General features: G+C 46.4%; 9 protein-coding genes, 5 long non-coding RNA genes and 2 other non-coding genes across 75 annotated transcripts; 11 read left to right on the top strand and 5 right to left on the bottom strand.

Annotated features, from left to right (window-relative positions):
- Positions 1–12824: 12824 nt before the first annotated feature.
- Positions 12825–12930, bottom strand: LOC145533564 (U6 spliceosomal RNA). Its single transcript, XR_014074166.1, has one exon. It is a non-coding gene; the product is annotated as a U6 spliceosomal RNA (small nuclear RNA).
- Positions 12931–29412: 16482 nt separating this feature from the next.
- HNF4A (hepatocyte nuclear factor 4 alpha) lies at positions 29413–93738 on the bottom strand. 8 transcript variants are annotated; one of them, XM_081557063.1, is made up of 11 exons: positions 93268–93738; positions 80309–80402; positions 54698–54872; positions 53525–53619; positions 47207–47313; positions 46151–46306; positions 41879–41966; positions 40845–41000; positions 37914–38150; positions 33651–33803; positions 29413–32588 (listed from the first exon to the last, which is right to left on the bottom strand). In XM_081557063.1, the coding sequence occupies exons 2-11, from the start codon at positions 80334–80336 to the stop codon at positions 32446–32448; spliced, it is 1338 nt and encodes a 445-aa protein (XP_081413189.1). In that variant the 5' UTR covers positions 80337–80402; positions 93268–93738; the 3' UTR covers positions 29413–32445. The 8 variants fall into 8 exon arrangements, with proteins under 8 accessions (XP_081413189.1, XP_081413191.1, XP_081413186.1 ...); XM_081557065.1 differs by having other exon boundaries at positions 33681–33803; XM_081557060.1 differs by lacking the exons at positions 80309–80402; positions 93268–93738 and adding exons at positions 58917–59032; positions 62525–62544 and having other exon boundaries at positions 33681–33803.
- An 8584-nt stretch (positions 93739–102322) lies between these two features.
- On the bottom strand, positions 102323–114691 carry R3HDML (R3H domain containing like). 9 transcript variants are annotated; one of them, XM_081557053.1, is made up of 8 exons: positions 114613–114691; positions 114446–114514; positions 114165–114236; positions 110283–110592; positions 107142–107260; positions 106898–107030; positions 105697–105812; positions 102323–102819 (listed from the first exon to the last, which is right to left on the bottom strand). In XM_081557053.1, the coding sequence occupies exons 3-8, from the start codon at positions 114176–114178 to the stop codon at positions 102687–102689; spliced, it is 825 nt and encodes a 274-aa protein (XP_081413179.1). In that variant the 5' UTR covers positions 114179–114236; positions 114446–114514; positions 114613–114691; the 3' UTR covers positions 102323–102686. The 9 variants fall into 9 exon arrangements, with proteins under 9 accessions (XP_081413179.1, XP_081413176.1, XP_081413178.1 ...); XM_081557050.1 differs by lacking the exon at positions 114165–114236 and adding an exon at positions 111164–111359; XM_081557052.1 differs by having other exon boundaries at positions 114446–114691.
- Positions 114692–131015: 16324 nt separating this feature from the next.
- Positions 131016–137109, top strand: FITM2 (fat storage inducing transmembrane protein 2). Of its 2 annotated transcripts, XR_014073154.1 has the most exons (3): positions 131016–131264; positions 133767–136575; positions 136772–137109. XR_014073154.1 is itself a non-coding variant. In XM_081557047.1 (2 exons), the coding sequence occupies exons 1-2, from the start codon at positions 131029–131031 to the stop codon at positions 134380–134382; spliced, it is 852 nt and encodes a 283-aa protein (XP_081413173.1). In that variant the 5' UTR covers positions 131016–131028; the 3' UTR covers positions 134383–137109. The 2 variants fall into 2 exon arrangements, 1 of the variants encoding a protein (XP_081413173.1); XM_081557047.1 differs by having other exon boundaries at positions 133767–137109.
- Positions 137110–141517: 4408 nt separating this feature from the next.
- TRNAV-CAC (transfer RNA valine (anticodon CAC)) lies at positions 141518–141591 on the top strand. The gene has a single exon. It is a non-coding gene; the product is annotated as a tRNA-Val (tRNA).
- Positions 141592–145265: 3674 nt separating this feature from the next.
- Positions 145266–169849, bottom strand: GDAP1L1 (ganglioside induced differentiation associated protein 1 like 1). 4 transcript variants are annotated; one of them, XM_081557042.1, is made up of 7 exons: positions 169523–169702; positions 165599–165607; positions 162259–162451; positions 160894–161067; positions 155803–155900; positions 154955–155069; positions 145266–145636 (listed from the first exon to the last, which is right to left on the bottom strand). In XM_081557042.1, exons 1-7 carry the CDS (start codon positions 169700–169702, stop codon positions 145293–145295), a joined length of 1113 nt encoding a protein of 370 aa, XP_081413168.1. In that variant the 3' UTR covers positions 145266–145292. The 4 variants fall into 4 exon arrangements, with proteins under 4 accessions (XP_081413168.1, XP_081413167.1, XP_081413169.1 ...); XM_081557041.1 differs by lacking the exon at positions 165599–165607 and having other exon boundaries at positions 169523–169849; XM_081557043.1 differs by lacking the exons at positions 160894–161067; positions 165599–165607.
- Positions 169850–172986: 3137 nt separating this feature from the next.
- LOC145532310 (RING finger and CHY zinc finger domain-containing protein 1) lies at positions 172987–174769 on the top strand. Of its 2 annotated transcripts, none has more exons than XM_081557045.1 (2): positions 172987–173198; positions 173529–174769. In XM_081557045.1, the coding sequence occupies exons 1-2, from the start codon at positions 173109–173111 to the stop codon at positions 174222–174224; spliced, it is 786 nt and encodes a 261-aa protein (XP_081413171.1). In that variant the 5' UTR covers positions 172987–173108; the 3' UTR covers positions 174225–174769. The 2 variants fall into 2 exon arrangements, with proteins under 2 accessions (XP_081413171.1, XP_081413172.1); XM_081557046.1 differs by having other exon boundaries at positions 173109–173198; positions 173646–174769.
- Positions 174770–176022: 1253 nt separating this feature from the next.
- LOC145532311 (uncharacterized) lies at positions 176023–181212 on the top strand. Its single transcript, XR_014073153.1, has 2 exons — positions 176023–179213; positions 180325–181212. It is a non-coding gene; the product is annotated as an uncharacterized LOC145532311 (long non-coding RNA).
- Positions 181213–198984: 17772 nt separating this feature from the next.
- On the top strand, positions 198985–208817 carry OSER1 (oxidative stress responsive serine rich 1). 11 transcript variants are annotated; one of them, XM_081557035.1, is made up of 5 exons: positions 198985–199065; positions 202776–202892; positions 205753–205866; positions 207991–208277; positions 208452–208817. In XM_081557035.1, the coding sequence occupies exons 2-5, from the start codon at positions 202816–202818 to the stop codon at positions 208673–208675; spliced, it is 702 nt and encodes a 233-aa protein (XP_081413161.1). In that variant the 5' UTR covers positions 198985–199065; positions 202776–202815; the 3' UTR covers positions 208676–208817. The 11 variants fall into 11 exon arrangements, with proteins under 11 accessions (XP_081413161.1, XP_081413162.1, XP_081413154.1 ...); XM_081557036.1 differs by having other exon boundaries at positions 198985–201012; XM_081557038.1 differs by lacking the exon at positions 198985–199065 and adding an exon at positions 199917–200268.
- Positions 208818–215291: 6474 nt separating this feature from the next.
- On the top strand, positions 215292–284167 carry JPH2 (junctophilin 2). 4 transcript variants are annotated; one of them, XM_081557006.1, is made up of 6 exons: positions 215292–216158; positions 238001–238781; positions 277929–278047; positions 279041–279753; positions 280439–280532; positions 282345–284167. In XM_081557006.1, exons 1-5 carry the CDS (start codon positions 215780–215782, stop codon positions 280517–280519), a joined length of 2073 nt encoding a protein of 690 aa, XP_081413132.1. In that variant the 5' UTR covers positions 215292–215779; the 3' UTR covers positions 280520–280532; positions 282345–284167. The 4 variants fall into 4 exon arrangements, 1 of the variants encoding a protein (XP_081413132.1); XR_014073140.1 differs by lacking the exons at positions 277929–278047; positions 279041–279753; positions 280439–280532; positions 282345–284167 and adding exons at positions 252672–253206; positions 257262–257826 and having other exon boundaries at positions 238001–239750; XR_014073141.1 differs by lacking the exons at positions 277929–278047; positions 279041–279753; positions 280439–280532; positions 282345–284167 and adding exons at positions 252672–253206; positions 257262–257826 and having other exon boundaries at positions 238001–239759.
- On the top strand, positions 246101–251086 carry LOC145532306 (uncharacterized). The gene is made up of 2 exons (XR_014073151.1): positions 246101–250187; positions 250974–251086. It is a non-coding gene; the product is annotated as an uncharacterized LOC145532306 (long non-coding RNA).
- Positions 284168–289704: 5537 nt separating the features above from the next.
- On the top strand, positions 289705–292707 carry LOC145532307 (uncharacterized). Its single transcript, XR_014073152.1, has 2 exons — positions 289705–291865; positions 292008–292707. It is a non-coding gene; the product is annotated as an uncharacterized LOC145532307 (long non-coding RNA).
- A 5855-nt stretch (positions 292708–298562) lies between these two features.
- Positions 298563–547507, bottom strand: TOX2 (TOX high mobility group box family member 2). 26 transcript variants are annotated; one of them, XR_014073143.1, is made up of 12 exons: positions 511512–511616; positions 501308–501380; positions 388061–388126; positions 346641–346886; positions 306427–306666; positions 303992–304219; positions 303433–303513; positions 302028–302423; positions 301224–301354; positions 301027–301136; positions 299059–299356; positions 298563–298907 (listed from the first exon to the last, which is right to left on the bottom strand). XR_014073143.1 is itself a non-coding variant. In XM_081557013.1 (12 exons), exons 3-11 carry the CDS (start codon positions 501365–501367, stop codon positions 301028–301030), a joined length of 1557 nt encoding a protein of 518 aa, XP_081413139.1. In that variant the 5' UTR covers positions 501368–501380; positions 506285–506339; positions 511463–511551; the 3' UTR covers positions 298563–299356; position 301027. The 26 variants fall into 26 exon arrangements, 19 of the variants coding, with proteins under 19 accessions (XP_081413139.1, XP_081413143.1, XP_081413133.1 ...); XR_014073145.1 differs by having other exon boundaries at positions 301224–301351; XR_014073144.1 differs by lacking the exon at positions 511512–511616 and adding an exon at positions 504598–504839 and having other exon boundaries at positions 301224–301351.
- On the top strand, positions 544533–547922 carry LOC145532305 (uncharacterized). The gene is made up of 2 exons (XR_014073150.1): positions 544533–544610; positions 546760–547922. It is a non-coding gene; the product is annotated as an uncharacterized LOC145532305 (long non-coding RNA).
- Positions 547923–552527: 4605 nt separating this feature from the next.
- On the top strand, positions 552528–556372 carry LOC145532302 (uncharacterized). The gene is made up of 3 exons (XR_014073139.1): positions 552528–552704; positions 553445–553526; positions 556121–556372. It is a non-coding gene; the product is annotated as an uncharacterized LOC145532302 (long non-coding RNA).
- Positions 556373–573142: 16770 nt separating this feature from the next.
- On the top strand, positions 573143–574791 carry GTSF1L (gametocyte specific factor 1 like). 2 transcript variants are annotated; one of them, XM_081557004.1, is made up of 2 exons: positions 573934–574473; positions 574597–574791. In XM_081557004.1, the coding sequence occupies exons 1-2, from the start codon at positions 574066–574068 to the stop codon at positions 574747–574749; spliced, it is 561 nt and encodes a 186-aa protein (XP_081413130.1). In that variant the 5' UTR covers positions 573934–574065; the 3' UTR covers positions 574750–574791. The 2 variants fall into 2 exon arrangements, with proteins under 2 accessions (XP_081413129.1, XP_081413130.1); XM_081557003.1 differs by having other exon boundaries at positions 573143–574791.
- Positions 574792–576462: the final 1671 nt, after the last annotated feature.

Genomic DNA, 576462 nt, shown 5'->3' with positions numbered 1-576462 from the left:
CTGTGCCACATGGTATGTGGGCTCTTAGTTCCCTAACCAGGGATAGAACCCTTGTCCCCTGCAGTGGAAGCACAGAGTCGTAACTGTTAGACCGCCAGAGAAGCCCGAGACACGCTTCTACGATGGGGCCATCTTGCTAGTCCTGAGCCAGTTCCTTCGTTACAAGACCTGTGGACCCCCAATCAGACTGACCTAGGTTCGAAACCCGGCACAATCATATGAACTGCTGTGCAGCCTTGACCAGTATCTGGCTACTACAACTTAGTTTTCTCATCTGTAAAATGGAAGAAAACAATCACCCACTCCACGGGGCTTTGTAAGGATCAAACACACACAGGCACCAAGAATAGTGCCTGGCACCATCAATGCCACGATTATTATTCTTCCACACTAACAGCACTGACTCAGTGCAAAGGAGGCAGTCGTTAGCATCTAGTTGAGGATGCTGTGTCTTGGGATACGTCACCAGACCATAGAGTGGCTGGGGTTCCCTTGTAATAAAATAGCCACCTTTTACAAAGCACTTACTGTGTGCTTATCTCTGTTTGTGCCATTTCACTATGTCTTCACTACCCTTCAAACTTGCTGATCTGCTGTGCTCAGTCGCATCTGATTCTTTTGTGACCCTATGGACTATAGTTCCCCAGGCTCCTTCTGTCCATGGGGGTTTTCAGGCAAGAATACTGGAGTGAGTTGCCATTTCCTTCTCTAGGGGATCTTCCCAACCCAGGGATCAAACCCTCATCTCCCACGTCTCTTGCATTGCAAGCAGATTCTTTACTGCTGAGCCACCTATCAAAGATAACATGATTATCTCCATTTTATACATGAGAAAACAGAGGCTCAGAAAGCCTGAGAAACTGTCTATGGGGTCCATAGGTTAAAAAAGAAAAAACTAGTACATCTAGAATGGCTAAAATTGAAAAGACTGACGATAGCACCTGTAACTTTCATACACTGATGGCAGAAATGCAAGATGGTACAATTACTTCGGAAAATAGTTTGCAGAAGTTTCTTAAAAAGTTAAATATAGGGCTTCCTTGGTGGTCCAGTGGCTCAGACTCCATGCTTCCAATGCAGGGGGCCCAGGTTCAATTCCTGGTCAGGGAACTAAGTCCCTCATGCTGTAACCAAGAAGTTCACATGCTGCAACTGAGTTTGCATCCACAACTGAAAAAGATCCTGTGTGCCACAACTAAGACCCGGAACAGTCAAATAAATACATTTTTTAAAAAGTTAAACATACACTTATTAATATATGAACCAGCAATTGGCTCAGTGAGTAAAGAATCCAACTTGCAATGCAGGAGACGCGGGTTCGATCCCTGGGTCAGGAAGATCACCTGAAGAAGGAAATGACAACCCAATCCGGTATTCCTACCTGGAGAATCCCATGGACAGAGGAGCCTGGTGGGCTACAGTCCATGGGATCACAAAGAATCAGACATGACTGAAGCGATTTAGCACGCACAGCAAAGATACTCCTAGGTTTATTTACCCAAGAGTGATGAAAGCATTTGGGTACTAAAAAATGTGTACATGAATGTTCTTAGCAGCTTTATTTTTAATAGTCAAAAAAACTGGGGAAAAAATGTTCATCCACAGGAGCATGGGATAAACAAACTGAGATATATGGATTACTATATATGTGTTTGTATGTATATACATGTCACAAGAGTAGATATGTGTGAGTGCCTGCATGCTAAGTCACTTCAGTCATGTCTGACTCTGTGACTCTATGGACAGTAGCCTGCCAGTTTCCTCTGTCCTTGGGATTCTCCGGGCAAGAATACTGGCATGGGTTGCCATGCCCTCCTCCAGGGAATCTTCCTGACCCAAGGAACAAACCTATGCATCTCCTGTATTGCAGGTGGATTCTTTACCCTCTGAGCCACCTGTGAAGCCCATACATATCATTAGTTTCTTTTTATTGCTAATATATGAAGTTATTGATATGTAAGCAATATGGACAAATCTCAAAATAGAATGAAAGAAGTCAGACAGAAAAGTACAAACTGTATGATGTCATTTCTGTAAAATTCCAGAGACTTTAAAGCAATCCACAGTGAAAGAAAGTCACCTGTGGTGACCATAGTTGCCTGAGAATGGGGATGTGATGAGGAGAAGCTGGCTTATAAAGAGGCCTGAGGAAACTTCTGGTGGGGTGGAAATGTTCATCATCTTGATTGTGGTGTTGAGTTCGCGGTACATACATATGTCAACACTCATCAAATTATACAATTTAAATAGGTATCATTTATTGTCTATCAGTCATACTTCAGTAATGCTGGGTTTTTTTTTTAAACTGAGAGTGGCACAGTTAGGATTTGAACCCCTGTATGTCTGGGCTGAAATCACTCAGGAGCTGATAAATTACTCAGGAGTTATTAAAAGGCCTCCTTTCTGGGCTGGATTCATAGAATCAGTCCACCTCCAGGAAGCCTTCTTATTCCCTCCAAGAACTGTGGCTTTCGGAAACCGAATCCCCAGTGGACTTGGCTCATTCTGCCCTCCTCCCTGCCTTCAGGATTTGTCAGTGGCTCCTTTTCTCCACGTGGGAATCTTCCCTTGGGTCCTCACCACTATTGTCCTCCTGGTCAAGAGCCCAGCACCAGAATCAGATGGACCTGGGTTTGAATCACAGCTTGGCCATTTGCACCAGCTGTCTGACCTTGGAGGGTTGGTTTACCTTTTTGACCTTCAGCTTTCCCATCTGAATAATAATAGAAGCTATTTCGAGCCTGGTGCCTGCAGTCCATGGGGTCGCAGAGTCAGACACAACTGAGCGACTGAACAACAACCTCGAGATTGCCTCAAGGATCAAATGAGAGATAGTTCATGTTAAACAATTAGTATAGGGCCCGGTGTGTAATAAAGCACTCAATAAATGTTAACTATTATTGATCTTCACCTGGGCAGTGGCTGCTGACTGTTTAAGTTTCTCAGCCTTTGAATCAAGTACTTACCGCCCCAGTTATATTTATTGACATGGAAAGATGCCCAAAGTGTACTCTTGAGAGGAAAAAAGCAGGCTACAAAACAATATATGCCTCACAGGTCATTTTAAGATTAAGGGGGAAAATGGATACATATCTTTCATCATGGTGCCTGCACAGGAGATTAGCTCACTGGAAGTTGTGATTATTATTAATGTGAAAGCCCTTCCAATGCTACTTTCAAATATTACCATGTGTTGTTGTTTTTTAGTTGCTCAGTCGTGTCTGACTCTTTGCGACCCCATGGACTACAGCACACTAAGCTTCCCTGTCCTTCACCATCTCCCGGAGCTTGCTCAAACTCGTGTCCATTGAGTCAGTGATGCCATCCAACCATCTCATCCTCTGTCACCCCCTTCTCCTCCTGCCTTCAGTCTTTCCCAGCATCAGGGTCTTTTCCAATGAGTTGGCTCTTCACATCAGGTGGCCAAAGTATTGGAGCTTCAGCTTCAGCATCAGTCCTTCCAACGAATATTCAGGGTTGATTTCCTTTAGGACAGACTGGTTTACCATGAGAGTTCCTATAAAACAGGATGCTGTTTGTCACTGCGCTTTGACAGTGAGTCAGAGAGGCAAACCCATGCATCCCTTTCTGCCTTCCTTCTGACGCACTTCAGGGGGCTATCGTAGACAAGACTGGAGTTGGACTTGGGACCCATTGGTCTCATGTGGATTCTGGTACTTTCTTATATGATCCTGGAGCAAAAGGAGAGCAAAGCATTGCCCTTGGGAATTAAGACTCCAAGCTTGGATAAAGGATGTTCTTTGCAGTAACTGAGGTGCTATGACAAAAGATAGACACTTGGGGGCGCTCCAGTCAATCTGCATTAAAGAAGATGACAGAAGAGGGTGATGATAATGCCAATCTTCAATTTAACAGTGGCTTCTGGAAAATCCCACGGACGGAGGAGCCTAGTGGGCTACAGTCCATGGGGTTGCAAAGAGTCGGACATGACTAAGCGACTTCACTTTCTTTCACTTTTCTGTTTACTGAGTTCTTGCTATGAGCTCCTAGAATGTGCTAACAGACTCACAAACTTAAGCACCTCATTAGTTTTATGTTATTACCGAAGATTTTAAAGATAGGGTATATTGCTCTTCAGAATTTTTTAAATATTTTAATGAAGTCACAATTCACATATCTTGTAAAATGTGCAAGCACTGCGTGTACAGCCTGGTGAACTGTTCCAAGTGTACATACACAGATACCCCCACCCAGATCAAGGTATGAAACATTTCTAACAACATTTCCACTCACCCCCACGCAAGGCAACTGCTATCCTGACTTCTATCACCATTTATTCATTTTGTGTGTTTTTTTAACTTCATATAAATCAAATTATACATATATAATGTTTCAAGTTGCCAGGTCTATCACATAAAAATCCAGGATGCCAATTAAATTTGAATTTCCTATGGGACATTGTGGTTGTTCAGTTGCTAAGTCCTGTCTGACTCTTTGTGATCCCATAGACTGCAGCACACCAGGCTTCTCTGTCCTTCACTATCTCCCAGAAAGTGAAAGTGAAAGTCAGTTAGTCGCATCTGACTCTTTGTGACCCCATCTGGCAAAGTCCATGGAATTCTCTAGGCCAAAATACTGGAGTGGGTGGCCTTTCCCTTCTCCAAGGGATCTTCCCAACCCAGGGATCAAACCCAGGTCTCCCACATTGAAGGTGGATTCTTTACCAACTGAGCCTCAAGGGAAGCCCAAGAATACTGGAGTGGGTAGCCTATCCCTTCTCCAGAGGATCTTCCTGAGCCAGGAGTCAAACCAGGCTCTCCTGCATTGCAGGCAGATTCTTTACCAACTGAGCTATAGGGAAGCCCTTTGCTCAAACTCATGTCCATTGAGTCAGTGATGCCATCCAACCATCTCATCCTCTGTCACCCCCTTTTCCTCCTGCCCTCAATCTTTCCCAGCGTCAGGGTCTTTTCCAATGAGTTGGCTGTTCGCATCAGGTGGCCAAATAGTAGAGCTTCAGCTTCAGCATTTGCTCTTCCAGTGAATATTCAGGATTGATCTCCTTTAGGATTAACTGGTTTAATCTCCTTGCTGTCCAAGGGACTCTTAAGTATCTTCTCCAGCACCATAATTAGAAAGCATCGGTTCTTTGGCACTCAATCTTCTTTACGGTCCAACTCTCACATCCGTACATGATTATTGGAGAAACCATAACCTTGATTATACAACCTTGTTGGCAAAGTGATGTCTGCTTTTTAATACACTGTCTAGGTTTGTCATAGCTTTTCTTTCAAGGAGCAGCAACTTTTAATTTCATGGCTGCAGTCACCATCTGAAGTGATTTTGGTCCCCAAGAAAATAAAATCTGCCACTGTTTCCACTTTTTCCCCATGTATTTTCCATGAAGTGATGGGACTAGATGCCATGATCTTAGTTTTTTGAATGTTGATTTCTAAGCAGCTTTTTCACTCTCATCTTTCACGAACCTCACCAAGAGGCTCTGTAGTTCCTCTTCATTTTCTGCCATTAGAGTGATATCATCTGCATATCTGAGGTTGTTGATATTTCTCCTGGCAGTCTTGATTCCAGCTTGTAATTCATCCAGCCCAGCATTTCACTTGAAACACTCTGCATGTAAGTTAAATAAGCAAGGTGACAATATACAACCTTGATGTACTCCTTTCCCAGTTTTGAACCAGTCTGTTGTTCCATGTCCAGTTTTAACTGTTGCTTCTTGACCTGCATGCTGGTTTCTCAGGAGACAGGTCAGGAAACAGGTCAGGTGGTCTGGTATGGGAATTCTCTTTAAGAATCTTCCACAGTTTGTTGTGATCCACACAAAGGTTTTAGCATAGTCAATGAAGCAGAAGTAGATGTTTTTCTGTAATTCCCTTGCTTTCTCTATGATCCAGCAAATGTTGGCAATTTGATCTCTGGTTCCTCTTTTCTAAATCCAGCTTGTACATCTGGAAGTTCTTTGTTCGCATACTGTTGAAGTCTAGGTTGAAGAATTTTGAGCGTTATGTTGCTCACATGTGAAATCAGCGCAGTTGTACAGTGGTTTGAACATCCTTTGGCATTGCTTTTCTTTGGGATTGGAATGAAAACTGACCTTTTCCAGTCTTGTGGCCACTGCTGAGTTTTCCCAGTTTGCTGGCACAGACTATAGCACTTTAGCAGCAGCATCTTTTAGGATTTTAAATAGCTCAGCTGGAATATTTTTATACTAAAAAAATTCATTGTTTATCTGAAATTATTCAAATTTAACCAAATATCCTATATTTTTTTTTTGATGACTCTAGTACTCTTTTGTACCAGGCACAAAACATAATAATTCCCTTTAACATAATTGTGAGATTCGCCTACATTGTTTTGGTTATTTATAACGCACTCTTTTTTTCATTGCTGTGTAGTATTCCATTCCATGAATGTATCTTGATACATTTATTCTTTGTATTGTTGAGAAGAAGGAAGGGTTACTCTCAGAAATGGAGCCTAGATAGTGTTAAGCAGTGTACTCTGGCATCAGAGTCCTGAGGGATTTGAATCCTAGGTCCACCTCTTACTACTTGTACGACCTTAACCAAGTGACTTAATCTCAGCTGGTTTGACTTTAATATGGGTTAGTAATAGTACCTCAAAGGGTCTTGTAAGGGTTAAAGGAGATATTACATATACATCTCTTAGAGTTAGCACCTGAGGAATGTTGCCAGTGTCATGGTACCCACTAGACCTAGGGGAAAATTGAAGTTCAGAGGTGTTAAGAGACTTGCTGAAAGTCACATACCTGGTAAGTCACAAAGCTGATTGTCATCAATACTGGCTAAATTAGTTATTTATCAACAATTTTTTTGAGCACCTGTTATGCATCAGGCCTTGAAGTAACACAATGAACAGAAGAGCCAAAGCCCCTCCTGTTATGAAATATACATCCTCGGGGCTCTCATAGTGCTGTTTGCCTGCTGTATGCTTTACCTGGGCCTCTCATTAGTGATGTGGTACAGTGTCTGAAAGGCACTTACAATGGAGCCCCACAGGCATTACTGTTCCAGAAACAACAGCTAATACCCAGGTAGTAGCAATCTCTATGAGCCTTCCCAGGTGGCACAGTGGTAAAGAATCCACCTGCCAATACAGGAGATGTAAGAGACATAGGTTCGATCCTTGGGTCAGGAAGATCCCCAGGAGTAGGAAATGGCAATCCACAGCAGTATTCTTGCCTGGAAAATTCCATGGACAGAGGCGCCTACGGGCTCCTCAAGGGCTACAGTCCATGGGGTTGCAGAGTCAGACGCAACTGAGCACAGCAATCTCTATGGCAACGGTGTGTAATGGGGCTCAGCAGCCCCATTTTACAGATGAGAAAACTGATGCTCAGGGAGGTTAAGAGACTGGCCCGGAGTGACACAGCTGGTACTGGCAGAACAGGAATTCAGCGTCACATCCATTTGACTCTAAAACCGTCCTGGATTTCTCAGCGCGAATTTTTCTGTCTTGAGTTCTGCTTCTGGAGTCCAGATGTGAGAGATTCAAGTCCCAGCTTTGTGAACCTGGGCATGTTATTTGCTGTCTGTGGGCTCTAGTTTCCATACCTCTGCACAGAATTGCCTCGGGCATCTTCAGAAAGCTCTCTGCAGATACAAACACCTCTGAAGGGATATTGGTGGGAATCTGCAGTCAGAAGAGGCTTTTGAATGTGTAAGCTGCTCAGCTCTTAAATCAAAACCTTCCTTCCAGGGAATTTCCTAGCAGTCCAGTGGTTAGGACTCTGCACTTCCACTGCAGGGGGCGCGGTTTGGATCCCTGGTCAGGGAACTAAGATCCCACATGCTGCATAGTGTGGCCCATAAATTACTAAGTCAATTAATTAATTTAAAAGTTCTGATTACTGTAGAAAAATGGAAAGCCTTTCTTACATAAATGAACTTAAAGATGTAGAAAGATGCCTAGACTATCTCATTGAGTATATTTAAAAATACAGTTCACGGGTGTAGCTGTATGTATGGAGCATGCGTGAGAAGGATTCATGGAACAGTCACTTAGGTAGCAGCACTCATTCTGTGTGGGTGCTGTGTTAGGTGCTCTGGAAGTAGTGCTCCTAACAGCACTGTGTGGCAGGTGCTGCCTTGGACGACTGTGCAGGCAGAGAGTTAATACTCTCTAGGCTGCTCAGGATCCCACTCCAGTACTCTTGCCTGGAAAATCCCATGGATGGAGGCGCCTGGTAGGCTGGAGTCCATGGGGTTGCTAAGAGTCGGACACGACTGAGCAACTTCACTTTCACTTTTCACTTTCATGCATTGGAGAAGGAAATGGCAACCCACTCCAGTGTTCTTGCCTGGAGAATCCCAGGGACAGTGGAGCCTGGTGGGCTGCCGTCTATGGGGTCGCACAGAGTCGGACACGACTGAGGTGACTTAGCAGCAGCAGGCTGCTCAGGTAGCACAGAGCTGCCACCTGGATCTGCCACTTTGGCCTCAGAGGCTGTGCTCTTGACCCCGTAGCTCTGCCACTTCTGCTACTGGTGTTTTTTTTTTTCCCCTCTGGGTGGTAAAACGTCAGTGTTTTGAATTTTCTTCTTCATGCTTCTCTGAGCTTTTGTGGTATATAGATTTTGTTTTTCATAAAAACAACTAGAGTTCTAATTTGATGTCTTTAAGAATTAGCTGTGAATGCTTCTAGGGATAAGCCACTCCCAGTCTTTTTTGTGGCGGGGAGACTGCAGTCCTTAGACCTGGAACTCACTGCCCAGCCCTGATGTTCCCTGGCAGGGCACTCTGTGACCCTGGGCAAGTCAGTGTCTAGTCATCACCTTCCCCCTGGCCACATTAGAGTAGGCACAGATGAGGACCTCAGGAAACGTCCTCTGATGCAGGAGGAACAGGTCACTGTGCCCTCAGAATCTCACTCCACCTCCAAAAGCTGTTCCCTACCTTCCCCCAGGACCCCGAGAATTAGTGACTGAACCAAGTCACTGTAAAGTGCTAATAGTTCATAGGGTTTTCTCACATGGATCTTAGTTGCACCATGTGAGGTCTAGTTCCCGGACCAGGGATTGAACCCGGGCCCCCTGCTTTGTAAGTGAGGAGTCTTAGCCGCTGGACCACCAGGGAAGTCCTCTAGTTTATAGGTTTTTAAAGAGGCAAGTGGCAAGACACCCAAGCCACAACCAGATGGATGACTAATGGGCCCATGGGCTGGGTGGTGTGGCTGTCAGAGAGCCCCAGAAATCACTGCCCAGGCTGGTAGGGGAGGGGCTCAGGCCTCACCCCAAGAAGGGGCTGCTGGGAGTTTTCTGCCTGTGACCCCACTTGTGACCCCAACTCCTATCACCCCCGCCTCAAAAAGGCTGGGCCCACAGAGCCATAAATTCCTGCTATCATTAGACAGTATCTCTACGGCTTGGGCTGTTTGCCAGGAGCCCTACAATTATTTTTTATCACTTAACAAGTCGTATAATTATTTTTATCACTTTTTTCTCACAGCAGGGCTACTTTTGCCTTCTTTCAGTTTGGAGTTGAGGGGAACCCAGCTCCCAGAGCATTTCACAGAGTTTCCTGGCTTTGTCCAAAGCTCTAGAGCAGGTCAGGGTTTGAACTCACAGCTCCTCCAGGGGCTAAGTGGGGGCTTTTGTGAGGCCAGAGGCTTGGGAAGACTGGGAGGTGGAACCTGGGAGCCCAGGAGAGCCAGGGAAAGGCTTTAGGCTCAGCTACTTCCTGTGTGACCAGGGCAAGTCACTCAACCACCCTGTGCCCCAATTTCTTCATCGGTTAAATGAGGAAGTGATAATAACATCCAACTCATAAGTCAGTGCACATAAGTGCTCAAACACTATGAGATTCTATTTAATCTTGAATTGGGACCTAGATTCCAAATTGAGATCCTGGCTTCCTGGATGACTTAGGCACGTCCTTTGCCCTCTCTGAGTCTTAGACACCTCACGTGTAAAATGGATATCATCTTGCCTGCCTCACTCTCTGGCTCTCACATCTCCAGTCCCATCAGCCTGACCCTCTTCAGGTCCTCAAACCCCAATGCTCCCAGCCCCAGTTTTGCCTGGGTAACTCCATTATCATCCCAGGCATCCTTCCTTCTCTCCCTCCCTTCTCTTCTTTACTTATTCAATAAACATTTTTTGAAGACCTACTGTCTGCCCAGACTGTGCTAAGTGGTAGAGAAGACAGGCAAAGTCCCTGTGCTCATGACAGGGAGATAGAAATAAACTGAAAAGAGAGTCAAGGACTTCCCTGGTGGTCCAGTGGTTAAGAGTCCACCTCCCATGCAGGAGACATGGGTTCCATCCCTGGTCCAGGAGGATTCCATATGCAGTGGGGCAGTTAAGCCCGAGCACCACAACTACTGAACCTGAGCACTAGTGCCTGTGAGCTGCAACTACTAAAGCCTGTGTCCCTGGAGCCCTTGCTCTGCAACAAAGAGAAGCCACTGCAATGAAAAGCCGGCAGATTGCAACTAGAGAGTAGCCCCCGATCACCACAACTAGGGAACCACTCCATGTGCAGCCAAAAATAAAATAAAATAAATTTAAGAGAGTTAAAGTAAACCAAAACAAAACCCAAGGCAGTTACAAACTGTATTAAACACTTCCTAAAGGAGAATTAGAGCACTGTAAGAGGAAGTAACTGGAAAAGGTCACTTTCCAGAGAGGCCTCCCGAGGGAGATACTTCTGCTTAGATTAATAATCTTTGAATAAGCACATGGTATAAAATTCAAAAACATCACCCAGGATGGTTCTGCCCGCCATTCTCCTGTCCCCAGCTTTGCAGGTTCTATTCCTGGTCAGGGAACTAAGATCCCACAGTCTTTGCAGCCAAAAATCCAAAACATAGAGGAGAAGCGATGTTGTAACAAATTCAGTAAAGCCTTAAAAAATGGTCCACATCAAAAAGTCTCAAAAAAAAAACCAAGAATCAGCAGACATTTGAAGAGGTAGGAGAAGAGATGTCCAAGCCGAGAGAATGGTGAGAGCAATGGCCCTGAACTGGACCTGCGTTACTGGAGAGAGGGGAGCAGAGGAGATCAGTGTGGGGCCTGGGAGCTGTGGAAGGAATTCCGATGTCACTCTCTGTGGCCTGGGTATAAGTTTCGAGTTGGCTAAGATAGAAGTGAGCGTCGTCTTTTTTTTAATTTAAATAAATAAATTTCTTTTTAAAATTTATTTCTTTATTTATGTATGGTTGTGCCGGGTCTTCCTTGGGTCTTCGCTGCTGGATGTGGGCTTTTAGTTACAGCAAGCAGGGGCTACTCTCTAGTTGCGGTTTGTGGACTTCTCATTGCAGCGGCTTCTCTTGTGGAGGAACGTAGGCTCTAGGGCGCGTGAGCTGCAGTAGTTGTGGCACACAGGCTTAGTTACCCCACGGCAAGTGGAATCTTCCCGCACCAGGGATCGAACCCGTGTCCCCTGCATTGGCAGTTGATTCCTTAACGGCTAGACCACCAGGGAACTCCAGGAGTGAGCATCTTCTGATTTGTGTTTCATAGAAACACTCTGAGGAGAGCTATTTAGGGGCCTGAGGGGGCAGGGAGGTGAGTGAGGTGGTGCCCATGGAGTTTGGGATGGTTAAGGTCAGGAGCAGGTGGAGGGGCGGAGGCGGTGAGGAGGGGTCCATTTGGGTTGTTTGGGAGGTGGGTGGAGCCCAGCGAGGGTCCCAGTCACAGGCTCTGATGGTGTCTTGGCAGTGTTAGGAGTCCCGTCTTTGTGATTCTAAGATTAACTTGCATGCTTGTAACCTGGCACGGAGTGGGCCCTTTGGACGTGTTTGCTGAAGAGATGACTAAGGAGAGAAAGGCCCTTTGTAAATGGAGACGCGCCCTCTGAGGAATGGCTGCAGCCTCCCCTCCCCCTGCCTCCCTCCTTACAGGGACACTCCCCTCCCATCATCCCTGTCCTTGAATCGCCTCCAGACACATCCTGCTGTCCGGACACTGCTTCTGATAGGCAGAGGATATTCGAAGCTCAACCTTCAGGTTCTCGTATTTTCTTAGCCACGAAACCCCTTTCCCATGGAAGCCTGATATAGAAATGAGATAGAGAGTTATTTTATAATTTCAAACACCCCGACAGGATTCTCAGCACAGTTCTTGATATACAAATGATCCTTGAGAAACATGGAGCTGTGTTATTGAATGCCATAATTTCGAATCACGGCATTCCTGACAATGTGTTCTTTTTATATACCCAACAAAGAGCTCTCAGAGGCTTTCTACAGGGAAACCCAGCCTCTGAAGTCAATTATTCCAGCATTTGGTTTCCTTTGTATTCAAGCACAATCCTGCTTCATCCAGAGAAATATTTCCAAATGGTAAAAGTCTGTGTATATGTATGTTTTAAAACTTTTATATAATTAAAGTATACAACATACATTTTTAAAAAGTGCACCAAGCCTAAGCGTACAGCTCAGTAATCCTCACAAAGAGAACACCATGTCCCTGGCACCCACATGAAGACAGGGATCCTGGCCAGCCCCCCAAGCCTTCCTGTGCCTCTTTCAGTCATTCACAGCTCACTTCTCTACCGAGTAACCATGATCTTGACCCTTAACACTCTAGGTTATTTTGGTCTGTTGAACTTTCATAGAATACAGGGCATATTCATTTGTATCTGGCTTGTGTTTGAGAGAGTCATCCGTATTTTTTACAACTGGAGTCTGTTCATTCTCATTGCTGTATAGTGTTCCATTGTATGAATATACCACAATTTCAAAAAGCAATTTTTAAAATGTTTAAGTGTTTTTTGCATGTATTATTTTTTTCTTTTTTTATTGGAGTTTAGTTGCTTTACAATGTTGTGTTTTTTCTGCTGTACAAGAAAGTGAGTCAGCTATATGTTACATATATCCCCTCTCCAAAATATGAAAGTTTCATGAATTTGCACATCATCCTTGCACAGGGGTCGTGCTAATCTTCTCTATCTTTTTCCAGTTTGGTATATGTGCTGCTGAAGCAAGCACCAAGTAGTGATTAAAAAAAAAAACAGGTCACTAGAGGGTAGTGGGCAGGGACTGGGTCTGACCCACAGATAAGTTTTGGTTTATGCACTTAGTGTTTCTGTTCTGTTTTCACTTTCTTGGTTGCTGTTAAAAATCAATGTCTGGCCTCTCTTAGAAGATCCGCCATTGCTGGACCCCCAGTCTCAACTGCCTGGAGCTTAGTCCTGGCTGCCCCTTCTCAACAATGCTTTCCGTTCCCATTTTGCCACAGTCCCCACCACCGCCTATTGCACCAGCCCACCTTACCCACCAATATTGCACACCTGGCCCTGTAAGCATTTTATTTTTGTTAGTTACATATGACCTTTATTTTAAAAAAAATTATTTTATTGAAGTGTAGTTGACTTACAATGCTATGCTAATTTCTACTGTACAGCAAAGAGATTTAGTTATACATATATGTACATACATTCTTTTCCATATTCTTTTCCGCTGTGGTTTATCACAGGATATTGAATATAGGTCCCTGTGCTATTCAGTAGGACCTTGTTGTTTGGCCCTGTAAACATTTGAGTCTTCCACTCCAGCTCTAATTTAGCAGAGGTGGCTCCAATATGCCTTATTCTCTGGTCTACACTACATGCTAATCTGGCCATTTAAGTTAGAATATAAATTGTCTCCACTGGGTTAAAGTTTGGAAGATATATTTGAATGCTTAAAAAATTTAGGACTTCCCTGGCACTCAGCTGCTAAGACTATGCTTCTACTGTAAGAGGCACAAGTTTGATCCCTGGTCAGGGAACTAAGATCTCATAGGTCTCTTGGTGGTGCAGCCAAATATATATATAAACACACATATATATTATCATTATTACTATTTCAAAAAATGTTTTAAAATATATTTCATGATAATTGTTATTATCATTATTTCATGCGCGTGTGGTGTTGCTTCAGTCGTGTCTGATTCTTTGCAACCCTATGGACTGTTAGCCCTCCAGGCTGCCTCTGTCCATGGGATTAACCAGGCAGGAATATTGGAGTGGGTTGCCATGCCCTTCTCCAGGGGATCTTCCCGACCCAGGGATCAAATCCACATCTCTTATGTCTCCTGCATTGGCAGGGGGATTCTTTACCACTAGTGCCACCTGGGAAGCCCATTATCATTATTATTAATCAAAAGATCTTTTAAAATATACAGCTGACCCTTGAGCAACATGGATTTGAACTGTGTGGATCCACCTTTATGCAGATATTTTTCAATAGTAAATATTACAATACTGCACAATGCATGGTTGGTTGAATCCATGGTGCAGAACTGTGGATACTGGAGAAACCACTTCTATGGAGGAACCACTTGTAAGGAGGGCTGCACTGAGGATGGGTGCCTGTAACCCCGACTTTGTTCAGGGTCAACTCTATTCAAATGTATAGTCAAGGCCATAATTAAATATGGTTCTGATGATTTGGAATCAAATCCTGGCTCTATTACTCAGGAGCTGTGTGACCTCAGGTAATTGTGGTACCTCTCTGTGCCACAGTACAAAGGGGAATACTAATATTTACCTCACTGGGTTCTTATGAAGATTAAATGAGCTAATACTTATAACGACGTTAGACAAGCATCTGACACATAATAAATATTCAACATATGTTAGTCTTTTATTATTTTTAAATTTTGTGGGCAGACCAATCGTCTGACCTGCTCAGGTGACAAACCATCTCAGTTTGCCCAAGACTGAGAGGGCTTTCAGGAATCAGGACTTGCATTGCTAAAACTGGAAAGTTAAAGTTGCTCAGTCGTATCCGACTCTTTGCGATCCCATGGACCATACAGTCCATGGAATTCTAAAGTGGGAAAGTCCTGGGCCAAAAATGATCAACTAGTCACCCTTGGTCTGCCTGTCAGTGACCCCTCACTGTAACATAACAGACTGGGGCTCTTACTTTAAAAAAAAAATTAAACATTAACATAGCCATTTATTTATTTATGCTTATTTATTTGTGACTGCACTGGGTCTTCACTCCTGTGCACAAGCTTTCTCTAGGGGTGAGCAGGGGCTACTGTTCAGGCTTCTCATTGTGGTGGCTTCTCTTGTTACAGAGCACGTGGTCTCTAGGGCACATGGGCTTCAGTAGTTGTGGCGCACCCGCTTAGTTGCCTCATAACATGTGGGGTCTTCCCAGACCAGTGATGGAACCCATCTTCCCAGACCAGTGATGGAACCCATTGGCAGGCGGACTGTTCACCACTGGACCACCAGGGAAGTCCCACTATTAACATTTGGGGCTGAATAATTCTCTGTTGGGGAAAGGAGCTGCCTTGTTCATTGTGGGATGTTTAGCAGCATCCCTGGCCTGCACCCAATAGATGCCAGCAGCACCCTCACAACCAGTCACGACAACTGAAAACGTCTTCAGATGTTGCCAAATGTCTCCTGAGAAGCAAGATCTCCAGGTCGAGAACCACTGGCTTAACTGGGGCAAATTTAATGAATGGCGTGTTTACAGAGGTGTGGGCAGGCTAAGGGAAACTTCAAGGAGCAGTGAGGCACCCGGGGTCTAGAATGTGGGGAACTGATATCACCCCCAGACCTACAGGAGGGAGAGAGGGAACAGTGTCACTGCTCCCGGAAGGAGCTGGAACTGTCGAAGTGAGGCCGTGGAGAAATGCAGGCCCTGTCAAATGAGGGGATACGTGGCATAAACAGCCACGCTTCTTCCTCATCCTGCCTTTTAACCTCCCCTTGATGGCTCTCTTTGGCGGAATCCAGTGAGAAGTCAGGAGGCATGGGTGCCTCCTGGTGCACAGAACAGAGCCGATGAGGGTGTGTGGAGGTGCTGGAAGGACAGACAGTAACCATCACAGGGAAGCAGCACCAGGCCTCAGACACTGGACATTTGAGTCCGGTCTTGTAAATTGCGTAGGAGTTTTCCAGGTAGAGCAAACCAGGAAAGGGCATTTCACCCAAGGGGAACAGCATGTACAAAGGCATGGAGTTACAAAAGAGCCTGGCTCCCACTTCACTGTTTATTTAATCATGATTGTTTGTTTGATTGATTGACTCTGTTCTAAAACATTCGAAAGGTACAAAAGGCATAAAATTAAAAGTAGAGCTTCCTCCCACCCCTGACCCCAGCTGCCCAACTCACCTCCCAGAGGCCACCTTTCCCTCCAGGCTCCTCTCACTTCTAGAAATAGTCAGTGGAAATACTAGCTAGTAGTGTATATGACGTGTGTCACAAACTCCTAATCTGACTCAATTTCACAGATGTTTGTGGAGACCCTGCTGTGTGCAGAGAAACAGGTGCCGAGCTCTGGCGTTGAACTCCACGCCCAACCCTTCACAAAACACCATGTAGTTTTAGGCACATCACTCTCAGCTTCCCATATCCTCTTCCAAGAAAGGAGTGAGTCTCCAAGGGTCCTGCCAGCTCTGTGGGGTTTGCCCATAGTTGTGTAGTTCAACTGATGGTTTGTGAATTAAATGGAATTAAAGCTCAACCTGGTAGCTCAGACAGTAAAGAATCTGCCTGCAATGCAGGAGATCCAGGTTCAATCCCTAGGTTGGGAAGATTCCCCCCTGGAGAAGGGAATGGCAAGCCACTTCAGTGTTCTTGCCTGCAGAATCCCATGGACAGAGGAGCCTGGAATCCATGGATCCATGGGATTGCGAACAGTCGGACATGACTGAGCAACTAACACTTTCACTTTTTCAAAGCTGAACCACTGGCAAGAAGCAAATTGTAACAAAAGAGCCTTGGGTCTCTCTCAGGCCCACGTATTGTCATTTTGGGGATATGAATAAGGTTTTTGTCTCCAAAGACATGCTCTTGACTGAGCCAACAGAATCGTCTAAGAAGAGAGTGCCTACAGTACTATAACCTTGAGCACGGGCTGACTTGGGAGCTGCTTGGCTCCAACCAACTGGGTGACACTTAGCCTGGCTCTGAGCTGCCCAGGAAAGACTAGACCCTGCTGGGCTACCCCTAGCTGGTGTGTGAAGCTCTTAGGGGAGTTTAAGATCAAAAAGAGGAACTGGGAAGGCTATCAAGCTACAGTTATAGGGAGCCTGATGGCCAACTGGTACACCTGATGGTACCTGGAAGCAAGCAAACAAGTCTGGACACTATTTGCCCAGCCAGAAGCCCAGAAACCAGAGCAACCCAGGTCACCAGGAGCAGACGAGAACAAGGCTATTCCTTACCTCTGTTCTTCCTTTCTGATCTGTCTTGTCACCGTAAGACTGGGTTCTTTTCTGACAATACCTGTATTTCCAGCACTTGGGACAAAGTTGCCTACCGCAGATGGACCACCTGCCTTGTTTTAGATGCTGACCACACACCAGCTCTCAGCTCCTGGCTACTTTGCAAGGAAGGTCTTGATGACCCCCACTTTGCAAACAAGGAAAACTGAGGCTCGGAAAGGAGAGACGCAGGCCATTGTGAGGTCAGGGATTGTAAATATATATAGTGATATCAACAGGCATTTTGTGTTGGAGAGGTATGGAGTTTTGAGCATAGAGTCAGACAACTTTAGAAGTCCAGGAGGGCTGGGTTCACAGGTTACCAGTACAGTTCACACCCGCATCTGATCACCACACCACAGATTAAGCGTCTCTCTCAGGCCCATTTCCCATGCATTCAGGCCTCTTCTTCTCTCACCTGGCATCTTGTTCCAGTCTCCTCCCTGGTCTCTCTTCTTTCCAAAACTACAAGCAGCAGCCAGAGGCATTTTTCTAAACTCGAAGCAAACTGTGTCACTCTTTCTCTTAAAACCCTTCATGGCCTCCCCTTTGCTCTCAGGATAAAGTTCAAATTCCTTGACATGGTTTGCTAAGTCACCTGTCATCTGGCCATAAGTCTCTTGCCACTCTGCCTCTCTCCAGCACCCCCACCCCCAGCTCTGCACCAACTCGGACAAACCTCAGTTTAATTTACCAGATATGCCACATACTCTCTCTCTCCCTAACCCCTGGACCTTTGCACTTGCTGTTCCACTCACTTGGAACAGAGTGTACTCTAGCACTCCCTTTCTCTGGTTGAATATTCTCTCTCTTTTCCTAGCTCCTCTGGGAAGCTATTTCTGCTCACACCCCTCCCAAGGAGGCGGGGTTGGTGCCTCCTTCCCCACCCCCACCCACAGTTCTTGTCTACCTGTATGACAATTCACTGTGGGTCATACATGCCTATGTGCTTGCCTGTGTCCCCACGAGCTCAAGAAGCACAGGAGGGCAGTAACAGGGATCGTCTTTTCTCTACCAAGCCCCTGGCTCCTGACATTGTGCCTGGAAAAGAAGAGTTTCTGAACAAAAATATGTGTTGGTGTTGTTGTTCTGTTCTTAGTCACATCCAGCTCTTTGTGACCCCAGGGACTGCAGCATGCCAGGCTTCCCTGTCCTTCCACTGTCTTCTGGAGTCTGCTCAAACTCATGTCCACTGAGTCAATGATGCCATCTAACCATCTCAGGAGGCGACCGAGGATGAGAGGATGAGATGTATTGATAGATGATTCATACTATGTCAGAATCAGAGAATCACAAAGTCTTAGAATCATGGACTTGGTGAGACAGAAACCTAAAATCTCAGAGTCATATAATCACAGAATATTAGAAACACAGAAACTGAGAATTCAAGAAGCTTAGCATCTCAATATTGGAAGAATTCTTGCATAGTCACCTTGTCCAAGGACTGTTAGTGAATTCAGAAAGTCTTAATTGTGCCCTTCTATATTATTGAGTTTCTATTTTTACATGTTTGTATAATATTACATTTACACCTTTTAAATATTTATTTAAATGTGTTCTTCTATAATATTTATTAAGCACCTAGTCTTTTTAAAAAATACTTACTGAGCCAGTCATTGTGCTGGGCAACTGTTTTTGTTTTTTTTTTTTTTAATCTATGGCTGTATAATAAATTATCCTAGTTTGAAACAGCAAACATTTTTGACATCACAATTTTTGTATGATAGGGCTTCAGGAGTGGCTTAGCTGGGTGGTCTGGCTTAGGGTCTTTCATGAGGTTGCAATCAAATTGGCAGCCAGGGCTTGACCGTGGCTGGAAGATCCATTTCTGAGATGGTGCACTCACATGGCTGGCAGCTGACAGGAGGCCTCAGCTCCTTTCCATGTGGATCCCACCACAAGGCTGCTTGAGGTTCCTTACAACATGGCTGCTGGCTTCCTCAGAGCAAGTAATCCAAGATGGCAAAATGAAAATCACCACGTCTTTTATAACCTAGCCTTCAAAGTCACACTTTTAAATTTCCACAATATCCTAGTGATTACACAGGACAGTCCTATTCAGTCTGGGAGAGAACAACACAACAGTGCATGTACCAGAAAGTGGGGCTCATTGGGGGCCATCTTGGAGACTGGCTTCCACAGCAGTGTTGAACAAGACTGACAGCAGACTAGAGTTGACAGTTCGGGCGGAAAGAATAGAAGAAGACAAATCGTTATACAAAGGAATAATTTCAGATAGTGGTAAGCACAATGACAAAAATCAAACAAGATGATAAGTTAGAGCAAGGGTCAGCAAACTATGGTCACTGGCCCAATCTGACCTGCTGCCGACTCTTGTCAATAAAGTTTTATTGGAACTCAGCCATGCCCATTCACCTTCATACTGTTTATGGCTGCCTTCATTCTGTAATGGCAGATTTAAGTACTTGCAACAGAGACCATCTAGCCTGCAATGCTTCATCTATTTATCTAACTTGGTCAGAGAAGGCCACTCCAAAAGGCAACATTTGAGCAGAGACCTGAATGGTTAAAAGGAACTGGCCAGGAAGCGAGTTGAGGAAAGAATGTTTCAGAAAAATGGAACATCAGGGTAAAGTCTGTGAAGCTGTGAGATGAGAACAGTTTTGGTGTTTTGAGGAAAAAAGGGGAGGCCAAAGGGTTGGAACAGAGTGAACAAGGGGCAGAGTGATAGGAGAGGATCTCAGAGAAGCAATCAGGAGCCACTTTACATAGGATGTTGGAGCCCTAGTGAGGAGGTTGGATTTGGTTCTAGGAATAATGGGAAGCCATTGGAGGGTTTTAAGATGTGAATGGGAAAGATGATGAGTATAGTTTGGCCCCATCCTCTGAATAAGACAGCGCCTCTACTGCCCCTGTAAGCACAGCTGTCCCAGAACTTGTGGGTCTTAGAAGATCCAGGTAAAGACCTTCAGTGTATTTTACTGTCTAACTACATGCTCAGGGCTCGGCAATCAGTCTGGCCAGAAAATCCTCTCCCTTGACCCACTTGGAGTCTCTGATCTCTCATCCCAGCCTGCCTATTCTGGATCTAGGACATCTGTGAAGTTGGAAAGGCCATTCAGTTGTTTTTTGTTTTTTTTTCACTTTCTTTTTTTTTTTTTATTAAATAAATTTATTTATTTTAGTTGGGGGCTAATTACTTCACAATATTGTGGTAGTTTTTGCCATACATTGACACGAATCAGCCATGGGTTTACATGTGTTCCCCTTCCTGGACCCCCCTCCCACTTCCCTCCCCATCCCATCCCTCTGGGCCATCCCATTGCCCCGAAGTCCATTCAGTTTTGAGTCCTGGATTCCAGACGTTTCCTGACACTGACTTACCTGTGACCGTGAGAGAATCAGGCAAACCCTCTGGACCTCAGTTTTCTCATCTGTAAAATAAGGTGAGAGTCCGGTCTGTTTGGGGCAAGACAGGCGATTAAGGGTGGGGTCGTGCTGAACATATGCACCATAGTTCTAGGCCGAGCCCAGAGGACATGTGTTGGCCCAGATTGGGGTGGGCTTGGCCAGGCTGAGGTTGCTGACTTGGGTGATGGGTAAAAGAGGCCATTGGTCCACTGGGTAAAAGGCTTCTGGCAAGCCCTCTCCTGATTGAATTTTGAACAACAGGGAAGCTTGCTACCTCCCAGATCCCCTTAGGGATGGCAGACTTTGCCTGGTGGGGAGACAGTGGAGGGAGATGGGAAATCAGTGTCCATGTACAAGTCAGCTTCGGATGTTAGAGCACAGGTTATCAGAGAGAACCACGCCCCCCTCCCTTATTTAACCCATGCCCTCTTTTATCCCTAGTTTTCTCACCTGTGAAATGGGTAGAATCCAACCTAAGATGTTTTAAGGTTGTAAGAGGCCCTAGCATTTTGTGTACTATTATGAAAGAAAACACACTGACAAGTAAGTTATGACATAATGCTTTCTCATCACTTAGAATTTTTATTTTATTTTTATTAAAGAGCTCTGAGACTTATTTAGATGTTATCTTTAAAAGCATACAACATCCTTGCACATTGATATAAAGGAGAATCTAAGTGAAATAAATTAGTTAAGAACTCCTAAAACTTCTTCCCAGTCAGCATCCAGCTCATCTAGATAACTTTTCTGCACAACATCTTCCTTGTACATATTTTTTCACACACTATTGTCCTCTATTACGGTTAAAAGACTTAATCACCCACCACTCCTTGAAAGAATGCTCCACTGTGGTCTTCAGGACTCTTCCAACCTGTTTACTCCAATTCTGCAGGTTTGATCCTGGGGTTTTCTTGCTCTTATTGGAAGATGTCAATGGAAGGTTTTCAGGAAGCAACCAGGACTCAAATCGTCCTTAAATCAGTGGTTTGTGTGGAATACAGAGGGGACAGTGGACCAGTCAGGCCACCGGAAATAACGACCAGAACCAACCAGGTATGACTGCCACCCGATTGTCAGATATGATTGATTTTATTAAAGACATATCCTAACCTCAGAGATGTCATGTGAAAAAAAAGGTGCATTGAAGAAGTAAAAAAAAAAAAATCACAGCCACTGCTTCCTGTTGGGTTTCTGCAAGGATGAAGGGTGGGAAGCATGGGACCAGCTCTGCAGAAGCCATTCCTGGGCAGCTCTCAACTGTCCCCTGACTCTCCTGCCCGGGGCATCGCCCTAGCACGGCTGCTCAGGTTTATGGCGACAATCGCTGCTGCTGCCAGACGTGATCTCAAAGCCATAAAGGCCTTTTACAGTTTCACTCTCCCCTGAGATAAGCTCAGGGAGCCCTTCTCAAGGCCGGGGAGCAATTTCAGAGCCACAGGGGGAGGGGCCGGGGTTGCACAAGTCGGGGAAATGGAACAGGTTTTATGGCCCCGACTTCTCTAAAAAAAAACTGTGTTCTCATATCCTCAGTTTGAACTTGCTGGTGACACCTCAACACCTGGAGCACGATGACATTCATTCATTCATGTGTTCATTCATTCATATGACAAACAGAGAAGAGAGTGCAAGGCACACCGCTGCGACGGTCTGTGTGGACCCAGGGCAAGTCACTTCCTCTCATCTGTGAATCAAGTACGGTTCACTGAACCTGCCTCCCAGCCTGCTGAGCCAGCCAGGGGAGACAGGGAGTGAGGCAGCACCCTCAGCACACAGTAGGCCCGCAACCAACATTGTCTGAATTGCCTTCCCTCTCCATTGACATCTGTCTCATCTGTTCTTGGTCCCTTTTCCTCCTTCTTTCTTTCTTTTTTAAAAAAGTATTCAATTTTGTTACAATACTACTTCTGCTTTATGTTTTGGTTTTGGGGCTGCAAGGCAGGTAGAATCTTAGCTCCCTGACTAGGGATCGAACCCATATCCCCTGCATTGGAAGGCTAAATCTTACCCACTGGACCACTGCGGGAGTCCTCCTTTTCCTCTTTCTGACCAGGATGGTGGAGGGACCCAGACTGCAGTCACCCCTACAGCGCTCTGCCGCCTATACATCCTCTTTTAAATGAGTTCAAGCAACTCTGGCTGTTTTTCTTTTATTTTTAAAAAACTAAGGTATTAATTTCCATATTCTAAATCCGACTCCTTTTCATGCATGGCTCTGCAAGTTTTGGCAACTGTATATAGTGATGTAACCCCCACCACAGTCAAGATACAGAACATTTCCATCACCTCAAGACCCCTCCCCTATACTCCTTTGTATTTAAACCCCCTATCCCAGCCCTAGCCCCTGGCAACCACAGCATCTGTCCTGAGAGTTTTTGCCCTCACGTCAAATCCCTCTCCTGCTTCTAATTTTATTTGCCAGAAAGAGCGCCCCAGGACCTCCTAACCCCAAGTGTTCACCTGATTAGGGAAGGCCCACCAAGGATAATATCTACATCACAAAGTCACTGGCTTGGGACCTTCATTATGCCTGCAGAATCCCTTCACAGAAGCTCCTAGATTCGTGTCTGATTGAGAAGTATAGAGAAAGTGCACAGAGACCAGGGGGTGGGTGTCTTTGGCGGGGGGGCCACCTTAGAATTCCACTTACCACACCAGTCTATTCAAGCTGTCATTCTCTCTCCGCTGAACCACGGCACAGATCACCTCTGGGCTTTTCTGCTTCCATTCTTGTTCCTTGGAGTCCATGCGCTACACAGCGAAGAGTGACCTTTTAAAAACATGAATCAGATCACATCACTTCCCTATTGGAAAACGTCTGAGAGTTTCCCATGGACCCCAGAATACAATCTGTGATCATTCTCATGGCCCCACCTGGTCCTGCCCACCTCTCAGACTCCATCGCCTCCCATTCTGCTCCAGCCACACTGACCACTGTGCTCAGCCTCTAAGATGCTCAGCTGGCTCCTGCTGCAGGGCTTTTACACTTGCAGCTACCTGGCATTCTTTTTCCCCAGTCCCTCCTCAACCTCCAGATCTCAGCCCAGATTCGCCTCTTTGGGGAGGCTCTCCCTGACCCCCTGACATGATGTCATCGCATCCTCAGCACTTTCAGTTTGAACCCTTTTTGTTATTTCCTGTTCACTCATTCACAATACCTTGTTTTACTTTCAAAGAACTTGACTGTTGGAACGTCTGACAGCTCTTGACTGTTTCAAATTATCTTTTTAAAAGAATAATTGCATTTTTCTATTTAAAAAATTATTTATGTATTTGGCTGTTCTGGTTCTTAGTTGCAGCATGTGAACTCTAAGTTGCGGTATGTGGGATATAGTTCCCTGACCAGGAGTTGAACCTGGGCCCCCTGCATTGGAATCACAGAGTCTTAGCTACTGGACCACCAAGGAAGTCCCTCAAATTACCTTTTTAAATGTATTCACTCAAGCACTGTCAGTCTGCTCACTCTAGGAGGTAAGCCTCATGAAGTTAGGGACTTTATCTGTCTTGCCCACCGCTGTGTACTCGGGTTCCTAGACAGCGATCCAGCATGCAATGGGCACCTACTACATATTTGTTGAGTGAGTGAATGAACGAACATGTCTTTTGGATTGGTCCCCTCCTCTACATCTCTATCGCCTCCATATGGTACCAGCTTCACCATCTCTCACCTGGCCCAGCACACGAGCATCTTCACCGATCTTCCTGCTTACAGTTGCACCCCAACCAATCCATTCTCAACAAAGCTGCCAGAGTGATCCTTTAAAAAACACAGATCCGGCCACAACCTTCCCCCAGTCTCCTATCTCCAGTGATTTTTCTAGTTCCCCCAAAGAAATTCCAGTTGCCCAGTGTTTGAGACTCCCACCCCCTGGCCCAGACCACCCACCACGGCGTGTTTCCTGGTGTGGGTTGAAGACTTCAGTGGGCATACTGAGTGACTTTAGAGTCACACAGAGATGGCATTCAATGCCATTGCCACCAAAGCCTGTCTCTTTACAAGTCTTCCTTCCTTCCAAAAACTTTACAGAGAAAGTTTGGATAGCACATCTCTCTAGATATTTGTCAGTTTCCCATTTGAAGAGGAAAGTGCAGAGCTTTCCCTGGGTGATCCTCTCTGGCTCCACCTTAAAAATAAATCACTTACTTTTTGCTCTAATTTTGCAATCATCTTCTGTCTACATGGCGAAGTAGACAGGTTTTCCTGGTTTTCCATTTACATCAGTGATCAATGTAAAGAGAATGCTTATGAGTTGATTGAAAGAAAAACAGTGGGAATTCCCTGACGGTCCAGCGGTTAGGACTCCGAGCTTTCACTGCCAAGGGCTGGTGTTCAATCCCTGATCGGGGAAGTAGGATCCTCCAGGCTTCAGGGTGTGGCCAAAAAAATCATTAATTAAATAAAATCCAACTACCTTATTTAAAAAAAGAAAGAAAAATGGTAAGTAAGGTGGGTGCAGTGGTGCTCGGATGTGGAAGGGGTGTGACGAGTACATTGACTGCAGGTTGGGAAACACTGGTCTCCTCCCTCCCATCCACGGGCTGCCTGCCATGACTCGCTGCTCCATCGCTCTCCTTCTCCATGAACACACACCCGTCTTTTCTCTGTCTCACCCCTGCCTCTAAATCCTCCAGCAAATGAGACTTTCCCAGACTGCCGTCATCCCCGCTTCAAAGGACATCTCCCCTGCTGTCACTCTCTTTTGGCTCTTAATATTCAACTGCTTGTCATTTAAAAAAAAGATTGTTGATTGATTTTTGGCTGCACTGGGTCTTCTTTGCTGTGCACGCGCTTTCCCTAGTTGCAGTGAGAGGGCGCTAACTCTTCATTGCGGTGCTCAGGCTTTAGGCGCATGGGCTCGGTAGTTGTGGTGTATGGGCTTAGTTGCTCTGTTGCATGTGGGGTCTTCCCAGATCAGGGATGGAACCCGTGTCGCCTGTGTTGGCAGGTGGATTCTTAACCACTGGACCACCCAGGAAGTCCCTGCTTGTAATTTTCCCTGCTATAAGAGAAAATTGTAAACCAAGAGGGAGGTACCTCATGGTTCTACCCCTCCGTAAACCCCAGGATGCTTTGGCACAAGGCTCTGCCCCTCAGTATTTGTCAAATGATGAACTTTTATCCATTCGCACTGCTTCTGTGCTCAGCATACAGTGACTGACTCATCGGCTTCCTCCCAAGTCCCATCGTGGTGGCCCCTGGGGTCAGCAATGGGCGTTTGAATCTCGGCTGTTGGGCCAGCTCTGAACCTTGAACAAATCCCATCCTCATTTGTAAAATAGAACAATAGGAACACCTGACTCAGGGTGTTGTCGTGGGGATGAAAGTATGCCCAACGATGTTTGGCAGAGAGGAGGTGGTCAATAAATGTAGGTCTTAAAGCAGGATGTGGTTGTAGCTTCTCCATCATTAGACAGTAGCAGAGGATCCTGTACGACAGGTCTCTTGGGTCTTGCCTTGGAATTTACAGATGACACACTGATCCAACAAATGTAGGACAAAGGTGATCTGGATTCCACCGAAGAGGAAGTAGGGTGGTCCCACCAGTTTGGGGTGTTTGCATGGACATTCCTTTGGATGGTCACACAGCCCATCACCCAGAGTCCCTCCCACTTCTTCCCGCTTATTGAGGGGTTCCATCTGGAATAAAGAGATCAAAGCACCCAGTGTCATGGCTGGGGAAGGAACCTCTGTAGGGGGAAGGTGAATTCCCAATTCTTGGGAGGCCACGTGGGTTAGTTGAAGAAGGCTGGGTTTGAGTCCTGGCTCAACTGCTCCTTGGCTTTGTGCCTGGGACAAGTTCCTTCACCTCTCTGAACCTCAGTTTCATCATGTCTAAAGTGGTGATCATGGGATGTGCTGTTTCCCACCCGAGCTGATGTTTTGCAACGAAAATGGAAACCAAGCTTGCGGCTCGGGCTGCCCAGGCGGAGATTTGAGATTAACGGGGGCAAAGGGCTGATGAGGTTGGAGGAGCCAAGGCCAGAGGAATTTATGGCAGCCCAGGGTTTATGGTTTTGATATGGGTTTATTAAGCATGCTCTACGACTGCAATAGCCTGCTCTGTCCCCCACCCCCACGTCCATGCTGGCAGCGGCATGGACGAGGTTTCTGATGCAACATTAGAGAGATTACTTCCCGGTGCTCGTGAGTGGAGGAAAGGCCCAGGGGAGGGTAGGAGTGGCCCTGGGAATCAGGCTGCAGTGAAAGGGTGCTTTTGAGGCTGGAGAACTCAGTGGTTAGCTTCTCACTAGACAGGAGCTGAATGAAGAGTCTACAGTCACAAAGCCCCCCTGAGCGGGCACTCTGTATACCTTATATACACGGCAGCTGTTATAGCTGCTGTGATCTCATTCAGTTCAATCCTGACAACACCCCTGGAGGGAGGGATCATTTCCATTTTACAGATGAGGCTCAGAGAGGAGTGACCTGAGAGTCAATCACTGAGATATGTGACTCCCAGGTCAGCGCTTTTGTCCCCTCCCTTTGTGAAACACAAAGGGTCACCCTGCTCTATCATCACCCTTGACCACACCTAGGCATCCACCGCCCAGCCATCAGCAAGCCTCCATCCCACCGTCACCGAATACTGTGTTGTGCTGGTGAATGGCGAACAATTGGCCGGCCAGGAAACACCTTGAGTTGCAGTGTTTGCCATTTCTTGTGGTGTAAAATCTCCCACCATTGCTATCCATCCGTGTGGCATCGCCCAGCACAGAGTTGGAAAGAGCAGCTAAAAATCGACTCTCCCAGGCCAGCTCCAGCACACCCCTGAGCAAAAGCAAGAGAGCCCAGCCTCCTGGGTTATCGGGAGACAAGGTGGGTGCAGACCTGGCTGGGAATTCTCAAGTGCATCTCTGCTTTTATTCTCTCTTTTCAAATTTTTTTTTAAATTTCATATTGGAATACAGTTGATTTACAATGTTGTGTCAGTTTCAGGTGTACAGCAAAGTGACTGAGTTATACATATACCTATTCTTTTGGAAGTTCTTTTCCCATTTAGGTCACAAAGAAAGGCAATGCCAAAGAATGTTCAAACTACCATACAATTGCACTCATCTCACACGCTAGTAAAGTAATGCTCAAAATTCTCCCAGCCAGGCTTCAACAATACGTGAATACCAGATGTTCAATACTGTGAACTTCCAGATGTTCAAGCTGGTTTTAGAAAAGGTAGAGGAAGCAGAAATCAAATTGCCAACATCCGTTGGATCATCGAAAAACCAAGAGAGTTCCAGAAAAACATCTATTTCTGCTTTACTGACTATGCCAATGCCTTTGATTGTGTGGACCACCACAAACTGTGGAAAATTCTGAAAGAGATGAGAATACCAAACCACCTGATCTGCCTCTTGAGAAATCTGTATGCAGGTCAGGAAGCAACAGTTAGAACTGGACATGCATGGAATAACAGACTGGTTCCAAATACGAAAAGGAGTACGTTAAAGCTGTATCTTGTCACCCTGCTTATTTAACTTATATGCAGAGTACATCATGAGAAACGCTGGGCTGGATGAAGCACAAGCTGAAATCAAGATTGCCAGGAGAAATATCAATAACCTCAGATATGCAGATGACACCACCCTTATAGCAGAAAGCAAAAAGGAACTAAAGAGCCTCTTGATGAAAGTGAAAGACGAGAGTGAAAAAGTTGGCTTAAAGCTCAGCAATCAGAAAACTAAGATCATGGCATCTGGTCCCAACACTTCATGGCAGATAGATGGGGAAACAGTGAAAGCAGTGTCAGACTTTATATTTTCTGGGCTCCAAAATCACGGCAGATGGTGACTGCAGCCATGAAATTAAAAGACGCTTACTCCTTGGAAGGAAAGTTATGACCAACCTAGACAGCATATTAAAAAGCAGAGACATTATTTTGCCAACAAAGGTCCGTCCATCTAGTCCAGGCTATGATTTTTCCAGTAGTCATGTATGAATGTGAGAGTTGGACTATAATGAAAGCTGAGCACCGAAGAATTTATGCTTTTGAACTGTGGTGTTGGAGGAGACTCTTGCGAGTCCCTTGGACTGCAAGGAGACCCAACCAGTCCATCCTAAAGGAGATCAGTCCTGGGTGTTCATTGGAAGGACTGATGTTGTAGTTGAAACTGCAATACTTTGGCCACCTGATGTGAAGAGCTGACTCATTTGAAAAGACCCTGATGCTGGGAAAGATTGAAGGCAGGAGGAGAAGGGGACAACAGAGGATGAGATGGTTGGATGGCATCACCGATTCAATGGACATGAGTTTGAGTAAACTCCGGGAGTCGGTGATGGACAGGGAGGCCTGGCGTGCTGCAGTCCCTGGGGTTGCAAAGAGTCAGACACGACTGAGGGACTGAACTGAACTGATTTTCCCATTTAAGCTATTACAGAATATTGAGTTGAGTTCCCTGTGCTATATGATAGGTCCTTCTTGGTTATCTATTTTAAATACTTTTATTCTTTTTTGAAAACAATCCTTACTTTTGTGAGATTTCCTGTGCCTACTTGTTCCTTATTGCTGGCAGGTTGACCCAGGTCCCTGGAAGTGACCCAGGACAGGGCTCCATCTTAGATCCTGATGGCCAGTGACCGACCCTGGAAACTTCTTGCCGTTCTTCTTGCCATCACCTCCTCTCTTATCCCTCTCCTACTCTCTCTACGTACTGAGCAGTCAGAATCAAGACACTGGATTTCAACTCCCACCTCTCAAGGAAAATTGCTTCCCCTGAGCCTCGTTTACCTCATTGACAAAACAAGAGGTGATCATGTCTACCCTGCTTACCTTGAGGCGAAGATGAAAAAACCATAACAGATATGAAAGCGTTCTGCTTACAGTAAAGAACTATCCGAATATTCTCATTCTTATTTCTAACACCTGAAAAGAAGAAAAGACACTCATCCAAGGACTTAGAAAACATAGGCGCCATTTATTTTTTATAAACTTTTGTTAAAACGCACACGAGTAAGAAATCTTTTTTGCTTCTTTGCCCCCTTGGGTGGCGGGGACAGGGGCTCCGGAGACAGCACAGGACCCGATGACATCTGCCATGGGAAGATGCTGACCAGTCTGGCGGGATGCCAGCCCACTTTCAGAATTGCTCAATGTGAATTTCTAACTTCATCACAATCAAGGCAAATCACGGAGCGATTTGGCAAAAGCAATTGGCTTGGTCATCACAAGAAATTGAGGAGCGTCCATTTCCAACGCTCTGCTCCCCTTTGTCCACCCTCAGGAGAGCCGTGTGGGTTCTGGAAGCTACTGAGAGCTGCCCAGAGAAGAGGCCATCTCAGTGGAGGAATTACAGGGTCCGTGCTTGCCCTCCAACCCTCTTTGAGTCCATGAGATCGTATGTTTTAGGACCACGACTCAGGTAGTGAAAATAAAGATTTTTCCAATGTGGTGGCCTCAGTTTAGGGTCAGAAAAGTAAATTCTCTTTGTGTTTCCTGCATGGCAATAAAATTATTAAAGTGGCCTGGATTTCTCCTCCAGGGAGGTTGATTTGGGGCCAAGAATTGGCCCCTGGCCCAGAAGATTGGCTACCGTTAAAAATCACAGCTACCCCACCCCACCCTACGGGAACTTCTTATCTCAGCTTTGTTCCCATGGCAGAAGTCTGGGCAACAGTGAGGCAGGGTGAGGGGATCGGGGTAGCAAAGAGGGGGAATGACAATGACCAGAAATGATCCCAGCTTCCCTATCTTGCCCCAGACCCATCTGAGCACCGTGGCTGGGGCTTCTGGGGGAATGAGGGGTGGCTGAGGGAGGCTGGGCTGCCCTGAGCAGGGAACAACCTCTAATGGGACTGAGTACTTGGCTTGGTGGAAGGGGAAACCCCAAATCTGACAGCACTGGAGATGTGGTGATTGTTCTCGGACACCCCGTCCCAATACCCTTCCTGCCTCTCTCACAAAAAGAAGCAGTCCCTGATGGTGGAATTTGGGGGCACCAGGGTGCTGCCTGCATCTACTCAGAAGCCTGTGTGGGGGGTAGGTAGTCAGTCTTACTGTTCACTCTCCTCCCTAAGCACTAGTCCCAGGACACGTCCCTTTAATTCCCACTGGCCAGTGGCACTTTCCAGAATTTTCACAAAGCCTCTAAAATTCTGCATGGATGAGTACTGGCTGCTTGATTCTGGCATTTAATGGTTTCAGAAGGTACCCTGAGTGATGCTCCACAGAGCAGGTCTCAAACCCAGTTCTTCTTACCTCTCCTCCGCCCCCACTTACGCCGTCCCACTTCCGGAATGCCAGGTCACATTGGTCCATCTCGCAATGGACTGCTGAACACCCCTTCCCCATACCTGGGGACTGAAGAGACAGAAAAGGGGTCTAGGAACCACGATTTCTCCATGTTTATCAGCAAACAGGATTCTGGACCCAAAGTGGACTTAGTGCAGGCTTAGGCCAATCTTAGTCCTGGAAGTGGGCAGGGCTCCTGGGGAGAATGAGGCTTCCAAGGGTGCTGAAGCAGGCAGGAAGGCCCTCAACTCAATCCCAGTGAGGACAGGGGGGCCCTTTCCAGAGAAGATGGTCAACCGCTGAGGCTAAGAGCACCTGAGCCTGGCAGACCTGGGATCAAGTCTGGGTCACTTAACAGCTGTGTGAGTTCCAGAAAAATGATTTAACCGCTGAGATCTCAATTCTCTCTTCAGTAACGATCTCTGGGTAATAAGGAGGATGAAAGGAGATGGTGCAGGTCAAGTGCCTGAAGACAGCGCCGGGAGGAAGCACTCGAGACAGGCCCAGTGGGATAATTGCTCCTCGCTGCCACTCTCACCTGAGGTTCACTCACCTGTCTTCTCCATCCCCAGCTTCATCTCTCTCACCTGGATGACACCGTCAGGCCCCATCTGATCTCCCTGCTCTCTCCCAAACTTCTGACCTCTGGAGGACTGTGATCTTCCAGTTTCTGAAAGCTCGGCTCCCTGCACATCCCTCTCCAGCTACTCACAGCCTGGGGACCCAAGTCGCCGTGCCTCCGTCTGGCATTCAAGATCCCCAGGCTGTCCAGCGCACCCCCTCTCCTCCAGACAGCCCCGGCTTTCATCACCTCCTTCTGACCTCCCTGCCCTGTCCAGGCTGTCTGCTCTTCCTTAGAATGTTCTGGCTCACCTGCTCCACCAGCCGGAATCCAGCCGTTCCTTAAAGGCCTGATGAATAGCCCACCCCTTCCTGCCTTCTCTGACCCCTCCCGTCCTCCCCCTAGGTCCTGGCTGCACTGTCCACCCTGGTTTGTTCTTCCATGGTCAGCAGCCTATAGGGGCCATCACTCTGACCCAAAGGACCCTCCCAAGTCCCAGAAGGGAAGAGCCAGGGGTTAGAGAAGAAACGGCGTCCACCTGCTCAACAGTCTCCCACACTGCACCGAGCGCCAGTCAGTGCTTTTCAAATGCTCCCAGGATGACTGGGGGTGCTGTTTGCACATCTTCCTCAGCCTCTGGAGAGGTGGCTTTGGAGAATCAAGGATGACTAAGGAAGGGGGACAGTGGCCGCTGCGGCAGCAGAAGAGGGATGGGGGAGGTGCTGCCACGTGACCCAGCCCAGAAGGGCTCTGTGTCCAGCATTACACCAGTCTGAGCGGGGAGGGAGCCGTGCTTCAGCAAGGTCTCGTGTCGTCTCCAGGTGGCAGCCCTTTGGGGGTGAAGAAGTGGGGCGAAGGATGAGGGGAAGGCAGTGGTTTCAGCAGGAGAAAAGCTGTCCAAGCAGCAGAGGATTTTCCAGCTGGGGTCTCCCCAAGTCACAGCCCCGTTATCCAGAGCAAGTGGTGAAGGGGGGCAGTGGGATGCAACCCACAGCCCAAGTTCAAGGGCCCTCGCCCTTCGCATCACTGCTCTGGGACTGGCCTGTGGTCACAGCTTGCTTCACTGTGACCAAGTGACCATCAGGGGCTCTCAGAGGGGGCTGGGGGGCCAGCAGAGCCCCCGCCCCCCAGTGACTTGCTAGATGACTTCCTGCTTGGTGATGGTCGGCTGCGGGATGGCGGAGGGGGGCTTGACGATGGTGGCAATGGCTCCAGGCAGAAGCTTGTAGGGCTCGGACCCTGAACCACCGGGTGGCGAAGGCTGTGGAGTCTCAGGGGTGGCTGGAGGGGGAAAGAGACAGACAGGGGCTGCTCAGAATTCCAGCCCTGTGGGGGGTCAATGAAGAGCCCTAGGAAAGCCCTCCCCGCTCTCTGACATTTGGTTTCCTCTTTTACAAAATGAGAGAATTAGACTAAACTATCTCTAAGGACTCCCACAGCCCAAACCTTCGGAGCCGCAGATCACCAAGTCTAAGTTCCATCAGGTCTGGAAGGCTATAGCTGGGCCAGGTTCTGCAGTTAGAACCTTCTGCCCACGTCCCTACAACCCCCATCTCCTCCACCCTTTGATACGGAGACTTGGGATGCTTCTCCCAGACTGGGGTCCAGGTCTGAGTCTCCCTAAGGACTGTGCGACATGTGACAGGATCAAGCTTTCTTGGAGAAAAGGAGGAGCAGTAGATGAGACCCAAGGGGCTGGCTAACTGGCTCGAAAAATACTCTCCCTTTGATAGTTAGGTAGATGAGTAGCAGAAACTGATGGCCCTACCCCCATGACAAGTTCAGAACATAATTTTGACTGTGACCCTCTTGGCCAACTTTATTCAAAGGCCAACTTGCCCAAAGAAGAATCTCAATGAAATGCGATCTCATTTTAGTGGACCCTCTCATCCCAATGATAATCTTACTCTTTGAAGGACCTTGCCCAGTGACAACCTCACTCTTGTGAGATTTCACCTCAGAGGACAGTCTAGCCAGGGGAAGCCTTCACCCAGTGAAGAGTCTCACCCAGTTGTCTAATGGGCACTCTTACCCAATTGGGCAGTCTTACTTCAGTGAACCATTTTACCTAGTGAACAACATCACCTAATGGAATCCTCACCGCAGTGGACATCCTCAGCCAATCCACCCAGTGGATTGCCTCATCCAAGGACGGCTTCATTCGGTGGAAGCTGTCAATCACCTCACTGAATAAGCTGCCTTAACAAATGGACAGCCGCACCCCTTGTTCCCTACCCTGGAGCACCGAGAACTGTTTTATCCCATCTTCTAGACCCAACCTTCTCCAGATTCCCTCTCAGGCCCCAACCTCACCCCTCCCAGGGGAGAGCCCAAGTTGCCCACCTGCCTGCCCCCTGGGTCGGGGCCACTCACACATCTGTCCGTTGCTAAGGTGAGCAGGCATCGTGTTGGCAACAATGACGTTGGTGCCCATGTGTTCCTGCATCAGGTGAGGGTGCAGGGGGTGGTGGGCATGAGGTGCTTCACTGGAGGACCCTGCAGGTAGAAGGTGCTCAGTGAGGATGAAGAGTCTGGGACAAAGACCATGGGTCTTGAGGCACCATTGTCCTCGAGTGTGGCCGTCAACATGCCCATCCAATCTTCACAGTGCCTATTGGGCTCCTGCTTGTGGGTTAGTAAACTGGGGCTTTCCCAGGTGGCAAAGTGGTAAAGAATCTACCTGTCATGCAGGAGACACAAGAGATGCAGGTTTGATCCCTAGGTTGGGAAGATCCCCTGAAATAGGACATGGCAACCCACCCTAGTATTCTTGCCTGGAAAATCTCATGGACAGAGGAGCCTGGCGGGCTACAGTCTATGGTGTCACAAAGAGTCAGATACTACTGAACATGCTTGCACTCAAAAACTGAGGTTTCCAATTCCTATTCACAGGCTTCGTGAAGGTATTGAGTATTGAGAGGACTCACAAACCAAGAGGACGAAAGTGATTTGAAAGAAACATGGGGTATATAAGGAAGCTGTGAGATCATTTAGATATTGCAACGAGCAGTGTATTGATTGCATGCTAATATAATGGATTCAATCAATGTCTCTCAAAGCTCCTTGGTATGCGAGTCCTTAACCTTTTGGTCCCAGCTCACCTTTCAGCCTCATCCCCCACATCTGAAGCCCAACTTGCCTATTTATAGCATCTCCGCGTCCCCTGGACTGACCTAGCTCTGTGTTTTGCTCCTATGTCACTAAAGATGCCTTGTACCCCACTTCCTCCCCCCCCACCAATATCCCCAAGTCCGAATTCCAACTCACATGTTCCTTCCTTTGGGAAGCCTCTCCTGATTCTCCCTACTTCAGTAGAAAGTAACCTCTCCTTCCTTGGAATTCACATAGTCATTTATCTGTAACCTATCTTTGGGGAACGATCACTTCTGTCTGTGAACATTACAAGTGTATCTTTCTTCTCTGAGATCCTAGCAAAGCATCTGGAACACAGCAACTGCCTCAAAAAAATGTGTCAAGAGAATGACAGTATCATATACATAGCATATGGTCTAGTAATAGGCTATGGCACTAATACAACGGCGATGGAATTTTAGGGCTTGAAAGGGGTCTTTAAAATACACTGTTTCAGGGACTTCCCTGGTGGTCTAGTGGTTAAGAATCTGCCTTGCAATGCAGAGGACTTGGGTTCAATCCCCGGTCAGGTAACTAAGATCCCACTTTGTGTTGTTGTTGTGCTCATTCGTGCCCGACTCTTTGCCACGCCATGGACTGTCCGTCAGGGACTGCCTGTCAGGCTCCTCTGTCCATGGGATTCTCCATTGAGTGGGTTGCCATTTCCTTCTCCAGGGATCTTCCTGACTCAGGGGTCAAACCTGCATCTCCTGAGGCTCCTGCACGGGCAGGTGGATTCTTTACTACTGAGCCACCTGAGAAGTACAAATAAGTCCATGCACCACAACTAAAGATCCTACAAGATGCAACGGAAATCCTGCATGCTGCAACTAAGACCTGATGCAGCCGAATAGATCAATGGAGAAAAAAATTTAAAAGTATACCTGCTTCAATGATAGCTATCAACATACTATATGCCAGGTACTGTTTTACAGCGTTTTCCAGGTTTGACATAATTTAACCTTCACAACAGCCCTAAAGGCTGGGTATCATTATTAACTTCATTCTACAGATGAGATGATAAAGCCCAAAGAGATGAATTATTTTACCCAAAGTTTATCTGGCAGTAGTTAATCAGGCTCCTTTCTGATCCTGGCCTCAGTGACGCCTGATTCAGGGTAACCCCGCATTCACAGGGTCAAAGTGAGAATGAAGTGAGTTACCATGTGACACTGCTTCTCAGCTAGGGGTGATTTTGGCCCCTCGGGGGACCTTTGACAACATCTGAGTATCTGTCACCACTGAAGGAGTGTTACTGGCGTAATTACAGGTAGAGGCCAGTCATGTGGCCAAAGAAGATACAGAAGAGCCCCCTCAGCAAAGAATGATCCAGACCCAAGAATCCACTGAGGTTGAGAAACCTTGCCCTCGGCCATCACCAGTGATCACATCACCTCCCAAGTCTCACGTTCAAGCATCTTTATTTAGACCCTGCCTCCTATCCTTCTGGCTCACTTCCTCTAGCACCATCATGGCAAAAATTCTTCAGCCCATGAAGCTGTCATTTCACTGGCCCCCATTTCACTGTCTGTCCACCGGCCTTCATCCCTCTCAGTGCAGCCAAGACTCCATGGCACATCATCACCATCACTCCCTTGTGATCAGCCTTAGCTCTCTCCCAGCCCCCTTCTGAGCAAAACATTTTCCAAAGGCAGTCGACTCTTGCTGTCTCCCCTTCTCCACTTTCCAACTCACTCACTCTGCAGCACCCTCCCCCCACCCCTGGTTTCCTTCCCCACTGACACTGCTCTCTACACAATCGCCAAGAGCCTCCTTCCCCCTCCTGTGGAATTTAACACCGTTAAATGCTCTGTCCCCGTTAAAACACACTCTGCTCTTGGCTTCTGGGACTTCCCTTGGCTTTTCTCTTATCCTCCTGGCTAGACCTTCCTCCATCTCCTTCTCTGGCACCTGGTTTCTGGGACACCACTAAGCTGCCTCTCATCCCCAACTTTGGGCTTGTTCGATCAACAGACTCAAATACCCATCTGCCTCCTGGATAACTCAACGTGACTATCTAACAATCATTTCATGCTTCACTAAATTCTACAATGGATCTTCACCCCCCCACCCCCACCCTCAGTCTCAAATTGTTTTTATTTTCCCCAGTCCTCTCCATCTCAATAAATTACCCCACCACCATTCCTGTTCCTCAAAGCAAACATGTAGGTTTCACCCTTGACTCTTTCCCTTCCCCTCACTGCCCTTGTCTGATCAATCAGCAAATTCTGTGAGTTCTTCCTCCAAATAGATGTTCAAGTGCATCTGTGTTGATCAATTTCCAGTCATGCCCTGGTCCAAGCCTCCCTGTCCTTCCCCTGATTGAAGACGGTGACATTTCTCAGGGGTTTCCGGTCTACATTTTCCCTCTGATGTTCACTTTCTACCCAACAATCGGGATAGTTTGTTGAAAACATTAGTCTGATTTTCCACTTTTCTTTTAAGAGTTGCAATGAGAATACGATGCAAATCTCTAACCACAGCCTCTAAGACTATGTCTGTGGTTTGGCTTCTTCCCAATCTCTATCTTCATTTCATACAGTTCCTCTTATGGAGGAACTTATACAGCCTCACAATCTTATCTTTCTCGAACACACAAGCCTCTCCTGCTTCAGGGCCTTTTGCACTAGTTACTTGTGCTTGGAGTGTTTCTCGTTTGGCTTTTAAATGTTCTCTTTCCTTCCATCAGATCTGTGGCATAAAAGCCACCACTTTAGAGAGGTCTTCCTTGACCAACCTATCTAAAGAGGCCCCTTTTCAGTTATACTCCATTGTATTACTTGGTTATTTCAAAATTTGTAGTTTCCCCTTTATTATACACTCAATTACCATCTGTTCCCCCGAGCGTTAATATACACTGGCAGGCACACACACTTATATATACACTCATACACAACCTCCAGGAGAACTGACTCTTGTTCTCTGCTGAACCTCCCGCACTTAGAACTGCGACTGGAACATGGTAACTTCTCAGCACCTGAATTAACAGGCCATTGTCCCCATTTTCCTGATGAGTAAACTGAGACTCCGGTAGATAAAAGGATTTGCCCAAAGCTACAGAGCAAGGAAGTGATGGAGCTGAGCGGTGAGCTCAGGTCTGCATGAGGCTTGTCTCTTAGAGAGCCCAGCTCTACCAGCCGCTCCCACTGGCTCAGATGATAAAGAATCCACCTGCAGTACGGGAGACCTGGGTTCGATCCCTGGGTTGGGAAGATCCCCTGGAGGAGGGCATGGCAACCCACTCCAGTATTCTTGCCTGGAGAATCCCATGGACAGAGGAGCCTTGTGGGCTACAGTCCATGGGCTCGCACAGAGTCGGACATGATTGAGCGACTAACACTTTCACTGTTTCACAGAGTGAGGAAGTGATGGAGCTGAGAGGTGAATGCAGCTCTGCATGAGTGAGGCTGGTCTCTTGGAGAAGTGGCCTCCAGCCCTGCCCACCTCTCAGCCCCTCCAGGGCTGGACACTAACCTCCCAGCAGCATCTCCTGCAGCAGGTTGTCGATCTTGGCCATGCCAAAGAGCTTGATGAACTGGATCTGCTCAATCATCTGCCAGGTGATGCTCTGCAGGGTGGGCAGCAGCAGCAGCAGCTCGCCGAAGCGGCCACGCGAGTCGTACTGGCGGTCGTTGATGTAGTCCTCCAGGCTCACCTGGACCTGGGAACGCAGCCTCTTGATCTTGCCTGGGTCACTCAGCCCCTTGGCATCTGCAATGGGAGGGATCGTGCCAGGGAGGCAGAGGGCCAGCCTGGCGCGTCTGGGGAGGTGGGACCCAATGTTCCCTTACTCCGGGGGCTCTGATGGGAGACCTAGTGGCCCAAGGGCACCTAGGGAATCCTGGCAGTGCTGGGGCAAGGATTCAGGGTCCTCAGGGACCAGAGTGCATTAGCACAAATTGTTGCTTCCTGGACTCAGGCAGAAAAGGGTTTCTGTCACATTTCCTAAGGTGCAGAAGTGGAAGAAGCAAGTGGAGAGCAGAGGGCAAGACTTCAGGAACACGCCCAAGAGGGCACCTTCTCATCTTACAGATAGGGATACGAAGGTACAGAGAAAGGAAAGGACTTGGCCCAAACCACAAAACCACTTGTTGGCAGATCAACGATGTGGAATTAGGGCTCCTGACTCCCATTTAAGGTCCCACTGACAGTCTAGTGGTTAAGACTCCACCTTCCAATGCAGGGGATGCTGGTTCGATCCCTGGTTGGGGAATTAAGATTCCACATGTCTCACAATTTGGCCAAAAAGAAAAAAAGAAGCCCCACCATCCAGGCCTCAGCACTTGCTTCTTCTGCTGCCTCATTAGTCTCCCCTCTTGCCTGCTCCCTTGCCTGTGTGATCTTGGGGTCTCAGCTTAGATCACACTTCCTCCGGGAAGCCTTCTCCATTCCATCCTACCAGTGTTCATGGTGTCCCCAAACTTATTTGGCTCTTTCGTCACCACTGAGCACACAGGATGGAATGTCTCTTCAACTAGACTGTGATCTCTATACAGGCATACAAACATCTTTTAAACCCACCACCTAGCACCATGTATTAATATTTGTTGAACAGATAACTAGATGAAGGGATGGATACATGGATGGAAGGATGAATGAATGAAAAAAAAAAGCAGTGGATAAATTTTAGATTCTTAACCGGGAAAGTGATTGAAGTGGTTATTCAATAGTTAATCTCAACCTTCACGGAAGACATTTATTGTCTCTTTTATGGATAAAGTAAGTAGCAGAAAGAGAATTTCACTCATATTTCCAATGCAGAGCTCTCTCTCCTGGGTCATGTTTGTGCATTCTATCATTCAATCAATAAACATTTATTGAGCAGCACCCACGTGCCCGGCCCTGACCTAGGTCACCAGCCCCTCCGGGCCAGGCTGCTGACCCTGCACATCAGTAATCCTGCACGTTTTACTGAGAAGTTACTATCATGCAGCCCCATACCAAGCACTGCAGGGTACACAGCCTGGGCCAGGCTCTGGAGGAAACTAGAACTAGAAATCTTATGCCCTCAAGAAAGCAGGAATAGGGTGTGATAGGTAGGAACGTGGGCTTGAGAGCTGAAGAGTCTGAAGTTCAAATCCAAGCTCTGCCATTTCCTAGTTATGTGACCGGGGCAAGTCTATCAATCTCCCTGTGACTCAGTTTTCTTGTCTGTAAAATGGAGATAATAGCAATTCCTACCTCACAGATACCATGTTGCAAGTAACAAGTGAGATCATGGTGCTTTAGTGAGTGCTCCATACACAGTGCTCATTTCCGCTTCCTCACTATGCTTCCTATACTTGATCTCCATGCAGAGAGGTCTTAGCACTAAGGACAGTGCCTGAGGACCTCTCTAACACGGAAGGACAGAAGGAAGCAAGGAAGCTTTGGAGGCCAGGCATCCATCTTGACATCACGAAATGAAATCAAGTTTTGCACAAAATCACAACTACAAAAATGTTGTACAGGGACTTCCTTGGTGGCCCAGTGGTGGGGACTTCCCCTTTCAAGGCCGAGGGTGTGGGTTTGATCTCTGGTCTGGGAGTAAGATCCCACACACCTCACAGCCAAAATACCAAAACATAGAACAGAAGCAATATTGTAACAAACACAATAAAGACTTTATAAATGGTCCACATCGAAAAAAAACCTTCAAAAAAAAAAAGCCGTTGTGTGAAAATGGAAGTGGAAGGTCGGTAGATGGAAGAGGGAGAATGCAAATACATTCTCTTTATCCTGCTAATGAAAGGTTAGGAGATACTGCCTGACAGTTGATGGCATAAGAAATAAAAGCATAAGCGCAGAACGTTATAGAGGCAACCAGTAGAGACACTGAAATAGCAAGAAAAATGTATTAGGACGACAGGAGAGAAAAGATGGAGTGGTGATGGGGAAAAACACAATTCTTAACTATCACAGGAGGAAAAAATATGTTCTAAAATGGATAAATCAAGAAGTAGAAGGGTTAGCATTTTATTTAGAGCTGGAGAGGTGGCAATAAAAAGAAACAGTACAAAGAATCAGAAATGGTTCCTCCTGGGGAGTAGGCTTTGGACAGGAAAAGTAGAGTGGGGAGGACTAGTTCCATTTTAAGTATGTGCAGATATTATTTTGATAAAAAAAACTTTTTTGAGGGAAAGAAAAGGAGGATGGTAGGAGGTAAGGAACAGAAAGCAGAGAGGAAGGGAAAGAAAGGTAAGGTGGGAAAGAAAAAGCCAAGCCTCTGGAGTCAGTGTGCCCCATCGTCACATCAGTCACTTGAGCCTTGATTTTCCTCATCTGTTAAATGGAGCTGATAAAGATGTCCTCTCCTGATTGTTGTACTAAAGAGATAAGGTGTTAAACTTGGGATTCGTAACCCAGTGGGAGCAGTTCAACAGAGGGTCTGGAGCATCAGGGGAGGGTGGGAGGTGTGGCCTGTACCTGGGTCAAAGAAGATGATGGCTTTGAGGCAGGCGTACTCGTTGTCATCAATCTGCAGCTCTTGAAAGGGCAGCACCAACTCATCAAGAATGCGCACGGACACTCGACTCATCTCTGCCAGCTCCGGGCAGTGCCGAGGGACGATGTAGTCATTGCCTGGATGGGTTGGGAAGGAGAGGGGATGGGAAGCCACCGGGGTTTACCTCTCTCCTCTAGCTTTTGCTGTTTGCAGTTATAAATGCAGCGGCTGCCCAAGGGAGGAGGGGCCGATAGGGACTGTCATGCCCATTTTACAGATGAGGAAGCCAAGGCCCAGATTAAAGGAATGAGTGACTTGCAGGCATTGGACTGGGCCCAGAGCCTGACTTCTTAAGACCCCTTTCATATCACCCAAGCTCCATTCTTCAATGGCGACAACAGACCACAAGACTCATGACATTCAAGGGCTGCTTGGGAGGCATAAAAGCACCAAGGATAAGGGCTCAGGTTCTGAAGTTAGACCACCTGGGTTGAATCTTGCTATTTCGACTGACTAGCCAGATCTATCTGGATAAATTACTTTGTGCCTCAGTTTTTCCATCTGTAAAATGGGAATAAATTATAGCGCTTACCTCATAGAGTCGTTGTACTGAGGAGTTAGTATTTGTAAAGTACTCAGACTAGGGCCCATGGTGTGCCCTATATAAAAACTCAGAGTAATAAACAAACATGTTATGAAGGCATAGGTGACACAGACTGGGGGTTTGTGCCATTCCTGGCTGTTTCTTGCTCCCTCTCCAGAAAGTACATCTGAATGCACAGGTTGTCCCAGGGCTAAGCCTGACTGTGCTGCAACGTGAATGCTGGGGAATTTAATTCCTCGAGTCCACATTTCCTTGCATCTGAATCAGGTATCCAGTTGAGAATACTGAGGACAAGACCATCCTTGATCTGCCTCCCTCACTCTGCCCATCACCATGGAAATCTCCCATGCCCAGGTGCGATCCACACCCATGCCCCCTGCAGAGTGCTGGCTGGACAGACAGCATCCTCACCTAGAAGCAGAACATCCTTGAACACCATGGAGCGCTTGGTGGCTCCGAGCAGCAGGTGCTCACCGGCATGGGCTCTGAGCAGGGCCACCTGGAAGAGAGAGGGGCGGCGTCCGGTGTCCACATGCCTGGGAAGGCATCTATACCCCTGGGGAGGCTGCTTCCCGCCAATTCAATGACCCTGAGCAAGTCAGCATTAGTGTTCTGCTTGCCTTTACTGCTGCTACTGCTGCTAAGTCGCCTCAGTCGTGTCCGACTCTGTGCGACCCCATAGACGGCAGCCCACCAGGCTCCCCCGTACCTGGGATTCTCCAGGCAAGAACATTGGAGTGGGTTGCCATTTCCTTCTCCAATGCATGAAAGTGAAAGTGAAGTCGCTCAGTCGTGCCCGACTCTTAGCGACCCCATGGACTGCAGCCTACCAGGCTCCTCCATCCACGGGATTCTGCAGGCAAGAGTACTGGAGTGGGTTGCCATTGCCTTCTCCACTGCTGGCCTTTATCTGCCTGAATTATAAGATAGGCATCAGAAAACTGCTGCCTTCCTCTCATAACTGATGAAACTAGAAACCTGGAAAGCTTCAGCTGACCCCTGAAAGGGGCAACAACCTGTGCTCAGAGCCGGGAAACCAAACGCCAACACTGCCCTTGAACTGCTGCATTCAGGGTGAACTGCCGCTCCCCTCTGGGCCTCATCTGTGTGTCTGTGTGCCTGGTAAAACTGTAACACTTGTGTGTGTGTGTGTGTTTGTGTGTGTTAGCAGAGACTTAAAGGCTTTCATCAGACTCTCAAGAGGGTCTACAAACCCAAAAAGTTCTAAGACTTTTAAAGCTTTTTGGGGGGTTCTGAATTCCTACTCGTGGATCAGCTATGTAACATGATGAAGGGTGTTTTGTAAAACACAGATTCTTAGGCCTTACTACCGGAGGCACTGATTCTCTTTGTCTGGGGTGGGCCCAAGGGATCTGAAATTAACAAACTCCTCAGTTGATTCTGACGCATGGTTGTGTTTGGGAAATCACTGCTCCAAGAGATCTCTAGAGCATCCACCCACTTGAAGCTGGAAGATGCTACATTCTGTTGTAAGAATCTGGACATGGGGATGCTGGCTCCCGAGGCAAAGGGTGTGAGCACTGGTCCTTGGCCAGGGATCCACTTGACTGACCCCTTCCCTGCAGAGAGGACAGGGAGGCCTTGGAAGACTGAAGTCTGAGTCTGAAGTCTGGCAGGTGGGAGCCCTGCCAGCCCACAGGAGGGCACTGCCTGCCTTTTCAGAACCACCTGCTTCAGTGCTTGCATGAGGACCAAGGATGGGGCTGGTCAAATGGTAGCAGGCTGGTAGCCTCAAGGATCTTATCTGCAAGGTTGGGTCAGGGAGTTTGGAAATTCTTTAGCAGACTAAACTAGGAAGCAAAAATGCTTTTATTCATTAATTCATTGGATTGCTCATTCTTGGAGTCACCAGATGTTAGTGCCTACTAAGTGCCAGACATCACTTTGCCAATAAAGATCTGTATGGTCAAAGCTATGGTTTTTCCAGTAGTCATGTACAGATGTGAGAGTTGGACCATAAAGAAGGCTGAGCACTGAAGAATTGATGCTTTTGAACTGTGGTGTTGGAGAAGACTCTTGAGAGTCCCTTGGACAGCAAGGAGATCCAACCAGTCCATCCTAAAGGAGATCAGTCCTGAATATTTATTGGAAGGACTAACGCTGAAGCTGAAGCTTCAATACCTTGGCCACCTGATGAGAAGAACCAACTCATTTGAAAAGACCCTGATGCTGGGAAAGATTGAGGGCAGGACAAGAAGTGGGTGACAGAGGATCAGATGGTTGGATGGCATCACTGACTCAGTGGACATGAGTTTGAGGAAACTCCAGGAGTCAGTGAAGGACAGGGAAGCCTGGTGTGCTGTAGTCCACAGGGTCACACACCAGACTGGGACACGACTGAGAGACGGAACAACAACCACAAGTGCCAGATGCTTGTCTGGGGACAAAATAGTGAAAAGAAAGGAGGGAGGGAGGAGGAGAAGGAAGGAAGGAGAGAGGAAGGGAGGGAGAAAGAAAGAAGAAATAGATTGATGGAAGGAAGGAGGGAAGAAGAAAGGAAGATGAGGATCATGTGATGAAGAGCAATGGGGTAAATCATAAAGGGCCTCGCTAAGGACGTGAGGTAGTTGTAAGGTATGGAGGACACCTGGCAACATAGTAGGCATTCAATAAATATTTGTTTGAATGAAAGACGAAGGGACAGGTGAATGGATGAGCCAGTCTACTTAACATCCTCCCGGATTGAGCCCCTGTTGCAGCCATGTCCTTACCACGTTTGTGAACCCCCAAGGTGAAGCCTGGTGAGGATGACAGGAAAAGAGGGGGAATGGCAAACAGCCTTGGAGGAGGGCAAGAACTCCCTTTCCGTGACCAGGACCCAAGGAGACCAAAGCATGCTGATTATCAAGCACTTCCTACACGCCAGGCACCATGCAGGACTTTCGGCACTTCCTCCAGTGTCTCTGCGATCAAGAGACAGAAGACCTAGGTTCGAACCCTGTGGCTGTCTTGCTCTGTGACCTTGGGCGAATCGATCTTTCTCTCCAAGCCTCCATCCCCTTATCCAATGCTACCCAGCCTTCTAGGTTTCAATGGGTCGATGCCCAAAACAAACCAAGAAGCAAACACACTTGGTTCCTGGGGCAATGTTGACAGACAACATCCCCCAATTCTCCCAGCTGTGCCCCACCCATCACAGGCAAGATAAGCTCCTTATACACGATGAATGGGGAGCTGGGAACCCTCCTGGCCCTGGGTCCAGCCCCCTAACATGGCTGCTGTGGGGTGGGCAGGTGGTGGGTGGCGATGTTAATGATTATTCTGTGTTACTGGCCACCCATCACTGCTCTCTGAGAATGCTCTGAGCCCCAGCCAGGGAGGTTTGGGTGGGAAATGGAGGTTAACAATTGCTCAGCTTGGGGGGGAATCTTGTTGTCCTGCTGAGCCCCTGGGAAGGAACAGGAGGGATTAAACATTAATGGAGCCTCTCCAGCAGAGGGGACCGGGGCCAGAACACAAGGAGCAGGGGAGAAGGCCAGGGCAGCCTGGCCAAGATCCCTGCCTTGTCATCCCTCCTGAAGCAGCAAGGAATCCGTGTGAGAGGGCATCCAATCTGGCCCCCATATGAGGGTGAGGACCAGCCAAGCCAGGGTTTTCACAGCGTGTTCCACCACATGATGCAAACGCATTCCAGAAGCGCCTGGGCACCAGAGGACTTTGAGAAGCCCTGGCTTCCCAAGGTTCAATAGCTGCCTTGCCTGAGGACTTCTCAGAAACTTTAAGAGACCGAGACATGTTGCCAGTCTTCTGTGCAGAATTGCAAAACAGAGAAGCAAATGTACCAGGAGCCGGTATCTGGAACACTGTCCACTGGTGCTGCCCAGCTTCCATCGGAGCTGAGTTGATGACCCAGTTCAGCTCCTCTTTCCCAAACAAAGGAAATGTCTGCAGAGGTCTCGGGGGGCACCCTGATCGGGTGCTCAGGAACTCAATTGTCCTCAGCGCCCCATCCCTCAGTCCCACCTTTTCCCCCTAAGACATTTTTGGTATTCCAAAGAAGGTAGTTTGGGAAATAAAATGCTGAATGAAAATCCATCTTGGTGGGATACAAGGAAGAAACTGACATTTAGGGAGGCCAGGACTGTGTAGGTGTCCCATTATACCACTGATGCTTTTCAAATGGTAATGTCCTCCATCCTCCCAACAGCTTTCTGAAGGGGATATTACAATTCATACTTTACAGATGAGAAAACGGAGGCTCAGGGAGAGGAAGTAATTTGTCCAAGATCACACAGAGAACCTTTCTTAGAGCCAGGGCTTAAGGCCTTCCCCTAAGCCCCTACGCACATCTCACCTGGGAGAGCTGTTGGATACAGCGGTGCAGCGGCTGTGGGGCTGGACTTTGAAGCCTGCCTGCTTGTTCTAACACCGACTCTGTTGGATACTAGCTGTGTGACCTTGAGCAAGTGATTTAACCTCTCTGTGTCCCCAGTTTCCTCACCTATATGATGGTCATAATAGCACTTACCTTACCTAGGGTTGTCAGAAGGATTAAATGAGCTAATATTTGTAAAGTGATTTAAACAGCTCCATGCACACATGAGCACTACGTGTTTGTGAAATAAAGCGAACTAGTCCAAGGCCATATCCAGGGTGTGGGGGCGGGCATCAGGACCCACCTACCCAGGGCCCGCACTGCCTGCAGACCATGTCCACCCTCACCTGGTCATCCAGGGGGAGCTCACAGAAGGCTGGGATGTACTTGGCCCACTCGACGAGCACCAGCAGCTGCTCTTTCATGGACTCACACACATCCGCGATGCTGGCGATCTTCTTTGCCCGAATGTCGCCATTGATTCCGGAGACAGGGGAGGTGATCTAGGGGAGGCAGAGGAAAATGCTGGGGTGGCTGGGGCCCCCCTCCATATACTCTGTCCCCTGCACACAGTCCCCATCCCCAGAGCTACCCTGTCTGGAAAAGAGGAGCTGGACCGCGGCTGCCTTCTCAGCTCTGAAGGAAGCTCCGGGGAAACCAGAAAGGGAAGATGCCAAGGAGGCAGTTATGGGGGAAGACAGCTCTCTCTGGGCCTTCATCTGCTGCTTGCCCCCTACCTCCTCCTCCACAGGCTCCTTTGAAGCCTAAAAACCCTGTCAGCCCTAGAGGAGAAGCAGGGCAAAAGTCCCCATCCTCATCAGAAGGTGCAGAAACCACTGCCCAGAGAGGTACTGCAACTTGCCTAAGGTCACACAGCAAGGGGGGCTGGCTGAACCCCAGTGCGCTACCATGTCCACCTGTCCACTCCTCTTTTCTCTCGGGGCTAAGCCAATCTCAGACCCTCGGTGAGAGCAGAGACCACTTGGCCTGCACAATGCAGGCCCCACAGGGCCGCTAGGTGCCAGCTGTGGGTTTGTGCTGTGCTTAGCTGCTCAGTCGACTGTCTGCGACCCCATGGACTGTAGCCCACCAGGCTCCTCTCTTTACGGGAATTATCCAGGCAAGAATACTGGAGTGGGTTGCCATGCCCTCCTCCAGGGGATCTTCCTGACCCAGGGATGGAACCCAGGCAATGCAGGTGGATTCTTTACCATCTGAGCCATCAGGATTTGAGTCTTTGCTACTAAATGGGCTATGTGACCCTGGACTCAGTTTCCCTTCGTGGTATCTGAGAGCCCTCCTGTCTGCTGCTCTAAGGTCCGAGTGGGGAGGAAAGGGGTGGAGTTGAGATTCCTCTTTGGGATGAGGGGGCCCCAGGTGGGTGGGGGAGGCTCCCCTGGTACCTGCTGGGACAGGACCTCGGCCTGCAGGAGCGCGTTGATGGAGGGCAGGCTGCTGTCCTCGTAGCTGGACCGGCGAGTACTGATCCGGTCCCGTTCATTCTGGACAGCTGTGAGGAGGCAGAGGGAGGTGAGTGGGAGGAGAGCGGTCCCATGGCAGGAGGGGTGGCTGAAGGACAAGAGGAGAGAGGTGAACCCGGAGGGATGTCCTGCAGGGCTGTCCAGGAACAAAGGGAATGCAGTTGGGGGTGGGAGGGAGTGTCCAGGCCGCAGAGCCCAGGTCAGCGTGTGGGGATGGGGGCCAACGGCTCCTCACCCAGCTTGTGGGAGAATTTTCCCAGGGCTACCACTGCTCCTCACACAACAGGGTGGCTTGAGGAGTGATCTACCCATCATGGGAGGCATGCAAGGCTGTGATGACTTGGCAGAGGGCTTCAGGAGGGTCTTGAATTTGGAGCAGGAGATCTGTCTAGAGGACAGGCTTTCAAGCTGTGTTTTAGAAAAGGGTCCCTTCCTTTCCGGGTGCAAGTGGATAAGACAAGCAAAATGAATTGCTCTGGGTGACAGAGATGGCCCAGCGACTCCTGAGTACAGAGGCAGAAGCCTGGACAAGGGGGGCAGGGGGGCCCACCTGCCCTGGGGTCTGCCATCAGTAGGAAGTACACGTGCTCTAGGCTAACCTTCTCAGAGACACTCGCAAAAGCTCTGGCTCCCTCCTGCCCCACCACGGGGCTACCCTCCCAGGGACGCAGAGATCCGAGGCCTCTGTCCACCTGGCCCCCACACTCCCTTGCCCCTCCCCCTGGGTCAGTCTTGGCCTAAGATGTAGGATGGTCCTTCTGCTGCTCTGACAGGCCCTTGGAGTCTGGGAGGCCCTTGTTGAAGCTGTAAGAAGGGAGGACGAGGCTGCAGGAGACCTGGGTTCTTGGCGGGATTCGCCACTCAGTCTCCATGTGCTGGTGGGGGCCACATCCTCTCTCTGGGCCTCAGTTTCCCCATCTATAAGCTTTTCTTTCCCAGACCTGCTCCTCTCGGTCTTTCCCATCTCAGGAACAGGCAGCTTTATTCTTCCTCCCAGCCTGGGGGCCTCGCTATATGTCTCTTTCTCTCACCTGCCCACCACCCCACCACCACCACACACTCACACTCCAAACGCTGTCAGTAATCTATGAAAACCCACCTGCAGCTCCCACTCTGGGCTGGGTCCTGGGGGAGTTCAGACCCTCCTCTCTGGCCGCCTTGCTTCCGGCCTTACCCCTGCAGTCTGCGCACCTCTCGGAAGACAAAGGGATCCCCTAAAACCCGACTCAGGTCACATCCCTCCACTGAGGAAACCCAAGACCTCCCCATCGTACCTGGAGTCAGATCACTCTTCCTTGCGGTGGTCCTATCTCCCCCATCTCACTTTTACTCTCTCTATCAAACCTGCCTGGTCAGCCAGGCACTCCGTCAGCCACTCTCCATCAAAGTCTTCGCCACTGCTGTTCCCACTGCCTGGAATGCTCCTCCCACCCACACCACATGCCCCACAACTAAGCTTCTCCCTCTTCCTTTACTCACGTTTCCTTGCAAATATCACCTCTCAGAGACACCCTCTCTGGCCACCCTGTCTGATGGGGGTATGCCCTCCCGCAGGTTCTGCCCCTTTCTCCTGTTTTATTTTTCTTTTTGGTACTTGTTCTCTGTCCTTTCTTCATTCTCTAAGAGAAAGAAAGCTCCAGAAAGCCAGAATATCTTCCCTTTCATCCACTGCTGTAGCCCCAGCAACTAGAACCGAGCCTGGCGCGCAGTGGGTGCTTGATAAATATCCGTTGAGTGGCTGAAAGAAGGTGGAGGAGGAGACGGGCTTTGATTCTCGGGTGCAATCTATGCCCCGTTTCTCAATGGAACGTTGACATTCCGCTCTTCAACTCTCTCTTGATTTCAAACATCATTGAAGTCAGGAACGGAAGTCAGCTAGTGTAGGACTTTCCTGAAGTCCAGTGGCTAAGACTGCAGTTCCAATGCAGGGGGCATAAGTTCGATCCCTTGTCAGGGAACTAAAGTTCCCACAAGCCACGTGGTATGGCCAAAAAAAAAAAAAATGCCAGATAGTGTAAAGGGAATCTGGAGTTAGTGGGGTGTAACAGAGGTCCCAAGGTAAGAAAACTCCTCTTCACAGACCCACCACCCTGGACGGGGGGCCAGCTCCCAGCAGCACTCCCCTGCCCAGGTCCCGTCCCGCTTACAACACCCCTCCCATGGCTGCCAGCCCGCACCCACCAGGGCTCCAAGTGGTGGCGGGCCTAAGAAAAGGGCTGCAGTCAGCAGCTGGGGATTGGGCTCCTCAAGGTTAGGCCGGCGTTATCAGTGCCCGGTGCGAGCTCAGTCACGGAATGATGTTTTCCAAATGTTTGCTCAGTATTAGCAGGGTCGGGGACCTAATGTAACTTCTATTGAATATTAACCGGCCCTGGGCAGAGGCGGAGAGTACGAGCCTGTCTTCTGAGAGAACCCCTGAGTGGGGGTGTGGGGAGCGGGGGCTGGGCCGGGGATCCCAGGAAGGGCCCATCCGTGGGCCCCTGGCCTACCGCCAGCTTGTACCTGCTGCATCCCTGGCCCTGCTTCCTGGGCTGAATTTCCGATGCCGAGAGTCAGACATCTGTCCTGGGTCTGACAGCTCAGGCTCAGGTAGGTGTAGGTTTACAGGAAAGAATTTGGGACCTGCCCTTGGGCCCACTGGCCCTCAGATTTCTTCCCAGAGTCTCTGTTCTTTAACTCACTTCTAATCACTGTGGAATATCCTCTGGCCAAACTCACAAGACTTTGAGATTCAGAGCCCTTCTCTGTGGTTGAGAGGAAGTTTCAGGAGTCTTGACCAAATCCAGGTGCCTCCCAAGGCCATCAGTCCTAGTTCTCATCCAGGGAATTTGCTGTCTGCTCAGCTCTGGGGAGCCTGAGGTCTAGTCCTGACTTCCTCTGCCTTGACCCAATCATATCACCTCTCTGGTCTCAACTTCCCCATCTGTAAAATGGAGAGATATGATGACCTCCTATACACTCGACTGGTGTATGAATGCTACATTTACAATCCACACTTTCTTGTCCTCAGGGACAACTTTGGAGTTCTAATTCCCAGATTCTCCTCTCCCAGTCCCTGGGGCTTCCACTGAGAACCTCTCTTGGCTCTAAGAACCTCCCACCAAGCCAAGGAGGGGTATTGGGACTATAAGACTTAGGTAGAGCTAGTCAAACCAGTCAATACTAAAGGAAATCAACTCTGAATATCCATTGGAAGGACTGATACTGAAGCTCCAATACTTTGGCCACCTGATGCGAAGAGCTGACTCATTGGAAGAGACCCTGATGCTGGGAACGACAGAGGGCAGGAGGAGAAGGGGACAACAAAGGATAAGATGGTTGGATGGCATCTCCGACTCAATGGACAGGAGTTTGAGCAAACTTCAGGAGATAGTGAAGGACAGGGAAGCCTAGTGTGTTGCAATCCATGGGGTCGCAAAGAGTTGGACATGACTTAACAAATGAACATAACAACAAGAGTTAGTCATGCCTTTACTTCAGAACTTGACCACACTGGCAATGGAACACTCTGCTACCCTGGCCTGTTCTCAAAGCAACCAAGCCCGCTGCATGTGTCATGATCTTCTGGTTAACCCAAGCATGCAAATAACCACCAGCCTTTACTATAGCCCACACGCACTTGCCATTAGCCGATTCTCCTCTCCTTCTAGCATAATGCCACCTTCTCCAAGATAAGAAGCAACTGGCTATTTTCAAGGCTAAGCCAAGGTAGAATGGCTGGGCACTTTCCCTCCCCTGGGCCTGCCGTCTCTGTGGCAGTCCAGTGGGAGGACCAGGGAACAAACACACATGTCCTGGTGGGCAGTGTGTACTTGCACAGGTAGATCAGTGGGCATATAGCAAGACTCACAGAGCTGGAAGGGTTCATTATCCACCCCTGTGATTTTATAGATGTGAACACTGAAGCCCAGATGGGGCAGAAACTTCACTGAAGTAACTAACACACATGAAAGAGACTCTGAATGTTTAATAAGAGACACCTGTAAAGAACATTGAGATGCAGGAACAGGCTACCTACAGCCTAGGAAGGTAGCCGTCTGCTCAGGTGAACTGCCAACCTTTCTACCTCCCGCCTGTCACAAGGCTTGGAATTTTAACACAAGAGATTCATTCTCTTAAACATAAAGTCTTACGCTGTTGAGCTGATAGAATCACCGGCTCTTAGAACCCTGAACTGTTTGGCTCTTAGACTGTAGCTCTCAATCTTTTTCTTGCCTCTAGCTATTCACGTGTGTGTGCTCAGTTGCTTCAGTCGTGTCCGACTCTTTGTGACCCTGTGGACTATAAGCTTGCCAGGCTCCTCTATCCGTGGGATTCTCCAAGCAAGAATACTGGAATAGGTTGCCATGCCCTCCTCCAAGGGATCTTCCCAACCCAGGGATCGAACCCGGGTCTCCTGCATCTTCTGTATTGCAAGCAGATACTTTACTGCTGAGCCACCAGGAAAGCCCCTAGCTGTTCATACATGCCTCATATTCCCATTCATGACATTTCTTTTATTTATTTATTTTCTTTTTTGGTGGCCATGGCCTGTCGAATGTGGGATAGTAGTTGCTCGACAAGGGATTGAACCCTCGCTTCCTGCAGTGGAAGCACAGAGTCTTAACCACTAGATAGCCAAGAAAGTCCCTCATTCATAACACTTCTCATTCAACAAAGTTGTGCTCAAGTTCAAGGTGACAGTGGTGTAATCCCACTGAAAACTGGGTGGGGGAGAGCTGGGGGGCATCTGCCCTTTGAAAAAGGTTCTCCTTGCTCTTGAGAACCACTGAGGTCCAGATGAGAGAATCATGGTGTTGTGAGCATTGTGGTGTGTTCCTGAGGGTCACAGCCCAGGTTTCGTAAACAGTGCTCATAAACTCTCAGGGCCCCATAGGGATGAGACCCAGAGGATATTTCCCAGGAGAGGGGCAGAAAAACAGGGGCTCAGAGGCAGAGTTGGGGAGGGGAGACTGCCAAAGCCAAGTTCCCCCCCCTTCCCAGTTGGCTGGGGGAAGGCTGGGTCCCAGGATCCTGCTGGGGGTGGGGTGGGGCAGGTGTGTGTTTGTGCAGAACTAGACCAAGGGTTTTGGCTACTGTGTCGCAGCTGCGGGCTGGAAGTGAAGGTCTGGGAGCCAGTCTCAGGGCTGGGAAAGGTGTGTTGAGCAGAGAAGGAGACAGAGAGATTTGGAAATGGACTCAAGTTACTCAGAGAAGCAGTTAAAAGATGTTTGTTTCCTGAGCTTGGGCTAGAAAACTTTCATACGTTCCTGGAGTCCGGAGGGCATAGCAGGCAGCATCGAGGTATCATCCAAACCACATTGAGCTCAAGACCAAAGCTCAGGGTTCAAACCTCGAAGCTTGCTTTGACCAACTGCGGGGGCCTTGGGCAAGTTGTTGACCCATTCTGGGCCTCAGTTCCCCCATTTATGAAAAGCGGGGGTGATAATAGCACCCCGCAGGGCTGTCATGATAACAAAAAGAATTATCAGTTGTGGGAAAGCCCAGCTACTGGTGGCAGGAGGCAGGAGACACCCTAATAAATGTTGTGCCCCAGCACTCCCAGCCTCCTCCACCCAGAACGAGTCTGGATGCCTTGTTCCCTTTCTTTAGAGCCTGAGGACGCTGGGTCATCTGATACCCAAGAACGAAGACTAAGGAACTGGCACACTTGACCCTGGAACAGGAAGATGGGGGACAGAGCTCCACCCGTTCCCATTCACATTTGCTGAGTCTAGTCGTGGGGCCATGGACGTTCATCATGCCATTCTCTACGTTTTTCCTGATGCTTGAAAGAGTATATTAAGCAAAAACACCCAGGGACTTCCGGGGTGGTCCAGTGGTTAAGACTCTGCGTCTCCACTACAGGGGTGTGGGTTCAATCCCTGGTCAGGGAACTAAGATTCCACATGCCGGGCAGTGTGGCCAAAAAATGAAAAAAATAAAAATCACTTTTAAAAAAAAAAAAGAAAAAACACGCAACCTGGCTGCCTTGTGGTGGCGAAGGCAGGCAGGGGTGGTGGCACTGGGAACCCGAGGAGCTGAAAGTCGGAGCTTATCTCTCGGAATCTTTCTCAAGACCAAGCCCAGCCCCTCCCTATGGTCAGAACTTCAGGCCCTCCCTCCTCTCAGCCATTAGCCCGTCACCCTGGGGCCTGTCACCGAGTCATAAAGTTGTGGCCACAGTTGTAAATGGCTGTCAGGAGCTTGTGGGTGCGGGCGGGGCGGGGAGGGGGGCGGCAGGGGGGTGCCGAGGCTCACCTTCCTTCTTCATGCCAGCCCGGAAGCACTTCTTGAGCCTGCAGTAGCGGCACTGGTTCCTCTTGTCTTTGTCCACCACGCACTGCCGGCTAAACCTGGGGAGGGCTTGGGATAGTTGGAAGAAGAAAAGACAGCCCTGCTCCTCCCAGGGCTCAACTAGGATCCTGGCCATCTGGTTGACCTCCAGGCTCCTTGCTCAAACCTTTCATCCCAAGAGTCCTCCAGCTAACCAACCAGGAGCTGGAAAGGCCCTATGGACTCTCTGAGAGCCCAACTCTGTCCCCCTAAACACGAGGAAACTGAGGCTCAGAAAGCGGACACGTGGCCTCAGATCACTCAGCTATGAGTAGAAGGCACTGCTATTTCCCACGTGTCTTATTAAAAGCCCAGAGCCCAGAGTGGGCAACTGGCTGTGAATCAGTTTCAGTATTTGGTCCATATAAGCCACTTTCTGGAGGGGGATATGGAGTAGAGGCAGGCAGGCGCCACCGTGGTTCTGGGTGGTGCCCTGAGTGTCAACCCCGGGCTCTGCCGTTGATTCAAGCTGGGTGACCTTGGGCAAATTCCCAGTCCTCTCCAAGCCACAGCTTCCTCATCTATAAAATGAGATAATAATAGTAACCTCCGCAGAGGGGTGTTGACCGGTGAAAATGAGATAATTACCCAAATGGGGCTCGGTGCAGTGTCTGTTCATAGTAAGAGCTTGTAACTACAGCTGCTATTATTTTATTATTGTTGTTACCCAGAAGGGGAGATGCTTCTGAAGGCCAACTCTCCAAGGCCTTGAGAGAGGTGGAAAGGCCTGGGGCTAACCCCCTATCCATCCCAGAAAAAGCACCAGGTTGGGGATGGGCCTCACTCTCTGCCATTTCAGAGGAGACTTGATCCTAAGCCTCAGAGGTCCCCATTTGCTAAATGGGAAAAATCACGATGAGCTTCTGGGAGCAGTTAATACAGGCAAAAACTCGTACGGTGCCTGGCACATAGTAAGTGCTCAATAAAGGGCTGTGTAGAATAGACACTCCCATCTGGATCTACAAGGGCAAAGAAATCAGAGGCTTGAAGACCCTGAAGGGCAGATGGTTCTGAGACCTACCCAGGGAGAAGACAGACCCAGGGGAACATCAGCCCAAGTGCACCCATTTCCCAGATGGAGAAATCAAGGTCCCTCACCTGCAGGAGTACATGTGGTTCTTCCTCACGCTTCTCCGGAAGAAGCCCTTGCAGCCGTCACAGCTCGAGGCACCGTAGTGTTTGCCCGTGGCCCGGTCCCCGCAGATGGCACACAGGGCGCTGACACCCAGACTGTTGGGTGCGTTGAGGTTGGCACCCTCTGATGGGGATGTGTCTGTGCCAGAAAAGCAAAGAGTGAGGATGTAGGAGGGGCAGAAAGTCACCTCCCGGAGGCCCTGGTCTCCTGGTGGTTTATATTCAGAAACGGATGTGAGGTTTGTAGGGATCTTTCCAGGGCTTCAGCCTCAGTTAGACCCAGGTGTTACTGACCCCCTCAAAGAACTTGGGCAAGTTCCTTGCTGTTTTGGAACTCCTATTTTGCATCCATAACTTAGGGATGGTTGTGACACTGACTTTGTAGAGTTGTTTAACGAGGGTCTACTCCTCCCCGTGGTGGCAATCGCTAGCCTCAGCTTTCTCTGGGAAGGAATGAAGAAACTGGCTGTCTCCTAGGATGCGTCCAACACTTGTGGACCCTGATTGGCTGGGCAGAGGGGGCTATGAGAGGGGCAAATATTCCCTCATCATCTCCAGAACCAAGTCCTATTTGTCACTGAGTGGCCAAGGCTGGGTGAGTCTCAGTTTGGTACCCGGGGGCCCTGCAAATTCTGCCAGGAAACAGGAAGACATACATCAAGGACAGTGGCTCTCGTTTGCCCTCCTGGGAGGATCATAGCAAGGATCTGGGCACCCCATAGCAAAAGTTACTGCACTGGGACTTCTCTAGTGGTCCAGTGGTTAAGACTCTGCACTTCCAGTGCAAGGGGAGTGGGTTTGAACCCTGGTCAGGGAAGTAAGATTCCCACATACCGTAGGGTCAAAAAAAACCCCAAACTGCTGCATTTATGTGAGGAGGGGGATAAGAGTCAGGTGGCTGTGGTCTTGCAGACTAGTGCTGCCTCTAAGTCATCTGCGACCTTGGGCAAGTTCCTTTTCCTTGCTTCAGTTTCCCCTGGGCCTCAGTTTCCTTAACTGCAAAAGAGGGCAGACTGACTGGTTCAGTCGTTTTCAATTTTATCTTATATTTCTGCAGCAAACCCTCATTTTTGTAAGCAACTCTTCCACCGAAGATAGACCTCTTAGAGAAGATGACACTGTGAATCATCTCCCCAGAAAAAATGCTTGCAGACACACACGACACAAAGTCATACACACACACATGTGTTTTCACAGAAACCCTGAATCCGATCTTGGGCTCCTAGGGAACATCTAGCTAAGCACTGGACAGGGATATATTGCTGTGGTTAAGAGCACAATCTCTCTAGCCCTTCTGCCCAATTTAAATCGGAGCTTGTCCACTTTTAACCATGGGACCTTGGCCACATTAATGTACTTCTCAGTGCCTTCATTTCCTCACTTGTGAAATGGGGCACAGAATAATCCCTAAGGCTGTAATGAAGGTTCAGTGAATCAATATATGTGAAGTGCTAGGCAGGTAAGAAGCACTATATCAATGTTTGTAAAATAAAAACTTTTCTGCAGAAGAAGACTCTGGGAGCAGATGATTTCTAGCCTCCGTGCACAAGCGGACACCCTGCCACATCTCATTTCTGTCATGTCCTGGCTGAACATCTCGTCGCCTCCAAGGGTGCCCAGCAGCACGGCCCCCTCCACTTGGTGAATTATTCCTGGAGATGAGGATAATTGTTAAGCTGCATTGGTGCCCTTTCTCCCCCAGCCTTGCCTCCTCCAACCACCGGGAGAGCTGACCCCACAACTCAGGCGGAGACTGGGGGAAGGGCTCACACATCCTGGGCAGGATAGGCTGGGTGCTGCCAAGTAGCTCATCCTACTCCCCAGGGTAAGGTGATGGTGCCCATTCTCCAGATGAGAACATCAAGGCTCAGAAAGGACAGGACCTGCCCAGAGTCATCACACTGCTGCTAAGTAGAGGAGTCGGATTGATGGTCCAGGTGGGCAGGCTGGTGCTGATCTGGCCAGTGCTGTCCTGTTGGGGTGTCTGCTGGAGCCTCTGATAAACAAGGATCCCCTGTTCCTTCTGAATCAGGGATGGGAGGTGGGTAGGGAGCTTGGAACATTTGAGCTACCAACCCAGCATGTACACAAAACATCGCCCCAACTTTCTGGCCCACTTCAAACTCCAATGGGGAATGTAGACCCTTCTTAAAGATGCTCAGAGTTCCTGACCTGACTCATAAGGGCACAGGACCAGTCACCAGTGCTAAGCCCTCAGGTGCCTTATCACATGGGATCCTCTGGTTAGCCCTGGGAGGCAGACACTATGATTTATTCCCATTTTACAGATGAGAAAACTGAGGCTCAGAGAGGAAAATGGCTTCACAAGTTTACACTGGTAGGAAGGATGGATGCCAGAATTGGAACCCTGATCTTTCTGGCTCCAGAGCTAGAGCTGTCCTGTCTTCAGGACATCCCGTAAGCTTAGCCCCTGCCTTGGGAACACACACTTTCTGGGAGCTGGAGGCGCCCACCCTGAAGGGGTGATGGGGGCAGTCCAGGGCTAGGTGGTGGTCAGGTGTCTTACACGCTGTCTCTCTGGGGTCACACACACCCCGCCTAGTGCAGCAGCTTCTTGTTTACCATTTCCTACCTGTTTTCCCCTCAGCTCCCTCACGTGATCCCTGGACACTCCTGAAAGCCAGCAGGCCTGGAGTGACTAAGCCCATTTTGCAGAAGGAGCCAGGAGAGGGGAGGTGACATGCCCAAGGACACACAGTGAGTGAATGGCAGGGGGAGGCGAGCAAATGGTGAGACTGACCACAGATTGTGCCCACTGACCATGGGCAAGGCAGATACCTCTCCGGCTGAGCTGAGCTGACTCAAGAGCTACAGAGCTCAGCTAAAGCTGCAGAGCCGGGGAAGGAAGGCAGGTGGGCTGCCCCCCTCCTCTGAGCCTGGCCTGCAACTGCTCAGGTACCTGCGTCCTGGCTTCCAAGCCTCCTCCCTCCCCCCACCTCCTTGTAGAGGAGAACTCCCCGCACCCCTTCAGATGTGCTCTCAGTGATAACAGGAGCGGATGTACAAATCTGGGGAGACACACAGGCAACACAATCTGGTCTGAGACAAATGGATATGTTGCTGATGTAACTCGCGTGTGTGAATGGCAGCGGTGTATCATATGAGCGCTGGAGAGAGCTGACCCCACAGGACGAGGATGTGCACATGTACACAAGCAGGTACAAACAGGGGCACGAGACAGGATGCCCAAACTGGACACACGTCCAGGAAACCCAGGACACACAAACCAATCCACGTCCAGAGCTCATGTGTGCAAACATCCACAGACACATGTACACACACTCATTGCTGCTTACCGTATACACACTCATTGCCACTTACTGTACACACACTCATTGCCACTTACAGACATAAGCAAGATAAACACAGGTATCCCTAGAGATAACAACAAACACAGACCCACTCAGAGAAGAAATGCAACTAGAGATAGACGCAGAACACGTGCACACACAGCCCAGTGAAGACAAACAGGCACATGGGCTCCTGCAGACATACATATGCAACAAAGTCCACCACTTGCCCACGTGTGTACATGGAAACTCAAGCACCCATGCCAGCAGGAGGGTACAATCACACATCAATGTGCTTGTGTGTGTGTGCACGTACACACACACACACACACAATGCACGTGTGCATGCGCACTGTTGATCCCCGCCTCATTTAGCAAAGTCTCCCTGAGAACTCCATTTTCTCTAAGTGGGGCGCTCACTCCAGGAAAGTCCCAAAGACACCCTGAAACACAGCCATGTCTCCATCCACCATCTCCGGGGACGGGACATAATCTTTCCATCCCTCTGGACCTCGGCCCAAGGGGTTCAAGCAGGGGTCATGTTGGGCCCAATGACGAGCTGGACACCGAGGGGACGCTCACCATGAAGTCCCTGCTCCCAGTGACACGTAGCACAGCGACAGCTTTGGTCACAAGGACCACGAGGGCCTGGCAGGAACTCCTGGGGCCTACTTTTGCTGCAGATTGGCCCTGGCAGACCCCCTCGCCACCCCGAAGGCTTCTGGTCACTGTACCTGGGCACATCGACTTCACCTGGCAGCACCTGTGCCCTCACCTACGGGACCACCGTGCTTGCCTACCACTCTCCCCCCAGCCCCTAACCCAGTGCGGCAGACTCGCTCCAGTACCTGGGCACACCTGCCCCCACCTACCGTTGCCCATCGTCAACACCTGCACATTCTCAAACTCCAGGGTGGTGTAGGCTGGGTCCAGCGCAGCACTGTAGTCGGCCATGTCCATGTCGACAAGGGTTTTGGAGAGGCGCATCCTCGCTCTCCCCGCCTCGGCCACCTGCCCTGCCCAGGATGCCCACCCTGAAGGCTCTGGGCTGAGCCCTGGCCTCCGCCCTCCACCCTCCCACCACCTCCTCCCAGGCGCCCTCTCTGCCTTCCTGCGTTTCAAACTGTCCTCTGGGAGGGTCTGCCGGGAGTCCGGGCCTAGCCTCTGCGCAGGGGTGGAGGCTCTGCTGGGGAGGGGTGGGGGTTAATGGTTAATCGGCTCCCCCCTGGTGGACCGGCTGGGCGGGGCCCCGGGGATTTGGCTGTCTGTTGGTTTCTGGCTGACACCGGGGTGCTCTTACAGCGGATGGGGGGCCCCTAACGCCCCAATACCGTGTTACCAGTCCTGTGAGACAACGGACACACGCTGCCTCTCCAGCACTCGTTGGACCCTGACTCAGCCACGCTCCGAGTCACTTTCACCCCGAGTCATGCTGATACTGACACGCTCACATGCGCCCCCAGACGCTGACAGCCCACCTCCAAGACGCCCTAACTCAGGAACTTCCCAAATCACTGACTCTGACCCTCAGTGCTCTTGCAGAGATAACGCCGCCTCATGGCTCACGAATCAGAAGCTTCGGTCCCAGGCCCCACATACCAGTCTTCCACATCCTGGTTCTAGGAGGTCCCTTCCGGTTTCCTGCCTTCCCTGGGGGCAGGAAGGACTGAGAGGGCCAGACTCCTGTCTAGGTCCCGGCCCCTGCTCCTCAGGACCCCACTCTGGGCACCGCCAGCCCCCGCAGCGCCCAGGTGCTCAGGCCCAGACAGACTCTACCACCCCTCTCCTTGTCACCTCCTCCAGCTTCCCCCCCAATCCCGTGCCTCCCCCAACCCCCAGGGAAGAAGGGAGGCTTATAGCCCCTTAGACCCGGATTAACATTCAGGCGCCTACCACCTACTAATCACGACTCTGGGTAAATGATTCTCCTCTCTGAGCCTCAGTTTCCTCTTCTAGAAAAATGCACAATCAACTTCAAAGGGTGGTCTGAGTATTAAATGAGTTGGTGTTAGGAAAACACCAAGCAAGCATCCGTTTGCCCCCACTCTCACCCTCTTGGCCTCCCTTTCGTATCTCCCTCGTTTCTCTCCACCCACCTCCTTCCTCCAGAGTGGGCTTTGTGGGCAAGCCACCTGAGCAGTGCCCTCTTGGGCAAAGGAACTCTACTCTCAGGCTCCTGGGTTTGCTTTCATGCTCGGCTATTCTGAACAAGGGGCCTGCATTTTTGTCCGGGACTGGACCCTGCTAATCTTGTGGCCTTCAACTCATGGCTCACGCTTTTCTTCTCGCCCCCTCCAGCCCTCACTGCCTGCTACACAGACAGGGGCAAGAACTCCTGATCTAGCTGGGGAGATAAAGTCTCGAGGTAGAGGTGGAAAATGCAGGTCCAGGGAGAAGGACCTACGATTCTGGAGGCCTGGGAGCTTGTTCTCCTTTGTTGGCTGGAAGGGCCAGGCAGAGGGATTTGGTAATATGGGCAAGGGTGAGTGAATTAGTGAGATAGGGCATTAATGAGTGAGTGGGTGGGTGAATTAATGAAGGAGTGAATTAATGAGTGGGTGAGGGACTTCCCTGGTGGTCCAGTGGTTAAAAATCCACCTTGCAAAGCAGGAGACTCAGGCTCAAGCCCTGGTCGGGAAACTAGATCCCACATGTTTTGAAGCAACTAAGCCTGCACCTCAACTAGTGAGCCTGCATGCCACAACTAGAGAGTCCATGCACCATAACGAAAGATCCTGCATGATGCAACTAAGACCTGATGCAGATAAATCAATAAATATTAAAAAAAAAAAAAAAGAGATAGAGTGGGTGGATTACAGACAGGGTGTATTAATACGTGAATGAGTAAATTGATGAGTGGGTGAATTACTGAAAGACTGAAATGAATTGATGAGTGAAATGATGGGTTAGTGAGCAAAGGACCGAATGAGTGAAAAGGTGGCTGAATTAATGAGTGGGCACATCGGAGGGAGAGGCGGCTTGCATTTGAAGGGTGTGTGGAAGCATCCTTCTCATTTACTTCCAACTATTAGAAGCCCTTTCTTGGGCCTGTGTAGCCTTGTTCTCCTCCCTCCATCTTCCCCCTGGAGCTTAGATAATTAGGGTGGGAAGTTGGGGGCAGCAACTGTTCTGGAGAAGAGAGGCTGGATTTGACATTAGGAGACCAGATTTAGGGCTTCCCTGGTACCTCAGCTAGTAAAGAATCTGCCTGCAATGTGGGAGATCTGGGTTCGATCCCTGGGTGGGGAAGATCCCCTGGAGAAGGGAATGGCAACCCACTCCAGTATTCTTGCCTGGAGAATACCACTGATGGCAGAGCCTGGTGATTTATGAACTAGATCTGTCACTATTCGGATAACTTTGCTTAAATCATGTCTCTCTAAGGGCCTCAACTTTCCCATCTGTTAAGTGGGGTGAAGATGCTGGCCCAGTTGTTTGTTGATAAGGACAAGACCTTGAGGGAGGGAAGAAGGGACAGAGATTCCAAAAGAGCCGATGGAAAAGACTTCAGCTTCTGGTGGATTCCTCCCATGTTCCTCCAAGGACATCTGAGCCTGGTTCCAAGAGCCTTAGGCAGGAGACCCAACTAAGGGATAAATGTGGAGGAGAAGGAGGGACAGTCCTGGGAGGGACTACCTAGGCTGATTCTGGGTCTTGTCACCTGTCTGACACCTGTGACAGGCCACACAGCTACTCCTCTCACAATCCTACACATAGGGCATCTCATCCAGTCTAAGGGGAGCAGTTCCCTATTTCCCAAAGTGGGCTATGATCACTGGAATGTCAAAGTTTAATCCATAATAAAAATAACAAATCTTTGATCTTGATAAACAGCATCTTAGATTAAATTAAATAAAGTCTATGATCAATAGAGACAGCCAGGCCACATGCATGTCTATTACATGCAAGAACTATCAGGTGGGCAGCCTGCATACCATAAGTTACTCCATACATAGTGACACAGATGCTTTACCAAACACACAACACAGGTGATCCACTGCCTATGAGGTATATTCCAGAAAACGATTTCATACCCCATCCATGCCCCACCAATCACGACCTACCGCATAAGTAAATCTACCCACCCATGAACTGGAACTTGCATAATCTATTACATACACGACTCACCCCATCCTTGAAAAGGTGAAAGTGAAAGTCACTCAGTCGTGTCCGAGTCTTTGTGACCCCATGGACTATACAGCCCACGGAATTCTCTAGGCCAGAATACTGGAGTCGGTAGCCATTCCCTTCTCCAGGAGATCTTCCCAAGCCAGGGATTGAACCCAGGTCTTCTGCATTGCAGGCAGATTCTTGACTAGCTGAGCCACCAGGGAAGCCCAAGAATACTGGGCTATCGGTAGCCTATCCCTTCTCCAGCAGATCCCCTCGATCCAGAAATCGAACCAGGGTCTCCTGCATTGCAGGTAGATTCTTTACCAGCTGAGCTACCAGGGAACCCCATCCTTAGCTGATCCCAAACAATATCTTCTAGATACACATCCCTCATATAAACAACTGGCCACCTCTAAGATCTACCAACTCTGTGGTCTCGGGCAAGTCATTATTTCCAAGCCTCCGTTTATCCTTCTGTAAAATGGGTCACACTTGAAATTTGTTGTGAAGATGAGACAGGATAATACTATAGAGTTCTTAGCCCTTCCCCCACCCCCACCCCACCCCTAAAGGATAAACCGTGGACCTTGAAATCAGAAAGAGCTGGGTCAAAAGTCAGGCACTGCCGCAACTAAAGAGTCCGCGTGCCGCACCAAAGATCGAAGATCCCATGTGCCGCCACTAAGGCTGGGCACAGGCAAATAAAAACAAAAACACAACACTCAGGCACTGCCAACTCCCCAAACTCTGCGACCTCGGGTTCCAGCTTTCTCAACCTTATTTTTGGCACCAGATGGCTTGTACCTTTTCCCTGGGGGATGGTGTGGGCATGAAATGACCAAGTGTAGGCATACAGGGCAATAGCGGTGACTGCTGGGGCTGACTCCTTGACCTTGGCTACATAGTCAGCTGGAATCGGGACCCCTACACAGGAGAACTCCAGGGACAGCTGGCCCAGCCCTGAGCAAACCCTGGCCTCTTTGCCATCAACTCTGCAGCCCTTCTTTATCTCAGCACCACCCCCCAGGGCTGTCAGACCACCCCCCCCAGCTCAATATGTCCCAAATCCCAGCGGAAAACAGGCCTCAGAGCTCACTTGGAGGTCCCATTCCTTCTTGTCATAGATGGAGAAGCAGGGGCCTCAGGAAGGGGAAGAGGGGCATTTTGAAAGCAGTGCCCTGGGCAGCCAGGGACTGGGGAGAAGGGGTGGTGGGCAGGGTGCTCAAGCCTACGGTGCAGACAGAAGTTAAGGGAGCTGCCATTCTGGACCACAGCATTTTTCTTTTCAATGACAATAATATTTCCAGGAAGATTCCACGCTAGGCCCGGTGCTAAGAGTCTTCCACTCTTCTCAGCTGATCTGTCCCGCCCGCGTTGCAGCGAACACAACTGAGGCTCAAAGAGGTGAAGCCTCTTGCCCAAGGCTAACCTGATATAAGAGGAGGGGCTGTAATTGGAACCGCAGTCTGACTCCAGAGCTTGAGGGCTTCACCTACTCCTTGCTGCCTCCCAGAAAGAACCTCGGACTTCTGCACACTGGTGGCCAGTGCTTCCATCGTCGCGTCACTGCTGGAGCACTCAGGGGTCTGAGAAGCCAAGGAGCCTGTCCTGGTGCACGTGCAAATGCAGAGGCATCCTCCAGACACCGGCTACCCCAGGGCCACCTGGCACCTTCAGGTCCCCTGGGTGCTCACGTCCCCACCGTCTCCAGCCTCTCCTCCCCCACCCATCACCCGGGGAGCGGTGCAGGGAACCAGGGACTTATCAAGACAGAGAACAAAAGTCGTGGGGGAAAGAAGCCAAGAGCCATCTCCACTCTGGGGTACGGCCCTTCAGTTTCGCCCCTTTGAAATTTCAAATTCCAGTTTGTGGACAAAGTCCTAACTTTCTCACAATATAGGTCCCCAAACACTGACCAAACTCCAATCTGGGCAGCCAGCAGGGCCCAGTGTGGCCTTTCGGCTTCCTTTGGCAGCTCTCGAGGTCTCGGGGGACCAACTGGGGTCTGTCAGGTCATCCCTGCAGCCCCAGCCCACCCCACAGGGACCCATGCCTCCCACCTGAGAGGACAGCCCTCTTCCTGGAGCTGGGATCTGTCACTGGCTGGTACCAACAGCAGATACCAGGTAGGCCCCCTCCCTGTTCCCGGCTTCTTTTCTCCCCCTAACACTCCCTAAAACACAGCTCATCCCACTCTCCTTGTCCTGAGTACAGGCTGTGTTGGTTTAATCCAGTCACGGAACTTCAAGACTGGACAGGATCTTGAAGTGGGTGGGTGTCTCAGCCAACCCACCCATTTGGCAGATGGAGAAACTGAGGCCCCCAGGGGAGTGGCAGCCTTTGAACCTGGGACACAGACCCAGGGCCCCTCATTGAGCCCTGAGGTTGGAGGACGCATGCTCAAGCTCATGCAGAGGCAGTGGGGTGGGGGCAGAGGGGAGCTCGGTCTTAACAAGAAGACCACAAGTCCCATGAGGAGCCCCCTTTGCTTCATGACAGTCCTCAAGGGCCCTGGCAGTGCCTCCTATGGACCCCAGAGGGTGGGCTGTCTGATCACTCAGTGACGGATGGCCACTCGCTGGGATGCCATGGAAGTATCGGGTGGGCAGAAAAGTTCGTTTGGGTTTTTCTGTCAGATGTTGTGGAAAAACCCAAATGAACTTTTTGGTCAACTCAATATTTCCAAGAGGAAGAGGAGGAAGCTGAGGGCTGAAGGCCAGTGGGCTTGGAAGGAAACATTTATGTGGTTAACTGATAACTAAGCCCCATCCTTAGGCCCCTGGAAGCCTCCTTCCTCCTTCTCCTCAGCATGATTAAGACCAACTTACCTGCTCGCTAATCATTGCTGAGCCTGTTGATTTTGCCTTAAAAAATTAACTGGGCATGAGTTTGCGGTTTGCCTCACCCCTAACCCTGCAAAGCAAAAGGCCTGGGTGGGCAGGAGGCCGCTGGGTTATGCAAGAGGCCATCAGCCTCCCCACGCACAGCCAGAACCACCTCTGTTGCTCTCCAAAGGGTAGGTTTTGCTCAAGAGTCAACAGTCTGCTTGTTTCCCCTGCTCTGCGTCCTGAGCAAATTTGCTGTGTTACCAAACAGAGATAAAAGCAGCTAGGGGGTGGGGGAGAAGGTTAGGGGAGAGCTTTCCAAACAGGGATGTGAAGCGGCGGCTTTGAGCTGTGATTCTAGAATCCTGCAGTGTCAGAGCCGGGGGAGCCCTTCCAAGGATGCGGCCTGGGGCCTTTCAGATGGGTTCTGAGGTCCTGGGAGCCAAGGGAGTCTATGCCCAGGCCCTATCTCATCCTCTGTCTGCCTCTTACGGACACGGGTCCTTAATATTTCATTTCAAAATAGAGCCAGCTGCTAATAATGAGAATCAGAAAACCACCGGTCCAGCCTCATTGTACAGATGGGGAGATGGAGGCCGAGTGGGGAAGTGACTCATCCAGGAACAGAAGGTCATCCAGGGTCTCCAGCTGGGCAGGCAGGAGCTCTCTCTGGTACTCAGTGATATATCCGGGATGTTAGTGAACAAAATGGCACTGAAAGGCCCTTCTTTGCTGTTTTTTTACCCTCCCTCCCAGGGCTGGCTGTAAGCACAGTGGTGCCTGAAGCCACTGGAAGGTCTGAGTCAGGGAGGAAGGGTGGGGATGAGGGTGTCACCTGGCCCGGAGTCCTGTGGGCCCTCTGAGAAGCAGTCATGAGCTGTAAACCAGAGGTTCAAAGTTATAACCCATCCCAACCGCATCCTCTCTCTGAAGGCATCGGGCCATAGAAAAAGACACAGAGCCCTGCCCTGACTCTCTCGACCTCTCTGGGTCTCAGTTTTCTCACCTGTAAATTGGGAATAATGGTACCTAACTCACAAGGTTGTCATGAGGATGAAATGGAGTGGGATCTACGCAATGATAACCATGACCAATGTTTACAAAGCTGTTTTGTGGGCATTTCACATATTAACAGGCTTCCCAGGTGGCTCTAGTGGTAAAGAACCTGCCTGCCAATGTAGGAGACGTAAGAGACTTGGGTTCAGTCCCTGAGTTGGAAAGATCCCCTGAAGGAGGGCATGGCAACCTGCTCCAGTATTCTTGTCTGGAGAATTCCATGGACTGAGGGGCATGAATGGCTGCAGTCCATAGGGTCACACTGAGTTGGACACAACCAAAGCAATTTAACACATATACATGCACATAATAACTCATCAATCCTCATAACCACTCTGCAATGTAAAGCCAAGTTTTTAATCACTATCTTATAGACCTAGGGCACAGAGAGATTGAATCATATGCCACAGCTCACACAGCTTCTAAGAAGCTGGGATTCCAACCCAAGCAGTCTGGCTCCAGAGTCTGTGCTCCTAATCTCCAAGCCACCCTGCCCTTCCAGGGCTGGCACACGGTAAATGCTCAATGAAATGTGGCCAGTGTGATGATAAAATAAGCTCCATCCCAAGGCACATGTGGGCTGTGTGTATGGACTGTGAGGGCTGGAAAGATGCAGGAAGAAGACCTATCTCTGGGCTGGAGTAGTCAGAGAGGGCTTCCTGGAGGAGGTGGCATCCTAGGCAGAGGAAACTTCCAGAATTGGAGAACATGGTGGGTGAGGGTGAAAGGGCATGGAAGTCACTTTGGCTGGAGAGCAGGGGATTATGGGAGATGCTGTCTGCAAGGCTCAAGAGGTAGTACAGAGAGTGTGGTCTAGAGAATGATCAGGAAGGAAGCCAGGAGGACTTGGGTCTGTGTGGGCAGGGCCTCCCTGCAGGCTGTCTTCTGCCAGGTGGCTTGTGACTTCTGGGCTGAGGCTGTTTCTGTCCTCCTGTGTACGTTCCTCCCTCCTGGGTATGTTCCTGACTTTATCTGCAGAAGTGACTTTGGGAGTTGGATGGGGCCTGCCTAGCTCTTGTTGGGTCTGAAGGGTACAGGTCCTGGTATTCAGCTGAGGGATGAACTCACATCCCAGGAACTACCCTTGGTCTCCCACATCCTTGTTCTGAAGGGCTCCAGGGATCTGCCTGGAGGCCACTGAGTGGAAGTGTTTGGGACCCTGAGACTCAGGCCACAGTAGCTGTGTACAATTGTACAGGTTGCTCACTGCAGAAAGGTTCTCTGGGTAAGGGAGCAAGCGGAGGTGGAAATCCAACCGTGTTCCACTTACCAAGCCAACTGCCCGTGGAGATCTGTCTGCCCAGGGGTGGGGCACCACTCACTTATTTTCACAAAATCTCCATGTGAGCCCTGTTGTAGTTCTTTTTCCAGCTACTATGTGACCTTGGGCAAGGTCATTTCCCTCCTGGGCCTTGGTTTCCCATTTGAAAAGCTGTCTAGCATAAAGCAGAGATTCAACCCTGATGGTGAATTAGAATCACCTGAAACCTTTAAAAAATACTGATGCCCAGGTCCTGTCACAGTCCAGTGATCGAATCTAGGGGTGAGTGGGTGCTGGCTCTGAGTATTTTTTAAAGTCCCCAGGTGATCCTGATATGCAGCCAAGATTGACACCCATCGTAGGAGGGCTTAAAATTCTGGAGCTGGAAAAGCCTAGATGTGTATCCAAGTTCTACAACCTCCTGGTTGCAACTGCAATGAGGCTCTATTCCCCCATCTGTAGAATGGGAACATGATAGCTTCCTCGTAAAGTCAGAATGCCAATTCAACGAGATGCTGTTCAGAACTGATTCTTGGTATTAATGACTATTAATTTGCTATGGGCAAAATGAAATTGGCTTAAAATCAAGGGCCTTTCTAGGTCAAGGATTCAGAGACTCAGGGTCTGGTCCTAGATAATGGGTCTTCATATTGTCAATAATATGACATTAGCCAAGATGTCATTGAAGTATGAGCGATTGTTCTTACGGTTTGATATTTTCCCCAATCTGCTAAAAAAAAATAAATTTCTTTTTAAATTGGTACTACATTCACATGATTCAAAAATCAAAACAAAATAAAAGGTGCTGGGACTTCTCTGGTAGTCCAGTGGCTAAGACACCTCGCTCCCAAAGCAGAGGGCCCGGGTTCAATCCTTAGTGGGAGAACTAGACTCCCACATGCCACAACTAAGATTCGGTGCAGCCAGATAAATAAATAAATTCATAATTTCGTTTAAAGGTGCACTTGAGGAAACTACCATCCACCCCTGCCTCCTGTCCACCAGTCCACTGCTCTCTTTACCGGTAGCTAACATATAAGATCATAAGATATCACCTCCCACCTCAAACTCTTCTGCATCTCGCTTTGTTCATTTACCAGTATAACCTGGAGAGTTTCCCATAGCAAATGAAAACAAGCTTTGAGGACGGCAGTGCTGTTGCTCCCTTTCACAGGTGAGGAAACTGAGGCTCACAATGCTGAGTCAAGAGCGTTTGACCTATGGCTACTTGGCTCCAGAGTCAGTGTTTGCTTTCCCGCCCCAGTGTGGCCTTCCAGGAAGCCTGGCCCAGACAGCTTTGGAGCCAGGCCTAAATTTCTCCAATCCAGGCCTGGCAAGGAGATGGGATGGGGACGGGTTCTCACGGCCCCTCACCTTGTCCAGGTCCTGAAGTCACAGAGGGGCTGGAGCATGGAACAAAAAATGTCCAAGGTCATCCAGATAGTGACCCAGTGTGCGGATGTCCCCTGGATGGGACAGTTAGGGCCTGGTGGCCGTGCCCTCCAGTGGAGTGGAGCCTGCCAGGGACATTCTGGCAGCCTCAGACTGTGCAGGTGGTGGGGGAGGGCAGGAGGAGGGGGGCAGGTGGGGATGGAAGGGAAGCCTGGCTGATGGGACAGGCCCAGGGGAGCAGAGGTCACGAAGGAGGATCTGGGATTCATGGTAGAGGGGGCAATGACATCTGAACCAAATGTTTTCTGCCCAGGCAACCCCAAGGCTCCCTCTGGATTCCTGACCTGCTTCAGGTCTCTGACTCCCTGATTTTGGACAAGTCACTTTGCTGTTCTGTGCCTCAGTTTCCCTAAAGCAAAATGAAGCAGATAAGGAAGCTGGTTTTCAGGTAGCCTTAAAACACCCCTAAAAGACTCTGTGAGGTGGACTTCCTTTAGTGGTCCAGTGGCTAAGACTCTGGGCTTCCACTGCATGGGCTGTGGATTCAATCCCTGGTTGGGGAGTTTCCACATACCCCAAGGTGCAGCCAAAATATAAAATTAAAAATAATGACTGTAAACTGCAAGGTATATTTAAAAAAAAAAAGACTCTGAGGCTCCCCTTGCCTTGTTAAGGGCATTTGGATCTTGCCTTGATCAGAATAAGGTCTGCCTGACAAAGGCCCTGGGCCTTCCTGGGCTGGGGGCTGAGGTGACAGCATCTCTACCCTGCTCCAAAATCTGTCCTCCTCCTCTTGGCCCTGTATTTCTCTCCCACCATCTCAGCCTCCTCTCCAGGTAGATGTGGAGTCAGGATCATACCTGAGGGGTCCCGGGGGAAGCCCTGGCCCCAGTCTGACATCCTCCTCCTGGTGTTATGGGGTCGCACACAGCGGGCAACCTCTTCATCCTTAAAGGAGCTCCCGCAGCCACTCTGGCACCCAAGACCCTGTGAGGGCTGCCAGGCAGAGTTAATCTCTTAATACTGGTCACAATGAGATTTCAGGGATGGTTGGAGGCAGTCTCCATGGAAACTGCAGACCAGCCCAGGACCCATGCAAGGAATTAGCCAAGGGCTCAGTAAGGGAATCCTAGAGACTCAACCCAAACAGAAAAGGGAGACACAACGGCCTGAACGCCCTTGTCCTGCTCCAAACCCCTTGCTGTACTGTCTCAGCGCTCTCCCGTTAAATTGGATGGAGCCACCTTCACAGGGAGAGTGCTGTCACCTTTCTGGGCCTCAGTTTCTTCATTCTCCAATTGGACTTGTAATCCTTAACCCTGAGCCTTTTCTAGAAGAGTCAGGCTTCAGAATCTGCCAGACCTGAGCCTGAAGCTAGGCCTTTCCCAATCAGACTATAAACCCAGACCAGGCATTTCCCCTCCCCTAGCCTCAGTTTCCTCATCTATATAATGGGTACAATCACGGTGGTACCTGACTGGTGGGTACTGATTCTCAGTGACTGAGTCTCCTTCTCACCTCTTTCTGACTGCTCCTTCCACACTGTAGTTCTGCCCTCCACTCCAGCCATTGCAGCTTTCAGAATTCCATAGCCCCTGACTTTTCTCTGGCCTTTGCACAGGCCACACCTTCCGCCCAGAGCAGCTGTCACACCATTCTCTTCACCTCCTCATCCTCCAAGTCCCACCTAGGTCATCTTCCTCCAGGCAGTCCTGCTGGTTTAGACAAGTCAGGGCTCCCCTTGGTGCTCCCACAGCCCCTATTACTTTATATCATCACAGTTCAATCACATGGTGGTTACTGTTTATTTGTCTGCCTCCTCCATTGGACTATGTCTCATTTTGCCCTTATAGTCCCAGAACCCAGCTGGCAGTTAATATAATGGGTTGGATGAATAGATGAGTGAATGAATGAAGAAATTTACCCATCCAATCATTCGACATTTATTCAGAGCATACAATGTGCGCTATCGTGGGTGCTAGAGGTGACACAGTGAACAGTTAAGATCCCTCCCCGACAGTGCTGCTGTATTAACAAATAAAAACACGGAAGGCCCCAATTAAATTTGAGTTTCAGATAAACAGTGAATAACTCATTTAGTACAAGTATGTACCAACTAACACAGGGGACATAGTTTTTTATATATATATATTTTTTCATACTTATACTTTTTAAAACGTCAGTTGTTTTATCCTCCATTTCAAACGTAACTGTGCGTACTGCGTTGGATCTGGCCACCTTACTTTCTCCCTAACGGAACTTACATCCTGGTGGGGAGGTGCGGTGTAAACAGGAGGAAGTAAATTAAAACAAAGAGAATTTCAAATATGAGTTAAGTGCGGTGGAGACAATGAAACAGCACAATGTGGATAGCGCCTGGGGATGGTAGGGGCCATCTGTGTACTGGGTGATCGCCAAGCTAGTGACCTTGACCTTCAAGGGACAATTCCAAGCTCCAGTGAGAGGCTACCTAGGAAAAGCCCTCTGAAGGTCATAAAGGGAGTGGAGGCTGTTAAACTTGACAGAAGGGCTCTGAGGCGAGCTAACAGCGCAGCCGGGGCTCACCTGACAGACTCAATTTTGCAACTTGGGTCTGAGCCCTCACAAACCTTCGCGAACCCGCAGCCCCACCCCCTAGGCCAGTCAAGGTCCTCTGCGGGGCTGAGAGAAAGGGGAAGGGGCCAAAGGGGCCGTACAGAGAAGCGTGGCCACCTGGGCCGGAGCGGGGAGCCCTGACGCCATCCTCCCACCTCCGTCCCCAGATGGCCCTTGCGGCGCAGGGTAGATCCTGCGAGGCGCTGAGCCCGGGGGCCTCCGAGAGGAAGCGGCCTAGACGCTCCGCAGCGCCGCGCTTTGCGTGTCCTGGGCTCCTCCTAGTGGCCAACGCAGGAACTAGCGAACAGAAACTTCAAATAATGCACGGGCTTCACCAATCACAGTCGACGTCGTACTACAATCCCACCAATCACAGGCCCAGACGGACTACGACTCGCCAAACTCGGCGAAAGACAGTTGGACACAATTCTCTGAGGTTCTATTTACGAGGTATGCAAACTTTCCTCCAGTCACACACCAGCACGTGGTCACTGCACCAGTCAGAACGCAGTATTTAAAAACTGGTTCCCTAAGGCCGGTTTCGCGCTCCCATTACACCATCTGCCAAATTTGTATCCCCAACATGCGGTCCCAACAGGCAAGCACCTTTAATGAGGGTCCTAGACTTTGTGGAGGCTCTGTGTGGAAGCCCATGTTTGCTTTCAGAGACATTTCTTTATCTTAATATTTAATGATACTATATCATTAAGTATCCTCCCCCTATTATAAAAATTAATATGTGGAGAGTGGGAAAAGCATGACCTTGGAGTTAAATACACCTGAATTGGATGTTTCCTAGCTTTGTGAAGTAGGTCAATTCACTTCCCCTTCCTCAATCTTTAAAAAAGAACAATAATAATACCTTTGTTAATTGTCATTGTCCATCACCCCCCATCCCAATTATTCAAGTCAAAATCCTCGCATCCCTACCAACTCATCAGAAAATCCAGTTCTTGCCACCTCCAATAGTATCTCAAATTTTTATCATCTTTTCATCTCCGCCACAGTCAACCTTGTCCCCACAACTGTCACCTGGAAAGTGTGGAAGGGAGGGAGCTCCCTTAGCAACAAGCAACATGACAAAGCTCTAGTGGTTTTACTTGGCTGCAGCAGCCCAAACCTCTAACCTGGGCTCATGTGCCGTTAGTGAATCTATAGTGCTCTGGTCAAATGAGCTAAGAAGCCCTCTATATACACCAACCATACATAAACAATTGTGCTTGACTTCAATTTTGATAGAAACACAACATTTTCCTAAGATGGGACAGGGTGATAAAAGCAATAATTGACGATCCAAAAGAGTTCTGAATTGGGACTTCCCTGTGGTTCAGTGGTTAAGACTCTGCACTGGGTCTGGGAACTAAGGTCCCCGAGTGAGTGGGGTGGTGCAGTCAACACCCCACTCCCCCAAACAAAAAGAAAACAAACAAAACCAAAAAAGTTCTGGTCTGACTGTTGGGGAAGAGGAGAGGGACAGTGTAGCAGAGTGGTCAAGGCTACTGCTTTTGAAATATTAATGGTTCTGTTTACATAACTGTTCTACCCTATGAAAATAAGTTCTTCAAACCTTATTTGTTTCATCTGTGAAAAAGGAATCAATAAGAGGACCTCTTCTAGGTGGCTTTGTGGAATAAATGTTGACAAACCGCATAAACCCAGCACATGGTTGCCCACCACGTTACAGTGTTATTTACTGAATACAAAGTATTTTCCTTTGGAAAAGGATGCTCACTGTTCTTAGAGCTCCATAGGACAAATTAGGACCAACAGATGGATCGTACAGGAAGGAAGATCTTCTGCTTAAAATGAAGAAGATTTTTCTACTGGATACAATGGCACTATCCAGGGAAAAGTTGCTTCATTAAGTAGTGAGTGTTCTGTCACTAGAAGTGACAAACCCAAGCTAAATGACTGTCAGGGAGGATGGTGAGAGGATTCTTCCAGTGAATCAAAGTAGCATTTCCCAGGTGTAAAAGCCTTAAACTGTGATGAAAACCAAATTCGTGTTGGAAAAACTGGATATTCACATGTGAAAAAATGAAGCTGGACTCTTAGTTTACATATATAAAAGAATTAGCACAAAATGGGTTAAAGACTTAAGTGTAAGAGTTAAAATGGTAAAACTTTTAGAAGAAAACAGGAAGAAATATTCATGGTGTTGGATTTAGCAATGACTTCTTGGAGATAACACCAAAAGCACAAGTTACAAAAGAAAAAATAGATAAATTGGACCACATTGAAATGAAGAATTTTGTGCACCAAAAGACATTATTAAGAAAGTGAAAAGGCAACCCATGAAATGGGAGAAAATATTTGTAAATCTTGTCTGATAAGCGGTTAATATTCAGAATATATAAAGAATTCCTATAGTGCAACAACAAAACTTGATTTTAAAATAGGCAAAGGATTTAAATGGACATTATTCCAAAAAGATATACGAATGACCAAGAAGCGCATATGCTCAGCATCACTAATCATTGCTTGCTTGCTTGCTCAGGGTGTCCAGCTCTTTGTGACCCCATGGACTACAGCCCACCAGGCTTCTCTGTCCATGGGATTATCCAGGCAAGAATACTGAAGTGGGTGGCCATTACGTCCTCCAGGGGATCTTCCCAATCCAGGGATTGAGCCCTCATCTCCGGCATCTCCTGCATTGCAGAATTCTTTACCTGCTGAGTCATCTGGGAATTCTAATTATTAGTGAAATGCAAATCAAAACTTGCATAAGATACCACTTCACACCTATTAGGATGGATATAAGAAAAAAAAAAGATCATAAGCATTGGTAAGGATGTGGAGAAACTGGAACCCTTTCTCACTGCTGGTGAGAAAATAAAATAATGCAGCCACTAAAGAAAGCACTATAACAGTTCCTTTAAAAATTAAAAATAGAATTACCGTATGATCCAGCAATACAACTTCTGGATATATACCCAAAATAATTGAAAGCTGAGCCTGGAGGACATATTTTTACACCATTTCATGGCAACATTATTTACAATAGGCCTCTTTGGTGGCTCAAATGATAAAGAATCTTCCTGCAATGCAAAAGACCTGGGTTCCATCCCTGGGTTGGGAAGATCCCCTGGAAAAGACAATGGCAACCCACTCCAGTATTCTTACCTGGCGAATCCATGGACAAAGGAGCCTTGAAAGTACAGTCCATGGGGTCGCAGAGTCGGACATGACTGAGAAACTAACACACACACACACACAAAGGTCAATGAAAACAACAAGTGTTTTGAAAACCAGAATTTATGTATATGATGGAATATTATTCAGCCTTAAAGATGAAGGAAATTCTGATAAATGCACCAACATGGATGAACCCTGAGAGCTCTTTGTAAAGTGAAGTAAGCAATCACAAAAAGACAAATGCTGTATAATTCCATTTATAGGGGTAGTTTGAGTAGTCAAATTCATAGAGTAGAATAGCTGTTGCTAGGAGCTGGGGGGAGGAAGGTCAGTTCAGTTCAGTCACTCAGTCCTGTCCGGCTCTTTGTGACCCCATGGACTGCAGCCGGCCAGGCTTCCCTGTCCATCACCAACTCCTGGAGCTTGCTCAAACTCATGTCCATCGCATCGGTGATGCCATCCAACCATCTCTTCCTCTGTCATCCCCTTCTCCTCCCACCTTCAATCTTTCCCAGAATCAGGGTCTTTTCCAATGAGTCAGTTCTTCACATCAGTTGGCCAAAATATTGGAGCTTCAGCTTCAGTATCAGTCCTTCCAATGAATATTCAGGACTGAATTCCCTTAGGATTGACTGGTTGGATCTTTTGATCCCATGAACTGCTCCTCTGTCCAAGGATTCTCCAGGCAAGAATACTGGAGTGGGTTGTTATTTCCTTCTCCAGTGAAACTTCCCAACCCAGGAATTGAACCCAGGTCTCCTCGGTTCAGGGAGATAAACATTATTGCAGGCAGATGCTTTACCAACTGAGCTATATGGGAGCACCCTGGGAGGGAGGTATGGAGAGTTATTTTCTAATGGAGACAGATTAAAAAATTCAAGAGGTGGTGAAGGTTGTATAACAATGTGAATGTACTTGATGCCTCAGAATTGTGCATTTTAAAAATGGCTAAAATAGTAAATTTTGTTGTATATATTTTACCACAATTTTTAAAAATTTCATCAATGTATAAAATATATGTATTTCATCCTGACAAATTTAGGTTTAACTCTAGGAATGCAAGAATGGCTTAACATTAGAATATTAATAAATCAACAGACTAAAAGAGAAAAAAAAAGTGATTATCTTAGTAGATGCCAAAAAGCAATTAAGGCAATTCAACATTGTGATTAAAAAACGAGCAAAACTTCTAGCTTATTTGGAACAAATTTTTAAAAAAAGCAGTAAAACTTACCTACCAAAACCCTAAAGCAGATATACTTAAAAGGGGAAAAATATCCTTTATAAATGTCAAGAATAAAACAAGGTTGTCCACTGTGGCAGAGGCTGCAAGTTAACTGTCCTGTGTTATATTGCCTCCTTGTCTTCCTTTGTAATAGAACCTTCAATTTTCATTTGAATATAGGGATGCCCCCTCAAAAAAACTTATCTCAAACTTTCCTTAAAGCTAGGGGAGATTATGTGAATATGTTCTGGCTGATGAAGTATAATCAGAAATGTAATGTGGGAACTTCCAGGAAAGTTGTGGGGAAGAGAGACATGTGAAACATGACTTTTACTCCTTTCCCTTCTCTGTCTCTTGCTCCATCTTTCTGCCTGTAACATGGCTGTGTGGTTGGCTCTCTGGCAGCCATTCTGGACCATGAGGATGAAGACCTGATGAAGATGGAAGGAACATGGGCTCCTGAGGACGCTATGGGGAAGAGCCACCACACTAACCTTAAATTGCCTACCTCTGGACTTTCGTAACCTGAGGAATAATCTTCTACTGCTACTTTGTGGCTCAGCTACTCATAGACAAAGTAAACCCTATTTAAATACCCTATTTCTATTTGATATTTTACTAGAGATCCAAGTGATGCAATCAGACAGGAAATTAAAACAAATCTACTAAGAGAATTTAATAAAATTGCTGGATACATTTTCAGTGTGTCAAAAGCACTTGGTTTGTATACACTAATATCAACAAAGAAGATTCAATTTTAAAAAGTATTTATGATAGCAAGAGTAATTATTGCTAGGATTAATCTAACAAAAACCTTTTATGTATTAAAATTATTGAACTTGATTTAAAAAAAATAAAAGCAAACCTATATAAATGTATCATGGTCAGAAGGATTTTTAAAAATTAGTTAAGGGGAACCTCATTAAAATGAAGTCAGAAGGCCAGAAGGGGGAGCTCTCATGTACATACTCTCATACTACAGATCCCACCAGGAAGAGATATACCTTACATTTCTGGAAGGAAGTGACGCTGCTTTACTACAGGAGGAAGAAAGATTTTCCCCTTGTCTGGCAACAGTTTAGTCAATGAGAAACTGTCACAACTCAGCCAATGGAAAGCCACTATACTTCCAATTTCCACTTTCCTCTAATGGACTATTTATAACAGCCCATCCCAACTTCCTCTTCTCCTCTATAGGAAACTTTCTTCTCCTTTGCTTTATGAGACTTCCATGTGGTTTGCCTTAGTTGCATGTCTCAATTGCACTTCTTTGCTGCTCCCAAAGAAACCCATTTTGCTGGTAAAAATAACTGACTAGTTTTATTGTCTTAGGTTAATAGCTTCATTATGCAGAGATGTCAATTCTTCTCGAATTAATCAATAAGTTCAATGTAATTTCAATTAGAAGGCCAAAAGGACAAAGCCCTTTAGCACTGTACATGGAAAATTGCAAACTCTCAAAATATAGTAGTTGCCTTTGTTGAAATCCAGTGGAGACAAATAAGCCATTGGTCTCCAAACTTTGTTCTGTCCTGTTCAGTCTCATCTTAAAATTTATATAAATGAGCAAAGAGAATAGACAAGATCATTTTTTAAAAAAATAATTATAATATGAGGAGAGCATGCTCTATGTAGGGGTCCACAACCTCCAGGCCAAGGACCAGTACCTCCTGTCGGATCAACAGTGGCATTAGATTAGAAATAAAATTCATGATAAACGTAACGCGCTTGAATCATCCTGAAACCATGCCCCCCACCCCAAGTCCATGGAAAAATTGTCTTCTGTGAAACTGGTCACTAGTGCCAAAAAGGTTGGGAACTGCTGCTACGTAAAGCCAGAGCTTCACTGTCCAATAGGATAACCACTAGCCACATGTGGCCACTGAGCATTTGAAATCTCGTTAGTTCAAATTGAGATGTGTTGTACATGTAAAATACGGGCTGTATTTGGAAGACCTAGTACCTGAAAGAAGAAAAATACCTCATTAATTACTTTTGATTGATTAGATAGTTGAAATAATATTTTAGCTATACTGGAGTGAATAAAATATTATTAAATAATTTTAACTATTTTTTTTGGACTTTTAAGAAAAATGAAGTGTTTTGTTTTAGTATAATTGTAGATTCACTTATCTCTCTTTTTTTTCTCATTGTTTGAACGTGACTACTAGAGATAAGTGGAACAGTATAGACAGCCTAGAAATGGAGGAACGTATGTTCAAAAATGAAAGACAAAAACAATGGCACTGTATAACCAACAAGGACCTGCTGTATAGCACAGGTAACTCTGCTCAGTATTCTGCAAAAACCTAAATGGGAAGAGTTTGAAAAAGAATAGATACATACGTTGTACGGCAGAAACCAGCACAACATTGTAAAGCAATTATCCTCCAATTAAAAAATAAATTTAGAAAAGATACATGATGTATAACTGACTCACTTTGCTGTATACCTGAAAGTAACACACATTGATAATCAGCTACACTCCAATATAAAATAAAAACATTTTAAATGCAAAAAAATTAATACTTAAAAAGCAGTGGCATTGCAGAGCAGTCAAGAAAGGATGTCCAAGTCAATAAATGGTCTGAACTAATTGGTTATCCATATGAAGAAAAATATAATGGTATCTCTATTTCATATAGCGCACAAAATCAATTCCTAAGGAATAAAGACCTACGTATAAGAAATGAATTTAAAAATTATAGAAAACATATAGCAGAATATCTTAATGATCTCAAAGCAGTCCAAAAAACCAAAAAAGCACACAGCATAAAGGAAAAGATTAGTAAATGCACTGACTTTATTTATAATTTAACCAAAATTAACTACAACTGTAAACTTCTGTACAACAAAGATACTCGAAAGAGAGTGAAAAGATGAGCGATAGACAGATTAAAGGTAGTTTCCACTAATACAACTGGAAAAAGCATTTGTATCAAGAATTCATAATCCCTTAAAATAGTTAAGACAGATAATGCAATAGGAAAATGGGGAAGGGGTAGAAATAGGTACATTCAAATGGCAAAAGGAACTCTTCCCTCTCCAACCATATGGGAAATGCAAATTCTCATTTTCCATCCATCATCTTTCAGAGTCAGGTGCAGATGAAGATGCAAAGCAACTAAAACTCCTAGCTGCTATGGACCCCAAGTGGTAATTGGTGGGCAAGACTGACCAGTTTATCAACATCTCATCAAAGTAAAGATGCTCATTGCCTGAAATCCAAAAATTCCACTCCTACACATGATCCTAGAGAAAATTTCACCCACAGATATAAGGATGTTCTTTGTAGCATTGCTTAAAATAGTGAAAAACTGGAAACAACTCCATTATCCAAAACTGGAGTAAATATACTTTGGGATGTTCATTTACAGCATTTTCAGTGAGTGCTCTAGTGCTGCCTGTAGATGCATGGGAAGATCCAGAAATAAAAGGAAGTTGCTGAAGGAGATGTACAACATTTGAATAACTTTCCCAGATAGGCAAAATAATGCTATATATATAGTATTGTAGCCATGTAGAGTAAAAGTATTAAAACTTGTCTATGGTACTTCCCTGGTAGTCCAGGGGTTAAGACTCTGTGCTCCCAATACAGGAGCATGGGTTTGATCCCTTGCCAGGGAACTAAAGATCTCCTGTGTGCCAAGCAGTATGGCCAAAAGTAGAAAAGAAAAATCATGCCTAGCAGTGATGCACAGCAAAAGCTGACAGGGGTCAACTCTGTCAACAAGCAAGGGCTCAGGGAGGCATACAGGTTGCGGATGGGGGGGGGAGGGGTTCATATCATTAAAACAAAAAATGAATCTCATGAAAATATGGTCATGTACGTAGGCTTTGACAAAACTGAGTGATGGGTACATCTAGGTTCACAATATTATTCTACATTTTTGCAAGATTAGGAAACATTATAAATTTTTTTAAAGGAGAAAGATAGTGAAAAAAATTAACGATCTTTCAAGGGAATTCCCTGGCAGTCAAGTGGTCAGGATGCTGCGTTCCCATTATAGGGGGCATGGGTTCAGTCCCTGGTTGGGGAACTAAGATCCCACATGCCATGGATCATGGCCAAAAAAAAAAAATTAACTGTCTTTCTATATACCAACAACAATCAGTAATGTGCTTGTTAAAATCATAATATTTAAAATATCAATATATTTTTTTCTTAAATCTAGGAATGTATTAAGCTGTAAAATGTCTCTGTAGTGGGGCAGAGAGAGAGCTTTCTGGGTGTTGATGCTTTCAAGGCGGCTCTGTGATGAATTAACGTGAACACATTGAAGGCTTCTCTTGGAGTGCCCAAGGCATTCATTGTCCTGTGTTAAGGGCTCTGAGATGTTCTCTGATACTGAAATTTATACAGCTTTCTGAGCCAGCCCTGGTGGTTCAGACAGTAAAGAATCTGCCTGCAATGCAGGAGACCCAGGTTCGATCCCTGGGTTGGGAAGATCCCCTGAAAAAGGAAATAGCTGCCCACTCCAGTATTCTTGCTTGGGAAATCCCATGGGCAGAGGAAGCCGGAGGGCTACAGTCCGTGGGGGTCGCAAAGAGTTGGACATGATTGAGTGACTAACACTTCTGAGCTGGTATTTTTTCAAACATCTCAGGACAGAATACTCCCAGTCTGAGTGGTTTCACCTTGGGAAAGGCTGACCTAGTTACCTCTCAGTTTCCTTCCAATCCTCAGCATCGCTGTTCTAACGTTGGCTCTGCCACTGACTTGCCAAATCACCTTTCGTCTTGGGGCTTCAGTTTACTAAAATAGTAAAGGGTGTGTGAAGTTTAGACTTAAGATTCTCTTCCCTGTTCCCAGCTCTAAAACCCCACATTGGAGCCCAGCCTTAGAATGACATTTCCACTTAATTTTATTCCTTTTTGCTCAATTAACTTTTTATGATTTAACTGAAGGAAGTTCATGGAAGAAGAATTACAAAAATGCATAGAAATGAAATAAAAAGGAATTAAATCTATTCCACATACCAACATAGGCCCTTTGCAAAAGGTATGATGATCGCTAGCGTTTATGGAATGTTTGTCCAAAGCATTGTCCTAAAATAGAACTATTCTTATCCTCATTTTATAGAAGGAGAGACTGAGGGTCAGAGTGTAAAGTCATGTGTCCAATGTCACACAGCTTACAGAGCTCGCACCCAAGTCTTCCTAAGTCTCCAGCACAAATTCTCAGCCACTACCAAATAAGACCTCCCCATTGGAAGGGGGTCTTCATCACTGTGAGATTCCTCTTCCTCCTGGCCCCCTAAGTCCTTCCAAATTCTCTCATCTCAGAGGAGTCCTGGGAGGATATTATCTCCTCCAAAAACAAAATCAGAGCTTTCCCTGTAGAAGGCCCCATGTCCCTCCCCCGTATTCAGTCCACCTTATCACTAGAAAAACTATGAATTGCTATAGAGAAGGGGAAAAAAAAGAATCCTCTCTCCTCCCCAATTCTACCCCCCAAATCACAGGATTTGGAGGTAAATTCACAGGCTGCAGAGAGAAGAATGGGTGTGTAATTAAGTTTCAAATTGACTACTGTTCTATGTGCAAGCCTGATAGAGAACACAATGGATGCCCATGGGGGCTGGGAGATGAGATTTCCCAAGTGCAGAATTCTAGAGACAAGTTTCGAGTTCTGGAGCCTGGGTCCCCCCACCCCCACCCCGCCCCCAACAGGCAAGCAACAAGGGTGAGGACACGAGAGAAAACTGGGAGCTGGGGAGAAGAGCCAGCCGGGGACGGTTGGCCTGAACGGGTCTATTCAGAATGGGAAACGGAGGCAGGATGAGTCAGCTGCTCTATTAATACAGCTAGAGCTGTAGTGTCCAACAGAAATGAAATGTGGACCACAAATTACAAATTATAATTATATATGATTGTATATATGCAATAATTATAATTACAAATTGTATGTAGTTTACAATGTTCTAGCAGTCACATTAAAAAAATGGTAAATCTATGAAACAGGGAATTGCGCTCACAAATACTGAGCTGCCCCTTAGTCGTAGCAATCGGGGGGTCCCAAACTCAAGTATCCTCAATGTCCAGTAGAGATTTATGGAGCAGGTAGAGAATAAGCAGATTTCACACTTTCCTATAAGAAAACACAGCAAATATAATGGCTCATGTTTATTAATATAATTTTAATGTAGAGACACTAAGAAATGGTGGGGACTGTGGCAAACTAGTGGAAGCCTGTTAGCTCCAATGACTTTTGTCTCATGGTTATGGGGTTCAGTGTTGCTAGAGTTTCCAAGTTTTTGAAAGAGGCTGGAAGTTGGGGTTTTTAAAGGTTAGCAGTCAACTGAAGTTTTATATAAACACAAAACAAGACTGGGTGGTCTGGATCTCAATCTCTGATCTCCTTTATTTTTGTTTTTTTTCTGATCTCCTTTAAACTTTTGGCCACGTTTTACAGAGGAGGAAACTGAGATTCAGAAGGGTTACATTTTTTCCCCAATGCACAGTAGACACAAAGAACTGGTGCCTTTGAGTCATTCCTGGTACTTCTGCTAATAACCAGCATTGTTTTTTCACTCTTCCTATTGAGAATTTGCTAGGTGCCAGGTTCTGGGCTGACCATCAATACTGTAAAGGAGGTACTGTTTAAGATACCAGATTTAGAGAAGGAAACTAAGGCTCAGAAACGTGGAGTAGATTTCCTAAGATGCCAATGTCAGGCTTGAACCTGGAGGTAGGTTTAATGACAAGACTCTCACTGTGAACCTCAGAGACCGAGGAGACGGTGGTTTTCACCCTGGAGCTGCTTTGAAGGGCCAGGGGATGTGGGGTGGGCAGTATCCTGCAGCCCCACACTTTAAACCGAGGAGGCCTCCTTTGTATGATTCCTGCAAACTGGCTTCCAGTAAGATTTTGCTTAAAGAAAGAATGCTGCTGCCTTTTTTTTTTTTTTTTTTGAAGCTTGAAAACCACCGACCAGCCCACAGTCTCTTATTTACAGGAGAGGAAACCGAGGCCCAAAGGTGGCAAGTGTCTGAGGCCCTTCTGCAAGTCAGGACCAGAGCCACCACCAGAACAGGGTTCCGGTGGCCAGGCCCTGCCCGGGAAACTGCCCACAGGGTGTGCCAGGGCCTCCCTCCCACTTCTCCCGGCTCTGCCCAGGGAAGGGCCAACTGCTCTGTGTCCCACCACCTCCTCTGACTTTCCTTGTGCCTGTTTGGGTAACTTTTTGACCTGTTCCTTCACACAAGCTCTCCCTGAGGCGTGGTTGCCTCTATTGCTTGTCCCAGGGAATCCTGGGGCCTTGGCTGTGTGACGGCCCTGGCTTGGCTGGTCCAGTGGCAGACAGTTGTCAAACAGGCGGCTGTCTGGGCGGAGGGGGACTGTTTACCCAAGGCTGGGCCCAGGCAGGGTCTTGCAGCTTCCTAGCCCATCTGGCCCCTCAGCACACTGACTCAGCTGTCCCCTTCTGACTCTGTTCATTCCACAAATATTTATGGAGCGCCTACTGTGTGCCAAGCGCTGTTCTACATGCTGAGGACGTAGCAAGGCACCCAGATTCCCTGTCCTGATGGAACTTCCATTGTAGTGGAGGAGACGGATGATAGAGCAGTGAATCCACAATTCCAGGGCTGTAGAGGATAACAAGATTGATAATGATGACTGCAGGAGGGGCCGTCTGAGATGGGGTGGTCAAGGAAGGCCACTCTGAGTAGGGGACATTGAGCTAAGAACCACACTTGGCCATCCAGGGAATTAAGAACCACCTTCCAATGTAGGGGACCTGGGTTCGATCCTTGGTTGGGAAACTAAGATTCCACATGCCTCAGGGCAACTAAGTGCCATGAAAAGAGAAGCCTGCATGCGCTGAATCTAAAGTCCATGTGCCACAACAAAGATCTTGCCCCGCTGGGGGGAAAAAAAACCAAACAAGGAGAAGACATCAGTTATGGGCAGATCTGGAGAAAGGGTGTTCCTGGCAGTTGTTGCTGCTGTCATGTAGTCACCAAGTCGTGTCTGACTCTTTGTGACCCCACGGACTGTAGCCCACCAGACTCCTCTGTCCATGGGATTTCTCAGGCAAGAATCCTGAAGTGGGTTGCGATTCCCTTCTCTAGGGGACCTTCCCGATCTGGGGATGGAACCCATGACTCCTATGTGGCAGATGGATTCTTTACCACTGAGCCCACCTGGGAAGCCCTGGCAGAAGGAACAGCAAGTACAAAGGCCCTGGGGCAGGAATGTGCTTGGTGTGACTGAAGGATCCTAGGAGGGCTCAAGGGGGCTGAAGTGGAGGGAGCAAAGGGGAGAAAGACAGAAGAGGCCAACAGGAGGGCAGATGGCTTCTAGGGGGCCCTTTAGGTGAGAGAAAAACGCTCAGCTTTTCTTTTCAGCGTGACACAAAACAATTGGAAGGTGTTCAGCAGAGATTTTAAGTGCAGTTGGGTCATGAACTTCTAACTTTAACTCGGCCTTTTCCTTCTGTGACTTTCTATCCCAGGACTCTTGTTTTCAAGTACAGTTGAGGGTGTTTGAAATAGTGTTTAATTATTCCCTTTTCCTCTTTAATTTAAAAATTGTTCTGGGACTTTCCTGACAGTCCAGTGGTTAAGATTCGACGCTTCTGCTGCAGGTGGCATGGGTTTGAACTCTCGTTGGGGAATGAAGATCTCACATGCAGCATGGCCCAGCCAAAAAAAAAAAAAATTTTTTTTAAATTAAATTTTAAAATAGTTTCAAAAAATTTATTAACGCAGTATAGGTACACAATTGAAAATATCAAATACTTCTAAAAAGTATTTGATATAAATAGCATCAGTTACCCACCCACTCTTTCCTGAACCTGATACCCACAGCTCAAGGGCAACCACTTGCAACTATTGGGTTGGCCAAAAAGTCCAGATTTTCCTGTAAGATGTCATGGAAAAACCTGAACGAATTTTTTGGCCAACACAATATTTTGGCTCGGTTTTCCCTGCTCCTGGTATTTTCCTTTGTATTTCTAAATATCGTGGCTATACTTCTTGATTTTTCACTCCCAGATGTTGTGGATTAATTTGCTAATAGTAAAGATGCTATAAACTATTTCCCAGTTTGGAGGTAAGTTAATATGCATTGTTTCATTTGCCAGGCCTGGCATGCTTCGGTCCATGGGGTCGCAGAGTTGGACACGACTTGGCAACTGAACAACAACTACCCATGATTACTACTATTCACAACTGATGGAGTCATATATGAACAAAGGCCTTTCCATGCAATATCTAAATTAATCTTTATAATAACACTGAAAGGTTGGTGTCGGCCAACTTAATAATGTTACTAACACTTAAATCCACTGGAATTGGTTGCAGTTTGCAGAAGACCCTTGGACTCACCCCCTGATCTACAGAGGTGCCCTGAGAGGTAAGCAGAAACAGACTTGGAGGCCAGAATGACAAAGGAAATTCTACCTATCACAGTAGGATAGTTAAAATAAAATCCATCTTCCAAACAAGGAAGGAACCTGGGTCCCTGTATGAAAGAGATAAATTCTTCTATATGACATTTTGGTTTTGTTTATTATACCAGCTGGTATTGTCTTTACTAATGTAATGCCCGGGTTTGAATCCTAGCTCTGCCTCTTGATAGTCTGGGTGGGTAGGTTATTTAACCTCTTTGAGCCTTGGTTACCTCTTCTGAGAAATGGGTATGATGACAGTACCTATTCAGTGGGCGGATGTAAGGATTAAAGGAAGTAATTTTTATGAAGTGTTTAAAACAGTGCCTGGTCCATCCTAAGTATTATATGTGAGATAAAATAATCTACAAAGCTCTACTGTATAGCACAAGGAATTCTACTCAATACTCTATAATATCCTATAATATATTTGTACATATAACTGAATCTGTTTGTGCTACACCTGAAACTAACACAATGTTGTAAGTCAACTATACTCTAGTATAAAATAAAAATTTTTAAAAGAGAGAGAAAAAATAAACCAGAGCTAGAGAATGAACAGACCAGGACCCATATCCAGGCCTTCTGATACCAAGTTCAGTATTTGACCCCAAAGCCCCAAACATTTTCATTCCTTTTATGATTTTTATTATACCTGCCCATCACATCTATTTTATTTATCTATAATTATTTACTTGATAATTTTCTTTCTTTTGAAGATGTACATTAATCTTTTAAATAATATTTTATAGCAGTGTTTTACTATGCCAGTTATACATTTTTCTAACATGCAGTAAAATTAATAAAATCTAAAAGCGTTAGTCCATGTACTGCCCAAAATCAGCCCCTGTTCCCTGTGGGGACATTTAAGGAAAAAATATGCTATTTTTAGATCTATAAAGAACATTTGGGAACATTCTGTCCAGTGGCTTTAAACCCTTTTGACCATGACCCTTAGTAAGTAACACATTTTACATCACATACTTTATATACAGTGGCAATAAAGGCGGTAGTCAAAACACAGACTCTGGAGTCCGCCTGCCTGGGCTGGAACCTCAATCAACATCACCTCTTAAGACATCTGTCACTTTCGCTGAGTGACTCAACCTCTCTGTGCCTCCATTTACTCATCTATAACAGGGGAAGGACAATAAAAGCCCCTCCCTCACAGAGTTATTGTGAAGATAAGGCGTTAACATGTGGAAAGCCCTGGTATGTGATCTATGAATGGTTGTATTATCATGACCACACGTGCATATCCATAAGCATGTAGAAAAGAACAAAAGTTTCACACATACAAAATCTCCTATACATGAGATGCGCTAGGGTGTTTTCTATTCTATTTTTACTTCATTTTAAAAAAAGTAGTCATCCTTGTTAAATTTCATTAATCTCTTTATTATTCATGCTCTTTGCTGTGTGAACAATATACTTCAGTAAACATATTTTTAAATAGTACACTTTTACTCAGAGAAAAAGTAAGAAATGAAAATGAGAGAAGTCAGTTAATTATGTGAACATTAAAGGTCTGAAATTACTGTATCCTGCACAGCGAGGGTGTATGAACAGATTCGGTGTCTCTAATAGCATAGATATTGCTGGCCTGTAATTTCTTTAAAAAACACATGTACACCTATGGCAGATTCATGTCAATGTATAGCAAAACCAATACAATATTGTAAAGTTAAAAAATAGATAAATAAACTAATTTAAAAAAAATTTTTTTTATTTTTTGCAGTTTAATATTGAAATAATCAATTCTAATAAACATGAAATATTAGATACATAAAATTCATCTTATAAATACTTTAGGATTTTAAATATCACAGAACAAAAAGGTTTTGTAGGATTTTAAAGGGCATATTTTATATTCAAATTCCAAAAATCATCTGAACATTTCTTTCTAAACTACGAATAGATTTGTTCTCCTCATCCATAATTTCTAATAAAGACTATTGAATTGTACTCTAGGAGTTATGCATGTGGGGCTTCCCAAGTGGCACAGTGGTAAAGAATCTGCCTGCCAAAGCAAGAGACACAGAAGACTTGGGTTTGATCCCTGGATGGGGAAGATGCCCTGGAGGAGAGAATGGCTACCCACTTCAGTATTCTTGCCTAGAGGGTTCCATGGACAGAGGGGCCTGGCGAGCTACAGTCCATGGGGTCACTAAGAGTCGGATATGACTGGGTACGCATTCCCGAATCTTTTTAGGAACAAGAAAAATCATTTATGAAACAATCAGAAAAATCCCAAGATACTGTGGATAAAGGGTGGAATTAGCTGCAGTAAAATGTTAAGTAAAATCAGTGCTGTGTATGGCCAGGTTCTGGGTCTGGGTCTGGGTCTGTGTATCTGCTGTGTATCTGCTGTGTATCTCTCCTCCCAACTGACTCCTGCTAAACCTTTAGGTTTCAGCTTAGATCTCAGTTCCCTCCTCCAGGGTCAAGAGGCCCATGACGCCTTCCCCTCTTCCTAAGCCCCTTGTGCTCCCATGGTGCCCTATTCACCCCTGTTATGGCACTCTGTTTTCGATTGCTGCTGGTCCATCTGTTTACTACCCCCCACACACAATTTGGACACTCCCCAAGATCTGAAGCCACACTTTACAGTCTCCTGCATTCCCTCTGTGCTTAGCAGAATGCCTTGCATACCATAACCCCGAGGAGTCATTTGTTGAAGGAATGAACGAGTGAGCAGGAGCCTTCTGGATGGAGACAGAATGCTCTCTGGGTATCCATATCCTCTCTTTATAAAAGGGGACAAAACAAGGCCATGGTTTCCAAACTCTAGCTGACCCAACACCCAAAATCACTTAAGGAACTTAACAAAAATTTAAAGGCTCTTGGAACTCTTTCCAGAAGATTCTGGTTTACCAGGTCTGAAATGGAGCCCCAAGGTGTCAGCTTAAGTAATTTTCCCAGGGGCTTCCCTGGGTGGTTCCACTGCAGGGGGCACGAGTTCAATCCCTGGTCAGGGAATTAAGGTCCCTTTGGCCGCACTGCACAGCAAAGAAAAAGAAAAGAAAGTTTCCCATAAGCAGGAAGATTTGTAAACCATTGAACCAGAGGGGCTGAAATCAAATTGAGGTGGGACAGGAAGATAACACGGGGAGAAAAGCAGGAAGGGAGGGGAGACTATATTTAGGGAATGAAGGGTGGAAACAGCCATGCCTGGTATCAGATAGAGTCCTGCAGCCAACCAGCATCTGGGGTTCTACCCAACTTTGGGCTCATTAACCATTCAGGGAGACAAAGCATTTTATAGTTTATGATACCTTTGCTTCTTCACGAGCTCATGGAGTCTTCACAACAACCAAAGTTCACTTGGTTGATAAAGAAATTGATGATTAGAGAGCTGGGCAAAGTGTCTGGCATCACACAGCTTTAAGTGGGAGAGCCCACTTAACCAAATGTTGTCTCCTCTGACAAGAGCTTCTAATCTAGCCTGAGACCAATGCCATTAGTCAAAGGAACTAGGCCTATGTCCCCAGGAAAAATCAGACAGGTTCATCTGACACTTGGGAACTGATATACTGCCCTGAAGGAGGATTAGTGACCAGTGGCCAGTCACTGTTGGTCTCTTTACTTACAGATACTGCTACCCCAACGCAGCCCACCTTGTCCATCCATATATCCATCTATCTTTTCATCTACCCACTCACCCATCACCTCCTTCATCCATCCATCCATGCACATTTCTAGTTATTTATTCATTTACTTACCATATCCACCCACATATCTCTCCATTCTTTCCATTCATCCACCATCCACCATACCCATTTATCCATCCATCACATTTATTCATTATTCCATCCATCCACCTACCCACTTGGCCATATTCCCTGTTATTTATTCATTTGTCCCATTCATTCATCTGTCTCTCCATATTATGCCCATCCATCCATCTATCCATTCACTAGCCCATCACATTAGTTCATCAAAGCATCTACCTATCTACCCATCCAGGTATCCATTTATTCATTTATCCATTCATTCATCCACCTTCTCATTCATTCATTCATTCATTAAGTAAACGTCTGTCATAATCTACACGGGGCCCGGTCCTGTGGTAACCTGGGGTATAACAAGAAGATCAGACAAATACAGACCTGGCCCTCGAGGAGATTTGAGATGCTTAGAAGAATGACAAAGTCCCAAAGGGCCAAAATAAATCATTAAGGGAAGCCTGCTGAAAGCAAAACAAGGGTAGGAAAATAATGAAGCCAGGAGTGAGGTTAGCACAGAGACATAGCATCTTATCCTCACAGTTGCTAAGGGCAGCCCCAAATTTGGCGCTGAGCTAGATGCTGATACCCAAAACAAATACTACCACACGAGTCACAGTACACTCATCTCTGGCAGATCCGACTCAGCTGCTATTCCTGCTTCCTTGTAACAGTGGTGTTACATGTGCCCAGGACACATTTGGAAATGGCAGGAGACATTTTTTGTTGGCACAACTGACAGGCAGTATGCTACTAGCATCTAGTGAGTTGAAGCCAGAAAGCTGCTAAACATCCTACAGTGCAAAAGCCAGTCTCTTTACAACAAAGAATTATCCAAGCCAAAATATCAGTAGTGTCGAAGCTGAAAAACCCATTACAAGGGAACTCCAATTTGGTTTGCAGCAGCATTGTGTCAGACCCCAAGAAAAGACCATAGTTGGTCTAAGCCTGTGTTGGCTTTCTCATTTCTTTCCACTAGATACTTCCCAACTTTCTTTGAACTAAGGAAGTCTGCTGGGAGATTTTCGGGAAATTTTTGCCTTGGGGGAAAATTGGGATTCAAGGAAAACCTCTTCCAGCTTCAGACAGACCCCTTCCAGCTTAAGTGCAGACATAATGTCTGATGCTGTGATAGCCACCTTGGGTCTATAATGGGACAAACCAAGAACCAAAAGTCAACTGTGAGGAAGGCAGGGAAGAGGGAAGGGAGGAGCATGGACCTGGTTGACATTGCTGACCATTGTCCTAGGGTTGTTTCTTAGATTCTCCATAAGTTCATTTATCCAACAAATGATTACTTGTGCGTGCGTGCATGCGTGCTAAGTCGCTTCAGTTGTGTCCGGCTCTTTGTGACCCCATGGACTGTAGCCCGCCAGGCTCCTCTGTCCGTGGGATTCTCCAGGCAAGAATGCTGGAGTGGGTTGCCATGCCCTTCTCCAGGGATCTTCCTGACCCAGGGATCGAACCCGCGTCTGCTGAGGCTCCTGCATTGCAGGCGGATTCTTAAATGCTAAGCCATCGGGGAAGCCCAATTGATTACTTACTGAGCATTTATTCTGTGCCAGTCACCATGTGAGACAGGCAAGGCTGAACAAAGCACTGAAGTCCATGGCCTCATGGAGTTTATAGTCTAGTGGGGGAGACAGATGCCACAGTGCACACAGTGACTTGATCAGTGATGAGAACTACAAAACAGAATCCAGTGTGCTGTGGGATGCATTTTAAGACCAGGGAAGGGTCAAGTTCGCTTAGGACCACCACACCAAAGACAGTTCATTAAAGACTCTCCTACTGGGACTTTCCTGGTGGTCCAGTGGTTAAGAATTCACCTGCCAATGCAAGGGACATGAGTTCAATCCTTGGTCCAGGAAGATTCCACACACCTAGGAGTAACTAAGCCACAAGGACTGAAGCCTGCATTCCACAACAAGAGAAGCCACCTCACTGAGAAGATTGCACATTGCAACAAAGAGTAGCCCCTGCTTGCTGCAACTAGAGAAAGCCCACACACAGCAAAGAAGACCCAGCATAGCCAAAAATAAGTAAATAAAATTGGGGGGAAAAAAAGACTATCTTTAGCCTACCGAGGTTCAAAAATGTAAGACAGCATTTGGGATTGATTCCACGCTTACTCTGGGTCAGGCGCTATTCTAAGCACTTGTAGATTCATTCATTCATGTGCTCCTAACCACAGCCTTGCCCTCCATCACCTCTCCCAAGGCTCTGCTGTGAACAATGTTGCTTACCCAGCAACTTACCTTTGTGATTGCAACCTTTAGAGACTATTATTATCCCCAGTGGAGAATTTCAAAAGAAAGGATTTTATTCAAAGTACTTTTTTGTTTTTAAAATCAGTAAGTGCATCTTTCCCAGAGCCTCACCGCAGACTGCCCTCATTTATTTCACAAATGAAATGTCTGAGACTCAGAAAAAGGTAGGTTACACAGCTTGGGGAGGTGGGGGGGGAGGCAGATCCAGAATCTAACCCAGATTTATTTTATCTAAAAAGCAAGGTCTTTTGGTCAATGTCACACACACACACAAATACACACATCAGCAAATGCCTGGTCTTTTGCAGGACAGCAGTGTTCTCTTGTTGATGCATGCTGCAAACCTGGACATGGGAGCCCTCGTTTCTCTGCCCAGCCATACCTGTAGCTGAGCCAAGAGAGGTCAGTACAGATGGACATCAGGTCTAGAGTCAGATGATTTTTTTAAAACAATCCTAAACATTAGTTTTCTCTTCTATCCTTAGAGATAATAGTGTTATTTATCTGAGACAAGTGTTTTGAGAATTAAGTGCAGTAATAAGAATAGACCATCCATCCATCCATTCATCCATCCATCCATCCATTCCTGTCTGACCATTTGGGAGAGAAGAGTCTTCCTCCAGCCAAGGGATCAGCCAGGTCTCACAATTGTGTTTTAACCTTGGATGAAGCCCCTCAGGCATGCCCAGCCCTTTAGCTATGCAATCTCCTCTAGCCACCACCCCCTGCGAGATAGGTCTTGTTCTCTCCATTTTACAGATGAGGAAATAGATTGAAAGATGGGAAGTCACTTGCCCAAGGTCACACAGCCCTGTGGGATAGGTCCCCAGGAGGTTTTTTTGGTCCCTCAGCCTCAGCTATTTCCACTGCATCTCATACTCCTGCTGGATGGTGGGTCAAAGGGAGAAGATTCCCTTGGACCAGGCAAGAGAACAGTCCCTGATTCCTTGAGGCCATCTTCTCTCAGCTCATGATGATATCAAGTAACACTGACTGTCCTTAGGATGTGCGAGGAGCCGAGGGCTTAGCGGGAGGGCTCACACCCTCACCTTCCTTTAGACCTGCAGGAAGTCCCTAAAACACCCTCTGTCTACTTCAGAGAGAAGGCAGCCAAGGCCCAGAAATGATGAGCAGTTGTATAAAGTCACGGAACAAGAGCCAAGATCTACTGGATTTTCAGAGGCCAAGCTCTGCATATGCATGTGATTGAATCAGTTTATAAAATTCACCTACTTTTTGAAAATCCAAAATGTGCAAAAAAGTAAAAACAAACATTTACCTGAACTTCCCTCCTCCGAAACAAAGCTCTGTTACCGGTTTCTTTGTATCCTTTCGCTAATTTTCTACACAAACACAGACGTGTGGATACATACATATGCATATATCTGTTCTGTTATCAGAAATGTAATATGCTATAAGCTCTTCAGCTTACTTTTTTTTCCCCACACACAATGCACTTGGAGGTCCTTCCCTATCTGTACACAAATCTGAGTGTTGTTTTTTTTTCAGTTCAACAACGGGATAATAGTCCATCTCAAGAGGCATCGTGCTTTATTTACCTATCCGCTACTGCCGGACATTTGGGGTTACCGCCAATTTTGGAGTTATACCCGAAACATCGAAGCCCCCTGCCTTTCACCGTCAGCGGACACACTCTTCCCTTACCCTGCATCTAATTTATACACTTACAGCAAAGATGGTTTTCGTTTTCCAGTGCCCCGCTCTAGGCGTTGCTTTCTATGGCTTTCCCTTGCAGAATGATCCAGAGCTGATGGCCCTCGGGGCCAGCCAACTCTCTCTTTGGGTCGCATCCCACCTAGACCCGGAAGCCAGCTCGGAAACCGACGCCCCGCAAGCCTCTCTGCGGGCTTCAAAGTGGGGACGATGCTTCAACCCCATGTTTAGTGGAATTTCAGAAATTCCAGGGTGCATCCCCAGGAAGGCAGTCTCTCTGGGCGGACTAACTGAGCCGAGCCCCTTCCCCGGGGCTCCCGCGGCCCCTCCGAGCGCTTCCCATACTTGGATCCGCCAGGTCCCAGTTTAGGAGTTTAGTCAAGAGGTCACTCGCCTCCCGGGGGCTTCTTGCCATTCTGGAGAAGCCCTTAAGGATCTTGGGGGCCCTAGGAAACACACGGAGGGCCATCCCATGCTCTCCCAAACTTAACGGTGGTCCCACCACGTCCAGTCTTCCCTAAGCCCCACTAACCCCACTAAGCTACTGACCCCACTCACCATAGGGGCTTTCCACCGGAGCCCCGAGGGGCGCGTTCACGCTGACCATGGCCGAGCCCACCCAGGCGGAGACCCGGGGGCATGGAGGAGCCGGGGCCCCAGGCACACAGCGGCAGTCGCAGGAGCCAGTCCACCAGGAAGGCAGTGAGTGCAGCCAGCTGCCACCGCCCGGTTATCTTATTGATTCTTCTAATCACCCAAGGTGGGTGGATACGTTAAAGAGTAACCAGTCACTTAGGGAACCTGCGGCTGGGGACTGTCATTGTTGCCATGACAACGACAACCTGGCCAGACCAGAGGTCCACTAGGGCCCCAGTCTTGCCCTTTGGGGTTGGGAGGCTCTTGAAGCCAGAATATGGGGGATACCAGCCCCTTCACCCCCAACTTAAAGGAAAGGACTGACCAGGAGGGGATGAGGAGGTGAGAGTCCAACCTGGGTTGGGTTTTATGGCTCCAAACAATGGGTGTGGCATGAGGCCGGAGGGAGGGGTAGAGAAGAAAAGGAGGAAGCTGGGGGGAGTGTATTTATTGAGCACCTACTGGATGCTGAAAGTTGCATACAAGCATTGCCACATTTAAATTAAAACTTAGGATGAGGAAATTGAGGCTCAGGAAAAAGTTATTTGCCTGGAGTCTCCCAGCTGGTACAAAGAAAAGTTAGAATGACAACCCATGATCTCTCCATTATCTAACGTAGATTTTTTGAGTGCCTACTGTATACTGAGCTCTGTGCTAGACTCCAGTGATATAGAAATGAGCAAAGAGACATCATCCCTGAACCCATGGAATTGTGGACTAATGGAGGAGATGGGCATCAATTAGATAACATTAAAGATACTATTCAGGGACTTCCCTGGTTGTCCAGTGGTGAAGACTCCACATTCCCAATGCAAGGTGCCTGAGTTCAATCCCAGGTCAGGGAACTAGAGCCCACATGCCGCAACTAAGACTCAGCACAGCCAAATAAATAATAACTAAATAAATATATTTCTAAAAAGATATTATTCAAAGATATTATTACAGATGGTGAGTGCTAAGAGCAATGGGGAAACACAGGTCTGCCTCCAGGCCTATGGGGTAGAGGCACTCTGCCTGCTCCTTCCACAGGTCCATGGGCCTCCTTTGCCTCACAAAACACAATCTACTGCCAAAATCTGCATTCTGGTCTCAGAATGCAGAACCATCTTACATCTTAGCTGTCCTATACGATAGGCTACCATCTGGCTTCTTTGGGAATAGCCCTATTTCTTTTATTACAATGTTGAGGTTCACAGCCTGACTTGGGATCCTGAGCTCAAGGTATTCATCATGTTGGGGGGGCTCAAATGAGAGGCAGGAAAACGTGGGACTTAGGATCAGAAAACCCCAGCTCCATCATCATTATCTTGCTATGTGGATTTGGATACAGCATTTCATTTTCCCATAGTAACACCTACCTCATGTGTTGCTTCACTTCTAAAATAGCTAATTGAAGTCCAGTGGCTAAAATCCGTGCTCCCATTGCAGGGGTCCTGGGTTCGATCCCTGGGTGGGGAGCTAGATCCCATATGCAGCAACTAAGAAGCAACATGCTCCAAGTAAAAAACGGTCCCTCATGCCACAACTAAGACCTGACACAGCCAAGTAGATTAGTACATAAATAAATTTTTTAAAAATATTGAATAAATAAATAAAACAGCTAATTGATCTCGTTCTCTCCGTCCACAGTCTCTTTTTTCCAATATGCTCACTCAGTCACCTCAGCAGGGCCTCCCATCCCCTATTGATGGACACTGGTGTGTATCCGGTCCTTTCTTCCTTCTGTTTCCTCCCTCCCTGTGGCACCTTCCTGTCTTCATTTCCTCCTGTCAAGTTTGTAGCCCACAGTTCATGTTAGTTTCTCTCTTACTTCTGTCTCCGGTCTTTTCCCTCTAACCATCTGACAAAAACCCAACCCTGGACGAGCCTATGTATGTTGCTTTCTTCATGCCTACACACCAGCCACTGATCACTGTTGGAAAAATAAAAAATCACGTAGACAGACAGATGGGGGCCACCAGAGATTCATAATCATGAACTTTGATGAGTCCCTCCACACTGCCTGCAACCTCTACCCTGTTTCTCCTCTCCTGGCTTTTCCATTTTCTATCTCTACTTCAGATCTTTTCTCTCCTTGGAAATTGTCCATCTTATTCTCAGGAGGCTGAGGTTTCCCTTCTTCATAGAGAAAATAGGAGCCTTCAACCTGGACCAGCCTCAATTCCCCATAAAAATTCACCTGCATTTGCACTTTCCTCACCTCTTTCCCTCCTGATCCATGTGGATCCACACCCTCTCTCTTCCCACTGCCCAGGAGCCCCACATGACCATGTAAGTTCTCTTATATATTCAACCTCTCCCTCTTTAGACTTTAAAAACCAACTTCATTGAGGTATAATCTATATATAATAAAATTTTAGGTGTATACTTTTATGAGTTTTGACAAACGTATATTCTTATGTAGCTATAACCTTAATCAAGACACAGAACATTTCCATCACCCCCTAAAGTTCCCTTTTTTTCCTCTGCAATTAATCCCCCCAGCACCTCCCACTCCAGGCAACTACTGATCTGCTTTCTGTCACACTACATTAGATTTGTCTTTTCTAGAATGGCATTTGTCTGTTCTAGAATGGCATTTACTCTTGTGTCTGGCTTTTTTGCTCAGTATATTTGTGAGTTTCACCTGTGTCCTGGTCCTTTTTTCTTGCTAAGTAGTATTCCATTGAGTAGATATACTGAAATTTGTTCACCCAGTCACTTGGTAATGGACTTTGGGGTTATCTCCTGTTTGAGACAATTGTGAATTAAACAGTGATGTACATTAATGGACAAGTCTTCTTTTACACACATGTTTTCATTTCTCTTGGTTAAACTTCTAGGAGAAGAATTGCTGGTTGTTATGATATATATATATATATGTTTAATTCATGAGAAATTCCAAACCTATTGTCTGTAGTGGTCATACCATTTTTATTCCCTCCAGCAGGGTAAGAGAGTTCCCTATTGACTCCATATCCTTATCACCATTTGTTGTTGTCAATCTTTTATTTTTTGGCCACACCAAATGGTATGTGGGATCTTAGTTCCCTGACCAGGGATTGAACCTGTGCCCCCTGCATTGGAAGCTCAGAGTCTTAACCACCAGCCCACCAGGGAGGTCCCAGCTGTTGTCAGTCTTTTTTAATTTAAGCAGGTGATGTGAGCGTTCTTTTGACTTTTGTTTGCTTTACACGAGTTTTATAAATGAAGCCATTAGTACATTCATGTGTTAAAAATGAAAATTGTATGAACAGCATATAATGAAACACAAAAGCCTTTCTCCAACCTTACTTCCCATATCTCACTCTATTGAACTTTTTTTTTAAAGAGTCAGACACGGCTAAGCAACTTTCACTTAGTTATTTATTTGGCTGTACTGGGTTTGGGTTAGGTTTTAGGTGAGGCAAGTGGGATCTAGTTCCCTGACCAGGGATGGAACCCCAGGCCCTCGACATTGGGAGCGTGGAATCATAACCACTGGACCACCAGGGAAGTCCCTCTACTGAACTTTTAAACAAATTCTTGTATATATATCCAGAAATTATACACATAGACACTTCTCTGCATAGAACTGTGTTCCCCCAAATTCATATGTTGATGATCTAACCGCCAGTGTGATTGTATTTGAAGACAGGGCCTTTATGGATGTTCAGTTCAGTTCAGTCACTCAGTTGTGTCTGACTGTTTGCAACCCCATGGACTGCAGCACGCCAGGCCTCCCTGTCCATCACCAACTCCCAGAGCTTACTCAAACTCATGTCCATCAAGTTGGTGATGCCATCCAACTATCTGATCCTCTGTCGTCCCCTTCTCCTCCCATCTTCAATCTTTCCCAGCATCAGGGTCTTTTCCAATGAGTCAGTTCTTTGAATCAGGTGGCCAAAGTATTAGAGTTTGAGCTTCAGCATCAGTCCTTCCAATGAATATTCCATGGATGTAATTAAGGTTAAATTAGTGGAGTCCTGCTCCAATAGGATTAATGTCCTTATAAGAGACATATGAGGACTTCCCTTGCAGTCCAGTGGTTAAGACTCTGTGCTTCCTGTGCTGGGGGTGCAGATTTGATCCTTGGTCAGGGAACTAAGATGCCACATACTGTGTGGCTTGGCCAAAAAAAAAATTTTTTTTTAAAGAGTTATGAGAGTTCACCCCTTTCCTCCCCAACCTATGCAGATACAGTGAGAAGGTAGTTGTCTGCAAGTCAAGAAGGGAAATCTCACCAGAACTCAACTATACTAGCATCCTGAACTCACACTTCTAGCCTCTAGAACTGAGGAAAATTTCTTCTCTTGGTAGAGCCATTCAGTCCATGATATTTTGTTATGGCAACCCAAGCTGATTTGGACATACACACATGTGAAAGTGAAGTTGCTCAGTTGTGTCTGACTCTTTGCGACCCCATGGACTGTAGCCTACCAGGCTCCTCCATCCATGGGATTCTCCAGGCAAGAGTACTGGAGTGGGTTGCCATTTCCTTCTCCAGGGGATCTTCCCGACCCAGGGATCAAACCCAGGTCTCCCGCATTGTAGGCAGATGCTTTACTGTCTGAGCCAACAGGGAAGCATGTAAATACATGGGAACATATGAAACACACTCTTCTGTCACCTTCTCAGTCTCTAAGGGCTATCTCCACACCAGCATACCCACCTCATTCTTTGAGTGGTTATGTATTTTGTGAATGTCCCATAAGTGATTTTTCTAGTCTTCTATTGCTGGACACTTAGGTTGTCTCCAGGCTTTTGCCACTACAGTGAATGTCTTCACAAACCTCAAATGTCAGATGTCGGAGTATATTGGTAGGTCAAATTTATAGAGGCAGAATCCTATCAATATGTAAATCTGCTATGATATGTCTTTTATTAAAAAAAAAAACAACCTCCTTCCGTAGTTTACTTTCCCATCTCAGTGACAACAGCTCCTTCCTTTTGACATTGAACTTTTAAAAAGCAATTTATTTATTTGGCTGTGTCAGGTCTTAGTTGTGGCATGCAGGATCTTTGGTCTTTAGTTGTGGCATGTGGGATCTAGTTCCCTGACCAGGGATAGAACCGGGGCCCCCTGCATTGTGACCAGGGAATCTTAGCCACTGAACCACCATGGAAGTCCCTTGACATTGAACTTTTAAAGCAACTGTCTACACTAGTGCCAGGTACTGTCCCAGATGCTTTCTACGTATTCATTCATTTCATGTTTTGAAGGACCCCATGAGGCAGATACAATTTATGTCCCCATTTACAGCTGAGACTGAGACATTAAGATCTTGACTTAACCAAGCACACTTGGTCACTCTGTGTTAAATTTGTACTGAGGCATTCTGGTCTCAGAGTCCATGCTCTTAACTCTCTTGGCTGGTGAATATATGAGCAAATGAGCAATCAGATGAGACTGGGGACTGATCTTCAAAGAGCATAAAATATTATGGAGGTTTAAGAACTGTTTCAGATTTCTTGCAGCAAAATTTCCCAGCTTCAAGAGGGGAGGAGAGGGTGAGATGTATGGAAAAAGTAACATGGAAACTTACATTATCATATGTAAAATAGATAGCCAATGGGAATTTGCTGTATGGCTCAGGAAACTCAAACAGGGGCTCTGTATCAATGTAGAGGGGTGGGATGCGGCGAGAGATGGGAGAGAGGTTCAAAAGGGAGGGGATATATGTATACCTATGTCACCCTGCTTATTTAATTTATATGCAGAGTACATCATGAGAAATGCTGGGCTGGAGGAAGCACAAGCTGGAATCAAGATTGCCGGGAGAAATATCAATCACCTCAGATATGCAGATGACACCACTCTTATGGCAGAAAGTGAAGAAGAACTAAAGAGCCTCTTGGTGAAAGTGAAAGAGGAGAGTGAAAAAGTTGGCTTAAAACTCAACATTCAGAAAACTAAGATCATGGCATCCGGTCCCATCACTTCATGGCAGATAGATGGGCAAACAGTGGAAACAGTGGCTGACTTTATTTTTCTGGGCTCCAAAATCACTGCAGATGGTGATTGCAACCATGAAATTAAAAGACACTCACTCCTTGGAAGGAAAGTTATGACCAACCTAGACAGCATATTAAAAAGCAGAGACATTACTTTGTCAACAAAGGTCCGTCTAGTCAGGGCTATGGTTTTTCCAGTGGTCATGTATGGATGTGAGAGTTGGACTATAAAGAAAGCTGAGCACCAAAGAATTGATGCTTTTGAACTGTGGTGTTGGAGGAGACTCCAGAGAGTCCCTTGGACTGCAAGGAGATCCAACCAGTCCATCCTAAAGGAGATCAGTCCTGGGTGTTCATTGGAAGGACTGATGTTGAAGCTGAAACTCCAATACTTTGGCCACCTGATGGGAAGAGCTGACTCATTGGAAAAGACCCTGATGCTGGGAAAGACTGAGGGCAGGAGGAGAAGGGGACGACAGAGGATGAGATGGCTGGATGACATCATCAACTCGATGGACATGGGTTTGGGTGGACTCCGGGAGTTGGTGATGGACAGGGAGGCCTGGCATGCCTTCATGGGATCGCAGAGAGTCAGACACGACTGAGCGACTGAACTGAACTGAACTGATGGCTGATTCATGTTGAGGTTTGACAGAAAACAACAAAATTCTGTAAAGCAATTATCCTTCAACTAAAAAAACAAAGTTCCTAACTTCAGTTGGAACAGCAGCTTAGCCAAGCTAGGGTACTACCGGAGTCCTCATCGCCACGTCTGTAGGGGCCAAGGCTTGATGAGCACAAACATGCCCACTTGGTTCATTCCTTCTTTGACCTGGGGTCTTCTCAGAGACAGTTTCAGAAACGGGGGATCCAGGAGGCCATCTGGAATTCCCAGTGGCACTTTATACTTCATTATCTCTGTTATTGTTTAGTCACTAAGTGGTATCTGACTCTTTGCGGCCACATGGACTATAGCCCACCAGGCTCCTGTATCCGTGGGCTTTCGCAGGCAAGAATACTGGAGTGGGTAGCCATTTCCTTCTCCAAGGGATCTTCCTGAGCCAGGAATTGAACCTGGGTCTCTTGCATTGGAGGTGGATTCTTTACCCACTGAGTCACCAGGGAAACCCCTCATCATTTCTACCTTTGTCCAGTCCCTGGTTTCTCCCTTCTTAGCTGAGAGGCAGGAGAGTGACACTGGGCGTTGGAGTCATACAGAGCATATTCAGACCCAACTTCTATGGCCTCAGTTTTTATGTCCATAAAACGGGAATAAGATCAATACATAGCAGGATAATTCAATGAGATTAAGAGTGTCCTCAGTAGCTCATAAATGCCGATGATGACTACTCTTGTTATTCTGTTATTCAGGACATAGGAAAGCAAAGTAGGGCCCTCAGAAGAGCATAGGCATTGGGATCGGAGCGAGCTGAATTCAAATCCCACATCTGCTCCTTACTAGCTCTGCGACCTTATACATGCCATGGAATCCAGAGGGTCACCTGCCACTTAGATTTCCAAAACAAGGTTTTCCCTGGTAGTCCAGTGGCTAAGATTCCACACTTCCAATGCCGGGGGCCTGTGTTCAATTTCTGGTCAGGGAACTAGATCCCACATGACTCAACTAAAGATCTCACATATCACAACTAAGAGCTGGTGCAGCTAAATAAATAAATAAACTTTTTTAAATCTAAAAAAATTTTTCCAGGACATTTTGGGAATTTGACATAGGATTTGCAAGTCCTTCCCCCACCTGCCATATAAGGATATTAATAATTTTTAAGGAAATCTAACACTCATTATCACCATTGTATGATACATGAAAGGACATTTTAATACTCCCTCTTCCAAAAAAATTAGGAAGAATATAATCTGAGAATAATGAACTCAGAACAGCGTCCTTGTTTTTCTCATTTCATGCATCTCCAGCATTCGGAAATGGGCATTTCTGATAAGTCTCATTTTTCTTAGTTGTAAAGTGGAGTGAGAAGTCAGACAGCTGCACCTGTGATCTAGCTGATGTACTTGGTGCAAAGCAGGAGCCGAGGGACTGTTAGCACCTGGCCTTCTTTATTTATTTGGCTGTGCCAGGTGTTGGTTGCAGTATACAGGCTCTTCACTGCAGCATGCAGGATCTAGTTCCCTGACTAAGGATCGAACCAGGGTTCCCTGCCTTGGGAGCTCGGAGTCTTAACCACTGGACCATCAAGGAAGCCCTTTCGGCCTTCTTCCTGAGCTGGTTTCCCCTCACCCCATCTCCTCTGCTCCATTTCCTTTTCTCCTCTTTGACCCTCCTGAGGACCAAGACAAGGACCAGAAAGAGCCACGAGATCTCAAAGAACTTTATTGAGGGCAGAGGAAGGTGATACTGGAGACACAGCTACAGCTCCTAAACTAGGTGGGAATGTCCAAGAGGGAAGAATACTCATTCCATCCAGGACAATGTAGGGACTCTGAGAAAAGGGGCTTGTTTTCCATCCGGGTCTTTGAATGAAGCTCTCTCCAGCCAGGCAGGGAGTGGGCCCCAGCTGGAGGGCAAGGTCTGAGAGATTTTACTATCTCTAAAGACAAAAGGTCTTTTGTGTGTTTTGATAACTGGGTGGGGTAGGGAGAGGGGAAAAGGTTTCTGGGAATGCGAATCAGATTCCGTGGGAGAAATAAAGGAGAAAGAGACAGAGAGAGCCACAGGAAGGAAAAAAAAAAAGCCTTAAAAGAGAATTCCCTCAGGCAAGCTTTGCTTTTAGCCTGTCAGTTCTGAGCGTTCAGAGAGGTGTCTAGAACAGCCTGAAGGAGCCGTTGGAGCCTGAGCTTCAACCTGGGTGCCTTCCCAGACACCTGAGAGCCGTGCAGCTCTCAGTAAGTCATGCCCTTTCGCTAAGCCTCAGTGTGCCCACCTGTGAAAAGGGTGCCTGGACCCTGCAGTGGCTTCAGTAACGTACACTGGGAGTGGGGTGTCCACAAGCTAACTACAGTTATTTTGTAAAAGCTTAGAACTGAAGTGGTCCCAAATCAGAGAGGGAGACCACTGGTCCTCAAAGATGGCCCAGAAGCTGGTAGGCTATTATTGAATGAATGAAGGTAGTTTATTGGATACACAAAGACTTGAGGGTTGGAGGCCCGAGAGTCCAAAAGCTGATGCCACTGCTTCTTCCAGCCCTGGCTCTCTGAGAACTGAGTCAGTTGAGGATGCAGGCCTCTTTCCCGGAGACCAGAGGAGAAAAAGATGTAACAGGTAAGAAGGAAAACAAGGAGGCTGTTTTCTCCTGGTAGATGCTGGACGTTTAGGAAATGGAAGCAGGAGGGAAGATTCAGGTAGGTGAAGTGAGCCCAACTCACGTCCTTAAAAAAGTATTCTGTGACCCCGTCTTGGGGAAGGGACTCTTGGAGCGTCAGGCCCAGCTGGAGGCCTGCCAGAGCCCACGGAAAATTCAGAACCACAGGAGCTTGTTGGACTTGCGTCTTGAGAAGCACATGTTGCTGCTGCAGCTGCCTTTGTAGATGGGGGGGCAGGCAGAACACGGCCTCCCTGTCTTGTACGGTGCCTCGCCGATCCAGTTACCCCTGGAAGAGAAGAGGTCCCAGGGAGGTGGTGTGGGGCGGACAGTTACATGAGCCACCTTCACACAGGTTTTCAAATATCAGCAGTGCCGCTGACTGGCCCTGTAACCAGGTCACAACTGCAAGCCTCCAAAACCAAGAGAAGACATTCCTCCCACACAGGAATGAGCATATCCAAGCACCTGGGTTGGCAGATAAGCAGTTTCTCAGGAAGTGTGAGTTTTTGATTCCTTCCGCACAACCACCCCACCCCAGACACCTCCCCACAGAAATAAATCCCTTCCTCCCCTCTCCAACAAGCAGATCTGAGTTCTGATCCTGGTTCTGCCAGCTGGTGACAGAATAAACCATCTCATTTCTTTTTTTTTTTTTAAGATATTTTTTTTTTGATGTGGGCCATTTTTAAAGTCTTTATTGAATTTATTACATTATTGCTTCTGTTTCATGTTTCGGTATTTTGGCCCCAATCAGGGATCAAACCCACACCCACTGCATTGGAAGATGAAGTCTTAACCACTGGACCACCAGGGAAGTCCCTAAACTATCTCATTTCTTGAGCCTTGATTTTATCCTCTGAATAAGTTAATGAAATTGTGTCCATAAAAATTATGCGAAAACACTTTGTAACTTAGAAAGAAAGATAGCACTAAGTCGTGTCCAACTCTTGCGATCCCATGAACTGTAGCCTGCCAGCCTCCACTGTCCATAGGATTCTCCAGGCAAGAATACTGGAGTGGGTTGCCATTTCCTTCGCCAAGGGAACTTCCTGACCAAGGAATTGAACCCAGGTCTCCCACATTGCAGGCAGATTCTTTACCAACTGAGCTATGCGTGAAGCCCCTATAACTTACAAGGTGACATGCAAATAAGAACTAGAATAATTAGATACTGAGTGTATTTCAACCATGGGGGACGTGCCCGTGAAGCCTCTTTGTGGCCTCTGCTGTACATTTATTTTTCATGGATGGTCTTATCCAAAAACCATCCTACCTGCTATGGAGTTAACCTTCTCAATGGATTTGGGGAGGTGGGGGGATAGGGAACCATTGCTTAAAGGTAACAGTTTCTCTTTGGAGTGATGAAAACATTTTGGAAATAGAGGTGATGGTTGCACAACACTGTGAATGCAATTAATGCCACAAAATAGTATACAGTACTTAAAAATGGCTAAAATGTCAAATTTTATGTTGTATATATATATTTTACCACGATTGAAAAAATGAATAATGTAATACACCAAAAACCCATTGAGTTGTATACTTCAAATAGATAAGTTGTATGGTATGTGAATTATATCTCAATTAAGCAGTTTTTAAAAAGAGAACAAAGCAGGAATTCCCCGGCCATCCAGGGGTTAAGATTTGACGCTTTCACTTCCAGGGGCTGTGTTTGATCCCTGGTCAGGGAACTAAAATCCCATAAGCCTTGAGGCATGCCCAAACAAACCTTCATCCCATCATTCTCCTGCTCAAGAACTTTTAGTGGCTTCCCATTGCCTGTGCAGGGGTTTGCAAACTTTTTATGTAAAGGGCCAGATAGTAAATATTTTAGGCTTAGGGAGCCAAATGTCTTTATTGCATGAAAGCAGCCCTAGATGATGTGTAAACAAATGTCGTGGCCATGTTTCAATAAAACTTTATTTATAAAAGTAGGCAGCAGTTCGGATTTTGGCTGTGGGCTGTAGTTTGCTGGCCTCTAGCTTATGAATCACAACTACAACTTTGGTCAGGCCTTCCAGACTGCTCAGGCTTCCCTGATAGCTTAGATGGTAAAGAATCTGCCTGCAATGTGGGAGACCTGGGTTCGATCCCTGGGTTGGGAAGATCCCCTGGAGAACAGAAAGGCTACCCACTCCAGTATTCTGGCCTGGAAAATTCCATGGACTGTATAGTCCATGGGGTTGCAGAGTCGGACACTACTGAGTGACTTTCACTTTCCAGACTGCTCTAGTGGTACATGGATCCAGCTTACACACTGGTTCTTCCCACAGCTCTCTTCTCCATCCCACCCACAGAGTTCTCTTTTCTCCTTCTTCATCCACCTCAAGGCCTAAAATCAGTCTCCCAGGATCTTGCTCAGGGCAGCCTAATAATCTCAACACTAGCTTGTAGTGTTAGTGATCTCTCAAGTTCCAGTGCCTTATTTTCTCACACATCAAACACTCTTTGTAGGCAGAAATGGAATCTTTTTCCTCCAAAAGTGATGGCTGAATGACAATAAGTAAAGTCAGCCAAAGTGCTTAGAAACGTGTGCATTTCTGGTTTCATATGGGTTCATTCATTCATTCATTCATTCAACAAAGACTTCTAGGGGGCATCAGGATTTGTGTCCGATGCTGTGAGTCCACAGTTTTCAAAAGGTGCTCGCAGAAGTTCAGGGGCAGGGACTGTGGGTGGTGGAGACACCAGGGGATGATTGAATAAAAGTCATTCTTTTCTTGTTTAACAACTTGAAGGAAAGTTATGCTTAAAAAAAAGAACCAAGGGTTTGAAAATCACTGTAGTAAAAGGATATCACAATGAATCAGGTCTATTTCCTGCTCTCAAAGACTTCTCTTGACCTCTCTCCCACCAACCTGATTAGAGAGTCTGGAAGAAGCAGCTGAGCAGACTCGCTGCATCCTTCCTTTCTTTCCTGTGGGATCTGCCTGCCTGCACGGAGCGTGTGTCTTTTGTCGCTCTGTTTCTTATGGGAGGCTTAAAGGGGCCAGCACTATACTTAGAAGAGGCCTCTGGTTGTCCAGTGTTGCTCTCTAAAAGTACCAAACTGTACGGTGTTTGGGTTATTTAGAACAGAGGAAGTCAAGGTGTCCTGTGTGTCTCCCTTTTCTGACCCACCCTCCTGCCCCAGAGTCCCCCCCGGCCTCAGAGCAGCACTCACTTAATGGCGTAGTTGCAGACCAGGTACACAGCCTGGCGCCAGGTGCTGCCCCAGACACGGATGCGGCCACAGGTGTGGATGGCACAGCCCAGCCGATTGGAAGATGCCCATACCATCTGAGAAGGGAGGACAAAGGCAAGGGAGGCTGTGAGAAGGACTTGGGCCTGGAAGGTTCCTGCACTTGCTGAGTTCAGGGTGGATGCATTAGCTGAGGTTTTCCTGGGGGAGGCATCTGTCTCAAAGTGAGAAGATGGAGGCATAAGGTACTATTAATATAATGTTTCCCAAACTTTATTTTTTACTACAATCAACAGCAGGGAAAACAGTTTTATATTGTTACCCAGTGTACCAACACACACACATACACACACACATCTACCCCTCCTGCACAAAAGTTTTATGAACTAATATTTAATCTTATCATATAGAATGATATATGCTAATGTTTTCTATAGTGTTTAATTAGATTTCTTTCTCTTTTATTGCCCTTAGTGAACAATGCTTGAAAATCATTGCTGTGTTGGAGATTAGAACACAAACTTCGAAATTAAACAGCCTTGGATCAGTTTCTCAATATCAAAAGCTGTGTGACTTTGACCAAGTCATTTAACCACTCTGTGCCTAGTTTCTCCTTTGGTAAAATGGAGGTAATAATATCTCATGGATGTCAGGAAGGACATTTGGTTTAAGCCTCACATTTCCTATGGGGAAATGTTCAGTTTTGGACATTTACTGCAAATAAGTCACAGAGAAATTGGCAGGTCTCCAAAAGAAGACATTTGTCCTACCATTGGTCCTGTTCCTTACAACACTATACTGCATCGTATTTTTATGTACAAGAAGTGGTAACATCTCAAATTAGCACTCAAAATATACTATGATTTTGGGGTAATCTTGTTTGGCATTTCTTTTTTAAGATAGCTCAGCCTTGGAAAAGAGAAAATACTGGGAAACATTTGGACCTATTGGTATCAAAGGCGCTCTTGAACTTGTCAGACCACACATCTCCATTTTGGGGTCAAACAATATGGTCCAGTGACCTAAGACACTCAAAATAAGACCCAGTTCAGCTCAATTCAAGGTATATACAGGAAGAGGCTCACTATGTAAAAGACGTCCACACAGGCCTGCGCTTTATTTCTAGTTGCTGTCCACCACATTCTATTTCTCCCACCAGCCCTTCATCCCTACAAACGGGTACCTGGGTATAGTGGGAGCAGACGGGGCCACTGCAGCGCCAGGGGCAGTGCGGGGTACAGTCCTTTGGGGCCGGAAACAAGTAATGCCGCTTCTCCTCTGACCAAGACTTCACAAGATCCAGCACTGAGCGGTACCTGGGGAGGCGGAGGCAATGGAAGAAACTCACCGTGTGCTTGGCGGGCTTGTTGAGTGACGGAGTGAAAGAAGGGCAGTGAAGTGCTGGGCTGAAGGGAGGGCTCACTCACCGGCCAGAATGGACAGAGAGGTTCTGGCCCATGTATCTCATCAGCTGTGAGGGCCCGTGGGCCCAAATGCACTGGGAGGCCCAGGCCTCGGCCGACCTGGCCAGCCGCTCGTCCCAGACCTGGGAAAGCAGAAAGGTCATGAACTTCCCCGCCGGAGGAAAACCACCCCATCTCAGTAGTGTCTCGAAATGCAAATATACATGGTATCATGACTCCTCCATCTCCTGGGAACCCTGCAATAAATCCACTTGATTAATGAGAAAAAGGTCAATACCAAGTCCACACGAGAGCTGAGATCCACACCTAGCCTTCTGACTCTTAGCCCGATGCCCTTTTTCCTTCACTGGACTTCAAGCTTGGGGTTCCCTACTCTGAGGAGGGTCCCAGGGGTTGGCCTGGGAGTTCCCAGCTATCCCTAGAAGTGACTGAGCCCAGGATAACAGGAAGAGAATGGATTTTTTATTTATTAAAATTTTAAAATGTGTTTAACGTTAAATTTTTTAAATTCAAAATGTGTTTGTTTTTAATAGTGAAAGCATGCACACATTTAATATGTAAGCTGTTGAAAGGAGAAGAAGTGGAGAGTCTTTCATCTTCATCTTATACTAGTCCCTCCAGCCACCCAGACCCTGGAGGTAACCATCATCATGAGTTTCTTGTGTCCAGTTGCAGAAATATTTGACACCCATAAGCATATAATATATACATATATAAACATATATATATAATGTATATATGATTATATGTAAAATATATATGCAATTATATGTCATATAATATATGTAATACATGTAATTATATATCATATTGTGTTAATGTATACATAAAATATATATTATCTAAATATAATAATTATATATATATATATATATACACATACACACATATAATCCTTCCTGGAGAAGGAAATAGCAACCCACTCCAATATTCTTGCCTGGAAAATCCCATGGACAGTAGAGCCTGACGGACTGAGTGACTGCTGTCATGTCTGACTCTCTTGCGACCCAATGGACTGTAGTCTGCCAGGCTCTACTGTCCATGGGATTTACCAGGCAAGAATATTGGAGTGGGTTGCCATTTCCTTCTCCAGGGGATCTTCCCAACCCAGGGATTGAACCCAGGTCTCCTGAATTGCAGACAGACTCTTTACCAACTGAGCCACCAGAGAACAACAACATATATATATATATATATATATATATATATATATATATATATATATAAATGTGAAAATGTGACAGATGGCAGGATGCCAGCATTCTATTTGGCACCTTGCTGTTTTCATTTAACCAGATAGGTTTATCTTAGCGATGATTCTACATCAGCACATAGAGAATACCCTCCTCCTCCTCTGTAATGGCTTTTTAATTTTCCAAACTATGAATGCCCCAAGTTTTATATCTTGAAAAAGGATCACTTAAAAAAAAATACTAGTTCCCTTCCATTCTGACTTCCTGAGATTCTGAGATATTATTTGTTCCTTCATTTCATCTGCTCATTTAGCAAATATTGAACAAAGACTCACAGTCTAGCAAGGAAATGAGATGTTAAGCAATCATTACAGTTGGCTGGTGTGAGAATGTGAAATGGAACCTGGTCTTTCATGGAGCAATAGAGAGAAAGGGTTCCTTAAGCAATGGATGTTTAGCCAGATACCTGTCCTGTGGGCTGAAGCCACTTAGTGAAGCAATGGGGACGCCCAAAGAAGAGTCCAGGCATCTCCCAGGGGTTGTAAGACTCATCCATTCTTAGAGAAAGCAAAGGAACGTTTTCTTCATGCTGCAAAGGGGTGAGCTGAGGTAGGGGCATGCAAACTTCTAACCCACACTCCCTGACCCTCCCCAGGGCCCCTCCTGGTGGAACTGTCTAGCTCTCTCTCTTCCACAGTACATGCAACAATCAAACACCTGTTGCAGGGAGTGCTTTGCACGCAGGGCTGGTGCTCAATAAATGTGTCATTGTTTGAAAACTGGAGGGCCTTCTACGTGCCAGCCACTGTGTTAATCAATGGATGAGTCAGTTAATGAACAAATAAATGGCTCCCCCACCTTTAGCTGCCTGCCATTTGGGCTCGCATCCCCACCCATCCCAACACCTTATTGCACCTGATGTTGTATTCTACATAAATGTTGTGGTTGATCTTTCTTTTTTATCATGCCCACTGAAATGGAAGCTCTGTGAAGGACAAGACCTTGTCCATCCTGTTCTCGGCAGTGTCCACAGGGCTTAGCAGTGGTGCCTAGCTCCAAGCAGGAGATGCAACATAAGTGAATGAGCACATTACAAAAGTACAAGCGTTTGCAGGCAGTTAAAGGAGCAGGTATCTGTCTTATAGGAGGTGGCTGACAATCCTTTTCCCTAAAGAAATCTGTAGGTGAGCTGGAGGCCTATCTCTACAGGCTAGTTTGGGACAATGGTCCTGGGGGAGGGGCTGCGATAATGAAAAAGTTTCCCTCCTCCCCTCCAGAGTCACAGGCTGGTAGGGGGCTGGGGTGAGACACCCCCTTCTCCCCCCACCCACTACTCTGCCTCTTTGAAGGAAGACATCCCAGTGTCCTTTGTGGTCAGCTGCTGCTTCTGCCCCAGCCTGTGCCCTCCACCCCCACCCCCGGAACCAATGTCCATCTCTCCCAATTCTACCTCCTCAGACTGGGAGGGTCATCAAACCCCTGGGGCAAAGAGACAATGGCAGGGAAATCTCCAGCCACCCACCCTCTGCGGGTCCCCAGCAGGAAGCCAGAATTCTTGGGAAAGGCATTGTGTTAGTTAAGACAACAGCTTTAGCAGCTTGTAGATCTGGGGTGTAATCCCAAGTGGGTGACCTTCAGCAAATTAATTCTCTGCTTCTTGATTTCCTTATTTGGAAAATGCAGATAAATCCCGCCTTGAAGGAAGAGGGTTCCATGTAAGTGCCTGGTGCACAGAGGATGTGCCATAAATTGCAGTCCTCTGCTCCTGCCTGCAGAAAGGACTTATATAAAGCCTTAGTTTTCTCATCTGTAAAATGGGCAGACTTCATAGGGCCCAGATGCCCAGATACTGGCTAGAAAGGCTAGACTCGTGAATGGACCAGCCCTTCCAGGGCACACTGAGTCGACTGGCATTTGCCAGAGGGGGCATTGGCAGAGTGTGGGGACTCACCATATACTCCATGTTGGCAGCAGGTGGGTGCACGCTGGCCCGGATATGGTTGTGATAATCCAATAAGGCACTCATGTCCCGGGCAGAGATGTGGCGCTTCCGCCGGTACCGAGGCACCCCCAGGCCACTCAGGGGTCTCACAGCTGTGCCCTTGGTCTGGGCCAGTGGCAGGGTGGCATTGGGCATCAAGGCGTTCATTGTCTGGACTGCCCAGAAGAGCAGGCCTGCCAGGCCCACTGTGCCGGGCAGCGGGGGCATAGCTGGCTGGAGGGGGTCCCACGTCTGGCCTCGTGCAGTCAGAGCTGGCTGCCTGGAGGGGGCGGTCATGAGGGCACCAAACCCTGAGTGCTCCTCAGCATTCCCACCCCAGAGGATGCGAACTACTGGGAGCTTGACACAGACCTCCCGACACAGCTCTGGTGGTGAGGAGCAACTCTCCATCCTCCCCACCCCATGGACTGAGTGGATAGGGCAGTGGGAAGAAATGCCCAGACAGGGACTTCCCTAGGGGTCCGGTGGCTAAGACTCTGAGATCACATGCAGGGGGCTCAGGTTCAATCCCTGGTCAGGGAACTAGATCCCACATGCCGCAACTAAGAGTTTGCATGCAGGCCACAACTAAAGACCCTGTGTGCCTCAACTAAGATCCGGTGCAGCCAAATAAACAAATATTTTTTTTAAAAGATAGAAAGAAAAAATAAAGAAATGCCCAGAGAGTGGCTGAATCTGGACCAGGCCCTGGAGTGAGACAACACTTCAAAGGCAGAGTTCCATCCCACCAGCCCAGGAAGCAGACCCCACACCTCCCCAGAATGGATACCCTCTGCACCAATCTCACTCCACATGGGCTCTGTCAGTGCCCTCAGAGGGGCAGCGCCCACCTCCCCTGAGGCATAGGCCAGGGCCCTCTCATCCCCGAGTTGCTCCAATTTCAGGGTGGAGTTCAGTTCAGTTCAGTCGCTCAGTCGTGTCCGACCCTTTGCGACCCTGTGGACTGCAGCATGCCAGGCTTCCCTGTCCATCACCAATTCCCGGAGCTTGCCCAAACTCTTGCAAAACACAGAAAGAACGAAGAGACTGAAAGGCAGGCAGAAAGAAAAGCGAGAAACAGAGAAAAAGTAAATGAGGGAGACAAAAAGGTCACTGACATAAAGAGATCCAGGAAAAAAAACTATGAGACAAATAAAAAAGGTAGAAAGATACAGAGAGAAAGAGAGACAATGCTGGGGCAAAAAGACAAGGAACATGGGAGAGAGAGAGAGGGAAAAAAAAGAACAAAGAAGATGAAGAAAGAAATACTGAGAAGAGAACCAGAGAGAGGGGTCCGGGAGACAAGGTGGCAGGCTCCCCAGGGGCGCGTACCCAGGATGGGCAGCCCAGGCCGGCGGCAGGAGGCAGCCGAGGAGGCAGGGGACCTCTGCAGACGCCCTGGCCCGCCTGCCGCACAGGGACTTAAACGGTCCGTCAGGAGCTGATGACATCTGACGTCCCAGCCTCCCAGCCCCCTCCCCTTCCAGCCTGGCCAGGCTCGAAGCTCCGCCTGCCAGTCCATGGGCTTTTCTCTCCTCCCTCTCTCTGCTGTTCCACCTGAAGTGCAAGGGGGCCGGGGCTGAGCTGCCGGTCAGGATGGGAGTGTGGTCAAGTCAGGGATTCCCGGACGAAATACCACCTCTCCTCAGGAGACCTCAGATCCCGAGCCTTTTCTCTGCCTTCCAGACCCCACATATTATGGCCATCTCGCATCCAGAAGGTATTTTTCTGTTTTCTCCACAAAGCCCTCCAGCCCCAGAGTTGGCAGTTTTCATACGGCCCCCATCTAATGAGACTGACTGAACTTGGATGCTGAGCTTGACTTATACAAGCTCAGCCAAACCCTCAGAAGCAGATATGATCGTTCCCCATTTTAGATGATAGACCAATCTCCAAAGAGGTGAAGAAACAGTCCAAAGTCAAGCCAGCCTGTCTGCTGTGGGGCCAGGATTCACATCTAAGTCTGACCCCAGGGAGGGTCCTGCTAGTATGTAAAAAGGATGTCATTTCTGTAATCAAATCAAATATAGATGCAGGGGGGGAAAAGCCCTATGAGAATATTTACTACGAGGCCATGAAAACATAGCACTGTGCAGCCTAATTAATTAACCCAGTGGATCTGGGTTCAAATCCCCATTATTTTGTTTTTGAAGTTTTTCTCTTTTTTTGGTTGTTCTTTCTTAAAGAAAAAAAAAGCCTTTTTATGCTCACTAACTGGTGTCCTTGGGCAGATTACTTAACCTTTTGTGCTTTATCTGGAAAATGGGAGAAATAATGGTACTTTCCTTACAACACTGATGCCAGGATTAGATGAATTCACATCTAATTGAGCTGGGAAGCACTGAGAGTGTGCTCTTTAGGTGTGTGTACATGTGTTTATGAGAGTATGTGTGTTTGTTATAGGTGTACAAGCACACACAAACACACAGGTGAGGGTTTGTGTGTCACATATAGGTGTATGGATACGTACATGACGATGCAGATGTCTGTACCTGAGTGTGTACTTGCATGAGTATGCATGTGCTTGTATGTTATGAATGTGCAAGCACACACATACAAGCTCATCCTTCTGATGATTTCTGTGTCATATGCCTGTGTTAATGCATAAATATTCAGGGATGTGTGCACGTGTGTGTGTGTGTTGACAGAGCCCGTTTGATCTCTGAGTTGCTGTACTTTGTTGTCGACAAAGAATTTCATTTTCTCTTCTCGGATTCCTCGTATTTTCCACAAATAACAAGCGATGCTTTTGCAACTGAAAGGGACAGACTTACAAGAAAGGTGTTCCATTAAAAAAACCAAAGTTGAAGTGCTTGTAATCTTCAGCCTCCACTTCCAGAGACCTTTCTGAGAAGTTCCAGGCAGAACCCAGTCTCTGATGCCAAGCTGAGCCCTGGCCCAGGTGATGATGCAGGGCTGGGAACTGGGATAGGGCTACTGAAGTGCGGTCCTCCCCAGACACATGGAATTCCCGCTCCAGGCAGCCGCCCAGCCTCAGCCTCTGCGGCCCAGACAGTGCCGGCTGCCAAAGCACACACCTTCCCCCCTCACCGGAGCAGCTTCCCCAAGCCCAGGCTGACTGCTGGATGCTGGCAGAGGCGGGGCACACAGAGGCAGTAGGGGTTGGGGGCTGCTGACTCTGACCTCTGCGTGGCTTTCTCATCGTGCCAGAGGACCAGAGGCACTGGCTCTGATCCAGCTCCATTCTCTGTCTCCAGTAGGCTGGGTCTCCTGGGTCAAGTCTCTGTCCTTCTCCGGGCCATTGGAGCAACTGGACTTAGGGCTTTTCTGCCTACAGAGGGCTGAGATCCATGACATACCAGGCGGCAGAGGAGGCAGACACAAACAGCTTTGGCACTGATGACCCAGGAGTGTGTGCCCCACTCTCTCTGAGCACTAAATACCAACCTCTCCCATGTCCTGGCCACTTGCAATGGTCCAGAGCATTACATCCATGACTCACTTGGTCCTTGCAGCTGCCTTTGAGGCAGCAACCCCGCCCGCGGACAGATGGGGACACAGAGCTTCAGTGACTTGTCCTAGGGCCTGGAGCCTGTTTGTTTGCTAACTGGGGTTCTGGCAGTGAGCATTCTTGCCCATTTTACAGAATGCACATGCATTCACTGTGCTCACACCACACACACATGCATGTATACACACACACATACCCTCCTCCTACAAAGATGAGACAGCTGGTTCCCCCAGTCCCTTAAATTCTTGCTGTCGGATGCCCTCAGGTGCCCTTCCATAAATATACAGAAACCTACCCCTTACACACTTGATCATGTTAACACATATAAGCAGCATGTATTTGTTCTTTTCTCAGTGCTCAGAACCATGTCAAGAACTTACCTGGATGAGACCATTCAATCTTCAGACCAACCCTATTAGGTCGGTATTATTATTGTCATCATAACCATTTTTCTGTACATGAGGGAACAGGCACACAGAAGTGAATTGTTGGCCTGGGGTCTCACAGCAGGTGGAAGGCAGAGGTGGGATGGGCCAGGCTAGTCCCACTGCCTCTCCAGAGAGACAGACAGACAGACATCTGAGGAAGGCACAGCCTCGCAGTCCAACCACGTATACAAAATCATCATCTCCTGGGACTTCCTCGATGGTCCAGTACTTACTTAAGACTGTGCTTCCGATGCAGGGGATGTAGGTTCGATCCCTGGTCGGGGAACTAAGATTCCACATTCCTCGCAGCATGGCAAAAAGGAAAAGAAATCACTATCTCCTACCCAACATGTTCACACATCCAGAACAACCCAGAAAATCACACTGGTAGCAAACATACAGAAATACCCCCAGCCAATCCACCAGGTAGGACCTTTCCTGCTGTCCTTGTTGACTAAGACTGTTCCCAGGTTCACTTTGACAGGTTGGTGTTGTTTAGTTGCCAAGTCATGTCTAACTCTTTGTGACCTCATGGACTGCAGCATGTTAGGCTCCTCTTTCCTTCACTGTCTCCCAGAGTTTGCTCAAATTCATGTTCATTGAGTCGGTGATGCCACCTAACCATCTCATCCTCTGCCACCCTTTTCTCCTTTTGCCTTCAATCCTTCCCAGCATCAGGGTTTTTTTCTGACAAGTCGGCTGTTTGCTTCAGGTGGCCAAAGTTTTGGAACTTCAGTTCAGCAACTGTCCTTCTGATGAATATTCAGGGTTGATTTCCTGTAAGATTGACTGGTTCGATATTCTTGCTGTCCAAGGGACTCTCAAGAGTCTTCTCTAGCACCAGAACTCAAAAGCATCAGTTCTTTGGCACTCACCCTTCTTTATGATCCAACTTGCCCATCTGTACATGACTACAGCATGTTGCCAGTGGATAAAAATGTTAGGGGTGAAGGCAGGAAATAATCAGGGATAGCCCAGATGAATGTCCTGGGCTGGGATCTCACTTCAGGGTAAGAACTTTATTCACGCCTGGATTTTGTCACACTGGATTCAGCTATTGCTTCATCTTCACCCCTACTGGAATTCTCTCTGGTCTTGGGCAAGTGAAGGGGAAATTCTTCTAGATAGTAGTAGTATTTGAGGCAGTACATCTCAGTGACTAACACTGCTGACTCTGGATCCAGACAGCTTGGGTTCATGGCTTACAAGCTGTGTGACCATGGGCAAGTTACTTAACCTTTCTGTGCCTTGGTGTCTCACCTATAAAATAAGGCTGCCTTGTGGAATTGTTGTGAGGATTAAATGAACTGATACACATGACACGAGGCCTGAGTAAGCAGTCAATAAATGTTAGTTATAATTGCTGATAATAATAACAACAACAATAACAGCCAACATTTATTTAGCACATACTAGATGGGCTTCTCTGGTGGCTCAAAAGGTAAAGAATCTGCCTGCAATGCAGGAGACCAGGGTTCAATCACTGGGTTGGGAAGATCCCCTGGAGAAGGGAATGGCAACCCACTCTAGTATTTTTGCCTGGAGAATCCCATGGACAGAGGAGCCTGGCGGGCTACAGTCTATGGGGTCACAAAGAGTTGGACACAACTGAACAACTAACACTTTCAGTTTTTTCTCAGGTGCTAAGCACTAAGTGCTATAGAGGTCCGATATCATTTAAGTTTTGCTCCAGTTTTATGGGTTAGGGTTCAGAATCTGTGTTCAACAAACAAAGAAGTGGAAACTCAGAGAGGTTAAGTACCTTGTCCAAGTTCACACAGCGAGTCCCAGTGGAAACTGGATTCCAGTGCCAGGTCTCTGATTCTTACCCTAGTGCTCTTTTCAGACAATAAAGTTGCTTTTAAGAAGAGTCTGTGTAAGGACTTCCCTGGTGCTCCAGTGGTTAAGGCTCCACACTCCCAATGCAGGTGCACAGTGAAAAAAGCCCATGTTGTACAACACAAGGAATATAGCCAAAATTTTCTAATAACTACACATGGAGTATAACTTTTAAAAATTGTGAATCAATATATTGTCCATGAATTTATATAATATTGTACATCAACTATGCTTTAATTTTAAAAGAGAGATAAAAAAAAAGAAGAGACTGTGGAACAGGAGCCTGGTGCTTGAGAGAGGAGACTAAGAAAGTTGGAATGTCTTTAGAGGTCTGGAAGATCACCCCTTCATTTGCCAGTTGAGGAAACAGGTTCAGAGTGGGTGAGTGACTTGTCCAAGGACACACAGAAATTGGCAGACTCAAAACTTCAACCCAGATCTGTGTCACTCCAAATCCAAACAAGGGAAAGAGGGAGCTGGGAGGGAGGAAAACACATGTGAAAAATAGGAATGGTGATCCACACTCTTCAAAACTCTTTGGTCAAATGTTCCAAGTTCTTCTAAAAGATAAATTGTGAGAAAATGAAAGGGAGGTGGAAATCAGTAGAGACTCAAAAGATACACATTTTTTTAATGGTCATTTTTATTTATTTATTTGCTTGCACATGGGATCTTCAAAGTTCCTTGTGGCATGGGAACTCTTGGTTGCAGCCTATGGGATCTAATTCCCCGACCAGGGATCGAACCCAGACCTCCTACATTGGGAGCGTGGAGTCTTAGTCACTGGACCACCAAGGATGTCCCTACATTATTTTATATGGGCAAATTTTTTATGGACTCTACTATTGACAGATGCACACTTGAGTGGGCACAAAGAAATATTATAGAAGTCAAGCTGTGATTGAGGTGGGACATTTAAAGGGCTCCTATTTCTTGATCTGACTAGTGGTTACAAGAGTTGCACCCTACTGGGTCCCACATTGGTTTTATGTGACTTTCTGTACTTATGTTTTATTTTTCAATACAAAGACTTAAAAAAAAATAACAGCAGTGGTAATTTGTACAGTGACACCTTCCACCTGTTACTGTCCTAACCCTGCATGAGGATTTTAGCCTTCTTTCAACAGTTGAGGATGTGAGGTTCAAAAAAGGACGTAGCTTCCTCATAGTCATACAGCAAGTAACTCTGGGAACCAGGACTCAACCCTTGTGGTTGCTGTGTCTCTGCAGCCCTGCTGTGGCTGGGCTGCCAGTGGTAGGTGGTTCCTGATCCAACAGTGGGGGTGTTGGAGAGATCTCACAACAGATTCAGAAACACCAGCTTCTCAGAAAATAAATAAAGCACACTCAGAAGCGCCTCTGGGCTCCCAGGTCTGCTCTCTCTAGACCCAATAAATCATGTCACCTCTTCGGTAGGTTACCCAGAAGGAGGCAGGATGGTCTAGGAGTGGCAAGGACCAGAGCTGTGGCCTCAGATGAGTGACCTTGGTCTGGGTGACCCGAGGCAAGTCTCTGAGTTTCAGTTTCCTCATCTGTATAATGGGAACAATAAACAGGCACTACATTATTTGGCTATTATGATAAATTCAGTGAGATACAGGAAGTGTCAACACACAAAGCAAGTTTGTTCAGGGTTAGCTATTAACCTGCCCAAGCAAACACCACGTGACTCCACTGACAAGATGCTCAAGAATGGGCAAAACTAGAACACTTCCCTGGTGGTCCAGTGGTTAAGAATCTGCCTGCCAATGCGGGGGGATAGGGGTTCAATCCCTGGTCTTGGAAGATCCCACTTGCTTCAGAGCAACTCAGCCCGTCCTCTACCCTGAGATGCAGCTACTGAAGCCTGCACACTTTAGAGTCGTGCTCTGCAACAAGAGAAGCTGCAAAAAGAGAGTAGCCTCAGCTCACTCTCTTTCCCCAGCCCCAGGAAGCTCGATGCACGTATATAAAAATTCATCCAGCTGTATACTTAAGATCTGAATACCATAAGTTATACCTTAGTCTTCCCAGATGGCTCAGTGATAAAGAATCCACCTGCCAATGCAGGAGACGCAGATTTGATCCCTGGGTTGGGAAGAAGCCCTGGAGAAGGAAATGGCAACCCGCTCCAGTATTCTTGCCTGGAAAATTCCAGATGGACAGAGGAGCCTGGCAGGCTACAGTCCATGAGGTTGCGAAGAGTCAGATAGGGCTGAGCAACTGAGCACACACACAAGTTACACCTTAAATAAAAATTGAGTTATAGATGGTTTGAAAAGGCTTTGTTTAATTTCAAAGAGTTCTTTCAACAAGTATCAAATTAAAATCCAATATAAGAAAAAACACACACACCAACAGAAGTATCCCATTTTCGTCTTCCCAACATACACTTCCTACCCAATACACAGACATGTCCTTCCCAGTACACCCACCAAAACCCCCAACACTTTATACACATAGCCAAAGACCCCAACATCAACACAAAGAGAAGTCACAGCCCAATAGAGCAGGCATACCTGCACTCCCACTCAACCTCACAGCACATCCATCTTTAAATATAGATGGTTTTCCACTCTGGGTGTGTGTGAAAACATACCTTACTTGTATACACACAGAGACACACACAAACCAAACCCATAGACCAAATTGGCTTAGGCAGATCTGTGAATCAGATGGACTGGGTGGGGGTCTTGGCTCCACCACTTCCTCACCACAGGACCTAGGGCAGGTCATGTAATGTCTCTGAGCCTCAGTTTTCTGATCTGCAAAATGGGCCCAATAAGATCTTCTCTCATGAGATGAAATAAAATAGAAAGGAAGACCAGGAGCAAAAAATGCTTATTGAGGGAAGGAGTTGCATGATTTGTCTCTGTATCCTCGATGACTCATAACATGTCATTATAGCAAACTCATAGGTGTCAGTTCTCACCAGATTAACTTGCTACAATCCCAACGGAAATTCCAGCAAGGTTATTGGAGGAAATTGGCAAGTAGATTCTGAACTTCGTGTAGGAGAGCCATGGCCCAGGAATTCTCAAGACACTCCGTTAGTCATAATCTTAGTAATATGTGGTGATTAAGCAGACAATAGAAAAATGAAAAATGAGGGGAGGGTGAGCCTGGGGCGTAGGGGTGAGCCAAGGGGGACAGCAGTACAAGGAGGGGGGACAGCATGGGCAAAGGCTCTGAGGCTGGAGGGCATTTGGTTCATTTGAGGAACTGAGAAAAGGCAGGTTAGGGAGGACTAGAGGGGGCACTAGTGGTAAAGAACCTGCCTGCCAATGCAGGAGACAGAAGAGACACAGGTTCGATCCCTGGGCTGGGAAAATCCTCTGGAGGAGGGCATAGCAACCCACTCCAGTATTCTTGCCTGGAGAATTCCATGCACAGGGGAGCCAGGCGGGCTACAGTCCATGGGGTCGCAAAGAGTTGGACACGGCTGAAGTGACTTAGCAGGCACGCACACAGAGGGGACCGAAGGGTACGAGGTGGCCCAGAGATGGGAGCAGAGGTGAGCAGAGACCATTTGTGCTGTTGGGAGGCCTTGGATGCCACCCCAGCTGCAGAACTGAGGACCTCAGATTCACCTTGGCTTTGCCCTGTGTCCGGTCCTGGTGCCCCACTGCAGATAGGGGTTGGGGGGACACAGGAGGAGGAGAGGATGGCTTAGGTTTCGGGGAAATGGGAGCACTCATCTCACTATGATCTCTTAGGATCTGACTTCCTACGGACCCCCAGAATCCTGAAAATGAGGGGTGCCCCTGAGGGGTCCTCCATCCCCCTCCTCCCAGTCAGCATTCTGAGCAGGGTGTTTCAGGGGCTCGGCCGGGGAGCCCCTCATCCTCCCCGGTGTCAGGGAGGACTGGCCTCTTTCCATAAAGGCCAGGTGAAGAGGAGTAGCTGGAGAAGGGGGCTGGTCCAGTGCGTTTAACCCAGTGGGAGTGTTCGGCGTCCCGCCCGCCCATGATCGCCAGGGGTCAAGGCCGTGCCCTCGGGGGCCTGCTGCCGGAGGACTGGGGAATCCTCCTCCCGGCCCAGCCTGGACAGCTGCGCGGCCAGGTGTGGCCGCGGAATTTGCTGTGTCGCCCGTCGGCGCAGCTGGAGCGGAAAAGCCTCAGCGTCAGCTCCCCCTCCTCGCCACCAGCGCTCGCGCCCCACATTCCTGCGGAGCGGGGCGGGGGTCAGGCGGCCACACGCCCGAAGCCAGACCCGGAGAACTCGACTGGGCGGGGCCGGTAAGGGACCAGTAGACCCTCTGGGACTCCTCACCCCTTGGTAGCACCGGAACTGAGCCGGGTCTCCCGTCTGATAAATGCGGACAGCGACACTTGGCCTTGTCTATCCCCTAAGCGGTGAGCCACCAAACACGAGCGTCTCAATTTTAGAGGTGATCATCTGTTGGGTGCCTACTGTGTACCTCATACCTGGAAAACAAGGTTTCACTTACTTGTCCTGGCAACAAAGTTGGCAGAATACCGTCCTCATTTTTCATGTGAGAGAGAAATGACTAGTTATAGAGGTAAAAAATTGTGAGTTTAGACTTGTGTCTGTCTGACTGTATTCTTTTTTAAAAAAAAGATTTCTTTATTTGGCCACACCTGGTCTTCCTTGAGGCGAGTGGGATCTAGTTCCCTGAACAGTGATCGAACCCAGGTCCCCTGTGCTGGAAGTAGGGAGTCTTAGCCACTGGACCACCATGACCTCTAAATTCTACCAGCTGTAAACTTTGCAGAGTGTTGTGACTATGTGGCTGTCATGTTAGCAGTCAGGTAAGGTCAGATCTGGGAGGCAGTATGGGCCAGAGATTAAGCTCTTTGCCCCTTGAGCACACTGACTCTAGTTTGAATCCCAGCTCTTCAGGATTGCTAGCTGTGTGACCTTGGCTAAGTTACTTAGCCTCTCTGTGCCTTGGTGTTTCCATCTGTAGACTAGAGTGATCACGGTACCTACCTGTTGTGTGAAGGAAGGGTTAAGTACAGTAAAGCACTTAGCACAGTGCCTGTCACCTGGTTAAGGCTCAATATGTTATAAATCAACGTCACTTCCATGAAAAACAAAAACAAAACAACTAGCTAAATGTTTAAACTAGTAAAGGAGACAATTTAATTCATGTTTAACTCAAGTTTAAGAATAGAGGCATTAAACTATCATGTAGGTACATCTGAATTCTATGCTGTACTTTGGATGGGAAAACTGGAGGCAAAAAAAGTTTCAAAAAACTCATTCTTCTTAAAACCTAGGCATTTTATTTCCAGTCTGGTGTTCCCTTTTTTAAAAAATACCATTTCTTAAATTGTGAAATATAACAAATGTATGAGATTTGTAAAATATAAACATATAGTTTAATGAATATTTTTAAAGCAAATATCTCTGTGACTCTCCCCAGATAAAGAACCAGAACTTTGTCTACACCCCCAAAACCCTCCGATCCCAATGGCCTCCCTCGGTCCTACAGGTGACTGCTATACTGACACTGGCAGAGTAATTTCCTTGCCTTTCCCCCATCCTCTTATTTTATCAATGCTCTTTCAGGCAAAAACAAATAAAAAACCAAACCAAATCAAACCAATCAAAAAACCCTCCTTCCAAAACTTGGGATTCCCTGGTGGTTCAGATAGTAACGAACCCTCCTGCCAATGCAGGAGACTCAGGTTTGATCCCTGGGTCGATCCCCTGGAGAAGGAAATGGCAACCCACTCCAATATTCTTGCCTGGAGAATCCCATGGACAGAGGAGCCTGGTGGGCTACCATCCATGGGGTTGCAAAGAGTTGGACATGACTGAGCGACTAACGCTTTCCAAGCCTCAGCCCAGTGACTGTTTCAGAGAGGAGAGTCCTGTGGTCTGCAAGATGCAGTGGCCAGAGAGAAAGTAGGCAGGTGTTCAAGGCTGCTGGGGCTGCTGCCTGGCCCTCCTGCCTCTCTCCCTGTGGCCCGAAGATGAGCAAAGCCAGATCCCTGCCCTGCAGTGCCAGCTCTTCTGACCCTGTGCCCAAGTGGTCCCAGAGGCTGGGCGTGTGTGTGCCGGGGGCGCAGCCAGTGGAGCCAACCCCCTCCCCATTTGGCAGTCAGGCAGCCTGGCCTCTGGCAGCTGCTGGCTTTGCTCAGCTGCCTCATCCAAGGGAGCGGCTAGCTGTCCCCTCCGGCCAGAAAGAGAGGTGGCCAGAGGTTCAGAATGAGGGAAGCATTGCAGGGGAGAGCTCAGAAGGAAAGGGCTGGCTGCTGGGGAAGAATACTTCTGCCTTCTGGCCAGGAGCTGTAGACATTGGGCTGCCCGCTGAGAGAATTATTGGGCTGTCTACCGCCCTCCCCAGCACCCCAGAAATGAATTATTTCAGGCACACCAGCCAACAAAAAAGCACCTGCTGGTTGCTCTTCCTGGAATGACTGATTCCCACTGTTCCTCTGGCCACCCTCTGGCCAGTTCTTCCAACCCCAGCTTGGACAGAAATCCTCTCTTCTAAGAATTCTTCCGTGACCCTTCCCTGACTCTACAGGGTCTTCTCCTCATGCCCCCAAGCATCCTCTACTTAACCCCTTCTCATTTTTTTGCTACATCTTTCAAGGCTTTATGGACCAGAAACCCCTCTCACAGCGATTTATCATCTTGGAAACACCTTATTAGTAAAAATGAATAAATAAATAAATAAATAAATCCTAATTATTACTTTCTGCTGTTTCTCTTCTGTTTATAAGGAAACAATTTAAATTTTAAAATAATTTTCTTTACATCCACATAGTTATTTTTTAATTTATGTAACAAAATAAAATTTTTTGAGTGCTTTGTAGGTGCCAGATATGGTTTTAATGCTTGGGATGCATTACTGAACAAAATAGGCAATGCTCCCTACCTTCTAGGGCTGATAAGCAAGTAGAAAAGACAGAAAATAATTAAGTAAATTATAAAAGACATTTTTAAAAGTACATTTTTAAAAGACTCTTTGATAATACTCCTAATCCATTAAAACTTCCTCATTTTTACATTAAATCAAGTGATACAGGCCAATTTACTTTTAAAACTGACCAAGATCATTGTCAAAATAAAGATTTCTTTTCCAGTGGAAACATTCACTTTTTGTTGTTATTGTACCCCAGTAGAATTTAACCTTATGAGTCTGTGGCATTATAATGTAATATGGTTATAAAGAAGAAAAATTCTATAGAGGAAGGCAATCAAAGCTTACATTTATTTGTTTATTTGGCTATGCCAGGTCTTAGTTGCAGCATGCAGGATCTTTCATTGCTGCCCATGAACTCTGAGCAGTGGCACGTGGGATCTAGTTTCCTGACCAGAGATTGAGCCTGGGCCCCCTGCACAGGCAGTGTGGAGTCTTAGCCACTGGACCACCAGGAAAGTCCCACACTTTCTCTTTTTCGGTTGTGCTGGGTCTTCACTGCTGCACGAGGGCTTTCCCTCATTGCAGAGAACCAGGGCTACTCTCGAGCTAGAGTGCCTGGGCTTCTCCCTTCAGTGGCTTCTCTTATTGCAGACCTCAGGCTTCAGAAGTTGCAGCACATGGGCTCAGTAGTTGTGACCCTCCGGCTCTAGAGCAAGGGCTCAGTAGTTGTGGTACACAGACCGCAGACTTAGTTGCTCCGCTGAGTATGGAATCTTCTTGGACCGTGGATAGAACCTGTGTCCCCTGCACTGGCAGGCAGATTCTTAACCACTGGACCATCAGGGAAGTCCCCACACTTCCTTTTATTTAATGTTTAGTGTACATATATTCATGTTCAGCCTAGCCAAAGCCCAGTCATAGCCTCAGAAGATTCCCACACAACCATTCACAGATTTAGTAACTTACATTTTTCTTTTTTTTTTAAATAAATTTATTTAATTTAGCTGGGGGCTAATTACCTTACAATATTGTAGTGGTTTTTGCCATACATTAATTTTATATTTTTCAAAGAACTCAAACTGCCATCAAAATAAAAAGACAAGCAAACGTGATTTTCAAAAAATTCAAAGAGCAAACTGTTTATCTGTCCAAGGGAGACTTAGATTCCAAGATAAATTCTATAATCTCCAAACTCTTGCAGCAAGTGATGTATATGTGGAGCTTGCTTATGAATCTGCATTTCACATTCAGCAAGAAAAAGCTACTTTTTTTGTAGCAGACATATTTTTGATTCTAGTTCTTCATTTCTGTAGTAAACATGAAGCCATGTGCTTGTAAAATCTGACAGCAAGAAACCTAAAATATAAAATTCTGAGCAAAGGTCACAATTAGGATAATCTGATTTTAACTTTTGAAACCTTATGAGATGGATTTGTAGAGATTTAATTGAAAGTGCTTTCAAGTATGCATTAAACTTTTCTTTTTATGAAATCTGCAAACTGACTTTTTAAAAAGAGTGAATCTGGCTCACCAATATTTCAAATGAACATTTTAAACTTTCATGTCTAATTCTGTTGTTCTTTCATTTACTCATTGAAATATTTCTTTAACAAGAAATTCATTGGCTCCCTGGTTATTCAGTGACTTAGTTCCCAAAAGAGTGGCAGGAAAAATGCTTGATTCAGTTCAGTTCAGTTCAGTTCAGTCGCTCAGTCGTGTCCGACTCTCTGCGACCCCATGAATTGCAGCACGCCAGGCCTCTCTGTCCATCACCAACTCCCGGAGTCTACCCAAACCCATGTTCATCGAGTCGGTGATGCCATCCAACCATCTCATCCTCTGTCATCCCCTTCTCCTCCCGCCCCCAATCCTACCCAGCATTAGAGTCTTTTCCAATGAGTCAACCCTTCGCATGAGGTGGCCAAAGTATTGGAGCTTCAGCTTCAACATCAGACCTTCCAATGAACACCCAGGATTGATCTCTTTTAGGATGGATTGATTGGATCTCCTTGCAGTCCAAGGGACTCTCAAGAGTCTTCTCCAACACCACAGTTCAAAAGCATCAATTCTGTGGCGCTCAGCTTTCTTCATCGTCCAACTCTCACATCCATACATGACCACTGGAAAAACCATAGCTTTGACTAGACGGACTTTTGTTGGCAAAGTAATGTCTCTGCTTTTAAACATGCTATCTAGGTTGGCCATAACCTTCCTTCCAAGGAGTAAGCGTCTTTTAATTTCATGGCTGCAGTCACCATCAGCAGTGATTCTGGAGCCCAAAAAAGTAAAGTCTGACCCTGTTTCCACTGTTTCCCCATCTATTTCCCATGGAGTGATGGGACCAGATGCCATGATCTTAGTTTTCTGAACGTTGAGCTTTAAGCCAACTTTTTCACTCTCCTCCTTCACCTTCATCAAGAGGCTCTTTAATTCTTCTTCACTTTCTGCCATAAGGGTGGTGTCATCCGCATATCTGAGGTTATTGATATTTCTCCCGGCAATTTTGATTCCAGCTTGTGTTTTTTCCAGCCCAGCGTTTCTCATGATGTACTCTGCATATAAGTTAAATAAGCAGGGTGACAATATACAGTCTTGACGTACTCCTTTTCCTATTTGGAACCAGTCTGTTGTTCCATGTCCAGTTCTAACTGTTGCTTTCTGACCTGCATACAGGTTTCTCAAGAGGCAGGTCAGGTGGTCTGGTATTCCCATCTCTTTCAGAATTTTCCACAGTTTGTTGTGATCCACACAGTCAAAGGCTTTGGCATAGTCAATAAAGCAGAAATAGATGTTTTTCTGGAACTCTCTTGCTTTTTCGATGATCCAGTGGATATTGGCAATTTGATCTCTGGTTCCTCTGCCTTTTCTAAAACCAGCTTGAACATCTGGAAGTTCACGGTTCACGTATTGCTGAAGCCTGGCTTGGAGAATTTTGAGCATTACTTTACTAGCATGTGAGATGAGTGCAATTGTGCGATAGTTTGAGCATTCTTTGGCATTGCCTTTCTTAGGGATTGGAACGAAAACTGACCTTTTCCAGTCCTGTGGCCACTGCTGAGTTTTCCAAATTTGCTGGCATATCGAGTGCAGCACTTTCACAGCATCACCTTTGAGGATTTGAAATAGCTCAACTGGAATTCCATCACCTCCACTAGCTTTGTTCGTAGTGATGCTTTCTAAGGCCCACTTGACTTCACATTCCAGGATGTCTGGCTCTAGGTGAGTGATCACACCATTGTGATTATCTGGGTCGTGAAGATCTTTTTTGTACAGTTCTTCTGTGTATTCTTGCCACCTCTTCTTAATATCTTCTGCTTCTGTTAGGTCCATACCATTTCTGTCCTTTATCGAGCCTATCTTTGCATGAAATGTTCCTTTGGTATCTCTAATTTTCTTGAAGAGGTCTCTAGTCTTTCCCAAAATGCTTGATTAGTTCCCTTTATTTAATAGCTGTCAAAATAATGAGAACTGATTTCTCCACAGGTAGCCATTACTTTTTTTTTTTGGTAGCTACTCCTTTTAAAGCACATTATGAACCTCTGGGACATCCCTGAAGGTCCAGTGGTTACGATTTCACGCTCCAATGCAGGGGGCGCAGGTTCCAGGTTCGATCCCTGGTCAGGGAACTAAGATTCCACATGCCTCACAGCACAACCAGAAAAAAAGCTACTAAACAAATGTGTGTGTTTCCATCCATTGCAGTTAATACATTTATTTAGGCTCAAATTGTCCCATCTTTGGCCTGTGGGAGCTTTTCTAATTGGCTTCTGCGTCCTCCTGAAATGACCTTAGCAGTCCTTGGTAGGTTATGGCTTCCTTACTTTCCGGTTTTGACAAGATGGCTCAGCTTCGTCTTGCCTCAGGCTTGAAAAATATTGTTTTTTTAAGAGATGAATCTATAGTTATTAAGGACACTCGTCCATCCAAAACATCAGAGATCTTAACATCTAGCCCAATGCTCGGTGCATGGCAAATAGTTCATAAGTGCTGTTTGCTGAATAAATTGATGATCACCTTCACTAGGCGAAGTTGCTTGAGGTCAGAGGCCATATAATTCAAACAAATATTTATTTATTCTTGAATAAATAAGTGAAGGAATGAAACCCAACAAATTAGGTGATACCACTCAGTCTCAGGCAGGGCAAAGCCTTGATGTTTGTAGTTTTCTATCATCTCCTGGTGGGGAAGGGCAGGGCATGGTCCTCCAATGCCTTAGAATCTTCTAGGGAAGTGTTTCTCAAATTACATATCCACACCTATTACTGAGCTGTAAAATCAATTCAGTGGGTCATGACCAGCATGTTTTAAAAATTCAATTTGTAGTTGAATAGAAACTATTGGAGTGCCTCACAGAGTAGAGGCAAACTCTGTCATGAACTGTCATAAAGCTATATTTACAGCTATGTCTATATGCTTACTAACAAACATAGTCACTTACGCTACATATGTGTGCGCACGTGTGTGTGTGTACTGGATCACAACCAGTGATTTGTTGATAAATGTTTAACAACTATCTCTCTAAGGGAAAATGTGTAAGTATTGTGTTGTGCTGTTGAGCTTAATCGCTTCAGTCACGTCCGATTCTTTGTGACCCCATGGACTGCAGCCCACCAGGATCCTCTATCCATGCGGATTCTCCAGGCAAGAACACTGGAGTGGGTTGCCATTCCCTCTTCCAGGAGATCTTCCTGACCCAGGGATCAAACCCGGGTCTCCTGCATCTTCTGCCTTGCAGGCAGATTCTTTACTGCTGAGCCACTGGGGAAGTTTGTACATACATAAAAGCATAATAGATTTCTCTTAATATAAAGAATGTAGCACATAATTTTAAAATAATAAAATATACAAATACTCCTTACTCTAAATTCCATATAGTGAATTGTTTCTTCTAGAATGCTTTCGTTGATGTTTACTGGTCTCTTGTCTCCACAGCCAACCTCATGTTTCAGTTTAACCATGTTTTGACAAATGGAGTTTCATCTCAGTCCAGACAATCAATAAACACTCAATAAACCAAATAAAGCCCTGATTTACAGTACTTGATATTTCTCTTAATGTAAATACTCCCACTAGAGCTGGTTTCAAGCTACAAATTGATACTGACGAACACACAGTTGGGGAATTTGCACCGTAACAAACAAGAGATACAAGCAACCCGAGGGGCGTGGATAATAATAAAATAGAGTAAAATAACTAGGGAATGATGACTTTTGAATATTTATTCTGCATTTAATTGTTCATGTATACATTGTGATTTTTAATGATGGCTTTAACAATCAACTTGAAAAAGTCCTGAAAATTTAACAATTTGTTCTCACAGGCACACAGCTGGACTTACAATGTGAATATGTATTTCTTAATGTAGGCTGAGGTTTAACCAAAACAAGAAAAGTTCTCTAGAGACCTTCCATTTTTCAGGTCTGGGTTTAACCCTGTCTTTGAAAATCTTCAGGGATGAAGCTGCAAAGTCTCAATTGGAACAAACCCATTTCCTTTCTAGAGGAATACAAACCCTGAAATTTATAGGAGGTAAATTTTTTGCTAGTTCCTCTCAGTGATGTCTAGAGTTTTTGTCACCCTGAAGAGCCCTTTCCCTTTCTCTTTGGATGGGGGATCAACATCTGGATTTTCACCAGGAGGGACAACTTAGCTTTTAATGTCCATTGTACATCTCTGTTCCTAACCATCATGCAGCTTGCTCTAGAAAGTAACAATAACTGAGCAACTGACAATCTGCAGGAGATAGAGATAGTTTCAGGTACTATTTACAAGCTGCCTTCACAATTAACATCTTTCCAGCTGTGTGGTTTTCATCCCCAATTATGAAAAGCCAAATTAGTGACTGTATAATCACTACTGTTGTTCTGTTGCTAAGTCGTGTCCGACTCTTTGGAACCCCATGAGCTGCAGCACGCCAGGCTTCCCTGTCCTTCACTATCTCTCAGAGTTTGCTCAAACTCATGTCCATTGAGTCGGTGATGCCATCCAACCATCTCATCCTCTGTCGTCCCCTTTTCCTCATGCTCTCTATCTTTCCCAGCATCGGGGTCTTTTCCAATGAGTCTGCTCTTTGCATCAGGTGGGAAAAATACTGGGGCTTCAGCTTCAGCATCCATCTTTCCAGTGAATATTGATTCAACCCTGAAATCCAGGGTTGATTTCCTTTAGAATTGACTGGTTTGATCTCCTTGTCCAAGGGACTCTCAAGAGTCTTCACCAGCACCACAGTTTGAAAGCATCAATTTTTTGATGTTCAGCCTTCTTTATGGTCTAGTTCTCACATCCAACCATGACTACTGGAAATGTAAACATCTGCTTTTATATGAAAGTATGTATTCATTTTAGGCCCATGTTGGGTCTTAGCTGTGGCACTTGGGGATCTTTCACTGCAGCGTGAGGACTTTTCTCTAGTTGTGGCATGGGACTTAGTTACCTCAGGGCATGTGGGATCTTAGTTCCCAGACCAGCAATTGAACCCATGTCCCCTGCATTGGAAGGTGGATCCTTAACCATTGGACCACCAGGGAAGTCCCACATTTGCTTTCTTAAATCTAGTTTTTTAAAGACCCAGAGATATCTTGATATATAAAAACTATTATCAGATCAATGAAGTTTACAGATGGAAGATCATCTTGAGATAATTTTAAGGAATTAATACTTTTATTATTTTATTGACTCTTTGCATGAGAGATTTTAAATATCAGCCTACTATAGGCATAAATCAGACAGGTGTTCCCCAAAGTGCGGTAGCTACCCTTGGTTTAGGGACAGAGGATTATTTTAGGCAGAAAGAAAAGAGTGTCAGTCGTTCAGTTGTGTCCAACTCTTTGTGACCCCCCTGGACTACAGCACGCTAGGCTCCTCTGTCCATGGAATTTTCCAGGCAAGAATATTGGAATGGGTTGCCATTCCCTTCTCTAGGGGATCTTCCTGACCCAGGGATCGAACCCAGGTCTCCTGCATTGCAGGCAGATTCTTTACCATCTGAGCCAACAGGGAAGCCCATAGAGATAATGAATATTTCAACAGAAACATTATTTTTGTCATAGAAGAAATGTAACTGGAACACAGAATCTATTATTCCATGGATATTTCTGCTTGGGAGGTGGTCCTGTAAGCAGCTTGATTGCAGACTTCTGGCCTCTAGAATTGTTAGAGAATAAATTTCTGTTGGTTTAAGCCAATACGTTGTGGTAATTTGTTTTGGCAGCCCTAGGAAACTAATACAGTAGCAAAGAAATGCTTTGATTTTGAGAAGCTCTGAATCAGATACCCAGCCATGACAAGGGATGAGAAGGTTTTGTTGTTGTTTAGTTGCTAAGTCGTGTCTGACTCTTTTGCGACCCTATGGACTGTAGTCCTCTAGACTCCTCTGCCCATGAAAGGGTTTAACTGTGTTAAATGAGTTACTGACTCATTAACATGCTCATTGGATTGCTGTTAACTCCCAGGGTCCAGCATTCTCACTCAATACAAATATGCAGTTATTTTAAAAAGGAAAATAAAGTATTTTAAAATGTAAATATAATAATTTCAAGCAGTTATTTTCTCACATCTTTGCATCTGGACCACCATAAGGACCCTCGAGTTCATAACTAAATCTTAGGAGAGGTAGATCTGTCCTCTTCCCATTTTACAGGTGGGAAAACTGAGACTCAATGGAGGAAGAGCCGCCAAGAGAGACTAAATGATGCTGGGACCACCGCTCCAGTTCCTACAGTGCTACCTTTATTCTTCCCAAACTGCTGCAAATATTCCCACAAGCGTTTATTCCTCTGACCACAGCAAGGCACAGAGGTTGAAATTCCAATCTGCTTTACCGTGCAGGCCAGATTTGGAGAACAAGGAAAGGATGGGCCCAGGGCAGCCAAAAATAGATAGAGAGATAAACAAATAGTTGCTATTTAATAAAAGAGATAGTGAAGGACAGGGAAGCCTGGCTTGCTGCAATCCATGCGGTCGCAGAGTTCAGGCACGACTGCGCAACTGAACAACAGTAACAAAAAAGAGGGATGAGCAATTCGGAGACAGGCGCGCTGCAGAGGCTGCCGGTGGCCAGGAGGGGGAGCGCGCGAGCTCCGAAGCCCGACGCCCCTCAGGGGCGGGACCTGCAAGCGGCGCGCATGCGCCCAAAGGGAGGCGGCAGCGCCGGCCTGGATGAAGGGCAAGACGGTGGCCGAGAGGGTACGCGGAGGCGGACGGTGGCCGACGAGGTCGGGTATGGAGCACCTGGAGCGCTGCGCGTGGGTCCTCCGGGGGACGCTGGTGCGGTCGGCAGTGCGGCGATACCTGCCCTGGGCTCTGGCGGCCTCTATGCTGGCGGGCTCCCTCCTCAAGGAGCTCTCCCCGCTGCCCGAGAGCTATCTCAGCAACAAGCGCAACGTCCTCAACGTGTGAGTGCGCCCCGGTCCTCTCCTGCCCGCGCCGTAGCCATCACTGTCGGCTTCCGCAGAAAGCCGGGGGTTAGCTGCTCCAATGAACGAGTCATTGGAAGGGGAAGTCCTTCTCCGCATCGTGGCAGCTGTGTCTACACGTGTGTCGCGATGGGGGGACCCTGGAATATAGCTAGTGTCACTAGCAAGTCGAGTTTGCACATCCAGAGCAGACAGTCTGAGCTTGACGGGGCAGGGTGTGTGTTCTCTGTGTGTGTAGAGGTGGGAGAGGGGAAGGGGGCATGAACCAGCCTCTGTGGCTGCTCCCCGTGCCTCCCCTCGGGATTAGGAGTTGGCCCCAGCTCTAGGGGAGATGCCACCTCCCTCCTGCCTGCCAGTGTCAGACCCTGAGCCTCCGCCGTAAGTCCTGTATCCACCCCCCTCCCCCACACACCCCCAGCTGGTGACGGAATCCTATCACACTTGGGTGGGGCAAGTAGACCTGCCTTCTTTCCCCAACACCCCTTCCCTGCCCCCACACTCCCACCTTTGAAAGCCTGTCCTAACCTGTCACAACCCCTCTTCCAAGATTATCACCCCGGAGTGGAACCCTCCAGTATGTGACCTTTCCCCTGGATCAGCTTGGATCTTCTCAGCTACTCAGAGTTCATGGCAGTGGCCCAGGAATGCAATTCCAGCTGAGCTCTTTGAGGACTTCTCCTTAAGTCCACCCACCCGCTCCTTTTTTTTTTTTAATTTATTTATTTTCTGGCCAGGCCCCGAGGTATGTGGGATCCTTGTTCCCCCACCAGGGATTGAACCCACGCCCTTGCATTGGAAGTGTGGAGTCTTAACCACTGGTTGGCCAAGGAAGTCCTTTTATTCTTTTTTTAAACCTCTTGAATTTTAAGTTTATTGACACAAACACTGATTTGCAATAGTGAAGGGAAACTCTGAAAGTTAAAACTTCTCCCTTGATGAGCTTCAGTTCTTCTTTGGAATCACAGTGTCTGTGATATCTCGCAACAGTCAGTCCAACTTTGCTCATCTACTTAAAACCCTGGTTTCTTTCTCCAGCATCTTCGTCAGATACCTGACAGGTCTTGACTCTAGCCAGATCCTTGCATGTCAGTCCCAGGGAAGATGTTCATGACAGGCGCTTGGGTAGGGTCTGAGGAAGCTTTGGGACCCAAGAAAGAGTCTTACTGTCTCTGTCCCACCTGCCTTCCTCACCCACTCATGGAGGCTGGGCTGAGACTAGATTGTGAGAGTGGTCCTGGCCCCTGGTGTCTCTTGCATGTATGTTGACCACACCTGGTCCCCAGGTCCTCCACCTTTGATGAACTCAGGGGTGGCAGACAAGGCATGTGCTGCTTAATCTGGCCTGGGTGAGCTGGGTGCCCAGCAACCTGGCAGACAAGTTCCTGTCATTTGAGAGTTTCCATGAATTCCGGTGTTTTGTTCCACATCTCTGTGCTAGTTATTGGGTTGGCCAAAATGTTACGGAAAAACTCGAACGAACTTCCTGGTCAACCCGATAATTAGTCAAAGGGAGCTAGTGAATTATTGGCTCTGAAAGGAATTTTAAAGGTCATTTTGTCCCCTCAGTTCTGTTTAACAGTTGAGGAAACAGAGGCCCAGAGAAGTGTGGTGATAAGTCAGAGTCAGGATTGGAACCTGGGTCTTCTAGCCTGAAGTCAAGCTTCTGTCTGATCATTTCTGTCACGTAGGAAAAAGCCTTGGTGTAGAAGAAGCTTGGGTTTGGGGGCTGGCCAAACCTTGGGCTTGCTGGTCTTGTGAGTGTGATCCTGGGCAAGTTACCAAACTATTCTTTATCTATGATATGGGGCTAATGACACCTTCCTCACAGGGTAACTGGGTGTTCTGTGGGAAAGTGGATGTATGTAAAAGGTCTGTAATTCCTTTCCTGAGCAAATAACATAGTGCTTAAGATAATAGACCCTGGATATGAACCCCCGCTCAACCAGTGATGACCTCTGCTTTGGGCATGATGCTTTTCTGTGCCTCTGTTTGTATCTCTGTACAGATAAGGTTTTCTTATCCATAAAATGGGGATAATAGCAGTACCTCCCTCATAGAGTTGTGTGAGGATTAGGTGTTAATGGCTTCCCTGGTGGCTTAGATGGTAAAGAATCTGCCTGCAATGTGGGAGACCCAGGTTTGATCTGGAAGATCCCCTGGAGATCCCCTGGGTCGGGAAGATCTCTTGGAGAAGGGAATGGCTACTCATTCCGGTATTCTTGCCTGGAGAATTCCATGGACACAGGAGCCTGGTGGGCTACAGTCCACGGGATTGCCAAGAGTTGGACACGACTGAGCAACTAACACTTTCACTTTCTTTGAGGTATTCATAGTTCATACACTTATATAGGTGAAGTTGTCATCTCTAGCTTTTATCACCTTTTTGCCTTTTTCCCTGCTCATGAGTCCAGAGTCCTGAGACATGACGCAGGACTCTCCACCACATCTCCAGTCTTTACTTCCGCTTTCCTCCTCTACCAGGTATTTTGTCAAAGTGGCCTGGGCCTGGACCTTCTGCCTCCTCCTGCCTTTCATCGCCCTCACCAACTACCACCTGACGGGCAAGGCTGGCCTGGTCCTGCGGCGGCTGAGCACCCTGCTTGTGGGCACAGCCATCTGGTACGTCTGCACGACCATCTTCTCCAACATCGAGCACTACACGGGCAGCTGCTACCAGTCACCAGCCCTGGAGGGGGAGAGAAAGGAGCACCAGAGCAAGCAGCAGTGCCATGGGGAAGGGGGCTTTTGGCACGGCTTCGACATCTCAGGCCACTGCTTCCTGCTGCCCTTCTGTGCCCTCATGATTGTGGAGGAGATGGCCGTGCTGCACGAGGTGAAGACGGACCGAAACCACTGTCTCCATGCAGCCATCACCACCCTGGTGGTGGCTCTGGGCTTCCTAACCTTCATCTGGGTGTGGATGTTTCTGTGCACGGCCATCTACTTCCACAACTTGTCCCAGAAAGTGTTTGGCACCTTGTTCGGTCTGCTGGGCTGGTACGGGACGTACGGCTCTTGGTATCTGAAATCTTTTTCTCCAGGACTTCCTCCCCAGAGCTCCAGTTTGAATTTGAAGCAAGACACTTACAAGAAATAAAAGAGAAACAAAAGGGATGAGGGCAGGACCAGGGTTAAAAGGTTTTCCATTTTTTTCTCCTTAATTGTTTAACTAAATGATCGATCCCGCTTCGGGAAGGAAGCTTACTGGGCCGTTTTGGGGTGGGGGGGGGCGGTGGTGGAGTCTGGGGAGCCAGGCCAGGCCCCAGACAGTTCTTGGTGACATCACGCTGTGTCACAAGCACCGCCATCCCCAGTCAGGCACTTTGCGTCCCTGGCAAGACTTGACCTTGATCTGTTACGTCCCTTTTGTCTCTGGATGGAGAGCTCAGGCTCCGCGAGAGGGCAGAATCAGGAAGGCCTCTTTGGTGTGGCTGAATGCGGGGGCGTGGGGGGGCCTCAGGACCCTCCCCTGCTGCCGTCACTCTCTCCCTGATTCGTAGCTGTCTTCTGTATCAAGGGCTGCTGATGCTGTTAATTAACAGCCATGCCCTCTGGTCAGTTTTGCATAAGCATTAATTTCCAGCAGGGTTCTTTATATATCACTACCAACCGCCTAAAAGACAACTCTGGTTGTAGTATTTGTTCTATCTGTAGATGTCAAATACTTCAACTGACTTGTGATTAACTACCAAAACAGTCACACTGGAGTGCCTCTGCGACGGAGTATTGGATACTTTTTATGTAACGAACACTGATAATTTTCTGTCCATGTTGTCTAGTATATATTGGTTTTTGGAGCAATAAGATTATCTCCCCTCCCCTTCTGTTTTGAGTGAATGCTTTATAGTTTTTAATAACAACCATGGTATTTGTTCTTTGTTGACAGAACTTCCAAAAATAACTCACGACTCCAATGTTGCACTTTGGCACATGTGTCAAGTGCCTTGAGGGTTTTTTAGAACACTAGAACATTCTCGCCTTTATGGTATTAAATTCAAACTCGTGGGGCTGTTTTCTCAGTTAAGAATCAAACTGGGAAGCAGATATTTGAATAACTTGTTGAATTTTAAGCTGAGTCAGAGTAATTTTGCAGAATGCCTATTTGCACTGAAACTCTCTTGACCACGCATCAGTGGTGTTAGACTGAACAGTGTTCCAGAGTCCTGTGATAATAAGTCTTCTGTCCGTTGGTATAGCCAAGGGCATTTTTACCCGTTTAGACAAGATTATGATAAGTCAGATGTGGAGGAAGGTGTCTTTCCTTGCTTCTGAGGGCAAGAAGCCAACTTGTTTGCAAAAATGTCCCTGTTAAATGGTGACTTGACTTTGGCCCCTCCCTCTTCTTAACTGGACTACCACCAAAGCCACACCAAACCAGGGTCTGTTCATCTGCCCTTGAACTTGACTTTTTCTTTCCCATTTGCAGCATTCTTAATTTCCAGCCTTGTCCTTGTGCAGCCTTCACTGTGAGAATGCTGAAAAGGGTTAGATACTCTGTTTCCTCTGCCCTACAAAGACACAGTGAGTGCTGTGATAAGATATCCCTTCCCTCTCTGTGTGTTTCCTCAAGCCTTTCATACCCAGCCCCTTGCATTTTGGATAATCATCCTGAAAGCTTCTTCTATACTCTTTGCCCCCAGTCAAGCCTGGTAATAGCATTAACTGATAAGCACTTGACTGGTTTAACTCAAGCTTAGGTTGCTAGGAGCTTGATGTCTGGGAAATTTTCAGTGTAAAACATATTGCTTACAAAGGTGTATTTAAAATATGTATCTTATCCAGCCACAGGTTATCCTGTATCGATCAAAATGTGAGGTGTGACGCATTGCACCCAAAGGTGGCAGAAGCACCTGGCAGTGAGATTCTGGAGATGTCACCCTGGTGCCGTGGGAGCATTGGCAAGATGTGATGGGCCCCCTGGGAGAATGGTTTTGCTCTCTGGAGCTTCATCTGTAAACCAGGGGTGGCCGAGGGGGTGGGGTAGGTGACAGGGGCTTGTTGAAGGGATCGAAATCTCTCCTAAGTGTCAGGTTCAGCACCGAAAGGCAACGGACACAACGTGAAGCCAGATATTTGTCCCACGGAAATCTCCAGACATTTCTCTCCTGCACATGTGATTCAAGCTCAGCCCTACATTAACTCCGTGGAAAGCGTCCGTTACCGAATCCTGTCGAGTCATTAGTCTTCCTCCACTTCCTGCTCAGTCTTACCATCTTTGCCTGTCGCTGGGGGACATGCTCTCCATCCGTATGTGAGACAGCATGGCAAGGCTGAAAGCATTCGGGCTTAGGTGAGTGTGACAGGTGGGTCCAAATCTCGGCACCACCACCGAGAGCTGTCTGACCGTGGGCACGCCTCAGTTTCTCCATCTGTAAAATGGAGGTGGTCCTGTCGGGATGAAGGGAAATGATGCAGGTAAAATGCCCAGCACACGGGCGTAGCAGGTGACCATCCCCCTGCTTCCTTTTTCTTGATTACGCCATTAGGACTTTTTGGCTCCTCTAGAGCAGGCAGGGAAACCAGCATCTTTGGAGTGCTATCCAGGGTCTGGGCGTCCTGTCGAAATAGTCTCGTCTTTTGAAAAGTGTCTGTTCGCCCGGTGCTGAACAAGAGGCTTCCGAGGGCGCCTGCGATCACAGAACAGCGCGCTTGGTTTGCTTCCATGTTGAGGTTCATTCACTGGCGCCTCGTTTTCCACATGCATCTGTCGTAGTCTGAGTACCAGATTGTATTTAGAGAATGGCTCTTGCCACTGTTTTTGTACACACACAGATCATGTGTGTAAACAGGCAAATGAAGTAAACTGGAGATAATGAAAACCCCACATTCCTGTGTCTCGTGTGTTCTTTTCCAAAACCCTTAATTCCAGAACTAGGAGAGCTCAGCCCGCTTTATGAAAGGAGGATAATTAGTGGAGCCTCTCGTCACAGATAGGGAATTTCAAGGCGGTCGTCACTCTTAATTATTTTCTCCTCAACCCTGGAAACTAAGGGTGGGTTGTCATGTATTTCTTAGCTTGATTTACCCCTTGCCTCTGTGCCACATCCGTGTCTCAGAGCCCTGAGGTCTGTATCTGCCAGATTTGCAAACAGTTTTCTTGGCAGTAGGAGGAAGGCTAAGCCTCGTAGAAGTAACACAAAGAGCGATTACAAAGTTGACTCAAACGAGGTCATCTGTGAAAGTGCCTTCTCGCTCTGGAGGCCTGCATGCCTGTGAGGACTTTCTGTACCTTTTAGCGCCTACTCCTCCGTCAGTGGGACCTGCTAGGTCCCTCCACGCGGTGTCTGTAGAAAGTTCAAGGGCTCCAGGATTTGACGCTCCTCCTACGGCAGAACTTCCCAGTTCAGATGCCCTCAGCAGCACCAAACCCTTCTTGAGTTTATCCTGTGAGCCAGGAGCTGGGCCAGGATCATAAAGTCCCTCCCTTCTGAAGCTTGTGGTCCAAAGTCCGTCCTTTCAGAGCTTGAGGTGTGTGCTGGGGTTGCAAAGGTGAATTTGCTACCTCTTTGCATCTGAGGAATTTTCACTCATGGAGAAGATGCGTGAAGAGCCGACAGCCACCATCAAGTGTTCCGAGCACTGGCCAAGGTCTGGGCCTGGGAACACAGAGCAGGGGACCGCCAGCTACCCTGTGGAATCATGAGAGATTTCCCCAGAACCTAGTTCTTTTGGGTCTTGAAGGATGGGCAGCGAATAGAATCCAGGAACGTGAGAACAGCACACGCAAAGGCGCAGGCAGGCACTGCTGTGATTTTCATAGATATCTCTTCTCAAGAGACCTAACTTTCCCCTAATGGTCAAGAGCAACAGAATGAAACACGGCAGACTAAAAGAATGTCAGTGGAGATCCTGGATGCCCCCTGCTGTACTATCAAGAGCACTCAGCCAGCAGTACGAATGCCTGCTTTGAGCTGGCTTCCCCCACTGCTTTTTCTGCTCTTCTGTGTGACCTTGACCGAGTCACTCAACATCTCTGGGTCTCAGTTTCCGTATCTGATAAATGATGGGCACAGACTAGTTAACCTCACCAACTCTTCAACTCTATTTCTCTGTTCCGCTTGGTGAAAAGTTCTCCCAAGCGAGTCAGGACGTTTATTTAAGGAAACGACATGAAGAGACTCCCACTCAGCTGAGGTGGCAGCTGGTTTCCCAGTGAGTAATGGGGGAGCCAACCTCTGGGTGCACCTGATCACACCCCTGCTTTTCTCTGCACCAGCAATTTATTAATGCAGTTCAGTTCAGAACTAATGCAGACCTGATTGCTTGGCTTTGTAGCAACTTCCTGGGCATGGAGAGCTGGACCTGGCTCCCAGAGGGATGAACTTCAGAAGACTTTTTTAAAAAAGTCTCCAAACCCAAACCAATTTCAATATCTGTCAAGAAGAAGGCAGGATCTGTAAGGGAAACCCTGTGCAGTATAGTCACCTTCAGAAATATTGTCCCAGAAACCCCTAATACAGTCTCTGCGGAGTTTTAAAATTGAACACACAGCGCAGAAAACATACCCTGGGGAGAGAAGAGATGGTACCCACGTGATTACATGGTAACCTTGTAGTACCAAAACTTAAAATGTGCAGACCTGGGAGTTCCCTGATGGTCTAGTGGTGAGAACTCTGGGCTTTCCCTACCTCAAGCTGGGTTCAATCCCTGGTTGGGGAACTGAGAGCCCACAAGTTGTGTAGTGTGGCCGAAAGCAAAAACAAACCAAAAATTTGTGCAGACCCAACAATCTCTCTCTAGGGATTTAGGCTATGGGAATGCTCACTGAGATAGGCAAAGATAAACAGAAAAGATTTTATTGCAGCTATTTGTGATAGTGAAAAGTTGTCAAGATTTATCTGTTGCCAATCAGATAAATTATGGTAACTATATCAGGGGGCTTCTCTAGTGCCTCAGATGGTAAAGAATCTGCCTGCAATGCAGGAGACCCAAGTTCAGTTCTTGGCTCAGGAAGATCCCCTAGAGAAGTGAAAGGCAACCCACTCCAATATTCTTGCCTGGAGAATTCCATGGACAGAGGAGGCTGGCAGGCTACAGTCCATGGGGTCACACAGAGTTGGACACGACTGAGCAACTAATGCACACACCTACCAGGAATATAATACAGTCACTACAAAGAATAAATAGTGTTATATTTAGGGAATCTAGAAGCAGAAAGACCGTGTTTGTGCTGTGCTAGAACTTGCAGCTGTGTGACCTCGGTCAGGTCAGAATCTTGGAGCCTCTTTGTGAAGGGTAAGGTGGGGATAATGCCACACCTCACTCATTGCCCTGCTGGTTGGGGGGGCACTGTGCTGGGCACATTGCTAATTCAGAGACACTCTTCTGCCTTCTAGGGGTTTATAGTCTAGCCAGCCACAGGCAAATCTAAAAGGGTGCAAAGTATCAAATGCAGAATGTTTCCCCACCCTACCCCAACACTGTCCCAGCTCAGGCAGAGATGATGTACATAACATATGCAGAAAAGCAGAGAAGGGGACTTGCCTGGTGTCCAGTGGCTGAGACTCTGCACTCCCAGTGCAGGGCGCCCTGGGTTTGATCCCTGGTCAGGGAACTAGATCCCACATGCTGCAACTAAGAGTTCACAGACTGCAACCTAAAGGAGCCCACAGGCTGCAACTAAGGCCCAGTGCAGTTGATTAAATAAATAAAATACTGAGGGGAAAAAAAGGAGAGAAAAGGAAGGAGGAGATTATTCTGCTTCTGCCATACACACTGGCTGTGTGACCTTGAACAAGTTCCTCTGTTTCCTCATCTGTAAAATGGAAATAATGTAAGTACCTAACTTGTAGAGTTGTTGTGAGGATTAAATAAATCGGTACTTATAAAGGGCTTCCTTAGAACAGGCAGGCACTATATAAATGTCTTTCAAGTGCACAGTAAGTCCCTAATGTGCCATCAACACTATAACTACTTTAAAGTCAGGAAAAAGAAACCTCAGAGATGTCAATGTTTCAATTTTAATTGACTCAGAGGTAGTTAAAAGGCACAGTCAAATGTTGAAGGCCATGTCCCAGGATCTCTAGAACAAGCAGAGTCTCTGGGATTGCAGTCTAATTTCAGGGTTAACTAGGGGGTGGGGGACAGTGAGAGGTGTTTTCAGGGAGAGCTGAAGGGAAAGGACATCCATGCATCGCTGGGGTCCTTTGGGCCAACATAAAGTGTTTGAGATGCTGTCCCCTTGGAGCTAAGCTAAGGGCTGCCTGGCCCTGGTTTCCAGGCTGCTTATTTGAGAGATTGGGCTGGGAGCCTTATCTCTTCCCCTGTCTTCTCTGCCAGGACGCCGCTCCCGCAGGGTGTGTGTCTGAGTGCCCAGGAGGTGCGTAGGTGGGGTAGCCTGAGAGCTATTCTGATTAGCATCTTAATTTCTAAAGCAAAGGTATCAGGCCCCACCTGAGCACGCAGCTGTCACCCTCTCCCAGCTCCACTCTTCTCATGCCTTTAAAAAAAAAATTTTTTTTTTAATTGGAGGATAATTGCCTTACAATGTTCTGTAGATTTCTGCCATACAACAAAGTGAATCAGCCATGAGGATCCCCTGGAGAAGGAAATGGCTACCCACTCCAGTATTTTTGCCTGGAAAATTCCATGAACAGAGGAGCCTGATGGGCCACAGTCCAGGGGGCTCCAAAGAGTTGGAAACAACTGAGCACACACGCACCCATCGATAGTATGTCCCCTCCCTCTTGATCCTCCCTCCCAGGCCCCCATCCCATCCCACAGCTCTAAGTGGTTACAAAGTACCACCATGAGCTCCCTGTGTTATACAGCAACTTCCCACTAGCTAGCTATTTTACATATTCTCATGCCTTCTTGCCTTCAGTTTGCATCTCCTGAGCATCTGCCAGGGATGGGGAGGGATGCGTGGCTGAACAGATGGGGGCATAAACTGACTCTTACCTGGAGTTATTAGAAGCCTTGAACTAGAAAAAGCAGACTGTTCAAATCCTACCTGTCAATGCCTCAGCTGTGTGACCTTAGGCAAGTTGCTTAACCTCTCTGGGCTTGTTATGCAACTATGAAACGGGGATGACTCTGCAACGCTGGTCTTTGACTGGTTTAGTGAGATCATAAACAGGAAGATATATCATAAATTTTAAAACATTGAGCTGAGAGATTTACTTTGGTGACTGTCTCTCTCAGAAGCCAGGACACTGTAACTTCTACATGTCCCCAGTAACCTGAACTGGCTTGGTGTCCTTAATACAATTTTTAAAATGCAGCATTGGGATTTCCCTATGGTCCAGTGGCTAAGACTCTGCACTCACAATGCAGGGGGCCTGGGTTCAATCCCTAGTCAGGGAATGAGATCTGACATGCCGCAACTAAGAGTCTGCATGCTGCAACTCAAGATTCCTCGTGTCACAATGAAGATCAAAGATCCCTTGTGCCACAGCTAAGACCAGGGCAGCCAAATAAATAAATATTTTAAAATGCAGCATTGACTAAGAATTAGTAACAACTAACATTTGTTGTGAATTTTTAAATCTGCTGCCTGATATTTTTAGTGAATTATCTCAGCTGTAGTTTCCAATTAGGCCATAGAGGAAACAGGAAGGGCTTTGGCTTCATCCCAGCTCTGCCACTGTATTAGTCAGCTATTGCAGTAATAACCTCTAAACCTGATGATTTACGACAGCAAATGCTCACAGGTAGCTGCAGCTCTGCAGATATGGACTGGCCTCAGTTGGTGAGCTCTGCTCCTGGCAAGCTAGACTTGGTCCTGGGCCACAAGCTGGGCTCGAGTCTGTTCTACTTTCATTCTAAGGTCCAAGTGAAAAAACGCAGCAACTATAATACCTGGGGCCAGATTACCCTGGTGGTTCAGTGGTTAAGAATCCACCTGCCAATGCAGGGGACACCAGTTTGATCCTTGATCTGGGAAGATTCCACAGGCTGTGGGGCAACTAAATCCATGTGCTACAACTACTGAAGCTGCACAGCCTGTGCTCTGCAATAAGAGAAGCCATTGCAGTGAGAAGCCCACACTTTGCAACTAGAAAGTAGCCCCTGTTCGCCATAACTAGAGAAAGCTGGCACAAAAAGACCCAGTGCAGCCGAGTATAAAAAATTAATTAATTAATTTTTAAGGATATGTATATAATACCAGGGCCCTGTTCTTCTTGTGATGAACACTGAGGCACCCACATGGCACATTTAAAGCCTCTGCTCCCATCACATCCTTCTATTAACAGTCCACTGGTCACATGGACAATTCTCTTCGGCAGGGAATATACTCCACCCACAGTGGGAGGTGTTATAAAGTCACATGTCAAGGGTTATGGATGTATAAACCTATTTGTTGTTTAGTCGCTAAGTGGTATCTGAATCTTTTGTGACCCCATGGATTGTAGCCTGCTAGGCTCCTCTGTCCCTGCGATTTCCCAGGCAAAAATACTGGAGTGGGTTGCCATTTCCTTCTCCAGGGGATCTTCCTCACCCAGGGATTGAGCCCAGATCTCTTTTGTCTACCTGCATTGGTAGGTGGCTTCTTTACCCTTGAGCCACCAGGGAAGCCCATAAACCCATTAGGGAATCCAACAATCCAATCTACCACTTGTACCTAGGGTGCTAACTCTCTGAGCTGGCTGTTTCCTCATCAGTGAAACATGAGAAACTATGCTGGGGACTTCCCTGGTGGTCCAGTGGCTGAGACTTCACGCTCCCCATGCAGGGAGCCCAGGTTCAACTTCTGGTTCTAGAACTGGATCCCACATGCTGCAACTAAAGATCCTACATGCTGCAATGAAGACAGAAGACCCTGCATGCCACAGCTAAGACCTGGTGCAGCCAAATAAACCTTATACATACACATATATATGTATGTGAAACAATGCTTTGCAGAGTTAGAAATACTTTATTTGAATTTCCTAGTTCCTGGTTAGGACTCAAAGGATGGCAGCTATTGTTATCAGCTCCATTTAGAGATGAGAAAACTAAGGGTTTTAGGCAATGTGGGCCCAGGTTGCAAGGGAAGACCCAAATAGGTCTTCAGAAACATGCTGTTATGACCTGGGCAGTAGATTCTGTGACTTTGGCAGTGAGCAGCCAATGAACTGAAGAAGATACAACCTTCAGCAGCCCTTACTGTCCTGCCCAACAGCATCTTTCTGTGAATGCTGGAGAGACCTTCTCAACAGTGTAAACACTGGGGGTGTCCATTACCACAGTCCTGGTGCTGGTGTCTGTCTTCCCGACTAGACTGTACTCTGATAGCCCCACCTTCTCTTCATCTCTGCATCCCTCCAAGGGACCTCACAGAAGGTTCAGCAATGGATGGATTCTGAGTAATCGTCTGCATGTTGACTCTTGTCCACACCCTAGCTCTCTCCATAATATTCCAAGATGGAATGGGAGTGGAAAAGGCACTTGGCTCTCTAGCTCACTCATAGTGGGATCCTCACCAAACCAGGCACGTGCCCATCCAAGGCTTCAGTTTCTGCATATGTAGAACAGGCAGGTGGGAGCTCACAGAATCTTTGAGTCTACAGTTCTCTCCAGAAGTCTCTCGGTGCCTCTTCTCATTCAGTTTCTCCTTATGATCTGTTGTCTCCTTCCTGAGCAATAGGCTGGCCAACCAGGGACTACATTTCCCATCCCCCTTTGCAGCTGGGTGAGACCCGGCAATTAAATTCTTAGCCTTGAACCAAGATTGTAAGTCACCTGACCATCTTGCACGACTGGACCTTAAAATACTGGACAGGTGCTCTAATATCCTCTCTATCCTTTCATACCAGATAAAACTTGGTCTCCCCAGCTCAAGCCTTGGGCTCCCCCAAAGCCATCAGTCATTTCTTCCTTGTTTATACAAGTGAAATGGTCAAAACTGGCGACAGAGTCGGGAGAGTCAGATTCACAGAGTCTGAATGTTGTGTCTCTACCCCTCTATCCCTGACCTCTGAAAATGAGAGCTAGATGGACAGCTCAGGTTTAGAAATGAAAAGCGGCCGCTCCTCCTGGATGCTTTATTGGGGGCTTTCAGTGGTTTTTAAGCATGAGCGGCAGTGACACCCAGACCCTTTCCCAACATGCAAAAGGCACAGGGAAGTGAGACGCCCCAGGGGCTGGCAGCGTGGATGCAGAGACATGGTGGGGCGCGGAGGAAGCCCCGAGAGTGATGGCTTCAGCAGAGGCAGGAGAAGGGACCCAAAGACCATCCATCTCCACACCCAACACTCCGGCCAGGGCTGAACTTCTGAGAGAAGGTCAACATAGCTTTTACTGAAAGTCCACCTCACGTGGCGGGGAAAATTCAACTCTGGATGGGAAGAGGAGGATGGAATGGACGCTGCCTTCAGGAACTTCCGGTAAAGCGCCAGACCAAGCGCTCTAATCAAATCAAGAGGGGAATGGGAGGGTGTGCTTGTGGCATCGGTCCCAGACACAGCCTCTGGTTGGATGTCACTGCCTTGGCTTCAGCCAGTGCTGTCTCAGCTCAGGTCCAGGAGAAGAATGAAGCCCCTAAGCCGATCTTCAGGGGTCTCCCATGGGGGTCTCCAGGTCTCCAGCCCCACCCGGAGGTAGCGCTTAGAAGAGTCGAGTCTTGATGTTGGCTTTGTCCTGTGGAAGAGTTCCCTGGGCAAGAGGGAAGGGGAGGCGAGGGGTCAGGCCCTCGGAGCCCCCAGCACCTCCCAGAATTTGGGCCCTGGTGAATGAAATGGTCTGGGACTCACCTCAGATCCCAACTAGTCCCCACAGTTCCATCTTGAGACCTTGAATCAAAACAAACAAACAAAAAAGGCATTCGTGTTTTTGCTTTCCTCTCTCTCTCTTTCCCACTCACTCTTTTTCTCCTTTAGTACAGCCGTGGCCTCAACTCACGGCATTGGCAATATCTACTCCTAAACTATGGAATGTTTTCACACTGACTATAGAATTACTCCGAACGAGGGGTGGGAGGGGGCTGTCCAAGTGTTCGTGAGACGAGACGGTGCGTTACCGAGAGCTCGTTGGGAATCACACAGCACAGAGACACCGACAGTCAGACACCAAGCGCGGGGCCTGGCTTTAGATGTATTTTTTCTTGAGGTACCAGTAGGCAAAGTAGCCCATCCCTCCCAGGGAGCCCATGAGGAAGGACGCCCCAAAGAAAGATGGCGGTTTCCGCTTGACCAGCCGGAACGCGTTGGGGATGACCGCCGACAGCAGAGTGGTGTGGATGTCGCCCAGAACTTTCCGGAAAGCAAAGCGTTTCTGGACCCTCTCGAAGAAGGACTGCAGGTTGGGCCGGCTGCCGTCTTCCCAGTATTTCTTGGACAGTCCCAGGAATTTGAGGCGGTGCAGGGTGGCTCCCAGGAGGACATCCGCAAGGGTGAAGGCACAGCCGCAGAGCCACAGCTCGCATTTCTGCCCTGGAGTGGAAGAGAGACAAGATGGCGGTGGGGCGGGCTCAGCTTCTGTCCTCCCATAACTCCCTTCTCTCTCATCATTTACACCTGTGGCTTCTGTCTGCCGGCCATAGTGTTTCCCCAAGGTCACCCACTCCTGTACTTCTTTCATGATTTTGGCCATATGCATACACTTCCTCTATTATTGTTTTCTTTTAAATCAGCTGACTTGTTAAATGCAAATATATGTATTTAGGGGCTTTCCAGGTGGCACAGGTAAAAGAATCCACCTGCCAATGGAGGAGATATAAGAGACCCAGGTTCGATCCCTAGGTCAGGAAGATGTATTTAAACTCTGGACTCACATATCACACTGCTTATTTTCCAGCTCTACTTGCCTGTTCACTGGGTGTTTCAAACCGGACAAGTCCAAAACTGAATTCCTGATCATTACCCCAAATCCACCACACTCATCCGCACTGCACTCATCTGTCAGTAACAGTACCTCCGTCCATTCAGTTATTCAGGCCCAAAGCCTCATGTCACATTGAATTCTTCTCTTTGTTTCATACCCACATACACTTTGGCAGCAATTCCCATCAACTTTACTTTCAAAAAACATCCAAAGTTGAATGTTACCTCCACTGTTACCACCCTGGTCCTAACAACCATTATCTTTTGCCTTTGACTCCCTAGAGTCTATTCTAAGCACAGTAGTCAGAGGAATCCTGTTAAACCTTAAGTCAGATCATGTCCTTCTCTCTGATCAAAGCCCCGTAATGATTCCCTGTCGTGGTCAGAGTAAAAGTTGAAGCCCTGGGCTTCCCTGGTGGTTCAGTGGTAAAGAATTTGCCTGCCAATGCAGGGGATATACGTTTGATCCCTAGTCTGGGATGATTCCACGTGCCGCGGGGCAACTAAGCGTGTGTGCCACAACTACTGAAGCCTGAGCACCTACAACCTGTGCTTTGCAACAAGAGAGGCCACCACAAGAAGCCTGTGCACCTAAATTAGATAGTAGCCCCTACTTACTGCAGCTAGATAAAGCCTATTCACAGCAATGAAGACCCAGTGCAGTCAAGAATTAATTAATTAATAATTTAAAACATTTTAAATGTGTCTCTGGTGGTATGTTCCATGGGTTGCAAAGAGTCAGACACAACTGAGCATGTGTGCTGGTGATGAAGATGTGATAAGACACAATGTCTTCCCTCAAGAGGTTCATGGTTTCATGGGAGGAAGAGCTAAAATGTAATGAAGGCTCTGATCAAAAGTTTGTTCTTGACTATGGAACCTTCCAGATGCTCATGAGACTTCCGAGGAGAGATGATGTGTCTGCAGTTTGAGGCACATTTAGTGGCATCATCAAAGGCATGAGTGGAGACAGAGCTGAGAACGGGACCAAGGACGGAACTTTGGGGGCGTCATGATTGAGATCTTGGGCAACAAGAAGCAACCAGCAAAGCAGCATGAGAAGGAGCACATATGGGGTGGGAGATGACCCAGGAAAGGGTGGTTCCCTAGAAGCCAAGATAAGAAGGTGTGCCAGGGAGAGAGGGCTCAGCTGAGGTCAGACATTGCTGGGAGGTCACAGAAGGGGAAGCTGATAACTGGAGATTGCATTCAGCGGCTACTGACCTTGACAAGAACAGGTGGAGTACATGCTGACAATGAAAGCCTGGCTGGAGGGAGTCCAAGAGAGAAAGGGAGGAAGGGAAATGGAGACATTAAGCAAAAGTCCCCCCCTTCCAAAGAGTTCTGCTGTGATGGGAAGGATACACCGATACTATGAGATGGGTCAAGAGTGTTTTCGTAAGTTGAAAGAAAAAAAAATACGTTGATGGGAATGATTGAGCTGAGAGGGGAAGAGATGCTACAGGAGAGAGTGGAGAGAATTACTGCTGTGGTTGTCTTTGAGTGGATGAGCGTGGGTGGCATCCAGTACACAGGGAAGGGACTGAGCTTAGCTAGTTCAAGAACAGTTCATCCTTGGTAGCAAGAGGGAGTACAGCACCGTCTTTCAAGACATCTAAATTTCTAAGTTTCAAATGTAAGACATCCACCCGAGAGAGAACAAGTGATGCCAATTAAACTACTGAGAACCTTCCAATTTTAGGGATGTTGACATGTGATTTAACAAAGATGCATCTTATAATTGATAAAATACAGTGTACATATGGGCACTAAGACTGGTGGGAGAGTAGCTATGGGGGTCAGTTGAGAGTGAGGATGTTGGGTGAAGCAGCTGGAGGGTTCAGGAGAAAGGAGAGGTAGTAAATCATCATCTAGTGGGAGGCCTGGGGCAGCAGGAAGGCCATCTAAGGCTAGTGGTCATGAGTTCAAAATGAGAATAGCTGGGGACTTCCCTGGTGGTCCAGTGGCTGAGACTCTGCGTTCCCAATACAGGGGGCCTAGGTTCAATTCCTGGTCAAGGAACTAGATCCCACATACCACAACTAAGAGTTCGAATGCTGCAACTAAAGATACCACATGTGGCACCGAAGATTACATGTGCTATAACCAAGACTTGGCACAGCCAAATAAATAATCATAAAAAAGAAAGAAAGAAAGATCAGCCGCCATCCTTGTACATTTCTCCAGCCATGTTTAGGCTCCTGGGTATAGGCTGAATAGGTGGAGAGCTGGGTTTAACTAGGTCTGAAATTTTGAAACCAGTTCGATTCCTGGGTTGGGAAGGTCTGCTGGAGAAGGGAAAAAGCTATCCACTCCAGTATTCTGGCCTGGAGAATTCCATGGACTGTATAGTCTGTGGGGTCAACCTAGACATCATATTAAAAAGCAGAGACATTACTTTGCCAACAAAGGTCCGTCTAGTCAAAGCTATGGTTTTCCCAGTAGTCATGTATGGATGTGAGAGTTGGACTACAAAGAAAGCTGAGTGCCGAAGAATTGATGCTTTTGAACTGTGGTGTTGGAGAAGACTCTTGAGAGTCCCTTGGACTGCAAGGAGATCCAACCAGTCCATCCTAAAGGAAATCAGTCCTGAATATTTATTGGCAGGACTGATACTGAAGCTGAAACTCCAATACTTTGGCCACCTGATGCGAAGAACTGACTCTGGAAAAGACCCTGATTCTGAGAAAGATTAAAAGCAGGAGGAGAAGGGGATGAGAGAGGATGAGATGGCTGGATGGCATCACCGACTTGATGGACATGAGTTTGAACAAGCTCCGGGAGTTGGTGATGGATGGGGAAGCCTGGCGTACTGCAGTCCATGGGGTCGCAAAGAGTCAGACACAACTGAGCAATTGAACTGAACTGAACTGAACTGAGGTTTTGCAAAGTGTGATGAAGTAGGAGAGGGATAAGGGAGCTGGAGGTGCAGACAAGGGGCTGCTTATAATGATTGATCAGGGAAACTATAAGCAAGGTGAAAAGACAGCCTTCAGAATGGGGGAAAATAATAGCAAACGAAGCAACAGACAAACAATTAATCTCAAAAATATACAAGCAACTTCTGCAGCTGAATTCCAGAAAAATAAATGACCCAATCAAAAAATGGGCCAAAGAACTAAACAGACATTTCTCCAAAGAAGATATACAGATGGCTAACAAACACATGAAAAGATGCTCAACATCACTCATTATTAGAGAAATGCAAATCAAAACCACAATGAGGTATCATTTCACACCAGTCAGAATGGCTGCTATCCAAAAGTCTACAAGCAATAAATGCTGGAGAGGGTGTGGAGAAAAGGGAACCCTCTTACACTGTTGGTGGGAATGCAAACTAGTACAGCCACTATGGAGAACAGTGTGGAGATTCCTTAAAACACTGGGAATAGAACTGCCATATGACCCAGCAATCCCACTGCTGGGCATACACACGGAAGAAACCAGAATTGAAAGAGACGCGTGTACCCCAATGTTCATTGCAGCACTGTTTACAATAGCCAGGACATGGAAGCAACCTAGATGTCCATCAGCAGACGAATGGATAAGGAAGCTGTGGTACATATACACAATGGAATATTACTCAGCCATTAAAAAAAATACATTTGAATCGGTTCCACTGAGATGGATGAAACTGGAGCCCATTATACAGAGTGAAGTAAGCCAGAAAGAAAAACACCAATACAGTATAGTAATGCATATATATGGAATTTGAAAGATGGTAACGATAACCCTATATGCGAGACAGAATAAGAGACACAGATGCATAGAACAATTTTATGGACTCTGAGAGAGAAGGTGAGGGTGGGACGTTCTGGGAGAATAGCATTGAAACATGTATATTATCATATGTGAAACAGAACACCATTCCATGTTCGATGCATGAGACAAGGGCTCAGGGCCGGGGCAATGGGATGGCCCAGAGGGATGGGATGGGGAGGGAGGTGGGTGGGGGGTCCAGGAAGGGGATCACATGTAGACCCAAGGCTGATTCATGTCAATGTATGGCAAAAACTATTACAATATTGTAAAGTAATTAGCCCCCAACTAAAATAAATAAATTTATTTAAAAAAAATTAATAAACCTATTGAGGTTAATTGTAACTACTTGAAAAAAAAAATTGATCAGGGAATTACTGCTGTGTAAGAAGAGGGGTAAGATCATGATCAGGGTGAGGGTCAGTAAGAGGAGGCAGGACCAAGGAATGGAAGTGCTGGGGTACGCACTGGATGAGTGTAGACAGATTTGAGAACAGGACCAAGGACTAAGCCGTGGGACATGCCAAGGTTTAGATATTGGGCAATGAGAGAAACTAGTTACGGTGCACAAGAAGGCACAGTCTGTGAGGTATGAGATGAACCAGGAGAGTGTGGTTTCATTTCCTTAATCCACACATCAATCCAATCAAATAGGTGGTATTATTATCCCTGTTTCACAGATGAGGGAATTTGAAGCCCAGAGAGGTTTAGTAACTTAGTAGAAGCCACACAGCTAGTGAATGGCAGAGCAGAATGTGGATTTGAACCCAGGCCATCTGGTTCTGGAGCTTGTGCTTATAACCACTGCATTAAGCTGCTTCTTTCTATGTGCAAATAAGCACATCTGTATGTATTTCTACAGACACACAATCCCCTTTCAATGGGTGCATTTTGATTTGGGTCTGTGTGTGGACCTATGTGTCTGCAACCTGCATGGTGTGTATGTTTAGCCATGTGAATGTCTGCTTAGATCCGTGCAGCTGATTGTGTATAGGCATGTAGACAGCTGCACACATGGGTATCTGTGTCCATGAAGTGGGCTGGATTACCACACGCGTGAGTGAAGTGTACACCCGTGTGCATCTGGTGTTTGCCTGCAGACAGATGTTTACAAGTATGTATATGTGCGTCACTATTTAAGAATGTCCATTCCTGGGACTTCCCTGTGTTCCAGTGGCTAAGTCTTTGCACTCCCAATGCAGAGGGCCCGGGTTTGATCCTTGGTCAGGGAACTAGATCCTGTGTGCCATCGCTAAGTGTTCACATGCAGCAACTGAAGATCTCACATGCGGTAACAAAGATCAGAGATCCCGCATGGTGCAACTAAGACCTAGTGCAGCCAAATAAATAATAAAATAGAATGTCTTTCCATAAAGAAGAGAGAAAATAAACCAGTCGTTGGAGTTCCCTGGTCGTCTAGTGGTTAAGAATCTGCCTGCAGTGCACGGGACATGGGTTCGATCCCTAGTCCCGGAATATCCTACATGCCGTGGAGCAATTAAGCCTGTGCACCACAAATACTGAAGCCACAGGCCCTAGAGCCCCTGAACTGCAACAAGAGAAGCCACCGCAGTGAGAAGCCTGTGCACAGCAACTAGTGAAAGCCCTCTTGCAGCAATGAAGACCCAGAGCAGCCAAAAACAGCTAATTAATTAATTTAAAAAACCCTAGTCGTTACCAAAGGGAAGAAGGAAGGGGGAGGGGCAAATTAGGGGTATGGGATTAAGAGATGCAAATTACTATGTATTGCATAGATAAGCAGAAAGGAAATACTGTATAGCACAGGCATTTATGGCCATTACCCTGTAAAGACTTTTGACGGAGTATAATCTGTAAAAATACTGATTACTATGCTGTATACCTGAAGCTGACTTCCCTGGTGGCTCAGAAGGTAAACTGCTTGAAACTAATGTAACATTACCTGAAACTAATATAATGTTGTGGATCAACTATACTTCTATTTAAAAAGAAAAAGAAAAAATATACCTAAGATTACTTGATACTTATCTCTTTTATGGAGCCCAATTTTCTTCCCCTTGAATGTGGACTGTATTTAATGACTGACTTTGAATGAACAGAATGTGGCAGAAGTGACAGAATGACTTTCAAGGGTAGATCATAAAAGATAATGTGGCTTCTGCTGCTTCTATCTCTCTGGGGTCACTCACTCAGGGGAAAACCAGCTGCCATGTTTTGAAGAAACTCAAGCACCCCTAATAAGATGCCCACGTAGGAACCGAGGTCTCCTGCCATCAGCCACTGAGGAACTGAGACCTATAGTCAAGACCCACGTGAATAAGCCATCTTTCAGTTCAAAATGTTGCAGCCCCAGCCAACAGCTGGACTGCAGCCTGCATCATGCAACCCCATATTAGAACCACTCAGCCAAGCTGCTCCAAAATTCCCCATTCACAGAAAAATGTGTGATATGACAAAAGCTTTTTGTTTAAGCTGCTGAGTTTGGGAGCAGTTTGGTATAAGCAATAAATAACTAATAAGCAGGTCTTGATGTGTCTTTCCCTCTCCACTATCCTCTACATGACATTATCCAATTCTATGACTTGAATCACAACATATATGGGAATTCCCTGGCGGTTCAGTGGTTAGAACTCCATGCTTTCGCTGCCAAGGGTGTGGGTTCAATCGCTGGTCAGGGAACTAAGATCCTATAAGCCGCATGGCCAAAATAAATAAGTAAATAACAAAACCAAAAAACCCGTGTGTATGCTGAAGACTCGCAAATCTCCATCTCCAAATTCTGACCTCTCCTTTGAAAGTCAGACTGGAATATCTAATAGCTCACATGACACGCCTCCTCGGGTGCTGCAAAAGCATCTCAAACTCACTGTGCCCCAAACTGAACTCTTGGGTCCCCCTCGCCCATATCAGGAAATGGTATCATCAGTAACTCAGACCAAGACCTCACAAGTCCTCTTTGATTCCTTTCTCCTTTCTTACTCCCCACCCCTCCTCCAACACCCTCAACCTTTCAGCAAGTTCCTGCCTGTTTTAGTCTCTAAAATACCTCTCGAGTCTTTCATGCCTTCCCATCTCCACGGCCACCACCTCAGTCCTAGCCACCATCATCTCATCTGTGCTTGTCTCCTTTGAAACCCACTAAAAGTAGGTTTAGTGGGTAGACTAACCTCACCCTGAGTAGACTGCAGAAACAGCCACAAATTCCTCCCATTCTTGCAGGCATGCCCCTTCACAAAGGCTTTACTGATCCTGCCACCAAGAGGCAGAAGCCAACCCTCCACCCGTTAAATCCTAGCTCTGCTGTGTCACTTGCTTTAGCCAATGGGGCTTTAGTCAATGTGGCACAAGAAGATGCTTAACATGTGTTTGCACACTGGGTCTCCGCTCTCTTGCTGCTCTCAGAATCCCTGTGACCATCATTCGGCTTAGTCTTGCTTAGCCTTCCAGATGATGGGCAACATGTAGTCCAGCTAGGTCCACTGGCCTCTTAACACTCTACTGTAATAGCCTTTCTCCAGCACCCTCTCAGATAGAAATGAGAAAAATTCCTTTTTGAGGTATCAGGTTGGTCAAAAAGTTCATTCAGGTTTTTCCATAATATTGTGTGGAAGAACCCGAGTGAACTTTTTGGCCAACTCAACATACGTTCTTTTTACTCATTCAGCCATACTGTGCTTTTTTGTCGAAAGGATTTATGACAGTTGGTTTCAGCATGCATGACAATGTCCCTATTTAGGACCTTAGGTACCCGTGTGTGCCTTGCACTTGGAGCCTCAGCTGTGAAATGCTGGACGAACATTGGACCCGCCAAAAGGGAAGGTGTTCTTGTCCTAACTATGCCATTTAAGAGCTGTGTGACCTTGAGCAAGTCACTTTACCTCTCTGAGCTTCAGTTTTCTCATCTGAAGAATGCACATGTCTTTAGCTGTCACATGGAATAAACTAGTTTGTTCTAAACACTGTGCTGGGGGCTTTTCACTTTTTAAAGAGTTCAACAGGATGGAGTTAGGGTTTTAAACTGTACTATTACCATCCTATTTTGGGCTTCCCTGGTGGCTCAGAGGTAAAGAATACACCTGCAGTACAGGAGCCACAGGGGACATGGTTCGATCCATGGGAAGATCCCCTGCAGGAGGACATGGCAACCCACTCCAGTATTCTTGCCTGGAGAATCCCATGGACAGAGGAGCCTGGCAGGCTATAGTCCATGGGGTTGCAGAGAGTCAGATAAGGCTGAAGTGACTGTGCACGTGCACACACATCCTATTTCACAGATAAGGAAACTGAGGTTCCAATAGGGAAAGAAACTTGTCCAAGTCACACAGTACAGGCAGCAAAGCTGGAACCCTAATTTGAATCTGTCTGACTCTACACCTATCTTTTAGAATATTGTACTCCCCAACCTCTCTAAAAACACAGACATCTGTGTGTGTGTGAAGATGTAAGTGTAGCAGTGCAGCTTGCATGGCTTCCACAAATTTGCGTTGTTGAGGAGACCAGACTAACAGGCCACCTAAAATAGAGCAAAATGGGAAAGTCCAGAATGACATTTGAAGAAGGTGATAGCAAAGATGGTGGATAAATGAAGACAAGGAGCAGAGTGGTATGGAGAGGGTACTCCAGCCTAGAAGAGTGGCAGGAGCAAAGATGTGGAGGTGGAAATGAGGCTGGCATGCTTAGGGTCCCAAGAAGAGACACAATTGAGAATAGAAAGAGTCAAGGTCAGAGAGTCTGGGTGAGCCTAGATGTTTGGCTACAGCATGAAGGAGCCATAATACATCCTTCAGTGGGGGAAAGGTGAGATGGTATAAGGGATAATGGTCACCACCATCACTACCATCATCATCATCATTAACCTTTATTAAATACCTACTGTGTGCAAAGCACTGATCTAAGCATTCTACATGTATTATTTCATGCAATGTCTCAGCATCTCTCTGAAGTAGATCTTATTATTATCCCCATTTTATAGACAGGGAACTGAGGTTCAGGGTGGTGAAGTACCTGGCCCAGGGCCATTCAACTAGCAAGTGGCCAACCTAGGACTTAAACCTAGGTTTTCTGACTCCATGGCCCATGATCCTAACCACCTGGATAGTCCTCTGAGATCTTTGGGAAAAAGATGCTGAGACACAGACAGGGTGGGCTGGATGAGCTCCAGCACTCACCTACCCCAGAACTGGCACCCACCCTCATTCTCAAGCTTCCTCTTCTCCAGCTCAGCCTCGATCTGGTCCAGCACCATGGCCAGCTCCCCCAGGATCTTCTTCAGGTAGCTCACATCATCATGTTCCAAGATCTTGGCCTGCGGGCAGGACAGGCAGGAGCTAGAGGAGCTGAGTTGGCTTCAATCGGGCAAAGATGACCAGGGATGTTAGAATCTTGGTCCAAATCCCCTTCTGCAAACCCGGTCTCCAAATAATCCCTCAAGTGTATTGGATACCCCAATATTACAAAGCATCCTCATCTGCTGCTCACAGCAGTCTGATGAGCTTAGCTGTCCTAACCAGATCCCTTTCATGGGTGTAAAAGCTGGTTGATAGTGGCTCACAACTGCCCCTTCTCCAGAGAATTGCTTTTGGCCAAAAAGGAGTTTCCCAGAAATACTTGAGAAATACTTGGGCCAATGGCTAATACAGGGGTATAAAAGTCTATCCTTTTGTTCAAGGTGACTTTGTGGTACTTTTTAAGCTCTAGATCAGGTGAACTTAGCTCCTTCTTCATTCCTAACCCATCCTTACTGGGTTCTCCTTGAAGCACTCCCTCAATACTACATTTACCCAAGAACCTCAGTACAAAGCTCTGCTCTTAGAGATACAACTGAAGACAGGAGGAAACGGAGGCTCCAGGGGCACAGCGACTTGCTCAAGGTCAAAGAGCCAGTAAATGACAGAGGAGACAGGATTGGAAAAGCAAGCTGGTGGTTTTCCCATTTCAGGTCATCAAATGATTTCTACTTAGAACCAGCTTCTCCCAATTCTTCTCTTCCATGGAAAAGATGGTGGGAGAGGGGAATGAGTAGGCCTAAGGGCACTCACCATGAGCTTCTTCTGTTTAGAAAGGTAGGGCTCAGAGAGCTGGGGCTCCTCTTCATGGTCCAGTTTCATGAGGTCCGTGGTGGCGTTGGCTAAATGTCCTGGGGAAAGAATAGGAAAGGTCCCATTCATCCGACACCTGGTGCTTTTCCTTTCTCTTCCCCTACACCTTGGAATGGGTCCCACTCAAACACTAGTCTGGAAAGTAACAATATCAACAGGCATAACCAGCAGACACTATATCACTTCAGGCCAGGACATAGGGATGGATGAGATACCATCCTGCCTTAGGCTCAGGCTAGTGGGAGAGACAGACCCATAAGAGATATCTATGACATAGCATGGCCAACCTCTAATGAAGAGTGAATGGATGCCTAGGGCATAAGGTATCAAGAAACCTCAAGGAGGATGAGACTCTGGGGGATGAGTAGGAGTTTGGCCAGAAATGAATATCACCCTAAACCTGGACAAGCTCCTATTTCAGTTTACATTTTCCCCACCCCTTTCTGTAGTGAAGAAACAAGTTCAGAGAGGCTAAATAACATAACACACTAGTAAACAACAAGCAGAGATTTTGAAGCTGAATCTGTCTAATTCTCAGTCTGGTGCTCACTCACTATAACCCACAAGGAAAAATTTGTTCAGTTAAACGAAAAATTATAAGAGAGTTTGGTGTCCACTTCTGGTGAGGGAACTTCCTTGAAGATATAGGGACACACTGACCATGTTTTCTGGGAAAACTGGCTTTTTAAAGATGTCAAAAAGGCCAGAGTGATGGAACATGGGTCACTGATGGAACTCAAGGCAGCATCTTGAGAATTATTCTTAATGGGAGAGAGGAACTGTGCTGTAATCTACCTTAAAAAGTTTAACTGTGAGCCATGGGTTTTACAAGAGGAGGTGGAAAGATTAAGTGGGATAAGATCCTGCATGGAATAGATTCCATGTGTGAGGTAGAATTTCTCCAGAATTCTTAGCCAGTAAGTCTGGGACACAGTGGGTCAGGTGGTGTGTAAACCTGACCTGCCCTCTCCCCTGAGCCCCAAGTCCATTTGGACATCTCTTGGGCTCCTCAAACTCATCCTCACCCAACCAACCCCATCATCTTCTCTGCTCCACCTGCTCCTTGTTTGCATACTCCCCAAACTGCAGCACACTTGCCCCACACTAAGCCAAGCCAGATACCTGGGCGTACGTGTGTGCTAAGTCACTTCAGTCATGTCTGACTCCTTGCAACCCAATGGACCATAGCCTGCCAGACTCCTCTGTCCATGGGGTTCTCAGGCAAGAATACTGGAGAGGGTGGCCATGCCCTCCTCCAGGGGATCTTCCTGACCCAGGGATCGAACCTGCGTCTCTTACATCTCCTGCATTGGCAGGTGGGTTCTTTGCCACTAGTGCCACCTGGGAAGCCCAGATAACTGGGGGTTGTCCTCAACACTGCCTTCTCCTTCCTCCCCAAAACAAACCTGTCACAGTTTCCATTGATTTTCCTATTTAATCTTTCTCATGTTTAACTTCTCCCTTTCATTTTTCTGACTCTCCTTTAATTCAGACCCCCCTTCCCCCAATGATCTCTTTCCTGGATGCTGTGACCTATCCCCGGTCACCTGCACTCTCCCCTCTCCAAGCCCTTCCCCCTGGTTCTGCCAGAGAGACCCTCCTCAAACACACACCTGACTATGCCACTCCAGCTGAAAACCCACCTATTGCTCCTCACTGCCCTCGGAAAATGTTCAAGCTCTTCAATTTGCCTTAAAAGATGCAGCAGGATCACCCCTCTCTTCCCTAATCAACTCCGTCTTCTTCCACTGAGTTCCCCCAACTGCCTCTTTCCCTGTATGGTAACATTTTAGCCCCTCCAAATGCTTGGTACTCCCTGAATGTCCAGATCACTCCAAACCTCTAGGCCTTTGCTCTGACTGCTTCTTCTTCCTGGAAGGGCCTTCTCCTGTATTCCTGAAACTCCCCTTCCAGATCCAGCTCAAGATCACTTCTTCTATGAAGCCCTTCCTGATCCTCTAGGTCTCTTTGTCCTCCAGCATATGCTGTACAGATTTCCACCAGAGAATGCAAACACATTAATCAGCTACCATTGCACACATCTATTCACATTGTGGTCTATGTGAAAATTGCCCCCTGGACTTGTGCAGTGCACAACATGTACTGCTGTACATGGAGATTTTGATGCCAATGTACTTATCTCTGGATGTGCATGTCCCCCACTGGAATCCGAGTTTCTGGAGAGCAGTGAATATATCTGATTCATCTCTGCTCCCTTAAAACCCAGTACAGGCTGGCACAGAACAAGAGTTTATGAATGAATGAATGGAATAGAATGAGAAAATAAATGAGTGACTGCAATTGTTCAGCTTCTGCCCTCTGAAGTTTCACTGTCCACCATCCCATCTCCTGGCTTGATATCAGCAAGCACATTTCCCAGATCTTTCAGCTATGGGGCTATATTAAGTCTCATTGATGTTTCATGAGTTTGAAGTTCAAGGACAGCATCTTCTCCTTTTGCCAGTCACCCAGGGCTGCCCATGTGGCTTTCTTCAGACCCCAGGAGGGCAGACAAGGCCAAGGAAAGAATTTGACTAATTGGGATGGGGGAGGGGTCACTGCAGGATGACTTTTGCATCCTGTGAGGTCCTTCCTCTCTCCCTCAGCTGGGCTGGAGCCTTGAGATCCTCTCTGCACCCCAGTGCCTTCCAGGTACCTTCAAATAACTCAGGACAGGATGGGGGAGCACCTCTATCTTTCAGAAGCACTTAGGAACTCCTTCCACCTAGTCCAGATCAGCATCATTGCTCACCTAGATGACGGCCAGGACCCTTTAACTGTCCCACCCACTCTTACTTCTGTTGAATGATATTTATAAAGTGCAAATCTGATCCTGTCACTTTCCACCACTGTTTCTCTGCTGCTCTTCAGATAAAATTCCAATTCTGCCAGTCCTACTCCCTAGATTCACACCAGGACCACACCTACCCCCATTGGGCTATATACATCAACCCCATTAAGCGTCCTTTGGTTTCACACCATGCCCTCTCCTATCCCTGAACCCAAAAGAATTCTTTCTTTTATTTCCCTTTCCAGTTCCTGGTCATCCTTGAATATTGCTGCCTTCCAGAAGCCCTCCACGACCCCAGAGGCTGGGATGGGCATCTTCTTTAGCCCCAGCCTCTGTGTTCACCTTATCATAATACTGACTGGTACTAGATTAGAAAAATTTAAATCAATTAGTCCTGAACAGACTATACATGCATACTTGCTTAAGAATTCAAACAATATTAAAGAATATACACAGAAAAGTAAATCTCTCTTCTCTCAATCTGCAGTCCCTTAGTCCTGATCCCTTAATCTTCTCATGCATACTTCTAGAAATACGCTTTGTGTTTGCAAGCACTTGTGTAGCCACTGGACCCCCTTTTACATACATAAATGATAGCACATTAGATGCTTCACTTTCTTCCTCTTTATGAATATGTCTTAGAGAGCATTCCATGTGTCTATTATTTTTTAACAGCTGCACAATATTCCATTGTTTGTAAGAAATAGAATTTATCTACCTATTCCCCAAATCATGGACAACAAGGTTATTTCCCTGATGACTCAGTGGGTAAATAATCTGCCTGTGAATGCAGGAGACACGGGAGACTTGGGTTCGATCCCTGGGTTGGGAAGATCCCCTGGAGAAGGAATTGGCAACCCTGTCCAGTATTCTTGCCTGGAAAACCCCATTGACAGAGGAGCTGGGGGGCTACAGTCCACAGGGTCACAAAGAGTTGGACATGACTAAGCATGCATACACATTCATGCCTTCATTTTCCCAGATCATGGACAACTAGGTTATCTCCAGCTTCTTGCTACTAGCTCATATGCAGCAATGCATATCTTTGTATATACTTCTTTGGCTCACACATCCAACTGTCATTGCAGGACAATCTCCAAAGGTGTGGGCCTTTTAATATTCGACACATAGTGCCAGACTGCTCTCCTAAGAGGCTGCTCAAATTTACTTAGTCCTGCATTGTAATTACCTGGTCATTTGTCTTTCTGCTTCCAGGAAACTATGACCCTGGGAAGGTAGAAACTGTGACAGTCCCCTTCTGTCCCCAGCCCCCTATCGAAGGCTTGGGTCATAGACAACCTCAAAAAATGTTGCTTCACTGGGGACAGGACAATATAAACACATCCTGAGTCTTGTTCAGGGGCACTCTAGAAGGATGAAATCAAGTTCCACAACCTGCCTCACCTTCAGACGTGAGCCTCATTCCCTTGAGAGACAAGAAGTGACCATTTACCAAGGATCTATTATCTACTTAGACTTGTCATGCTTCCTCTGTGTATAGGACCCCATGGTGTCTGCATAGAGCCTAGACCAAAATCTGTAAACAGTTGTTTGATGGATGATCTGATTTCATCCAATCCTTATTTACTGAGTACTGAAAAAAAAAATGAAAGGATAAAGTAGGCTGTGGGCACTTTCAGGCTGGCAGTTACGATAGTACACGGGTGATGGTTGAATCAGAAATCACAGACTCCGCTGGGGGCCTTGCAATATCTGGGCAGTTATCCTTGGTGATGCCAGCCCTAATGTCACTCAATGCCCTGGGCTGCCAACCCCAGGTGTCTGGGGCTGGGATGCCTTTGGAGAGGTGTCCAAGCTCCCATGGACAGACAAGCCTCTGGGGCGACAGATAGCCCGATAGCCTCTGTATCGGATAGCAGGACAAGAGGAGGGGGCAGGAGAGGGGGACAAGAAAGAGGGACTTTCTTGTCCAGAGATGGAGAGAGACATATTCAGTTGAAAACAGGGTAAGTGAGATGGAAAGCCAGAGAGAGAGAGAGAGACAGACCCAGAGTGAGAGATAGAGAACTGAACAGACAGACACAGGGATGGTGAGAGATATCCATGGGGAAGAGGAGAGAAGGAGTGAAAAGAGGAGAAATAAAAGGAAGAAAGTGAGTAACAGACACAGAAATAGGAGGAAGAGGAGGAAGAGTGGGGATTCAGTTTAGAGGGAGGAGAGGGGCTAAGCCAACGTTACCGGAGGGTCCTGCGGCCCCAACCCCGAGCCCGGCACTCACTGCGGATCTCGGCCGTGGCGTACTTGGGGATCATGGAGTCGGTGGTGAGCTCGGGGTGCAGAATGCAGCCGTGCGTGTAGGCGTCCATGGGCAGCGCGTCTAGCAGCTCGCGGTACTGCAGCACCCGCGCGTGCTGGGGGCTGCCCGCTTCCGGCATCAGCGCCACCACGTGCTCTGCGGGGCATAGCGCAGGGCTGGGGAGGGGATGGAGGGCCCAGTCTTGGGCCTCCCACCCCCCGAGTCAGAGAGGCCAGCCTCTGGCACCACACCCCACAACCTCAGCATCCTGGAACCATGAATTATCCAGCTGTCTGGGGCCCACTCCCTTTCCTTGACTTCCCAGGTGATGCTAGTGGTAAAGAACCTGCCTGGGAAAGCAGGAGATATAAGAGATGCTGGTTCAATCCCTGGGTCGGGAAGGTGCCCTGGAGGAGGGCATGGCAACCCACCCCAGTATTCTTGCCTGGAGAATCCCACGGACAGAGGAGTCTGGGGGGCTACAGTCCATGGGGTCATACAGAGTCGGACATGGCTGAGTGACTAACAGTTTCTTGGGCCCACCCTCTTTCCTTGACTCTTGAGATAAAGTCCTTGCCAGGCTAACAGGGGACCCCAAGTGGTCCTGCCCGCCTACCTCTCCTCAAGGGAGCCCTACCAGACTGTCCTTCGAGGGGCAGCTCCTCACCTGCCTGGGCTTGTTTCCAGGTGGGGGTCTAGGCCTAGTGTTGCCAGACTTGGCGAGAAGTTGGAATCCTGGATGTTTGAAATTGAAACATCCTTGGTTTTTAAATGTTGGCAACTAATTCATATTTTTTTTAAAACACTGCACATCTGGGCCTGCCTCTGCCACGGGGACTGAACTCCTGAACTTGAGCAGGGCTAGAGGGAGGGAAGGAGACAGGGAGGGGGTGGAGGAGGACTTTGGGGGGTTCTAGGGTGCTGGGCCCTGCTCACCTGTGGAAAGTTCTCGGGTATCTGAGCCCGTCTCTGGGTTCCCGGAGAGTTTGTTGGTTCTGACTATGCTTACAGGGTTTCAGGGTCCTGGCCAAACCCTGGCCTCCCTGGGTGATCTGGGTCCTGTCTGTGGGGACTTAGAAGGGGGTCTGGGCCCTGCTTGGGCCTGTGGGGCTCCGGAGGGTCTGTAGCCCAGTCTGTGACTGCTGAGTTCCTAGGAGGAGGCTACAGCCCCAGCGCTCCAAGTGGGGGTCCCCGGGGATCTGCGGATCCTGGGGGGGAGGTGTCTGAGCCCAGCGGGTAGCCCGTGGTTCCTTGTGGGGGAGACCAGGCCTCGGTCGGGGGTGGGGGGTGGGTCCCCAGGCTTTCCAAGCTTCCGGGGCGCTGTCTGGGCCTGCGCAGCCGCCGTACCTCCAGTGAACGTGCGCTCCACGTAGTCGATGATCTGGTCGTAGTCGCTGATGATGTTGTCGCGGTGGATGATAACGGGCACCTCCTCGCCCAGGTTGAGCCGCATGAACCAGGGCTCCTTGTGCTCGCTCTGCGGCAGGCTCACGTCCCGCTCCTCACATGCCAGGCCCTTCTCGGCGATCACCAGCCGCACCTACAGGCGCCAGGGTCAGAGCAGGGGAAGGCGGGCGGACACACGGGGACCCTCTGCCCGGGTGGGACGGGGCGTGCGGGAAGAGGGGTAAGAGGTCACACACCGGAGGGGACACTGTTGCTGGAACCCATTCCTGGGCCCCTGGGGCGCAGGACGGGGCGAGGGGTACCTCCCGGGGGCCTGGTGCCTGGTGGAGGGAGGAAGACAGCTCTGCCCTGGGGACCAGGGACAGTGCCGCCTGGTGGTTAGGGAGCTGGGTGTCACAGTTGGACGTAGTTGGGATAGGATTTCTGGCTCTGCTGTGTGAGTTTGGGCAGACTCCTTAGACCTTCTGGGCTTCAGGGTTTTTTTTTTCTTTTTCTCTTTTTGCAGAATTGAAGTATTCATAATAGTACCAACACAGTGTCTGGTACATAGAAAGCACTTAATTCATGATTCTCATTATCAGGATTGGACTCAGCCTGGCCTCCAAACGTGAATCTGGCCAGGAAATTTGCAGAATTTCTCATCATCATCATAATCAACAGCAAAATGTCTCAAATGATTTGAGAAATCTAAAGTGAGGTGAAAAGAATTTGCTGACATCTGCCTAGCCCTTTATTGTCCCCAAACACCTTCCTATCTGGTCGTTGGATGCTCACAACAGCCTTCCATAGGGGGGCAGAGCAGGGACCATCTCTCTGTTTTTCTTGATGAGAAAATGAAAGCCCAGAGAGGGCAACTAACTTACTCAAAACCACACAGCCACTTTGGCAGTTGACTTAAAACTAGAAGGTTCCTGACTCCCGGACTAGTGTTCTCTGCCCTGGGGGCTCCTTCCAGGGAGTCCTGGACCTGCCCTCTCCGGAGTCTTGCCCTAAGGTCCAGAGGGTCCCAGACAAACACTGGAGCTGGTAGATGCTAATGGAGAGTTTTAAGGCTAGCTTGCTCCTGATCCAGCTCAACAGTTCTGAGCTGGGAGATGGTTAATGACCACCTAGTCCAACTGTCCCCTCCCTGTGAACAGAGACTCAAAGAGAAAGCTGGGCTTGTCCAAGGTCCCCCAGCAAAAGGATGGCAAGATCCATGCCTACAAGCTCTCCCTACTTCTGACTCCAGCCCAGGAGAAAGAGAAGGCATCCCGAGAGAGGCACAGGTCTCTGCTGGTAAAGCATCGATAACCCCCATCCATAGCTAGGTGGTAACTCCTGAGCCTAGGCATCCCCAGTCTTCCTCCCAGAAGCTAAGAGATAAGCTCCCAGAAGAGGCAACATGGTGTTATGGTCAAAACGCTGAGCTGCGTGCCAGGCTGTGCCAGTTCAAATCCCAGCTCGAGCACTTAATTGCTGGATGGCTTGGCTTTACAAGTAGTTCTGCATCTGTGCGCCTCAGTTTCCTCACCTGTTCAGTGGAAGTCTCACGAGTAATTTCCTCAGAGGGTTGTTGTGAGGATTAGATAAATTAGCCCTGGTGGAACAGTGCCTGGCGTACGGTAGGGGTAACGTGTGTCTTGGTTCCTTGAATTAGACTAGGTTCTGGAGGCAGACAGACCTGAACTTGAAGGCTGACTCTGCTGCTTATTTGCTGTGTGACTTTGGGCAAGTCGCTTGACCTCTCTGATCCCCAGCTTCTGTGAAATGAGGAAGGCATTCTACTCCTTCAAGGCTGCAAACGGTTGAGGTGGAATGATGGGGATCAAGTGCCAGTGTGGGAGGTTAATGCATGGGTTCCGACGTCACTGCTATCCCCCCCCCCACAGACTGCCCTGCCCTGCACTCCTGGTTGATGTCTTAGAGTACCTGATGCCCCACCCTCACAGCTAACATGAACAACCCCTTCTGTGTGCTGGACTGTGGGGAGGGAGAGGTAATAGACTTGAGCCCCCAGCCCTCACCTAGATGCATTTGCTGCAGCAGCCAAAAGCAGGCCCTGTGGGTGGGATGGGGAGGCAGGGACTCAGGTCCTCAGCCTGGCTCTGCCACGACAATGCTCTGTGACCTTAGAACTACTGCTGCCCCTTTTCTGAACCTCCTTTTAATTATTAGTAAAATGAAAGGATGAACTCCGTGTTCTCAGAGTGTCCCCTGGCCCTGCTTTGAGCTGATGCTACATTCAGATCCTGCGGGAGATGGGGCTGACTCTGCCCTCCTCGGCAGAGGGTGGGAACTGCTGGTTCTAAGGTGGGGAAGGGACTGTGGCAGAGGGAGCACCAGGGTGGCATTTGTTAGGTCTAGTTGTGTGAGTGTGTGTGCATGAGTCTGAGTGGCAGCTGTGTAAATGAGCAAATGTCTGTGCATGTGTGTGCACGAGTGTGGGTTGGTATGGATACAAATAAGTGTGAGCATCCAGTCTTGTGTGAGCACGTGTACACGAGTGTGGATATGAGTGTGTGTGCCCGTGTGTGTATGTGTAAGTGTGAGTGGGCACGAAGTAAAGCATTTATATGTGTACCTTTGAGCTCATGGGTGGTGCCCGTGCCCTGTAGGAGCTGCAGGGCATTCAAGGCTGGAGTTCAGCTGGAACCCAACCAACCCATTCCCCTCCAGCCCATCCTGGCGGGCTCTGCCGGGCCATCCAGCCTCTGGGTCAGGCTAGGATCTCTGGATGGAAACAGAAACTAAATCAGGCCTTTGCCCTTGGCAGGTCCAGACATTTGACAGTGCATCCTGGTAGGGCATCTGCTCCCAGGTCCCTGCCCTTGAACTTCAGTGAGGATGCCTGGTGGTGGGACTCCTGCCTGGGGAGGGGACTATCTTTAGAGGAACAACAGTCCTGCTTGGAGCTGCTTTGGGGTCACACTGGCAAGCAGCCAAGGAGACTTTCTCCTTTAGCTGCGCTGCAGGCCACAGCCATGTGCCATTCTGCGGGGGAGGAGAGTGTGGGAGGAAGCCAGGCCTGGGGGAAGGGCATGCAGCCATCAAGGCCATCTGCCATCTCCACCTCTTGGAGGCCAGGTCAGACTCAGGTGGTCACCACTCAGTGTGACCAGGCATCAGCCATCTCTGGGCAAACTGTCTCCCCTGTGGGTGCCTGGAATTCACCCGCTGGTGCTTCACTGTCATGGTTAGGCACTGTCCCCCCTCACCCAGGCCCTTGAACAAACGGTGATGGGCTGGGTTGGTGTCTCTGTCCAGCCACTTAGTTGCTGTGTGACTTTGTAAAAGACACTTGGAGTCTCTGAACCTTAGTTTATTTGTCTCAAATACTTTTTTGAAAAAATTAATAAGCTTTATTTCTTAGAGCAGTTTTAGGCTTACAGAATCAAATGCCTTTTAATATAACATTGTAAAGCTTACAAATGAGCCCTTTTTCAGCACTTATTTACTGAATGCTTACTCTGTGCCAAGTCTTGTCCTAAGTGCTCAAAACTCAGCAGTGAACAAAACAAAGGTAACTGCCCACAGGGAGCTGACATTCTAATGGGTGTAGACAGAAGATGAGCAGTTAAAATGAGATAGTGTGTCAAAAGATAGTGAGTTGATCAGAAAAAAAGAAAAAAGTAGAGCAAGGTAAGGGAAATTGGGTGTCCAGGGCATTTGAAATAGGGTGATCCAGGGACTTCCCTGATGGTCCAGTGGTTAACAATTCGCCTACCAGTGCAGGGGATGCAGGTTCGAGCCCTGGATGGGGAACTAAGGTCCCACAGGCCGTGGGGCAACTAAGCCCACACGCCACAACTAGAGCACCTGTGTTGAAGCTACTGAGCCTGTCCATGGTAGAGCCAGTGCTCCGAAACAAGAAAGAAGCCAGGGCACCACAACCAGAGAGGCCCACGCACTGTAACGAAGACCCGGGGCAGCCAAAAAAAAAAACAGTAGAGTGATCCATCAGGGCAGGCCTCTCTGAGAAGGTGACATTTGAGCAAAGAACAAAGTAAAGGGGTAGTTCAAACAGTGATCTGAGGAAGAGTTCCAGGCAGCGGGGACAGCCCGTGCAAAGGCCCTGAGGTGGAGATGTCTGAAATTTTTGAGAAATGGTGAGATGGCCGGAGTGACTGGAGCAGGATGTATGGGAGAGAGAGGAGAGGGGATCAAAAAGTCATGCACAGGGCTTTTTAATGGAGATTCCTAGACCCAGGGGTCTATGAATAAAATCAGGGAGTCCTTGAACTAGGATGGGAAAATTACAGGTTTATTTTCAGTCATCTCAGGCTGACACTTAGCATTCTCTTCAATTATGAGTGTAGGCGACAAAGCATGATAGCGTTAGCAGTGCCTGCAATATTGTCACCACTAGGAATCAGATACTGTCATCACTTCACAGTTGCCGCAGTTACAACTGTCATGACTTCAATGTTACAGTAGTTATCAGTCCTTCCACTCGATCGTGTGATATGGTAGGTTAATACAGAAACACATATTATTGTGTAATAAACTTGTTTTGGAAAATATGTCAATAGCTGTACTTCGGTAGGACTGGTTTTCCTTCTAATCTAATGCTCCTTTGTATTGATGTTACTCAGTTAAAAACACTATTCTGAGAAAAGTTCACAGGCTTCCCCCGATTGATGAGGATTCCGCGATCAGGCAAGGTTAAATCCTGCAGGAGGGCCTGAGGCCATTATGACAACTCTGGCTTTTCCCCAGAGGAACTCGGGAGCCACTGCAGACCTCTGAGCAGAGGAGTGGTGGGTTGTGCACTCCTCGCCTGTGGAACTCCTGGGAGTGGGGGTGGAGGTGGTCCGTGGCCAAGGGCAGCATTGACAGGGCTAGGGTGCCAGTGCCCAAGAGCTTGAAAAGCAAGGCCAGAGTGGCAGGTAGATGCCATTTACTTCCCTTCTGCCAAGTCTGGGAGGGCCCTCTGGGAACTGCTGTGCATACAGGCAGGGCCCTTTAGGACTGATGGGAAAGAAGGCAATGCTAAGTTCCTGCTGTGTGCCTGACACTTAACATATGTCCATGTCCTCTGAATCCCCCAGAAATCCTGCAGAGCCAGATGCAAATGTCCCCCTTTTCAGAGGAGGATGTAGAGGCGCAGAGAGGTTAAGAGACTTGTCCAAGGTCACACAGCCAGTGAGCACTCAAGATGAAACTGGAAGCCAGGACCATCTGACTTCACAGCCCAAGAGCTTTCTGCCAGGCTACACTGCCTCTAGAACCCACCATGGGCACCTGGGCAAGGAGAAGGCCCTGGCAGGAGAGGCAGGAGAATGCCTTGGTCAGAGCCTTGGTCAGAGGCTTGGTCACAAATGGGATTGCAGTGGGTGGTCCCATCCTTGGCTTAGGGGGCAACTTAGCCCTGAGCTCATCCTGAATAAGAAATACTCAGGAGGCTTCCTCGGGAAATGGTGATGGGAGGTGCCATCCCAACCCCCTGTCCAGTCCTGGACACTGGGGCTTGGCTCCTGAGGTTCTGGGGGAGGAGGAGATCCTGGCATCTGGAAGTGGGTCTGACTCATACCCAAATCCCCAGCAACTTTGTCGAGCTTGCGTGCAGTAGGTGTTCAGCACGCATGTATAGAATTTGTGGACGAGTCCCCGCATGACCTTGGTTAACTCCATCCCCTCCTTTACCTAACACTTCAGTGATATCATTATCAACAGAGCACTGCTATCAGCACTTTTTGTGCATCATCTTATTTCACCATCACAAATAGCCCTCTGTAGAAGGTACTCACATTAGCTCCATTTTACAGATTATAAAACTGAGGCTTTGGGGGAGGCAAAATGACCTGCCAAAAACTCCATGGTGAATTATTGGGGAAGATGGCTCTCCTGCTGGGGACTGTCTGGCCTCAGAGTCTGTACTTTAAACTGGGAACTACTCAAAGGAAAGTCAGTGGGCCAGCTTCATCAGCATCACCTGGTAGTCTGTTAGGATGCAGCATCTTTGGCCCCACTCCAGATCTACTGAATCAAAACCTTTGAGGTGGGACCCAGTGTTCTGTGTTTGAAACAGTAATGTATGCTCACGTGTGACTAGTGCCAGTGTAGAACACGACTTAGTGACTGAACAAGTGTAAAACTATAAGCTATATCATCTTTTCAACAACCCTCTCAGCAACCCTGAGAAGGGGTTGCAATGAGAGGAAATAGCTATAATTGTTATTATTATCCCGTTTTCCAGATGATGAAAACTGACCCCGAACCCCAAAGTCAAACCAAAGACTGGTTCCGAGGCCATTTCTCTTTAAGGGATCTATTTCTCCATCTGGAAAATACGTGAGTGGAACAGAAGGATCTTTCAGGGAGAAGTGGAAGGGTCAGGCAATGGGTGACCCGTAGGCTCCACCAGGACCCGGCTGCTGGGACCTGGCCATGGTGCTGAATCTGTGCCTCATAGAGAGGACAGCCCAGGGTTAGAGATTGCGCCCCTAGAGGTGCCCGGGTCTTACAGGCGCGGTGTTCGGACCTCATCCCCAGAAAGCGGGAACCCCGATAACTTAACACCAGGCTGGATTCCCAACCACCTTCCAGCTCCCCTGAGTCTGAGAAAGGGCCGTGGGGTTGTCTGTGCCTTTAAGAGCAGAAAACACAGATGTTATGGGCCGAGCTGAGGTTTGGGGAGATGGGTTAACTCGTTGCTTCTCAGCTCAAAATTAGGGAGGATAAGGGGAGGACTAGGGTCAGACCCTTCAAACCCCAATCAGAAGAAGTCCCCCGGCCGGACAGAGAGGCAGAGAAGCTTTGACCCGAAGGCCTGTGGTATCGGGACAGCAGCGTAGAGGGCAGGCCTGCGATGGGACTGGGGCTGGAGGCTGGACCCGAGGAAGCGCTCCTCCCCCTCCCCGCAGCAGCCTCCCCCTCCCCGCAGCAGCCGCCCCCTCCATCAGGCCGCCTTCCCAGCAGTGCCCATTCCCTTCCCTTTGCCTTTGTCTCTCTTCTCAGCCTTCCAACAGATCGGGTCTTTCTGGGAGGGAAAGAGGCAGAATGGCTGTGCCTAGGATGAGGGACGGTGCTCCTGGGGCCCAAGACAGGGCCAGTCACCTCCCCGGAGAGTAGTCCAGCGTCCCCCGTCCTCCGGGCCCCCCAACCCCAGATGCTACCCTCCAGTCTCTGAGCAGATCTTCAGACCCTTAAACCCTCCCGGGTCCCCTCCCCCAAGTCTCCTAGCCGCGAGGTGCATCGGGTTCCCCGGCTCCCTCCAGGCTACCTTCTGCGAGCTGAAGGACTGGGTCCAGTGGTACAGAACCAGGCTCTCCTTGGGCCAATGGGCGTGGCTGGCCGCTTCAGGTGCGTCGGGGGCCTCCGCCGGCTTCGCCGCATCGCTCTCCAGCGCCGAGATGGGCCACCAGCTGCAGTTGGTGGGGGTCAGGTTGTTGGGGGTCGCCATGACAGCCCGAAATCCGAGGGAGGAAAGCAGGAGGCTTCGGCGGCGGCGGCTCTCTCGCGCCCAGCATCACATGGCCTCGCCGAGCCTGCCCCTCTCCTTCGCTCGCTCGCTCCCTCCCTTCCCCGTGAATGTCATTACTCACTGGGCGCGGGGGGGAGGGGCGAGGGGATCCCGGGAGCTCACCCCTCCTCCTCCCCTTGGCCCGCCCCTGGCCCGTGTCGGAAAAGGCGTCAGTCCTCGGTCAAGCTCGGTGAAAGGGCGCGAGGCGCTGTAGGAAAGTGGACCATGCCCCCAAATAGCTCCAGTCTGGCCAGTCACCCGCCGAAGATTCCACCATTGCAAACACATTCTGCCTCTCAATCTTCTAAAAGGCAAATGGGACCGCTGAGATTATAGGAATCCATTCCTTTTATCAATTAGAGTCTGGAATTAGCTGGTTTCTCTTTGAAGCTGTTGTTTTCTAACTTTTCTCCAGAAGGACCTTTAAGGGTTAAAGGGAACACATTATGATCTATTAACAAACACTTACATAGCACTTCCTGTGTGTCCAGACTCTTGTCCTAAAGGCTGTTCAACCATCCATTCATTTAACCATCACAATAATCCTATTAGCCTCATTTTATAAACAGAGGAGGAAAATGAGGCACAGAGGGTCTAGGTGACCTTGAGCAAGGTCACCTAGCTAGTAAGTGATGGAGCTGAGATCCAAACCCAGGCTTAGCAGCTCCAGAGTCTCTGATTTTAGCCATAAGGTCACTATGTGACATTAATATAAAGGACAGCAGAGCAAGCATTTATCAACCCAAGTAATCTACATGCATCATCTCATTTCATCTGTACAGTAATCATTTTTCCCAGGTGAGGGAGGTGTGGCTCAGAGGCATCAAGTCACTGGTCCAAGGTCACATCTTCAGCCCAGGAGACTGAAGCATAACTAGAGGAGCCCTGTATTGGCTTTGCTGTCACATGATTTACCTTTAACAATCATGGGTGTATGCATGCTGAGTCGCTTCAGTCATGTCCAACTGTGTGACCCCATGGACGGTAGCCCACAGCTCTTCTGTCCATGGAATTCTCCAGGCAAGTATACTGGAGTGAGTTGCCATGCCCTCCTCCAGGGGATCTTCTTGACCCTGGACTTGAACCCAAGTCTCTTACATCTCCTGCATTGGCAGGCGGGTTCTTTACCACTAGTGCCACCTGAGAGGCCCAAAATTTATGGAACTTTACGTAAAGTTCCCTAATATATTCTTGCTTGCCTTGCTGTATTTTATTTATCATTGAGCTGCTGCTGCTGCTAAGTCGCTTCAGTCATGTCCGACTCTGTGCGACCCCATAAACGGCAGCCCACCAGGCTCTCCCGTCCCTGGGATTCTCCAGGCAAGAACACTGGAGTGGGTTGCCATTTCTTTCTCCAATGCATGAAAGTGAAAAGTGAAAGTGAAGTCGCTCAGTCATGTCCGACTCTTTGCGACCCCACGGACTGCAGCCTACCAGGCTCTTCTGTTCATGGGATTTTCCAGGCAAGAGTACTGGAGTGGGGTGCCATTGCCTTCTCCGTTATCATTGAGCAAATAGATGCAAATAGAAAAGTTAGCTTCTCAGTTTGCCCTCTACTGCCCACCCCAGGTCATGCTACCAAGGGCCTTTGAACCCATCATCCCCAGATCAATTAGCATCTCTCTGGTGGAACCAGTGTCCTTTCTTCTACCAGATAACAACAGTTCTGTGGTCCATGAGTTTCCTTTTTGTGTTGGTTGCCAGGAACCTTGAAACCATTTTCTAGTTGCCCATCAACCTCCCTGGTTCAGCAAAATCTCTCTCTCTCTTTTTAAAAAACTGAATTAATTTATTTTTGGCTGTGTGGGGTCTTTGTTTCTGCTCTTGGGATTTCTCTAGTTGTGACAAGTAGGGGCTACTCTCTAGTTGTGATGCAAGGACTTTTCATTGTGGTGGCTTCTCTTGTTGCAGAACATGGACTCTAGAGCATACAGGCTTTAGTCATTGTAGCACACGGGCTTGGCTGCCCCATGTGAAATCTTCCCCGACCAAGGATTGAACATGTGTCCTCTGCTTTGGCAGGTGGATTCTTAACCACCGGCTAACCAGAGAAGTTTAGCAAATTCTCTTTTTATGAAAGTTTTATTTCTTTCTCAAAATGTCTTGTTCACAGTTTAATTTTGCAAAGGACATGATGTGTCTTGGAAAATTCAAAAATCTGTGAATGCGGGAGAGTAAGACCTTAGAAATTTGATCCGTGTGGAAAATCTGGGCCCCTATCTGTATCTTTGACCTGAATGCATACAGAGAGCCTGACTCAGAGCAGTCACGCTGAAATATGTATTATTTATCTCAACAAACATTAATATTAATCGTGTACTCACTATGTGCAAAACACTTTTTGAAGCGAAGTAATAAGACAGACACTGGTTTGTTCTTTGCATTTTTCATTTAGCAATACATCTTGGAAAGAGTTTCCTACCAGCACAGGTATCACCCATACTTTATAACAGTCCACACTGTGTGGATGCAACATAAACTCATGGGTATACGTGCTGTCTCCAGTCTTTTGTTATAAAAACAATGCTGCAGTAAATATCCTTATTCATATAAACTTATGCACATGTTTGAAGATAATCTATATGATAAATTTTAGAATTGGAATTGCTGGATCAAAGGTATGTCTTTGCCAAATTTCCCTCTGAAGAGGCTGTACCAGTTTATGTGTGCGTGCTAAATTGCTTCAGTCTCTTTGTGATCTCATGAACTGTAGCCCACCAGGCTCCTCTGTCCATGGGATTCTCCAGGCAAGAATACTGGAGTGGGCTGCCATTCCCTTCTCCAGGGGATCTTCCTGACTCAGGAATGGAACCCTTGTCTACTGCATTGCAGGCAGATTATTTATTGTCTGAGCCACTAGGGAAGCCCATACCATTTACACTCCCCTACTAATGATCTATGAAACTGCCCATTTCTCTACACCCTTGACAACACAGCATACTTTTTTTTTCATTTTCTGTGGGTGAAAATGATATCTTGTAGCTTTTATTTGCTTTTCTTTTTTGACCTTTATTATAAAAAATTCCAACATATGAAACAACAAAGAAAATAACTCGGTGAACACCCATGAATCAATCACCAAGACACAATCATTGTTAAAATTTTACTATATTTGTTTAATTGGGGGGGGCAGTGAGGGCTTGAAGTATTTTGAAATAAATTGTATGATGCTTTGAAATAAACTGTATAACATTTCATCATTAAATATTTCAGACGTGTCCTGCCGCCATCTTGGCTCCGGGGGCCGCTGCAGCAGGGACAGGGCGGGCTAGAGCGCCGCTGCTTCTCTGGGCGTAGCTTTTGGCCTGGGGGAAGGGGTCGTGGAGTTTGAGGGGAGGTTGGGGCGATGGCGTCCTCGGCGCGGGAAGATGGCGCCCGTGGGCAAGCCAAAAGGCGAAGGGGCTGCGAGCACTATGACAGGGGATGTCTCCTGAAGGTGACGATTTCACTGGGCTCTTAAGAGTTTCCGCCGGGCTGGGGGTGGAGTGGGCCGGGAGGTGAAGCTTGGGCTTAAGTTTGTTGTTGGGCTAAGCTGTTGTCTGGATAACTTCACCTCTGACTGGCTTCCTGCCGTAAAGAGCGTGTTTTGTCAAGGCGACCACTGGCCCCACCTTTGTGTTGTAGTTTGCAAGCAAACTTCTTGCTTGGCAAAAACCTGGCCTTGCCCATCGGTTACCTTATCAGGGGGTTCATTTAGTCTTTTGGTGCTGGAAGTGGACAGAGGCAGTCCCGGGCCTGTGCTGGCTTTTCCCAGGATCACTTTCAGGCACCTTGCTGTGACAAGCTTTATACTTGCCGATTGTGTCATGATAACAATGAAGATCATCAGCTAGATCGCTTTAAAGTAAAGGAAGTGCAGTGCATAAACTGTGAAAAAATACAGCGTGCACAACAGACTTGTGAGGAATGTAACACATTGTTTGGAGAATATTATTGCAGTGTATGCCATCTGTTTGACAAAGACAAGAAACAGTATCATTGTGAAAACTGTGGAATTTGTAGGATTGGTCCAAAGGAAGATTTTTTCCACTGTTTGATATGTAACTTATGCCTTGCAATAAATCTCCAAGGGAAGCACAAGTGTATTGAAAATGTTTCCCGGCAGAATTGCCCAATATGTTTGGAGGACATTCACACATCTCGTATTGTTGCTCACGTCTTGCCGTGTGGACATCTTTTACATAGAACGTGTTATGAAGAAATGTTGAAAGAAGACTACAGATGTCCATTGTGTATGCACTCTGCTTTAGATATGAGTAGGTACTGGAGACAACTGGATGATGAGGTAGCACAGACTCCTATGCCCTCAGAATATCAGAACATGACTGTGGATATTCTCTGCAATGATTGCAATGGAAGATCTACAGTTCAGTTCCATATATTAGGCATGAAGTGTAATATTTGTGAATCCTACAATACTGCTAAGGCTGGAGGATATAGAATTTCAGTAGATCAGCAATGAACAGCCTATGTTGCACTGGAAAAATCAGGATTTTCTGATAGAAAAAGGCTGACTTTTTGTCACAGTGCATCAAAGTCTATGAATTAGAGTTGACGTGTTTTGGATTAGTGTCACAGCATAAAAGCATATTATAAGACTTAAGGATTCAGGGTCTCTTTATAGAATTATCAGAACTCTACATTGAATGAAAGGCTCCATGCTTGTGTTTTGATTGGAAATTTCTTTGGTGTCAGTTGTTGGAAGTCAATGATGTTTGCCACTGAAATTCACATCCATAGACTTCTTATACTTCCTTGGAACTTTGTTTTAAGTGATACTATGCATACAGAATTAATTTCTAGTTCTTGATAGAACTGTACTTAATTCTCAGTATTATCCTTGACTGTTTAAGGGCTGTGCTGTAATGAGGATATGTTCTATCTTACTGTTAAAATCTAATTACATATACTTTAGAATTTTTAAGACAGTCCTTCAGATCATGTAAATGTGAATTTTGATGTAATAACTGCTAATAAAAATATATTAAACTATTTTATTAAAAAAAATATTTCAGCATTACTTTATATCTAACCTAGGTCATTTTTAAACATCATTTTCACATTTAAAAAGTTAAAAATAAGATTCTAATATCTAGAAAGTCCCTTACATATGAATGAGTTCCATTCCGAGAGCATGTTCATAAATCCAGTTTGTTTGTAAGTCTAACAAAGTTAGCCTAGGTGCCCTATTAACACAGTCGGCTATATACTACTACACTGTAACAGGATTATAGTATTTTTCACATATAAATAACACATAAACAAACAAAAACGAAGAAAGCATTTTTAATCTTACAGTACAGTACCTTGACAGGGATCAAGACCATCCCCATGGAAAAGAAATGCAAAAAAGCAAAATGGCTGTCTGAGGAGGCCTTACAGATATCTGGGAAGAGAAGAGAAGAGAAGCGAAAAGCAAAGGAGAAAAGGAAAGATATTCCCATCTGAATGCAGAGTTCCAAAGAATAGCAAGGAGAGATAAGAAAGCCTTCCTCAGCGATCAATGCAAAGAAATAGAGGAAAACAACAGATTGGGAAAGACTAGAGATCTCTTCAAGAAAATTAGAGATACCAAAGGAACATTTCATGCAAAGATAGGCTCGATAAAGGACAGAAATGATATGGACCTAACAGAAGCAGAAGATAGTAAGAAGAGGTGGCAAGAATACACAGAAGAACTATACAAAAAAGATCTTCACGACCCAGATAATCATGATGGTGTGATCACTCACCTAGAGCCAGACATCCTGGAATGTGAAGTCAAGTGGGCCTTAGAAAGCATCACTACGAACAAAGCTAGTGGAGGTTGTTGAAATAGCTCAATTCCGGTTGAGCTATTTCAAATCCCGAAAGATGATGCTGTGAAAGTGCTGCCCTCAATATGCCAGCAAATTTGGATAACTCAGCAGTGGCCACAGGACTGGAAAAGGTCAGTTTTCATTCCAATCCCAAAGAAAGGCAATGCCAAAGAATGCTCAAACTACCACACAATTGCACTCATCTCACATGCTAGTAAAGTAATGCTCAAAATTCTCCAAGCCAGGCTTCAGCAATACGTGAACCATGAACTTCCAGATGTTCAAGCTGGTTTTAGAAAAGGCAGAGGAACCAGAGATCAAATTGCCAACATCCGCTGGATCATCGAAAAAGCAAGAGAGTTCCAGAAAAACGTCTATTTCTGCTTTATTGACTATGCCAAAGCCTTTGACTGTGTGGATCACAACAAACTGTGGAAAATTCTGAAAGAGATGGGAATACCAGGCCATCTGACCTGTCTATTGAGAAACCTGTATGCAGGTCAGGAGGCAACAATTAGAACTGGACATGAAACAACAGACTGGTTCCAAATAGGAAAAGGAGTCCGTCAAGGCTGTATATTGTCACCCTGCTTATTTAACTTATATGCAGAGTACATCATGAGAAACGCTGGGCTGGAAGAAACACAAGCTGGAATCAAGATTGCTGGGAGAAATATCAATAACCTCAGATATGCAGATGACACCACCTTTATGGCAGAAAGTGAAGAAGAACTAAAGAGCTTCTTGATGAAAGTGAAAGAGGAGAATGAAAAAGTTGGCTTAAAGCTCAACGTTCAGAAAACTAAGATCATGGCATCTGGTCCCATCACTTCATGAGAAATAGATGGGGAAACAGTGGAAACAGTGTCAGACTTTATTTTTTTGGGCTCCAAAATCACTGCTGATGGTGATTGCAGCCATGAAATTAAAAGACGCTTACTCCTTGGAAGGAAGGTTATGGCCAACCTAGCTAGCATATTTAAAAGCAGAGACATTACTTTGCCAACAAAAGTCCGTCTAGTCAAGACTATGGTTTTTCTAGTGGTCATGTATGGATGTGAGAGTTGGACAGTGAAGAAAGCTGAGCGCTGCAGAATTGATGCTTTTAAACTGTGGTGTTGGAGAAGACTCTTGAGAGTCCCTTGGACTGCAAGGAGATCCAATCAACCCATCCTAAAGGAGATCAATCCTGGGTGTTCATTGGAAGGACTGATGTTGAAGCTGAAACTCCAACACTTTGGCCACCTCATGCGAAGAGTTGACTCATTGGAAAAAACCCTAATGCTGGGTAGGATTGGGGGCAGGAGGAGAAGGGGACGACAGAGGATGAGATGGTTGGATGGCATCACCAACTCGATGGACATGGGTTTGGGTGGACTCCAGGAGTTGGTGATGGACAGAGAGGCCTGGCGTGCTGCAATTCATGGGGTCGCCAAGAGTCGGACACGACTGAGCGACTGAACTGAACTGAACTGACAGTACCTTGAAAAGTACAGTAGTACAGTACAACAGCTGGCATATGGGGCTGGCATTAAGTGGACAGGCCAGAAGAGTTACTGACCAGAGGAGATAAAGGAGGTGGGAGATGGTAGAGCTGAAGGATCAACAACAATAGGAGACAGAGGGCAAGCTGCAGTTTCACGATGGCACAGGTTCTGGTTCCTCGCTGGATTCAATTCTATCTACCTTCTTGAAAAAACGATCCAGTGATATCTGGGTAGTAGCTCTCTTTTTCTCATCAGAGATGACACAGTAGCACCGGATTGCATTCTGAATGGCGGCTGCAACCTTCATGTCCCATTCTACGTTCAGGTCCTATACCTCAAAAACTAACAATGCCTCCTCAAATAAAGAAAATCCTCTTGCCATTTCCTGCATTGTGGATCTCTTTGACTCTTCAGTGACTTCTTCCTCTTGTCTCTCTGTGTCCTTTCTTTGGGCCTCCGATTCCATCAGGTCTTCATTGGTAAGTTCCTCCTGTTGCACGGCAAGGAGTTCAACACAGTTGTCCCCTTGCAAATGTAGCTTGAAATAAAGATACTGTACTACTGTACTCTACAATACTGTACAGTAAGTTACGCAAAAGCACAACCACTTGTAGAAGATTTACGCGTGTGACAGTGTACACCAGACGTATGAACTAGCTAACGTGATTGGACATGTGAATGCATGTTCGAATAAACTTTGAAAGTTCAAAACTTGAAGGTTCATATGTGGGGGACTCACTGTATTTGAATTTCTCCAGCTGTACCGGAATGTCTTTATACCTGCTTTCAATCAAGGATCATGCAATGAGTTCTAATTCTGTTACATCTCTTAAGTCTCTTAATCTAGAATGGCTCTCACCCACTCTCCCCCAGCATTGACTCATGAAGAGACTGGACTGGTTGTCTTGTACAATGTCCCACTTTGGGATTTGCCTGATTGCAGTGTCCTTTCACTTGTGGTGAGCCCCTACTTACCCTGCCTCCTGTATTTCTTTAAGCTAGTACTTAGGTCTAAAGGATAGATTACACTCATCTATTAGATAGGTTAAACATTTTGACATCAAGAATTTAATCAACACTTCATGGGTGTTGCTGTTTGCTTTATCCTGTCTCGCATCAAGATGTCCGTGATGTCTTGCTGTCCCATTATTAATGATGTCAAGTCTGCCAGGGTAAGGTGGTGATCACGTGTCTCCCCAAATGTCTATTTTTCCTCTTCCATCAGAACCTGGGGTATCCAGTTTCTCATCTGTGGATGGTCCTTGACTGAATCAATAATTGGAGGCTGAACCGCAATTTTCTAATTTTGTCCTTTTACTTGCGTTTCTCGGCTGGCATTCTTCATTTGAATTTCGTTAATTATGAGTGGAGTTGACCATCCTTCTCAAGTGTTTAAAAGCCATTTAGGTTTCTCTCCCAGTGAATTGTCTGTGTTTCCATGGGGACCTGGGCAATTATGGCACAGCATGATGAGGGCAATGACTGGGGTAGGAACATGGGTTGTGGTAGAGCTGGGAAGGGATCATGGGTCTGCCCACCTAGATGCTGCACATGCCAGGGAAGGCTCTCAGGAGATGGAGCCTTCCAATATGTGTTCCTCCAAAGCAGACCTTGAGACAAGAATTGAAGGAGAAGCAAATGATTTGGGAGATGAAGGAAATCCTGGAGGCAAGGGGGGGAAATAAGACAGGAAAAGTGGCCAAAGAAGATGTGTTATCAAGCAAGTTAGTGCTGTGAAAGTCTAGAGCTTAGTTTCCATGGGGAAATTCTGAGGCCCTTGTAAACTACCTTGGCATTATCCGCTGAAGGAAGAGAACTCTCGTAATTGTACACCAAGTCCAGTTTGTCATTGCTTAAGCATTTGTCCTTGGGGGAGTGTTAATTCCCCAGCATTTCAAGCCTGTCTTGAAGTTGGCAGAGTGGGCTCTAGTGACCACAAAAGCCCTCAGGCAACAAATGTGGGTGCTGCTAGCTGGGGTCAGCCAGCATGCCGTGAAATGCTAAAAGTGAAGACATTAGGGCACCACCAGCATCTGCAGGGACCTCTAAGCAGAGACTCTAAGAATGTGGAGACATGAGCCTGTTGAAGAGAAGATGGGGAAAGGGATGCATGCTCCAGGCAGAGAGAGCAGCAGGTGCCAGAGCCCAGAGGTGAGAGTGAGAGAGGTGAGTCTGAGGAACAAATGGACTTTCATGTGGCCCGGGGCAGAGGTGAGATGTGAGGCCACGTCAGACCTGTTCAGCCACTTTAGGACTTGTCACATCATGCCGAGGGCACTGGGAAGTCACTGGAGAGCTGGTTTTTAAATTTATTTTTGGCTGCTCTGGGTTTTTGTTGCTGCACACAGGCCTCCTCTAGTTGGAGAGCGCAGGGCTACTCTCTAGTTGTGGTTCACAGGCTTCTCATTGCAGTGACTTCGCTTGTTGGCGGAGCACAGGCTCTAGGGCCTGCAGGCCTTTAGTAGTTGCGGCATGTGGGCTCCAGAGCCCAGCTCAGTAGTTGTGGCACATGGGCTTAGTTGCCTCATGGCATGTGGGATCCTCCCAGACCAGAGATTGAACCCACGTCCCCAGTATTGGCAGGTGGACTCTTAACCACTGGATCACCAGGGAAGCCCACCTGGAGAGTTGTAAGCAGGGAAGTAACATCAGTTTGGGTACCAGAAATGTGGAAAAGCTGAAAGTGTGCATACTGGCATGCCAATAGATTAATTCACATTGGAGGCTAGACGTTCCTTCCTCACTAGTGATGGGACTCCTGTCCTTCTTCCATGACAACTAGGGATGGACTGGGCTTGAATGTGAGCTCAGGGCACAGTGAGATGGAGAGTCTTAGGGAAACATTTCACTTGGCCCCGCTACTGGCAGATTCAAATGTATAATATATGTTTTTGTAATAACAACTCTGAGGGTTTTCCATGGCCAGACACTGTGTTAAGCATTGTACAGTCATTATCTCAGTTGAGGTGATATTTTTATCATTCTGATAACACAGATGAGGAAACTGATGCTCAGGTGGATGGAGTTATTATTGGTCAAAGCCAGAAGCTGACAAACACCCAAGTCCATAGAAAATGGAATTATGATTGTCTAGACAATTGAGGGTTAAATATATGAGTAAGTCTTTACAAGGGGACAATTTATATTCATTATACAAGGAAGGTTACAATTAAAAACGAGTTACAATGATATAAGTTACTATAAATTTTCTATTTAGCTTAGATTACTATAAACGTAATCTATTTATGTTTATATTGCATATTTAACTTATATGCAGAGTACATCATGAGAAATGCTGGGCTGGAAGAAACACAAGCTGGAATCAAGATTGCTGGGAGAAATATCAATAACCTCAGATATGTGGATGACACCACCCTTATGGCAGAAAGTGAAGAAGAACTAAAGAGCCTCTTGATGAAGGTGAAAGAGGAGAGTGAAAAAGTTGGCTTAAAGCTCAACGTTCAGAAAACTAAGATCATGGCATCTGGTTCCACCACTTCATGGGAAATAGATGGGGAAACAGTGGAAACAGTGTCAAACTTTATTTTTTTGGGCTCCAGAATCACTGCTGATGGTGACTGCAGCCATGAAATTAAAAGACGCTTACTCCTTGGAAGGAAGGTTATGGCCAACCTAGATAGCATATTTAAAAGCAGAGACATTACTTTGCCAACAAAAGTCCGTCTAGTCAAGGCTATGGTTTTTCCAGTGGTCATGTATGGATGTGAGAGTTGGACAGTGAAGAAAGCTGAGCGCTGAAGAATTGATGCTTTTGAACTGTGGTGTTGGAGAAGACTCTTGAGAGTCCCTTGGACTGCAAGGAGATCCAATCAATCCATCCTAAAAGAGATCAATCCTGGGTGTTCATTGGAAGGTCTGATGTTGAAGCTGAAACTCCAATACTTTGGCCACCTCATGCGAAGGGTTGACTCATTGGAAAAGACCCTAATGCTGGGTAGGATTGGGGGCAGGAGGAGAAGGGGATGACAGAGGATGAGATGGTTGGATGGCATAACCGACTCGATGGACATGGGTTTGGGTGGACTCCAGGAGTTGGTGATGGACAGAGAGGCCTGGCGTGCTGCAATTCATGGGGTCGCCAAGAGTCGGACACGACTGAGCGACTGAACTGAACTGAACTATAAACGTAAAAAGAAAAGAAAAAGAGGTTACCAAAAAAGTATGTAGAATTCAATTTTAATTTTAAGAATATATGAATCATGGAAGGATAGTCAATAAAAGTGGTTCTGTGGTTAGACCGGGGCGAGTGGAGACAGAGGCAAGAGGAAATGATGAGTGATTTTTTTTTTCTTCTTAATTGGATTTACTGGTTTTCCTACCATTATTGTTTAAATTTTGCATCTCCACAAAATTCATATGTTGAAGCCCTAACCCACAGTGTGACCGTATTTGGAGGTGGGGAGTTTATGGAAATAATCGAGATACCCAGTAGGACTGGTGCCTTTTAAGAGGAAAAAACACCAGATCGCTCTCTCTCTCCTCTTTGGAGCACCACGGAAAGGCCATCTGGGGACACAGTGAGAAGGTGACCGTTGACAAGCCACAAGAGAGATCTCACCAAAACCCAAGCCTTTGGTTGGCGGGACTTTGATCTTGGACTTTCAGCTCCCAGAACTGTGAGAAAGTACATTTCTATTGTTTAAGCCACCAATTTGTGATGCTTTGTTAAGGCAGCCAGAGCAGATTAATACACCTTCAACAGATTAATACACCTAAATTTTCAAAAGAATTCAACGTTGATTAAAAAAAAAAGATACTACTGGATTTCCGTTTACTCCTGGAAGCAAAGCTGATCTTGGTTCCCACACTACAGGCTTCAAAGAGGGAGGAATTAACGTGGAGTGTGTCTGACTCTTTGGAACCCTATGGACTGTAGCCTGCCAGGCTCTTCTGTCCATGGGATTTTTTGGGCAAAAATACTGGAGTGGCTTGCCATTTCATACTCCAGGGGATCCTCCCCACCCAGGGATTGAATCTGCATCTCCTGCATCTCCTACATTGGCAGTCGAAGTCTTTACCACTGAGCCATCTGGAATCCCCTCTGTGTCCTGTAGCCAGACCCTTTACAGAAATCCCACAAGAAGAGTACTAATGTCCACACTTGACAGATGGGAAAATAGGCTCAGCAAATATGAAATGCTGGACCTCACATCACTATCCAAGGACCAGCTGAGCTGACGCTGGTCTCCAGGTCTACCTGATGCCCAGACACCTCTGAGTTCTCTTCTCCTCCTACCACTGTCTCCATGGAGCAGGTGCTGAAATGGTCAGTCATGGGTGGGATGAGGGTGGCCGACATCCTTCTGCCAGTAAGCATCACTCAGGAGATTTTTCCTTCCAAGTTCCGAGCAAGATGAATGGTTCTCCTGAAAGTTATTAATAGAAGTCACCTGAAGGAATTCACTGGGAAAAATCCTAACAGCAAATGAATCTAGTGGCTACATTTATTACATCAGGAGCCGCTGACTCAGGAAGCTACAGGGATCAGAGAAATTCCATAAATGCCGTAAATAGGAGGTTAACCAGGGAGGAACCCACAGGGTGGGGTGGAGGCTGTGGCGAGTCAGAGACCACAAGTCCCACAAGTCCCACCCTACGGGTCCAGATGCTTCCTACACTGCCTTACGGGAATGCAAACCCAGTTGCCAGTTATTCTGGGTTTTCAAGAACCTGGAAATGCAGAGGTTTGTGGGAAATTTTTCAATTAAAATTTTTTTGGTAGATTAAAAAAAAAAAAGCCACAGGGCAGGCATAACAAAACGACTTGGGAGTCAGAGTTAAACTCTCGTACAGTTAGTTTAAAGCCTCCGTTTTTGATAATTTAATTTTTGCCACAATCCTGGAGGCAGTGTGTTAGTTAATGTAGCACTAGCCACTGTAACAGCTAAACTGCCAAGTCACAGTGACTTTACGCAGTTGAAGTTTATTTTTTCACTCGTATTAGTCCAGTTAGCAGCAGGTGAGGAGAGAGGCAGGGAGTGCAGTCAACCTGCCTCTGTGGCTTCAAAGATCACCCAGGCATTGACATCCAATGGGCACTGATCACTAACGGGCAGATAGTGAAGAGAGAAAACAGAAGACCAAATGATCACTCCTTACTCTGCCCACCTTCCGTTGGACAGAACGCCGTGGCCACCTCACTTGAACACAGATCAGAGCTGAGTATGTAAGTCCCTGGCCTGTGGCAGCCACTTTCCAACAACTCTATTCTGCAGACCTATCCACAGATCTTATCCATCCCTGCCTCAGGCAGTTATTATCATCTCTGGTTTATCAGTGGAGATCCAAATTCCAGAGAGGCAAATTGACCCATGAGAAGTCACATAGCCAGGAGTACTGTCTTTCTGACCCCAGCTGAGGGATCATTTTTCTACCTTAACCTTTCCCAAACTTGCCATCTCGTGAGCATCACTTGTTAATATACAGATTCCTAGCCCTCATCCCAGACCCCGAACTGAATGTCTAGGGGGAGAATGTGGTAACCTGTACTTTCACTGAGCATCCCAGTATGCACCCTGGAATTGCCTGGGAACTTTGTGAAATGCTAATCTCTTGGTTCCAACCCCTAGAAATTCTCATTCAATTGGTCAATAGGGAGAGCCCCTGACATGGACCTGTTGTCAGGCTCTCAGGTGACTCTGATGTGCAGCCAAGACTCAGAAACACTGCCTCTGGTCCCCAGTCTAACTGGGCTGGGGGAGATTTATAAACTAAAGCAGCAAGAGAGAGGAAGGAAGGAAGGCAAGGAATGAGGGAGGAAGAAAGGGAGGGATATCACGTGATTCTCAATCTTCAGAATCAGCATTTAGGAAAAAAACAACTTTTGGCCACACTGCACGTGAGATCTTACTTCCCCAACAGGGAGTCGAACGTATGCCCTCTCAAGTGGAAACATGGAGTCTTAACCACTGGATCACCAGGCAAATCCCAGAATCTGCATTTTAAAAAACTCTTCAAATGATTCTAACATGCAATCCATGTTGCAACCTACTGAATAAATGGACCAGAATATTCTGATTCAGTAGATTTGGGGTAAGCCAAACTTTCCATATTTTTAAAGTGGAGACTGTGATTCCACTGCCCTAGGGCTTTGCTACTCAAAGTCTGATCTGAAGTATCAGTGCATCACTGGGAACTTGTAAGAAGTGCAGACTCTCAGGCCCTCCCCTCGACCTGCTAAATCAAAACCCACAGTTTAACAAGACCCCTAGGAGATGAGCACGTACATGAATGGGCGAGGCACTGCTCTCAGGCTCACAAGCTTTTTGCCGGGAGGACAGCAGTTTAGTTCTCCAATCAGGGCCCGTCCAGCTTCTCTCCCATCTCCACTCACTCCCTCTTGAAGCTGCAGAACCTTTTCTAGTGTCACTAGCATAGTCTACCCTCAAAAGATAGACTATTCTCAAACGTCTGGGCCTTGCTGCCCCCATATGATGGCCATCTGATTGTGGATACTTTGCTAGAAGGGCTGGGCATGCGCACTGGTTGATGACTCAACAGGGGCCTTGCAGGTCCCTCCTGCCAGGGCAGGACATCACAGATGTGAGGCATTGACTTGAGGACCAGATCGTGGGATTGGTTGCTTCACAGGAAGATCTCTTTACGGACTCCCTTGGTGGTCCAGGGGCTAAAAGTCCACATTTCCAACATAGGAAGCCTGAAGTTCAATCCCTGGTCAGGGACCTAGTTTTTTAAAATGCCGAAACTAAGAGTTCACATGCCACAGCTAAAGATCAGGGGTGCTGAAACTAAGACCCGGTGCATATAAATTAATTAAATAAATATTTTTTAGAAAGAGGAAGACGATCTCTTTAGATCTGCAAGTTGGAGAAGGCAGACTTGTTTTGTGAGGTTCTGGGACCAACCAGAGGAAGTCATAGGGATGGAGGTGGCAGTTCAGTAGAAGGAAAAGTTTCAAACGAGCAGGAAGGGACTGAGTCAAGCAGTGGGAGCTTCTTGTTCCTGGAAGTTGAATGGCCTTCATTCAGAGGCACCTGGATGCAACCTCTGGATTGGATGTGAGCTTGGAGGAGACCCCTGCTTGAGGCTGAAACATATAGTGCCCCGGAAGGCAGGGAGCCTTGGTCAGGAAGTGAGAGGACCAAGATAATTCAGGGTTCCACTGTGCCTGTCAGTCATGAAGGCCGTTTGGCTAAAAACAAACTACTGTTGGTGCATGAAATAATTTCCCTGTGGGTCTCCACTAGCGTGAAAGCTCAGTGAGGACAGTGGCTGGGCTGCTTGCGGCGTCCACGGCATCTGCCATAGGGTCTGGCATATGAGAGCATCTGCCCAGTAAATGTTTGTTGATGTAAGTGTTAATGGCTGAAAGTGAAGAGTGAACATGTTAAAATGGCTGAGAATAAGGTTTGATCTTTTCGGTCTGTGAATGGTAATTTTTGTGCACTCCTTTTGTGTCCTTTAAAGCATGTTTGTTAGGTGCTCAGATTGTGTTTTTCTTGTTTTCTCATTAAGTTCGAATTCTTTTTCATCTAGCCTATCTCTACATGGTGTTCATTGTAATGGTAAAACAACTGAAATGTCCTAAATGGCTCAAGAGAGGGAGTTTGCTAAATCATTGGTGGGGGATGGGGATGGCGGAGGGAACTTCCCTGGCGGTCGGTTGGGGTAAAGACTCCACACTGCTAATGCAGGGGGGCTTGGGATTGATCCCTGGTCAGAGAACTAGATCCCACATACCGAAAGTAAATATCTGGCATGCTACAACGAAGATTGAAGATCCCATATGCTGCAACTAAGACCCAGCACAGCTGAATAAATAAATATTTTGAAAAATCATTTCTGGATTCTCTTCCCGCAAAGGCTATTCACTAATACACATTAAAAACTTCCTAGCTGGAAGGATCCCAACAAGACATCAACAGCATGGTCTCTGGATGGATGGTAGTATGAGTGTTCTCTAGGAATTCTCTATGAACTACTTTTTGCTTGGCTCTATCTTCTGACTTTTTCTGTTCTGAGCATCTATTACTTTTGAGTAAGAAAAACTGGACAACAGGAACTGGACCGGTTCTGAACTTGATTTTCAACCTCTCATTTATTTTAGCCAGCTTTATCTAATTGACTGTATATTGTCACCCTGCTTATTTAACTTATATGCAGAGTCAGTTCAGTCGCTCAGTCGTGTCCGACTCTTTGTGACCCCATGAATTGCAACATGCCAGGCCTCTCTGTCCATCACCAACTCCCGGAGTCTACCCAAACCCATGTCCATCGAGTCGGTGATGCCATCCAACCATCTCATCCTCTGTCGTCCCCTTCTCCTCCTGCCCCCAATCCTACCCAGCATTAGGGTCTTTTCCAATGAGTTAACTCTTCACATGAGGTGGCCAAAGTATTGGAATTTCAGCTTCAACATCAGTCCTTCCAATGAACACCCAGGATTGATCTCCTTTGGGATGGATTGATTGGCTCTCCTTGCAGTCCAAGGGACTCTCAAGAGTCTTCTCCAACACCACAGTTTAAAAGCATCAATTCTGCGGTGCTCAGCTTTCTTCATCGTCCAACTCACATCCATACATGACCACTGGAAAAACCATAGCCTTGACTAGACGGACTTTTGTTGGCAAAGTAATGTCTCTGCTTTTAAATATGCTAGCTAGTTTGGCCATAACTTTCCTTCCAAGGAGTAAGCGTCTTTTAATTTCATGGCTGCAATCACCATCAGCAGTGATTTTGGAGCCCCCCCAAAATAAAGTCTGACACTGTTTCCACTGTTTCCCTATCTATTTCCCATGAAGTGATGGGACCAGATGCCATGATCTTAGTTTTCTGAACGTTGAGCTTTAAGCCAACTTTTTTCTTTTTTTAAGCCAACTTTTTCACTCTCCTCTTTCACTTTCATCAAGAGGCTCTTTAGTTCTTCTTCACTTTCTGCCATAAGTGTGGTATCCTGTGCATATCTGAGGTTATTGATATTTCTCCCGGCAATCTTGATTCCAGCTTGTGTTTCTTCCAGCCCAGTGTTTCTCATGATGTACTCTGCATATAAGTTAAATAAGCAGGGTGACAATATACAGCCTTGACGTACTCCTTTTCCTATTTGGAAACAGTCTGTTGTTCCATGTCCAGTTCTAACTGTTGCTTCCTGACCTGCATACAGGTTTCTCAAGAGACAGGTCAGATGGTCTGGTATTCCCATCTCTTTAAGAATTTTCCAGAGTACATCATGAGAAATGCTGGACTGGATGAAACACAAGCTGGAATCAAGATTGTCGGGAGAAATAGCAATAACCTCAGACGTGCAGATGACACCACACTTATGGCAGAAAGCGAAGAAGACCTAAAGAGCCTCTTGATGAAAGTGAAAGAAGAGATTGAAAAAGTTGGCTTAAAACTCAACATTCAGAAAACTAAGATCTTGGCATCTGGTCCCATCACTTCATGGCAAATAGATGGGGAAACGATGGGAACAGTGTCAGACTTTATTTTTTTAGGCTCCAAAATCACTGCAGATGGTGACTGCAGCCATTAAATTAAAAGATGCTTGCTCCTTGAAAGAAAAGTTATGACCAACTTAGACAGCTTATTAAGAAGCAGAGACATTACTTTGCCAACAAAGGTCCATCTAGTCAAAGCTATGGTTTTCCCAGTAGTCATGTATAGATGTGAGAGTAGGACTATAAAGAAAGCTGAGTGCTGAAGAATTGATGCTTTTGAACTGTGGTGTTGGAGAAGACTCTTGAGAGTCCCTTGGACTGCAAGGAGATCCAACCAGTCCATCCTAGAGGAGATCAGTTCTGAATATTCATTGGAAGGACTGATGTTGAAGCTGAAACTCCAATACTTTGGCCACCTGATGTGAAGAACTAACTCATTGGAAAAGATTCTGATGCTGGGAAAGATTGAAGGCGGGAAGAGAAGGGGATGACAGAGGATAAGACGGTTGGACAGCATCACTGACTCAATGGACATGAGTTTGAGCAAGCTCCGGGAGTTGGTGATGGACAAGGAGGCCTGGCGTGCTGCAGTCCATGGGGTCGCAAAGAGTCAGACACGACTGAGCAACTGAACCGAACTGAACTGATCTAATTGACAATGTTTTTATTTGTGAAAACTGCCCATTGGAAAAAAAAAAAGTTAATGTTACCAATAACCAATGAGCAAGGAAGCTGAAAGCCGAAGAAGTAAAGGGCTTTCTGTGTCTCAGAGAAGCAGCCGGTCAGGGTCAGAGCGCAGGCCCTGACTTGCTGATGGGCACCCTTTCCCTCACCACACTCCTTTCCCTGCCCTCTGGGAGCCTCCTACAGCTCTCTCTCTTCCCGTCTCCCTCCCTCTCTCTTTCATTAAGTCACAGTTCAGGGGTGTTTCAGACATCCATCATCCATGGCTTCACAGGCTGGACATTCTGCTCTGTGGATAGGTCTGTGTGGATTGCAGAGACCAGACAGAGTCACTAGCCCAGGCAGCCTCTTTCGTCTGCCCTTTGCTGTTCTGTGCTGTGCTGTGCTTAGTTGCTCAGTCATGTTCGACTCTTTGTGACCCCGTGGACTGTAGCCCGCCAGGCTCCTCTGCCCATGGGGATTCTCTAGGCAAGAATACTGTAATGGGTTGCCATGCCTTCCTCCAGGGGATCTTCCCAACCCAGGGACTGAACCCAGGTCTTCCGCATAGCAGGCAAATTCTTTACCATCTGAGCCACCAGGGAAGCCCGAGATTACTGGAGTAGGTTGCCTATCCCTTCTCCAGGGGATCTCCCTGACCCAGAAATTGAACCGGGGTTTCCTACATTGCAGGCGGACTCTTTACCAGCTGAGCCACCAGGGAAGACCTCATCTGCCCTTACTTCCTGTAAAACCACAGCAGGCTGCAGAGCAAATGCACCAAACGGCTGACGGAAGTCCTGCCCACCCCCTAGCCCCGGGCCAGGAGCTGTCTGCCCGCTTCATAAAGCTTTTTAAAAATGTGTTTATTTTGGCCACTGTGCATAGCATGCAGGATCTCAGTTCCCAGACCAGGGATGGAGCTGGTGCCCACTGCGTGGGAAGCCAGATTCCTAACCACTGGACCACCAGGAAGTCCTGTCTGCCCACATCGAAAGTCTGCTTTCGGGAGATCTGCAAAGGCTGAAGGCAAGCCTGTGTATTTCTGCCACCTGGGACGTTCCCTGGGAGGATCCAGGTAATACTGACAAGTCCTCCATGGGCACTTCCTCTAGGCTGGCTGTGGCTTGCTCTGAGCCAAGTAAAAGGAATGGGGCTCTTCTGTAAGGGTCCTTGGCATTTTGGGTTGGGCTTGGGTTGGGCTAGGGATGGGGCTCTAGCCCTTTTTCCATTTGGATAAGGCACAGTGGAAGTCAAAGCTAGTCAAAGCTATGGTTTTTCCAGTAGTCATGTATGGATGTGAGAGTAGGGCCATAAGCAGATCAAATCAGTCAATCCTAAAGGAGATCAACCCTGAATATTCATTGGAAGGACTGATGCTGAAGCAGAAGGTCCAATACCTGATGTGAAGAGCTAACTTACTGGAAAAGACCCTGACACTGGGACAGATTGAAGGCAAAAGGAAAAGGGGGTGACAGAGGATGAGATGGTTAGATAGCATCACTGATTCAGTGGACATGAGTTTGAGCAAACTCTGGGAGTTAGTGAAGGACAGGGAAGCCTACTGTGCTGCAGTCCATGGGATCACAAATAGTCGGATATTACCTAGCAACTGGAAAACAACAATAGTGGAGGGAATGTGAGAGTGTCCCTGCTGCACCAGAGCCCATGCCAGCAGCCCCAGGCTCTGCAGAAGCCCAGTAAAGGCTGACTATGCTGCCTGGGAGATACACGGGTGAGTGGATCTCAGGTTTCACAGCTGAGAAAGGAGCCTGAGGATTTTTTTTTTCCTGGCTTCTGGGCAGATGAGTGCATGGCAGGTGTTCTGGGGGCCCTAAGGTCAGCCTGGGATACATTTTTTCCTGGAGCCCTGGTCTGTGGTGAGGCATGTCTCTGGGCTAAAATGATTCTCGGAGGCAGCTCCTAGGACTGGCTGTCTGCTGAGATAAGGTGCTTTGGAAGAGCAATCAAGAAATTCTGAAGGCAGAGGATGGGGGACTTGAACCTGAAATACTGGCAGCTTTTCTGTTCTGAACATCTATTACTTTTGAATAAGAAAAACTAACCAACAGGAACTGGGCCTGTTCTAAACTCGTTTTTCAATTTCTCATTTGTTTTAGCCAGCTTTATCTAATTGACCATGTTTTTATTTGAGAAAATTGCACCCATGGGAAAATGGACCAGGCAGGAAGCAAGTTAACACAGACATACAAACACTATCCAGGGTTTGTGGGACACCTCAGTTAATTTATTAACGTTATAAAAGGTAACGTATGCCGAAGCACCTTGGGCAGGAAACCATCTCCCACCCACTCAGAGAAATGTGTTAAATAAAAGTGACCTTATAAAGGAAGGGCAGCCCCAACAGGCAGACTTAAACACATTCATCTCACTGATGGAGAGGATGTAGGGAGGTGGGCCTGAGTGTGTAAATGGGCGATAATCTTTCATTCAGACAACTTATCAGTGTGTTACTGGAGACTTTAAACAGTTCATACCTTCTCACTCAAGTGTTCCAGGTATAAAATTCCACTCTAAACAAATAATCATTGTTACATACATACACACACACACACACGTTTTTATGTGTACGTATGTGTGTGTGCCAAGTCGTTTCAGTCGTGTTCAACTCTGTGCGACTGTAGCCTACTGGGCTCCTGTTCATAGGATTCTCCAGGCAAGAATACTAGAGTGGGTTGCCATGCCCTCCTCCAGGGGATCTTCCCAACCCAGGGATTGAACTCGTGACTCTTTTGTCTCCTGCATTGGCAGGCAGGTTTTTTACCACTTAATGCCACCTGGGAAGCCCTTTGATGTGTGTGTGCGTACGTGTTAGTAGCTCAGTCTATCCGACTCTTTGCAATCCCATGGACTGTAGCCTACCAGTTTCCTCCATCCATGGGATTCTCCAGGCAAGAATACTGGAGTGGGTTGGCGTTTCCTTCTCCAGGGGATCTTCCCTACCCAGGGATTGAACCCGGGTCTCCTGCATTGCAGGCAGACTCTTTACAGTCTGAGTCACCAGGGACGCCCCCTTTTATGTGTATTTACACACAAACAAGGGCTTTTCAGCTCAGAGTTCTTCTCATTTTTATTCTTGTTTTTATCGAAGTGTAATATACATACAAAAAAATGCACATGTCCTAAGAGTACAGTTTGATGAATTTTCACAACTAGGAGGACCCATGGGCCCAGCACCCAGATGCAGAAATGGTATGTTATGAGTGTCCAAGAGGGCCCCCCTGCTCCACTCTTCCAATCACTTCTGCCCTGCCACCCCCACCATGTACCCTTGACCCTGACTTTTTTTTTCTGGCTTTTAAGAGCATCGATTAGTTCTATCTTTTGCATTTTATATAAATGGAATTGCACGGTATGTGCTCTTTTTCAGAGTTCTTTATTATGAAAACTCACACACATACAACACACACACACACACACACACACAACTGTCCAAAAAATAAAGCAATGGTTAACTACGGAAGAAATTATAAGTATATTTAAGTAATGGACCAGAATTCAGTTATTAAAATTATGTTTTGGGGGATTATTTTGTGCCATGGAAGATGCTTCCAATAGTTAACAGGAAAAAAGCCAGAATATAAAACTGTGTATAAGTTTATCAGCAATTAAAATAGATACACTAATAATAATAATAATAACAGCAGCTGACATTTGCTGGACACTCACCAGGAACCAGGCAGTGTCCTATTATATCACTCGCTCAGTTCTCTCCAAGCCCTCTGAGGTGGAGCCTCTATCATTAGCCCCATTTTTCAGAGCAGTAAATGGAGGTACCAGGGCTTTGGCAGCATGCCAAGGCCACACAGAGGAGTAGATGTGGTGAAGTCAGACTTCTAACAGAGCCAACCTGGCTCTTAGGCACGACACAACACTGTAACAAAATGCAGACGGGGGTCATCCCGGGGTGCCGGCTCTGGGAGAGAAAGTCTGCCTACGGCAGCCTCAGAGCCTCCCAGGGCTTCTCTCATCAGAACCCGAATCCTGTGTAGAGAGGCTTGGGGGGAGGGATGTCACAAATGCATGGCATCTGATGACCGTGCCCTAGAGAGGCTGTCTGCGAATTCCTGGCACCTGGGAAAGGCTCGGTCCCCAGCCTGATGAGGTCTGGCCAATTCAGCGTTTTCTTCTATTGAGTGAGCTGACAGCCTTGCAGTCAATTCCTTTTCCACTCAAGCAAATAAGAGTGGATTCCTCTATGCTCTGACGCAGGTTCATCCAAGGGAGTGAAGGGGAGGTAACAAGCGTGGTGCTGGGAGGTCCCAGCACGGCAGAGGGGCAGAAGAGGAGCCCGGGGAGGAGACGAACCGGAGAGGCAGCGAGGATGGCCCTGGATGCAGGGACCACAGAAGCTGGGAGGGGACTGAGTTAAGGAGGAGGCCACTTCCAGTGTCAGATCCTGCACAGAACTCGAGCAATGATAAGAACTGAGAAAGGGGCCACTGTATTCAGCAGCAAGGGAGCCCCTCCTGCCCTTGGCCACAAGCACTTCAGTGCAGATGGAAGTCTGGTTGAAGAATGACAATCAAAGAGGAAGAGATACTGACTGTGGTTCTAAAGGGGAGATAAGGATAGGTGTTTAAGGGAAATCCAGGTAGTAGGTGACTCCATGGGTTTGGGTTTTGTGGGTTGTTTTTTGTTTTCATTTTTTGTCTTTTTTAAATATGGGAGAAGACACATGGTGTGTTTACATGTACAGAAAAAAATGGTGTGAATTTCCCGAGAAGGTGCGAGAGACAGGCACCAAAGTGACATTATGCTGGGGGCTAGTCTTGGAGGGAAGACCCTCTGAGGAGGAGAAATGGGAAGAAAATGGTTGCAGAGACAGGCGAAGACGAAAGGATGAAGAACAAGATCTCCAGTGGTGTCTGAGGACACACCGAGAAAAAGGTGCCCTTGTTTTTGTGTGAAACCGTTTCCTTTTCCCTCAAGCAGAACAAGATGCTCATGAATTATAGGTAAATGTCAACACTTGAGAGGGCAGACTGGGTTAGAGCACAGGCAGGGCAAGGAAAGAATTCTCGGGAGTCAAGGCTGAGCCAGGAATCCTTGACACAGCAGCTCAAATGTATCAACAGAGTAAGCTGAAGACTCTTTATCGAGACACAGCTTCATTCAAATTAAAAAAAAAACAAACCCCGCCATTGTGAAGTTGGCAGCTAAGTATGAGAGCCTTGAGGCTTTGGCTCAACAGCTTCCGAGCAGGACTTTTTAAATCTGCTGCTCTTGTTCTGTGTAGGTAAGACAGGGACAGGATTCAAAAATCAGAACACAAGGTCCAGGCAAAGAAGTCTGGCTGCCCCCACCCCACCATTCTCTGACCTGCTTCTCTTGCTGTTCTGTACGTATTTTCATTCTTTATTCAGGCACAAGTAATACAAAAATTACAAATACAAATACAAAATACAACATAAATATTCTTAGTTTGCATCTTTTTTCCCTTCCTTCCTCCCTTTCTCCGTTTCTTTCTTTCCTTCCTTTCCCTTTCTTTTTACTGCCTGTATCTTGGAGGGCTCTCCTAAGTCCACAGAGAGCTTCCTGTTTCCAGCTACCTAGTACTCCTGCACGTGGCTGCACCACAATTTGTGTGTCTAGTCTGTACAGATGGACACCTGGGTTGTTTCCATACTTTTGCTCTTACAACCAATGCTGCAATAGCTAACCTTTACACAAGTCATCACATAGACGTATAGATGCCATCAGCAGGGTGGGGTTGCTAGACTTCTCCCTTTAATACTGTCATCGTGCAATCCCTCCAGCAATATCTGAGAGAGCCTGTTGCTTACTGCCCCCATGGCCTACCTCCAACCTCACCCCATGTGCTGTCAAACTTTGGGATTGCTGCCAACCAGAGGTTAAAATTGGTGCCTCTGTGCACTTTTTATAAGCATTCATCTTTCGCAAATTAAAACTGAGCATCTTTTCATGTTTGTCATTTGAATTTCTTTTTCTGGGAACTATCTGTCCACGTCCTTGGCTCCTTTTCTCTGTTTTGCTGCTGCAGAAGTTCTTAACCAGGGGTCTTTTTCAGAGGGTCCTGTGACTCAGATAAGGTTAAGAATTAAGGGATAATAAGAACAGTCACCCTAATCCAATACATATCTTGTGTTACACATACGAGGATTTTTTTTTAAGTTTTAAAAACATTTATTGAAATTTAATACATATACAGAAAAAATGTATTTATATATGTCACAGCTTGATGAATCTTCACAAACTGAACACACTCCTATAATTGACATGAGAACAAGAAACAGAATTACCAGCACACCAGGAAATAAGTAATCCTTCTCAATAAATAATCCCTCTGGTCCTCACCATTCACAGACTCTTTATCTTCTGTAGTTGCATTGCTTGATTCTATTTCTTGACCTTATACCTTCCTGATGTCATCATTCAGTTTCCATGACAAAGCTGAGTGAATTTTTAGCAAGAAGGCAAGTGATTCACAACTTTTGGTCTTCAACAGTTTTGAAAACCCACCCTACTCTGTAAAAGGGTTTTATCACAATTACGGAAGCGACGATCCTAGGGCTCCCCCTGCTGGTGACCAGTAGTTACCAAGAAAAGCCTCCCGTCTCCTCTCCAGGCTCTTGAGGATGGAGTCCGGGATTCGAGTGGCTGTAGACTTACTGTGAACCAGTGCACAGGGGTGTCAAGTACAAATTGCCACTTACCTCTACAAGGATTAAATCGTGTGCTGTTGGTGCTGCTGATTTTCAACACCCCCTGAAAGGAGTTCAGGGTGGACAGCAGAAATAAGGCACTCTACTCTGGGAAAAACTGGCAGAACAGGTCTTCAGATAGTTGGACACTTTCAGGAGCCCGCTTTATGAGCCCAATTCCTGTATCTCTTCAAATCTAGAAAAGCACTAAAATCCTTCATGGTGACGACTACTCCTCATGATTAGCAGAAACTTTCTGCAAAAAGTATGCGCTCCACTGCATGTACACCAAAATTACATATATACTGACCTTCCCCCTGCTTCTTTGAGCCATTTCTCAGAGCTGTCTGAAATGCTGTCTCCTGGGCTGTGGTCTTCATTTTGCTCAAAAATAAAACTTAACTCAAAACTCTCATGTTGTGGATTTTTTAAGTCAGCAGAGGGATACAGTGAGGTCACTTAGCAAGGCAACCCGAAGTCCCCTTTCCCTTCCCATTCCCTCAGCCAACATCTGAGGAAGGCAGCTATCAACTAACAGACCGTTAACAGCTTTGGGGGCTATGAATAGAATGACAGGCAAGTGCAGTTAATCTTTGCTTCCCCACCCCTTGCCTATCCCTCCCCAAACAAGGGACTGTTGTGAAGGGCCCTGCTGGCTGATATTAATGGTCAAAGGACCCAGTGGGCAACTGTAATTATTTACTGAGCAAGATGATGATTGAGCAACTATTTACTGAGATGACTGATGGATTGGCAGGTTCTCATTCAGTAGATTCTGTAGCATACTCTGTGCTAGGTACCCCGGTCACGTGATGCAACCCCACCGGTGATGGGGGAATGTTAAGGGCCCGGAGAGCACCGGCTATAGGGACATTTAACCTATATACCCGCAGAGTGGAACAGAGGCTGGGGAGGTGGGGATGGGGGAAAGCTGGGGGAGGAAATATGCTTCCTGCTCTCTGGAAGCTTAGAATCTAGTTGGGGACACAAGAAATGTATGAATAAAAGGCTAAAAAAAACTAACTTGAGGTGGTGCCTGGAGTTGAGAAATGTCACTTGGGACTCCAGGCACCTCGTTTTGGAGCCCTGGAGATGGAGAGGGGCCCTGGGCTCACAAAGCTGACAGGGGGTAGACAGAGGAGCTGGAGGCCCCTCAGTTGCTGTGGGGGGCAAAAAAAAAAAAAAATTAAAAGATGTCCAGAAAGCCAACAGCCCACTGACTGGGATCTCAGGGAGGAAAGAGCAGGGAGGGTCACCACCACCCAGGATATGTCCTTAGGGCTGCGGGTCCAAGAACTCTGCAGTGTCAGGGGCCCCAGAGCTGAACAAACTCGAGGACATGGACTCAATGAATATCGGCTGGTGACCTAGACATCTGATGCCAGTTTATTCATGTACAAAGGAAAGATACTTTCCCCACAACTGGAATGCTTATTGCTTGACTCCCAGGGTTCCCACCCCCGCCTTTTTAAAAAATATTTATTTCGCTATGAATGGCAACCCACTCCAGTGTTCTTGCCTGGAGAATCCCATGGACAGGGGAGCCTGGTGGGCTAGAGTCCGTGTGGTTGCAAAGAGCTGGACACACTGAGCAACTGAGCACACATGCACGAACCCCACGAATTCAATCCCTTGTTAAGATTCATGTAACAAGAAGGAAATACACTGTTGAAGGAATTTTACAGCCACCTTAGCTTTCTGATGGACTTCCCTAGTGGCTCAGTGAAGAATCTGCCTGCAAAGCAGGAGACACGGGTTCAATCCTTGGGTTGAGAAGATGCCCTGGAGAAGGAAATGGCAACCCACTCCAGTACTCTTGCCTGGAGAATCCCATGGACAGAGGAGCCTGGTGCGCTATACAGTCCACAGGGTTGCAGAGTTGGACATGACTAAGCGAATAACTTTCATTTCATAGATTCTGATTAGATGGCATTACTATGTGCATTAGTACCAAGTCAATTTCCTGAACATAAAGTCTCCACATAAGTTCAGCCTAGTTCTATGGCTAGAAAAATCCTGTGTTGCTGATACAGGCGACAGACTGGGATTCTGGTTCCCTCAGGTCACGTGTTTTGTGGCTTCTCCCTCATTCTAAGTCAGGAGGTACCACACAGTGAGTCAGGCCTATATCTAATGACTTGAAATTTCAGGCCACATCACTGAGGTACGAGTTAACAGACTTTATTTCCTGGAGGCTCTCACCTTCCAAATACTCCCCGAGAAGTGAGCTACATCCTCAGAAAGCATCCAACTTTATGATGGAGACATGCTTACCTAAAATGAAGCATTTAAAACCATTTTTGTTTTAGTATCTTAATGCCATATGGGTATAAATAAGGTAAAATGAATTCATCAAAACTGTATGGATCACCTACTAACCTCCAGGATCTGTCTTAGGCTTTGGGAATTCAACTCATCTAGATACAGTCCTTGCCCTCAAGAATGTGTGGTTTTATATGAAGCAGTATTTTCAAATGACAGCTTAAGAACACATCTTTGGTCATGATGAAATTCACTTGGGAAATTCACTGAGGGAAAAAAATGCATCATATTTTCCTGTTTCTTTCTTTCCTTTTTTTTTTTTTTTTAATAATTTTGGCCACATGAGGCAACTAGAGGGATTACAGTTCCCTGACCAAGGACTAAACCCTGGCCATAGCAGTCAAAGTGTCAAATTCTAACCACTAGACCACCAGGGATACTTTCCTGTTTCTTAATCTTTTCTAAGAGATGTTGAAAGATGGGCAGCAGTGGATGGCAAGGCTTTTGAGACTGTTTCAATCCTTATTTTGTCACTTTCTAGCACTGTATGACACAGGAAAACGGGCGACAGAACAAGTTATCTGAGTCCCAGTTATCTTCATCTGTAAAGTGTGCAAAAACCACAGGAATATTAAATGTGCAAACATGTGCATGGCTGTTGCATAGGGGAGGACAGCCATTATTAGCATTTTTAGGCTTAATTTTGGAAGTTCGAAATTAACAGGTTTTTTTCGTCCGTTGTCAGTTACTGAGCCTCTCCTGCTAACAAGATTTAGAATGTTTTACCCAGCGCCCATGGCATGCTTTAATAACCTTATCCAGTGACTTGTACATGGGTCAGGCTTTCCAAGATCTAGCTATAAATAGGTTAAATACACATTTTCAGCAGCCTATCCATAGAACGCTGATAGGTGCTCTGAGAGGTGCAGACGGCAGCTTGGGTGCGGTGAGTGAGGAGGGGTACAGCGAACTCCGCAGAACCACTCCTCCTATTGGAGGGAGTGGCAGCTGAAGGGAAGCCCACCCCTTCTCAGTCTGTCATGAGTCATACAGAGAGACAAGATACCTAAAAATCACCTACTTAGGTGACCTGCCCAAACCTTTCTGCAAAATTTAGTATGCATGTGCGTCTCTCTGTCGAGATGCTCTACAGTTCTCCCCAGATTCTCAAAGGAGTCCACAAAACACGAGATTCGCTGAAATAGTCCGAATGGAGAAACTGAGGCCCAGAGATGAAAAAGCGAGTTGCCTCAAGTCACCTAAACAACAGGGATATACTAAAGCAAAGGCACTGCAGTTCCGATTCCGGTGTCACGTTCACGGTTCTGACCGTATCGGATACCTCCTTGCTTTCTCTGCAGCCCTGGAAGACCCTTGGGAGGCGAGGGCTCTCGTCGGAGCTCTGGAGGTGTCGCAGGAAGTCCAGATTCGGGCGTCGAGGGGGCTCTCGCCAATCACTCAGACGGGGTCCATTGCCGTGAAGATCCCCCCATCATGGCCTCACCCCGAGGAAGACCGCAGCCTTGTTGACTCCAGGTACGGCACCAAGCCCCAGGAGACCCGAAGTGGAGGCGGCTGGCTGGTGAACCACGCCCACTCACTCACCTGACCAAGGGGAGGAAGCGGGCAAGCCCCAAAATCCCAGCCCCAGCGAACCCTTCGCGGAGGGAGGAGCCAGTGAAGAGAATAACAGGAAATGACGTCAGGCGCACGTGTTTCGCGAGGGGCTGGCGCCAGGCTTTTGAGACGCGCGGCCACGGCCTCGCGCCTGCGCAGCCGCTGCCTCCCGCGTCGCCGAGTCACCGAGATGGGAGGAGAATGAGAAGGGGGCAGCGCGCGTGCCTGGGTGACGCAGGCGCAGTGCGACTTCGGAGGCGCTGGGCGTCCCTCCGCGGATTTGGATCCGGGTCAGGCAGGCGCCGCGATCGGGGAGAGACGTTCTAAACTGACCGGACTGGCTTACCGGAGCGCCCCTGCTGCGAGAAGGTGAGTACCCTGACGTGACGCGGACGCGCCGCGTCACCGCGTCTGGGCCTCCCGGTCCGAGCTGGCCACGGGCGGCTTCCTCTGGGCCCTCCCGCCTCACGTCGAGTCGCGTCGCCCGCCGGCGCTGGCCGCCTGGGCCGGGCCGGGTCGGGCCGGGCCTGCGCCTCTCCGCGCCCCCTCGGCCACTGCGGCCTGGCCCTGCCAGAGGCTCTTCTTTCTCGCCCCTTCCCGCCTCCGCGGCCCCCGCCCCGTGCCTCCGCCCTCTGCCGCCGGTCCACAGCTTCCCCTTTTCTCCCTCCTCGGCCGCCCTTTGCCCCTTCCCGCTCGTTCCCGAGCCCCAGTCTCGTTGGCTGCCTCTTCGGCTCTGTTCCCGCCTCCTTCTGGATCCCTCACCCCTTTGGCCCGACGCAGGCCTCTCATCCTGGCCGGAGGAGTAGCCTCAAGGGGCAACTTTGCAGCGGGAGAGCCCGGGCGGGTTAGGGCGCCGGACAGCTCCCCACTTTCCGAACCCCCCCAGGCCCTGACCTTTCCCCACCCCATCTTATTTAACCACGACCGACCCAGTTTCCGGGTGAAAAGAATTAACGTTGTGCTCTAGCACCGAGTGTGTAGAAGTTGAGTGGGTAGAGAGAAACGTGAACGTGTTTTGTCTCCCGGGCCAATTGTTGCAACTTCGTCTTGTTTGCGTCTTCCAGAGTTGCTGGACAGGATTTTCTTTTCCCGGACTCCACGCTTCCTGCGGGGCTGGGAGATTTTCTAAAAGCTTTATTTAACATTATGATGACACGCTTACGCGCGGATCCTTTATTGATCGTTCTCAGGTCTTTTCAGGGTCCGGGAAATTTGGACCTAGGTTAAGTGGGCTTGGTTAAAACTGCAAGATATAAATAATATTGTGAGACTTACTCTTCGTTTCAAGTCAGAGAAAAATCAGGAATTTGCCCTTTTGATGGAGGAACTTAGAAGAATTTTGTGTTTTTGTTTTTTGAAAGGTTAAGGGAAACTCCGAATCCCCGTGTGATTTGACTTAAAGTAACTGTAAAAGTTTGACCTGTGCGGGGATTGTTCAATTTCAAGAAGATAGTGCAATAAAAACCGGCAAGAATGCCTCCCACAAACTTAATGAACATAAATCAAGTGTAAGATCCCCGGAGTTGGTTGTGCAGCTCTTGATTTGAGTGAATGAGAAGAGGGAGGAGCATGGTAAAGCCTTTTAAAATTACAAACACGCTACTATTTAGCTCTTAAGGTCATACCTGAGATTCACCTTTGCTCTGGGTTGATTTAACTGAGGGAAAAGATGAGTAATCAGAATGCTCGAAGTCTGAAAATAGCTTAGATGGAACTTCATTCCTAGAGTTTTAGTCGGTAGCCAGTCTTATTCTGGCCTGTTTTGGTTTATAAATGGTGGATCTTTTAGTGTGTCAATAAGAATGTTAGTGGAGTTTGTATTAACATCTGGAGGTCACCTACAGTATATTAAGTTAGCCCTGTGTAATTAAAAGTTCTATATCTGAGTGCAAAACATCTTAGCACAGTGTTAGGGCAGGAATGGGGTTCATAGTCCTGGTGTGAGGTTCACTCTCACATGCCTAAGCATCCAGACTAGTGCTAAAAGCACATCGTAGGGATTCTGTCAATATTTGTGTAAGGAATGGATTTCTGCCGGTAGATGCATATGTAGATGTGATGTGTGCTGATTTCTAGAGAGGCCTGAAGAGGGATTGTGTGGGGTCCACAGGAGTTAGGAGACTGGCTCAGATGATGTCCGTCTGTGAGGGCCAGTGTTTGACTGGTGATAAAGTAATTGAGGAAAACTAATAAAAACTTTGTTTTAGTTCTGCCAGCAGGAGGAATTTGTTTACAGCCTACAGATAGCACCGTTTTAGATGTTGTCGAGCTTCAAAAATAAGAGAATATTTGATCTTTGGTCACCCCTCTCCCCAGGTGTGTGTATGTGTGTGTGTGTGTGTGTGTGTGTGTGTGTGTGTATATATATATATATATATAGGACGTTATTGTGTATCTGGGAGAGGATCCTCCTCTAAATCTAGAACTGAATTAGGAGCCAGTGAAATACGGAATCGATGCCGTTTCTTCACGGTGACGTACTGGTTAAATAAACCAGCAAAACGTATGTGGGGAGTGTATTTCAATATTTTGTTTTAAGAAGGTGAGGTGAAAACTGGATGAATTCTTTTGAGACTCTTTTCAATGTTCTCAGAGAAGTCTGCCTAAAATACCTTCTACACATAAATAAACAAAACAAATAGTCTTGATTCCTTGCTTCCTAATTCTGCCTCTGGTACTGCATGGTTACATTATCAAATGTATTATGACACTGTGACCTTTAGAATATTAGAGGTCTCACAATAACATCAAACCCACCCCTGAGAAATGAGCAGATACAGAATCAAAGAGGCTCCAAGGATCCAGGCACTGCTCACGGGGAGAGTGCCCAAGGGGGGGTGGGGGTGGGGGATGGGGTAGCAGGTTAGAAATAGAGAAGGTGAAGTGAATGCTTAAATTCCTCATTTTATTATTTTTTTGTTTTACTTTTTTCTTTCTGATTTCCAGTAATATGTTTATAGAAACTGATGTGTTTTTCATTCCGAATTTGGTATTAGGAAATTTTTTACCCTAAAAGTAAAAAAAAAATGGAGAGATTAGAGTCAGTGAATTGATTAACTTCTCTGTTGTATCTCTTGTTTTGGTTGGTCTACCCCCCTCCGCCCACCTTTTTGGTTTAAATAAAAAAATCAGGGTGGGAGAAATGGAGAACTTTGGTTAATCAAGCTAGTTGTGATTAGGTGGAGATCATTTAAAGGTGTACCTGTAGAACAATTTCAGTTTTTTCCTTTACTTCCTATCTCTTTAGCTACCTTTAAGATTTTGAGTTACAAGTATAGATCATCTTTTTTTGTGAGAAAGTATTAGAAGCTAAAGAAAGCAAAGGTATCAATCTTATAGTGTGTGGAGTAGTCAGTATCATTGAAACATGTTTGTAATCCTGCCTTGACAGTGGTAACAACTTGATACCTATCTGTATGATTATTAATATGAGTGTAAATACTGATGTCTGCGTCAGGATTGCCTTAGAGAAATGCTGTCACGTGTCATGTAGTTATTCTTACCTGAAATGTTTAGAGTTAGATGAGACAAATACTCGATAGCAGGTTTTTTTGTTTTTTAAAAATTTTTGTTGAAGTATATAGCGTTGATTTACAATGTTGTATTAGTTTCAGGTACACAGCAAAGTGAATGTTTGCATATACATATATACACTTTTTAAGAGTAGCGTTTTAAAGATCAGAGTCTTGTTGGCTAAGCTTTTCCCTTTTATTTCCAATGCAAAGATCATCTTTTCTGTAGGTTTCTAGACTTCTACAACTGGAGAGATTTCCCTTTCTGTTAAAAAGTATACTGAAACACAGATTTTAGGTAATGTGATCTAATTTCCAAAACTGTGAAACAGGATGTTGGCATCAAGTATTTGGACAGTTTAAATACCGTCATAATGAACACGTTTTCTGTATCATTTCATTTGTTTCCTCTTAAGAAATAAAACCTGCAGTTTCCTAATCATTGAAACTTCCTTTTAGAAATAAAAATTTGCACTTTCTCCCACTAAGAAGCAATAGCAGTATCAGAAACACAGATTTTAACCTGTTCTCACTTTGCTCATTTAATTTTTATTTTATTTTTTTTAGTATTAACGGGAACATCCATAGTAGTGTAAAAACTTTCACAATGAAATCAGAAGCCAAGGATGGAGAGGAGGAGAGTCTACAAACTGCTTTCAAGAAACTAAGAGTGGATGCATCAGGGTAATTAAATGTGAAGTATATTATTGGGGAATTGTTTACTAGATTTAAATAGACATTTCCTCAGGGGGTCTGTTTCTCTTCTAAAGTTTCTTTTAATTTGTCGGAAGTATAAATGTTAATAGTGTGATATTTTACCAAATTCTGTATAACATTGTTATAAAAGAAACTCTTTTGTTAAATTTTGAGAAGTAGCTGCTCATTTGTATTCCAACGTTAGGAATTATCCTTAACTTTGGTAGAGTACCGCTTTCCTGCCCCCTGCCTCTTTTTAATCACACATTAGCAGTCAGTGTCCCATCAGAGAGTTCCTCCTACACCTCTAGGGAATCACAGTATTTTTCACTGAAAGTGAGCTGGTTCAATAGGCATCTCTGCAGACATTGTCGATTTCATGGGCTCTGATCGCTGAGCCTATCACTATGGAAACCTATTCATTAGGGTTCTGTCACTGAGATCAATAGTCTTGGACCCTTTGGCCAAACTAATTAGAGCACCTGCAGACCAGCTGCTGTCTGAATGTTAATATTTCACTGTTTGCAAAATGTTCTATGCAGGACTCTTTTCATCCCCATTCTTTGCCCCAGGCCAGAAGATATAAATTTTAATGGATATAACAATATTTCATCTCATGAACGGAAACCGAACACTCAGCAAGGGGCAATAATGACTGTTAAAATTTGTTACTCATTTACTGTGCCTTCAATACTGACTGAAGTACTCTGTACATATCATCTAATCTTCACCACCAACTTACAAGATAGACAGTACAGAGTATATTGTATAGTTTACAGAGGAGCTGTTGATGAATTGTCTTGTAAAAGGTCACATGGGTAAGACGTGGTAGAGCCAGAATTTGAACCCAGATAATTTTTCTCCAGAACCTCTGCTCTTAACCATTCCTTTTTATGGTACTCTGAAGACAACGTGAAGAAACACATTTAGTACCTCGTGCATAGTAAACTTAAACAGATGTTAGTTGTTACAGCTGTCTGCCTATTGCTAATACTGTTTTTGGCTTACCAAATGAGAAAATTTATACTCATAGATTTGCACAGTAGCTGTTACAGGTGCTGACATTCGTTTCCATGATACTGCAAATAAGTATCTTCTCCTGGTGATTTTGCCAGTATGGTCATCTTGCCATTAGAATTGATTAGTATTTGCTATTTTGGGGAAGCAGAAACAAAGCAGAAACACATAGTTCCAGACTCTAGTCATAGTGTAATTTTCTGTGATTTCTGGTATAGACAGGCAATTTTTTTATCAGGAAAATACTTATAAATGCACAGGTGTATGTAAATCCCTTAGTGTATAAATTTACTTAACTCTTGATACACAGACTTCTTTCCTGGTGTTTTCGTTGGAACATAAAATTAAGCTGTTTCAGTGGCCCTAAAAATTACTTGGAACATAAAATCTTTCAAAATACTCTGTACAGTGTATGGTCCCATATTATGTATTTGTAGCTTGCAGTCTACTGTGTGTAAAATTATAAAGAGAAGGAGCAGTGGAGAACATTGGAGAAAACCAAGTAAGAGGACAAGGGGTGAGTCATTACTGTGACTGAGCAGAATGAGGCGTGTATAGTGTATCACACAGTTCTAGCTGGTTGTTTCGAATTGTTGCTGATTTACAAATGGAACATGTGAGGTACTGACTCATAAACTAACCAAGCCTTGCCAAGGAATTTAGCACAATCCTGTTGAACGGGTTTTGGTTCCTAATGGTATTTGTCTTATCGGGATAGACTCTATATATTTAATTGCAAAACAATACAGTCCTTTTTTTCAGACTATATATATAGAGAGCATAATACATGCTTATTATGTATAAATCGTAAAATGGATAAAAAAGTAAAAATCACAACTTACCATTACAAATCATCTGTAATACCACTTTTTTTACACAGTTTAAATCATAATATATGTACAGGTATTCATCCATGCTGTTTTCCCTTAATATTATAAGCATTCTCCCGTGTCATTAAAAGTTCTTTGTACACTTAATTTTTAATAAATTCCTAATATCCCATTGTGTACCGAACGACACCAATTTTATATAGTATGGTATTTTCTGTTATTAGACATTTAGTTATTGTCAGCTTTTAAATTATATTTCTGTGAGTGAGCATCTTTTTACTTAGTAGACTGTCTCTTTCTATAGGATATTTGTCAGTACTACAGCATGTATAGCAGGAGCCCTGTGTATGTGTGTGTGTGTGTGTGTATATTGAAAAGATCCAGAAGAATTTGATGTTAAACGTTAATGTTGATCTCTGGATTGTGAAATTAGAGTTGATTCTTTTCTCTTTTAAATTTTTTCATCTTCTTTACTGAGAACCCATGTTACTTGTGTAGTTTTAAACTGCAGAGATTTAACTGAGTAATATTTCAGGTTTACTGGTTGTAAAAATCAGAATATTTTTGTATAAGTTGTATACTATTTGAAAAAGAATTCATTTAGATTGAGTCTCCCAAAGTTAGATTGAGTCTCCTGAAGTTTATTCTCCTGAACTTAGTTTCCACAGCTCTGGTTTGCCCACATAAAATAAGTGGTCAGGATCATTAGCATTCTCCCTGGACATAAGGCCTGATCTGCCCTAGATAAACAGTCTATTTATATCCCACTGCTGGTTATACTTAAGAATCATTCTTTGGCTTACGATTTTGCAACTGTGAGCTCTTAGGGATCCTCCAAATTTGGTTTTGGAGGACAGTTTACAGTAAAAGCTGAGCACTTCTTGAGAAAAGCAAACTGAAAAGGCAATAAAGGTGTTCACACAAGTTGCATTTGGGTTGGTGAGAGCAGTGTGTTCTCCTTGTGTGGTTTTCTAAGCAGTGACCTCTGTTCTTGTCTGCAGGTCCATAGCGTCTCTGTCTGTCGGAGACTGCGCGAGTGTCAGAGCGTCAGTCAGAGCAGCAGTGGAGGACGCCAAACCTAAGACCGCATGCGCATCTAAAGACAGTTGGCACGGGTAAGAACTTCTCACTGCAGGTGGTTTTTATCCCAGCACCTTAACATATTACTGGATTTTCTTTCCTGAGAATTCAAAAGAGAATTGTCTTATGATACAGAACCCGAGATGCACCAATTAAAGAAGAGCCTTTCTTCTCATTGTGAATTTGCTGAGACTTGCTGTATGGCCTGGTTGGTAGTCAGTTTTTATAAATGTTCTATGTGTGTTTGAGAAAAATGGCTCTCCTCTAATCTTTCTTAGGTTTTATATAGATCCATTAAAGTAAGCTTTTAAATGTTTTATTTACAGGATCTTTTTTCAAATAATTTTTGTTGTTGTTAGCTTGGCCTATTAATAGAGGGGTTTGTTGAACTCTTCCCCCACTGGAGTACATTTGTTTATTTTCCCTGTAAGTTCTATATTTTTGCTTTATCGTTTTGAAGCTGTTTTGTTTATAGCCTAGGTTCATGCCAGTTTACAATGTTTTCTTCCTGATGAATTGTGACTTTTACTGTATTTAGTGACCTTCTTAATCCCCCATAATGGCTTTTGTCATAAAGTCTGTTTTGTCTGGAATTAATAATACTAATACAGTTGTCTTTTAGTATTTGCCCAGTGTATCTTTTTCTATTTTATTTTCAACCATTTTGTGTTTCAGAATTTTAGGTGTGTCTGATATAAGTATGTATGGCTTATTTCATTTTACTCAGTCTGATCTTTTTTTTTTAACTTACATTTATTTTGATTATTGATATATTTGGATTTGTTTCTGCTCTTCTATGCTGTTTGTCCTGCTTTTTCTTTTTTATTTCTTTTATTCCCACCTTCCCTCCCCTCCCCATTTTAAAAATTGTTTGAAATATGTTTGTTTTTCTCCATACCAGTTTTCCTTTCATTGGTTTGGAAATTACATACTTTGTTTCTTTTAGCCCTCCTCCTCAGAGCTGTTTTGCTCCAGTCTCCTTCTGCGATATGATGGCCCGGTACTTTAGTTCTGTCACTTATTTTTTGTCTCTCTCACCAGTTCAGTTTTATTTACCCTACTTCATTTTATTTAAATTAGAGAGTGTTTGTTTAGATTCATCTCATGTACACTTTCTTTACTTTCACCATTGTGGCATCAGACCTTCCATATAGATAGGATCACTTTCTTCCTAAAGAAGTCTGTTATTTAGTTATAAAAGTGTGTGTGGGGGGCTATCTGTTAGTTGTGCATATAGAATGTTTCTCTGAAAATGTCTTTATTGCATCCTTTTTCTTGAAAGTTATACCTGATTTAATACACCTGAAATCATGGTCCTAGTTGACAGTTATTTTCTCTTAGCACTTGAAGGTATTATCTTCTGGCTTCCATGTTGTTGTTGAAAAGCCTACTTTCAGACTAATTTTTCTTCTTTTGGCAATAATCCATCTGGTCTCTAGCTGCTTTTAAGATGTTCCTGTTGTTTTTGGTATTCTCCAGTTAGTTGGCCTGCTTTAGTGTGTGCTGCTTGTGTTTGTAGACTCGCTTGCATCAATTCAGAAAATTGCTCGGCCATTATCTCTTTCAAATTTGCTTGGTAATTTTGAGCCTTTTTCTCTTTGCACAATTCTTATTAAAGACTTTTTATAAAAATTACATAATGTGCCTGATAATTCCCAATATCTGAAAATTGAGAGTGTCTAAATCTGTTTTTCAGCTGTTTCCAGTGATAGAAGTGAATTCTAAATCTGTCATTCTGTTGAACGAGTGACTATTTGTAGCATTAGCCCCCTTCACGGTGGTACTGAAACTGCCTTGTTCAGAGCATGGAGCCCAGCATTGAGGTTTTTCTAAGTTGTTTGTGCAGGATGCTTCCCCAAACCACTGGTCAGAGGTTCCTAAGCCAAGGGTTGGGACAGGGCAGACAGGTCTTCTGCACCAAATGCTTGGTCTGAGAAACGTGACTTAAACTATCCTTCACCTCTCCTGTAGTAAGGGGGTGTTGGAGTTTTTGAGATGCACAGACTCAGGCAGCGTGACAATGGAGGTGGGCACACGTCTTTGGGGAGAACTTATTTTCACTCATTCACCAAAGAGGTGGCAATTTCCCAACCATCCTAAAAGATCTCTTTAGAAGAACTCTGTATCCCAACATCCTCTTGTGTGTTTTTTTCTCTTAGGTCTACAAGGAAGTCTTCACGAGGAGCAGTGAGAACCCAGCGTCGACGCCGTTCCAAGTCTCCTGTCCTTCATCCTCCAAAGTTTATACATTGCAGTACAATAGCTTCTTCCAGCAGCCAGCTCAAGCACAAAAGCCAGACTGACTCCCCTGATGGCAGCAGTGGGCTGGGAATTTCAACCCCTAAAGAGTTCAATGCAGGAGAATGCTCAACTTCTCTCGATACTAATCACACAGGGGCGGTTGCCGAGCCTTTGAGAACTTCAGTTCCAAGGCTCCCATCAGAGAGTAAGGAGGAAGATTCCTCTGATGCTCCCCAAGTCTCCCAAGCAAGTCTCCAGGCCAATGATCTCTCTGACTTTCAATCGGTTTCCAAGCTAAACCTGGGCAAGCCGTGTGCATGCATAGGCAAGGAGTGCCAGTGTAAGAGCTGGCATGACATGGAGGTGTATTCCTTTTCAGGCCTGCAGAATGTCCCTCCCTTGGCCCCAGAACGAAGATCCGCACTTGAGGACTACTCTCAGTCGCTTCACACGAGAACTCTGTCTGGCTCTCCCCGTTCCTGTTCTGAGCAGGCTCGCGTCTACGTGGATGACGTGACCATTGAGGACCTGTCGGGCTACATGGAATATTACTTGTATATCCCCAAGAAAATGTCCCACATGGCAGAAATGATGTACACCTGAGAGCAAGAAGCTCCTTACTATGCTTTAACCAATGAAGGGTTGTCAGAGAGTTAGTTAACAGCAGACCTTGCAGCTACTTTGTGTGAGAAGACATCTCCTTCTGCTCACTGTGCTTGCAATAAAAACTTTTCTTGGCATCTCAGTAAGTTAATCTTCATTCTTTAAACTTAACTTTCTGAGTTCTTACCTACCCACCAAGGTGAGCAGATCATTTAGAAATGTCCCTGGGGGATGAACAAACGGTCATTGCTTGACTGGTAGCAGTGGGTTTATGGTGAAAGCCTTTGAAAAAACAGTGCATTTTTCAGATGTGTGCAAGATTTGGGTGCCAAGGAAAATGAAATGTGGTTTTGTAACTGGACTGAACATTTGTCATGCTGTAGTTGCCAGCCCAGCGGTATTAGAAGTTACATGACTGGTTTAAACCATCTCTGATTTACATAAGATATATTGTGTCTTTAGAGGTTTCCTATGTTATTGTTAAGCCAGAGATCGAAGGTTTAGATTCAATATAAATAAACTGGCTGGCCTGCCCTGTATTGTTTGAGAGAATCATTAACCATCACCAAGCAAACCCCTGCTGTTGCTCTTCGCCCTGAGACCTGTGACATCAAGTTTCCTACATGAGAAGCAGCTTGGAGTGGGCCGCTGCATTGCGGGAGGGGGTGTGATGTTCGGCACTGCCGTGTATCTGCTCCGTCTCTGGCATCCTGGTATATATGGCATATTTCAGTCACTTGCAGTATAGATCTCACCTCCATTTCAAATGTTCTGGATAGATAGTATCTCTTTGCACTGCCCTCCTACCCCAGCAGACCCCAAAGAGAGTTTTATCCATGTCATGTCCTGTAATTAAAGGCCGACCAGGCCACAGCTCCCTCCAAAGATCTGTACAAGTCTGTCCACAGTTTCCACTGGAGGAAGAACCCTCTCTTTTCTGGGTGGTTCCAAAGTGAATTTTACATACGCCATATAAGGCAAGAGTACTGGTTTGCCATTCCCTTCTCTAATTGAATATATCCAATGAATATATTCCAATATTCATTGGAAGGACTGATGCCGAAGCTGAAACTCCAATACTTTGGCCACCTGATAATGAAAAACTGACTCATTGGAAAAGACCCTGATGCTGGGGAAGAGCAGAGTGAAGGCAGCAGGAGAGAAGGGGACAACAGAGGATGAGATGGTTGGATGGCATCACCGACTCGACAGACATGAGTTTGAGCAAGCTCCAGGAGTTGGTGATGGGACAGGGAAGCCCGGCATGCTGCAGTCCACGGAGTCGGAAAGAGTTGGACATGACTGAGTGAACTAAACTGAATGTAGGCCATTAGCGCTTCTAATTATAAAGGCACCTATGCCTCCCCCCCGCCCCCCCGGCCCCGACCCACTCCCCAACTTACAACTAGTGTTTTGCTTTACCTTTTTTACTAGAAAAGTGGAGCAAGTTGAGCTGAACATGTTACTTGAATTAAAATTCAAAATAGTTCCTAAGTCTATTAAGTCTTTTAAATCTTCGGGTTTTGGTTTGCTTTTCAAAGCAGCAGTCCAGTTATTAACTCAATTCTGTATATTAACAGAACAGTCACAGGAGAAGGGTGAGTGATGCCCGTTGCTTTTATTCAGAGTTGTTAGGAGGAGAGTTAGAACTGAAAAGGACCAAGTTCCAATGGCTGAGTAACCTGTTGGAGAGATCTACACTTGGACAAAAGCTTAGGAACTCGAGCTTTGCAGGAATGAGTTGTAAGATTTACATCTCAGTCAGAATCTTTAAACGTGAATCTTGGAAGTCCAAGATCACTCAAACCCAGTTGGGCCAGGTTTAATATGTGTCCCTAATTGAAACAGTTGACCATTTGTGAGTCCAACTTACGGGACCAATGTTTGTAAGATGCATCCTGGAAAACAGATTCAAATTGTGGTTTGAGGGATTTTTACTTTTTGGGAAGTAGCATCCTGACGTGTAACTTCATTGAACACTCATTCAACAAATCTTTACTGAGTGCTGACAACACAAGTCACGCTATACTAGGTGCTGGGAATGGGACACCATCATATCCTTGGTGGAGAAAATGCTATGGAGAGAGAAGGATTAGGAGACAATAAGGGCTAGGGCAGGGGGAGGGGTTGCTGTTTTATTTGGGGTAGTCAGAGAAGCTTCTGTGAGGAGGTGACATGAGAGTGAGCCATGTGGATATTCGGGGGAAGAGCATTCCTGGGAGCATTCCTTGAAGCAGGCGAGTTCACAGAAGCATGGGTCACGGGCAGATCATGGAGACCCTCATGGGCCGTTTTAAAGGCTTTGGTTTGTGAAGAGACAGCCTTTGAGGGGGGTTGAAGGACAGGAGAGACATCAGACTTGTCTTTTATAAAGAGCACTGGCTGCTCTGTAGACTAAGAGGGGAGCTAGGAAGAGGAAGGAGGCAGTCAGGAGGCTACTGCAGTGAATCAGACAATGGTTTCAAGTGGCTCAGACACTTGGCAGTGCAGGAGAGAAGACCTGTTCTGGAATTATTTTGAAGGTCGAGCTGAAGGGATTTGCTGATGGATACAAGGTGTGATGGGTATAAGGATATGGGCTTCCCAGGGGGTGCTAGTGGTAGAGTGAGTGAGTGAAAGTTGCTCAGTCATGTCCGACTCTTTGCGACCCTCTAGTCTGTAGCCCGCCAGGCTCCTCTGTCCATGGGGGTTCTCTAGGCAAGAATACTGGAGTGGGTTGCTGTTGCCTTCTCCAGGGGATCTTCCCAACCCAGAATCAAACCCAGGTCTCCTGCATTGCAGGCAGATCCTTTACCATCTGAGCCACCAGGGACGTTCAGTGGTAAAGAAAGAACCCACCTGCCAATGCAGGAGACATAAGAGACATGGGTTTGATCCCTAAGTTGGGAAGATCCACTGGGGGAGGGCATGGCAACCTACTCCAGTATTCTTGTCTGGAGAATCCCATGGACAGAAGCACCTGGCAGACTACAGTCCATAGGGTCTCAAAGAATCAGACACAACTGAAGCTACTTAGCATGCGTGCACATAAGGTGTGAGAGAAGGATTGAAATTAGAGATGATTCCCAAGGTTTAATACACTGGGAGTTGGCTGGAGGAGCAGATTTGGGAGGAGACTTTGGGAGTTTGGTTTTGATATCATGTAGAGATGCTCAGTCAGTGGTTGGATATGCAACTGAAGATCGGGAGCGGGACAGGCTGGAGATCCAAAGTTAGGAGCCATCAGGGTGTGGGTGTTACTGAAAACTTTGCTGCCAAAGGAGATCACCTAAAGAGTAAATGTAGCTACTCGGTAAGAGGACCAAGCTCTGGGCCATTTCCAAAGTCTAGAGCTCAGGGCAATGAGGAGGAACCTGCAGAGGACTTGTGTGGGAGCAGCCAATGAGGCAGGACAGAACCAAGAGACAAGCCTTGGGAGTAGAGTGAAAAAGCATCTCCAGAAGGGAGTTGTCAGCTGCCAAATCAGAAGGAAAGATGAGGACACGTAGTTTGTGCAGGTGCTGGGCACAAAAAGATGAGCTGAAGTGCCAGGCAGGCACTTAGGAGGTATTCAGGCTTCTTTTTTTTTGGAATGAAGATAGTCTGCTTCAGGCAGCTCATAGGTGGGGGAAGGAGTCAGCATGTCGGAAGGCATGTAACCCAGCCAGATAACTTGACTGGGGAGGTGAGGCTTCTTTAACTAAGTCTTTGGTGCCTAAGAAGGAACGTGAGACCCGAGTAGATTTCTGTGTGCATTCCTTCTCTCTGTTGTGGATTTTCAGTCCCTTCCTCTCCTCCCTCCTTAGGAAGCAGTCAAGCTAGAGAAGTTGAGAAAGAGACAAGGGAAGCAAGTGACTGCTCCTTCTGACCAAAGAACAACACTGTGGAGTGAGGAAAACCTGTGCAGAAGAGAGAATGGGATAGCTACCTTTAAAAGCCATTTAAAGTTCGTTTCAAGTTTAGTATATACGTTTCAAAGGTAGAACTTGATTTTTCTAAGAAAAATCTGTTGTAATGCACGTGTGGCCACAAGGGGTCTCCCTTTTCCTGAAACACACTGGTTTAAAGGGAGAGGCAAAGAAGTGATGGCTGGTCAGGTAAGGCTGGTACCAAATTTCGCAAAAAATTGACTGAAACTTCTGGCTGTGCTGCTCCGCCTGTGGGATCTTAGTTTCCCGACCAGGCATTGATCCCGTGCCCCCTGCATTGGAAGCGCGGCATCTTAACTACTGGACCACCAGAGAAGTCCTTACTTAAACGATCAAGAAATCAAAGTGTCCCTTTACTGATAATATAATTTATCAGTTGAAAAAGGGGAAAACCACAGGGTAATGTTGAGTAAATGTATATTGGGAAGAGTAAGGAGTGCTTCAGTGTTAAGGTACTTAATATTTGGGGGGTGATTCTAAATCATTTTGGTAATAATTTTATTAAGCATGATAGTGTGAAAAGCTATAGTGTAAAAAACTTAATTTTTTAAAATTTATTTTATTTTACTCAAGTATAGTTGATTTACAACGTTGTGTTCACATTTTTAAGTTCCGCAGGTGATTCTTATGTGTACCCACCCTTGGGAGGGAACCAACTGCAGGGAGGCGTATGGATGAACAGTTGCTACACTTGGAACAGCTCGCTAGGACACAGCAGCCAGCTGCCCAGCCTTAGAACAGGATTATGCAGATTTGCCAGGCATTTAAACTACAAAGGGTATTGTACTCAGAGTCCTCTGGCTTCCAGTTGGAGATGCTCTTTCCTCTCCCCTGGAGAGCAGAGGCAGAAAGAAACGCATGGTTTTCCAGGGTTGGTCAGAAGCAGCAACAGCAGAGTTCTATGGCGGCAGCATTGAGTGGTCTCAGCAGTGAACTGGGGCGAGCAGGCTGTCAGGCAACCTGCGGGGCAGGGGGCTGGGGTGAGTCAAAACCCAGACGAGACAGTCTTTATCTACTGCTTTTTGCTGCGTGTCTGCTTGGCAGAGAGCTCTGAGGCTGGGTGTTTCTATCTGGGGCTAAAAAGTGGGCAAAAGAAGGCAGGGGACTGTGAAGAGGGAAGGAATCAAGTGGTAATAAGAACCAAGATCAGCTAGCTAAGGGTGAAGGGAGAGAGGCTTGTCTATCCATTTCTTAAACAAGGACACATCTTCGGTGGTGACTTGAAGTGGCCTAAGTCATCATGGGATTCAGAGTATGACAGATAAGTTTAAAGTCAGATAATAATAGTTGAATGTTCTGAAGTGCCTTCTGGGCTTTTTTTTGGTGATTTCTATCCTGCTCACTGCCCCCCCCGCCCCCATCTCTCACAGACACCGCACAGCTTCCTGTGCTTGGTGGCCTCTATCTTTCACAGAATTACTGTGTTACTATTAACCCTGGGTTCAGTTAGGATTTCCAATTTTTTAAAATAAAACCCTAAACATTATATTTATTTATTATTTTTGGCTGCCCTGGGTCTTTGTCGCTGCTCAAGGGCTCCTCTCTAGTTGCGGTGAGTGGGCTTCTCATTGCGGTGGCTTCTCTTGTTGCACAGCACAGGCTCTAGGCGCTGAGGCTCGGTAGTTGTGTCTCATGGGCTTAGTTGCTCTGGGGCACGTGGGATCTTCCGGAAGCAGGGATCGAACCTGTGTCTCCTGCACTGGCAGGAGGATTCTTAACCACTGGACCACCAGGGAGGTCTGAAATTTCCATCCCTTGGTCTTGGCCACCGCCTCTCATCATGGAGATTTATTTGTCCCTTTTCCTGGAGTTCTGTGGGAACCTGAGGGCTAGTCAGTCCCTTTGCTCTTGACCTTGCCCTAGGAGCTTTCTGAAATCTGGCCTCCCAGGCTCTTAGGAGAGCACAGCAAAAGAGAGCTTTGAAAGAGAATTAAAAAAAAAACAAAAAACATGATTTCTAAGATGATCTCCTGGCGATACAATCAGTCATGCTGTGTCTTGGAACTAGAGAGCAGAGGGTGGGCTCCTCGCCTTGAGAAGAGAGAAAGGGAGTGATCCAGATGATGCTTCTTGCATGGGAATCTTCCCGGGGTTTTCCCAGGGTGCAGGGGCAGGGAGGGAATTGGGACTGTCTTAGACTTAGATTCACTTTATCTTCGCCACTCTGTTTCCAGAACTTCACCCTTCTTCCCAAGCTCCCGCCTCCGCTTTCAAAAGCATATGTGACCCCATGCCCGTTCCTTTCTCTTTAGGTCACCAGATTCCTTTATGGGGTTGGCAGCGATGCTCTGATAGCCCCGGGTCCTGTCGGGGCATGTGAGTGGCGCTGGGGCTGAGGTTCGCCAGCTTCTACACTCAGGGAGATTTGAAAGTGTTTCCTCTCCCCTCCCTGCCAGACACTCAAGGGACTGGGAAGGTGGAAGGGAGCTCTTCTTTACCCAAGAGAAGAAAAGCCGCTCGATCGCCCCGGCTACCCACACTTCGCTCTCAGCTTCCCTTCCTCATCCCTCCAGCCACTCCCGGAGTCTGAAGCTCTAGCCCAGTTTGAAACACCCCTCCCGCTTTGAAGGAGGCTGGGCCGGCCGGGGGTTATTTTGGGAGCAGCCTCTGAGATCCAATGGCCTTGTTAGGGCAACACTGACCTTTCCATCCCAGGAGGAGGGTAGGCTTGGAGGGGGGCGGGGCAGGGCTCGGAATCACAGCCCGGCACACCCAGGGGGGTGGAGGAGAAGGGGGCCAGCCGGCTGCGGGGAATTCTGCCTCTGGGCTGGGGGCTGTCACAAGGAAAAGTTCTCCTTTTTGAAGAGGGACTGGGGACACCTCCACCCCACCCCTCCCATTGCACTTCTTAAAGGGATCACAGCGCTTTTTCCTTTGACTCCATGGAAGCCAGGTTGGGGACACTCCGTGGAGACTTCAAACCTTTCCTTCCCACTTCCTCCTTGGCTGGCAGCCTTCCCCTGGCCGACTGAGTGGGGGCCTCCCAGGCATGGCACTGACCGCCCAACCCAGTGCTGACTTGGCTCCTGGGTTCCTGCAGCCTCGGGTGGCATCTTGCTTCCCCTCTCCTGGGGCGCAGTGAGTGAGGGGGGCGCCCAGCCCTGAGCTGCTTGGAGAGACTTGCTGGCACTCCCTCTCCCCATCACCTTCTCCCCCAAAGCTGGAGAACGGTGAGGAGGTTGGGGGCTACGATGAGATGAGCGGGGGTCGCTTTGACTTTGATGATGGTGGGGCGTACTGCGGGGGCTGGGAGGGGGGCAAGGCCCACGGGCACGGCCTGTGCACGGGCCCCAAGGGCCAGGGTGAATACTCAGGCTCCTGGAACTTCGGCTTTGAAGTGGCGGGTGTCTACACCTGGCCCAGCGGAAACACCTTCGAGGGATACTGGAGCCAGGGCAAACGGCACGGGTTGGGCATAGAGACCAAGGGACGCTGGCTCTACAAGGGCGAGTGGACACACGGCTTCAAGGGACGCTACGGGACCCGGCAGAGCAGCAGCAGTGGTGCCAAGTATGAGGGCACTTGGAACAATGGCTTGCAGGATGGCTATGGCACCGAGACTTACGCGGATGGAGGTAAGCCCGGCCTGGAGCCTGCAGACCTGGGGAGGGGCCAGATGGGGTGAGGAAGGCGATGGAGGGTGGGGCAGGAGGGGCCAGGATATTATTTGCTGTGTGGCATCCGGCAAGCAGCTCCACCTCCCTCTGCATCCATTTCATTGTCAGGAAAAGTGAGGCCAATAACGGAGCTGTAGAGAGAATTGGAAGACACGCTTGGTACAAGGCCTGCCATAGAAACACATTCAAGACACATTCAATAAGACACCACTGCTACTGTGGCAGGCTAGGTGTACAAAGAGCTCTGGAATATACTCCAGAAGAATTGGTGTCTAATGTCAACTTTGCCATGAAAGTTATTTTCAGCCAGTAGATCATGAAGGGTTCATTCATTCATTCATCTATCCACCCCCACCCACTCATCCATTTAACCATCCATCCATTCACCCACTCACCCATTCACCCACTCACCCATCCACCCACTCAGTCATCATCCATCCACTCATCCATCCATCCATCTATCCATCCAAGCATACTTTTGTTCAGTGGGTATTTCTGTAGTACCACTTATTCACCAGGCATTGTAAAAAGGGTCAGAGGTAGATGGGTTCAAAGATAGGCTTGCAGACAAACAGTTATACGCAAGTATTCACAGTGTGCTGTGGCAGAAAATGGAAGTTAGGTCTGAGGAGGTCAGGGGAGGCTTTAGAGGAGGTAACACTGGAACTGCATCTTGATGGGAAGATTGTGTTTGTGCGGTCTCAGGTATAGGACGGGCTCCTGACTGGGTTACCTACTGCTGGATATCTGGTGAGGGCTCAACCTCGAAAGCACCTGGATGTTAACAGGTTGTTAACAGAGTTTTCGTGGCACAAAGCTTGGCTGGAATTGAACAAAATCTGGCTCCACATTTCCTAATTTGGTGACCTTAAGCTGTTTGTGGAACCTCTGTAATTTAGTGCAATTCAGAGGTTTATACTGGTCACTGTGCAGAGCACTGGGGGTGAGCAGAGAGCAGACCTCACATGTTCCAGTTACCAAGTGGAGCTAGTCCCTGCAGGCTTGCTAGGCATCAGTGAACCAGGCAAAATGGTGCAAATAGACATGTGCAGAAAGTTCCTTCCCTTCCCTGCCCTCTTCCCCTCCCCACACAGTGTGTGTGTGTGTGTGTGTGTGTGTGTGTGTGTGTTGGGAGCATGGATGTGAGTCACAGGGACACAGTAATATTTCTGGGAAACTACAGGCTGATGTCCCAATATGTCTAAAACAGGGAAAACCCATTCATTCCTTCATAGAGCACCAATGATGTGTCAGGCGCCCTCCCGCAGCAAGTCCCAGGGTCCGAGGCGGTGAGCAAGCAAAGTCCTTAGGAGGCTCCCTGTCTAGTAATAAACAGGAAAACAAACACAGATGCAATTTCCAAAAGTTACCTGTGTTATAGAAAAACTAGCAGAGAAGGAAGAGGGTGATTTTTTGTTTTTCTGGAGGGCGGGTGTCTGAGTACTAGGGTGGGGATGACGGGAGAAGGAAGGAAGACCCCAGGCAGAGGGAATGGCGATTGCAGAGGCTCTGAGGCAGGACTGGGTTTGGCACCTATGAGGAACAGCAAGAATGCTGGGGCAGGGGGAAAAGCGTGAATGAGGGGCCCAGGCTGGGCTGCCGGGGCTGCAGCTGGAGATGTGGGCACGGCCCTGGGTTTTAGCCTAGGTGTGTCCAGGAGCCCTTCAGGCCAGGTCATCAGGAGGTCTGCCCCTCTGGTTTGTCAGAAGCCCAGATTCTCCTCTCGGATGAGACAGCTCCACATCCAGGGGGTCTGGAAACCTCAGAGATCCTCTCCCCCAAGTGCAACCTTCCAAAATTAGATGTGGCCAGTGCTTTGGAAAATCTCTTTAATCAACCTGTCATCAGTTTTCCCAGGGGTTGTTAAGGACCTGCCCTTTGCCCCATCCTGGGTAGCACTGAGGGGAATGTGGACAAATAAGATCCTGGGATTAGGGACGGCTGGGAGCTGGGCAGCCTTGGATCACTACCCTGCCCCTATCATATTCTCTCGTCTCTCGGAGCTTCAGTTTCCTCATCCCTAAGATGGATTTATACTAACCTCTCCTAAGCTTTCTCATGGAATGAATGTGCAGTTGCCATTATTACTATTAACTATCATTAATTCATTCAGTAAATACTTATTGAGTGATTATTAGGAAGCCAGCACTGGGTGGGCGGTGGAGGGGGAGGGATGGGGAGAGTGTAGAAATGAACAGAATGGGAGAGGTCACCCTGCCTTCCAGGGAATGTAACAAAAAATTGTGTTGGGTGCCGAGCAGGGACATGCTGGGGGCTAAGCAAGCAAGAAGCGGGTGGCTAACCAGACTGAGGCAATCAGGAAGGCTTCCTGGAGGAAGTAGCAAGTGGGGCTCTGAAGTACACAGTGAGCCAGGTGACAACGGTGGAGGATGCTTGCTCCGGGTGTGAGAACAGTGTACAAAGACTGAAGCCTAAAGCTTGCTGTCCAGCGGAGATCAAGCTGAGATTTGCATCTTATTCTGTTTTGAGAAGCATTGATCTAAGTGATAACACGTCTGCTTTCCTCCATTCCCTGGCTTCCCTTGCAGTCTGATGTTACAGGTGTCTGCTGCTCCAAACCAAAGAGTAGCTTTCCAAACTGGAGGTGTCGACCCATTGGCCAAATCAACTTAGTGGGTCATGACCTGCATTTTAAAAGAAATGAAAAAATAGAACAGAACAGAATAGAAAATACCAGAGTGTTTCATAGAGAATAAGATTAAAGTATTGATTCCTGAAATGTTTGTTGGAGATTATATATATATATATTTTGTATATCAAAACATCTGTTTATGTGTATATCATGATTCAAATGTATTTTTGTTGCAGATCACGGTCAAAAAATAGAAATATTACTGTTCTAAAGTGACTTGGCCTGACACCTTCATGGATGCCCCCATCATTCCTAAACCCACAGACCTTCCCTCTCCCCCTCTGCTTGTCGCTTTGGCTGGAATTTCCAATTCTCTGGTGGGAAAGGGAAGGTAGTCCAGGCAGAGGAGTCTTTCAAACCCTGCCCTAAGCCTCCTGGCACCCCTCCCCCACCTATAGCCCCACATTCCTCCCCTGGCCATATATAGCAAAGCTAAAAATAGCTGCTGACTTAAAGCCCAAAGCCAGCACACCCAGCCCTTAAGTAGTAATCCACAGCTGCATGGCTGCCTGGTGGTTCCCACCCGAGACCCACAGACTCCAGGACTAGAAGGGCCACTAGTGATCTTGGTTTTCCTCCGATCTAGACCTGGGCCTAAGCCTAGGCTTCCAAGGCCCATGAATGGCCTGAAACTGCAGGACTCTGCGTGGACTCTCTGTGTTTTTCTGGGAGGTATTTCCTGCAAGAGCCATCAGATTCTACAAGTAATCTGGTGCTCAAATAAATTCCAGGACCATGGATCTAATTCAATAATCCCCTCCCCAAAATATGCGGCAGGAAAAACCAAGCCTAAGGTTGACTCTTTTTTTTTCCCCCTAAAGCTAATAATAGTTAACATTTTTGGAGTATGAATGATGTGCCGGGTGCTTATCTGGGCACGTGGCAAGCGTTGTGTTACTTAAACTTTTATAATAACCTTACAGGGAAGTACTATTATTACTCCTATTTTATAGATGAAGAAACAGAGATCAACAGTCCTCTAATTGATAAGAGGCCAAGATGGAATTTGATCATCATAAGTGACAATTAAATATTTTATATTATAAATCAGCATTTTAATAAATGATAAACAACTATACAAAATGATCAAGCCTGGCTACATACTTTAGGGACATGGTGCAAAACAAAAATGCGGGGCCCCTTCTTCAAAATTAAGAATTTCAAGACGGTGACAATAGATCCTTAAACCAAGTTCAGGGCCCTTCTGAGCTCAGAGTCTTGTGTGGCTGTACAGGTTGAACGCCCATGAAGCTGGCCTTACCAAGTAGTAACAACTGTCTTCTCCACCATTTGCTGAATCTTTACTAGTTTTTATTTTTTGGCTCCATTGGGTCTTAGTTGTGGCACTCGGGCTTAGTTGCCCCAAGGCTTGTGGGTTCTTAGTTCCGCAACCAGGGATAGAACCTGTGTCTCTTGCATTGGGATGTGGATTCGTAACCACTGGACCACCAGGGAAGTCCCAAATCTTTATTTGTTTTTACCAGGCTCTGTGACAGTAGTAATAACCATCTCTACCATTTATGGAGTCTTGACTAGTCTTTATCAGACTCTGTGCTAAGAATCATGCGTGTATTATATTATTGAGGCTTCTTAATTCTCTCTTCTACTACACTAGTGGCTTTCAAATTTTTATAATTATAACCCACTTTAGCATATGTATTTTCTATTCTAATTCTATGCATACATATAAAAATGTAAGACTGAAATATGTCATCATGAAGTAATATTTCTCTCCCTATATGCTATACTTGCTATTTTCTTTTATGTGATCTCATTGATAGAATTGGGCTTCCCTGGTAGCTCAGCTGGTAAAGAATCCGCCTGCAATTCGAGAGACCTGGCTTCGATCCCTGGGTAGGGAAGATCCCCTGGAGGAGGGCATGGCAACCCACTCCAGTATTCTGGCCTGGAGAATCCCCATGGACAGAGGAGCCTGGTGGGTTACAGTCCATGGGGTCACAAAGAGTCAGACATGACTGAGTGACTAGGAACAGCACAGAGCCCTGAGTAATATCTGCTGTCACATGACCTGGGCCTGTTCCTTGAAGAAACTTAACCTTCATGTTTCTTTCTATATTTGCCCCCCAAAGGAGTATCATTTCTATTGATCTATGTGTCAATCTTTGTGCCAATATCATGATGTCTTGGTTACTGGAACTTTAAGTTTTTATTTATTTAGATTTTAAATTTTTATTGGGGTATAGTTGATTTACAATGTTGTGTTAGTTTCAGGTAAACAGCAAAGTGAATCTGTTATACCCACTCTCTTCTAGATTCTTTTCCCATACAGGCATTATACAGTATTGAGCAGAGTTCCCTGTGCTATGTGGTAGGTCTTTCTTAGTTATCTGTTTTATATACAGTAGTGTGTATGTGTCAATCCCAATCTTCCATAAAACAAGTTTTTCAATCAGAGTAAATCCTCCAACTTTTCTTGTTCAAGACTTTTCGGGTTATTCTAGATCATTGCCATTTGTATATATATTATAAAATCAGCTTGTCAATTTCTACCAAAAAGACCTGGTGGAAATTTGCTTAAAAACGCATTTGATGGATTGTGTGGAAGTGTATTCAGCACAACTTCACAAGAACCAGAGGCAATTTGTAAAGAAGTGATTATGTTAACTCTTCACTAGAGAATTTGAGAGACTCACCCATACAGATCTATGCAAACTGTCAATCTTGTTGCTTTTTTAAAAAAATTATCTAATGTATTATTTTTGGCTGTGCTGGGTCTTCGTTGCTGCACACAGGCTTCCTCTAGTTGTGGCAGGTGGGGGCTACTCTTCATTGCAGTGCCCTGGATTCTCAGGGCTTCTCATTGTGGTGGCTTCTCTTGTTGCGAAGCACAGACTCTGAAGCATGGCTTTAGAGTTGCAGGCTTCAGTAGTTGCAGCTCGTGGGCTCTAAAGCATGGGCTCAGTAGTTGTGGCGCCTGGGCTTAGTTACTCCGAGGCAGCCAGGATCTTCCCGGACCGAGGATCAAACCCGTGTTCCCTGCATTGGCAAGCAGACTCTTAACCACTGGATCACCGGGGAAATCTTTTGTTGCTTTTAAATTCTCTTTTTCTATTTTTTGGATCCTAGTTAGTTTTCCAACAGTTGGATGCATTGTTCATACTGATGCATTCATTACATTCCTTTTATTCTGTCAGTTCAGTTCAGTTTATTCCCTCAGTCGTGTCTGAGTCTTTGAGACCCCACGGACTGCTGCACGCCAGGCCTCCCTATCCATCACCAACTCCTGGAGTCCACTCAAACTCATGTCCATTGAGTCGGTGATGCCATCCAACCATCTCATCCTCTGTCACCCCCTTCTCCTCCCACCTTCAATCTTTCCCAGCATCAGGGTCTTTCAAATGGGTCAGCTTTTCACATCAGATGGCCAAAGTATTGGAGTTTCAGCTTCAACATCAGTACTTCCAATGAATATTCAAGACTGATTTCCTTTAGTCCTTGGATCTCCTTGCAGTCCAAGGGACTCTCAAGAGTGATTTCAAGTAAAATAATTAAAGAAAAATGCATTTGCTCTTTACATCAATTTGGAGGGAATGGACATCTAAACAGCAGTGAGCCTTCCAATCCATGGGCGTGGTATATATATCCTTACTTACTTAGGTCTTTAATTTCACTCAGCAATGTTTTAGTGTTTTCAGTGTCTTGCACTTTTTAAAAAATAAAATTAACAAGTATTTTACTTTCTTATGATATTATAAATGGCATTTAAAATTTCATTTTTCCTATTGTTCATTGCTAGGTTATAGACATACAATTATTTTTGTACATCAGCCTTTAGTCCTTTCACCTTACTAAATTAATTTCTTAGTTTTGGTGAGATTTTTAGGGTTTTTTCTTCAGATTTAAAAGGAATGTCTTTTAATTTAAAGTTTCTTGATTGCTATTAAAGCTTAAGTGTAGAAGGCCTAAGAGAATCTGATGAGACTAAAGGCATGTGTTACTTAAGCACTTGGGGCTTCAAGTGGCCAGATCTGTGTCCAAGTCCAGGTGGAGCCACCTCTTCATTCTACAAACATGGGCACATCATGTGGCCTCTTTCACCTTCCATTTCCTTTTTTTCCACTAAGGATGTAAAAATCTCCCTCAAAATATGACTGAAACAATGAAATGAGATAATCCATAAAAAAGACTTAATGTGATACCTAGCACAGAGGAAATGCTGAAACGTACGTACACCTTCTTTTCTGTGTTTCCTTCACAGACAAAAAGGTGAACTAATTCAGGATGGCCTGAACCACAACTGCCTCTGTTTGGGGAAAAATATTTCAGTACAAATCCTAGCTTTTGATTTTGGAGCACTTAAGAAGCCAAGACTTTGATTTGCTTAGTTCTGCGTTGGGTCCTACCAGTGTAGATGGAAACCACGTCAGGTCGATTCCATTTCGAATGTAGAATCAGCATAATTTAACCTCATCTTGAAAATCTCACATCCCAGTTCACAGCCAGGGGTCAGCATGATAGGCAGCTGGGCTACTGTGACAGCAGCTTCTTGGCGTTTATCTGGGACTCCGGGGAAGCAGAGCGGACCCTCAGTAAGACAGGGAAGTGGATGTCATCAGTCTTTCCTCTCTGCAGCCTTGTTTTCTGGGATGCATGGGTCTAGCTGGCCAAATCTCCCCAGATGTGCCCCTGTCCAAGGCTAGGCCCTTGGCAACCATTGAGCTGGCGTGTTTCCAGTGCCTGCTAATTCCATGTCCCCAGCAGCTGTTCCCTGGAACAGCCCTGGCTGCCACACCTTTGTGAGGAATGTCCAGTCTCATTTTCTAAGGGCCCTGGTTGAGGGCAGTGTGGGGGGTGAGGGAGACAGGCTTGCTTCCTGCCGTAGAGCTAGTTCTCTCCTATCCCTTCCCAAGCTGGAGCCACAGAGTAGGTGAGCGTTAGGTCTGGTCACGACAGAGACTCCTACTTACTCCTGCATATCTGGGATTCGAGTGGCCCAGACCCTCCTGGCAGAATCCATAGGGTGACCCAGGGCTAGTAGAAACTCCAGAAGCCCCTCCCCCCAGCGAGGAGTGAGCACCTTGTGCCTGGAAGCATTCAAGCATGGGATGTGGTGCTGACTGCTGTTTGAACTGTGTAGAATGGGGGCCACACCCCAAGGCCTGAAGGTGGCCCACAGCTCTGTGTTGCATGCACCATGCTTTTCTTCCTTTTATTTATAATTCAACTTGAATCCTTTATGTATATCATCTTAACAAAGTGATCAAATTTCACATCGCTGATGACAGGACAACCTGGCAACAGGGGCTGTTGGTGGGATGTACAGAGAAGGCTGTCATGTCCCTGTGTAACATTCCTGTGGGGCAAGTGTGGAGAGAGGGAGGTTCACACAGGGCCTGGGAGGCCGTGGTAGGAATCTGGGTTTGACCCTGAGAACAATGGGGGCTATAAAAGTGACATGGTTTGGGATGGACAGGTACACACTGCTATATTTAAAATGGATAACCAGTAAGGTCTTACTGTATAGCAGAGAGAACTCTGCTTAATGTTATGTGGCAGCCTGGATGGGAGAACAGTTTGGGGTAGAAGGGATACATGTACATGTATGGCCAAGTCCCTCTGCTGTCCACCGAAAACTATCAGAACATGGTTAATTGGCTATACTCCAATATAATATAAAAAGTTATAAAAATTTTTTAAAAGTAGTATGAGGGAATTTCCTGGTGGTCTAAAGGTTAGGACTCTGCAGGGGGCACTGGTTGCATCTCTGATCAGGGAACTAAGATTCCTGCATGCCTCATGACCAAAAAAAAAGTGACTTGCTCTGACTTTGTTTAAAGAGATTGCTTTGTGTTGCGAGACAGGGGGAGGAGATGGTGCAGAAAGGTAGAAGCAAGGAGATTGATTAGAGTCATTTCTTGCAATGACACAGCTCAGATGCCACATGCTTTGGACCGCCTCCTGGCGCAGCAGAGGTGGGGAGAAGTGGTTGAACTCTGCGTCCATTTTGAAGGTCAAGCCGATAGATTGGCCTCATGGGTTGCAGAGAGGGTGTGGAGAGAAAGAGGAGTCAGGGAGGGTTTCAAGGCCTGAGCTGCAAAGGATGGCGTTGCCCTGAGCTGAGATGGGATGAGGATTCAAAGAGGGAAAGTCAGGAGCTCCGTGTTGGAGACCGAGGGCGAGGGATGCCTATTAGACAAGCCATGTGAATGTAAGGGTTGTGTGCGGGCCTGCACACAGACAGGGACCTCGGAGCGACCAGTGGGGTGTCTGAACCCAGACCCTCTCCCCTGGATCCCTTTGCGTCCCCCACCCTCAGTTATTTCTGGCTTCCTAGGCCTTCAGCATGGCTGAACTGACCCAGGGCCTGGCAAAGTTGCTTTCCCCCAGGCTCCAGGATGGTCAGCATCCAGGCAGTGTCACTTGATTAATCCCCTGCTTCCTGTGCAAGCTAGGAGAGCAGCCTCTACATGTGGGGGTGGTGGAACCCTGCAGGTTTCAGGGACTTGTTATACACCCACTGCAAACCAACCCTGATCCAGGGAGTTGGTTACCCATGCTGTCAGCCCCTCCACTTTGGGTCCTCTGGCAGTGATCCTGGACAGTGGAAGACGGCAGAGCTTTGATGGGAGGGAGCATTCGGGGGCCATGGGAGGAGATACTGGTGCCACCTTGCAGATGAGCCAGAGAGCAAGGCCTTGGGATGGTTACAGCAAAAACAGAATGTCTATATAGTCACCCAAAGGACTGTTCAGTCAATCCATGAGACCATGCCAGGAAGGACTAAAACCATTAAAAAGACAGAGGTCCAGTGGTTAAGACTCCATGCTTCCACTGCAGGGGGTGCGAGCTGGATCCCTGGTCCAGGGAATATAATCCTGCATGCCAAGTGGTGTAACCCCCTGAAAAAAATAGAAGCAAAACTATACTTCAATAAAAACATTTTTTTAAGGGTGTGGGGAGAGACAGATTCACCTGTACGCATACCGAAAGGAATCTGAAGCATTTTAATCAAGTAAGAGCCACTGGACAAATATTTATTGAGTGCCTACTGTGTGTGGGACAGTGTTCTCATTGAGGGGGAGAGTGGTAGAGTGGGGAACAGCTGATCTTTTAGTCCACTTGTGCTGTGCACAGGCTTGTAAATAAGCAGAAAAAATCCCGGAAGGACCAAAATTGTTAACAGTGATTACTCCTGGGGAGACAGTACAGAGTTTTTTTTTCTAATAATCAAAAAATATATATTTATCTATTAGGCTGTGCCAGGTCTTAGTTGCAGCATTTGAGATCTAGTTCCCTGACAAGTGATCGAACCTGGGCCCCCTGCATTGGGAGTGCAGAGACTTAGCCACTGGACCACTGAGGAAGTCCCAGTACAAGATTTTTTAGTTTGAATACTCCTCAATTGTTTGAATTTTATGCAGTGAGCCTGTGCAACTTTGTGATTTTTTCAGAAGTGCCCTCCCTTCAACAGATGAACAACACTTATGTGTCGACATGCTAAGCAGCCTTCAGGTACAAAAAGACTTTGGGAGCTCTAAGCAGAGTCCCCCAGAATCTAGGCTCAGATCCCAGATGATTTCCCTTTGTTCCACCCCACTCTGGGGTAGGCAGCTCTTCAAGGCAAGGCAGGAGTGAAAGGGCAAGCCAGGCAGGTGATCTGTTTTTTAGTCCCAGCTGAGCCACTGCCTGGATGTGTGACCTTGGGCAGGTCCCTCTACCTCTCTGTGCCTGAGCTTCCTCTCCTGTAAAATGAGGGGCTGAACCACACTTACTCCTAGAGGTAAGTCAATTTCTCTTACGTGCAACATCAGCTACTTGACTGTAGCTGCTTGGAGATGTGTTGAAGGGAGACTGCATGGCTATGTTAGGAGTCAGCGTCATGTTCGATTAGCAGTGTCTGCTGTGGACACAGGATGGATGGGAAAGAGGTAGCCCACATGATAGGTGACTTGTTGCCTTGGACTAGATGCTCTTCAAGGTCCGCTCAAGCTGTGCCCTTCTTGGAACTGAAATAACCTCATTTACCCCTGTGTTGAGGTCATCTATGACCGCATTGTGCATATGCAGATAGCAGGAACAGGATAGTTAGTATTAGCTACGGGACTGCCACTAGCTCCTACTGGTGCATGACAGCCTATTGTTAAGTTTTCCGGAACGTTGCAAACTGGCTGTTCAACTGTTGGTAGCTTGATTGGCCATGGGGCGGAATATTTAGATAATGGAAATTGGTCAACACTGTGAATCAGGGTAGGGCTTCCCAGGTGGTGCTAGTGGTAAAGAACCTGCTCGCCAGTGCAGGAGACGTAAGAGATGCAGGTTCAGTCCCTGGGTTGGGAAGATGGAGCCTGGTGGGCTATGGTCCATAGGGTTGCAAAGAGTTGGACATGACTAAAGCGACTTAGCATGCATACACGCACATGAATCAGGGTTGTTTGTTTTTCCAAGGAGCTGTTTTACCAGCATGCCATGAACACTGTGCTAATTAATATGAAATGCCCTTCTTTCCTTCTCACCCAGATTTAGGTGACCAACCCTCCCAATCTGCCTGGGAACTGTCCTGGCTTTAGTACTGAAAGTATTAAAGTTTCTTGGGAAACTCCTCAATCTCAGGCAAATGGGGAAGACTGGTCACCCTGCAATCTTTTCCTAAGAAGTGAAGGGAGCCCATGTTTGTTGAGAGTCAGAGGTCTCCGCTAGATAACTCACACTTTATTCACAGCAACCCTGAAAAGAAGCTGGCTCTGCCCTTGCTGGGTGGAAATACATTCAAAGAGAACTTGTCCAAGGCCATGTACTCATGCACTCAATTAACAGTATCTACTGAACGCCTTCTACGGGCCAGTCATCACACTGGGGGGTGGAGATGCTGTGATGAGCAAGGCAGTCTTGGTCCCTGCCCTCAGAGCATACATTCTAACAGCAGAGACCAGCATCAGACAGTTATTTAATTACAACATGGTATTTATAATTTGAAGGGTAAGTAGAGGGTTTATGAGCTGATGATGGGTGAACCTAATCTGGTTGGATAATCAGAGAAGGCTTCCTGGAGGCAGCGATATCAGCCTTGAGGTTAAGATCTGAAGCGTGGGTGACCAGAGGACCACACTGCTGTGCCAGGTGAAAGGAATATCGAGGACTTCCCTGGTGGTCCAGTGGTTAAGAATCCACCTGCCAATGCAGGGAACACGGGTTCAATTCCTGGTCTGGGAAGATTCCACATGCCTTGGGGCAACTAAGCCCAAGAACCAAAACTACTGGAGCCCACACTTTAGAGGCTGCGTGCTACAACTACTAAAGCCCATGTGCCTAGAGTCCACACTCCACCACAAGAGAAGCCACTACAATGAGAAGCCTGCTCACCACAACTAGAGAGTAGCGGCTCCTGTCACAACTAGAGAAAGCCCACACAACAGCAAAGACCCAGCTCAGCCAAAAATAAATACTTTTTTTTTTTAATAATAAAAGGAATATTGAGTGTAAAGTCTTGGAGGTGGGAGCAGAGCATCTGTGTTCAAGAAAAATGGGAGCACAGAGACTCAGAGGAAGAATGGAGTAAATGAGATAAGGGTTGGCAGGACCCAGGCCATGAGGGTTTCTGGGGTCACAACGAGGAGTTTGAATTTCATTCTTACAGGGGAGGCTGTGGGACACCATCAGACATCCCTCAAGACCAGGGTCCTCATTCCCCTATTTGCCTATTTGCTGATGGCTCACAGCTGGGCACTGCCTTCTGTCAAAAGGAGGTGCCTCTCTCTGGGGGTGACCCATAGTTAACGAGTTGACGCCAGAGTACAAAGCCTCCTTGTGTCAATTTCAAACTACTCTGAAGGTCATACCAGCTCCAGTGACCCCGTGGGATCTGTTCAGCTTCTTCCTTCCTTACAGGTGTTTGTCCTGAGAGTCCTGCTCCCCCCAAAATCACCCACATGCAATCTCAGCCTCAGAATATGTTTCCTAGGGGACAATCTTCCCTCGAGGCACTGGGAAGCCATCACAAACCAGGTTTTATGTGATCAGATCTGCATCTTAGAAGGGAGAGGACTCAGGTGGCAGCGAAGGGTGGATTGAAATGGGTATCCGGGGAGGCAGAGACTAGGGAAGATGCTATTGTTGTCACTCCAGGAGAACTGGTGCAGCCTTGACTAGGTGGGTGGGGTGTAGATGAAGAGAAGGGTGTGGTTTGGGGTATTAAAGAGAGATTCAGAGTCAGGTTTGTTTCTGAAGCCCAGGCAATTTCCATTATTCTTTGCTGCCCCTAGAGATGCCTCAGGCTTGACTTGCTCTCGCTGGGACACAGGGTCCATGGTCATTACAAGGTGGGTTAGAGCCAAGCCGGGATGGGTCCCCTCCACTCAAGAGCATCTATGTGCGTGTCCATGGTGTGGGCATGTGTGTTCACCATAATGTGCATACCTGGTTTACCTGGTCTGATTTGGGGGTGCTTGGACAAGAGCTATGACCATTGGACTCTCTGATCCTCACTTCCCTATCTGTCATGTACACGCATGCCAAGTTGCTTCAGTTGTGTCTGACTCTTTGCCACCCTAGGGACTGTAGACCCCCAGGCTCCTCTGTCCATGGGATTTCCCAGGCAAGAATACTGGAGTGGGTTGCCATTTCCTACTCCAGGGGATCTTCACGACCCAGGGATTGAACCTGCATCTCTTATGTCTCCTGCATTGGCAGGCGGGTTCTTTACCACTCGTGCACCTGGGAAGCCCCAAGAGTTGTCTTCCTTCGATCCTTGAGAAGAATTTGGTGTGTGTATGCCAAGTCACTTCAGTTGTGTCCGACCCCTGTCTGAATCTGTTGATGAGGCTTCCACGGTCCTGCCCAATGATCTTGAGCTAACTCCTAAATAGAGGACCTGGAGAAGGATCAGGGAAGGCCATTGGACAAAATAGACAAGACGTTGACAAGATAGCAGCTGTTAGTGGTAAGAAGTGATGAGGGTTTGGAGAAAGGTGGTGGCCTGGGCAGTTTTCTGAAGCAGGTGGCTTTGAAAGTGGGTTTTAGTGGATTTGGGAAGACAAAACTGAGAAAGTGAGCTGGGACCAGGTCATGCAGACACTGGACTGTCGGTTAAGGACTTTCATGGACAGTGGGAAGCCCCAGAGAGGAGCTTGTCCTGATTCCTTCCTCTGCATCTCTCATCAGTCCCTTAGGGACACTGACATTTGGACCTCAGACAGTTTCCTAGAAATAGGCAGGTGTCACTGGCCAGAGGGAATGGTTTTCTCAGTATCTATTCTGTATTTGGAGGCAGAATTCATGGTCTGATCCACATATCTCTTCTCTGTCTCACAGTGGACTCTGTCTCCTAGACTCCCTGTGGGTTTCTTTTTTTTTTTTTTATCACACTTTTCTTTCCTTTATATACTTTAAAAAAATTAATTTATTTTTTATTGAAGGATAATTGCTTTACAGCCCTGTGGGTTTCTGAATGGTTGCACTTCTTTAGGGCTGAGGTTTGGGTGAGGGCTTCTGAACCTTTAACTTGTAAAGGGTGTTCTTAGGTTCTTAGAGGTGCCGAGAAGGCACTGGTCTGGATGCTTAGCTGTAATCTCCAACAACTGCCACACTGGTATAATCATGAGCAAGTCATTTACATTTTTTGTTTCAATTTTCCCAGCTGTAAAATTAGAATGATTATACCTGTATCTCTTAGGATACTTTTCTCTGTCTGTAAGTAACAGAAAGCGCTAACTTCCAAATGACCGAAAACTAACACTTCCCAATAGAAATATAATGTGGGCTCCAAATGTAACTTAAAAATTTCTAGTAGCTACATTTAAAAAGTCATCTTTTTAATTTCAATTTTAATCAATTTTAATCACATCTTTTTTTTTAATTGGCAGGAAATTGCTTTACAATGTCACATCTTCAATTTAACTCATTATCCAAAATAGTATCATTTCTACATGTAATCAATATACAGTTATTAGTGAGATATTTTACATTCTTTTTTGTACTAAATATTTTCAATCTGGTTCTCAGTAACCACATGCAGCTAGTAGCTACCATTATTGGACAGCACAGACCTGTTTTAATAAGGATATTTCTAATGGTACATAACAACACTCCAGAGGTAGGGAAGTCTCAGGATCAGTTAATTTGGGGGTGCAACAGCATCAGCAGGAACCCAGGCTCCTGCTATCTTTTTGCTCTGCCATCCACATAGTGTGGGTTTTGCTCTCAGCTAGTTACCCTCATGGTCCCAATATGGCTGCCACTGCTCCAGGAGTCATGTCCACATTCAACAACATCCAGCAGAAAAAGAGGGTATGTTTCTCCACACGTATCTCTTTATAAGAGCTGTGAAACCTCTCTTGTCTCCCTTGCCCCACCCTGCCAGCCAACTTACCCTCAAGTCTCAAGGTCAGATTTCATCACATGCTCATGTCTAATCCAATCATTGGCAAGCTGGACCACCAGGGGAAGTCCCTTGTATATCACATTTCAGTATGTGCTGTGTCGGTTCTGTGACCCCATGGACCATAATCCACCAGGTTCCTCAGTCCATGGGGATTCTCCAGGCAAGAATACTGGAGTGGGTTGCCATGCTCTCCTCCAGGGGATCTTGCCAACCCAGGGATCCAACCCAGGTCTCCTGCATTGCAGGCAGATTCTTCACCATCTGAGCCACCTGAGAAGCCCAAGAATACTGGAGTGGGTAACCTCTTCCCTCTCCAGGGGATCTTCTTGACCTAGGAATTGAACCAGGGTCTCCTGCATTGCATGCAGATTATGTACAGTGTGTAGATATTCAGTGGAGTTTCTCATTGTCTGCCTTCCATTCCTGTAATGTATCATGAACAATTTCCAGTTTCTGTTGGTTTCTTTAAAATGGAGCAATAAATTAAATTTATAAATTAAAATTTTTTAATTTTTCCCAGTCTTTTATAGTTATCTCATTCATGCCGAGTTTGAAAGCGATTTTTAAGGAACTCTCTCCCTTATGAACATCCATCCAAAAACATTCATCTTGTTTTTGGAGAAGTTAGACTCTCTTTTTCTGTACACGCATAGTCCACTGGTTTAGAGAACAAATGTTAATAAATAACAATATTTCAATAATGAGTCCAGGGCTTCCCTATTGGTCCAGTGGTTAAGAATCTACTTTGCAATGCAGGGGATGTGGTTTCGATCCCTGCACTGGGAAGATTCCACATGCTTTGGGGCAACTAAGCCCGTGGGCCGCAACTACAGAAGCCTGCACACCTACAGCCTGTGTTCTGCAATAAGAGAAACCACCTCAGTGAGACGCCCACCCATTAAAGAGTAGCCCTTGCTCACCACAGCTAGAGAAAGCCTGCACACAACAACAAAGACTCAGCATAGCCAAAGATAATTAAAACAATAAATAAATAAGGAGTACAATAGAAGTGAATAGATTTAGGAACTGTTAAATAGACAGACAACTCCACATGTGGGAACAGGGGCATGGGTCTGCTGGAGCACAGGCTGCCAAATGGGTGCATCAAGGTGCTAAAGGCCTCAGTTAGCAGGCTTTACAACAGAGGGACAGAGCATGTTGGCTAATTGGATGTCAGTGGAGAACGTTGACAGAATACATATTACAATCATCTGATATGCTTTCTAGTATCCACATCAATTAAGCCATAAACTCTGGCCCCGGGGGGTGGATCTTATACTATAGATGTGGTTTCCAGAAACTCCTCCATTCTGTGTGTAGGGGGCCAAGACTCACTGAGGAACAGATCCCCCAAATGTTCTTCCTCCCAAGGACAGAAGCTCTGAGGCCGCCCTGACTCAGGCGTGTCCCCAAACCAGCAAAAGCTGGGCATTCCAGGACACAAGCCCGCTTTCTTACAAGCACGCAGACCTAGGCAGAAAACCGGAGCTGGTCTCATTCTCTCCCTCTAAATGCTCTCTGTCCTCCCTGGCTCCTCTTCATCTTCCCAGTTAATCCTTTCTGGGCCAGCTTTTCTGAGCAAAGACTTTGACCTTCCAAAAAGCTAGCCTTTATTGAGCACTTGCTGTGTGCTAGCTGCCTCACATAGAGTTCACTTAATCTTTGGTCAACCAACCCTCCCCATTCCACTGCCAACCAAGAACTAGACGGTCATGTCTCTGGATCACACTGCTGGGGATGCCTGACGTTTATTCCTGTGATGATTAAATAAATCCAATCTATTGCTGGCACTAGACTCCAAGCCCCTTGAGGGCAGTGACCACATCTACTTATTTGCACTGCATTGCCAGCACCTAGGCCAGTTCATTGCAAATACTTGATTCAAAGAAATGAGTGAAAAACCACAGGAAGTAGGTATTATTACCTCCATGTTATAGACACAACTGAGACTTAACTGGCTTCAAAAACTTATGCATGTTTTAGAACTACCCAGGGTAAACAGTTATGATTAAAACTCGGTTATTCTTTTTTAATATAATTTTATGTATTTATTTATTTTTGGCTGGGCTGGGTCTTTGTTGCTGTGCAGGCTTTTCTCTAGTTTCAGAGAGTGGGGGCTACTCTCTAGTTGTGGTTCTCAGGCTTCTCATTGCGGTGGCTTGTTGCGGAGCACGGGCTCTGGGGCACATGGACTTCAGTAGTTGTGTTGTGCGGGCTCTAGAGCACAGGCTCAATAGTCGTGGCACATGGGCTTAGCTGCCCCGTGGCCTGTGGGATCTTCCCTGATCAGGGATCGAACCCGTGTCTCCTGTACTGGTAGGCAGAGTCTTTACCACTGAGCCACCAGGGAAGCCCAACCCAGATTATTCTATACTAAACCTGAACGGGAGTTGCAAGGAGAAGGCAATATTTTGGTTTTATTAAACTGAGGAGTTTGGTCTGTATATCAGGATGGCATTCACCGTGGTTACAGCCTTCACCAGTTTTTTACAAATATCCCAGTAACTCCCAGATTTAGTCGTGAATATTCTCGGCAGCCACTGCCAGTCCCGACTGAGCATGTACTATGTGCTGAGTCATGAGGGAAAAGACAAGAAACAGTTCCTGACCGTGAAAGAACAGCAGGGTTCATTCAGGAGATGCTCCCAGGTTCCCCAGGTGTTCACTCAGGGCTTCCTTATGCCTGGGTACTGTGTAGATACTGAGATCATAGCAAATAAGCTAGCTAGGATCCTATCCTTCTTGGAAGCCACAGTCTGGTAGTAAAGGCTTAAGGTGAATAAACGACCATAATCATTGTTTCACTGTGATTGCACACAATGCCCAGAAGTACTGACATCAGGTGGCAGTACTTGCGGGGAAGGGCTCAAGAAATCATCCTAGGTGAAGTCAGATTTAAGCTGAAGCTTGAAATGTCACTAGAAGTTGACCAGGGGAGGAGAGAGGAGGAGAGCACACCAAGAAGAAGAGGGGAGGCATGTGCCAAGACCCTGAGGTAGGAAGGCGAGTATTCCTGGAGAGCCATTCAGGATGAATCCGGAGAGGTGGGCAGGGGCAGCCCACGTCAGGCCTTGCAGGCTGCTGAGAATCGTGGTCCTTACCTTGCAGGCAAGCCCTGTAATGTCTACAAGTTCAAGTGAGGGGACCATCCCAAAGGGTACGAGGAAGCACTTCCTTACACAGAGGGCCCCTCTCAGCCAGATGGCTATGGGTGGGTTCCCCTCTCCCTCTTTGGATGCATTCTTCCCGTCCCCAGAGAGAACTGTACTATCTTAGAGAGAGTCAGGCAGGGGATGGCCTCAGCACTTGGCTCTTCCCCTTCCCAGGGCCCAGTCACTCCCAGCCTCCCTTGGGTGTCTGCGCTTCTTGTCACTTGCTTGTAAGTTTCCTAATATAGCCTGGCTGTTTCCTCCCCAACTGGAGGCGAAGAGCCACTCTCCTGTTGCAATCTCAGTTTTTCTTGGGCTTAAAGGGGCCACGTCAGCCCATCTCATGCCAAATTTAAGCTAAAGGTAGATTGGTTGACTTGATTTCACAAACTTATTCAATCCAGAGATTAGCTGTCTTTTTTTCTTTCCTCCGGTTTACCATCTTCTCTGTCCTGTTCTTGTCTCATTGTCTGTCCACAATGTCCTGTCTCTTGTCCACTTCTCGTCTCATTTTTTTTCTTTTTTCTTCTGAGACTTTTGGAAGGAGCACAGTCAGATATGGATGTGAGTTGTAACTCTGCATTTATTAACTGTGTCATCTTGGGTGAGTCTCATAGGAGCCATTAAACATCTCTCTGGTTATTTTTGTAGATCCATTTTCAACTGGCTAGAGCAGAAAGAAGAGAAAATAGTTATAAAATGCATGCTATTCACTCACTCATTCCTTCAGCAAATATCTATTGAATACTATTATTTAAGAATATTTATTGAATAATGTTATTATTTTAGGTACTAAGGATACAACAGTGAACAAAAAAGAATGGAAACCCTGCATTTATGGAACTTATATTCTACTAGGGAGATGTGCCATGTATGTGTGTGTATCTGCTCAGTCATGTCTGACTCTCTGCAACCCCGTGTAGCCTGCCAGACTCCTGTCCATGGGATTTTTCAGGCAAGAATACTGGAGTGGGTTGTCATTTCCTTCTCCAGGGGATATTCCTGACCCAGGAATTGAACTCGCGTCTCCTGTGTCATCAGGTGGATTCTTTACCACTGAGTCACCAGGGAAACCCAGGGAAGACAGTCAATAAGCAAAAGAAAAAGCAAAATATATGTAATATTAGACATGCTATGAAGGGAACAAAAAGCAAAGAAGGGAGGTGAAAGAAACCTGGGTAGGGGTTATCATTTTACTTATTTTTACAAACATTTATTTATTTAGTTAGTTGCATCAGGTCTTGATTGCAGCATGCGGATCTTTGTTGCGTCACGCAGGATTTTTTGTTTTGGCACAGGGACTCTCTAGTTGTGGTCCCAGGCTTTGTTGCTCTGCGCCATGTGGGATCTTAGTTCCCCGACCAGACTCGAACCCATGTCCTCTGCGTTGCAAGGCAGATTCTTAACCACTGGACCACCAGGGAAGTCCCAGGCAGATTGTAATTTTAAATAAGGTGGTCAGGTAAGCCTCAATGAGCAAACACTTCAAGGACATCGGGAGGGAAAAGAGTTCCAAGCAGAGAGAACAGCCAGTGCAAAGGTCTGAATGGGAGCATGCCTGTTGGGTTGACCTTCAGAGTCCCTTAGCAGCCATCCTGGATATTTGTTGGGAAGCCATTTGGTTGTTTGGTTAACCAGGGCTGCATATCAGCTTGTGCTTAAAACAAAGGCTCTGAATTCACCCCTCACTTCAGTGAACATGCTGTGTCAGGCACTGTTCTGTATACTCCAAGCACAAAGATGGAGGCAGAGAAATGGCTTTCAGGGGTGCTCCTGCTGCAGGGAGAAAGATCAAGAAGGTAGAACAGGTGTGGGGGAGCGGGGAGGGGGGTGACGAGTTGGAGATGCTGTGTCACATCTGGGGGCACCCGTCTTCAAGGTGGAACTACAGAGGGAAAGAGGTTGGGGATATAGTCAGGATAACCAGCAGGAGATAGGTGGCAGTTATAAAAGCACTAGATGATGCAATCCCCCAGGGAGGACGGGGGAGGGGGTGGGGGGTGGGAGGGGGAGGTCTTGGACGGAGCCCCAGGGAGCACAGCCTGTTAGGATGGGGGTGGAATATGAAGCTATTTTGTAGCTTTGTATCTGCTTATTCATGCAGCTAGGCGACCACACATACTAGCACAACTTTGCAGAATCACAAAATCACATGCATATCTTTTCCTTCATAGTTCATCAGCAATATTAACTCATTTAAACCTCCAAAACCCCTATGAGGTAAGAGGCAACTGTTAATCTGTTTAACGGGTGAGACAGCTGAGACACAGAGAAGTTAAGTCACTTGTCCAAGGTTACACAGCTAGCAAGGGCCAAGGCAGGGTTCAGACCCAGCAGCCTGGCTCCAGAGTCTGTGCTTCTAACCACTACTCTCTTCTGCCCCTCTATGCATGTCACAGTCACATGCACAGATTCTAGTTCCCAGGGGCTCATGTGTTCACACTCATGGACACACAAGGCCTTCTTGCTAATAGCTCCCTGTACACGCCACTACCCTGCATACATGTAGTGTCACATGGTCTCAGTTTCATTAATGCGCCCAACCTCACACCCTCACTCAGCATCGGGTGTATCAATCTCAGATTACTTTGTACTTTAACACTCAGATGGCCTTGCGTACTCAGATCTCACACATGCCTGTAATGTCACCTCCACCAGGCACTCACTCCATGAGTACACACTGCATTAGACACACACAAGCCTATACAGTCAAAAGACACTGATACGCATGCCCCCAACAGTCTTCTCTACACATGGCCTTGCACAAATACACACTTGCCCATGCCCTCTAACATACCATGAAAACACTGCCTTAGCCATTCATGACCTTGGACCTTGAACACCAGGATAACCATGCACAAACATTTAACCTCACATACTCACAGAGCCTTGCCTGCTCACAAGTTTGCACTCTTTGATCCTCTAACAGTCTTGCACCTTCACTCAACTTTACCTGTCCTTGCACAATGAAGACCACAAATGTTCTCATAACCTTACATACATCTCATGACAACCCACTGGTGTGATCTCGGTCACCCTCTGTGCACACACTGCCTTGCACACTCATGCTTCCACATGCTCCCCTACCTTGCACACTCACACAAATGCAATTTTCACACTACTGCACAAACTCACTGTCTTACCCACTCTCGCTCTGGCACTTTTCATTTCTTTTGTGTGATTCCATTTCTCTGCGTGTTCAGTTAACTTCACACTCACAGAGCCTACCTGCTCACACTTCACATAAAAAGGCTCTCTCAACCTCACTCTGTTTGGCACACTAAAGACCCTAGTGTGTTCCCACCAGCAGAAATATACACACCTTCTGCTCATGTCCTGGCACACTCGAGTAACTCCACGCACTCGAGGGATCCCGCCTGTTGGCACAGCTTCACACACTGATGCCCTGAGTCACTCCACCTCACTCCATCTGGCATGCTCGTGACCTTGCCACGTTCCCACCAACGGGACTATTCACACCACTGCATCAATGCCTGGCTTTCAGGCATGTGTTCTCACACACTCAGGCAATCTCAACCCTCGGAGGCCTGCTGGCTCTGGTCACTCCACATCCCCTGCCCCTCGACGGCCTGGCCCGTGGCACGGCCGGGCTCCCTGGCACCCCTGGGGGCCCCACTGATCGTCCTCTCCTCGCCCGCAGGGACGTACCAAGGCCAGTTCACCAACGGCATGCGCCACGGCTACGGCGTGCGCCAGAGCGTGCCCTACGGGATGGCCGTGGTGGTGCGCTCGCCGCTGCGCACGTCGCTCTCGTCCCTGCGCAGCGAGCACAGCAATGGCACGCTGGCCCCGGACTCGCCCGCCTCGCCGGCTTCCGACGGCCCCGCACTGCCCGGGCCGGCCATCCCGCGCGGCGGCTTCGCGCTCAGCCTCCTGGCCAACGCCGAGGCAGTGGCACGGGCGGCCAAGGGCGGTGGCCTGTTCCAGCGGGGCGCGCTGCTGGGGAAGCTGCGCCGCGCCGAGTCGCGCACGTCCCTGGGCAGCCAGCGCAGCCGCGTCAGCTTCCTCAAGAGCGACCTCAGCTCGGGCGCCAGCGATGCCGCGTCCACCGCCAGCCTGGGCGAGGGCGCCGACGAGGCCGCGCCCTTCGAGGCCGACATCGACGCCACCACCACCGAGACCTACATGGGCGAGTGGAAGAACGACAAGCGCTCGGGCTTCGGCGTGAGCGAGCGCTCCAGCGGCCTCCGCTACGAGGGCGAGTGGCTGGACAACCTGCGTCACGGCTACGGCTGCACCACGCTGCCGGATGGCCGCCGCGAGGAGGGCAAGTACCGCCACAACGTGCTGGTCAAGGGCACCAAGCGCCGCGTGCTGCCGCTCAAGAGCAGCAAGGTCCGCCAGAAGGTGGACCACAGCGTGGAGGGCGCCCAGCGCGCCGCCGCCATCGCGCGCCAGAAGGCCGAGATCGCCGCCTCCAGGTAGGACCCCCGGGCGGGACGCGGATGGGCAGCGCCGCACTCCGGGAAGGCGTCCCGGGCCAGCGCAACTTAGGAAGCCCTGTTTCTGCTTCTTTTACCGTCAGGGGTTCCCCCCAAGACCGTATATAGAGGGTTCATTGGAGGTGCTTCGGGATCTCATGTCATCTGTTATCCATCCGTTGTCCATCCATCATCCATCCATTTATACACTCTATTCCTCCCATCCACCCAATCCCTCCCTTCACTTAAACCTTACCTTCACCCAACCTTTATAATATTGAGCTAAGCAACCATCTCTCTACCCAAACTGTCCATCCCACCCACCCAGCCACTTAATTTTCTGTTTACTCATTCTACTACCCAGTTACCCATCCAACCACCTGGTCATTCATCCATTCACCCAACCCCTTTGTTCACCTAACTTCTCTACTATCCACCTGAGCAATCCCTCCATTCCCCCAACTCCTCTATCCATCCATCCACTCAGCCCCTATATAACATCCGCCTTATCCACCCAACCATTTCTTCATCTATCCATTCAACTTTCCATCTTTACAGGCCACTCAAGCACACACTCACCCACCCACCCATCCACAACCATTCTTCCAACCACCCAGACACCTGTTCAACCTCCCATCCGTCCCCTCATCCCCAGCACCTACATTCACTCAACTTCTCCCATCCAGTGAACCAACAGCCATCCTAACATTCAACCATGCATCCATTCACCCCACCACCTTCATTCACCTGATTTTCTCCATTTATCCAGTCACCCCTTTACCCAATCATGCTTCCATCCACTGAAACAACATCCGCTTCTACCACCTACCCAGTCTTCCAGCCATCCACCCATTATCTATCCATCCAACCACCTTCATCGCCCAAACAGACCCGGCAATCCAGCCACCTGTCCGTTCTCTCAACCACCTCCACTGACCCATCTGCCAGCCCTTCATCCATCCACTCTTCGTCCATTCAGTACCTATGCTTTCATCCATATTCAAGCCCCCCTATGTCTTCTCACTGTGCTTCAGAAAAAGTTCCAATGTTACCTTCAAATGTTTATAACACCTGCTGTGTGCATGGCATTATTTTAAGTGGTTTACAAGTATTGACTCATTCAGTCTCCTTAATGACTTTGTACTATTTTTATTTCCATGTTACAGATGATATAAATGAGGCTCTGAGAGATATACTTTGAAATCACCCAGCTAGTGAGTGGCCAGGTAGTAAGTGAGTCCTACCCTCCTATCCAGCCTCATTTTCTACCACCCTGTCCTAGGACCTAGAGTTTTGGCTCTGTACTAGCCATATTGGCCTTTCATCATCCTTCTCTAGTTCTTCCTATCTGAAGGCTTTTGTTCCTGCTGGTTCCTTAGCCTGGACTACTCTTCTTTGCTCTTGCTGCCCCTTAATTTCTATTCCTCCTTCAGAGAGCGGGTCAAGTCTGACCCCCATGTAGAGCTGATGAGGCTCCACCCCCTGTCACAGCCTGACTCTCACTCAGCTGCATAGATGTCTTCTTAGAACATTCACAGTTGCAGCTTTATACTGCTTATATGATTTCTTTATATTCTAACACTTCCTGTGTTACAACGGGCTTCCTTTGAGCCAGTCACCATTCTGATGTCTTCATGTATGTGTGTTAGTTGCTCAGTCGTGTCTGACTCTTTGCAACCCCATGGACTGTAGCTCGCCAGGCTCCTCTGTCCTTGGGATTCTCCAGGCAAGAATACTGAAGTGGGTTGCCATTCCCTTCTCCAAGAGATCTTCCCGACCCAGGGATCAAACCCAGGTCTCCTGCATTGCAGGTGGATTCTTTACCATCTGAGCCACCAGGGATGCCATCAAGGATGTATAGTAACTCATTTAATTTTTACAAGATCATGAGGAGGCAGGTACTGCTGTTATTCCCGTTTTGCAGGTGTTGGTGAGCTGCGGGGGCAACAGAGGGTGTGGCAGGAGAGCGGTGAGAGGTTCCAGCCTGTCCCTGTGCCTAGAATCATCCTGTTGGTGGCTCGAAATGGCCTGGGTTGAGGCTTTCACACTAGTCTTCAAGGTTAAGCAGGTGAAGGGCTGAATCTTAGCTCTTTCATCTTTCATCTCAGGCCTGGGCAACTCAGTTTGCCCATCTGAACTTCTGTTCCCCTTCTGTGATGCCACCATTTCTTAGTTGTATGTTCTTGGCTAAATCAACCTCAGTTGTCTCATCTATAAAAATGGGGTTGGTCTGAGGGTTAAGAAATATAGTGCACGTCCAATGGTTCAGAGTCCTGTTACGGGATGAGTTCTCTCAGAAGCTGACTTTGAGATGGAGATTAATATGCAGGAAGTTTACAGGCACACTCTGAGGATCAATATCTGTGGTGAAGGGAAGGAGGCGGGGTTGGGCAGAGGGTCATGCTGGGCTGCAATGCAGTCTCCACAATGTCTCAGCAGACCACAAGGGGCGCCCTGCAGTGGAGATGACCTTCAGAGTTCTCCCAAATTGAAATGAGGAAGCTGGATCTTTGCAGCCTCTGCATTGAATGCAAGCGGACCTCCAGAAAGGGGCATGACCTGGGGCTGATCGGCTCTCTTTAGCTAGTGGCAATCCCTGGACAGGACTGGCAGCACCTGTGCTGGACACCTCGCAAGGGCTCCATCGATATTGCTAGTCATTGTGTTCTTCAGTGAATTCATCTTACAGATGTGGAAACTGAGACCCAGAGAAGGAAGACAGTATGCTTCAGGCCACCTGGCAAGCAAGTGAGAGAAACAGGGCTTCAGCTCCTAGATTTCTGATTCCAAAGCTTTAACTGACACATTTGCCCACTCTTAACATTGTAAACTTTAAATTGCTAGAAATGTGCGAATAGTTACTGTCATTAAGGCAGAAAGAAGGTATGGGTAATTTTCTTAAGATTCCTTGGTTAGGGGCAGAGCCAGATAGTCATATAATTTATTGGATGCTTTTATGAGCACTTTATACTTATTTGGCTGCACAGAGTCTTAGTTTGCATCACACGGGATCTTCAATCTTTACAGCATGTGGGATGTAGTTCCCTGACCAGGGATTGAACCCAGGCCCTTTGCCTTGGGAGCTCTGAGTCTTAGCCACTGGATCACCAGGGAGGTCCCAAGGGGTCACTTTTTAAAAATAGCACTTTGATGTTGGAATCATTGTAAACTTACAGAAGAGCTGCAAAGGTAGTACAGAGAGTTCCCATATACTTTTAACCCAGATTTCTCTAACGTCAACTTCTTTCATTACAGTGACACATTCATCAAAGCCAACATTCATACCTTACTGTTAACTAAACTTCAGACTTTAAGGTGGTGTCTGCTGGGTTTCTCTGCTGTCAAATTTCCATTTTCTCCTTCCCTTAATTTAATCTTTGGATCCCAGACATCCAGTTCAGCCCACACTCAGAAAGGGTCTGAAATTAACCTCTACCTTTTGTAGGGGAAAGTATCCATATATGTTATTTGGAATTCTTCTGTGTGAAAGATTTGTCTCTTCTCTCCAAAGTTATTATGCCAGTGTATATAGTTACGAAAGGCATAAGCCAAGACTGTCCTGTGCCAGCCTCGGGCTCGAAGAGCTTAAATGAGGTGAGAGCTTAAGCTCTTGATTTGAAAGTCCACTAGTTGGAATTCTGGCTCTTGTACTGAATTGCTGTGTGACCTTGCCCAAGTTGCCTCACCACTCTGAACCCTGGCTCTTCTTTCTTTCCTGGGTTTGTTTTGGGGAGTAGATGAGCTAATGCCTGAAAAATGCCTGGCACAGAGCAGCCAACAATCAAAGCAGTCTTTGCCATCATTTAACACGTTCGCTTTTAAAGGTAAAGAAATGGAAGCTTGCAGAGAAGGAGGGATTTCCCCAAGGTCTCCCCTGCTGGGGACAAAAGCTTGCCTCTCTCTGCCCCCTTGCTTTCCCTACCCTCCCTGTCCTTCCTGCCAAAGCTGTGCCCTTGAACATGAAGACACTGAGCTCCCTCCAAGAAGGCTGCCAGGCCCACAGCCGGGCATGAGTCGCAGGAGTGAGAAGGTGGTGCCAGCTTCTTCCACGTGGTGCCACTGGAAGGGGAGGTTTGGATTCCTTATCCTGGATGCCCACAGGCCTGGTGGCACTTGGGGAGGGGGAGTGGAGGTAGCTTCCTGAGTTGGTTTTAAGCTCAGAGTGAATTTCCAATTAAGGGAATCTTTGGGTTAGGAGGAAAAGCAGGGTTGTCTCGCTGCCGGGGGCTTCGGTGAGTAATCAGGCTGCGGAGAACAGTGAGCCTTCCTACCAGCCTCCTTGGCCCAGGCAGCCTGGGGTTTCTCTCCGTTGTGGCCTCAGATTGTCTGCTCTGGGCTTAAAAGGAACTTCTCAGCTCAAAGTCTAGGACCAGGACCGCTTTCCCAGGGAGAAGGGAGAGAGCTGAGCTGTCTCACTCCCTAAAATGGGCTCTAGATTGAAGGTGACTCTAGCTCTGTGCTGTCCAATATGGTGGCCCTCGGCCATGTGCGTCTGTCGAGGTCTTAAAGTGTGGCTGATACGAACTGAGATGCACTATAAGTGTGAAGTAGACCCTGGCTTTCAAAGACTTAGTACGAAAAGAATGTAAAGGAACCTAGTAATAAATTTTTACATTGATTATAGGTTGAAATGATTATATTTGGGGGGGGGATGTGGACCATTTTTAAAGGCTTTGTTGAATTCACTACAATATTGCTTCTGTTGTTTATGTTCTGGGTTGTTTTGGTTTTTTTGGCCATGAGGCATGTGGGAATCTTAACTCCCCAACCAGGGATTGAACCTGCAATCCGCTGCATTGGAAGGCGATGTCTTAACCCCTGGATCGCCGGGGAAGTCCTGAAATGATTACATGTTAGACACAATGGGTTAGAGAAAGCATATTATTGTAGTTAATTTCATTTGTTTCTTTTAACATTTTTGAATGTGGCAACTGGAAAAGTTAAAAAAAAATTGCATGTGTGTCTCACGTTATACTTTTCTTGGGCAGTGTTGTCTAGACCCATTCGGGGCCCTAAGTAGATAGTTCAGCTCCTGAACTGACCAGATAAGGAAACTGAGGTACAGAAAGGGACAAAGAAAGGCTCATAGCCACTAGGTGATCAAGGGGGAATTAGCTTCATGGTTTCTGATTTTGTGGCCCCTCATGCTTTTTGTTATGCCTTTTAAGGTCATGGATGCTGGGCTGTGGAGGGAAGCTGGGATGTTTGAGGAAGCATCTAAACCCTTCTGGTTGTCATGCCAACACCCTGATAAATGGCTCCCTTCTGGAAGGAGCACAGGGAGAGGTTCTGAGTGGAGTTTGCCCTCTGCAGCTGCTGGCCATATCTTGTCTTCTCTCCAGATTGCAATTCTCTTGTCTAAAAGGAGAAGAATGTTTACCTCGAAACGTTTTCACAAAAGTTAAACCAGATACTATATACGCAGCACTCAGGACAAGGGCCAGAAGCGGGAAGCACTCAATAAATATTAGCTGCTGTTGTCATTGTCTGGGATTCTTGCTGTTCTTGTTGTCATTGTGCCACCGCAGCAGAGGCTGGGGCTGGCCTGCGGGAGTTCTCAGCCTCCCTGGGGTGTAACGTTTGCAACATCTCAGATTCTGGACCATGGTGGCATCGGTGAGACCCTGAAAATAGGGTCCCCTGAACACATGTGTTCTTTGCTCCTCCACATCCCCACCCCGATTCTCGCCTACTCCCTGACTGACCCTGGAAGTTCCCAAGTTGAATGCAGGGTTAGAGTTGGCGTTGTGAGTTGCTGGGAGGTGAATTTCTCAGATGAGCAGAAGCTAAGAGCTTGGCAAGCTTAGAGCCAAGAGCTTGGCTATGACATTGGACAATCCAGGTTTGAATCTGGGTTCAGCTTCTTACAAACCGTGTGATCTTAAGCAAGTTACCTCACCTCTCTATGCCTCGCTTTCCATTTCAGTCAACTGGGAATCACATTAATTCTCTTTCAAAGTATTGTTGCAGAGGATAAAAGAGGTAGCCCATGTAAAGGGCCTTTGCTTTGAAGGCTTGCAAGGAGGTGTACGCTGTTAACAATAAATTGTGTTATAACGAGTCATTCTGTACCGATCTGAGTCTCCCTTGAGAATGATATTAATATCAGCTGGAGGGAAGCCTGTCTTTTCTCACAGTCCCAACAACAATTTCCCAGGCTTGTATCTTTTGCAGGCCACAGTCCCAATTTTTGCTACGTCACGTATCACCTCTGTTTTCCAATCTCAGTCAGTCATTTCAGTCACTCAGTGGTGTCTTGACTCTTCGTGACCCCATGGACTGCAGCACACCAGGCTTTCCTGTCCATCACCAACTCCTGGAGCTTGCTCAAACTCATGTCCATCAAGTCAGCGATGCCATCTAACCGTCTCATCCTCTGTCGTCCCCTTCTCCTTCCACCTTCAATCTTTCCCAGCATCGGGGTCTTTTCTAATGAGTCAGTTCGTCACATCAGGTGGCCAAAGTATTGGAGTTTCTGTGTCAGCATCAGTCCTTCCAATGAATATTCAGGGTTGATTTCCTTTAGGATTGACTGGTTTGATCTCCTTGCAGTCCAAGGGACTCTCAAGAGTCTTCTCCAAAACCACAGTTCAAAAGCATCAATTCTTCGATGCTCAGCTTTCTTTATGATCCAACTCTCACATCCATACATGACTACTGGAAAAACCATAGCTTGACTATATGGACCTTTCCAATTTAATCTCTGTCTTTAAATCAACTTACTTTAAAATATGTACACTTACTGAAAAGGAAGACTTTGGAACACTGTTGAAAATGAGAGACCCATATCATGGGAGGTTCTGAAAACAGAATGCTATTCAAGTCTGAGGTCAATCTATTAAGGGCAAAGATGCTAAGCCTGAAGTCTCGTCCCTTTTTGCTGAAAAGAGAGAATGGCTAGAGATCGACAGATGTGAGAGATCTGTAGGCACCTGACGAAGGTTGGTCCTTGACTAACAAAAAGAATGGGTCTGGTGCTATTTCTTTACTTTTTTTTATGAAGAGTTTTTATTTATTGATTTAGTTTTGGCTGCACCGGGTCATCGTTGCTGCTCACAGGCTTTCTCTAGTTGCAGTGAGCGGGCTCAGTGTGGTGGTTTCTCTTGTTGCAGAGTGCGGGCTCAGTAGTTGTAGCTAATGGGCCTAATTGTCTGGTGGCACATAGGGTCTTCCCAGACCATGGATCAAATCCACGTTCCCTGCCTTGGCAGGCGATTCCTAACCACTAGACCCCCCAGGGAAGTCCTGGTGCTGTTTCAAGCTGTGATTTCACATCTGCCAGCGCTCATTTCCAGCACCTCCCGGATGTGAAGACCATCCTGGGAAGAGGGGCTGGCCTTGGACTAGGCCTGAGTTTGCCCATGTTTGCACCTGTTTATTTAATTTTTATTTAACAAGGATCCGTGTAGTTCTTATTTCTAGGAGTCAGAAGGATTCTAAGTACCTTAGTTATATTAACACAATCCTCAGAACAACCCTATGAGGAAGGTACTATTGTTCCCATTTTACTGATGAGGAAACTGAGGCACAGACAAATTGAGTATCTCAAACAAGGTCATTCCTCTGAGTAATGGCAGAGCTGGGGTTGAGACCCCAGAGCCAAGAGATCTGGTTCTAGAATGGCCTTAACCATGACCTAACCTTTAGCTGATTTTCTTTCAGAAATGTTGATTAGCACTTACTCTGGGCCACGCTTGTCCTGGGACACTGGACACCCAAAGGATCAGCATGGCTAGCATCCTCTGGGGACTCACAGCCTAGTGGACAAGACAGGCTGCAATTTGACATGATCAGTGGTGTGTTAGAGGAACAAAGAGTAACTACTCTGTCCTTGCCCCAGAGGTGGTCTGGGAGATTCCCTGCAGGTTGTGGGTAAGTCTGCTTAGGAGTTTGCCAGGTGGAGAAGAGGGAGAGAAAGGTCATTCCAGGTAAAGCCACGGAGGTAGGAATGTGTGTGGGTTATTTTGGGGAGCCATGAGTCACTGGCAGGGGTGCCGTCGGTGGGGAAAGAGATTAGAGATGAGGCTGGGAAGGCAGCCGAGGGCCAGGTGAGGACGGCTTTGAATGCTGGGTTAAGGAGTTTGGAACTTACTATGCAGCAGGCACTGTTCTAAATGCTCAGCTAAATCCACTCATCTAATTCTAACTGTGGCACATAGAGACTGTTAGAACATACTCCAGGTCACATAGGTAGTAAGTGATAGATCTATAATTCTGGCTCCAGAGTCTGTGTTCTTACCTAGGACAGTTTCTGCTACTTCAGATACAGTAATTTCTCTCTTTCTTCTTTTTTTTTTTTTTTACATTGTTCAGAACAGCATACTTGCTGAAATGTAAGGAAATTCAGAATGATAGAAGATAAAAAGTAATAAAACCTCTTTTCTACTTCCATTTTGATTGTACCTTTAAAGTAGCCATTGTTAACACTTCCCTCACAGCATCATTCCGTTTACCTATTCTGGTTTGTGATTTTTTGTTTTTATTTTCCACAACCAAACTACCTACATAATATTCTTCATTTTGCTTTTAAACTTAATATGTTTTGAGATCTCTTCATTTTATGTACATACTGCCTTCACCTTTTTCACAACTGCATAATATTCCACAGTTTGGATGCAGCATGGTTTATTTAACCAGATCTCTCCCAACAGAGATTGAAAGCATTTCATGTTTTCACAATTACAAACAAGGCTGCAGTGAACATCCCTGGACCCATGTTCTTGCTCATGGATCTGGTTAAAGGGATGGCTCAGCCAGGTACCCTATCCTATCAGGGCTACTCAGGCATCATTCAAATACGTTGGAAATATAAGGCCATTAGCCCAGGTCTTTGCAAGGGACTGACTCTTGATATTCATGGTTAAAATGTAAATTTAGTGGTCTCTCCCCTGAAAAGGTCTATGGTACCCTAGAATGGATTAACACAAACAAGAAAAAAATCCAAAACACCCCTATCTAAGGTCCCACTGTCCCCTCCCCATATATGTTTAAAAGATATTTAAGAGTAATCGTTGCAAGGCGTGCCAAGTTGTTAGCCTGCTGGGATGCTCCCATGTCTCTGCCTGTCATCCTTGCTTGCACAGATGTACTTTTATGGGTTAAATTCCTATGGGGAATTGCTGAGTCAAAAAGAATGTGTGTTTTAATTATTATCAGAATCCCAGTTCGTCTCCAAAAAGGGTTGCACCAAATTTATAACCCACCCCAACAATGTATAAGAGGGTATTTTCCTCACACCATCGTCAACACCATGATTATCAGTCTTTTGCATCTTTGCCAAATTGTTTGAGGATAATCAGGTGTTCCATGAATCCAGTGGTCCCTGTCAACTTGCCCAGGCCCACAGAAGCAGAAATTCTCCCTTGTTCTATTTCAAGCTGACCTCCAGAGATTCCTGGATATGGGGTTCCATCAGGGAGGATTAAATGCCCAGGGGGTGGCTTCGACATGTTGGAATGGCCCCAAACCCTGGATTCCTGCCCCCCATCCTATCCCTCTTCCGAGAAATGCCAGATGGACAAAATCCCCTTGCTCCCAGAGACTGAAGCCCAGGATGAATGGAATTTCCTGAGTTGTCAGAGCTGGATTCTCATGATATACACGAGGCAGCTGTGACTCTAAGGCCTCTGAGCCCAGTGGTCTAGGGAGAGAGAAGAGATTGCCTGGGTCCCTGGCAGCAGTTCAGGTTGTAGGGCAGAGTGTTTGGGGGAGCCAGGCCTTTGGAGCTTGGAGAGTGGAGGTGCAGAGAAAACACTCAGCATCACTCCCATCAGTCCTCAGGCAAAGCTGGTCAGAGGATGCTGCCAAATGTGTTCATTTAGCAGATGGAGAAACTGAGGCCTCGAAAGGGGCAGTGACCCAGAGAGAAGAGCATGGCTGGAGGACAGAATGTGGGGGGCTCTTGTGAAACCTCACTTGGTTTCTGGGTCATGTTTAATAGATTGACCAGGAAGAGGACAGGGCTCTGGGAGGTGGAAAAGAACATTTTATCTCCCCCACCCCTGGCCCTATAAACTGTGGTTCAGTGTGGCTCTGGAACCTTTCCAGCTTGATAGTCCAGCCTAAATAGCAGTCAGAGAACAGACAGGCCAACAGCCTGCACTTTGGGGAGAAAGATTCCCTTTTTCTTCCAATGCCAGGGTTTCCCCATGTCCCAGTAGAAGGTCCAACCCTGTGAAGCCAGTGCTTGGCCCTGATGGTGGCACCTGAGCCAGGCTGCAGCAGCTCCAGGGACTCGGGGCATCACTGGAAGGGCCTGGACACAGGGTGTTGGAATAACAGTAACGGTGAAAATAATAGTGGCGGCCACAGGGCCAAGTGCTTGAGGGCTCAGACTCGGGTCTGGGCTGCCTGTATCTAGTCCTGGACACTTGATGGCCTTATGGGCAAGTGACGTCCCTCTAAACTTTGTCTCTCCATTTCTGTTTTTAAAGTTTTTACAATTATAGTTACTTATTTTATTCATTTGGCCACAGTAGATCTTAATTGTGGCATGTGGAATCTAGTTCCCTGACCAAGGATCGAGCCCAGGCCCCCTGCATTGAGAGTGTGGAGTCTTAGCCACTGGACCACCAGGGAAGTCCCTCTGTCCCTCCATTTCTTCATCTCTAAGATGGGGATCATGAGAGGACCAGCCTTGGGCACATGAGAAGATCAAGCCCTTAGGATGGGGCTGGGCACAGGTCAGGGCCATGTTCTGACCACTGGGTACCGGGCTCTGTGCTAGTTCCCTTTTATACGCATCATTTCATTTAATCTTCATGAAAGTGTTAGTCGGTCAGTTGTGTCCAACTCTTTGTGACTCCATGGACTGTAGCCCCCCAGGCTCCTCTGTCCATGAAATTCTCTAAGCAAGAATACTGAAGTGGGTTGCCATTTCCTTCTTCAGGAGATCTTCCCGACCCAGGGATCGAACCTGGGTCTCCCTCATTGCAGGCAGATTCTTTACTGTCTGAGCCACCAGGACGGAGCCAAGTCCTCATGAGGGAAGTGCTATTTATTATAGTGACCCATTTCACTGATGAGGAAACTAGCCCAAAGTCCCCAAGTAACTGATACAACAAGGCTTCAGATTTTCTGATCTGGACTCTACCCTCCTATGCACTGTTGGAAGAAAAAGTCTTTGAGTGCTAACAGTTCAGGTTCCTATCCCACCAGTCTGATATTCCGTGCCTTGACCATGGTGCCCGGCCAGCCAGCCTTTTGTATGGCAGAGCAGTTGAAAGCCTGGGGAGGTGAAGAAATTGAGGTTCGAATCCTGCTCTGTTTCTCTCTCTCTCTCTCTTTTTTTTTTTTCTGGCTGTGCTGAGTCTTCATTGTGGCACAAGGGCTTAGTTGCCCCGCAGCATGTGGGATCTTAATTCCCTGATGTGGGATCTTAGTTCCCCGACCAAGGATTGAACCAGCGTCCCCTGCATTGCAAGGCCTATTCTTAACCACTGGACCACCAGGGAAGTCCCCCACTCTGTTTCTTGCAGACCTTATGTCCTTTGTCCTGCCTGAGCCTCACTTCCCTCATCTGCAGAATGGGAACAGTTAACAGCCTGGCCTCCCACGTTGTGATGAGGACTAAATGAGATGACGTGTGTAGAGGATTTTATGCAGTCTCGGTGTTCGGTAAAGAGATGTCCTGGCCAGCTTTATCATCATTCTTCTTACCCAGAGAGTCAGGCGAGTGGAACTCAGAGAGGCAAGTGGCATTTCCTCCAAGCTTCATCCTTCCCCAAGCGCAGGCTGTTTCACTCCCCTGGGTTTCCAAAGCCCAGTCCAACTTCCACTTGACTTCCTAAGTCCACACCAGTGGGTCCCTGCCATTGGGAGAGCAGTTAAAAATAAAGCCCAGTCTTCAAATCCTTCAAGTAAACACCCAGCTCTCTAAAAATAGCATCTTTTTGCCACAGGTCTCCAGAGCCAGGGCGGGCTTGCAGGATGGAAATTGGCGAGCCTGGTTCTCACAGACAGGCAGGCGGGGGCCAAGTGTCCATCACCCTGCCTGGTTGCTGAGCTTCTCGGCCTGAGGGGCATCCAAGGGCCCCTTGGTGTCTGCATCCTCAAACTGGCCACCAGCGCCTCTCACTGCCCCACTGTAAGGGCCCCTCATCAGCTCTTCAGTCTTCTTCCTGCCCGAGACTCTGATCAGCAGCTGGAGTGAGATTTTAAAATGTAGACCTGGGGACTTCCCTGGTGGTCCAGTGGTTAAAAACTCCAGGCTGCCACTGCAAGGGGTACAGGTTCGATCCCTGTTTGGGGAACTAAGATCTGGCATGCAGTGTGGTGCCGCCAAAAAGTAAAAAAAATAAATAAAATGTAAGCCTGACCATACGTATCACTCGTATGAGCAAAACTTTCATGGAGTCTTCAGTTTGGTTTCCCCTGAAAGCAGAGCCTGAAACGAGGATTTGGGTGCAGGAAGTGGATTTGGGAAGTGAAGCCAGGAAGGAGGAGGTGAGAGGAAGTAGGTGGGCAGAGAGAGGGAAGAAGGAAAAGCGAATATAAATGTGTGTCATGGAGGCACAGAGGCAGCCACAGGAAGTGGGTTGGATGGGGACCTCAGTACAGAACACTCGTGAGACTGTGCCCCTGGAGAATGGGGGAAGGGTAGGTGGGCAAAGCCTTATCCTCTGGCTCCAGTCTGCATTCACGGCAGATTTCTCTGGGGGCATAAATCCCCTGTCCTTTCGGGTGTGCTTGCATTTGGGGTGGGTTGAAAGGGCCTCTCTCTTGCAGCATTGAGGGCAGGCTCTGGGCAGAAAGCCCGGGTGGGACACTGGCCATGCCAGGGGCATCCTCCTGTGCATGGAGCTGTCCCAAAAAGCTATGGGTGAAACTGGGGGTTAGACTGAGGGGGTGTGGTGTGGGCATCACAGGTGTCTGCCCTTTGGAGAAATTTCAGATTCCTTGCTTTGGCCCCCAAGACCCTTCCTGTCTGGCTCAAGCTCACCCCCACCAACCCCATCTCACACCACTCTCCCCATCCACCACCTCCAGCCTCAGTTCCTCCAAAGGGCCGTGCTCTTTCCTGCCCTTGCTCCTTTGCACATTATGTTCCACGTGCCTAAAATGCTTTTCCCTTACTCTTGATCTTGCTAACACCTTCTCATGTATCAGACTTCACCCAGCTCAATTGTTTCTTCTTCAGGGGAGCCCTGAGCTCTTTCCTAGTGTGGGTTCCCTGTTACATGTTTCCTGTGCACCCTGGCCTCAGCTGCCACCCCCACCATTGTCCTGACTCATTCTGTCTTCTCTGCTGCTTTGTCCACTCCCAGAGCATGGGGACCCTCGTCAGCTGTGTTCACTGCCAGGTCCCAGAAAACGGTACAACATCCAGCACTTAGTGAGGCTCAGGAAGCCTTGTTGACTGACTGATAGGTAGGTCTCCAACAGCTCGAAAGGGGAGGCGCCCTCCATTTGACCCAGTTAAGCTTTCAATCACATTCAGCAAATATGTATTGAAAAGCAGAGACATCAGTTTGCTGACAAAGGTCCATATAGTCAAAGCTATGGTTTTTCAAGTAGTCATGTATGGATGTGAGAGTTGGGCCATAAAGAAAGCTGAACACTGAAGAATTGATGCTTTCCAACTGTGGTGCTGGGGAAGACTCTTGAGAGTCCCCTGGACTGCAAGGAGATCAGACCCGTCAATCTTAAAGGAAATCAGTTCTGAATATTCATCGGAAGGACTGATGTTGAGGCTGAAACTCCAATACTTTGGCCATCTGATGCGAAGAGCTGACTCATTGGAAAAGACCCTGATGCTGGGAAAGATTGATGGCAGGAGGAGAAGGGGACGACAGAGGATGAGATAGTTGGATGGCATCACTGACTCAATGGACATGAGTTTGAGCAAACTCAGGGAGTGGGTGAAGGACAGGGAAGCCTGGCGTGCTGCAGTCCATGGGGTCTCAAAGAGTCGGATACGACTTAGTGACTGAACAGCAACAATCTACTGTGTGCTAGGGAGTGTTGTAGAGGCTTAGGGAGGAAAACCTCAAGATCCTGGCCTGCATGGAGTTACATTCTAGCTGGGGAGACAGCACAACAGACAATAAATAAATTTTAGAGCATGTGGGAGGGGGCAAGTTGCCTTTCTAAATACGTGACATGAAGGAGTTGAACCAATTAGCCATTGGGGCACCTGGGGGAAGAGCACCCCTGCAGAAGACAGAGCTAGGAGGTGCCTGAAATGTTCGACAAACAGCAAGGAGACCAGCGTGACTGATGTGGAGCGAGAGAAAACCATCGTATAAGAGGCTGGGGAGAGCGCAGGGGTGAGGTGGGGACAGGTCACTCTGCCAATGTGGGGGCCACTAGCCGCATGTGGCAATTTATTTATTTATTTTGAATTTGAGGATAATTGCTTTACAATGTTGTGTTAGTTTCTGCTGTGCAACAGCGTGGATCAGCTATGTGCTAAGTCACATCAGTCGTGTCTGACTCTTTGCGACCCTATGTACCCACCAGTCTCCTCTGTCCGTGGGATTCTCCAGGCAAGAATACTGGAGTGGGTAGCCATTCCCTTCTCCAGGGGACCCTTTTGACCCAGGGATCGAACCCACATTTCTTATGTCTCCTGTATTGTTAGGCAGGTTCTTTACCACTTGCGCCATCTGAGAAGCCTTGGATCAGCTATGCTGTGCTGTGCTTAGTCGCTCAGTCCTTTCTGACTCTTCGTGACCCCATGGACTGCAGCCCGCCAGGCTCCTCTGTCCATGAGGATTCTCCAGGCGAGAATATTGGAGTGGATTGCCATGCCCTTCTCCAGGAGATCTTCCCAAACCAGGGATCCAACCCAGGTCTCCCACATTGCAGGTGGATTCTTTACCAGCTGAGCCACCAGGGAAGCCCAAGAATACTGAAGTGGGTAGCCTATCCCTTCTCCAGGGGAATCTTCCCGACCCAGGGATTGAACCGGGGTCTCCTGCATTGCAGGCGGATTCTTTACCAGCTGAGCTACCAGGGATCAGCTATGTGTATGCAAATATGCCCTCCCTCACACAACACACACACATCCGCTCCCTCTTGAGCCTCTCTTTCACCACCACCCCCATCTCATCCCTCTAAGTCATCACAGAGCACAAAGCTGAGCTCCCTGTGTCATACAGCAACTTCCCACTAGCTCTCTATTTTACACATGCTAGTGTCTATATATATGGGCTTCCCAGGTGGCTCAGAGGGTAAAGAATCTGCCTACAATGCAGGAGACCTGGGTTTGATCCCTGGGTTGGGAAGATACCCTGGAGAAGGAAATGGCAACCCACTCCAGTATTCTTGCTTGGAGAACCCCATGGACAGAGGAGCCTGGCGGGCTACAGACCATGGGCTCGCAGAGAGTAGGACACGACTTAGCCAGCAGTGTACATATGTCAACGCTGCTCTCTCAATTTGTCCTCCCCTCTCCTTCCCCTGCCGTGTCCGCAAGTCCATTCTCTATACCTGTGGCTCTGTTCTTGCATGTGTGGCAATTTAAATGGCAGTAAATTGGAATGAAAGTGCCATTCTTCAGTCTCGGTAGCCACATGTCAAGGGCCCCCTGGCTACTGGCTAGGACAGCACAGATGTAGACTGTTGCCCTCATTGTTGAAAGTGTAGACACAGCCTGGGTGGGGCCTTTCAGGTCACTGCAGGGCAGCAATCTGGCCCACACATGGCTGGGCACACATCCTGGGGTCCTTTCTTCACCTCTGAAAGTGGGCATGATTAAAGCATGCAAGGCCATTTGGTCCAGCCCCAGGCAATGTCAGAATGCCTTGCCCATCATCCTTGCCAAACGGCCCTTTGGTCACTGCCTCTGTGTCTCCAGGTGTAGGAAACCCGCTCCTCTTGAGCCAGTCCAGGCCAACTTTGTACAGCTTTGGCTTTAAGATTGGCTCAAACCAGGAGGACGCTCTGCTTCTCTGTCACTTCAGTTCGTTGGTCCCAGTCCTGCCATTGGGGACTGTGTGGATTAGAAACGTGTTCAGCTGCAGGTAGCAGTACTTGTCTTAAGCACTCGATTTATCTTCTCCCAGAAGAAGACCAGAGAGGCAGTGCAAGGCTGACATGGCAGCTCCAAGACGCCCTGGGGGCCCACCTCCCTCTGTCTTTCCCTCCTGCTCTCCTTAGAAGGTGGTTTCTGGCCTTGTACTCAGAGGTGGCCACGGCACCCCTAGCTTCACCTTCATATCCAGGAGCAGAATGCACCAGCGTCTCTTGATGGAGAAAGAAGCTCACTGGGGACTCACATCTCCTTCTGCAGAGTGGGTCACGTGGCCTTCCCTGAATGCAAGGGATCTGGGAAGGTGAATATTTTTAGCTGGACACATTGCTTCCCTGAGCAAGGTTACACTTCTGTTAGAAGGAAAGAAGGGGAAGAATGGATATTTGGTGAGCGATTAGCAGTGCCTGCCCCGGACATCCCTGGGAAGATGCAAAGATTGTGATCTTAACACCTTCGAGAGTCTTCTCTGGTCTAAACATCTCCAGCCCCTTTTCTCGGCCCCTGTTTACAAGCCTTGTTGCTTTTTCCACTTTCCCAGGTGGAGAAACAGAGGCACAAGACATCCTTTAGTGTTTAGGAGCACGGATTCTGGGGTCAGATGACACTGCTTCATTCAGCGGGTCACTCTTCTTGAGCCTCAGTTTTCCCGGCCTTGTAGTATGGTGGCAGCTTCCCAACGAGGGCGTTGTGAGGCTAGAATGAGATGGTTGATGTCAAGTACTAGCCACAGGTTTCCCAAATGCTGCTAGTGGTAAAGAACCTGCCTGCCGATGCAGGAGACATAAGAGATGCAGGTTGGATCCCTGTGTCGGGAAGATCCCCTGGAGGAGGACATGGCAACCCACTCCAGTATTTTTGCCTGGAGAATCCCCGTGGACAGTGGGCTACAGTCCAAGGGGTTGCAAAGAGTTGGACACGACTGAAGTGACTGAGCATGCATGCACCCTGGCCCCAGTGCCTGGCACACAGGCGTCACTCAGTAGCGGCAGTTGTCGTTATTATAACTAGGCTTCCTCTTCAGTGATTCCTTTGGGTGTTGTTGAATGAGGAACCAGAGAGCAGCCCAGACCGGGGACAGCCGTTCTCCTCCCATCTCCAGGAGGGGTGTGGAGTGGGGCCACAGTCTGGGGAGGGGCTGGACGGGGGATCCATCTCTAAAGCCACCTTTGGCCAAGCCGCATCCCTGGTGAGGGCGATCGCGTGACTGACCCAGCGCTCTTCCCATCAGCCTCGACTCCGTGCAGCCCTATCTGGGAAGGGGGTATCACCCCAAGATCACGGCAGCCTGCTGCCAACCCCGTGACCCCACAGGACTGGCGGCAGCCTTGCCAGAAGCCTGGCCAAGGCTGGGGGCCCCTGAGCTCTGACCCAACAGGTAGGCTCAGAAATGTCACCGAGCAAGTCCTGTAGGTGGGAATTTGTCAGAGGCTCCCCTGGGATAGCCCCCACCCCCACCGGGTGTCAGATGTACATAGTTCTTTCCTGAGCACCCCATCTGGCGTGGATATAGACACAAGCTCTCCATGCCAGAAAAGTTGGCCCTGGAGCCCTCATTATTCATTCTTTTGTATTTTTAATTGGTTGTACACTCATGTGGTTCAAGACCCCACATTTAGACAAAAATGTAAAGTCTCTCTTCTTCCCTTGTCATCCTCTGGTTGCTTGCTCCACACTCCCTGGTCAGATGTTATTTGCCGTTTTTTCTTTTCCTTCCAGAGTTACTCTATTAAGGTAGAGCTTCATTTGACCTGCAAAATGGCAGTGTCCCGTGGTTCCATCTACTAGGAGCAAATAGGTTTCCGTTTTGCTCTCTCTGCCCCCAGAAGCAGCATATTATACATACTTGTCTGAACCTTTTCTTCTGTGTAATATAATTTTATTTATTTATTCATTTATTTATTTTTGGTTGTGCTCGGTCCTTGATGTTGCTTGGGTTTTTCTTTAGTTGTGGCAAGTGGGGGCTACTCTCTGTTTGCCAGGCACAGGCTTCTCATTGAGGTGGCTTCTCCATTGCGGAGCACAGGCTCCAGGGTGTGGGGCTTCAGCAGTTGCAGCTCATGAGCTCAGTAGCTTCAGTTCCCAGGGCTCTAGAGCACAGGCTCATTGGTTGCAGGTCACAGGCCAGTGCTCTGTGGCATGTGGGATCTTCCTGGATTGGGGGTCGAACCCGTGTCTCCTGCATTGGCAGGTAGAATCTTTACCACTGAGCCACCAGGGAAGCCCTGAACCTTGCTTTTTTCTCTTTGCTGTGTTTATATATCAGAGAGCTTTCCTGATCTTTCTAAATAAAGAACTTTATCCGCTTTAACTCCTGCATAGTATTTCATTGTATAGCTGAATCATCGTTTGTTGAATCAAGCCCCTGTTGTTGCACGGATTGTTTAGGTAGTTTCCAGAATTTTGCTCTGCGAGATAAAGCTGTACATTCATCATTTCACCCGTGGATCAGTATATGTCTAGAATAAATTTCCCCAAGTACAGTTCAGTTCAGTTCAGTCGCTCAGTCGTGTCCGACTCTTTGCGACCCCATGAACCGCAGCACGCCAGGCCTCCCTGTCCTTCACCAACTCCCGGAGTCCACCCAAACCCACGTCCCCAAATACAGTTACTGGTCAAAGTCTCTCTCGTGGTGGTGCCATTCTATCCTCCCATCCACATGTGTGAGGGTGAGACAGCCTCTTCCCCAACCTGCTGAATGACCCTGGGCAAGTCCCTGCTCCCCACTGATCTCCATGTCCTAGGGCGCTGAACTGTCTTTGTCTTGTTTTGAGGGGACACAGCCAACCAGGTTTGCCTGTTTGGCTTGGCCTTTCCCACGCTCCAGCCATGTGCCCATTGTTACTGTGGCTTCTTTGGGAGATGACTTCAGCCTGGACCAAGGCCACAGGAGCCTAGTGAGGTCCGCATGGAAGAGCAGGCAGAGGGACCAGCATGAGCAAAGGCCCAGAGGTGTGACCCTGGGGGGGTAAGGCGGGGTTTCCCAAATGCCGTTCACTGATGTGCCTTTCCAAGCTGAACCATGGCCATATACCCTTTGGGTTGCTATTTACTATTAAAAAAAAAAGAAAACACTTAACCTTCCTAAGCCTAGATTTATTTATTTTTAATTTTTTTGGACACGTACACATTGCTTTATTTATTTACCTGTCTTTGGTTGCGCTGGGTCTTCGTAGCCTCACGAAGCCTACTAGCTTTCTCTAGTTGTGATGACTGGGGACTGTTCTTCGCTGTCATGTGTGGGCTTCTCATTTCGGAGGCTTCTCTTGTTACGGAGCAAAGGCTCTAGGTGAATGGGCTTCAGTAGTTGCGGCACAGGGGTTCATTAGTTGTGGCTCGTGGACCCTAGAGCGTGTAGTTTCAGTAATTGCATCATGTGGCTCAGGAGTTGTGGCTCGTGGGCTCTAGAGCACGGGCTCAGTGGCTTGGTGGCATGTGGAATCTCCCCGGACCAGGCATCGAACCCGTGCCCCCTGCATTGCCAGGTGGATTCTCATCCACTGCGCCACCAGGGAAGTCCGAAACTTATTTTTATAAAGGATCTTTAGATCATTACCATAAATAGAAATCCAGTGTTACATAAAGAGGAGTTAGTGGAAAAAAAACAAAAACAAATAATGCCACAAGAACACCAGAACAACACATACACAAGAAAAAGAAAAAAATACAAGGAAGCAAAACATCATTCAACCATCCCCAGTGGGGTTGCCTACTAAGAGCTCAGATCAAGGCTACTTGCTGCTTTGGTCTCTCTCTGTTAAAAAATGGAATATAAGACTCATTAAGAATACATAAGGGACTTCTCTGGTGGTCCAGTGGCTAAGACTTCATGCTCCCAATGCAGGGGGCCTGGGTTTGACCCCTGGTAAGGGAACTTGATCCCACATGCTATAACTAAAAAAAAGATCCTGCGTTCTGCAACTAAAGATCGAAGATTCAGCAACTAAGATCTGGTGCTGCCAAATAAATACATATTTATTAAAAAAAAAAAGATATATAAGCATGAAATGAGACTTTCTTATTGAAGACTTCAGAATGGTTGACTTTGAATTTTAAAGGACCAGTATTATCCGATGAATGTCCTGGTACCACCTATCGTTTTTGGTCCTGTCAGTAATAAGTTTTCGAGTCATTGGCCTGAAAGATTTCTCCTCTCCCTCTTTCCAGAGCCTGAAAGGTAGGGAAAGCCGGTCTTTAGAAGGGCAACTGGACCCTGGAGTTGTGGACAGGAGGAGCCCAAGCTTAGGCATTATACACGGTAGACATTCATTAAGTGCTCGGCAGTGACTGACTCATTAATGGGCCTGTGGGGCTCTTTGGAAAGAGGGATGGGCATTCAGGCTAACAGTACCTTCCTGAATCTTGCCCAAGAAGAGGAGGTGTCCTGCTCTCACTCTGGCCTCCAGTGGTAAACGGTTTACCTCCTGGCTGAGGCTTGCTGGGGGAGCCCTGGAACTGAAGCCCCCTCTCCTCCAGGCTGGAGAGAAGGTGCGCAGGAGTCCCTTTGCTGTCTTTCCTCATCTGCTTCTATCCCTTCATTTGTAGGAAACCAACAAACGCACAGACACAGAACACATCCAGCACAAGTTTATTTTTCACTCATGTAAAATCCAAAATGGGTCCTCTTATCAGTGGGCAGCTCTGTTCCACACAGTGATTCAAAGACCCAGTCTCCTCCCGTCCTGTGGCTCTGCTGTCTTCCACACGTGGCTTCCAAGATCATCACACTCTTCTTCAAGCCAATGAAAAGGAAAAACGCACTGAAAGAGGCAGTGGCAGGTTCTTATTGGCCAGGAAGTAGGGCACATCATGTCTTCTCACGTTCCACTGGCCAGCATCTGGTCCGTGGCCACACTTTCCTGCAAGGGAGGCTGGGAAATAGTCCAGGCTTGTGCTCAGGAAGCAGAGGAAAGCAGTTTTGGTGAACTGCTATCACTCTTGACATTGTCAGGTTACTTTTCTCAGTTTCATGAAAACTGTGTGTGTGTGTCTTAAACACACCTTTCTTTGCTCTGACTCCTACACTTCCCTCTGTTTAGACCACCCTTTCCTCACTTCTTTCTTTCCCATCTGACCAGCTCACATGGACGTGGAAATAACTCAGAATTGAAAATAAGACTTTGTCATTTTCCCAGGACTACACGCAGGGAGAAAAAAGGATGCCTATACACAGCGTGGAGGGATCCCCTTCGCTTCCCCAACTCATTCACAGAGCAAATTGCAGGTTTTATACGCTGACGCCGCCTAAGACCCTCTCAGAAATTGCCCTGTGATAAGTGCGGAGGGGAGATTTTGTGCTTGGAGATGGCAAATTTAGGAGCTTTTTGTCAAGAGAGCTAATAACGTGTTTTTCAAAGCGATGGCGGGGGTGGAGTGGGGCGGGTATTGTACAGGTAGGAGGTAAGACATAAGGATCTGAGTCTGCTGAAGCTGTTAACTTTTTTCTAGTTCATGTCTGTTTTGAGAAGTGGTGTGCTGATTAAGTAGCTCTTGGAGGGGCTGATGGGTGGGGAACGGAGTTGGAGAACTCTGCTTTCTGGAGTTTGCCAGTTCCCATGGTGTAAAGACGGCTATGGCTGATCTCAAGCTACCAGTGTCCTGTCAAGAGCTTGCCTAGGTCACCTCCAGTACATGCTTAGTGCCAGGCTTGATTTCTCCATCTCTTTCTGTTTCAGACTGTAGCTCAGAGGTCTCATCTGCAGGCAAGTTTACCATGTCTCTTCCTCTTCTGGGCTCCCTGTTTTAAAAAGCCTGAACTTGGAACTTCCCTGGTGGTCCAGTGGTTAAGACTTCGCCTTTCAATACAGGGAGTGCAGGTTCCATCCATGGTCGGGGAGCTAAAGATCCTACATGCCTGGCAGTCAGAAAACCAAAACAGGAAACAAAAACCGTAATGTAACAAAGGCAATAAAGATTTTTAAAAAATAGTCCATATTAAAAAAATCTTGAAGAAAAAAAAAACTTGAATTTTCTCAACTAGATTATTTTCCTGTAGATTTTCTCTACTGGTCTATAAGATCCTTAAGGCCAGAATTCTGGTTTTAAGTTTCTTTTTATCAGATGTTGTTGTCAGATGCCTGCACTTAGTAGGCACCCAGGGAATGCTTATAGAAGACAGGCGGAAAATAGGCAGGCAAGGAGGACGGAGGAGTTAGGGTTGAAGACCCTGGCCAGGAACCCAGATCCTGCTCTGTGACTTGCTAGGAGTATAACCTCAGGCAAATCCTTTCACCTGTCTCAGCCTGTTTCCTCATCTGTAAAAAAGCTCCTTTGCTTTCCTCTGCTTCAGCTCAGCCAGGCCTCTTACTGCATAATAATTATGATAATAATATTGATAATGGCTGCTGTTTATTCATTCAACAAATTTTTATCAAGCACCCACTGTGGGCCAGGTCCTGTTTTTGGTGCTGGGGATTCATCAGTGAACAAAATAAACAAAACCCCTTCCTTGTAGAGCACACGTTCTCCGTTTGCGACGTGCCGTGAACTGAACAGAATTTCACAGGCATCATTGCATTTGGTATCTGGGCAACCCTGAAGGGCGAAGGTATCGTTTGCTCCATTTTATTGCTGTGGAAAGTGAGGCGATGTAGATCGTGTGAGTTGCCAGGGGTCAGCCAGCACGTTTAGGGGTGGAAATGGAACTTGGACCCTCAATTCTGGTCCAAGACCTGGTTCTTAGCCATCACGACATGCCCTTCCCAAGCCTGAGGTCCCCTTCCTGCCCACCTCTCTGCTTTTGCTCTGCATTTGATCTGTTCCCATGGTTACATCCCTAGGGCCCACCCTTGACCTGACCCCTCCTTGATGGTGTCTTTTCTATCTTGAATCCTGTCCCCAAATCCTCTCTTATTATCTGACCAACTATGGCTGGTCACCGGGAATGGAATCCTTTACTTCTTTATTTTGCTTCTTCTAACGCTTCTTTCTCCTCCCCCTTCACCCCAGGGCCCAGGTATGGACCCACATAAAAACCTCAATAAATATCTGTTAACTAATGCATTGAAATCCTTAATGTTTTTCTTTGACTCTAGCTCAAATTTCGGTTTTACGTGTCTTCCTCCTGGGAAATCTGAAGGTCAGATCAGTGTGCTGGGTACGCTGTTCACCTCTTGCAGGGCTGGCTTACAAAGATGACATAGAGTCGCTGTCGGTGACAGTTGGCACCTTAGTTGTGGTCAAGTCTGGGACAACCACGTGGCCTCATGTGCCCGAGATTGCCTTGGATCACGCAGGGTAAAATTATAAACAGCTCCCGCTTTCTCCCTCAGTCACCCTGGTTTAAATGGTAGGCTCTCCGGTCACCCTAAACAAATCCTGAGGACACGACTTCCTCCTTGCTGCTCTGAGCACTTTGCAAAACCAGTGTATTTAGTCCTCCCAACTCTGAGGTGGGTGCTGTTATTCTCCCATTTCACAGATGGGGAAATGAAAGCACAGAGTGGTTAGGTAACTTGTTCAAGGCTGCACAGCTAGCAAGAAGCAGGGCTAGGATGAGAACTCCAGTCATCTGGTGCCAGAGTTCCCCTGCTCAACCCCTGCCTCAGCAAGAACTTCTCGAAGACGTCTTCCCTGGTCCCATGCTCTGGACTAGCTGTGTCTCCCTACCCCCACCCTACCAGGAGCCGTTGTGACTGCTGGGGCCTGGTGTGGGGATGGGGAGACAGCAGTGTGGTCAGAATCTCCGCTGGGGCCCTCACACCTGACACAGTGCCCGAGGCCAAAGAATCTCTCTGGAAATGCTTTTCGAACCAAGGGATGCAATTTTCCAGGGCTGGGGCTGGGTTGGCCCCCCACTGCAGTTTCTTCCTCTCCGTGTGGCAGCTGGGATGCCAGCCCCCAGGAGCAGATGGAGCTGCCTGGAATTCCTCCGGAAGGCCCCTTAGCAGTTATCAGAGTGGCCTGGGCCAGGGGGAGGGGGGTCGGGGACGTTGGGGGCTGCTCTGGGAAAAACTGGAATGCCACACCTGGGAAGGGGCCGGAGGCGGGGGAGGGTGCTGGGCGGGCGGGCTCAGCTGTCACATTCCTCCAGCTTGCAGAGAGCTCTCCTGGGCGCCTTGTCCTTATTTAGGCAGGAGATGTCTGCTGACTCGAGCCTTGTGGGATGCCATTGCTGGCTGGCTCACCGGGGTTGGGGGTGGTGGTGGGAGTGGCAGGGGTGAGCCGAGGCGGGGGAGTGGGGGGTGGGTGGCCAGTGGGGGAAGCAGAACACACCCAGACCCAGGTCACCAGTAGACCCAGGTGGGAAGACCAACCCTGGGGAAGAAGAATAACTCTCTAATAGTAGCAGCTACCATTTATGGGGTTCCACTATGCGCATGCTAGGCTAGTCTGTAAGTTCTAGGAGGTAAATTTCTTTTGTTCATTGTTGTGCCCCTAGATCTAGCCCAGGACGTGGCACGTAGTAGGTGCTTAGTAAATACTTGTCATGATCAAATGAATATACACTTCACATAGCACAGTTCACTTGATCCTCACAGTATAGTTCTAGTGGCAGCTAAGTGCAATTACTAACCTGAGTTGTTGTTGTTCACTGGTTAAGTTGTGTCTGACTCTTTGCCACCCCATGGACTGCATGCAGTGCACCAGGCTCCCTGTCCTTCATTCTCTGCTAGAGTTTGCTCAGATTCTTGTCCACTGAGTTGGTGATGCTATCTTACCATCTCATCCTCTGTCTTCTTCTTCTCCTCTGGCCCTCAGTCTTTCCCAGCATCATGGTCTTTTCCAGTGAGTCAGCTCTTCTCATCAGGTGGCCAAAGTATTGGAGCTTCAGCTGCAGCATCAACCCTGAATATTCATTGGAAGGACTGAGTATTCTTTTAGGATTGATTGATTTGATCTCCTTGCAGTCCAAGGGACTCTCAAGAGTCTTCTCTAACAGCACAGTTTGAAAGCATCAATTCTTTGGCACTCAGCCTTCTTTATGGTCCAACTCTCACATCTATACATGACTACTGGAAAAACCATAGCTTTGACTAGATGGACTTTTGTTGGCAAAGTGATTAACCTGAGTTACAGATGGCGAAACTGAGACTTGGAGAGGTTCCATGACCTGGCAAAAGACATACAATTTGGACGTGAAGGAGCTGGGGTTTGAAACCTTGGTTGTCTGACTCCGACACTAACACATGCTTCCTTTGTCTTATTTGGGTGTGTTTAACACCACTGGAATTCTTGGCTTTCCTTCTTTATTGACTGTGTTAGTTGGACAAGTTACCTAACCCTCTCATCCTTAGTATTTTTTACTTGTAAAATGGGAATTGATAGTGATGTCTACTTTAGAGAGTATTGTGAGGATTAAATGAAATAATATATGCAAATGCCTGAGCACAGTGTTGACACATAGTAGGTACTCAACAAGTATTGACTATACCATCAGGTAATCAACTAGTTCCCCCTTCTTGCTTTGGCTTCATTTCCAGTATTTTGCTATTACAAACAGGATTGCAGTAAATACCCTTGTATGGGTGTCATTTTGCACAACTTGAGTATGTCAGTTGGTCGGATTCCCAGAAGAGGAATCACTAGCACAAAAATACATGGATGTTGGGACTTCCCTGGTGGCCCAGTGGCTAAGGCTCTGTGCTGCCAATGCAGAGGGCCAATGCAGATTGGTATCGGGTTCAATCCCTGGTCAGGAAACTAGATCCTGCGTGCTGCAACTAAGAGCCGGTGCAGCCAAATACATAAGTAAATACATATTTTAAAAATAGGTAGGTGTCAAATTTCAAAAGAAAAAAGGTTGAGGGGTCTGAAATGATAAACATGAATATGTGGAAACACGAACAATTATGTAAGTGAGAAATGTATAATAGTGAAAGCTAACACTTTCATACTACTATCGTATAACACTACTATAGTAGACACTGTATGCGAGGCACTGTTCTAAGCCCTTTCTGTATATTAATTCCTTTAATTTTCGTAACAACCCTTTGAAGTAGGTATTATGATCCCAGTTGTATTAGTTGTCTATCACTGGACAATAATTTATGCCCAAACATAGCAGCACAAAACAGCACATATTTCTTATCTCACAGTTTCTGTGGGTATGGTATCAGGACACAGCTCAGCTGAGCCCTTTGGCTCAGGGTCTCCCATGAGGCTGCTGTTGTCGGGGCTGTGGTCCCATCTGAAGGCCCCACTGGGGAAGGATCCACTCCACCCTCATGCAGTCGTTTATAGGAGGATGCAGTTCCTTGTAGGCCTTTGAACTGAGGCCCTTGGCTTCTCACTGATGTTGGTGGGAGGCTGCCTTCAGTTCCTTGCTGTGAAAGCTTTCCCAGCATGGCAGCTTGCTTCATCAAGGCCAGCAAGAATCTGCTATCACAAGCGAAGTCACTGTTTTTTGTAAACTAGTCATGGAAGTGACATCACCGTTGTCATAGTCTTTTAGTTAGAAGTCTGTCACTGAGTTCAGCCCATACTCTGTGGTGGGGGGTGGAGGCTGAATCCCATAAGGGTGTGAATACCAGGAGCCATCTGAAAAATCTTCTTGCCATGCTCACTTTTCAGAAGAAGAAATGGATGCACAGAGAGGTTCAGTGATTTGCCCAGGCCACACAGCTAATGTCTGGGTCAGGGATTCAGACCTGGGTAGCGTGATTTCAGATTCCATGCTCTTAAATTCTGGGCTTTACAATTAACAGAATTGTTCACAGAAGGCTCAAAAGAAGGCTCAAAAGCTAACATAGCCGTTGTTTTAGCATGGTGGGTTCATAGTGCTGTTGCTTTAATATCACTGTTTTCATAATTTATAAAACGTGATTTTAAAATCGGGCATAGACTTTTCATTTTTTAAAATATTTATTTTTTGGCTGCCCAGGATCATAGTCGTGGCCCACGGGATTTTCGGTCTTTGTTGCAGCATGTGAACTTAATTGCGGCATGTGGGGTCTAGTTCCCTGATCAGGGATTGAGCCTGGGCCGCCTGCATTGGGAGTGCAGGGTCTTAGCCACTGGACCACCAGGGAAGTCCCTGGCACAGAATTTTTTAAAAGGAGGCTTCCCTGTACAGCCACCTCATGCAGAAAAGGCCTCACTGCTGAGAACTGGGCTTCAGATTGGACTGTAGAGCCCAGTCCCATGTGGGGAGGGGGACGAAGGCCTCATGTCCCCTCTCTGTCCCTTCACTGGCTGCTATAGTATTGCCAGACCTCAGTCATATGTAGTCAGCCAGGCGATCCCAGTTTCCGATGGACTAGCCTTTCATTGGGGAAGTTGATGGTGTCCCTGCTGGTAGCCACTAGCCCTGGACTCTCAGGCAGGCAGGATGCATGCTAGGGATGCCCAGGCCCCTGGGGGAAGCAGCATGGTTGTGGCCAGTTCCAGCTGCTGGGCTCTTCTGGCTTAACTGCAGTGTGCAGCAGATGCGTGGGTTGGCAAAGGCTCTGGTGCCAGACAGACCTGGAATCGTGTTCAAGCCAGTTCTGAATCTCACTAGCTATGTGTGCGTGATTGTGCTAGGTCACTTCAGTCATGTCTCACTCTTTGCAACCCTGTGGACTGTACCCCACCAGGCTCCTCTGTCCATGGGATTCTCCAGGCAAGAATACTGGAGTGGGTTGCCATGCCCTCCTCCAGGGGATCTTCTTGACCCAGGGATCGAACTGTCTCTTATGTCTCCTGCATTGGCAGGCCAGTTCTTTACCAGTAGCGCCACCTGGCAATGAGCCATTGGCAATTAATTTCCTGAGCTTTCCTTTCTTCTGCACAGTGAGTTTTGAGGATGGCATGAAATCACACAGGTTGCTGCAGTTTCCTATTGCTTCTGTAACAAATTACCACCAATTTGGGGGCTTAAAACAGCACAGACTTACTCTCTTACTGTTCTGGAGGTCAAAAGTCTGAGATCGGTCTCAGTGGTCTATAGCCAAGGTGATGACAGGGCTGGTTCCTTTTGAGGGTTCTGGCAGGAGAATCCAATTCCTTGACTTTTCAGCTTCTTAGTGGCCGCCCCCATTCCTTGGCTTGTGGACTCATCCTGCATCTTCAAAGGGTATCACTGTCATCTCAGCTTCCTCATCACATCATCTTCTCCTCACCTGTGGTCACATCTGCTCCTGACTCCCTCTTATAAGGACATGTGTGGTTACATCTAGAGCCTGCTTGTCTAACCCAGAATAACTCTTGCATCTCAGGATCCTCAATTTAACTACATCTGCGAAGCTCCTTTTGCCGTATAAGGTAACATTCACTGGTTCCAGGGATTTAGGATCTGGATATCCTTGGGGCCATTATTCAGCTGACCACATAGGTCAAGTGTCTGGCACATAGTTAGCACTTAGTAAACAGCAACTTGTTACTCTGCCTCCTGGTTAGAGACTGGGGGATGGGAAGGGGTGTCACATACCCACTCACACATGGTAAAGACTTCCCAGCTGGGCTGGTGATTCTTTTTCAAGAAGAGGAGAAAGGTCTTTGTAAAACATAATCTGGAAGAGTTCACCTCCGTGGCCTGGGGATTTCAGGCTGGGCGTCCAAGGTGGGGAGGTTCTGCTTAAGCTCTTGGTGAGTGGCATAGCCCCCCAGACTCAGAACCCATGCCCCTCCACTTCAACTAAAATCAACTTTTTAAAATTTTAAAACACTTGCATAGAGCTTTCTATGTGCCAGGTCCTACTCTACATACTTTATGTACAGTAATTCACTCTACAACTCTGTGAGGCAGGGACTATTCATCCCCACTTTACAGATGGAAAAAAAAAAATCAAAGTATAGAGAATTTATGTCACCCACTGTGAAAAAAACTGCTCTTAACCACCTCAAATACCAAAATATTTTAAAAAATCTGTTTATTTTTCCTATTTTTTTGTGCTGATGAAGCCATATTATGCTACATCTTTTAAAACATTATTTATTTGGCTGCACCAGGTCTTCACTGGGGCATGTGGGATCTAGTTCCCTGACTGGAGATTGAACCCCAGGCCGCCTGCATTGGGAGCACAGAGTTTTAGCTACTGGACCGCCAGGGAAGTCCTCTACTACATCTTTTATATATTTATAATATATGATATAAAAATAAGAAAATACAAATTATGAACATGTAGCTCACCACATGGGCTTTCTCCTGCCCTGCAACCTTCTGTTTCTGTTTGTTCTCAAAACTTTTCACCTTGTCTTATTTTTCCTACCAGATTCTAGGTCATTCCAGAGCAGGGGCCACTTCTGGCTTAATGTTCACGATAAAAATAATGGCCAAGTGACTTAACTTCACTGTGCCTCAGTTTCTTCATCTGTGAAATGGTTGTAGTGCCTGTCTCCTAGGGCAGTATGAACCCTTAGTTTATTTCCCATTTTTTCTTATTAGAAGTAGTCTTCCTTGATCTAAATGTAAAAACTGAACTATAAAACTCTGAAAAGAAAATATGGTCATAAGTTTTTGTGACCTTGGGTTAGGCAAATGCTTCTTAGATATGACACCATAAGTATAGGCAACAAAAGGAAAAATAGATAAATTGGGAATCATTAAGCTTAAGAACTTCTGTGCTTCAAAGGACACCATCAAGGAAGTGAAAAGACAATAGAATGGGGAAAATATTTGCAAATCCTATATTTGATAAGAGACTTGTATCTAGAATATATTGAGAACTTTTACACCTTAAAAAAATTGAAGATAGGCAAAGAATCTAAATATACATTTTTTTCCTAAGAAGATAACATAAATGGTGGTTAAACATTTAAAAACATGTTCAACATCATTAGCCATCAGGGAAGTACAGATCAAAACCACAATGAAATGAGCTTCACAAACCATTATGTGACTAAAATTTAAAAATGGATAATAATAAGTGTTGACAAGGATGTGGAGAGATTGGAACCCTCACATGTTACTAGAAGACAGTACAGTGGTGCACTCAATTCAGAACCAGTCTGAAAGCTCCTCAAAAGTTTAAAAAGAGTTACCACATGACCCAGCAATTCCACGCCTTGAGGTGTACACCCAGGAGAAATGAAAACATCCATCCATCCCCAGACTTGTACAGGAATATCCATAGTAGCATTATGCATGGCAACCAGATGGTGGAAACAATCCAAATGTCCTTCAGCTGAGGAACAGATAAACTAATGGTTTATCCACACACACAGTGGACCATTATTTGGCAATGAAAAGGGATGAAGTACTATACATGCTACAACCTGGGTGAACTTTGAAACAAAGTTTACATGACATATCCTGCTACAAGAATACCTACTTAAATACCAACCTGTTGGCAGTCCTTAGATTTTTGGAAGCGAATTGCTTGTAAACTCTGTTATGTTTCCAGTCAGTTCAGTCGTGTCTGAGTCTTCGTGGACTGTAGCTCGCCAGGCTCCTCTGTCCACGGGGATTCTCCAGGCAAGAATACTGGAGTGGGTTGCCATGCCCTCCTCCAGGGGATCTTCCCAATCCAGGGATCAAACCTGAGTCTCCTGTGTCTCCTGCATTGGCAGGCAGATTCTTTACCACTGAGCCACCTGGGGAGCCCCAAACATTGTTATAATAATAACCAAAACCGTAGCAATAATGATAGCTAATATTTGTTAACTGTGCAGTTTATGCTAAGCGCGTTTATGCCATCTCGTTTCAGACTCCCAGTAATTTTGTGAGGTAAATATTTTTAACCCCATTTCACAGTTGAGGAAACTGAGGCCAGAGAGCAAAAGTCAGAATGTGATGGACTGGCGCTTGTACCCTTGACCCTTCTGATGAGGGCCTTCCCAGCAGGGCTTAGCACATGTTTGCCAAAAGAATGCAGTCCTGGCAAGACTGGATGCTTGACTCCATCCCTGCTGGAGGGTAGGGAACTTTCTCTCAGGGAGCTATCTGGGCAGGTGGCTGGACACCCCAGCTGTGGTTTCTCTTTGAGTTTGCTCCGACTGTGATTGTTCTGGAGGAAAACAGCTACAGGCAGCCAGAGTCTGGGGCGAGGGCCTGTTTTGGGGGAAGGCAGGGCAGTGACTTCTGAAGCAGCCCCTCCTCGGGAAGATGCTTGGCCGCACTGCCCTTATCAGCCACTTCTGCAGCTTCAGAGAGGCTGGCAGAGGCCTGAGCTGAGGGCTCTGATTATCTGCCTCTGTCCCCCAAACCTTCCACGGGCTCCTTGTTCAGATGAATTTTTGAAAAAATTTTAAGTGAACAAATCAGTGACATTAAGTACTTCCAGGTTTTTGTTTCAGCCTTAAAAAAAACTGCTTCTCATATATTTTATTTATTTTTTAAAAAATTGTTTACTTGTTTGGCAGCATCAGATCTTAGTTGCAGCACATGGACTATTTCATTGCGTTGCGTGGGGGCTTCTTTCTCGTTGCAACTCTTGGGCATGTGAGATCTTAGTTCCCCGACCAGGAATGGAACACCTGTCTCCTGCATTGGAAGGCAGAGTCTTAACCACTGAACTACCAGGGAAGTCCCCATATATTTTATCAACAAGCACCTCGATGGCACTTCCTGTGTCCCAGCTCCTATTCTTAGGGCCATATGAGTGTTTATTCATTTATACTCCTTACACCATTTCTCCAGGGAAGGTGCTGTTATTATCCCCATTGTACAGATGAGGAGACTGGGGTTCAGGGGGCTCAGGCTTGCCTGAGAGCATAAGGAGCAGAGCCACGACCTACCAGAGCTGTCCCTTCTTAGCTGTGCCGCCATGTGGTTTAGCGGCTTTGCTCTGCCCCCACCGTCCATCTGCTGGTTTTCAGAGATGCTGCATAGTTGACTTGGCGGGGCTGCATTAGGCTGGGAGCTCCTCAGGTGCCTGCTGGATCTAATTTATCCCCATCCCTAGTACCAGCATGTGGAGGACCTGGTCCAGTTAGTACCAGGAAAGCACCAGCTCAGTGTAATGGGGACGAGCTTGGGCAGATAGACTTTCTAGCTGTGTGACCTTGAGAAAGTGACTTCACCTCTCTGAAGTCATGTGTGTAAAGGTGACCAAGGCACAGAACTGGGCACAAAGAGCTCAACCAATAGTAGACTAATATTATTAATTAGAATAGTAGGAGAGACCATTGTTGAGTGGATGCATTAGAACAGAGGTGGACAAACTTTTCCTGTAAACCACCAGATGGTAAATATTTTTGACCTTGCAGGTCATGGACTTCTGTGGCAACTACTTAGCTCTAGACAATAGTAAACAAATATGTGCGACTCTGTTCCAATAAAACTTTATTTATATGGACACACATTTAAATTCCATATAATTTTCACGTGTCATAAAATTACTATTTGTGTTTTTTTTCCACAACTTTAAAGAATATAAAAAGCATTCTTTGCTCACAGGTGATATAGAAACAGGCTGGATATGGCCTGTTACCCTAATTTGCTGACGCTTGCAACAGAATGTGAGTTCTACAAGGGAAATTTTAAAAACCTTTATTTATGTTCTTTGGGCTTCCCTGATAGCTCAGTTGGTAAAGAATCCGCCTGCAATGCGGGAGACCTGGGTTCAATCCCTGGGCTGGGAAGATTCCCTGGAGGAAGATTCCCTACCCACTCCAGTATTCTGGCCTGGAGAATTCCATGGACTGGAAAGTCCCATGGACGGAGGAGCCTGGTGGGCTGCAGTCCATGGGGTCGCTAGGAGTCTGACACGACTGAGCGACTTCACTTTCACTTTTCCTTTCATGCATTGGAGAAGGAAATGGCAACCCATTCCAGTGTTCTTGCCTGGAGAGTCCCAGGACGGGGGAGCCTGGTGGGCTGCCGTCTATGGGGTCGCACAGAGTCGGACACGACTGAAGCGACTTAGCAACAGCAGCAGCAGTAGCAGCATAGTCCGTGGGGTCACAAAGAGTTGGACACGACTGAGCGACTTTCACTTAATTACTTATGTCCTTTGGCTGTGCCAGGTCTTAGTTGTGGCAGGCGAGATCTTAGTTCCTGGACCAGGGATCAAACCTGGGCCCCCTGCATTGGGAGCATGGAGTTTTAGCAACTGGACCGTCAGGGAAGTCCCTCTACAAGGGATTTTTAGATGCTTGGCTTCCTGTCATAGCCACAGCACCCAGAAAAGTCCTAATGTATACCAGGCATTCCATAAAGTTGCATTAACTGAATAAATCTGGATGTCCAAGTAGGTCTGAAGCTGGCCCTTTAAGGCTGGAAGGTGGAAGGAGGGAAAGGAACATTCCAGATGGGGGAACAGCCAGAGCAGAAGAGTCAAGGGTACCTCCTGTGGGTGCCCTCGCTTTGGCCCAGTAAAGCCATCAGTGCTTGATGGAGACACCTGGGCAACGAGGCCAGCTATTCCGGGGTGATGAGGAGTCCAGGGTGGGGAAGGGAGGCAGGAGTTGGGGTCGACACCCTTGGGAGTGCTCGCACTGGGTTATGGCCCTGCCTCATCCCTGAGCCACCACCAGCCTTATTTTTAACCTGCTGACGAAAGAAAATCTGATGAAATCAAGAAGGGTGACTGATCCCTGCCCCACCCCCTGCCCTAGTTACTGCTCCTTCCCTTCTCTCCAGAAGGGGCAGAGCCATCCTGGGAGACCCTCCCCAAAAGCCCCTCCCCAAGCTGTCATAGGAAAAGAAATGATGCCTGCATTTCCCTAGCAGGCCCTGGATTCAGGGAGGGATCCTGGTGCTTAAAGGGAGACCCTCAAGGATCCTGGGTGGTTGAGCAGGCTGGGAACTGCCAAAGAGAGAGCTGAATGTTTCTCTCTGTCCAGCACACACTTCTCAAATTTTAATGAGCAGTGGAAGCAGCTGGAAGGCAACACAGATTCCTGGGCTCTTCCTGAGAAATCCTGATTCAGTGGATCTGGGGTGGAGCCCCCCCAATCTGCATTGGCAACAAGTGCCCAGATGACGAGGGGCTGGGGGCTGCATGGACCACACGTGAGTGCCACTGGACTAGAAGATAGCCTCTGGACTACAGCAGTTCAGCCTGCCCTTTACCTGGTAAGCTGCCAGATACACCCCATCAAAGCTGCTTCAGGCTGAGAATCTGGGTAGCCTTGAAGGCTGTGCTAAGCACTTTGGACTTTACTTTCAGCAAGATAGGAAGCCTTGCAGAGACTGTCAGCAAGAGGTGAGGCAAGCAAGCTGCATGTGATCGATTGTAAGGAGTGAGTCTGAAAGCAGGGAGGTTACAGAGGGGAGTGGGGGACCTGGCAGGAGGAGTCACGGAAAGATGGAGAATAGGCAGATTCAAGAGATACAGGGGGAGCAGGAGAGACAGAAGTTGGTGGTGGTTGTTTGTGAATATTGAAAGATGAGGGAGGGTGTAGGAGACACTGGGATTCCTGGCTTGAGGGCTAGGGAGCTGAGGGGCCATTCCTGGGATCAGAGGCATTGGAGCGGGGGCTGGTAAGGTATACAGTCAGTCATGGGTGCTTCCTTCAAATCCAGCAGCCTTTATTACCTTGCGCTGTGTGGCCATTCCCCTCTGATCCCTGTTCTGGTTGCCCTGGAGGGTCCACTGTTGATCCTCTAGAACCTTCCAGGACTCCGTGTGAAGACTGCCATTCTGGCCTGAGGAGTCCGTCCTGCAATGCAGCTTCCCAGCAAACAAGCCTCATCCAGCTCACACAACCAAAAAAGGACATTTTCTCAGTTTGAAGGTTTGCCCAGTCTTTTCCCTCCTCCCCCACCCAACCTGGGGTTTCAGGTTTCCAGGAAAGTGTCTCTGAAAATTTAGATCTTTGAATCACACATACCCATGTACAGACAAATGTGTGTCTGCAAATGCATGTACTACATTTTTTCTTTTTTTTTAGTTTTTAATTGAAGTATAGTTGATTTGCAATATCATGTAAGTTTCAGATGTGCAGCCCAGTGATTTGTATGTGTGTGTGTATATACTCTTTTTCAGATTCTTTCCCCTTATGGGTTACTACATAATATTGAGTATAGTTTCCTGTGCTATATAGTAGGCCCTTGTTGGTTCCACACTTGGTTTCAGTGTAACAAATATTATCTTTCTCCTTCTTTTTCTCCTCCTCCTTCTTCTCTACTGCTGCCAACACCCTCGTCAACACCATCATCATCACCATCACTATCACCACCACCACCATCATCGCCATCATTCAGCCCCATCCCGGGCTAAACACTTTCCCGTGTTACTTCTCAGCCATTTTCACAGCAACTCCAAGAGGGGAGAATTATCATCCTACAGACATAGAAACTGAGGCACAGAGAGGCAAAGCCACTCGCCCAGGGTCCTTGTAGGTCGGGACTAGGGGGAGGTGAGTGAGGTGAGTCGTACAAGTGCAGGGTCTGGATCTGGACTTTATTGACATTTTTTTCATAGCTTGTTCATCAAGGATTATCACTGCATTAATTTTGACTTTAAAAAATATTGCATTCAAGTACTATTTATCTGGATTACTGAGGTTTGTTTTTTTTTTGGTCAGCCCCCTAAATTTTGAACCTGAGGTGAATGCCTCATTTGCACCCTAGCCCCAACCATGGCCGAGCCAAAATTAGAATCCAGGGCTGCTGATTCCAAAACCATGCTCTTTATTCTCTGTGCTGCCCCCTTGCCCATACATGTATGTATGCATGCATTCTTTGATGTATTCTTTCATTCAGTATAATATTAGTTTCTTCAGTAAACATTACTGTGACAGTGGAGAGGGCAGGGGCTTAGAAACCAGACAGTTTTGGGTTTGAACTCCACTACTTATTATTATGTTGGCTGTACTGGGTCTCTAGTTGTGGTGCACAGGCTTCTCCTTGCGGTGAGTAGGGCTTTCTTGTAGACCACAGGCTCTAGAGCCTGCAGGGTCAGTAGTTCCTGTGTGTTTGGCCTAGTTGCCCAGCAGCATGTGGAATCTTAGTTCCCCGACCAGGGATAGAACCCATGTCCCCTGCATTGGAAGGCAGATTCTTAATCACTGGACCACCAGGGAAGTCCCCTGCTGCTTATTATTGAGTGACGGACAAACCTGTGACAAAAGGCACAGACTCTAGACTCAAGAAAGCCTTTGTTTGAAACCTTGCTTTCACTTGCTGGTTGGATAAATGGTAGGTGGGCTCCTTAAACCTTCTTGTGCCTTGGATTTCTCCTCTGTAAAGAGGGATGATGGTGATAACATGGGCCACAAAGAGTTACTGGGAAAGTTAAATGGGTTAATTTCTATAAAGCTCTTGGCATGTTGTAAATGCTTTGTAAATGTCAGCTGTTACTTGGCATCCTTGAGCAAGGTATTGCTCTGAGACTCAGTTTCCCTACCTGTGGAGTAGAGTCAGTAAACGTACTTCCCAGGCAGTTTTGAGGATTGCAAGGCATAATGTAGGCAAAAGACTTGGCACCTGGAGAGAGCTTAGTAAACTTCGTCTCTAGATGGGGCTCAATTCCGTGCTGGAGACACATGCAGATCAAATCCCCAAGGAAGTGACTCATCTGCCCATAGGGACACTGATTGGACCTTTCAGTTCCCCAAAGGCATGAAGCTCGTACCCCCTTTCAGGACCTTTGCACATGCTCTTCCCTCTGCCTGGCTCACTGTTCCAGCCTCCCTGCTGATGGGTCAATGGATGTGTCAGTTTCAGGTCTCAACTGTCACGTCTTCGAGGAAGCCTTGCCTGATCCCCCCCACCCAACCACTGATCTACATCAAGTCTTCCTGTTGGATGTTTTCATCGCATTCTGTACTCTTCCTTTATGGCGCTTCTTATAGTTGCACTTGATTGTGCTGTGCTTAATTGCTCAGTCATGTCCGACTTTGTGACGCGATGGACTGTAGCCCTGCAGGCTCCTCTGTCCGTGGGATTCTCCAGGCAAGAATATTGGAGTGGCTTGCCGTGCCCTCCTTCAGGGAATCTTCCTAACCCAGGGATCAAACCTAGGTCTCTTTGCATTGCAGGCAGATTCTTTACCGTCTGAGCCACTAGGGAAGCCCAAGAATACTGCAGTGGGTGGCCCATCCTTTCTCCAGGGGAACTTTGTGACTGGCATTGAACAGGGGTCTCTTGCATTGCATGCCGATTCTTTACCAGCTGAACTACCAGGGAAGCCCTTTTATTTGATTCAGTTCAGTTCAGTCACTCAGTCGTGTCCGACTCTTTGCGACCCCATGAATCGCAGCACACCAGGCCTCCCTGTCTGTCACAAACTCCCGGAGTTTACCCAAACCCATGTTTCTTTGGTTACATTATATTAAATAATTTCGGTTGTTTGCATCCAGCCCATCTCCTTCTTTTGAAAGGCGCTTGTCTTGCCCCTGGAATCTCAGCTCCTGGCCAACCACGGCACACTCTTCAGAGCAGCACAGGGTCTGGAATCATCTTGCCTGGGTTCAAAATCTCAGTTCCTGCACTTAGGGACTCTGTGACCTTGGGCAAGTTACCTGCCCTGCCTGTGCCTCAGTTTCCTTTTCTGTAAAATAGGGACAATAATAAGAACACCAGCTTCCTAAGGCATCATGATGATTACATGCTGCTGCTGCCAAGTCGCTTCAGTTGTGTCCGACTCTGTGCGACCCCATAGACGGCAGCCCACCAGGCTCCCCCGTCCCTGGGATTCTCCAGGCAAGAATACTGGAGCGGGTTGCCATTTCCTTCTCCAGTGCATGAAAGTGAAAAGTGAAAGTGAAGTTGCTCAGTCGTGCCCGACTCTTAGCGATCCCATGGACTGCAGCCTACCAGGCTCCTCCGTCCATGGGATTTTCCAGGCAAGAGTACTGGAGTGGGGTGCCATTGCCTTCTCCGGATGATTACATGAGATAATCTTTAATTTCTTTACATTGAAGCCCATGGCTAGTGGGGCTGCTAATATTTTCGCAGGTGCTTTTCCTAGTTAGGTTAGATTAACAGCTGAAATAAACATCCCCCAAATTTCAGGCGCTTAACGCAGTAGACATTTAAGGCTTGCTGAGTTTAATGTTTAAATTTAATGCTCAAATTTTGCACATTTAATATGGAACTGTGGGGGAGGCGGGCTTTGCTCTATGCAATAATCATTTGTGGACCCAAGTTCCTTCCACTGTGTTTCTTGACCCTGGGGGCCACAGGGGGGTTCTGTGGATGGAATTCAGCTTGTCTGTGAATCTGGATGCTGCCTTAGGTTAGATTCCCTAGAAGCTGAGTCTGAGATGAGAATTCTTGCACGGGCAATTTATGGAGCAGTTGCTCTCAGAAGCGAGGGGGAGTGAGAGAGGCAGAATGGAACATAGAATTAGCCAAGCAGGGATGTGTTCTGGAGTCCTGCTTCAACCTGATCCTGCGGAGGGCTCTGGAGCCTGAGTTGCTTCCTCTTGGGGCAAGAAGGGGCTGGCTGGTGTCCAGGAGTCATCGGTTATAGGCTCCCTGGGTTGGGGAGGGGTATGGACCTTTGGAACATGGTGGCTTCTATTGGTTGCAGTTCTCTGAGATAGTAGTGAGCCATCAGCAGTCAATTCAGCAGCCAAGGGCGGGTGCATTTGCCCAGTGAAGGGATCTGGACAGGGAAAACCACATCTCTATTTTTACTAACGTGTGACTGAAATTTAGCATTTTCTTCATTTATAGAAGTCGGCAATAAATCACAGTAGTATTAGCAGTATCTCTGACTGTCACTCATAGAAATCATGTATATTTTCATGCCACATTCCTGTTGTTGCATGTATCCTTGAAGTATCCTTTATGATAATCTATACTTTTAAATTATGGTGGTCAATAGGCCTGCTCGATATTTTGTTTAATGTGTTAATAAAGAAGAATATACATTATTACATTACAAATTTGTCCCATTAAATATTCTGGTGACAGTGTGTCAGTTTAATTGCATCTCTTTGTAATCCTGTGTAATTTATGCATTTTAAAACAGTATACCGAGAAAGGGTCCAGAGGTGTCACTAGATTGAAAAAATCTGTGACACAAATGAGGTTAAGTCCCCTGTTCTGGGGACTTGGCTTCTGCATTTTACCAGCAACAGGGGAGAAGAGAGAGGACACAGTGGATTACAGGACAGGTTTTGTGGACCAAGCCTGGAAATGGCATCATCCTGTCTTCCCACAATGCTTTAGCCAGTCACCTGACCACACCTACCCCCAGGGGAGGCGGGAAAATGTAGTCTGTCTGTGTGCCCAGAGAGAAGAGGAAATGGTCTGGGGAATGCAGGACAGCCTGGACCACAGGGCTTAATAAATATTCATTGACAGCCCGAGTGAATGAAGGTGTTGTCCAGGGTGTCTCTTTGTGGGTTGTGGAGGAAGGGCAGAGAGGGTTGGTCCTCTGGAGGGATCCTGAGACTCCACCATGTCATCTCCTTAGGACAAGCCACGCCAAGGCCAAAGCTGAGGCAGCAGAACAGGCTGCCCTGGCTGCCAACCAGGAGTCCAACATTGCCCGCACTTTGGCCAGGGAGCTGGCTCCAGACTTCTACCAGCCAGGTAGGGCCAGCCAGGGAGGGGACTGGCCAGGCCGGGGTGGGGGAGGCCTGCGGGGTGGGTGTGGGGAGGTGGACACCGTTTTCTTTGCTTGGTGGAAAGCTGAGATGCTCCAGTGGGTCCACACATGCCTGTGAGCATCTATGGGGCGTGGTGCAGGCATGAGATGGGATGAGTCAAGGGGACTCAGGCTGAGATTGGGGTGGTAATAACAGAGGCTCCTCTCTCTGGGAAATGAGGCTGCAGAGTGAGGAGGACCTCCTGGCTCTGATCCAGACTTTGCCCTTGAATAGAGTAGTGGGAGCCCATCAGGGTGGGCGACTGGTGCTCTCCACGTTGAAGGGTTTTTAAGGAGACCTAAGGGAGGCTGGATGCAAGACCTCAAGAGTGCAGATCTCTGCCCGGCAAGAGGAATTGTGCGTCCTATCACAGTGCGCCCCCTGCTGGCCCCAGGAAGAGCGACGCTGGCTGGCAGCCTCCACCTTGGGTGGCCATAGCAACAGTTGTCACCACGTGCCAGGTTCTGCGCTCAGCATTTTACAGGCATTCTTTTTCCACCCCATTAATCCTTCAGTTAGTATTTTTCTGAAATAGATATGATTAGGCCTGTTTTTCAGATAAGAGAATGTAAAGAGGCCGGTATGACCATAAAGAGCATAAACTCTGGAGCCAGACTTAGCCTGGGTGCCAGTCCCGGCTCCACTCTTGGTCAGCTGGGTGACTTTGGGCAAGGCATTTTACCTCTCTGAGCCTCCTTTTCTTCATCTGTGCAGTGGAGGCTAAACAATAGCATCCACCTCATAAGGTTATTCAAAGGAGTAAATGATTTGGTATTGGGGAATGGCTTAAAAACAGTGCTTTTGGCACCTGGTGGCTGCATGTCCGTACTGGCTGAGTACGTCCACGAGACTCAGCGGGGCTGGAGCGGCTTGCCCAGGGTCACCCAGTGCGGCGACCCGGCTTCGAATCCCGCCTCCCTGTGTGGTCCCCCGGCAGGTCCGGAGTATCAGAAGCGCCGGCTGCTCCAGGAGATCCTGGAGAACTCGGAGAGCCTGCTGGATTCCCCCGACCGGGGCCCCGGCGCCGCGGGCCTCCCACAGCGGCTCCGCGAGAGCCCGGAGCTGCACGAGCGGGAGACCCCGGCGCCCGAGGGTGGCCCCCGGTCGCCGGCCGGGACGCCCCCGCAGCCCAAGCGGCCCCGCCCGGCCGCGGCGTCCAAAGATGGCCTGCTGAGCCCGGGCGCCTGGAACGGTGAGCCCGGCGGTGGCGGCGAGGGCAGCCGGCCGGTCACGCCGTCCGACGGCGCGGGTCGCCGCAGCCCCGGCCGGCCGGCCAGCGAACGCATGGCCATCGAGGCGCTGCAGGCGCCCCCCGCGCGGCCGGAGGAGCCGGAGGTGGCGCTGTACCAGGGCTACCACAGCTACGCCGTGCGCACCGCGCCGCCCGCGCCGCCGCCCTTTGAGGAAGAGCCCGAGGCCCCCGCCGCCGACTCCGCGGCCCCGTCCCCGGCCGCCGCCGCCGCGCCCCCACCCCGAAGCCCCGCGCCGGCGCCCGAGAGCCCCGTCAAGCTGGAACCCAAGCCCATCGTGCCCAAGGCCGAGCCCAAGGTCAAGGCCCGCAAGACGGAGGCCCGAGGGCTGACCAAGGCCGGGGCCAAGAAGAAGGGTCGGAAGGAGGCCGCGGCGGCGGCAGAGGTCGAGGTGGAGGAGGTGAGGCTGCTGGTGGAAGTGGGGGGTGGGGGCGGGGAGCTGGAGGTGGGATTCGGGGGGCAGATGACCGGGGGGCCAGGGTGATGGCACAGGACAGGGCAGGGGGGAAACCCCTGCGGGGATGTGGGCTTAGTTAGGTGCAGCCTGACCCAGGGTTACAGGGCAGGGTGCCCCCACCTTGGGCAGAGGCTGGTCTCCGTATGGTTGTCTGGGCGCTCCTTTGGAGGAGGAGACTGGGAGTCCCAAGCAGCTAGGCTGTGGGCTGCCCCTATTTATGAGGGATCTAGGCTGGGCTCCAGTGGCCTCTACTACAACGGTGTAGCAGAGAGGGCTTTGGGGGATGGAGCAGGGGCCCATTGGGGGGGGTGGGGCCCATTGGGGGGGGTGGGTCCCGGCCCTCTGGACTTGTTATGGGTGCCGGGGGCTACAGTGCCAAAGACTGAAGCTGGGCTCCGAGGGACTGAGAGATGCAGCCGAGTTCTTGGATTCCAGTCCCAACTCTGCCTGCTGTGTGCCCTAGGATACGTTCTTGACCCTCTCTGGACCCTGAGCTGTTTGGTTAATTATTTCCTCCAAGAATCCTTCCAGCTCAGATGGTCTGTCCAGGTGCTGGACACCGCGGAGGGTCGGGGTGGGGGAGTGTGCTCTTCTGGGGACTCAGGCAGCCTGTCTCCGCTGTTCCCAGGTCCCCAACACCGTCCTCATCTGCATGGTGATCCTGCTGAACATTGGCCTGGCCATCCTCTTCGTTCACCTCCTGACCTGACCTCGTCCCCCAGGTGCGGCCGGGAGGAGGGGACGGCAGTCTCTGGGGAGGAGAGTAAGGGCCTGCTGGGTGACCGTCCTGTGGCCCATCCCCCAGCAGGAACGGGGACCCAAAGTGTGGGTTTGAGAGATCATCTCTCCCCAATACACACATGCACGCACACGCGCGCGCGTGCACACACACACACACACGCATGCACCCTCATTGGCTCAACATACACAGAACACTGGATCTCTGTCAGGTGAACACTGGGGGCTTCATTCATTCATTCCTAACTCATCATTCATTTGTTGTTGTGGTTGTTTAGTCCCTAAGTCACGTCCAACTCTTTTGTGACACCACAGACTGTAGCCCGCCCGCCGCCTCTGTCCATGGGATTTCCCAGGCAAGAGTACTGGAGTGGGATGCCATTTCCTTCTCCAGCGGATCTTCCCTACCCAGGGATTGCATTTCCTGCATTGGCAGGTGGATTCTTTACCACTGAACCACCAGGGAAACCCATTTAACCACCTTTCCTGAGCACCTGCTCTGCTGGGGATAGGGACACAGCAGGGACACATTCCTGCCCTAAGAAATGAGGTGAACGTGGGAGTAAACCTTTAACTTATGGCTCATTATGTAAAAGTCTTGCAGTTTAAACATTAAACAAAATAGTTCCTGACTCCTCCCCACAGACCCCCGAAAGTCTAGACTGAGGTCGCCTGGGATGGCCGGATCCTCTTCCTCTGTCCTCCGGTTCTCTCTTGCTTGCACTCTCCACCCCCCTCCCTTAGTCCTCTTCCTGAACCCTGCTTTCAGTCAGTTGGCTCCATCAGTTGGTCTTCTCCCTGTGGTGGAGCTCAGGGCCTGGGTAAGGTCCGGTGAAAAGGAAGTGGGCAGGGCTGGGGTGAAGGAAAGTGGCCCTCGCTGGTCTTAGGGTGAAGTATCCACGTGCGTGCATGCTAAGTCGCTTCAGCTGTGTCCGACTCTTTGTGATCCTGTGGACCAAAGCCCTCCAGGCTCCTCTGTCCATGGGATTCTCCAGGCAAGAACACTGGAGTGGGTTACCATGCCCTCCTCCAGGGGATCGTCCCGACCCAGGGATCCAACCTATAGTCTCTTAGGTCTCCTGCATTGGCAGGCGGGTTCTTTACCACTGTTGCCACCTGGGAAGCCCGAAGTAGCCACAAGGCAAATCAAATCTTTCTCCTACTAGGACCAGCCTTTACACTGTAAATCCTGTGCTTAGTGCTGCTAACAAGAGTTTCTGCCTCTTGCCTTGTTCGCCTCAAAGATCCCCTCCCTTGACTCTAGCTTAGTGTGGGCTGGAGGTTCCTACTCAGTCCCAGAGGAGAAGGAGAAGGGTAAATAGCCAGTGACAGTATTAGCCTGGTAAGTGCTGCCCTGGGAGTGGATACTGGCCCCAATGGGGTCCATGTTTCCTAGGGGATCTGGGAATGGTTGCAACGGGGACTGCCAACTTCCTGACCTGAAGGATGGTGAGGGGTGAGCCAGATGGCAGTGAGGGAGGGGAGGAGAGAAGGGCAGAGTGTACCAGGCAAAAAGAACAGGCAGAGGCAGCCTCCAGCAGGGCCTTGCATGGGCCAAGGAGGGGCCTCTGGGACTTGTCTCTGGTCCCACTGAGTCAGAGCCCAGGGCCAAGGCTGCTCTGGGTGCTTGCAGAGGTGGGGATGGTGCTAGTGATAGAGATCTTGCCCAAGAGAGGATCAGGCCTGCGTCTTGAACCCTGCCTGGAGCCTGGCTCAGCCTCGCCCCCACCCCCCACCCCTGCCTTCCTCTCTCCTCCATCCTTCCCTCACCTGGACCTCTTTTCTTCTCTTTGCAGAGCCAGGTGTTCCTGCTGAGGATGCATGGACCCATCTTTTGCAGTGCCAGGCAGGGTGGCTGAGGAGGACTGGACCTGGATGCTGAGGGTCCACTCGCATCCACACCACAAATGCTTAAGGAGGCTTCCCATGGCACCTGCCAGATGGCAGGCGGTGCCCAGAGGAAGAGAAAAGTGCTGGGCACCCTCCAGGAGCTCTCTGCCCAGCGGCAGGGAAAGCCCTGAAAGAAGAGCCCTGGTCTTGAACTCCCCTATCTGCTCCATCCCCCATCCCCATCCACTCCCTCACCTCTACCCCTACCCTAGGTCACCCCCTCCCCAGGCTTTTTTTGTGTGTTTTGGGAGGAGTCACCAAACCAGGATGTTAAATCCCAGCCTCCTCCTTCCTACCCTCCCTCTCTTTATTTTAAACTTCTGAGGCCTCCCAGGCAAGCGGAGGAAGTGACTGAGATCCCCATGGTGGGCCTCGGAGGGTGAGGCTCTCAGCCCACCAGCCCTTCCTGTCTCAGTCCTGACCCCTCCCATACTCTGTCCCTTGCTTTCAGATGCTCAGGATGACAATAGAGGAAATGGACGTTTTCTGTTTGAATATCCCAGAATACAGTGCTTCTGTCTCCTCCCACCAATCCAGTTAGCTTCCCTCTGGACCAGCAGGAGAGGGGGAGACATGAAGGTTTGGGACCTTTGGCTGGGAAGCCGCTGACCAGGTGGCCAGGGGGTGGGAGGGTGTGGGGAGAAGGGCTGAGGGGCAGGTAAGATGGTCCTGGTTCTGAGGGCGCCTGAGCCTGGGGCTGGCATCACACGTGGTGGCTTCGAGGATGCTGAGGGTGAGGAGAGGTTGCCCTACAGGAGCCTTGAGGCCGGTGAGATAAAGCCCCAGGGATGCCCCATGAACTGGTTTGTCCGCTTCCGCTCCCAGGGGCCACTGTGGGCTTGGCGGGGGGGGGGGGGGGGGGGGGGGAGCGCCTGAGCATGGAAGCTCAGGCAGCTTTCGCTGGGGCAGACTCTCAGGCCGATGCTGAAGACAGGCTGCTTGTCAGCCAGTGTGTCCCAGGGAGAGGGGGGCAGGTGTGGGGTTCCCACTGGGTGCCGTCTGTGATAAGCTCCTTGGCTTGCTTGGCAGGAGACAGTCTTTGCATGTACCCCCTTTCCGATGTGCTGTGTACCATGCTGGTTTCTTCGGTCCCTGGTGCTGGCTGGGGGTAGATGGGGGCTGACGGCTGTGGCCTCGGACCCGGGGAAGGATGGAGGGCCAGTGGTCCAGGCCCCTTTGAGCCGAGAGGAGGACGTGACCAGGACATCTAAACTGAGCTGACGGGGAGCAGCTGCTTTTCTGTCTTTGTTTCTCTGCTCCTTGGGGGCTGGGGGGGGGGTAGTCTGGCCTCCCCCCCGGCTTGCTGTTTGACCTGAAGTTTGTTTCTGACGGGGTCCACTTTCCCTTCCTCCCTCAATACTTGGGAACCTTTCCTCCGGCTCCACGCTTACTGTTTCAAGCACCGCTGGGGCCTCGAGGTTGTTGGACTGCATTTCTGCCGAGAGGAGCCTGTGGGTTCTGCCATCCTCCAGGGGCTCTGCCGTCGTGTGTGGGCTTTTCTGGACAACTTGCGCAAGAGGTGGGTGGGCTGGGGGCACTGCTCAGGGGAGACAGGCTCCAGGCCTGGGTTCTGAGGTCACTGTCCGGGGTCTTTGGTCTGGCTCAGGGTTGGGGATTAACCTCTGGCTGCCAGAACTCCTGGGTGGGGCCTTGTTTGGGGGTTGGTATTTGGGGTGAAGGTTCAGGAAGCTGCCGTCTGTGCAATAATAAACTTGCATCTGCTCACAGGCTCTGCCTGGGCTGTGGGGTCTGCTTGTGGGCTCAGGACGGGGGACTGGTCGAAGGAGGAGGAGGGAAGCCGAGGACCCTGGGTCATGCTGGGTCAGGCCCTGGCTCTCTCTTACAGTTTCCGTAATACCTCCTGTGTGTGTGCCTGCTCAGTCGTGTCCGACTCTCTGCAACCCCATGGACTGTAGCCCACCAGCTTCCTCTGTCTATGGGATCAGCTCGGCAGGAATACTGGAGTGGGTTGCCATTTCCTCCTCTAGTGGATCTTCCCAACCCAGGGATCGAACCCACGTCTCCTGCGGCTCCTGTGTTGGTAGGCAGATTCCCCTGGAAATTCCTCCTGGGGGTGGCTGAAAGGCTTCAGTCCTGAAAGGGGCTCCCCAAAGACCACAGACCTTCTAGGGCAGACCCTGGGTTTGTCAAACCAACTTCTAAAAGATTCCCTGAGCAATGTATAGCAAAAGAGCCTGCCTTTTCAAAAAATCTTTGGCCACCCACCCGGCGGAATCTTAGTTCCCCAGTCAGGGATGGAACCTGTGCCCTCTGCTTTGGGAGTCTTAACCACTGGACCTCCAGGGAAGTCCCGAAAGAGCCTGCCTTTTGAGATTGGCCTCCCTGGGCTCTAGTCCTGTTTAGGATACTTATTTCACTTCTCCGAGCCTTAATTTCTCATCTAGAAAACAGAGAAAATACTACTACTACCTCCTGGGGTTGTAGTGAGGATAACTTTAAATATTGAAGCTTAGGTAAAGCCCAGCAATTGAGGGCGGTGAGAAGTGCAGACTCCCCATTTTGGGGTTATTACTGCTGTTGACCTGAAGTACAGTCATTAGCCCTCTCACAAGCCTCTTGCGTTTTGATTGAGACCCCAGAAACGTCGAAGGGGTGGAGATGATTTGGGCTCCTGTCAGAAAGTCTCAGAGTGTTTCAGTCAAAGGAAGGACCTAGAGGCCATCATCATACTCTCCAGAGGCTTAGACAAGAGAAGAGGCTTGCCTAGGGTCACACAACAAGCCAGGGCTGGGAAAGCAGTTATCTTGACTTGTTTTTGAGGATGAGTCAAGCCAACAGCCCCCATGAGATAGTTGGAGTCACCTCACTAGTCAGTAGGCTTGAGTTTAGGCAGGTTCCGGAGTGCTTCAGTGCTCAGGAGTCCTGGCTCTCTGCCCAGCGTCATCAGTGACTTACTGCATGCCAGATACCCCCCTCTTTCTGGGCCTCAGTTTCCTCTTTTGCCATGGAGACCGTCATCCCTGCCCCGTTGCCCTCTTCACAGGTATCAAGGTTGTGAGCATCCGATGAGGTAGATCATGAGTGATAAAGAGGTTGGCAACACCCTGGAACAATCCAGGGATCCCAAAGAAGGATGGGCTTGGAGGCACCACAGTGGGGACAGAGCGGGTAGGAGGGAGGTGTCCCACTCTGCAGAGGTTTGAATAAAGTGCACTAGAGAAGCGGGGGTGGGCAGCCAGCCCAGCTGGGGGGATTTGCAGACTGGCCTTGTGTGTGTGTGTGTGTAAAGTGGGAGTGTGGGGTGAGGGGGCAAGCGGATGACAGCCTTCGAATCCCCTTGAATGGTTTGGGGGAGAAAGCTCATTCCAGAGCCGGCTGGAACGTCGGAGTCAGGTAAGGTTGGTTGGAGTCGGGTGCCCCCTGGGGGCTGCAGCGCAGCACGCAGCCTGGTGGGTCCCCTTTTCAGCCTTGGCCATTGACACCTCTAGAAGTTTGTCTGCTTCTGCCAGGTTCAAGATCCTTTTAAGGTGTCTTGTGCCATAAGGGAATTTAAAACCACCTCGTGGACGTTAACCAGGGCCTGTGATTATTACCACTGCCTTGGAGTCTTGGCAGGACTCTTCTAGGGCAGAAAAAAAGATGAGGGGCCTGGGAGCTGTGGGATGCAGATGAGGGATTTGTGGCAAGATGAAATTTTTCATAATTTCTGATGAACCCACAAAGGAGCTGACTGTGCTGGGAGAGATAAAGGCCCAGATGATGACTTTTGGCGGCCTCAAGCCTGAAAAAGTTCTATGGTGCACCCTCAAATATGTAGCTCAAAATAAACACAATACCAAAATTGTAAAACACAAAACTTGCATGTATGCTGAAATTCAAATAGCTCATTTTTTTCTTTGTCCAAAAGACTGTCTGTGGAGGTGAAACTTCTCTCTCATTAGTGCTTCTTGGCCATACAGCACCTCCTCTGAAAGCGAGCAGATTACTTCCTTCAAGGTCAGCTTCATCAATGTGAGCTGTTACCCTATTCTTATTTCTCCACTTGGCAGTGGGACAGGATGCTCAGGGAGCAAGTGGAGGCTCCTCTTCCTCGTTTTCCGGTTGGAAGGGGCTTCTGTTTCCCAGAAAAAGAGCCCAGGACCTTGTAATAGGTGTGAGCAGGAATGGAAACAGAAGCAAGGCTGACATGGGAGAAACTGTTTCAGAGGGGGCTGGAAGTGGGGAGACCCTGTGGTCTGAGCCCCGGTCTTGCCACGGGCCCTGCAGTGGGGAGGTGTGGAGAGTGGAGGGGGTAGTCTCTCACCCTAGGCTTCTGATTTCTGGTCACCTTGGCCTACATGGGCTTGTAGTGGGGCTCCCAGCCAGAGACTGAGGTCAGGCCACAGCTGTGAAGGCACCAAATACTAGCCATTGGACCAGTGATCGGGCTTCCCCAGTGGATCAGATGGTAAAGAATCTGCCTGCAATGCAGGACACCTGGGTTCGATCCCTGAGTCAGGAAGATCCCCTGGAGAAGGAAATGGCAACCCACTCCAGTATTCTTGCCTGGAAAATCCCATGGACAAGAGAAGCCTAGCGGGCTACAGTCCACCAGGTCACAAAGAGTTGGACGCGGCTGAGTGACTGAATACACATACAGACTAGTGATGATTGACAAGGCCCTGGCCCTTTGTCTTGGCTGAAAAATAATTCCAACAAAGATGGAAGATAGTGAAACAAATGAAGTACTTATTAGAAGGGAAAAAAGAGTACTGTATTTGTGGATAGATACACAGGCAGACTCAGTTGCAGAGTGGCACCCTCATGGCTGTTTAAATCACTTAACATGGAGCATTTCTTCCAGTTTTCCCTTGGCTAATTGTTGTCATTTGCCTGGTTCCTATTTGGTATATCTCAGGATCCTCCCATGTGTGCACATGCATCTCTTAGCCAAGAGGGATTCTGCTGAAGAAGCCTGTGGGTAGCTTGGCATCAGCATCACTCCACTTTTGACCTCTAAGAACCCTTTCTGCGCATGTGTAGTCAGGGAGGTCTCGACATCGAGAATGAGAAATATGTGATTTGTTATCTTCTGTCTGGGCAGGGCCCAGCCTCCTCTCTCAATTGTCCTGCCATTCTCATCTTGGAAGTATCGGTCCACAGGGGACGAATCTCCAATTGCTTTCCCCTGGGTGCAGGGGCATCTACCTCCTGCTTCACTCCTTACCTCTGGACTCTGAGAAGGAAGGAATTCCCCTCTCCAGGCATAACAGCAAATGGGGTGGAGGGTGTGTGTGGAGCGAGCGGGAAGAGGTAATGACCACACAAAGTGTCTCCCAGGCCCCTCTGGTCTGGGAGGCAAGAAGCTGGTTCATTCATCCTCACCTGGGCATTTGACACAAGGATATTAGTTATCCTTCCAGGGGAGTTTTCACTTGAAAAGAGAAGTCTGGAGAGAGCAATGCATTATCCAAAGGAATATTTTACTCTAGAAAAATTTCAGGTATCCACAGGGTATCTTTTTTGGCCAGGTGCGCCAAGCCAAAGAAACAGCTCCTCACCCCCACCCAAAAGAAGAAAAAATAAATAATCACCCACCCATTTCCCTTCTCACAGGAGGGAGGGATATTAGCAGTCTGTGGCCAGTGGTGTTCTGGGTGCTAGGATCATAGCCAGCACTTATTAACTTGCATGCCAAGTGATATTGTCTCATTAAATTGTCAGAGCTATGGGCTTGCTTAGTGGTCTCATGGCTAAGACTCCACGCTCCCAGTACAGGGGGACTGGGTTCAATCCCTGGTCAGGGAACTAGATCCCACCTGCTGCAACTGAGTTCACACGCCACAACTAAGACAAGGTGCAGTCAAATAAATATTTAAAAAAATAGAGCCACTCCATGGAATCTAACTGTTGGGAGCAAGGCATGCAGGATAAGGGTGAAGGTAAATGACCTGGTTTACCTACTTGTATCTGGCAGATCTGGATTCAAACTCCTTGTCCATTTGACCCTAAAGACCAACTTGGCTCCTGATCACACTGTTAGGCTGGCTACATTGCCCTGAAGTTCTTGATCATGACCACCAGGGGCGCCACTGCTCCACACATGAATGCTTTCACGAATGTGCTCAAGAGAAGGCTGCTTTTATTAAAAAACAAAACCATCACCATTGCCATTCTGTGATTCACTATAACAATAAAAGCTACTATAAATTAAACACTTAGTATGTGCCAAGCTTTGCTCAGGCACTTTACATGCATTATTTCATATATTCCTCACAACTGCTCTGGTTTCAAATGCCACTGTGTTCCACAGATTAGAAACTAAGATTTAAACCCAGGTCTGTCTGTCCATATTCAAAGCCCATACACTTAACCATACCCTCAATGGAAGGCACAAACTAAATGCTTGGAGGGTGTATTTGGCTGGCAAACTTTTGTTTGGGCCAGACTGGTGCCTTAAAACACATTAAATTTAAATGCTTTGGGGCAGGGCATCAGTCTACACTTGTGGGCTTCCCCAGTGGCTCAGTGGTAAAGAATCCATCTGCAATGCAGGAGATGTAGGAGACCCAGTTTCGATCCCTGGGTCAGGAAGTTCCCCTGGAGGAGGAAATGGCAACCCACTCTAGTATTCTTGCTTAGGAAATCCTGTGGACAGAGGAGCCTGACAGGCTACAGTCTATGGGGTGGCAAAGAGTCAGACACCACTGGGCGACTGAGCACACCCACAATGGTCCTCACTTAGCCACAGTCCTCACCATGCCCTGTTGTGTCTTTCCTCTATCTTAGCGCCCAACTCTGATGTCATTTGAATTTGCAACTCCATTGATGCCGATGACCCTGTTGACTCCATTTCTATTGATAATATTTGGTGGACCGGAAAAAAGAAAACTGGGTAGAAGCTTAGAGTTTTAGGAAGACAGTCAGGAAAGGTGACACATGGTCCCGGCTCAGTGTCATTCCAGAGATGTGGGAGGCAGTGCTGTCCCCGGCTGTGTCAGTAAACGAGTAACTCAGTGTGCATGGCACCACGTCAGAGGTGTGGGTTTCCTGGGACAGATGACAGTGAGCTGGAGGTGGATGTGACACGTTTTGACGTCACAGTATCCTCACAAGCAGGGTGATCAGAGTGATCAGCTACTTCATGGGCCCACGCAGAATCGTGCCCAATTTGTGTGTCTTGTTGGATTTCCATTTGCTTGGCCCCTGACCCAGTGGTTGGACTTCATCAGCATTGTGGGGTTTCTAATTAATATCAGTCACTCCATCTGTTAAGGAGTGAATTGTGTCTCCCCTAAAATTCGTGTGTTGAAGCCCTACCCTCCAGACGTAAGAATGTGATTGTATTTAGAGATAGGGCCTTTAGAGAGGCAATTAAGTTCAAATGTTAGGCCATCAGGGTGGACCCTCAGCCAGTTTGGTGTCCTTATAAGAAGAGGAAATCTGGACAGAGTTGGGGGGAGCAAAGGTGGAGATGGATGAGCCCTAAATCCTCTCTTTTTCTACAAAAAGAGGTGACTAAATTCTTCAAAGTGAGGTGTCCAAAATGTGTGACCTAGGACCATATCCCCACCAGCTACACCGGCAGCTGGGGGCCAGCTCTGAGGTTTGCAGGTTAAGATGAAATACAAATGGAGGCCCCGCCCCCCATACCCACCAGTTTGTCCTTCCCAGCTCGGACAAGCAGCCTGCAGTGGAGGGGCCTGGAATTTGTGTCCAGACCACCTAGTTCAAATGTCCAGCTCTGCACACCCCCCTCCCACCTCAGCAACACCCTGGGCCACTTCTCAGGGGGAGAAGGACACACTCCAGTAGCCAGGAGAACTGGCCACGAGCCCAAGCAGGCCGTGGGAAACAGAATGTTGTTCAAAAAGGCGGAAGCTCTAGGTGGGCCTGTCTCCTTGGCTCCCTGGACCTCTCACACCATAGGGAGAGCAGTGGCCGGGGGGGGGACCCTCAAGAGGCCAAGTCTGGCTCCCCACCTAAGGCAGCACCAGTCCACAGCAACAGGAAGTCCAGCCCAAGCTTCTGATACATCGGTGGTTGTCAACTGGGGGTGGTTTGGCCTCCCAGGGGTCATTGACAGCATCAGGAGGTATTTTGGGTTGTCATAAGTCAGGAAGAGGATGTTACTGGCATCTAGTGGGTACCGGGCAGCGATGCTGCCTAACATCCTGTGATGCTCAGAATAGTGCTCCTCCCCCTCCCCTGACTCCCAACCAACAAAGAATTATCCAGCCCCAAATGTCCACGTGACATGCTGGAGCAACCCTATGACACGTGTGTGAGTATGAAGGTTACAGGCTTAGGGGTCCAGATGCTGACTCTGCCACTGACTTGCTCTGGGATCAATTATCTTTTCATCTCTCTCTGCGTCTGCTTTTTTCATTTGGGAAATGGGGTTAATGGCAACTATTTTACAGGGTTTCTTGAGAAATAAAATGGACTTTACATAGAAAATGCCTGGCACAGAGTAGGTCCTCAAAAAGTATTGTTGTTACCGGCCAGGGTTTTGATAGAAATTGATCAGAGGCCAAATTCAGGCAAGGCTTTACTGGGGCTCCTAAAGCATCAAGGTTTCCCTCGCTTGCTCCCCAAGGTGGAGCAAGCTGGTTCCTTATGAGGGGTGAGGGTAAGGGTGTGGTTTGGTGTTTTGCACCCCCTTCCCTTAGGTGGTGTTGTGTGCAGGGGATATGCACAGTACCCTGCTTTTGCTCCAGGCTCTTCAAAAGCGGCAGTTGGGATTTTTTTGGTCTCTTTGTATCTTTCATCCAGCATTTGCCCCAACTCCACATGTACGCGGTTATTTTTAGTCCCATATAGTTTCTTTGTATTTTGGTGCTCAAGGAGGAGCGATGTATCCAGGTGCAAGCCCTGCAGCAAAGGATGCCAGATCCCAGCTTGTATCATTGTTTAAGTGTCCCTTAGGTGGAGGGAAAGAAGTGAATAAATAATATATTTAAATGGATAAATCACAAAATAGCAGTACAGCCATATTTCTGTGTGAAGCCGCAGAGGAAATACTAAAAGCGTTGGGAGGGAGGTGGTAGGAGTTGGGGCTGGAAGATGTGGAGAGCCGTGTTGTTACAAGCTGCGTGGTAGTTTGACTTGTTAAGCTCCATACATGTATGATTGGTTTAAACGTTGAAGTCGAGGACCTTGAATATTAACATCTTTCCTCCCATGTCCCTGATAATTGCTGTTAGGAGACAGCATGAAATTACTGTGGACGTCCCACTGGCAGGATTTCATGCCGCTGAGCCCTGCCCGGTTCTGCACACTCCAAGCGCCACGGGGTCCTGCCCCTGTTTTCCTGCCCCTCCAGAGCCCTTACTAATTCTCCGAGCGTAGCAGTCAGTTTGGGCTGCCATGACAAGCACCACAGACTGGGGGGCTTCAGCCATAGAAATCGATTTTCTCACTGTTCTAGAGGCTGGATGTCCAAGATCAAGGTGCCATCAGGGTCTGATGAGAGCTCTGTCTTGGGGTGAGGACGGCTGTCTGCTGCCTGTGATCTCTGCTGGCAGAGAAAGAAGGGGAAGAGGAGAGGGGAGGGGGGAAGGAGAGGGAGGAGAGAGCGAGAGGAATTAATTACACCTTTTCCATGTCCCTTCTTTGTTGTTGTTCAGCTGATAAGTTGTGTCCGACTCTGCGACACCATGGACTGCAGCACACCAGGCTTCCCTGTCCTCCACCGCCTCCTGGAGTTTGCTCAAGTTCATGTCCATTGAGTCGGTGATGCCATCCAACCATCTCATTCTCTGTTGCCCCCTTCTCCCCCTGCCCTCAATCTTTCCCAGCATCAGGGTCTTTTCTAATAAGTCGGCTCTTCGCATCAGCTGGCCAAAGTATTGGAGCTTCAACTTCAGCGTCAGTCCTTCCAATGACTATCCAGGACTGATTTTCTTTAGGACGGACTGGTTGGATCTCCTTGCATTCCAACGGACTCTCAAGAGTCTTCTCCAGCACCACAATTTTAAAGCATCACTTCTTCAGTGCTCAGCCTTTTTTATGGTCCAACTCTCACATCCGTTCATGACTACTGGAGAAACCACAGTTTGACTATATGGACCTTTGTTGGCCAAGGGATGTCTTTGCTTTTTAATATGCTGTCTAGGTTGGTCATAGTTTTCCTTCCAAGAAGTAAGCGTCTTCTAATTTCATGGTTGCAGTCACTGTCCGCAGTACCTCTTCTTAACAAGAGCACTAATCCCAGCATGGGCACCCCACCCCACCCTGGCCACATAACCTCATCTAAACCCAGTCACCTCCAAGTACTATCACACAGAGGTTTAGACTTCAACATGATTTTTTAATTTTAATTTTTTACTTTTGGTTGCACTGGGTCTTCATTCCTCTAGTTGTGGTGAGTGGGGATTACTCTCTAGTTGGGGTGCGTGGGCTCTAAAGTGCACAGACTCAGATGCAGGGGCATAATTACCCTGAGGCATGTGGAATCTTCCTGGACCAGGGATGGAACCCATGTCCTCTGTGTTGGCAAGTGAAAGTGAAAGTGTTAGTTACTCAGTCATGTACAGCTCTTTGCAACCCCATGGACTGTAGCCCACCAGGCTCCTCTGTCCATGGAATTCTCCAGGCAAGAATACTGGAGTGGGTAGCCATTCCCTTCTCCAGGGGATCTTCCCAACCCAGGGATCAAACTCGGGACATCTACATTGCAGGCAGATTCTTTACCGTCTGAGCCACCAGATTCTTAACGATTGGACCACCAAGGAAGTCCCCAACATACAATTTTGAGGGGACATAATTAGGTCCATACCCAAGGGCGACAGCCAAATCACGGCTGGCCTCCATGTCCACTTCTCCCTTGACTAGAAGGTCTCACAGTAGTTTCTTTAACTGCTTCGAGGCTGTGGTTGAGCAAGCCCTTTCCCACCCAGTACTCTGGTTCTGATTCTCTTCCCAGCCCTCAAAGTCAATATTAATTCCACGGTACATGGTGGGACCTGGTGAATGTACGGCAGGGCAGAGACAGGCTGAGGTTCCTATGAACTGGGCTATGAACTCCTTGCCCCGAGTGCTGCTTCTCTCTGCCAACAACTGTCCTTGAGCCACTACACCTCGAGCCCCCATCACTTCCAGTGACAGAGTGTATCTGAGCCATCTCAATCCTCTCGTCCACTGTCACTAGCCTGTCTGGTGTCACCACTGTCTTTCCCCTGGATGACCACCCAGCCCCCCTGACGAATCTCCCCACTTCCACTTCCCACCCCCAGGAGCCAGAGGGACCTTGTGAAAAGGCAGCTTGGATCGTGTCCCTCCTCCACTTGAATGACTTCCTACTGCCTTGACCACAATGTCCAAATTCCTTATTGTGGCCTAGGAGTCCCCATCGGGCCATCAGCTGCATTCTCAAACCCATCTTGATCTACACGCCCTTGATCATCCCTCAGCCACACTGGTTTCCTTGCTACTCCAGAACAAGAAAGCTTCTTCCTGCCCCAGGGCCCCGCCACGAGACTTTTCTTCTCTCAGGAAATCTGTCCTCCTAGATATGGTCGCTGCTGCTTCCTCTACCTCCTTGGGGCTCTGCTTGGCCACCTCCATCCCCTGTCTGAAGTAGCCACAATCCCCTCCACCCATTCCTCTGTATCACCCTGTTATGTTGTCTTTGGAGCATTCATCACCATCTCCGACTATCCATCTTATTCATTAAGACATGTTAGTCGCTCAGGCGTGCCCAACTTTTTTGCGACCCCCTGGACTGTAGCCCACCAGGCTCCTCTGTCCATGGGATTTTCCAGGCAAGGATACTGGAGTGGGTTGCCATTTCCTTCTCCAGGGGATCTTCCCGACCCAGGAATCAAACCCAGGTCTCTTGCACCGCAGGCAGATTCTTTACCTACTGAGCTACTAGGGAAGCCCTCTTAGTCATTACTTATTTGTATAAAATATGTTAGCTGGAGGGAACAGCTCCAATGGCCCAGAATGGGTGACCAAGGCTACCTCTGAGGTGTATGTGTTAGAGAAGTTGATTAAGGGCCAAACATCACCTTACCCAACACACTCATATGCCGAGCTCCTGAAGAAATGGGTGAACGGACATCTCCTGGAGCCACTTTCAGTTTCACTTTCTAAGGGGCCTTACCAATTGATATCTTATAAGTACTGGTAAAAGGAAAGAAGGAAAGTGAAGTTGCTCAGTCATGTCTGACTCTTTGTGACCCCATGGACTATAGCCAGGCTCCCCTGTCCAGGTGATTTCCCAGGGAAGAAAACTGGATTGGGTTGCCATTTCTTCTCCAGGGGATCTTCCAGAGTGAGTGCTAATTAACCCCCTTTGTATTTAACAGGAACCTCTGGAGGGCAGTCTTCCTCCACTGTAGGGTCTAGCTCTCCTGCCCGAAGGTCAAGTGTGGACAAGGTCGGATGGATAGAGATGGGTGGGTGGGGGTGGGGGTGCCTTCTGACGGCAGGAACACCCTTCCTTTGGAGAGAAGGGAGGCTGGAGGCCCAGGTAAGCCCTGAAAGTGGGGTGAAACTCAGGTCAGAGAGACGAAGGGCTGCCGTGCGTGGTGATGAGGGACAGCTCCAGGCACAGCTTGCCTGGGAGAATATTGGCTCTGCATCCTACGAGTCACATGACCTTGAGCAAAGCTCCTTCTCCATTTTCTCATATGAGACTTGGAGTAATAGTCTCCTCTTCAAAGAGCTGCTGTGAATAATAACGAGCTAATACATGGAAAGTTCTTTGAAGTTATTATTATTGTTGTTATTTAAGCTCTACTCAGGAAGGTAAAGTTTCTCGTATCATGTACTAGGCAAGATGTACTGGGGTGTATGCATGGGCCTGGCGGGTATGTGGTATGTGATGTGTATGGCGTGTGTGCCCGTGTGCTATGCAAGTGTATACATCTATATTCTTTTCTTTCTATTCTTTTCCATTATAGGTTATTACAAGATATTGAATATAGTTCCCTGTGCTATACAGTAAATCCTTGCTGCGTATCTATTTCATACACAGAGTGTATGATCCCATACTCTGAATTCATCCCTCCCCACTCCCTTTCACCTTTAGAGAATCACAACCACAGGGTCAGCCTCTGAGGTCAGGATCAGGAAAATACGGCACTCTTCAGGCATGGGCCAGTCCTCCAGCTCAGTCCTGGTCACCTACCCAGGAAGCCTTGACAGACTCCCTGCTGGATTAGGGGCCCCTCCTCTGCCTTCTCCCAGCTCCCTCTTTTTGCACTGGCCACATGGTAGTTTTAAATGTATTTTTTAAAAATGATTTATGATATAAAATTATAAATTGAGGATTAATTAAATATTACTGGTTTCATTCTCTGCTTCCCCAACTTGCTGTAAGCTTTTAGATTGGCAGAATCTGTGTCCGATTCCACTTGGTCTCCCAGGTGCTCAGCTGAGGGCCTGGCAGAGTAAACTGCTCACTTGTTTGCATTCCTGCTGAATGAATACATTGAATGTTAGCATCCTGGACTCTGAAAATTCACCGGAAAGCCCATCCGGGCCATGTTGCCCACATTCTGTCTAATGTGGAAATTCAGAGGTAGCCCTAGAGGGAGGGATTACCACTGGGCAATCTCAGGACCAGCCACGCCTCCCTTTCAGGATGGGAGGCTTGGCCTTTGCCCCTGCTGTGGCCCCTGCTAGGATTCCAGGGTTTTGTGGGGGAGCTGGAAGATGCAGGCAGCTCAATCAGGCTTTGGCACTGGCAAGGGCAAGCAGTTTTGATTCCTGGGTCAGCTCCATGGACAGGGGAGACGGGTAGGGGAGGGCCGGCTGCAGGCAGGAGCTGAGGGTCCTCACCAGGTCAGGGGCCCTGCACTAGGGATCAGGAAACAATAACATGTGACCTCGAGGACTGGTGGCTCCAGGCCACAGACTGGCCTTGGCACATCGGGGGCGCCATGGCTGCAGTGGTAGCTGGTCTATTCTGAGCCCAGGGTGGCAGCTTTGCAGGCACAGGGACAGGGTGGGGGCATCTGTGAAGAAGCCTCAGTGCTTTTACAGCAGGTGTGGCATCAGGCTTCCAGGGGCTCCATGGGCTGAACCAGCATCATCTCTGGACAGAATAGGAAGAGGTAGCAGACACTGCTTCCTGGAGAGAGGACTTCTTTGGGGAGATAATTTCTTTTTAAAAAATATTTATTTGGCTGCTCCGGGTCTTAGTTGCAGCATGCAGGACCTTCGATCTTCACTGCAGCCTATGAGAGCTTTAGTTGCGGCACGTGGGATCTAGTTACCCAACCAGGGGTCAAACTTGGGCCCCTGGCATTGAGAGTGTGGAGTTTTAGCCACTGGACCACCAGAGAAGTTCCGAGGGGATTTCTTTGTGAACATGTGAGACCCTAGATCTCCCCTGTGTAAGGCTTGGGTTGGTTTCGAGGGCTGAAAGTCCTACATTTGAAGGCAGGGCCAGAGCCAGGGAAAGAATATGGAACGTTACTGGTGTGGCCCCGCTCTGCTAAGCTAGGATCATGGGTCCATTGTCTGAGAAATAAGAGCCTGAGATGGGGTTTCTGGGTTAAGAAATTTACCAGGTGGGTGCTCTGAGTAGGGGAGTGAGGGAAGCAGGGCAGGGTGGAGAAGGAGTTAAGCAAAGATGGGGAGCCGCTGCATCGTGATCCCACAGAGCTCTGGAGCACGAATGGTACCATGGAGTTGGCTGCTCCATTATTTGGTTATGGGGGCAGCTCTGGGGCATGGGACACCCCCTCCTGGTCCAGGGCGACGACCAGGACAAAGGGGGCAGCTGTGAACAGTGAGCAGCCAACACTCAGGAACTGGGGGGATGGGTGCTGGCCCATAAAGAGGTGTGGGTGGGGCACCAACAGCTTCCCCTATAGTAGGCATCATGGACTTCCTTGTCCTGAAATCAACCTTCTTGTACCTTCCACTATCCATGCGCTCTGCTTCCACTCTCTGGGGCTACGGGACGCATCCACTTGGCCACCCCCTGATTTGTGTGGGCAGGGTATTCAGACTCCATCTGGGTGCCTCTGAGCATCCTTGGAGCTGAGAGAGCATGTGCATCAGCCAGCATCAGCTTGTGCACGTGGCCAAAGGAACCCTGAGATCCTGAGTTCTCAGTGTGGTGTGGGGGTGGGGGAGAGCAGCTGGGAGCATCCACCTCAGCAGCAAGAACCCAATAGCTTAGCATTCTTGTTACTTGGGACTGTGTGCGTGGATCCCAGTGATCCAGCGATGTTGCTTTCTCCAATGTATTAAGAGAAGCAAGAGTCGAATATTAAACTCTCTAACTCATCTGTGTGTTACTGACAAGCTCCACACAGGAAATTGTAACCACATGAAATATTTATGCTTCACACTACAAAGATGATACTGACATGACAGCACATTGTTTTTGTTTGTTTGGCTGGGTTTTCTTGTTTTCTTTTTCCAAAGTGGATTGCAAGATGCCCTCCAGGGAGGAAACAGCTCAGAGAAATTGTGCCTCAACCCAGGAGTTGTTATCTGGGTGAAGCAGGGTTATGTGATTGGAGAACGAGGGGCCAGACCCATGGAGCCTCCTCTGTCTGGGTCACGGGCCTGGTTTGGGGTGCCTACACCTGCCCCTCATCTCAAAATAGCTATGTCATGAGGCTCAAGAACTGCAGTCTCCCCATAGCTCCTCCACACCAGGCAATTGTGGTTTTTCCGGAAACGGTTAAAATAGTCACCTAATTATTACTTAGTTTTGAGGCTATCACCCCTAACATCTGTCGGGAAAACCAGTTAAGAGTTCCCTTTCTGAGAATCTTGCTATACTTGGGTTTAGAGGAGTCCCTCTGCCCACCCTGGGCTCCTGCTGCCCTGAACGCACCTCTCACCTCCACCAGACTGGAAACTTCCAGAGGAGAGAAGCTCCATCGGGGGCAAGGGGGTGTTCGGGAGGGGCTCACTGTGGTCACCTGCCAATGGGAGCTCCCTGTGTGGCCAGCATGCAAGGCCAGAGCCACTTGAATCATCATGGGAACCTACTTGCTTGGCACCATCATCACCGCACTTCTACAGATGGCAAGACTGAGGCCATCGAGGCTCTGTCGCCCGTGGAGACCCTCGGGGATGGGGAAAGGGCAGGGGGGACTTTGCCCTCAACCTGACTGACACCAGGGGATCTGTCCTGGCAAATCCCACCACCAAGGACCACTGCAGAGGGCCTGCCCCTGGCTTACCAAGTGTAAAGAGAGACAGGCTTGTTTCCAACTTTTCATCAGTTTTATTATAAAGAAATTCGAGAGAAGCACTGGGCACCAAGACAGACATTTGCAGGGTCAGAAAACAGCTGCAAACATTAAGAACCCAAACCCAAACCAAACCCCCAAAGCACACACACTTTATGATAGAAACTGCATTTTTGTTCTCGATGGTTCCTCGTAAACAGACAGAAGTTGTTGTTGCTGTTTTAAATAGATGAACGTATGATTTAAAACACAAAAAAAGCGCAACATCTCTGAGTGTGGCTATATATTGTCCGGTTCCTGCTGTACAGAGGGTGAAATGGTTTGGCAGCCTCTTTTGTGCACGTCTCCCTTAAGATAAAACTTAAAAAAAAAATGTGCTAAGGGTCATATAAAATGCTTTTTTTTTTTTTACCTTAAAGGAATCTACTTTCTGCCCCACCCCATCCCAACAAAATAATTTTACAGGTGTCTTCAGCACAGCTTCTAAAACACGTAGTCAACTAATACTTACATGGAGCCAACAGTTTATAAGTGTCATAACATCTTGTTCACACTGTAAAACCGGATTTGCACGTCTGGCGCTGAGCCGGCCCCAGCCCGATCCATCTAGGGGTGGTTTTCTGCGGCAGGGCCACCGGTCCAGAGGCAGCTCCGGCGACTGTGGGCTCTGGCGCCAGACGACCAGACGGAGGGGACAGCGGCAGGCGAGGCACGGGGTCCACAGGAACCCTGGAGCAAGCGGTCAGGGGGCGGGAGGTTCCAGCAGGTTCTTTGGGCTGGCGGCGGGCGGCGCGTGGCCTCTGCAGAGTCTGCCGGGAGGTGAGGAAGAGCCTCAGCCCTGGGCCCGGGGGGTCTCACTGCGCTCTGCGCCGGCACCCTGCTTCCTGCCGAGGCCTCTTTTCTGCTGTCAGCCCTTCAGGCTCTGAGCAGTGCCCTTCCAGCAAGCCTCAGGGAGGACAGGGAGGCGGGCTTAGGTGAGGTAGAGCGATTTATCCCTGGGGAGCAGGCTGGGGGAGAAAGGAGGGGCTGTCAGAGCAGATGTGACCCCCATTCCCGTCCAGGCGTCCCCTGGCCCTTAGGGGGCTGGACACAGAGGCCAGGTGCCTGGGGACAGCTGCTCACTGGCCTTTCATCCCCTCCGTGGGATGAACCTCCGTGGGTTCAGCGGCCGGCCCCTCGGAAGATGAGTGAAGGTCTGGGCTGGTCCCGTCTTGACTATCCACTGGTGGACACCAGAGGGGGGTGTGTGTGTGTGGGCGGCAGAGGTGTGTGTGTGTGTGTGTGTGTGTGTGTGTGTGTGCGCGTGTGCACGCGCGCGTTAGCACATGCGGAACCAAACACTCCTCCTGGAATCCTGGTGGGAGACTAGCCGGTCCTCAGCTCTGAGGATACAAAAAGCTAGAGTTTTTAAAGTTGGGACCAAATCTCCGTGCTTCCACTACAGGAGCTCTGGTTCAATCCCTGGCTGGGGAACACAGAATTCTGCATGCCACGCAGTGCGGCCAAAAAATAATAAAAAATTATTTTGTTTTAAAAAATGGGACCAAATCTGTGCTGTGATTGGAGCCCAGAGCTCCCGTGAGATCAGGTCAAAGCCAGAGAGAATAGCATTGAAACATGTATATTATCATATGGAAAATAGATGACCAGTGCAAGTTGGATGCATGAAGCAGGGCATCCAAAGCCGGTGCTCTGGGACGACCCAGAGGAATGTGAGGGGGAGGGAGGTGGGTGGGGGGTTCAGGAAGGGGGGGGACATGTGAATCTGTGGCCGATTCATCTTGATGTATGGCAAAAACCATCACAATATTGTGAAGTAATTATCCTCCAACTAAAATAAATAAATTAATTAAAAAAACAGTCTCTGAGGCCACGCCCTCACTAGGCTCCTCTCTGCCCGGGTGGCTGCCCTACCGCCACTACTGGAGCAGGTTCACCCTGAACAAATATACATCATCAAGGGCACCCAAATTCCTGCCTCAGGCTCTGCTCCTAGGGAAGCTGACCAAAGACAGCCGCTCTAGCTATGACTGTCACACAGAAGCACTTGTGAAAAAAGAAAACAGGGTGGGGGCTTCCCTGGTGGTCCAGTGGTGAAGAAGCCGCCTGCCAAGTGCAGGGGAGGAGGGTTCGATCCCTGCTTCAGGAAGATTCCATGTGCCGTGGGGCAACTAAGCTCCAGTGCCACAACTACTGAGCCCGAGCTCTAGAGCCCCGTGAGCCGCAACAAAGATCCAGTGCAGCCAAAAATAAATAAATCTGCCTGTGGAGTCCTCCAGGCAAGAAAAACTGGAGCGGGTGGCCATTCCCTTCTTCAAGGGATTTCCCTGACCCAGGGTCGAATCTGGGTCTCCTGCACTGCAGGCAGATTCTTTACTATCTGAGCCACCAGGGAAGACTAAATAAATAAATAAATCTTAAAAAAAAGGAAAAGAAAAATAACAGGATGGAAGGAAAAACAGCAAGAGCAAAGACGGACCTCAGTTTCCCCCACAGGCCTGGCCCCAGACAGCTGAATTCCTCTGGGTCCTTGCTTTGTTCTGCCTCCTCTCCTGAAGACACCGGGCATCCGGTGCCCACGAGGCCCTCCTGCAGGTGACAGTGATCTGCGGTGTCCCCCATGCCCTTTCCACCCCGTCACCCCATCCTCATGCTACTCGAATCAGCAGGGCCCACCTGCAGGTGCTGACGCCACACTCGGTGCCGGGGTAATTGCTGTCCCAGTCTCCACTGCTCGTGGGGTTGGACGGGCCAGGGGAGCGGGATCCGGAACCGCTGGGGAACTCAGAGATGTGAGGGAAGTCCTGCTGAGCGGGGAGGAGAAGGCGGTGAGCAAAGGAGAGCCAAAGGGGCACACTTCAGGCAGCAAGGAGGGGATGGGGCTTCCCTGGCTTATAAGAAATTTCTGCTCTGTCCCTCTGCCTGGACCACTTCTTTCTTTTCCCTGGTAGAGCACCTTCTGGAAAATACAGTCCTAGTCTTAGCTGCAAGGGTGGGGTGCTGGTGGTGAAGGACTTTCCTTCGCTGGACCTCAGTCTCCCACTCTGTAAAATGGACTTACTGGGCTGAGTGACCTCCCAGAGTCAAGCAGGCCTTGTAATTCCCAGTGTCCATGGAGCAATTAGCAGGGGTCAGGCTTAAAAGGCTTTGGGGAGAGCCAGGAGCTAAGGCTCAGTGGCCTCAGCCTCTCTTACCAGAGAGCAGGAATAGACAGAAGCTGAGGGAGGAGGGCCTGGGATACCCTAGGAATCTGAAGAATCTGCCTGGCAACCTGCCAGTTGTTCTCTGCAGCCAGTGCATCTCAGGCGAGGCGTACTCATCCCATTTTACAGATGTGGTCACTGAGGCTCAGAGGGGTAAAGTGCCAAGGCTGAGGTTTCACAGGCCGTGAGTGTCAGGGCCAGTATTTGGAATCCCAAGCTCCCTCCTCTTTCCACAAGGGGGTCCCCCAGGGGCGCATTCTCACTGGGTGCTGCTTACCTGTGGCCCTGGAGGTGAGGGGCTCACGGCCAGCTGCACCTGGAGTGCCATGGGAGCAGGCAGGACAGGAGGCTGGGGGGCTGGGGACATGCTTACGGGTGGGCTGAGGAGGGTGCCCTGGGCGTGGGGTGGCAGTGGCAGCTGCTGGTGCAGGGGTGTGCTGAGAGGGAAAGAGGGGGGCGGCGGTGGGGAGGCGCTGAGGCCGGGCAGCAGCGACTTGGAGCCCAGCGTCCGGGCAAGGCTGGCGGGGGAGGCCCCGCTGCGGAAGGCCTGCAGGTCAGACGGGGTCAGGAAGGAGGCCAGGCCCGGCATGGCGTACATGGGCTGCTTAGGGGGGAGCATCTTGGCCGGCGGGTTCGCCTGAGCGCTTTTGGTCTCACCCTGGTCAGGGGAGCTCTGGAAGGAAACAGACACCAATCTGGATAAGCCAGAACCAACGTGGGTAAGCTGGAACTTGGGCCACGAGACCCATGTGGCTTTGAAACCCACTGGCTGGCTCTTGCACCCCTCGGGGGAGAGCAGGGGACTCACCAGAGATCACTCAGGACCCATCACCCTTGGCTCTGACCATCCAACCATCCTGTAGTTTAATCCCTGGGGGTTCCCCTGCCCACCGGTGAGGCAGGAGCATCGCCCAGCTGGGTTATCCTCTCCTTGGGCTTCTCCCAGCCTCTGTGCTTTTGCATGGGCTGTTCCCTTGATTTGGGACACCCTCTTTGCTTGACCCTTTCTGGCCCAATTCAGAAACCATGTCCTCTGTAGCAGCTGCCAGACCACCTCCCTCTGCAGCTTGGACCACACAACCACCACCATGCTGAACCTCCTGTGATACTGATGTCGACAGATGAGGCTGAGCGTAGGACAGGAGTAAAGGCCAGTTTTGAAGACGGGCAAAACCGGGTTTGAATCCTAGTACAGCCATTTAACAGACTGAATACTTCCAGGCAAGTTGCTTAACTCCTTTGTGTATTGGGTTCTTGTTGGAAGAATCATGTGAAATGAGATGCGTGTAAAGTATGCAGCATGAGCTGGCACACAGGAGGTGCCCTGGAGAAGAGACCACATGCGTGTGTGCTAAGTTGTTCAGTTTCGTCCAACTCTGCAACTCTATGGACTATAGCCCTCTAGGCTCCTCTCTCCATGGGATTCTCCAGGCAAGAATACTGGAGTGGGTTGCCATGCCCTCTTCCAGGGGATCTTCCCCACCCTGGGACTGAACCCAGGTCTCTTATGTCTCCTCCATTGGCAGGCAGATTCTTTACCACTAGCACCACCTGGGAAGCCTGGAGAAGGGACCACATTGGTCTTATCCATCCCTTTCAAGACCTGTGGTGTTGACTGTTCCCGTGGATTTCAGTTCTTGCTCTATCCCTCAAGGACTGGGCTTAGGGATCCCAGATGTTACCTTGGAGACAAGGCTGGCCCTGTAGGCTGCCAGAGCCTTCAGATACTCCTTCTTCGCTGCTTCAGTCTTCCTCTTGTAGGCCTGAAAGATCCAAGATGTAGGCGATATTGGGGAGAGGTCAGGGTCAGCCTGAGCTCATAGGGCTAGTAACTGGTGCTGACCTCTCAGCTAGATCTGCTTCTATTCCCCCTGCAGGCCCTTGAGGGGAAGCCATGGGCTTATGGCCAGTGGGTAGAAAAGCTGTGGCCTGGACCCCAGACTTTCAGAGTTGGAGGCACACGATGGATAGAGATGCTTGTTCCCATTTAACAGATGAGGCAGCACAGGTCCAGTTTCCTCCCCCACTTAACCAAGTCGCTAGTGAATGCAGCTACAGAACAGCCAAATGGGACCGACTACCTCCCCAGTTTACAGATGGGCAAACTGAGCCCAGTAGAGTCCTCAGCAAAGGCTGGGCAGAGGCTAGTTCCCCTAGTTCCAGAGGCTGGGCCTGGTTCCAGACCTTCCAAGTCTGGCTACAGAGCCCTGGGGGATGACCCAGAAAGGGATGGGAGCTCACCTGCTTCTGCTCCTCTCCCAAGCTGTCCCACATGGAGGCCACGATTTTGGACACATCCCCGAAGGTCGCACTGGGGTTCTGTCCCTTGATGGCGGCCTGAGTGTCTCTGAAGAAGAGTGCGTAGGCTGACACAGGTTTCTGTGGCTCATTGGGGTCCTTCTTCTTCTTCTTCTTTGGGTTCTTGGCCTTTTTGCCAGGATCAGCTGAAGGTCTCTTTTCTCCTGACATCTGCCCAGGTGAGGGGAGTTAGAAAACCAGAGAAGCCCAGGACCTCCAGCTAACCGACCCAGTCTAGGCCGAGCTGGACCTTCCTTAGCTTTTCCCCGCTTTCCCAGCCCTGCTCACACATAGGCAATGCCCTGGCCACTCCCTGGGCTTGAATACACACACACACACACATACAAATCACACACAAGCGAGTGCACACACATGCCCTGGATATGAGCCCTGGGTTTTTCATTCAGAATGATGGTAAAGTTCATTCAAAAAAACGCAAGAGAAAGAAACAAGGTAATGCCCTATAGAGCAATAAAACTATCACCTATGGGCTTTTAGTCTTTTCTGCTGCACAGAAGTCATTTGCATCTCTACAGGGAAAAATTAATTTGCCTTGTAATCAGACAAAAATCGCTTACCTCTTCATCATGTTCCCCCCACCCCAAGTTAACAACTTCCTTTACAGAATGTAAAAGCCCCCATCAATAATGAGGGAGGAATCAAAAGGAAGGTATAATCTCCCAGAGAATCATCAGATAGTTCTTGGGCTTGTTCGATGAGGCTGTGATATGCCATTGAAAGACCGTGCAGTTATCTGTTTTGGGGCTATTTCCAAGTTTTGGATATATATATTTTTTCTTAACAGCTCTCCCCTCTTGTGATCACAAATAATCCCCAAAGATTATTCTTGATTGAATAAGACCAGTCTCTTCCACCACATTTCAGCTATGCAACTTGGCTTAGTCCCCCTGACCCTCTTTGAAGTTGCTGGATGGGATTGAAGTTAGTGTAACTGTCACCAGGGTGATCTCACCCTGGATACCTGGCCTTTGGTGCAGTCAGACTCCAGGACCTCAGTACTGTGAGCACCTGGCTTCCAGGATGGAGGGGTTGGGCACGTCCCCCACTGACTAGGACTCCTAGGCCACCCAGGGACCAGGGATTTTGGCCAAAGGCCGTGGATACTGCCATGAAGACTGTGGCTCTAATTCTCCAAGAAAATGAACGTAATATCGTAAACTGACAAGGAAACCACGGGCCAGACTCAGGTCTGTGGGTCTGAGGGACAGTGAGGGGTAGTCTGTGGCCACATCGGTCCTGTTCTTGAGTGTTTCTCTGCGGTCACCCACCTCCCCAAGCCTCAGTTCTGTCTGCCGAGCGGATGGGGCATTGCGGGTGGTTTAGAGTGTGTGCTGGAGCCAGACTACAACCACCTTGGTTTAAATCCTGGTTCTGTGATGCTTGATAAGTCACTTAACCTCTCTGTGCCTCGGTTTCCCTATATGCCAATCAGAGATAATAAAGGCACCAACTGCATGGGGTTGTGATAAAGATTACATGGGTTAATAGCTGTCACGTCCTTAGAATGGTATCTGCCCCATGGAAGTGTTTTAAAAGGGTTTGTTAAATACAAATTAAATTAAATTAAAACCACCTCCTGCCTGGACTACAGTAGTGACCAAGTTATCCCGAGGATGAAGCTGGACCAGGATCCAGAGGCACCCACACCAGCCAGGAGGTCAGGGTCTCTGATGGATGCCATGAATACTGCCCCACGTCTCTTCAGGGCTACCACGTGGAAAGAGGTGAGAGGCCCTTATGAAGAAAGGGAGGCAGGCATTGTGGGAGCAAGTCTTGATTTTACCAGCGGCTCACTGGGAGATTCCGGGCAAGCACAAGCATCCTTGGCCTTTCCGGGTCTCTGTTTTCTGCTCCAGTAAAACAAGATGCTCTTTGACAGGGAGGGAGGCTTGGGGTCAGCGCAAAGAAAGGACAGGAGCTGAACAGGTGGTGAGCTCTCATTCCCTGGCATGTTCTTGAAGAAGCAGGACAACCCCTGGTTCCAGGGATATGTAGGGGTCATGTCCCCAGTTGGGGGGGTTGTTTTTACTGTTCCCTCCCACAGTGATGCCCAGAGGTGCCCTCTGCTGGACCACACATCTCTGTGGTCCTCCTGAAAGGTCAGAATGGCCAGAAGATGTGGCCCTGAGGATCTTGCCAATGCCATCAATGCCACCGAAATGACCCACTGGCCATTGAGGAATAAGACATCATCATGTTTTTCCAGAATTTTCCTTGTTTTCCGACAAAGGGGACAGTTACACTCTTGTAGTCTTTTCTAGAGGTAGGTGATGCCCATTTCCTCCCAGGGCCTGTCCCCTGCTGACGGGAAGGCATTCTAAGGCATCTGAAGCCTTTGTATCTCCATCCCCACGTACCTTGAAATGCGCCTCTGATTCTTCCTCCTGAGTTGAACTGGAGGGAGAGGGGGTCGCTGACTTGCTCCCTGGGGGTGACGGGGAGCTGTGGGCGATGCCGCTCCGGATGCCCATCTGAGAGATGAGCTGAGACTGGCTGAGGGCGCTCATGTGGCTGGCCAGCATTGCCGGGCGGCCCAGCAGGGGCCCTGGTCGGCCCGAGTCATAGGCTGCAACCTCCGAGTGGACCATCTCCTGGATCTAAGAGAGGAGGAGATCGCGTGCTGAGTTAGAAAGGGCCAGCACATCGGCGTTGTCAGACTCACAGGAGGGGGTCCGCTCTGAGCTGTGGCTTCCTCAGGGACCCCTGCACGATTCGGTGCACCCCTGGGGGGCGCCATTCTGCTGACAGTCACCCTGGACAGACAGTCAGCATCTCAGCCCTTGTGAGAAAGCCCAGTTCAGCTGTGAACAAGTCATTTGATGATATTCGGTCTTTCCTCTTGAAACACGGTATATCTTGGCACTTATTCCCTGTGCAGCACAACAGCAAAGAGCAGAGACGCTGGAAGCCGCCTGCACTTTGAAATCTGGTTCCGCTTGTATGCTGGGTGACTTTGACAAAGTTACTTAACCTCTCTGTGCCTCAGTCTCTTCATCTGAAAAATGTGGATAATGATTAAACCTATCTTCTAGGGCTGTTAAGGATTAAATATGCCTGGCAGACGGTAAGCCCTATATTGTATAAGAATTTGTTAAATACAAAGAATAAATAAATCCGTTAAGAAGGTTTGCACTTTCCCCTCGCCACCATAGGTCAGTAGTTTTCTTACTATCTATTCCCCAGGGTATTGTCTAACTGGTTATTTTTGGAACTTAAAGAAAACTACTGAGTTTTACATACAGGCACTTCTCGTACTAATCATATTTAGAACAATGTGTATTTTTCACCTAACAATTATATATGTATATGGATACACACACACTGTTCAGTGAAGCATACCAATTTGCATATTCTTATAATTATTTTTATTTCCTTAAATGTGTGGTCAAATTCTAATTTCTAATATCTAGTATCTGTGTTTTCCTTTTCCTTTTTATTAGAGAAGTTCATCAGTTTTCTATTTTATTTTGTGGGATTTTTTTTTTCCTCCTTAAAAGAATCAAATCTCAAATATGTTTATCAGGCAGGTCTACTCCTTCTCTGCTTTCTAATTCTTTATTTTATCTTTATTCGTCTCTTTATAGTATCTTTATCTAATTCTTTTATATTTATTAATATCCTCTTCTGATTTTTGCAGATTGGTTAATGTTGTTTCCCCTCAATTCTGAGTCACATTTTCAACTAATTATTTTCATTCTCAATGTTTAGAAATATGTTTCATGCTATGACTTTCACTCTGAACATGACCTTAGCTTTCCCCAGACTTCATCTCATGAGATTTTCGTTATTGTTCGTTTTGATATACTTATTCCTAAATTTCATTTTTAATTTCCTCTCTCATGGAATTGATGTTTAAGAAGACTTTTGAAATTTCTGAGGTTAAAATTTTTTGTTGTTTCTTTCCCTTTTGCTGCTCATTTCTCGTAACAAAACTGATCAAAGAGCATAATCTGTACTATTTGTACTTTGGAGAATTTATTCAGGTTTCCTTGAGGACCCAAATATGCTTATTTTTTAACATTCTTTTTTTATTGTAGTAAAACATGCATAACATAAAACTTACATTTTAACTATTTTTTAAGTCTACAGTTCAATGGCGTCAAGTCCATTCACACAACCATCACCACCATCCATCCACAGGACTCTTTTCATCTGGCAAAACTAAAGCTCGGTACCCCTTCAATACCCCTCCGCATTCATGCTCATTCTGCCCCTGGTAACCACCATTCTACTTTCGGTCTCTATGCGCTTGACTATTCTAGGTACTTCACTTAAGTAGAATATACAGTATTTGTCCTTTTGTGTCTGGCTTATTCCACTTAGGGGCTTCCCAGGTGGCTCAATGGTAAAGAATCTGCCTGCCAAGCAGGAGACGTGGATTCGATCCCTGGGCCGGGAAGATTCCCTGGAGAAGGAAATGACAATCCACTTCAGTATTCTTGCCTGGGAAATTCCACAGAGAGAGGAGCCTGGCGGGCTACAGTCTATGGGGTCGCAGAGTCGGACATGACTTAGCAACCAAACAACAGCAACATTCCACTTAGCATAAGGTTTTCAAGGTTCATTCATGTTCTCCCATGTGTCAAAATTTCCTCCCTTTTAAAGACTGAATACTAATTCCCTTGTATGAATATACTGGACTTCCCAGGTGGCTCAGTGGGTAAAAAATCCACCTGTAAGGCAGGAGGCACAGGAGACACAGGTTCAGTCTCTGGGTTGGGAAGAGCCCCTCGAGCAGGCATGGCAACCCACTCCAGTACTCCTGCCTGGAGAATCCCATGGACAGAGGAGCCTTGTGGGCTACAGTCCATAGGGTGGCAAAGAGTTGGACATGACTGAAGTGACTGAGCACACACTCATGCATGAATATATTACATTTTGTTTATCCATTCATTCATCATACATTGGGGTTGTTTCTACTTTTTAGTTACTGTAAATGATGCTGCTATGAACACTGTGGTACACATACCTGTTTGAGCCCCTGCTTTCTTTTTTAAAATTTCTGTCGGAGTATAGTTGCTTTACAAAGTTGTGTTAGCTTCTGTTGTGGAGCAAACTGACATCAGTTATACATATACATGTATACATACATCCACTCTTTTTAAGATTTCCTTCCCATTTAGGTCACCACAGAGCACTGAGTAGAATTCCCTGGGTTATACAGCAGCTTCTCATGAACCATCTATTTCATACATAGTAGTGATATACATCAATCCCAATCTCCAAATTCTTCCCACCCCCCAGACATGTTTAAATTTTCTGTACGTTTCACAGTATTTGGAGCTGTGTTTGCAGATTAGTAGTGTAACATTTCTCTGTCCTGTCAGTGATGATTATTTCGATTCCTTTGGTTTGTCTAAAGTGAAAGTAAAAGTCCCTCAGTCGTGTCCTACTCTTTGTGACCCCATGGATTATGCAGTCCATGGAATTCTCCAGGCCAGAATACTGGAGTGGGTAGCCTTTCCCTTCTCCAGGGGATCTTCCCAACCCAGGGATCGAAGCCAGGTCTCCTGCATTGCAGGCGGATTCTTTACCAGTTGAGCCACAAGGGAAGCCCAAGAATACTAGAGTGGGTAGCCTATCCATTCTCCAGTGGATTTTCCCGACCCAGGAATTGAACTGGGGTCTCCTGTGTTGCAGGCGGATTCTTTACCAACTGAGCTATCAGGGAAGCCCCTTCGTTTGTCTAAGTTGCCAATAACTTTTCTGCTTCCATCAAAATCTTTCTTTGAAGCTTTTGTTTTGGGAATTTGATATTGGGTTTTTACACTTTGCAATGTTGTTCAGCCACAGAAAAGAAGGAAACCCTGCCTTCTGTGGCAGTGTGAACAGTCCTTTAGGGCATTATGCTGGGTGAGATGAGTGAGACAGAGAAAGACAAATCCTTTGTGTTCTCACTCATACGTGGCTGGGGCAGTTGGTAAAGCACCTGCCTGCCAGTGCAAATAGACATAAGAGATGTGGGTTCAAGCCCTGGGTCGGGAAGATCCCCTGGAGTAGAAAATGGCAACCCACTCCAGTATGCTTGTCTGAAAAATTCCATGGACAGAGGAGCCTGGCGGGTTACAATCCATGGGGTCACAAAGAGTCGAATACCACTGAGAGATTAAGCGCGCTCACACACACACAAATAGTAGAACAGTGGTTGCCAGAGGGTTGGGGGACATGCATGAAGGTTTTCAAAAGTTACCATCTTCTAGCTATATAATGAATAAATTCTGGGGACCTCATGTACAGTATGGTGATTATAATTAACAATACTTTATTACATAGTTAAAAGCTGTTAAAAGACTAGATCCTAAAAGTTATCACCACACACACACACACACACACACACACACACACACACACACACACTTATTGTAATTATTTCACATTCCCTGGTGGCTCAGTTGGTAAAGAATCTGCCTGCAATGTGGGAGACCTGGCTTGGGAAGATCCCCTGGAGAAGGGAAAAGCTACCCACTTTAGTATTCTGGCCTGGAGAATTACATTAGCTGTATAGTCCATGGAGTCTCAAAGAGTTGGACACAACTGAGAGACTTTCACTTCACTTCACTTCATATACATGCATCAAATCATCATGCTGTGTCCCTTAAACTTAAATATGCTAAATCTCAATAATATCTCAGTAAAGCTGGGAAAAATTTTAAACACTTTTGAAAAAGAGTAGGCTTTAAAATCTATTCTCTAAGCACCCCTTTTCCATTCCAACATGTACACACTTTTCTTTCCATGAATTTTAAACAAGAGCCTGACATTATTTTTTGAAGGGCAAATTAGCTTTGGGGCTCTGTGTTTAGGGCTTGTTGACTGTTTCTTTTTTTTTTCTTCCTGGCTGCCTGCTTTAGAATTCTTCAACCAGATATTCCTGACTCAGGAATTTAATATATGACCAACACTTGATAATGGCAGACTTTGAATTTTTGCAAATTTTCTAAGTCTGAAATGCTCCCAAAGTTGTTCTAATTTGCACGCCCTGTTTATTAGAGAAGTCAAACATCTTTTCATTTGTTTCCTGGACATCTGGATTTCTGTTTATACTACTGGTGGGGTTGTAAACTAGTAAGGTACACACTTTAGGAAGCAATCTGATGATACATATCCTATAATCTAGCAAATCTACACCAAGATATATACTATAAAGAACTTTCCCACATACACAAGAACACATATATACTGCAGGAAATTTTAAAGACTTTGAAATGGGCAAATGAATGCCCTTTCAATGGCATCTTAGGTGTTGGCTTAGGGTCATCTGTTTCTACAGGAATGTATAGTTTTGTCTTTGACTAGGCTCAGGGCTTCCCAGGTTGAGCTAGTGGTAAAGAACCTGCCTGCCAATGCAGGAGACTTAAGAGACATGGGTTTGATCCCTGGTGGGGAAGATCCCCTGGAGGAGGGCACGGCAACCCATTCCAGTATTCTTGCCTGGAGAATCCCACAGACAAGGAGCCTGGCAGGCCACAGTCCATAGTGTCGCAGAATCAGACATGGCTGAGTGACTGAGTATGCACACAGGCTATTTGCTGTTTCACAAATTTAGTTGTGACATGTGGGATCTTTAGTTCATATAAATTCTTCATTGTGGCATATGAGATCTAGTTCCCTGACCAGGGATTGAACCCAGGCCCCCTACATTGGGAGTGTGGAGTCTAAGCCACTGGACCACCAGGAAAGTCCCCCTTGCCTTTTTTTTTTTTAAAAAAGGTGTTTTTATTTTATTTGTTTTTTGGCTACATGGCATGTGGGATCTTAGCTCTTCGACCAGGAATCAAACCTGCACCCCCTGTGTTGGAAGTGCGAAGTCTTAACTACTGGACCACCAGGGAAGTCCCTATTTTACAACTTTGTAAGCTGTACAAAAATGATATTAGTGCAATTTATTTTTTATCATTAATTTTTTTAAGAATTGTGGTAAAATATACATAGGATTCCCCAGTGGCTCAGCAGTAAAGAAACCATTTGCAATACAAGAGACCCGAGTTCAATCCCTGGGTTAGGAAAGATCCCCTGGAGAAGGAAATGGCAACCCCGTCCAGTATTCTCACCTGGAAAATCCCATGGACAGAGGAGCCTGGTGGGCTACAGTCCATAGGGTCGCAAAGAGTCAGACATGACTGAGCACAGAAACCCACACATAGGATAAGATTTACCATCTTAACAGTTTTAAAGTACAGCGTTCAGTGGCATTCAGTGTAGTCACATTGCTGTGTTACTGTCACTACAATCCATCCCCAGAGCTCTTTTCATCTTGCAAATCTGAGACTCTGTATCTATTAAGCCATTAACTTCCTGATTCCTTCCTCCCTGAAGTCCTTGGCAACCATTATTTTACTACTATGAAATTTGACTACTATTCTGTGAATTTGATTACACTAGGTACCTCCTGAAGTGGAATCATACAGTTCTTTTTCTTTTGTGACTGGCTTATTTCACTTACCATAATGTGCTAATGGTCATCCATGTTGTAGTGTACATCAGACTTTCCTTCCTTTTAAAGGCTAAATAAAATTCCATTGTATGCATATACTGCATTTTGTTTATCCATTCATCTATTGATGGACACTTGGTTGCTTCCGCATTTTGGCCACTGTGAATAATGCTGCTACGAACGTGGATGTCCAAATACCTCTTCAAGACCCTGCTATCAATTCTTTTGGATATATACCCAGAAACAGAATTGTTGGATCATATAGTGATTTTATTTTTAATTTTTGAGGAGCTGCCATATTGTTATCCTGAGGGCTTGCACCATTTTATATTCCTACCACTAGTGAACAAGTGTTCTAGCTTTTCCACATCCTTGCCAACACTTGTTTTCTCTCTCTCCCTTTATTTTTTTGACAGTAACCATCCTAATGGGTGTGAGGTGGAATGCAACTGACCCTTGTGCATAAAAAGGCAAAAAATGTTGTCTAGTAGAGGTACTAATTGATCTTATCATGTAGAAAAGAAGAACCTGAACATTATATTCTTGGTCTATAGATATCAATCAGTTTTGCATTTATCAGAAAATTTATTTCAGCACTCTCGATTGCCTATATACGTACTTATTCATCAGATTCTCTTTTGAGCCGATTATAATATTTTACTGCCTTCTTCATTAATGCATATATTGAATATACTGAAGTTTCATTTTATATTTATATGAGAATTATGATATTACCTTTCAAAAATTACACATTACAACAAATTTTGTTATGGCATCTTTTAACTTCAGAAAAATTGGAAATAATCTGAATGTTTGCTAGTTGGGAAATGGTGGAAATTTGTGATCTATTCACACAATGGAATTCTGTACAGAGTTCAAGCGAATGGCGTGGAGGCACACCTACCAATGATGATGAACTCAAAACAACACTGAGTGAAGAGTTTCAGAAGGATGCACACAGTAGAATAGCTTTACGTAGGTATTCAAGACATAAAACATCACTATAAAGTGTTTATATAGGATCTGAATAGAGATTTTTAATCGTATCCAACTCTTCATGATCCCATGGACTATAGCCCACCAGGCTCCTCAGTCCATGGAATTTTCCAGGCCAGAACACTGGAGTGGGTAGCCATTCCCTTCTCCAGGGGATCTTCCTGACCCAGGGATGAAATTTCGGTCTCCTGCATTGCAGACAGATTCTTTACCACCTGAGCCACTAGGGAAGCCCATAATGTATTTAGAGACTTATAAAAATGTAATAAAGGCCTAAAAACACCTACTACAGCTCCCTTCCTCTGTGGTGCAAGTGTGCTGAAGTCCTTCCTCTGTGGACCTTGATTCCTTCTCTTTCAGTAAACAACACACACAAGAATCCTTGTCTCAGGTCTAAGGCATCCTCCATCTGGTCAACTGGTCTACCCTTTCTGTGGCGGCATCTCACTGGCATTGAATCATGCTCACATCTTTCCCATCTTTAAGTGAAAATCTCCCTTATTTCCAAGGCTCCTAAAAACTTCTGCCCCAACTTTCTACCCAGCACAGTCAGCTTCCTCACTGTCACTAGGACCTTCCCTCCCATCAGCAGCTGGTCATCTAGAGTGTACCCTCATTATAACCTATACCACTTAATCATCTTCATCTTCCTCACTACTGTCCTCATCAGGAGGAAGAAGAGGAGAAACTTTTGTTAACCATTTAACATGTGCCAGAAGCAGTGCTAAGCTTTTCCATCTATGGCCCATTTAATCATCAAATGAGGTGGATAATATCATCATCCCCACTAAAGCCAAGACTCAGAGAGGTTCAGAGACTTGCCCATGATTACACAGTTACTGCAGGTGGAGCTGGGTTTCCCCAAACTGTTGTACTTTCTCTCTAAGCTATGACACCTTCCCCAAAGACACCCCTCTGTCCCTGAATCCAAGAACTGCTGCCTCTCCAGGCAGCCCTCTTCCCTCTGTCCATGGCCTGGCTCCTGGATGCCCAACTACCTCACTAGTTGCTCCTTTCTGGTCTTTTCCAGCCCACTCCTTCAACACTGGCATTCCTCTAGCTTTATCTGACCTTCCCTCCTTTCTTCCAGGCCCCTGAGTGAGTTGTGGCTTCTGCATGGATGCCTACAAATAGGGGGCATTCCCCAGAGATGATTCCAAATTCCCATATCCTGCCTAAGAAAGTGTTTTGGTTAAAGCCAATTTTTTAGAATTTGGAAGAAAAAAAGGTGAGCTCACAGGAGCAGTACACAGAAGTGGTCAGACAATGTCAATCCCTCCACACATTCTAGAATTCTCCATCAGCTCACAGGACACTTTCCCCAATCAGAATTCACCCTGGTCTGCCCAACAGGTTGGGCAATCATTGCCTTTTGTCCTCATCAGCTACAGCAGATGCTGTGAGGGGCCTGCCCGTTTGCCCCTGGCCTACTTTGGAGGTCCCCCCACCTGAGTCCAAGGGTTATTGCACCTGCTTTCTGCATCTCCCTTCCTGAGAGTGTTCTCTGTCCAAAGAGGCTGGAAGTGCTGAGCCCAGAAGTAACCCTCAACCCCCAAGGGACAGCAGTTTGTGGATAAAACCTTGGCATTCCCCACTCAATAGGACAATTCTGAGTTGCATCCCATACACTTTTGGAGGGTCCGAAACAAGATTCCAGGTGGTCACAGCTCACCACCCTGCCCTTTCCTGGCTTTCTTCCCTTCCTGTCCCTCTTCCCTTCTTCCTTCCCAGAACATCCTGGGATTACCCCCAAACAAACTATGTGCACCCAAACATTTGTGTTGGAGTCTGCTTTAAGGGGGATCCCAAACTAAGATACCAGCCCTCTTCTTGGCCCCCAGCATGGCTTCCTCAAGCCCAGGTGCTCTGTTGGCCACAGAGTGACCCTTCAGGAGTATAATTTGTCTCTTCCCTGCTCAGAAGCTTCCAGTAGCTCCCTCATGACCTGCTGGCACGGTCCTACCCTTGTAGGATGCCCTCCACCCTCAGCACCATCTCTGTCCTCTCAACCTCTCCAGATCCTTCTCAGAGCTTCCTGGGACATGTAGGCTTCTCCCTAGAAAGGAGTCTGCTTCCCCTATGGCTCATTGGTCCTTTCCTCTGTATCATCTTCGAGGCTAATCTGAAACATCACCTCCTCAGAGAAGCCTTCCCTGACCTCTCCCCCTCCTCCCTCCTTTGGCCACGACTTTTACCTGGGCCTTCCCCAAAGCTCATCCTGGTGGGGAGGGAGCATCTGCTTATGTGCAGAGATATATAACGTGCTTCCCCAGCACCAAGCAGGTGGCCCAGGCCACAGCTGGCGCTTATGAGATGGCTGGTAACTAAATGAACCAAGCCTCCTGCTCGTCTCATGGAAACATATGGTCACGTCCAGGAGCCACATCTGAGCCTCTCCCGGAAGAATGAAACAGAGGAAATGGTAAGGCGGCGGAGCTGTGAACATAATTAGGTTCACCTGGCTTAATAGATTCTCAGGGCTGCGGGACACAAAGGTGTTTTTCCGCAAAGCTTCATTTGCAATCTCTATGGAAAGCACCCCAGATGCCGAGGGCACCCCCACATAGCATGGGGGAAGCAATCACACCCGTCTCCTTCCCGCTTTCTGCTGATTCACGACCTCACATCCGCCTTGCTTCCTCTGAGGCAGGGACAAGGTGTCATTCAACACGACCTCATGCTCTGCCCAGGGACTCGGCGATTTTTTTCTGGAGGCGACAGTGGCTCTGCTTAATTCTCTCACTGAAACCTCTACCTCAGCTCCAGAGGATCTGGAAATTTCTCCTTATTTCTGAGCACAATCAAACCCCAAAGGAAAATGAACAAGCCACTGACCAGCATTTTACAATCCCTTCCATAGTCTCAGAGGAGCTCTTTCCAACAGATACTAATATCTCTGCTTCATAGAGGATGGTAAGAATAGTCATAATGATATCAATACTTACTATCACAGTTAGTGAGTGCTATGTCCCAGGCACTGTGGTAGGAGCTTCATGAACAAACTTTGACACAAACCCTCCTATCACCTCCATTTTATAATAAAGATACTGAAACCCAGAGAGGGTAAGTGACTTTCCCAAGGTCACACAGCTAGGTAGTGGGAAAGTCAGAATTCTTGCTGTCTTCAAAGACTGAGATCATTTTACTGCATTCACTGATCTTTTTGTTTATGTTTTTAAATTTTATTTACTTATTTTTGGCCCCACTGGGTCATCATTGCTGCATGCAGGCTTTTCTCTAGTTGTGAGGAGCAGGGCTGCTCTCTAGCTATGGTATGCAGGTTTCTTAGTGAGGTGGCTTCTCTTGTTGCAGGAGCTCAGGCTTCAGTAGTTGGACCTCGAGGGCTCTAGAGCAGGGGCTCGGTAGTTGTGACACACAGGCTTAGTTTCCCTGCAGTGTACCCACAGATCTCAACAGCTCTAATATGGGTGGAGGGTAATGAACCCGCTCTCACAGGGCAACTGTAAGGAGCCAATGAAAAGACAGCATTGTAGAGAACCTGGCACATAGCAGGTCTTCAACCCTAGAGGTTTCCTTTCCTTCACGCCCTCATGGACTTGCTCAGGGTGTAAGCTTGAATTGGATCTCAATTGGGCGAAGAGGGCAGAAGCAATGGACGTTTCTGGAATATGAGAGAAATATGCAAGAAGCCAAGAGGAGGCACTCGTGACAATAAAAATAACAGCACAAGGCCTGGCACAGGGCTGGTGCTTCAGAGATATTTGTTATAGTTGTTAGATCAGGAGTTGGGAAACTTCTTTTGTAAAAGGCCAGATATTAAATATTTTAGGCTCTGTGGACCAGATGCAAGTACTCAGTTCTGCCATTATAGCATAAAAGGCAGCCGCAAACAAAAAGTCAGTGAATGGGCATGGCCACATTTCAATAAAATTTTATTCATAAAAACAAGTGGAGGGCCAGGTTTGACTTATAGACATGGATTGCCAACCCCTCGAATGCTGTTAAGTAAATAGAAATGATGATAGAAGCACTACTCTGTATTTGGCAGTTAACATCTGTCAGTACTGACCTTCTGTCTACATTTCATTCTCACCCAGTTGTGGGAGGAAGGTGTGTTTATCAGGAGCATTTTACAGAGGAGGAAGATGAGGCTCAGAAAAGTGCCTGAGGTCAACAGTGGTAAGTGGCAGAGCTGGGATTCGAATCAAGGGCTGACGGGTTCCCAGGCCTGTGTCTTCAGGTACCACCCCCCTCTCCTCCCCAGCCCTGTCCCGGGAAACAGCTGCCCAGTGTGCCGCCCCAGGCTCAACCCTGCCCTGGCCACCAGCTGGGCTCTTGCTCTGTCTGACTCACATCACAGCCTCTGTTTCAAGTCAGAAGGGTCTGGAAGGGTGGCAGAGACCTTTGGCCATTGTCCTCTAACTCTGAGCTTCCATGACTGTCTTGAGCCTCTTTCTCATGTCCTTGACTGGGCCTCTGCCTTCAGCTGCCCTCATCAGAGCTGCCCCTGTGGTCCTTCTACTTCTCTAGCCCTCCTCCTGTCACTGAATCATTCAGCAAACCTTCCCTGAGGGTCGCTATGTCTGAGATCGCGGGATAGAATCAGGGGACTAAAAACACCCCACCTGCAGTGCACAGTCTGATGGGGGAGGCAAAGATGCAGCCACACCGTTTCAACCGGCACAACAGCATGGTTGTGTAGGAGGATCTGGGGAGGGGGACAGAGAGGAGCCCCTCCAATGGCTGGAGAGCCAGCACACCTTCCCATAAGAAAGACTCTGAGCTGGCTCTTGGAGGGGAGGTCTGCAGAAGACAAGGAGGGGGTGGATGGCGTAGCTGCATGTGTGAAGGCACAGAGGCATGAAGAAGTGTGATGGGTCATTCGATTAACGTATGTCCACTTGACTGGCCACCCAGACATCTGGCCAAACATTATCCTGGATGTGTCTGTGAGGGTGTTTCTGGATGAGATTAACATCTGAACCGGCAGACTGAGTAACCAGCATGCCTTCCCCAACGTGGGTGGGCATCATCTAATCAACTGAAGACTCAAACAGAACAAAAAGGCTGAGTAAGCTGGATCTAGAAAAGGCAGAGGAACCAGAGATCAAATTGCCAACATTCGCTGGATCATCGAAAAAGCAAGTTCAGTTCAGTTCAGTCGCTCAGTCGTGTCCGACTCTTTGCGACCCTATGAATCGCAGCACTGCAGGCCTCCCTGTCCATCACCAACTCCCGGAGTCTACCCAAACCCATGTCCATCGAGTCGGTGATACCATCCAACCATCTCATCCTCTGTCGTCCCCTTCTCCTCCTGCCCCCAATCCTATCCAGCATTAGGGTCTTTTCCAATGAGTCAGCTCTTCGCATGAGGTGGCCAAAGTATTGGAGTTTCAGCTTCAACATCAGTCCTTCCAATGAACACCCAGGACTGATCTCCTTTAGGATGGACTGGTTGGATCTCCTTGCAGTCCAAGGGACTCTCAAGAGTCTTCTCCAACACCACAGTTCAAAAGCATCAATTCTGCGGCACTCAGCCCTCTTCACCGTCCAACTCTCACATCCATACATGACCACTGGAAAAACCATAGCCTTGACTAGACGGACTTTTGTTGGCAAAGTAATGTCTCTGCTTTTAAATATGCTATCTAGGTTGGCCATAACCTTCCTTCCAAGGAGTAAGCATCTTTTAATTTCATGGCTGCAATCACCATCAGCAGTGATTTTGGAGCCCAAAAAAATAAAGTCTGACACTGTTTCCACTGTTTCCCCATCTATTTCCCATGAAGTGATGGGACCAAATGCCATGATCTTAGTTTTCTGAACTGAAAAAGCAAGAGAGTTCCAGAAAAACATCTACTTCTGCTTTATTGGCTACGCCAAAGCCTTTGACTGTGTGGATCACAACAAACTGTGGAAAATTCTTAAAGAGATGGGAATACTGGACCACCTGACCTGCCTCCTGAGAAATCTGTATGCAGCTCAAGAAGCAACAGTTAGAACTGGACATGCATGGAATAACAGACCGGTTCCAAATCGGGAAAGGAGTACATCAAGGCTGTAAATTGTCACCCTGCTTATTTAACTTACAAACAGAGTACATCAATCAAAATGCCAGGCTGGATGAAGCACAAGCTGGAATCAAGATTGCCAGGAGAATTATCAATAACCTCAGATATGCAGATGACACTACACTTCTGGCAGAAAGCGAAGAAGAACTAAACAGCTTCTTGATGAAAGTGAAAGAGGAGAGAGAAAAAGTTGGCTTAAAGCTCAACATTCAGAAAACTGAATCATGGCATCTGGCCCCATCACTTCATGGCAAATGGATGGGGAAACAACGGAAACAGTGAGAGACTATTTTCTTGGGCTTCAAAATCACTGCAGATGGTGACTGCATCCATGAAATTAAAAGACGCTTGCTCCTTGGAAGAAAAGCTATGGCCAACCTAGATAGCATATTAAAAAGCAGAGACATTACTTTGCCAACAAAGGTCTGTCTAGTCAAAGCTATGGTTTTTCCAGTAGCCATGTATGGATGTGAGAGTTGGACTATAGAAAGCTGAGCGCCAAAGAATTGATGCTTTTGAACTGTGGTGTTGGAGAAGACTCTTGAGAGTCCCTTGGACTGCAAGGAGATCCAACCAGTCCATCCTAAAGGAAATCAGTCCTGAATATTCATTGGAAGGACTGATGCTGAAGCTGAAACTCCAATACTTTGGCCACCTGATGCGAAGAATCAACTCATTGGAAAAGACCCTGATTCTGGGAAAGATCGAGGGCAGGAGGAGAAGGGGACGACAGAGGATGAGACGGTTGGATGGCATCACTGACTCGATGGACATGAGTTTGCGCAAGCTCCGGGAGATAGTGATTGACAGGGAAGCCTGGCATGCTGCAATCCATGGGGTCACAAAGAGTCGGACATGACTGAGTGACTGAACTGAACTGAAGAGGGAGCCTGCCTCCTGAGTGTTGGGACATTAGAGCCATACTGACAGCTCTCCTTGGCCTCCAGCCTGCCTACCACAGATCCCAGGAAGAGAGGGAGATGAGGATAAAGGGGTAGCGGAGGCTAGGACGTGCAGAGCCGAGATGCGGGGACTTTGTCTGCCAGATGAGAGCTTCAGGCAGAGGTGGGTCAGAAGCCAGTTGTTTGCACCAACAGCCGCCAGGGTGTCCTGTGATTTGCAGCAGGACCGCCTTCCTGGAGGTAAGCTGTCCCAGGACTCTGAGAAGCAGCAGAGACCCTGTGTGGCAGTTCCCATCGCTGTGGATTACCACAAAAGATGGCTTAAAAGAACACAAACTCACTACTGTACAGTTTTGGAGGCCAGGGTCCGTCTCACTGGGCTAAGTTCAAGGTGTGGGTAGAGCTGGTCTGTCTCCATGATTGTTTTTCTTTAGGTGGGATGTGGTCCTTACTCCTGGGCTCGTGGCTCTGCATCACATGGTCTTTTCTCTCCCTGCTTCCATTGTCACATCAGCTATTCCGAGTGCTGCACCCTCCTGCCTGCCTCTTATAATGACTCTTTCTTACATCATTGGGTCCATCCAAATAATCCAGAATATTCTCCCCATCTCAAGGTTTAAACTTAATCACATCTGCAAAATCCCTGTTGCTATATAAGGTAATATATTCAAAGGCTTCCAAGATTATGACATGGCCATCTTGGGGGGGGGTGTTCTTTAGTTACTGCACCCCAGAATCAGTGATGTGGAGAGATGCAACCAAAGCTCCCCCAGATCGACATTCCCAGGGATACAGCACTCTCTCAAGCTTCCTCAAGCTTTAAGAGTCAAATATCAGAAAACTCTTTTCTTGGCCATGCCACGCAGCATTCGGGATGTTAGTTCCCCAACCAGGGATCGAACCTGTGTTCCCTGAAGTGGAAGCACTGAGTCCTAACCATTGGACAGCTAGGGAAGTCGCAAAAAGCTTTTTTTTTTTTTTTAAGAAAAAAACTCCAGCACGAGGACTTCCCTGGTGGTCCAGTGTTTAAGAATCTGTCTGCCAATGCAGGGGATACAAGTTCAATCCCTGGTGGTGGAACTAAGATCCCACATGCTTCAGGACAACGAAGCCTGTGCACCACAACTACTGAGTCCACCCCGCTCTAGCGCCTGCAAGCCGCAACAAGAGAAAACCCGTGAGCCGCAATGAAGATCCAGTGCAGACAAAAATAAATAAATAAATAAATAAAGTATAAAACTGGAGCACAGAAGAGATAGGGAGCCAATAGGAAGCATTCCCCAGTGCCTGCCTCTTGCCCCGAAGCCTCATCAGTAAGTATTTCTAATAAACTTTCATGCTTGGCGGGAGATCCGCTGCATGCTGACAAATTTCTCCAGAAATCTGAGATGTCTTGTTCAGAGTAATAGCTACACTGCCCAGGTGCCCAGCTGCTATTGTAAAATCAGTAAGCATTTAATTGAAACAAACGACTATAATAATAGTACATTATCCCTGCAGGCCGAGCACCATCACAGTTTTAATTATTGAGTTAAGCGTCAGACTAATTTATCCTTGAAAGCAACAGCCCCATTCCTGGTTACAGTGATCATCCCGTTATGAATATGAAGGCACCAGCAGGGAAGGATGTAAATGGAAAGCCATTTGTCCTCTCTGGGGCTGGATTTGTCTTTGAAGAAAGGTTTGCAAACACAGAATGCTGAGACACTGGGATTGTCCTCCTGGGGGTGTGAGATTTCTGCTGGGTTGGGATTTCTCCTGGTGGGTGTGGTCCTCAGGCTTCCCCTCTCTAGGATGTAGGCTCTTACTCTTCTGGATGGAGCCTGCACTAGCCCCCAGCTTCACTTTGAGTAAAGGCCCGAATCTTAACCAAGTCATATGCTTCTGGACATGGAGAAGAGAATGACAACCCACTTCAGTATTCCTGGGGCTTCCTGGTTCAGAGGGTAAAGAATCTGCCTGCAAAGTGGATCGGGAAGATCACCTGGAGAAGGGAATGGCTACCCATTCAGGTATTCTTGCCTGGAAAATTCCATGGACAGAGGACCCTGGCGGGCTACAGTCCATGGGGTTGCAGAGAGTTGGACACGACTGAGTGATTAACACTTTCACTTACATTTCATGCTTCTGGAACAACCCACCACCATCTCTGCCACCCATACCGCTCTGGTCTCTCCCTATTGCTTTCTCCCCATTCATTCCACTCCAGCACCAGCACCTCCTACCATCCCTTGCACATCCAAGCTCAGGGCCCTCCTCTAGCTCAGTGTGATGCCCCCTAGTGGACATCTGCCAATATTTGGAGATACTTTCAGTTACAATAGGAGGCAATACAGTAGAGGGTTGGGAAGATCCCCTGGAGAAGGGAAAGGCTACCCACTCCAGTATTCTAGCTGGAGAATTCCAGGATCGCCAAGAGTCAGACATGACTGAGTCACTTTCACTTTTTTTTCAGTTAACGACTAGGAGATGCTACTGGCATCTAGTGGGCTGGTTGTTGTTCAGTAGCTAACTCGCGTCCAACACTTTGTGACCCAATGGACTGCAGCATGCCAGCAGCCTTCCCTCTCTTTCACCATCTTCCAGAGTTTGCTCAAACTCACGTCCATTGAGTCAGATGTCCATTGAATAGGCCAGGGAGGCTGCTAAACATCCTACTAGGCATGGAACAGCCCCTCACAGTGAAGAACTACCCAGCCCCATATGCCAAGAGTGCCAAGGGCGGGCCGCCTGGAAGTTAGCCATTGCCTTTGTTCAGGATGTTCCTCCCCACCTGTAGGAACACCTACCTGCCTTACTGCCTTATCTCCTGCCAGTCTTTGTTCAAACCTCCCCTTACCTGACGCCTTCCCTGACCATCCATCTAACACTGCAACCTACCCCACCCCTCACGCCTCCTGCATTCCCAAGCCCCTTTGGACCACTCTTCTTTGTCTTCCTTCCAAAGCACTGACCACCGGTGACCACTCCATCTGACTTCTTCATTAACTGTCCCTTCTCTTTGTGCTCCCCCGGCCAGGATGTACTTTCCATGTGAGCAGACAGCGGTGTTTTGTTCACCACTGTATTGGAAGAGCACGTGCCACAGAGCAGAATGTTGGTTGAGTGAATTAGCTGCTCAGTCTCCTTCTTCCTTTACCTCCTACATCTACTCTGCCTCCAGGTCAGGCAAGGCCACCTCCTCCTCATCTCCCACATCCACCCCTCCTGCCCAGGTTCAGAGCCTGGGATAATTAATTTTATTTATTTACTTATTTGGGGGGCCACACTGGGTCAGTGTTGCTGCTCAAAGGCTTTCTCGAGTTGTGGTGAGCGAGGGCTACTCTCTAGCTGCAGTGCACAGGTTTAGTTGCCCCGAGGCATGTGGGATCTTCCTGGCCCAGGGGTCGAACCTGTATCCCCTGCAATGGCGGGCAGATTCTTAACCACTGGACCACCAGGGAAGTCCCTGGGATAATTAATTTTATGTGTCAACTTGACTGGGCTAACAGATGCCCAGGTGCAGGTAAAATGTTATTTCTGGGTGTGTCTGTGAGGGTGTTCCCGGAAGTGATTAGCATTTGAAATCTGTTCCTTGAGTAAGGAAGAAGGCCCTCCCCAACATAAGGGGGCATCAGATAATCCACTGAGGACTCGAATAGGACAAAAAGGCAGAGGAAGGGCAAACTCTCTCTACTTGAGCGGGGACATCCATCTTCTCCTGCCCTCAGTCACTGGAGCTCATGGTTTCAGGTCTCTGGACTTGGACTGAATTATATCATCTGCTTTTCTGATTCTTCAGCAGTGGTGGATAGTCACCCCCTCCCAGTCCTTCACAGAGACACAGAGGAGTCCCGCAGTAGTCAAAACAAGGCAGATAACAGAACTGTTCCCTCGGGCACTCTAACCCGGAGCCTGCCCAGCCCACGCTGCACCCTCCACCTTCAGTACTGAGAAGAGCTCAGATGTGGGGTCTGGCAGATCTGGGGTGGGACCTGGCCCTGCTCCATCTGAGCTGTGGATGTGGAGCAGTTGATTCACCTCTGTCATCTGCCCAGGGCTTGGGGGCATGCCTGGTACATAGTAGATGCTCAATAAAAGCTTACAGAATGAATGAAAAAACACAGGAAGGAATCCTGATGAAATTAAGCTGAGAAATTTCCTATGTCCTATTCAAGGTCTTGCAGCTTTAAGCATCAGAGTCAAGATTTAGGACCAGAAAAGGGGGTTATTTCCTCCCAGCAATGAGTTCCCTGTGGACAGACACCCCTTCTTCATTCCTGGTCCAGACCCCATGCCTATTACCAGCTCAGCCCCACCCCCACCGCAGACCACTTGGCGGGGACTCCGCCAGACCCCCGTCCTCAAGCACCGCCCTCTGGGGGTGGGGCAGCTCTGACCTGCGGGCCCAGCTCCCTTTGCTGGGAACCCAGTTTGCCTCCCAAACCCTGACAAGCTTTACAGGACTCTGCTCAAATGTCAGCACCTCCAGGGAGGCCTCTTGGGCTTGCCACCTAAACCAGCGTCCCCAGGTGATTGCCTCTCATGCATCTTGCTATTTTTTTTTTTTTTCACTTTTCCTTGTCATGCCCAGGATCATACATTCACCAGCCCGTGGACATGGTCCTGGTCATGTGCTCCATCCCTGAAGGCGGGGACCGTGGCTACTCTCCTTGGAATTGTTTCTCCAGTGCCCAGCCCCAGGCCTGGCACCCAGCAAGCATTGGGTAAATGTAGGAGTGAACCAAGGAGGCCTGGGAGCTCTGGGCTCCACAGTGGCAACCTCCGGAAGCCAGCCCCATGGATGCTGACCCCCCCGTGAGACCCACCTCCCAAGTCCTCCCTCTCCAAGCATGGAGGCACAGCTAGGTCCCCGCTTCCTTCAAGCCTCTCCCCACCCCGTTCCCTGCTGGCTGTCCCCACGTGGCAGCTTCCTGCTTCTTTGCCTTTGCTTATGCTGTTCCTTCTGCTAGTGGTGATCTCGCCCATCCCTACGGGTCTAGAGATTGGCTGTGGTCAGCTGGTTCCAGTGTGCCCCTGCAGACCCTGCAGACCCGAGTGACCTTGTTTAACCTGTTTCCTCTCTCTGGGCTTCCTCAATTGAGGGGCTCTGAATGAAATCAGATTTGCATTTCAGAAAGCTGCACTAGCTGTCCGGGTGGGGAGGAACCACCTCATGAATGAATCAGAGGGGGAAAGACGGAGGCAGGAGACAAGTTCAGAGGCTTCTGTACCAGACCCAGGCCTGACAAGGGGATGCTGAGCTGGGGTGCAGCAGTGGGCCTGAAGCCGGGAGCAGTGGAGTAAGAGGGACTCAGGAAGTAGGCCCAGTGCAGCTCAGAGACTGCTGGCCGGCGGCGGGACCCCAGGTGAGAGGGAAAGGCAAGGAAAGGGAAGGGTTACTCACTCCCCTCCCCCTGAATGGGGAACATTCCACATTCTGAATTAACACATGTGCTAATTAAAACCATCTTTCCAAAGAATTTATGATAGGATATTCCAAGCTAATTATAAATTCTCTGTAGCAGATCCTGAGCGGTGTGCTAATGTGGTGTTGAAATCTCTTTGGCCACCCTCGTTTAAATTATTCATCAGGCCCTGCAACAGTTGTGAACTGTAATTTAAACAGTCAGCTCATGAATATTCAATTAACACAACAAACCCTGGCATGTTTTACTGCCTTGCTGCTCAATATTTTGTATCCTCGCCCGTGTTTACATGTTTTTATGAACTCTCGAGAAAAGCGCTGCCTGTTGAAGTCCCTGGTTAAGGGGAGATTGAAACGCTGGGGAGGGGGTGAGAGGCAGCCGACGTTATTTCCAACAAACTTTCTCAGAAGGGTTGGGGGTGATCAGGCTGAAAGGTCCAGAGATGGGGGCCCAGAGAGGGCAAAGACTGGCCCCTTGAGGTCGCACAGTAGATCCAAGGCACAGGAGTCCGGGGTGGTTCCCACCGCCTAATCCAACACAAATTAACCGATAAAGTGGGTCTAAAGACGTCTGGCTCTGAGTCAATATGAAGGACATAGGAGGAGGCCAGGCCTTTCACGCTCCCCAGCTTCCTAAGGGCCATGGCCAAATGCTGCCAAAGCAGGTACAACCATTCAGGGTTAACAGGCTGGATTAGAATCCAGGCTGAAAATCAGAGCTCCCAGCCCCCTCTATGGCCAGGTCAGAGGAATATGTGTCTCCTCTCCCTGTTGTGAGGCCCTGCCACCTGTAAATAGTTTTGCAGCTTTCACAAATGGCTCCTCCTTCATCCTCACATCCTCCCATGAGGCAGGAACTATGGTGATCCCCATTTTATGAGAAGATTGAGACTCAGGAGGGCTTGCCCAGGGCAGAGTTCTCCTCTCCTCCCTCTCCTGATAGCACACACTCCAAAAGTCATTGTCACAATTCCTAAGGAACCCATCCCAAGAGGGTTTTATAATAGAGAAAAGTCAGAAATAGCCTAAATGTCTATCAATAGAATACTGGTTACGTTCACAATGTTCAGTTCAGTTCAGTTCAGTCGCTCAGTTGTGTCTGACTCTTTGCGACCCCATGAATGCCAGACAGGCGTTCATCCCTGTCCATCACCAGCTCCCGGAGTCCACCCAAACCCATGTCCATTGAGTTGGTGATGCCATCTAACCATGTCATGCTCTGTCATCCCCTTCTCCTCCTGCCCTCAATCTTTCCAGCATCAGGGCCTTTTCAAATGAGTCAGTTCTTTGCATCAGGTGGCCAAAGTACTGGAGTTTCAGCTTCAACATCAGTCCTTCCAATGAACACCCAGGATTGATCTCCTTTAGGATGGACTGGTTGGATCTCCTTGCAGTCCAAAGGACTCTCAAGAGTCTTCACCAACACCACAGTTCAAAAGCATTAATTCTTCTGCGCTCAGCTTTCTTTATAGTCCAGCTCTCATATCCATACATGACCACTGGAAAAACCATAGCCTTGACTAGATGGACCTTTGTTGGCAAAGTAATGTCTCTGCTTTTTAATATGCTGTCTAGCTTGGTCATAACTTTTCTTCCAAGGAGTAAGCGTCTTTTAATTTCATGGCTGCAGTCACCATCTGCAGTGATTTTGGAGCCCCCCAAAATAAAGTCTGTCACTGTTTCCACTGTTTCCCCATCTATTTGCCATGAAGTGATGGGACCAGATGCCATGATTTTAGTTTTCACAAAGCTATGACTAAAATGGATACTTAGCGAACCGTTAGTCTAATCATGGTTATTTGTGGATGGTGTAGGTTTTCTTTTTTTTTTTTGGCCGCACCACACAGGTGGTGCTAGTGGTAAAGAGCCCTCCTATCAATGCAGGAGACTTAAGAGATGCAGGTTTGACCCCTGGGTTGGGAAGATTCCCTGGAGAAGGAAATGGCAACCTGCTCCAGTATTCTTGCCTGGGAAATCTCATGGACAGAGGCGCCTGGAGGGCTACAATCCATAGGGTCGCACAGAGTCGGACACGACTGAAGCTATTTAGCACACACACAGCATGTGGGATCCTAGTTCCGTGACCAGGGATCAAACCCGGGCCCTCAGCTGTGAAAATGCAGAGTTCTAACCACTAGACCACTAGGGAATTCCCAATGGTGCTGTTTTAACAGTCTTTTATTTCTTCATTGTATTTGCTTGTGCTTAACATTTTTACTACAACCATCTGCCATTTATAGAAAAATGGATAAAGCTATGCTTTTGACAGAAAGAAGTAAAAGATGTAAGAACACTTCATTTCTAATTTATAGGGTACAGCCAAAGCCATACTCAGGAAAAAGTTACAGCCATAAATTTTTTATTATGAAACAATAAAAATAAAAGTAAATGAATTAAAGAATTTAAAATGGAAACTCTAAACATACACAGGAAACAAGGGAAGGGATTAATAAATATACAAGGAAAAATGAATATGAAAAAAGAAAAGTAAGAGAATTGAAATGTAACTCTGATGGTTGGTTCTTTGAATAAAATGAATAAAACAAAGTTGATAAACCAATAATGTGATTAAAGATGAGCACAAAAAAAAAAAGAAACTACAAAACATAGCTTTCGGAATATGAATGGGGTATAATTAGAGGTACAATGCTATAAAATATATAACATTATACTAAATACAATTTAATGGTAGTGACTGTATAGATCTCAGTGAGATATCTATTCATTTTACAAAGATGGTATAACCTGTATAGTAATTATATATGGTATAGTTTGTATTTCAGTACAGAAATATGAGAAAGCTATCTTATAAAAAGAAAACTACAGACCCATTTCACTATAAAAAATGCAAAAGAAACATCTTAAGTAAAATAAAATAGTACAGCATTAAATTCAGACTCATGTTAAAAATATATGTGTGTATGTACATATATTTAAATATGTATGTATACATGCATACCATACTCAATCAGAATATATTAATAGGTACCAGGAACCTATTGATAAATTTATCTCAATATACTAAGAAAGAAAAATGCATATGATTATCTCAATGAACACCTTAGAAGCATGTGCTAAAACTCAACAAAAATTATGAGTAAGCTCAAAGATTAGAAATGTCTTTTAAAGTATGCTAAAGAAAACTGACTTTACGCCAAGGTGAATTTTATTCATATTTTTAAAGTTTATTTGGCTTCACTGGTCTTAGTTGCGGCATGTTGGCTCTAGGTCCCTGACCAGAAATTGAATCTGGACCGCCTGCACTGGGAGGGCTTAGAGAGGAGTTTTAGCCACTGGACCACCAGGGAAGTCCTGCCAGGGGTGAATTTAATTCGCATTAAATTGAGGGAGAAAGTAAAGATCACTGGTCAATGATACCGTCCCTATTAAGTGAAAGTTTGACCCAACGCAATGAAACAAAAAGAGATGAGAGATGAGTTACGATAACAAAGAAGATGGAAAAGCCTCTTCTTTGTAGATGTGGTAGCATTTCTAGAAAACCTCAAATTTTTAAAAAATTAGAATTTGAGACAGCCAAATAAAACTAAACATAAAAGATACACTGAATTCTTATTTACTCTCACACACACAAAAACAGAAAACATAATTAAGAAGTCCTAACCACGACAGCAATGCAAAAATACACAATTCTGAAAAACAAACGTATATGGAATATGTTGGATCCGTATGTATGGAGATATATATATATACAGCTATAGAGCGAAAATAATTTAAATAAATGGAGATACACATTGTTTCTGAAGGGGGCAACTCATGAGTATATTGATGTAAAATCTCCCCACTTTAACCTGTAGATATAATGAAATTCCAAAATAAAAAAGCATATCCAGGATCAAACCCAAGCAGGAACCAGAGGGCATGAGTCGGTCAGATGGGAGCTACAGACCACATATCATGCCACAAAGCACGGGTGCGCCGTGCCCCGCCTCAGTTCACACGCCTGGCTGTGACGAGGAGGAAACATCTCCGGGGATGGACGGAAAGCCTGGTCCACAGGCATGGACTCACACCTGGCACGGGATCCCACCAGGGGGCCCACTTCACGAAGACAGAGGCACAGGGATGGAACTGTCACCGTGGGATTATGGCTCACATCACTTATCAGGCCAGCATCTGGCCTCTGGAACGCAGGGATGGCCTTCTACAGAGGCAGAGGAGGCGCGGGCTTGGAGATAACACTCTGGGAAGATGGGGCGCTAACCCCGAAGTCGTGGTATTTGCATTCAGTTGGAGACCTCCACGTGGTTCTGTGCAGTGCACGTGGGTCAAGGAACCCAGACATTGAAGCAGGAGCGCCCCTCCTCCTCATCACTCCCAACCACCCACGAGGGGATTATCCTGACCCAGCAACGCTGGGCTCTGCCGAGCTGGAGAACCTGGTACCCACAGAGGGTGTGTTCCTGCCAGAGGACACAGGAGGTCCTGGCTGCTGTCAGGGCCCTTTGGGGTTCTTACGTCTGGGGTTGTGGATGAGAGAGGAGAACTCTGCCATCAGAGCAGGCGGAACTGGCCCTGATTGGTGCGAGGCAGGAGGGCTGCCCCGTGGGGGCAAGGAGGTGACCCCCTCTTGCCATCTCCTTCTTCACTGCGACTGTACGTGGGCAGGTGCCGTAACCCGAACCTGAGAAGGGTGTGAGAGCCAGGGACAAAGAGCTCCTGGGAGCAGGTAACACATGCTAAGTCACCAGATCAGCGAGGGTGATAGCTGAAGGGGGGTGGGGGGGAATTTAGCCGTAGCCGGCTCGGGAGGATAGGGACTGATCACAGTTGCCAGCTAGGCAGGCTGTCATGAGTTCCACTACATTTCCTACAGGAACAGAGGTCCAGGCAACCACGGAGATGCCGCTCCCTCGCCTGCATGGAGAAGCAGGTCTGTGTGGACTCTGCTGGCCACGGAAATGCTCCGAGAGCCCAGCTGTGCTCTTCTGGCTCCATGAATGTGCCCTTGGCATGGCCACGCTTTCCACAGGCCACCCCACCTTCCTTCCTTCTTTTCTTCCTTCTATGGATGTAGAATTCTGGCATCACGGTCTGGAATTCCACCTCCCCACTCCCTACATACGTCCTGCCTCCTTTTTCTCCCTCCTCAACAAATCTCTTCCATGTCCCAACCCGTCCAGTGCTGTTTCTTGGTGCATTTGAACTAGTGCCAACCAGCATCCCTCTCTGGGAGCAAACTGTCCCTGTTTGACTGTACTGCATTGAGAAACATCCCAATGTCTTGCTCAGGGTGGAGGGTGGACCCAAGGATGCTCAGTTCAAACCAAAGGGGCCCTGAACTAACCTCCAAGGAAGGCAGGTCCTGTTAATGGAGGAATCATCTTGAAGTTGAGCTCAGAGGTATGTCTGGCTCTGTAGGTCTGGGGGCATATGCCGAAACTTGAGGGGATTATGGGGTGAGAGAATCAAGAGGATCATGACCCTGCACCTGCGTGCCATGGGGGCAGAGATGAGAGAGACAAGCCATCACAGAGTCAGTGTGGGAAAGAGGGGACTTGGGACCACAGCCATGTGTCAACTGTCTGTGATGGAGAACCCCCCCCCACCAAAGGCCCCCAGGGAAGTAACTCTGTCCACTTTGGCAGGTGGATTTTTGGGGGAGACTAGGAAGAATACAGAGTCCTCCATGTGGGTTGGCAGAGAAAAGAAAAACAGGCAGCTCATACACGAAGTGCTTAGAGACAAATAATAGCATATTTATGGCTACCATGCTGAGCATTTTATAAGCATTATAACATTTAATTTTCAAAACAAGCCGATAAGGTAAGGGTTATTAACATATCCATTTTATGCATAAGAAAACTAACGATCAGAGTATGTGAATAACTTGTTCAACACAGCAAGCAACTAGAGGAACTCAGATTTTTTTTGTGGGGGGGTGGGGCACTTGGGATCTTAGTTCCTGGATCAGGCACTGAACTTCCCCTGGGGTGGAGACTTAACCACTGGACTGCTGGAGAAGTCTCAGGAACTCAGATTTAAATCCAGGTCTCTGGAAGTCCAAAGCCAGAGATATTAATTTTTGCAAAGGACCAACCCCCTTTCAGCAGGGCAGTGGTCAGTGGGCACAAAGACACGATGTGAGTGTCCAGGATAAGGGGCGGCAGTGGAGGCTAAGCCCCTATCCCAGAGGACAATTTTGTTTCTAATGTCATTGGCTGGCCATTGGTCACTTGTGCTGTGGACATCTGTGGGGGTGGCAGGCTTCAGCCATGTGCTGGGGCATAGAGTTATGAGAAGATACATCACTGTGACCAAGGTTGCAATGGTGGGGGGGGCAGCAGGGGACATGCAGAGAAGGGCTCAGCCAATCTGTTGGCTGGAGTTAGTCTGCTTCTCCTAGCAGGGCACAGCAAGTAAGAACACGTCAAGTACCACAGGCAGGTGAAAGGGGTGAAGAGGAGGACTCTCACGTGCTAAGGCAGAGGGACCAGAGGTCCGGGGTTCCCAAGTGAGGAGTCCTGTGGGGTGGGGGAGTGACCATCTCGGGTTGACCCTTTGGGCCCAGGATCGCAGGCAGGAGGCCCATGCTTTGTTGTCACCCTGCACCTCTAACCGAAGCCCAGTTCATCAGGTCCAGCTGCGGTCAGCACTGCAGTGTCTGCTTGAGTCTCGTGTCCAACTCCTCATACTTGGTCCTCTCGTGATTTCCGAGAACAGGCTGCCCTGATCACCCTTCCTCACACACCGCACTGTCCCCCAGACCCTGCCCCCTGGTCACACGGAAGTCCCAGGGACATCCCCTGCCCGGGGTTCCCTTCTCCGACTACTTTCTGTTTCTAATTCTGCATTGGCCCTTGGTACACAATTAACCCGTGAAGCCTCACAATCTAAGGAGACGTGGCCTGAAGTCCTTCTGAACGCAGGGGGCGGATGGTCCTCATGCCAGGGTGTCTGCTTCGAGGCCTGGGCAAAAGGAGGCAGAAGGGGCTGGGAGGAGTCAGGAGTCACACAGACGCGTGGATCCTCTGCATTCTCTGGGATAAAATATTTGCAACTGTCACAGGTGTGATGAAATTCTCAAGGCAGACAGAAACATAAGTGACAGTTCCGAGGGTCCTAAAACAATGGAAACCAGGACTCAGCTGAGGCTGATGGCCATCCAGTGGTTCTGGGCAGGATCAGAATCTCCTGGGGGACTGGTTAACAAAGGTTGAGGGGCTGGGGTGGGGCCTGAGAATCTGCATCTTTTAACTTCCCAGGATCTTGCAGGCCTTGTTGTTGTTTAATTGCTAAGTCGGGTATGACTCTTTGCGAACCCAGGAGCTATTGTACATTAGGCTCCTCTGTCCATGGGATTTCTCAGGCAAGAACACTGGAGTGGGTTGCCATTTCCTTCTCCAGGGGATCTTTCTGACTCAGGGATCGGACCCACATCTTCTGTATTCTCCTGCATTGCAGACAGATTCTTTACCCACTGAGCCATGATCCCATTTTTGATGGCGATACTGCCGGAGTCCCATAGAGATCGATTCTTGGGAGTGTTGGCTGCCAAAGGTTCCCGGCTGCCTCCTTCTCTAAGAACTGCCCTTGGCCAGTAGGAGCCATGTTGCCTAGGAAGTTATGCACAAGCTCCACCCAGCCTGGCCTGTGACCAATGCCTGGTCACACCGCACACAGCGGTCTGATTCATGCTTGAGAGCTCCCTACGGAACCAAGCAGACCTCCCTTTAGCACGGATCTGGACACCGTCTGGAATATCTCATTTACTCCTCACAACAATTCTGTGAGGAAACTGCAGGGCAGAGAGGGTGAGTGGGTGGCTGAGGTCATACAGCCGATCATACATCTGAGCTCGGAGTTCCTCTCGACCCCCACCCCCCCACCATTGACAACAGTCCCAGTGACAACAGCCCCTTGCAGGGCCCATTCATGAAACGCTTTGGAGATGCTGTCTCTCTTGATCCTCTCCACAGCTCTCGCTGAGGTTGGTCCATTCAACACATGAAGAAAGTATGGCTGGGAGGAAAGGCATTGTGTTCTGTCATCCATCAGTGGTGGAGAGGTGGGACATGAACCTAAGTTTCCTGCTTCCAGGTCTTTCTACCAGTTCGGGGTGATAATAAGAACTAGCAATGTCTTATTTGGAAGGGATTCCTCAGGGCTCCAGCATCTCGGGGTCCCAAACTCCATCCAACCAACACAACCCAATGACAAGTTGCAACTACTTTTTTCTTGCTACCAAGAATCTGGAGAAATAGCCAATGTTTTTGCCCCATCCCACTGTCTCTGTGTCTGGTGAGAACTCTGACCACAGGCTGGGCAAAGGACACTTCTATGCAGTGTTGAAGGCACAAAACTCGGGGTCAAGGGAAGAAGGTTCCTATCCTGCCTCCACCACTTCCTGGCTGTGTGTCTCTGGACAAGCCCCTTGTCCTCTGAGTCTCAAGGACACACCTGTAAGTGAGATTAACTCTGTCTCCCTCCAAAGTTGATGGGAGGGTTAGATAAGGTGGGCCATAAGATGAAATAGACTATTTTCCATAAAGTAGAAAATAGAAATAGGGTCCCCATCTGGTTTACTCACCAGCAATAGCATAGGCAGCGCTCTACAGTTTGTGAAGGGTTTTCCCCAGCACCATTTATTTTTCATTCATTTACTCACCCACTCACTCACTCAGTCATTCAACAAACCCATATCAGACACCTGTTACATCCCCCACAAAGCTAAGCATCAGGATTATCCAACAGCACAGCTGGTTCTCACAGCCACTCTGGGCGTGGGTGGGAGGCAAGGGGAGGGGTAAACAGCATCAGCTCCATCTTACTTGAGACTCGAAGAGGAGGAGTAATGCCCAAGGTCACCCACCAGGGCAGAGGAGGAACCCCAGGACTCCAGACTCCCTGTTAAGCTAAGTGCTACTGCTTGGACCCTGGGCTGCCACCATCACAGCTGGGGCCACAGCCCAGACCAGCCAGTGTGCTGAAATCTCCCCCAGGACACCTTGGCTTCAATAGTAATACAGCGATGCTCTCCTCTGGAGCCTTAATATTTTGATGAGTTTTATTTGTCTCACCACCTTTTATAAAGGCTCCGAGTACTAAATGGACAAAGCCGCAAGACGAGAGAAAGAGGGCAGGGGACTGACTTTTCATTATCCAGCAGAGCCGGGGGAAAATGACTCCAATAGATCTCAAGTTTTATGTGCTCCAGACATTCTGCGGAGCCAGAGATGGTTTCTCAGCAATGCTGATGGTACATTAAAAGCTCATTTTCCCAAATGTGGTACTGAATACGCACTAGGAGGAAAGAGCCGTTATACCGGCTCTTTATATCGAAGCTGCAGCTGACGAATGTTGCTGAGATTTTCTGTGAGTTTTCCCTCGTGACTCGGGAGCAGGTCTCAGAGGTACTCTGCCAAGCTGGGCATCTGTCCCAGAGTGGAAGTAAATGCCTGGTGGCCCTTGCACCCTTCTGGGCCACAGGGTCACAGCTTCGACTGGGAGCCTGGCAGAGGGTGGACACTAGAGGGCGCTCAAGTGATCTATTAATAAAACCTCACAATCATTTTGTGAATCCCAGAACAGGTGGCAATTGAGTCTGAAGAAGGAAGTCCAGGCAGGTGTGAAATTTCCTCCTCCTAGGCATCTGCTGCCGTTCTCTGGTTCCCAAGGCCCAGTCCCTAGGATGCCACCTCCAGGAAGTCCTCTCTGTTACCTCTCTCCTCTGAGCTTGTCAGTACTCATCTGCTCCTCATTCCGAACTAGCACCTCACACTTCATGCTGTAGTTACTTGTGAATGTGAATGGCTTGACTCAGAGTCGGTTAAAGCGGGTCTCAGGCCTGGCTCCCTCACCCCCTTGCTCATTCATTAATTCACGTGAAAGCTGTATAGGTTGGATACTGAGTTCACAGGCAGGGGAGTCAGCACCTGGGTTTCAAATCTGGGCACCACCATTTGGTGGCTGTGTAGCCAAGTGGTTTTTCTCTCTGTGCCTCTGTTTTCTCATCTCCAAAATGGCAATAATATTAGTACCTCCTTCTCAGGGTGAAGGACTAAATGAGATAAATATAAAGGGCTTAAAAGGATGCTGAGCACATAATAAATGTTTTAATAAATGTTAGCAGATTACAGATGAACCTGGCGGGCTGCAGTTCATGGGATCACAAGGAGTCGGACACGACTGAGCGACCTAACACAGCATCCACACACTTAGAAAAAGCTCACCTAGTGGAAAGTGAAAGTGCTGGTCGCTCAGTTGTGTCTGACTCTTTGTGATCCCATGGACTGTAGCCCACCAGGCTCCTCTGTCTAAGGAGTTCTCCAGGCAAGAATACTGGAGTGGGTTGCCATGCCCTCTTCCAGGGGATCTTCCTGACCCAGGGATTGAACCTGGGACTCCTGCATTGCAGGCTGTTTCTTTACCATCTGAGTCACCAGGGAAGCCCCACCTAGAGGAAATGGGTGTCAAATGAGGAGTATTCCTTGCCCTCCAAAGGCCAAGATACAGAATCCATGACCGCAGGGAGCACAGGTGGTGCTCCAAGAGGCTCATCGTCACGGTTCTGTTCTAGGAGAAGCTCTATATCAGTGAGCTGCTGCCTCCTGCCTGGCACAGGGCTGGTGGCTGCATAAGTCAGCCACTGGGAGAGCCTAGTGGACACCAAACTGAAATCACAGCTGCTGCTCCCTTTCCCCTTCCCCCAGGCTGGGAGCACCCCAGTGCATCTTTGAGTCCCCTGTGACTTAGATACCACCCTGTAGGCAACCTTGATTCACTCCACACACAGCCTGAAGGGTGCAGAGGACACTGGGCTTCGAGGCACAGACTTGGGTCCGAATTCCATCTTTACCCTTCTTTTCACTGTGTGACCTTGGACAAGTAATCTCTCTTCTCCTGTTTATTCCATCAATAAAGAGACTGAATGTTATCTGCAAGCCAGGCCCTTTGTCATATGCTAGTGCAGAGCAAAGCATAAAGCACAGACCCAGCCTTTAAGCTGTGCCGGGCTGGTGGTGTGCAAGGCATCTAAATGGACAACCACATATTTCCAGGAATTTAGTTGGATACCACCTTTATTTAAATTTTTGACACAAGATTCATCATATTTTTGGTGGCAATTCTGCTTTTTAAAAATGCTACATGAAAAAAAGGACTTATCTTGATTCCTGAGTTTTGGCACACGCCCTTAAATCTTGTGATGGAGGCAAATGCCTCACTTGCCTCTCCCTACATCCAGCTCAAAGGATCCAGAGAGTCTCTGAGAGAAAATGACTTCTGAATCGGGTCCTAAGGCAGGAATAGGACACCACCAGGTTGACAAGGGGGGAGTGGAGTCCAGGTAGAGTGGATGGCATGCAGTGCTGCTCAATCAGGGGTGATTCTGTTCCCAGGGAATATCTGGCAATGAGAGGAGTTATTTTAAAGTTTTTATTTTGACTGGGGATTGTTCCTAGAGACCAGGAATAGTGAAAGGAAGCCAGGGATGCTAGACATCCTACAATGCACAGAACAGCCCTCCACAACAGAAAATAATCCTTCCACCAATGTTGATTGGGCTAAGTTGAGATATGCCATACTAAAACATCAAGGAGCGAAACATCATAGCATCACGCTACTTTGGGCTGATTCCTTGACTTCTCTAAGCCTCAGTTTCTGAATCTGAAAAATGGGGATAATAATGGTACCTACTTTATAGGGTTTTGAGAAAAGGCAGTGGCACTACATCTGTACACAGCAGGTGCTCAATAAATAGCCCTATCTTTTCCAACTCTGAACATACCTCAAACATCAGAGCAAATCCTTCTCAAAAGAAACAGCTTTCCCGGGTTCCAAGAAAACTGGGACACGGAAAAGAATACATTTTGTTCTTTTCTGACCTTTCTCTTAGAGAAAACCACAAGTCTTATCTCTCAATAGAACGTGAGCCTGGTTGCAGAGAACCAGCCTGTGTGTTGGCTTATCACTGGCCTGAGTTTTAACAGGGACTGAATTTTTATGACTGTGTTATAAACCTTTGCAAAACCCACTTTTAAACTAAAATACACCAACAGGTTCTTAACTACTATAGCTACTAAATTAAGTATGAGGGATGGAGGGAGGCTCAGAGTGCAAAAGAAAACAAAAGTGCCCTGAAAGAGTCAGTGGAGGTAAAATAATGTTCATTAAAAACAGAAAAACAAACACACAAAAAAATCTTTTGTGTTCAACTTCACACTCGTACATCATAATGTTCCAGTAAAAGGCCATTTCCCCCTGAGATAATAAAAGAATTGAATTTTTCCTTATCGGTCATCTATTTTTCTAGCTGAAGCTATTACTCCCGCTCTGGGGTTGCTAGGCAACAAGAAATATTAATAGCAGCTTTTATTAGCTTAGCTTTTGCAGCCGAGTACCAGAATGAGAAAATGGGAAACATAAATGTGTTACATAAATCTTTCAACCTTTCAGAGCCGGTGTTAGTCTCTGTTTTCATAATGATTTATTGAAGTGATGGTTCATTTATGAGAAAAAGGAGTGCAGGATAAGAAAACGGAGCAGTCCCCTGCAGGAGTGTTTGAAAATAAATAATTATAGCAGGAGAGCAAAAGCTGTTTAAAGCCATTTTTCTGAGTTTTATAAAATGTAAAAAGACATATTTCTTTCACTTACTGCCTCTAAAAAACAGGGGGAGGGAGCTTCATCCAGACTCTGTGGAATAAAAAGGAACCTCTGGACCTCTGGTCCACCACCACCCTGGTAGGATTCTCAGAGGTCTATTTGGGAGATAAATACCCCGACTCCCACTCCCCAGAGGGAAATTAGCCAAAAACATGGCAGGCAGGAGAAGCTCAGCTACAAAAGCCCTTATGGATGTCCTTGTTGTGGTTCAGTCACCAAGTCATATCTGACTCTTTGCAACCCCATGGGCTGCAGCACGCCAGGCTTCCCTGTCCATCATCAACTCCCGGAGTTTGCTCAAAGTCAGTTTCATCGAGTTGGTGATGGATGCCCTGCTTTTACCAGAAGATGGATCCTTCTCCAGGTCACGTAGCCAAGAAGAGTTGAGTTCGAGTCTCTCACTTTCTTGGCAAGCAGGAGAATTGTCACTTTTCTGTTGCTGTCAAGTTCTGAGCCTTGACTGAGGTCCTGGTTTAATGACCATGCCCATCCCCTGTCCACTCCCAGCTGGGGCCCAACTCCCCACCCACAGTCACCCCACCCTCTGATCCGCCTTCCCCAACACCCACTTCTTGGACCAGCGAGCATTGGTTTGTCAGCCTGATGATACCTCCAGCAAAGCCAATCTCAGGCAGGTCAGGCTGGACAAATATAGATACCCAAACCTCATCAGCAAAATGAACAAATAGAGTGGCTTACATTACTGAATGCCCACTGTGTGCCAGGCACTGAGGACTTGCCTACATCTGATCACTGAATTCTCTTAAGTTCCCATAAGATCTTGTAGCTCAGATGGTAAAGAATCTGCCTGCAATGCAGGAGACCTTGGTTCGATCCCTGGGCTGGGAAGGATCCCTTGGAGAAGGGAATGGCAACCCACTCCAATATTCTTGCCTGGAGAATTCCATGGACAGGGGAGCCTTGAGGGTCACAGTCCATGGGGTTGCAAAGGGTTGGACACGACTGAGCGACAAACACACACACACACACACACACACACACACATTACCCAGTAGTTAGGAGCATGGGCTCTGGGGTTAGGCCAACCTAAGTTCAAAACCCAGTTCTACCATTTGTTACTCTCCACCCCGTGACTCAGAGCAAGGGGTTAATCCTCCCATGCCTGAGGTTTTTTTCTTCTGTAAAATGGAGGTAATGTTACTTGTCTCATTGGAACTTGTGTGTGTGCAAGCAGAGGTTTGAAAAGTGGTTGCAAGTCAGAGCCTCTTTTTCTTGATGCTCTCAGGAGCCCTATCACCATCACCATGTGAACAAGCCCAGGTAACCATGTGAAGAGAGACCTGTGGCCACATCACCTGCACAGACCCAGCCAACTGCCAAGATGTGAACAAGACCATCCAAGGCCATGCAGCTCCAGCCAAGCTGCAAGCTGACCCCAGAAACCAGCCAAGCCAGTCCAGGTCAAAAGAACTACCTTGCTGTTCCACAAAAGAACATGAAAGAGCAAAAGTTCATTGTTTGCTTTAAGCTACTAAGTGTTGGGGTTTAAGCCACAAAGTGTTGGGGTAGTTTTGTTACACAGCAAAAACTAACTGATAACAATTGTAAAACAAAATAAAAACCAAATTATGTACTAAGAGCAATAATAGTAAGTTGGACACGGTGATGGGTCTCCACTGGCTCAGAAGTCCAGAGGACCAAAGGTTGGGGGCCTTTGGTCCCTTTATCTCAGACTCCAGAGAGGATCTCCTGCATCTCAATTTGCGAGAATCATTTAGAGGGAGACCATGTCTTCTGGGTGAAAGAGGAATGAGTCAGGGATGGGAGGAGGAGAGGGACAGGAGATTGGAGGGGAAGAGCGAGAACAGGAAGAGAAGGGGGAAGGTGATGGGGAGATGAATATGAAGGACCTCCCCTTCCTGGGTCAACACACAGATCCTGCCCCGAAGCTCTGAGCCCTGCCCTCAGGCTCTGGAACCTAAGCCAGGGCTGCAAGCTGTCTCATGGGAACCACCTCTAACGCAAGGGGGTGAAGTGCAACTGCGAAACTGCTCAGCCCTCTCCCTCAACCGCCTACCCTAGGATTCTAGCCAGGAAAGATCCTTCACTCGGTATGCCCCCAGCCCTCTCTGTGCAGGGAGAAGGTCCAGTCTTGGCAAGATGCTTTGGGACAGGGACCTAGAACACAAAGAATGTAAAACTACCAGTCCGGCACTCAGGATGTGAATCCAAGTTGATGAGCCTTGAGCCCCCCAGGCCAGTGGCATGTGTGGTGGTCACGGGAGCAGGAGTCTATCCAACCTCAAACCCATACACGTATTCAGTGGGTCAGAGCTGACAAAGCAATCACTCCCATTTTCCTATTTGTGAGTTCAGCAGATCTACAATTCCAGTCTCCATTCTGTCAATGGGAAAACTGAGGCTGGGAGAGAAGTTGCTTCCTCAAATTCCCAGAGAGAGCAGTAAAGAAGAGTCAGTGCTGGAGGACAATGCTTGAATGACGGCTGTGTGCTGCTCTTGCGCTCACTGAAGCCCATGACTGGACCAAAGTTCCAGTGGCCTAGAGGATGGCCCAATGACCAGGGCTCACCTTAGGGAGACCCCATATTACCCAAATCACCAGAACCCGTGGCTGATTTTGCCAGAACTCATTTCCCATCGTGGCCCATCTCCACCTGCCCACGGCTCTCCAAGGAGTTTCTCTGGTCTTGAAAAAGGAGCAGGTTCCCTGAGAACTTATCTGGGAGCATCAAGCTTTGTCTCTTCCCAGGATAATTCCTCTCCTGGGTAAGCCAGGACGGTGAGTTCAAACAATTCCCAAGGACGACTCCAAAATAAATTATTTCAGACTTAACAGAGGCTGTTTAATAAATTCCACTCTTCTAGTTTCTTTGGGTATTTTAGAAACTGATTTATACATACAATATCTCTCTCAAAATGAGACAATCAACACAGGATAAAATTATTGAGTTATGAAAATAGGGGTCAGATGGAGGTGCGGCGCTTTAAATTAAACTGGCAAAATATATCTTTCATACTAAATTGACTCTTTTTGTCTTGGAAATGAATGTTTAATCAGTTAAGATGCTGAAGTCAAGGGAGAAGCCTTAAGCATATTTAATTTTGTAAAAGGACCCTGAAGCCAATATGTACAGGCCTCCTGCTGGCAGCCATACCTTTAAAACCCAAGAACCAACTCCCACACAAGCCGGGAGACCACATGGGCTGGGCAAGGGACCAAAAGGAACTGGTGACCTCTGGCATCAGAGCCAAGAGGGCTTAGCGTTAATGGGAGGGCTGTCAAATGCCTTGGTGTCAAATGCAACTGCTCCAGGGGCCACTTCCTTGACACACCGCAGCCTATGCAGAGGGCACCTGGTCCTTGGGCCATCCTCGGTGGCCCTGTGGCCAAGCTGCTCCACCCCTTGGGCAGCTGCTAAAAACTGAGAGGTACATGGTAGGGGACAGAGCTGGGAGTGAATTCTGGTTTGGAGACTTAATACCTATGTTATACTCATTCATTCATGAAGTACATAAACTATTAATACTAGGATCAGGTTATCACTTCCCCTAGGAAGCAATAAGCTCACATCTGAGCCAGGTGCCTCCTCTTTGTGATTTTAATTAATTAATTATGCTGCATCAGGTCTTAATTGCAGCACGCGCGATCTTTGTTGCAACATGTAATCTCTTAGTTGGCCAGGTGCCTCTTCTGGGTGCATAGAGCAACATGCACTGATTCTATCAGAGCATTTACTACGTGTTCAGAAGGGGGCACCTCACCTGTCTCTCTACCTGCATTAGTTGTCCCTCAAGGGCATCTTGTAGGTCCAGAGCTCAGAACAATGTCTGGTACTTAGTTGGCTCTTAATCAAGACTGATCACTGTGGTTAAGCCCCAAAATGGCCCCTTTAAGATGTCAGATTCTAATCCCTGGAACCTGGAAATGATTCTGTATTCAGGAAAAAAAAAAAGAGTCTTTGCAGATGTGATTAAAAGTTATGACTCTTGGGATGGGGAGATGATCCTGGATTAACCTTATATGTTGTAAGTCCCTAAGCACCCTTATAAGAAAGGCAGAGGGAGATTTCACTGACAGAAGAGAAGGCGATGTGATGACAGAGACTGGAGTGATGTAGCCACAAACCAAGGACAGTCGGCAACCACAGGAAGCTGGAGAAGCACGAGGTGGATTCTTTCCCAGAGACCCCGGAGGAAGGTCACCCCTCCTGACACGTTTCTCAGTCCAATGATACAGATTTTGGACCTCCATCTTCTAGAGCTGTGAGAGCATAAATTTCTGTTGCTTTTAAGCCACAGTTTGTGACAATTGTTACAGCAGCTGCAGGAAACTAACAATCACCTACCTGCTCTGAGTCTCCATCTCCTTACTGCGGTCATTCCCGCCTCACTCGGAACTGGTGAGTGTTATGTGAGACAGTGTTTTTAAAGCCTGCATGGTGCTTCACATCTCGGGGGTCTGACACAAACTCCAGCATCACCCACAGAGTGTGCATGTCCACACACACTCACACACACACACCTTCAAGCTTCAGCTCAGACAAACTTAAAACAATTGTTGGGTGGCTCAGTGGTAATGAATCTGACTGCCAGTGGAGGAGTGTGCATGCAAGCGTGTGAGTGCTCAGTTGTGGCCGACTCTTTGCGACCCCATGGACTGTAGCCCACCAGGCTCCTCTGTGCGTGGGATTTTTCAAGCAAGAATACTGGAGTGGGTTGCCATTTCCTACTCCAGAGGATCTTCCTGACCCAGGGATCGAAACTGTGTGTCTAGCATCTCCTGCATCGGCAGGTGGATTCTTTACCTCTGATGCCAATGCAGGAGACACGGATTCAGTCCCTAGTCTGGGAAGCTCTCACATGCTCCAGTGCAACTAAACCCGAGCAGCGCAACTACTGAGCCCACACTCTAGAGCCCGTGCTCTGCAACAAGAGAAGCCACTGCAGTGAGAAACCTGTGCACCACAACTAGACAGTAGCCCCCGCTCGCTGCAACTAGCGAAAAGCCTGCGCAGCGAGGAAGACCCAGCACAACCGAAAATAAATAAATAAAAACATTTTTTAAAAACATTTTTCTAAAACAACTGTCTTTTTAGCATATTGTCCCAGTGGATGGACGTGTTTGGTTTCCCACTTGGTCTGGCAGCCTTCCTCTGGGTAAAATAGTCTGGCTTACCTTTCATTATGACGAGGGAATAGAAAACCCAGTGAACCGTTGATAACTCTCACTAATGGAAGAATTAAAGCGATCTGAATTTGTGAAGCATCTTAAACATGCACTAGTTTTTAAAGGAATCTGGAAAATGGCTGCAAAGTGCCTATCTGGACTGAGCCCAACAAAGGCATTTCCTAGGCGAAGGGATCAGGGGGTCATCTCTGATAAACAGATAATCTCCTTTGTGATGATCAGAGCTCTTATAACCAGGTGACCCTACCAAGGTACCTGCGAGTATCTGGAGCCTGTTCCTTTAGGTAAGTGAGACTCATGGGAAAACACTGCCAGTGGTTACAGTGGGAACTCATTTTTATGACTAATAATAACAATAGCGAATATTCCCAATTGTTTACTCTCTGCCAGACATTTGCTGAGACTTTACATACATTATCTCAGATACCCGTCACTGCAAGAAAAGAGGATTGAAGCTCAGGATGTGGGGCTGGAGTTAACACTGGGCTGTGGGTTGCCAGAGCCTATGCACTAACCACTACCCCGCACGGTGTCCACTGAAGACTGGCATCCCAGGCCAGTGACACTGTGGCCCAGAACCACAGACAGACGCAGCCCTGCATCCACGGGCCTCCCCAGGGCACATGACACAGATGTCAGCCGGACCCTGCCCTTGCCTGGGCTACCACAAATCCCCAACCCGGACCGTCTGGAGTCGTGAATTTTTTGCTAGGAAATTAGCTGGGCAAGCAGCTAAGGCAAAAGCATTGTAACTAAGTGGAATTAAAACCACACACTGTGGAATCCGCAGGTCTCCGAGAGAGAAGGTGAAGCGGAGGATCTGCATTATTGATGGGCTTGTTTCTCAAGAAACGGAGCAGCAATTTCCACTGAGCACATTAGTGAACAGTAGAAACTGTGGGCCTTGAGTTGGCTTCCTCCTGCCCTCCCGCTTTCTCATCTTCCCTTCTATGTCTCACCTAGCTTCACAAAAATAAAAGTGATGTGGCTCTTGAAAATACACAGAGTATGCCAGGTTTTTATTTTTTTATTTTTAAGCAAGGAGATTTAGTGGTAAAAAGAGTAAACAATAAATAAATAGATTATAGTCAAGATTGTTAGATGATAAACCATATAACTGAAGGTCTCAGACATCTGATAGAATTGGGCCACAAATTCGGCTGTGACCTCTGAACAGCCTTGGTAGGGATAAACATGATCCATCCAACATCATGTGATTCTTACAGAAATCAATTTAGCGGTCCCTCCTGCCCTCCCACAGGTGTGTTTCTGACAAAATCAAGGACTGTTTTCCTCCTAGACACAGTGGTTGGTCCACCCATGCTGTCATGGTCCTCCTTGGAAATCTCAAACTGCCACCTGCCAGAGACATCAGGGAAGATGCTGGCTGTCGGTAGCTGTCATCCCTGCTGTGTGGATGGTAATAATGATACTGCTGGAGTTCCTGGATCCAACTATGCCTGAAATCCTCTGTCCAGCCCTTGATACCTAGATATTTCAGTCTTTTTTTTTTTTTCTGCATCACCTTATTTGAAGTTTATTCTTGTCACTTAAGAACAAAGTTAAGAGGTGTGATTATCAATATAATATTAACTGTAAAGGAAAAAGCAAAAAGAAACATATACCCCAGTCATTCAGGAGAAGTACTAGAATTCCCTTAAGGAGATTTTCTCCACTATACAAAATAATTCTCTACTGACTTTCTATAGGTCTTGATTGTTCAAACCAGCCATTCATGCTGAAAAATCACCCCTTGCTCAGCATGGGATTCAGGATCTTTATGATCCAGGCCCTACTAATTCTTTCACATCCTCTCTTCCTATGCAACTCCATGTTCTTTCTCTCCAGCCCAGTAAGAATGACCCACATGCCACGCCTGAGCACGACATGAGCTTTCTGCTTCTTGCTTTTGTACATGTTGTTCCCTCAGCCTAGAAGGTCCTTTCCTGCACTGGTCTGCCTGCCAAAGTCCCTCCTATCCTCAAAACTCTAAGTCAGTCATCACCCTCTTCCCTGCCAGCTTAAGCAAGACACAATATTTTTAAAACAATATGATTCCACTTATATGAAATGTGCAGAAAAGGCAACTATATAGAGACAGAAAGTAGATTAGTGGTTGCCTAGGGCTAGAGATGGGGGTGTGGTTGGGAATGATGACTAAAGGGTATAAGGTTTCTTTGTGGGGTGATGAAAATGTTCTAAAATAGCTTGTGTTGATGGTCACACAGCTCTGTGAACATTCTAAAAGCTGCTGCTGCTGCTGCTGCTAAGTTGCTTCAGTCGTGTCCGACTCTGTGTGACCCCATAGACGGCAGCCCACCAGGCTCCCCCGTCCCTGGGATTCTCCAGGGAGGAACATGGAGTGGGTTGCCATTTCCTTCTCCAATGCATGAAAGTGAAAAGTGAAAGTGAAGTTGCTCAGTCGTGTCCGACTCTTAGCAACCCCATGGACTGCAGCCTACCAGGTTCCTCCGTCCATGGGATTTTCCAGGCAAGGGTACTGGAGTGGGTTGCCATTGCCTTCTCCAAAGCTACTGAACTGTATACTTTAAATAGGTGAATTGCATAGTAGGTGAACAATATTTCAATTTCAATAAAGCCTTTTTTTTTTTTACCGTGCCAGGTAGCTTGTAGGATCTTGGTCCCCCAATCAGGAAATGGACCCAGACCCCCTGCAGTGGAAGCATGGGGTTCTAACCACTGGACCACCAGGGAATTCTCCTTCAATAAAGCCTTTAAAAGGTGATACTATGCTAATAAAAATAATAATAAAACAAATAATATCAATATATTATAAACAGAGCTTCAGAAACAAGTAGCATGAGGACATAAACTTCCCTCCATGCCCACCCCCCATATTCTGCAGACCCACATGCAAGTAACCGACAGAGCCCAGACCCTGCACCTGAGCAGAGGGTCCTCATCAAGGCACTGGCATTCTGCTCCCTCTCGGCTCCCTTCCCTGCTGTAACCTAGCAGGAACCATGGCAGGTAACAGGGACTTACCGTCGGCAGCTGGCCTGATAGCAGGTGGCTGTCCTGGGCCAGCATGTTGGACACCATGATGGCTGGGAGGTCCATGGCCTGGTAGGAGTAAGCAGGGAGCAGTCCGTTGGGAGCGAGGCCGTGGCACAGCGAGTGGTAGCTGGCTTCGTGGTCCCCCAGGTGGAGGAGGGATGGCTCGGGGAGGTTGGGAGGTGTTATTGGGGGGATCTCATAGTCTTCGTTGCTCTCGTTCTGGCTGTTGAAGGTCTAAAACATCAAAAGGGCAGGTTGTTGCGAGTCAATGTCATACAACTTCAGGACAGGCTTGACAGCCCAGTGATAGCAACAATGAACACCCCTTAGCAAAGCAGAGAGGGGATGATCCCTCTGCAAGGCACACAGTCAAGATGATGCAGTCAGACTCCTGACCCATCCCCAGTAGGTGCTTCCTCCTACTGGACAGTCTGTATACAGAAACCTGCCTTTCTGGAGAGTGGGGCCACTACCTGTTCACCTGTTTTTCTGTTTTCCCACCAGATCTGGCCACTGCAGTCCACCATGAATCCATCTGTCTACAACCCACCCATTTTACAGATGGAAGAACTCAGGTCCTGGAGGAAAGTGGCGCATGCAGGGTTAGTAGAAGAGCTAGGAGTGGAGCTGAAGTATCCTGGCTCCATGCCTGGTGGTCTTCCAGGGCAGCTGGATGACTTTCTCTTGTGTGTCCCCAATTGGGTCCTCTCTTGGTCTTCTCATCTCGGTAAATGGTACAAACATTCTCCCAGAAGCACAAGCTATTCCCCTAGGAGCCACACTGGACACTTTTCTTCCCAAACGTTATTTGCTCCTTTTCCCCACCTCATTGCACTGACCAGGAAGCTCCAGTACAATGCTAAATGGAAATGGTAAGAGTGGACACACTTGCTTTTTTTTTTTCTTATTTTAAGTCTCTCAATATTTTACCACTAAGCACCCAGGTGGTGCTAGTGGTAAAGAGACTGCCTGCCAATTCAGGAGGCATGATCCCTGAGTAGGGAAGGCATGGCAAGGAGGAGAAGGAGGGCAGGGCAACCCACTCCAGTATTCTTGCCTGGAGAATCCCATGGACAAAGGAGCCTGGCAGGCTATGGTCCATAGGGTTGCAAAGAGTTGGACATGACTGAAGTGACTCAGCATGCATAATGTTTGCCATAGATTTTCATAGGTATTCTGTAACAGGTTAATTGTATTCCTTCTTCTTTCAATTAGGCATCAAAATTTAATTTTATGGAATTCTTTCCCCCTGCACCTACTGAAAGGCTCAAATGAGCCTTTTCTCCTTTAATTCAGTTAAATATGGTAAATTGCTACACTTGGTTTCCTTGTATTTCTGCATTGGACCCTACTTGGTCGCAATATATTACTATTTTATCCATTATTAAATTCTGATCACTGATATTTTGTTAAGGATTTTTGCATCTAGTTCATGAGTGAGATGGGCCTATGATTTTCCTTTTTCACACTGCCCTTATCGGGTTTCAGTATCAAGGTTATGTTAGCCTGGAAAATCACTCTTCCTTTTCTATGCTCTGAGAGTGATTAGGTCTAGGAGAAGAGTTATATGTGAAACGCAAGATGGATCTGAGAAAACATGAAAGAGAAGTTTCAAGACATAGAGGAAAAAGTGAGGAAAAAATGGACATCTGTTTAATCAGCAGACTGGAGGGAGAAGAGGGAGAATGGAGCAGAGGAATAACTGAAGAGATAATGACTGGGAATATTCCGGACCTGATGAAGGACACTAAAGGTACTGGTGAATACGATGGTGACCTATGGTCACCTGTCTATGATAAAAGAGGCAAGAATATGTTCTCTTCAATAAACGGTGCTGGGAAAACTGGACAGCTACATGTAAAAGGATGAAATTAGAACACTCTCTAACACAATACATAGAATAAACTCAAAATGGACTAAAAATCAAAATGTAAGACTGGAAACCCTAAAACTCTTGGGGAAAAACATAGGCAGAACACTATTTGATGTAAATTGCAGCAAGATCTTTTTTGACCCACCTCCTACAGTAATAAAAATAAAACAAAAATAAACAAATGGGATCTAATAAACTTAAAAGCTTTTGCACAGAAAAGGAAAACATAAACAAAGCAAAAAGACAACCCTCAGAATGGAGAAAATATTTGCAAATGAAGCAACTGACAAGGAATTAATCTCTAAAATATACAAACAGCTCATGCAGCTCAATGTCAAAAAAAGAAATAACCAGTCAGAAAATGGGCTGAAGATCTAAACAGACATTTCTCCAAAGAAGACATGCAGATGGCCAGAAAGCACATGAAAAGATGCTGAACATCACTAATTATTAATATTAGTGAAATGCAAATCAAAACTACAATAAGATTTCACCTCTCATCAGTCAGAATGGCCATCATCAAAAAATCTATAAACAATAAATGCTAGAGAGGGTATAGAGAAAGGGAACCCTCTTACACTGTTGGTGGGAATATAAATTGATACAGCCACTATGGAGAACAGTATCAGTTCAGTTCAGTTTAGTTGCTCAGTCATGTTCGACTCTTTGCGGAGAACAGTATGGAGGGTCCTTAAAAATATAAAAATAAAACTACAATAAGACACAGCAATCCCACTCCTGGCCATATACCCAATGAAAACCACAATTCAAAAAGATAAATGCAACCCTATGTTGAAGCTGAAACTCCAATACTTTGGCCACCTGATGTGAAGAGCTGACTCATTGGAAAAGACCCTGCTGCTGGGAAAGATTGAAGGCAGGAGGAGAAGGGGATGACAGAGGTTGAGATGGGTGGATGGCATCACCCACTCAATGGACATGAGTTTGAGTAGGCTCTGGGAGTTGGTAATGGACATGGAAGCCTGGTGTGCTGCAGTCCATGGAGTTGCAAAGAGTTGGACACAACTGAGTGACTGAACTGAACTGAACCCTATGTTCATAGCTGAACTATTTACAATAGCCAGGACATGAGCAAACGAAATGTTTATCAACAGATGACTGGATAAAGAAGATGTGGTACATGTATACAATGGAATATTACTCAGCCATAAAAAAGAACAAAATAGTGCCATTTGCAGAAACATGGATAGACCTAGAGATTGTCATATTGAGTGAAGTAAGTCAGACACAGAAAGACAAATATCATGATATGAATTATATGTGGAATATTATTTTTTAAAGGGTACAAATGAATTTATTTGCAAAACAAAAGTAGAGTCACAGATGTAGAAAACAAACTTATGGTTACCAGGAGATGGAATGGGGAAGGATAAATTGGGAGAATGGAACTGACATATGCACACTACTATATATAGAATAGATAACTAACAAGAACCTACTGAATAGCACAGGGAATTCTACTTAATACTCTGTAATGGTTTGTATGGGAAAACAATCTAAAAATGATATACACATACATGTACATGTGTATGTATAACTGATACACTTTGCCATATATCTGAAACTAAGACAACTTTGTACATCAACTATACTCCAAAAAAGTTTAAAAAAGTAGCTAGGGCAGTTGAAGCCCATTACAATACCTGGTTCTTGGTAGACTCTCAGTAAATATTTGTTGGATGAGGTCACTGAGGGGTGGAATGGGTAGGATCTGAGTGGAGTTATGGTGGGAGACTAACTGAATTCTGCCAAGAAAACGCACTAGTCATAGCGAATACCCTTTTCCAACAACACAAGAGATGACTTTATACATGTTCGTCACCAAATGGTCAATATCAAAATCAAATTTATTACATTCTTTTTAGCTGAAGATGGAGAAGGTGTATACAGTCAGCAAAAACAAGACCTGGAGCTGACTGTGGATCAGATCATCAGCTTCTCATAGCAAAATTCAGGCTTAAACTAAAGAAAACCAGGAAAAAACACTAGGCCAGCCAGGTATGACTTAAATCAAATCCCATATGAATTGGCAGTAGAGGTAACAAATAGATTCAAGGACTAGATCTAGTTAACAGTGTGCCTGAAGAACTATGGACAGAGGTCCGTAATATTGTATAGGAGGCGGCGAACAAAACCATCCCAAAGAAAAAGAAAAGCAGGAAGGCAAAGTGGTTATCTGAGGAGGCTTTACAAATAATGGAAGAATGAAGAGAAGTGAAAAGCAAGGGAGAGAGGGAAAGATAAATCCAATTAAATGCAGAATTTCAAAGAATAGCTAGAAGAGACAAAAAGGCCTTCTTCAATGAACAGTGCTTAATAATAGAAGAAAACAACAAAAGGAGAAAGACTAGAAATTTCTGCAGGAAAACTGGAGACATCAAGGAGCATTCTGCCAAAAGACGGGCACAATAAAGGATAAAAATGGTAGAGACCTAGCAGACAGTGAAGAGATCAAGATGAGATGGAAAGAATCATGGAAGAACTGTATAAAAAAGATCTTAATGAACTGGGTTACTACAATGGTGAGGTTAGTCACCCAGAGCCAGACATTCTGGAGTGTGAAGTCAAGTGGGCCTTAAGAAGCACTGCTGTTAATAAAGCTAGTGGATGCGATGAAATTCCAGCAGAACTATTCAGATCCCTAAAGGATGATGCCATCAAGGTTTTGCATTCATTATGTCAGCAACTCTGGAAGACTCAGCAGCAGCCACAGGACTGGAAAAAGTCAGTCCTCACCCCAATTCCCAAGAAGGGTAGTACCAAAGAATGTGCTAACCTTCGGACAATCGCACTCACCTCCCATGCTAGTAAGGTCATGCTTAAAATCTTGCATGCTGGGTTTTAGCATTATGTGAACCAAGAACTTCCACATGTCCAAGCTGGGTTTAGAAAAGGAAGAGGAACTAGAGATCAAATTGCCAACCTTTGCTGGATTATAGATAAAGCAAGGGAATTTCAGAAAAATATCTATCTCTGTTTCATCAACTACACTAAAGCCTTTGTGTGGATCATGACAAACTGTGGAAAGCTCTTAGAGAGATAGGAATATCAGACCATCTTACCCGTCTCCCGAGAAACCTGTATGCAGGTCAAGAAGCAATCTGTATAGTCAAAGCTATGGTCTTTCCTCTGGTCACATACGGTTATGAGAGCTGGACCATAAAGAAGGCAGAATGCCAAAGAATTGATGTCTTCGAATTGTGGTGCTGGAGAAGACTCCTGAAAATCCCTTAGACAGCAAGAAGATCAAACCAGTCAATCTTAAGGGAGATCAACCTTGAATATTCACTAGAAGGACTGATACTGAAGCTGAAGCACCAGTATTTTGGTCATCTGATGTGAACAGACAACACATTGGAAAACTCCCTGATGCTAGGAAAAATTGAGGGCAGAAGGACAAGAGGGCATCTGAGGATGAGATGGCTGGATGGCATCACTGATGCAATGGACATGAAGTTAGGCAAACTCCAGGAGATGGTGAGGGACAGGGAAGCATGGCCTGCTGCAGTCCATGGGGTCACAAAGAGTCAGACACAACTTGTGACTGAACAACAACAACAATGGTGTGAGTGGGGACCACATGGTCTCTAAAACCCCTGCTTGGTGTCAACACCTTTCTCCTTGGGTGCCTATGGTTTGAACCTCACAACAACTTGTAGGGAAGAGCTCTAGACTGTTCTTTGAGGAGCGTGCATGCATGCTCAGTCATGCCTGATTCTTTGCAACCCCATGGACTGTAGCCCACCAGGCTCGTTTGTCCATAGGATTTTTCAGGCAAGACTACTACAGTGGGTTGCCATTTCCTTCTCGAGGGGATCTTCCCAACCCAGGGATTGAACCTGCCTCTCCCGTGCCTGCTGCATTGGCAGGTGGATTCTTTACCACTGAGCCACCTGAGAAGCCAGACTGTCCTTGATATTCACAGAGACATGCTCTGAGAGGATAGCGCCCTGCCACATTCATGCCCAGCCCTTAGACCCAGACCCCAAGCCACCTCTTGCTCATTGGCTCCCTCTGCAGGGATGTTGTGAGGTTATTTCATATTATAGGCAAATAGCAGTCCAGGAAGCAGTGACTCTGTTGGTGGCAAAGGGCACTGGGAGCCCTACTGAATAGGACTCAGTCTTCCCACATCAAGATCTGGCTCTTTCCTACCACCTGAACTTGCTTCTAAGAGCTGGGCCAAGCTCACATGTTTGGGGACCAACCCCTGCCTAGCTGCTCTATATGCAAACACCCAAAGTTGCATCTCTCTTACTGCAGGATTTGAGGTTGTCATTGCCTCTCTCTGGGCTCAGTTCTGACTCTTGCACTAAAAGGGACAGGGCGTGGGCTCATCCACCTCTCAAGCTCCATAGCTAATTATACACATTGGCTATTCAATCAAATTGATGAGATTTCAATCCAACTCGATGGGAGTCCCACAGCTGGTGCCCGGTAGTAACAGAAGGACAGGAGAGGGGGCCCAGGAAAGATCCAGTTTCTCCTGATCAAGCTTGACACATAAGTGGAAACTATGCCCTGGTGGGTCTCAGCTCTACTGAAAACAACTTCCTTGAGCATTTCTTCAATTAGGAAATATAAATAAATAACATTTACTGAACATTTAATATGCTAGCTATGAACATTTTACAGACAATGTATTAAATTCTTATAACCTCTTTATGAAGGAGGTTCTGTTATTATATGCCCATTTTACAGATACAGAAACTAAGGCATAGAGAAGGGAATTTACTTGCCCAAAGTCACACAGTTAGAGAAAGGTCTCACTCCCTCCACTGTCTGCAAAGGAAGGCAACGTTTTCTAGTCTGTGACATGGATCCTGGGACTCTGGGTCCTAATAATTGTTAGAGGCTGTGCCAGTTCATGGCCAAATTGAGGGCTTAAGCCCTAAAACACAAACTTTGGTCCAGCCGTGATAACCGTAGGTATCATTGTTATTATTGTTCACTCAGTCACGTCCAACTCTTTGGGACCCCATGGACTGCAGCATGGTAGGCTTCCCTGTCCTTCACCATTTCCTGGAGTAGCTCAAACTCATGTCCATTGAGTCGGTGATGCCATCCAACCATCTCGTCCTCTGTTGTCCCCTTCTCCTGCTGCCTGCCTTCAACCTTTCCCAGCACTAGGGTCTTTTCCAGTGATCTGGCTCTTCGCATCAGGTGGCCAAAGTATTGCAGCTATCATATCATCCCAGAAAGCAGAGTCCCAGGAGGTCTTCCTCCACCCCGCCTACAACAAGATTCCCCCTCTGCAGCCTCACATGCACTCTCCGAGCATTCTTAACACCTGCAATGATTTGTGACTCTTTCCTTACTTTCAGTTTATGTCCCCTTCTTCCAGACCCCAGGCCAGGGGTTAAGGCTGTTGGGTCACCAGTGCCTGGCACACAGTAGGTGCTCAATTATAATGTGATGAGTGAGCACATCACAGGGCGAGTGATGCACCCTCTTATGTGAGTGAGCACATAAGAGGGTGATGCAACAGGCTTTGGGTTTAGACTTCATCTGGGTATGTGCATATCTGTCCCTCCCAACAGACCGGAAGTCCCTCAGTCACCCACTATTCACGTCTGTGGACGGCTGATTTCCTTTCTACTCCCCGCACCCACAACAGGTGCTGTCACAAGGCACATGACAGTGAATGCCAAATGACTGCTTGAGTCCACACCTTTCATTTAAAAACCAAAACCTTAACACACTGGAACCAGCCCAAAGGACCAGAAGCCTTTTGCAAAACTAAGCATATGTTGTATCAAAATATTGGAATCACACAATTATGACAATTCATTTAAAGAGGCAATTAGCACATTTAAAAATAACTACACATGCAAACACGTACATGCCTCCTCTGAATGCAATTAAATCCTAAATGCATGACACCTGAATACCAGCCCAGCCTGCTATGGATTCATACTGTCTGTCAGTCGCTGGACCCGGCATTTCCACATTCACTCTCCATTTAACTCATGAGTTTCGCAAAGAAGTGACTGTTCTCTCCATTCTGTAGATGAAGAAGATAAAGTTCAGCGAATGAAGGTGTCACAAGTAATTCTTGGTTGGGATTCAACCCTAGGTCTTATGACTCTGCATCCATCATTTTCCCACACTGGGTCAGAGATCTCTTCAAGACTCAAGTTCCTCACTTCCTCTAAGTAAGAGATGGGCCTCTCAGTGATGCCTAATTTGCTCTTCAGCACCAGTGTCCTCATGAGAATACAGAAAGACATGCCAAGTTGTAAGAGCTGTAGAAGCTAAAAATATTAGCAAAATCTTACAAGGAAACTTCTGGAAAGAGCTGTCTCTTCCTATCCACCCATCCTCTCTCAAACCCACTCCAATCACATTTTCATCCCACCATCCACCAAAACTATTTGTTAAGGTCTCCGGTAACCTCCATGTTACTAAGTCCAATGGTCAGATCTCACCACCCTCTTGTCCACCTTGACCTTCTCAGCAGCATTTGACATACTCGACCACCCGCTTTCTCCTGGGAATAAATTTCTTCAAATGTTTCTAGGACGTCACAGATGTTGATCTCCCTAAATCACAAGCCATTTCTTCTCCATGCACTTTGCTGATTCCCATTCTTTCCCTCAATCTATTAATGATGTCACAGAGCTCAGATCCCAGACCTCTCCTCTAAACACACTCAGTCTTGGAGGATTTCATCCAGTCTCCTGGATTTAAATACCATCTATGTTCTGCTACGAACAAAGCTAGTGGAGGTGATGGAATTCCAGTTGAGCTATTTCAAATCCTCAAAGGTGATGCTGTGAAAGTGCTACACTCGATATGCCAGCAAATTTGGAAAACTCAGCAGTGGCCACAGGACTGGAAGAGGTCAGTCTTCGTTCCAATCCCAAAGAAAGGCAATGCCAAAGAATGCTCAAACTACCGCACAATTGCACTCATCTCACATGCTAGTAAAGTAATGCTCAAAATTCTCCAAGCCAGGCTTCAGCAATACGTGAACCGTGAACTTCCAGATGTTCAAGCTGGTTTTAGAAAGGGCAGAGGAACCAGAGATCAAATTGCCAATATCCCCTGGATCATCAAAAAAGCAAGAGAGTTCCAGAAAAACATCTATTTCTGCTTTATTGACTATGCCAAAGCCTTTGACTGTGTAGATCACAATAAACTGTGGAAAATTCTGAAAGAGATGGGAATACCAGACCATCTGACCTGTCTCTTGAGAAACCTGTATTCAGGTCAGGAAGCAACAGTTAGAACTGGACATGGAACAACAGACTGGTTCCAAATAGGAAAAGGAGTACGTCAAGGCTGTATATTGTCACCCTGCTTATTTAACTTATATGCAGAGTACATCATGAGAAACGCTGGGCTGGAAGAAACACAAGCTGGAATCAAGATTGCCGGAAGAAATATCAATAACCTCAGATATGCGGATGACACCACCCTTATGGCAGAGAGTGAAGAAGAATTAAAGAGCCTCTTGATGAAGGTGAAGGAGGAGAGTGAAAAAGTTGGCTTAAAGCTCAACGTTCAGAAAACTAAGATCATGGCATCTGGTCCCATCACTCCATGGGAAATAGATGGGGAAACAGTGGAAACAGTGTCAGACTTTATTTTTTTGGGCTCCAGAATCACTGCTGATGGTGACTGCAGCCATGAAATGAAAAGACGCTTACTCCTTGGAAGGAAGGTTATGGCCAACCTAGATAGCATATTTAAAAGCAGAGACATTACTTTGCCAACAAAAGTCCGTCTAGTCAAGGCTATAGTTTTTCCAGTGGTCATGTATGGATGTGAGAGTTGGACGGTGAAGAAAGCTGAGCGCCGAAGAATTGATGCTTTTGAACTGTGGTGTTGGAGAAGACTCTTGAGAGTCCCTTGGACTGCAAGGAGATCCAATTAATCCATCCTAAAGGAGATCAATCCTGGATGTTCATTGGAAGGACTGATGTTGAAGCTGAAACTCCAATACTTTGGCCACCTCATGCGAAGGGTTGACTCATTGGAAAAGACCCTAACGCTGGGTAGGATTGGGGGCGGGAGGAGAAGGGGACGACAGAGGATGAGATGGTTGGATGGCATCACCGACTCGATGGTCATGGGTTTGGGTAGACTCCGGGAGTTGGTGATGGACAGAGAGGCCTGGCGTGCTGCAGTTCATGGGGTCGCAAAGAGTCGGACACGACTGAGCGACTGAACTGAACTGAACTGAACTGATGTTCTGCTGACTCCCCAGCTTACGTGTCCAGCTCAGAACTCTCTTCTGAACCACAGATTCATGGACCCCACTGTTATTTGACACCTTTGTTTGGGTTTTAATGGACATCTCAAATTTAATGCACCCAAAAGAGAACCTGTCAACCCATAGTTTTCTCTTCCTTAGCTAATGGCAAGTCCAACCTTGCAATTGCTCAAGCCAAATGCCTTGGAGCTGTCCTTTGTCTACTTTCTTTCTCTCACATCCAACCCCAAATCTGTCAGGAAATCCTAATGGCCCCACTTTCAGAGCAGAGACAAATGGAACCACTACTGTCCAAGCCACCATCCTCTTTATCCTGGAGGACTGCAGTAGTCTCCTACCTGGCTTGCCTATCTCTGCTCTTGCTGTGGTCTATTCTCACTCAGGGGCCAGAATTACATGTTAAAATGTAAGTTCATGTAATTCCTCTGCTCACCACCCTTCAGGAGTCCCCTTCTTACTCAATAACAGAGTCCTCAGCAATTCCATTCCTGGTTATAATCTAGAAAAAACCAAAAATACTAACTCAAAAAGATACATGCACCCCAGTGCTAATAGTGGCATTATTTACAGTTGCCAAGTATGGAAGCAACTTAAGGGTCCATCAACAGATGAATGGATAAAGAAGACGTAGCATATATATACACACACACACACAAACACATGTGTATGTACACACACACACACACACACACACACACACACACTGGAAGGCTACTCAGCCATACAAAGAATGAAATTTTACCATCTGCAGCAACATGGATGGAACTGGAGGGCATTATATTAAGTGAAATAAGTCAGACAGAAAAAGACATAGACTGTATGATATCACTTACATGTGGAATCTGAAAAACACAACAAATTATAGCAAAAAAAAAAAGTGAATATAGAAAAAAAGGAGCAGACACAAAGATATAGATAAGAAACTAGCGGTTAGCAGTGGGGAGGGGGAGGTGGGACGGGGGAGTACAGAGTAGGAGGGGAGAAGGGGTATTATGGGATGATATGAAACCATGTGTGTGAAACTTTTGAAAACTGTGAAGCACTGTAGAATTTCTTTTTATGGCTGCGTTGGGTCTTAGTAGTGGCACAAGCTTCCTTGTAGCATGTGGGATCTCAGTTTCCCGATCCTCGATCGAACCTGTGTCCCCCATGCTGGAAGGTGGATTCTTAGCCACTAGACCACCAGGAAAGTCCAGCACTGCAGAATTTAAAGAATCTTTCATTCAAGAAAAAAGAACAAGGATCTTACAATGGCTACATGGCCTAGCTCCCCCACTCCCACCTACATTCCTTTTACCTTTCTGACGTCACCTCTTCATATGCTCCTTGTTTGTGCCAGTCTGGCCACACTAGCTATGGTTATGCCTCAGAGCCTTTGCACTGACTGTTTCCTCTCTCTAGCAGATTCTCCTGTTAAATATTCACACAACTCATTCCTTCATCCCTAAGGTCTCTACTCAAACATTTGCTTCTCAATGAGGTCTGCCCTCACTGTTCAATTTAAAGTCACAAATCATCAGCCATGTTCTACAATTTCATTGCTTCTATCACTTACTAAATGGCAACTCACTCCAGTATTCTTGCCTGGGAAATCTGATGGACAGGGGAGCCTGGCAGGCTGCAGTCCCTGGGGTCACAAAGAGTCAGACACGACTGAGTGACTGAGCACGCACGCATCACTTGATGCTTTCTAACATCCTACACGTTTTATTGGTTTATTGTGTTTATTATGTATTACCTTACCCCACTAGAATATCTTCATGGAGGAGGAGACTGTTCATCTGTCTTGTCCACTGCTGTATACCCAGTTTCTTCAACAGTGCCTGGCATGTAATGAGTGCTCAAAAAGTCTCTGATAAATGAATGAATAAATGAACAAATCAACTGCTCAGCAAATGCCTGAAGAAAGAGCGGTAAGAAAATGAATAGATTGGCAGACCATGAAGAATTCCCCCTTCTAAGGAGAAGGCTTACTCTAGGCTCTGATCCAAGACTAAGATACAAGTTGTTTGAATCAGTCCAACATTTCTCCCTTCTCAGAACCGGTGCATGAGAATCTGTAAGTGTCCTTTGTGGGGAGCGGGTGGGACTGGGGAGAAAGAGGCACTGCAGCAAACAGCAGGGCTAGGAAGTAGGGGTTTACCAACACATGACATCTACCATACAGAGCTGTGCAAGGAGGCTGCCAGAACCAGCTTGTTTCTCAATTCCTCCCTTTGTGCTTTTCTTTCCAAATCGACTAAAGAATGAATTAGTTGAATCAACTAAACTCAGAGCAAAGGGAAAGAGATGGGGTAGAAGGGGCATCCGGGAGACTGTCAGGATTTTCATGCACCAGTTCCAGGAAAGGAAGACTACAGCACTGATCCAAACGACCTCTGTGGCTCGCCCTTGGGTCAGAAGGCTGAGCCTTCTCAGGGAATTCCTAGGAGGAAGAGTCTTAATTAAACATGGAAGCTGATGACTTCTTGAGGTAGGGGAACCAACAAGCAAGGGTGGGGGATGGGCCCTGGGCCTTGAGAAAGTGATGGAGAGGAAGGAGTCTAAGAACATCCAATGGACCAGAGCCTGTTGCCGCGATAAGCCTATGTTCCATGAAATTATCAGAATAAACTCATTTGCTTACCACAATAAAATAAAATGACAAACGAATCAATTCGGCCATAGGAACTAACATGGCTATAATATAGGAGGTAAAAAAATAAATATGTGTGTGTGTGCATGTGTGTGTGTGTGTTCTAAGTCACTTCAGTCGTGTCCAACTCTTTGCGGCCCCATGGACTGTAGCCCGCCAGGCTCCTCTGTCTGTGGAATTTTCCAGGCCAGAGTACTGGAGTGGGTAGCCATTTCCTTCTCCAGGGGAGCTTCCTGACCCAGGGATCGAACCCAGGTCGCCTGCATTGCAGACAGATGCTTTACCCTCTGAGCCACCAGGGAAGCCCTTCTATATACATATATACGTATTCTTTTAAATACCCCTTTCTGAAACAAATATTCAAAGTTCAAACCTAGAGAATGCTAAAAAAAAAATCAAGAAAAGGATTCTAGTGAGCTGAAAAATTACAATGTATATTAATTCAAAATAGCTGTTGATAAGGTGACTATAGTATTCAATATGTAATGTGACTATATTGATTCCTAAAATAGAAAAGGTACAGGATAGATTATAAAATTAATAATGATCACAAACTAAAACTCTAGAGGATTTCGTTAGAACCTATGCCTTCCCTTAAGATTACAAATATTGATTAGTAATTTATATTGCAAAGAAAATGTAAGTTTAAATACTTCTGTTACAATTTTAAAAGTTTTATTGAGATGAAATTCACATAACAAAAAGACAATTCTTTTAAAATTAACACTTGCGTGGCATTTAGTACATTCACTCACAACGTTTTGCAATCACCGCCTCTATCTGGTTCCAAAATATTTTCATCATCCCCAAAAGAAAACCCCATACTTATTAAGTAGTTTCTCCCCTGGCCTCAACCCCTGGAAACCACCGGTCTGTGTTCTGTCTCTGTGGATTCACCTATTCTGAATAGTTTCATATAAGTGGAACCATACAATATGCCATTTTACGTTCTTCTTTCATTTAGCATAATGTTTTTGAGCATAATGTACATTATCCACAATGTAGCATATATCAGTAGTTCATTCCTTTTTGTGGCTGAACAGTATTCCGTTATATGTATATACCCAATTTTGTTTATTCATTCATCCACTGATGGACATCTGGGGTGTTTCCACCCGTTGGCTATTGTGAATAGTGCTGCTATGAACAAATGTGTACATATATTTGTTGGAGTCTTTATTTTTAATTCTTTGGGGTGTACAGCTAGGAGTGGGACTGCTGAGTCACATGATAATTCTATGTTTAACTTATTGAGGAACTGTCAAACTTTTTCCACCGTGGCTGCACGTTTTACATTTCTACCAGCAATGTATGGGCGTTCCAAATACACCACATCCTTGCAACCAACACTTAAATTCCATTTTTATTATAGCCATCCTAGTGAGTATGAAATGCTATCTTATAGTAGTTTTGATTTATATTTCCCTAATGACTAGTGACGGAGAAGGCAATGGCACCCCACTCCAGTACTCTTGCCTGGAAAATCCCATGGATGGAGGAGCCTGGTAGGCTGCAGTCCGTGGGGTCGCTAAGAGTCAGACATGAGTGAGTGACTTCACTTTCACTTTTCCTGTTCATGCACTGGAGAAGGAAATGGCAACCTACTCCAGTATTCTTGCCTGGAGAATCCCAGGGATGGGGGAGCCTGGTGGGCTGCCGTCTATGGGGTCGCACAGAGTCGGACACGACTGAAGCGACATAGCAGCAGCAATGACTAGTGATGTTGAGTATCTTTCCATGTGTTATTTGGCCATTTGCGTATCTTCTTTGGGGAAACGTCTAGAACTTTTTTGTTCATTTTTAAATTAGGTTGTCTTTTCATTGTAGTGTTGTAAGAGATCTTTATATAGTCTACATACTAGACCCTTATAAAATATATGATTTGCATGGGGTGGACAGTGGGAGGGAGGTCCAAGAGGGAGGGGACCCATGTTTAAGTATGGTTGATTCATGTTAATGTATGGCAGAAACCAACACAAAGTTGTAAGGCAATTATCCTCCATTTAAAAATAAATATTCTTAAAAGCTAAGCACAGAGTTTAAAAACAGATATATGATTTGCAAAATAGTTTTCTCCCATTCTGTAGGCGTTTTTTTCACTTTCTTGATAATGCCGTTTGATACAAAGGAATTTTTAAATGTTCATGGAGTCCAATTCATTGTTTTTCTTTTGTTGCTCATGCTTTTGATGTCCTGTCTAAGAATTCATAGCCAAATCCAAGGTCATGAAGAGTTACCCTATGTTTTCTTCTAAGAATTTTGTGGCTTTAGCCCTGAGACTTGGGTCATGGATCCCTTTTGAAATAACTTCTGTATACAGCATGCAGTAGAGTCCAGTTTCATTATTTTGCCCATGGTTATCCAGTTGTCCTGAACTATTTGGTGACGAGACTGTTCTTTCTCTGTTGACTGGCCTTGGCACCCTTGATGAAAATAATTGCAACTGACCACAGACATAGAGGTTTATTTCTGGACTCTTATTTCTATTCCATTGGTCTATATTTCCAACCTTATACTACAACCACTGCAGATGATGACTGCAGCCATGAAATTAAAAGATGCTTGTTCCTTGGAAGAAAAGCTATGACAAACCTAGACAGCATATTAAAAAGCACAGATATTACTTTGCCAACAAAGGCCCATCTAGGCAAAGCTATGGTTTTTCCGGTAGTCATGTATGGATGTGAGAGTTGGACCATAAAGAAAGCTGAGTGCTAAGAATTGATGCTTTTGAACTGTGGTGCTGGAGAAGACTCTTGAGAGTCCCTTGGAAAGCAAGGAGATCCAACCAGTCAAACCTAAAGGAAATCAGTCTTGAATATTCATTGGAAGGATCGATGCTGAAGCTGGAGCTCCAATACTGTGGCCCCCGGATGTGAAGAACTGACTCATTGGAAAAGACCCTGATGCTGGGAAAGACCGAAGGCAGGAGGAGAAGGGGACGACAGAGGATGAGATGGTTGGATGGCATCACCGACTCGATGGACGTGAGTTTGAGCAAGCTCCGGGAGTTGGTATCGACAGAGAAGCCTGGTGTGCTGAAGTCCATGGGGTTGCAAAGAGTCGGACATGACTGAGCAACTGAACTGAACTGAACTGAATACTACGAGCACACTGTTCTGCCTGTGGTGCTCTTGTAGGAACCGGGAAGTGTTATCCAACTTTGCTCTTCTCTTGTAAAACTGCTATGGCAATTCAGGATTCATTGCAACTCCATATATATTTGAGGATCAGTTCTTCTTTTTCTTCTAAAAAACTTGACAGGGATTGCATTGCACATGTAGATTGCTTGGACAGTACTGCAGTCTTACCAAAATTAAGACTTCCAATTCATAAACACAGGATGTCTTCCCCTTTTATTAAGCTCTTCTTTCATTTCTTTCAGCAGTGTTTTGTGGTTTTCAGCATTCAAGTCTTTCACCACCTTGGTTAAATTTATTCCTAAGTATTTTATTACCTTGGATGCTGTGACAAATGAAACTGTTTTCTTAGTTTTTTTTTTTTAATTATTCTTTGCTGGTACATGGAAACACAGTTGATTTTTGAATATTGATCTTCTACCCTGAAGCTTTGCTGAATTCATTTATTACCCATTTATTATAATTTTAAATCAAAGCAGAAATTCTATACCATTAGAGGAACAAAAACAAAAATAAAAACAAATGGAAAAGAAAATGGAATCTGATCAATCTAAAAAAACTATGAAAAGAAAAAGAAAATAGAAATGAATTATGAAATATGATGACCTTCATAAAATGAGAGTATTGAGACTACTAGTAATCACAATAAATACAAATGATTTCAAGTTCTTTATGAAAATATAAAAAATTAAAATTTTGATTAAAATAAATGAATCCAGCATATGACATTTATAACAGGCATGCCTAAGATAAAATTACATAGAAGGTTAAAACTAAGCAGATATATCAGGCAAATAAAAAGCAAAAGTGGCAAAATTAATAACAAGTTAAGCACAATTTGGGGGCAAAAAGCATTAAAGAGACCAAGAGCAATACTTAAGTTGATAAATGACACAATCCACTAAGAAGAAATGACAGACATAAACTTTTATGTAGATGGATAAACCACAGGAATATAAAATGTTGACAAACTGTTAGAAGTACAAAGAGGATTTAACATAAACATAAACATAAACATAAAGAGACACTAGCACATTTCTTCAAAAACTGACAAATCAATCAGATAGAAATGAGTAAGGACAGAAGATTTGAATAACACAATCTCCTCTCTTGATTTGTCTCAATTTAAAGAACACATATTCTTTTCAAATGTGCATGGAACACTTAAAAAACATGACCATGTACTAACTACTCAGATAATTACCAACTTTTCAAAAGGTAAAGATGACACGGGCCACATTCTATGATCTAAATGCACTGATCTAGTTTTTAACAACAAAGAAAGGAGAGAGAGAAAGAGGGAGCAGAAAAACATGGAGGGAGACAGACCCTCTTAAGTACTTGGATATTTTAAGAACAAATGTACTTTTGGGGTTAAACAGGAAATCACAACTGAAATTACAGACAATGAAAATATCACCTGACAAAATCTGTTGAGAGGCAGACAATGAAAAACTTATAACTTTTTACCTAAATGAATTTATTAGAAGACACAAGAGACAAAATAGATGAATTCAGCACTCAAGAAGCTAGAAACAAAAGCAAAATAAACCAAAAGTTGTTAGAAGAAAGACTAAAAAAAGTACCATAGAAAACAAATTTTACATAAATATGGGGAGGAAACTTTTTTTGAAGAGGTTAACAAAAGAGTAAACAACTGACAAGAAAAAAACAGGATGCCCCAAAAAGGAACAAGAAATACACAGAATCTTTGAACGCTGTCGTCGAGAATTCCTTTGTAACAGAATATAAGGCTAATTTTCATAAATGTTTATTATTTTCAGCTTAATTCTGTTGTGTAAATCTTCTAAATAACTATTAGTTTTCTTTTTTCTGCTTGATCTCTTGGTTTCTGAGACAGGTAGGTCAAAAAATTTCCACCATGATTGTGATTTTATCAATTTCTTCCTGTATGTCTGTCCATTTTGGCTTCATATATTTCAGAGCATTGTTATGTATTTGCAAATAACAATTATTGTATCTTGGAGAAGTATACCTTTCATTATTTAATTGGTTTATCCAATTAATGCTTACTAGAAAGTTGTCTGGCTGACATTTGGATTACCAGTTTCCATCGCCCACCCCAGTGCTGTGTAAGGCAGAAGTTTCACTGAGGAGGAATCTATAGTAGTTGAGGGTGATTTGGCTTTTCTCAAATCCTGAACCCCTACTTTCAAGCCAAGTGAGAAAGACCCCTGTCACCTGTCAGGACTTGGAGTGCAACACAAGAGGGGTGGTGAAGTCCAGTGAGAAAGAGCTCTCAGGAGGACTCAAGTTGTGTCTCCAGAGTCGAGAGGCTCTGTGACTAGAGGTTCTGGAAGGTGCAAGGAGAGCTGGAGCCGCCCAAAGAGACTGCAAGAAGGAGAGTCAGAGAGCCATCTGCACGTCCATGGTGTGGCAAGTTCAGGATGCAGGAGTTGCTGGGGGCAGATGAAAGCTAAGGACAGCGGTTGGCTGAAGGTATCTAAAGAGGTTCACCCAGGACAGTAGCCTGATAGGGCAGGGGAGGGGGTGTCTGAGCAGCAGGAGGTATGTCAACAGGTATGCCACCTGCAAAGTGGATCCCCAGCTCAGTGCACCCCATGGAAAAAAAGCCCACATGGGAGGGTCTGCTACTGCAGCAGACACAAAGGCGAGGATATCAACAAGACTAGTGAGCGTGATGTTCTGATCCTATTCCTTAATCCTGCCTCACCCTGTCCTGACTCTGAAGCCTCCAGCAGCATCACAGGAAATGGGAGTGGATGGAGAGGCAATAGACCACCCCCTGCCCTCTGCCGGTTTCCAAGACCATGAGCCGGGGAGGAAAGGACAAGGGTGGATCTCTGCTTTCTTGTACCCTGTGGAGTCCAGTCTGCCGAAAAACCCAGAGTGACAGCAACAACACCTTATGCTGACACAGGACTTTGGGGCTCCAAACGCTTTCATGTATTTGAAATACTTTTCCCACAAAAGCTTGAAGATTCTTGAAATATACAATCAGTGGGTGCTATTTTTTTTTTTTTTCAATCTACAGAAAGAGCACTGGCTTTGGACTTAGACTAACCTGGGGGAATTCCAGTTCTGCCACTTATTTGCTGAAGGACCTTTGGCAATTCATCCCAACTACCTATTCCTGGGTGTCTTTATCTATGAATGAACCCCGCCTCACCACTGAGAGAATTATACAAGGAAACGATATGAAAACACAGGGACAGAGGTCAACACAATCCCCCTGCCCCATATCCAAAGAAGCCAAAAAAACCCACAAAACTCAGAGTGTAAGCAGTACAAGTGTTAAATACCTTTCCTATTTTGGAAACTGAGGTTCAGCATGGAAAAATGACTTACCCAAAGTCACACAGGCAGTATTTATGGTAACAAAGACAAGAAACCCTGACTGACTGGGGCCAACACACGCTCTACCATTATTCACGCCCGTCCCAACACATCCATCCATCCTGATTAGCCCAGAACTGTCCTGCTTTATGCCTCTTGTCCTGGGGTACTTTTAATAGTGCTCTCTTTCACCTTAAAATTGTCCTGGTTTGGACAGTAAATTATATGGCCATCTACCATCTTAACAAATCAAACCCATACCCTGTAAGAACATCTCAGATAGAGGACTGTCATTCAATCCAGCGTTGCCTGACTCTGTATTCAAAATAAGGAAAATAGCATCTTACCCAAACCTAAAGCCCCGTCAACTGGATCAGGGCACCCAGCGCCATAACTTATTATGTGTACAGTGATTTTATGAATTCAGTGGGGAATGAAATGCAATTTTGTCAGGCTTGTCTGTGTCCATAATGACTGAGTCAAATTAATCATCTTGGATAATACCCCTGTGTCACCCGTCCCAGAGATGTTTAATAGAATTTTTCTGATTCATGTCTTGCAGTCCATCAGATCTGGAGTATTGCCACCCTTCTGAAAATCAGTACAATTATGCCTTCTTGTTGGGCTATCATTTTCCAGGGCTAAAAATGCTTCTCAAAAATAAGTAAATAAAAGTCCATGCCATATATAAGCGAAACAGGAGTGAAAAAGCCATATTGTTAAAATTAAATGTGGATTCTGGTGGCGGCGGGGAGGGGAGGAGGATATAATAGCTTTTTAAGCCTTTATTTACAGTCAAAATCTCCGAGCCACGGCAACGGGGATGGAGGAGACCGTAGAAAACTCTCCCACTGGTGGTCCTGACCCTAAAATGCTTAGGTTGGAGCAGACAGAGGCATCACAATGTGACAATGACAACTAGTCACACTTGACATGAATTTTGTTTATTAAAACTGTATCTGGGAACAAACATGATAATCCCTGCAGGTTTTTTGCTCAGGAAATTATCTGAGTCACTTTAAGGTTCAGGCAACTTTCCAGACTGATCCACTTCTGGAAAAATGAGCAATTAGTGGAAGGGTTTCCTTCTTCTTTAGGAGAAAGCAATTCCAGGAGAACTGAAGTAGCAAGGCTGGGAATAACTTGGGGTCACAGCTTTTGAGTGAGAGGGTGTGGCCTGAGCACCATCATTATCCCATTTTACAGATAAGCAGGCTCCCTTTTCTAATAACTGGCAGAGGTTTATTTTAATAACATATATTTTTTTTACAATCACATACCCAACTGCCTCTTTGACACTTTCCCTTGAATGTTGTAAAGGCAAGGTCTGCAAAATTTTTTCTATGAAGGTGGAGATAATAAACCTTTTTGGCTTTGTGGGTCATATAGCCTCTGTCACAGCTATTTTACCTCTGCTTCTGGAGCATGAAAGTAGCCATAGTATTGTAACTAATGAACATAGCTGTGTTCCAATAAAGCTTTATTTACAAATGATAAGTGGTTGGCCAGATTTGGCCCATGGGCCATAGTTTGCTGACCCTTGTCCTAGAGGTGGTTTTTCTTCTCCTTTGAACTTTTACCATCTAACACACAAAATTCTTGACTTTTTAAAGGTTCTTATTGCCTGTTCCAGAAACCTGTATGCGGGTCAAGAAGCAGCAGTTAGAATTGGACATAGAACAATGGACTGGGAAATGGAAATAGGAAATGGAATATGACAAGGCTATATACTGTCATCCTATTTATTTAACTTACATGCAGAGTGTATCATGAGAAATGCCAGGCTGGATGAATTACAAGCTGGAATCAAGATTGCCAGGAGAAATATCAACAACCTCAGATATGCTGATGATACCACTCTAATGGCAGAAAGTGAAGAGGAACTAAAGAGTCTCTTGAGGCAGTGGAAAGAGGAGAGTGAAAAAGCTAGCTTGAAACTCAACATTCAAAAAACGAAGATCACGGCATCTGGTCCCATGACTTCATGGCAAATAGAAGGGGAATAAGTGGAAGCAGTGACAGATTTTATTTTCTTGGGCTCCAAAATCACTGTGGATGGTGACTGAAGCCATGTAATTAGAAGCCTCTTGCTCCTTGGAAGGAAAGTTATGACAAACCTAGACAGTGTATGAAAAAGCAGAGACATCACTTTGCTGACAAAGGTCCATATAGTTAAAGCCATAGTTTTTCCAGTAGTCATGTACAGATGTGAGAGTTGGACCATAAAAAAGGTTGAGTGCCGAAGAATTCACACTTTCGAATTGTGGTGCTGGAGAAGACTGTTGAGAGACCCTTGGACTGCAAGGAGATCAATCCTAAAGAAAATTGACCCTGAACATTCACTGGAAGGACTGTTGCTAAAGCTGAAGCTTTAATACTTTGGCCATGTGATGCGAAGTGGAAAAGACCTTGATGCTGGGAAAGACTGAAGGCAAAAAAGAGAAGAGGGTGGCAGAAGATGAAATGGTTAGATAGCATTACCAACTCAAGGGACATGAATTTGAGCAAATTCCAGGAGATAGTGAGGAACAGTGTAGCCTGGAGTGCTACGGCCCATGAGGTTGCAAAGAGTTTGGGCTTCCCTTGTGGCTCAGCTGGTAAAGAATCTGCCTGCAATGAGGAGACCTGGGTTCAATCCCTGGGTTGGGAAGATCCCCTGGAAAAGGGAAAGGCTACCCACTCCAGTATTCTGGCCTGGAGAATTCCACAGACTGTAAAGTCCATGGGGTCGCAAAGAGTCGGACACGACTGAGCAACTTTCACTTAGCAACTGAACAACAATAATTGCCTGTCCCCTTCTCTAGAATGTAAATTTCACTGTTTGGTCACTGATTATTCCAAAGGCCAAGAACAGTGCCTTGTACATAGTAGGGCCTCAATAAATATTTGCTGAATGAAATAACAAATGAATGAATGAGAACAGAGGTTTTGGACTGTTGTGTTTGCAGCTGTGTCTCCAGCTCCTAGAACACTGTGTGGCACCCAGGAAATACTCAGTAAACATTTTTTAATGCATGAATACATGAATGAATTTACTAACAGCTCACTGATGGTACAGAGGGCCGGCTCAGCACCGTCTTCCCTGTAAGTTCTAAGAAGTCAGCAAAGATCTGAGGTAGCCGTCTCCTTAGAGATGCTGTTTAGCACAAAGTAATTCTAACTTGACCTATGGACATCTCTTGGTACTCTGTCCCCATCTTAGGAATCATCTTCCTGTGAATGTGTCTGAATTCCAGCTCTGCCCTTCATAGTCTGTGTAACTTTAGGAAACTCACTGCCACTGCTGCTTCTGGATCTCAGTTATACCAACTGTGAAAAGAGGGAGTTGGACCAATGGATTTTCAAACCCAAATTCAATCCACGTATGTGTCACTGATTCACAGGTACACAGGCAGACGTGAAGCAGCGCTGATTTTAAAAGCATTTTAAAATGATGAGTAGGCTCTCTAGTTGTTTCTGTGTTAAAAGAGCTTCTGGGAAAAAATTATGTCTATTTGCAGCTTTTTTTTCTTTTCCATTTCTACCTTTGAAAACTACATAAGTAGCATCACCTAAAAATGTGCCATGCCAGCTGTCTGGGGCTGAAGGCACTGAAGTTCTCAGAGACTGGTCTCTGTGAGTGCTCTGAGGTCCTGTGATACTGGGATAAGCAGGGAAGTCCCCCAATTTGTGTTGCTCCAGGAACACTGCCCCGCTCAGACCCTTCTGAGGCTTACCTGCCTTCAGAGCAGAGTTCCAGTGCCTGTCTGGCATCCAAGGACTCTTGCACCAGACCCTGCAGCATCACCTGACACCAGGCACAGTGAGCCCACCGAAGACCCCAGACACTGTATGCTCTGATATCACCAGGCCCCTGGGTGTGCTGGACCCTCTGCTCAGGTCATTGTCCTCCCAGGTGACACCTGCTCATTCTCAGAACAACCACAATATGCTTTTGCCTTCCCAGGTGGTGGCACCAAGGACAGAGCCCAGCACCCTAAGCCTGCTCTGTATGGAATGGAGCAAGGACTCCTTCTACAGCCTGGACCCCATACTCCCTCTAATGTGCCCCAAAAGTCCCATCAGGAGACTGAAACCCAGAGCTCCTCTACTCCTCTAAGGTTTATTGTGCTCCCTCTGTGAGCCAGCTTATGCTGTTCCATTTCCCTGAAGCTTTGTTCAAATAATAATAACAGCAACACATCTATATAGTGCTTACCATTTACTCAGCACATCCCTATCCTATGACTTTTCATACATGAATTTATTTGTCTTCACAACTCTAGGAGGTAGGGCCTACAATTATATCCATTTCACAGAGGAAGAAAGGAGGTACTGAGATTTGAAACTTGCTGAAAGTCACAAAGCTGCAAAGGGTTAGGACCAGGATTCCAATTCGAAAGTCTGGCTCAGGGGGTCTGAATCCTTCCAACAACCACTGATGAGCTTGGAAGCAAATCTCCCTTCGGTTGAGGCTTCGGATAAAACCACAGCCCTGATCGACACATTAACTGAAGTCTCATGAGAGATCTTGAGCCAGAGGCATTCAGCTAAGCCACACCTGGATTTCTGACCCACGAGAACTGTAAGATAATGAATACATGTTGTCTTTATATTTAAAAGTCTAGCTCTTAATCTCTGTGGGATTCTGCCTCTGTATAAATAGGAGAGACAGGCTCCCTAAGGAACGATGCCGAAGGCCTGTGTTGATTCTGTCTCCATGGGCAGCTCCCAGCTGCCTCCTCCCTCATTCTCTGATCTCTCCTCTTCAGCAGTCCTCAGGTGGGCATACGCCTATGCCCCACCCAGCTGGTAAGCCCCTTGAATGTGGACCCTCCTTAATCTTTGAGGGGGACAGTGTACCCCAGGCTATGCCTCTCAATCTGTAATGTGCACAAAAACCCCCTGGGGACCTTGATAAAATACAGGGTTTGATTTAGGAGGTTAGGGTGGTACCTGAGATGCTACATTTCCAACAAGCTCCAGGGGATGCTCCTGGCCCATGGGTCACACTGTGGATAGCAAGGCCTTAGGTATTAAAAGCATAGACTCTGACCCAGACAGACCATGGTTCAAATGCCAGTTCTGTCACATCCCAGCTAGGAATCCTTAACCTCTGAGAGGTGGGAAGACTTACCCAAGATCACATAATAAACGTGGAGCCGTGAACAGAACTCTTGTTCTAACTTCTAGTCCAGAGTCTCAAAACTGCAGCTAAACACCCATTCTCCTGATTCCTGGGCCTGGACATGGCTATTTGGGTGTGTGCATGTATATGCCCTATATATGTCAACACATGTGAATGGGTGTATATGCAGACATGTATACATGTTTAAAAAATGTGTATGTGAATGTGCCAAAAGTTAGCATGTGTGCCAGGGCATTAGTGAGAGTTGTTCATTCATTCACTACGTCACTAGATAGTAACTGAGCTCCTACTATGTGCTAGGTCCCCACTCCCATGAAACCAACAGTCTAGGAGGGAGGCAACCATCCCACAAATAAAAATATCATTTGTGTGTGTCTATATGTGTGTGTACCGTGCACAACAGTGCCAACAGCTGGGTGCTCTTATCATCTCCATTTCAATGAGGAAACTGAGGCACTGAGAGGTTGAGTAACTTGCTGAGGGTCACAGAATGATGCTTAATGCTTGCAAAGTTGTTTATCAGCAAGCATGACAGGGTGAGTGTGATGTGCATATATGCTTGTACTTGTGCATGAATGCCTGCAGACAAGTGTGTGTGTGGTTCAAGTGTGTGTGTGTGTGTGTTGGTGGGGGGGCGGTATGTGCATGTGCCCAGAGGCACTTTTCCATAGATATCTCTAAATATTCCATAAACAAGATTTTCTGACACTATAACATAGCATCATAAGGACACATGGGTGCACGAACATTTTTTTAGATGTTCATATTTTCAGAGTTCCTAAAATTCTGTCCATGGAGAAATGGGAGTGAAGGTCTGGGCCTGCAGAGCACAGCAGATCCAGGGAAGCCCAGACCCTTTTTTCCCCTGGGGTAGCCCTGAAGCAATTTCACAGCTCATCATCCATTATGAGGCTAAAAGAATTCTGCCCCTCCCAGGAAGTTAAATAAATTGCTCAGGCTGTAATGGGCCAGTCCCTCCACACTCCCAGTGGGAAAGCACTACCCTGGTGAGCTGATTGACACAAGATACAAATGACCAAACCTGGCTAGTTTCCCTTCTCCATCATACGACGTCTCTAAAAATAGAGACATCTGTACAAATACCCTGATAATTCTTTATCCTTTTTGTTGGAACATAGGCTATCAATAGAAGTGCTGAAGTCCTATGTGGACAACTCAATGACAAATCTTCACAAAACAAAAATACCGGTGTAACTAGCACCCAAACAAGGACAGAAAACCTACCAGCATCTCCAAAGCCCCTTAAGGCCCCTCACTACCCGCCCTGCCCCCACCACCAGGGTAACCACAATTCAGATCTCTATCACCATAGATTAACTCTGCCTGTTCCTGTGCTTTATGTAAATGGGATCATACGGAACGCTCTGTTTGGGTGTTTGGTTCCTTCCATTCACCCTGTTGTTTGTGAGATTTATGCACTTGGTTATAAATTGCTCCTTCTCGACGCTGTGTAGTATTTCCCTGTGTAAGAGGAAAGAGTTTTCCCTGTGTATCCAGTCTGCTGTTCATAGGCATTTGGACTGTTTCCAGTTTTGTGCTTTTTATGAAAAGTGCTGCTATGAACATTCTTATGCATGTCTTTGGGTGATCAGACGAACGCATTTCTGTTGAGTGAACACTCAGGAGTTGAATTACTGGGTCATAGAGCTCTCCATACTGAGAAATGGTTTTCCAAAGTGGTTGTACCAACTTATGCAGCAGTGTTTGAGGACACCAGGGCTTCCCTGGTAGTTTAGCTGGTAAAGAATCTGCCTGCAATGCAGGAGACCCTGGGTTGATTCCAGGGGTGGAGAGATCACCTGAAGAAGGGATAGGCTACCCACTCCAGTATTCATGGGCTTCCCTGGTGGCTCAGATAGTAAAGAATCTGCCTGCAATGCAGGAGACCTGGGTTTGATCCCTGGGTTGGGAAGATCCCTTGGAGGAGGGTATGGCAACCCACTTTCAGTATTCTCGCCTGGAGAATCCTGTGGACAGAGGAGCCTGGTGGGCTACAGTCCATGGGGTTGCAAAGAGTCGGACACGACTGAGCAACTAACACACACGTGAGGGCACCAATGCCTCCACATCCTTGCCCAACTCGGTTTCTTCTGTTTTTTCTACTTTCTACATTCTGGGGGGAATATTTAATAAAATGTCAAAGTGCTTCCTCATCCCTTCTCCTGCTCTTCTTCTCCTATTGCTGTCTGGCAATTGTTTGCTGAGGCTGGCAGCAAGTTTAAAACTATCAATGCTGCATGTTCATGTATCACACAGACACAATCTCCAGCCACAACCCACCACTCTAGAGGGCCATCCCAGCACAGCCTATAGCCCAAAGGAGCACAGAGTGACTTGAAAGGCCTTGAGCTGTTACAGGAAACCTTAAGGTTTTCTTGAGGGGACTTTGATCAGGTCAGGCCACCTCACGATGCAAACAAGGTTTTCACAGTCGCTCCTTCTCCATCTCCCTCTCCAAAGAAAACATTCATTCCCCATCCTTCACTGGCCAGGCACACCCTCCCCTCCAGGCTGTGCACCCCAGCCCCCCAGGCTCCTGAGAGCCACCATCTTGCCCCATGCCCCTGGGCAGTTATTCAGACTCTGACAGCAAGCAAACAGGTGCATCCACAAGGCCCTGGTGCTGGCCTGGCTTGAGGGTACCTGGCTGGATTCCTGTTTTCCTGAAACACAAGCCTCATCTAAGTCATGCCACCCTGGCCCTATGTAAAAAATAATTTTTTTTTCTCCAGAAACTGGAGCCTGGCTCCAAACATTTACCTAGCTCCTTCACTATTTCACTTCTCTACATGGCACATTCTAACAACAACAAAAACAAAAACATATTCAGCACTGGCCGAGCAGGTTATCCTAGACCCATTTAATTGGTCCTCTTAACTAATGTACACCCACTTAACCAGTCTAACGCAACTGAACTACTTAACTAAGCTACACTCGCTTCTGTTTTTTTTAGCCTGAAGGGCAGGTAATGCTGCTTGCTGCTGCTAAGTAGCTCAATCGTGTCCAACTCTTTGCGACCCTTTAGACTGTAGCCTGCCAGGCTCCTCTGTCCATGGGATTCTCCAGACAAGGATACTCAAGTGGATTGCCATTTTCCTCCTCCAGGGGATCTTCTTGACCCACGGATTGAATCCTCGTCTCTGTGTCTCCTGAACTGCAGGCGGATTCTTTACCTGCTGAGTCATCAGGGAAGTAAGGCCGGTAATAATACAGCCATTCTACAGAACCAGAAAGTTAAGACAAGAGAGGTTAGGTAATTTGGTCAAGGTCACACAGGGAGAACGAAACAGAGGTAGGAGTCCCAGGGGGCACAGACCTGCCTCTTACTCTCACCTGACTCACCTGAGTCCCTGGTACTCCACACTTCCCCAGGGGCTGGCAGGATGCGGGATGCCAGGTCTGGCAGGGGCAACCATGTCACACCCAGGCCTTTGTCTCCCATCAGAGTCTCAGGCTCTGACTATATGAGAGACAGAGACACTGGCTGTCTGGACCACATGAAGGCTTTTTAATAATAATGAGAGGAGGCTTGGCAAACCCAGCTATTCCCTGGGGCACCAGAATGGAGCGTGGTCAAATGGGGGGGGCGAGGGGCGGGAAGGGGGTCACACATCTTTAGCCAACTGGCATTTATCACGAGGCATCGTCTATTTTTGTGATGGGGGGGCATTTATTGGTACATATTAAAAGCAAGACAGTGGAACATCATCTTTTCAATTTCAACTCTTCATATAATTTGACTGGCATTAGATAAAATAACTGACTGGCCTCCCCTTTGCTGATATTTCTGATGCTGTTTTTATCTCCTGTGCCCACCACGTCCTGGGTGAATGACTTTGGCAAGTTGTTTCACCTTGCTGAAAATCAGTTTCTTCATCTGTAAGACATAGCACCTCATGCTATTGTACCACTACCATGTACCGAGCACTGTAATAAGAACTTTGGGTATAAATGTACCTTATTTACTTCCCCCCATATCACTTCGAAGAACTTCTAAAGACAATACTGAGGCTCAGAAAAGTTGGTTGACTTATCTATGGTCACCCAGCCATGAAATGTCAAGACTGGAACTTGAGCCCGGCTCAGTCTGTCTTCCCCTGTCATTACTTTTATAACTCATCTGACCAACAGCATCTCTTTATGGTTGCCTATGGTGGGCTAAAACCTCATTCAGAGTCACCAGACTCCATCTCGGGGGCCCCTCCAGCCTGGGAGTGACTTTAGCCAGCTGGGGGAGGCTAGTCTCTGGTCAGTTGAAAAGACCACTGTCCCTTCTAGGGTTCAGGCAGGGGGTAGAAGAGGCCAACCCATCTAAAGACATAACCCTCAGAGACACCCAATCAGCCTCCACTCACGGAGGCAAAAACCAGGGCTCAGAGAGAGCACACAAACCACCCAAGGGCACACAGTGAAAGAGGCTGAAGAGGGCCACAGTCAGGCTCCAGACCCTCCTGAAGCCAAGGACCCAGCACCACTCTAGAAAGGTCCTACATCTGGGCCATTTACTTGCTAATCCCTGGGTGAGCTTGCACTGTAACAGTGAACAAGTGTGTGAAATCAGGGACTCTCCCATCCTCCCAGAAAAGACTCAGGCCCTATAGAAGATGCTGAGTTCCAGGTGGCTGGGAGTGGGCAGGGGGTGTTGTTTTCAATAAAACCCTTGAAATTACGTTTCCAATGCAATGCTGTTCCCTCCCCCCAACCCATAAACTTCCTGCACCATCTTCATTGTTTCCATCCCTTTTAGAGAGAGTGAACATTTCCTGGGATTCAAATTCTCTCATAATAGTTGGAAGGAAACAAAACTACATGCTGTAAACATTCACCGCATTGTACAAAAAATACCAGCATTATGGGGGAGGCATAGTAAGTGCAGACCAAGGTCCTTCCCAACTCCTGCCCCACAAGTGTTCGTTTCTCAATTGTGTTTGACTCCAAGACCCCATGGACTGTAGCCCGCCAGGCTCCCCTGTCCATGGAATTCTCCAGGCAAGAAATATTGGTGTGGGTGGCCATTCCTTTCTCCAGGGGATCTTCCTGACCCAGGGATCGAATCCAGGTCTCCTGCATTGCGGGCAGATTCTTTACTGTCTGAGCCACCAGGGAAGCCCCAAATTCTGCCCACAAATCCATGCCCTAATGCCTCCCATGTCTGTGCCCTCAAGTATTTAAACTTTTAACAGCCAGGAGGATAGAGCTTTAAAACAAATATATATATGTATATATATATTAGCTATTGCAATACATAATTAAGATTGGTGAGGTGTAAGCACCAACTCCTTCTCAGCAGTTTTCTCTCAATGAAAACAAGAGAGGTTGATCCATTTTTCCGAGCACATGTGTAGGACACATGAGGGAATGTTCATTAGTTCAGTCTGACATATACTCAATTCTCTCCATATACAGAGCATGGGTGTTTTTTTTTTTTCCTTTCATGCATTTTCTTCTCCAGCTGCGAAGTGATATTAAATTTCATTAGATTTGAACACAATCTCTAGTCTTGAAACAGTTTCCTTTAAGGCCCCTCATATTTATTCAGAATTCATGAATCATGTTCCGATAACACAACCATAATTATTTTTAAAGTGTGATGTTTGTGGCTTTAATAGGAAATGCTTGCAAAAGGCCTTTTCTCTTTGATTGTTTGTAATCTTAGCGGTAATCGCTGCCGTTCCCTTCTCTGCACCACAGCAGGCAGAACACAATTTCATTTTCATATGAATCGGGAGCTCTTCACCCAGGTTTTAATTAAAGCAATAAAAGTCATGTCATCTTTGCCCTTTAGAATGTAGACAGACTCAGGGGCCGGAGTTACTAAGCCTAGACTCTTAGATTTCAATAGTGGCAAGAGGTCTTCTCTCTCCTGGTACATTTGCTGAAAGTATTTTTGTTTGCTTCAGAAAGACTCTCTATGGCTGCAGTGTCTTCCTCTGTAAAACGGGAGGGAACCTTACCTACCGGAGAGATGAAAGGACACCGGCCCTGGAGGACACGAAGCCCCCAAGCCTGAGCCCAAGGAAGCGCCTGGTTAATGTTCATGACCATCACCAGCAGCAGCATTATTTAGGGCTGGAAAAAGCCAACAGACCACCTTCCTTCATTACTCACATGAGCCAACTGAGGCTCAGAGAGACACCAGTGCAAGGTGAGGGGAACAGGGCAGAGCTGAACCCAGAACCCAGAGTCTCCCGGCTCTTTGCCCATTCCGGGCACCCTACACTGCCCCCTGCTGGAAGGAGGCTGAACCTTCAAGGTCACAAGGACAGTGCCCGGGGACTGCAGATCTGACCCTAACCAGCAAACTATCTTCTGGCCTCCAGGTTAGACCATCAACCTAGTGGAGGTTGATGCTTGATCCAGGTGGTAAGAAAAACAGACCAGGCATCCCTGGGGATGGGGTTGACATCCTTCTCTTTGTCCAAGGTCCCAGGCAGACCACTGTCTACCTCCCCTACAAATCCCACCCCACCCTATTCAGCTCCATCAGCATCCAGTGACTCATGCCTCTCCAGCGTGTCCCCTTTTCCCAGCCTTTGGTTCTGGCTTCCCATCCATCACACCCCAGCATCACCTTGAGCCCCTCCAGGACAGCCATCATGCTGATGATGCTGGGCCCTCACCTCCTCACCCTCAGGGATGCCTGGTTCACTATGTCAATGCTCTCTCCCCAGAGAGGAGAGCCTCCATCAACGCCTGCAGCTGCTCAGCTTCGAATCACCACTCATGTCCACTCTGTGATTTAGATGTCCTACTGTCCAGCTCCTCCCCCGGGGGCTCTCTGAGCCCGGGGTGCCCTCTTTTCTCTCCTTTCCCAACTTGGACTTCCAAGTCCTTCACTTCAGTCCCTCTTTTGGGCAACAAAGCTTGGATGTCCTTCTGGTATACCTGCTTGGAAAATCCTTGCCCTGGCTTCACTCTATTAATATCCGCCCCGACAGCACCTGAACCAAGAACTCAGTCTTCCATAACCCACAACAAATACCGCAGACCTTCCCCACCCTCTCCAACCTCCAGTGCCCTGACTCTCAGCAGGTGACCCACCCACAGTCTCTCTGAGAACAGGTGCTTACCGATACAGACGCCCCCTGCTCCCAGCCATCCTATCTATAAAGCAACACTCCTTTGCTCCTCAGTCCCCCTTCTGGCTAAAAGGCCAAAGATTCCACCTCTGGGCAGTGGTGGGACAGTACTTATGCCTCCCACCCTCTCCAAAAACTTAAGCCATCAATTAACTCCTCCCTGTCCTGAGCTCTCAGCATTACCCTTTCTCCTAGATGCCTTCTATTGAGATTAATTCTAAAGACTCTCTCGTCTTAAAAAACAATCCCTTCTAAGGAGTCCTCATCTCATTTGAGCTATGGTCCTTGCTCTTGTCTTTCCCCCTAGACTTCTCATACATTGTCTAGACTTACCATTTATGTCCTCACCTCATACTCCCTTCTCCATCCACCCTGGGATGGGTAGGACATCCCCTACCCATCAGAGCTGCTCCTTCTGAGGTCCAGGATGACTTTCTCTTTGCTAAAACCATCAAATGACTCTCAACTCCTTTCCCAACCAACCCCTCAGAAGCAGGGGCCTTCTGCTTCTTCTTGTTTAAATTTTATTTAACTTTTTGAAGTGATAAAAAGTCATCATGGTTTAAAACCCCCCAAATGTAAAAAGGTACAGTGAAAAGTCTCTTTGTTATTCTTGTCTACCTCCCCAATAACCATAACACACACACACACACACAAGGTACAAAGTCACTTTTACTAGTTTCCATATATCCTTCCCTGGTGGCTCAGACTGTAAAGAATCTGTCTGCAATGCAGGAGACCCAGGTTTAGTTCCTGGGTTGGGAAGATCCCCTGGAGAAGGGAATGGCTACCCACTCTAGCCTGGAGAATTCTATGGGCAGAGGAGCCTGGTGAGCTACAGTCCATGGGGTTGCAAAGAGTCAAACATGACTGAGTGACTAGCACTTTCACTTTCCTATATACTTCCAGAGTTATATAAACACACAGAAACATACATTCTTACTATACTTTTGGCATAAATGGTAATATGCTATACTTATTGTTCATTGCTTTTTTCAGTAAGTAATGTATCTAAAGAATTCTATCACTTCTGTTTCATCATTCTGTCTCTACAGTCACATAGTATTCCATTTGATAGATATACATAATTTCTTCACTAGTCCCATATTACTGCACTTTTGATTTTTCTTCCAATTTCTTACCATTATAAACAGTTCCAAAATGAATAAGCTTGAATATTTCATTTCTCATGTATACAGATATATCTGTAGAATATATTTCCAAAAAGCGAATTACTAGGCTAAACGTTGATGATTTTTAACTTTGATAGATGCTGCCGATTTGCCTTCCATAAGGGTTATACCAATTTACTCTCCTTTCAGTGATGTATAAAAGTGCCTCTTTCCCTGCTATGGGCTCCAGCAGAGTATGTTATCAAATCTTTGGATTTTTGCCAATCTAATAGGAGAAAATGTTAATTTTGTTTCTCTTATGAACTATTTTTAGCAGTTTTCATATATTTAATATCCATTTATATTTACTTATCTGTAAACTACTGCTCATATCTCCTGCCCATTTTCCTATCAGAGTTTTGAATTGATTTCTAGGAACTCTTTTTATATGAAGGAAATCAGTCCTTTCACTATGTCATAAGTTGAAAACATTCTTGTCCAATTTTTTGTTTGTCTTTGACTTGACTTATGGTGTTTTGGCCATGCCAAAGTTGTCTTTCATTTTAATTTATGGTCAACATTTTAATGCCTTTTCTTTTAAGACTGAGTCATGGAAACACCTTTCCTACTCCAAAGTTGTAATGTATACTGAAAAGACTTTTTTCTAGTGCCTTTATGGTTTCCTTGAGTACATTTAAAATTTTGATTTATTTAAAGTTTACCCTTTGATAGGGAAGTGGCTGGGCCCAACAGCACCTTTCCCCAGATCTCCTCCTTCCTTCTTGGAGCCCTGCCCTTGGCTTCTAAGACTCCACAGTCTCCTACTCCTCCAGCCACTGATTTTCACCCTATCTCACAGCTGTCTTCTCCATTTTGCTTTCAAATGTTAGAGCTCAACAGTTTAAGAATCATTTGCCCTCTAGTCTTCTCACACCCCTCTCGCTCTGTAAATTTCATTCTCTCAAGGTTTTAACACCATGGGCTAAGGACTTCCAAATTCATTTCCACCGTGAGCTTCAGACTTGTATAATCATCTACATACTTGGACATCTTTACTTGGATGGACATCTCCAATGTAACATGTCCAATTGTCTGTCTCCTTCGACAATTTCCAACTTAGAAAACTGTGCCATTGTGCCGGAAAACAGACTCATCACAGAAGCCTAAGAGTCATCCTTTACTCTTCTGTCTCTCTCTCCCTCTGCATTCATCATCATCAAGACCCACTGACTTTATTTCCAAAACACATTTCAGATCCATCCACTTCTTCCCATCTCCTCTGCCACTACACATTCTGGGACAATACATCATCTTTCACTTGGACTATTATCACACCCTCCCATTTGGTATTCCTGTAGCCACTCTTGCCATTGAGAATTTTTAAGCCCTCAGAAAATCTGATCACATCATTCAATCTCAGTCTCTATCTCTCACTATCAAAGTCTAGTAACTTGCTTTGACTAGTAAATTATGCTGGAAGTAGTCATGTGCCAATTTTCTCTCTAACACATACATACAAACATATACACAAGCTCTTTCAATAATTCTTAAAACAAAGTCTGAAATATTTAGCAGAACTGCTGTTTATAGATAGCCAATATGCACATAAAAAAGATGTTCAGTATCTCTATTAAAGAAATACAAATCAAAACTACAGTGAGGTATCACCTCACATAGGTCAGAATGGCTATCATCAAAATGTCTACAAATAATAAGTGCTGGAGGGGGTGTGGAGAAAAAAAGGAACACTCTTATACTGTTGGTAGGAATATAAATTGGCACAGCTGCTACAGAAAACAGTACGGAGGTTCCTTAAAAAAAACTAAAATAGAACTGCCATATGATCCAGCAATCCCACTCCTGGGTATATTTTCAGAGAAAACTCTAATTTGAAAAGGTACATGCACCCCAATGTTCACAGCAGCACTATTCACAACAGCTAAAAAGCAACCTACATGTCCATCAACAGATGAATGGATAAAGAAGATGTGGCATATATGTACTCAGCCATACAAAAGAATGAAATAATGCCATTTGCACTAACATGGATAGACCTAGAGATTATCATACTAAGTAAGTGAGAAAGAGAAAGACAAATACTGTATGCTATCACTCTTATGTGGAATCTAAAATATGATACCAATGAACTTACTTACAAAACAGAAACAGACTCACAGACATGGTTACCAAAGTGGAACTGGGGTGAGGGAGGGATAAATTAGGAGTCTGGGACTAGCAGATACAAACTGCTATATATAAAATAAACAACAAGGACACACTGTACAGCACAGGGAACTATATTCAATAAGCAGTAATAAACCATAATGGAAAAGAATATGAAAAAACATATATGTACATATATATGCACATATATAGCTGAACCACTTTGCTGTACACTGAAAAGTAACACAACATTATAAATCAACTATACTTCAATGACGGAGAAGGCAATGGCACCCCACTCCAGTACTCTTGCCTGGAAAATCCCATGGACAGAGGGGCCTGTAGGCTGCAGTCCATGGGGTCGCTAAGAGTTGGACACGACTGAGCGACTTCACTTTCACTTTTCACTTTCCTGCATTGGAGAGGGAAATGGCAACCCACTCCAGTGTTCTTGCCTGGAGAATCCCAGGGACGGGGGAGCCTGGTGGGCTGCCGTCTATGGGGTCGCACAGAGTCGGACACGACTGAAGCGACTTAGCAGCAGCAGCATACTTCAATGAAAAATTGGTATTTACAGGCACAAGACTGGAAAACTCTATCCACAGCCAGGAAGGCTGTAATGAGAAGGGGACATTTGCAATGGCCCTGAAAGAACAAACAGGTATTTGCTGGGTGAGAGTGGCCAGGGGATTCCCATCAGAGGAAACCCTGCGCACAGAGGCGCAGATCCGTAAATGAGCACAAGAAGTGACCAGAGGTTCACCTCCTGTGACCAAAGCATTATTTACGGTAATAAAAACAACAAAAAGAAGACACAGCTAGTTTTTTTTTGAACACTGGTACTTTACATACTATCTTAGGTTAGGTTCTCTTGAAGTGGAACTGAGATGGGGATTCCCATGAGAGCGACTTACTGAGAAGTGACTCTAGCGAAGGGGAGGGAGGTAAGCAGGACAGGGCAGGGAGGATGGAGCTGAGGTAGGATGCCGTCTCAGCTGGAGTCGCCTAGAACTCCATGGGGAGTGGCCCAGTCGGTCCCCTCTAGGGACAAGGGGCGTGGCCTTCTAGAACATCTCCCGTTCCCCTTCCTGATTCATGGTCCCCGTTTGGCAGAGAATTCTCTAGGGAAGGGGCAGCTGTGAACAGGTAACAGCCAACACTCACAACATCTGGGCAATGGATGTCTTGGGCGGGTGAAGGGAATCTGCGGGGGAAGTACCAATAGAATCTACATCACACACCTCATTCAGTTCTCAAAACATCTTAGGACAGAGGTCCCCAACCTGATGATCTGAGGTGGAGTTGATGTAATCATAAGAATAAAGTGCACAATAAATGCAATGTTCTTGAATTATCTCAAACCTCACTGCCCCCAACACCACCACCACCACACTGTCTGTGAAAAAATTGTCTTTCAGGAAACTGATGCCCAAACCGATGGGAACTGCTGCCTTAGGAGGCAGGCATTATTTCTCCCACTGGACGGAAAGCTGACATAAATTAATCAGGGCATTTGGCTGGGATATGGGAAATCTGGAATTTGAATCCAGGTCTGCTAAGACCCACGCCCAGTTCTTTTCCTCCTCACTCTCATTCCAGAAAGGAGGCAACTCTTTCTGGGTCACTTGACCAGGAACGATCAATCCCTGTAACTCTTCAATGGGGTATTCTTTCAGGATGGGGAAGAGCTGATCTCTACCAGGCCCGCCACCTCCAGAAGCTACTGATGGGCCAGAAATTATGTCTGACTACTGCATCTCAGGCTCAGACCACCCAGGAAAGTCTGGTAGCAAAGAAACTCAAGGTCCTGGGAAGGAGGAAAAGGGATAATATATGGAAACTAAGGCTGCTATGCAGGAATTTTGTAGACTTGCAAAAAAGCAAACAATGAAGCATGCATTTACAAAAGAAACTTCAAGCCCATGAGAACCATTTTGAAAGTTTTTACAAGGGGACACAGTTGGCTAATATACATCCTGTAGGAACCTCTGTCTCAGCTACAGAGATAAGGAATACCTTGTTTCAGGAGAAGGTTACCTTAAAGAGCAAGCTTTTAACGTGATGAAATTGGACTTTCTGGAAGGAAACGTCTTCCAGAAATGGCTTCCTGCTTACATGTAGAGCTTTTGCACATAATAAGTGCCCAATAAACATTTGGTAAATAGATGACGCTTGTATTTAACTGTATTTATAAAATACAGTTGTATTTATAATAATACAATGTAAATACAACTTATTTTATACATATAAATACAATTATTATAACATATTTAGAAAATGCATTTCATGCCATTTCGAGTGTTTATCCTCTGAATCCTCTATTAGCTATGAGGCCTTTGCCCACATGTTTATGTCCACCCCTTAGTAACCGGGACAATACAATTCCTACAGTTGATAAGACCACACACCATGACTGGTTCTCATGTACAAATGTGCATGTGTGGGTTCAAGCAAGCATTCCAGGGAAAAGACTGGAAGGAAAGACATAGAACTTTTGCCATTAAGAATTAGAGGCCTTGTCCACAAACAGACGAATAGATAAAGAAGATGTGGTGTGTATATATATAATGAATACTATACAGAGATAAAAAAGAATGAAATATTGCCATTTGCAGTGTCATGGATGGACCTAGAGAATATCACTCTATAGTAAAGTAAGCCAGACAAAGACAAATATCATATGATATCACTTATATGTGGAATCTAAAAAAAATGACACAAATGAACTTATTTATAAAACAGAAATAGACTCACAGACATAGAAAACACATTTAAGGTTACCAAAGGGGAAAAGGGAATGAGGGATAAATTAGGAGTTTGGGATTAGCAGATAAAATAGATAAACAACAAGGACCTACTGTATAATACAGGGAACTATATTCAATAGCTGGAGAAGGCAATGGCACCCCACTCCAGTACTCTTGCCTGGAAAATCCCATGGACGGAGGAGCCTGGTAGGCTGCAGTCCGTGGGGTCGCTAAGACTCGGATACGACTGAGCGACTTCACTTTCACTTTCATGCATTGGAGAAGGAAATGGCAACCCACTCCAGTGTTCTTGCCTGGAGAATCCCAGGGATGGCAGAGCCTGGTGGGCTGCCGTCTATGGGGTCACACAGAGTCAGACACGACTGAAGCGACTTAGCAGCAGCAGCATATTCAATAGCTAGTAACAACTTATAATGGAAAAGAATCTGAAAAAGAATATATATACATATATATATATGTATGTATGTAAAAAATAACCAAATCACTTTTCTATATACCTGAAACTAACACAACAATGTAAATAAACTATACTCCAATAAACAAAAAGAACTAGAGGTCAGTGGAACCCTACCAAACCACTGGAGCTGCAGGTCTTATTTTTATTTTTAAGTAAAATTAGCATGTACTACATCCCACACGTTTCCCATATGTGATAGTCTGTTAAAAGACCATATTACTTTGCAGTTCTTCCCATCAACAGAGTCTATTTCTTCATTCCTTGACTCTAGACTGACCCTGTGACTTGCTTTGATCAACAGCATGTGCTAGAAGCCGTCATATGCCAGACCTCAAGAGGTCTTGCAGCTTTGGCTCTTGCTGCTCTGGGAACCCTTCTCCCATCATGTAAACAAATTCAGTCTAGCCTGCTGGAGCAGGAGAGACCATCTGAAGTAGAAGGGAGTCCCCCATAACAATGACCCAACAGCCTACCTGGCTGCTGACTGACTGTTGCACTTAAATGATCCTAGCCATGACCACAAGAGCCACCCAGCTGAACTCAACCAAACTTCCAAGCCATGGAATCATCAATTAGATGAATATTGGGGGGTGGGGTGTGCAAGTTATGTAGCAAAAGCTAACTGATACACTTTAAGAAGTCTAGACTGTAATTGCTAAGTCTGCTCACGTCAAGGTTGGCTCATGCCACCATATGGACTCTGGGAATCCTGATATCTCCTTTATAAAGTTCTAAGTTAGGGAGACTCTCTGAGCGACAGTGCATGAGACCAGGAAGGACCCTTAGGGAGTCCAACCACATTGTTCCACCGTTAAGGAATGCATTCATTACATAAATGTTTCCTGAATGCCTCCTTTGTGCCAGGCAGTATGGCCCAACAGGAAGGCACAACAAAGAAGAGAGACCAGATCCTTCCCTCAGGGAGGTCACAGTCTAGGGTGGAAATCAGATGTTAACCAAGTCATTATGCAAATAAGCAAAAACCACAGTGGCAAACGCTGTGAACTAAAAGGACATGGTACCACAGGAGAGAATTATGGAGAAGGGACCTACTGTGGATTTGGGGCTCACAAAGAGCTCTCTAAGGAAGTGACATTTAGGCTGAAGCAAGGTGACGGTAGCCCTGAGGTGGGAGCGGAGCTCTCCACAAACGCAGTAAGGTAATGCGAAGCTTTGAGTCCCAGCCATGCAGATTCAAATTCTATCTCTACCGCTCCCTGGCTGAGTCACTCAACATCCTAGAGCCTTAGTTGCCTGATCTATGAAATGGGGTTAATGATACCATCTTACTTTTTCATGACACTTCTCGAAGCTGTCATGAAAGCCAGTTGAAATAACCACATTTATTTGTCCTGCAGCTCCCCTCCAAGGGACTGTGCCCCTCTGCCCAGGCCTAGAGCAGACAGAGCTCCTGAGTCTCACCTGCCCCTCAGCGAAGGTGTAGTACCAACCCTCTTCACTAGGGACTGAGCCAGAGCAGACTCCAGCACAGCACAGCTCTGAGTCAAGATGCTAGCAAAACGCAATCCAAAGCTGAAGCTCCAACACTTTGGCCATCTGATGCGGACAGTCGACTCATTAGAAAAGATCCTGATGCTGGGAAGGACTGAAGGCAGGAAGAGAAGGGGAAGACAGAGGATGAGATGGTTGGATGGCATCACCAACTCAACAGACAGAGGAGTTTGAGTAAGCTCCAGGAGATGGTGAAGGACAGGGAGGCCTGGGGTGCTGCAGTCCATAGAGTCGCAAATAGTCGGACACGACTGAGTGACTGAACGACAAAAATCGAAACACTGTGAAAGGACTCAGATAAGAGGTTCAGGAGTCAGCTCTGGTTTTTGAACCAACCACATTTCCAAGTGGCTTATGGACAATTAAATGACTTCTGTGATTTCTTCCAAAATGGGCATTTCCAGGACTGGAGTCTTACCCACCAGTTCTTGTAGCTTGTCAGTGCAATATAAAGGCAGCTTTTCAGCAGCCCCTCTGGTGCTCACGTGGTCACAGACCAGAGAAGGGGATGGCATGTGGGCCCACAGGTGCCTTGCTGCAGTGGGGGGAGGGGGGAGGGGGGTTGGTGTCGGCTACAGCGCCCTGTAACAGAGTTTCCACGCCACACTAAGACATCGTCTCTTTCCTTGTCAGTAGTGTTCCCCAAAAGCCACAAGCCCAAGTCTTTCTCATCTGGGTCCCCAATAGGACCTCTCACGTAGCAGGGCACATAAATATTTGTGAATTAATAGGCTTCTGTTTCTTCAGCTGGAAAATGTGATCCCAGCCATCCAACGGCCATGACTGCCAGGATTACACAGCCAGAGAGGGCGCAGCAGCTCCGGGGCCAGGCTTGTCTCCAGAGCCCTCAAGTTTGTCAACGGCTACAAAACCCCTTCACCCTCCATCTAGCACCCCGAGCTGCTGCCACCCAGGAGGCACCACTGGGAAGCATCTTCCAGGATCTTTGCAGGGCCCTCCTTGGGGTCCCAGACTGCAGTGAGGATGCTCTGTGGCATCTGAGTCTAGAGTGAGGATACTCCTGGCTGAGAGAGACCTTAATTTTCAGAGACCAGGCTGGTAATAGAAAATCTGTCCAGCTGGTGTCTGGGACTCATAGGGGGCTGGACTGGGGCCAGGGCTGGTCTTCCCTGGGATGACTCAGCTCCTGTCCCCACCAAGAAAAGCTGCACAGGAAGCCTCCACTCTCCTCCCTTTCCTCCACGTCCACAACCCTCCCCAGAGCATGAGACAACTCCAGGTGGGCAGGAGAACCCTGAATGCTGATGCATGGGTGTGAGCACCTCCACACCAGCGCCTGTCCCCATGGGTGCTGTGTGGTGCTAAGAGGCAGAGCCACAAGGGACATGTGACATGTGTATTCGTTGCTGCTGAAAACCTCCCCTCCGTGCATGGAGAGCATAGACAACACGTTTTGAGTTTTATCAAGTTTTCAATGACACCAAGAGTAGCCAGGTAGTTGATTTACAGGAAACACTACAGTCCCAGTTTGTCCATTTGAAGGAAAACTCAATTGACATTGCTTTATAAAAAAATCAGAAGTTTATAGACTTGATTCAAAAAAACTTATAAAGGCTTTTTTTTTCTGTTAAACAATTATAGTCTAATTTGGAAAGTCAGCAGTAGAAGAACAATGACATCTATGATTTAGACAGATCTCTTAACAATCAGATGTTTTTTGGGTTTTTTTTAATTTTTATTTTTTATTTTTTGTTGCACGCAAGGCATCTGGGATCTTAGCTCTTCAACTGGGGACTGAACCCATGCCCCCTGCATCGGAAGTGCAGAGTCTTAACCACTGGACCAGCAGGGAAGTGCCTAACAATTAGATGTTATAATCAATTGATATTCTTGATCATTCTGAGAGAGGACAGTAGTGGGCTATGCCTCCAGCTCTGTACCCCTGCCACCCCACCCTGGGAGCAGCTCAGCTCCAGTGGCCCAAGGGAGGCTGGGCACCCACCTGGCTGGTTGATAGGAGCTCTGGGTTTCCGTCACTCATCCCCACGTAGGCACTCTCACCATCAAACTGGAACAGAGAAACAGAGAGGCAGCTCTGATGAAAATGTTCTCCGGAAGGGCCCAGGAGAAGCCCGAAGAGGTGAGGGGACTATAGTATTGAGGGGAAAAGACTGGAGCCTGGAGAAGCAAAGATTGAACCCAAGATGCCCAGTCCCCATTTCAGCAGAGCTCCCTCTAGGGTAGAAGGAAGAGTCCTTATTCCATGACCTCCATGGCTTGGGTTCATCACACTCAGGATACAGAGAGGAATACCTTTCTGCCCTTTACACCTTGTCCATAGAAGTGACAGATGGCTTTGTCAGATACTGAGCTCCCCATCTCTGGAAGCATGCAAATATTTCTCCTGGCCAAAATGATATCAGGCTCTCAGCTAGGGCTGGAATTTCACATGCTGGAGGGAGGCCAAGATCTCCAGAGCCCTGGGGTGAGGACAGCCTGCCCCCGACCCATCCTCCAGGTATTACCATCCTAAGGGGCTCTGTCCCCTTACCCTTGCCCCTCAGGCTGTCTCTGACCACAGGCACTGAGGACTGTGGTAGAAATCAGGTACAGGAACTACAGCCCTGTGTTTTGAGAAGCTGCCAAGCCTGGATTTGGGAAAATCCATCTGCAAGAGGGAGCAGGCGTAGCTGGAGAAGCGGGGGCTCTGGAGCCGCTGGCTCCCCTTTCTCAAGATGTGTGATCTTGAGCTGGAGACTAAACTCCGGAGGTGCCTTGTCTGTCAAAAGGGGGTGACAACAGTAAACCTCTCTCCAGGGGATGCTGCATCGGAAAGTGCAAAGCACTTGGCTCCATTCCAGTTCCCTTCACTTGAGACAAGCGTCTGGGTTCAGGTTCTCTAGAAGCAGAGCCTGAGACAAGGATTCAAAGGCACGTGATCTTCGAGAAGTGCGTTTTAGGAGTAACCTGTAAGGGAGGGTGGGATCAGGATAGGGTAGGGGAAGGAGCTAAGCAAGGAGGAGGCCCCAGTGGGAGGCTTGCTGTAGCCTCATCCCACCACAAGCTTGCTCCGGGCATGGATGGTACCACAGAGCTGTTCCTGCATGAAGCTGGGGCGGGGCTTTTGTAGCCCATGTACATCGGTCATTGGCCGCAGCTTAAGGGACAAAAGGGAGTCATAACCTGAGAAGGGTGGCCCCCATTTGGCCAAGGACTTTTCTCCAGAGAATTGCGCCAGCTGTGAGCCATTTTCAGCCTGTGCTCATCCCTGGTGGCTCAGATGGTAAAGAATCTGTCTGCAATGCAGGAAACCGGGGTTCGAACCCTGGGTCAGGAAGATCCCTTGGAGAAGGGAAAAGCTACCCACTCTAGTATTCTTGTCTGGAGAATCCCATGGACAGAGGAGCCTGATGCGCTACAGTCCATGGGGTCACAAAGAGTCAGACACAACTGAGCAACTAATACTTTCATAGCAGATGGGGGACAATATTGTCCAGCTATGCTGGACAATAAAGGGATCTGGGTGGGGTACCAACACCAGCTGTCCATTTTATTATAATTGAAAAGAATTTTTTATTAGGTTATATTCACATGATTTAAAATTCCCAAAGTACACAAAGAGCAACGGAAAAAACAGTCGCCTGCCCCCACCTCCCAGGCATCCACTGCCCCTCTCTAGAGACAATCACTGCATCTACCAGCTTTCCATACGTCCTTTCAGAGAGAGTCCCTGTATATACATTACAGTCACTTCTTTTCTATAAATGACAGTGCTCTACACACACCATTTCGCACCTTATATTTCTCCTAGCAACACATCCTGGAAAGTGTTTTATATCAGATCATAATTTTGTCTTCTGGTATGCCCTAGCACGGCTATAACATATATATTGAACTACTTGAGCACATGGGCAATTGAGTTGTTTCCAGGTTTGTGCTATTCCCACGTTGCTCCAGTGAATATTTTTGTACGTCTGTCATTTTGCATGGGTGTGAGTCTATCTGTAAGATTAGTCTGAATAATCACTGCATCCAACTGTGGGTGCAGCTGTAATTTGGATGGACATCACCAAGCGGTCCTTTTGGAGGTTGGAAAAGCCCACATTCCCGCAATCATCAGTTCATCCAGACCCTCCTTGCTCAGAGAGGTTTTCATAACAAACTGGCTCGGACACCAGCCTCCGACCTCGGTGGGCTCCGAAGCCCAGCACGCCCAACTCCTCTTGCCCCGCTCACCCTTGTCATTGTTCCATCGCCCCTTCACCTTCTAGCTTTCTATGTAATTTACTTATTTACCACATTCATTGCTCACAGTTGGATTTCCCCTATGAAAATGGAGGGCCTTTGAGGACAAGGGGTCTTAGTCTTTCTATACACTGATGGTGCCTCCCAAATATCTAGACTAGCACCTGACACGGAGTAGATATTCAATAAATGGTTGTTCAGTGAATGAATGAAGCAACCACCTCATCACTCGCGTTGTCATACCAGGCCAATCTTTTCATCAGGGCAGTGGCATTAGGGTTTATACCCAAGTGCCTTCTTGACACAGGGATGGACAGTCCTTCAGTGACTGCTGGATTAGCAAAAGAAAAAACTGTGCCATGCCTAGAGTCTGGGCATGACCTCAAATGCAGGGCTTCATCCACCACGTGGAGTTTAGGCTTCAAGTCTCTGCTCAGAAACTACCTCCTCCAAGATGCCAGCCATCATTGCTTTCACCTCCTTCGGCTGCCCCTCTAACAACCTAGATTTTCTCTGCATCTGTCCTCTGCCCTGCGTGGAGCAGCGTGAAGCCTGGAACTGTGTCCTGATGGTTTCCAAAGCCCCCAGCGCCCGGGAAGACTGGTATCAAGGATGGGACTATGACTTGGGCAGCACAGAGAGTTCTCAACGAAAGCTCCTGGGATCTATCTGATAGATATTTACTCTTTGATAAAAATAAGACCTTTCTAAAAATCACACATAATTGATAAGTATGTTCTAAAAGAAAGAGGGCTTCCTTTGTGACTCAGCTGGTAAAGAATCCGCTTGCAATGTCAGAGACCCGGATTTGATCCCTGGGCTGGGAAGATTCCCTGGAGAAGGGAAAGGCTACCCACTCCAGTATTCTGGCCTAGAGAATTCCATGAACTTAGTATAGTCCATGGGGTCAAGGAAGTGGAGGGGGACTAAATTTTTTAAATAATTAAATAATAATGAAATATCTTTTAAAAAATTTATTTATTTTTGGTTCAGTTCAGTTCAGCTGTTCAGTTGTGTCTGACTCTCTGTGACCCCATGGACTGCAGCACACCAGGCCTCCTTGTCCATCATCAACTCCCAAAGTTTAGGCAAACTCAGGTCCATTGAGTCAGTGATGCCATCCAACCACTTCATCCTCTGTCATCCCCTTCTCCTCCTGCCTTCAATCTTTCTCAGCATCAGGGTCTTTTCAAATGAGTCAGTTCTTTGCATCAGGTGGCTAAAGTATTGGAGTTTCAGCTTCAACATCAGTTCTTCCAATGAATATTCAGGACTGATTTCCTTTAGAATGGACTGGTTGGATCTCCCTGGAGTCCAAGGGACTCTTAAGAGTTTTCTCCAACACCACAGTTCAAAAGCATCAATTCTTCAGTGCTCAGCTTTCTTTCTAGTCCAACTTTCACATCCCTACATGACTACGAGAAAAACTATAGCCTTGACTAGATGGACCTTTGTTGGTAAAGTAATGTCTCTGCTTTTTAATATGCTGTCTAGGTTGGTCATAACTTTTCTTCCAAGGAGTAAGCGTTTTTTAATTTCATGGCTGCAGTCACCATCTGCAGTGATTTTGGAGCCCAGAAAAATAATGTCTTTCCACTGTTTCCCCATCTATTTGCCATGAAGTGATGGGACCAGATGCCATGATCTTAGTTTTCTGAATGTTGAGCTTTAAGCCAACTTTTTCACTCTCCTCTTTCACTTTCATCAAGAGGCTCTTTAGTTCCTCTTCACTTTCTGCCATAAGGGTGGTGTCATCTGCATATCTGAGGTTATTGATATTTCTCCTGGCAATCTTGATTTCAGCTTGTGCTTCATCCAGCCCAGTGTTTCTCATCATGTACTCTACATATAAATTAAATAAACAGGGTGACAATATACAGCCTTGATGTACTCCTTTTCCTATTTGGAACCAGTCTGTTGTTCCATGTCCAGTTCTAACTGTTGCTTCCTGATCTGTATGCAGATTTCTCAAGAGGTGGGTTAGGTGGTCTGGTATTCCCATCTCTTTCAGAATTTTCCACAGTTAATTGTGATCCCACAGTCAAAGGCTTTGGAATAGTCAATAAAGCAGAAATAGATGTCTTTCTGGAACTCTTGCTTTTTCGATGATCCAGCGGATGTTGGCAATTTGATCTCTGGTTCCTCTGCCTTTTCTAAAACCAGCTTGAACATCTGGAAGTTCACGGTTCATGTATTGTTGAAGCCTGGCTTAGAGAATTTGCTAGCATGTGAGATGACTGCAATTGTGTGGTAGTTTGAGCATTCCTTGGCATTGCCTTTCTTTGGGATATTTTTGGTTAGGTGGGTCTTTGTTGCTGGGCTTCCTCTAGTTGCAGCATGCAGGGGCTACTCTCTAGCTGCAGTGTATGGGCTTCTCATTGCGGTGGTTTCTCTTGTCGCAGAGCACGGACTCCAGGCAAGCGGGTTTCAGTAGTTGTGGCACGTAAGCCCCAGAATGCAGGCTCAGCAGTTGCAGTGCACGGGCTTAGTCACCCAACGGCTTGTGGCATCTTCCCAGACCAGGGACTAAACCCTGGTTCCCTGTATTGTCAACTGTACCCTAAGCCACTAGGGAAGTCAGAGGGGACTAAATTTAACAACGTATTTGAAACATTCTATAAAGCAATAGTCATCAAACAGTATGGTGTATGTTAAAAATACAGGGCTATCTTTTAATGTAGGTTAAAAGATATGCCCCCAAACTCTGTGTAATATCTCATTTATTAACTCCTGGCTAGAACAGAGCCACCCTGATCTGCTCTCTCTCCCCACCCCAATCCCACCCCCCAACATGCACAGCAGGCGATGAACAAATACTTGGTGAGTGTTTGTTCATTGGGTGAATGAATGAATATACTTGGCACCGAGCAAAATGCTTTCCATAAAAGAACTCATTTAACCTTCGCAACAACCAACATTTTGGGCTTTCCTAGTGACTCAGTGGTAAAGAATCCGCCTGCCAATGCAGGAGACTTGGGTTTGATCCCTGGGTGGGGAAGATCCCCTGGAGAAGGAAATGGCAACCCACTCCAGCCTTCCTGCCTGGAGAATCCCATGGACAGAGGAACCTGGTAGACTACAGTCCATAGGGGTTGCAAAGAGTTGGACACAACTGAGTGGCTAAAACAACAACAGCAACCAATGTTTCAAACCAAGGAAATAGGCTGAGAAGATAAACAGTTGTCCAAGATCACACAATTAGGGAGATGCTGCACAGCAGTGGTCTGTTTTCTTCTTGGGCTTGGTCTCTCCCACGAGCATGTAAGCTCCTTGGCAGCAGGAATCACGGCCTGGCTGCAGCCTCCCTCCTCAGACATAACCAGTCATTCTTCAGGGCCTGGCACATAATAGGGATCTGACGAGTATGTGTTTGTGGTTCATGCAGGGAGGACCTACCCGCAGTGAGCAGTGGGGAATGGCACTGGGAAGAGAGGCAGGGATCCTGGATTTCGAGGTGTGTGTGCCAGGGGTTGGGCAGGGGATTCCCATGAGGTCATCAGAGACCCCTCAAGTGGGCTTATTCACTTGCCCTTTATTCAAACAAGAAAGAGCAGCCACGTGGCAGAGTAAAGCTTGCTTCCTGCTTCAAGGAAAATCTGAGAAGTTAGCAGAAGTTCCCAAGGCAGGGCTGGGTCAGCCTCCGCTGGGTTCCCTGCTGGGTGCTTTGCATGGTGCCCTGGAGCACAGGATTCGGACCGGCTGCTGAGCAGCTGTGAAGAGGGGGCCCCAAGTTGGTGGTTTGGGGGCTCTGTTCTCTGCCCGCCTCTGTCCAGTGTTCCACCACCTCTGAGCCCTCATAGGGGAAAGGAAGGAGGGGAGGGGACCCTGAAGTCTCCCGGGCTTCCCTGGCTTGGCCCCCAGGGCAAAGGGGAGAAGTCACAAAGCCTGGACACAGCAGAGCCACCTCCTCCTCCACGTGCACAGAAAAGCTCCAAAGCGCCCGCATGGACACCCAGCGTACAGCGGTGATGCTGCGGGAGTTCATGAACACACAGGTATGTGATGCACGCAGGGTGCCCAAGCACAGTGACAACATATGCAACACAAACTGGTGGGGGCCCACCTCACATGACAGAGTGTTCATGACAGTACTCAGTTACACACGTACCCCAAGCATGGGTAACACCAACTGTCACAGACAAAGGGGTCCAGAGCACAAGCATGAGTGCGCACAGCACAGACCCTTTAAGTGACTGGCACACAGCACCCAGAGTCCGCACACAGGGAACGGAGGAGATGCGGAGCTGCGAGTAAATACACCACCCATCTGGGATTGAATACGTGTATAACTCACAGAAATATGTGCCCAAGCGGATGACTTGAGCATGGAGAGACACACAGACACCCAAGAACTTCAATTCTGTGCATATTTCAGCTTCTCGATCCCTCAGCCAAAACTCTTTTTTCACATCACACAACCTTTTGCACACTTTAAAACATGGAAAAAAAAAATGTGTGTGCGGGAGGGTGGGGGACAAGGGCCTAAGAATTTCCATGAAACGCCAGGAGAACATCTCTTACCACTGACTGGAATAGATTAATTTTCCCCATTTCATATTCTAATTATAATTCCTTTTCCCATCGCCATCTTCAGTCGTCATTACAGCTGGAAGATTGTTCTGCAAAAGCCAGCCCTTCATCTTCTCTTCCCAAGAGTTTTGTCATGGAAATGAGTTTGGGAATCTGAAAGAATCCACATTTTTGCAAACAGCGAATGAGTCAGGATAACCCTTTCATGACGGCCACCAAGGAGAGGCTTCTGAAGGGTCTGTCTCTCCTCAAAACATGTGGTCCCCTTGGTGAGAGGGGTACCCGGTCCTCTAGTTCAACAACCACTCTCTACATACCCCAAGAAAAGGATACATCCCTTTTCTATCCTAAAGCAAACTTAGCAAATAGGCAGGCAAGGTGAAAGGCAAGATGCCCTGATTTTTGCAAGTCAGATGATGCCAGCTCCATCTGTGAAACCTCGGGCAAGCTCTGTAACTGCTTGAAGCCTCAGTTTCCTTATTCTTAAGACCCACAGAGCCACTGATTCATAGTAGGTGTGAATTAAATATCTGTGGGACGGACAAATGTGATAACTGCGTAGATGGATGGATGAAAGGGAGGGAGGGACTGAAGGATGGAAAGGATGGATGGATAAATGGATGGATAAGTGGATGATGGATGGTACAAGTCAGCACAGTTCCACAGCAATGTAAAGCAAGCCACAGTGTAATATAAAATTTTCTAGTAGCCACAGTTTAAAAAGCAAGTATAAACAGGTGAAATTAATTTTAAAGACATTTTATTTAACCCAATATATTCACATTATGATCTCAATGCATGATCAATACAAAAAAAATTGTAAATGAGATGGCTTACAGCCTTTTTTTTTTTTTTTTTTGGTACTGTCTTTGAAATCCAGTGTGTATTTTACCTTCCACTATGGCTCAGTTTAGACTTAGCCACATTTTGAGTGCTCAAAAGTCAACAATGGCTGGTGGTAAATAGAGACGTAAATAGTTGGGATGGGTAAGATGAGTGGATGGATGGTGGGGATATGGTATATGGGTGGGATGAATGGACGGATGGATGGATGGGCAGGGGAGATGAGTGGCTTAGGGAATGAATGGGACAGATGGGCCAGTAGGTGGACAAAGAGACAACTCAATGGTCAGACAGATGGAATTAGAAGGTGGGATGAATGGATGGATGGGCAGATGAGTGGCTGAGATGAGAGGAATGAGAGATGGATGAATGAATTGGGATGGCTGAGTGAGTATGAAGAGACAGGTAATGGGAAGATGCTTGAGATGGTGGGTGAGATAAACAAGTGGATGATTGGCATGGGTGAGTGAGATGCCTGGGTTGATGGAATGGGTTGAACAGGTGGGTGGGATAGATAAGTCTGGTATTTCCTCCTCTATTCACACTTGCTTTGGACAATGAGTTTGAGCAAGCTCTGGGAGCTGGTGATGGACAGGGAAGCCTGACATGCTGCAGTCCATGGGGTCGCAAAGACTCAGACTTGACTGAGCGACTGAACTGAACTGAGCTGATGGCTTCTTGGGTTGCCACGTGTTACCAACTGTCAAACACTCATCTTCAGCCAAGCTACCTCCAGATTCCAACGCAGTTTACCCCTGAACATTTCCCCATTCGGTTCATGCGCACCTCAAATTCAACACACCCAACACTGAACTCATGACACATGGATGAGCCTGCTCTTTCTCTGGCTGTCGTCCATCATGAGAGATGTCACCTTCTACAGAGTCCCCCTGGGGTGACTCTGGACCCCTTCTATCCTACATCCTCCTGATCCAATCACCGGCAGAAGCCTTCTGTTCAGCTTCCTCCCACCCAATCCATCTTCCACCCTGGCTATCACTAGCAATCTTTTGGTAATCATTTCACTGCTCAGATCACAACCCTGCAATGACTCCAAATTACTAGCTCTGGCATCCGGGACCCTCCATGACAACCAGCCCTGAGCCTCAGCTCCTATCAAGGCTGCAGGAACCTCCAGAACCTTGAAGCTTGCACACGTTGCCCCATCATCAGCCTGGAGCACCCTCTGCCTCCCTTTCTCTACCCACTGAAATCCAACTCTTCCTAAGTCTGTCTTTTTCTGGCTACACACTACAACCTTAACCAGTGCAGCTTGCTTCTATAAACGCATATTCTTGGGCCCAATCTTAAAGTCCCCATCTCAAGTCAGCTTTGGACTTAATTCATCTTCCCTGTATGGTGTGACATCCTGGTCAACAGCATTGATTCTTGCAAAGAAGTATTGGTTCCAACACTTTCTAGCTGTGTGTGACCTTGGATTTAACTTCTCCTTGCCTTAGTTTCATCACCTGTAAAATGGTAATGATGGCAGTTAATTATTACTGCCTTAGAAAGTTTTTTACATCTGTTATCAGATATTAGATATGAGCTAATACTCTATAACATAATACTTCATAATGGAGATAACTTTTGACAGGTGTTTAATAAATGTCATCTTGTATTATTATATGCTAGATTATTATCCCCTCATCAGCCCCAGTAGCCCTCAGTCTTGCAAAGAACCATGTCTCCTGCGTCATGGAGGCCATCAAATATCCCCTTAACTCTCTCCCCTCCCTTACTTTATTAACATCACATCCCTCCTGACATCCTTTCCTTTAGTCTAAATAGGTGAAGTGTCTCCCTTCTGTTCAAGGTGAGCCCCTTCACTCTGACCTCATCCCCCTCATGTCTTCCTCTTGTGAAGGAATTCATTCCCACTCATGGTCTTAGGTCTAAGACCTAATTTACATATGCTGAGGCAAAATGAAATCAGTCAATTTCCTTATATCAGGTACCAAGCACCTAAAATGTACTGAGTTACACATCTCCCAACGTTGAGGGTTTATGATAAACAAAGCTTGTCACAGGCCCTGAAAAGAGGTAAAAGCAAAGGGATTCTGAGGTCACAGAAGGGGCAACAGTCACTGTCCATTGACTAGTATCTAGTGCTTGTCTATTATGTGCCTGACATTGTGCAGACACCAGGCATACTGTAGTGGTAATGACAGCCCCTAAGGAGTCCCCAGTCCTTTGGAGAAGCTTGGGCAAATAACACGTTCCTATTCTCCAAACCTGAGAAATGAACACAGGCCATTCTTTGGCCACTGTCTCATGACAGGAGAAAGTAATAACCACAAACCTTGTCTGAAGCTCGTCCTAATTGGTCAGTGACAGTTCTGCACCCACTCATCCTCTGAAAGTCGAGAGATCAATTAACAGTCTCACTCCCATAGCTATACGTCCACAGGTGGGGGTCAGCCTGTCTCAAGAACCTCCTGCTTCTGAAAGTCCCCCATCTCAGGACTCCATGCCTCCTCAAACCCTACAAAACTCAGCTCTTGCTTGATTTGGATAGACTAACTCTGCAAAGTACAGCAATGAATTCAGCATCTTGTTTCTGATATTGAATGGCAGCCTCATCTTTGACAAATGTGATCATGGTAGGATAAAACTATCATAGAAGAACGGGAGGAGAGAAGAGTCTTTCAAGAGAAATCTCCTGGAAAGGGTCAACTGGAAGCCCCATGATGGAGAACACACAGGAGTTGGCCAGGGAAAGAGCAGGGAACATGATATCTGAGGCTGCTGGGAGCACAAGCCAGTGAGCACCTACTCTATTCCAGACCTCGTCCTAGAGCCATGCCTGGTCATCTCATTAGAAAGCCCCATAATTCCCAAGGCTACATAACCAGCTCCATTGTAGAGGTGAACAGGCAAGGCTCAAAGTGGTTGGTAGCTTGTGCATAGCTCTCGAATCAGTTCCGAATCTACCCTCGATTCTAGGTACCAAAGCAACAGTTGTTGTGTACAAGTTGCTGTCCCTCCCCTCTGCACAAAGACACACATCAAAGACCAAAGATGCATGCACAGTCCTCAGCCCGGCCAGTTGCAGACACCAAGAGATGTGCCTCATGGAGATCTAAAGAGGAAACAATCAAAGCAGCCTACACGGCTCCCGCCTGCCCCCACGATGGGCCGTGAGAACACTTGTTCTGCGCAGATAAAACACAGTTCAAAAGCAGCGAGGCAGCAAATGTGGCACCTGCGCCCTGGGTCCTGCCGAGAGTGCGGTTTTATGTGGAAGTCTCACAGAGAGATACACCTCGGAGTAGGGAGGTAGTGGAGGAGGGGCAGAGAGACCCTGCAGAGATGCAACTGGACAGGGAGAGGGCCTTGGGCTCAACTCTGACCAGATCCCATATGCTTAAGTCCAGGCCCACCATCTCTTAATGAAGGATGATGGCACCGTGGCTACAAACATGGACTCAGGTGCCAAGCTGCCTGGGTTCAAATCTGCTGGCTTTTCAAGCTGTGCAAATTTTTAACTAAGTTATTATGTCTCTGTCTCCTCATCTAGAAAACGCATATGACTATCATTTGGATTAAATAATTTCTGTACTTAGAACATTTCCTGGTACAGAGAAAGCACTCAAAATTGTTAACTCTTACATACATATATATATAAAACTTATAAAGTAATATTATATTACTTGCATTGTTTAATCCTTACAACAACCCTAGGAGGTTGATATAACTGCTTCTCTTCTGTAGATGAAACAGAATGGGGTTTCATGCAAACCTTTGAGGTCTTAAGCATGGGAAAGATCTTTTCCCGCCTGCCATATGTAATTTGGTCCCTGCCTGCCATATATAATTTGAAATAAAATTTGCAAATTAAAATCTTTGTCAGAGAGTCCAATGGGGTTCGTTTTTCCCATGATGATGACTTTCATGCTTTGTTCCTAAATATCAAATATCAATTTCTCTCCAAAAAAAAAGTTTTTCTCCTTATGAGTCCTTTGCATATTCTTATTCTGCCCACCAAGAAATCCAGGGCTCCAGTTGAGGCCCAGAGAGGTTAGGGGATTTGCCCAAAGCCACACAGCCAACAGGGCCCAATCTGATTTCTGTAGTCCAGGCTGCTGAACCCCCAAAGCCCACACTGGCTTCCTACCCCCACTGTTTCTAAGCTGGGTGAACCAGAGCAGGTGACCTCATGACCCTGGGCCAGGGACTTTGTCTACCAGGAAGGAGAGACAATGCCTTGGATATGCCCTGCTGGGGGGCTGGGAGCCTCTGGAGCAAGCTTGGTGTTGTGGTCACTGAAGGAACCGCCTCCCCACCACTAACAAGAGTCACCTAGGATGGTGCCATCTGTTTCATCAATAAAAAATATCAGGAGATAGTGAGAAAAGACAGTGATCAATACAACTTTGGTGGCAGAGTATGCTACCAGGCACTTGTCTCCTCCGGGAGATGAGAATTGTTGCCCCATTTTACGGACAGGGAAGTAGGGGCCTTCCTAGCTGGCTATAACCTTGCTTTTTCTAGACCTGGGCTATAACAGCACAGTGGTCAACAAGCATTTGGAATGTGACTAGTCCGAACTGAGAGGTGTTTATGTGCAAAACACACACCAGGTCTCAAAGACCTGAAGCAACAACAGCAAAAAAGACTATAAAGATGCCTCATCAATATATTTATATTGATTACATGCGGAAATGATAACATTTTGGCTATATGGGGTTAACTAAAATATCTTATTAAAATTAATTTCAGCTGTTTCTTTTTCCTTTTTTAAAGATGACTACTAAAAAAATTGAAATTATATCGGCGGTATGCATAATATTTCTATTGGACAGGGCTGGTCAAGGTGCTGTCCCAGCCACTACAGTTCCAGACTTAGAACCTTGGAGATAGCAACAGCTGAATCCAATTCTCCACAACAGAAATGAGGAAACTGAGACCCATAAAGGGAGAGTGATGTTTAAGGCAAGAGGCTGGCACAGAGGCATTCGTTCACTCAACAAATGTTGTTGTTCAGTTGCTAAGTCCTGCCCAACTCTTTGACCCCGTGGACTGCAGCATGCCAGGCTCCCCGTCCTCCACTATCTCCTAGAGTTTGTTCAAATTCATGTCCATTGAGTCGGTGATGCCATCCAACCATCTCATCCCTGGTCACTCCCTTCTCCTCCTGCTCTCAATCTTTCCCAGCATCAGGGTCTTTTCCAATGAGTCGGCTCTTTGCATAAGAAGACCAAAGTATTGGAGCTTCAGCTGCAGTCCTTCCAATGAATATTCAGGGTTGATTTCCTTTAGAATTGACTGGTTTGATCTCTTTGCTGTCCAAGGAACTCTCAAGAGTCTTCTCCAGCACCATAGTTTGAAAGCATAATTCTTTGGTGCTCAGTCTTCTTCACGGTCCAACTTTCACAGCTGTACATGGCTACTAGAAAAGCCATAGCCTTGACCAGACGGACCTTTGTTGGTAAAATATCTTTGCTTTTAATATGCTGTCTAGGTTTGTCATAGTTTTCCTTCCAAGGAGCAAGTGCCTTTTAATTTCATGACTGCAGTCACCGTCCACAGTGAGTTCTAAGTTCTGGGATAGAGCAGAGGACAAAATGTGGACCCACGTCCCAGACCAGAGGTGACAAGGTGATGATGCAGGTTTCCTTGCCTGGCCCACGACCCCTAGGGCAGCGAGGGTAGCTGGACTTGCACCAACCCCTCAGTTCCCCACTGTCAGCTCAGACCACAGAACTCAGTGATGGGAAGACACAACAAAACTCCAGCTCTGACCCAGAGCAGATCCACCTCAAAGATCCCTACTGAGCACCCCCAGCAGCTGCCAAGACAACCTGATGGACAGAGTGGCTCCGTGGGCACAGCCTGGCCGCCTGGCAGGCCTGTGATTCTACCCCTGCTGGTAACTTACACACCGTCTGCGTTACTGCAGATTTATGGCAAAAATTATCCTCTCTCTCAGCTCCATTTAAAGCCATTTGGAGCTCACTCCCATCCTCGATTATAAATCTAATTGCACATTCCAAACAGACAAGCACTCATTAAGCTTTAATTATGCACATGTTGTTTTCAACAAACATTTTCATTTGGCCGCTGTGAGGGGGAATGGTTCCCAGGGGGCTGTCAGTGCTGCCTGTGGCTAGAGGGAGCTGGAGCTCGAGAAGTGGGTCAGGGTGGGGTCCAATGCGGCCGTCCAAGGGCAGGGCCAGGACCCCATCAGACCTGGCTCACGACATTGATGGTTTCCCACCAGGCGTCCACTGCAGAAGATACCAACATGTATGTTCTCAGCCCTTATGACCCAGAGTCTCACCTAAGCTGAAGCCAGTGGGTGTCTCTAGGGTGTGGAAGAGGGACCCACACTCTCAGTTTTGAACAATAAGCCCTCTCCCCTCAGGAGCTGTCCCTGCTCTCACCCATCCCTCGCATTACACCCGGCACCATCTTTCTCCAGAACCTTTCATGCACTCCTGTGCCCACTCATCTATTCCACAATGACAGACTATACACAGACTCGATTGGGCAGTGAGGGGCCAATGGAGATCATGACTGATAAGGACCCTGTCTGGTTCTGTCCAGGTGACTCTCCTTCAAGGTCCATCTTTCCCACTGCGGGGGGGATCAAAATGCTTTACTGTAGCATTCAAAGCACTTAAGGACCTGAGTCCTGCCAGCCTGACCATTGAGGCTGGCCTCCCATCCCTCTCTCACATTCCTCCCTTGCTCTTTTCGGAGATGTGTGGACCTCCCTGCATGGACCATGCTTTACCTCCCTCTTGGCCTCTGCAGCTCTGAACTCTCCACCTGAAATTCTCCCATCTCAATCTGTTCCTTGCTGTCAGCTCCCTTTGACTCCCACACTGTCCCTTCCAGGAAGCCATTGCTGATACCCACTCCCAAATCAGGCTGGCTGCCCCTCTGCTGGGGGGAAGCTATGGAAGCATTTATTGGACCCTGATGCTGTAACTGGGCTTCTCTGGTGGCTCAGATAGTAAAGAATCTGCCTGCAATGTGGGAGACCCAGGTTTGATCCCTGCATTGGGAAGATCTTCTGGAGAAGGAAATGGCAACCCACTCTAGTATTCTTGCCTGGGAAATCCCATGGACAGAGGGGCCTGGTGGGCTACAGTCCATGGGGTCATAAAGAGTCGGACACGAATGAGCAACTAACGCAACAACAACAATACTATAACCAACTGCCACATGTCTGACTCCTAAGACCAGCCTGCCCCACTATTTCCCCATAGCACCCTCTGCTCCAAGAGCGGAGAGGAGAGGCACCTACTCGTTGTGTGGCCTTGAACAAGGCCTTCTTCTCACTGGGCCTCTGTTCCCCCACTGGGACATGGAGGGGTTGAATGGGTGAGGCTCTCTGGGACCCTTGCAGTGCAGTCAGTTTTAAGTTTGTCAGTTTATCCAGGAGCTAAGAGCTTTCTCTTCCCCACCTGAAGAGTGGTCCTGAAGCCACTGACCCCCATTCAAAGGTTCAGCCAGGACCCTGGGAGCAGAGGGAGCTTGCCAAGAAAAGTCTGGAGTGTGCAAGGGGCGCCCACCCAGAGATGGGGATCAAGGGTGGTGGAGAACTCTGAGGCCACGCCTCAAAGAGCTTCTGGAAAAACAAGTAAGGGAAATAAATGCTTGCTTTAAAATGCATATCAAGCTCCATTCACATCTGATGATGAACTGATGTTTTAGGGCAAGTTCCATGGAAACAGACTCAGAGTGAAATCTGCCAGCTGGATGTTTATCGGGGAGCACTATAGAAGAGCAAGGGAAGATGGAGGGCAGAGGGCAAGTTGAACTGTGATGCAGTCAAAAACAGAGGCTTCAGTCTGTCCCAAGGAGACTCTGGAGCTGGGACGGCTCTGCAGAGATGAGGCAGGAGTCACTGCATTCCCAAGCGGGCCAGCCACTGGGTCCAGGCTGCGGGAGAGAAGGGTGTTTGATAACCCTGGACAAGGCTCCTCCTTCCACCAAAGGCGACTAATACCCAGAGAGAGACTTGGCTGTGAGTAGCAGTAGCCATCACTCCTCACAGCTAGCAGGATAAGCATCTTAGTCAGGGAGGGATCTGAGTGATTTACAACAGCTTCCACTACAGCTATGATCATCTGTTCATTGTAACTAAATTGTGCAACATTTACAGCCTGCTTAATATGTTAGTGAAAGTGTAAGTCGCTCAGTCGTGTCCAACTCTTTGCGACCCCGTGGACTGTAGCCCGCCAGGCTCCTCTGTCCATGGAATTCTCCAGGCAAGAGTACTGGAGTGGTTAGCCATTCTCTTTGGTTGTTTTTAACTCATATAATCCTTACAACAACCCTGCAAGGTGAGCTGCTACTTTTTTAATTGGCGTAAAACTGCTTTCAATGTTGTGTTATCTTCTGCTGCACAACAGAGTGAATCAGCTATATGTATACATATGTCCCCACCCTCTTGCACCTCCCTCCCCACCCCTCCCACTGAGTTACCACTTCTAAGGCTCCCATTTTACAGATGAGGAAACTGAGGTCAAGCGAGGTTAAGCTGCTTGCCCAAGGCCACACAGCTAGTAAGTGGTGGAAGTCAGGACTCAAAGCCAGGATATTCACCTCCAGAGCCCGTGCTCTCACGACTGGGCTGTGCTACTTCTATGGCTTTGGCTGCTATTCACAAAGGCACAGAGCGACCCGCTTTCAGCCTGCTGCCCAGAGCCTGGGCTGCGGTCAGCAGTCTAGAGCCTCAGGCTGCCCAGAGCGGCCAGTATTTGTGCCTGACAATTATCCATCATCTGAGTGGTTGGGAACAAGTCCCAGAACTGATCCTTGCCAAAGACAATTAACTAAAAGCCACATGAGCATACGTCGGGGGGAGGAGGGGGACTGTGGCATGGGGATGGGGGGAGTGAGTGTGACTGAGACAATGAGAAGCAGATGATTTGGAAGATATTTTCTCCCCAGTGCTACAAAACAAGACCTCAATCATGCCACAAAGGGCTGGTATTGTTGGAAGGGAAATATGTCAACGACAGCGTTCAATCGTAGGGCGGTTAAAAAAAAAAAAAGAAAGGAAAAGAAAAAATATCTTTTGAAATTGTGATTTGACCTAGAAAGGTTTTCTAGGTCACCTGAACTTGGCACTGATGCCTCTAACCCCAAAACCTAACACAGACAAAGTACCAAGTTCACTTCCTTTTGTCACTACCAGATAACCCAGGAAATGATTTTTGTAAACACTGCTGCTGTATATTTTAGCGTATGAAAATCAGCCTTCAGACTTGGGAGCCAGGAGGACACTGGAGCAGGGCGGTTTTGGAAGCCCAGGCTCTGCACTTAGTTGCTGTGTGGCTAGGACAGGGACCTCAGTTCTCTGAGTCTTGTATGTCTCCACTGTAAAATGGGAATGGGACTGGCAGGACTATGTGTGCTGCCTGGCAGTGTGTGGGCACACTGAGGTGCCCAAGAGAGGCTAGATCCTTCTGTCGCTCCTGCCACTTGCCTAGGCTGAGGGGCACCCTCTGTTCTTGACTGTGGAACCCCTCTGCCCCAGTTCTGGACTCTCCCTGGGGACCTTGCAACACAGAAGTCAGGAAGGCAGTTAGAAGCAGTTAGAATCTCTGTCTTAACGGGGCTTTTCTCCCCAGATTCAGGGAGGGAACACAAACCCCATTCCAAGGCAGAGCACATGCCAATGAGTTCTTCAAATTCATCTCCACTATCAGGCCACTCAGTAGGAGATAAATTATAGAACCTCAGGGCTGACAGGCTCTCAGACCTTCTCATTATCCCCTTGGGAAAACTGAGGCTGGTAGATGGCCCCCAGTGACTGGCAACAGCATGCCAACAGTTGCAATCACCACATTCCTAGGGTCTCTGACCCTATGTTCCCAGAAGATGACAAAGTCATTTTACCCTCAAAATCCAAGGTGGTATCAGCATGTGCGAATTCCCCAACCCTCAACCTGAGAATCTATGATGTACTGGCCATTGCTAGGCTCTGAGGGTACCGGGGACACACAGAAACGATCCCCAGGGAAGCTTTGGGTCCAGAGGCAGCACTGATGACAGCTGGAGTGATGAGGTAGACACAGGTAGAGATAGGCCAGGTGAGACAGCTGATACACACCTGCCAGGTAGAGGAGCCACAGGGGTCAGAGCTGGGACATGAGGCAGCTGGGAGGGTGAGAACACCGTGTGTGTGTGTGTGTGTGTGTGTGTGTGTGTGTGTGTGTGTGTGTGAAACAGAAGAGAAGGTGCACAATCAGACCCAAGTCTGTATGGAAACACATTACGGTTACTGAGGGCACTTACTCTATGCTAGGCACCGCGGGGAGTGCTTTACCTAGGATATTTCAGACAGTCTTTGCAAGGAGCCTGAGCCTGTAAGGGAGATGCTAGGACCCCTTTTTTACAGAGGAGAAAAGCCCCATGTAAGCAGAGTGCTCAAGGTTACACGGCTACAAAGTGACAAAATCAGAATCTTAACTCTGCTACCTCCTGCCCATAACAGCCACTCTACTTTGCCTCTCCTTTTGGAAACAAAGAGACAAAGACCAATTATTTCATGAACAGAATGAGCGTTATCCTGTTCCCACTTAGGAACACTGGACTAGATACCCATCACAAGCCATCCACCAACATGTCCTGAGAACAGATTCTAGAGTTAAGTATAAAAAGTCACGTTACAGGGAAATATCAGAAAACAGACAGAATGCTTATCAGATCCCTGGCGGCGGGATAACTTCCCCAGTCCTCGAAGCAATCACGGAGGGAGGGAGATTGACAGATTCAAATATATACGCATTCATATCTTCTGTAGAGGGAAGCATAATAAAACCAAAATGAAAAGGACATCAGACTAAGAAAATATCAGCACCAACTATGAGACAGTTAATATATACGATGCAGAAACGGCGTAGTCAAATTAAAGAGACAGCATGGTGCCGACAGACAAAAAGACACAGGACACAAACAGGAACGTCACACAGGAGGCAATCTAGCAAGAGACAAGTACGTAGGGAAAAACTGTGCACCTGATTCTGTGAACATGGGAGAAATGTACATGAAACACACCTACTGTAATGAAACTGGGATACTTCCTACGCTGCTGCCGCGGAAAGCAGCTTCCAGCCTACTGGAAAGGAACACAGCAGCCACCCCCAGGCAGATAACCAGCGGGAAGTACGGTAGATGAGTGCCCGAGACCCCTGCCGCGGGCTCAAGAGTCACCCCCTCACCACACTGCCCATTTGTCTCAAGTCCACCGAGTCTTCCTGGAAGCAGCTTCTGTTCTCCATGCCGGGGATGGTACCAGTGATGGACAGGCCACAGTCTTTGTCCTTCTGAGCATCCGGTGTAGTGAAGAGGAAGGACCAGCCATTGTAAATGGTGATAAGTGCACCGGGAACCAGCGTTCACGGGAGCCGAGAGACTTCTCGGAGGAGGTGGTTGCTAAGCCCACCTACCTGCAGGCTGAGCAGAATTAGTCAGACAAGGGAGAAACCACCAGGTGGGAGAGGGTGGTGGGAACAGCATTTGCCAAGGCCAGAGGGCAGGGGAGGAGGACCCACTTAGGAGAGGCAGTGAGAGCTGAGCTGCTCAGGCAAATAGGACCCGATGAGGCTTTTCAGGGCTACATAGGGTGGGGCGGGGGGAAGTGGAGATCTAAGTCCAGATTGTGAGCTACATTTTATTTTTTTACTAATTAATTTTTATTGCAGTATAGTTGCTTTACAATATTGTGTTAGCTTGTTGTTTCATCGCTAAGTTATGTCCGACTCTCTGTGACACCATGGACTGTAGCCTGCCAGGCTCCTTCTGTCCACAGGATTTCCCAGGCAAGAATACTGGAGTGGGTTGCCATTTCTTTCTCTGGGGATCTTCCCAACCCAGGGATTGAACCTGAATCTCCTGCATTGCAGGCGGGTTCTTCACCACTGAACCACCAGGGTAGCCGTGTTAGCGTCTGCTGCAGAGCAAAATGAATCAGCTCTACATATACATATATGCCCTCTTTTTTGGATTTCCCTCCCATTTAGGACACCACGGTGCAGTAAATAGAGTTCCCTGTAGTTTTGGAAGTCCAAGCCACAGCAATCAGAGAAGAAAAAGAAATAAAAGGAATCCAAATTGGAAAAGAGGTAAGACTGTCATTGCTTGCAGATGACACGGTACTATACATTGAAAATCCTAAAGATGCCACCAGAAAACTGCTAGAGCTAATCAATGAATTCAATAAAGTTGTAGGATACAATATTAATACATAGAAATCTCTTGCATTCCTATACATGGACAACAAAAGATCAGAAACAGAAATTAAGGAAACAATCCCATTTACCATTGCAACAAAAAGAATAAACTTACCTAAGGAGGCAAAAGACCTGCACACAGAAAACTGTAAGATACTGATGAAAGAAATCAAAGACGACGCAAACAGATGGAGAGATACACCATGTTCTGGGATTGGAAGAATCAATATTGTGAAAATGACTATACTACCCAAAGCAATCTATAGATTCAGTGCAATCCCTATCAAATTACCAATGGCATTTGTCATAGAATGAGCTGCATTTTAGAAACTGGCCTCTGGCCTTGGGTGGAAAATGGATTGGGGGAGATAAGACTGGAGCCTGTCTTGGGAGCCAGGCAGAAGCTTCTGTGATGATCCAGGACCAGAGCTGGAAGCAGGACTCTAAGCAGGGTAGAAACACTTGCTAAAGAAATAATAAGTAAAAGAACATGGCAGTGATTCAAAAATAGAAATTTATATTGATGGTTAGAAAGGGAAGCAGGGTTGAAGTCAGCATAAAACCACGACAATCTCCAGTGTATTTTCCAAAATTCAGAACTAAGAGTCTCAAAGATGAATGAAACCTGCCAAGAGCAAGGGATCACCCAGGAGTCAGAAAAGGGGTGACTCACACAGTTTTGCAAACCCTAATTTCCTCTCCTTGGTCACACACTTCCTTCTGATTTCTTTTTCTGATGATTCATAAGAAAAAAAAATTTCCCCATTTAAATTCAAACCCAAAATGCTTGAACTCCGGAGCTTACCCTGCCCAAGCCTTAACCTCTGCCCCTCAGCCAACAAAACTCAATTTAACCCCAGGTAACTAAAAAGACACTGGCTGCCAAGAAACCAAGAGGAAACTAGAGGTTTCTAGCTTTATTGTGGCTGTCAAAGGCCCCATGGGGCCTCCGAGACCCCAAGAGGGTCTTCAAGCGGCAATTCACACGCCCAGGTCCACAGCCCTTAGCCAGGACCCACAGAGTTTCAGAATTCAGAATTTGTTTGGATTTCAGAAAAGAGAGGAAGTGATAATTCCACAAATTAGGTAGTAGCCTCTGTGGAGTCCGAGTTAAGACACATTCAGATTTCTACAGTGACTCTCTAGAGGGCTAGGTAGAGATTATGTCTGTCAGTTTAGATCAGACTTGGGAGCCGAATGAGTTCACAGCATATTTACAAAATAACTGCTGGTTTCAGAGCCTTCTGGATTTCAAATAAGGCAGTTTAGAGTTGACTCGAGCACTGGGCGCACATGTGCTAGGCCCTTGGGACACCATCCCACTGTATGCCCATCTTACAGATGAGGAAACTGAGGCTCAGGAAGGTAAAGGAAACTGCCCAAGGTCTCACAGCTATTAGGTGACTGAGTTGGGATTTGAGCCCAGATCTGATATTCTTCCACAGGTATACATGGATCTGCCAGGCTGCTGAAATGCCAAGCAGACTGTTTAGCATTACAGGGAATGTGGGTGGCATTGGGATCTGGTCAAGACCAGGTGCAGACTTGCCTGGCGGTCCAGTGGTTAAGAATCCACCTTCCAATGCAGGGGGCACGGGTTCGATCCCTGGTCGGGGAGCTGAGGTCCCACATGCCTCGGGGCAACTAACACAGCCAAAAATAAATAAAATAAATAAATATTTTTTAAAAGACCAGGTGCAACAGGAATTGGGTGCCTGCAAGATGTGTGTCCCCTCAGGCAGGCCCAGGAGCATCAACCCTCCTTACAAGCCCAGAGCTCCCCGCATCCACTGTAGATATGGTCCTGGCCCCCAAAGGCCTCAGAATCCACTGGGGGCGGGGATTTAAAATAGAAAAATGATAAATGTAGTCAGTCATCTACTTAGTATGTTAGACGGTTCTAAACCTATATGAGAAGAAGAAACGGTGGGGCAAGTGAGATGAATCGGGAGTGGTGAGAGTTTGAACAGAGTAGTCAAGGTGGGCCTCCCTGAGAAAGTGACAGTTGAGCAAAGACTGGAAAGAGGTGAGTGAGCTGAGCCAGCTGGGCAGGTATGCTGGGGAGAGGCTGGGCAAAGATCCAAGGGTAGGAGTGTGCCAGTAGAGACCACTAAGGTGGGCAGAGCTAGTGAGGGGGAAAGGAGGGGAGGCCAGAGAGGTTAACAGGGGAGAGAGTGTGCCCCCAGATGGCACTGAGATTACCCCTCCCCGGAGAGAGGAAGGCAGCACTTTTTCCGCCTGCCTTATCTGATGCTGTGGTTGGAGGAGCGGGCGAGGGCAGGCGTGAGGGCTGCACACACAGCTCGGCACATCCGAGGAACTTCAGAGGGGCCCCGCAGCAGCTGACATCCGCTCGGCCTGCGGCTTCTTCCTGTGGCTTCTGCATCTCAGGTCGCCCTGATGGCTGCTATTTTTGCTCCTGTTTGGGGTTTAAGGCAGGGCTCCTCTGTGCACGGGGCCAGGGGCTGCGGGGCCCAGCCCCTCTTCGGGTTTGCTCTGCTCAGAGCAACAGGGAGGAGCCATTTAAATATTCCAAGTATCTTTGGGGACATTTCCTGTTCAGTAAATGGGAAAGAAGTAGGAATTTGTTATAGGTATCATCCTGTCAACCTCTTGACCCTCTAAGCTCAGAGAGGTTAGGTGGCTAGTCTGAGGTCACACAGCCAAGTCAAACCACAGGCTGAGGATTCTGATCCAGTCGGTCTAGGTCAGAAGGCTGTTAATTAGCAAGGGGCTCTCTGCATTCACTATCATTTACCAAGCAGATAGTCTGTGCTATCCAGACTTCTAGAAGGCATGAGAATCAAGGTACATCATCAGTTCAGTTTAGTCGCTCAGTCGTGTCTGACTCTTTGAGATTCCATGGATTGCAGCACACCAGGCTTCCCTGTCCATCGCCAACTCCTGAGGCTTGCAAACTCATGTCCATCAAGTCGGTGATGCCATCCAACCACCTCATCCTCTGTCATCCCCTTCTCCTCCTGTCTTCACTTTTCCCCAGCATCAGGGTCTTGTCCAATGAGTCCGTTCTTTGTATCAGGTGGCCAAAGTATTGGAGTTTCAGCTTCAACATCAGTCCTTCCAATGAATATTCAGGACTGATTTCCTTTAGGATGGACTGGTTGGATCTCCTTGCAGCCCAAGGGACTCTTAAGAGTCTTCTCCAACACCACAGTTCAAAGCATCAATTCTTCAGCGCTCAGTTTTCTTTATGGTCCAACTCTCACATCCATACATGACTACTGGAAAAACCATAGCTTTGGCTAGAGGGACCTTTGTTGGCAAAGTAATGTCTCTGTTCTTTAATGTGCGTCTAGGTACATCATACATGCCTTCAATCCCCTCCGACCGTCATAGCACTGATGGGAAGGACTGTGATACAGTGGGCACATGAGAGGGGCCTCTGGTTCAGACTGTTGAGGGTGGGATGAGGTGGCAATCAGAGAATGTTTCTAGGGAGCAGTGATACCACAACACTATTTGCAGGAAAAGGCAAGGAGGGACTTGCCTGGTGGTCCAGTGGTTAAGAATCCACCTGCCAATACAGGGGACACGGGTTTAATTCCTGGTCTGGGAAGATCCCACATGCCAAGAAGCACTGAAGCCCATGCAACACAACTACTGAAGCCTGCACACCCAGAGCCACTGCTCTGCAACAAGAGAAGCCACCGCAAGGAGAAGCCCACACACTGCAATGAAGAGCAGCCCCCACTCCCCACAACTAGAGAAAGCAAGCACACAGCAATGAAGACCTAGCACAACCAAAAATAATGACTTAATTTTAAAGTGAGTTAGTCACTCAGTCATGTCTGACTCTTTGCAACCCTATGGACTGTAGCCCTTCAGGCTCCTCTGTCCATTTCTCCAGGCAAGAATACTGGAGTGGTTAGCCATTCACTTCTCCAGGGGATCTTCACAACCTAGAGATCCAACCCAGGTCTGCAGCAATGCAAGTGGCTTTAACCGTCTGAGCCAATTTAACCATAAAAAAAAAGAATAGGCAGGAGTTCGAGGGGTAAAGGAAGCATATTCTGGCCAAAAGAGCCTGGGTGCACAAAACCAAGAAGCATGATTGTTTGGTTAGTGGGGAGGGGCTTTAGGAAGCAGGAGGGCAGTGATTCTGCCTGGGAGGGAGAAGGCAGAAGCCAGCTCTGACTGCAAAGCCTGAAATCCAACAGGGGCCCCAGCCCCACTAGCAGGCATATGAAAGATTTCAGAACAGATCCAGCGGCTCCAAGTGACCAAGGCTTCAAGCAGAGGAGCTGTTCACGGAGATCACACTGGGGGGTCTGTGAACAGAGCAGACTCTAAGAGGGAAGGCGCAGCCAGGGAGTCCTGGGTAGAGGCTCCTGTGTCGTCCAAGCACAGGTGATAGAGAAGCAGGGAGACTGGCTGTAGCCTAGAGGTGCAGTCATCAGGGAGTAAGACAGAGAGAGGGGTCAGAGATGACTTAAGCCAAGGACTGGAAGGCCTTGAGGTTTACCAGGATGCGGTGATGGGAGAGGGCATGTCTGGAGATGGACGCACATGCGTCAAGATAAGGATCGTTCAGAGCCACTCTCTCCTTCAAATGAACCTTCTGGTGGCTCTGAGGATGTGCAAATCAAGACTGCTTCTCCACACTATTTCCCCATCCTTAGTGGGTGGCGGTTCCCACGCCTCAGTTGTAAGACCCGCAGAAGGTGAGAATGTTGCCTGAAGTCTCAGAGTCAGAAATCATGAGAGCAAAGTTTGCCCATCCAGGCTCACCTATGCCCATTCCAATGCCCATCTCGACAGACACTCAGTGGTGGGGGACCCTCACACCCTCCCTGGAAAACCGCACCTCAGGGTCTGGGAGAAGCTAGGGAATCCAATCCCATCTATGATAGTTCAGGACTTTGTTTGTCATTGTTCCACACGTGGGAACACCTGCCAGGCCCCCTGGCTGGACAGAGACCATGACTCCTGGATAGCCCTCAGGCCCCCAAGACGATCACAGGGCGTGCCACAGCGGCGGCCCCTCGGGAAATCCCACATCCCTGTCTCTGCTCCTAATTTCATTAATTACTGGTTTGTGGCTGCATGAGGAGGCGTTGCGGGTGCCACTAATCATGAGAAGGAAATTAACTTCAAACACGCAGTTCATCCTCTTCTGGAGGGTCCCCACACAACTCTGATTTCCAACACGGAATAAAGCATCTGAAGTTTCTGGGACCAGGCTAAATTATTTCTCTGAAGGAATCAGGGACCAAAAAAGGTGGAGAACTTGCCCCAGATTGCAAAGCAATTACTTAGCAGGCTACACAGAAGCAACTCTGGTTTCCCACTCTCCGGGGCACCTTTGTTCTTTCCGCAAACATCGAGTGATGCCTGTTGTGTGCCACACCTGTCAAAAGGCTTTGCAGCATGCCTTCCTCAGGAGGAATGAGTATTTTTATTTACTGAGCACCAACGAAGTGTTTGTTTAATCCTCCTAACAATCCATCACTTTGTAGGAGAGAAACTCTGGCTCAGAGAGGTAAGGTAACCTGCCAAAGATCGCACAGCAAGCAGGGAGCTCACAGCCAAGTCTTACCTGGGTGCAGCTCCTGTTCTCCTGGTTCAGGCGGTGTGTGGGGGTGGTGATATTCCAGCCACACCCTCCCCTCCAAGACCACTCCTCCCTCCCTCCCTAGGTCTTCCTCCCTGACTCAGGGTTCTCAGCAAACACTGGTTTACTAAGGGGGCTATTGTCTTGAGATCCCAATTGTATTATACAATGCTGGTGACTGGTATTCAGTAAGCCTTCAGGAAGTGTTAAAAATAAGAGTCAGTTCTGTGTCAAGACAGCCACTAAACCCCTGTAATTTACTCCTCTCCCTGTCAAGAGCTCATGGGTGTGATCAGAGACATAGAGAAATTTGTATCAGCCAGGGCCACAAAAAACAGACTGTGGCCCTGCATTCGAGCTCCCTAAGAAGAGAACCAGAACACAGAGCCTCGGGCTACAAGTGCAAGGGGAGAGCTCCCTGGGTCATACACACCTATGCTCACACACAGACAATCATCACAACACAGAAAAGTAGGTATCATTGTTCCCATTTTATGGATGAGGAGACTGAGACTTGCAAGGCTCAAGAAGCTTGCCCAGCATCACAGACTGTATTTGAGGCAGAGCTGACATTTGCAACCGGTACCTAATCTGCCCCGACACACAGTGGGCACTCAACAGCTACTTCCTCCATGGCTGGCTGGCTCCAAAGCCTTCTAAGCAAAAAGCCTGTGACTGCCTGCTTTGAGACCCAGTGTCCAGAAAGTAGAGATCACACACTTCTTGGTCTCAGTTGACCTGGGATATTCCGAGCCCGGGGAAAGAAGGCCTGAGAGTGTGGCAGGCCTTCCATTTCTGGGACGTACATGCTCACAGCTGGATTTGCAACACCGACAGTGACTGTGATGAATCAGAGCGCCAGAAGAGGTCAGGCCTCCTGCTCGCTCATCTCAGCGGGGTGCAGCCCCGGCAAGCATAACAAGCCCCACCTCCAACTCGGCCAACTCCTAGCACAAAGACAATCTCCCCAGGGACAGCGGGGAAAATGCCACGGACGCTGGGTTTCTGCATTCACATTCCCCGTCACCTGTTATGTGTGTGTGTGTTCACCCTGAGATCTGTCACCGTGTCCTTTCTCATTTTTTGCTGTCCTTTCAAGTGGTTATCTGTTTCAATATCGTTAATGGAGAAAAGGAAAAGGTGGCACTCACCACAACCGGGGAGGGCTTTTTACTGATTCCGCAAACTCCCAAATCCAATGGAAGAGGCAGCTCAAACTTTGTTCCTGGTGACATCTCCGGCTACCCCTCACTCCTCCTGCCTTGAAAGGCCCTTCCCACCCTTCATCCCAGGTACCTTCTGGGCTCCGACCACACCATGGGCCAGCTCCATCCTTGTTTCAATCTGAGTTAGCCAGATACCCCCATCATACCTGGCCAGGCCTACTGCAGGGCATGCTAAATGGATGGATGGATGAAAGAACAAATGCTCTCAGAGCATTTAGGCACCAACACCTGCTCTCCAGGGGTTGGTACCAGCCACTGCCAGAATTCCTTTTTAAGAAGGAGCTGCCAACTGCAGGCCTCCTGGACCTTCGAAAGCATCTTCATTCTACAACGTGACAGACACCTGTCCATCCCTGCCGGCACCCACCCAGACATCGTCTGTCTTCACCCTGGCAGCGCCAGCCTGACCACCTCCACCCCAGGAGGCGGCGGGCTCCCACTGCTTACCTTCCGCTGAAACACACCTGCAATGCACCAGCGTCTTGTAAGTAGAAGGAGCCCGAGTCTCATTCCACAGAAGCCCAGGCAGCGAGAGAACGCGCCCGCGACAGCCTCTGTGCAATTCTGCTGCATAATCAGCAGAGAAAGAGAAAAAATGCCAGAAATAGCAAGCTTTATAAGCCCTCCTGACAACTCTTGGTCCTCTATTGGCTGGAGGCCCGGCACCCCACCCCCCATCCCATTCCTATAAGGTGAAATGGAAAAACCTGTTATTTAACCTCTTTTATCAAAATCCATTTTCTATCCCAATTTGGGCCTGTGCGTTCGGAGCTCCTGGCAGCAGTCTCCATGCTAGGTTTCAGGGAGCGGAAGGGGAGGCAGCCCAGCTCCGTATTATTTGTGGCTTAAGAGCCTTCCCCACTCATGTCCACTGCCCTGGGAGCGGGTGCTGGACTGCAAGGGCTTTCAGAAGACAATTTGGCAGCACCTGTCAACGTGTGAAACTTGCATGCTGTTTCATTTGGCAATTAGACTTCCAAGTATCCATTCTGCCGAAATACCTGTACCTGCATGCACCATGCAAGCCCACTGATGTTGCTCATTACAGAGACTGCTCTGTAATTAGAGGCAGGCTGAATGTCTAAAACGGGGTCAGGCTGAATCGACTGAAGTGCATCCATTCTATGGAATATGATGGAATGGGGAAGATGTGTAGGTGCTGACTTGGAACCAGTTGGGAGAAAGTCAAGGACATGATCCCCTTTTAATAAAAACCATAATTGCGTGTGTATTTGGATACGCACTGTAAAAGATGCCAAACTGTTAATAGTGCTTACCCTGGGGAGTAGGAGAAGGAGGTATTTTCAGCTGCTGCTTTTTTTCTATTTCATTTTTTTTTCTTTTCCACAAGCATGTACTACATTTGTAGTTTAAAACAAAAACATAAGAGCCTCCCTGGTTCCTTTCCCACTCCTCTGAAACCAGCAGGCCAAGCAAGGCCCAAGGTCACCCAACACAAGGCAGAATCAAGCCTGGGACAGTGCTGACCTGAAGTACTATGGCTCCCCAGCAGCATCACTGACATTCACACAAACGCAGTTAAATTAGGGCTCGGTGAAGAAGGTGGACCTTGGAATAAAACAGAACTGGGTTTGAGTTGCTACTCTGCCTGCTGGAACAGTTAACTTCCCTGAGCCTCAGTTTCTTCATCTGTTAAATGGGGATGACAGTACCTACTAAATACCATATATTGTGTGGGGTGCTAAGAAGCCAATTTTAATCTTTTGGACATTACAGAACCATCAGAGGCTGCTGAGAAAGCATCACAGAGCTGAGGGCATCCAGGACTAAGTGGTCCTGGGGGATCACCCTGCTTATCACAATAATAAACTACGAGACAGAGAGAAGGGCCTGGGCAACAGCAACTGCCACATGATAATGGGAGTCGCTGCCCAGCACGTCAGTAGAAGGATGGATTGAGGGGATTAGAAAAGGCTTCAGAGAGAATTCCCCGGCAGTCCAGAGGTTAGAACTCCATCCTTCCACTTCAGGGGGCACGGGTTCGATCCCTGGTTGGGGAACTAAGATCCCACATGCCGCACAGCATGGCCAAAATAAATAAACAAAAATAATTTCAAAAAAGAAAGAAAAGAAAAGGCTCCAAATAGAAAGAAGTCCTGCTTCTGCCTCTGTCAGGCAATTCATTGCAACATTATTTTTGAGCATGTGGAAACAAAAATAAAATCCACTGAGAGGGGACTGGTTAAATCACAGATTTGTTGGACAGTGGATACTAGGCACCTATGAAATGGTCAGCATTCACTGCTATGGAAAGAAGCTCACGTTTGTTGAATGCTAAACTCGCTCACTAGAAACCAGAGACGCTGGTAAGTAAAAGGTGTAACTGGCTGGCACACAGAGAGCGTGCAGGTAGAAACTCTTCAGTTATCATGTATTCATTCATTCACTCATCGAGCATGTTCTGTTCCCTCTGCCTAGGTCCCACATCAAGAAGGGCAGGGTTCCAGACGCCAGGGCAATGTGTGAGCAAGGCACTGTCTGTGTCATCAAAAAGACATCCCAGGGGCTTCCCTGGTGGCCCAGTGGCTAAGACTCTGCACTCCAAAGCAGGGATCCTGGTTCAATCCCTGGTCAGGGAATTAGATCCCACACGCAACTAAAAAAAGTTCCCTCTGCCACAACTAAGACCCAGGGCAGCCAAAATAAATATTAATAAATGTTTTTAAAAACTTAAAAAAAGACACCCTAGCTCGTGCATGTAGTGAAAGATTATGGGGGAAGGAAGACAGTGCTCACAACTAAGGGCCCAGGGTCATGGGCCAAGTGAGGGCTTCACAGAACAGGTGTCATTCGGGCTGGGATTTGCAGGAGGGGCCAAGTTTGGGTGCACAGAGAAGGGAGGAAGCATGTTAAGAGGGGGCTGATACGGGATCAGTGTAGGAAGTCCGGACATTCTCCAGCAAACACTGAACTCCACCACGTGTTGGGGGGAAGGGAGGCTGAGTCTGAGGACAGAAGATTCTGGATGTCTTGGAAGGAGGAACGCTGGGGTTGTGACCATGCTGTCCTCAGCGTACAGTGACAGAGCAGCGTCCCAACGTGACTCACTCACCCTGATAGTCCCAGCCCCGCGGGGCAGAAGGTGCTGGGTGGGGCAGGAGCGCCTCTCTGGCAGGTTGGGTACCGGCAACTCAGCTAGGTGAACCCCAGCACCTAGATTCCAGAAGGAGGGCTCTTCATTCAGCGCTGAGTACTTGGCCCAGCAGTGGAGGGTGACGGGGTCCCAGCTCGAAAGACCCTCTGCTCAGCTGCCCACGCAGCAGAGCTAGGGAGGGGCCCCTGCACATTATGAAACTCAGCATTTCTTTAGTTTTATTTTTATTTTTCAGATTTTCGATGGTTATGGTTCAAAACAAAGAGAGATGACTCAGCTTCCTGTGAAAGGGCTGCAGTCCTTTTGGAAAAGGTGGTTCTATTCTAACGCTTCTCTCTTCCCGGTCCTCCAGGCAGCTCATCCCGGCTGCCTTGTTTTCCTTGATGATCAGCTGTTCCCAGAACGGGGACAGGGACAAAAGCCAGGCTCTGGGGTGGGGGGTGGGGGGGTCGGGGGGGTCAGATGGCCTGATCTGAATGCTGACCCAGGTCCTTACTCGCTGAGAGGACATGGACAAAGTTAAACCTTCTCTGAGCCTGCGTTGAGAATCTCCCACAGGATCTCTGTACAAAGCAGCAGTCTCCTATGGAAAGGGTCTGGTCTGGTGCCTGGTACAAAAGAGGTGGACCATAAACATCACTGTTAATAATAGCCGGCACCTGTGCTGAGGTCCTACTCTACCTATATTATCTTATTGAAGCCTCACACCTGCCCAGCCTAGGTTCCTATTTTACCGATGAGGAAACCGAGGCTGAAAGCAATGAGCTGCCTGAGTTTCCATCTTCCCATTCCCGAGAGTCAGGGCCCACATCCCAAGTCAACTGAGAACTGAACCTGTACGAGCTTCTGCTTTCCATCTGAGTCTCCTAGCCAAGCACATGCCAGCTCCTCACTGCCTCACTCTTGACTGGCAACATAGAATCATTGTTTTCAGATGGCGGAAATTTTCGAGCCAAGGCTTCATAAAAATAATTCCATGAAGGGCTCAGAAAGAAATCTTCAATAATAGCACATCATTTCTCTCCCCGCCCACCCTGGGACTAGGAATCCACAAAAGCTGCCTGTGTAGCATCCCAAGGAGATGCAAGAAGCTGTTAGGAAAACCCCTTCAGAGTGTAGAGAAAACCGAAAAGCTGAGAATGAGGTGTGAGTTCATGCAAATAAAGAGGAAAGGACTCTAAAAAGGACCCAGATTTCAAACGGCCACGCCAGCACCACAACAGGGTGGGGTCTTTCAAACCTTTGTCCTAGGACTAATGGAAAAAAACAGATCTGGTGCAGGTGAACACAAGGTAACTCAAGACAGCAAAAACCCCACTTTCCATGGCCCTTTCCCCTGCATCACCCCAAAGCATACGCTGACAGAGCAACCTTAATAGTAACTGACTAATTTTAAACCCTGTGATTACCAGGGTTGATTTCCATGGAACCTTCCTTTCACAGCACCGAGACGCACTCATGAGCGGTAATTGCCAAGTTCAGTTTTAGCTCTGTCATACCCAGCCATCGGTGCTAACTAAGGCGGCCGCTCCCTTGCCAGGTAAGCTGGTAATGAAGTCGGCTTTGCAGTTGAATTTCACAATATTGTGATGCCGCCGTCAGCACCTGCAAGTGCTGAGAAGCTACGGAGCTGCTCCGAGGTGGAATAAATCTCGCCACAGGGAAGTGACTGGAGCCACTCTGAGCCTCTAAGGGGTCCTGCCTGGAACTTAATGCCCACTGGGGTTCGTGGTTGCTTAATCCCATGTGCTGCCTCGTTGGAAATGCTGATCACCATGGGGCCACATTGCATATGTGAGGGTGCTCCATGCCCTGCCTCCTGACATCCTCTGCAACTGCCTCCCACTTCCCCCTCTCCATCCTGACAGCCCTCCCAGCATTCGAACTCACGTCTGATCACACAGACAGTTTCACCTATCGGGTCCTTGCCAGTCCTCCAACCACTGCATGGACTCGCCTGCGGTGAGTTCTGCACCATGCCACATGCCAGTCTCATTTTATAAATGTTCCCATTGGCCTTGGCTGCTGACCTATTTTTTATTGTTTACTTATTTATTTGGCTGTGCCGGGTCTTAGTTGCAGCACGTGGGATCTAGCTCCCTGACCAGAACCTCCTGCATTGGGAGCGCGGAGTCTGAGCCACTGGACCCCCAGGGCACTCCCATCTGTCCTGTGTCCTGATTAAACAGTTTCCACGCCCCCCCCCCCAAAACCCTCCCCCTGACTGGGTTCTGATGGCAGAACTGTGCTCTAGAACACGGGCAGGTACGTGTGCACTAACCTCGTGCTGACTTCAAACTTGTGCCCGGACACTGAGAGGTGCCACTATGATGGGACAGAGGGCTGAGAACTATGCCCTCTAGGTGCCCACCGCACACCCGGCATGCACACATACCTACGCCCACAAGCAGCCAGACAAGCGAGAGAGCAGGGGCTCATTCCCTCCCTGGGGAAACTGAGCCCTGAGAAGGTCAGTAAAGCAGGTAAGAGGGGTTTCTCTTCGTTCCAAATACCGGTTAAAGCTGAGGAGCTGCCAAGCCTCTTCCCCTGATAAAGAAATCTTAGAATCAATCTATTTCCCTTTTCACTTGTCCACCAGGAAGCCCGGAGAGCCAGATGTGTACGCCAATTTCAATAACTATAGGACCCAAAGCCAACATATCTGTTTTCATTTTCCACTTAGAATTTGTTCTATTTTATATTTTCCTTGGCTCTAATTCTCTCTTTATTGGAGTGTAAGTGTTTTACAATGTTGTGTTAGTTTCTGCTGTTCAAGGAAGTGAATCAGCTACATGGATACATATATCCCCTTCCTCATGGACCTCCCTCCCCACCACCACCACCATCCCACCCCTCTGGGTCATCACAGAGCACTAAGCTGAGCTCCCTGTGCTACACAGCAGCTTCCCACTAGCTCTCTATGTTAGACACGGCAGTGTACATATGTCAGCCTTAATCTCCCAATTTGTCCCACCCTCTCTTTCCTTCCCCTGTGTCCACATGTCCGTTTTCTACGTCTGCGTCTCTATTCCTGTTTTGCACATAGGTTCATCTGTAGCAGTTTTCTAAATGTATTGTATATACTTTTATATCTTCGTATGTGTTCCTGTGAAAGAATGACCAAAGTTAAGCAGCCACCAAAAGCCAGACATGGAGAGGTAGACACCCATGGGTGTCCCAGGGTCCCACAGCTGGTCCAGGAGGAGTCTGTCTACCCAGGTCCCCTCCATACTGACCCCATCCACTTCTTCCTTTCCTCAACCAAAAAGCTAACAGTGTCCGAGTGTCTGTTTCCTGCCAAGCACGACAGGTCCTGCTATGTCCACACTAACTTCCCAGCGACTCCAAGAGTTAACACTAGTAACAGTACATCCTCTGTCCCAGGTACTGTTCCCGCACATTTATGAACAGTGTTCCCCATGACAACCCTATTAGGCAGGTATGGTCATTATTCCCATCTTACAGAGGCATGAAACTAAGGTTCTGGGCTCTCTTGTCCAAGCTCCCAGCTGGATGCTGTCGACTGAGTCCCTCATTTTATAGATAAGGATGTGAGGTTTCGAGAGACCAGGGGTTCGCCAAGCCTGGGCTCTCACTGTCCAGTCCGGATGGCTGCAGGCACAAAGGGAGAAACCAGGGGCTCCAGGAAAACCCTCTCCCGACTCCCGGCCAAGCCAAGGCCGCGCTTCCAGAAGTCAGGGCACAAGTTCACTCCTGCCAGAGATGCAAAGGGAGACTGCCAGGGAGAAACATGAGGACTGGAAGGCTTTCCTGGTCTTCCAAGGCCACCTCAGGGCTTCCCAGGTGACTTAGTGTTAAAGAATCTGTCTGCAATGCAGGAGACTCGGGTCGGATCCCTGGGTTGGGAAGATCCCCTGGAGAAGGGAATGGCAACCCACTGCAGCGTTCTTGCCGGGATAATCCCATGGACAGAATGGCCTGGTGGGATAATTCCATGCACAGAGGATCCCACTGACGAGGTCGCAAAGAGTCAGACACAACTGAGTGCACACACACACACACACACACATGAAGGCCATTTCAGCTGTCTCTCCACCACCACCCTGGACCCCTCTGTGCTGGGGGCAGGCATCCCAGGCCACCCACCCCCACTCAGGGAGCTCAAAAACTCTCTCTTCCCTGCCACACTAGTGGCTGAGTGCCCACTTCAGTCAAAGGCAGTGTGGAAATGACTTTGTTTTGTTGGTATTTTTAACTTAATTTTTTTAGGATTTTTTTTTAATGTGGACCACTTTTAAGGTCTTCATTGAATACAATGTTGCTTCTGTTTTATGTTTTGGATTTTTTTTTTTTTCCGGCTGTGAGCCATGTAGGATCTCAGCTCCCTGACCAGGGATGGAACCTGCACTCCCTCCATCGGAAGGCGACGAAGTCTTAACCACTGGGCTGCCACGGAAGTCCCTGGAAATGAGTCCTGGAGCATGCAGAGCCAGGCTCACATCCCAGCTCTGCTACTCACTGGCTGTGAACCCTGGATGTGGGTGAGTCTCTCCACATACTGGGTGTTAAAACCACCACCTCGCTGCACGTCTGGGGAGACTGGCAGAGCCCACTGTGTCCGAACCCTCCCTCCCTGGGTAGATTTGCCACCAAGTGGTGCCCGCCTTGCCTCCAGCATCATCCTGGCAAACCCTTCCAAGGCCTCCATCAGCAGATGCCAGAGGGATGGGGAGGCCAGGGAGGTTTGCTCCAACTTACCTCATTCAAGACATGCCTTCTGGAACAAGACAAAAAAAATTAAGTAATAAAATTTGAGTTTGAACAGAAAGCCCAAATCAGGACTGATCTTTCCAGAACTTCTCCATTCTACCTCAGGAAGGGAGAGGGATCAAGGAAGTCCCTGGGGGTCACCCCACCTCTGGTGGGCCTCAGTGACAGGCCTTCTGGCCATCCGCAGTGGGATGGGCTGCTGGCCCACATGACACATCCTGGTTGCCATGGTTTCTGTTTATTCTGGGAAAGACAGCTTCCCTGACATCCAGGCCTGGTAAAGACGAGTGTTTGCTACACTCTGACCGTGTAATCACCAAGGTCCCTTGCTCTGTCCTCAGCTGCACACAGGCTAGAGCCTGCAAGCACAGAAGCAAAGGCGCTGATGGTAACTCAGCCCCCCCAGGTCCCCCTCCCACCCAGTCCAGGGTGGATGAAACCAAACCCCATTTTCAGATGAGAAAAGCAAGGCTTGGGGTTGGGAGGTGACTTGCCCGGGGTCAGTGAGAGGCAAGGATTCAAACTTGGATCTGTCTAACCTGTCCCATTTTTTCCAACTGTGTGCTGGTTCATTTATGATCATTACTCTGACTCCCAGGAAACTCAGGCCTTTTCCCAAAACTGTACCTCCTGATACGCCTTGAGAAGACCCTATCCAATGCTCAAAGACATCAGACGCCCCTCTGCCCCAAGGACCCCGAATGTCAACAGGTGGTCACCAGGAAGGCTCCAGGTGGATTCAGCAACTGCCCACCCCCCGCCCCAACACACATTGATGAAGCTGAATCCCGGGAGGACTGACATGTAGGGGAGCTGGCCCCGCAGGGGACGGGAGGTTCCCAGAGCACAGGGGAACGACACTGGATGACTGCCCCTGCAAGCGTCACACCTACACCATGGCCTTCCATGGCCCCCACTACAAGATCCAAACCCTGGGGGATGGCACTTCAGGCCCTTCCCAAGCCCCAAACCCATATACTTTGGCCACCTGATGTGAAGAACTGACTCATTGGAAAAGACCCTGATGCTGGGAAAGATTGAAGGCGGGAGGAGAAGGGGACGACAGAGGATGAGATGGTTGGATGGCATCACCGAGTTGATAGACCTGAGTCTGAGCAAGCTCCTGGAGTTGGTGACAGACAGGGAAGCCTGGCATGCTGCAGTCCATGAGGTCGCAAAGAGTCGGACAAGATTGAGTGACTGAACTAAAACTGAAACCAATCCACCCAGTCCTACCCCAGGCCCCATCACAACCTGAGTATAGGGATCAAGGACCAATCACAACCAAAACCTGGTGAGGCTACAGCACAAGAGAGCAGAAGTGGCCTGCCCAAGGTCACACAGTGAGTTCAAACAAAAGCCAAGAGCCTTGTCCCCATCCACACTCCTGAAGGTCACCGTCAGGCAAGGATACAGTGTGGGTGTTAATGGGGTCTCCCCCCCAACCCCGATCTTCCTTTCCAGGCTGTGCGCCCACCCCTCAGCGACACTGCAGGCTGCTCTTCTCTGCAGAACTGCTCTTGGCTGAGAGGAGACAAGCCTAGGGGGCATGACCCAGCTCCCCCACCCCTCCTGAGGAAGCCCGTGGCCATGACCACCTGACACGGAGGTACAAAAGGCCACCCTCCATCTCAAGATGGGATCAGTTCTATAGCATCATTCGTCCTTCAGGGATCCCTGTAGGATAAAGCAGGTCTCCAGGGAGACCACCTCCTTGCTCACCTTCTCCTTGCCCTGCTGCTGCCACTCCCCTTCTCATGAAAGCACTCCCCACTGAATCTCTTTCACAAGAACCCTTGTCTCAGGCTCTGCTGCCAAGGAGCTCAGCCCGACACAAAGTCCTCGGTCCTCAAACTGTGGTCCGCTCACCAGCAGCAACACAGCAGTACCTGGACCTCATGAGAAATGCACATTTTCCGACCCCACCCTGATCTACTAAGTCAGAAACTGCCTTTTTATAGAAACAAACGTGCATGTGATTCCCATGAAAGTTATAATTTGAGACGCTCTGGTTTAACAGAGATAGTTATCCCATTGTGGGGATCGTCCAACCATGGTATTGCCCAAAACTGCCCATCTGTTGTGGCAATCATACGGCTAACCAGCTATGTTATCTCCATGCTCCATGCTCTGGCTGGATGTGAGCTCCAACATAACCAAGGCAGAAGTGCCATGTTCTTCTCATTTGAGCTCCAGTCTCACACACTTTACACAGTCACCAGAATTCTGTTTTTCTTTCATGCCCCCAGTCCCACTGCTTGCATTAGTCAATTAGAGTGTTTGCCTCTATTGCCTTCTTTTATCAAAAATTTATTTATTTGTTTATAAATCAACAGGCTGTAGGGGGTCTTCGTTGCTGCACGGGTTTTTCTCTAGTTGCAATGAGTGGGGGTTACTCTCTAGTTGTGCTCACACTTCTCACTGCGGTCGCTTCTCTTCTTGCAGAGCATGGGCTGTAGGCGCACAGACTCAGTAGTTGTGGCACATGGGCTTAACTGCCCCATGGCATGTGGAATCTTCCCAGACCAGGGATTGAACCCATGTCCCCTGCATTGGCAGGTGGATTCTTAACCACTGGATCACCAAGAAGTCCTCTACTGCCTTCTTGAAGGGACCCCAACCCAACACCAGACAGCCAGGAAATTTTCCTCAAGGGCACTTTTGGGGGAAGATGGTGCAAAGAGGTCCAGATTCCCCAGGGCCCTGGAGGGCGGAGGGAGGGGGAGCAAGGCCACTGATGTCACTGCCTTGGAAGAAGAACGTTCCTGACCAGCCAGGAGTCAGAAACCCCTCTTCAGACGGCCCATTCCAGCCCACCTCAGGGAATGAGCCCCACAGAGCCCCTCCAAGGGGATGCCTATGACCTTTGCAAAAGGAAAGGCAATAACCAAGTCCTACGTGACTAGCGGACCCCAGGGCCAGCCCCAGAGGCTGCAATAATCCTGCTGGGTGTTTGGACAGGAGCAACCGTGCAAAGCTTGTCATCTCTGCCTGTTGCCTGAGGAGGGAAGCGGTTCACCTTTTGCTAATCGCTCTAATTCATTTTTTATTACTAACTTTCCTGTTTTCTATTTGCTGTCTGATTGAAGGTATTACCGAAGGCATTTAAACAGCATCAGACCGTACCACAATGGCAAACATAACTCTTCTGATTGAAATCTGCATTAATATACATATAATTCCCTGATCACAAAGACCTCACGATCCACATGTTAGACCCCAAGTGAAGGCAGATTTGGCAAGAGACATATACACAACTGAAGGTTTTCCAAAAGACAATCAGCCGTGCCAGGAGGCTGCCTTAAGTTGGGTGCTTTCTTGGGCTGTTGGTGGACATGGCTGACCCTTTGGCACCACGTCCTGAATCCAGAGACATAAAAACATTCACTCCTTTGAGCCAGGAGTTCTACTTTGGCCGTGGCCAACAGCCTAGGTCTGAACCTTGACACTCCATCTCGAGCATACCCCATAGCCAATCCATCCCCAAATCACACATATTCTACCTCCTAACATCTCCCATATCCTTCTACTTCTCTCCACTCTCATCCCAGCAGTACAGTTGAAGCCAGAGTGGTCCAACAGAACTTTATGCAATGACAGGAATGTTCTATATCTGCACTGTCCATGGGGGATATAGAGAAGTTGAAATATGGCTTGCATGATGAAAGAACTACATTTTATTTGATTTTACTTTAACTCTCAATAGTCACGTGTAACTAGTGGCTACCATATTGGAGTGTGCAGCCCCAAGCTATCATCAATCCTCTTCTAAACCACAGTAATCACCTCCCCACTGTCTCCTTGCATCCATTCTTTGTCCCATCCATTGCTTTCCCCATAAGACAGCCACGAAGATAAGTGCAACACACCTCAGCTCTCACTACCATTGAGACAAAGTCCAAATTCCTGGACATGGCCTTCAAGGCCCCATCTCCTGGAGCAGAAACTACTCCAGTTCTCAGGGAGGCTATGGTGTGCCAGGTGCTGGAGGGGGGCAAGCAGCGAAGGCCTCCCAGAGGAGGTGTCGCTTGAGCAGAAACTTAAAAGACATGTCCATAGGAGTCTGCCAGGCAGGAGGAAGATGCCAAAACCAAAGGCACCACAGTGACAGCTGCTCTCATAGCTACATCCATGAGCCATTGGCAGAGAGCCAGCCCCTGCGAAGCTGATAATCTAGTGGGACAAAAACAATACACAGAATGAATAGGTAAATGACACGTGAGAAGAGAAAAGAAAAAGATGGGTAAGGGGTTTCTGGCAGACTGGGTGGGAGGGAGAAATCAGCAGCATTAAATTGTAAGGAAGGAAAGGGCCAAAATAAACATGCTCTTGAGTCTGTGTGGTTGGACAGTAGCGGGTGGTTTCTCCCCCATTCCTTAAACATTTTGGCAGGGAACACAGTCTTCATAATTTACAGTGTTAATAAGAAGCAGCAGGTGATCTTGCTTGACCACACTGATTTTTTTTATAGAAGTTTATTTTTTATCTATTTATTTCTATTTATTTGGCTGCCTCGGGTCTTAGTTGCGACAAAACAGGGGGCTAAGATCCACCAGCCTGTCCCCCATCTAGTCAAGCACTGATGAAAAATCCTGAGGGTTTCAACCACCAACCCTCTTGACTCCTGTTTCAACCTTCCTCCCTGGGCTCGGCATGTCTTTACGATGTGAACTCACGTAGGGTTTTCCGTGCGGGGCACAGATTCTCTAGCTGCGACATGCTGCCTTAGTTGCTCCATGGAACGTGGGATCTTAGTTCTCCAACTGGGGATCAAACCCGTGTCCCCTGCATTATACTGTGGATTAGTCACTGGACCACCAGGGAAGTCCCCAACCACACAGAGATCTTGATTATAGCCTGATGCCACCACTTAAAGGAAGACCTTTAGCAACCTTGGTAAGGGGTAGTGTGTAAACAGGGAAACTTTCTCTACAATATTTATCATTCACTATGGATGTTTACACTTCAGTTAACTGTGATTTTGCTCTACATGGTTTATTTTACAGAGTGAATTTAGTTTTTCACAAGTAATTAAAAACCCTTCCTTATAAAGTAAAAAAAAAAAGTCCTCCCTGCCTAACAGAAGCATCTCCATGGGCTAGAGAGAGATTTCTTTATCTCTGAAGGTCAGGCTGACTGCACTCCAGCTCCCCCAACCCAAGCAACTGGGAGTGATGCCTCCCTCCTGAAAATGGCAAGGTCACCACCCACAGGGAGACTGGAAGTGGACAAAATGAGGCTGAGATTCACCAGCCCTTCCCCCCGCAAGTCAAGCATTGATGAAAAATCCTAAGGGTTTCAACCACCAACCCTCTTGACTTCCATTTCAACCATCTTCCTTGGGCTCAGCATGTCTTTACAATGTGAACTCACATTTATTAACATTTGCAAAGCCCCAGACACTGTGTCTCTCATATTTATGCATTTAATCCTCTTGGCAACAATGCACAAATACACAATGGAGGCCCAGAGAGGGTGACACCGAATTATTCTTGGAAACACAGCCTGGGATATGTTATGGTGGCTATCTCTGGCAAATATAACCACCACACTCATTCATTCATTCTTTCAACAGCTTTTCACCAAGCACTTACTACATAGCACACACCACATTTAAGTGCTGGGGACTCAGTGTTGAAAGAAACAAGCGTGACTCCAATGGTTGGAGAGCTTACTATCCTCAAGGTGGAACAGACACTCAAGTCATCTTACAGATCTAGCATGCAAGGGGGAAAACCCACTGGGGGCTGAGATAGAAAATAACAGGGTAACTGCAAAGATGAGGGGATCAGAGTCTTGGAGAAGGTGAGGATAAAGCTGAGACCTGAAGGATGAGCAGGAAACAGCCTTGTGCAGAATGAAGACAAGGATATTTCACACAAGGGCAACGGCATATGCAAAGACCTTCAAGCAAAAATAAGCATGCAAGGGGGGGCATCTGGGGAAAAAGCAAGAAGGCTGGGGTGGCCGGAATGGAGTCAATGGAGGCTGGTTTTGCTCCCCATCATATCCCCAACTCAAAGCCCAGGGCCTCGGACAGAGCAGCTGGGAGTGAGGCTGGAAAAAGCAGGCTAGATCACACCAGGATGTCTGGACCAAAAAAGGCATTTAACGTTACCTACACACCCAGGGGAAGCACTGGAAGGTTTTAGGCAGAGGTCTGATTTTGGTTAGGGCAGAGTTCACTAAGCCACCACGGAGACCCATGAGTAATTCTGTCCAGAAAAATGACAGGATCTAATTCACAAATCAAACAAAACCCGATCATGGTCAAGATGTCTCCTTAGTGCATCGTGCTGTGTGACTCGTGGCCATTGGATAGCGACTGTCCCCCAAAGCTAAGCGTCCCCAGCTGGCATGTGGGAGGCGGCCACCTTTCGGAAGAGCAAGATAAAGCAGCAAGTGACAGGACATGTTGACCGAGCATTGGACAGAGGCAAGGCTGTTGGCAGAGAGAATATTGTGCCAAAGATGCTACAACAGGGTCGTGGCTTGTTGTTAATGTGGAGCCATCAGGAAAACACACTTCTATGCTTCACTGTAAGATACTGTAAGACATAATCTAAGAGAGCGTGCAAACATTTAGTGCTCCATTCACAAGATAAGTAAAACAGCTAACAGAAGAGCCAATGGAGGAAATGCATTGCACAGGTGGGAGGACAGGCCCTTCAGGTTTTGAGTTTTTTTCCTCTTTGTCTCATTTAAAATCAAACTTTGGCTCTTACGCATCCATAAACAGATCTGGAAAGGGAAAAAGAAATTAAGTATCTCAGATGCTTAAACACACATTATTATCTCATTTAATTTAATCAACAGATAGCACAGTTAACTTCATATTGCAGATGAGGAAACTGAGGCCCAGAGGTAAAAAAGTAGCTTTCCAAATGCCCTCTTGGCCCCTTCTATGCCTTTGCACATGCTGTTCCTTCTAGCTGGAATGCTCTTCCCTATCTTCTTCACCTGGCCAATTCACCTCCAAGCACAGGTGTACGCTCCTCTGGGAAGCCTTCCCTGGCTCCTCCCATCCCACTCCACCCTCTGCCTGGCTTGGTAGTCCCACACCCATTGGAACTGTTTCTTTTTGCCTGTCTTTCTACTATATCAGATGTGGCTTCTCAAGGACAAGGACCAGGTGTTCATCATCTATTCATGCCTGGCATCTACCTCCAAGGCCTACATACAGCCAGCAGAGAATGTTCTTTGCTTGGCTGAATGAATGAAGGAATAAATGAATTAGCTCTAAGTTTCAAATCCAGAATTTGATTCCGGGTCAGTATGACTCCCAGAGAAGGTGATGGCACCCCACTCCAGTCCTCTTGCCTGGAAAATCCCATGGACGGAGGAGCCTGGTAGGCTGCAGTCCATGGGGTCACGAAGAGTCGGACATGACTGAGCGACTTCACTTTCACTTTTCACTTTCATGCATTGGAGAAGGAAATGGCAGCCCATTCCAGTGTTCTTGCCTGGAGAATCCCAGGAACGGGGGAGCCTGGTGGGCTGCCATCTATGGGGTCGCACAGAGTCAGACACGACTGAAGTGACTTAGCAGCAGCAGAAGCAATATGACTCCAAGGTATATCTCTTGGCCAGGGTGTGAGTGTGTGTCTTTATATAATCAATCAGAAAACATACAAAAACATGGGATACATTTCAAAGCACACTGAGAGCTTCATTCATCCCTCTGAAAGAGCTGCCGAAAAGCGACACCCCCTTGGGGAAAATAGGATGGCGAATGTGGATCAAGGTTCACCAAACCCTTTTGCAAGAGCATTTCACCTTGGTTAATTGTCTAGCATGACTCCCCTGGAAACCTGAAGAAGGCAGGATGCTAACTGTGTTACTAGGCAACTCTGCTTACGGTAAAAATGACCCTTGATTGATGAGTTGCATTTGGACTGGAAGGAACTATAAATAAACAATAACTATCTGATTAAGAGCTGTATTTGGGACCTCCCTGGTGGTCCAGTGGCTGAGACTCTGTGCTCCCCATGCAGAGGCCCCGAGTTCGATCCCTGGTCAGGAAACTAGAGCCTGCATGCCGCAGCTAAAGATCCCACATGCATCCATGAAGATCAAAGATCCCAAGTGTTGCAACTAAGATCTGGCACAGCCAAGTTAATATATATTTAAAAAAGAAGCCATATCAGAGGTTTCCCCCGAGTGTAATGACTCTTGGAACCGATGTGCCCCTTGCAGGGAAGTAGATACTGGAGAATGACATGGTCCTTTGGGAACTGAAGCCTTTAAGTCAGGTGGCTTCCAAAGCCACCTATTGAGGATCTTCTTCTCTTGCATCTGAACTAAAACCTGGCACTGGGGGGGAGCTGACAAAGAAAAGAGAAGTCCACCTCCATGGACAATGTCAGAGACCTCTGCTGGGACTTCTCCTGCAGAAGAGGCACAGATCACGTGTCCTGCTGGCCAAGCTGCGGTTCTTGTCCCAAGTCCTTTGAGGAGACAGGTACCAAGGGTCACCCGAGTGAGTCTTATGAAGCTGAATGTTTCATTGAACCTTAGAGTCTTTGTGAGAGCATCCATGAGAAAGAAGAGAACCGATGCAGATGAGGGAAGAGACGATCCCAACCAGAAACACCACTACACTTATTCTGAACTTGAAAGCTCCTTAGACCTCTCCTTTACAAAAGACATGAAAACCTGGGATGCGGACTGTGCTGGAGATCCAGGGGTTAAGAGAGGGTGTGGATTCAATCCCTCTCAGGGAACTGAGATCCCACGTGCTATGAGTTGTAGCCAAAAACAGAAAAAAACTTGGGATGATGCCTATGCTCACTGTCCTTCAAGGGCCCAGATGACCTGAACAACATCCAGGACTAGAATGAGGGAGGATATGACTTACTTGGTCTCCCAGAGGCCTCACCACAAACCTGAGATGCAAATACAGTTATGTGAGATAATTGAGGCTCAGAGAGTTTAAGTGAGAGGTCCAAAGTCACACAGCTTGTAAGTGCCAGGATATGAACCCAAGTACTTCCACAGAACTCAAAAGTCATATTTGAATCCACTGTCTGGTTTTGCATAAAAATTCACTTACAGCTCAGGTGGATGTATAAGGCAGAGAATGCATGGGGTAGAGGGGGGTGTTGCTGCTTAGGTCATTTGGGCCTTTGAAGGACAGCAAGGAACCATCCCAGGTTTTTTTTTGTAGCGGGGGTGGGCTGGGGTGGGGAGTAAAGGGATCTCCTTAAATAATGTAGGTAACACCCAATAGGTGCTTAGTGAATCTTTGCAGAACAAACGAGCAATGAAAGGCCCAGGGTCCTTCTTCCACATTATCAAGTATGCATGTGCAGGCTAAGTCACTTCAGTTGTGTTTGACTCTTTGCTATGCTATGGACTGTGGCCTGCCAGGTTCCTCTGTCCATGGGATTCTTCAAGCAAGAGTACTTGAGCGGGTTGCCATGCCCTCCTCCAGGGGATCCTCTCGACCCAGAGATGGAACCCGGGTCTCTCATGTCTCCTGCACTGGCAGGCGGTTTCTTTACCACTAGCACCAATTGTCAAGTATAGTTCAAGTCAAAACACAGCACAGTGCAACAACAAAATTTATGCATGAGATTGACCCTGGGTTAGATTACTAAGGTGGATTCCTTTCCAACAAGTTTCTAAATCATTCCTACAAATTAGGCCCAACTTCGAGATAAGCACATTTTAATTAGCTCTAATGTGAAGGCATTCTACTACCAAATGCTGTTTGAAGTTGAAAACCAAGGCAGGAGGCCCAGCTGGGAATCCCCTGACCCCTAGAATAGACACTGCTGAAACAGTTGAAACAAGGGGTGAGCTGGTCCACTCTTGCATTCCTGCAGAGGGAGGAAGCTCTAGCTGGCACCATGGAGGCGGCAGGAGATAGGAGTAGGGAGGGCAGTCCGAACCCCAGCTCCGCCAGCCAGCTCCTCTGCTGCCTTCTGTAACGTGACTTATTTGGACCTCAGTCTTCCCACCTACATAGTGGGGATGAGTATGTCTAGCACAGGTCTTACAAAGATTTAGTGAGATGGTATGAGTGAGAGAGCCTGACTCTGAGCCTGCAGTAAATGCTCAGAGAGTAATTTCTGCTTATTTCGACCCTACTTTTCTCCATAAAACAGCACAAACCTTAGAAATAAAAGTCAGCGAGAGTGGGCTTTTTGTTCACGACGGTGGGTAGAACACATAATTTCACCTCTCCCCTCTTCTAAACCCCACTAGAATGGGGTTTTCTGGGTTTCGGTTCAGCCCTCTTTCTCTTCAACTTCTTACTTGCCAGCACCCTCTCAATGTTTCTGATGCTCACCCTTTTCTTGTTTTCTTGCAGACCCTTTTGGAGTTATTCAGCTTTCATCTATCTGAATTATGAATATATATATACGTGTATATGAATTATGAATATCTATGTTATATCTGTCTCCCCTTTTTTTGTCATTCTAGTGTGGTTTAGAAGAGGAAAAGCTACAGGAAAAGCTATTTTCTTAACCGAAACCCAGAAAATCCCAAAGAACAGGCAGCAAGGGTTGAAAGCCCTGGGAGACTTTGTATTAACCTACAGCCTTTGTATTAACCTACAATCCTCTGCAAGGAGATCAAACCAGTCAACCCTAAAGGAAATCAACCCTGAATATTCATTAGAAGGACTGATGCTGAAGCTGAAACTCCAATATTCTGGCCACCTGATGCAAAGAGCTGACTCATTGGAAAAGACCCTGATGCCGGGAAAGATTGAGGGCAGGAGAAGGGGGTGAGAGGATGAGATGGTTGGATGTCATCACAGACTCAGTGGACATGAGTTTGAGCAAGCTCCAGGAGGTGGTGATGAACAGGGAAGCCTGGCGTGCTGCAGTCCATGGGATCACAAAGAGTCAGACACAGTTAGTGACTGAACAACAACAGTCCTCAGAGAAGCTGACTGTTGGCTTTAACCTGGGGCTAAGTCAGGGAGAAGAACTCTATAATTAAACAAGAAGTCTGTCTCAGGGATTCCCCCTTGCTATGGATGGGCACGATGCAGGAAAAACAAAGTGCACTAGTGTCCACGGGTAACTGCTGGCTGATAAGAGAAATAGAGGTCCCACCCAACTGCAAATGAGCTTGTCCCATGCTCTAGCAGAAGTCCCCAGCTTCAAATGTCTACACACAGACCATACTCAGGGCACCGAAAACCAACATTTGCATTGCCTACCTACATGCTCGTGGCTTTCACAGAAGTTGAGGAAACTTACAACCACAGAATAGATCAATCTAGAACCTTGTTTACAAATAAATGTCAACCAAGAGTTACCAGGCATTTGTAGAAAATATCAGCATAAAAGAAGGGCCAGGAAGTGAACCGAAGAGTTAGTCAACAAGAAAACAGAGTTAATGCAGTAAACAGAAAATGACTTTTTAAACAATTGAATTATCGTCTTCAAAAAGATTCAAGATGTTCATATGTCCATTTAGAAAAGGATGGGCTACTATAACATAAAATCAATCAAGAAACAATACAGTATTCTGGGAAGTGAAAAAGTGATTACAGAAAGAGAAATGATACTTATTAGAAGCACTGAACTAAAGAACAGTTATGCCTGGAAATATACCCACCACACTTCACTCTGTGAGTAACCTTAGGGAGCAGGGCTGAGAGGGAAGTGGGGAAAATGAAAGAGAAAGAGAGAGGCTCTACTTTTTTTTTACTCTTAACATATTTCAGTGTATTTTATAGAGAATAAAAACAATTAAAAAAAAAAAGAGAGAGAGAAAGGTGGGGAATTTCCCTGGTGGTCTAGTGGTTAAGAATCTGCCTTCTAATGCAGGTGATGCAAGTTCAATCCCTGGCTGGGGAATTAAGATCTTAACAAGTCTCGAGGCAACTAAGCCCGCGCCGCAGCTACTAAGCCCACACACTGCAATGAAGAGCCCGTGTACCTGAATGAAGACCCAGTGCAGCTAAAATTTAAAAAAAAATAAAAAATAGTGGGCTTCCCTGGTGGCTCAGAGGGTAAAGTGTCTGCCTGCAATGTGGGAGACCTGGGTTCGATGCCTGGGTTGGGAAGATCCGCTGGAGAAGGAAATGACAACCCACCCCGGTATTCTTGCCAGGAAAATCCCATGGACAGAGAAAGAAGCCTGGTAGGCTACAGTCCATGGAGTCGTAAAGAGTCGGACACAACTGAGCGACTTCATTTTCACGACAAAGAGGGCAATGACAGAAGAATGAAATGAAATTGGGAGTGAATTAATGAGCAAAAGATGTTCCATGATATCCCACGTCATGCCTACAAGTGACCCAAGCATTTGCCTCTGAGCTTCTTGGTTGCTCAGAGAAGATGAAAAATTGGTAAAGAGACCACCATGGCTGCTGACTTATACTGAGGCAGGGCAAAGAGGGTCTTGAAGAATGTGACAGGACTTCAGTCCAAATGGAAAGCTACGGCCCCCTGCCCAGATGTGACTTACTCAGGCAGGACCCAGAAGCTCCTCAGGAACCAATGTGGTGGAGTCTTCCCCACCACACAGGAAAATGTGCGACATCTCGATGCAAAAACTCTGGAAGCCTACCTAGGAATGTGTCAGAGAAACTCGCTGGGGCTCAGAATATCCCAAATGAAGAAAAAAATGAAATATTGCCATTTGTAGCAACATGGACAGACTTAAAGAATAGTATTACTAAGTGAAGTAAGTCAGACAGAGAAAAATCATATATGACATCACTTATATGTGGAATCTAAAAAATAATACAAATCAACTTATTTACAAAACAGAAACAGACTCACAGACATAGAAAATAAACTTATGATTAACAAAAGGGAAAGGAGAGGAGGGATAAATTAGGAGTATGCAATTAACAGATAGACGCTGTGTGGACACTAAGTCACTTCAATCATGTCTGACTCTTTGTGACCCTATGGACTGTAGCCCACCAGGCTCCTCTGTCCATGGGATTCTCCAGGCCAGAACACTGCAGTGGGTTGTCATGCCCTCCTCCAGTGGGTCTTCCTGACCCAGGGATTGAACCTGCATCTATTACATCTCCTGAATCAGCAGGCAAGTTCTTTACCACTAGCGCCACCTGGGAAGCCCTACAGATACACACTACCACATATGAAATAAACAACAAGGAGTTACTGTATGGCACAGAGGACTATATTCAGTATCTTGTAACCTATAATGGAAAAGAATCTGAAGAAAAAATACGTATATGACGACTAAATCACTTTGTTGTACACCTGAAACTAACACAATATTGTAAATCAACTACACTGCAATAAAAAGAGGATGCCAGATCCATATAAGTGAAGAATATTTTATAGGCATTTATAATAATATTAAACTCTCTACCAAAAACAAAAATTTTCCCACAGCAGAAGATGAAGAGACAGTCACCAGCAATGGTCTGAATCCAGCAACAACGAACATTTCATCCTCTGAACGATAACTGTGGCTCCAGTGAATCTTTCCACTTAAAACCTAAGCAGTTCGAATGTGACCCTCCGTATAATGACCCCTACTGGTTATCTCTCTCTCTCTCCTGCAGGCAGGTCTCCCCAGCTTAGGCTGACAGTACCCCCAAACCACCTTGCAAGAGTTGCCCCTCTGCCTAGGTCTTCCCACCACTCTGCATGTGTCCCGTATAGCCCGCTTGGTGTTGCCTGTAAGACTGCTGTTTGAAGCCTACCCACACCTCTGACACTGTCATTTCCCCAGACTGTTATATAGTTAATTGTGACTCCACATTTTGAGCCAAAATATTACAGATCCACACGGTCTTTCATCTAGGAAAGCCAAGTTTCCTATTGAGTCACTGAGCCTTCAGGACAGGGCTGAATCCCCTAGCACACAGTAGGCACTCAATGAAACTTGTTAAGCATCGGAAAAACCCAGCAGAAAATCCAGCCTTGTAAAACCACAACATTGTTGCTCCTTCTTGCTGACACCAGAAATAGCAACTATACAGTAGGAAGTTTAAGCCTCAGGATAATTGATCAAAATTTATTATCCTGTGTTATACAACATGTTTTCACTAAGTTATAAAATTACAATTTACCATGACTCATTAAGTTAATAATTACTCACCATATGTTTTTCCTGCTGCTCCCAAACCATGCTGAAACATCACTACGTAGGGTTTTGGTCCATGTAAACAAATAAAAAAGGATAATGGCCAACCATGTGGATAAAGGATTTGCTGACAGGGAGACACAGGACTAAAATACCAGACAGAAAGCGTGAGCCTCAAACTCTGCCACTCTCATCACCATCATCTCCTAGTTTACCTGCACCACTTTCCAGATCAGTGGTTCTCAAACAGGGGTGATTTTGCTCCCCATCCCCCAGGGAACACTTAGCAAAGTCTGGAAACATTTTTGATTGTCATGACTCGAGGGGAGGTGCTACTGGCATCAGTTGGTAGTGGCCAAGAAAGCTGCTCCACATTCTATCATGCATGGAACAACTCCCACAAGGAATTGTCAGTATTGTCAATATTGCTGAGGCTGGGAAACACTGTTCTAGATTATAGGGAACTTCCACATCCGTTACTTTAATCTGAGCTTCACAGCAACAATATGAGGAAGGCATTATGCCCCGCTTGTACAGATGAAAAAAACTGAGACCTGGAGAGGTTAAGTGATGTGCACAGGTCACCAGCCCTCACTGGTGAACCACGCAGCTGCAATTTGTACTGGTCTTCTCTGCCTCCAAAACCCACCTTCCCTCCCACACAGATTCAAAGAAAAGAAGAGGGTGTGGAGAAAAGGGAACCCTCTTACACTGTTGGTGGGAATGCAAACTAGTACAGCCACTATGGAGAACAGTGTGGAGATTCCTTAAAAAACTGGGAATAGAACTGCAATATGACCCAGCAATCCCACTGCTGGGCAAATACACCGAGGAAACCAGAATTGAAAGAGACGCGTGTACCCCAATGTTCATCGCAGCACTGTTTACAATAGCCAGGACATGGAAGCAATCTAGATGTCCATCAGCAGACGAAGGAAGCGGTGGTACATATACACAATGGAATATTACTCAGCCATTAAAAAAAATACATTTGAATCAGTTCTACTGAGATGGATGAAACTGGAGCCCATTATACAGAGAGAAGTAAGCCAGAAAGAAAAACAAGATTCAAACCAGAGGCCCAGGAAAATCAGATCCAGAGACCACGGCATGAAAAGACCTCCGGTAAGGAAGACTGTTCCCCCAGCAGCCTGCACTGAAACTAGATTCCTCTTGCATTTTAACTTTCAATAGTGCTGCTCTTTGTGAATAGAAATGAAAGCATTTCCTGCTGGCGCTGAGTGCCTTACAAGCAGGATTTCTAGTCCTCAAGGCAACCTTATGGGGGTGGGGGTGGAGTGGGGGAAGTATTGACGTGCCCATTTTCCGGATGAGGAGACTGAGGCACAGGGAGGTGAAATAACTTGCCTGCATTGAGGATCAAAGCCAAGTCTGCTGAGTTACAGAATTTACACTGCCTTTCTAACCTGAGACCAGCACTGGGAAATCAGAGGAGCAAAATGAATGCCCTACAGAATCACACAGGGCTGGCAGCTGTGCCACACGAGGATCATTGGGATAAGGATAAGGCTCTTCCCAGCTTATTGGCTGCTCTCTATGCTGGGCTCAGTCCCCCGGGCCTATGCAGGGAAGCTCTTCTAGGAATGTCAGGTCAGCCAAAAGACTCTTGGCCTCTGCCCTGCCCTGGACACCATGCGCTCACTGCAAAAGTCTTCAGATTGTAAGAGCCAAACAGATGCTAAGTTCCTCAAGCCACAGGGAACAACAGGCCAGCCCTGAATTCATTCATCCAGCAAATATTTACCGAGCACCTATGTGCCAGGCCAGCTCTGGGAATACAAAAGTAAAGGCAGACAGACACAGTGGTTCCTTCCTACTGAAGTATATGAGAGCCCATCTCTTCAAAAAGCATAATCTTTATCCTTGCCAGGGGGACCACACTCTACAGTTATAAAGGACATACCCAGACTTTATTTCATTATATTTCCACACCACAGCTCCCCATCTCACAAGGCAAAGGGTCACTAATTTGCTCTCCCTTTTGCACAGAGGGGAACACAGGCCCAGAGTAGGGCATTTTCATGCTCAAGGTCACCCAGTAGACTGGGGACAGCTGTGCCAGACCTGGGCTGCTGCTCCTGACATTGGTAAGGTACAGAAGTGTGGTCCTCGTGGAATCTTTGGGACAGGCTAGGGGAGGACTATAGAGAACATCTTTGGACAGAAAGTGAAAAAGCCTCCTAACAGAAACACAGGCACCCTTCCAGAGTTCCCCCAGGACCAGCCAGCCCAGGGCTCCTCCCCCAGGGGCCCGCCCACAGCCACCAGTGTCCCAGAAGAAAGATGCTGTGGGGCCCTCACCTACCACGGATGCTGAGCAGGCCTCTTCAATCTCAAGTCTTGGTGAAGGTGGGACCAGCCCCTCCCACTTCGTGGATTTACGTCACAAGGAGCTGCCAATTATTCACTACCCAAGCTTGTCTAGATCACATCCAGGGGCAAGATGCTGTGCCCAGAGCTGTGGGGGTGGAGAGTTGAATCATTCACCCACCAGCACAATTTCCTGAGTAATTATCGGTCAGGCACTGTGCCAGGTGCTGGGCACAGTTCCTGCCTGGTGGGAGCCCACAAAACCCTGTATACAAACAACCGAACCACTGCTAGATAACATGTGGTCTCCAGAGTGGCAGAGGCAGGACTGGGAGCTCATCAGACACGCAGACCCTCAGGACCCCAGCACAAATTAGCTGAATCAGAATCTCAGGGCAGGAAGGAGTGCCCCGGAACCTGTGTTTCAAATCTTGCCAGATGATTCCTATTGTGTACATGAATTTGAGAACTCCTGGTCTAGACCACAAGGCCTTCCCCCACCTCACTACTTAAAACGGCAAACCAGTCCCTGGACCTGACACCCCTAACTCTCTTCCCTGCTTCCTTTTTCTCCAGAGTTGTACTGATGGCATCAGTCACAATACCATAACGATCTCATCCATATATTTATGACTTCCCATGCTGATACGTAAGCTCCAGAGGGAAGCAATTTGAGTCACTTTGTTTCACTTCTGTTGCCAAGTACAGTGCCTAGCACAAAGATATGCTCAATAACTGTTTGTTGACTGAATGATGGATGGCAGAAATGCCAAAACCCATGCAGTAACCAGTTCTTGGGGGGATGCCTGGAAAAAGACAGAAGGTTGATGACCATGGAGTGCTGCATGGAAAAAGTAGTACCCAAGTTGGCCCTGAAAGATGTTTGAAACAGGGATGAAGGATATGTGGAACACAGAGATGCTAAGCCTCTTACTGGAATAGGTCCCAAGTGGTTGACATCACTGTTATCTAGTTAGTAGCTGGAATGTGCCAAGAACTTTTATATCCTATATTAACTCAATTAACTCTCTCCAACCTCAGAAGTAGACAGTGTTGTCCTTAAGAGGACACTGAGGCTCAAAGATATTAAATAATTTGCCCCACTCACAGAAAACTTGTATAAGGATGTTCACAGCAGCTTTATTTATAATCGCCCCAACATGGAAACAAACGCAAATGTCCATCAGCAGGTGAACAAATAAACCAATACAATGTAATATTACTAAGCAATAAAATAGAACAAATTACAGATAAATAAAACATGAATGAATCTTAAGGACATTTCACTGAGCAAAATGAACCCAGATGCAAAAATGTATGTGCTTCATATGAAGTTTTAGGACTTAAATTGACTTAGTACACATAAACTGAATGATAAAAGAATAAACCAATGATAAAAGAAATCAGGTAAGTAGTTTCCTCCAGAGGTAAGGGGTATTGACTGGAAAGAAGCATGAGGGAACTTTCTGGGGTGATAGAATGTTCTATATCTGGATTGGGATAGGGGTCACAAGGGTGGTTATCAAAACTCATGGATCAGTACACTTCAAATTTCCATTTTATTGCATGTAAATCATACCTCAATGAGCTAAAATCATTTGCCCTAGGTCACAAAGATAAGTGGCGATTTGAATCCAGATTTGCTCAATGCCACTGGCCAGTTTCCACTAGTCTGCTATAGTTGAGTGGGGAGCCCCAGGCAATGTGCCCATCCTGATAAAGCACCTTGCCAAAACCCAAATAAAGGGACTTCATAGTTACCCTAGAAGGATGTCATAACTTCTAACTCCCAAACCATGACAGAGACCTGTGGGGAATGCCAGACAAGCATCAAACTGGGAGTCCAGGAACCTGGGTTCAGGCCTCTGCTGTGCTCTTCATTTGCTATGTAACCTGTGAGTATACTACCCCCTGCCTCAGTCTCCCCTCGTGTGAAGAAGAAGGAAGGGATCAGTGGTTCCTAGTAGGGAGACACACATAGAGCTACAAGTCACAAATCCCTCTGCTCAACCAGGCACCACTACTGCATGAAATAAGTAATGTGCCTGTTTCATATCTTATAAGCTATTTTTCAAATGTATGCTAATATTATTGTGATTAATAAAATAAACATCTATTTCAAAGCAAAAATGAAACCATAGCAGCTTTGTCATTGTGCATCTTCTCAAACAAAAGATATCAAAAGAACAGCCACTGCTCATGACTTTGGTTTAAAGAGGCCGGAATCTCTGTGTTAGAGGATTGCTAAGGGGACAGTCACCAAGGGAACGGTCGCCAAGGGCCCTTCCAGGTCAACTGCCCCATGGTTGTCCAGCATCACTTGGCAAAGGCTTGTCCTTGTGTTTCTCAGGTTCGGGTCCTTGTGGGGACCAGGCTCTTATCTAGACTCCAGTGACCAAGCCCCCAGCGTGCGGGTCACGTCCTGCCTGCGCACCCCAGTCTATAGATCCCAATTGTGGTCATGGCTGCCTCTTGGGTATGCCTCCCCTCCAGTCTGGAGAGTGACCAGGATCTCCCCAATCCCTCCTTGCTGTACCAAGAAGCCTGGTAGAACAAGGGGCATCAGTTCCTTGGTACAACTTGCACCACCCCCCCAACCACTAGCAGTGAAGGCGAGTGCCCACTGGTGATCTGCTCCCAACAGGCTTCTGACTTGTCCCTCCCTGAGCCAAGTGACATCCTCTGTCTCCCCCTGCCACCAGGCTGCAGGATTGAGAAGCAGATCGCACATCCAAGTAGAAAGTCAGACCTGGCTTTCACCTACCCTAGCGACCCAACTGCCACCCTCCTCCCACCTGGACACATCCTCCACTCTGGGCCAGGGGTCCAGAGATCACAGATAGAAACCAGAATCACCAGTTTCTCCTTCCCTGACTGGTTTCCTCCCACCAGGGTTTCACACTGGATCTTGGTGCTGAGTCAGAGCTTTACAGAACAACAGAATAAGGCAGGGGCCTCAGCTGAATGCCACCTCTCAAAGGCCCCCTTAGGAGATCACTCCACTCTAAAGGGGTTTACAGAAACACCACCCTGCAAAGGAGCACTGCAGGCGACAGGCACCCACCTAACCAGACTTTCAGGCACACATCCCCAGTGTCACCCATGCCCCCAAACCAGAGGCTGGAACCTTGCCAACTTCATATTTTAAAAAATAACAAAGCCAAGGGCAGCAGATAGACCACTGCCCCCCACATCCAACTGTCTTCTCCTTCCTGAAGACTCCACTTGCCACTTCTCATCAATTTTCCCTCCATCAGATGGAAGCGGCCAGAGAACCGGCCTTCTCTTGAAGACACCATCCTCCTCTTCTGCTTCTGACTTTGCCGGTCACTGGACGAAAGATAAATCGTCCCATCCTCCGCACGATCTCACTTACCGCCCGTCCCCGCCCCAGGTCTGGGGGCCCCGGACCCCACCCCTTGCCCCAGGGGAACTGCGCAGGGCTCTGCCCCTAAACTCCAGAAGCCGCTCCCCAAGGCCTGAGGACGCAGGCAGCGAGTCTCAGCCGGGGCGGCCCCCAGGTTCCGAGCGGGGAAGCCCCCTCCCCGCAGCATCCCCATAGCAAGAAGCTTGATGAAGAGCCTACGGGGTGGGGTTAAGACCCTGGAGGGGCGCCGACCCAGCCACCGGACTGGCACTCACCACGCAGCGCCACGGAGCCCGCGCGTCTGCGCCTTGGCCGCGGGGAAACCCACGCGCGCCGTTCAATCCGGGCTCCGAGTGACGAAAAGCCGCGCTCGGCTCCGGCCGGCCCGGGACCGACTCACCGACCAGCGGACGCACGGACCGTCCGGCTCCCTAACTTAAGTTTGAAAGTTCCCTCCAGGGCGAAGGAAGAGTCTCGGACTGCGCCGCTGCCCCGCGGGGTCCGGGGCTGGGCTGGGAGCGCGGAGCGGGGTCGGACGCAGCCCGTCCGGGCTTCCAGAAGCGCGAGCTCGCACCGCGCCCGGGCCGGGCAGCGCGGCGGAACCTGGCTGCGGGTGGGACCTGGTCGCGGGTCGGGGTGGCGATCTCGGGAAAGAAGGGGCGCCCCTCACCACAACTCGAGCCGAGAGAGCGCCCGCTCGCCGTTCCCGGGAGGAGACAGGCCTCGATGGGCCATTGCCAGCTCGGAATCCGAGGCCCCGGCGGGCGATGACAACCGATTCGTAAACGGCCCAATTCGTGCGCTCGGCGGCAAAAAGTTAAAAATCCTGACGCGCGGGTGTGGACGGCCGGGCGGCGGGGAGTGGGGGCGGGATACGGCTGCCCCTGGGTGTAACCGCGCGTGACTAGGTGACTGTCAGGGTGATTCGTGTGTCTGAAGTTCACCGTCTACGGGGTGGGTGGCTGTGGGTGACAGCGTGCGACTGTGGGAGTCACTGGGAGCGCGGGCGAGTGACTGTCGGAGAGACTTCTTTGTGTGCTTGTCCCCAGTTGTGGCTGCGTGTGACGGCGTGGGGGCACGAGACGCGGTGTGCGGCGGCGTCGCGTGAGAACAGTGACTTGTACGTGGCGAGGTGACACTGCAGGTGGGCGCGTGACTGCGTGTGGTTGTGTACGGATGAGGGTGACCTGTGCGGGACAGTAGTGTGAGCAGGTGCATGGCTGGGCGACAGTGGGTCACTGCGCGTCGGCTCGTGAATGCAGGCGAGGCCGTCAGGGCGGGGACGTGGTGAGAGTGTCACTGTGACTTCGTGTTAGCAACTGTCGGGTGACTTCTGCCTGTGATCCCAACTCCGGGCGTTGAGTGTCACCGCCAAGGGGATCGGCGTGAGCTGCGTGTGTGCCCGTCGGCAGGGCTGGGGGGGTGCGTGTGCCCGCGCGTCCGCACCGCCGGCATCTCCCCGCGCGTGTCCCCGAGAGCGCCCGCGTCCCGAGCCGCCGGGTGACCGCTGCCCGCGCGCTCCAGCCCGGGACGCTCCGGCGCGGCGCGGGGTCCGAAGGCGCGGGCAGGCCCCGCCCGCCCGGCCCCCACCCTGCCCCCGCCTACCTTGCCGCAGTGGTAATAGTCCAGGGGCGCCAGGCCGGCCGGCTCGGCCCCGGGCCGCGCGCCCACCGCGGGCGCCGAGGGGTACAGGCGGACGTCCATGGCGGGCGCGGCGGCGGCGGCGGCGGCTCCCGCGGGCAGTGCCTGGGCGGGCGGCGGGTGGGAGCCAGTGTGCGAGCGGGTGTGCGAGCGCGGGGGGCGGGCCGGGGGCGGCGCCCGGCGGAGCGCCCCGCCCCCGCTCGCCCGCCCGCCAGCGCGCGCTATTGTTCCGGCCGCGGGCGCCGCGGAGGGCCGGGGGCCTGGGCCCCCGGGGGAGACACTCCCGCGGTCCGGGCAGCCGCCGGGGCCCGCGCCCTGCTCTCCGCCCCCGCGGGTCCCGGAGGGTTGCGCGCCCGTCCAGACGGCCCTTTCCCGTCCCGCCTTCCGCCACCAAGGGTGAGGGGAGGGAGAAAGCTGTAGTACACCCCTCCCCAGAAGTGGGACTCTCCCCGCCCTAGATATCAGGGCGTCGCTGAGCCCTGAAGGTGGCAGAAGAGAAGAACACTTTCGGAGATGGATGCTGCGTTACCCGGGGGCTGCGGCCCAGAGCCCGAGGCCGGCCGATCGTAGGAGGTCCTCGCTCCCGGTCCCACTGATCTGAGTCACTGAGAGAGTGGCCCTGAGGGGGGTGGGGGGCTGCTGCTTAAATTCTCACTTTACAGATGAGGAAACTGAGGCTTGTGGGATCAGTAATGGAGTGGGCGCCACTGTCCCCCGAGGATCCAGGACTGAAACCACCGGGAGGAGTCTAAAGCATCCTTTAATGACAGAGGGAGGGAAGGGTCATAGAAATGAGAGACTAGGAAGTGAAGTTTTGGGGAAGCGGCCAGAATCTGCCACCCCCATCACCACGACCAACAAACACCGCCACTAACCACCACGGTCTCCTAGAGTGAGAGACCGGAAGTGAGATGGCTCCCACAGTGGGACAGAGAGGTGACCGAAACGGGCTCCCCCTCCCACAAAAAAAAGCGCCCCTAACTCCTCCCATCACCTGCGGGCGGCTAGCTTGCGTTGCTCCTCCCCTTCCCATCTAAGAATTATCTACTCGGAGGGCCTCTCCTCCCTCCCTTTCCACGGATTGGGCCACCACCCCTGCCCTCTCTCTGGCTCCTGACTCTGGCACACGCAGGATGCCTGGCTGGGAAGGGTCTGAGGCCAGGAGGCGGAAGCAGGTCAGAATGGGAGTCTTGAGTGGCAGCAGAACATGAGATGGCATCTGGAGAAAAGGGAGTGAGCCTCTTGCCCTCACAGGAACCAGCTTGGAACTTAGCTCCCAACTGTGATCTGGGCTTTGCTGGTCCTGGCTTCAAGCTAGGACCACTTATTTATGGCCATAAGGATCCCCTGATACAAAGTTATGACCAACCTAGATAGCATATTAAAAAGCAGAGATATTACTTTGCCAACAAATGTCTGTCTAGTCAAGGCTATGGTTTTTCCAGTAGTCATGTATGGATGTGAGAGTTGGACTATAAAGAAAGCTGAGCGCCGAAGAATTGATACTTTTGAACTGTGGTGTTGGAGAAGACTCTTGAGAGTCCCTTGGACTGCAAGGAGATCCAACCAGTCCATCCTGAAGGAGATCAGTCCTGGGTGTTCATTGGAAGGACTGATGTTGAAGCTGAAACTCCCAATACTTTGGCCACCTCATGCGAAGAGTTGACTCATTGGAAAAGACCCTGATGCTGGGAAGGATTGAGGGCAGGAGGAGAAGGGGACGACAGAGGATGAGATGGCTGGATGGCATCACTGACTCGATGGACATGAGTTTGGGTAAACTCCGGGAGTTGGTGATGGAAAGGGAGGCCTGGCGTGCTGCAATTCATGGGGTCACAAAGAGTCGGATGCGACTAAGTGACTGAACTGAACTGAACTGATACAAGATAGGTGAGGGAAGGAGACTTTCACTAAAGGTTTTGGAACAACAGAAGGAAATTACAGCTCAGAAAGGAAAGAACTTCTGAATACATTTCATCAATCATTGTTTCTAAAATTCATTGTCATATCTCATTAGAATGAATTTCCCACTAGCCCCTCTCTTTTTTTTTTCCATCTGGACATCCAACTGACCCAGCAAGATTTATTGAAAAGATCGCCTTTCCTCCCACTTCTCTGCAGTGTTAAGTTTGTCATAAATCAGGTAGTCCATATGTTCATCAAACGGTTTCTGAATTTTCTAGTCTGTTCCATTAGCCTGTTTGTCTCTCCTTGAGCCATTGTCACATTGACTGAATTTCTATAGCTTTCAATAAGTCTTTAATGTCCCATAGAATAAATCTACCCACTTTTCCTCCAGAGTGCCTCGCCTGTTCTTGACATTTGGACTTTCATAAAAATTTTAAAATAAGGTTGTCTGTTTACACACACACTGGCACACACACAATCCTGCTGAGATTTGATTGCTGTCACATAGAATCTTTAGATCAATTTGGGTAAAACTGACATTATTAAATATTAAGTCTTCCTATCCATAAACATGGTATGTCCCTTCGTTTATTTAGGTTTTTTTAAAAAGTCATCTCAGCAGTGTTTTATAGTTTCTTATGTATAGAACTTGCACAATTTTTAATAGACTTAGTCCTGGATGGTTTTGATGCTATTATCAGTGGGTTTTTCTATATGTGAGTTTTTTTTTAATTTTCTGTTTGTTGCCAGTATAATGTGGTGGTTTTAAAATACGTCAGCAAATTATTTGATATCCTCTCAAATGGTGGAGCCTAATAACATTCCTCTTTAAAAGTGCTGGTTTTAATGGTTTTTAACAAATTGAATGTAGCATAAGTGAATCAGAAGTGAGTCTAGGTTATGAAAGTTGATGTATCTTTTGCCTGGCTCTTTGTCTTGGGACATTTGTCTTTGGAACACTAAGCCCTATGTAAGAAGCTGTGCTTTGAAGAAGTCTAAAGTAACCCACACAGGGAATCCATATGCAGTGACCTTAAGACTAAAAAAAGAGAGGAAAATGCCACCAGTCCCCTGCCATTCTAGCTCCATATACTGACTGACTGCAATCCTGAAACAATGAAAAACCCTGAAACATCCAGCTGAGTTCTTCCTCAATCCAAAATGCACAGAAATCATGAGAGATAATAAACAATTATAATTTTAAATCATAACGTTTTGGAATGATTTGTTATTTGGCAATAGAGATATGGAACACACATAGATTTTTGTGCAATGCCTTTATATCTAGCAACCCTGCCAAACTCACTTATTCTAACAATTTTTCTGTAGATTGGTAAGTGGCACAGTGGTAAGAATCCACCTGCCAATGCAAGAGGCCCAGAAGATGCATGTTTGATCCCTGGGTCAGGAAGATCCTCTGATTTTCCTGGCAACCCACTTCCTGGCCACTCACTCCAGTATTCTTGCTTAAAAAATCTCATGGATAGAGGAGCCTGTGAAGTTACAGTCCATGGGGTTGCAGACAGCTGGACACGACTGAGTGTCTGAGCACGCACACACGCACGCAGGCAAACATTCTACTTCATCTATAAAAACTAGCGCTTTCATTTTTCCTTTTCAATCTTTAAACATTTATTTCTTTTTCTTGCCTTGGTGCACTGGCTAGTATTGCCAGTACATTTTGGAAAGAAGTAATAGCAACAGGCATCCTTATCTCATTCCTGATCTCAAAGGAACGTTTATCAATATTTCACCATTTATTATGTTGCCTGCTGTAGTTTTTTTACTCGCTTTTTTGTTTAATTTCATTTTGGTTTTGCAGGTTGAGGAGGTCAATCCTCACAGTAAATCTTCCGGGTCAGGAAATAAGACTGCTGTGGCCATTTTACAGATAAGAAGCATGAGGCCTAGTGAGGAATCCTCGGCATCACAGTGATAATAGCTGGACTAATCAATCAGCAGTACCTAAGCCTGGAATTCCACTTTCCATTGCCCATATTTCCACAGTCTTGGTCTCACTGACTATGGTTAGGGCTGTAGAACAATAACCACCAGAGTATGGAGGCCCAAGTGCAATGCGTCAGCTTCAGGAAGCAATTAGGCCACCCTGTCAGTCACGCATGTCCACCCATGTCAATCACCTATGTCCATTCCCTCCCCTGAGGCGAGGTCAGCACCAAAGAGATCTCTGGGCAGTATGGCAGTGGAGCGCAGCAAGGAAGCCATGCAGACCCCAGAGCTTGGGCTTGCCTGTTTTTTGTTGGGAGTTGATCAGATAGGAAGTCAATGACTCATTTCCCCCAAAGAAATGCCTCAGCCTCATTTGTTGTTCTCAGGACGGAAGTAGGGCTTCTCTTCCTCTGGGAGAGGGGAGTCTCACAGCTGGTTGAGGCCATCGTGGTCATGCCCTGCCTGCCACAATCCAGTTTGAGGACCCAGAGTATCTGCTTTTGCATCTCCCAGTTCTCAGTTTCTGATATCATCAATAACTGAGGTATCAGCATATGGATGTGTCTTAATATGTTTTATTATTATTTAGCTATGGTAAGGAAGATAGATCAGGAAACAACTGACATTGAAAAGATAATTTGTTGCTCACAGTTCCAGGAGGAGAGGCAGGCCATACCATAGGGGCCACATGGGTAAACATCAGCGACAGTTAGGAGGCAAGGGAGAGGGAATCATTGTAGGCAACAACATTTATTGTGGTTTCCATGTGAAGAAACAGGCTTCCCTGGTGTCTCACTGATAAAGAATCCCACTGCCAATGCAAGAGATGCCAGGCAGGTCCCTGGGTCAGGAAGATCTTTTGGAGGAGGAAATAACCCACTCCAGTGTTCTTGCCTGGAAAATTGCATGGACAGAGGAGCCTAGAGGGCTACAGTCCATTCCAGAGTGGCAAAGAGTTGGACATGACTGAGCACACACATGCGTGCAAGTGAAGGAACAGCCAAAGCAGCATAAACAAATTTAGGATTGGCTAGTTTGAATCATTTCCCTATGGACGTGTGGTAGAATTGTACTTCCCCACCCACTCGTACTTAGGTATATGACCTTGTGACTTGCTTTAGCCAAGGGAACATGGGCACAAGTGTTGCGTGTCACTTCCAGGGGGGAGATTTAAATGTCTGGGCATTTTTAACCTGGTTCTCTTTTCCTTCCACCATGAAAACCCTAACAAGTTCTAACTCATTCACTAAGACTCAGTGGTACATATACACAATGGAATATTACTCAGCCATTAAAAAGAATACAATTGAATCAGTTCTATTGAGATGGATGAAACTGGAGCCCATTATACAGAGTGAAGTAAGCCAGAAAGAAAAACACCAATACAGTATACTAATGCATATATATGGAATTTGAAAGATGGTAACGATAACCCTATATGCGAAACAGAATAAGAGACACAGATGCATAGAACAGTCTTATGGACTCTGAGGGAGAAGGTGAGGGTGGGACGTTCTGGGAGAATAGCATTGAAACATGTATATTATCATATGTGAAACAGAACACCATTCCAGGTTCAACGCATGAGACAAATGCTCAGGGTTGGGGCAATGGGATGACCTGGAGGGATGGGATGGGGAGGGAGGTGGGAGGGGGGTTCAGGATGGGGAACACATGTAAACCCATGGCTAATTCATGTCAATGTATGGCAAAAACCACTACAATATTGTAAAGTAATTAGCCCCCAACTAAAATAAATAAATTTATTAAAAAAAAAAAAAAAAAGAAAGTAACACCTCTTCAGTAAAGACTGCTTCAAGAATCCAACTCATCGCTCCAATTTGCTGCTCCAATAACTGTCTGCACACAGGACTGACACTGTAGATTTCACCCAACCGTAATAACACAACTGCCCTAAGCGTATCTTAAGGAGGGATGATGGCTCATTCATCTTGGTGCCTCCAGTGACTAACACAGGATGGATGTTTCATGCCCATTTCCAGGGGAGGTAGAGCTCTCAAGGGATTTCCTATGCTCCCTGACCCACCCCCCACACACACACTCAGGAAGAAGAAGCCTCTGAATTGTTCAGATTCCAGGGAACAGATGGGCTACATTTGCCAGTGAGGAGAGTCACAATGTCGCACATGTGGGTGGCTTCCAGCAGTGTCTGCACCTCTGTCTCTTCCCTCCCAGTGACACTGTGCGTAAGATCTGACCTGGGCTTCGATATGATGGGATATGTTAAGCCAGGCTGGGGAGAGGCTCACCTCTCTTAGTTGGAGTCGTCCAAAAGCTGATTCTGAAGCAAGAATCCTAGTGCAAGTAATCTACTGGAGAGGGATTCCAGGACACGTGGGAAAGGGCTGCAAAAGTGATCCCAGGAAAGAAAGACAGTCAGTAAAGGGCACGTTCTCAAGCAAATTACCACTGCAGGCAAATGGAGCCTCACTCCACTGGGGAATTCTGGAAAACAATGTAGAACACTGCCGCAGCGTCATTCCACTTGAGGGGCAGAGAGCTGGAGTTTTCACCGACCAACTCCTCATAGTCTTGGTTGAAGGTTTCTCTCAGAAGGCAGTTCAGCCTGGAAGGTAGAATGGGGCTTTGGCAACCAGAGAGAGTCAACAGGCAAAGAGATGCAAGTACCAAGAGCCAGAAGTTCGGGCTTTGTGCCCTGGAATGGTGAGATCTGTGGGGATGTGGGCAGAGCCCCAGTAGTGTCTGCCACGGGGTTCAAGTCCATCTAATAGCAGAGCAGATCTGCTTTCCTTAGGTACTCTAGTGTCACGTGCGCATACATGAGTAAGTGTGTGTGTGTGTGTGTGTGTGCACGCACACATCTCCTTCAGGAACTCGGGTGAGGTGGGTAGCTATCGTCTGGTGCATCTGTTGGGCATTCTTGGGGCCCTAACCATTGCGCCCCCTCAACAGCATTCCAACCTATTATTTCTGACCACTGGCCAAGTCAGTCCACAACTTCCACTCAAAATGTCTGCTGGATGAAAGAGCAAATGAACCAATGCATGTGTGGCAGAGACTTTAGCACAGGATAATTCATTCAGGCCCTGCAGGTAGCAGCACTGAGACACCAAAGGCTCTGAGTTCAAATCCCCAGCTCTGCTCAACTTACTGTTTTGCCCTATCCAAGTCAATGTACCTCTTTGAGCCTCAGTTTCCTCTTCTGAAAAATGGGAAGGTAGTGCCTACTCCATGGGTTTGTTGTGAGAAGCAATGAGGATATTGACAGTAAAGCATTTCTAAAACTCTGAAGCACTACTCAATTATGAGTCACTGTTATTAAGACACGTTTTCCTAGTCAACAACTCTAAAGTCACCTCAGAAAAGGAGGGAACTTCACCCTGATGTCCCACCGTTGAATCCCTCTCCAATTTTCCAGAGGGGCAGTGCAGGAGCCCACCTGGGAGACTTGACACTCTTTGGACTTTCATGGGGAGAGGAAGGGGTGCTGGCAGGAAGGAGGAAGGGTGAAGAGCCCTTGGGAGGAACACTTGGGAGGGAACTGGAGCTCCTGGAGCCCTGCTGTGGGAACCAGTGCATTATCAGATTCCCTCACCAGCCTTCATGGTGGGCATTATTATCAAAGCACTTTTTACAAATGAAGAAACTGAGGCTTAGAGAAAATCCCCTGAACCTCAGACACACAGCCAGAACTTTGCGGAGCTGGGATTCCACATGAGCACTTAGAATTCACGCTCCTTGTGCAACAGCACACTACACTTGAGTTTAAATTACATCGTGCAGATTGTCTTACAATACACAGAGCTTGTAATGAGCGAGCTATCTGGAACACATTCCCTGAGAACTTTCAAGGATTCCTTACCTGTCTCTGCCATGTGCACACCTGTATATTACTGTGCACTGGTTACAGAAGGAGAGAACCCAGAAAAATAAAATGTGAATGAACCCCACTCAAAAAAGAAACAAGAAATCTAAATAAACCACCATGTGCAGTTCTCTAAGAAGAAATTAAAAGAAGTTCTAATAACAGCTAAAAAGTACCGAGCACCAGATGTGTGCCTGACTGTGCTGAATGTCGTACATACATTACCACTGTTAATCCTGACAACAACCCCATGAGGTAGGTTCTACTCTCATCCCTATTTTACAAATGAGGAAACTGAGGCACAAAGAGACCACGTAACTTGTTTGTAGTTAGCACATGGTGTAACCAGGATTTTCAACTAGTTGATTTGACTCCAAAGCCTACACACATACCCACCAGACCTCGTTGTGTGTGTGCTTAGTTGCTCAGTCGTGTCTGACTCTTTGTGACCCCATAGACTGTAGCCCACCAGGCTCCTCTGTCCATGGAATTTTCCAGGCAAGAATACTGGAGTAGGTAGCCATGCCCTCCTCCAGGGGATCTTCCCAACCCAAGGATCAAACCCAGGTCTCCTGCATTATAGGTGGATTCTTTACCATTTGAGCCACCAGGGAAGCCCACTAGACCTCACTAAATCTCTCTAATCTTACATGTAAATTTCACCTTATTCAAAAAAGAAAACTCTGCTAGTGTTTAATTGGAATTGTATTTAGTTACTAAATTAACTTGGAGAGAATTGAGAGTTTCTTGATAAGTCTTTCAATATTTAGAGATTACATATATATACATATGTATATATATAAATATAAGGTCTTCCCTGATGCCTCAGTGGTAAAGAACCCACTTACCAATGCAGGAGACATGGGTTTGATCCCTGGGTCGGGAAGATCCCCTGGAGAAGGAAATGGCAACCCACTCCAGTATTCTTGCCTGGAGAATCTCATGGACAGAGGAGCCTGGTGGGCTACAGTCCATGGAGTCGCAGAGTCAGACTTGACTTAGTGACTAAACAACAACAATGACATATAAATATAAAGGAATACTATTAAAGTTGTGGATGAATATCTTGTGCCAACAAAACCAACTAAACTCTCTTATTTGTTCTAACAGTTTTTCTGTAGGTTCTCTTGAATTTTCTACATGAATGGTCCCAGTACCTGTACAAAGAGGATGGGAGGGAGATTGAATCTGCTTTTCTGTTCCAATCACCTTATTAGTTGTTTGTTTTTTCTTGTTGCATTGTCCACCTTCTCTAGAATCAATGCTATATAGAAGTGTTAATATCAGGAATTCATGTCTTGTTCCTTACTTTAATAAGCACATAGTTTACATTTCACCATTAAGCTATAAAGTAAGACACTTACTGTAAACTTTTGTTAATACTCTTTATCAATTAAAAAGTTTCTTTTTAGTTCCTATTCTGCTAAGAGATTTTTCTGGGGAGCATGGATTAATTCTAATTTATAACACTTTTTAAGCATTTATTAAAATAATCATCTGAATTTTATCTTCTAACCTACTAACATTGTAAATTATATTATGTTAACATATATTTTCATGGTGAACCATCCTTGAATGCCTGGGATAACTGTTGGAAATTCTATTCAGTCATAATTCATTTTTTAGCACACTGCTAAAACCATTTGCATTATTTCATTTAGGATTTTTGCGTCTATGTTAGTAGTTGAAATTGGTCTTTAAATTTTTTTCTGTTATTGCCAAGCTTTGCATGTCAAAGCTATATTCATTTTGCCTAATGAGTTGAGGGAGAATTCTGGTAACTGATTCAACCACTTAAATTATAATCGTATCATGTCATATTTTTCTCCAGTAAGTGTTGGTAAATTATACTTTGCTAGAAAGTTGCTCATTTCCTCTAACTTTTCAAATGTATTAGTGTAAAGGTGTTTTAGTCTTATGGTTTTAAGAACTCTTCTGTATCTATTATCTATTCTTTCTCCTTTTCTTTATCAGAATCAAGGTTTGTCTTTGTCATTAGACTATATTTTTTTTCCATATTATATATATTCTATTTTCTACATTCTCCTCTAATCTACAAATTTCCTATAGCAACTGGATAAAAAAGTAATATTTTTAAAGAAAGGCAATTATAAATTATCTGGCAATTAGAAAGTATTTGGCAAATATTAGTAAAGCTAATATGTGAATAGTATTTTTGATCACATACCAGAGACTAGAGATTGAACTATGATAAAGACTTAATTTGGGGTTCAGGATGGGGAACACATGTACACCCATGGCTGATTCATGTCAATGTATGGCAAAATCACTACAACATTGTAAAGTAACTAGCCTCCAATTAAAATAAATAAATTTAATAAAAACAAACAAACAAACAAAATGACTTAATTTGTGCTCTCAAGGAGCTCACAGCTGAATTGAGAAGGCAGACAAACAAATAGTCAATTAAATAGTGTAGGAAACACAATAGAGGTGAGAAAAAGAATGAGAATGGGAACACAAAACGGGCTTCCTGAAGGAAGTGATGATGAACTGGGCACTATAGGGTATTAGGAGTTAGACAAGTAAAGAAATTGGGTATCTCCTGGTCCTACCCTTGGGCCCATCTTCAGTTGATTCAGCTTGAGAATATCTGCTAATGTTTCCCTCTTCTAAGGATAACATGGCTCCACTTTGGGCCCAGACACGCCTCTATATTCTCCATCACCTGTAGTAGCCTTAGAGATACACAGGAGAGGGCAAATGAGAATAAATATAGAGTTCATTGGTACTTCTCATGTTGAAGAAGATATTTGACAAAACCCCTTAGCGTGACAGCCACTCCCCAACTGCTGATTGTTTGTAAACAGGCCCAGACTTAGAAGAAATATCAGAACAAGTACACTAAAATAAAAGATGTACAACTCTCTGATCCGGAGAAGGCAATGGCACCCCACTCCAGTACTCTTGCCTGGAAAATCCCATGGATGGAGGAGCCTGGTAGACTGCAGTCCATGGGGTCGCTAAGAGTCAGACAGGACTGAGCGACTTTACTTTCACTTTTCACTTTCACGCATTGGAGAAGGAAATGGCAACCCACTCCAGTGTTCTTGCCTGGAGAATCCCAGGGACGGAGGAGCCTGGTGGGCTGCCGTCTATGGGGTTGCACAGAGCCGGACACAACTGAAGCGACTTAGCAGCAGCAGCAACTCTGTGATCACTCTCTTTCAATTCTCTTCCTTGAGGGTCTCAGGAAACTACTTGGGAGAAGCCTAAATTTCCTGGTCCAAAGATGTTCAGAAAAGTAGGGCTTAGAGTAGCTGAAATTGGACAGAGAGAAATCTGGTTATGGCCATGAGAAATAAGAAGGTTTTCTCAGTCCTGGAATACTGATAGCAACCCCTCAGCTATGGACTCTCTGAAGAACACCATTGAGCACTTACTATGTACTAAGTGTTTGATGTGTATTATTCACCTAATTCTCTCAACCACCTGTGAAGTTGTCATCGTCAGCACTCCCAGCTTACAGGTCAAGAAAGTGAAGCTCAGAAAGGTTAGGTGACTCTCCCTAGAGAACTCTGGACCTGAGATTCACATCCAGGCAACTTAGTTCCAGAACCCTTATGCACCATCTCATATGGGGTCATGTCTCCAATGCCTGGGACAGAGCAGACCTTAGGAGACCAAAGAATGGAATGAGTGAAAAGAACAAATTACCATGAAGGCTAGTAAGAAACATGAAAAATTATTTTACTACAGTGGTAAGTGAAAAACAAATAACAAAATGCTGGTGGTGGTGGTATGTGTGTGTGTGGGTGCACACACATGTGTGTTAACGATAGACTGGGAAAGAACATGAGAAAACTTTCTGGAGTGATCCTAATGTTCTGTATCTTAATAAAGGTTTGGATTACACGGGCATGTGCAGTTGTCAAAACTCAGAGAATGTATATTTAAGATTTGTACAGAGCTTCCCTGATGGCTCAGTGGTAAAGAATCTGTCTGCCAATGCAGGAGACACTGGTTTGATCCCCAGTCTGGGAGGATCCCACCTGCTGCAGAGCAACCAAGCCTGTGTGCCACAACTATTGAGCCTGCGGTCCAGAGCCCAGGAGCTGAAACTACTGAAGCCCGAGTGCCCTAGAGCCTGTGCTCGGCAACAAGAGAAGCCACTGCAATGAGAACCCCTCGTACTGCAACTAGAGAGTAGCCCCCACTCTTCGCAACTAAAGAAAAGCCCGGGCAGCAGTGAACACCCAGCAGAGCCAAAAATAAAAATGAATAAAATAAATAAACTACCTTTGTTAAACACCTTTGTTAAACACTGTTATGCACCAGTCATTGGATTAGATGCTAACTAAACAAAGCAGAAAAAAATGTAACAGACTCTCAATAAAAGTTTGTTAAAAAAAAAGATTTGCATGTTTCATTGCATGTAAATTTCAAATCAAGAGAAAAAATATAAACAAATATCAGACTCTTATTAATTACACATACACTGATGTATTCTAGGGGAGTTAAAAGATGTCCGCATTTGAAATATGTCCAAAAAATAAGGATTGATGAATGAGTGGAGAAATGGCTAGATGGATAAATATGTAATAAAGCCAGAAAAAGTAAAATGTCAATAGCCAAATCCAGGTAGTGGGCATATGGGTGTTGGCTGTAATATTCCTTCAGTATTGTTTACTAAACTGTTACGAAAAAGTATTGAAGGGAAAGATCTTGGTATATTGTGGTGGCGATTGTTTAAAGACCATTTTTGTTTGCCTGCCGCTTTGCCTGCATCCTGCTATTTATGATGCTTTCCCCTTTAAAAGAATGGAGAGAGAGCCCTGCCTCCCACTCTTCCTTCCTTCCCTCCCTTCCTCCCTCATTTCATCCAGGAAATAGCCACTAAGTGCCAATGCTGGGTTGGCAGCAAATCCCTTCTCAGGTTCCCCCTCCTCTATGCTGCTGCTCCCCTTTCCCCATGCAGCACTGGTTACTCCCTCTGATGAGCAACTGTCTTAGGTTCCAACTGAAGTCCATTTGGAGTTACAAGGAGAGCATGGTACTTGGGAACACCACTATACCATCCATCTTGGAGTGAAAGAATCTGCCTTATCTTTGCAGCCCCCACCCCAGGTCTTCATCTGGCATGCAGTGGATCATACAGGACTGTCTAGGGAACGCAGAAAGAGAGAGAAAAAGTGTCCTCAATCCAGCAGGTAGAATTCTAGATGATTTTGCTTTCAAACTTTCTTTACTGGTGTCCAATTGCCTTTTGGATAAGGAGAACACACAGCTCACCCAGGGGCCCCAGCGATGCTGTCGACAAACTTTTTCACCCATCAAGGGAGGACGAACCTGCTTGCCGACTTGCAGTGATGTTCGTTTGCTTGGTTATGTGTTTATCATTGGCTTGTTTATTTTTCTTTTGTTTGCCATATGGTTCCTTTAAAATATCCAGAGAAGGAGACCACTATACATAAAGAAATTTGAATTTTTGAATGCCCGCTTCCCATCTGAAATGTCACTTGCACGTTAAGTCTCTGTCCCTGAGTTGCTGTGGCAACCTCGGCAGCACTCTTTGCCCGGGGTGACAAAGGGGCCCTTTGTTAGCCGGGAGGCCAGGTCTGGGTGCAGGGACATCCTATTCAGCCCATCGTAACAAAGGAGCACACGTCCCCCTCTCTGAGCAGGGCAGCCGCCGGCCCGATTATGCCTGCACTGTTGACAACCTTCCATGGGGAGACCGGGAAAAGAAATCCCCTATTATTGGCATCTTTGAGCCAAAGTTGTTTTTTTCCCCCTTTTTCTCTCTGTGCTGCTTGCTGTACAAAAACCCCTGCAAAGGGCCCCACTCATGCTCTTGCAAAGAAAAAATACCAATTGTGAGGCCTCCCTGGAAGAGGGATGCGGTTCCCAATCTTAATTGAATCTCCTAAACTTGGTTATTAAATGGCAACTCCGGCAGCAGTGGGTAAGCAAATGGGTTCTTCAAATTTTAGCAAGTGGCCTGGCTCTGGCCCAGAAAACGGTGCTGGCCACCCTTGGATCTGCAGTGATCTCTGTTCCCAAGAGCAAGGGGCTTGTTTGTGCTAAGGACAGGGGACCACCCCTCACATACTCTGATCAGATTTGGGACTCAAGTGTGTCACTCAGCCTTGGACTCTCCTCGTCCCTCAAAGTTGAAACCCTGGGGAGGAAGTAGGGCTGGGCAGTACCTAGGGAGATGACTGAACAGGTCCTGTGAGAGCAAAGCTAAGAACTCAGCATCCTGACTTCCAGGCCTAGGCTCTTCAAGGTCACTGGTGGGTGGAGAACAGCCCCAGACCCAGGCTACATCCATGGCCCTCCCACTGCTGCCAGAGCTTTCTGCCTGCAGGTTAGGCTCAGCTGAGGCTCTTACAGCCTTTTTCATTTTCTCTATCACTGTTTCCATCAGCATCATCTTTCACATTCCTCTTTCTGATCCAGCGATGTATGTATTAATAGAAGCTAAGACTGGAGTCTCCAACAGAGCCAGAACTGTCTTATTCACTGTGCACCAGCACAGTGCCTGGCATGCAAGGTATACTCTGAATGTATTTGTTGAACCAGTGAATCAAGAATGAGCGAATCTCTCAGTATGGATTCATTTCATTGTACCAACTACTCCTTGAGGTCAAAGTCATCTTCTTCATTTAATTCCCTTCCTGCTGTCCTCTGTTGGCAGGTCCAGTGCTGGAGCAGGCTATCCAGATGACAGACGTGGTCCCTGCCCAACAAGGGCTGCATTTAGACAGTTGTGTGTGCAGACAATGCAGTGGAGGACAGTGAGTGCCCAACATGGGAGTGACCCTGTGCTGCAGGAGGCAAGAAGGGAGGATGCAAGGAGTACAGAAAGACTTCCAGGCCGAGGACACTCCCAAACAAAGGAATGACCAGAGCTGGCTGAGCAAAGAACAATGCTTTGTTCAGATAAAATGGCAAAAGCAAAAAGGCACAGTGGTAAAGTATTAACAGCCCATGATATGTAATAGCCCCGTGAAGCTGGCAATAGGTAGAGAGTACAGAGCTTGGCAGGGAGGCATGGATACTGCTGGAGAGACAAAGCCAGAGGGAGGACCCTGTGAGCCAGGCTTAGGAGCTCAAAGCCAAGGCGACCATGAACAATTGTACATGTTGTGTACTGTGTAAAGGGGGTGAGTAGAGTTGAAATCCAGCCTGCATTCTGTTGGGTAAGCCCGGTGGCCATGTTCAAATCCTTCTACTTAAAAAGGCAGTAAGGTCAGTTTGCAAAAACATAAGTTACTCAGATGCCTATTCCCAGGGGTGGGCAACAGTGTCTTTAGTCCAAACTGCAGGCAGTGTTTGTTGAGGGGAGGGGGTCGGAAGTCCAAGGGAAGGCCAGGCAAGAATCAGGGTAAATTAACAGTTTCTCCAGGATCATTAGGGCCTACTTGGGTTGCCAGGAACATGCAAGTCCACCCCAATTTTCTAGCCTTCCACAACACAGGGTGAAGGTATTTGCAAAAGAGCAGCGAAAACTCTCAATCTCCAAGTCAGTTCTAAATTAAGAGAGAAGAGAAGGCAGGAGGGGACAGAGTATGCAAAGGGGTAGAGGTTCTGGTTTTTGAGGTCTCCATGGGATGAGGCTAGAGGAACTATGAGAAGGCTGAGGATGGTATAGTGAGGCCTGCCAGGTTTTAATTTAATACGGGGGAGTGGCAGCACTAAGGGAGAGACAGTCTCCAGGGTGTGTCCTCAGCAGTGAGGGTAGGCTGGCCTTCAGAGAGAACATGAAGTCCCGGGCCAGAAGACTGGGCTGTGAACTGGATCCTGAGATGGGAGGATGAAGCCTCAGGCCAGTAGCTAGACCATGAGCTCCTCTAAGAGGGACAGGGGTGGAATCTGCTTTGTGTTCCAGGTGCCCAGCCCTGCTTCTTATACATGGTACAGGAGCCATAAATATTTGTTCAATCAATGACTGAATTGATAACATCAATGACCCCAGTATTCTGAATGTTACTTGTGAATGTCTGAGAGGTTTGGAAGGGAAGGAAGCAAGGGGATGTGTGCCAGAGGAGGCGAGTACGCAGAGACAGTGTCTCTTTTAGGGTAATGTTAGCTGCTGTAACAAATAACTCCCCAACGTCAGTGGTTTAACCTCACTGTTACTCTTTGATTGACAGCTTTCCTCCATGTGGTGATTCAAGGATCCATGCTTCCTCTCTCTCAGGCTCCATCATACCCCAAGGGCCTTGGAGCCCTTTGCATTGAGCAGGCAGATAAAGGCCAGGAGAAGGGAGAAGTTTCAGCTACTTCATACAACCCCCAACCAGGAAGTGACCCATTACTTCCGCTCCCCTTCTCTGGATGAGAACTAGTCCACGACTCACCCTGGATGCAAGGCAGGCTGGGAAATGTAGTCCCCACCTGGAAAGACGCCTCTTCAGAATAATGGAAGGGGCGGCCCTGATGTTTGGTTCATGGACACAGGAGGTGACAGGGATGTGAAGAAGGTGGGTACAGATGTGTGGTCATGGCCAAAGACAAGAGCAGCCACCAAGTGAGCCTTGGATTGAGCTCTTGGCCTTGCTTGAGATTCTAACTGGACCATGCAGGTGAGTTTTGTGGGGGTGGGAGTGGACTCTCTTACACTGGATCCTCGTGGAGTCTTGAGAAATAGAACTCATCAGCTCATGACCCCTTTTAGACAGATGAGGAAACAGGGCCTGAGAGAAGACCTTGGCCAAAGTCAGAAGCCAGAATTAGAACCCAGGGTATCTGCTTCCCAGTCTTGTGCTGACCCACCTAGTCCCCGACCTCTAAATCAATCCCCCAGAACACCACTGAGATTTTTGTGTCATTTCAGAAAAACAGCCCAGCGCATCACTCTCTTCTGCCAGAGCTTGGAGAGACCAGCCTGTGGCCATCAAGACTGAGTATTTGCTTTTACTGACAGCTGGGAGGAGGAGCCTTTATTGTCAGCCTCTGTGGGCAGGGCTTGGCCAGGCTCTCCCTGCTGGGTCAGGAATTCTTCCATTATTGCTCAGCAACTCGGTTACAAAATATAGGATCTTTGAACTTGTTTTTAAACACTATCAACTGAGCTCTGTGTTCGTTAATATCCCTTTGTCCTGAAACTGGACCCAGACAAAAACATCTTTTCCATCAAAAATTCAAAGGGACCCTTACAAAGTGACAGAGGATTAGATAGCAGTATTTACGATAAAATCCCCCACCCTCTTTTTTTTTTTGGCCGAGCACCAAAAATCAAATGCCAGAAAGGCAACCCATCTCAGCTGCTTTGAAACTGGCTGTGTCAGTTCAAAGACTGTTTCACTGTGGACATTGTGTGACCCTGTGTTTGCGCCTCCATGAAATTACTAAGCAATGGAGGTTCATGAGCCCTTTATCTCAGTGTCTCCCCCAGACCTGGCACACAGCAGGTTTAGGAAACAGGATGGAAACCCAAACCCTGGTTCTTCTCTGACCCCCGCTCCCTGAGAAGGCAGCAACTTAGAGTTGCTGAGAAACCTATTATTCATGGTTTTCCATTTTAAACCTGTGTTCTCACATTGCCTTAAAATGTGTCAACAAAGGCATGAAGAATATTCCCGGCACCCAGCACGGTGTGGATCAGAGCAAATGATCAATAAGTCATCTTTGAATGAATGAACCAATTAAGTAATTAATGTCCCAAGACGGGCTTTCACACATCACATCATTTCCTGAAAACAAGGACATGAGGGTACCTCCCCTTTAGCAAAGGGAACTCACTACAAACTGGAGGATTGGGATGTGTAAAAATGATATTTCTGGGGCCTGTGACACTCCTCTCTGACTTCCGAACCTACCCATCTATGGCTCCCACCCCCACATCTTCTCCTCTTCCAATCCCCTCCCTGATGTTGCTCACAACCTCCACATCTCCCCACCATCTACCCTCAGGATTCACACCCCTTACCCTCTGCCCACCAGTTCTAGCTGCTCACCCTCCAGGGTGGATGCCCAGGATGGCCTCAAGTTCCCTGATATCAGCCTCAGAGAAAGAGGACTTGCATGACTCCTCCTGGTCCCCATGGCTACCCCTTTGGTAGGGAGGGAACAGGAGGATCCAGGGGGGCCTCTGGGTGGAGGAGTGGGGTTCTTTCAGCTCCTGGTACTTAGCAACCTCCCCATGGCCCAGCCTGCCCACCTGGAAGATGAGGTGGAAACCTACTGGAGGAAGGGCCAATGGAGTCTAAGGCAGTCAACCTAAGCATTTATTTAACCCTCAAATTTAACCTCAAAATTAATCTTAATGCTATTAACTGCTTCTCTCATAGATGTTTTAAAGTTTTTCTTCCACATTAGTGTTTATCTTTTAGCATCAAGCCTTCTTTTACTGTATAGAAATGTCCTCTAAAAAACAAAAACAAACAAAAAGAGAAATCTGTTCTCTTGCAATTAAATCTGTCAATCTTTTCCTTTAGTTTTTCTAAAAGATCACTAAAATGTTCTCTTGAGTTTTTTTATGCTGTATGGATTTAAGAATTGCTTCCCCCACCCTTTTCATCTTTGATTTATCTCTGAAGTTTATTTTGGAGTAAGACCTGAGGATAGTTTTTAACTTAAATTTGTATCCCAAGGGCGATCCAGTTTAGATAGGAATAAATAATTCATCATTTCTTCCCCAAATGTGAAATACTCACTTCATTATATGACAATAGCCACGGACCCTTGAGTCTATATTTTCATTCTGGGGCCTCTTCAGTTCATCACCCCATCTCTTTTACTGGCAACATGTTTTATGAGTGGCTGAGTCCCACTCATGCTCCCTTTTCAGGAAAGGCTATTCTATTCTTTCAAACCTAATGGTCAAGATTCATAATAACTGTTAAATTCCCATCTATTTGAGGGAGATGTTTTTACTGGGATTACCCTGAATTAAAGACTAATCTAAGAGGACCTCCCTGGTGGTCCAGTGGTTAAGACTCTGAGCTTCCACTGCAGGGGCTGCGGTCCAACCCCTGATGGAGGACTAAGATTCTGCATGCCATGTGGTGTGGCCAAAATTTTTTTTTAATTTTTTAAAATAAAGACTAATCTAAGAAGAATGTATATCCTTTCTATACCAATACTTCCTATTTAGGATTGGAAGCCCTATTAGGTACTTATTATTATATTGATTAAAGTCCTATTTTATATCCTTGAGTGGAGATTCATGATTTTCTGTTTCTTGTTCTTTCATTAATCTCTCCATATTAAACCATTTCCTGATATTGTTTCCAGGAACCCTCCTTGATGCACTGCTCTGCTTGACTCCCAGGACATCACATTCCCCTTCTTTTCCTCCTACCTCCCAAATGGCTCCTTCATGGAATCTTTTGCTTGCTTCTTTCCTGTCCCCAGACTTCTCAAATGGGCCCTGGAGCTCAGACTTACAGTTCTCAAGGATTTTCCTAAATAAGTGAGTACTTAAGTGATAGATATCTTTGTGCTGGGATTTCCCCAGTGATCCAGTGGTTAAGAATCTGCCTTCCAATTCAGGAATGCAGGGTTTGATCCCTGGTCAGGGAACTAAGATCCCACTTGCGGCGAGGCAGTGAAGCCTGGGCACTGCAGCTACTGATACCATGTGTCTTGAAAAAATAAAATCTTTTTACCAACGGGTCTTCCCATGGTTTGAGTATTTTTCTCTTTATGATTCCTCTCCAGTGGGAAACACTGAGTGAAAGAGCCACGTAGGGTAGATTTCCTTATCATGTCAGTACTGACCATGGTTGCCTTACAGGGTTATCTTGGCTCAGAGCAGAGAGCTTTGGGATGCTGGGGTAAGAAAGCTACCTTGTCTTTGAGTTAAGCTTCCACGTTCATCTATGAGGATAGTAATATCGATTTGAAATGCCAATGCAGGAGCTACATTTAGAAGGAAATTATGGTAGATTGCAAAAGTGGCCCCTCCTTTACATGCAGAGGAATGATTTCTAAACTCATCAGTCTTGGGTTCAAAAATCTATTCATACTCTGTTTATAGTGTGGCCTTGGGGAAAGTAACACCTTCTGAACCTCTGTTTCCTGGTTAGTAAAATGAAGGCAATAATATGTAGTTGTTGTGGGCAATTCATTCATTCACTCGACAAACATGTACGGAGTGCCTGTCATGCACTTGGTTTTGTTTTTAACACTGGGAACCCAGCATGTTTGATGAAACAGACAAACACTCATGCCTTCGTGAGACTTACATTCTAGGAGAGGACAGACAATAACAAAATAAACAAAATTATCAGAGCTAGTATAAATGCTAAAAAGAAAAACAAAAAAAGGAAATGGGATGGAGTGAGGGGCTTGCATTTGAGGCAGAAAGGACTCTTATTAAGGTGACATTCGACGGGAGCAAGTCAAGGGTGAAAGAAGCAAGATCGTTTGGGTGCTAGAGTGATTACTGAGGAGAGAGGTAATGGTGGCTTAGGGTGGGTAGCCATGAAGATGGTAAAGGTACCGTACCCTGAGTGTGTGTGTGTATGTGTGTGTGTTCATGCATTCAGTCATTCAGTCATGTCCGACTCTTTGCAATCTCACGGACTGTAGCCTGCCAGGCTCCTCTATCCATGGGGTTTTTCAGGCAAGAATACAGGAGTGGGTTGTCATTTCCTCCTCCAGGGGATCTTCCTGGCCCAGGGATAAAACCTGGGTCTCCTGTGTCTCCTGCATTGCAGGTGGATTCTATACCGTTGAGCCCTGGGGAGGCAGGGTGGGAGGAGAAGGAGACGTAAAAAGGACCAGAAGGTTCAGCCTGCTAAAGTATAAGAATAGAGTTACCATTGAGATTGAGAGTGGAACAGGCATGGGGGAGATCAGGAGCTCTTGGAACAAATTCACTGGAGAAGTCTGTTCACTTCCAGGTGCAGAGAGCAGGCAGGTAGGTGGATGCATGAGTCCGGAGCTCACGGCAGTAGCCCAGACTAACAGTACAAATCCAAGCTTAAATAAAAGAATCAGATAAAGTGTTTGGACCCCTGTGAATCTTAGAAAGGAGACAGACAGGTCCATGCCAGGCTGACTCCCTGCTAACTTGAACAGTGTCAACGTGCACAATTTAAACTGATGCCTCTGTAAAATCATGCACTTTTTACACCTCACAGTCCTTCCAGGTCTCTCACGAATGGGTCTGAGCAGTGTCATCAGGAGGACCTTCGGAGCTCTCCCCAGACACTCATTCCCGAGTTAATCACACCCTTGCCGGATTCCAGCTCAACAGGTCAGGTCTTCATTCTATAAAAACTCCCCATGTGGTTTCTGTGGACACCCAAGTACCATCCACTGGTCAGAACCTTACTGCTAAACTCATAATGCGAAGAATGCTGTAAAAGGGAGGGGCAAGTTACTGGGGGCAAGAAGGTGGCTGTGGTGGCGGCAGCTGAGGAAACAAGATGGCAGATTTTCTGAAAGCACTGCCTGTTTACAACAAAAGCAATTTTAGTAGATTTCATGCCGACTCTGTGTGCAAAGCCTGGAACCGACATCCCTCGATCTCCCTGCTCACTAGGGAGTACCCGTCTGAACAGATCATCGTGACAGAAAAAAAATTCTTTTGCGCTTCCTACATCAGGAATGGGACAGAAAGAATGCCGCTTAGAAGAGAGACCTGGAGCAAGTGGACCTGGGGGGCAAGAGTTGGGCACCCCGCCCCCAACAAGGTAGCACGGAAAATAAACACATTGGCTCCTATGAGGTTGGAAGTGGTGTGGACGACAGCCCGGACGTGCACGAGGACACTTAAGACTCACGCTCCCCCACAGGAGCCTCCTGTCTTGTCTGCTGCTCGCCCACCTGCCTTGTGGAAGCGCCCCTCACCCCCACCCCTTCCACACCCACTGAAGAGGAGAAAGCCTGTTCTGGGAGTTTGAGTGACAGATACGTGTCAGGGGTAAGTTTCCCTGCCCTCTTAGCCAACTCTTCATCCTGAAAGGGGTAAGGATTGAGTCTATGTGTCCCAACCCCTAGTATAATCAGAGTTGCCGGGAGGATTCCTATGCCTCCATCCCCAAAGTTAATGCTTCGTTAGATCAGAGGGAGAAACACACTTAAATGCAAAGTGCTGGCTGCTCCAAACACTCGGTCGTTTCTCGGAATCTTTTTTCCACTTCCCTCAGGTGCCCAGCATCAGATCGAGAACCTCCCCCAGCTTGGCTCTGGTCCTTGGGTCCTGGCAGGAGAGGGTTAAAGCCCTGAGAACTCGGGGCTCTTCTCTCATGAGAATGGAATGTGGAGGGGAGCAGCTGAGCGGGCTGCGGGCTGTCCAGGGCTGAGCATGGCCATTGTTGCAGAACAATTGACCCCCAGGAACAGAACAGCAGACGCTAATTATGGGACACTCGTGTTGTCATGTAATTATGAGGCCTCTGGAACTATTAGCATAAGAAACTAAGCCCACTGGCTTGTTTTGGTCATAACTTTTCCCAAACTGCTCAGCTCAGAAATCTGAAGAAGTAAGACTGTTAACTCAGAGTTTCATAAAAGACTCCATCCAGAGAGTTTCGAGTTTTGGTCACGCTAAAAATCTCCCGGTTGCTTGATACATATGCGGATTCCAGAAACTTGGGTTTGGTGGAACTGAGTGGAAATGAAGGTAGGTTAGCCATTGAAATTCACAGAAGTGCACATTTAGCCCTCCTTGGGAGTCTGCAGAAGTCCTGGCAGCCACACTGGAGTTTTCTAAGCCCTCGCTCCCTCACCAAGGGCTCTGGTGCTCAGCTGTTGTCGCTTGAGCCTTGTGAGTTAATCACACGTCCTCAAACACGGACCGAACCTCAAGACAGCTCGCAGGGAGACCAAGTCGAATGACTGTTTCTCTGCACACAACCTCAGATCTGATGGGAAAATAAGGATCACGGAGAAGACAATGGTATAAAACTGGAGTGATAAAGGCTCTGAAGAGAGGAAAGGATGAAGGGGCAAAATGACCTCATCTGAGGGTCCTTTGGTGTCTGATCACTGAATTAGGTGACTTTAGACATGAGTCAGAAATCTATGGTAATCTAACCTGGGCAAGATAGAATAAGTGATGTGTGTGTTTGTTTAATACAGCAGGAGCTACAGCTGCTGCAGAAATAACCAGAAACCAAAGAGAAATGCCTCCAGAGCACTCTCTAGGCTTCATTCTTCCACGCTGACTTCCTGGGCCACCTGGACACCAGCAACTCCCTGCCTCACACCTTCCACACTCTCCCATCTGAAAGATGCTACACCTCTTCCTTTAACTCCAATTTGAAAACTCCTAGGGAGATTTCTGATTGGCCCAATGGGCTCCATTCTCCAGCTATGGTCCAGGGAAGAAAGCTGCAATGATTGACAGCCCTTAGAACCAAAGGGTGAAGACAGGATAGGAAGCCTCTCCCTCAATAAGAGGAGGGAAAGATTGAGCAAAATTTGGTCCCTATCGTTACATACCGTATTCCATTTAAATCTCACAACCAGGTTAGGAGGAGGTAAACAGTGCTAAAGTGTTCTAAGACCCTTGCATTGACTGGGAAGAAGATAAAAATACACATTAATGTTGGGCTTTGATAAGTCAAGGACACTTGTAGTCTCTATGGTAGCCTTTAAAGGAATAGTAAGAGCATGTATAATTACTAAGATAACAAAAGAAGAGGCCACAAAAACACAAACTTCAACAGAAAAAAATAAAGGATAGAGGAAAATAGAAATTACACAGTAAAATGGTAGATTCAAACTTAAATACATTATTAATTACACTAAACATAAATAGTCAAAAGGGTCAAAATAAATACAAAGATAAACTATATTAAAAAGTATAAAACTCATATGTTCTTTAACAAGAGATAAATCTGAAATAGAAGGATACAGAAAAGTTGAAAGTAAGATGTCAGTGGGTTGCTTTTGGGACGAGGACATCTAAACATCTCTTTCATCCAAAGACCTGAATGAAATAAGTCCTATGCGTGTCCAAAGGGACATGTTGCAGAAAGAGGAAATAACACATGAAAAGTTTCGAAGATGAAAATGAGTGGATTTTGAAGGAAGCATTAATAGAATTTGGGATGAACTGGGTATTGGGGGTTGATGAGGGAAAGAACAGAATAAAGAATAACTTTTTGGTGTTTGAACCTGAGCAGAAAAATGTATGAAGTCATTAACTGAAATAAGGAGGAGTGAGGTGGCTCAGCAGTAAAGAATCTGCCTTGCCAATGCAGGAACTGCAAGAGATGTGGGTTTGATCCCTGGGGTCAGGAAGAACCCCTGGAAATGAGGAGGAAATGGCAATCGACTCCAGTATTGTTGCCCGGAAAATTTCACAGAGGACCCTGGCGGGCTACAGTCCATGGAGCTGCAAAGAGTCAGACACAAGTGAGTGACTGAGCATGCACGCATGAAGGAGAAACAGATTCTAAAGTAGGGAGTGAGGGGATCGATCAGCACTTTGGTATTCTGCTTTGGATGGTTTACATTGGAGATGCCTACTAGACATCAATTGAAAGTGTTAGGTTGCCAAGTGAATATATAAGCTGAGATCAAGGGAGATGTCAGAAGGTATAAAACTGAAAGTCATCAGTGTGTAAATGATATTTAAAAACAACTGTACTCAAAGCCTGCTGATTGTTGGATCAAAGTGTAGAACCAGAAATAAGGAGATCATGATGAAAGAGGACTGGTAATTAGCAATAAGACCAATTCAGTACGGAATTTACTCTAAGTATTATATATTTCTAAAAATTAACTCTCAGAAAAGAATTGCCCTGAATTTTAGTCCTTACAAAATCTCTCATATTATGGGAATTCACTCTCAATTTCTTTGTTTCGAACAAAAATCCTGTCTGGGGAAGAAACAACGACCTGAAATGACCTCAATCAATGCTGGTTTGGGATGATTAGAGATGGCACCTGACAGCGTCAGTAAATAAGGAAGGCAAAGAAATCTGACACAGATTTAGTAATTATTGCTGGAGGTATCACCTCACAATTGCAGGCGTCCGATGTCTTTGTAAACAAGCCTCTTAAAGCTCGCTTTAAAATCAATACAGGAAATGGTTGTCTGTGGAAGTCATGCACAAACACCACCAGGACAAATTAAACAACCCAAACCTGTCCTGACATAATGCATTATTGTGGCTTGGGATACAGGTTTCTGTGAAAGCAAAAATATAGATTCAAACATTAATGTATCTCAAATGCCTTAAACGGAAATAAAGATAATGTGGTGTGGAAAACTGTTAAGATGATTCCCCCCAAAATGGCCCTAGAGATGACAAGAACACTGATGTCCGAGATGCTGGCGAAGACCTTGAACAAAATTGCTCCTTAAAATATGAGTGGCAGGACTTCCCTGGTGGTCCAGTGGTTAAGAATCTGCCTACCAATGCAGGGGATATGGGTTTGATCCCCGCTGGGAAGATCTCACATGCCTCAGGGAAACTAAACCTGTAAGCTTAAACTACCGAAGCCCATGTGCTCTAGAGCCCATGCTCTGCAACCAGAGAAACCACCATAATGAGTAGCCCCTGCTCGTCACAACTAGAGAAGAGCAGCAGTGCAGACCTAGGGCAGCCAAAAATAAATACATAAATAAATTTTGTTAAAAATAAATGGAAAAAAGCAATAAAGCAATAAATAAAATTATTTTTGTAATATATAATTCTAAATGTGTGTAATTATTCCAAAAAAATTTTGTAATTCAACACCTGTTTCCACTATGCCCTAAAGGGTTTTTTTTTTTTTTTTAAATATGTAAGATGACTAAGAATCTAGAGGCTATTCTAACTTGGAAAATAGATGGAGATATGTGTTATATTCTGGTTTGCCCTGTATTTAAGCATGTATGGTATTGGATGTTCCTATGGCTATAAAGGGCTTCCCTGATGGCTCAGATGGTAAAGAACCCACCTGCAATGCAAGAGACCTGGGTTTGATTCCTGGGTGGGGAGGATCCCCTGGAAGAGGAAATGGCAACCCAGCTGTTGAGGGGCTTCCCAAGTGGTGCTAGTGGTAAAGAACCCACTAGTGCAGGAGATGTAAGAGACTTGGGTTGGATCCTGAGGTCAGGAAGATCCCCTGGAGGAGGGCATGGCAATCCACTCCAGAAATCTTGCCTGGAGAATCCCATGGACAGAGGAACCTGGTGGGCTATGGTCCATAGAGTTGCAAGGAGTCAGACTTAGCAATTTAGCACACATACACACATGGCTGTAAAACTAATGCAAAGTTATGGCGCTATCTCTACACAGGAGGCATGAAGAGAAAGACCTAGGTGAGTCCTGAGAAAATCTGAGGCCAGGTCCCTACATAAACAGCATTCTGAAGTCATGGTAATGGAGCCATATAAGTGCAAAGCTCCTATCACATTTCTCTGAGCCAGAGTCCGAATACCACTGAGGGTACAGCATTCTAAAGAATGAGGAGTGTATGCACGTACATGTGTGCACGCATGCACACATACACACCCGCACATGCCAGATGTTATCAAGGTGAAGGCAGAATTATAGAAGATGGGGACAGTCATCTTGAGACTATTCTCACAAATATAGACCAACATCATCAACAAATAAGGTTGGAGTGGGAATACCCTTAGTCTTCAACACAGAAAGCCTATAGTTATGAGCTTTTCCTTTAGTTTGACATCTCTTCAATCTGATTGATCCACTCCCAAAAAGGGGGAAAAAGTTAGAATCAGAAGAGGCCTCCCCACACACACACAGTGGGCCAGGGCACTTCCCCATCTCCATGTTGCCCAGGAGGTACAACAAATATAGAAAAATGTACCAATTTCCAGTTAAAGATGATGAATTGATGAATTGAACCCAAGCATTGTGCTCTGCTCTCTTTAGAAATTCCATGAAAGCAACAAAAGGGGATTTAGCAACAACAAATAAAGCACAGATTAAAAAGGACCAATAAGAGGACAAGCAAAAACAAAATTTTGAAGGATGGAACAAGTGAAACATATTTAATTGAGAACTAAGAAAACTGAGTTCTAAGACAGCAGGGGTAAATCCAAGAACCAACTCAGTTTATATAAACCCCGTCCCACCTTGCCAAAATAATCAGCAACTGTTATCACGAATCTCTAGAGGCAGAGAAGATTCAAGTAGAAGCTGGATGGTGGGTTGAAAGTCTGTTGGAGAGACAGTCCAATATCCCTGCCCCTTCCCCTCCCTGACTCTTCATACCCAGACAGAGGACTGAAGGTCTAGGCTCTGCACAAAGGACACCAAACATCACTGAAGGAAACAAAGAACCAAGTCAGCACTCACTCTCTGGGTCTTGAAACCCCCGACTCCTCCCTTACTCATCTTCAGAGTGTGAAGGCCAGGCCCTCTTCCTCCAGGCAGGTGACTGTGAAAGTTTTCCCTGGAGATCAGAGCAGTGCAGCAGGAAAGCCCCGAAGCTACTAACATTGAATTTGCCCACAGATATGTCCAGTTAAGGGGCTTCCTCAGTGGCTCAGCAGTAAAGAATCCGCCCCCAAGGCTGGAGACTCAGGTTCGATGCCTGGGTCAGGAAGATCCCCTGGAGGAGGTCATGGCAACCTATTCCAGTATTCTTGCCTGGAGAATCCCATGGACAGAGGAGCCTGGTGGGCTACAGTCCATGGGGTCGCAGAGTCAGACACGACTGAAGCGCCTGGGCATGCATGCATGGACAGTCAAATCACTCACAGGGAATTTCACAGTCAACAAGCTCGGCTCATGCTTTCAGAGCTTCCGATACATTCCTTGGTTCCCCATTACTAATTATGTTCAGATAACTAAGGACTACCAGATATCTGAGAAAACCTCTAATGTGAAAATCAGAACTCAAACTTGTTTTTTTAAAAAATGGCAGGCAGGATAATGACCCCCTCAAAATGTCCATGTCCGAATCCCCAGAACCTGTAAATGTGTTAAATATGTTACATGGCTGCAAAGGTAAGTAAGTTTGCTAATCAACTGTCTTTGAGATGAGATTATCCTGGATTATCCGGATGAATCCAATCTAATGACAGGTATCCTTGAAAGCTGAGGACATTTCCTGGCTATGGTCAGAGAGAGATGTGACAACTAGAGAAAAAAGTCAGAGGGTTGTGAGTTTCTGGCTTTGCAGATGAGAAATGGGGCTGTGAGGAAGGAATGTGGTGGCCTCCAAAAGCTGGGAAAGCCTCGAAAATGGAGTCTCCAGAAAGGAACACAGTCCTATGATTGTAGCCTGGCGAAATCCGTTGTTGTTGTTCAGTCACCCAGTCATGTCTGACTCTTTGCAACCTCATGGCCTGCAGCATGCCAGGCTCCTCTGTCCTCCACTATCTCCTGGAGTTTGCTCAAATTCATGTCCATTGAGTTGGTGATGCTATCCAACCATCTCATATTGAACTTTTTTTTCCTACAGAATGGTAAGACAATAAATTTGTGTCATGTTAATTTGTTACAGCAGCAATAAAAACCAATACAAAAGGATTTCAAAAAAGAGGTATGATTCAGGAAGAAGACCTCTTTTTAATAGGTATTCATTTCCTCAAAGGTATGAAGGATTGCAAGCATGAAACAGGAACAGGATTCTATTTTTGAGAAAAGCAACATTCTGAGAACAAGAGGGTGCTCTTAAAGTTAAAAATAAGATAGGAGAAAAATTTTTTTTTAAATCAGCAGCAGGGTTGGAAGATATAGATGAGAAAATCTCCCAGAAAGTGGACCAAAAAGACAAAGATATAGGAAACTGGCAAGAAAGGTAAGAAATGATCCAAATAAGAGGAGTTCCAGAGGAGCATAGGGGAGTACATAAATGGGTTCTGGTAGCAATTTCAATGTGGGAGAAGGTCCCCATGCCAAAAAGCAATTCTCAGACCCCAGCTGGGAGTCCTACAATTTAACTCTATTCTGACACCATCTAACTGGATAAGGCATCAGATTCCACGGGTAAACAGTTCAATCCTATGTGACTCCCTCACCCAGGCCAATCACAGGTCCAGTTTGTCACTTGTGCTTCTGACCCCACTGGCTAGAAATCAGATTCCAATCACCCCTTCCTCAGGTTTCAGCAATTTGCTGGAGTGGCTCATAGGACCCAGGGAAATAATTTATTTACTAGATTGCTGGTTTATTATAGAAAAGATAGAACTCAGGAACTTCCAGATGGAAAAGCTGTGCAGGACAAGGTGTAGAGGAAGGGTGCGGGGCTTGCAAGCCCTCTCCAGGACAGACACTGTCTCCACATCTCCGCGTGTTCACCAATCTGGATGCTCTCTGAACCAGGTCCTTTGGGGATTTTTTGGAGGCTTCATTATCATCTGCCATTGGTGACTGATTCAACCTCCAGCCCTTCTCCCGAACTTTGGAGGTTGGAGTGGGGGATGGAGGGTGGGGTACTGAAAGTTCTAACTCTCTAATGACATGTTGTTTCCCCTGGCAACCAGCCTCCATCCTTAGGTTACCTAAGGGCTATCCAAAAGCAACCTCATTAACATAACAAGACACTCTTCTCACGGGAAATTTGAAGGGTGTTAGTAGCTCTGTGCCAGGAAAGGGGTCAAAGACTAAACATATATTTCTCATTATAAATTACAATATTACTGGATGTCAGTAACAAAATAACATCAATTCTCCCCAAAGAGAAGGACCTCAATTTCCAGATTGAAAAAGTCCATGAGAATCTAGCAAGACGCACAAAAAAAATGGACTAAAGCAGGGGTCCCCAACCTCCAGGCCATGGACCAGTATCTCCTGTCAGACCAGCAGTGACGTTAGAATAGAAATTTTAAAAAGAAATAAAGTGCACAATAAATGCAGTGCACTTGAATCATGCCCCCCACCCTGATCCGTTGAAAAGTTGTCTTCCATGAAACTTGTCCCACATGCCAAAAATGTTGGGGCCCACCGAAAGGATATCATTGTGAAATTTCAAAACACTGGGAGCAAATAGAAGATTTTTTTTTCTATTTCTGATTATTTTTAGCCTACTTCATCTGTCCATTTCAGAGTAGAATATGATAAAACGTCCAATGACAAATAATGAATTATCAATATCTCCTTGAGGTTCTGTCAATTGTTGCTTGATCCATCCCATCTCTTGTATTCTTTCCTTCAGCTGTTCTGTTTTTCATGCTTAATAGCACGTCTTTTAAACAATTTCTTGGTTTTTCTTCATGCTCTGTACATTTTCCTTTATTTCTTTGAGTCTTTTTATGATGCTTATTTTAAATTCTGATCCATCTGTCTCAATAATTCTGTGTCAGGTGGGATGCATCTAGTTTCCTGTCTTTCTTCCCCAAGAAAGGCACTCCCTGTCTAGTTATTTGGGGGGCTGTGAGTTCATGATTCCATGATGCCAGCAGGGCACCTGGCTGTTCTGTGTTACTCCACTGACACTGGAGGTCTGGGCTGTTGCTTCCAGTTTCTGTGGTGAAGTGACCGTCAAAGGTGGTACCACGGTGTTTCAGGAGCAGCAAAGGCGGAACTTTTAAAAAGCTTTCCTTCATGCCAACAATGGGTTTTTATCCTGGTTCTTAAAAGTGCCAGCTCATCACACACTGATAAAATCAGAATACTTGGGAATTTACAATACACATCTCCAGAGGTCTGGGGATGTGCACTGATCTTCTCAACACTGTATTTTAGGAAAAAAAAATTCAAACCTATAAAACAGTTGAAAAAAACAGTATAATGAACACCAGTGTGATCTTCACCTGGATTCACCAAACGTTGCCACATTTGCTTTCGCCCTCTCTCTGTCTCTTTCTCTCTCTTCCTCTCTCTCTCTCTCCCCTCTTCATGGAAGTGCAGAGTGTTTTGTTTTATTTTGCTGAACCATCTGAAAGCAACTTGCAGACATCGTAACTTTTCTTTTTTTTTTTTTATAACTTTTCATCTCTAAGACTTCAGCATGAATCTCCTAAGAACAACAAAATTCTCCTATTGTTATCTGGTGTGAATATTTTTAGAAGCTTCCTTGGATAATATTTCATGTGCAGCCAGGATTGAGAATCACTGCTCTAAGCCATCTTCCCACCATTGCCTTTACTTGCCTTATCCCCTACCCATCAACACACATGAGCATGCACACACACACACACACACACACACACACACACACACACCCCAAACGCAACACACACATATACACCACACACACTACATATCACACACATAACACGCGACACCACACATATACACTATGAACATACACTCACACCACACACACACACACACACACACACACCAGCTCAAGGCAACCTGGCAAACTTCAAACTCCTCAAGGATTTTTGACAGTTTTTTTATTTTTGCTTTTTTTTTTTTTTCCTGTTTTATGACTGTTGAGTTTTTTTTTTTTTCATAAATTTATTTATTTTAGTTGGGGGCTAATTACTTTACAATATTGTAATAGTTTTTGCCATACATTGACATGAATCAGCCATGGGTTTACATGTGGTCCCCTTCCTGGACCCCCCACCCACCTCCCTCCCCATCCCATCCCTCTGGGTCATCCCATTGCCCCGGCCCTGAGCCCTTGTCTCATGCATCGAACATGGAATGGTGTTCTGTTTCACATATGATAATATACATGTTTCAATGCTATTCTCCCAGAACGTCTCACCCTCACCTTCTCCCTCAGAGTCCATAAAATTGTTCTATGCATCTGTGTCTCTTATTCTGTCTCGCATATAGGGTTATCGTTACCATCTTTCAAATTCCATATATATGCATTAGTATACAGTATTGTTGTTTTTCTTTCTGGCTTACTTCACTCTGTATAATGGGCTCCAGTTTCATCCATCTCAATAGAACCGATTCAAATGTATTTTTTTTTAATGGCTGAGTAATATTCCATTGTGTATATGTACCACAGCTTCCTTATCCATTCGTCTGCTGATGGACATCTAGGTTGCTTCCATGTCCTGGCTATTGTAAACAGTGCTGCGATGAACATTGGGGTACATGCGTCTCTTTCAATTCTGGTTTCCTCGGTGTATATGCCCAGCAGTGGGATTGCTGGGTCATATGGCAGTTCTATTCCCAGTTTTTTAAGGAATCTCCACACTGTTCTCCATAGTGGCTGTACTAGTTTGCATTCCCACCAACAGTGTAAGAGGGTTCCCTTTTCTCCACACCCTCTCCAGCATTTATTGCTTGTAGACTTTTGGATACCAGCCATTCTGACTGGTGTGAAATGATACCTCATTGAGGTTTTGATTTGCATTTCTCTAATAATGAGTGATGTTGAGCATCTTTTCATGTGTTTGTTAGCCATCTGTATTTCTTCCTTGGAGAAATGTCTGTTTAGTTCTTTGGCCCATTTTTTGATTGGGTCGTTTATTTTTCTGGAATTCAGCTGCAGAAGTTGCTTGTATATTTTTGAAATTAATTGTTTGTCTGTTGCTTCGTTTGCTATTATTTTCTCCCATTCTGAAGGCTGTCTTTTCACCTTGCTTATAGTTTCCTTTGTTGTGCAAAAGCTTTTAATTTTAATTAGGTCCCATTTGTTTATTTTTGCTTTTATTTCCAATATTCTGGGAGGTGGGTCATGGAGGATCCTGCTGTGATTTATGTCGGAGAGTGTTTTGCCTATGTTTTCCTCTAGGAGTTTTATAGTTTCTGGTCTTACGTTTAGATCTTTAATCCATTTTGAGTTTATTTTTGTGAATGGTGTTAGGAAGTGTTCTAGTTTCATTCTTTTACAAGTGGTTGACCAGTTTTCCCAGCACCACTTGTTAAAGAGATTGTCTTTTCTCCATTGTATATTTTTGCCTCCTTTGTTGAAGATAAGGTGTCCATATGTGCGTGGGTTTATCTCTGGGCTTTCTATTTTGTTCCATTGATCTATATTTCTATCTTTGTGCCAGTACCATACTGTCTTGATGACTGTGGCTTTGTAGTAGAGCCTGAAGTCAGGCAGGTTGATTCCTCCAGTTCCATTCTTCTTCCTCAAGATTGCTTTGGCTATTCGAGGTTTCTTATATTTCCATACAAATTGTGAGATGATTTGTTCTAGTTCTGTGAAAAATACCATTGGTAGCTTGATAGGGATTGCATTGAATCTATAGATTGCTTTGGGTAGTATACTCATTTTCACTATATTAATTCTTCCAATCCATGAACACGGTATATTTCTCCATCTGTTTGTGTCCTCTTTGATTTCTTTCATCAGTGTTTTATAGTTTTCTATATATAAGTCTTTTGTTTCTTTAGGTAGATATATTCCTAAGTATTTTATTCTTTTTGTTGCAATGGTGAATGGTATTGTTTCCTTAATTTCTCTTTCTGTTTTCTCATTATTGGAGTATAGGAATGCAAGGGATTTCTGTGTGTTAATTTTATATCCTGCAACTTTACTATATTCATTGATTAACTCTAGTAATTTTCTAGTAGAGTCTTTAGGGTTTTCTATGTAGAGGATCATGTCATCTGCAAACAGTGAGAGTTTTACTTCTTCTTTTCCTATCTGTATTCCTTTTATTTCTTTTTCAGCTCTGATTGCTGTGGCCAAAACTTCCAAAACTATGTTGAATAGTGGTGGTGAAAGTGGGCATCCTTGCCTTGTTCCTGACTTTAGGGGAAATGCTTTCAATTTTTCACCATTGAGGATAATGTTTGCTGTGGGTTTGTCATATATAGCTTTTATTATGTTGAGATATGTTCCTTCTATTCCTGCTTTCTGGAGGGTTTTTATCATAAATGGATGCTGAATTTTGTCAAAGGCTTTTTCTGCATCTATTGATATAACCATATGGTTTTTTTCTTTCAATTTGTTAATGTGGTGTATTACATTGATTGATTTGCGGATATTAAAAAAACCTTGCATTCCTGGGATAAAGCCCACTTGGTCATGATGTATGATCTTTTTAATATGATGTTGGATTCTGTTTGCTAGAATTTTATTAAGGATTTTTGCATCTATGTTCATCAGTGATATTGGCCTGTAGTTTTCCTTTTTTGTGACATCTTTGTCTGGTTTTGGAATTAGGGTGATGGTGGCCTCATAGAATGAGTTTGGAAGTTTACCATCTTCTGCAATTTTCTGGAAGAGTTTGAGTAGGATAGGTGTTAGCTCTTCTCTAAATTTTTGGTAGAATTCTGCTGTGAAGCCGTCTGGTCCTGGGCTTTTGTTTGCTGGAAGATTTCTGATTACAGTTTCGATTTCCGTGCTTGTGATGGGTCTGTTAAGATCTTCTATTTCTTCCTGGTTCAGTTTTGGAAAGTTACACTTTTCTAAGAATTTGTCCATTTCTAAGAATTTGTCCATTTCTTCCAAGTTGTCCATTTTATTTTTGACCACTCTGACCAGGGATCAAATCCTGCAGTGGAAAAGCACAGATCTAACCACTGGACTGCCAGGGAATTTCCCAGCATTTCTTTGTTAATTCTTCAAATCTAAGTTTCTACAGTTTCTCCAGGGTAGAGTTTGAGGACAAGAGCCACCAATTAGGGCTCAAAGGTCATCTTGTGGCCCTCAAGCTTTGTATGTATCTATTTCCCAATGTTGATGTATTTGGTATACGATAAAGCAGTGGAGAGATGTCAGCATTGTAGGTGAAATATCACAGTCCAGAAAAACTGAAAGCAATCTTAATGCAAAATTAAGTCTGATCTTGAATTTGTTCATAGTATTCTTAAGAGTATATGAATTATTTCTTCATTGAAAACAAAATATACTAAGACTAAATTCACCCACTCTATCCATAGCCCCATTTCAGTCTGGGTTTTAAATGCCTGAAATAGCATTTTAAGTTACATGACACAATTTTAAAATTGCCTTTAAAAAAATTTCTTGTAATAGTGCATCTTCCCCCATATTTTTACCGTACTAGATATTATAGAATTTTAATGTTTTTTCCAAGAGATGATGTTTCAGTGTTGTTTTAATTTGCATTTTAATAGATATCAGTGAACTCAAGCATCTTTTTACAAGCAAATTTTATTTGCTATTCATAATGTTGGCCTATTTTTAAAAAAATATTTTTAAAGAACAAAATTGAGTTTTTCTTTCCCTCTACTCCTACCTTAAAGTAATTGATAGATTCTATTGGTTTTGTATCCCTCTTAATTTTTCTCTAATTGCATCCAAATATGTAGACACTTCTATGGTACTTATAAGGTGATTCCAAAGCCACTCAAATACATAGGGATGGAGTGTGAGGTGTGGGGAATCACCAAGGAAAATTTGGCCATGTTCAGTTCAGTTCAGTTCAGTCACTCGGTTGTGTCCCACTGTTTGCAACCCCATGGACTGCGCACACCAGGCTTTCCTGTCCATCACCAACTCCTGGAGCTTACTCAGACTCATGTCCATCGAGTAGGTGATGCCATCCAACCATCTCATCCTCTGTCATCCCCTTCTCCTCCTGCCCTCAATCTTTTCCAGCATCAGGGTCTTTTCCAATGAGTCAGTTCTTCGCATCCAGTAGCCAAAGTACTGGAGTTTCAGCTTCAGAATCAGTCCTTCCAATGAATATTCAGGACTGACTTCCTTTAGGATGGACTGCTTGGATCTCCTTGCAGTCCAAGGGACTCTCAAGAGTCTTCTCCAACACCACAGTTCAAAAGCATCAATTCTTCAGTGCTCAGTTGGCCATGTTAGTCTGAGACAAATAAAAATCCTAAATAGAATCATAGTCAAAGGTGAAAAAAGGAGACATAAGCAAAAACTTCACCACAAAAGAGAATGAAACAAACACAGCAGTATAGAGATGTGAACAGTATGTTTCTGAAAACTGTGCTCAGTTGGCCATATTAGTCTGAGACAAATAAAAATCCTAAATAGAATCATAGTCAAAGGTGAAAAAAGGAGACATAAGCAAAGACTTCACCACAAAAGAGAATGAAACAAACACAGCAGTATAGAGATGTGAACAGTATGTTTCTGAAAACTGAACCCGTAAAACAGATGAAAATTTTGGGCGAATCAATTTTCAACAGAATGTGGAAAAATCAAACACTCTTAAAGAAAAAGGATGAAAAATGAGGTCCTAGAATAACAGATCAGGTTAACAAAAGAATGGGCAATACTAAGAAAAATCTTAAGAAAATGAACAATGATATTGCAACATTAAAAAAAATGGCATAAGAAGCAATGAAAAGCAAACTCATCATTGAAGGAACCCAAATCAGCAAGATTGTGGGAAGATGTGAGGAAAATAATACAGAACGTAGTGGTGCAAAACAAGAGAATAAGAAAACCCAAATAGGAAAAACAACAGAGATCCCATATATGGTAATTGGTATTCTTAAAGAAGAGACCTGAATAAACCGTCTCAGAAAAAACATTTGAAACGTAAAAGAAGAAACCTTTCCTAATATGAAAGAGGACTTCAGATTGAAGCAGGAAGCAGCCCACCAAAGAGAGGAAAAAGAAAAAGACAATAGCAAGGCAAATTCTGATATAATTATTTCATTTTACATATAAATAGAAATTTATGTAAATATCCATGGAGAAGAACTAGAACCTTGACTTCTCTGCCATTCAGTTTGCTGCCAAAAGACAGAAAAGGTTTGAAGGAATAAAAGGAACTTGGTCCCAGAATTCTAAGCCCAGACAAGATGCTTGTTACCTGTTAAAGAAAAAGACAAGCTGTTATTAAACATTGGAGAATTTGAGATTACTTTAAAACTCTTCCTCAAGAACTACTCGAATAAATAAATATTTTTGAACATGAAAGTTGTGTCATGGAAGGGTTGTGGTGAGCCTCACAAATATGGAATTGACTTAATAACTATGAGAAATATAAAACAGAATGAAGATATTCAATTCCTTGACATAGAAAGGCACATGATACAAGAATTAATAATAATTTCATTATAATACACTGGAATCACTAGTGGTAAAGAACCCGCTTGCCAATGCAAGTGATGTAAGAGATGTGCATTCCATCTCTGGGTAGGGAAGATCCCCTGGAGGAGGAAATGACAAGCCGCTCCAGCATTCTTGATTGGGAAATCCCAGAGACAAAGGAGCCTGGTGGGTTACAGTCCGCAGAGTCACAAAAAGTCGGACACGACTAAAGCAACTTAGCATACACATGATACAGTGGAACAAAAATTCAGGATACATAGATAAGGAAATCTAGCAGTTTAGATTTGGAGTTGAGATTGAGGAAAAAAATAAAAGGAAGTAAAAATGTATATTTTCTTACTCTTGTAGAGAGAGATGAAAGACCAGGTCTTCTAAAACTGATGAATTAGAGAATATAGGGTTAACTGTCTTCAAATATTAATAGATCCAAAGCATGGAATCTATATGGTCATTAATTACTTTTAAAATTATAAGCAATACAGCAGAAGACACAAAGCAAATAACACTGCTGTGAATCACAGCACAAAAAACACAATAGCCTAACAACACTTTTAAACAACAGAAACTATTATGACAATAAATGAAAATGGGATAAACACATATTTTTTTAAAAAAACTTACTTGAATTAAAACATAAAATACAGTTCCAGAATGTCTACAAAACGTTTAAGTAAAACAAAATGATTCAAAAAGATTATGAGTAAGAGGAAAAGCAAGATGTTCTAGGAATTGCAAACAAACAAGAAAAAGGCAGAGCTGCAATGCTAACATCAAAGTAGAATTCTCTCAAACATTCAAATACTATAGCAAGCAGTCTCTTGCCATTTAAATAATTCCAATGCATAATGAAGTTAAAATTCAATTATTTTTACAAATTATGCAGACTCAATGTACAGAAGTAGACAAAGCATGAAATGAACCACTATAAACCCAATTCTGAATGTACCTGCAAAAATACTAAATAAAATAAAGCAAATAAGAGACAATGTGAGATGAGATTAAAAATGTTAACAGAAAAATAGTGTGAGATTAAGCAATGATTGTTCTAAATTTGATAACTATCCATATAAAAAGAAAAAGAATAATCTCAATAAATGCCTAAAAATTTTTAAAAAACAGTATCTATCTTTGATAGCAATGTTTCATAAAATAATAGAGGGATATTTTCATAGCATGAACTCCTCCCCACCCCCCTGAAATTTCACACTGACGACAAATGACTGTTAGCTTCACAATCAATGGGAAGACATTCAGGAACATAGGCCTTAAATATGAGAAAACAAAAGAGACTGCTATTACTACCCTTTCTGCACTCTCTTCCGAGGTGCTATCAGCGTCACTAGGCAAAAGAATGAAATAAGAGGCTTAGATATTAGAATAAAAGCAAAATGATCAATACTTGCACATTATATAATTTTCTATGTAGGGGAAAAAAAACCAAGAAAATCAATTAAAAACGTGTTAGAAATAATCATCATCTCACTGAAAGCAGGTGGTTTAAAAATAAATACACTAAAATCAATAGTTTTCCTAGATTTCCAACAATGATCAATTAGAAAATATGGCAGATTTTTAAAATTGCATTCATGTAAACAATAAAAGTAAAAGATACCTAAAAATTAACTTTAAAAACTATTCCTGATCTAAATGGGGGAAAAAAACCTACTACTTAACTTTATTAAAGTATCTAATAATTTAAAAAATAATATTTTGCGGGATAAGAACAAATTGATTGCGGTAAACACTTTTAGAAGGTAATCGACAGTGTCTATCAATGTGGCAAATAACTATACCCTTTTATTCAGCAAACCCAATTCCAGGGACTCTACAGAAATTCTACCACAAAATACAAAATTACTATATGTAGAATGACTCAAGAATTTTGACCTGAGCAGTTGGGTACAGTTTCTAAAGTTAGCAAAGTTTATCAAATTGACAATATGTAGTGACAACCTTAAAAAATGTTACCCTTGTTTTTCTATTCCTAGGAATTTATTCTTAGGAAACAAGCATGGTCATGCTCAGAGTTAGTTTCTGGGAAATTTACTGCAGTGGTGTTTATAACAATAAAAAAATGCAAACAACTTAAATGTTAAACAGTGGAATACTGGGAAGCACCTTAACACTGATGTAGAAGAATGTTCAATGATAATGAAAAATATACATGATACACTGTAACGTGAAAAAATCATGTTACTGGACAGTAGTTTCTGAATGTATAATGTGTTTGAAATTTGGCAAAAAAAATCCCCAGCATACGGATATGATATGAACATATCTAGAAAAAAAGACTAGAAAGATACAGACCAAGTTGTTCACAGTAGTTGTCTCTGGGTTATAGATATGATTCTTAACTTTCCTTCCAGCTATCTTTTCTGAATTTTCTCTAATAACTGTGTCTTGCTGGGAGAAATATCAATAACCTCAGATATGCAGATGACACCACCCTTATGGCAGAAAGTGAAGAAGAACTAAAGAGCCTCTTGATGAAAGTGAAAGTGTAGAGTGAAAAAGTTGGCTTAAAGCTCAACATTCAGAAAACTAAGATCATGGCATCTGGTCCCATCACTTCATAGCAGATAGATGGGGAAACAGTGGAAACAGTGGCCGACTTTATTTTTCTAGGCTCAAAAATCACTGCAGATGGTGACTGCAGCCATGAAATTAAAAGATGCTTACTCCTTGGAAGAAAAGTTATGACCAACCTAGATAGCATATTAAAAAGCAGAGACATTACTTTGCCAACAAAGGTCCGTCTAGTCAAGGCTATGGTTTTTCCAGTGGTCACGTATGGATGTGAGAGTTGGACGGTGAAGAAAGCTGAGCGCTGAAGAATTGATGCTTTTGAACTGTGGTGTTGGAGAAGACTCTTGAGAGTCCCTTGGACTGCAAGGAGATCTAACCAGTCCATCCTAAAGGAGATCAGTCCTGGATGTTCATTGGAAGGAGTGATGTTGAAGCTGCAACTCCAATACTTTGGCCACCTGATGCGAAGAGCTGACTCATTGGAAAAAGACCCTGATGCTGGGAAGTATTGAGGGCAAGAGGAGAAGGGGAGGACAGAGGATAGGATGGCTGGATGGCATCACTGACTCGATGGACATGGGTTTGGGTGGACTCAGGGAGTTGGTGATGGACAAGGAGGCCTGGTGTGCTGCAGTTCATGGGGTCGCAAAGAGCAGACACGACTGAGCAACTGAACTGAACTGAACTGAACTTTCATAAAATAGAAATGTTTTTAAATTGCTTTTTTAGTTTGTACAAGGTCCCAAGGGAATTCAACTTGCCATCTTGACATGCTAAGAGCACTTCATGATTTTGGAAAAGTTTCTTTTCCTCTTTTCCTCTGGGGACTTCAGTTCCTCATGTGTAAGCCAGAGGGCTGGTGACAGCCCAGGTCCTCTGAGCCCTTGTCATGCTCTGGGGCTTCCTTTAAACCACCACCATTCACCCCAAGAGACTCCTTATGGTACTGCTCAGAGTCTGTTGCTGGTAAATTCATTCTGACCCCTGGACCCTAACCATACCAGTGCTGACCCAATTTCCAGTTGCCATCATCTGCACATTGCCTAAGGGCTTTCCCTGGTGGCCAGTGCTCTCTCCCCACCCCTGCATCTGTCTAAGTGCTGGGGACCTAAAGGAATCTCCAACCAGGAGCAGCTTTCAAGCAAACACCACCCCAGCTGGCATATAGATACCCCAGCTTCCTCTCCTCATGGGTATATCCCAGAATTCCCCACTGGGATGGACCTTCAGTTGCCCACTGTGGCAATGGGCTTGACCATGCACCTCTTACTGGCTTCCTTTCCTTTCCTGCCTCAATCCCCTGCCTGTGTGTCTTGGGATCACCTTCCAAATAAACCACATGCTCTGGGATTCTTGTCTCAGATACTGCTTTTGAATAACCCAAAGGAAGATAACTCTCATTCTTCATCTCCTCTCCTCTCAAATCTCCAATCCCCACCAACTCAATTGTGGACCTTGTCTTTTAGTTTGCAGAGGAAGTAGAAGCAGTCAGGCATCAACAGGCATTCTCAGAAGAACTTGAAAGGTTAATACATATATGAAAACACACTCAGTGTCACTGATGATCATGCTTGTGTGCTAAGTCGCTTCAGTTGTGTTGGACTCTTTTCAAACCCATGGACTGTAGCCCACCAGGGTCCTCTGTTCATGGGATTTCCTAGGCAAGAATATTGGAGTGGGTTGCCATTTCCTTCTCCAGGGGATCTTCCCCCCTCCCCAGGGATCGAACCATGTGTCTCTTATGTCTCCTGCATTGGCAGGCGGGTTGTTCACCACCAGCGCCAGTCGGGAAGCTGGATGATACGGGAAATACACATTAAAACAACCGATAGACCATCTCATGAAACCAGTTTGGGGAGAGTTATCTGATAAGACCAAAGGTTGTGGAGGAGGTGGGATAAACAGTACCTCTCAAACATTCTGGGTGAGGGTGTTGGTACTCTCACCTTGAAGATTTGGCAAAACCTAGTAAAGTTGGAGATGAGTCTGTCCTGTGATCCTATGACCCTATGATCCAATCCTCCCACTTTTAGGAAAACAGCTGAGAGTAGCTCTTAAACACGAGCTCAAGGATAATCACTCCAGCATTAACATAATTAGGAAGAAAAGAAGGAAACAAACTCATTGCCCGTCAGTAGGGTGCTGGATAAGGAAATTTAAAACCATTCTTACGCTATAACACTATGTTAAGGCAAATGAACTACATCTATTAACAGAAAGGTAAGTGAATCTTTAAAGCACATGTTGAGTTATATACATTATGCACATACATTGTGGCACTACTTTATGTAAATATCAGACGTCTCCAGAACAGTGTAGTGTATATTATCTGTGATCATATACAATGCAATGAGTTTTAAAACGTGGGGAGAGCTTGTTACCTTTAAACATAGGTAGTGACAGTGGTTGAGCTCCTCTGGTGGCTCAGTGGTAAAGAATCTGCCTGCCAACGCCAGAGACACGGGAGATGCGGATTGGATCCCTGGATCAGGAAGATGCCCGGGAGAAGGAAACGGAAACCCCTTCCAGTATCCTTGCCTGGAGAATCTCATGGATGGAGGAGCCTGGCAGGCTACAGTCTACATGGGGTCACAAAGGGTCGGACTGGACCAAAGAGACTGAACAACAACAAGAAGCGACAGCGGTTTCCTTTGGGGACTGGAACGAGGAAGTCGCCAAGTGTATCCATAATGTTTAATTTCTTCAAAAGAATTTCATTCCATTTCTTTAAAAAGGGAGAGTGGGTGAAGGGAGAGGAAGAGAGAGAGTGAGAAATAGGACAAACCAAAGCAAATACAGCAAAACAGTAACCTTTGCTAAACCTTGGTGGCAAATTCGTGCTATTTTGTAATACCAAACTCTGTATTTTTCTGGATGGTTGTAATATCTCTAAATTAAAAAAACAAATGATTGAGGTGACGGAAATGTTGTGTCTTGACTGTGATGGTAGTCACATGAATGTGGGCCCCGGTCAAGGCTCCTTGAACTGGACTCCTAGAATGGGTGCATGTTCTCACATGTAAATTACACCTCAGTAAGTCGATCTTCAAAAGGAAGGACAAGTCAGTGAGATGTGGACTGGCAGGTGAGCAGGTCTCCTGTGGCACCCGGTTCTACATGGAAGTGCACAGAGGGAAGAGATGCCACAAACTCAGGGCAGCCTTGAGGGTCTGTCCCCCAAACATCAGGACCTCGGGGCAAGTGGGATACCCTTTGCTTTAGGGGAGGAGTGGACCAAGCCCTCCTCACAGGGCCTAATCCGAGAGCTTTAGGGGCCAGGGACGCTCTCTCCTGCCATGAGTTCATCACATTCTCTGACATCTCAGTGTTCTCTCCATTTAATTTTTAAGAAGCACCAACACATCAGAAAAGAAGTCTGCCCTGAAATTGCTATTTGGATGAATGTGACATTTGTAGGCCAGCAAAGGAAACTGGAGAAGCCAATGTGTTTGCAACTCACAGCCTCATCTCATGGCCCGCCCTCCCAAACAGCACACACTTGGAGGGCTGGGGTGGGGGAAACATTTACCTGGATGGAAAAATAGAGCTCAGTAGACAGACTCTCCATGACGCAAAGCAAAAAAGAGGAAAGAAGAGAGGACAGGCAAGCTGGCGAAAAGATGTCCCTGTGTGCCAGGTCCACTGTGCCATTTCAGGTTCAAGACCCGTATCATTACCCCCATTGGAGAGTTGAGAAAACAAGCTCAGAAATGGGATGTGTTGCTTTGCCAAGGACACAAAGCCAAGTTGGATTTGACCCAATCTGTGTGATGTCAAATTCCTTAGAATATACCGACCACAAAGAGAAGGAACTCAAACTGTTTCCTTCCTCTTACCTTTCCTTCTCTCCTTTTTCTTCCTCTATGAGGAAAGGGGTCCAGCAAGACTGGGGGATGCATGACTGAGCTGTTTGTGGGGCAGAGGCAGGACAGAGTAATTAAGTGGACGGTGAGACTGAGGAAGACTGAGGAATCCTGGACGAGTCACCGGTTTCCGTGCCGGGGTCAGGCACAGAGGTAAGAGGCCTTCGCAGGAAAAGCAGCTGCTGTCAGGAAGTGGAGGGATGGCATATCTCTGTCCTCCAATAAAGGAGTCCTGAGACAACTGAACTTCTCGTTATAGACTTGTGGAGAGAGGGGTACGAAGGGAGTAAGCGATCCTTCCAAAAATGAGCCTTATTGTGGTTAGACTTTCTTCTCAGAGTCTAGGATGACTCCTCAATATAAGGGGTCCAGGTGGAAAATTCTAACCCAAGGTGAGACAATACTTTGGTGAGATTTCTTCTACTTCCAACAGGCAGGGGAGACAACCACATTCACATGTCATTGCAGTTCTAATAACATAATAATGGTGAATTTTTACAGTTGCCCAACAATGAGATAGCAAAAGAAATAACAAAAATGTGAAAACCCTGGGTAGTTGTCCCAGTAAAGTTCAATTAAACATGCCTGTAGGTAGAATAGATACAGTGGAAAATGTCTTGTCAGAATCCAATTTCCTTGATCAACATACTTGCCAGCAGACAAGGAGGTTATTATTTCATTTGTTGATAAAGATTGCAGTGTAGCGGAGAGGACAGAAAATTTCGAGTCAAGCAGATCTAAGCCACATCAGCTCTCTAGCCACAGACAAGTAAAACCCACTAAAACATGGGCATAATCATATCTACTTCAATAGGCTGCTGGAGGATTAAATGAGATGATGCACAGGAAAGAGTGATTTGAAAATGTACCCCCCAATAGTTACAGGAAATCAAATAACTGAATTATTTGTAAGGTTTTCTTTAAAATTATCTGAAACATTCAAGCAAGATGGAATAGTCAACATGGGCTTACTAAACATCCCTTGCTGCCAACTGAATAGAATGAGCAAGAATACATTTTATTTTTTAAGCTTTTTATTTCATATTGGAGTACAGCCAAACAACGTCATGATATTTTCAGGTGGACAGCAAAAGGACTCAGCCATACATATGCATGTATTCATTCTCTCCCAAGCTCCCCTCCCATCCAGACTGCCACATAACATTGAGCAGAGTCCCCTGTGTATACAGTAGGAAAGAAGACATTTTAAATGACCAAGAATTAGCCAGGAATTCTGAAGTTAGGAATGGACCGCAACCCCCTGGGTTAAATTTTCAAAACTGTCTTCCTGAAAAAGAAAAAAATAGGACCGATTTGGAAACAGGAAAAATAGGACTTAAGAACTGATATGTTGATTATCCCTGCAATGGTGAAAAGGTTGAATGGATGACATTCACAAGAACCTCATGACATCACCCCATTTGGTGGGGTGGGGACCAGGAGAATGCACTGTCCAAGAGAGGGGCCAGGGAATGTCAGGCTAGAGCAGGCTTTTCAACCTCACATGATGAAAACATGGGACAGAGAATTCTTTGCTTTTCTGGGTGGTGTGGAATGCTTAATAGCATCCTTGGTCTGTCCCAGGTTTGAGGCCTGGTAGCTCAGTTGGTAAAGAATCTGCCTGCAGTGCAGGAGACCCAGGTTCGACCCCTGGGTCGGGAAGATCCCCTGGAAAGGAAATGGCAACCCACTCCAGTATCCTTGCCTGGAAAATCCCATGGACAGAGGAGCCTGGTAGGCTGCACTCCATGGGATCGCAAAGAGTCGAGCATGACTGAGCAACTAACACTTTGGTCTGTCCCTCCCAAACTGTGCCAACCAAAAGTATCCCTAGACTTTGCCAAATGTTTCCTGCGAGGAAGAGGCCAATATCACTTCTAGGTGAGAACTACAGGTCTGGAAGACCACCCCCAACCCCGCCCCACTTACCCCAGAAAAGAGTGAGTTGCCCAAATGCAGACAAACCTAGGATCCTTGCCTCTGGCTGAGAGAGAAGCAGAACTCTTTCAAGGGGATGACCATCAGGACGAACAGTCTGACAACAAATAGAGGCTCTGCAGAATGGAGAGAGAAAACAACACTTCCTGTGGGCAAGGCAGCCCAGGAAAGATGTGGAATGCAAAGAATAACCCACTTGGCCTCTCTCCCTCCCTGTCAGTAGCTGGAGGAGCTGGGATCTTTAAAATTTAGTCTCACAAGAATGGGGAAGAGCTTGGCTGGACCCATGGTCTGAAACTGATTGTTCTGATGGCCAAGACATGGTCTCCAAAGGTGGACTGTCTCTGAAACTGCTGGTACCATCTGAAACTAAGAGTGTCCTCCCTCCCCACTGTCCCAGACTAGATGTGTCCCTAACCGGGCCGAGTGACTCTCCTGCATAGCTTTAAGCTCTCCATGTGCTATATGGAGAAAGTCACGAAAGTTTCACTTATAACTCCTGCCCAGGTCCCCAGCCCCTCCTTTCTCACTTTCTAGGCACCAGAAGAGCAGCCTTGAAATTCAAGATGTGATGGGTACAGAGAAGACCCAGGTAAACAGAGAAGGTCCCTAACCGGGCCGAGTGACTCTCCTGCATAGCTTTAAGCTCTCCATGTGCTATATGGAGAAAGTCACGAAAGTTTCACTTATAACTCCTGCCCAGGTCCCCAGCCCCTCCTTTCTCACTTTCTAGGCACCAGAAGAGCAGCCTTGAAATTCAAGATGTGATGGGTACAGAGAAGACCCAGGTAAACAGAGAAGGAAGTATGGGAGACTCCAGCTGTTCTGGATCTAGGCAAATAATAGACATGATATAACTCCTCCAGTTCAAAGATAAATAAGTTGAAATAACAACAGCAATAACAACAAAATAACATTAAAACTACAGAAATCTTCAAAACGCAGCAGGAAAGGAAAGGAAGGGATAGATCATGTTAAAAACAAAGACTTTGGTTTGAAAAAAGACATGGACTAGGAAACAGAAAAAAAAAAAAAAGACCACAAATGTATCACAATCCCAAAGAAACTGAAAATAAGATGATAACAAAGTAAGATTAGAGGAATTGCAGACCCAAGGTAAGAAATTATGGATCAGAATAATACCATGATGCTACTACTAAACAGCTAAGAAACTATGAGGACAGAACTGACACAGCAGAAAAATAACTTGGGAATGTTAAAGATAGTCTACAGGAAAAAAAAAAAAGAAAGAAAGAAAACCATACAAAATGCAAAAGAAACAAAGAGTTAGGAACAATTTAGAGAAGATAATTGTTATGGATGACAGACAATGGAGGTCAACATAAAGATGAGTAGCCTTAAAGATGAGGACAAAACAAATACATCATAAAAAATAATCCATCATATAAAAAGGAAAAAGTGAATATGAAGATTGAAAGTGTATATTAAAATCTAGACGTTCAAGATGTTCAACTTAAAGAATTTAAGAGGAAATTATATAAACACCCACCCAGCAATACCAAATTACTAGCAAGAGGAACAATATCAGAATCCCCTCAATTTCTCCACACTAACGTTTGATGTCCAAACACCAAAAACATCTGCAAAATTTTGAGGGAACAGAAGTGACTTGAGAATGTTATACCCAACAAATACTTTATTCATACTTACTCAAGGACTGTAAGATCCATCAACATGTCTCTTTAAACAGTTTTGGTAATAAAACCCAGAGAGCCATGCCATGTGTGCATATTCAGTCATGTCCGACTGAATGTCACATGTCACATGTCCATGTGACACTATGGACTGAAGCCCACCAGGCTCCTCTGTCCATGGGATTCTCCAGGTAAGAATACTGGAGGAGGTTGCCATTTCCTCCTCTAGGGGATTTTCCCAACCCAGAGATCAAACCCATGGCTCTGGCGTCTCCTGCATTGGCAGGCAGATTCTTTACCACTGAACCCTCTTAGATCATAACTAAATTGGGTTGGGGAGGAAATATCAATCCTCCAGAGAAAGTGGGAGGCCAGGAGAAGGACGGAACAGAAGTTGAAAGTAAAATGATTTTCTAGGATGTGCCAGGCAAATGCAAACTAAAAGAAACCACAACCAAGTCAACTTTTAAAGTTCTCACCACATACAAAACATTATAACTATGTGAAGTGATGACTGTGTTAACTAACCTTATTGTAGTAGTAATATTGCAATATACACATATATCAAATGATTAATTATACACCTTAAACTTGAAAGAAAGAAACCATAATCCATGTTATGAATATCAGAAAAGGTTGAACTGAAAACAAAAATTACTGAATGAAAAGAAAAGCATTGCGCATAACTATAAAGGATAGAAAACATTAGAATAATTGTCATGACATTTTATGTTACAGATAATGTAGCATCAAAATATATGAAGCAAAAATTATAGATATAAATACAGTGTGGAATCAATAGAAATATAAGAGTAGGGAACTCCCCTCTCTTGATTTTTGACAGTTAAGTTGAATAAGTAAGGATATAAATGACCTTAATAATATGATTAATAAATTTGATTATGGACTTCCCTGGTGGCGCAGTGGTTAAGAATCTACCTGCCAATGCTCGGGTTCAATCCCTAGTCCGGGAAGATTCCACATACCACGAAGCAACTAAGCCGACCAGCTGCAACTATTGAAGCCCATGTGCCAATAGCCTGTGCTCCACAATGAGAAGCCACTGCAATGAGAAGCCTGTGCACTGCAACAAAGAGGAGACCCCCGCCCATAGCAGCTAGAGAAACCCATGCAAAGTGACGAAGAGCCAGTGCAGCCAAACATAAAGGAAGTAAGTTACATTTAAAACTTTTAAAAATCTCTAAAAAAAAAAAAAGATCAAATATGAGTATATATGGTATATTTACACTCTGTACATGGGGTACAGAGAATATTACTCTTCCTTGTGTGTCAATGTGATTATTTGTAAAAGTTTGCCATATGCTAAGCCACAAAGAAAACCTAAAAATTCTAGAAGTAGATATATCACAGGTCACCAACACTGACCTTGATGCAATAAAAATGTGAAGTAATAGTAAAGGCAAAAGAACAGAAATTGAGACATTTTCTATCCTCGACCACTCTTGCCTCAGAGAAGAAATCAATACAAACAGCTCAAGCCATAATGAGAAGAAAATTCATAGGCTTAAACAGTTACATTTCAAACAAATGTTAACTGATACGTCCTCAGATTTGAACAGTCAATGGCCACGAAGTAATTTTAAGACCCAAATTATTATGACTTTCTGCCTTCCATCCCACTAACCAGAGTCCATCACTCTGCCACATTCCCCATGAAAGTATTCCTGGGAATCCCACAGCTTGTGCCCCATGAGTTCCTCTTGGTCATCACTTCTCTCTCTCCCTCCCTGCCCCCGTCCCTTTCTCTTTGATTAGCAACCACAGACAGCTGTATGTAGTGATAGGATAATTCAGTACCTCGATTATAGTGGTGACTGCACATTTCTATTCTTGCCTGGAGAATCCCAGGGACGGGGGAGCCTGGTGGGCTGCCGTCTATGGGGTCGCAGAGAGTCGGACACGACGGAAGCGACTTAGCAGCAGCAGCAGCACATTTCTATACATGTATTAAAATCTATAGAATTGTATATCCCCTCAAAAAAGTCAATTTTAGGATAACTTTTTAATATTTTTTTTAAATATAATTAAGGAGAAAGGGTCGTGACCACTAGTACTTAGAAAGAAGAAATTTTCTGAATATTTTAAGAAGGCAGGCATATAAATTACACTAAAAGCTGAAAACAAAACCAAAAAAAGCAAAGAAAAGCTAAAAACAAAAGGAAAAAAGAAAACCAATTTCAAAACACTAAATATTAACAAATCAATCAGTTATACATTAAATAACTGCCATAATATGTCCAAGCAGTGTTTTACTCCAAGACTGCAAGGATGGTGTAATATGAGGAAATTCATAAATATGATTTACCATATTAATAGCTCAAAACAGAAAAATGACAAGATCATCTCCTTAGATGCTAAATAAAGGCATTTGATGAAATGAAATCTTTATTTCCAATAAAACTAGCTTAATAACAGTATTAACATATACCTATGTATCTAGATATCTACAGATATCTATGGGATGAAGAAATACATACATCTACAATAACCATTTTACTCAAAGGTTTGGCAATAGCAGCATTTATGATATATCAGAAATAAGATCAGGGTATTCACAAGTAAATAAGAAAATAAAGGTATAGCTTTTGAAAAGGAGTAAGCAAAATATTCATGTATTATATTACTACCTTCCTAGAAAACTTGAAAATCACTAATGCTGTGAAAATCCTTTAAAAGAAAGAAACAATAAAGGGGAATTTTCCTTACCAGGTATTAAAATATACTATAAAACTACAGTAATCAATAATGAGTTAGGTTGCCTAAGGCCATAGACAAATCAGTGAAACAGAATGGAGAATCCAATTTGGAGCCACAAGTATATTGAAGTGTAATTTATAATAATGGCAGCATTTTAAGTGAGTGAGAAGATTATGATTTATACAATAAACAGATGGTGGGATAATTGGTTGGCCCTTTGGGGGGTAAAAACCCAGCCACCCTCCTAATACCAAAATATATTCCAGAGCTCAATTGTTTACATATTTTTAAATAATTAAAATGCTAGGCAAATACACCAAAATTGAGGAATAGGACATCCTAAAAAAGGTTAATTTTATCACACAACATTTTAAAATGGTAATGAGCACCATAAACAAAATCAAAAGACAAACCGTAGTATATTTACAGAAGAGCCAAGGTCTCTACTGTACAAAGAAGTCTTTCATATCAATAAGAAAATAGCTGAACTTCATAGAAAATGAACAAAATAAATGAATAAGCCTTTCAAGTAAGAAATAACATAAAAAGATACTCAGCCTCACTGATGATTAAAGAATGCAAATTACAACATTGACAGCTCTTTGAAACTCTACGATTGGCAAAATTTAGTAATTGAAAATACTAAGGGGGAGCGGTAAAAGCACAGAGGCACTAGTCAGTGGCCAAGGGCATGGCAGGGAAGGTGGTCAGGCTAAGGTCCTGGGGTCTGTGGGCCCGATGACCGAGGAAGTTGAGTGGTAAGGGAGGCCTGCGGGGCAGCCTGGAGACATGAGCTGACAGTCACAGCAGCCAAAGCTGCAGGATGATGACGGGGATGCTGAACTGGTGGGCAAAGAAGACAGAAGGCAAGGTTGGGAGGTAAGTGACATTGAGCAAATAAGCAAATCAATTAAAGAAATAAAGAAAAATGTTGAGGACAACAAGAGCCAAGATTTTCACTGCCTAAGAAGATATTTACAAACATAAAAGGGGAATCCTGTAAAGAACCTTGAGATGTTGGATTGGAATTAGAGGTATGGATATAAACTCATGGTTCTGTAACATAGAAATACATGAGAAATAATTTATAAATGACTATATGTGTATATAGTTACACAAAGGTAAATGGATCCAAAGATAGATGATACATACACAGATAGGTAGAGATAGGTCAGTTCAGTTCAGTTCAGTTGCTCAGTCCTGTCTGACTCCTTGCGACCCCATGGACTGCAGCATGCCAGGCTTCCCTGTTCATCACCAACTCCAACATAACCAAGCAATAGATAGACAGAAGCAATGACATCCTAGTAGCAACAGGCACACTGAGCATGCAGATCTTGGTTTTTAAGTATTATTACCATCCTCCACCGAAATGAATCAAAACGAATCAAATAAATGGCTGATTCCAAGGCTGAGGCTGGGAAAATGCAAGAGGAGAAGGTGAACCTAGAAATTCTCATTGCGCCAAGAAGTAAGGAAATATCAGTGACACGTGGAGGCATGTCAAAAAGGCCACAGGAGACACTTTGTCCTTGAAGGGGCTCCTGCTGGACATGATGAGCATGAAAACAGACAATGATAGAAATTGATTATGAAATAAGAATCCATGAACTCTTGGTGATACAAATAAACAGGAGAAAGGGAAAAGTTTTTCCTTACAATAGAAAGCCAACTAATACATGTAGATGGAATGATGGGAATAGAAAATCTCCATTTGGCAACAGGCACAGAGGTGGTTGATCCATCAGGAGTAATCCATGGAGATTTGACAAGGAACAGGATATTGACATAATCTCAGAGAGCCTACCCACAACATATAGATCCATTACAAAAGGGGATGGTAAGTTTAGGTAGAGAAAGCTGGCAAGCACCAATGTGACCGGGGGACCAAGTTCAACATCTCCAGGGTGGCATGAAGCAGTGCCATGTGCCTCCTGATATGGGGCACTGATTTTTTTTTTTTTTGGCACCACTCAGCTTGTGGGATCTTAGTTACCCAATCAGGGATCAAACCCACGCCCCCTGCTTTGGAAGCATGGAATCTTAGCCACTGGACCACCAGGGGAGTCCCATGGTGCACTGACTGAGCACAGCATAATTTCTGTGGTCCTTCTGCCCAGGAAGCATGACGTGAATATGGAATGAAGGGAATGAAGATTTGGATTGAGGGTCATCCTACAGAATGTAAGACTTGTACTTTTTAGCACTGTTGAGAACTCAAAAGACAGGGGGAAATGGAGGAACTGTTCTCTCTAGATTGGAGGAAACTGAAGGTGCCTAAGAACTAAATGCAATACATATTCTTAGAGAACATCCTGGATAAGAAGAGAAAAGGCACAAAGTCAGCACAATTGATTCTGTGGATTGGATGGGGGTGTCTGTAGCAATGTTGTTGATTTGGAGGGTTGCATGGGGATTGTGTAGCAGAATGAACTTGGTTTGGGGAAATATGCACTGCAAGTGTTTAGAGATGAGGGATGTTATGTCTGCTGCTTGCCCTCCAAGGATTCAGAAAAAGAATCATGAAGAAAGAGACCAAAGATGTAATAAAAATGTTAATTTGAGAATCTAGGTGAGGGGGTCTATGTGAGTTCTTTGGAGTTCTCCAGCAACTTTTCTATTAGCTTGAAAATTCAAAATATATTATTTTTTTAAATACTCAGTGAGGGAACAGAAAAACAGATTCTCTGGTGATAGGATTATAAGTTGGTACAACCTAGAGAAAGGGAAATTTGACAATATTTATCAAAATAAACCTTCCTCTGAGTTTAAAAAAAATGCATAAAGAAGTAAGCAAAAATATATATGTTACAAGGATATTCAGCGCAGAATAGATATAAGCTTAAAACGTTGGAAGCAGCCCAAGTTCAAGTACCCACTAGTGGTTTCTGAAAGTTAATCACATCCATACAACGTAATTCTCAGCTACCCTGTAACAGTGAAATATCTGTCAACGGACAAACACCAAAAGGTGTTTATGACATAGTTTTGAAAAAAGTTCACTTAGTCCTTCATTTGGTCATTAGCTCAGCAAATATTTGTTGAATCCTATCATGTACAATTTATTCAGCAAGGTTTTAGATTTATAAAGATTGATAAAGCATAGAAAGGCTACCCACTCCAGTATTCTTGGGCTTCCCTTGTGGTTCAGTTGGTAAAGAATCCGCCTGCAATGCAGGAGACCTGGGCTCGATCCCTGGGTTGGGAAGATCCCCTGGAGAAGGGAAAGGTTACCCACTCCAGTATTCTGGCCTGGAGAATTCCATGGGCTATATGGTCCATGGGGTCACAAAGAGTCGGACACGACTGAATGACTTTCACTTTTACTAAAACATAGATATCTTCCCCCTCTAAACCCCAAATTCCAGTTGAGGAGACAGACATATAGGCAAATAACACTTGTGGTATATTAGGTGAAAAGTGCAAGTTACAGAACAATTTTCATAGAATGCTGTTTGGAAAAAAATGAATTAAATGAGTGGTAACATGAGGAAGCACACACGTGATGACAAAAGGCACACATGATGCATTCTGCCCCGTTATCAATGGTGCTCTCTGGGGAACAGGTTACAATGGGGGAAATTTCACTTTCTGCAGCATTTAGAAATTTTTACAATGAGCATGTAATGCTTGTATAACTGAAGGGGAAAAAAGCCATACAAATATCTATGACTAAGAACAGATAAACAACATAATGTTACCTGAACACAAAACAAGAAAACACTGGTCTTGTCTCTAAAATCGAGATGTAGCTTCGCCCCAGGAAAGATTGACCTGAATTATTATTAATTGCAGTTGTGGGCTTGAGTGCTTTGCCATGTCTGCAATTTCTAAAGTAAACAAACATCTTGTTCTCAAGATAATCTCGAAATGTTTATATTTGGTCTTCCTGAGAACCGATGGTTTGTGACTCCCAGGGGTTGAAGGGAGGAAGGGGCAGGCCCAACAGAGTGCTCAGGTTTGCCTGTTGAAGAGGCTGCTCCCGGGAGCCCCCATTTTAGCCAGGGGGGTACACTTGTCAGAAGCATCTCTCCACACTGAAAAATCATGGAGTCCAAGCTCTTCCCAGCTCACTTCTAACTCCATTAATGACAGGGGATCTTAGTGGAGAGGGCTGGTTTGGATGTTAAAAAAAAAAAAATCGTCTTTCTCTTGACTCACCTCTTGCTGAAATTCACCGTTTCCTTCCCTTGTGAAGACCAACGACAAACCACAGTGTTTGCAGTGTCTGTGAGTGTTTGTCACCAAGAGAAATCACAGATATTTTCGTATCACATTGCTGTTGCTGCTGCTATCTTGAAAGATCACTTATGCTCATCACTGCTTCAAAATTATGGTACTAATTAGATCCGTCCCTAGCTCTTGGTATTTAGTTCATTAATAAAGCAACACATTTATTACTATATCAAAATGTCTTCTTTTAATATTTTGATAACTGCAGTTCAAAATAATTAGAATCCTTTGTAATATAATATATCTTATGCATTCAAAAGATTTGCTCAGTGAAGAGATCCATAGCTCAGAAAGGAGAGGAACCTTTGATCTCAAAGATTACAAGGGGCTGAAAATCCCAGGAGACCTTCCAGATCACCCCCAAATCCTCCTGCTGTGGACTGAATGCTTGTATCCCCCCATATGCGTATGTTGAAGCCTAATCTCCAGTGTGATAGTGTTTGGAAGTGGGACCGTTGGGAGGTGATTAACCTTGGATGAGGTCATGGGGTGGAGCCCCTAGGATGGGATTGGTGTCCTTATAAGGGGATGAAGAGCTCAGAGTTCTCAGCAGACACTGACTCTGCATGCCGGCGCCTTCAGAACTGTGAGAAGTAAATGTTTGTTGTTTAAGCCACCCAGTTTAAATTCCCTGTTCCTGTGAAATTTAATTCTAATCAGGGGCAACAGACAATGAAAAAATAAGTTAAATCCATAGGCAGTGATAAGTACCATGGGAGGAAAACAGGGTAGGGCAAGAGAATCAGAAATGTGAAGGTGAAGAGGGGGTTGCGCTTTGAAATCTATCATCAAGGAAGGTCTTTGGGGTAAAGACCTGAAGTCAATGAGAAAACAAGCCATGTAGACATCTGGGGGTGAGGAAGAGTGCTCCAGGCAAAGGGGACAGCATGTGCAAAGGCTCAGAAGTTTGAGAGAACATGTAACAGTTGAAAACTGCAGGGAGGTTGATACAGCTGGAGCAAAAGTGATGGGGCCAAGTGGTGAGAAATGAGAGTGGAGAAGTACTCAGGGACCATGTCAGGAAAAGCCCTGTGCTTCAGGCTATTAAATGTGGACTCTGTGCTGAGGAAATCCAGGAAGGAATTACCCATCAGACTGTGTGTGGAGGGCAAGGCTGTGGGGCAGGCAGAAGGCAGTCTGGTGCTGAGGCTGTTACAGTTGCTGGATGATGATGACGACTAAGTTAGGGGCGGAACTAACTGAGACCAGGCGGCTTGTATTCGCTTCCTGTCGCTGCTGTAACAAAATGCCACAAACTCAGTGGTGTAAAGCAGCAGTGGTGTAAAGCAGCAGACGTTCATTCTCTCACGGGTCTGGAGGCCAGACATCTGAAATCAGGATGTCAGCAAGGCGACACTTCTTCTGAAGGTTCTAGGACAGAATCCGATCCTTGTCTCTTCTGGCTTTGGGCGGCTGCCCGCATTCCTTGACTTGTGCTGCACCCTTCCGAGCTCACCTCCATGGCCACACTGTCATCTCTGGGTCAGGTCTCCCTCTGCCTCTATCTCAAAGACAGCCGGATAATCCAATGTAATCCTCCAGTCTCAAAATCCTTACTCACACATGCAAAGACCATTTCCCACTGTTAGGTAACAAAAGGTTCCAGGGATTAGGACCTGACATATCCGGGGGCTGTCATTCAGCCTGCCATGAAGGTAGAAGATAGGTCACCCAGACCTGGAGAATTATCGCAGCCAGGCTCCTCCCACGAGGCCTCGGATGACCCCCTTTGTTCCCCTGACTTACTAGACCCATCGCATCATGTTTCTCCTCCTTGTCCTCCTACCTCAGTGGCCACTCCTGTCAGCCTCTTCTGATGATCCTTCTCTTCTCCCCACAGCCCTGAGGCTTAGCCCCTCGTGACCCCCCAGGCCATGGCTTTATATCCCTTCATGCCAGCAACTCCAGCCTAGGCCTCATTCCCCAACTCAAGCTCCACAAACCCAGCTCACTCTCAGCATCTCCCCTTGAATGTCTAGGAGGCCTTTCAAACCCCGAGATGTCCAAACTGGTCTCCTGGTTGTCCCCTCAACCCTGCTCCACACTCACCCCTACTCAAGCGTCGGCAATTCTGCACTTCAGTTGCTCATGCCAAAACCTGGGGGTCACCCCGGACTCCTCTTTTCCTCTCCCATTCCACATCCAATTCATTAGGAAGTCTTGTTGGCTTCATCTTCCAAGATTCCCATTTCCTCTTATCCACCTCAATGTTTTCCATAGTACTTACCGTCTTCTAACACATTTCATCTGCTTCTTTTTTATGTTTGTGGTTTAGTCTGTCTCCCTGAGATGGAATGTAGAAAGTTTTTGTCTATTTGGTTTGCTGGTTTCTCCTTTGAGCCTAGAACAGCGTCTGGCACACAGTAGGTGCTCAATAAATGTTTGTTGAATGAATGAGAGAGTGAATCCCTGGCTGTGGGGTGGAGGGAAGGGCAAGTTCAGGTGACTCCAACCAGGCCTCATCCTGGAACCACGTGACAGTTAAAGCAGACATTGGTGACAGAGGCTTTCAGCAACAGTTGAGTACAAGCTAATGGACTGGTTGACTCGTTACCTCTTATTCAGCCTTGAAGACACACAGGTCTGCTGGCAGAGATGCCTTCACTGATGAGAGGGCCTGGGATCTGGATCAGCTACCCATTGGCAGGGAACTCAGGCCTCAGGTAGAACCAAGAGATGTAGGGTGTTGGCTTTATCCCACACCTCTCTGCTGTGGAAGGTGTCAAGGTCCCCACTGACTGCACCGCAGCCCCAGCATAAACCCCATCCCCAGCTTCCTTGGAGAGGTGATGCCTGCACACAAGCCAGCCTGGAAGTGCCCAGTACACCCTCTTACCTAACCTACTGGCCCATGATCATTGCTGGGGGAGTAGCGGTTAGAAGCTGTGCTCACAGGTGGGAGGGCAGGATCATGTCTGCCCCTTCTCTTAGACCCACTCATATGCTGGGTAGCTGAAGCGGAAGGCATGCAAGGCTGAGATGAGTGTACACAAATGGATACCTTCCCTCCATCACTATCAGCTTCACCCCATCAAAGCCCACATCAGCTGGTCCCACTCATTCTCCCCAAGGCCACTAGAAGGCGCTATTCAAACCACAACTGCAAATCAGATTTGGACACTCCCCAGTTTAAAGCCTTTTGTGGGCACTCTCTCAGGCTAAAGACCAGAAGCCCTAGGAAAGGCTCCCAGGTTCTACTTGCTCTGGCCCCAGCCAGTCTCTCAAGCCTTTTCTCTCACCACGCTCCCCCTCGATCACTCTACTCCAGCTGCTCCAGCTTTGTTCAGCTCCCCAACAGACCCCACTCCTTCCCGACATAGGGCTTTTTGGAACATCGGACTTTTTGTTCCTTCGGCCTGGGATGCTTGTGCCCGTTGTTGCCTAGCTACCACTGACTCATCTTTCATAGCTCAGCTCAAAGTCATTTCCTCTGGGAAGCCTGCTTTGACTAATAACAATATGATGATAAATGAGGATGACGGTTTTTTTTTTTAAAGTAGCCTTTTAGCTCTTATCGTGTATTTAGAACATTCTAAGGACATCGCAAGTCTTATTCATGTAAACCTCACAACAAACTGATGAGGCAGGCACCTTAATCATCTTCATGTTCCAGGTGGAAACTGAAGCACAGAAAGGTTCATCAGTTTGCTCATGGTCACACAGGAGTTCAGCTCAAGGGTCCTCCCTCTCTGGACCAAATCCTCTAATATACACATTCAGCACCACTTTCCTCTCCTTCAGAGCATTAATCACCCCCACAGATAACCTTTACTGGATATTTAGTATGGGGTTAGCCATAAAGTTCATTCGGGTTTTTCTGTAAGATGGTAAAGAAAATTTCGAATGAACTTTTTTGCCAATCCCAACACACTCCATGCACTGTTACAGGCATCTTGTGAGCATTACCACTGTTGTCATTTTACATTTGTTTGTAGATCTTGACTGTATAACAGTTCAAGTTGCTCACATTCTTACTCATACTCTGTTTCATTTATACCCACAACAGAATATTGGTTAAGGACAGGAAGCCTGGGGACTCTGAATTTGAGACACAAGTGAATGAGCATTGTGGCATTGATGATAAGTCACTTACGTGCCTCGTGGTAACTCCCATTGGTTCCATCTGATCACACTCCTTATAAAGCACATCCATAGGCTTCAGGCTCCTCAAAAACCAACCACAAAGAGAGAAAATTCACGGATGAGTACAACTGACTTGAATTTTCACTTATTGGAGGCAAAAAAGGAACCCACAATGTGTTCCTTGAGTAGGTCTCACCAACACCAGCCAGAAGCTGTCTCTCCTATTTAGTCAATTTGAAACAAAAACCTCAAAATGAACTAGTAAGCCGGTGGCTTTCATTTTAGCCACAAAAAGCAAAGCTCCCTAACATCAGGCTATGGAAGCCATTTCTCTCTGCGTCGATGATGAACACATGATTAAATGTCACTCTACATTTTAATATGCATTTGTTCCCCCAAAGCAAACATAGTACAGCATTTAAAGATGTATTTGTGAGCAAACTGTGTAGTTTGTTACATAATTAATCCAAAAGAAATTAATTTTGTGTATATCTTTTTAAAGGAGCAAGATAAGAAATGTAACAATTTACATTTACAATTTACATCTCTATATAACAATTGTATTAAAAGTGAACTTTGTAATACAATCCTTAATAGTATGCTGATTTAAATAATTAACTACTTTTTAACATCAGCTTCCCTGGTGGTGCAGATGGTAAAGAATCCGCCTGCAATGCAGGAGACCTGAGTTCAATCCCTGGGTCAGGAAGATTCCCTAGAGAAGAGAGTGGCTACCCATTCCAGTATTCTTACTTGGAAAATCCTGTGGACAGAAGAGCCTGGCAGGCTACAGTCCACAGAGTTGCAAAGAGTCAAATACGACTGAAGCGACTTAGCAAGCAAGCATTTAAAAATAAATGAAATGAGGGTTGGAAAGATTACTTTGGCCATGAATGAGGAATGCTGATAGGTTCTCCCTCAAGGCTCAGTCACAGGGAAGGACCCTACAGAGGGGATGTGACGGTCACTTGGGCTAGAAGTGGAGACGCATGCCAGGTCACCTACCCACCACCCCAGCTCAATTCTAATCTATCCTAGTAGCCCTCCAACCTCTCACCTGGAGGGTCTCTTCCACCCACTGCCCACCTGCTGCCCCTCTCCACCTTCACTTGCATCTCTCACATCCCTGCTGGCAAGTCTTTGGTCCTATGGTTCCCTCACCTTCTCCAGGAAGGCCTCCCCACCTGTCTGCCATCAGAGTTCGTCCCCAGCTGGAGGGAGCCTGACTGACTACAGTCTATGAGGTTGCAAGAGTCAGACATGACTGAACATCTGAGCACACGTGCTACTAAAGAGAACTCAGGCAAATCACTTCACTCTTGGAGGCCCCAGTGTCCTTATCACATGGGAGAGAACTTCTCCATACTCCTCACCCCCAGCCTAGAGAGAGTCTCCAAATACCCAGAAGCCGGCCCTCACAGGTGTCCCTTTCCTCCACCAAATACCCCCGGGTCTGTCCTTGACTCTCACCTTCTGACCTTGGTCTCGCCAGACCAAGCTGCCAGCATCTCTCACCTGGGCTCCCTGCAGCCACCCTGGCCCCCCCTCCAGTCTACTCTGGGGCCAGAGGGCTCTTGTACAGCATAAGTCACTTTGTGTCTCTCTTCTGCTCTGGCCCCTCCAACAGCACCACCCCCCCTTTTCCTTACCCAGGGCTGAAATGCCCTCAGGTTCTAGTCCTGCTGACCTGGCCCAGATATAGTTGCCACCCCCTCCACAGCCTCACTCTCCCACCCCACAAGGCAGGAAGCTAAGCTTCTTCTGGGCTCCACAAACGATAAGCTTTTTCTCACCTCTGAACCTTAGCACACACCTGGACCACTCTTCCTCCCCATCTTCAAACAGCTGGCTCCTGCCTTCCCCTCCTCCTTCAGTTCTCAGCCTGCAACCTTCACCCCTCAGGGAGGCCTGCCCTGGCCACCCCATCGGAAGAAGGATGCCTCCTTGATGCCCGAACCACAACAACACTGGTTACCTTCATTGTATGGGTCACAGTAGTAAGTCATTCATTTGCTTGCTGGTTTATTGTCTGTGTCACCCACAAGGCTTTGTCTTGTTCACTATTGTTTCCCCAGCATCTGAGACAGTGCCTAGCACATAAGAGGTGCTCAAGAAATATTTGTTGAATGAATGAGTGAACAAACAGCTAATAGTGACTGTGTGTAGTACCCCATGAAGGCCTCAATGGATGTAAGGGGAGGTTTGTGGGGTTTTTTTTTCAAATAATTAACAATATTTTAATTTTTTAAATTTATTTTATTTAACTATAGTTGATTTATAATACTGTGTTAGTTTCAGGTATACAGGTTTAGATTCTTTTCTATTCTAGGTTATTATGAGACACTGAATACAGTTCCTGTGCGATACAGTAAATCCTTGTTGCTTATCTATTTTACGCACAATAATTAATCCCATACTTCTCTCCCCTTCCCCTTTGGTAACCATAAGTTTGTTTTCTATGTCCATGAGTCTGTTTCTGTTTCATAAATAAGTTGATTTGTGTTCTTTGTTTTTAGATTTCACATATAAGTGATGTCATATGGTATTTGTCTTTCTCTACCTGACTTACTACACTTAGTATGATAATCCCCAGGTCCATGCATGTTGCTTCAGATGGCAATAGTTCTCTTTATGGCTGAGTAATACTACTCTCTCTCTCTGTATATATATATAAAATATCTTCTTTATCCAGCCATCTGTTGATGGACATCTAGGTTTTTTCCATGTCTTGGCTATTGTAAATAGTGCTGCTGTGAACACTGGTGTGCACACATCTTTTTCAATTAGAATTTACATCTTTTCTGGATATATGCCCAGGATTGGGATTGCTGGATCATATGGTAACTCTGTTTTTAGTTTTTTAAGAAACCTCCAGACTGTTTTCCATAATGGTTGCACCAATTACATTCCCACCAACAATGTAGGAGTGTTAGTGGAGGTTATTTATAAATAACTCAAAACAGACAATAGTTATTCATCGCAAGGAAGGTCCTCTGCAGCTTGGCCTCTGTCCAATCCCAGGCCCTGACTCTGCAGACCCTTCCTCACCCTCTCCCATGGTTCATCCCAGGATAAACACATTCTACTCCACTCAGCCATGCTGGTTAAGGACTGGTCAAACCACAGGCAAAGCATGTTTTTAAGACAGCATATGGACAGAGGAGCCGGGCGGGCTACAGTCCATGGAGTCCCAAAGGGTCACACACACACACACACACACACACACACACACACACGGGACAAATCCCCACCCTGACTTCAGCTGGTGGAAATGTGATTATTTCTGTGATACAGACTTACCACCCTCTGAAATGTCACTGTGCTGCAGACTTGGCCTAGTCTGAGACTGGGAGTCTGAGACTCTCAATGGCCTCAATTTGTAAAATGGAGATAATTCCACCCCTCTTACAGCGTTGTGAGGCTAAGATGCCCACATGTATGAAGAGGTCCCTGCGGCTGCCTGAGGCATGGCAGTTCTCCGGGCCCATGTCAGTCCCTCTCCAGTCCCTCCCCCTCTTGTCTCCACTGGCAATCCTTGAGTCAGGAGAATTCTGGAATGCAGACTGTGTCTGTCAGTATTCTGAACTGATGACCAAGTTTCTGTGGGTGTCTGGCTACCTCTAGGGACCATCAAGTGTCTTAATTAATTATCATCTGACAGGGATTGATGTTCTGTTTCAAAACAGGTTTGAATAAAAAAGGCATGAGGTAGTCCAGACTATTCTAAGGAATATTAATTTTTGACAAACATTATTTGTAGAAAATTGGGACTAACAATCAAATAGAAACTTAAGGGTGGGAGCACTGTGGTTACTTTGACCCTAAGGTCCATTGTCTCTCACCCCTGTCAAGAAGAGTCTACAGATCTGGCAGAAGAAAGAGCAGGTTCTAGTCTGAACTCTGTCAGCTTTGCTGCGTGACTTCAGGTAGGTCACTGTCCCTCTCTGAGCCTCAGTTTCACCATCGGTTAGAGTCTGCACTAGGTGGTCTCCCAGGTGCTCTAGCACTGACACTCTCTGGAAGAGATGAACAATACTGGAGCCAGGATCATCTCAGGGTATTTCAAAAAATACCCCATTCTGGAGGGGAGTCTTGAGGAGAATGAATACATGCATACGTATGACTGAGTCCCTTTGCTGTCCACCTGAAACTATCCCAGCATTGTTAATAAGCTCTACTCCAATATAAAATAAAAGGCTTAAAAAAGAAACACCCTATCCAGGGCCCACTGCCAAGGTTTCTCATTCAATGGGTCCAGGATGGGGCCCAGAGTCTATACTCTATTAAAGCTCAGACTAAACATCTCTCCAGGATTCTTTGGGCCATACTCTGAAAAAAGCTGGCTGTATCTCTTGGGACAACCAAGAAGGACCCTTCGGAGAGGATCTGGACTTAAATGATACCCATTTTTATTAGCTGCCTATATGCTGAAAGGGTGTGTGGAATGATATTCAAGTGGATTCACCCAGTTCTTGATTTTCCTTTTCATCAAAGTTCACGTGGTTAATTCTGGGGTGTAAAACATAAAATCTTTGTCTTCCAATTATCTCCTAATGACTTCACTACAGTGACTCCCCAAAAAGAAGCCAAAATTCTTGTCCACGGAAATTGAAGATGAAACACACAGATAAGCTCTCTGAAGAGAATACACGTACATGTATTTCCTGAACACACAGAGGAGAAGCTTGACTCTGAAACCCTGGGAAGTAATGTCTACCCACCCATCTACACACCTACCCACCCATCTACCTATTCATTCACCCATCCATCCATCCATCCATCCACCCACGAAATGCTTACTGAGGACCTACTATGTCCCAGGCACTGGGGATACAGACAGTAAGCAATACAACTTTGTCTCTACCTGGGGACACAGACATTAATTAAGTAAACAAACTAAATAATTACAAATTGTGACAAATGCTACGAAGGCATCAAATAGGTCTCTGAAACAGAGAATGGCAGGATAGGAGAAGAAGCAGCCTACCTTGAATGAGTAATCAAGGAAGACTTCTCTGAAGAGGTGACATTAAAGCTAACACCTGAAGGATGAGAAGGCACATGTGAGGCCTTTCAGGCAGAAAAAAACAGTCAATGCAAAGACTGTGGGCATGAACTGCTTGGAAACCTGAAATATTCCTTAGCCCAACTCCCTTCCCAAGTGGCCAAATGATCTTCTAGCTGCTTTGTCGTTGCTGTTCAGTTACTGTGTGTGTGTGTGCTAGTCACTTCAGTCGTGTCTGACTCTTTGCAACCCTATGGACGGTAGCCCACCAGGTTCCTGTCTATGGGATTCCCCAGGCAAGAATAATGGAGTGGATTGTCATTTTCTCCTCCAGGGGATCTTTCTGACCCAGGAACTGAATCCATGTCTCTTACATCCCTTGTATCGGCAAGCGGGATCTTTACCACTAGTGCCATCAGAGTTGGTCCCCAACTGGAGGGAGCCTGGCCAACTACAGTCTATGAGGTTGCAAGAGTCGGACACGACTGAACATCTGAGCGTGCATGCTACTAAAGAGAACCTGGGCAAATCACTTCACTCTTGGAGGCTCCAGTGTTCTTACCACATGGGAGAAAACTTCTCCATACTCCTCGCCCCCAGCCTAGAGAGAGTCTCCAAATACCCAGAAGCCGGCCTTCACAGGTGTCCCTTTCCTCCACCAAATACCCCTGGGTCTGTCCTTGGTCTCCCCAGACCAAGCCGCCAGCATGGGAAGCCCATATATGAATATTACTCAGCCTTAAAAAGGAATGGAATTCCTTGCTACACATGGACAAACCTCGAGAACATTATGCTAAGTGAAATAAACCAGCCATAAAAGACAAACGTTGTATGTCTTTGTCATGTAAAGACAAAACCTTTACATGAGGTACCTAAAGTAGTCAAATTCAGAGACAGAATAGGATGGTGCTTGCTACAGTTGGGAGGAGGGGGCAGTGGGGAATTGTTGTTTAATAAGTAGTTTCAGTTTTGCAGGATGAAAAGAGTTCTGAAGCTTGGTTGCCCAACAGTGTGAACGTACTTAACACTTTTGAACTGTACACTTAAAATGGTTAAGGTGGTAAATTTCATGCTGTGTGTATTTTATCACAATTTAAAAAAACAGAAAATAAAGAATGGCTTTACCCAGAGGCAGGGGTGTGGACTGTTTGACCCAGTGTTTCCACAATCAAATGAAAGCACAAGAGCCCACAGTCCCAGAGCCGGAGGTGCCTTTTATTCACAAACAGCAATGAGAAGAGGGTTCATTAGATACCTAATGATTGATTTTTAAATTCTTATTGAAAGGCTTGATAATCTATATTCAGAATCATCTTGCCCTGCAATTAACTAAAAACCACTTATGACAGGAATTCATACATAATCACTATCAGTGGAGTCAACTTGTAAGAATATTCCAAGCATTTAATTGACTTTTAAAAGAATAGCTACAGCAAGCTAATTAAATATCAAGTCAGGGAATGTGTTAATTGATATTTAATAAGGATGTCAATTGATGTCTAACTAGCCAATATGTCTCTTAAAATATGTCAATTAGATGCCTAAAGATCCTTTTCAAAGGGGATTAGGAACTGAATGCATTGAGGATATAATTGGTTAATTCTTTTTTAATTACAAACTGCAACCCTCCCTACTGACTTTGCCTGGATCATAGAGTCATTTATGAGCCACTTTGCCTGGTCTCTAGACTGTCTTTACTACAGATCCATAAAGCCAAAACTGGCTTTTTTTGGGCTCTTGTGCAACACCTGGATAAAAATGGGACATAGAAAGGGTGAGTGAAGCCTATCGAAGTTCTCCCTCAAGTCAGGCATGGGCTTTTCCTCCACTCAGCATGGCTGAGTTTAGACAGTCAGGTCCAAAGGCCCCTGTACAGAGGCCACACATGGGGTATGCATCCTCCCTGACCACCCCACCCTGCCCTGCCCTAAGACCCTCCTCCTACCTGAAGCCATCATACCTGAAACCCACACAGCCCAAGACCTTTCCTTCCTGTCTGCTCCCTGGTCACAGTAAACAATGTCATCAAGAAAGCTCTTGTAATTTGGAACCAATAGCAGAAGCTCTTGTACTTCTCAAATAATTCCACCAAACAATACCAATGATAACACTAGCTTTATCCATTCTCCCATTCATCCATTACTCACTGCAAGCCTACTGTATGCCAGGAAGTCTACCAAGAGTTGGAGATCCAGGAATGGGCCCTGCCTTCATGGAGCTCACAGTCCAGGGCAGAAGAATTAATAAAAAAGATCCCAAGGTCACTAAGATGTTTGTCATATGATAGAAGCCCATGGTGGGCCTGACCTGCTCTGTGTGGTTGGAAACGGTGTCCAGAAAAAGTGATGCTGGAACTGAGACTGAAAGATAAGTCAGTGGTGGCCAGCTGAGCAGGTGGGGAGAAAGCTGAAAGAACATTCCAGACTCTGAGATGAGAAGATGTATGGAGTGTCAGTTGGAGGTAAAGACCTGCAGGCCTTAAAGTCTGTAAGATCTGAATGCTGGTCCAGTTTTCTACTGCTGTATAATAAACCTGCCTAGACAACTGCCATTTTATTATTCTTATGTTTTCTGTGCATCAGAAATTCAAATACGGAACCACAAGGATGGCTTGTCTCTGTTCTTCAATGTCTGGGACCTCAGCTAGGAAGACACGAATGGCTAAGGGTGATTCAGTGGCTGAAGGTGAGGGGATCTAGAACCATCTAGAAACTTCCTCACTCACTGGCTCCTAGGCTGGAATGACCAAAGGCTGGGCTCTTCTGTGACTGTCAACAAAAGCCCTGTTATGTGGACTCTGAATGGTTTGGGCTTCTGCACAGCATGGTGGTCTCATGATGATCAAAGCATCTTAAATTGGTGCAGCCACTATGGAAAACAGTATGGAGATTCTTTAAAATACTAAAACTAGAGTTGCCATATGATCCAGCAGTCCCACTTCTGGGTATATGTCTGGAGAAAACTAATTTGAAAAGATACACTCACCCCAATGTTCACAGCAGCACCATTTACAATAGCCAAGACATGGAAACCACCTAAATGTTCATCAGCAGACGAACGGATAAAGACATGGTGTGCATATACACAATGGAATGTGACTCAGCCATAAAAAAGAATGAAAGGTAAGAACTGAAGCCGTGGCCATAGTGGATGATGTCACCTTGGACCAAGCCTTGAACCCCTGCAACTTGTAGAGGTCAAGTAGAGGAGGAAGAGTAAAGGGAACCGTGAAGGAACAGCCAGACACAAGAGGAAAACCAGAGAAAGGTGGGGTCAGAGAAGTCACGGCAGAGCAATTTTCAAGATGGAGAGAGTGGTCAGTTCTGTCAGAGGCCACTGAGAGATCAAGAAAGATGAGGGTCCTTAAGAAGGGATACTAGAATTTGAACACAGATGGCCAGATGCCAAACTCTGAGTTCTTCCTCACTTCCATATGACGGGGCCTTTACCAATTATGAGCATTGTACATCTCTACTCTAAATCTCAATGGGATTAGTTCCAAGTCCTGGCAAAAGTGATTCTAAAGTTCATCTAGGAAGAGAAACCATGGAAGTGGGCCTGAGGTGTTTTGTAAAACAATAGAACTCAGAGAGAGGAAGATGATAAAACTGAATGCGGCGCCCAAAGGTCCTCTATAACTGTGCTCCGAATCTCATTTCTGCCTCATTGTACATCACCTTCAGGGAAGAAGAGGGAGTATGATGGGGAGAGCAGACAGCTTGGGTGAGCAAGCGCCCCTACACCAGAGCGGGAGGAGCACAGCCCTTAGCAGGCAGCCATTGCTGTACCTCATTACTCCAGCGCTGTTTCTAGGCAACAGGTCCCCCTCAGCCATTGCTCGGTGCCTCAGTAGGCCCCACCCACAAGCAGCCGGCCATCAGTGAGTGACTGTTAGTTGTTCTGCTCAGCTATTGGTCAGCACTGCAGTGGGCCCTGCCCACTGGTGAGGGTCCACTGGGGAAGTGACTGAGGCAAGGGTGGGTGTCGTGGCGGTCGTCAGGTAGAGAGTGAGGCAAGAGGCAGATTCGGGCCTTCTCCTAGCGGCCCTCCAGCTTACCCAGCCTTAAGCCAGCAGGTGAGCCGGAAGGCCCAGGGAGCAGGCTGGGGACCACATCCTGCAGGGCTCCAGAGCCCTCACTAAGGCCCTCCACTAGTCTTGGCCCAGGCCATGAGGAGGGGTGACCCTCTCCCCCATCCCCGTCTCTGCAACCTAATAGCAGTGGCTATCTGTATGACTGCAATCTGTGAGACCTGGTCTTCCTATTTGGGCTGCCTGAGGAGACTGAGGGCCAGTTGGGTTGGATGCCTGGCTCTCTCAGGGAAGACAGCTGGGCAGGGTGTGTAACCTGGCCCTGAAGGAGCTGCCAACTGAGATCTGCCACCTCTTAGCCAGGACTCGGACCTTGGAGGGTGAAAGCTGTGCCTTGGGATTTTGTCCTTTCTTGTCAGGACAGAGAATAACATTCATCTGGTAGAGATTTATGGCAACATCATTACTTAACCATGACCAGACCTCAAAAACAAAGGATCTGGCACCAAGAAGTCTGCAACAACCAACCATGCCCATCCCTTACCTTTTGCTTTTAAAGGGACTTGCTGAAAGCTTTCAGTAACTCTGGGGTTCTTAGGTGATAAGTCACCCATCTCCTCGTATGAATCTGTAATAAACCTTTCTCTGTTCCAAACTCTAATGTTTAGCACTGATGGGCCTCACTGTGCTTCCCGCACATGTGAATTCAGCAACCCTCTGCTTCCCTACATTCTAGGAAGATAGCATCTTGAGGTCCCACTGATTCCATTGCAGGATAACCAAGTGACACAGCATCTAGAAGAACCCTCATGGTGGCCCGTGAATCACCATGAGATGCTACCTGTTCTCACAAAGAGTTAAACAAACCAATGGTGTCACAAGGGAAGTCTGACAAAGTTGACGTGTGACCTCAGTGTTAAAGGATAGAGGTGCAACAGCCATGCAGTCACAATCATGGCTTTCAGAATCAGACAGGTTAGGTTTCAAGTTCTGGACCTTGCTAGCTAGATGCTCTTGAGCAGGTTTCTAAGCTTCTCATAGAGAAGCCGGAAAATACATGTTAAGTCAGCTTGTCGCACCTCTGAGGCCACAGAGGCTAGAGAGATAATTAAAGAGTGGCTTCACCTTACCCAATATCAACTGATGATCCCAAAATGGGGGCAAAGAGCCAGCACTTACAATCAATCAGCAAAGACCCTGGCTCCTTTTACTTTCATCTAGAAGGGAAAACCATCAGTAGCTCCAGTGGCTGTTGTTGGAGATGCTCATTCAGTTACCAATAACAACAGTTACCATGGAGATGGGCTGTCCAGCCTGCCAGCCCGGAATGACTCTCAGACCAGGGCAGGATTACCCACATCCACACCCTTTCCAAACCGAAGAAGCAACTTGAGCTCCAATTACCTATTTGGGGATTTCTTCCACTTCATTTTTTCCCTCTTCTTCCTGCTGGAAGGTCCACCTATTTGAAAATCAATGGGATATTGTCAAAGGCCAGGAAATTTTCATGGCTGTGCAATTGCAAAATCTTTGTAAAGTCAGAGGACAGCTTATGTTGGTGTAGGGGCTGGGGATTGTCACAGAAGGTGGGTGAAGCAGCTATGGGTGTTTGGGCTGCAGCAGGATCTGTGGAATTCAGGACTGCTTCGGGAACTCCTGGAGGTCTGTGTTGGGGTGCATTTCCTCAGAGAGGGCTGGGGCAGATGGGGATGTCTCAGGAGGTGATGGCTGGATGAGTAGCCGAGCTCGTGCACCAAGACAAATGGCAATGCCTACACTCAAAGAGGACCTCAGTTCTTGAAGTGCTCAAAGGTGGCTCTTGGAGGAAAGGAAACCAAGTAAGAAATAGATAAGAATGTTTGGCCTGCCCTGGTGACCCAGTGGTTAAGACTCCACCTTGCAATGCAGGAGACACTGGTTCGTTCCCTGGTCTGTGACGATCCCACGTGCCACAGAGCCCATGTGCCACAACTATGGAGCCAGTGCCCTAGAGCATGTGAGCTGCAACTACTGAGCTCAAATGCTGCGACTACTGAAGCCCGCATGCCTAGAGCCTGTGCTCTGCATCGAGAAGTCACTGCAATGAGAAGCCCGTGAACCACATCAAAGAATAACCCTCGCTCTCCACAACTAGAGAAAGCCTGTGTGCAGCAACAAAGACCCATCACAGCCAAAAAATAAAATAAACCTTTTTTTAAAAAAAGAACATTAGTGGGAAAAGAAACCAAAGAGCAGCAATCTTAACAACAAAGAAATCAAAATCCTGAAGGGGATGGTTTACAGACAGTTACCCTAATCTCATGCCCAGGAATCTCAACTCCCCATCTGGTTCTTCCCATCACAGCATAAATCGAGTTGTTCCTGGCAGGTCACTCAATGTGAGCAGAACTTTCTAACTAACAATAAGAGTGCCATCCATGAGCTGGCTGTTTACTGAGGTAGGCAGTGAGTTCCCTGTCATGACAGGTGTACAAGCAGAGGCCTGGCAGCCTTTGAATAAGGTATGTCAGAGATGATTTCCTGGAAGCAGTCAGGATTATATGACCTTGGAGACTCATCATCTCTGGATGTCATGATTCTGTAGTGAGTGGAGGTGTTCTTGGCTGCAACTGGAGCTGCCACGGTGAGGCCATGTGTGAGCTCTGTCGTGTCTGACTATTTGTGACCTTATGGACTGTAGCCACCAGGCTCCTCTGTCCATGGGATTTTCCTGGCAAGAATACTGGAGTGGGTTGCCATTTCCTACTCCAGGGGGTCTTCCTGACCCAGAGAAGATCCCTTGGAGCAGACCATACCAAACCCCACCAGCCTAGGTTCTTCTGCTGTTTTTCCTCCTCTTCCAGAGCTGGGCCTCAGAATGGGGAGTGCAAATGCTTTCTCAGCTCATTCACAAAGAAATTACTCAGAATTGCTTCACACGGCAACAGCCAACTCAGCCCTCTGTCTAACAAGGTACGAGGTACAAGAGGACTTCTTAAAGATCTACTGAAAAAGCACCCACATGTCAGAGATGAAGGCAGGGAAGAAAGCCAGTGCCTTCCCCCAAATTCCCAGTGGAAAAAAGAAGCAATCAGGACACTGCCCCAATAGCTCTCATGGTCTGAAGTCAAATTTAGGAGACTGTGTAGTGGAGATCTGACCTGGGCACCATCCTGGGTGTCATCGGCTTCCAGAGACATGAACCTGGGAAATTTTCCTAACATCCCAGACGCCTGGTTCCCTGAAATAAACAGCCATACTCATACATGCTAATAGAGCAGATTTGAAGTAAGGACTGAGAAGGCAATGCGGAAAGCAACTAATACAATACCGGTAACAATTGATGGTTATTGATTTGCTTCAAAATGATGTTGGGGAGCACACAGAAGGAAGAAAAGATAAAAACAAGATTCACCTTGAGTTGATACTTAAAGCTGAGGTCTGCAAAGTCAAAACTATTTTGCTAATAACACGACCATGTCACTTGCCTTTCTCCCTCTCCTCTCATGAGCAGACCGTGGAGTTTTCCAGAGGCTGAGTGGCATGTGATGGGACAACAGATGAAATACAGAAGCAGATCTGAGAATCTAGCTGCCTATTAACTCAGACATTGAAAAAAATTGCAAAATATAAAACAGTGACTCTCTTCTTACCAATTTTTGTTGAGAAAATATAGTTTATATTTAAAAATTATTTAATCGCCATTAGGACAGCTATCATTTAAAAAAAAAACCTCCAAGTAAAAACAACAAGTGTTGGCCTGGATGTGGAGGAATTGGTACCCTTATGTAATTGCATGTGGGAATGTAAAACAGTACAGCCATTGTGGAAAACAATATGGTGGCTCCTTAAGAAAAGTAAACATGAAATTACTATTTGGTCAGCAATTCTACTTCTGGGTCTATACACACAAGAATTGAAAGCAGGGTCTCAAAGAGATCTTTGTGCATCCATGGTCACAGCAGCATTACTCATAATAGCCAAATAGGGAAAACAGACCAAATGTCTGTCAGTGGATGAATGAATAAACAATATGCAATACATGCAATGGAATATTATTCAGCCTTAAAAAGGAAGGACATTCCATGGTTGCCTGATGGTTAGGATTCTGGGCTTTCATTGTCATGGCCCGGGTTCAATCCCTGGTTGAGGAAGTAAGATCCTACAAGCTGTACAGCATAGCCAAAATAAAATCCTATTTTTAAAAGAATTGACTATTGTCTTTCCTTCTTTGCTATTTGGGCAAATTGCTTATCTTTAATGGACCTCAGTATCCTCATCTGTCAAGGGGGTAGATAATTTCGAAGCACAATTTGGTGAACCAAACCTGACCTCACACAGACTCGAGGGGCTACCGCCCCCCCCCCCCGGGGCTTCCACAGAGACCTGAGCCTCCCTGAGTCGAGGAAGAGGGAGTGTACTCTTGTATTAATCAGCTCCCATTAATTTTTCAAAGTCGGCAACAGCCCACTTACTCATTTCCCATAGAGCCTCATCCATAATTGATCCTGAGCTGCACTTATCCAAATAGATGGAGAAGATGCCCGGGGCACGTGGGGGCTCGGGGAGGGTTTTCTGCTGATGAATTTACCCTCCGAATTAATGACTGTCTTGAGAAGGCGCTCACAGCCATGGCATGTTCAAACAAAAGACATGTTGTATCCTTTCCTTCCATCAAGAATAACAAGGAAGAAGAGAAACAAATGACCCCCTAAATGCTCTGAAGGATTGTTTTGAGGTTATTTCTACATACAAACCAGCTTGAAGAGATCGGTGGAAGCCAGCGTTGTAGACGACTAGATCTATACAGACCCCAGCAAGTTCAGCCTTCAAACTACATCTCAAATCACTTCTACCCTCGTGGCCTCTACTTGAGACCACACACCTCTGGCCCCATCCCCTACTCCAAAATAAATGCCAAGTGCATAGAAGAGGTAAATATTTTTCCCAAAACTTATTTATTTTTAATTGAAGGAAAATTGCTTCACAACATTGCATTGGCCTCTGCCATACGTCAAAATGAGTCAGCTATAAGTATACATGTGTCCCCTCTCTCTTTAACCCCCTCCCACCCCATCTCACCCTTTAAATGTTTTTTTAAAATGATGCTCTGCAGTGACCTAGATGTGTGGGAATGGGGTGCAGTGGGAGAGAGGTGCAAGAGGGTTGGGATATATGCATACATATATGGCTGATTCACTTCACTGTACAGCAGAAATCAACACAACTTTGTAAAACAACCATATCCCAATTTAAAAAAAAAGAATTAGTTAAAACCCTTTAAGACAAAATCAAGTGAACGTTTATCAGATGAGTTAAGACTTTATGGTTAAAAAAGGAAAAGAAGGCATCTGGAGAGGTGGCCTGCTGCTTGAAGTGAGTCCTGGTCTTTTCCTGTTGAACATGAAGAATTTCACAAAACACCTACATCAGACAAGGCCACTGTGACCATGATCAAGCAAGATGAGAAAGCAAGACCACTCCGTAATCATATCTGAACTGTATTCATTTCCTGGGGATGCCACAAGAAGGGCCACAAACTGGGCAGATTAAATAACAGAAAGTTATTGTCTCACAGCTCTGGAGGCTGGAAGACTGTGATCACGGCACCTGCAGGGCCGTGCTGACTCTGGAGGTGCAAGACAAGGATCTGTTCCAGGCCCATCTCCTAGTTCCTGGAGACTTGTGGCAGCATAGTTCCTTCACTTGTGTCAGCATAACTCTAATCTTTACAAGGTGCTCTCCCTGTATTTGCTCTCTCTGTCCAAATCTTCCCTTTCTATGAGGACACCTGTCATATTAGATTAGGGGCTCACTCTTCTGACCCCATCTTAACTAATTACACCTGCAATCATGCAGTCTCTAAATATGGTTATATTTTGAAATACTGGAGTTAGAACTTTAACATATAAATCTGTGGGGAACACAATTCAACCTGCAACTAATGCACTTTGGCAAAAGGACAGCATCCAAAGGACAGTATCCAAACATCCTCTATGTTCATTTTCTAAAGCTACTATAATAGATCACCACAACAGATGGCTTAAAACAACAAGAATTTATACTCTTGCAGTTCTTGAGGCCAGGAGGTGGAAATCAGTCTCACTGGACCAACATCAAGGCGTAGGCAGTGCTGTGCTCCCTCTGGAGGTGCTAGGAGAGAATCCCACTTCTGATGGCTGCCAGCATTCCTTGGCTTGTGGCCGCATCACTTCGATCTTCAATGCCAGCATCTTCAGATCCCCCTCAGCTCTATCTCCACATCACCCTCTCATGAGGGTGGTGGGGGGTGGGTAGAGGCTGGGACAGATGCAGAGACAGACAGACAGACCAATGGAGGGTGTGTGTGAACCTTTGCCTATTACACAGATGTTTGTGATTATATTTAGGGCCCCATCTCAATGGGCTTCCCTGGTGGTACTAGTGTTAGTTGCTCAGTCGTGTCCAACGCTTTGCAACCCCATGGACTGCACCCTGCCAGGCTTCTCTGTCCATGGGATTCTCCAGGCAAGAATACTGGAATGGATAGTCATTCATTTCTCCAGGGAGTCTTCCTGACCCAGGGATCAAAACGGGTCTCCCACATTGTAGGCAGATTCTTTACCGTCTGAGCCACGGTAGGCAAAACTCCAGGTGGCACTAGTGATAAAGAATCTACCTGCCAGTGCAGGAGATGCAAGAGACAAGGGTTTGATCTCTGGGTGGGAAAGATCCCCTGGAGTAGGAAATGGCAACCTACTCCGGTATTCTTGCTTGGAAAATTCCATGGACAGAGGAGGAGCCTGGTGGGCAGAGGAGCCTGGTGAGCTACAGTTTGTGAGGCCACAAAGAGTTGGACGCAACTAAGCACACACAACCAACTCAAGGTCCTTAACTGAATCAGTTTTTTCATATCAAGAATTTTTCCACATAAGGAATTCCAGGTTCCAGGGATGAGGATCTGCTGTCTTTGGCAGCCATTATTTAGCCTACCACATTCCCCATCAGATCTGATGAGGGTGACTGCAGCTTCCTTACCAGTAACAGTTTTAATCTCCCTTCATTCCTCCCATTTTATAAATAGTATTTATTAAAATATCCAGTCATAGAATTACCTCCACTTCCCATAAGCAGGCAATTCAGAGAAAAGCTTTGTTGCCTTGAAATCATCTCAAAATCACCTGACATGACCCCAAATTCTATCAGTGCTTTGTAACACCTCTTAGGAGGTGCCTCACCATTCATTCCCCAGGATGTATGGCCTCTCTTGTTGCACTGAATCAATAAACTCAACTTTATTCAACTACAACCTATCCATGGTGGTATTTCGAAGAAGACTATTAACAGTTACATAAGAATTTTATAAGAGATAGCACAAGAAAATACTAAGTGTATCTTCATAGGTGCGACTCATCAAAAAAGTGGCATAGTAAGAATCTCCAAAAACCCTTTCTTCTGCAAAAGCAATAGAACACTGGCAAAAATTGTCAGAATCAACTACTTCAGCACTCTAGAAATTAACCAAAAGCTTGCTTCAACCTGGGAGGTGTTTTTTTTTTTTTTTTCCAAGAAAAACAATCTTGATAAGAACAGTGAGCTTTGTGCCATTTTAACTTGCCCCAGTAGGGTTTCCTGCTCTTCAGCCCACAATAGCCTTGAAAAGTAACAGCCCATAATCACAGGGAAAACGAACAGCCCAGCAGCCACTGGCATAGTCAGAACAAGGTTGGAGGTTTTCAAAGTTCCATTCTCAGAAAATCATCATTATTTGACCTGTGGGGCAGTTCTCTGGAAAACGCTACTCCTAAGGCTCCTCTTTATCTGACCTGGTTCAGAGCTCACCCAATGCAAAGTCTTTTCAACCCTGGGGGTGGGGGTGTGGCTTTTGTTAAAAGCAATAAGCAGCAATTATTTAACATTGTAGCTGCCTGAGGAAGAGATAGTTCAGTTCAGTTCAGTTCAGTCGCTCAGTGGTGTCCGACTCTCTGCGACCCCATGAATTGCAGCACGCCAGGCCTCTCTGTCCATCACCAACTCCCGGAGTCTACCCAAACCCATGTTCATCGAGTCGGTGATGCCATCCAATCATCTCATCCTCTGTCGTCCCCTTCTCCTCCCGCCCCCAATCCTACCCAGCATTAGGGTCTTTTCCAATGAGTCAACCCTTTGCATGAGGTGGCCAAAGTATTGGAGCTTCAGCTTCAACATCAGACCTTCCAATGAATACCCAGGATTGATCTCTTTTAGGATGGATTGATTGGATCTCCTTGCAGTCCAAGGGACTCTCAAGAGTCTTCTCCAACACCACAGTTCAAAAGCATCAATTCTGTGGCGCTCAGAGGAAGAGATAACAGTTTAGACAAACAAGTTTAGCTGGAGAAAAATTCCTTAAAGAGTGGAAAAGAAAGCCACACACTGGCTTAGAGCTGTGTGTGTGATCAGGAAAGATATTAGAAAGCCCTGAGATATCACCTTTGCTAACCTTGAAGGTCCCTGCAAGCAGGAAGTGAAGACTAAGCCAGAGTTGTAGTTGGCTAGGCTGAGTACTGAAAGTGTACTCCAACATACATACAGAGCCCCTTGGCAAAGCCTGGGAGACATTGGTTCCAGGCATTTAAGGGAATCTCTGTCCAATCAGTACTGATTACTAAGCTGAGAGGAGATGTCAGTGGCCAGAAATATCAAAAAGTACAGACTTAATGTAATTTATGCAGGAAGGCCTTAAGCAAATAAACACAACAATAATAACAAACAGCAAAAACAACAAATCCTAGGAAGAAAGGAGACTCCAATGTCCAGGACTGTCACATTATGTTATTTAGAATGCCCAATCTACAACAATAAAAAAATGAGGCATGCAGAGAAACAAAAAAATATGATCAATACACAGGAAAAGAAAAGAGTCAATAGGGACTTCTCTAGTGTCCAGTGGTTAAGACTCCAGGCTCCCAATGCAGGGGGCTCAGGTTCGATCCCTGGTCAGGGAACTAGATTCCTGCATGCTGCAACTAAGACCCAGAGCAGCACCCTCTCCCAAAAGTCAATAGAAAGTGCCCCCTGAGAAAACACAGATGTTAGACATACTAGACAAAGCCTTAAAATCAACTCTTTTAAATATATTTAAGGAACCAAAGGAAGCCACATTTCAGAATTAAAGCAGAAGCTTGAAGAGATGTCAGCAAGGTGGTGAAATGGGTGATTCCAATCCTCATACTCCACAGAAACATTGATTTTGACAGCCATCCACAGATGTGAGTACTTCAGTGGAAACCGGGAGTCCACTGGAGAGGTTCTAGCACCCTGTTAGGCAAACAAAAACGAAAATCCAAGAAAAGATGCCTTGAAAAGGGTAAGAAGTACAGTTTCACTTTACCCATGTTACCTTTCCCCCAAAGTGGCACAACTTAGTGCCAAGAAAGACCCCCTTACCCAACAATTTCTCCCACGGGAGAAACTGGTAAAAGCAGAATGAGTGTACAGTTTCTCAGCCTTGCAGGATGTTGTACGCTTCCCCTTCTCCTTCACCCCACTCATATCACTGAGAGGATCAACATGGCTGAATATTCTGGAGGAAGACAGGAGAAGAGCAAATGGACAGGAGCTCCAAGCAACTGCTGCAAGGATCTCAAAAACTAGCAACAGATGCCACTGACTGGCTTGCAGACTCTACTAAGAGGTCTACCCATGAGCCCCACAGGATGCCTCACCTCCAGCTACCCCCAACTGACCCGTGCATACCTGCAGCACTCCAACATGTGCCTGCAACAAGATACGCAAGTCTCCAAAGACAGTGTGCACACACTCCCCCAAATGGCACACACAGGCCTGTGAAAATGGCATACACACATCCCCATGGACAGCACACAGCTACTGGCTGCAGCTCAACTCTGCAGGATTGATAGGAAGAATACAACCTTGAACACTTCAGGGCATTGCCCTGGGAAAAATAAATGGGAAGCTCTTAGCACCCATCCTGACTTTGCAGGATTGAGAAAAGGCAAAAGTATCTTGAGACTTCTCCACTAAAAAAGAGAACAAAAAAAGTAGGACAGACGTATCCTAGAAAAAGCTTAAGAGGTCCCCAAAATCTCTAGCTGGGCTGACTGGTGAAGGTCTTTCTCTCCTGCAACAGTCAGTAAAGACTGGAAGAGGGAACTGCTTCTTCAAATGTAAAGATGGCAACACAAGACTTTAAGATAAAGGAAGAATCAAGAAAACAAAACACCACCAATGGAACAACATAAAGCTCCAGTGGCTGACTGGAGCTGAAAATAGAGATCTAGGAATTTCCTGACAAGAAGTTTATAAATTATGACTTTAAAGAAGTTCGGTGAGCTACAAGAGACCACAGATACACAACTAAACAAAATCAGGAAAGCAATACATGAGAAAAATGAGGCATTTGACAAATACAAACCATTAAAACAAATTCTAGAATTGATAAATACAATGACTGAACCAAGGAATTTGACAGAGAGCTTCAACAGCAGACTCAGTCAAGCAGAAGAAAGAATCAGTGAACTCAAAGACACATCATTTGAAATTAGCTAATCAGTGAAACAAAAAGGAAAAAGAATAAGAAAGAATGAACACCTGCATGACTTTTATTACACCATCAAGAAAAAAATACATGTGCATTATGGGAATCCCAGAGGTGCAGATGACAAAGGGGAAGAAAGCTAAAATCAGTCAATGATGAGAAGCTGAAAACTTTTCCTCTTAAAATCAGGAAAAAGACAAGAATACCCACTTCTGTTTAACATAATATAAGCATAACTTGTTTATTTTGTGCTTCACTTTATTGTGCTTTGAATATGTTACAATTTTTACAAATTAAAGGTTTGTGGCAACCTTGCATTAAGCAAGGGTATCAGCAAAGTTTTTCCAATAGCATTTGCTTACTTCATGTCTCTGTGTCACATTTTGGCAATTCTCACAACTTTTTCATTAGTATTGTATTTTTTATGGTGATCTGTGATCAGTGATCTTTGTTCTTACCATTGCAAAAACATTACAGGTCACTGAAGGCTCAGATGATGGTTAGAATTTTTTAGCACTATTTTTTAATTAAGGCATACAATGTCTTTTTAGACATAATGCACACTTAATAGATTACAGTATAGTGTAAATATAACTTTTATATGCACTGGGAACCGAAAAGTTTGTATGACTTTTATTGCAATATTCACTTTATTACAGTGGGTCTGGAACCAACCCTACAACATCTCTGAGGCATGCCTGTACTAGAAGTCCTAGCCAGAGCAATTAGGAAAGAAAAAGAAATAAAAGATATCCAAATTGATTACTAAGCCATGAAAAAGAAAGAAATAATGCCATTTGCAGCAACATAGATGCAACTAGAGATTATCATACTAAGTGAAGTGAGAAAGACAAATACCATATAATATCATTTATATGGAATCTAAAATATGGCACAAACAAACCTATCTATGAAACAGACTCACCAACATAGAGAACAGACTTGTAGTTGCCAAAAGGAAGGCAATGGAAGAGAGATGGACTGGGAGTTTGGGGTTAGTAGATGCAAATGATTACATATAGAATGGATAAACAACAATATCCTACTGTATAGCACAGGGAACTATATTCAATATCTTGGGATAAACCATAATGGAAAATAATCTAAAAAGAATGTATATATATGTATAATTGAGTGACTTTGCTGTACAGCAGAAATTAACACAACATTGTAAATTAACTATAATTCAGTTTTAAAAAATGAAAACAATAAGTAAATATATGGGGGGAAAGGTATCCAAATTGGAAAAGAAAAAGTAAAATGGTATCTTCTTGCAGATGGCATAATCATATATGTGGAACACACTGAAGACTCAACAACAACCAAAAAATCTGCTAGAAACTAATAAGAGAGGCTAAGATATTAGGTTAAGATTGCAGGGCTTGATGCTGTAAGCCAGTGGCTGTCAGCCCAATAGAGCATCCTAACTGCCTACTCTCCAACTTTGCAGACTCTGGTCCAGCCTGTCTGGGTCCCTCAGCTTTTAATGAGAAGTCAAGGTTGAGAACCCCTGCTGGGGCATTAAGAAGAAAGTTGGAGAGATTTTCAAGCAGGGGAGGGACATGATCCCATTATCAAATCTAACTCTGCAAGGAATGAGGCCAGATGGAAGCAGAGAGTAAATACGATGGCAGAAAGAGGAATGATGAAGAGGTCCAGGCTCCCAGTGAATGTAGGACAGAAGGGCAACAGTGTTGGGTTCAGTGATAAGGATGGTGATTTGTGGTTACACTGCTTTGAAGCAGGCAGAAAACCTGAGCAGATATGTATGATCTGTGCGTACTCAACACAACTCACCACTTCCGACGAACACAAATGTACACACACACACACACTTCTCTCAGCCTCTCCTCTCTGAAGCCAGCTACCCATCACAGTGCACTGCTTACACACACCTGCACATTCAGTCTGGCTAAAAGTTCCCCAGCCTTATTAAAAAAAAAAGTGCTTGCACACAACACTGGCAAGTCAAGGCCCAGCACAACACCAATTTCCACTATACCAGTTTCCACTGAACAGGAAGACAAGCAGTGACTTCTAGGAGGAGCTTCAGGCTCCAATGGTTTTGCCTTTTCTAAGAAGCAACTGCTATTTTCATCTACACTGGGTGGGGGCTGGGGGAGACAGCATAGAGAGACAGTGGCTAAGCTATTGCTCATTATAGGCAAATCCTGATACAGACAGGAGAAAAAAATCCAGTTTGTACTATCTTCAAATATCACAGTGTTGTGACTTAGGACAGCATCTGGTGTATCTTGTTTCATTACAACTGACAAAAGGTTTAAAAAAAAATTGAATTACCATACTAATGTCTTCTTTTTGGGTGAAATCTGTGATTCAGGTACATGGATATAAAATACATCATTAGTTGCTTTTAAGCTTGTCTTTAATGATAAAAAAGCATTTCAGGCCGTGAGGGAGAGACACACCAAACTCAGTTGGTTGGCAGCACTCTGAGCCTCTTGTAAACTGTAATGTGACAGTGCAGTTTCTTTCTCCCTCCGAGATGACAGTTAATTCCAGACCAGGAAGGCTGTCAAAAATGCTTAGTTCTGCTCCACTTGAGTTAATTACCGACCCTGGGGCAGGCTGCCCTCCACTCCTCCGCTAATGGGGCTGGGCTCCAGGTAAAAAATCCATTTGCAAGAATGTTTTCCTTGCTCCAGATCTAATTTATTGAATATCAAATATTTATGCCAATGCAATTAAAGTGACAACGTTGCCCTCCCTCCTCCCCTGCCCCCAGTCCTAAGCAAGCCCAGGCTTGCTGACAGAATGCTTTATCCCATCAACACAGGGTAAAAGTTTTGCTTGAGCTTTTAAAGATCTTTGAAACCTCTTCAACCCACAAAGTCACCTGGGATTCTTTATCTGTTTTTGTAGGCAGTCACGTGACAGGCTATGGGGCAATGGCTTGGTAACTGGGGCAGGAGGCAATGAAAAGAGGGGGGAGTCTGACTGTGGTTTCAATTTCACCGACATCTGCTATGGCCCTCCGTGCTGCAGGCATCAGACTAGACTGTGTAGGTGTGAGAGAGGGAGTACACGTGGCCCATATATGCCAACAATTTCCTGGCCTGACAGAGGGGACAACCCAGGGCATATGCAGAAGAGGTTCCAGAAACAGGTCCTATATATACATCTTGTGTTTGGGGTCTCCAAAGCTTGAAAGTCACCCAAGTTTCCCTTCCACTCAACCAGACTTAATTGCAGAAAGTTTCAGGTCCAGCCAAGCACACTGAATCTTTCCCAAAACCGTAGTCCAGCAAGAGAGCCTCAGACTGTCCAGACTCTGGAGCCTTGGGACATTCCCCATTGAGACAGCACTCAGCCACCATCACCCCCATGAGCCTCTTGCACCACAAGATAAATGATTTGACATCTGCCACAAATGGAGGATTGACTGATAAAGATGGGCAATGATCAATTTAATGTGTCTCCACTCCCAACCTGAAAATATGCAAAGGAAATGCATTTGGCTAGAGGAGGACTTTCTTTTCTTCCCTGAAGCAAGGGAGTTTGGAAAAGCCCAGGCCAGCAGATAATACTGTGTCTGTGACATATTTGAGGCTGTGTTTTGTCCTTTAGCTGGGATCCTTTCAGGGACCTTGGTGTCTACACTCATCTCTCTCTTCCTGCAATGGAACCAAGGCCTTTCTTGTGTCTGAACTGGGTTCTGAAGGAGAAACAGGCATGTACAAGATGAACTACAAGGCTTAGGAAGAACAGGACATTGTGTTCAAACTGAAAGTAGCTTGAATTTTATTGGAGCTTGAATTGCAAGGGAGTGAGCCCTGGGAATATAAGCATCAAATGAGGCAATCTAAGCATGTTAGAAAATGTCAGGTCCTGGATAAATGTGAGTTACTCCCCTCATCACAAAGGTATTGGGGGAACCAAATGATATGTTACATTCATGCTTGCATTACATAACTTGTAGTTGTTATAAGCTATTTTGGAAGAAGATGGATTGAGCATTAGCTGTGGAGATCAGAAAAATATGTATCTGTCACTTTTTTTGTTCCTACTGTTTTAGAATTGTTTATAAACTGAGAATTTTGATAGATATCATTTTTTTCAGATGAACATACTATACCCAACTTTAACACTTACTGCTAAAGTTAGTTTCCCATCACTGCCCAATAACCATGCTTTAGATGTGAAGCTTTGTGGTCATTTTTTACGGCCAGATCATTCTTTGTCTGTGAGTATTAGGGAAAAATGTTGGGTATTCCAACCTGACATTCTACGAGCTGAAGTTTCAGGAAGAGGTGATAGCAGTTGAATTGGTGGAGGAGGAGAATGGGAAGTGGGGGAAGGGGAAAGAGGAAATAGTCCAGGGGAAGACAGAACAGAAAGAAAAGCTAGAAAATTACTAGTAACCATTTTCAGGGTATTTAGAACATTAAATGCTATCACTTTGTGTTATTAGCAGAACTGAGATTAAATCCTAACAGCATTTAGGACCATCATAATAATCTTGTCATGAGCACAGGAAAAAGCCAGACAACCTGTGGTATTTAAATATTAAACACATGAAATATATTGAAAATTTAATTCCAGTCCATGAAAATATTTCACATCATCCAAAGTCAAGGAGGAAAAAGCCCTCATTCATCCGTGTAAGGAACTTCTAGGTACCCAAAGGAAGGGACACATGGCTGCTTCTGCTCTGGCTTCCAGGGACTCCTGGTTGCCTACTCAAATCTCCTTCTTTCCTTCTATCAGAACTTGGGTTTCAGAGGAACTATGTACCAAATTAAAACGTTATATTTTTTAGTTTCCTTTGCCAAGAGGGATGGCCACATAATGTCATCTAGTAAATGATAGGTAAGAAGAAATTGCTTGTTGAACTTCAATGAAATGTCACTAAAGGCAGGCCAGGCTTGACTAGCACAAGACCTTTTCTGTCCTGTTTTTTAGGCTGTCTCTTTCTTCAGCCATCTTGTGACCTTCTTCAATCACGTTGTGACCTTGAGCTGACTGCAAGAGACAGACCAAGAGTATCAGAAAACTCTTTAAATCCCAGCTCTGCTACCTGCAAATTCTATGAACTTGGACTGTTCATTTAACCTCTCTGAGCTTCATTCTAATCTACAAAATTCTTTCATAATATCTATTTCTCAACATGAAACCAATGACATGAAATCACTTATCTTCCATATCAACCAGAAACTTCAGCTGCACCGTCCTTGAAAAAGCTAACTTTTCAAAGACGTAGGTCTATTTTATTGAGCATCTGAGGGATCTTGTCAATTTACAATTCCACATCCTTCAATTCTAGCAGTTTTTCTTGAATTATTTCTTTTATGATGCCTTCTCTTTCATTTTCTGTGTTTTCTCATTCTTGAACTCCTGTTATTTGGACACTGGACCTCTTAGTCGGTTTCTCTAGTTTTCTTATCTTTTGCTAAGATCTCTTTTCTTTATCTCTCTACTAGGCAAAGAACTCTGAAGAGACAGGAACCATCCTCCTCCCTTGAAGGCAATAAAGTATTCAAAATAATAACAAATATTTCTTCCCTAGCACACAAACCAAAAAACCCAAACCATCCTTCTCCCTAGATGGCAATGAGGAATTCAAAATAATAAATATTTCTTCCCTAGCACACAAACCAAAAAACTCAATCACTTAGGTATTTTCAAGTGTTTTCCTGGATAATGTTTGCGTTAAAGAGGAAAAATCAAAACTGCAAACAGAATATTTAAAAACAACAAAAAGAGAAAATCACATAGAAAATCTTATGGAATGAGACAAAGCTGATTCACAGGCAAATTCATAACTTTAAATGTCTTTATGGTTAATCTGAAAAGCATAAAAGTAGGTAAAATAAACATTCATTGAAGTGATTTGGCTTTTTATAAAATTTAAAATAACTGAAAGTAATCTGGAAAATATAGTTAAAGCAAGCTTCATTGATTAATAATCTCAATAGTCAGAAAAGCAGTAGAATTAGTAGATAAATATTAGAACTGGTTCATGAAGTAGCCTTGTTTCCATTAAGAGGCAGCAAAAATAAATATTACAAATGCAAAAAGGGAGACTAATGATTTAAAACTGTTAGAGGACTCAGTGCATAATTATATGCTAATACTCTCAAAACCTCAGTGAAATGGATTATTTTCTGGGAAACTATACCAAAATGTTAGACTATCAGAAAAATTAGACTACCTCAATAGACCAATAACAAAGGAAAAAACATAAAGTTGTCAAAGAATTGCCTTCAAAAATGCTTTCCAACCTCAGCTGATTTCATGGGTGCATTACTTCAACCTTCCACAGCACAAATAATTTCCCTGTAACATAAATCCTTTCGGTGTATGAAAAAACATGAAAGTCTTATTAGTTCCAAAATAGTTTCCAAAGCTTGCAAAACTACTGACATGATGTTTTGGATGAATCTGAAAAAACATTATGTTGAATGAAAGCAGCCGGACACAGCGTATAAACTATGACCCCATTTATATGAAGTTCAAGGATGAACAAAACTAATGTCTGGTGATAAAAGTCAGAGAAGTGTTTGCTGGGGGAAGGAATGGAAGAATGCCTACAGGAGCGACAGCAGAACTTTCTGGGGCCATAAGAATACTCTGTGTCTTGATCTGAGTGATGGTTACTGGGGTGTGTATATTTGTCAAAATTCATTAAGTTGTACACTTCAGAACTGTGCATTTTACTGTATGTAAATTATACTTCAATAACACATGTTTAGGAAAAAAACTCAGTAACCACAACTTAAACGACAGCCAAGAAAATAGCAGGCTAATCACACTTAATATGTTGCATATGCAAAAATACTATACAAAATAAAGGTAATCTTACAATAAATTAGAAGACTAGTACATCAAAAAAATGGCAAGGTTGTTTCAATATTAGAAGTTTATTACTATTGTACAATAATTCAAACTAGAAACAGCAAATCATAATATTGAAATTAGCTTATTAAATGCAATTATTCATGATATTAATCCCTAATAAACTCAGATAAAAAGAGATGATACTCAACATGACAAAAAATATCTATCTCAAACCAAAAGCTCAAGTCATCCTAAACAGTGAAACTGAATTAATTATCTCATTAATGCCGAGAACTAAACAAGGATGGCTACCGTTCCCAGTGCTATTCATTATTGTTCTGAAATTGCTAAGCAATATAAAAGGACCAGATATGAATCATAACTATAGGGGAGAAAGATAAGTTTCATTTTTAGTCCATGATAATATTGTCTTTCTAGAGAACTCAAGAGGGCCAACTGAAAAATAATATTCAGATGGACTACAAAATAAATATACAGGCACAAGTAAGGATGTTCACTGAAGCATTGTCCTGAAGAACAACTGGAAACCACCGAAATGTCTAATAATAGGAGACTGGATGAATAGAAGTGTACACATGCAGTAGAATATTATGTAGCAGTTAAAATGAAATAAGTAAATATAAAAATATTAAGTGAAAAAGAAAATGCAGGATGATATACACAGTGTGGTTCTTTAATGTTTAAAAACACACTAAAAACTATGCTGTTTGGAAAATACAAAAATTTGAATGTGAAAGATTCCTCCCAACTTTGGGATGCTGGTTGCCTCTGGGGAGAAAGAAAGGAAATGAAATGGTGGAGGACAGGGGCCTCAGCTATGGGGGTACATTTTAAGGAATAAAAAGGGAAAGAGTGGAGGAAACACTCTTCATCTGAGAACCAGACCCAGTGTGCCAGAAATAATCCCCAGAAAGTTCCCTTGTCGCCCTACCACCCCCAGCAACCACTTCCCTGATTTGTTACCAATGGTGACTTTTATCAGTTCTTGAAGTTTATTTAAAAGGAATCACAGGGGACTTCCCCAAAGGTGCGGTGATTAGGACTCCGGGCTTCCAATGCAGGGGGCATGGTTTCCACCCTGGTCAGGGAATTAAGATCCTGTGCCCCGCGGCACGGCCAGAAAAAAGGAACCATGGGGTGCCTTGCAAGCCTTCTTTGGTCTCCCTCCAAAGACTGGCCGATTGGCCTGTTTTAGAACACATGGTCTCTCCAATACACCCATGGCAATCTGAGTCACGGTTGAAGACCACACACCTCAGTGCTCTTGGCCACCATGCAGGCCAGGGGTGCAGCCTCTCATGGGGGGGGACTGCTCAACTCAGGACACAGAGTAGATACCCAGAGGACAGGGGACCCCTTTTGACACTCTATGTAGATTCACATCTGGTACTGATGGAAATTCCATTAGCCCAGTAGGAAAACCCCATTGGGAAAAGACTCTACGCACATTATAGACAGATCAGGATTTCTCCACCACAGCACTACTGACACTTGGGGTCAGATAATTCTTTACAGTGGGGACTGTCCAGGACACTGTAGGATGTTTACCAGCATCCCTGGCCTCTCCCCACTAGAAGCTGTTCCCCGTCGTGACAACTAAAAATATTTCCGGACATTGCCAACTGTCCCTTGAGGAACAAAATCACTCTTGGTTGAGAACTACTGTGATAGAAGATAGATTAGACTGGGGAGGGGGAATGGGAAGTGATTTTTGAGGTTTGTTTTTTTTTACCTAGGAATAAAATTATTAAGATATATGTTGCTATTGTTTGGAAGCTAAGTAGTGTCTGACTCTGAGACTCCATGGAGCATAGCCCACCAGGCTCCTCTGTCCATGGGATTTCCCAGGCAAGGGTACTGGAGTGGGTAGCCATTTCCTACTCCAGGGCATCTCTCCAACCCAGGGATCAAACCTGTGTCTCCTGAATTGGCAGGTGGATTCTTTACCACTGAGCCAGCAGGGAAGCCACTAAGATATATGCATTAGTATTTAAAAGAACAATGAAATTGCATCAAGGACATAAAAGAAGATCTATTCATGATTAGGGAGCACACCAGATTCAAGGATAGGAAGGTAATATTACAAATCTATTGATTCTGCTCAAAGTAATACATAAGCTTAATGGAACTGCAATTAAAACTTGGCTGGAAACTTTCTGGAACTTAAAAATGTTAGTCTAAAGTTTGAATAGAAAAATAAAAGAGGCTGAATAATAAAGAACTTCTTCAAAAATATAAATAAATAATGGATTTTATCTACCAGATATTAAATGGGTTATAAAATTATAATAATTAAAACAGTATAGAAGAATAGACATCATTATGAAAAAATTAAAAGCTACAAACAGGCCCTACTCTATGCAAGAATTTAGTATCGATTAAAGTGGCATTTAAATTAATGAGAAATGTTGTGGAATGCTCAATAAATGATGCAAGAACAACTCATTAACAATTTGGGGCCAGGAAAAAATTCAAAGCCTCGCACCACATGTCAAAATAAATTTCATGAACCAGAGAATTATTATTTTAATTAAACCATAAAAAACTAGAATAAAATACAGATTAATATTTTCTTATATTAGGAGACAAATGGTTTTCTAAGCAAAAGGAGAAAAAAAGCAAAAGCTACGACTCAAAAAGGAAAAGATTGATATACTTGACTATATTAAAATGTCAATCTTTTATATATCAGGAAGCACTACAAAATTAAAATTCAGAAAATTGTCACATAAAAAAACATAATATCTAAGATTTCTTCTAAATCAATATGAAAAGGACACATCCTTCTCATTTTTTAAATGGACAAAAGGACAAGACCATGCAGTTCATAGGAGATGAAAGAGAAATGACCAAAAAACATCAAGAAGTTCATCTCACTGGAAATCCATATTACACATTAGACGCCATCTTTCACTTATCAAATTGGTATGGATTTTTTTAAGGTAACACCTAGTCTTGGGGAATTTCCATATCTTCTTGAGAGAGTGTGAATTTATGAAACTTTCTGAAAAGGAATTTGACAATTATTTTCAAAAGCCTTAAAAAGGTTCATGTACACCTAAGAGTTTCATGCTTACACCTCCAGCCTAGAACTCACCCCTGAATTCCAGTTGGATATTCAACAATCCCCACCACCACCACCATCTCTACTTGGGTATCTAACTGATGCTTCAAGTGCACCACATTCAAAACCAAGCTCCTGATTTCAACTGCCCCTCTGTGTCCCAAAGCTGTTCCTCTATCTCAGGAAGAGATAACTCTACCCCTCCCATTGCTCAGACCTAAGACCTTGATGTCCTGACATCTTTCTTTTATAGACATGAGATCTGGGGACATTAACCTTTAAAACAGATTCAAGATTCAATCCCTCATCACCACCTCTGTTACAGAGCAAAGGGCTAGCTGCCTGACACACACAGAAACCAATACTTTGGCACTGGCTTTTAAGAAAAGAAAGTACTTCATTTGCAAGGTTAACTGGCAAGAAGACAGAAGGCAAGGCTCTAAAATCTGACTCCTCAAGCCAGGATTGGGGTAAAATTTAAGATGTTAGGAAAATTTCAAACTTGGAAGCTGATTGGCTAGTCTCAAACCTGTCCATACAAGCTACTCTAGCTGCTGGTAGTCAGGTTTTCCTTATTGACGGATTTCTCACTTTTTAAGGGGTCCTGTGGCAACATTTCTATTTTTTGAGTTCCATAGACTGAAGTTTCTTGGTTCTGGAGTCATTGTGGAGACATAGATTTCTTTCTTGCACATGCACAGTGCTGTCTCTATAAAATAACTCAAGGCTTGATTAATCAACAACCTATTGATACTCAAGGAGGCAAAGCAGTTTAAGCTGGTCAGTGTTTTACACTGACTGTTTTATAGTGTTTCATCTCTGCACAAACTTCCTGGTTCAAGCCACTGTCATTCCTTACCTGGACCATTGTGACAGCCTGTTTGCCCTGTCTCCACATTTACCATCTTCCAGATTATCCTCAATATAGCAGCCAGAAGGAACCTTTTGTAGTACCCTAAGTCAAATCACATCATTCCTCACTCAAAACCTTCCACTGTCTCCCATTTAAGAGAAAAGCAAAGCTCATTAAAGACCTGTGATTTATAAGAAAAAATACATACTTGGTCATTCAGATGACCAAAATATGCTTCTCACCCATATTTGGTCTTTGTTGACAGTTCCTAACTCATAGCTCCTCAAAGCCTTGGAATTTCCTAAGTACTGAGAGTGATAAAGGTGTCTGGTTTTTTATGTTAATGAAGTATTTCTGGAAAGCATCTAAGAATCCTGGACTGGTTGCCCCTGGAGCCAGCCATGTGATCGGTTCCACCTCCCAACCTCCAGGGAGCTCAGAGGGACTGGAGATAGAGACCAACAGCCAGAGCCAGTCATTTAATTTATTTTGCCTATACAAGGAAGCTGCCATAAAGAACCAAAAAGATAGGGCTCAGAGAGCCTGTGGGTTAGTGAACACGTGGAGATTTGGGGACAGTGCATGTGGAGAGAGCACAGGAGCTCTGTGGCCATTTCCCCACACCTTGCCCTGTGCATCTCTTCCATCTGGCTGTTCCTGAGTTGCATCCTTTTATAACAAACCAGTAATCTAGTAAGGAAAATGTTTGCTCTGTGTTCTGTGAGCTGCTCTAGCAAATGGATCACACCCAAGGGTCGTGGGAATCTCTGATTTATATCCAGTCACAAGCACAGATCACAACCTGGACTTGCAATTGGTAAGCTGGAGGTGGGAGGGGCAGTCTTATAGGACTGGACCCTTAAGCTGTGGAATCTGATGCAATCTCTGGCTAGATAGTGTCAGGACTGAGTTGAATTCTTGGACACTCTGCTGGTGTCCAAAAATTGCTTGTTGGAAGTGAGGGGTGACTCTCCTACACATGTTGGAATTGGGTCCAGGAACCCAAAGAAAGCCTGTATACAATCTGGTTACTTTTTCCACCTAAACCCAAGAGAAGCTACATAATCATAAAACCCAGCAATGCAGAATGCCAGCACCAGAAGGATTAGATTCTACTTCAGCAAGTCTGGGCTGATATACGGAAAAATGCTTCCATAAAAATGCCTCTGACAGTTTGGAACCCCTGAAATTCTAATCCAATACTTCTGTCTACAAAAGAACAAACAGGCTTAGAAAGTGAATTCCTGGAGATGTGCAGAGTCAACGATACAGTTCTCTCAGGACATCCTCTTGATCCAGCCCTTCCTGCAATCCCGTCTAGCTCTTTGAGCCTTCATGACCTGGTATACAATGTTGTCTCTCCCTGACAGCTCTGCACTAGCAAACCAGAACTCACATTTGAAATAAATGACCAGAATAAGTGTTATCTTATTTACATGACAAAATGAAGAATTTCTGTTGTCTGAGCAATCAGAATTGATCTGTCAATTTTTGGCTCCCTACCAATCAAACATTTTTCCAGTTTGAGAGAAATCCCCCAGGGTGTGACCAACAACCCTGCCCAATGCATCTGTCCCCACTCCCCAAGTGGCTAACTGTAGGCTTCCCTCTTTATCCAAAACCCCATCACACATCTATGGATCTCACCTGACCTACCTGTTAAGGTGTGTGAGAGGGTTTCCTAGAGTGTTTTGGGGCCATGAGGGTGCCTGGGGCTTCTCTCTGAACTCAGGTACAAGTCCCCCAAATGCTGCAAAGACCTAGCAGTACTCTTGCCTAGAAAATCCCATGGGTGGAGGAGCCTGGTAGACTGCAGTCCAGGGGGTCGCTACGAGTCGGACACAACTGAGCGACTTCACTTTCACTTTTCACTTTCATGCATTGGAGAAGGAAATGGCAACCCACTCCAGTGTTCTTGCCTGCAGAATCCCAGGGACGGGGGAGCCTGGTGGGCTGCCGTCTATGGGGTTGCACAGAGTCGGACACGACTGAAGTGACTTAGCAGCAGCAGCAGAAGAAGCCAGCGAACAAAGAGGCGCCTTAATGATATGCTTTGGAAGCAAGTCTTTTTATAACCTCATTCTTCCCTCTCAATGGCCCCAAATGAAAATGAACTCAGAAAGGAGCCCTTGGCAACAGCAGAGGAGAAAACAGCCTTCAAAGGCGTTCGCCTTGTGCCCAAATTCTTGTTATCAATAGGAGACAGATTTGGCCTCTCCGGCACTCAGTGTGTTACCGATACCTAAGATCATGAGAAATAACAGAAACCACCCTTGGGAGAAACTGTGGACCAAATATACAGAAGCTCTAGGTGGCAGCTGCTGTGATAATCAGGGACTCCTTTCCCTTGAGTCTCTCCACCTCTCCCCTTACTTTCAAGTTCCAGCTGAAGGTAGGTAGTACGCAGGGCGCAGTGAAGAAGGACCATCCGGAGAGGCTGCTGGGCACTAGAAGTCAAGAGTGTACAAGTTTGTGGATGGTGATGCTGCCAGAACCTGACGGAAATGGAAATCCAGTGTCTATTCTGATAAGAACAGATCCCTTCCCCTCCATAGTGAATGAGGCCAATTAACCAATCAACTATCAGGTCCCCTTAATGTGGTCATGTTCCTCATTAAGGGCTTGGACTAGAACAAGCCCTGATCGAACATTGGACACGGAGCAATTGGGGCAGCCTAGGAAGTCTGAGTGTTGGGTGCATGCCTCTTGCCATAGCCACTTGGGCATGAGCCCTTGAGCAATGGGGCTGACCCGGGGAAAAAGGAAGATCAACAGCCATGGGGTGAGTTTTTGTTCACTGGTGAAGGACATGTTGTAGGTACTTCATAAACATTTATTCAATGAATATCTTAACCTGATCACTGAGAGACACAGGGGCTTGGCAGAGCCAAAGATGGGAGGAGCTTAAGTCCTTGAATCATCACATGGAAGAAAGCTGCCCATAGACTAGGAATTGTCTCATTTGACTGTTATGTGAGCAATGGGGGGAAAATCTATTGTTTTAAGGCAGTGGGATTTGGGGATTTATTTGTTATAGATGCTCACACTGCCTTGACATTTATTAGTGGCCTGATAAGGCATCTCCACCAGACACAAATAAACACTGCTGTCCTCTACAGACAGGTTTCCTCCATGTGATTCAAGGTCTTAGGCTCCTCCCATCTTTGTCTCTGCCAACCTCTCAGACCACAGATTCTTCTTCTAGCCCCTAGAATAACAGAGAGAAATCCCACCCACTTCTTAAAAGCTACTGCCCAGAATGGACACACAGCATTTTCACTCATGTTTTGAGGACTTGTCACATGGCCAAACATAGATGCAGGCTTAACTGGGAAATACAGTCCTTGTCTGGGCAGCCACCTCCTAGCAACAATTCCACACTGTGGGAAAGTGAGCACAAAGAACTGGTAGGTGGACCACTAGCTGTCTCTATCAGGTCCTGATCCTAGACATTCCTCTGGCATTCACTAAGTCTGTGATCTATTCTCCAGCGGGCATCAGGCTGGGGTTTTCTCTGAATATCTGCACCCCTCCCTTCAACTCTTACCAGCTCAACATCGCCTTACCGCCCTCAAGCCTTTACTGTAAGATCCTCTGACCTCTCACCACAGCTGCCCTGGTGACAGCTTCTTGGCTTGAACCCGCATGGCTGAAGCCTTCTCTCTGCCTGACCTCACCTCACTGCCAGCCTCACTCTTTGGGGGCCTCCTACACAGCTCTTTCCTCCTGGCAGCCCAAACGGAAAGCCAAGCAGATGCCTCCTGAAGGAGGGCTCAGGGTCCGTCCTGTCTATCTCTAAGCCAAAGACGATGGGTCTTGACACATAGCGCCTCATTGGTTACTTGTCCTCTTGTTTCCCGTCACCCCCCCATAATCCATCAGGTCAGGAAGTGGAACCGCTCCTCCACTTCCTGTTCCTGTCTCACTGGGACTCTCCCTGCACTGATGCTGTTGGTTCCCAAGCTGCACCCTTTTACCAGATGAGTGGTCCCAAGCCCCAGACCCTGGGAGAACTGACTGCTAAGGATACTACTATCCTCTTCCCTGGACACTTGCCTTCAGCAGGATCTGCCTCCCCTAGGAGGTTACTCTCCCCAGCCAACCAGTGACATCTGAGTGGCTCTTGACTGATGGCATGGAGATACAAATGCCAGCCCCTGAGTCTCCAGTGGGGACCAACTCTGGTGACACAATTCATGCTCAGAGCTCCTTGTGGGATCAGCCTGAAGCTGGCCTCTCTCTCATGTTCCCTTGTGCCTCTGTAAGAGCACTCTGCAATAAATCACTCTCATAAGAAACCCCATCTCAGGCTCTGATTCTAGGAAGCTGATCTAAGACCCTCCCTTACACCAGATCCGCCTCTTCTTTATCAAGGTGGCACCTGCTTTCTTCTTTTTCCAGAGCTGTATTGGCAGACAGGATGCAGAAAAAGAGAAATCAGCTTGCAGGTAACAAAAAAAATGCCTTGGGAAGTTCAATGAAAATATTGCACAAAAGAGACTATGAAGTGTTGAACACCATACTGTCCATCAAAACTCTTGCCAGGAACCTTAGCATGGCCCTGGAGCTCTGCCTTTTGGAGGGAGGCCACCCACAAAACCAGGAGGATTTGTAACGTGGACTCCATGGACACTGTGCATTAAGTTGATCCTTGTCCCTGAGCCTTGTCTGGCCTCACATTGCCTTCCCAAGGCAAAATCCACTCCTTGTTACTGTGGTGGCCATTTGTGGGAATTAGAAAAGCAAAGGGGTTAAAAGAGAGAGAGAGAGAAAAATGCAAAGGGAACAAATAAGAATCCAGAGAGAAAGTGTGAGAGCATCATCTTCCAAAAACGTCTAAGCACCTCTTTCTTTGGCCCGTCAGGAAATCCACACCCTTTTCTGGCCCCAGGAGGCACATCCCTGGCTAGATCCTGGAACCTGCGATCCACAGAAGAAGCGCTTTCAGTGTTTGATGCATCCTAGACATGTGGCTGAAGGTAGCAGGGGAGAATGGCAGTGCCCACAGGCTTCTGGGCGATGGAAGAGACGGGCGAGGGTGGCGAATGCAGAGGGTTAAGAAACTGGCAGTTCGCACCAACACCCTCCACTCCTTTCAATTTCTTTTCCACGAATTTAAATGCATTCTGTCACAGTGAGTTATGTCACCCGGAGGAAATGCCCAACTCGGCGACATTTTTAAAGATTATTTTTTAGATCACCTATCACTATCCATTTGAGGAACGACTGTTCAATCTGAAAAAATAAATTCAAAACTGTCCCCCTCTAAGCAAGATGGAAAAATAACTTTCCCTATTCTTTCCCTTTTTTTTTTCTTTTTACTTATTTTTTTTTAAAGAAGGCTTATTTCTGAAGGACAGATTTGAAAATCTGTTTTCACCTTGACATTCTGGCTAGATTTGAGCAGCTCAGTAAGCTGAAGATCATGCCTTGTCAGACGGGTGAACAAATGAATGTACAGCCAGCTGTGTGACCTCAGGCAATTCACTTAACCTCTCTGAGCCTTAATCTCCTCAATTGTTTCACTGAGGTAACAATGCTGACCATCATCATCAAATGAAATGATGTCCAGACAGTCCTTGAATGTGAGACAGATGTAAGGTGTCTGTTCCACTAAACTGTCAATTCCTAAAGGGCAGGGAGCAGGCTCTGGCCAATTCTGCCCTCCCTGTAGCTCTTATATAGGGCCCGGCCCACCTAAAGTGTTTAATAAATGTTGGATGGTGGACAGTTCAATGGGTGATGGTTTGGTGGGTGGAGGTTTGCACGTACAAAGAGATGGATGATTGAAGGAGGGGTGGATGGAAGTGATAGTATGTTGGGAAATAGCTATTAAAAAAAAAAAAAGATTCCAAAAAGCCCTTATGACAAGTTCCCCAATTTCCATAGTGTGAATACTGATACCTTGGCCGCCAACATGACAACCCTGAATCCAGAGTTGGAAAGAGAGGTGCAAAACTGGCATTTACAAGTCTGTAGAAGACAGTTCTCGTACTGGAGTGGATGGATGGAAGGAAGAGAAATAAGGGAGGGAGTAATGAAGAAGGCAGGAAGGGGGACTCCCTGGTGGTACAGTTGTTATGCAGCCGCCTTGCAATGCAGGGGATGTAGGTCAGGAAACAAAGATCCCACACGTTTGGGACAACTAAGCCTGAGCGCCACAACTAGAGAGCCCACGAGTCACAACAGAAGATCTCGCTAGTAAGATCTGATGCAGCAAGTAATATAAAAAAGAAAGAAAGAAGGTAGGAAGGAAGGGAGAGGGAGAACCACGAATAAATATTTACCATAGAGAAGAAAATAAAAATATTCTGGTACCAGGGAACACCAGAAAGAGCAATGCCTGAGGAGGCAGGAAATCTGCTTTCACCACCATTCCTCATGGACACTCATCTTCTGGAGCAAATTATTTCCTCTTCCAGGATGAGGGTGGGAGTGGAGTTAATGCAGTGCAAAACAATGGTCCTCAATTATTTTTAAGAATTGGAAACCTATTTCCCATTAAAATCTTACTTGAAAAGCACAATAATAATTACAACTGATATTTATTAAGCATTTGCTATGTACTGGGTACAGTCCAAGCACATTGCATGGAGTCCTCTCAACAACCCAGTAAAACAGAGAATCCGACTATCCCTCAACTAGTGGAGAGGTTGAGGCACTTGCTTGAAAGTGAAAGTGAATCACTCAGTCGTGTATGACTCTCTGCGACCCCATGGATGGTAGCCCATCAGTCTCCTCTGTCCATGGGATTCTCCAGGCAAGAATACTGGAATGGGTTGTCATTTCCTTCTCCAGGGGATCTTCCTGACCTAGGGATCTAACCCAGGTCTCCCACATTGCAAACAGACTCTCTACTGACTGAGCCACCAGGGAAATCACCAGGGAGGCACTTGCTTAAGCTCACATAAATAGCAGATCCAAGATTTAGGCACAGGCCATGATGGCAGTCCTAACCATTCTGCTCTCCTGCCCTTATCTATCAAAAGGAAAAGAAGCTTAACTGCCCCCATAGACCCTAAGCTCAGCAATTCCAGAGGCCCCACAGAGAGCCAGATTGTTGGAAAAGAAGCTGGGAGAACAAGTGTTGATCCTAGTTCTGCTCCTGGTTGGCTGTGTGTCCTTGGAAAAACCTCTTGCCCTCTCTGAGCTTCAGTTTTCCCATTTATAAAACAAAGTGAACATTCCCTACAACTATTATAAATTATACATTGGGCAATTCTCATGAGAAGGATCAAGAAGCCTTCAAAGAAGAATAGCTCAAATAAGTCACATTACACACAGTTTATTTGCTTCTAGGACATCAAGACCCATATGATTCAGAATGCATTCATTTTTGAGGTTATATGACATTAAAAAAAAAAAAAAGTAGCAACCATTTCTCCAATTAAATTAAATCTTGGGACTTCCCTGGTGGCACAATGGATAGGAATCAACCTGCCCATGCAGGGAACACGGGTTAGATCCCTGATCTGTGAGGGATGCCTCGGAGCAGCTAAACCCATGCGCCACAACTACTGAGCCTACATATTGCAACTACTGAAGCCCATGTGCCTAGAGCCTGTGCTCCACAACAGGAAGTCACCACAGTGAGAAGTCTATGCGCCATAATGAAGGCACAAAGCAACAAAGACTCAGCACAGCCAAAAATTTAAAAAATAAATAAATTTTAAAAGTAAATTAGCTAATTAAATCTTGTAGGGATGACTCTATTTTTGAGGGTATTTATTTTGAAAGTCACCCTTTGTTAATGCAGAGGAATATTTAGTTATTAGTTAGCAATATTTAGCACTGCCTTCACGTACAATTTTACAAATCTGCATGAAATCCAACCTGTTTCTGGGGGTGGAAACAGCAACAACAACAACAACAAAAAAAGGTGGTCAGCCTGCTGGGTGTTACTTTCTTTGGGACTCAGATCTCTTTGGGAATCTAAAGAGAAATACGGACTTTTCTCCCTAGAGACACGCAGACACTTGCCGAACTCTGGGTATAACTTTGGGACAGGAAGGATGAGAGAGACTGCCAGTCCTAGGAGTCAGGAGAAGGCAGGATTTTAGTAGAAACAAGAATATCTCTGAGGTGCCAGGTAATTCTTCAGGTCCACGTTTCAGCATCCTCAATCAAGGCAGAAAAGATAGCCAGAAGCCACTCAGACACTCCCCAAGATTTTAAAACGAAGAATTCTCTTGATAAATAAATCTCTTAATGAAATACAAGCAATTAAGCTAAAAGTCCTATCAAATGCAACCTGTCACTCAGCAGGCTGACACTTAATTGAATTTCTTTTTCCATCCCCTGGCTCCTTTTCCCTGATAAACAAATTCATTCACCTCGGATCAAGTTTCCCTAACCCAGAAACCAATGATAGTCAATCAACTAATTGACACAACAAAGACTTCTATTCTTAAAAAAACTTTCCTTAATTAAAGTGGGAATGAAATTATACAATACTCTGGTGCCTGATATTAATTACTCTGTGGTTAACCCCCTCCCTCCTCCTTAGGGGCCTGGCAGTGGATTGGAGTTAAGGAAGGCATCTCAGACCCAGGTACAAGTCCGAGTTCCAGCTTTATCCTGAGTTCGCTGTGTTATCTTGGGAGGTCACACCTCCCTCTCTGTTTCTCATCAGGCATGGACATCAGGGGTAGAAGCTGCTTCCAGCTCTAAACATTATCTTTTATGATCCAGAGGAGAGTCCAATGGCATAGTCTTCCCTCTGTGATTGTGGGTCAGCCAGCCGCTTCCAGGAGCTCTGGCCCAGCACTGAATTGAAAATCCCTCGCGTGGTCAGTAGGCTGCCTCTGCTTCTACCTGGCAGATGCAGCAGCCCCTGAATGCAAACGCCCCTCTCCCCACGCATCCATCCACACACTCCCAGGCACACTCCTTACACGCATCTGTACAGTCTCTCGTTGCAGTACTCCCCCACACACACTCTACATCAAGGCCAAGCATGTACACGCATCAACAGACACTATGCACATGAAACACACACATACACTTTGCAAGCGTGTAAGCACATGCTCCCTTACAGAGTAAGTCCCCTCAATCAAGGCCATGCACACACTCTCACTCCTCCTGAAACACACGCACTTACTTAGACACACACCCCTCTGGAGTGCGGGTTTGAAGCCCTGAGTGCACACCCATTCCCTCACCCCAGACTCAGAAGCATGTGCTGGGTAGTAGCTGGCCCCAGACTCTTCTCTAGAGTAACTCCCTTTGGAAAGGCCGATGTGCACACATGCACGTGCACTTACACACCCATAGGCTCCTCTCCTCACTGTCAGATGTGAACCTGAACAGGATATGACCCAGTTTCCCAACCATAAGGAAGCCTTGGCTGGAATCTCAGAAACCTAGTGATCGACCCAACAGGCTTGTCCAGAACTGTCTGGGCTCCAGAGTTTCTTTCCTTCAACAAAGGGCTACTGAGTGTGCCAGGCACTGCTGGGGGGAAGAAAGTGAATGAGACAGACACAGTCCCCCAGAAGCGGCTCTGTTCCTGCGACCCCTGCCCAGACACACCAGCTGATAGTGAGGGCCCAGTCCCTGGGCCCTGACACCCCCGGGACTCTAGTTTAGAGGTGGTTTTTTCAAGACATTATAGTCAAGGTGCCTTTGAGCCAGGCCTTACGGGACACAGGAGAGGGTGTACCAGGCAGAGACACAGTGTGAACACACACATGAGACTGGGAAGTGGGGGTACAAAGAGACAGTGCCAGACAGGGGTGTGGGCAGTCCAGTTCCACTGCTCACTGTCTTTGGGGCAGGGGTAATCACTGAACATCTCTGAGCCTCCCTTACCTTGTATGAAAAACGGGGATGTTAGGGACTTGTCTGGTGGTCTCGTGGTTCAGACTCTGTGCTTCCAATGCAGGAGGCATAGGTTCAATCCCTGGTCAGGGAACTAAGGTCTCACACTGCAGTGTGGCATGGCCAAGAAAAAAATTTTAATTAAAAAACAAAAACAAAACAGGGTTGATAGTATAGTAGCTGCCACAGAAGGACCATACGTTCGCTCAACAAATAGAGAGGAGCAGCTACTCTGTGCCAGGCAGTGCCCTGGGCACCTGGGGCTGTTGTGAAGATGAGAGGGGTGATGAATGCCAGCTCGTGGCGCCATGTTTGCTCACACTGGACACCAGCTTGGCGGGCCAGAGTGCTAGTGAGAAGACTGGACTCGAATGAATGGAGGTGGGGGCGTCGGTGCTCTTGGGCCAAGGGAGCAGGAGGGAGCAGACGGAAAGATGGAAGGGCAGAGACTGAGGCTGGGAGGCCAGCCTGGAGGAAGAGGACGAGGGACTGGTGATGGAGGCCCCAGGCTCAGGCTGCATTCCAGGTGAGAGATGTCTCAGCCCTGACCTCCCCTGGTCAGCCCCCGACCTGGATTCCTTCCAGGGCAGGGGCCCGGATTCCCTGACAGGTTTTCGCAAACCCAGGCAGGGTGGAGGTGAGGGGGCCACCTTTCCCTCCCCCTCGGACACAGAGTAGAAGCTCTGGCATCTGATGCCTTTGGTTGGGCTCATCTCATCTCCCTGACTCTGTTTTCATGTTTTCCTCTCTCACGCTGGCTGTGTGGAGCACATCTCTCAGAAAATACTTGCTTTTGAAAGTTGTTGCCATAACAACCACTTCATTACACGCCAGGCCCAGTATCTCAGAAATGCAGAATCTTCCCTTAAAAGCGTGTGCTGCACATCAAAGGGGAATAGGAGCTCATTATTTTTACATTATTTTGCAGGCAAATAGATATTTTCCAATACACATTTCTTTTCTAAGTTGATTTTCTTGTTCAGTAGAAATGCACATTTCTTTCTTAACACTTTCCTGCCTGAAGGGCTCGGGGCCTAGAAACATAAGTTCCTCAAAGCAAGAGGGAGAAGATATTTCTTTTGCCAGGAGATCCATCCCCCAGCCCATGAAGGGTGGTTTGCTCTAAGTCACAATTAGACTGTACCCAGAAATTCTAGAATAGGCAGAAATTCTCAGTGTAGTATACACAAGCGTTTCTCAGTCTGACTTTGTTCTAACCAAGGTTTCGTCACAAGTGAAGCTAATGACTTAAGGAGCCAAATCAAAACTAAACCAAACAAATATCTTAACCAGTTGAGGTGGAGACATGCTCCAGAATTTTGTTTTCTGAACTAGAGGGTGCTGTCAGAATTTAATAGGCTCCTGTAAGTGAAGGCCTAGCACATATCTCTCCCTTCACCAGCACATAAGCTCATGATTTTTGTCTGTCTGTTTCACTGCTTCATCACCAGAACCTTGAAAAGTGCCTGGGCCTATAGGGGTTCAGAAAATATTTGTCGAATGGACCAGTGGATGAATGTGCTGGAAAACACTGTGCCTTGTAACAATTCTGCAGAGAAAGGAATCATCATCCCCATGATACAGATGAAGAATTTGAGGTTTATAGTAGTTAATACCATAATAATAATTATAACAACTGACATTTAAATTCTTTATCAAAGCATAATATGCATAGATCCCACAAGCCATGCAATATGGTCAAAATAATAACATGCATAGAGAAGAACGCATCAATCTTAAGTACACAGCTCTTTGAGTTTCTATAAACTGAATACCCCTGGGTAACCAGTACCTGGGCTTCCCAGCTGGCACAGTGGTAAAGAATCCACCTGTCAATGCAGGAGATTCAAGAGACACAGTTTCGACCCCTGGGTCAGGAAGAATCCCTCGAGTGCAAAATGCCAATCCACTCCAGTATTCTTGCCTGGAAAACACCATGGACAGAAGAGCCTGGAGGGCTACAGTCCATAGGGTCATAAAGAGTCGGACACGACTAAACACACACACACACACACACACACACACAACCAACACCCAGATCAAGAAACAAAACATTCGGAGGGAAGAAGGGGGCCGTAAGCAGGACCAGCTTTCCTGGTGGCCTTACAAGAATCCATTATGATACATATACACAATGGAATATTACTCAGCCATTAAAAAAAAATACATTTGAATCGGTTCTACTGAGATGGATGAAACTGGAGCCCATTATACAGAGTGAAGTAAGCCAGAAAGAAAAACAACAATACAGTATACTAATGCATATATATGGAATTTGAAAGATGGTAACGATAACCCTATATGCGAGTCAGTATAAGAGACACAGATGCATGGAACAATTTTATGGACTCTGAGGGAGAAGGTGAGGGTGGGACGTTCTGGGAGAATAGCATTGAAACATGTATATTATCGTATGTGAAACAGAACACCATTCCATGTTCGATGCATGAGACAAGGGCTCAGGGCCGGGGCAATGGGATGACCCAGAGGGATGGGATGGGGAGGGAGGTGGGTGGGGGGTCCAGGAAGGGGAACACATGTAAACCCATGGCTGATTCATGTCAATGTATGGCAAAAACTATTACAATATTGTAAAGTAATTAGCCCCCAACTAAAATAAATAAATTTATTAAAAAAAAAAAAAAAGAATCCATTATGATGCCACACATTTGTTTTAGGTGGATTTCTCTATCTGTTCTATTTTACATCAGAAGGGGCAAAGGCCTGCTTAGAGTCACTAAATCCCACAACTGCTATCCTGACCTCTAACGTCATAGATTAGTTTTGCCTGTTTTTGTGATTTCTGTACATGGAACCACACAGTGGCTTCCCTTTCATGCATGACTTTTCCCCCTTGTCTTTGTTTTCGCCTCTTGACTTGTGGATCTTAGTTCCCTGACCAGAGACTGAACCTGGACAGTGTAAGTGCCAAGTCCTGACCACTGGACCACCAGGGAACTCCCATATGTTCTGGGGTGTTTTTGTGTGTGTTTATTTTTTTGAGTTTTAGTTTTTGGCCGCACCATACAGCATGTGGCATCTTAGTTCCCCTTCCAGGGATTGAACCTGTGCCCCCTGCCATGGAAGCATGAAGTCATAACCACTGGACCTCCAGGGAAGTCCTCATAATGCTTTTGAGATTTGTCCACATCGTGGCAGGTAGCTGACCATCACCCACCTCTCTGCTAACCAGCTAATTTTTAATGAGCATTTACTATGTGCTAGGTAAGTTCATTTAATTCTCCCAACATTCTTAAGATGAAACCATTATCTGAAGTGGTTTGCCTGGAGTCCCACAAACAATAAGTAGGGAACTGAACTCAGAAATGTATGATCTCCAAATTCCTGCTGTTGTCAGGAACCTTTTTCCTGGCTGACTCAAGGCTATCGCTAGCAAGTCAATAGCTGGACCAGGCTGGGGGGTAAGGAGGAGGCTTTTTACTGCTATTTGAAATGCCCCCAGCACCCTTAGGCCTCAGCCTGTTGTAACTGCTTTTATATTTTATAAAATATTTTGTATTTCTCAGCTTCCTGACCTCACTGTCAGGCTCTCAGCTGTGCCCTCCTGCTGATGTCAATGTGCCTGCCAGTCACCACACCAAAAGCTCTTGTTACTTCTAATCCATTATGACCAGGAAGCCAAAAATACCGGGGTTATTAGAACTGAGTGCAAAACAAGAGATAATGGCTGTGAATAAGGGCTTGCCTCACATGGGTCTACAAAGAGTGAGATCTGTGATAGCTTCACTTCTGTTTGTTTCCTAGGTCTAGAGACATGAGGTATCTAGATAAGCCAAGGGCCTCTCCAGTACATTTTTTCTCATTTTGAATGGTTTAATTAAAAGTTTTCTGGTTGGGGTCTGAGGACTTCATTCCTGTAGTATTTCTGTAGCTTGTGCTGATGGTCTGTGCCTGACAAGTTAGCTCAGGTCTTTGTAGTCCTGAAATCTCATCAGACAAAGCAACCCAGAGGAACACAAATGCCTCTGCAGCTCTTGGCTCTGAGGCAGAAATGAGTGCTGAAGTGATACCGGGAGGGACTGGTTCCTGACCCCATAGCAGAGCTGGTGTCCTGTAATCCTGGGCTTTCCTAGGTCTGTTCCAGCTCCCCTCTCCTGGACAGGCCCCTCCCACCCACTCAGGTCCCAGGGTCTGCAGTGCACTTACCTGATTCTGGACCTGCATTGGGTGCATCATATAAGCAGGATGGGACCCACCCAGCCTCCTCCCCTGACAGCCTCCTGCTCCTGTGCTGTGAAGCCCTCTTGGACAGTCCAGGTCTGGGTAGCATGGTTCCATCCTAGTCCTCCATCCCAGCCTATCCGTCCCTCCATCAGAGCTCTCACTTATCTCAGCTGGGTACTTGGCTCTCACTCTCTCTCTGGATATATATGAGCTTCCCTGGTGGCTCAGACGGTAAAGAATCTGCCTGCAGTGAGGGAGACCCAGGTTTAATCCCCAGGTCAGGAAGATTACCCTGGAAGAGGGCATGGCAACCCACTCCAGTATTCTTGCCTGGAGAATCCAATGGACAGAGGAGCCTGGCGGGCTACAGTCCTTGGGATTGCAAAGAGTTGGACACAGCTGAAGCAACTTAGTACACCCTCAAACACACACACACATAAATATATATTTGGCCACATCAAATGGCTTGTGGGATCTTAGTTCCCTGACCAGGGAATGAAAGTGGGGCCCATGGCTGTGAAAGCACAGAGCCCTAACCACTGGACTGCCAGGGAATTTTCCCTCAATATTTTTTAATGAAAACCTAAACGTTCTCTCGACTCACTTTACCCCTCTTGAAAGTAGCCAATTTTGCATCTATTAACCAATTCATTTCCACTTTCCTAATTTCCTATATTCACAGCTGTTCTGCTCTCTGGAATCTCTTCTGTTTTTTACACTTTATTAGTTTTTTCAGTAATTAATGGGTTAAAAACTCTTTTAACACTGTTTCTTTTAAAAAAAAAAAAGATAATCTGTCCTATAGGCTCACACCATGAACATTAGCACTCACTTTTCCTGAGTTTCACACTCCCCTAAATTCAGGGCCTGACACCAAAGAGAGCGTCTCTCTTTATGGACAGGGACAGCTATTTGCTCGTGTTTTGACACTTTTCACAGAAGCTCGGATGGCTGTGTTGTAAAAAGCCACTCCACCCTGGGCCCATGGCTCACATTTGGCAACTATGTCCCTTTAATGGATGCACACGTGTCTATTGTGGGTACAAACATAATGGTTTCCATGGAGACCTGGTCACAATGACTAATTAGACAAAAGAAGAGTGTTTTTCAAAGCCTTGAAAGACATCATGGATGTAATAAATGAACATCATCTTAGTCAATTGATATATTCTTTCTCATTTCTCCCTAGAAACATCAAAAAATGGTCCCTGGTGATTCAACCTTATTATGGAGTTGGACTCTCTAGCCACTGGGTCAGAGCCTTCTAGATTCTCAACTGCAGGATTCTGATCCTGACCTTCCAAAAGCAGCCACGGGGTCACTTGTCCACTACCACCATTTGCAGACTGGGCCGTCCCACCTGGCCCCACCTGCTTACTCCCATAATGGCCATTAAGGAGACCAGGGATGCTTCAGATTCGGGGACCTCCTTCTAACCACTCCAAATGACCAGCCTGACTCAGCCATCAGCTGCCCCACTGGGCTCACCGGCCACCTTCATTTGTTTCATATGTTGGGTGTATGAAAATTGATAAAAGGAAATCTTAACTAAACTTGTAGTTAGGAAGGCCTATAGATGGTGCTTTCCTACTCATTGTTGTTCAGTTGCTAAGATATGTCCAATTCTCTGCGACCTCATGAACTGCAGCATGCCAGGCTTCCCTGTCCCTCGCTATCTCCCTGAGTTTGCTCAAACTCCTGTCCATTGAGTCAGTGATGCCATCCAACCATCTCATCTTCTGTCACCCCTTCTCTGAGTGCCCTCAATCTTTCCCAGCATCAGGGTCTTTTCAAATGAGTCAGTTCTTCGCATCAGGTGACCAGAGTATTGGAGCTTCAGCTTCAGCATCAGTCCTTCCAATGAATATTCAGAGTTGATTTCCTGTAGGATTGGCTGGTTTGATCTCCTTGGACCAGCTATTTCACTCTCTTCTTTCACCATCAAGAGGCTCTTTAGTTCCTACTCAGATTCATCATCAGTTACCTCAAAAAGGAAGACAACAATTACCCCCAACAGGAAGACACCTACCTTGTACTGACAGGAAGTGCCACTATTTCACTACCCCAGCAGGAGGAAGGAAGACTTCCTTCCTGCCCAGCAACAAGCCCAGCCAATAAGAGACTGTTGCCACCTAAACTTTTACTTTCCTCCAATGAACTTGAATTTTTTTCCTACTTTCCTCCAATGAACTTGAATTTTTTTCCTTGCTAATGACTTCCTTTCTTTGTCCTGCCTTCCTTGCTATAAAAGCCTTCCATGTTGTATAACCCCTCAGTGTATCTCCTTGTTGCCAGATGAGATGCTGCCTGACTCATGAATTGTTTAATAAAGCCAATGAGATCTTCGATTCACTCAGTTAAATTTTATTTTCTTATAGATGCACTTGTAGTCTCTATGCCCCCAACAAAACTGGGGGCAATGAGTATTAACTATCCCAGATTGTAAAAAAAAAGTTATCCTTTTCCCCAAGGGGCTGTAAACTTAGCATAATGTGCCAGCAAAAATCTCAGAAGTGAGAGAACCACCCCAGCTATTTCTTCCAAAAACTGTACACTGATCTGCATGAGCTTTCCCATTTTTTTCCTGCTCCTCATCCCACTATGTCAGACTTTTTTAAAGTGTTCAGAACACAAAATATCAAGACCTGAAACTATGACTTGGCAAGGAAAACTAACCTGTTTTAGATATACTGAACAATGAGTTCCAAAGCCACTCTATATAACAGCATAATAATAATAATAATAATAAATCTGGATAGAAATGAGAAATGCCTGGACATAAATGGCAAACATACTTCAGCCAACAGCCCAAGAAAAAAATCATCTAAAGGCAAAGTATTCAGTCTAGAAGAAAATATAACCTAAAGCAAAAGAAAAATTTACCAAAATGCTGCTATAAAACTGCATAATAAGAATACAAATATTTTAAAAGCATAAACTGTCAATAACCAATATAATGGAAGAAATGACAGAGACATCAAAATTTTGATGAGTTAAAAAGTAAATGGATAAGTAGTAATTGACCCAGAAAAAGGGAAAATTGAGATTTGTGTGTGTGTGTGTGTGCCTGCAGGGTGGAGAACCTGCAAACAGTAAGCTGATTGAAGCCACAGAGCTCTATATCGACCAGAGTGCCAGTGAGGCTGGGGTGCAGGAGATACTGAAACAGAAGTGGCCAAGAGGCTATATGTTGAGCATTTAGAGCTTCAGGCCTGCTTTCCTGACCCTGTAAATCCGAATGATGGTGTCTCCCACCTAGCAGCAGAAGAAAGTGGGACGTTTTCTCCCTGGAAATGTTGAAGTCAGAGGCTCACGTATGAATGTCAATCACAGCTAATTAACTGGTATGGGGTACTGTAATGAAAACACTAGAATTTAGTGCAAGACTGTACACTAAACAGGGAAAGATGGAAGTCCTATCCTTGCTTAGACCCCAGAACACTGGCAGACAGCCTGGTGCCCTGAGGCGGGAGAGCAAAGGCCTCCTCTCAGAGAAAACTAGCCCAAGAGAAAAAACTTAGAGATACTGACATTTAGGCCTCCCTAGGGCAGGTCTTAATCCCATCTCTTTACCCTAAAGTGAAGCCCCCCAGCCAACAAGCACCACCCCAACCCCAAACTCATCCAGAGATTCCAATAAGCCTTTTAGTGCCCTCCGCTTAAATTCAAGCAGATAGCCAGGGATCACCAGTTGGAGGAAAACTTGAAAATTGAAAGATAAAGAACAAAGTAAACAGAACACAGCTTCCAAAAGCCCAACACAACTGAAAAAGGATGAGAAAAGGGAAAGTATAATTACAGGGGTAACTCAATAGTAAATTTAAAAAAAAATAATAAGAGTAATGTAAGATGTTATTTAGAAATATGGAAGTAAGACTAGGAAGAAATAGCTTAGACTTGAAGGAGGCTGGCAAGAATGAAGAAAAGTAGGAGAGAGTTGATTTTCCTTATGAAACTGGGAAAACAATTTGACTTTTCAAACTATGTGCATTTACACTTTTTTTTTTAAAGGAAATTAAGTGGTTTTTTTTAGAAAAATAAACTTCCGAGTCATTAAATCTTCAAGCATTCAGGCAGAAAAAGGAAATCATCTACAAATGAGAAAAGGCCTCAGGCTGGACTCTGACTTCCATTCAGCAACAGTCAAAGCCAGAAGATTTAGGAAAATGGTGTTTCAGTTTAAAATACACGTGAGCCAAGGTCATTCTGTCCTGTATAGATATTCTTCAAGTACAAAGGCAATGAGCATCAGCTAACTAAGAGTCTACTTTATTTATGACCTTCTTTTGGAAAAACTACTTAATAATAAGATCCAACCAGTCCATCCTAAAGGAGATCAGCCCTGGGTGTTCATTGCAAGGACTGATTTTGAAGCTGAAACTCCAATACTTTGGCCACCTCATGCGAAGAACTGACTCATTGGAAAAAACCTTGATGCTGGGAAGGATTGGGGGCAGGAGGAGAAGGGAACAACAGAGGATAAGATGGCTGGATGGCATCACCGACTTGATGGACATGAGTTTGGATAAACTCCAGGAGTTGGTGATGGACAGGGATGCCTGCGTGCTGCAATTCATGGGGTTGCAAAGAGTCGGACACGACTGAGCAACTAAACTGAACTGAACTTAATAATAAAATCTAGCAAGGAAGAGATAAATAAAAAAACAGAAAACTCAGAGAGGGAAACATCCTAGCAAAAGGACTAAGCATGAGAAATGAGTCTATCCAAACTTAGAGTTTACACTAATTGCCATTTCATTTAAATATCAATGTTCTAAAATGTATCAGTGTAAAAATATCATATATTAACACGTACATATGAAATCTAGAAAAATGGTACAGATGAACCTATTTCCAGGGCAGGAATAGAGAACGGATATGTGGACACAAAAGGGGAAGGTGGGACAAATTGGGAGATTGAAACTGACATATAGACACTACCATGTGTAAAATAGATAGCTAGTGGGAACCTGTGGTATAGCACAAGGAGCTCAACTTGGTGCTCTGAGATGACCTAGAGGGGAGGGAGATGAAAGAAGGAGGGGATATACGTATACATATGGTTGATTGACTTCATTGTACAGAACAGACCGACACATTGTAAAGCAATTAAGTTCCAATAATAATCATGAAGATGAGGAGTGAAGCAGGAAAGAAACAGAAGGCCAGGGTAATGTCCTATAGAATAGGACATTCCATTCAACCTAACATGCAAATACATTGTTTAAAAACACTCAGATCTCAAGGATGAGATGACTGGATGACGTGACTGACTCAATGGACATGAACTGGAGCAAACTCCGGGAGACAGTGCAGAACAGAGGAGCCTGGTGTGCTGCAGTCCATGGGGTGGTGAAGAGTCAGAGATGATTTAGCAACTGAACACACACACAAACATCAATACAATGGACTCAGCGATAAAAAAGAGTGAACTAAAACACATGAGCCCGTTAATCTCAAAGGCAATATGCTAAGTGAAAAAAGTCAAACTGAAAAGCATGTTCTGTATGTGTTACATGATTTTCTGGAAAAGGCAAAACAACAGGGACAGAAAAGAGATCAGTGGATGCCAAGGTCCATGTGTGGAAGAAGGGGTTGACTAAAGGGGTGCAGAAAATTTGCAGGAAGGGTGACAAAACCATTCCACATCTTGATTGATTATGGTGTGACTACACAACTACGCATTTGTTAAAACTCATAGAACTGACTCTACACTGCTCTGTGAAAAATGCATTAGGACAGGAATGCAGACAGTAGTCACAGACTTTTCACAAAATATGCCATGTCTTTTGATTTAACGGGCAATTTTATGTTGCTTTCTCAAAAATTCCATTGTTGAATTGATTTAAGTAAATATTTTATCTGGGAGTACCGCTGTTAATCGTGCTTATGAAAAAACACATAGATTTTTGGGAATTCCCTGGAAGTCCACTGGTTAGGACTTGGCACTGTCACTGCTGGAGCCCTGGGTTTGATCCCTGGTCAGGGTACTTAGATCCGACAAGCCAGCCACAAGGCTCGGCCAAAACAAACAAAGACCAAAAAACAAACACACAGATTTTTTAAAAAAATGACTCCAACCACAATGCTTTCCCTAATCTCTTGTTGAACTTGGAAGCATATTTTAGGAAACAATTTCTTTGGTAATGACTGACGAAATATCTGTTTGAGGTTCAGAAATTCCTTTGGTTTCATTGGTTTCCTTTTCTTCTTTCACAGTCAAGTAAAGTTACACTGAATGACTTACTTTCAAAAGCATCCCATATTTCACAAAAACATCGCTACCTACCTCTCCACCTGGAAACTCCATATAGAAACATAGTTTGATGGTTTGAGGGGGCTGGAGGCAGGCTTTTTATTTATCGTACCCTTCTGTATTTTTGCAATTTAACACCTATGCACTATTTTTATGAAAGCAATGAGTCCTTCCCTGGCCCCACCCTAACTATAGTCACAGTTCCACACCCTCCCTTCCATGGCATGCATGTCACTCTCCTTACTCCACAGATGTTGCCACGCCACTTCCACCCCCTTTCTGGACCACACATCTTTGAGAAGCAAGAGTTCTGTCTTGGTCATTCCTCTATCCCATGGAGGGCCATGGTTCACACAAGCCCTCAATACATGCAGCTGGAATACAGTAGATCACATATTAAGAGGCCAAGGGAAAATCCTCCATGAGCTTAAAAGGTAAAAAAAAGCATCCCAGCGTTTTCAATCCTGACCACTGTCTACTTTTCTACAACGTAAGAGAAACATCAAGGTAGAAGGAGGACATGGCTAAAAGCTTAGTTCATTAGAACACTGGGAGACCAAATACAGCCATCTCATTGCCTAACAGCTAGTGACATGTCTCTCTGCTTCCAGTGAGAGATTCTGATGGAAGCCCGGTGGTCGGGAGTCTAGAACCAAGAATAAACAAAGAGAACTTCAGAATGTGATGGAGTCACAGAAGCCTGGAAGACACCAAGGTTGAGCAGAGATTGAATAGAGAAACCCAACAGACTCTTCAGCATTTGTGAAGTCACTGTGAATTATTTGTAAGCCATCTTCAAACATGATGACATGAGATAACCTGTTATTTCATTGAGGAGTGAACTCAAATTACATGCACTGCAGAGTTGGGTGTAGCAGGTATTGAAAATGAGTCCCCTGGCGAGTGGGTGAGCCAAGGCCACCACCAGCGCGTTTCAACAGGGTTTGTTGCTCCCCCTTGGTCCTCTGTGTCCCCCAACTACTCCCAAGAAGTAATGGAACTTTTCTTTTTTGAGAAATGCTTCCAAAATAAATCCAACTGCTTTTGTTGGTAATAGAAGTGAAAAGGAAATGAAGAAAAAGGGAAGGCATCCAAGAAAGTGATGATGTCGAGTTACATACACTGAAAAGGAATATCAAATTATAGTGTAGCTCAAATTGACCATGTGAATGACTTCAAATGTAGTACATTCAATATGGAAATCAGAAAATGTGACTCATGAAACTCAGAAAGTGCTTCCTTCACAGACAAAAATGCTCATCAAATGGGAGCTCAGTTTGTTTGTTTGATCCTTCATTTACAACCAATTCAACTGATGTCCTGCTACGGCCCAAGCACTGGTCTTGGCCTCGAGGATGTAAGAGTGAGCAGAGCAAAGTCCCTGCTCTCAGGAAGCTTATTGTCTAGTTGAGGAAGACACTAAAAGAATACATCCTATGTCAAGTGGAGACCGACTCTGAAGAAAAAGCAAGCAGGCAGAGAGAGAGAGTGTAGGAGCTGGTATTTTAGGTAGAGTGGCCGAGACAGCCCCTGAGAAGGTGTCAGTTGAGCAGAAATCTGAACAAGGAGAGGGAGGGAGCCACATGGATACCTGGGGGAATGTGCTTGGGCGTTTCAGGCGAGAGAACGGCACATGTAAAGTCCCTGAGGTGGGAAGACCCTTGGAAGAAGAACGCAGAGGCCAGAGAGGCTGGAACAAGGTGAGCAAAGGGAGGAACAGCAAGAGATGAGCTCAGAGAGGGAGCAGGGCAAGACCTGAGGCCCCCAGGCGACTGCAAGGACCTCAGCTCTGACCCTGAGTGGAAGGGAAACCACTCGAGGGTGGTGAACAGAGACGGGTGTGATTTGACTCCAGCTTCTAACAGGATCCTTCAGCTGCTGTGCAGAGAATAACCCGCAGGGAAAGAAGTTTGGGGGGGTGGGGAGGTGGGAGGAGAGGGAGACCAGTGAGGAGACTGCTGCAATAACCAAAGGCGGTAACGTGGAAATGGTCAGAAATGGTCAGATTTGGGAAACAGTATAAAAAACCATATTCATATGCTGGGGTGGGGGGGGTCACCTCCATCCCTAGATGGTGTCAGGTGTCTACTTGGAGCAAGAAACTTTTACTTGTGTTGAGCCTTTTATATTGATTTAAAATATTACTTTAGGGACTTCTCTGATTGTGGGAAAGTCCAGTGGTTAAGATTTTGCCTTCCAATGCAGGGGATGCAGGTTCAATTCCTGGTCAGGGAGCTAATATTCCCACATGCCTAATGGCCAAAAAAACAAAACAGAAGCAATATTGTAACAAATTCAATAATAACTTTAAAAATGGCCCACATCAAGAAAAATCTTTAAAAATTACTTTAAATTATGCATTATATTCTTAACTATATTGCTAATAATGAATAATGGCTTGCGTTCAATTTTAGCACCATTCTTGTCTTGATAAGAATGACAAGCTTAGGGTCTATAGGGTGACTGATTTTTGGGCAATCCCACTGTTGGGTGGTGAGATTCAGGTCCAGACATAACCAATTAGTTGCCTGGTGTCAGATACCCACACGGCAGTAAGTACACTCAGGAAGTACCCAGGAAGACACATCTGACTTGGTCTGGCTTAGCCATGAGGCCAAGGTTTAAGGCAAAATTTTGTGTTTAAACCACCATTGGAAGATTCTTTAGATAACCAACCCAACGAACTAAACATGGCTTCAGTTCTATTCAGTGATGCTCCGGCACCATTGAGTTTGACCACAGGAAGGGGCAGACGGACGGTCTCACGCAGCCACGTGGGCAATGAAAATGCTTTGCCTTCACGTCCAGGCCAGGAAGTGGGGGATGGGTGTGGAGACCACCAAGCCTCCTGCTCTCAGGCAAGATCTCCTCCACTATTTTGCTAAGAAGGCTTCCAACCTTGATATCTGCTCATGGCTTTGTTGTTGCAAGGATTAAATGAGATGGTAGAGTCAGTTCCCCAAATCAGGAAGGGGTTGGAATCAAATAGACTTGAGGAAACAAGCCACCTTTGCCCCGTGTTCACTGGGGAGCTTGGGGAAATTGCTTAGCCCCTCTGCACCTCAAAGTTAGGAATAACGGTACCTACCTTGCATGTGAAAAGCCAAGTGAAAAGGATAATAGACCAGGTATGTCCAAGTGTCCGGCACTGCACTTGGCACTTAGAAAGCCCTCAGCCATGTTCAACCCTGATACTGGCTTCAGGAATAATCTACTGCAAGTCCCAGAGTTGGGAAGTGAGTTTTGAAGGGGTTCAAAGGCCTTGAGGAGCCCTTTGGATCTGGGAACACTTGGACCCCAGTGGACTTGTGCATCTCAAAAGACTGGACCACACTGGGCTCGTGCAGCTGGTCTGGCCCTCCTTTTCCCAGATGGAGAACTAAGCTCCAAAGGAAAGAGAGGGTTAACAGCCATAAAAAGGAACAAAGGTGAATCAGCTGAACTGAGGTGGATGAACCTAGAGCCTGTTATACAGAGTGAAGCAAGTCAGAAAGGGAAAACCAAATATCATATATTAATGCATATATGGAATCTAGAAAGATGGTACTGATGAACCTATTTGCAGGGAAGGAATGTAGATGCACATGTAGAGAATAGACTTGTGGACACAGCAGGTGGAGAGGGTGGGATGAATTGAGTAAATAGCACTGACATAGTATGTGTAATGGGGAAGTGGGAAGTTGCCGTCTAACACTGGGAGCTCAGCTGGGTGCTCTGTGATGACCCAGAGGGGTGAGATGGGGATGAAACAGGGAGGGAGGTTCAAGAGTAAGGGGACATATGTATACTTACAGCAGGTTCGAGTTGTATGGCAGAAACCAACGCGACATTGTAAAGCAATTATCTTCCAATTAAAAAATAAATTAAAAAAAGAAAAGAGAGAGTTACCAAGGACACGTGGTCACGAAGCCATGGCTGGGACTGGAGGTCTGGCACTCGCTCCCTAACCCAGTACCACTCCCACATTCACACCCTTTGCAACCTGGCCGAGGTTGCCCCAGGTGCTGCCACGACCTACCCGGAGATGCTCTCTGGAGCTGAGGCAAACATTTTGTTTTGTGTCACGCCTGTGGTGACAGCTGAGTGAAACTGAATGTTCACAGTCATTCTGCTCAGAGACCTCGCACGCGTTCCATGTAATCGGAGTTTCAGAATGAGTCAGGTTTCCAAACTCTCCTCTCTCCTTCCAATCGCATGTCTGTATATGGTAACCTTCAGAAAACGAATCTAATAATTAGTCATCTTGGCCTAGTTGAAGACAACAGCCTGTTCTCCAATTTCACTTTGTTTTCAGCAAGAGAGTGATGCCAACGGTAATTTTCACCATGGTGAAACACGCTTCTCAGCTGGGCGCTGCCGTGGACCGTCAACCGAGACACCTTCGGTGCCCACATCTGCCCGGGGCTTTCCCACAGCTCAGTCTTTAACCCAGCCGTGCCTTCTAGGTGCCCCCCCACACACACTCTTCCACATCTATGACACCAGCTGTGTACTAAACAAGATGTTTTGGACTCATTATTACACTTAATCATCCTTGCAAGACAAACCTTGCATGTGTGTATATGTGCTCAGTCGCTTCAATCATGTCCGACTCTGTGCAACCTTATGGACTACAGCCGGCCAGGCTCCTCTGTCCATGGGATTCTCCAGGCAAGAATACCGGAGTGGGTTGCCATTTCCTCCTCCAGGGGCTCTTCCTGACTCAGGGATCGAATCCACGTCCTTTAAGTCTACCTGCACTGGCAGGCGGGTTCTTTACCACTAGCACCACCTGGGAACCCAAGACGAGCCTTACTGCCCCACTTTAGAGCCCGAGTGTCCCTGCCTACTGCCCAGCCCCTCTCCTCCTTTCTCCCTGCTGCCCCCTTGCAGTTCTTCAAAAGCAGTGAGCTCATACTCACCCCAGGGCCTTTGCACACACAGAGCCCTTCACCTGAAACCCTCTTCCTCCTGACTCTCTGCCTAGGTAACTCCTACTCTCCCTTCAGATCTCGTCTAATTTCCTAAAGAAAGAGCTCCTCCCACATTCCCACATGGTCCCATAGTTCTTTACTCTAATCACACCTGCCCTCTTCTCCTTTCATTGCAGCTATTTACAGCTTGTAATTTCATGTTTGTGGGATTATTTGCTGTTATCTGCCCCTCCCACAAAAGCATGAACTCCAGGAAGGTGGAGGCCATCATTCTGTCCCCATGCCTAAAAAGGACTCGTGAGAGTTTAGGTACTGCATTGGACAGATGATGGATAAATAGACAGATGGTTGGATGATGGTTGAATACAAAATACTAAAAACCAAAAAAAATTTCCATCCATAGGGATAAGAAATGGGGCCAAAATGCAAGCCCAAAGCCTCCAACTTGTCAAACTTGCTCCGCTCCACGTGGTAATCATCCACTCCCACCAGCAGCAGCAGACTTACACACACACACACAACACACACACACACACACACACACACACACACACCCATCCCATTTCACACACACACACACACACACCCATCCCATTTCTCACACACACACACACACACACACACACACACACACACACACACACACACACACCTCCACGTGGTAATCATCCACTCCCACCAGCAGCAGCAGACTTACACACACACACACAACACACACACACACACACACACACCCATCCCATTTCACACACACACACACACACACCCATCCCATTTCTCACACACACACACACACACACACACACACACACACACACACACACACACACACACACACACACACACACACACACACACACACCCCATTTCCCACATGTCTGGACCTCCAGAGGTATGGATTCGATGGATCCAGAAGGGCCCCCAAATCTACATTGTTAACGTGCACCCAGGTAATTTTGAAGGGCGTGTGTCCCAGACCTCCGTTTCGGGGTCTCTAGACTCGGGTGAATCCCAAGGAGGGGTGGGGATGGGGTGAGCCGCCCAGCCCTCCACCCCTTCAGCTGCCAGGGGGCGAAGCTGCGAGGGCAGCAGAAACTGGGGCCGTGCTGCCCTCTGGTGGTCATGGTGGCGCAGCAGCTGCTGGGCTTCCCAAAGGACCGTGGTCCCTAGCGGGTGTGCACCTTCCTTCCATTGGTGACTCTGCAATGATCTCTCCAGGACTTCTCTCCCTTTGTAAATGGAACACAGTGTTCCCCAAACTTTGGTTCTCTGGGTAACATCACCATTTTTCCCATTTCATAAAACATCTGAACTATTATTTTTTTTCCTCTAAATATTTGTATATAAAATAACTCATTTTAAAAGAGAAATTTGAATCCCTACTGTAGAAAGGAGAAAAAAAAAATCATTTACCATAAATAGGAAGAGGGGGAAACATGGGGTGGGGGAAAAAAGAAAATGAGGATTCCCAAGGCTTTTTAAAAATAAAATTATCATTCTACAAACAAATATAAACAATGACTTGTCCAAGTGGTGAAACTATAAAGAACAGCACAGAAATTATTATGCTAAAGGTCAGGATATGGGTCACCTCTGGGTGAAGGAAGGAGGCTGTAATTGGGAAAGGATGGAGGGGGTCCCAGGAAGCAGTTACAATCATATCAACCCGAACCTATGAGCTGGATGTATTTTTTCCTGTATTTTTATCCCACATTAAAAATTGATGAAAATTGAAAATAAAGCAGTGAAACACAAGTAATTTACAAGCGCACACCTGAAAATAAGGGGAATGACAGTGAACAGCAGGGGATGGTGGGGGGTCTACCTGGCTCTAGAATGCTCTAAAGAGCCCCTAGCCTCCTGATAAAACAGCTAGGCGGGGCCAAGAGCCCCACCTGGATAAATGCCCCAGAAATAGGCTGACCAACAAGGGGTCTACCAGGCTCTCCACACCACCCCAACCCCCTTCCTGCCCCCCACCTCCTAGGGGGCAGACAAGGCTGTGATTAAAGCTCAAAGCTTGGAGTGGGTCTGGGGTCCAGGACTGCTATTTGAGGGTCTTGGAGCCTGTGTGCTGAAAACAACATGAACCACTCTCGGGGGACAGTCAGCACCCCAATCACCGGGCCAGCTGCTCTGCTTCAGTTATGGACAACTAGAGACGTACTCGAGTCACTTACTGCCATAGCCCATTCTGATTGGTTGGGTCCTGTGCCATGCCAGTTGTCAAATATGTTTATGGGGGCTTCCCTGGTGGTCCAGTGGTTCAGAATCCAGCTTGCAATGCAGGGGACACCAGTTCAGTCCTTGGTCCTGGAAGATCCCCCATGCTGTGGGGCAACTAAGCCCGTGCTCCTCAACTACTGAGGCCCAAGTGCCCTGAGAGCTTGTGCTCCGCAACAAGAGAAGCTGCCGCAATGAGAAGCCCGCTCACCGCAACTAGAGAGCAGCCCCCACCCTCCGCAACTGGAGAAAGCCTGTGCACAACAGCTAAGACTCTGTGCAGCCAAAAATAAATATTTTTTAAAATATGTTTATGATCAGCCCTGCTGACATTCATTAAAGCGTGTATGTAACTATTAAGGGAAGCAGTGTACCCATGGAAACACCATCACACATCACTCACATACCTCCAACAGGGCCTGTACCAAGTTTCGGGGCACATGAGGCTTTACCCGGCCCCTCCCAGGGCGACTCTAAGGAGGCAAAGATCAGAGCCAGGCAATCCCCAACACGGAGCCCAAGCCAGAGGAGCGTGGGAGCTGGGACGACCCTGTAAGGTTGAGCAAAATGAGGCCCAGAGGGTGAGAGGACTCCCCGGGGGGCTCATGAGTGCCCTGCTGTTCGCTTGTTTCATCTCTAATCCTCACAACACCCCTGCCCAGGAGCGGCTGGGGAAACTGAGGCCACCCCAGAACCACCATTCTTGCCCTCCACTGGATTTTTGTCTTTGGCTTTTTTTCCCGTTTTCCTCTTCCTCACCTTCAAGGAAACCAGCTCCTGACTCACCGAGTGCCGGCCCCTCCTTGTCCCGCCTTATTAAGCCCACTCTCATTTTTATTAAATGTGTGTGTTCAAGCATACAGAGGAAATCTAGAAGAACAGACACCAACATGTTACTGATATTTTCTTCTACGTTTTTGCATTTTCTGATTCCTTTTTACAATAAGGTTTGGAAGCGAGAAAATTCAGTTGTGTGTTAAGGAAACACAGCATTGTTTGGGACAATGAGCTCTAATAGGAGGATGAGGTCCCTGGGAGAGTCCTCTGCCCTTCAGTTGCTAAGTGATCTTGGGAAAGTCCTTCCCCTGCCTAGGCCTCAGTCTCCCCACCCAGTCAATCCGAAGGGTGTGCTAGTTTTTCTTCAACCCCTACTCCATCCCACCCGTCTTCCCACCCTGCCCTGTGCCCAGAAAACTGACCCCTGTGGACTGTACCACCCTAACACCCTTGCTGGCTGGCCTCCAGGTCCCAGAGCTGGGAGGAGCCGGAAATGGCAATATTTCTTCCCTGCTGTCTCCCTTCTTTGGGTCTCCCTTCTGGCAGCAGCTCAGCCCCTACATGACCACAGCTCCTGCTGAGTGGCCCCTACTTTCTGCCTCCAGTTCTCAGTGGAACCCCTGCCCTTCCCCCTCCCCCAGTCTTCTCACTGTTGCTCTTCCCTGGGAGCCTGTGAAAGTGAAAGCGAAGTCGCTTCAGTCATGTCCGACTCTTTGCGACCCCATGGACTGTAGCCTGCCAGGCTCCTCCATCCATGGGATTTTCCAGGCAAGAGTACTGGAGTGGGTTGCCATTTCCTTCTCCAAGGGGACCCTGACGCCCAGGTAATTGGGTCCCTTTACTCCACCCTATCATTAAATTACTCCTCTCATTAAATCCACCTGAATTGGATTCTGTTTCTTGCTGAAAGCTCAAGTAACACAGGCGTTGGTCAGTCTATGTAGTAAGTATAAATTTCCCTGACCACCTTCCTCAGGAATTAAAAACCTATTAATACTCCCCACCTCTACCCTGTGACTGAGCTTTGCATGTTCCACTAACCCAGGTAGGTGGCGGGTGGACGCGCCCAGATTTGGCCGCCTCCAAGGGCAGAACGCTAACCCGTCCATGGGCGGGCCTGCCGAGCTTGCCCCATAAAAGCAAATCCAACATAAAAAACAAAAATCTATTAATTTCCCTATTTCCTCCTATTTAAGTTCATTCTAGCTTGTCAGCTCCAGTTTCCACTGAAGGTAGGGAAACAACGCGACAGACGTTAAGTAGAACAGCCGCCTCACTAAACTTTGTTTTCAGTAAATGCCACGTGTCTTCAGGTTTCACACGTGTGCACACACGCCACCCAGAGGCAAGCCAAGCTGGGGTGGGAGGGGGTTACCTACCGCACCAGCGTCTGAGAGGGGCGTCTGGCTGTGAGCCGCCCTCCGCCCTCACTGGCCTCTGAGTCTGGGTCCCCTCCATTCCGGCTGCAGGAACTACAGTTGGGCCACGGCCCCTGATAATTCCTGGGGCCCTGTAACCCACGGGGCTTCCCTGGTGGCTCACTGGTAAAGAATCTACCTGCAACGCAGGAGACCCCAGTTCGATCCCTGAGTTGGGAAGATCCCCTGGAGGAGGGCATAGCAACCCACTCCAGTACTCTTGCCTGGAGAAATCCACGGAAAGAGGAGCCTGGCGGGCTACAGTCCACAGGGTTGCACAGAGTCGGACACAACCGAAGTGACTAAGCAGCAGTAAGCTGTAACCCACTCGGACAGTGTCCTTCCACTGTCAGCCACATGTACACCCTCTCTGGGGGCTTGAGGACTCCAGCCTGCTCCTCTACGCTGTGCCGGGGTCGCTGGTCTCACTGACGTTGTCTGTCCTCAGGTCATTCCATTGCTCCACTTCCCTTGGTCATTGGGCTCCACTAGTCAGGCACCATATTGGATTTTCTATGAGGCCTTTTCTGGGATCCCTCCAGCCTTGACTGAGGTTGCTCTCACCTTGGAGGATGGGATGCCGGACACTTTCTCAGGGGACCCGGTAATTCTAAACCCTGACCCAGCCTCCCCATCTGGTCCTTCCACATTCATTAATTCGACTCATCTCCTCTAGAGCAGGGAAATATTCTTCGTCGCCACCCATTCTTCCCCACCCTGTGGTTTGTGGTGTAAATTGTAGCGCTTTGGGGTCCCTTTGGCTTTGTGTGCGATATGCCAAGCCAAGCTTCAAGAACAACAACAACAACAACAAAACAAGCAAACAGAAACGTTTCTCTCCCGCTTCTGGCTCTTGTAATCAAAAGCCAAAGCTTTCAAGAGCACTCTGGAACTCAAAACTCTAACATTTGACTCTCAGTCCCTCGGGTTTCTCAGGGACACCCCCTCTCCTGGAGTCTCAGCTGTAAGATCCACTGTTGGTACTAGGGGTGACCTTCAGTGTCCCGTTGTAGCCTCAACCAGCTCCACATCATTCACTTACTCCTTCAGTTAACAAATATTTCTTGGGCACCACTAGGCACCAGGTGCTCTGCCGGGCACTGGATATACAGTAGGGAGTTGATACAGACGCGATCCATGCCTCTGGAGACTTAGAGCCTCCTAGGGGAGGCAGGTGCTCATCAGAAGAGGGACAGTAATGAATTGTAAAGTGACAGCGTCATAAAGTGCTGTGAAGGAAAGGCGCTGGGACTATGAGGACAAAGGATAGAAGAGTTTAACCTCGCAGGGAGCTCAAGGGAGGCTGAGCTCTGAAGGGCGAGTAGGAGCGTAATCACACAAAAAGAGAAAACAGATGTTCAAAACAGGAGATGCCAAGGGCCTGTGGTGGCAGAGAGCAGAGCCTGTGCCAGGCTGAGAGGAGAAGAGAAGCAGAAACATGCTCCAGGCCCAGTGGGGTATGGAGGGTCTTGTGGGCACTTGAGGAATGCCGACTATAGCAGAATTATTTTTGTTATTATTATTATTAAAATACAGTTGATTTGCAATACTCTATTCATTTCAGGTGTACAACATAGCTATGCAAAACTTTTATAGACTATACTCCACTTAAAGTTAGTATAAACTATTGGTTGTATTCTCTGTGTTGTTCAATATGTCCTTGCAGATTATTTACTTTATACGTAGCAGCTTGTACCCCTTAATCCTTGACCCCTCTCTTGCCCCTCCCCAGTATCTTAATAGCAGTGGGAAGCAGAAGAGGGGCAGTGTATCCGGGTTTCTGGATGTTCCCTCTGGGTCTGGTCCAGAGAGAGGCCAGAGAGGAGGTGGGGAGGCCAGTTAGGAGACCTTAGACCAGACCAGAGACAGTCATCCCTAGAATTAGAGTACTGGTGATGGGATGAGGAAAACTCGATAGATTCAATAGTTGCCCCGAAGTTAAGAGTGGCTGATAGAGTTGACATGGGGGCGGAAGTGAGGGAAAGGAAGGATCACAGCCTCTATGGAAGTGGACAGGCGGCGGCGTGGTCAGCTGAGACAGAAACTTTAACACGGGGCCTGGTAGGGCAGAAGGTTGTTTTCGGACAGTTTGGGAAGGCCTGGTGTGAGGTCCCATGAGATGTCCAAGGGGAGGCATCAGTTGGCAAAGTGGCTTCGTGGGTTCACACTCAGCTGTGGTTTGGATCTTGAGCTGCATATTGGTGAGTTGTCTACAATACAGACAGGAAGAGAGAGAAGAGAAATCAGCCCAGAGGACTCTTGAGTTCAATGGGCTGGTGGCAGAGAGTAAGACTGAAGAATCCAGGACTTCCCTGGTGGTGCAGCAGATAGGAATCCACCAACCAATGCAGGGGACACGGGTTCGATCCCTGGTCTGGGAACATCCCACATGCCTCAGTGCAACTCAGCCCATGCACCCCAAGTACTGCACCTGTACCCTAGCGCCTATGCTCTGCAACATGAGAAGCCACAACCATGAGAAGCACACACCCCAGCGAAGAGGAGCCCCTTCTCATCACAGCTATAGGAAACCTGCGTGCGGCAACAAGGACTCAGTGCAACCAAAAACATGTAAGTGATTAAAACAAAAAAAAGACTGAAGAATCCAAACAGCACATTCAAGGGTAGGGTAAAGACAGTCTAAAGAAAATAGACACTAACAACCACAATGCAAAGATGACTATAAATATTGCTATATTTATAGTATACTATAAATATGCTGGCTATAAATATTGAGGCATGCAACTTATTCCCAATTATCAGAAATAAGTATTAAAGCTAAAGATACACAATATGTTAAAATAATTTATTTTGAATAACCATGATCATAATCATCTGCCTGTAAAATCCCAAATTATTTCCTCAAAAAATATGATATATGAGAGGAAGAAAAAGCATAAGATGGGAAACCTAGATTTTTGTATTTAGAATAATGTCTTGTATTATAAAAATAAGAGGTATGACTTATAAACCACCAAAGAAAACTAACTAGAGAAAACATGGCTCATTAGAAATAAAATGACAGAACTACGTCAAACAAAATAGGTGAGACAATAAATGTGCACAGGTTATATTCATCAGAGACTTAAACTGAATCCCAAACCCAAAGCCAAGTTATTAGACTTCAAAGTAACGTTTTCCTGATGTTTGATGGTGGTTTGCTGGAGGACCCAGGAATAGCAATTCCTATTCTGCCAACCAGCCTTTCTCATGAAGTTCCCAAGAGACAGACTCTCCAAAAAAAAAAATAGAAAATACAAATCAAAAGTTTCCACACTATTATGATTAGGCTTGAACTGGAACAAGGACAAGGTCACCAGTTCATGGGTTGCTAGATAGAGCAAGTAAAAATACAGGATGCCCCTTTACATTTGAATTTTAGATAAACGCCAAAGAATTTTTTGTTTTAGTTTTTTAATAAAAATGTTTACTTACCCTTTGAGAAACATGTCATGTAATAAATGACTGAAAAAATTTACAAAATAAACCTTTCCAAACTGACATGTTATATGATAGAGCACCTCCAGGCACAACAGCATTTATTAATGAATATAAAAAATTAATTTTATTATTTTTATCTGCTCTTACATCAGCTTTAACTTCTTGTTGGAAGCTTGAGTGTCTAAGCTTCCAAAATCTCACAGCTGTCTCAGCCCCTGTGGTGTGACTGAGGCTAACATCCCATTCCCATTGTGGGGTAATAAATTTCTATCCTTGGGGATTCTGAGCTAGACCTCGAAGAAATTAAAAAAAAAAAAAAAAATCCTCTCACTAGGATCCTTCTAACATGGGGAAAATGCAGCCACCATGCATTGAAACATGATCCAATTTGGACACGTAAGTATATATTTTCAGCATAAGTATGGCCCATGCAATATTTGGGACTTGAAGTGAAAGTGTTAGTCGTTCAGTCATGTCCAACTCTTCGTGACCCCACAGATTGTAGCCTGCCAGGCTTCTCTGTGGAATTCTCCAGGCAAGAATACTGGAGTGTATTGCCATTTCCGTCTTCAGGGGATCTTCCCAACCCAGGGATCGAACCCAAGTCTCCTGTATTACAGGCAGATTCTTTATTGTCTGAGCCACCAGGGGAGCCCAACTTGAACTTAAAAAGTATCATTGTTTAACTGAAATTCAAGTTTAACTGGGTGTCCTGTATTTTATGTGGCAACTCAGCACGCCAGAGCAGGTGTATTAGAAAATGAGATCCAGGGACTTCCCTGGGGATCCAGTGGTTAAGAATCTGCACTTCCACTGCGTGGGGCACAGGTTCCATCCCTGGTCAGGGGACTAAGACCCGCATGCCTCACAACAAGGCCAAAAAATAAATTAAAATAAATTAAAAAGAAAATGAGGTCCAGGAAAGAGGGAGTTGGCACCCACTCAGCCACATGAGAGAGCAGGTGACCTTCCTACTAGTAGAAGTGGACTCATCAATCTGCAGTCTGGCCAATGAAGTTGGCATCTCCTTCTGAGAAGTCAGAGAGAGCCTCGGGCAGCAGCAACTTTTCCTCCCTGTCCTCAAATCAGTGCAGTTTACGAAAAGTCCACATCCATGAAATGCCACCTAAAGGTTGAAAGTGAAGAGACTTCCAGATGACTGACAGTGGTATTCAGATGCTCACTGAAGAGATCAAAGGGAAAACCCAGGAAGATCTGTATGAGCACGTAAACCAGGAAGGAACCCAAACCACTGCTCACAACCTTGCGGTGAAATGTAATACAGGAAGGAAGGACTGACGACTGGTGAGCTGGGTGGCGCTCACAAGAGCTGAAATTTGGGAGCTGGTTATTAAACCATTGGTAGCTTGAAACTGGCCTCAGCAGCAGTGTTTACACCATGGCAATTGGCAGATGCTACAAATCATAAAAAAAAATTGAGTTTGGTGGTTAAATATTTGGACCACCAGCTTACCAAGTAAGAAATAATTCACCGAATAAGAAGAAATAAATTCCTGTGTAGGAAGTAGTCTGTGCCTCACGTATATCCATGGGACTTTTCAGTGTTTTGGCCAGCTTCCACCTCCAGTCTCTGCATTTACAGAGGGGAGTGGGAGAGCTGGGTGTCTCTTGCTCTCAGAACTGCCCACACTTGGCAGATTGGAAATGTCAAGGAACTTGTATTCCCTCAACAAATGAGACTTTTGGAAGTTGGTATGCACACATTCCAGCCCCCTTACCCCTTGGCTGGGGTAATTCCGAGTTCTGTGCTTTACACCTTTTCCCATAGTTTCCCCAAAGGCCTGCAGAGGGAGGGAGATGGTTTGATTACCCATACTGTTACTGAATGCAAGTCCATGTGCCTGACACACAGTGAGGCGGAACACCACCAACACGTCAGAGTTTGGAGCACAAAAAGGTGTACTGCAGGACCAGGCAAGGAGATTAGGGTGGATCCAGCCTTAAAAACCCCAAAATCCCTGAAAACTTTCAGCAAAGCCCTTTTATAGGAAAGGTGATGGAGGGGTGTGGTTAGTTGTTGCAAACTTCTTGGTGTCAGATTCTTTGTTCTTGGAGGTCAGATCACTATGTTCCTGGAAACCTCCACCAAACAAATGTTATTCTCTGATCTGACAAGAAAGGGCAGGGTCCCAAAGTTCAACTCTCATCCTTCAAGGTCCAGGCCTGGGCTAAAAAGACAGGATTCCTACGAGGGTCAATTACCCTGCCCGGGAGGCTTCGTCCAGCATCCCGTCTGCGTCCTCCCGTCAGTGCTCAGACATCAAGTGAGGTGACTAATCTCAGCTGGCGGCGCCCTTACGGTCGGGTTCCCCAGACCCCACCCAGCCGTCATCACTGAGGAAGCCAGGCGCCCAGGACCCCACCTGCCCTTGGGCTTGCCATTTAACCTGGAGAGAATCATTTGTACAGGACCCAGAGAAATACATGTAGCAGATACCAAGCAGTTTTGCTCCCCACTCAGCTTATCACAATTGTCCTCCTTTGAGAACAGCCCCGACCACAGAGGTGGACCTTAAGTAATGCTGTGCAGTGTCCTTGCAACTTAACCGTGACCTCTGGCCGCCTCCTAGGAGGAGGCAACTGATTTATGCTGGGCCCAGTTTGGAAACTTGAGTGGAGAGACTGAAGCTGGTTGAGGCTGGTACCTTAATGGCGGTGTCCATATACTCCAGCCGATGAGGCCTCTATGGACCGTGACCCACAGATACAGCCACCGCCATGAGGTCACAGAGGTGGGGATGTAGGAGGGGTTCCCTCCTGCTTCAGGGCCCGGGGGCCTGGCTGGTGGGCAGCCGTGGTGAGGCGAGGATGCAGGAGATCTGGGGGACGCATGCCTCAGCGTGGGCCCGAGACACCAGCTCACCTGCTGCCCTGAGGTTGAAGGACCTGGAGGGACCAGGGAGAAGGCTCCGATCCATCCCTCACGCACTCTGCCTCGAGGACCCCTGCAAGTTGGCAGAGCGGGACCGCAAATCTTGCCCTCAGGGTCTGGTGCTAAAGGTCTCGAGATAACTCACTGGCAAAAAGGCGCGCTGATGAGCATGCGCTAACGATCTCATGTTAACAGCTATGCGCCCGCCCTACCCTACTGCAATACTTTTTAAAGTATTTGTAAATCTCCAGTTGTTTACATAAGTGTGTTTCTAAATATGATTTTTGCTTGGTTTCTTCTTGTTATGGAAAAATATGCTCAACGGAAGTTTTTTAAAAGTATAGAGAATAAACTGCTGCCGTTTTTGTCTCATTCTTTTATATATATATTAATTTATTTGGCTGTACTGGGTCTTAGCTGTGGCATGCAGGATCTTCAATATTTCCTTGTAGCATGCAGGATCTGTAGTCGTGGCTTGGAGGATCTGGGCTTCCCAGGTGGCACTAGTGGTAAAGAACCCAATGCAGGAGACATAAGAGACGAGGGTTCAATCCCTGGGTGGGGAAGATCCCCTGGAGGACGGGCATGACAACCCACTCCAGTATTCTTTCCTGGAGAATCCCACGGATGGAGGAGCCCGGTGGGCTACAGTCTGTGGAGTTGCAAAGAGTTGGACACTACTGAAGCGACTTAGCACACGTGGGGGATCTAGTTCCCTGAGTGGGGATCAAACCCCTGCATTAGGCCCCCTGCATTAGGAGTGCAGTCTTCATCACTGGACTCCAGAGAAGTCCCTGTCACATTCTGTTTTACTATCTGTATGTGAGCATACATACAAAAGTGTCTGACTTCCCCAACCTTACCTGCACTTCCAGAGTAAACAACTTGAACTTGAATCCTTGTTTCAGGCTCTGCCTCTGGGAGAAGCCAGATGAAGGGAGGAAACCATAAAACTGGGGAGCTCCAAGCAGCAGGGAGCAGGGAAGCAAATCCACGGGCAGCTGTCCACGACTCACACTCAGAGTCGACGTGACCCCTGGGGAGCGTCGGGAGGGCTGGCTCCTATCACCTCGGGCCCCAGCCCCATGTCCCACCCCACCCCTGATGTTGGAATGAGGTCTGAGTTGTTCCTGTGTCCAGGTGTGGGAAGGGGGTCTGGCTGACTTCAGCCTGCTTGAGCAAACAGAGACCCCCCCCAGGCAGAGAGCTTGGACGTCTAGGCTCCAGAAATATGAGAAAAAGAACTTGGGTTTTTTCAGCCACCCAGTCTGTGGTATTTTATTACGGCAGCCTGAGTTGACATGCATTCTCCATTGAACGTTCCGAATTAACTCGTGTACTGTATGTATTTAGTATTCTCTGCTAATGTGAAAGCTCTTCTCTGCATCTTTGGCTAAATTTCCTTTAATTTTCTTTTTTCCCTTCTTCCTGTTTTTCTTTCCTCCCTTTCTTTCTTTCTCTTTCCTTCTTCTTTCTCTCCTTTCTTTCTTAATTTCCTCCCTCCCTCTCCCCCTTCTTTCTTTCTTTTTCTTTCTCTTTTCATGTCCTCTCTCTGACTTGCTTCCTACCCCCTCCCTTTAGGGAGCTCTTGTAAGTCTAGGTGTCTTATACCAGTTTACAAGTAGCCGAGTCTTAGATTTATCACTTGTACTGATTTTTGTGTTTTCTGTCTCATTAATTTTTACCCTTACTTTTAATTCTCTCCCTAGGTTTATCTTGTGGCATATTTTCTAGCTTCTTGAGTTGGACGCTTCGTTAACTTTCAGTCTTCCCCATTTAATAACACAAACATTTGAGCCATGGGAGTCTTTTGTTACATCCTACGAGTTTTGCTATGTGGCGTTCCAACTGTTGTGTTCTGATGGCCTATAATTGCAGTTTCGTTCCATTCTTTGTTATTTAGGAATCAATTTCCAAGTGGTTTAATTTTCTTTTCTGTTTATCCCTTTGTTTTTAATTTCTGTTTTGTGGTCACATCATGTGGCCGGAAAGGGGCAGCTTGTCAGCACCTCAGAGGTTGCCTCTGTGGCCGAGAATGGCGTGTTTCTTTCAGTTCCTCACAGGTGCTTGAATGAAATGTCTTTTCTGTTTGTATTAATTTATGACACAGAGCTTGTTTTCTCCAAGCTGACATTCCTTGAAGCGCGGATCCTATGAGTAGCTCCGGGGATTCCGGTGCCCCAGTGCGGACCCAGGAAGCCCTCAGGCAGAGTTGCTGTGGACCCTGCCTTCACTCAGTGTCTCCTGAGTGCAGCCATTGTTCCCGACTCCTCATACTGCCTCGTGCAGCTAGTTTTCCATGGAACGTATTTCAGGAAATTCCAATTTAATGTTTTCTCTTATTTCTTGAGGGTCAACTATTTATGAAGTGTCCTGGTACAGGCATACTTCATTTTTATGGCACTTTGCTTTATTTGTTTGTTGGCAGTGCTGGGTCTTCCTGGGTGTGCAAGGGCTTTCTCTAGATACAGCGTGCGGACTTCTCATTGTGGTGGCTTCTCTTGTGGCAGGCTCAGAAGTTGTGGCACACGGACTTAGTTGCCCCAACGCATGTGGAACCTTCCTAGACAGGATCAAACTCGTGTCCTCTGCGTTGGCAGGCTTAACCACTGGGATTCCTAACCACGGGACCACCAGGGAAGCCCTGATTGTGTTTTTCATCAATTGAAAGCTTGTGGCAACCCTGCATCAAGCAAGTCTATTGGAGTCATTTTTCCAACAGCATTTGTTCACTTCATGTCCCTGTGTCACATTTTGGCAATTCTTGCAGTAATTTGAATTTTTAAGTTATTGTTAAATGTCCTTTGGTGATCTGTGTAATCAGTGATCTTTGATGTTACTGTTGTAGAGAGATTACAGTTTGCTGAAGGCTGAGATAATGGTTCGAAATTTTTTAGCCAGAAAGTAATTTTAAAGTATGTAGATTGTTGCTTTAGACATAATTGTGTGACTATTGCACATTTAGTAGACAACTGTGTGTATGTGTACTCAGTCGTGTCCAACTCTTTGCAACCCCATGGACTGTATGTAGCTCACCAGGCTCCTCTTCTGTCCATGGAATTCTCCAGGCAAGAATACTGGAGCGGGTTGCCATTTCCTTCTCCAGGGGATCTTCCCGACCCAGGGATCAAAACCATGTCTCCTTGTTTCCTGCACTGCCGGTGAATTCCTAAGAATGGACAGAGGGGAACAAATTAATCAAAAAAAAAAAAAAAAAGAAAGGACAGAGGAGCCTGGTGGGCTACAATGCGTGGGGTTGCAGAGTCAGACAAGACTGAGTGAGTGAGCTAACTAGGGAACATTTGGGTGGGGCAGGTCTCGGGGTGCTCCTTGTCACTATGTGATCATCCTTCAGGGACGCCTGGGAGGGGATGTTGGCCCTGAGAGAGAAGCTGACCTCCAATCTCTCCGAGGCTGAAGGATTCGGATTTATGGTGACTCTGATCCTCCATCCCACCTCATAATGATGATTGCTGACTTGGCTGCCCAGACACATAGTTTTTCATTTTCAGGAAACACTGTTTCTGCACGTTCTGTGACCCCTTCTGCACGCCTGCATCTCTAGCTGTCAGCAGCATCTCGCAAAATGATCAGAGTAGGGAGGGAGGGAGCGGAAGGCAGATCTGACCTCGCTTGCATTATTGGTTTCTGACATGTACAGGCCTGAGAAGTGCCGCCCAGACAGGTGTATCTGCATCCCTCTCTCCCATCCGGTTGCTATGGTGAGCGACCTGTCGGATCCTGGGCATGAAGTAGATGCTGGGAGAAGGCTGAAAGCTGGAGGACCATTCAAGAAGTCCATTAGGAGCATTAATGAGCTTGGCCTTCCCTCTCTCCATAATGGACTAAATGTTAGCCTGCCCCACTAATGCGTTCTTGGCCACAAAGAAACCTACAACAGCTAATGCCCTGTTCCCTATTATGTGGATTTCAGTGACAGAAGAAATGCTTTCATTATCAATTCCATTCACAGACTTATAGATGCTTGAATCACTCAAGCCTCAGCCACCTCTGGTTATGGGCATGAAAGAGGCTATGGTACTGGGAACAAAAAAAGAACAACCATTGTCAGCATCATCAACAAACACCATGCTGGGCTTTGGGGACACATCAGAGCATATGCTGAACCATCTGTTAACTCCCCGTGGGCCCGATAGCTCCTTCAACACTGGGTTTCAGGCTTAGAGAAAACGGACTCTCTGTTGCATAAATGGTATGGAAGTTAGTTTTCCAAGGACTCTTTCTCAGCAATATACCAGGAGCTGTCCTTGTGTAGAGGACGTTCCAGTGGGTGGCAGGGGTACAGTGAGCATAGCTCTGCAAGCCTCTCATTCCTCACAGGGGACAGCTTAGCTGGAGGCACTAGAATTCCCACCCATACAGAGTAAGGTCCTAGGTGGAACCGGGAAGATCCCAGTGGGCACTGACTGAGCATCTTCTCGCAGTCTGGGGGCTTTCTCCCTTGGGGAGGAGGCAGTATACTCTGCATGAGTAGAGAAAAGGGGGAAAAAATACTGGTGACAAAAAAGACAGAATGGGGACATTGTCAGGACTCTTGTCAAAGTTCCTATTCTCCCCCTCCTATACATGTGACAAGCCTGGACTTCCTGGACCCCTGAAGTTAGGTGTGGCCATGAAACTCACTTTAGACGATGAAATGTCAGTAGAATGAAAATTTTGTCACTTCCGTAGAAGTAAAAGCATAAAGTAGAAGAGATTTTTGAAGAGACAATGGCTGAGCATTTTCCAAACTGAATGAAAGACACTAATCCAGAAGTACAGCCAATAAATACAAGAAGAGAATAAGTATAAAGAAATCCACAGGTTGACATCCTAGTGAAACTGTAGGAAAATCAGAGATAAAAGTTCTTTGAAACAGACCTATGAAAAGACAGAGAAGTGAGGTAACTGTGGGATTCTGAATTCTCAAACACGGAAGTTAGAAGAAATTAGGCTCTGATTCAACAGGAAGAAAGAAAATAGCACGACTACTGTCAGCAAAAACACCTTCCAAGAATGAGGGTGAGAGCGTCCATGGTGGCTCAGTGGTAAAGAATCCACCTGCCAATGCAGAGGACACAGGTTCAATCCCTGGTCTGGGAAGATCCCACATGCTGGGGAGCAACTAAGCCCAGGCAGCACAACTACTGAGCCTGTGCTCTGGAGCCCAGGAACTGCAACTACTGAAGCCTGAGCACCCTAGAGCCTGTGCACCCCAACAAGAGAAGCCACCACAGTGAGATGCCCATGTGCTGCAGCTAGAGAGTAGTCCCGGCTCTCGGCAACTAGAGAAAAGCCCGTGCAGCAATGAAGACCCAGCGGAGTCAAAATAAATAAATTAATTTTTTTTTAAAAAAGTAAAAAAGAATGAGGGTGAAATAAACATGGTTTCAGACAAATGAAATCAGAAGAGTGTGTCAAGAGGAAATCCTAAAAATAGAAAACTTCCAGCAGAAACAAAGTGATCCCACATAGTGAGTCGAGGTGCAAAAGGAGAGAGAAATAAATGTGAACACAAGTGTAATCAAACTTTGATAATAGCAATACTGTCTTGCGAAGCTTTTTTAAAATTAGTCTTAAAATACAGGGAACACTATATTTTAACACTGGTGGTCAGTGGTTAAAGACTTTGTGCTTCCACTGCAGGGGGCATAGGTTTGATCCCTGGTCAGGGAAGGAAGATCCCACATGCCCTGTGGTATGGCCAAAAAAAACAAAAAATACAGGGAACAATGACATAATAAATCACGAGGGAAGTAAATGAAGAAAAAGCTCTGTATGATCCAGAAAGAAGCTAATACTTATTAACTTTAAGCCTTCTTTGAGTGTTTTCATTTGTAGAGTAACCACGAAACGATTAGTTCTACAATGTATAAGTTACAAACTAGTGAAAGAAATGGAGCTTTTAAAAGTCTATTTAAAGGAAGATAGAAGAAGATGAACCAAGCAAAAAAGAAGATGGTAGATTTAAACCCAAATATATCACAAATGGTATTAAACATGTAAGTTTAAAGACAAGTAAATGATCAATTAGGAGTTTGGGATTAGAAGCTACAAACTATTACATGTAAAATAGATAAACAACAAGGTTCTACTTTGGAGCACAGGGAACTATATTCACCACCTTGTAATAAACCATAATGGAAAAGAACATGAAAAAGAATATATGTATGTGAAGAGCTGAATCACTTGGCTGTACGTCAGAAACTAACATATAGTTCAACTGAAAAAAAAACAAAAACCAGACAGACAGGTAAATGATGACACATCCCCAGTAGTTGTAAATGGCAGCTTTCCCCAAGCCCACCTCACGCCTTGAAAGTAAAGGACAACAAGACTTCGGCTGATGACTCACAATGCCCATTGTGACTGTCCACAACTGCCTGGCAGCATCACATAAGCGAGAGTTAAAGGCAAGGGCTGGCTGGCACCCCCCTTCTTCAGCTCCCTGAGGTCTGCGGTTTGGGCTTTGGCATCTGCTTTGTGTGGTCCTTCCGTCTCACATGCCACTTGATGACTGCCTGTTGTGCAGCTGCTCCTATCAGCCCCCTGTCCCTCTTCCGACCCACCGCTTATGGTCCCGAGAACCAGCAGCCCGAGTTGTTCAGACCTGCAGCTCCAGAGTTCCAAAGGGAAACGCTGGCACGGAGGACCGCTCCATCCTTCTTACCAAAGGGCTTTTCCACGAAGGGCATTTCATCGTGACTCCGGGCAGCGGGCTACCCTGCTTCAAGAACTAGTTCCCATGGAGTCAGAAGCCTTAGAAATTTGCCCTTACAACCCTCACCACCGAATCCCACCCAGCAGATTTCAGTACCACCTGGCATCATGCCGGAGAAAGAACCCCAAGAAAGCCAAAAAGATGGCCAGCTGCAAATACAACGCCTGCCACGTGGTCCCCATCAAGAAGCTGGAGGAGCACGAGGCTGCCTGTGTCAACAGAAGCACAGTGGAGGAAGAGGACGGCCTGAGTCCCCTGAAGGTCAGCCTTCCAAATGCAGAGCAGAAGGGCAGCGGAAACACCTCTCCCTTGTCCCCCTGTCTCTCCACCCCCGACGTCTGGAATGTTGATAGCACAAACTGCCACCCCATGTTTGTCCTTAAGTCTTTCATTCCCCAGAAGCTTGTTTGTGAAAGCGACACCAGAGAGTCAGAGACAGACGACCACACCCCATCCCTGACCGCCCCTCCAGATCATCAGACCGGGAGAATGAACTGCCAGCAGCAGAAAGAAGATATAAGCCTCTTAAATGCATGATGGGAGATGCAATTCACCAGAATAAAAGACATATAAAGCAAACTACACTGGGGTGCTTTTTTTTTTTTAACCTACCTAACAGATTCATTTTATTTTATTTTTGGCTGTGCTGGTCCTTCTTTGATGCACACGGGCTTTTTCTAGTTGTGGCGAGCCGGGGCTACTTTTCATTGCTGTGCCCAGCCTTCTGATTGCAGTGGCTTTTCTTGTTGTGGAGCACAGGCTCTAGGCACAGGGGCTTCAGCAGTTGTGGTGCACAGGCTTATTTGCTCTGCAGCATGTAGGATCTTCTGGGACCAGGGATCGAACCTACAGTGTCTGTACCGGCAGGCGGATTCTTAACCACTGGACCACCAGGGAAGTACAAGACTTTAAATGTGCATATAAACTACACAATATTAAAATGGCTTTAAGATATACTGTTCAATGGTATCCTCACAAGAATACAATGAGGTAGATTAAGTATTCACACTTTGTAAATGAGGAGATTGGGGTTTAAACAAAAGAAATGGCATGGCCAGGGGAACATGACTGAAAGCAAAGGACAGAGATGGGTCAGTCCCCAGGCCACATGTCGTAACCTATGTTGCTAAATTGTTTTTTTTTTTTAAGTACTTGTAACTTTGCCAGCCCTGGCCTGGCCCCTTCAACTGTTTCTACTAAGTGTTATGTAAAGACTTCTTCTTGGAAAAAAGAAGTTCCCAGCGTTGGCCCTAGAAACTCTATGGTTAATAAAATACTTGGACTAGAGAATTGCCACATAGGAAGTAGGTAAAATAAGAAAGTGGTATGTAAGGCATATAACTATGAAATTCAGGTCAACAAGACCAGGAAAAAAAATAATTTGGTTTGGAGTATGAAACAAATTGGTCATGAGTTAGTTATTCTTGAAGCTGAGTAAAGGATAAATGTTAATTCTCTCTACTTTTATTTAAATGTTTATTTTACTATTTTATTATTCTCTATTTTTTTATAGATTTGAAATCTTACATAATAAAAATGGTTTAAATGTATTTTAATATATTTACAATATATTTTAATATAAATACATTATATAATCTTATATATTTTATATAAATTAGATGTTATGTTTTAATAAAAATAGTTTAAAAAATATGTATTATATATAAATTTGAAGTCTTCCATAATAAAAATAGCTTTAAATATATTTTATGATATACTTAATATATTATAAATATATATATTAGTGGGTGAAGTGAAGGTCGCTCAGTCGTGTCTGACTCTTTGCAACCCCATGGACTATACATACAGTCCATGGAATTCTCCAGGCCAGAGTACTGTAGTGGGTAGCCTTTTCCTTCTCCAGGGGAGTCTTCCCAACCCAGGGATCGAACCCAGGTCTCCCGAATTGCAGGCGGATTCTTTACCAGTTGAGCCACAGTGGAAGCCCAAAGTCAATTGCCCCCTCTGAGGGAGCAGGGATAAATTAGAGACTTGGGATTAGCAGATACAAACCACTATATATAAAAAGATAAACAACAAGGTCCTACTGAATAGTGCAGGCAACTATATTCAATATATTGTACTAATATATATATAATATATACAATAATATAAATATATAATAATGTAAGTGATATAATTATATCTATATATATAACTGAATCAATTTGCTGTTACAACAGAAATTAACACAATATTGTAAGTTAACTATACTTCAATTTTTTAATTTAAAAACTATATATTATATAT

The sequence above is a fragment of the Giraffa tippelskirchi genome, chromosome 13 (genome assembly GCF_054371585.1).
Source record: "Giraffa tippelskirchi isolate mGirTip1 chromosome 13, T2T-mGirTip1v1.2.pri, whole genome shotgun sequence".
In the NCBI taxonomy this organism is placed as follows: Eukaryota; Metazoa; Chordata; class Mammalia; order Artiodactyla; family Giraffidae; genus Giraffa; species Giraffa tippelskirchi.
Note: the sequence above shows the minus strand (reverse complement) of the source record. Positions and strands in the feature narration are given on the sequence as shown.

Coding starts and splice junctions, on each gene's coding strand:
- LOC145532310 (XM_081557045.1), top strand. CDS start 173,109: ATGGCGTCCTCGGCGCGGGAAGATGGCGCCCGTGGGCAAGCCAAAAGG. Junction 173,199..173,528: donor ACAGGGGATGTCTCCTGAAG/GTGACGATTTCA, acceptor GATCACTTTCAG/GCACCTTGCTGTGACAAGCT.
- HNF4A (XM_081557059.1), bottom strand. CDS start 59,031: ATGCGCCTCTCCAAAACCCTTGTCGACATGGACATGGCCGACTACAGT. Junction 54,873..58,916: donor GGTGTTGACGATGGGCAACG/GTAGGTGGGGGC, acceptor TTTCTGGCACAG/ACACATCCCCATCAGAGGGT. Junction 32,589..33,650: donor CCGACCCAGGGGGCAGGCAG/GTGGGCAACTTG, acceptor TTCCCCCTCCAG/CCACCCCTGAGACTCCACAG.
- R3HDML (XM_081557051.1), bottom strand. CDS start 111,195: ATGAGAGGGCCCTGGCCTATGCCTCAGGGGAG. Junction 107,261..110,282: donor CTGCCAACATGGAGTATATG/GTGAGTCCCCAC, acceptor CTGCTTTCCCAG/GTCTGGGACGAGCGGCTGGC. Junction 105,813..106,897: donor TCTGCTCCCACTATACCCAG/GTACCCGTTTGT, acceptor CTCCCTTCTCAG/ATGGTATGGGCATCTTCCAA.
- GTSF1L (XM_081557003.1), top strand. CDS start 574,066: ATGGTCCCGAGAACCAGCAGCCCGAGTTGTTCAGACCTGCAGCTCCAG.
- OSER1 (XM_081557028.1), top strand. CDS start 202,816: ATGAAATCAGAAGCCAAGGATGGAGAGGAGGAGAGTCTACAAACTGCT. Junction 202,893..205,752: donor CTAAGAGTGGATGCATCAGG/GTAATTAAATGT, acceptor TCTTGTCTGCAG/GTCCATAGCGTCTCTGTCTG. Junction 205,867..207,990: donor TCTAAAGACAGTTGGCACGG/GTAAGAACTTCT, acceptor TTTTTCTCTTAG/GTCTACAAGGAAGTCTTCAC.
- GDAP1L1 (XM_081557042.1), bottom strand. CDS start 169,702: ATGGCGACCCCCAACAACCTGACCCCCACCAACTGCAGCTGGTGGCCC. Junction 155,901..160,893: donor CGCCACGGCCGAGATCCGCA/GTGAGTGCCGGG, acceptor TTCTTTCCCCAG/GACATTTAGCCAACGCCACC. Junction 155,070..155,802: donor CTAAACAGAAGAAGCTCATG/GTGAGTGCCCTT, acceptor TCCTGCCCGCAG/GCCAAGATCTTGGAACATGA.
- FITM2 (XM_081557047.1), top strand. CDS start 131,029: ATGAAGGGCAAGACGGTGGCCGAGAGGGTACGCGGAGGCGGACGGTGG. Junction 131,265..133,766: donor AAGCGCAACGTCCTCAACGT/GTGAGTGCGCCC, acceptor CTCCTCTACCAG/GTATTTTGTCAAAGTGGCCT.
- TOX2 (XM_081557007.1), bottom strand. CDS start 545,676: ATGCTACCCAGACCTGGACTGTCCAAGAGGGCTTCACAGCACAGGAGC. Junction 388,127..501,307: donor TGGGAGTTACCACGAGGCAC/GTAAGTGACTTA, acceptor TCTCTGTTCCAG/TTTGATGGTGAGAGTGCCTA. Junction 304,220..306,426: donor AATCAGAGGCGCATTTCAAG/GTACGTGGGGAT, acceptor TCACCTGGGCAG/ATGTCAGGAGAAAAGAGACC.
- JPH2 (XM_081557006.1), top strand. CDS start 215,780: ATGAGCGGGGGTCGCTTTGACTTTGATGATGGTGGGGCGTACTGCGGG. Junction 216,159..238,000: donor CGAGACTTACGCGGATGGAG/GTAAGCCCGGCC, acceptor CCTCGCCCGCAG/GGACGTACCAAGGCCAGTTC. Junction 278,048..279,040: donor TCCAGACTTCTACCAGCCAG/GTAGGGCCAGCC, acceptor GTCCCCCGGCAG/GTCCGGAGTATCAGAAGCGC.